The 561,808-nt window shown below is 37.0% G+C and overlaps 14 protein-coding genes and 1 long non-coding RNA gene across 83 annotated transcripts in view; 9 read left to right on the top strand and 6 right to left on the bottom strand.

Moving 5' to 3' along the window:
• The window catches only part of chst8 (carbohydrate (N-acetylgalactosamine 4-0) sulfotransferase 8), a 192,904-nt gene extending 169,133 nt beyond the window's left edge, over positions 1-23,771 (top strand). For 2 of the 5 annotated variants that reach the window (XM_051870244.1, XM_051870243.1), the window contains exons 3-4: positions 17,039-17,076; positions 20,496-23,771. In XM_051870244.1, the coding sequence (XP_051726204.1) occupies positions 17,039-17,076; positions 20,496-21,608 (1,151 nt within the window). In that variant the 3' untranslated portion in view covers positions 21,609-23,771. The remainder of the gene's footprint in view (positions 1-17,038; positions 17,077-20,495) is intronic. The other 3 variants (XM_051870245.1, XM_051870247.1, XM_051870246.1) reach the window with 3 other exon arrangements.
• A 13,494-nt stretch (positions 23,772-37,265) lies between these two features.
• Positions 37,266-69,806, top strand: kctd15b (potassium channel tetramerization domain containing 15b). 3 transcript variants are annotated; one of them, XM_051871075.1, is made up of 5 exons: positions 37,266-38,045; positions 40,607-40,782; positions 48,370-48,514; positions 55,625-55,930; positions 65,733-69,806. In XM_051871075.1, the coding sequence occupies exons 2-5, from the start codon at positions 40,619-40,621 to the stop codon at positions 65,889-65,891; spliced, it is 774 nt and encodes a 257-aa protein (XP_051727035.1). In that variant the 5' UTR covers positions 37,266-38,045; positions 40,607-40,618; the 3' UTR covers positions 65,892-69,806. The 3 variants fall into 3 exon arrangements, with proteins under 3 accessions (XP_051727035.1, XP_051727034.1, XP_051727033.1); XM_051871074.1 differs by lacking the exon at positions 37,266-38,045 and adding an exon at positions 38,052-38,303; XM_051871073.1 differs by lacking the exon at positions 37,266-38,045 and adding an exon at positions 38,359-38,548.
• A 4,647-nt stretch (positions 69,807-74,453) lies between these two features.
• Positions 74,454-176,084, bottom strand: LOC127499961 (transcription initiation factor TFIID subunit 4). 7 transcript variants are annotated; one of them, XM_051870696.1, is made up of 15 exons: positions 174,722-176,083; positions 171,642-171,784; positions 165,345-165,455; positions 163,694-163,834; positions 161,683-161,805; positions 161,377-161,466; positions 158,419-158,568; positions 152,161-152,236; positions 151,237-151,351; positions 145,705-145,874; positions 140,368-140,498; positions 137,376-137,501; positions 130,872-130,928; positions 108,653-108,775; positions 74,454-77,088 (listed from the first exon to the last, which is right to left on the bottom strand). In XM_051870696.1, the coding sequence occupies exons 1-15, from the start codon at positions 175,701-175,703 to the stop codon at positions 76,915-76,917; spliced, it is 2,712 nt and encodes a 903-aa protein (XP_051726656.1). In that variant the 5' UTR covers positions 175,704-176,083; the 3' UTR covers positions 74,454-76,914. The 7 variants fall into 7 exon arrangements, with proteins under 7 accessions (XP_051726656.1, XP_051726655.1, XP_051726657.1 ...); XM_051870695.1 differs by having other exon boundaries at positions 163,694-163,837; positions 174,722-176,082; XM_051870697.1 differs by lacking the exon at positions 165,345-165,455 and having other exon boundaries at positions 163,694-163,837; positions 174,722-176,082.
• A 1,303-nt stretch (positions 176,085-177,387) lies between these two features.
• On the top strand, positions 177,388-193,251 carry lsm14ab (LSM14A mRNA processing body assembly factor b). 4 transcript variants are annotated; one of them, XR_007926236.1, is made up of 12 exons: positions 177,392-177,703; positions 178,035-178,198; positions 178,285-178,417; positions 181,918-182,028; positions 183,152-183,328; positions 184,593-184,676; positions 185,217-185,414; positions 185,603-185,774; positions 186,738-186,767; positions 188,913-189,156; positions 191,182-191,326; positions 192,747-193,251. XR_007926236.1 is itself a non-coding variant. In XM_051870901.1 (11 exons), exons 1-11 carry the CDS (start codon positions 177,583-177,585, stop codon positions 191,203-191,205), a joined length of 1,458 nt encoding a protein of 485 aa, XP_051726861.1. In that variant the 5' UTR covers positions 177,392-177,582; the 3' UTR covers positions 191,206-193,251. The 4 variants fall into 4 exon arrangements, 3 of the variants coding, with proteins under 3 accessions (XP_051726863.1, XP_051726861.1, XP_051726862.1); XM_051870901.1 differs by having other exon boundaries at positions 191,182-193,251; XM_051870903.1 differs by lacking the exons at positions 188,913-189,156; positions 191,182-191,326; positions 192,747-193,251 and adding an exon at positions 187,005-188,118 and having other exon boundaries at positions 177,388-177,703.
• Positions 193,252-197,533: 4,282 nt separating this feature from the next.
• Positions 197,534-219,576, bottom strand: LOC127500035 (uncharacterized). Of its 2 annotated transcripts, XR_007926237.1 has the most exons (8): positions 219,219-219,576; positions 217,263-217,595; positions 213,629-214,742; positions 211,006-211,332; positions 210,699-210,822; positions 202,897-210,083; positions 199,036-199,357; positions 197,534-197,718 (listed from the first exon to the last, which is right to left on the bottom strand). XR_007926237.1 is itself a non-coding variant. In XM_051870904.1 (5 exons), the coding sequence occupies exons 1-4, from the start codon at positions 219,376-219,378 to the stop codon at positions 210,716-210,718; spliced, it is 927 nt and encodes a 308-aa protein (XP_051726864.1). In that variant the 5' UTR covers positions 219,379-219,534; the 3' UTR covers positions 207,569-210,083; positions 210,699-210,715. The 2 variants fall into 2 exon arrangements, 1 of the variants encoding a protein (XP_051726864.1); XM_051870904.1 differs by lacking the exons at positions 197,534-197,718; positions 199,036-199,357; positions 213,629-214,742 and having other exon boundaries at positions 207,569-210,083; positions 219,219-219,534.
• Positions 219,577-229,942: 10,366 nt separating this feature from the next.
• On the top strand, positions 229,943-232,809 carry LOC127499533 (uncharacterized). The gene is made up of 3 exons (XM_051869904.1): positions 229,943-231,451; positions 231,863-232,204; positions 232,505-232,809. The coding sequence occupies exons 1-3, from the start codon at positions 231,403-231,405 to the stop codon at positions 232,807-232,809; spliced, it is 696 nt and encodes a 231-aa protein (XP_051725864.1). The 5' UTR covers positions 229,943-231,402.
• A 9,987-nt stretch (positions 232,810-242,796) lies between these two features.
• Positions 242,797-246,271, top strand: LOC127500037 (uncharacterized). Its single transcript, XR_007926238.1, has 3 exons — positions 242,797-244,963; positions 245,104-245,220; positions 245,561-246,271. It is a non-coding gene; the product is annotated as an uncharacterized LOC127500037 (long non-coding RNA).
• Positions 246,272-250,312: 4,041 nt separating this feature from the next.
• Positions 250,313-264,855, top strand: LOC127500036 (uncharacterized). The gene is made up of 5 exons (XM_051870905.1): positions 250,313-250,699; positions 251,212-251,532; positions 254,341-254,517; positions 254,614-254,681; positions 264,144-264,855. Exons 1-5 carry the CDS (start codon positions 250,657-250,659, stop codon positions 264,195-264,197), a joined length of 663 nt encoding a protein of 220 aa, XP_051726865.1. The 5' UTR covers positions 250,313-250,656; the 3' UTR covers positions 264,198-264,855.
• A 3,371-nt stretch (positions 264,856-268,226) lies between these two features.
• Positions 268,227-430,673, bottom strand: LOC127500029 (uncharacterized). 50 transcript variants are annotated; one of them, XM_051870851.1, is made up of 101 exons: positions 430,442-430,672; positions 427,524-427,608; positions 427,013-427,102; positions 425,408-425,506; positions 424,053-424,166; positions 420,246-420,353; positions 418,830-418,934; positions 418,251-418,370; positions 416,302-416,397; positions 408,200-408,280; positions 405,291-405,395; positions 404,983-405,096; positions 403,173-403,251; positions 399,995-400,190; positions 398,073-399,906; positions 397,674-397,844; positions 380,902-381,072; positions 378,925-379,098; positions 378,040-378,153; positions 375,523-375,696; positions 375,228-375,401; positions 374,747-374,917; positions 373,395-373,568; positions 373,073-373,243; positions 370,603-370,776; positions 370,260-370,433; positions 369,931-370,101; positions 369,532-369,705; positions 369,189-369,362; positions 368,860-369,030; positions 368,462-368,635; positions 368,119-368,292; positions 367,790-367,960; positions 367,392-367,565; positions 362,228-362,398; positions 361,405-361,578; positions 361,112-361,276; positions 360,305-360,478; positions 357,949-358,119; positions 357,574-357,747; positions 356,999-357,172; positions 346,296-346,469; positions 345,960-346,130; positions 341,767-341,940; positions 330,646-330,813; positions 329,072-329,263; positions 328,768-328,938; positions 328,182-328,358; positions 327,872-328,042; positions 327,559-327,732; positions 326,649-326,819; positions 323,393-323,566; positions 323,052-323,222; positions 319,756-319,929; positions 319,389-319,562; positions 318,885-319,058; positions 318,623-318,787; positions 318,365-318,535; positions 318,068-318,241; positions 317,317-317,487; positions 316,993-317,166; positions 316,722-316,895; positions 314,764-314,937; positions 314,432-314,602; positions 314,050-314,223; positions 313,469-313,639; positions 312,035-312,208; positions 311,715-311,885; positions 309,036-309,209; positions 308,285-308,455; positions 307,961-308,134; positions 307,690-307,863; positions 305,737-305,910; positions 305,405-305,575; positions 305,023-305,196; positions 304,441-304,611; positions 302,996-303,169; positions 302,676-302,846; positions 300,026-300,199; positions 299,679-299,855; positions 299,372-299,542; positions 296,430-296,603; positions 295,581-295,751; positions 295,202-295,375; positions 294,516-294,689; positions 293,690-293,863; positions 293,387-293,551; positions 292,635-292,808; positions 292,220-292,393; positions 285,083-285,253; positions 283,659-283,832; positions 283,133-283,306; positions 281,239-281,412; positions 278,850-279,023; positions 275,799-275,972; positions 273,582-273,755; positions 273,318-273,491; positions 272,367-272,540; positions 271,388-271,549; positions 270,421-270,569; positions 268,227-270,121 (listed from the first exon to the last, which is right to left on the bottom strand). In XM_051870851.1, exons 2-101 carry the CDS (start codon positions 427,538-427,540, stop codon positions 270,081-270,083), a joined length of 17,805 nt encoding a protein of 5,934 aa, XP_051726811.1. In that variant the 5' UTR covers positions 427,541-427,608; positions 430,442-430,672; the 3' UTR covers positions 268,227-270,080. The 50 variants fall into 50 exon arrangements, with proteins under 50 accessions (XP_051726811.1, XP_051726810.1, XP_051726813.1 ...); XM_051870850.1 differs by having other exon boundaries at positions 404,983-405,099; XM_051870853.1 differs by lacking the exon at positions 420,246-420,353 and having other exon boundaries at positions 404,983-405,099.
• A 1,528-nt stretch (positions 430,674-432,201) lies between these two features.
• On the top strand, positions 432,202-436,558 carry ss18l2 (ss18, like 2). Its single transcript, XM_051870726.1, has 3 exons — positions 432,202-432,474; positions 435,841-435,917; positions 435,996-436,558. Exons 1-3 carry the CDS (start codon positions 432,406-432,408, stop codon positions 436,111-436,113), a joined length of 264 nt encoding a protein of 87 aa, XP_051726686.1. The 5' UTR covers positions 432,202-432,405; the 3' UTR covers positions 436,114-436,558.
• A 605-nt stretch (positions 436,559-437,163) lies between these two features.
• On the bottom strand, positions 437,164-475,900 carry LOC127499970 (granule associated Rac and RHOG effector protein 1-like). Of its 4 annotated transcripts, none has more exons than XM_051870714.1 (14): positions 475,771-475,900; positions 456,766-458,112; positions 450,892-451,104; positions 449,424-449,564; positions 448,668-448,763; positions 448,100-448,261; positions 447,187-447,345; positions 446,086-446,183; positions 445,081-445,206; positions 443,677-444,677; positions 442,360-442,525; positions 442,104-442,241; positions 441,928-442,006; positions 437,164-439,398 (listed from the first exon to the last, which is right to left on the bottom strand). In XM_051870714.1, exons 2-14 carry the CDS (start codon positions 457,267-457,269, stop codon positions 439,057-439,059), a joined length of 3,225 nt encoding a protein of 1,074 aa, XP_051726674.1. In that variant the 5' UTR covers positions 457,270-458,112; positions 475,771-475,900; the 3' UTR covers positions 437,164-439,056. The 4 variants fall into 4 exon arrangements, with proteins under 4 accessions (XP_051726674.1, XP_051726672.1, XP_051726675.1 ...); XM_051870712.1 differs by having other exon boundaries at positions 475,695-475,830; XM_051870715.1 differs by lacking the exon at positions 475,771-475,900 and adding an exon at positions 475,052-475,243.
• Positions 475,901-476,955: 1,055 nt separating this feature from the next.
• gpib (glucose-6-phosphate isomerase b) lies at positions 476,956-487,309 on the top strand. The gene is made up of 18 exons (XM_051870718.1): positions 476,956-477,144; positions 477,514-477,604; positions 477,690-477,758; positions 478,071-478,190; positions 479,953-480,036; positions 480,478-480,624; positions 481,304-481,375; positions 481,461-481,505; positions 481,671-481,724; positions 482,157-482,217; positions 482,300-482,343; positions 482,871-483,023; positions 483,104-483,233; positions 483,310-483,386; positions 484,736-484,864; positions 485,159-485,234; positions 485,330-485,396; positions 486,797-487,309. The coding sequence occupies exons 1-18, from the start codon at positions 477,026-477,028 to the stop codon at positions 486,918-486,920; spliced, it is 1,662 nt and encodes a 553-aa protein (XP_051726678.1). The 5' UTR covers positions 476,956-477,025; the 3' UTR covers positions 486,921-487,309.
• Positions 487,310-496,530: 9,221 nt separating this feature from the next.
• Positions 496,531-530,838, bottom strand: wtip (WT1 interacting protein). The gene is made up of 8 exons (XM_051870717.1): positions 527,715-530,838; positions 516,342-516,443; positions 509,002-509,069; positions 505,719-505,781; positions 505,309-505,439; positions 503,284-503,335; positions 503,097-503,165; positions 496,531-501,339 (listed from the first exon to the last, which is right to left on the bottom strand). Exons 1-8 carry the CDS (start codon positions 528,982-528,984, stop codon positions 501,187-501,189), a joined length of 1,908 nt encoding a protein of 635 aa, XP_051726677.1. The 5' UTR covers positions 528,985-530,838; the 3' UTR covers positions 496,531-501,186.
• A 526-nt stretch (positions 530,839-531,364) lies between these two features.
• On the bottom strand, positions 531,365-535,407 carry sdr42e1 (short chain dehydrogenase/reductase family 42E, member 1). The gene is made up of 3 exons (XM_051870720.1): positions 535,317-535,407; positions 534,805-534,897; positions 531,365-532,823 (listed from the first exon to the last, which is right to left on the bottom strand). The coding sequence occupies exons 2-3, from the start codon at positions 534,867-534,869 to the stop codon at positions 531,725-531,727; spliced, it is 1,164 nt and encodes a 387-aa protein (XP_051726680.1). The 5' UTR covers positions 534,870-534,897; positions 535,317-535,407; the 3' UTR covers positions 531,365-531,724.
• Positions 535,408-543,494: 8,087 nt separating this feature from the next.
• On the top strand, positions 543,495-547,649 carry si:ch1073-214b20.2 (hepatocyte cell adhesion molecule-like). Its single transcript, XM_051870722.1, has 5 exons — positions 543,495-543,659; positions 543,734-544,066; positions 544,232-544,279; positions 544,755-545,027; positions 547,468-547,649. The coding sequence occupies exons 1-5, from the start codon at positions 543,614-543,616 to the stop codon at positions 547,572-547,574; spliced, it is 807 nt and encodes a 268-aa protein (XP_051726682.1). The 5' UTR covers positions 543,495-543,613; the 3' UTR covers positions 547,575-547,649.
• The last annotated feature ends 14,159 nt before the right edge of the window (positions 547,650-561,808 follow it).

Raw genomic sequence — 561,808 nt, forward strand, 5'->3', positions numbered from 1 at the left:
ACTTAAATATGGTATTACACAAACAGAGAGGGAAATAAAAGTAATGTTTTTGTAAGAAGTCACAGAAATGAGTTGCATTTTTGCACTGTCCTTTTTGGGTTAAATGCCTGAAATAAGGTCTGTGTTGAACACCACCTCAAGATATTTTCATATTTTTGTAACACAGTAACACCCAATTTTTTAAAAAAGCTTTTTATGTGTCTTGAAAAAGGCGACAACTACCAAGTGTCTAAATGTGACTACAGAGGTTGTCGAGGACATTAAAAGTCATCATGGTGAACAGAAAAAAGTCACTTTTACATCCTTGTTGTGTTTATACTACTAAACTATTCTAAAGGTGATGATACACGGGGCAACTTTTTGAGCAATGTTGCCGAGCAATGTTGTTTGGGCACTTTCGCATTGAGAATGAGCAACAGATTTGGAAACTTTAAATCGGTCGTGGGCAATTTTTTGAGATCCTCCAATCAGACGCTAGCAGCCGATCACATGACCGGCTTGGAGATTTAAGAAAAAATTCAAACAAGTAATTATGTTACTAAACCTCTCAGCGGTAGTGCAGCAAAGAAAAGGAGAGTAAACGCTGGTAAGTTGTCATTTGTCAACCCAAAACAGGGAATTTACCTCATTTAATGGTTAAAATACCAACAGGTATCCAATGTGCGTAGGCTGTAATTTAGCCATCGAATGTTTTCAGTTAAATACTAAAAAGACGCATTCTGTTTAACATCTGTAGTGGTGTAGGCTGTAGGGCGAATGGCTCGTGAAAGTAGCTTTTGAGCGAATGACGCGGGTTTCAATTTATTATTATTTTTTAGTATTTTGCCTGTGTTAATGCCAACTACATAAATTTTGGCACAAATGTGTATTTTTATTAGAAATTTAATATTACGGCCTCATTTCCTTTAATAAATCTATTTTGCACCAGTAACACAAAATAGTTCCACTCAGGACCTTAAGGACAAAAATGTCCCCATTGAAACCCATTAAAACTGCAATTTTTAATCCCAGGGCCATTTAACTATAAAATGATGCAGTCTTTGTTAACAGGGTTTCATTCTGTTGGAAAAACAGATATATAAAATATAAAAATAAAAACAAATTCAAAGTAATAGTATCTCAATGATACTAAAATGCCACTGCTGTGCCTAAAAATACAGCTACTCATTAACGAGGCACACCGCATGTGGATAGTATGTGTGTTTTCTTTCTAGAACCTCTTGATCTTTACCATTAATTGGATGCATTTGTTGTGCGATCACACGCTCTTCTGTAAACACAGGTGACCTTTTCCTCCTGCCCACCTGCTGGAAGGTCTTCTAGAGACACTGCTCGTCTTTATAGTCCACTAGGTCTATATGTTCTTCACGCATGGAATCACAATATTCACAACCTTGATTCATTCCCATCATTTCTAGTCCCATTGCTATATAAGTAGGTGTTTAGTATGCAGTGTGTTGCAGATTTTGCTCCCTGCATATTGTTTCCTTCATGTCGTTTCGGCAGGACTGTATTTACGAGAGAAGTGCACATCGTGATTATCATGCTTGTGTGACCAAACTACACTTCCCATTATTGCCTGCTGCAACACGAGAATGATGAAACATAAAACATCAATGACACACATGCCTTGCTCTTCATTTTGTGCTAAAACTAAGTGCTAAAAATGTTTTTGGAGAATATAAATAAATATGAAATTGGCCGTGCAGTGAGTCATTTGTTCTTGAACGCATCTCACATCCTAATCGCTACTTCTGAACTTGTAAGTATGAACTTCGTAGGAGGACTTGAAAGCAGCATATATGTCACAGTCTTCTAAACCGTTAACCTTAAGATTTCATGAATATCAAAACACATCAAAATTCGTATTTTTTGAAGTCAAGATGCTGATGAAAGTGGTCAAAATCATCAAAGAATGTCTATGTTCAGAACTTCCATACTGCTTGTACTGTTTCTGTATAAAGTGCACAGTATGCTATGGAGGCTTGTTTCTGCCACTAAATAAAGAAATAAAAAAGGTAATTGCGACATTTTATCTCACAATTCTGTTTTTTTCTGACTTTATAATTCGCAATTCTGACTTTATATCTCACAATTCTGACTTTATAATTCGCAATTCTGACTTTATAACTTGCAATTCTGACTTTATAATTCGCAATTCTGACTTTATATCTCGCAATTCTGACTTTATATCTCGCAATTCTGACTTTATATTACGCAATTCTGACTTTATAACTCACAATTCTGACTTTATAACTCGCAATTCTTACTTTATATAACCTAATTCTGACTTTATATCTCACAATTCTGACTTTATAACTCGCAATTCTGACTTTATAACTGGCAATTCTGACTTTATATCTCACAATTCTGACTTTATAACTCGCAATTCTGACTTTATAACTTGCAATTCTGACTTTATAATTCGCAATTCTGACTTTATATCTCGCAATTCTGACTTTATATTACGCAATTCTGACTTTATAACTCACAATTCTGACTTTATAACTCGCAATTCTTACTTTATATAACCTAATTCTGACTTTATATCTCACAATTCTGACTTTATAACTTGCAATTCTGACTTTATATATCCTAATTCTGACTTTATATCTCACAATTCTGACTTTATAACTCGCAATTCTGACTTTATAACTGGCAATTCTGACTTTATATCTCACAATTCTGACTTTATAACTCGCAATTCTTACTTTATATAACCTAATTCTGACTTTATATCTCACAATTCTGACTTTATAACTCGCAATTCTGACTTTATATCTTACAATTCTGACTTTATATCTCGCAATTCTGACTTTATAACTCGCAATTCTGACTTTATAACTGGCAATTCTTACTTTATATAACCTAATTCTGACTTTATATCTCACAATTCTGACTTTATAACTTGCAATTCTGACTTTATATAACCTAATTCTGACTTTATATCTCACAATTCTGACTTTATAACTCGCAATTCTTACTTTATATAACCTAATTCTGACTTTATATCTCACAATTCTGACTTTATAACTTGCAATTCTGACTTTATATAACCTAATTCTGACTTTATATCTCACAATTCTGACTTTATATCACCCAATTCTGACTTTATATCTCATAATTGTCTATAGCTTGCAATTCTGAGAAAAAAAGGCAGAACTGTAAGATAAAAAGTTGCAATTACCTTTTTTATTTTTTTATTCTATGGCAAAAACAAGCTTCCATAATATGCAGATTCTCAGTATGCATGGAATACAATAATACATTTGCCCAGTGTTATGTTAATATCATTGATATACTATTATAGTTTTATATTTCGAAATAGATTTCATGTTTAGATTTTCTGTTTTGCCAAAGCGAATAGTATACAAGTAGGCCTTGAATGGAGAGAGCTATCATAGTCGTGATGGTCATTTTTAGAAAAACAGCAAGCATACTGTGTATGGCTGTGTACGGCACAATAGTCAGTTAATAAACTAGTATTCTAGTCCGCTGTGTTTGTGCTGCTGCTGATCTGAGAACAGCTATGGAGGTTGATTTTGCCTGTGGGAATCACAGACAGAAATAATTTCCCCCATTATGACACAGTCAGAGAATCATCACACACAGAGCAACTATCCTGAGTTTCTGAATGTCAATTACAGCCCATCAAACACGGTCTCAATGCCTTTTCCCAGCCCTCAGACTCAATTTTCAGTCATTCTCCAAACGGGTCGGATCATGTTAGTAAATCACAGGGTAGTGCTGAAGGATGAGGAGAGAGCGCGGGGGGCCCGTCTTATTTCACTAGAACGCAGCGATGCCTCTGAGGTAATCAGGAGAGACAGAAAACAAAGTTTACCAGGGTCTATTAGTAATTAAGGTTAATTGGCACATGTTTCTTAGCCTGTCGTGCTCGCTGCGTGTTTCTGTGCTGATCCTGTTACAGATCCAATGAGCCTGGAGTTACAGACAAACAGTATTCACAGTAGGACTTTATGCTCAGCTTGTCTAAATGCTTTTATTTTGCTCTAAATACACATTTAATGCTGCTACATGACATTAGCATATCCTGGACTGTCTGTGAGAATAACATGGCAACGTTTCTGCTGTAAAAATAACAAATGACAAGTTTTTATATTGAAATACTGGTTAAATGTTTCAAATCATGAAAACTCAATTCAGTTTATCAGCTCCAAACCAGCTGGTCTAGAGGAGTGTTGAAGATGTGGGATTGAAGCTTATTCCCTGATATCATTAACTAAACAGGCTATTGAATGTTTCATGCAGCAGTGTCTCTCACAGGCATTCACACATGTTGTGCTTGTCAATCATATGTTTGACAGCTCTTTTGACCTATAGCATCGCTGCTGTGCCCTTTGAGGGCAGCGGCTCGGACATCCGGCCGACAGGTGAGAGGAGAGAAGACGTGCGGCCTCTGCTGTTCTGAGAGTGTTTGTTCGTGTGCGGGATGTAAATGAATTCAATTCAGTTCAGAGAGAATTTTTAGGGTGACTTCCAGCTAACAAACTTAAAGGATTAGTTGACTTCAGAATTCAAATTTCCTGATAATTTACTCACCTCCATGTCATCCAAGATGTTCATGTCTTTCTTTCTTCAGTCAGAAAGAAATGAAGGTTTTTGAGGAAAACATTCCAGGATTTTTCTCCATATAGTGGACTTCACTGGGGTTCAACGGGTTGAAGGTCCAAATGTCAGTTTCAGTGCAGCTTCAAAGAGCTCTACATGATCCCAGACGAGGAATAAGAGTCTTATCTAGAGAAACCAACAGTCATTTTCTAAAAAAAAAAAAATTATATACTTTTTAACCACAAATGCTCATCTTGCACTGCTCTGTGATGCTCCACGCATTATGTAATCATGTTGGAAAGGTCACGCGTGACGTAAACGGAAGTACCGCGGTAGGGTGAAAAACTCCATCTCATTTTCTCCTCCAACTTCAAAATCATCCGACATCGTTGTTTTATTTATTTTTTTGTAAAGGCCGTTTGATTTAGTCTTTGCACGTTCACTTTGTAAACACTGGATACTTCCGCCTACGTCACGCGTGACCTTTCCAACGTGAAGAACCTTTTATTTCAACATTATGTTTACTATTATTGCCATAACCTTTAATACATTATCATTAACCAACATTAAATTTCTGTATGATGAATATTTAGAAAGAATTCATTTCTCACAATAGTAGCAATAAATAACAGTTAAACAATGCTTAAAGTCACCATGCAACCAACAATTCCGGTTTCTTTGTGGACTATTGCAGTGTTTTATTTATTCGTGCACATCATTATTGTGTTAAATTCATGTTCCTCATAATCTTGAATCAGAATATCTTCTCCTCCCTCTTGCAGCGACATCTCTCTTCTCTGATGATGAGGGCGGGGCAACCTGTCACTCACATGAGATCCACCAATAGCAAACCACAACCATCCAATCAATTCCCCACAGACAAAATCAAGCCCCGCCCTACATTTGTTCTTGTTCGAGAAGCAGTTTCACATGAACATACGGCACTATAGGGAATAAAACACTATTGCAACTTCATGCTGACTTTAAATAGCCATCAGGCAGTTCTTTAATATATAACTAATAGCCAGCATGGCATAGGTGACGTCAGCCAAAAAGAAAATTGTTTCTGAGATGGAGCAAGTTATTTGATTATTTGATAAAAGACAAACATTATACAGTAGTTTCTTCTTAATCTGCACTAATAAATCATCCACAGTAAGAACATGTTGACTTTAACATTACTTTAAGAGTTTTAGTTTGTTAATATAACGTTAACCAAACGTTTTGGAATGTATCCTGTTAAGTGGACCGTGTGTGTGTGTGTGTGTGTGTGTGTGTGTGTGTGTGTGTGCTGTGTGTGTTTTCTTCAGTGTTAAACTAGCCAACCGCAGCATCTCAGCCGCTTAAATGGATTTGTGTCTTTTGTTTGTGTTGAGTGGGAGCTGTGATTCACTCTCTTTATCAGAAACACAAAACAACAGCCACACCGCCAACCTCATCCTGAATGACAGACTTCTCCTGACACAAGGCCTGCTCCCTCTGTCTCTCTGACAGCATCTCTTTCTCTCACACCGCTCAACAGCCTCCGTGAGACCTGCTTTTCACGCACCATCAAACCCGTCAGCGCTGCGGCACAGATACTCCTCCATACACACTGCCCAAGAGTCTTTCAGCAGAAATCACCTCCGCACACACACACACACACACACACACACACTTACAGCGCAGGTCTGCTGATGTTTCTCTCCTTAAAGTCAACATGAAGAAGTCCTATTTAATTTCCAAAAGAGGTCCTATTCTGCTTTCTTCCATGTTCATCTCTCTTTAGTGTGTAATGTTGATGTGTAATGTAGTAGTGTGTTGAAACTGGCGGTTATAGTAAGGGGCGGGACACATTTAAATAGGCGCTTTTACATTTATCTTTGAAAGCGAATTTTCTGCCATCGTCGTGTCAGTCAGCTCCTCACTCTCGTGATGAATGAAATCTGACTCCTGCTGCTGATCTGTGAATCACAACACACTGCTCCAGCCGACCAATCAGAGCACATTGTGCTTTTCAGAAGGCGGGGCTTCATAGAGACAGGAACTAAACAGAGCGTTACTGACAGACTGGGAAGAGAGGAGCTGCAACAATGGAGAATATGAGGAAAATAATGTGCGCTTTGGACATTCAAGCATGAAAATACTATTTCAGTCTTTCTACTTTAATTTTTTTTTCAGTATAAGATGCAAAATAGTCTGTAATTGAAGGTGAGAACATCCCGAATAACAGCAGCGCTGAATATCCTGTCAAATTCATGTGGAAGCATCAGTGTTTCTAAAGGTCAAAGGTGAAATTTTGACTCGAATGTGATCAGACTGAAATCACAAGTAATTTCCATTTAAGTGACATAAATGTCATTGCGTACGTGTGTGTGTATGTGTGTGTGTGTGTGTGTGTGTGTGTGTGTGTGTGTGTGTGTGTGTGTGTGTGTGTTTCTTCGTGCTGTGAAGAGAAGCTCAGTCAGCACAGATGGCCAGAGAGGGCATCAGCCCTGAGGTCAACATCACAGCTGACACACACACACACACACACACACACACACACTGAGTTCTCTGGAGTCCAGCTCCACTTTTGTGGACTCTTGTGCCTGAAGAAAAAATCTTTGGTAGTTTGCAGTACCTGGATGGCGTCTCTCTTCGTTCTGTCTGTCTCTCAGTCTGTGCTCTGCGACTCTGTGTCTGTTTTTCTCCCCAAAGGCTCTGTAAGCATTCACGTATCACTGGGTTTGGCAAACCGTTAAACACACAAGCACACACACACACATTTTCCCTTCAAACTCTTACACACACAAGTGTCTCAACTTCATGGTTTTTGTCTCTTGTCAAGTGCAAGAATTAGAAAAAACAAAAAACGAAACATTAAGTTTCAGGTTTGGAGAGAGAGATTTATAAGCGGTTTTAGTATTCGTCAGATGACCTCTAAAGTCATAAAATGTCTTTGTTTTTATCGTGATTCTCAACCACAAATAATTTTGATTTTCCTTGGTAGAAAAGACTTTTCTGTGATTTAATATTTTATATATTATATATATATATATATATATATGTTGATAATATATTATAAAATATTAAATATATATAATAAATAAAAAATCATAAAAAATATCACACAAATAATGCTTAAAATTATTAAACTATATTATTAAATTATAAAACATATACACACACACACACACACACACACACACACACACACATATATATATATATATATATATATAACTATATAAATTATTGAATGTGTGCAAATTTTGTAAATTTAATATATTCTGCTATTGTACACTCAATGCAGAATATATGAAATATTGTTAAAAAATAGTGAATAATATAAAATATATTACACAAATAATGATTAAATAATAAAACAATTATACAATTCTAAAAAAAAATAAACTATATTATTAAATTATAAAACATATATAATGCTTAAAATTATTAAATGATTTCTAATATAATTTAAAAAACTATATATATATATATACATACACACACACACACACACACATATATATATATATATATATATATATATATTATTGAATAATGTACAAATTTTGTACATTTGTAACTATATATATGCTTTATATATGTGCAAAATTGAATAATTGAATAATGTGCAAATTTTGTAAATTTGCGTGGATGACACTCAATGCAGAATATATGAAATATTGTGTAAAATAGTGAATAGTGTAAACAAAATCTTAAACAAATAATGCTGAATATTATTAAACTATTATTAATTATAGTATATATATATATATATAATGATCATGTTAAGTGATATATTTAGTATATTTCTGTTTTGGTGTTGATAAAGTGGCACTTGAGCCATATTGATGATGCTGTGGGTGTACATGATGCAAAAATAGGGTTTAGAAATGCTGCTTTTTCTGAAGAACTAGTTAATGAAGTTATTTGTGGAACTACATAAAGATTCAGACAATAGCATCAGACCTGTTTGTCACACTGAAGCTTCCTGACAATGTAACGTATCATATGAAGTGATCAGCGTGTTTCTTTTCTGCCTGTCTGCAGTTTGACTTTCTGTTTCTATTATTATTGTTCTCTTTATCTCTTGCTCAGAGCGGCTCATCATATCGTCGTCTGACAGCTCGCTTGTTGCTACGGGAAACCTCTCATTAAAACGTGTTGACGTTCACAGATGATAAAGGCCTTGACGAGCACAGATGTTAAAGTAAACATGACTGAGATTTAGAAAAGATTCAGATGCACAAGAGCCTGGATCCTGTTGCGTCGCACCAGTTGCTCCCTCGTCTTGTCTCGAGCCGGATGTGCGTGACCCCTTCGGTGGAAAGCGTCGTCCGGACCTGCAGATTCACAGAAGCTCAAAAATTCAAAACACTGCTGGTTTGAAAATAGGAGATGGAAAAACACAACAGGCTGTGTGAGATGGGAAGCACACAGGGTTATAGATGGAAGAGTAATGTGTTTGAACAGAAGGGGATTTGATAGTTTGTGCATGTGAAGAAAACATCAAATGGACAAACTTTATGATTTTTACTAGAAGTAAAATTGAGTATTTATGACTAAATTCATAGTATTGCAGCATGATTGGAGTATTGCATTGTTCGCAACATAACGTCAATCACTTTTGCAATCAGTTGTGATTAACACTCTAAAACAGGCTGGGTTACAAACAACCCAAGTTAGGTTGATGTTTGACCCAACCTGCTGGGTAGTTTTATTTACCTCAACTATTGTTTAAAAATTACTATATTGTTTGCTTAAAATGAACCCAAAGTATGTTGGAAATTAAAAATCAGACTCATAATTACTAGAGGCAACAATAATAATTGAAAGGTGAATATTTATTAATAAGCCATTTAATAAATGTTTATAGTTTAATTATTATTCATTAAACATATTAATAAATGTTCATTTCCAACATATTTTGGGTTCATTTTAAGCAACAATACAGTAATTTTTAAACAATAGCTGAGGTAAATAAAACTACCCAACAGGTTGAGCAAACATTTAACCCAACCGCTGGGTTAAAACAGCCCAATTGCTGGGTTAAAACAACCCAACCTCTGGGTTAAAACAACTTATTCACTTGGTTAAAGCAACCTAATTGCTGGGTTAAAACAACCCATTCGCTGGGTTAAAACAACCAAATCGCTGGGTTAAAACAACCCAATTGATGGGTTAAAACAACCCAACCTCTGGGTTAAAACAATTTATTCACTTGGTTAAAGCAACCCAATCGCTTGGTAATTGCTGGGTTAAAACGACCCAATCGCTGGTTTAAAACAACCCAACCTCTGGGTTAAAACAACTTATTCACTTGGTTAAAGCAACCCAATCACTGGGTTAAAATAACCCAATCACTGGGTTAAAACAACCCATTCGCTGGGTTTGTCCATTTTCAACCCAACTTGTATTGTTTTTAACCAGCATTTTTTAGAGTGAAGCCTCTCCTGTGAGTTGTTGTCTATGTAAAGTGTTCCAAGTGAGTCACATAAAAGATTGGTTGGTGGTTAGTACAGTGTTAGTAGTTGCCTGTGCAGACAGTCGACAGCGCAGCATCTCACTGTGGTTTGGAACAAAGGAGGGAAGTGACAGAATGAGAGGGTGTGATTATTCTAAAGGTTACACAGCTCTAAGTGATCAGAGCCGGTCAGACAGGGAGTGTGTGCTGCAGACGGCCAGTCACTATTGATCAAACACACTGTCATTATTCTCTCTCTTGCTGTAGGTCAGTGTTGTGCTATTTTTACGAGGCTGTAATTTTTCGTGTGTTTTTATTCTCGGCACTTGCTTGAGTTGGTGTATCAGCCCTCTGGGAAATGCCACAGGATCACAGACACCACAGACATCGAGACAGAGATTCACCTGACGGCACAGAGGTTTATTTTTGTCTCTGTGCGTCAGTCAGGTGGGCGGCGCGGCGTTCGGCCGTGTCCCCCGGTGCCGCTGGTCACCTGCTCTCATTAGCACTCTGAGATCCAGAGGGAAGCATCTCGCTCTTCTAGAACATCACGTACACACCTGACACAGCACACACTTCAGATTTTTAATCCAACATTTCATATTTAATATACAGTATATAAAAACCATTTTATACCATTTTAAATCATGTCCTGGGGATGGGGGGTCCCCTTGGTTGTGTATATACATTTACACACAAAATAATATTAAATATTGCTAAAAATATATATTATATTGTATACTATAATATAAAATAAATTATAATATTTTATACAGTATATATTTTTGTGCCAAAAAGTATATAATATACATAACATAATATGTTAACATTAATATATATATATATATATATATATATATATATATATATATATATTAAGAAATTTGTATATATATTAAATATTGCTTAAAAATATATTGTTTTTTTTTTTTTTTTTTTTTTTTAATTTTTGTGATATAATATAATATAATATAATATTTACCCAAAACAATATAATATTTACCCAAAATATTACTTATTGCTTATATTTATAAGATTATAAAAAAAATTGCTTGTATATAAATGCATATGTATGTGTGTGTGTGTGTGTGTCTGTGTGTGTGTGTGTGTGTGTGTGTGTGTGTGTGTGTGTGTGTGTGTGTGTGTGTGTGTGTGTGTGTGTGTGTGTGTACACAATAAATATTGCTTAAAAAGTATGTTTTTTTTTGTGCCAAAAACTTAATATATAATATAATATAATATAATATAATATAATATAATATAATATAATATAATATAATATAATAATAAATATGATATAATATAATGATATATACCCAAAATATTACTTATTGCTTATTACATATTTATTGCTATATATTTGTATTTATACAGTATTAAATAAACGTATTCAGTATTAGATGTTTATGGGTAACTCATACTAAACAGTGAGATTTATTAGTTAAATTTACACTTGCATCTGTTATTAATTTAATTTCAGTTGTAATTCTACTTCCTTAAATTCAAATTATGCATCATATTTATTACCGACAATTTGATTTCAGTGATAATCCAGGAATTGAATTGGTATTTTAAAGGCATTCTCAGTACGGTTTATAATGGCACAGGCCTGCAGAGAGAGAGAGAGAGAGAGAGAGAGAGAGAGAGAGACATGAGCCCAGCATAACCACAGGGCAGGTAACACAAAAAAGATTTGAAATTCTGCCGGAAACACAGAGCCTACAGCACACTCAGAGTGTGTGTGTGTGTGCGCGTGTGTGTGCGCGTGTGTGTGTGTGTGTGTGTGTGTGTGTGTGTGTGTGTGAGAGAGAGAGAGAGAGAGAGAGAGAGCGGCCAAATGAAATGAATGGAAAGAGCCTGTGGTGCTGCAGAGGGAAGCAGTGCTATAATATCACGTAGGGCAGTGTTGTTGGGCTCTAGGTATTTTTCTGAGAGTGCCACATGCACAGAGTTCTTCGATCTGACAGCCGAGAGCAGCTCTGAATTCTGCCTCGCTCCTCCAGTCGCCAGCTCAATGTGTTTAAGTCTGTCTTTGACAGGGAATCGGGCCTGATCCGGACCCGTCAGATGATGGGTGTCAACCTGCTTCTTTGAAACTGGAGCTGCGCGGCTACGAGCTTCTCATAATTTATAGCTCAAGTGTGTTTTCAAACAGGTTTGCTGAAACGCCACACAGAACTCACATCACTGATTGACTCTGTACTTCTAGTTATCTTTGCATATAAGTATCTTAACACAAAGATGTTACACACATCACTTAGTTACTCCCGAACACTGTGGTCAACTAACCTTGTCTACCTTCAAGAGGTTTGAGCCGCAGTGGTGAGTGTTTCAAAGAGCTTCTCAGAAAATGAAAGGCCCTTCGGCTCTGCTGGTGCTTGTCCGATAAGATGTGTTGCTTTTGTTCCAGAACTCTCCTTTATATCCTGAGAGGGGAACAGCACTACTGCTAGCTGGGTTTGCATTCAGTGTAGGGTTTGATATCTCCTCTCACTGAACAGCGGTTTAATCTGCACGAGGCCTACAAGCGCTGGAAGTGTTAGTGAGCGCTGTCAACACTGACAGAACCCATCCTGAACACACGCCTCTGGATCTACTGGCCTGAAATGGACATGGAAAAAACCTCTGTTTTTTTATATTTTTATATTTAAGCCTCGTTTTTATACCATCATGTTCAGAACAGATTAGTTTGCTGAGTTACTGATAAATTAAAAAAAATAAAAAATAAAATAAAAAGTATGCCAGTGATGTTATTGTTAACTAAAACTAATATAAATAATAAATAAATAAATAAATAAAATAATTTTCTTTAAATGAAATAAAGCTGAAATAAAATAAAATATATTAGATGAAAAACTTTAAACGTAAAAAAAAAATGTAAATGAAAATTAGAAATGTTGCCTTAGCAAATAAAAATAAATTAAAGCTAAATTAAAACTAATAAAAAATTATTAAAGCATGAAAAAGAAAAAGAAAATGGAAAATATAAAAATAAAAGCTCATTCAAAATATTAATAAATATTATAATAGTATATAAATAATACTAAAATAACACTGCAAGTTGAAGTAATAAAATTATACAAATTAAAACTGAAATAAAATAAATTAAAGATAAACTAAACCTAATAAAAATGTCAAAAGCATGAAAAAATAAACTAAAATTAAAAAGAAGATGGAAAATATAAAAATAAAAGTTTGTTCACAATATTAATAAATACTAAATAATACTAAACTAACACTGCAAGTTTAAGTACTGAAATCATACAAATTAAAAATTAATTAAAGCTAAATGTAAATATATGAAAAAACAAAAACTAAATAAAAATGAGAAAAGCACAAAATTTACTAAAACTTCAACTGAAAATATAAAAATGCAAGCTAATTCAAAATATTAAAATCCCCCTGTAGTCAATAATTTTACCCCTTAAAACTCATCTTTGATAATCAAAATGACATATTTAAAAGTTTTTTTTTTCCTATAAAAAATGTATTCATGCCTTGAAATTGCTTGAATGTAACTCGACACCCTTGCTTCATTTAGTATACGTAAAGTCATGAATATTCAAATTAGCCCCGCCCCCACTCACACCAGCTCAGAGTTCCACTCAGTCAACTTTACTCTAATGCTACACAATGGCAAGTGGAAATATTGGTTTAATTCAGCCATATGTTTGAACCAGAAACTGATTTAGAAGAAGAAGAAGAGTGAATTCTCGTCTACAAGTCCATGTATCAGAATGGTAGTGCGTTTTAGCCAAGCTAGAGGTCTGTGCTTGGATATGCTGTGCTTATTTTCTTAATATGTATGCATTTATTCATTTAGTCTCTTTGCTAAACCATGCATCACTATTAATATGGCTCATGCATAGTGTCTGTGTTTAGAGCAAACCCCTAACTCACTCTAACTGCCTCAAATTGTGTATCTTGTCGAGGAATTTATGCTGTCTCATTGCAAATGATCAGATTTATGATATTCAGATTTATGATTTTCAAATTGGCTTTGAAGGAAGGACTAGTAAGTAACAACAACAAAAAATACTTTGCAAATGCATATCCACACACTGGCAAACACACATCATGTGCTGGTGAGTTGTGCACGTGCAAACAGCTTCGAAAAACGCTCTAGTTTTCTTCTTCAGTCAGAACCGGATGAGGTGATGTTATTAGGCAGAGATCACATTTGACTGCTTTAACATAATATGCATCAGCTACATAATGCTCTGAAACGAGGTTAAAATCTCTGCCCTCCAGTCAGAAGATATGAAGATCTCCGATGTAAATCAAGCGCATCATCCTTCCCAGCGTGCATGTGGACTGACAAGATTCTCTCGCTCACTCGTTTTTAGAGAGATGCAGGTGTGCGCTGATGTCTGCAGACACTCCCTCTGTTTCTTCTGATGTCTGCAGTCATTAGAGGGAGTTACAACAGGTCAAGAGCTCTTTTGCATTTTAATCAACTGCTTGCCAATTAACAGCTCTGTATAAGTTTGTCTGTGCGGTGTAATTTATTTAGCCCGTGGCTCACTTCTTGACAGGAACATTTGTTTACAGAAAACACACGGAGTCGCAACGTACAGCTGGAGCGTTCGCTCGCAAACAACCCGTGCTTCTGTTGTACAGTCGTGCAGCATTAGTTCACAAACATTCAAACCTCACATCATCTTAATAACTTCTGCTGCTTGGTTTGTAACTTGTAAGAATTTTGCAGTGATATTTTGTGCAAAGCCTTTTATAATTGCTCCAAATCCAAGTTTTCCCATTCTCAACTTTATAAAGTTGAAGTCTACAATGAATTTGTTGATTCACATTTAAATATTTGTACGGTTTTTATCAGTTTAAAAGATGTTTTATTGTTTTTAAAAAGAGTCTCTTCTGCTCACCAAGGCTGCATTTATTTGATCAAAAATACAGTAAAAATGTGAAATATTATTACAATTTAAAATAGCTGTTTTCTTTGTGAATATAATGTAAAATGTAATTTATTTCTGTGATCAAAGCTGAATTTTCAGCATCATTACTCCAGTCTTCAGTGTCACATGATCCTTCAGAAATCATTCTAATATGCTGATTTGCAAGAAACATTTATGATTATTATCAATGTTTTATCAATGCATATTTTTGTGTATGTATATTGTGATACACTACCATTCAAATTTTGTAAGTAAGATTTAAAAAAAAAAAAAAGAAGAAGAAGAAGAAATTAATACTTTTATTCATCAAGGATGCTTTAAATTGACAGTAAAGCATTTATAATTATATAAAAGTTTCAATATCAAATAGCTTTGATCACAGGAATAAATTACATTTTACTATATATTCACATAGAAAACAGCTATTTTAAATTGTAATAATATGTGATTTTTACTACTATGTGATTTTTACTGTAATAATATTTCACTGTTTTTACTGTTTTTTGATCAAATAAATGCAGCCTCTGGTGATCATGAAGATATTCGTAATTATTCCAATCTTTTGACGTATTGAATTTTTGATCATCTTTCTCATAATATTCTTATAATAAACCTCTCTCGTTCTGACTGCTAATAATATGTTAACACTTTGAATATGTGGTGAATTCTTGCTGACATGCAGTTGCATATTTAGCAGTTTACATGCATTTTATGCTTGTGATGAAGCAGTTTCAGAGTAATCTTGGAGCGAGAGAGAACATCAACGCTTCAGGCAAAATCCCAGAACTCCCTGCTCTGTGTCCACTCCACACCCATCACATACTCTGGTTTGATGTCAAAACATTCAAGAGCCAAGAAGCAGAAGTCATGTTCCTCTGGAATACAAGCTAACAGTGGGCTAATGATGAAGTAAACGCAAAGGTTTTCTCATGAATATTCATAACCCTGTTGTAAGGTGGCTCACAGTGATGATCATAGCAACGTCTCTGGCTGTAAACAAGAAGCATGTGGATGCTGTATGAACCCGGGTGGTGTGTCCACTATTTTTGACCACACTAACATTAGAGAGCAGAGACGCAGGGCGGTTTTCATTATTAAGGTTTTGCGTGAAAATCTATATGCTGTAGGTCAGAAAAATCAAGCTGTATATAAGTGTTTAATCAGATAAATGGAGTTTTTGTCTCCTAAAAGAAAGTTGCTAAACGAGTCGTCAGTAATTCAGTCTCACTTCCTGCTGAACTTACGTAGGTTTGTAACTAATTTACATAATGCCAACCTGTGATCTTCATTGGCTGAACAGCGTCTATTTGCCCCGCCCTCAATCACTGTAGTTGTATCTGAGACTGGAAGAGTTTGGTTCGTGTTGTTCATGTCAAGAAGACACTGCTGCCAAAGCAAATCCACTTTGATGAGATTGACAAGTGCTGAGGAAGAGCTGAAATTCATAAATGCTAATGAGCATTTGGTTTCAGACTGGAACATCTGACCAATCAGAGCAGAGCAGGCTCTCAGAAAGGCGGGGTTTAGAGAGACTGAATCTTTGATCGAAGCGTTTCAGACACTGTGAGAAAAGAGCTGATGCTGCAGTGGATATTATAAGAAAATTAAAGTGTTTTTTGACCTTGGATGAATGTAAATGTATTGTAGGAGACCTCAGAAACAAAAGGAATCTTTAAAATAGCATAATAGAGGCACTTTAAGATGCAAAAACACTTCTTCAGATTGTAATTTTAAGATATATAATATGCATCTGTCTCTGTGTATTACATGTGCTCCTCAATTACATGTTTGAAACAAGGTCACATGGTTACACATGGAAAGCTGTAATTAGTGAATGTTTCTCATTCACTCCGTAATTACAGAATAAGCGCTTTGAAATGCTTGGGATTGTTAAAATGGAATATGAAAGACGCAGTGTGTGGCCTTTATGTGTGTCATTGTGCACACACACACTCGGGCCGTTCACACAAGATGTGTTTTACTGTTCTGAATGGTCTTGAGATGCATTTTTAAGTTGAACTGTTTTTAAAGGTGCATGATTTTTAGGCCAGTTTAAAGTGCAGAATCCATTATGCATATCAATGTCTTTGCATGCACAGCTAATCTGTCTGTCTGTCTTGTCTTTCAGGTGTGAAGTTCAGGGGCACCACTCAGTCCAGACAGGTGAGATCATGTCTTTGTCCATAAACTGTTTAAAAGCTTTATCAGAATGCAGAAACACATGTGATTGTATTAAACATCGTCTCTTCTCCTCTCATGCCCTCATATTGTCCCAGGGGAAGGGGCAGATTGCTAGGCCGTAACCTGCCGTCACTAATCAAATGAACCCTGACTTCATAACGAACTAATCACCTCGTTAATACTGGATTTATGATTATTCAATTCATTGAGTTTATTGCACCTTAATGAATTCAAATGAGAAGTTAAATTGATATTTGCCACAGGCGACGTGTTTTTGGAAATCAGGTGACGTAGAGAATTAAGCAAAAATCCTCGTCAATTAGCGGATTAGAGATATTCAGACTGAGTCACACAGAGAACAGATGAGCTGTAATGAGACATTCATCCAGCGGAGAACAGGCAGATCAGAAACAGCTTAATGGCGCCATCTGATGGTTAAAAAACAAAGAGTTACACACTGAAAACTGTGAGACTGAAGATAGATTGATACATCAGCCAGATCAGCTGAACAATATGGGCATTTGAAATGAATGGCATCAGTTAATAATGTGCCCTTTTATGTATTTAGGATTTTTATTTTGCATTGATGTATTTAGTTATCTTTTTATTTATAATGTATACTTTCATTAAAGGCATCAGTTGATAATGTGCACTTTCTGATTGAAAGGAATATGATATACTGTCGTATAACATGATATACTGTCATATAATGGCTTATGTCATATAATACATATAATGATTGTAAATATATATATATATATATATATATATACATTTTTATATATTTATATGTTCTATAAAGATGTGCAAAAAAAAAAAAAATATGTATATGCATTAATTCAGATGTTATTGGCCGATATATCGGTGCATCTCTAATATATATATATATATATATATATATAGATGCTGATAGTGTGAAAATGTGCTTTTATTGGCTGATACCAATTATGTGGCAATATATCGGTACATCTCTAATATACAGTGGGTACGGAAAGTATTCAGACCCCCTTAAATTTTTCACTCTTTGTTATATTGCAGCCATTTGCTAAAATCATTTAAGCTCATTTTTTTTCCTCATTAATGTACACACAGCACCCCATATTGACAGAAAAACACAGAATTGTTGACATTTTTGCAGATTTATTAAAAACTGAACTGTGAACTGTGAACTGAAATATCACATGGTCCTAAGTATTCAGACCCTTTGCTCAGTATTTAGTAGAAGCACCCTTTTGATCTAATACAGCCATGAGTCTTTTTGGGAAAGATGCAACAAGTTTTTCACACCTGGATTTGGGGATCCTCTGCCATTCCTCCTTGCAGATCCTCTCCAGTTCTGTCAGGTTGGATGGTAAACGTTGGTGGACAGCCATTTTTAGGTCTCTCCAGAGATGCTCAATTGGGTTTAAGTCAGGGCTCTGGCTGGGCCATTCAAGAACAGTCACGGAGTTGTTGTGAAGCCACTCCTTCGTTATTTTAGCTGTGTGCTTAGGGTCATTGTCTTGTTGGAAGGTAAACCTTTGGCCCAATCTGAGGTCCTGAGCGCTGTGGAGAAGATTTTCGTCCAGGATATCCCTGTACTTGGCCGCATTCATCTTTCCCTCGATTGCAACCAGTCGTCCTGTCCCTGCAGCTGAAAAACACCCCCACAGCATGATGCTGCCACCACCATGCTTCACTGTTGGGACTGTATTGGACAGGTGATGAGCAGTGCCTGGTTTTCTCCACACATACCGCTTAGAATTAAGGCCAAAAAGTTCTATCTTGGTCTCATCAGACCAGAGAATCTTATTTCTCACCATCTTGGAGTCCTCCATGCGGGCTTTCATGTGTCTTGCACTGAGGAGAGGCTTCCGTCGGGCCACTCTGCCATAAAGCCCCGACTGGTGGAGGGCTGCAGTGATGGTTGACTTTCTACAACTTTCTCCCATCTCCCGACTGCATCTCTGGAGCTCAGCCACAGTGATCTTTGGGTTCTTCTTAACCTCTCTCACCAAGGCTCTTCTCCCCCGATAGCTCAGTTTGGCGGGACAGCCAGCTCTAGGAAGGGTTCTGGTCGTCCCAAACGTCTTCCATTTAAGGATTATGGAGGCCACTGTGCTCTTAGGAACCTTAAGTGCAGCAGAAATTTTTTTGCAACCTTGGCCAGATCTGTGCCTTGCCACAATTCTGTCTCTGAGCTCTTCAGGCAGTTCCTTTGACCTCATGATTCTCATTTGCTCTGACATGCACTGTGAGCTGTAAGGTCTTATATAGACAGGTGTGTGGCTTTCCTAATCAAGTCCAATCAGTATAATCAAACACAGCTGGACTCAAATGAAGGTGTAGAACCATCTCAAGGATGATCAGAAGAAATGGACAGCACCTGAGTTAAATATATGAGTGTCACAGCAAAGGGTCTGAATACTTAGGACCATGTGATATTTCAGTTTTTCTTTTTTAATAAATCTGCAAAAATGTCAACAATTCTGTGTTTTTCTGTCAATATGGGGTGCTGTGTGTACATTAATGAGGAAAAAAATGAACTTAAATGATTTTAGCAAATGGCTGCAACATAACAAAGAGTGAAAAATTTAAGGGGGTCTGAATACTTTCCGTACCCACTGTATATATAGATGCCGATAGTGTGAAAATTTGCTTTTATTGGCCGATACCGATTATTGGCCGATATATCGGTGCATCTCTAATATATATATATATATATATATATATATATATATATTTGTGTGTGTGTGTCTGTGCTGATAGTGTGAAAATTTGCCTTTATTGGCCGATACCGATTATTGGCCGATATATCGGTGCATCTCTAATATATATATATATATATATATATATATATGTAGATGCTGATAGTATGAAAACGTGCTTTTATTGGCCGATACCGATTATTGCGCGATATATCGGTGCATCTCTAATATATATAGAGATGCAGATAGTGTGAAAATGTGCTTTTATTGGCCGATACCAATTATCGGGCGATATATCGGTGCATCTCTAATATATATATATATATATATATATATATATATATATATATATATATATATATATTTGTGTGTGTGTGTGTGTGTGTCTGTGCTGATAGTGTGAAAATTTGCCTTTATTGGCCGATACCGGTTATTGGCCGATATATCGGTGCATCTCCAATATATATACAGATGCCGATAGTGTGAACATGTGCTTTTATTGGCCGATACCGATTATTGGGCGATATATCGGTGCATCTCTAATATATATATAGAGATGCTGATAGTGTGAAAATTTGCTTTTATTGAATTAAAATGATGAATAATAGGAATTTAGGTGATTTTTCTTCTTTTGGATTGAAATATAACACAATGAATACATGCTTTTCTTATAATGTCAGTATGCTTCATAGGTTTTTTTGTGTGTGTTTGAAGGAGCAGTGCGCCCAGTTCAGTGAGGTCGTGGGCAGCGTCTCCGCTAGACTCAACCAGCGGTCAGAGGAGGGCGATGTTGACCCCATCTCACCCATGCAGCTGCCAGATTCCCAGTGGAAACGACAAGCCGCCACACCGGGCTCCCGAGAGCACGACCCGGGCTCCCAACAGGTCACCAAACGCCACCGGAAACTTTTAAAGACCAGCCCGGTGCAGCGACTCCACACAAACTCCTCCATGTTATCGTCGTCTTCATCGTACTCGGCCGCAGAGAACTCGTGGCGTCTGGCTGAAGTTCAGGAGTCCCGTCGACGGATCGTACGGGAGGTCTGCGGAAAGTATCGGAGTAATATTTCTCGAACAATAACGCCGCATCACGTGTCGCGGATTTACGTGGAGGACAGACACAAACTGCTGTACTGCGAGGTGCCAAAAGCCGGATGCTCCAACTGGAAGAGGGTCCTGATGGTGCTGGCCGGCGTCGCCAATGCCACGCAGGAAATCAATCACGTGGCCGTTCATTACGACAATCACCTGAAACGCCTGGACAGTTTTGACCGGCAAGGCATAACCAAGCGTTTGGAGACGTACACCAAAGTGCTGTTCGTCCGCGAGCCCATGGAGCGGCTGGTGTCGGCGTTCAGGGACAAATTCGAGAGCCCCAATTCCTACTACCATCCCGTATTCGGGAAGCCCATCATCTCAAAATACAGAGTGAATGCATCACAAACAGCTTTGAAGACGGGAAGCGGCGTGACCTTTCGGGAGTTCATCCACTACCTGCTGGATGTGCACCGTCCTGTGGGAATGGACATCCATTGGGAAGCAACCAACCAGCTTTGCAGCCCTTGCCACCTGCACTACGACTTCATCGGGAAGGTCGAAACCTTGGAAGAAGACGCCAACTTCCTTTTACGAAAGATCGGGGCCCCGGAGAACCTGACGTATCCCTCGTTCAAGGACGGGAACCCCAAAGCGGCCAGAACTTCCACTCAGATCACGCAGCATTATTTTTCCCAGCTGAACGCTTCGGAGCGGCAACGGGCGTATGACTTCTACTACATGGATTACCTGATGTTTAACTACTCCAAACCCTACAAAGACCTCTACTGAACCTTGCGCTGTAACTGTTGGTTACCTGTGTCCGTCGTCCGATCGATGCTAGGATCTGTTCAGACACTAATTAGACTAATCCACATTTACACAGTCTCATCCTCTACCGTCGATAACACAGAATGGTCTTTATTTGCCACTGAAAAGTCTGACCGGAGGTGACTCGACAAGTTACCAGTGACTAGTAACTGACAGCATACATTTTATATGGTGTGTAAAAACTCAATCCAGTGTTTAATATACAGATGCACTAACGTTTGAAAGTTTGTGGTCAGTAAGATTTTGATACAATGTTACAGAAGAATTCCATTTCAAATAAATGCTGTTCTTTTGAACATTCTTTTCATCAAAGAATCCTGAAAAAAAGTATTGTATATCACTGTTTCCACAAAAAAATAAGGAGCACGACTGTTTTCAACATTAATAATAATATAAATGTTTTTTGAACAGCAAATCATCATATTAGAATGATTTCTGAAGGATCGTGTGACACTGAAGACTGGAGTAATGATGCTGAAAATTCAGCTTTGATCACAGAAATAAATTACATTTTACATTATATTCACATAGAAAACGTTTATTTCAAACTGCAAAAATTTATCACAATTTTTACTGTATTTTAACATTAAAAATCTTATTGACCCCAAACCTTTGAACTGTAGTGTATGAGGTGGGATTTTAGACCAATGAGATGTCACTGTGGGCGGGGCTATCCAGCATGACATCACAAGTAGAAACCAAGTAATTGACCAAATATCTCCGTTTAGGTGTTTAAACTTGTTGCTTTGTCACCTGTTACGCTACATTGTTCAGAAGACTGTATTTATATCATAAATGTAGAAATGAGCAACATATGTGAGAAAAAAATACCATGGTATTACTATGTTAGAAAGGTATTATTTCCAATGAAAAAAAATACTGCACAATGGTGCAGTGAAGGTATCACATGGTAATACTATGGTATTTTAAAAAATATACCATGGTAGTAAACTTCATCTACTATAATATTTCAGGGTCCTTTTAAGAATACCGCAATGGCACAGCACATGTACCATGGTACATTTTTGTAAGTGGTATGTAGGAGTGCTATTCATGTACCATGGTATTTACATAGTACTACAAGAATACCATAGTATTACATAAGCATGGTACTTTTTGTAAATACCACATAGTATATGGTAGTACCGCGTTTTTTGAACACTACCATGAAGTTATATTTTGAAGTATATCCTACCATATAAATACTATAGTACATGAATATAGTAATCATACAGTACCATCTGACATGATCATATACCATGGTATTTTTAGCAAGTTTTCTCCTACTATATACTGTATATGTTAAGAAGATCACTCACTTCCCTTTAGCAAACACATTCAATCCTCCACCACTAACTACACTGATATTTTCAGATAAATCTATAATCTATCTATAATTGTAAAAAGGGCATTCAGAGGATTATATTTTTCTATGTATTTGTAAAACGGCTTTAAATGTGATCGATGCTTTTGTGCAAATTCATCTCTGAAGTCACTGACTGTCTGTTGGGTGTGTGAGTTTGAAACGATCGCTTGATGTGTGTGCACTAGATCCTAAAAATGATGTTTATTAGACTAACACAAGGATGCGTGTGTGTTTGTCTGTGTGCGCGCGCATGTGTGTGTGTGTGTGTTTCCAACACTACGCTGATGTCTTGTACGTGACCTAAGTGAGTTTATTTCCAAACACAGCATATTAAATGACTATTGACCTGAACAGATTTTAATTATCCAATGCAAAACACACAGTTTAAGAGCTATATATGATGAGCATAATATATTTTTATTTTATTTTATTTTATTAGAGATCACAGAGAGTAGATTTATGTCATATGAAGACGTGAGATGGTGTGTTTCACAGTAAAGACTGAATCAGCTTTATAACCGTGAGTGTTTCTTCTGTCACCTGCGTCCCTCACACTTCTTTAGGAATATGTTTATAAATATATATATAGAGATCTATATGATATCACACATACAGTAACTGGTGAATGTATAACTGTTGTTGGTGCAAAACTGTACAAATCCATATGATCTATAAGCCCTTTGCCTTATTTGACACTGCCAGTGTTTCAGGAAGAGCTGCAGTCGCAGACTGACAGTGAATAAACATTTTGTCTTTGGCCTTTTTTGTCTTTTTCATGTGTGTTGGCATAAATGTTTTTTTGTGAACAGTGAACATCAGGAGACGTACTGTACGAGAAACCAGAACATCAAGATCTGCTGTAAGTGTTGAAAATCACGTCCAAACAAATCCACATTATTTCGTAAATAAATGGACACATTTATATTAATATACATTTATATTGAATCATTTTTATTATCAAAAAGGTGATAGAGGGTGTTTTTAGTGTCTTAATAACAGATTGAATTTAGGCTTTTATTCACATATAAACATTCATCAACTCACATCAGTTGTGGGAAATGGAAGCTCAAGTATGTTTGCTTGAAGTGTGAGAACCAATGAGGTTCATTCTCGTGTTACTCAACACGTTTGAACTTCCACAAGAACCAATGAAGTTCAGTTCCCATTCATTCTCCATTCACCAGATTCATTCTTGTGTTAGGCAGCACGTTTGAGTTTCCGCAAGAAACAATGAGATTCATTCTGGCGTTACGCAGCACGTTTGAGTTTCCGCAAGAACCAATGAGGTTCATTCTGGTGTTACGCAGCACATTTGAGCTTCCTCAAGATCCAATGAGGTTCATTACCGTGTTACGCAGCACGTTTGAGTTTCCGCAAGAACCAATGAGGTTCATTCTCGTGTTACGCAGCACGTTTGAGCTTCAGCAAGAGTTTTTTTCTCGCACATCAAGCAGGTTCGGTTGAGCTTCTGTTAATGTTCGCTGATCGATATTTATATGTGAATAAAAGCCTAAATTCAATCTGTTCATCATATAAAGCAATCAAGTCTCTTCAGAAAGTTAGGACTAAACTGCTTGATTCAAATGGATTAGTTTTATGACTATCGCTCAGATTTCATTAAAAAGATCTTCATTTGTGTTCTGAAGATCAGTGAAAGTCCTACCGGTCGGGAACGACATGAGGGTGAGTAAATGATGACAGAATTTTCATTTTTTAGGTGAACTAACCCTTTAACCTCACTATATCGCATCAATTTTACTTACTTTTACAGGTGCTGGTCATAATTAGAATATCATCAAAAAGTTGATTTATTTCACTAATTCCATTCAGAAAGTGAAACTTGTATATTATATTCATTCATTACACACAGACTGATATATTTCAAATGTTTATTTCTTTTAATTTTGATGATTATAACTGACAACTAAGGAAAATCCCAAATTCAGTATCTCAGAAAATTAGAATATTACTTAAGACCAATACAAAGAAAGGATTTTTAGAAATCTTGGCCAACTGAAAAGTATGAACATGAAAAGTATGAGCATGTACAGCACTCAATACTTAGTTGGGGCTCCTTTTGCCTGAATTACTGCAGCAATGCGGCGTGGCATGGAGTTGATCAGTCTGTGGCACTGCTCAGGTGTTATAAGAGCCCAGGTTGCTCTGATAGTGGCCTTCAGCTCTTCTGCATTGTTGGGTCTGGCATATCGCGTCTTCCTCTTCACAATACCCCATAGATTTTCTATGGGGTTAAGGTCAGGCGAGTTTGCTGGCCAATTAAGAACAGGGATGCCATGGTCCTTAAACCAGGTACTGGTAGCTTTGGCACTGTGTGCAGGTGCCAAGTCCTGTTGGAAAATGAAATCTGCATCTCCATAAAGTTGGTCAGCAGCTGGAAGCATGAAGTGCTCTAAAACTTCCTGGTATACGGCTGCGTTGACCTTGGACCTCAGAAAACACAGTGGACCAACACCAGCAGATGACATGGCACCCCTAAACCATCACTGACTGTGGAAACTTTACACTGGACCTCAAGCAACGTGGATTGTGTGCCTCTCCTCTCTTCCTCAAGACTCTGGGACCCTGATTTCCAAAGGAAATGCAAAATTTACTTTCATCAGAGAACATAACTTTGGACCACTCAGCAGCAGTCCAGTCCTTTTTGTCTTTAGCCCAGGCGAGACGCTTCTGACGCTGTCTGTTGTTCAAGAGTGGCTTGACACAAGGAATGCGACAGCTGAAACCCATGTCTTGAATACGTCTGTGCGTAGTGGTTCTTGAAGCACTGACTCCAGCTGCAGTCCACTCTTTGTGAATCTCCCCCACATTTTTGAATGGGTTTTGTTTCACAATCCTCTCCAGGGTGCGGTTATCCCTATTGCTTGTACACTTTTTTCTACCACATCTTTTCCTACCCTTCGCCTCTCTGTTAATGTGCTTGGACACAGAGCTCTGTGAACAGCCAGCCTCTTTTGCAATTACCTTTTGTGTCTTGCCCTCCTTGTGCAAGGTGTCAATAGTCGTCTTTTGGACAACTGTCAAGTCAGCAGTCTTCCCCATGATGGTGTAGCCTACAGAACTAGACTGAGAGACCATTTAAAGGCCTTTGCAGGTGTTTTGAGTTAATTAGCTGATTAGAGTGTGGCACCAGGTGTCTTCAATATTGAACCTTTTCACAATATTCTAATTTTCTAAGATACTGAATTTGGGATTTTCCTTAGTTGTCAGTTATAATCATCAAAATTAAAAGAAATAAACATTTGAAATATATCAGTCTGTGTGTAATGAATGAATATAATATACAAGTTTCACTTTTTGAATGGAATTAGTGAAATAAATCAACTTTTTGATGATATTCTAATTATATGACCAGCACCTGTACAATCAGGATAAACTCAAGTCTCACCCATTAAGTGTTTCTCTCTCTCTCTCTCTCTCTCATTGTCATTGAGTATTCTGCGTCACCGTGACATGAATGTCGTTTCATGTAGTTTAAAGGTCAATCATCTCTCTGTACATCCCTGTGGAAACACTAAATCATGTTGGATGAGGATTTACCGACAAACACACTGACTGATTTTACAGCAGCTGCTTCAAATGATCTCTCGTAATGTGAATCTGTAAGTAAATCACATCAGATCCTGAGGACACAGACACACGTCTCGCATATGAACGAGTCTTCACAGTAAACACACCGTCAGCTGAGAAAATATTTAATTGGATTATTTACTCTCCGTCTTCAAACCATTTATTAGATATTTTATGATGCCAGGTGATATTCCCGTCTGACTGAATTTCAGAGCTTTGACGAAGGACCTGCTGAAAAACGGCCTAGCTAAATATAGGCTAATATGAAGCTTGTTTCTGCATGAAAAAAGGTAGGCTATTGCGACTTCTTATCTCGCATTTCTGACTCTCTCTCTCTCTCTCTCTCTCTCTCTCTCTCTCTTTTTTTTTTTTTTTAACTCAGAGTTGTGAGATATCAACTCAGAATTGTGTTAATATCTCACGCTTTAGCTCCATAAAAAAAATTAACATACAGTACAGCCACACGACTTAAAGGGATAGTTCACCCAAAAATGAAAATTCTGGCATCGTTTATTCACCCTCAAGTAGTTCCAAACCTGCATGAATTTCTTTGTTCTGCTAAAGGAAGATATTTGAAAGAATGTTTTTAACCAAGCAGATCTCGCCCCCCATTGACTACGGTAGTATTTATTTTTTCTACTATGGTAGTCAATGGGGGGCGAGATCTGCTTGGTTAAAAACATTCTTTCAAATATCTTCCTTTAGCAGAACAAAGAAATTCATGCAGGTTTGGAACTACTTGAGGGTGAATAAATGATGCCAGAATTTTCATTTTTGGGTGAACTATCCCTTTAATACGTGGCTAATATTAAGGCTAATATGTGTTAGCATGAGACTTGTGTTAGCACAGCTGTGTGATAAAACCGCTCACTAATCTTGTTTTTGTATATACAATATTTCGCTTCGTTATGATGATGATGATGTAGCCTGAAGTGTGTAAACCCATTGGTAAAGATACCAGAGACTGTTTACATGGAGAAAAATGCAGGAATCATATTGACAGATATGTTGAACTGCTAAAAGTATGTTTTAGACACTTTACAACTGAAATAAAACATTTGTATAGATGAATTATTAAAATTCTATTGCTCTTTAATGCCTCCATGAACATCTTGCACCATAGACTTCCATTATTAAGTGCATTAGCCTACTGCAAACATGATTTTTGTTTAATTTACAAACTGTATAATAATCATAAATGTTTCTTGAGCAGCAAATCAGTATATTAGAATGATTTCTGAAGGATCATGTGACACTGAAGACTGGAGTAATGATGCTGAAAATTCAGCTTTGAATCGCAAAAATAAATTATATTTTAAAACACATTCACTTAGAAAACAGTTATTTTAAATTGTAATAATATTTCACAATTTTTACTGTATTTTTATTTATTTATTTATTTTTCAAAATAAATAATAGACTTCTTTCAAAAACATTTTAAAAGCTTACCATCCCCAAACTTTTGATTGGTAGTGTGCATCTTTACACACAAAAAAAAAAAAAATATTATATATATATATTTTTCTCACAGAGTGCACACGTGACTGAAGTGTGAACGTGTAATGATAAACAGTAGCCACATGGTGGCAGCACTGCCGTGTGAATCTGAGGTCAGGCGCTATTGAGCAGCATTCATTACATTACAGTGAAAGCAGGTTTTGATCTAGAAGTGTTTGACTCAAAACCTGAACAAGACAAAGACATTTAACGTGGAAAAGAGGCATCATAAGAAATCACAATGTAAAAAATGTCCTCCTACTTGAAAACTTAAGTTCAGTTTCTACCTTAAAGTCACCATGAAATCAAAATTGACTTCTTATTTTTTTTATGGAATACTGCAGTGTTTATGGTGGTCACATGGTACAAGTAGGACATGAACACTTTTTACAAGATGAAATTTCATTATGTAATTATGACATGTGTGAACGCGCCTTTATTCCAGAGGCCGATTCACTCGGATATACGTCACAATAGGGAAGAAAAGACTATTACAGCTTCTGTTTGATGCTGACTTTTAATTTTGAACTAAATTAAATAATATAATTAAATTACATACTACAGGAGAAAGTTACATTTGGATGCATTATATTTTGCTTACTTAAAGGTACATAATTCACAGATAATGAGAAGGAACCTCTGTCATCTATGTTGGTACTTTGTTAGTGAGCGTTGGGCTCATATTGGGGCGTCTGCATCTCTCTCTCTCTCTCTCTCTCTCTCTCTCTCTCTCTCTCTCTCTCTCTCTCTCTCTCTGGGAGGTTTGAGGTTTCCTCTGCTCTCCATCAGTCACTATGACAGGCTGCTGTGGGGGGCCTGAACCTTCCCATCATCCCGCAGGTCAGGATGAATGGATCTCCCTCACAGGACTGCATTAATGCAAGGAACTCCTGAGCAGCCAATCAGACAGCAGTTATCAAAGACACGCCCCCAGAAAGAGAGGAATTTTGTTTAACAGTTCTGATCTGATATTTGATTGACAGATCATGCTGATGATTAGATTAATTGTAATTGTTGTTTTATGACATAAAAAGTCAAAATTATGCTGTATAAAAAGTAAAAATGATGAGATAAAGTTACAAACTGACATAAATTGCCTCATTTGACTTTTAATGTCATTAATATGACTTAGTATTTCATAATGACTTTTAATCTCATAATTATGACTTTTTTTAAATCTCATAATTGTCATAATTGTCACTTTTAATCTCATTAATATAACTTAGTATGTCATAATGTTGACTTTCTATGTCGTAATTGTTGATTTTGTCTCATAATTTCGACTTATGTCATAATTATAACTTTTTATCTCATAAATATAACTTTTTGTAATAATTCAAAGTACTGTCAAGTTTTGATTTGTCATAACTTTGACTTTTCATGTCATAAATATGACTTATGTCATAATTATCACTTTTAAATTTCATAAATATTACATAGTACTATCTCATAATAATGACTTTTTGCCAATTTCGCTTTTAATCTCATAAATGGGAATTCTTCTCTCATAATTATCACTTATTATTGTTGATTTTTGTCTCATAATTTCGATTTGACCAAAAAAATATCACTTTTTATCTCATAAATATAATTTTTTGCAATAATTTCAATGTACTATGTCAAGTTTTGATTTGTCATCACTTTGACTTTTCATCTCATAAATATGATTTATGTCATAATTATCACTTTTAAATTTCATAAATATAACTTAGTATGTCATAATTATGAGTTTTTTGCCAATTTCGCTTTTAATCTCATTAATGGGAATTCTTCTGTCATAATTATCACTTAGTGTCATAACACTGATTTTCTGTCATAATTGTTGATTTGTCTCATAATTTCGACTCAAAATCAAAATACATTGAAATATGACGTCATTTTAAATCTCATAAATATAACTTAGTATGTCATAATTTTGACTTTTTATGTGATAATTATGACTTTTGTCATGTCAAAGCATGATTTTTTTTCTTATGTGATAGAAATGGGCTTCCATAAGTACTGTAAGATTGTAGAAAAAATCCACAGAAACAATGAATTACTTTATATATATTTTCAAATAATCTGTTTTTTTCCTCCATATAATACAGTTGTGCTTCAAATCCTCAGTAGCGCCTGATATCAGCACACTCACCGACAATGCGTTATATGACCACTGGGAGGCGCCACGTGTGTGTGTGTGTGTGTGTGTGTGTGTGTGTGTGTGTGTGAGTGAGAGAGAGAGAGAGAGAGAGAGAGAGAGAGAGAGAGCTTTTATGTGTGATTGTTCATGCATTTCTATGCACTGTAATCACTGGTCCTTCAACTGAAATACATGAACACGTCCACATTTTTGCAAGACAAATTTTGGATTATAGGCTATATTTAAAAATAAGAGAAAATAAATATATAAAAAAATAAATAAACCCTCACAAAATTGCATGATGCATTTTAAAAGCCACTTCCTGGTATAAAAGTCTTGTAATGATTAAATAAAATGAATTTCCTCCACAGCCTGTAGTCCTGAAGCATTTGTTTGCGCGTAATTAAAAAGTCTCTGTAATAACAGGCTGCATCTGTCTCACCAATAATAAGAACTGGAAATACCTGTTCAATAAACTCAAGCACGCAGACATACAAACACGTGCATATTTCCTCTGATAGTGACATAAAAATACAGACGACGTCCATGAAACCCATTTCAGCGTGACACAGAGCAGAACAGGAAGGGCAGTGAATGGGCTCAGATAACCGTAAAATAATAACAAGAGACGTTGTAATGCAGGGCTGAAAATAGACCAGCGTGGAGGCAGTGGGTTTGAGCTCTGCGCTTCCGGCGTGACTATTAACGACACCTGCTTTAGTGCCGGAAGGCGTGATTGTTATTCTTATAGGGTCATGCATTAATGCATATGCACTCATTTACATACACCCCCCTCACCACCATGTGCATTCCCATATTTGAGTGATTATTCCTTTTGCTGGCTATAATTCAAAAGCAGCATTATTCAAAATATCAAAAAACAGTTGATTATGGCATGCTGAAAATATGGCATCCATCACTTTGACATTTAAAGAAAGGCAAAAGCAAAGATTGGATATGTTTCCTCATCAATATGGAGATGCTGCGTTAATTTTTGAAAAGCCATTGTTGGCTTTTATTGCTTTTATAGGCGCGCTGCAGTCGCCCAGAGCGATGGATTCATCAAAGACAGATGCACAACGATGAGCACAAGAAGCATTTCTGATGTTCTCATGACAGAAACATTCACTGAGGAACAACTCAAATGTATAATACGCAACGGCATAAATGTGAAATTCAGAATTTACCCTATTGGCTCCCTAACAATTCATAAGTGAGCATTTGAATTGAATTGGTGCACAACACACTAAAAGTTGAACTGAAATTTGAATTGAAATGACATTAAGGAAAAATGAACTCATGAAATTTAATGAAATTTAACACAGCCACACAACAGAGAGCAAATGCATCAATAATTTTGCCTGTTTATTCCCTGATTTCTGAAAAAGTACACTAAAAAAAATATTGTTGGTTTAACTTAAAAAAAGTAAGTTACCTGGTTGCCTTAATTTTGAGTTCATTGAAAGTAAAAATTTGAGTTAATACAATGAAGGCGATTTCAACAGAAACTCAAAATATTAAGTTATCTGAACCACATTATTAATTATACATTAAGTTGATTTAACAAAAGAAAGAAGTTGTGAAATGATGAAAAAAAAAATATTTCTAATTCAATAGTGTCAAAACAAGTAACATGTCCATCACACTGTTTTCAGATAACTTTATAAAAATGTATGCTGCAAGTCACTTTGTATAAAAGCAGCTGTCAAATGCATAAATGTCAAGCAAATCTCAGATCAGATCATGATGTAAAAATCAATAACATTTCAAATCTTCAAATTTAAGTTAAAGGACAAGCCTAAAATCGAGAAATACTGACAAATTTAATATCAACTCTTGAAACTTTAATATTTGGAACAAAATGGGTTAAAGCTTTTATACTCTAAAAAATGCTAAAATAACCCAATTCAGATTAAATATTGTCCATGGGTTAAATATGGACTAACCCAGTGGTTGGGTTAAATGTTTGAGTTTTGAGTTTCTATTTAAAACAGTTTTAACCCAGCGAATGGGTTAAATGTTTACCCAACCTGCTGAGTAGTTTTATTTAACTCAAGTATTGTTTAAAAATGACTGTATTTCATGCTTAAAATGAACCCAAAATAGGCTGGACATTTATTAATATGTTTAATAAATGAACATTTATTAATATGTTGAATAAATAAATATTAAATTATAAACATTTATTAAATTGCTTATTTATAAATGTTCACCTTTTGATTATTATTGTTGCCTCTAGTAATTATGTGTCTGATTTTTCATTTCCAACCTATTTTGGGTTCATTTTAAGCCAGTCATTTTTAATCAGTAGTTGGGCAAACATTTAACTCAGCTGCTGGGTCAAAACAATCCAATCGCTGGGTTTGTCCATATTTAACCCAGAATTTTTTTTAGTGTATATCCTTTTAAAATTAGATTCCCCCCCCCTTTCTATAATACAGTATTTTTAAGGGATAATAAAACATAAGGACTTGCACATACACTATAAAAAATCATTATTTGTTATCACAACTTTTTTTTCTTTTGTCAAATCAACTTAGATAATTAATGTGGTTCAGATAACATAATATTTTGAGTTTCTATTTATAAACCAATCTCCTTCATTGTATTAACTCAAATTTCTAATTTCAATGAACTCAAAATTTTAAGGTAACCAGGTAACTTACTTTTTAAAGTTAAACCAACAATATTTTTTACAGTGTATAAAACAAGTAACATGCTCAGATGAAAGTGTGTCACTGCTAATGGAGACTCCTGTCATTACCGCTGTAGCACATTCAGAAACGTCATTTCTTCTCATCTTCACAATCTGAATCTAGAAATTGTCTCCTGCTGAGCGTCTTCAGGTGGCTTTAAACATCTTCTGATCAAACCTCAGCCAGCGTGACATTAACATGACAAACTTTTAATGAGATTCAGACAGCGGCTGAGTCCTGCTTCAGTATGAACTGGTTCCACTTCAGATGTTCAGTGTTCAGCGGCAGAAAGAATCACAGCAGGTGAGGAAATCAGATTCACATTAAAAGTTCTGCTTATTACCAAAAGCATCAAAATTTCATTATTTCCAGTACAAATGCTAAATTTGAATTATGCAAGTTTTTATTTGTTATATGAAGTTCAGATTAGAACTGTATCAGAAACTTTTCCCATACCTTCATTTATTTTTGCTAATTTTTAAAGGTGTGGTTAATTATGATTTGACTTTTTTAACTTTAGTTAGTGTGTAATGTTGCTCTTTGAGCATAAACAACATCTGCAAAGTTACGACGCTCAAAGTTCAATGCAAAGGAGATTTTTTTTTTTTTTTAAAGAAAAATTTTTTTAAGGACTACAACAAATGGCTGGTAGGGACTACAATGAGCTTCTTCCCAGGTTGGTGACATAACTAACCCCAAAATTTACATAAACCCCGCCCCCTGAGAGCACACAACAAAAGGGTCCATGTTGGGCTGCTTTAGAGAAGAGGAAGAGTTGTTGTAGTAGAGTGTTGTTGACATGCCGTCATTTTACACCGGACTGCTTCACAAACGAGGGTCAATTCAACAAAAAAAAAAAAGATTAACATGACGGCACATGCTAGTCAATGAGTTGAATCAACTCCACAGCAACTACATAAATTTATCCACAAACCATTCAGAAACTGTCTAAAAGTTGTAACTTCTTCCTGAGTCTCTCCATCAGTGTCGACTCCGCTTTGAACAATGTAAGGCTGAACACCGTTACTGACAATCATTTTGGCTGTGTGAGATTCTCCAGCTTTGTTGTTGAGCAACCGAAGCGCGAGCTGTTAAAGCTCCGCCCTCTTCTGGAAAGGGGGCCGGGAGCAGCAGCTCATTTGCATTTAAAGGGACACACAAAAACGGCGTGTTTTTGCTCACACCCAAATAGGGGCAAATTTGACAAGCTATAATAAATGATCTGTGGGGTATTTTGATCTGAAACTTCACAGACACATTCTGGGAACACCAGAGACTTATATTACATCTTGTAAAAGGGGCATTATAGGTCCCCTTTAAATGCCTTGTGCATATATGATTTATACTCTCGTCCCAGGCCCCAACTTTTAATCTTAAAATAAATTAAAATATGCGTGCCTCATCATATCCATAAACAGAGAAAAGTGGCTGCTTTGACACGTGTCTGAAGTATGGCAGAGGTTAGTTGTCAGAAGTTTGACATGGAACATGATTTGACATGAATCACCCATTTTAAACAAATGCCGAACAGAGGAGCGTCTGCTGGCAAAAAGAGAATGTGACAGAGCTGTAATAAAACAAGATTCAACATTGGCTTACGGAGATGGAGAGAACGAAAGGATAGTAAAGATGACGCGGAGATGACGTTTTTATTACACAAGAGGTGTGTAAGGTATTTTATTGAACAGATAAACTGAGATGAACAGATAAACTCTCTAACAGAGTTCATTGTAAAGTATGATCTATGTGAAGGGTCATATTCATCCGCACAGTCTTTTGCAAAACGCATAAAGTTTTGTTTTTTAACTGCTAGAGGGCCAAAAGTTACATAGAGTACCTTTATTCATTTTACATCATTTCTAAATTGTTAAAATCCTTGTATAGAAACATTCCAGATTTTTAGTGTACTTTAAGACTTTTTGGACCCACACTTCATCATCATCATCATCAGCTGAAAGGATGTTTTCTGGATATCACTGTCAGTTGTCAAACGGATCTCACTGCGGATCATCACAGGGAATCTGACCCACTTCTGCTTTTCCTCTCACAGACAGCACAGTAAAATCCATAAATTAAAGGAATTAACTGATGGCAACTAAAACACCTAGGGCGACTTTTGTAAGCTGTTTAAATCTTTAAACTTACAACATCTTCTGCACACTGCTGTAATTGAACGTACTGCAGGCGTGTTGTATTAATGAAGGAAAAACTACAAACCGCATTCATTCCTCCTCTGTTTGTAAGTCCTGAGGAAGGCACTTTCTGGCTCCGGGACGAGTTTTCTTCTGCATCTGATACCTGGAGGATTGCTCAGGTTGCCGTATTTTGTAATCAATTAAGCAGTTGTTTTGAAAAATAATCTTGTTTTTATGCATTTCAGATGCTGAGAGAGGATTATCAGTTCCGATCGATGAAACTATTGCCACAAGCACTATACAGAACAGCATTATATTTTATTATTAATACAGGAAACACCAGTGCTAGTTGTCTGTAATATTTCTGAGACATAAATATGCAGGTTCCACTGTGACAACTTACCCCATGTAGTGTGACCACGTGTGTTACTATTGGGGCATGTTGTCACAAAAGGTCAACAAGCGTTTAATGAATTCAGTGGTATTTTTGTAAATGTTTGTACTCAAGATGTTAATATTAATGTCTGTACAGCAAGTGATAGAAATGTGACAACTAGTTGTCACATTTCTATCTATAATATTACTTAATTTTATTCTATATATTCTGCTCTTTAAAAAATGCTGGTTGAGTTAAATGTTTGCCCAACCTGCTGGGCTGTTTTATGTAACTCAACTATTGTTTAAAAATTACTGTATTGCTTGCTTAAAATCAACCCAAATACGTTGTAAATTAACATTTATTAATAAGTTTAATGAATAATAATTAAACAATCAACATTTATTAAATTGCTTATTAGTAAATGTTCAGCTTTTGATTATTATTGTTGCCTCTAGTAATTATGTGTCTGATTTTTAATTTCCAACATATTTGGGGTTCATTTTTATCAGCCATATAGTTTGTTTTTATACAATAGTTGAGTTAAATAAAACGGTCCAGCATGTTGCTCAAACATTTAACCAAACCGTTGGGTTTGTCAATATTTAACCCAATCGCTGGGTTTGTCCGTATTTAATCCAACCACTGGGCTAAAACAACCCAATCGCTGGGTTTGTCCATATTTAACCCAACCGCTGGGTTAAAACAACCCAATCGCTGGGTTTGTCCATATTTAACCCAACCGCTGGGTTTGTCAATATTTAACCCAATCACTGGGTTTGTCCAAATTTAACCCAATCGCTGGATTTGTCCACATTTAACCCAACTGCTGAGCTAAAACAACCCAATCGCTGGGTTTGTCCATATTTATCCCAACCACTGGGTTAAAACAATTCAACCACTGGGTTTGTCCATATTTAACCCAACTGCTGGGTTAAAACAACCCAATCACTGGGTTTGTCCATATTTAACCCAACCGCTGGGTTAAAACAACCCAATCGCTGGGTTTGTCCATATTTAACCCAACTGCTGGGTTAAAACAACCCAATCACTGGGTTTGTCCATATTTAACCCAAACGCTGGGTTAAAACAACCCAATCGCTGGATGTGTCCATATTTAACCCAACTTGGGTTGTTTTTAACCCAGCACTTTTTAGAGTAAAGGTGAACATTTACTAATAAGCAATTTGATAAATGCTTATTGTTTAATTATTATTAATTAAACTTTAAACATATAAATAAATGTTAATTTCTAGCCTATTTTGGGTTCATTTTAAGCAAGCAATGCAGTAATTTTTAAACAATAGTTGAGTAAAATAAAAACTAAAAAATGGTTTGTCCATTTTTAAATGTTGTAGAAATCAGGATGAACCATATTTCTCTTTGTCTTTCCTCTATTCTTGTACTGTAATAAAATGAATCATTATTATATACTAATCTTTTCTATTATACACTATATGAGACTGTCTTTCTGTCATTCGTCTAAACTGACACTGGTGGGCGCCAAACATCATGGAAAGCCTCCTTCAGCATCAGTCCTGCATGTGAGAGCTCCAGTAATTATGGGTCTCAGCACAACATCAATTATTCACACTTATTTACACGCAAATAAACAAACATTCAGATAAATAAATAATCGACTACCTGCGCGGGGAACGCGGGGCCGCTGCGCGCAGCTGATGCCCAACACAACTGTCTTTATTTGTTTGCCTGCTGTTAAATAAACGAAAATCCAGCGCGAGAAGTGTAAGATTGTGTTTGTGTGGGTTTAAACTGACGTTGTGCGCGTCTGCCCTGTTTGCCCGGGAGATCCTGGAACAGACATCTCCATCTAGCCGTGCGCAATAATTGAAATGGCGCATTTGGCTGCGGGCGGACTGCGAGGGCGCACAGTGAATGATGTCCAGACGTCATTTGCTTTTAATGGCCTCCAGGAAATTTGCCATTACAATTCTCACAGACATTAGAGCAAAGAGAGGAGTGCGGGGGAAAGCGCCGCATGCATGAGCACCAAGATCCAGATTTTTTGCTTTGTTAAAAGAATACGCGTCTTTTATCGCCACTTTATCAACAAGTTCCAGTGCGCCTCCTGCTTTAGCTAGAGAGACTTTTACTCGTTCAGGGAAGGAAAATGTGTTGCCTTTGCGAAAGAGCCTGGGGGAATATTACATCAGACGAAATGACAATGATTAAAATCAGCCTTTCTGCCTCTCCAAAGTCTCAGGAACGGCGCGGTGACACTTGCCTGATGCGTAAACCGTTATATGCCGAACTTTAAACCCTCGCCAGCTATTTTTACTTCGCGAAAGAGCGCGAGGCTAAATAATCGAGGGGAATATCAGGTTTGCATCTGTTCCAATGAGTCTGCTCGGGTTTGAGTTAATTGTCCTCTAATCCTGTGGCCCCAGAGGCGTTTGCGCAGCCTGGAGCCAGAATTCTTCTTTCGGCTCTGCTCTGATTTAGAGACGGATTATTGGCTTCCTTCTGCCCATAAGCAAAGCAGCAGATTCACCGTGGCCAAAAAAGACAGTGGCGAGGCTGATATACGCGACCGAATCAGAGTATTAAGAAATAAGAAGATCAAGAGGGGGAAGGAGAGCTCTGGTCTCCTGGAGAAGGTAAGACAGTCCTGCGCGCGTTTGCGCTCGAGCTCTGAACGCGTCCAGACCACAGCAGCGCTGCTCGTTATAGTCACCCACAGCCTTTGCGACCCATCTACGGCGTGTTTTAATGCAGTTTGACGAGGTTTTCACTCCGGACAGGAAGATAATAGCTTTATCGGATAGAAACTTGACAGAGAGCGAGCAACGCATTCATCTGGGAGCAGATTGAACCGGACTCGGATCGCGATTCGGACACCTACGATGTTTGAAACGGTACCATTTCCAATTAAATCTCACCTCAATGTAGAGTAGATGATTGATGTGATGGTGCTTTTGTGTTTTACCGAGAATGACTGCGACGCCGCGAAAACGCGACGCGTCCTCAAAACGCATCTACGCATCATGTCCTGTGAGAGATTTCACGCTTTTCTGATTCTCTAACCTTATTAAACACCATCTACGCAGCGAGAACCTGTGATATTACGAGGATGTGCCTCATACCTGAAGCTTTATCGCTTGTGAGTGAGACGCCATGTTGTGAAATGATCTGAATTGAAGTTTTAACCCGTAGGGCACCGAAGTGAAACTGGAAAAAGAAAGCAGAAAAAGCGTTGATTTTGCTGTATGTGTAAGTTTATGTGTAAGTTCGCAGGCATTTTAAAAATTCCGCCATTAAGCGTTGAAAATAAACGCGTTTATTGGGAGGAAAAACAAACCGTCCTAAAGTTTGACTGGTAAACTGGTAGCTTGAACATGCTAGATAGTCCAAGCTAGTAGACCAGCTAGCCATACCAGTTCAATGTGGTCAATATGGTTTTGGAACCACCACCTAAAAGTAGCTACAAGTTTAAGATGTATATTTTCCGGCAAAAAGAAAACATTTAGTATAGTATGTGGCTCCCATTTGAGAATTTTTGGGAACCAATTCCGTTTATTAGCCATAAACTAATATCCCTTCACATCACAGGAAGGTTTTTGTATGACAACAATATGAACGTTTTTATTATTATAAACCATCTGATCTGGGTATGGAGTGTTTTGGGCTCATGAACATGAGTTTGTGTGGCATTTTGCTCATGTTAATGAATATTTCTGTACTTGACCATCTTTTCTTGTGACTTTAACAATGTAGTATTCTTTTACTCTTCTACCTGGTCCCTCCTATTAATAAAGAGAGAGAGAGAGAGAGTGAGAGAGAAGGGGTAGATCCACTGTATTCCCTCGGCATTAATATCTGGGCTTTTGGTTACAACGCCTGTAGCTATATGGAGATGAGGGATAGCTTCATATGCCAAAACGTCTTAAGTCTTTTTTTTTTTTTTCAATGGAATCTGTAATGTATCATCTTGCTTGTGTATTAAATGAACATTAGTGCTCAGGGCTTGGTGGCAACACCCTGGAAAATTCTGCCGTCTGCCTCCAGCGCATCGCCTCCAGCCCTGGAGCTGAGCTGAGCCCATAACAACTGCCTTCTGTTTACCATGTATGGTTAAAATAACTGGCGCACAAATGAGCCACTGCATGGAAGAACTTGTCGTTGAAATCCCTTTGAACTCCAGGTTCACAATGAAGCTGGAATATGTTAAGTCGTATTTCCATGCGTGATCCGGGCATTGTGAGGTAAAGTTTTGACTTGTACAAACAAGCCTTTAAGTTCGAACAGTTAAATAAAAGGCTTGCTTTTTCATTAGACAATCTTAAAAGTAAAACTCAGGATGAAAGTAAAAATACTCAACTGATATGGGGGTTGTGAGTGATTCACTCTTTGATTCAAATTTTGGAGATTTGTGCATAACCTGGATTTATTCGGAGCATTTGCACTAGTAAGTGTGAAATGCATGTCAAAACGTCACACCAAACCCTTACGTTGGCATGCATTCATTTAGCAGATGCTTTATGCATGCAAATTGACTTAAAAATAAGAAAAACTGTAACAAGTCCTATGAGAAATTCCACAATCCAAAGTTTCAAAATTGCTCCGAACAGAGATGAGACTCGAGTAGAAGAGTCGTTTAAGATTGTGCATGAGCAATTGCAAATTATGCATTGAAGAAATTGGTCGTTGTGAACAGAGAAAACGTCTTTAGAGGCAGCTTCCATCATGGAAATCCAGTGCCAGTGGAAGTTGAGTAATTCCGAACCTCTCCTGGTTGGAAGTGATGCCTGGCATTCCACGTGAACGCGCACAATGCCCTCGTTTCCCAAATGTTCAGATTGGTTGCTGAGGTGTCGGAGGATATCACGTCTAGCACATAACACGACCTTTAATTAGAAACTTGCCGTTTTTTTTTCTCCTCTCCCATCCCCGGAGGCGAACACCTCGCGTATCTCTCTCCCGCTCCCTCTCTCTGCAGCGTTAATAAACATCCTTGTATCCTGCCCTCGGGCCGCACCAGTGAAAAGATGCAAACATACTTCATTAGAGCCGTGGCAATAATTTGTAAGCTAAATATGCGATGGGGCAGATGAGAAAACGATCTGATAAGTCTCGCACAGGCGCTCAAGGTGGGAGAGACGCTAACGCACCGTGAAGGCAGCATCATTTCTCCATGGCTTTCCCGTTTGTCTGCTTCCAGGAAGGGAGAAGCATGTCACGCCTGTCTCTGACCCGGTCTCCGGTCTCTCCTCTGGCCGCGCAGGGGATTCCACTGCCGGCTCAGCTCACCAAAGCCAACGCGCCCGTGCACATCGACGTGGGTGGCCACATGTACACCAGCAGCCTGGCGACCCTCACCAAATACCCAGACTCACGGTAAGACCCCTGGCCTCTCCGTCCTGTTACGTAAATGTGTACAGTCAGCAGTGCAGTGATAAAGTTACGTTTATGTTTTAATGGCTTTTTCAGGGTGTGCAAATGTTGTGGAGAGATTATTTTTACATTATAGAAACCATTATGAACTGTTACAGTCATTTTGCTTGAAGTACAATGGAGCTTTATAGGGTTTTTGACTCAATTTTAAAGAACCCTTTATAGCAAAAAGGTTCTATATAAGGAGAAATGTCTTAAATGATTGCATAACATTTTCATGTTTTTTTTTTTTTTTTTAGTGATATAGTATGTTTATGGTCTGCTTAATTCATAACATTTAATTACAATAAAATTAATTAATTAAAACTAAATCCCGTGATAAAAGGTTCTAGCGGTTGACGGAACACTTGAAGGTTCTAAATGGAATCTTTTCTTCTAAGAATGCTCATTTAAACCTTTTTTTTTTTTTTATTTAAACTTGAAAATGTTTGGGATCTGTTGAATCTCAAATCATGCTCTCAGTGATCATCAGGTGCTCAGTAAAGCAAAAGAAAGTTGCACTAAATACTGAGACATTCACAAATTCATCTGCATTTTGATTATGCTGATCATTTTCAATGAAACATTAGTATTAAATTGCTAAATGGAAGTGTTTCTCGGTTCTTCCAGACTCTGTGTGTAATGTTAGTGGAGTGTTTGATGCTGTTCACTTAATTAGAGCTGATTAGAGGCTAATTATCTGTTCTGATGACGTCTGACTAATCCTGAACGTGAATATGATCATATTCCCTGTCACTTGCTCTGTTACTTTATTAGGAGAGAGACAGAATTCTAAGCGCTCATATGCTTTCATCATAGAGTGAGATTAATTCTGATTTCTGAACAGAGAGAGAGAGAGAATAACATTGGAATATTGAATTTCATCGCACTTGATCAGATAATAAAAACCGTTTCAAGTTTTATTAGTGGAAACACAATAGCAAAGTTTATTCTTAGTTTGATGAGTGAACATGAGCGAATATGATTGCGTTTTGAGTGGTACAGTTTGTGCAATGATTTTTATTGTTACTAGTATAGTTTTTGTTGCGATTGTTTGTGTTTTAATTGGCAAAGCAGTGGTTATGAAGTAAATAACTTTAAGCATGTATTCTATTCTATATTTGTTCACTTAAGTCATACATAGAGATGTCATTTTAGTATCAAATTGAGTATCTGAATTTACTCAAATGCTGCATGATCTTTTCTTTATCATTTTTTAATGATGCTTCATTTTTTTTTTTTTTTTTTAGTTTGATTTTTAGTGGATGTATGAAGTCAAGTTCACATAGTTTTTTCATCATTTTCAACACTAGATCTGTTGTTTTATTATTACAAACCATAGAAACCAACTTGTGAAAAGTTGTGCACTACTGTTCAAACAGTTTGGGTCACGGTTTCCACACAAAAAAAACAGTCATAAATGTTTCTTGAGCAGCAAATCATCATATTAGAGTGATTTCTGAAGGATCATGTGACACTGAAGTCTGGAGTAATGATGCAGAAAATTCAGCTTTGAATCACAGGAATAAATTATATTTTAAAATATATTCACAGAGAAAACAGTTGTTTTAAATTGTAATAATATTTCAGATTTTTTGCTGTATTTTTGATTAAATTAACGCAGCCTTGGTGAACAGAAGAGACTTCTTTCAAAAACATTAAAAAATCTTACCAAACCCTAACTTTGTATATGTAATGCAATGACATTCATACATTAAGTGTATCTTAAGTGTCCAAAGTAACTTCCACCATTAAAAGCGTGCTTTCATTTGAGTCCACAAAACATCCGCACACATTAGCGCCCACTTTCACTAATCACACTGACAAGTGGGAAACCCACTCATGGATGCAAACACACACTCACACACACACACACACACACCGGCACAGCGACAGTTAAACAAACGCTCTCCCAGCACTTGGCCTCAGAGGCCGAGCTGACAGCTAAGAGAGTCCAGTTAAAGAACCTTAAGTTGATGATGTCTTTTAATAGATTGATCCCTTAATAATGCAGTGCGGGAAAAGAAACTCGCTCTATAACTAATGTGTGAACATTCATCTCCCTCCAGCTCAGTCTGCTGAAGTGACAGGACATATGAAAGTTTCATGCTCATTCTGTGGGGTCTTTCTTACAGAGATCGGTAGGATGAGGGCAGTTGTGATCGTGAGTGTTAGTAGTGGAATTATGTGTCATTTTTGCACAAAGTATGTACAAAAGATCGTCAAATGTTTTGACAGTGAGACAAATCTGTTGACCTGTATGACTTTTTGAAGATTGCAAAATATTTGTTTTTCATTGCTCTTTTAAAATGATTTTTAACTATATACTTGTTTTTAAATAAATACTTCAAGAAAGGAAAAAAGCGACACAGGGTTTTGCCTCTTAGAAACAGAACTGGGACTTGTTTACATCTGGTGTTGATATCCGTTGCAGGCGAGCCAATCACAAGTGTTCAGTGCTAAATTTAGGGCGCAGAAGTATTTTGTGACTCACTCAAAACACATATGTGATCAGATTTGTGGTGTAATATTAATGCATTCTGATGTATCCTGGACCCGCCTACTCACCTGTCAATCATGTGCCCTCCTAGAAACAAATATTGTTTTTCGTACTATACTTTATATTATTTCAGTTAATTTAGTATTTGACTGTGTATATATATTTGTAAAAAAAATATATAATTTTTTATGATTTCAGAGTTGACTAGCAGTGTGTTAACTCTCAAATCATAAAAATAAAAATTAAGTAATTCTAATGCATCCTGGACCTGCCAACTCACCTGTCAATCATGTGCCTTCCTAATAATGTATATATTTTTAATAATATTTTCAGTTAATTTAGTATTTATGACTGTGTGTGTGTATATATATATATATATATATATATATATATATATATATATATATATGTATATGTATATGTATATATGATTTCAGCAAATCTGAAATCATAAAAATAAAAAATGTTTTTTATTAAGAAAATTTTTATTTTTTATGATTTCAGAGTTAACTAGCTAGCAGTCTATTGACTGAAATCATAAAAAAATATATATCTTTAAGTTTACCTTAATATTTTTTTTAAGACTTCAGTAAATCTGAAATTATATAAATATGAAAAATATATTTTTATTAAGATAATCCTTTTTTATTCTCATGATTTCAGAGTTAACTAGCTAGCAGTCTGTTGGTTCTGAAATAAGATATAATAATTTAAGATATAATTTTTTATGATTTCATTTAACTCTGAAGTTATTAATATATTTTTTTATTGTAAATATCCTTTTTTGTTCTTATGATTTCATATAAAAAATGTAAAATATTTTTTACAAACTATATATATATATATATCAAATTTGTACAAAATGTTTTTTTATTTTTACAATTTCAGAGTTGACTGGCTAGGACCCACCTACTCACCTGTCAATCATGCATTTGCATATTTTGTATCTTTGCATATTTGAAGTCTTGTACATGTATTTGTTTAGGGCTTTTCCATATTTTCGGATCAGATGTATATGTTACATCTACACACAGTGACTCATTTGCTCTGGATCAGTTCCAGATGTGAACTGGACGTCAGTGTCAGGTCAGACGGCTGTAGTGGGAGTGTATGTCCTGTGAACAGTGAAGACAGTCTGACAGGAAGTGTCTGTCTGAGCCGTCATACCCACCACCGGCAGGACAGACGATTCCCGTTCCTCTCTCAGAGAGACTGATTCACCTGCTGGAGGTGACAGAGCCTCTGAAACAGACAAAGAGAGGAACAGAGTCAGTGTCTGAGACTGATGACTGTATTGAGTGACTCTTTAGTTCACTTTTGAGTATTTAATAAATGAAACTTCTTCAAATTGCTTTACATGCATAAACAAGAGTACAGATGTGATTCTGGCCTTGATCAGCTTTCAAGTGGGTTTTAGTATAATATGTTACTGAATCTGCTCCTGTCCGCTGTTGAGAGTAACAGTGATTATTCTTCAAACAGAGGAACTTTTCTGCTACCTACAATAATTTTAAAGAAAAAATATTTAAAAATTTACATTATTAATAATTTTAAACATTTTTATTTACATATATGCATTTAGCAGATGCTTTAAGTACATTTTCTTTATTTTTAAGTGTATTGAAAGGTTAAAATCAGGATACCTTTCTATACCTTTTCTATATCATTTTTTAATATTATATTTTCAGTTAATTGAGTATTTGTTCCTGCATTTTATATATATATATATATTTGTGAATATAATTTTTATTTTTTATGATTTCAGAGTTAACTAGCTGGCAGTCTGAAATCATAAAAAAAAAAAAAAAATTAAAATTTACAAAAATATATTTTAAGACCAGTAAATCTGAAATTATAAAAAAAAAATCGATTTTTTATTAAAAAGATATTTTTTTTATTCTTATGATTTCAGTTAACTAGCTAGCAGTCTGTTGACTGAAGTCATATATATATATATATATATAATATATATATATAAATTTTTTTTTCTAAGACTTCAGTTAACTCTGAAATTATATAAAAATACAAAAACAGTTTTTTTAATTAAAAATAACTTTTTTTATTCTTATGATTTCAGAGTTAACTGAATCCTAGCTAACTTCCAAATCCAGCTTTTTCCCACAAAAGAAGTGAAAAATGTCATCAGCACACTGTATACTCAAATCCAGCTGAAATCCAGGCCAGATCTTTATTCAGGACATGAGATAAATATTTCAACACAGATAATTCATAGCTTGAAGAAGTTTAATTTTTCAAGGTTTCAAGCAGTCAAAAGTGGCTCTAATTGAAGAATCGCCCTCATCTGTCACACATCAACTGAACTCGCTCTCAAAATTCAGTCTCTTCGGTTCTAGAAATCGGTTGTCTCTCGTTATCACAGTCAAAACGTGTATGAACACAACCGTATTTACTGCTCTGAATGAGACTGACAACCGTATTCCCTGCTGTGTGAACGTATCCAGAGAGAGATTTAGAGGAAAAAGAGGATGTGGGAGAGAGTGTCGGAGAAAAGATGGAGAGAGAGAGAGAGAGAGAGAGACGGGTGGGGGGAGAGGAGGAAGAAAAGAAAAACAGGCAGCATTTTAATTGCTTTTTAAAAAAAGTGCAGATGAAAAACAGTGTTTGCCTGGAGGGGCATGGTGAAATTCTAGCTGGAAGAATTGCAAGACCATATGAGAAAGGACGACCGCAGGCGCTACAGGGAGATGAGTATTGGTTTTTTATAAAGCATTTTGCATCGATTTCCAAAGGGGGGGAGAGAGAAAAAGAGAAGGAAACAACAGGGAAAACAAGAGCTTTAGAAAGTGCATAAGGTGACGAGACTTTTAGTGTAGGTTTTACATTAAAGGAAGAAACAGTCCACATTATGAAGGAAAGTCTGTAAATACACGCACCTGGCAGAGCTCAATGAACTGTGTTTGTGTTAGCAAATCACTTCCTTACGCTGAGTCAATAGTCGACGCACAATAAACGCTTTTATACCGCGGCTGCTGGGCTTTGAGAAGCAGTCGGGCCGCCCCGCTCGGCCTCGCCGGTTTCTTTGTGGTTATGCAGAGCCGTCAGCTGACCCAGGAACTGTAGCCGTGGTTAAAGAGGAGATTGCATCGGCACTGTGATAGCGCTGTTGCTCAGCCTAGGAACGGAAGGAAATGCTGATCCTATCAGAGTTCATAAAGAGAACTGAACTACACGCAGAAAGATGAAGGTATTTCCAGGTATCCAGTGTGGAGGACGCTGTGCTGGAGAGCCATTTTTAGCATTGAAATGTTGTGTATTATTCACAGTAAACAGTTGTTAGATATTAGTAGAGTAGTTGAATAATGTGTTATAATGTTTGGGAAACATTTGCACTTTTTATCTGGAGATGGACTCACAAACTCTGTTCCAAAACCTAGTGAGCTGCCTATATAGGGAGCATCCTAACTACACTCTACACAAGTTGGGTTAAAAATGGACAAACCCAGCGATTGGGTTGTTTTAACCCAGCGGTTGGGTTAAATGTTTTATTTAACCCAACTATTGTTTAAAAATTACTATATGGCGGGCTTAAAATGAACCCAAAATTATACATTTTTAAACAATAGTTGAGTTAAATAAAACTACCCAGCAGGTTGGTCAAACATCTAACCCAACCGCTGGGTTAAAACAACCCAAATGCTGGGTCAATTTTCAACCTAACTTGGGTTGTTTTTAACCCAGCATTTTTTAGAGTGTAACTATCATTTAACCTCACAAGTGACTGGTTTGATTTTTTTTTTTTTTTTTTTTTACTGTACTTTAATCATAAGATAAGAAAAAAAAATAATTTAATCATAAAATAAGAAAAAACTGGTTCTTTGGGAAACCCAGGATGGCTCTTCTATGGTATCACTGTGAAAACCACCTTTTGGAACCTTTATTTTTATTTATTTATTTTTATTTTCTGTGAGAAAGTGTGCTTGTGCTGTCTTTCATTCAAATAAATGACTTTAAGACATGTTTTGGGGAGAAAATTATGAAGGTGGAGAAATTAAAGCAAGAAGAAATGAGGAGATTTTGTTTCCATCTCTCTCTTCTTATCACTAAAGGGACAAACAGATGCTGTAAGCCCAGCTAACAGGGAACGTTCTGGCAAGGTTCTCTCAACGTTATGAACAAATGTTCTTCAGTAACTTTAAAAGAATGTTCGTTCAAAGTTTTCTGGTCTTTAATAATGTTATGAAAACATAATTTATACATCGTTAGTGGAATGATTTTTTTCTGAAATATTTTATTTGGACACTCGTTTAACATTTTTAAAATGTTGCTACTTGTTTAGAGAACATTCAAAAGTAACAATTGCATAATGTTTGAAGAATGATAAAATGGAATGTTTCCTTAACGTTCACATAACCAAGAAAAAACGTTTGTGAAGCGTTTAAAAACTGGATGTTTTGAAATGTTCAGAGAACATTCAGAAATAATGTTTTCATAACTTAATGGGAACATTAGCAAAACGTTCTTAGAACATATTTTTGTGAGCTTCGGTCAATAATAATACTGGCCTCATTTCAGTGGATTCCAGATCACAGAAAATCACCAGAAATAAAAAAAAAAAGACATGTTTTTTTATCTTCATGATTTGTTGCACAGGAAACTTTCAACTGCATCCCTCAAACAATCATTACTGCTGTTTGCTAAGTTAATCATTATTATTACTCATAGTCATTTTATCATTAAGCTCTCTAGTTTACATATGCAAATAATCTGAAGGCTGTCCTGCTTGATTTCGGTAGCTTGTCATGCTTTCTGACATCATGATATTATGTGGGAGTGATTTAATTGGCTTGTGACTGTTAAGATGATAAAACATTGAGCCGTGTTCAGCTCTGTATGAATCCCACAGTAGAGAAGGACTTGAAACGCTTTTCTGAGCCACTGAAATCCGCCTAAAGCCTCTTGTTTCAGAAGCGAGCGTTAATACGTTTTTGGCTGGCCACTAATAAAATTGAAAAATAAATGCTAATTGTTTCATGCATTTAAAGGAGGCTGGCCTCACTCCATTAACTGTGTGTGTGTGTTTTAATTTTCAGGATCAGCAGGCTGTTTAACGGAACCGAGCCGATCGTTCTGGACAGTTTAAAGCAGCATTACTTCATCGACAGGGACGGAGAGATATTCCGCTATATTCTGAGCTTCCTGCGAACCTGCAAACTGCTCCTGCCGGATGACTTTAAGGTATTTAAATGAAGGATTATTCTGTCTGAGGCATGTTCTTCTGGAAAAATCCAGATTCACTGGCTGTTTGGAATAGAATGCATGTAGTGTACTACAGTAAACACTGCATACTGCTTACTCTTAAACTAAATAGTATGTGAAATAGTATGCAGCATGCCATGATAAATGCTGCATGGTTGTCACATGTATTATATTAATTAGGGGTTCAAGCATGTAGCTCTGAAACCTTATTGTAACGGTTAAAATTTCCAAGGATCAGCATTCTCCCCTAAAAGTGATCGGGCAGACCAAACCTTAAGTCATAGAGACTTGAAACTTTGAGGGCTGGTAGTACTCACACCGTCTACAACGTCACCAAGGCTCGCCCCGATTGGCCTGACGGTCAAAAGTACGAAATCGCTTGTAACTCCTAAACCATTAGGCGTAGGCTCAAGTGTCTTATATTGGTTGTTCTGGCGAATTTTTCGGGTATTTTGGATTTTTTGAAAAAGCTACTCTTTGCGAACTAGTCCTAGGTTTTTGGCCCGGACGGAACCAAACCAGTGCAGCAAGATTCTCTGGAGCCTGATTGTCAATAATTATCAAAAAATAGTTTAAATTTCGATTCACGGCCCCTAAGGGCCGCCAAAACGTTCTAAATGGGCAGAGCTACTTTTACTAAAATGGCTATAACTCGTGAACGGAATGAGATATTTTCACCAAACTTGGCACACCTGTTTAACAGCTCATTGTGTGGTCACGTGAAAAAGGACACAGCGACTGGCCACTTGGTGTTGCTATAACAGGAAAAAACATGAAAATGGCAATAACTACTTCACTGTTAGTCCGATCGACTTGAAAATTGGCATACAGTGTTACAGAGGTGCCCTGACTGTCTTTGAGCACATTGACGTATCTCAAAAAATATGTCCGATATCGGCCAATTAATTTTGAGCAGCTATCAGACAAGGTTAATGGAGACTGATTGGAATGAAACTCGCTGGGCCTGTTTGACTCAAGACTCTAGAGACCTGTGAGAAATTCGAAAGAAATTGTGTTTTTTACTTGCGCAAACAATCGTGTATCATGTGATTTTCCACACATGCCCACAACATTTGTACCACATGGTAGAACAACTCATTCTGAGCAACTTTGTCTCTAGGACCGCCGCTGTCCACTGAATCATTCGTTGAATATTGGAGATTATTTCAAAATACCAACTTTGGCGAACTAGTCCTAGGTTTTTGGCTCAACATTGATAACTGTTAAAAAGCTTTAATAACTATATATTTCCTATGGTAAATTGCCTGTATTTGCTATAAATGGTTTTTCCATCTATGATCGAGATGGTTACAGGCTTGCGAATTAAAACATAATACCTTTTTACGCATGTGCTTAAAGGCCTTAAAACACTTGATAATTGCAGCTATATTTTAAAAAGTTATCATTATGGATTTTTTTTTTGGGATATTTCATCAATTATTTGCATTTTTAATCCAGTTTTAGATGTTAGAAAATTATTGTTGATATTGATTAATTCATCACATTGGAAATTAAGGTGATTACAATGCATATTGAGATACAATACAAATTGCTCTATTTGACCTCCATTTAATCTCATTGCTGTCTGAGTTGTGCAAATGTTGGTCATAGTTGAGCTGAAAAGTTTTGCCAGGTTTACATAACAAAACCCGGCCAATTGCCACTCAAAACTAGCCCAAAACTAGTCCAATCGCATTTTGGAGGGGTCCAGGGGGTAAAATCCGCTTTTTGGCGGGGTTCTCTCTGGTAAAAGTCGCATTCAAGGGGCAAAATATCATCTTATTTTGGATCGCTTCAACCCGCGGATATGAAAAACAACCCACGGCAACAGTGTTAAAGTAGCCCAATTCTGCGGGAAAACCGCGGATTTGGCAACACTGGAGCTGAATGAGAAAACAGACTGTAGAAGAAGACAGTTGCTAATGTCCGCTATAGCGCCCCTTGTGGCAATACTGAGAATGGAGTACATTGCAAATGGCAGTCTGGTGAATTTCAGGATGCAGTAAAGCACAAAATTTTACTTGTGTGCGTTCACATACTTGCATAGTCTAAACCAGACAAATCTTTAAAAAATGACTAGTAATAACAGCTTTTTTATGCAGTACTGAGGTTTTGTTTTGTCCAGCTGCAATCACGACAAACAATGAAGATCAGGAAATATTGTTGGTCACCTGGTTTTTATTTCTGTTCTATTTGGTTTCCCCGCCCATAGTGCAATATTATTGGTCCAAAATAGACATACATATATATTATCAAATATGTTCTGATTGGCTGTGATTGTGTCACATTGCACAGTATTTTCGCTGTATGTGTAGACAAATTACTTACTGCCACAGATTCCATATCCGGACCACAGAAATGAATTCATATTTACTCCTTATGACCGAACACATCTGTATACGGCTGATTTATTCAATTCAAAAGTTTATTTGCATAGCACTTTTCACAATGCATATTGTTTCAAAGCAGCTTTACAAAAAATGTTTGTTTCAATGTTACATTTATCCTCATGAATGAACTCTCCCTTCCAAACATGCAGATATGATGTAAACACATCACGTCTTTTAATCTTGATCTGGATTCGTTTGTTTTTCTCTCTTGAGTCGGACAAAGAACCCAGTTCGGACTCATTTGATCTGATGATCAATGTGTGTGAAATCAGACAGAAATGCAAGCGGCAGCCGGCGGTGTAAAGCGTGTCCTTATCTGTGAGGCATCGTGACTGTCATGGCCCGCGGTGGCGTGCGTTTCGCTAAATCAATGTGAACGTGGAGCTAAAGCGGAATATGTTTTGCATCTATCAGTGAAAAAAGCATCATTTGTACCAGAGATTATCTGTTGCTCAGCTGCTCGAGGAAATAAAAGCATTCTGCTGCTGGTCTGGTTTTGTTTGTGACCACTAGCAGCGATTACATTTAAATCAATGATTATAAAACATTTCTTGTTTTTAGACTAACACGCACCGATGAATCGTTCATCATAAATCCGATGAGCAAGACCGCAAAGAGTCGGTTTTGATTCCAAGGTTTGTGTCACGTAGGATCTGACCTCTACATCAGCATGTGTTTGACAAAAATCAAAGAGAAATGGCCATCTCTTATACGTATTAGATGGAGACAGGGGAATATCTCTGTCTCTCTCTCTCTCTGTCTGTCTGTGAGATGTTGTCTTGCCGATGGGCAATGGAGTAAGATCATTATTTTGGATCACAACAGGCCTGTCGGATCGCCTGAACATGGGAATTCAGGGTAGCGAATCGTCCGTCTTTCTATCTGCTCTTGTTGGGGTCTGTTTCTTCCTTCACCTCTCTTGTATCAGGCTAGACTGTAAGAAGAGCGTTAGAGAACGAGTCCTGTTGAAAACAGAGATCCAGGCGCATGTGGAGCTTCTTTTAATACCTTCCCGTTCCCTCCAGCACTGATGCACCGCATGCGTTTTGTCATCTGCACTGTGAAGGGCAAAAAAAAAGAAAAAAGACATGGGTGAAAAGAAAAGAGCACCCTAACTATCCTTGTATGGAGGTTAGAGACATGTCCCGACCAAAGTTATGTATTTTCATATACATTTTTCCCTTATGTTTTCAAACAAATTATTTTTTAAAGTTTATATTGCAATGGATTGCATGCATATTGAACATATTTTCTGCTTATATCAGTGCTGAAATGTGTCATGCAGAACTGATTGCCGTGTTTTATAATAGTAAATTTTTCAAGTCAAATTGTTTTGTATACTGCGTAAGCTTTAACCATTCATATATGGAGGTTAAAGATGTCTCCCGACCAAAGTGATATACTTTCATATACATTTTCCCCTTATAATCTCCACTTACAATGATTTCAAACAATGAAAATTTTTTTTAAAGCTTATATTGAATAACCATCCACGTATGGAGGTTAGAGACGTGTCTTGACCTGTTATATATACTTTCATATACATTTTACCCTTATAATGTCCACTTGCAATGTTTTTGAACAATATAAAGTTATTTTTTAAAGCTTTTATTGCAATGGATTGCATGCATTTTGAACATATTTTCTGCTTAGAGTAGTGCTGAAATGTGCCATGTGAAACTTATTGCTGTGTTTTATTATAGTCAAATTTTCCAGTCAAATTTATTCGTATAGGCTAGTGCTTAAGCTTTAACCATATATGTGATCCTGGACCACAAAACCATTCATAAGGGTCGATTGTTTTGAAATTGAGATTTATACATCATTTGTATGGTTTGTTAGGATAGGATAATATTTGGCTGAGATACAACTATTTGAAAATCTGGAATCTGAGGGTGCAAAAAAATCAAAATATTGAGAAAATCACCTTTAAAGTTGCAATGCATATCCACTCACAAAAATAAATTATTGATATATTTACAGTAGGAAATTTACAAAATATCTTCATGGAACATGATCTTTACTTAGTATCCTAATGATCATAAAAGAAAAATCGATAATTTTGACCCATACAATGTGTTACAAATATACCCGTGTGACTTATGACTGGTTTTGTGGTGCAGGGTCATATATATATATATATATATATATATATATATATATTTGGAGGTTAGAGACGTGTCCCGACCAAAGTTATATATACTTTCATATACATTTTCCCTTATAATGCCCACTTATAATGATTTCAAACAATGAAATAATTTTTTTTAAAGCTTATGTTGAATAACCATCCACGTATGGAGGTTAGAGACGTGGTTTGACCAGTTATATATACATTTTTCCTTTATAATGTCCACTTACAATATTTTCAAACAATCTAAAGTTATTTTTTAAAACTTATAATGCAATGGATTGCATGCATTTTGAAAATATTTTCAGCTTATATTAGTGCTGAAACGGATTGCTGTGTTTTATAATTATAATAGTCAAATTTTCAAGTCAAATTTATGTGTATGGCGCTTTTTTCACAATACACATTGTTTCACAGCAGCTTTACAGAAAATAATGATGTCAATGTTATTAAGATCTATTATCTAATACTAATATCTTAATATCTTCATGCAGTCACATTTAGCAGATTAGAGCTGGGCGATAAATAATATAGTTTACATTTTCGCAACGATACTAGCAATCAAGCAGTTGAGATTTGCTATATAGTGTATATATATATCGCTTTACACAACTTTACACAGATGAAGTTGGACATACTTCCATATCCAAGTTTATATACAGATCTGTGTGATAATATGGTTTACATTTTGTGGCAATATAAACAATCAAGAAGCAGTTGGGATTTGTTATATAGTGTTAATCGCTTTGTGATTTTTTTTTTTTTTTTTTGTGAATATATTAATATATCAAACTTTATATAAAGAGCTGGACGATAATAAAGTTACATTTTGCAATGATACAAACAATCATGCAGTTCATATATCACTTTATGTGAGTATACTTTATGTACAGTATGTGGAAAAAAAGTTGAATATACTATATATACAACATTATACATAGAGCTGCACGATAATGCAACGATATAAGCAAGACTTTCATTACTGTGCCGTACGGTTGATCCCTCTCTGTCTGTTTTCTGCAGAAAAACCGCATATACAATTAGTCATGTAGTTTAGTTACCATTCAGGCTGTGTGCAGTTCATGACTGTTTATATCAATCTTTATGCAGATTACTCTGCATAAACCATATCCTCAGATGAACTCGAATCATTTCCTCCCTCATCCACACCTCAGCTCCTCCCGTGATAGAGACACGAGGAAGAATAGTACCATCTGGACTTGTGGGAAATTAAGGAAAAACTGAAAGGGGCAAAAAACCCCTGGCAAGATCCCCGAGAGGAAGAAAGAGAGAGAGAGAGAGTTTGGCAGTCTGCTGTTGTCTGCCTGGATAAAGAAACGCTGAAGCCTCGAGGTCCATCACTGACGGGCTCCAACGAGCACATGAGATCCTGCCAAACGTCTTGACTGTTGCCCCGCGGGCCACGCTGATACCCCCAGTCTCACTGCTTTTTAAAGATTCATTCATTTATTGGGTTTTATTTATGTACTTATTTGTTTTTTATTAGTGGCGTTTGCATTAATAGCATCACCTTCGCTCATACCTGTAGTTGGTATTTAGAAAGCATAAACATCCATTGAAAAGACTGTATAATTATCTCTATAAAATTATTATTTTGTATATTTTAACTTAAAAGTATCACACTATGGCTCAGTGTGACAAGTATTACATTTCTAAATACTAAACTTGAAAATTGCATGGGCAAACAACACTTTTATTTACAAAGACGTCTTGTATATATTTATTGTCCACTGAAAAGACAGTATATTAATCTTTAAGAATAATTATTTTGTATTTTTAACCTAAAAGTTTTGGGAACTTTGAACTGCATTTTGTGTGTATTATTTATTGTCGTTCATTCTGCGGATGCGGCCTGAACCTGTTGAACAGAAATGTTTCCATCAATTAAACGTTATTATAAACAGTGTGTGGATTTCCCTGGTTTATTTTCCATAGCTTTTGTTTTGATCCTGCACCTGTTGGAAATCATTCAGATTTCTCTCTTTTGCAAATAATTATTTCTGCCAAAATTCAAATGACTGTTTCATCACATCTCTTTTCTTTTAAAATGTGTTTTAACCATAAATCTAGTGAAATGTTTGAAATAAGAGAGAAAAAACAGAAGATACATTCTCTAAAATCAACAGTTAATATACACTAGCATTCAGAAGTTGCTCTAATAGTCTCTTCTGCTCACCAAGTCTGTATTAATTTGATCAAAATTACCGTAAAAATTTAAAATATTTTTACAATTTAAAATGACTGTTTTTTATGTGAATATATAGTAAAATGTAATTTATTCCTGTGATCAAAGCTGAATTTTCAGCATCATTACTCCAGTCTTCAGTGACACATGATCCTTCAGAAATCATTCTAATATGATGATTTGATGATCAAGAAACATTTATGATTATTATCAATGTTGAAAGCAATGTTGAAAACATACACACATATATATGTATATATACTGTTTTATATATATAAATATATAGATGTAAAATATATTTTACCGGACAACAAGACAAAAATACTGATGTTCCTCATGTGTCCATCTGTGTCTCTGTTCAGGACTTCAATCTCCTGTACGAGGAGGCGCGCTATTATCAGCTGACACCCATGATCAAGGAGCTGGAGCGGTGGAAGCAGGAGCGGGAGCAGAGACGTCTGGCGCAGCCCTGCGACTGCCTGGTCGTCCGCGTGACCCCTGACCTCGGCGAGCGGATCGCCCTCAGCGGGGAGAAAGTTCTCATCGAGGAGATCTTCCCCGAGACCGGTGACGTCATGTGTAATTCGGTCAACGCTGGCTGGAACCAGGACCCGACCCACGTCATCCGCTTCCCTCTGAACGGCTACTGCAGACTGAACTCAGTGCAGGTAATGCGATTTACTGGTTTACAGTGGTTCACGGCGCTGCGCTTATCTACTCCAGACATCATGCGGGTGATTTCATTCAGGTCGCTTTATTCCTGCATGTTATCATGTGTCATCTGCTCAATAGAGGCATCTTTATGTTAAAGGGGACCTATAATGCCTTTTTCACAAGATGTAATATAAGTCTCTGGTGTCCTCAGAATGTGTCTGTGAAGTTTCAGCTCAAAATATCCCACAGATCATTTATTATAGCTTGTCAAATTTGCCCCTATTTGGGTGTGAGCAAAAACGCGCCGTTTTGTGTGTGTCCCTTTAAATGCAAATGAGCTGCTGCTCCCGGCCCCCTTTCCAGAAGAGGGCGGAGCTTTAACAGCTCGCGCTTCGGTCGCTCAACAGCAGCAAAGCTGGAGAATCTCACGCAGCCAAAATGACGATTGTCAGTAACGGTGTTCAGCCTTACATTGTTCAAACAGGAGTCGACACTGATGGAGAGACTCAGGAAGTTTTAGACGTTTCTGAATGGTTTGTGGATAAATTTATGTAGCTGCTGTGGAGTTGATTCAACTCATCGACTAGCATGAGCCGTCATGTTAATCTTTTGTGCAAATCCAGCATGAATTGACCCTCGTTTGTGAAGCAGTCCGGTGTAAAATGACGGCATGTCAACCACACTCTACGACAACAACTCTTCCTCTTCTCTAAAGCAGCCCAACATGGCCTCGCCCCCTTTGTTGTGTGTTCCTGGGGGCGGGGTTTATGTAAATGTTAGGGTTAGTGATGTCACCACCCTGGGAAGAAGCTAGTTGTAGTCCCTACCTGCCATGTGTTGTAGTCCTTAAAAAGCGATTTCTGTAAAAGAAAATATCTCCCTTTGCATTGAACTTTGAGCGTCGTAACTTTGCAGATGTTGTTTATGATCAAACAGCAACATTACACACTAACTAAAGTTAAAAAAGTGAAATCAGAATCAACCACCCCTTTAATAAAAGTTAGCAACAGTCTCACGCAGGTTTTGTTTTGTGTGAAAACATGACAGAAGGAAGAATGTATGAATGAATGAATCCTCTGAATGTAAAGTTTCGATGGCATTTGCTTGTGTTTATAAGCACAGCTCTGCTTTCAGGGTTGCCAGATCTGCACAACAAATTCCGCCCAATTGCTAATCAAAACTAGCCCAATTGCATTTCCAGGGGGTAAAAATTGCGTTCCCGTGGTATGTTGCTTTATCCCATGGACTACAAAAACAACCCGCGGCAACAGTGTAAAAGTAGCACGATTCCACGGGAAAACCGCAGACTTGGCAACACTGACTGCTTTGTTTACAGCAGTTATCAGAGAAACAGCTCTATTTCTGCTGTTCCATAAGTGCCACCTACTGACAGAAAGTGGATTTACATTTCCAGTGTGAAAATCCGACCAAATTTTTGTTGTAAATTTTAACCAATAGATGGAAGATAAGCTATTTTATAAAACTTTTTTTGTCAAAACTTTGAACATGTAGTGCATGCTAGTAGATAAAATGTTATATTTCATTCAACCAATATTTTTTGTTTAAAATCCTGCCATCGTTTTTAATGCTATTATTCTAATGTTTATGCAAACAAAATGAGCTAATTTTATTCAACAAAACTTGGTGAAATGATTTCAGTGTGTGCATAAGTACTTTTCGAACATTTCCAGCAATTTTTAACAAAACCGTGATAATATTGATAACCCTGATCATTTAGGTCGCTATAATCGTGATATGAAATTTTCATACCATTTCGTCTCTAAGATAACTGTTCATGAGAGCGAGGCTCAACCTGTGTTTGAACTAACACACTTTGACACACACACCTGGACAGCGCCCCCTCAGGGTCGAGGAAAGCACGCAACAAAACACCTTTTCATGTGCAGCCATAATTTTTCACTCCCTCAAAAACAAAAAGCAAGAAGAAAAGAGAGGCTAGAAAATGAAATGCATAATTTACACGTTTCTCCTTTTTAAGACACAGCTCTTCCCTTTTAAAAAAGACTCCAACGTAACAACGCCCAGAGCGGTTGAAATACACGTATTGCATTTTTTAATACCATACTTACACTTTCTCAAACAGCCTCAACCCCTTTATGCTTCTTTTATAGATTTCTAAATGGCTTGCAATATAATTAATTGGCTGCATCAACTAACACAACATTTTCTCTCTGCGTCTCCAGTAAGAGCGTGTCCCTCTCTGTCTGCTGCTGAGGCTGCCCTCTCTTTGTTTGCTCGCTCAAGCTCTATTTCTTTTCTAAAACTAGTTGATTTCTGTGAACTGACGAAGCAGGTCTTTTTGTTTCCGACTGAAGCTCATTTCTCTGTTTCTTGCTGAAGCTGGTAACTTTAAGCATGCATCTCTTTTAAACAGAGCTGCTCACACAAAGGCCGCCAGAGAGACTCGACTGTGTTGCTAAACGAATGATGCAATGCACTAATATGCAGAAACGTAACCATAAACGCACAAACATTTTTCCTTCTCAATAATGAATGAAATATAACATCCAACTAAAATGTTTCAGAAAAACAAAGTTCCATGAACGATGTATAGATAATGTTTTTGTGCCAACGTTTGGAGAACATTATTAAAGACCAGATAACTTTGAACAAACATTCTATTAACATTACTGGAAGAACGTTTGAGAGAACCTTGCCAGAACGTTCTGAGAACGTTCCCTGTTCGCTGGGATCTTGAATCATTTTGATCTTGTCACAATGCATTGATTGCTTTAGTGATAAAGGACGCATGTCATGCTGCTTTAGGTTTCGGTGAAATGAGACAGAGTAATGTTGCTGAATGCGTTTTGAAACAGCCGTCACATCTGGAACACGCCTATGATGTCTTAAAAGTGCTGTCTATGTAGGCAGCTCACTAGGGTTTGGAGCAGAGCTCATGTGTCCACTCCACATCTCCACATTTAATGCAATGCAATGCAAAAAAAAAAAAATTCATTTTTTTTATTAGTATTTTTGTCTTGTTTTCCAGTAATTTTTTTTTTTTTTTAAACATTCTTAAAGTAAAATAATATCTAAATGAGCTGGGAAACCATGATACATTACACCCTAAAAAATGCTGGGTTAAAAACAACGCAAGTTGGGTTAAAAATGGACAAACCCAGTGATTGGGTTGTTTTAACCCAGCGGTTGGGTTAAATGTTTGCCCAACCTGCTGGGTAGTTTTATTTAACTCAACTATTGCTTAAAAGTTACTGTATTTCTTGCTTAAAATGAACCCAAAATATTTAGGAAATTAACATATATTAATATGTTTAATAAATGAGCATTTATTATTAAGTTTAAAATATTTATCATTTTTAATAAATATTTGGGTTAAATAAAACTGCCCGGCAGGCTGGGCAAACATTTAACCCAACCGCTGGGGTTTGTTCATTTTCAACCCAACTTGGGTTGTTTTTAACCCAACATTTTTAGAGTGTACTTTCTGGATTCTTCAAAAAGTTCAAAAGAACAGCTTTTATCTGAAATAGAATGTTTTGTAACATTATAAATGTCTTTACTGTCACTTTTGATCAATTTAATGCATCCTTGATGAATAAAAATATTAATTTCTTTAAAAAAAAAAAAAAAACTTACTGACCCCAAACCTTTGAATGCTGTCATTGACTTGTATTGATTTTAATATTCATATTTATTTATTTAGCAGACACTTTTATCTCACAGCCTTACAAATTAGGAACTTAAAATCATATTTTCTACGCTTGACCCTAAACCTGACCCGTCCAGAAGCGTTTTCATTGTTACTGACTTTTGGTTAATGGATGTTCCTTTTTACCAGATTTTGACAAGTTTTAATATGTTTATGTCAAATTGCTTGTTTTAAGCATAAATCTCATTATTTTTTGCTAAATATTAAGAGAAAATGGCTTTAAGGTACAATAATGATTCAGAAACAAGTCATTCCTTTTCTTAAAATTGAGCTTTTAGGCAAATGTGTTTTGTTTGAATGATTTTTGCAGTGTGCTTCTCCAGTTATCAGTATGAAACCCTTGCATCAGTGCCCTCATGACCTCGAGAGCGAGTGCCGCTCGGACCGCTCCTGAACAGGTTTCCCATCTCAGCCCGGTTGGGCGGATGTTGGTGGAAAGGGTGTTTTCTCTTTTCCGAAATGATTTTGAACACGACACTCCTGTCGGTTGACTCATTATTGTATGAATGATACAATAATCCTGTCTGTATGACACAATACTATGATCTGATTACTGGCTGGAATCATCACTGCAGGCTAACAACCAAACAACCAACCACGCCTGGTTTATAAGAAGAAATAAACATGCTAAACATCTTGGAACACCCTTGTGAAAGGAAGTACACTTTAGCATACTTTGAAAAAGAAGAAAATACACTTTAAAGTATTATAATTAAGTGTGAACTGAATGTTTTCACACGTAATCGCATGTTAGCTGCAATTAAATATAGTTTAAATTTATATTAAATGCAATTAGTTGAACTTTAGAGTGCTTTTTTGACCCACTTTAGTATATATTTATATGTAATTTCATAATTACTTCTATTGTCTTTGAAATATGATTAAAGTTTAATGCTGAATGTACTGAGAAGCATTTAAGATAATCTAAAGTCATATCTATTGAAACTTGTACGTCATGCATTTTAATATTTGTAATCACACACTTGTAATGAAGCTGCAATTTATTAAATTTAAAATATATTAACTCTAAATGTAATACCAAATAACACTAAAGTTATAAAAACCAATATAATATAATATAAGCAATTATTATAATCAAGTACTTTACATAGCTACATCTAAATAAGTACTTTTTTTAAGCAGGACAAAAGATTATTAAAACAATGATTTAAAATGTACTTTAAAGTAAAACTTAAAACTTTTCATTTGACATTATTACGAAGAGCTCTTTTTAAAAGTGTCATGAAAGTAACTGTCTTTTAGTACACTTAAGTGGCCTTTTATTTCATTAATATTATTCTGCAAGTGCAGTTTTTAAAATATACTTTTAAGATTTGAAGTACACTACAAGTGCACATTCAATACAATTAAGCACACTTTTTTTTTTTTTACAATTAAGGGCACACTAGATTTATGGCAGCTAGATGTAAAAATCACAGTATGACAGTTTCCACAAAGTTTCCACAAAAATATGAACTGTTTTCAACATTGATAATAATCGTAAATGTTTCCTGAGCAGCAAATCAACATATTAGAATGATTTCTGAAGGATCATGTGACACTGAAGACTAGAGTAATTACCAGCTTTGAATCACAGAAATATATTACATTTTACGATATATATTCACATAGAATACAGTTATTTAAAATTGTAATAATATTACACTATTTTTACTGTATATTTGATCAAATAAATGCATCCTGGGAGAACATAAAAGACATTAAATACAATTAAGCACTTTTTTTTTACAATTAAGGGCACGCTAGATTTATGGCAGCTCGATGTAAAAAAAAAAATCGAGTTGTTTTTGCTTTACTAACTAGTACAGTTTAGCTTCGGCTTTTAGAAACAGGCTTGTTTATCTTGAAAAAGTGAGAGAAGAATCTAATAAACCAGCTCAGACTGAGAAATCACGGCAGATGAATGACATGTCGGGAACTTAAGAACGATTCAAAGCACCTGCCCTGAGAGATTGAAGGAGTCTGCAGTGAGATTACAGACACTGAGGAAGTGAGAGGGCAAACGGCACACGTGAACGGCTTCAGAAAGGAAAAACATTTAGCCAAACACACACGCTCATAGTGTCCCAAAGCTGAAGCTGTCCGGCTCCGGCCATATCTCAGAATGATGGAGGACCTGGATCAACACGGACGCTGGTGAACTTTCATCAAACTGACAGATGTGCCACTGCAAAGAGAGAGAGAGAAGCTCTGCTGACAGATACACAACACAGACACACACTCACACACACACACACACAGGTTTGTTTGTCGTAACCACGTTCATACTGCAGTTAAATATGGCTGTCACTCTTCTACTGAATGTTTAATCTCGTTCTGTTTACAGAGTTATTTATGGGAATGACAAACACATTCTCTTGAAGTTACTGCTGAAAAACAACCAAATTAAATCACCAAAGCACGTCTCTGGTCAATCATTTCTCTGAGCTAAGCCAAACACGTTTGCATTGATGTTTCTTGTTGATGTCAATCAGCAAAAATACTCTACTGTTAAAAAGTTTGGGGTTGGTATGATTTTTTTTAATATTTTTTAAATAGTCCCTTATTCTCACCAAAGCTACATTTATTTGATCAAAATTACAGTAAAAATAGTGAAATATTTTTACAATTTAAAATAGCTGTTTTCTATGTGAATATAGTGTAAAATATAATTTATTTCTGTGATCAAAGCTGGATTTTTAGCATCATTACTTAGCATTGTGACAGTCTTCAGTGTCACATGATCCTTCAGAAATCATTCTAATATGATGATTTGATGATCAAGAAACATTTATGATTATTATCAATGTTGAAAACAGTTGTGCTGCTTCAGATTTGTGTGGAAACTGAGATACGTTTTATTTTTCAGAATTATTTGATGAACAGAAAGTTAAAAAGAACTGCATTTATTTGAAATATAATTTTTTGGTAACATTATAAACGTCTTTGCTGTAATTTTTGATCAATTTAATGTGTCCATGCTGAATAAGAGTATTAATTTCTTAAAAAAAAAATATATATATATATATATATATATATATATATATATATATTTATAATCTTGCTGACCCCAAACTTTTGAATGGTAGTGTAAATATCATTGACTTATATTCATATTAATATTATATTTATTCATTTAGCAGACACTTTTATCTCACAAACTTACAAATGAGGAACATTAAAAAAATAAGCAAATCATATTTTCTACACTTGACCCTAAACGTGACTTTTGAATGAATCTTTTGCAGTGTTGGGCATGTTACTTTAAAAAAAGTAATTAGTTATAGTTACTAGTTACTTCTCACAAATAGTAACTGAGTTAGTAACAGAGTTACATCATTATAAAAGTAACTAATTACCAGGGAAAGTAACTATTGCGTTACTTTAAAAAAAATAAAAAAATCAAATATGTCAAATAACTTGGATACCCCCAATATTAAATATAAGTCTAAAAATAAATGATGCTTGATCCGACTCGTGACTCATGATCCGCTCTTGCTCACGACATGAAATTTCTCTGTACTGTACTACGTGTTGTTAGCCATTAAAGAAAACGCAGTTTCATATTATGTTTAAATAAGCCTATGTTATGTTTTGAATTCATCTTTTTGATTATGAAAAGTGAACAGCATGAGTAAGATAGAATACATCATTATGCGCAACATATCGGGAGACATGGAGTGGGTCTGACATGATTTTGACCACTTCATTAAGTCTTGTTTTGTAGAAAGCCTTTCTTTAAAGTGAATTTCGTTTTGTTAAAATTATATCTTAATTTGAATCAATGTTTTATCAACCAATTGCCTGGATTTAATAAATAAGAAGCAAATCTAGCAGGCAATATAATTATGACATGGAGGCGCTGGCGCGATCACTTGCACGTGAACTGGAGCGCGTCTTACACGCTAAATGAACCGAAACCCGGCTGCTTGCCTCACAGACATGAGAAATATATCTATAGAAGCTTGAAATGTCTACTTTTAATAGAAATAATTCAAAACGGAAAGAAATAGGCTACTCTGATTATGTAATCCGAATGAAATGTGCATTCTTTCTCCAGGCGCGTCCATTATGCGGAGATGATGAGAGTCAGTAATGTCAACTTCAACTTTGCAGCCGACACTGATTCAGAAAACTTTAGTTTATTAATAAACAATTAAAATGTCTCCTTGCTGTTTTTGTCACATTCATAATCATTCATTTTGCCGGTTCTTTATGGCAAGCTTTATGCGTGCGCTTGAGTGCTATATAGCCTATATTAAACGCTCATTATTATGGTTTATTCTCTCCAGTATTTAAGAAATTAAATTAATATAAATGTGATTAGTCAACTAACGGCTTAAATGAACAACTACTAGTCGACTAGAAAAAACTTATTTCACATTTTCGCAGCGTCACAAAGGGTTTTCTGGTTTGATCTCGCGCTCCACTCGCATGCTCTGACACAGACACACACACACAGAGCCTGCATCGTACATTATTATCAGTTTAAAATTATATTTGTGTATGACTAACCTGTACTATTTCTTTACAACAAAACACTTTGTAGGTATATTATTTCTAGTCACACACCAATCATCATCAGTTAGCATGTGTCCCACCCCAACACACACCAGAGATAAAACTTTGCAGGTCTTCAGTCCTCAATTATAGTAACGCGGCATTTTTTTTGTTTTGTTTTTTTGTCAGTAACGGTAACGGCGTTGTAACGGGAGAAAAAGTAATTAGTTTGATTACTCGTTACTGAAAAAAGTAACGCCGTTTATTTATAATGACGTTATTCCCATCACTGATCTTTTTTGTGTGTGTGTGTGTGTGTGTGTGTGTGTGTGTGTGTGTGTGAGTGATGACAGTAAATGAGAGCAGAGGAACTCGTGTCATGGACGGGATGGCAGATGGCCAGTCTCACAGTGACTTTCAGCGGGATGATGGGAGCGCTGCTGTGTGATGAATGTTGAATCAGATGAAAACAGTGTACTGTAAACGGACAGGAAATGAGCTGCATAATGTGTGTGTTTCTCTCTCACCTGTCCTGATCTCGTCAGAATCTGTCAGAGAGACAAACGTCTGTTCTCGATTGTCTTTGCCAGGAGTCAGACACGCTTCCCTGCTGCGCGCATGACGCTCCTGTGAGAGATTCCCACTTCCCGTTGTGTCATTAATGTTATCACCAACCTGATATTTTTTTAACATGAGCATCTAATGTGTGTGATTTGGATTGAATGGAGGGTGGTGTAAATCTTTGGCTAAACAGCAGGTTCAGATGATGAAAGCTTTTCCAAACTTCCAAACTTGAAAAGGTGATTTGGGATTCAGACGGCTCATATGAACAGCACAGTTCACAATGAATATGAATGCAATCATTCTGCAAGTTAGGGCTATTGATTTATTAATAACTTGCATTTTTCATTCATTCTTTTGTTATGTGTTTCTGAATAAACGACCTTAAGACGGACAAAAGTACAGTTTTGTGCATGTGCTTTGTATTATTTTTTATATTATTATTGGACTTTTTATTTTATTCTTTGCCTTTACTCATACAGTAGGATCAAACTCAAACCTGGTTCTCTGCGAGCCAACAGCTCTAATACACTACCATTCAAAAAACAATTATGAAAGAAATTAATACTTTTATTCGGCAAGGATGCATTAAATTGATCAAAAGTGACAGTAATGTATCACAGTTTCTGCAAAAATATGACTGTTTTCAACATTATAATCATAAATGTTTCTTGAGCATCAAATCATCATATTAGAATGATTTCTGAAGGATCATGTGACACTGAAGATTGGAGTAATGATGCTGAAAATTCAGCTTTGATCACAGGAATAAATTACATTTTACTATATATTCACATAGAAAACAGCTATTTTAAATTGTAATAATATTTTGTGATTTTTACTGTATTTTTTATCAAATAAATTCAGCTTTGATCACAGGAATAAATTACATTCTAGCATATATTCACATAGAAAACAGCTTTTTTAAATTACAATAATATTTCACTATTTTTAGTGTATTTTTAATCAAATAAATGCATCCTTGGTGAACATTAAAGACTTCTGAACAGTATTTTATGTCCATGTTTGCATGTGAGTTTTGACCCTCTGTGCTTGTCTTACAGGTGTTGGAGCGTCTCTTCCAGAAGGGCTTCAGCGTGGCTGCGTCCTGCGGCGGCGGCGTGGACTCGTCCCAGTTCAGCGAGTACGTGCTGTGCCGCGAGGACAGGCGGAGTCAGTCCATGAACACGCCCATCAGGATAAAGCAGGAGCCGCTGGACTAGAGTCACACGCTCAGGCCCTCGGCCCCTCGACACACAGACTCGCAGCGTTTATACGGGGAATGTAATGTACACACACACACCGCACCAAGAAAGCCCAAAGAACTTCAACAGGATCTTGCTGTTCTGCCCAAACCACCAATCAGAGGACGTCCTCACGCATATGGAATGCTGGCCACGCCCCTCTGCCGGTGCAGTGTGTGTTATTTTCTTGTAATAATCAAGGCTCAGTGCTTACAAATGATGGCACTGACGCCAACACGACTCCATCGTCAGGGGCCGAGGGTCGATTTCTGGCTCCCCACGGATTGTTTTTCATTTCAACCTTGTTGTTTATAAAGTTCAAGACTTTTTCACTCCTTATAGCGCCATGTTGTATGCGGTTAGCAGTACTAGGATGGAGTTTTGTGTTTATTTCTTTTGTTACATGAAGGATGATGGGAGTGTTGTTCTGAAGGCATTACGTTTGAGAGACTTTCCTGGCAGCGCTCGCAGAAACGCTATTACGCCCTCGGGCTGCGTGGCGAAAGCAGTCTGGGGTTTAATGCGTTCGGCGCTCCAGCAGCCTTCTTTGTTTGAAGGAGCTGCAAGCAAACGCCGGTGTTTCTGAAGCCTGCATTGAAAAATAGGTAACGCTGATGGAGCGAGCTGTAGTTAAGCATATCGTTAAACGTTTGAAATTTTTATAAGCTCTCTAATGCTTGAATCAAAAGAGTTCTGAACTAAATACAAAGAGTTGTGTGTGTTACGAACAAAAGTTTAAGGATCTTGAGGCAAAACATTGGAAGGTGAAGACATGTGATTGTGTCTAGAGGAAATCCATAGTGTTCATAACATACGTTTGCACTTAAATGCATCTCAGACGCCAAGACGACGGTGTGAAAACAAGCCGCCCGCGTGTTTATAGATTCAGTGGAAATAGACTCAAGTTTGAGTCTGCTGACAGAATGAGGGTAGTAACTATGGTGCATTAATTTTTAAACCATCTTTGTGAATGAATAATCATTATTCATTAGCCCAGTTTATCAGGTTCAGTTTTTCGATTGTTTGAAGTTGTCCGTTTTCTGTTTTTGACGTCAAAATGTTGTCAGATGCTGAATCAAGGAAGGATACGTTGTGAATTTGTGTGATGAATGTGGCTTCTTGTGTCCAAACGCTCAGAGACGTCTCACATGTGTTTACACTGGACGTGTGCCGCACAGAACCACATCTACAGTAAACTAACAAATCTACACTGCAGGCACACATCGGGACACTTTAATGTGTCTGAAAAATATGGCCGCCATGAAATAAAAAATAAAAAAGCTAATTGCGACTTTTTTTCTCACAAATGTGAGTTTATATCTTCATATAAATGTATGTCATGCAATTTTGAGGGAAAAAAAAGTCACAATTCTGACTTTTTATCTCACAATTCTGACTTTATAACTTGCAATTGCAAATTTAAATCTCAAGATTCTGAAAAAAAATGTGAATTGTGAGATAAAAAGTCACACTTTACTCTTTTTATATTTTTATTTAGTGGCGGAAACAAGCTTCCATGGAAAAAAGATTTGCAAAAATAATAAATTGATTGCCATACAACTATTTTTTTTTTTCTGTCCCATCAAAGCCAGCTTGTAATTTGCTCTTTAACCTAATGGATTTAACCCTTCTATTGTCCAAAACTTTTAATGTGACCTATATATATATTTCTAATGAAATCTATAAAAAATAAAATTATATTGTATACATTATAGACAGTAATTATATATATATATATATATATATATATATATATATATATATACAGTAGTGTCCAAAAGTGATGGAAAATTGCCATTTTCCCCCTTTACTTAAATATTATTAAAAAAAAATAAAAAATTGCAAAGAATGTTTAAACATATTTCCGTAGTTGTGCTTAGAGTCAATTGTTTTATTTGTGATAATAACTCAATGAAACATGCCAAATTGTGCAACAGTGTTTGTCCAGGCTATCATACAGAGAAATTATGAACACATGCAAAAACAAGAGAACCAACAAAATATTCATAACTGATTGTCGTAGTCTGTGTTTGCTTTTTCCTGTGAGCTTTTTGTTTTTTTATGCATTTGTTTTTGCATGTAAAATAAAACCTGTAGCTGTAGTTTGACATTTTTTGGCAAATAATTTTGTCAGATAAACACCTTAACCAAGTTCAGTGTTTTGTTTTTCCTTCATATTTAAAATATTTAAAAAATATAAAATATTTTCCTCATGTTTTGACAAAAAACATTGACATTAAAAACAAATATCTCCTCTGAACATCACTTTTGGCCACTTCTGTGTGTGTGTGTGTGTGTATATGTGTGTATATATATATATATATATATAACCAAAAATTATTCAGACATATTTGGTATTTTTGTTATATTTTACTAGTGGGTGCAGGACACTATAGTTCATTTCTGTAAGTGAGGATAGCAAAATAAAGTAAACTGTCACATATTATACCCAAAAATTCTTCATACAGTAGACTACCAGTAAAATTGATAAATGTGGAAACAAAAATTATTCAGACACTTTGACCTGACCATGTTTTGCTTAAGTGTTATCTAGATTAATTCTGACACAGTTTAACTCTGAGATCTTGTCATATTTTATTACCATTTTTTTAAACTGTAGTGAATAAACTGAATTAATGAATGAAATGTTCAAGGTGTCTGAATGCATTTTGGTTTGACTGTATATATATATAGTAAATGAACCTTTTCTTTATTTTGGAGAATCATAAAAGGGACAATTTTCTTAAGGTAATAGGAGGGTTATGTCATTTTTTTTTATTCAACCACGTGTATACATTTTTTTGCTATTTTTAAATTGTTTTTATGATGTAGGTCTAGCCTCCGTTGTTAGTGAGCGGTGCGGCTTCAGTCCAGTGTAGACACACACAGGTCATCATCATCATCACAGCACTGGTCTGGGTGGAGGTCACTTCCCTTCCACTGATCATCCCGATCAAAGTCCAACAGAAGAACAAACTCCTCCAGTCTGTGTTTGTGTGACTCACACATGCTGTTTGTTCTCGCCCAAACGTCCTGATCAAAAACAAACAGCCTCGTTCTGATTTGTCCATCCAAAGTTTAGTTTAACTCAAGATAGATGCAGTCTGGAGTCTGAATGTGTTCATTAACACAGTCGTTTTCTTTGCCGTCTGATTAAGCGTCCACAGCTGCAGCGTCTCGGCTTCAGGCGCGTCTCTCCCCCCGCAGGGAAGCCCACTCGATCCGGCTTTGTTCTGACCCAGAGCTGGTCCAGTTCTGTCACAAAGGGAATGGCCAACCACCCCTTTCATGTGCCGAAGGGTGTGTGTGTGAGAGCAATCCTCACATGCATTCCCAGGGCAGCACATTTACAAACCCAAAACACACAGAGCGCAAACACTGAACCGCTCAGATCATGTGGATTCAAAAGAGTGAATCCCGGTGCGGATAAAACAGTGTATGTTGTACCTAACAAGATTAAAGTTGGCTTAACAGAAGGTTTTCAAATTCAGATGAATCGTTGGATTCCTTTCCATGTTGTTGTAATGCATTTCAGGACTCTGTGGATTGGGTGAAACACTTCATCATCAGGCCTCAACCCTGGTACTATGTACAGTAATTTGTATATTGAAACAGTTCAGATGCTGGTTTCTCTTTGTAAACAGACCCAAAAACATCCTGACACTGCTTTAATACTAGAAGACTGGTGGACTGAAAATGAGCAAAGCAATATGATATGTACATACAAATGACAAAAGAAAATCCTCAACATTTCAAAATGTCTACCAAGGTGAAAACTGTCATTATTTAATGTATTAATAATTAGACTGTGGTATTAAAGGGCATGTGTTTATTTACAGTGTCTTTTTTTTATTTACTTGCATATTTGCTATAATAAAAAAAGCGTAATATTCACCTGACAGTTTTTGTGCTTTTCATCCACTTCTATAAATCAATGAAATATTCATAAATTACTGATAAACTTCTAATTATTACCGATCTGTAGTTCAGTCAGTGGTTGTCAACTGGTTTTGCTTCAGATTGTAAACTCGACATGTTTGCTTTGCTATTCAAACTCTTCACAGTTTCTCCCTGCTGTTCGTGACCCGATCAGAACAGACCTCAGGCTAGTTTTTGGGTCACGACCCGCCAGTTGAGAACTTATTTATCCGCTGTGCTAGATTACAATATTATCTACACATAGTTGCTGAACATATTTGTTGCTTCAACTTAAAGTTTAGTCAACTTGAAATGTGAAGTTGTGCTAAGTGACAACTTGGATGTTTGAGTTGACTAAACTTAAAATTTTAAAGCAGCACAAACACTTACTTTTTTTTTAAGTTGAAACATTATACATATATATATATATATATATATATATTAAAAAATGTGTATATATATACATAATACATATGCTACATATGTGCATATTTTTATGCTTTTCCAAGTTTTTCTGGCCTAGAAAAATTTACGTAACCCTTTATTCAATATTATAAAATATTTCATTTAAAAATGTGTTAAATATATTGTAATATTAGCATATTGTAATATAGCGTAGTTGTGCTTGGAGATATTGTTTTGCTTGTGATAACGCAATGAAACATGCCATATTGTGAGACATAATTTTTGGCCAGGTTGTCATACAAAGAAATTACGAACACATGCAAAAATGAGAGAACCAGTTGAATATTAATAACTGATTATGTTGTAGTCAATGTATTTGCATAGTAAAATAAAGGCTGTAATTGTAGTTTGCCTTTTTTGCCAAATAATTTTGTCAGATAAACAGCCTTCATAATCCATATTTAAAATATTTAAAAAATATCAAATATTTTCCTCATATTTTGATGGTTTAATTGAACTTGTAGGTTCATTTAAAACAAATATCCCCCACTACTGTATGAATATTGTTAATATTGTTTTTTGAATAAATAAAAGTTATATCAATTTTTTAACAGTTTTAAAATATATACACTGTAAAAAAATTATTTTCCTGATTTGTTATCACAACATTTTTTCTTTTGTCAAATCAACTTAGATAATTAATGTAGTCCAGATAACACAATATTTTGAGTTTCTGTTGATTAAACCAATCGCCTTCATTGTATTAACTCAATTTTTTTATTTTAATGAACTTAAAATTAGGGCAACCAGGTAACTTACTTTTTTTAAGTTAAACCAACAATTCTTTTTTACAGTGTACATAGTTATACATATAACATTTATAAAGTTTCTAAATATAAAATTTAAATATACAACGTTTATATCGTAAAAAGTTGTGAAATGGTGAACCACACCCATGTAAACAACATTTTGAAGTTTATTAAACAGCTTATTTATTCCTTTACAAAATAGGTACAAATACAGAAATATGTTCACACAAACAGAAATATTTCAGGATATGTACAGAATTTACCAAAAATAAGATAAGTTCTAATAAACACAAGGTCTTGTAAACAATATATACAAATTATCCATAGATCAAAACATTAAATTCCAGCTGTGCACATAATACAATATGAAGAGAGATCTAATAATATTTTGGCTACAAAGCGTAAGTCATAGAAAGAGCCTCCAGCAGAAAACAGAAATCAGAAGATTAATAAAGTCGTTTTAAACAAATACATTTGTGCTTGTTTCACATCGGACTGTCGGGGAACGAACCGTATTGCCTGAAAAGTGGCAAACATGGATGCGAATGATAAAATATAAATAGGTACAAAACGAAGTTTCCCTTTTAGAGTTTTCGGCTGGACATTCGGAAACACTGAAGACATAAAAACAAATAAAGACTAAAACCTTCGACGTGTGTTCAGTTTTTGCAAAGCAACAGGATTCATGGTGCATAGAAGAGCGAGAGGGTCTCAGAATGAAGAAAGGTCACAGAACTTGACCTCTCCTGACATCATGTACGGCGAACCCTCATGAAAATAAATGCTTACAGGTCGGTCCGGACGGGACTCGAGTTCTTCCTCGTAATAATCTGACTGACATCAATAAATTAAAATAGCTTTCTGTTACAATCAGGCACACAAACAGGAAAATGCACTACAAAAAAAAAAGATGTTCTTCCTCAGTACTTTTGTCTTGTTTTCCAGTACAAATATCTAAACATTCTCAAATCAAGATACATTTACTTTATAGAAGCAACATGCCTTAAGATATTAAGTATTATTTCCTGAAAAATGTATCAACTTTAAAAAAAAAAATCAAAATACTTGCCAATGAGGTCTTAAAAATAATCTTGCTTTCACTTCAATTTAAGTTTATTGGCAACACTTTAAAGTAAGGTCCCATTAGTTAACGCTAGTCAATGCATTAACTAACATTAAAGGGATAGTTCGCCCAAAAATGAAAACTTTGTCATCATTTACTGTTTGTGTTGAACAGAAGAAAGAAACTCATACAGGTTTGGAACAACTTGAGGGTGAGTAAATGATGACAATCATTAGTTCATGTTAACTAATGTAGTTAACCAATATTAACTAATGGAATCTTATTGTAAAGTGTTACCAGTTTATTTTTCTGACACTACCATTTTAAGCAAAAACTCAATTTTAACTCTTTTTTGGAGCTCCGCACATGACATGCAGGAAAAAAATAGGCTAAATCGTGCACACGATTTATAAATCAAGGGAATGAATTAGTAAATCGTGTGCATGAGTTAGTAAATCAAGGGAACAAATTAGTAAATTGTGCGCACGAGTTAGTAAATCAAGGGAACGAATTAGTAAATTGTGCACATGAGTTAGTAAATCAAGGGAACGAAATAGTAAACAATGAGCATGAGTTAGTAAATCAAGGGAACAAAATAGTAAACAATGAGCATGAGTTAGTAAATCAAGGGAACGAAATAGTAAACAATGCGCATGAGTTAGTAAATCAAGGGAACGAAATAGTAAACAATGAGCATGAGTTAGTAAATCAAGGGAACGAAATAGTAAACAATGCGCATGAGTTAGTAAATCAAGGGAACGAAATAGTAAACAATGAGCATGAGTTAGTAAATCAAGGGAACGAAATAGTAAACAATGCGCATGAGTTAGTAAATCAAGGGAACGAAATAGTACACAATGCACATGAGTTAGTAAATCAAGGGAACGAAATAGTAAACAATGCGCATGAGTTAGTAAATCAAGGGAACAAAATAGTAAACAATGCGCATGAGTTAGTAAATCAAGGGAACGAATTAGTAAACAATGCGCATGAGTTAGTAAATCAAGGGAACAAAATAGTAAAGTGTGCGCATGAGTTAGTGAATCAAGGGAACAAAATAGTAAACAATGTGCATGAGTTAGTAAATCAAGGGAACGAATTAGTAAAGTGTGCGCATGAGTTAGTAAATCAAGGGAACAAAATAGTAAACAATGCGCATGAGTTAGTAAATCAAGGGAACAAAATAGTAAACAATGGGCATGAGTTAGTAAATCAAGGGAACAAAATAGTAAACAATGGGCATGAGTTAGTAAATCAAGGGAACAAAATAGTAAACAATGCGCATGAGTTAGTAAATCAAGGGAACGAATTAGTAAAGTGTGCGCATGAGTTAGTAAATCAAGGGAACAAAATAGTAAACAATGGGCATGAGTTAGTAAATCAAGGGAACAAAATAGTAAACAATGCGCATGAGTTAGTAAATCAAGGGAACGAATTAGTAAAGTGTGCGCATGAGTTAGTAAATCAAGGGAACAAAATAGTAAACAATGCGCATGAGTTAGTAAATCAAGGGAACAAAATAGTAAACAATGGGCATGAGTTAGTAAATCAAGGGAACAAAATAGTAAACAATGCGCATGAGTTAGTAAATCAAGGGAACGAATTAGTAAAGTGTGCGCATGAGTTAGTAAATCAAGGGAACAAAATAGTAAACAATGCACATGAGTTAGTAAATCAAGGGAACGAATTAGTAAACAATACGCATGAGTTAGTAAATCAAGGGAACAAAATAGTAAACAATGCACATGAGTTAGTAAATCAAGGGAACGAATTAGTAAACAATGTGCATGAATTAGTAAATCAAGGGAACGAATTAGTAAAGTGTGCGCATGAGTTAGTAAATCAAGGGAACAAAATAGTAAACAATGTGCATGAGTTAGTAAATCAAGGGAACGAATTAGTAAACAATGTGCATGAATTAGTAAATCAAGGGAACGAATTAGTAAAGTGTGCGCATGAGTTAGTAAATCAAGGGAACGAAATAGTAAACAATGCGCATGAGTTAGTAAATCAAGGGAACGAATTAGTAAATCGTGCGCATGAGTTAGTAAATCAAGGGAACGAAATAGTAAACAATGCGCATGAGTTAGTAAATCAAGGGAACGAATTAGTAAATCGTGCGCATGAGTTAGTAAATCAAGGGAACAAAATAGTAAACAATGCACATGAGTTAGTAAATCAAGGGGAACGAATTAGTAAACAATGGGCATGAGTTAGTAAATCAAGGGGAACGAATTAGTAAACAATGCGCATGAGTTAGTAAATTGAGGGAACAAATTAGTAAATCGAGGTAACGAAATAGGAAATTGTTCCCTCAAATTTTTCTTGCATGTCATGTGTGGGGCTCCGTACTTTTTTCCCGCCATTGATGGAATTTTTTGGCAATCCATGTTTTGACTGTTATACATTCAGGGGCGCTATTACGCATCTTCTGACAGAGTTCAGAATCTCCAGATCAAAACACAGGTGAAGCAGAAGCAGAAACAAGCGATCGAAGCATTTCTGATGCACATGTAAAATAACATGATCTTCTTTTGATATATTGTATGTTCAGATATTCATACAACAAAATATTCTGGAGGCCATGAAATTTTTGTGAAAATTATCAAAAATGCTGGCGCTGGCTGGCAACTCTAACAAAAAAGTAATAATTTCAGAAAAGAAGACTTAATATCTTCTCCAGTAAATGTATCTTGATTTAAGAATGTTTAGATGATTGTACTGGAAAACAAGACAAAAATACTGAGGAAGGAAATAATTTTTTGCAGTGCGAAAATGCTGAGTGAGATTAAACATCACTAAACAGGTAGAATCGGCTTGAAACACAGTCAAGGGCAGTGAAATCCAGTTTTACACTCCATACAGCGCCAAAAATGAAAACATGAAATCAAAATGAAGCTCTAATACTTTCATAATACATGCTCCTGGTCTTATTGTAATTGATTCATCAGTGCACGTTAGTCCCAAGTACAACTGTTTGTCTTCATAATGTACTGCTGCTTTCAAGACGGAATGATTTCTTTCTTTTCTCATTGAATATCATGTTTCAACATCATCACATTACAGAAGTCAAACAGACACAGGAACATGAAGTGTTTGCGTGTTGTATTGCTATAGTTCGGATCTCTGCTGGCCTGATTTTGGATTCGTGCTCCTCACGGACACATATTAAAGGGACACAAATCACAATGACAGACTGAAGCTTCATGATCGATTCAAATGATTCAGAAGGAACGTTTCATTCCTCGATGCAGACTTGAGTTTAAAGCGTTATTTTGTTGCTAAAATATCATGTGGAAGTCATTTATACATGCTTTTAAAAACAATATTCATCAAAAAGTCTATTTACATTAAAGTCTCGCTGATAAAGGTTTCGAAAAGAGTTTTAGTTGATAAATTCAGCTTTTTGTGGGGTGTTAAATACTGTGATTGCACTGCATTGCACAACAAAAATGATTTTCTTCCTCAGTATTTTTGTCTTGTTTTCCAGTACAAATATCTAAACATTCTTAAATCAAGATACATTTACTGGAGAAGCAAAATGACTGAAGATATTAAGTCTTGTTTACTTAAAAATTTATTAAAAATAAGTGTTTATGCTTAAAACAAGAGCAAAAAACAAGATAAACATAATTTTTGATAAGATATTAAGTGTTGTTTTCTGTAAGAATGAAGTCATTTTCCTTCCTAAGTAAATCTTCATTTGAGATTTTTTTAGATATTTGTAATGAAAAACAAGACAAAAATACTAAATAAATCATTTCTTGTCATGTGGTTTGACACTGATGATGATGTTTGGGAAAGTCTGCATAAGGTTTAGAGAACAACGATTCTTTAACAGAAAAGTACATCGATCACTTCAAGGCGTTTCGTCTCAAAGATCGTTCACTGTAAGCGCTCCGTGTTGAATATACAGCAGAATGACATCTGCACTGCAAAAAACACCAACTTCATCAGGATTTCGGGCTTGTTTTACAGCAAAAAATATGCAAAAATGCATGAAATATTACGATATTCTTGTTCTAAGTATAACCAAACGAAATGTAGCGAAGCTTATTTCGAAGTCACTATGAAATCAAATTTTTCAAATTATTATTTTATTATAGAATATTGCAGTATTTATTTGTGCACATCATTATTGTTTTAAACTCATGTTCCTCATAATCTTGAATCAGAATATCTTCTCCTCCGTCTTGCAGCATCTCTTCTCTTCTCTGATGACGAGGGCGGGGCAACCTGTCACTCACATGAGTTCCACCAATAGCAAACCACAACCATCCAATCAATTCCCCACAGACAAAATCAAGCCCCGCCCTACATTTGTTCTTTGTTTAACTAGGATATGCGTCACTATAGAGTGGTGCAGGTATGACCTCAGAACCGTAATTAATTCAAAACACGTTTCACCTTTTTAGAATTTTTTTTTACTGTAAAACGCAGTAAAAATGCTGATGAAGAAAGTGATATTTGCAGCGTCAGATTCATTCATACACAAAAACAAACAAACAAACAAACGCTTCTCGGCTCAAAGCCGGAGACACAAGCCTTAAAATTCACTATCATAAATACAATTTACCTAATAACGTTGAGGAGAAAACAGGAAACGTGAAGTACATCTTGGTTTTTTTCTCTTTTTTTCCCAAACCTTTTTCTATCAAAAGCAACGCTGACATCACAAGGTCACAGATACTGAATGGGGCTGAAGGCACGTCGCAGGGCTGAGAAGGAAGTGAACGTCTGCTCGGGTCGTTTGGCTGCTGATTCCTCTGTAGTGTGAAGAGTTCGCTTAGCGTTCGCTTAGTGTTCACTACTTCAGGAGAGCGCGGTACAGTAAGAGAGATCTGCTCGTCTCTCTCTCCTGCTCCATGTAGAAGATGAAGTCCCTGAGATTGACACGTGTTATTCTCTGGCGGGAATACTGCCGTGACGAGCTGGAGGAGGCCGACGATCCGGCCGGAGAACCTGCCGAACTCCCCGACACCTGAGGAGAACGAAACACAATTCTGTTATTGTTAAACAGAAGTTCAGATCTGTACTGTAGCAAATTTATAGATTTGAAGTGTGGGAGACTCGACTCACAAGAGCTTCCTGTAATCTTTGACATTAGCATGACACTACGCATGAAGGTAACGTGATTTCTAATAAACAAAAAAATCATAACGCAAAAATGTTGGGTAAAACAATCCATTTTAATGTATTGATTTTATTTAAACAGTTTACTTTGAACATTTTTATTTACAGAAACTGTAAGTAATATAGTAAAATAATTAAATACAGTAATTACAAATACTTAAAATAAATAAATCCCATTATTCCAATCATTGAATGTTCATAATGGTTTACATTATTACTAATACATTTACATGACATTTGTTGTTTGTGATTAGTTTTTTTTTTTGATTATATAAATTTGTTTATAGATATAATATATATACAAATATACAATTTTTTGATTATTTTTTACTCAGAAATAGCCATTTCTACGAGATAAAATATTGTTGTGCTTGACAATTTATTTATATATACTATATGAATATAAATATTCACAATTAATTTTACTCACAAATAACAGTTTCTATTAAGTAATTCTATTCTAGCAATTTCTAACAATTTTTTTTACACATACTATATATATATATATATATATATATATATATATAAACAAATTTATATAATTTATTAAAAAATTCATATTTCTATTTGAATAACAGAATATATATATATATATATATATATATATGTATATATATATATGCAAATATACAATTGTTTTAACATTAATTTTACTCAAATAATTCTGTTCTAGCAATTTCTAACAATTTAATTTTAAATATCTAATTAAATATAAAGTGTATATATATGTATATATATATATATAATTTAAGATTAAATTAATTGCAATGACTTTTCCAGGTAAAAAAAAAAAAAAAAAAAATCACACCTTTAAAATTCCCTTCTTCATTATTTCTATAGCTTCTATCTGTCTTTTTTTTTAAACTTTGTTGTCTTATTTTAAATCATTTTAAGCCATCTGACTGTTCACAGAATGACAAAATTTCTCTTTTTTTCTAAAACATTTCATCCATTTGATTCGTAATCTACACGACAGATGTCTTTACCTACAGTTGTACGAAGAGAAAACTTTAAGAATTGACTGATGCCTTCAGTAACATTCATGCAGACTTCATGACATCAGATGTAAATAGAAGAGTGTTAGCGATCATGTGACTCTTTCTTGAGTCCACTGAAGCTCAAGATGCTCTTTGGATCTCAAATCATGCTGGAGAACATGATCATCAGGTTTAGTTCATCTTTAATGCTGTCAGTAAAGCAAAAGAGACAAACGAAATACTAAGACGTTTCCATATTTATGTTCATTTTTTAAATTGGCATCAAGCTCTCATACAGAATGAATCAGAAACACTCGTTTAGCTCCACGTCATACAGTCACAAGCACTGTTTATACAGGCCAAAAGTATAAAACATTGGCACAAGGGCTAAAACCGAAATAAAAGTCAGCATTTCTGATGTTATCATGATCAAAAATGGCTTTTCTTAAACTTAAATAGCAGTGGATTACACTGAGATACTCAGTTTGCCTCAAACGGGTTTATTCATTCTCACAAGACTTCCTGTTCATCTGCTGCTTTCAAGCATAAACTGAAGGAAAAGTCAAATAAACAAACAGATTCTTACTCAGCTGAGTCAGACCTTCGTCTTTCATGAATAACAGAAAAATATCAGATGGTAGAAAATTCACATAACACAAACAACCGCGCGAAATAAGACCGGAAACGAAGTCTTTCTCTCCAACAGACGTCGCACAATTAGACTGATTGCGCTCGGTAAACACAAAGCACACGGAGGCCGTAATGGAAACCATCTGACGGCATCACAAATCCTGCATACGCCAGCGAATACATGGTGGCCGCTTGTGTCTCGTCTCCACCGAGCCATCAGCGGATCTGACGGGTGGAGTGTGCTGAGGTGGGGTGAATTTAGGACAGGCAGCGTGCAGGAAGCCCTCGGGGATCAAGACCTCCAGAAGCAAGATCTGGACTCATCAGGCCAATCAGAGTTGACCTCATGTGAAAGGCAGGCATGCCTTCTGCCATGGCAATTAATGCCAATCATAGCCTGGACCAATCAAACGCATCCATCTACCTGGACACGCTGACGGGCCTCTGGCGTGTTTGTGTGCTGAATATTCACATGTGTGCATGTGTTTGAGAGATGGAGAGAAAGAAGAACAGTTCAAGGAAGAGACAAAGGAAGAAAAACATGCATCATGAAACACACATTTAACTACAAAGCAGCTCTACAGAAGACAACAGTGTCATTATTCAGCTCAAGTGAGTTGTTGTTTCATTGTTGATTCAATTCAGTTCAATGTTGATTCAATTCAGTTCAACAACACTGTGAATGTTGCAAAGTTCATTAGTTATGAAACAGATTCAACTCAACTACAGAACTTCAACTCTACAAACGACAAGTGTCATTATTCAGCTCAATTCCGTCGTGTTGATTCAGTTTAGTGTTCGGTGTTCAGTTTTGATTCAATTCAGTTCAGTGTGTCAATTTTGCAAATGTTCATCAATTATGATACTGATTACATTTTCAGCTGTAAAGCTCAATTCAGTTCAATGCTGATTCAATTCAGTTCAATAGCAGTGTGAATGTTGCAAAGTTCATTAGTTATGAAGCAAATTCAATTCAACCACAGAACTTCAACACTACAAAAGGCAACTGTGTCATTATTCAGCTCAATTCAGTCATGTTGATTCTATTTATTTCAATAATAGTGCAAAGTCCACTTTTCATTTATGAAACAAGTTTAATTCAACTATAAACAGCTCTACAGATGACAATAGTGTCTTTATTCAATTCAGATCAATGTTGATTCAATTCAGTTCAATAAATATGTCGATGTTGCAGTTCATCAATTATGAAACAAATTTATTCAACTCAAGTCAGTTCAATGTTGATTCAATTAAGTTCAATAACAGTGTCGATGTTGCATTTCATCAATTATTAAATGAATTTATTTAGCTCAAGTCAGTTCAATGTGGATTTAGTTCAGTTCAATAACAGTGTCGATGCTGCAGTTCATCAATTATGAAACAAATTTATTCAACTCAAGTCAGTTCAATGTTGATTCAATTCAGTTCAATAACAGCGTCGATGTTGCATTTCATCAATTATGAAACAAACTTATTCAACTCAATTCAGTTCAATGTTGATTTAGTTCAGTTCAATAACAGTGTTGATGTTGCAGTTCATCAATTATGAAACTAATTTATTCAACTCAATTCAGTTCAATGTTGATTTAATTCATTTCAATAACAGTGTCGATGTTGCATTTCATCAATTATGAAACCAATTTATTCAACTCAAGTCAGTTCAATGTTGATTTAATTCAGTTCAATAACAGTGTTGATGTTGCAAAGTCCATTAGTTATAAAGCAAATTCAATTCAACTACAAAACTTCAACTCTACAGATGATAATAGTTTCATTATTCAGCTCAATTCAGTTTAGTTCAATAATAGGGCAAAATTCACTATTCAATTATGAAACAAGCTTAATTCAACTATAAACAGATCTACAGATGACAATAGTGTCTTTATTCAAATTGAAGAATGTTGCAGTTCTTCAATTATGAAACAAATTTATTCAACTGAAGTCAGTTCAATGTTGATTCAATTCAGTTCATTAACAGTGTGAATGTTGCAAAGTTCATTAGTTATGAAGCAAACTCAATTCAACTGAAAAGCAGCTCTACAGAAGACAATAACGTCATTATTCAGCTTAATTCAGTTCAGTGTTGATTCAGTTCAGTTCAATAACTGTCAGAGTTGCAAATGTCATCAAATATGAAGTGAATAAAAATTTCAGCTGTAAAGCAGCCTTACAGAAGATAATAGTGTCATTATTTAGTTTGTCAAATTGATAATATTACTGAATATTAAGACGCACACATACAGAACGATTATTTACAGGATTCGCTTGTGCATTGAAATGCAGTTGTCACTCCTGAAAGTTTGCAGTATGAGTCTTTTCTACAAGACGCGCTTCAGTCTCTGTGCGTTTGGCCTCAGGATCACAGATTGGCTCCAGCGCCTGCAGGGACACACGGAGGCAGAGTAAGTGATCCAAACGCAGGCAGAAAGGTCAGTCCTCCACCGGCGCTCACATCTTTCCTCCCACTGTACGAGTCCTACAGCCAACGCCAATAACCCAAACACAGCCCTGTTGATGTCTGTTTCCATGGAGATTCGTGCATCTCGTAACCTCACGTTAACGAGTACATAAACACAAGCGCACACACACACTCAGCTGATTCAGAGTCATTCTCCAGGGAGCAAAACACTTCGAATTACAGCTAATTTACATTTCGGGATTGTCGAATCAGTGGTGAATTTGGCGAAGGTCAATGTGGAGCTGAAGGAAGCGGAGAAGAAAAGATTGTGGGAAGGCAAAAATCCGTGAGGCAAAAAACAGCATCTGTCATTTTATCAGCGCCGAGCCCCTCGCGGGCGTAATGTCATATGACATATCCATCCGACAGCTAGCACACGGATACCTCCATACATCTTTTCAGACAATTTCTGACTGCACGCACGTGTTTTGAGCAGAGAGAGAGACGAGCCCGAAGACGGCGAGAGTAACAAGACGCGCCTGCCAGCCTTCTCACCAACACACTGCTGATGACAATCTGCCAGCGGTGCGAACACACACACAATCACACGCACACATACGTGTGTTCGCACCATCAGAGCATGGGAACATGTGAGGTGACAGTGACCAGTAATGAGGGAATCAGACCTCATTTAGACAGACACATGAAACTGATTCATTTACACGGCTGCGGTTCAGTCTGAATCTGACTTTGGCTCATGATGATCTAAATTGGTTGGAATGAAGATCTGGTTACGTTTAAAAAATACAAGAACCAAATGATTTTTATGACATTCAGTTTCACGGAACTTAAAATCTTTTCAAAAAACTTGTTTGTTGATTCATTCTACAAAAAAGAAAAAGAAAAAAAAGAAGGAATCAACAAAGTGGAATTGTAAAATTCCATGATTCATATGATAAAATTAAATAAAAATTAATAAAATTAAATAATAACGACTCAAATATGATGTCTTATAACTCAAATACATCTCAAGGATTTATTTCTAAACAAATAAATGACATCCTCAAATCTGATCAATAAAATAAAAACAAAATAAAATGTAAAAAGTGCAAAAAATGCAAAAAGTATTGGATTTTATTACATTTATATTAAATTAAAATCTGTTGACATTTGGATGGATGGATGGATAGATGGATGAACAGATGGATGGAAGGATGGATGGATGAATATATGAATGGATGGATGGAAGGATGGATGGATGGATAGATAGATGATGGATAGATGGATGAATAGAAGGATAGATGGATGGATAATGGATGGATGGATGAATAGAAGGATGGAAGGATGAATAATGGATGGATAGATGAATAGAAGGATGGATATAAGTATAGATGGATGGATGGATGGATGAATAGAAGGATGGATGGATGGATGGATGGATGGATGAATGAATAGAAGGATGGATGGATGATGGATGGATGAACAGACGGATGGAAGGATGGATGGATGAACAGATGGATGGATGATGGATGGATGGATGAATAGAAGAATGGATGGATATTTTTCAGATTTAAATCTGTTGAAAGGAATCTTATAATAATCCAAAGAAATCTTGAGAATTAATTTATAAACAAGTAAATTAAAAGTTCAAAAGGCTGGAAAGAGTTCAGGGTTTTGTCTGTTGTGATCCTCATCCGTCTCTCTGCTGTCTGTGAACTTTTGACCTTCTGACCGTACACGGCTCCTGTTGGACATCTACAACAAACATTTGGCAGTCTCAGTTCTGATTGTGAACCTTTTATGTTTCTATTTTTCCCTACAGTTTTCAGAGAATATCAACTCTAGGCCCGAGATCAAACAGCCGATAACAGGTTGGTACTTTATTTGTGAACAAATCACAGACTGTGTAACTAGTTCATCTTGTGCCAAAGAATCAGGAGCTCACGAACAGGGCCAGATTAGCTCCCACACTAAATTCACTTTTGGTAAATAATGTATGTTTTCTGACGTTGGCAGAAGGCTGAAGGTAGCCGGTTGAATTTGCATCAAGTCCATCTTCAGCTGCTTTCTGCTGATCAGCGTCTTTCGGAGTGTTTTTGAGTGGCGTGAAGCAGGAGCCCTTGATGCTGGAGCCAATATTGGACTTGGCTGCGGTTTCACCTCAGGGCTACAGGTTAATGGTCCACTTTGCCAGAAACACACACACACACACACACACATTACCAATACTGCTATCTCAGCAAACACACCAAGAGAATGCAGCTAACTATGAAGCGATAGATGGAATCAGAGAGAAACGCAGATGGAAGTGCCGTTACAGACTGAAAGAACAAACTGATGAAATCTGACAGTGGGACAATGAACGGTTTATGTGTGATCGATTGATATGAGTGTCAATGACTAATGCTGATGTCTGGAGAACACAGTGGATGATAGCTGATGTAAAGCGGATATATATAGAGAGAGAGAGAGGGAGAGAGAGAGAGAATAAATAATAAAGTACTTTTTTTAAATTACATGTAATATATATATATATATATATATATAATAATAATTCCTACAGTTAAACAGCCATTTATTTTATGTAAAATTTCACAAAATCTCACAAAATTTTAAGAAATATTTCAGGCCAAAATGAAAACAACAAAATAAAAGAGAATATTTTGTATTATGATAATATTTTCATGACAATTATGCATATATATATATATATATATATATATATACTACATATAATTATATTTAATCTTACATATAATTTTATATATACACATACACAGAGAATGTATATAATAAACATAAATAATATATATATATATATATATATATATATATGTGTGTGTGTATAATAATTCCCACAGTTAAACAGCCATTTATTTTATGTAAAATTTCACAAATCTCACAAAATATCAAGAAATATTTCAGGCCAAAATTAAAACAACAAAATGGGAAAAAAGAAAAAATAGATATTTTGTATATGTGTAGTATACGTGATATTATTTTCATGACAATTATGCACATTTTCTTCCCAAATTCTCATTATACTTTTCTCTGTAATATGAAAACAAAAATTAAAAAGTAAAAAAATAATAAATAAATAGAATAGAAAAGCTAAACAGTCCTAAAATAGTCGTCGTGTTTTTATGCAAAATATTTCTTACTCATTTTGGGCTGAAAAGTGACCCAGGCATGTATTCAGCCAAAAAGTGATCATGAGGAACTTTCATAACTGGGATAAACCAGACAAACACGAGCAGCACTAACGGCACCGCACTAATGTTCACCGTCATTCAGGGCCTGAGAATGACTTCAGACAGGATGACTTCTGCTTTTCCATTAGGACTTCAGCACTCTCTCGTTCTCATTGTCATCAGGAGTGTGTGAGAGAGGCCCTCCCATCATGTCAGAGCGACTGAGGCCGAGCCAACAGCCAAAGCTTTCCCACATGTCTACCTCCATGTTGCATTAGAGCGACCCCGGCTCACCCGCCTCCCCTCTCCCCACGCTCAGAGCGCCCACACCAGCCTCGCCGCGGGGCCCGAACCATCTCGCGCTCCACACCGGCATCGGCCATTAATTAAGACCAGAAATTCCCTCTCACTTTTCCTCTCCTCCTCCTTCGCCAGGAGAAAAGGCCGATGAGGACATTTTGAAAGAGTTAGCAGATGTTGAGTGATTAGCCCGAGGCGTTTTCGACATCGCCCGAGTGATGTATTTGATGTGGAGTTTATTCAGCTCCAATAAACGTATAAAGAATTACAATAATAATTCACAGATGTATATTGCGCGGATTATACGTGGAGCCCTCGCTTTGAACCGCGCCACGGCAGCCAAGAGTAACAAAGGCAGGAGAAAAGGATGAAGACGGCTTTGTTTTTCGGCTTTCTGCTAATCAAAGGGTCAGAAGCTTGAGAGAGCTGTTCTTACACACACCTTTATAATATTCAGTTTGCTTTGGTGAAGCTCATACAATAGTGAATGCGGTAAACTATGAAAATACTAATTGGGGTCCTTCAATTGCTTAGAAAATAGTACTATGGTGGAATATATGTGTGTGTGTGTGTGTGTGTGTGTGTGTGTGTGTGTGTGTGTGTGTGTGTGTGTGTGTTTTATTGCCGATGTGTGAACAGCCTGTAATGAAACTTAAAAAATGAGACATTCCCCGACTTTTCTATGAAAGCCTGTAGACTAATCTTTATGTGAAGTTTTCGTGGCGTTTGCTTAAACGAATGCTTATACAATGTTCAGAATAAAATCCATTCTGTACTGTAATGTCAATGTGTCGTGCAAAGAAAAGGGATTCATTCAAACTATAGTCTCACATATATAGTCAGATTTATATAGTCTATAGTCTCAGATATACTTTGTAATCTTACTATCATTATAGTGTAACTTTAATTACCTCATCTGTCGACATGATGTCGGTGAATCACAGAGCTTTTGCGAATAAATCCACATCACTCTGATTGGATGCTTTCTGAACTGCTGTTTTCTCATTTTTGTGATTATTTTGTTATTGAGAGGAAAGCGTGCAGCACATATTTACATATTTATCTAAACATCGCTCTCAGCAGTGTGGATGTCGTCGGGATGATTGTTAAGAATTAAGAATTCCGCTGTGAGTATAATGGAGCAATGAATCACGTTTACGTGTGAACAAGTGCGAACACGAGCAATAAGATGCTGGCTGCAGTTCACTTAAATGGCCACTGGTGTCGCTAATAACAACGGTTTCTGAATTCTACATAGAGCACCTTTAACTGAGACTATATATTTATACTTAAATTTATACTTAATTTGTCACATTACAGGACCTTTCAAAATAAACTAATGGAGGGAAAAAGAATTAAAATAGCGCCCAGGTTATACCGAGGTACTCTGATAAATACTGGTTTTTAAAATACTTAAAGTAGATTTATTTTATTGTTTTGATCTCTGGTGAGGCTAGTAACATAGTGAATGTGGAAAACAAGGAAAATGCTAATTGGGGTCCTTTACTCGCTTGGAAAATATGGTGGTATCATGGTAAAATATCAGATCATAGAATATATATATGAAAAAGAGTCTTTTTATTAAATAAAAAATGTATAAATATTATTTAAATAAATTTATAATGAATGCAGCTTTTATGAGCTCGTATTAATTAAGAGACTATAAATTAATAAGGGGCATAACAGTACATGTATTCGTCCTGAATTGTACGGTACGGATGTCACGGTTCGGTTCATGCAGTCAGACGACAAATAAAGTCAGTCACAATCCACACTCCAATCCAGAAGGGGGCGTGCGTGGTAATGCAACGCAATGTTTGCTAACCGCCACAACAGGAAAAAGCGCAGAAGAAGAAGAACAGAGCATCTAGATATGCATGTAATCTCTCAACCGGAGTTTCAACAGCGGAAAGCTTGAGAATAATATCTCACGTAGCATTACATTTACCTCAGGCATGTCATTTACTGTCCACAGCATGTTAGTTCACTAGAGAAATGAACTCTAGAGGGAGCATTTCACTAAATATATGCACTATATTAGCTTATATATTCATTATATTTACTTTACCTGTTAGTAATGTCTTATTTAATTTACGTTTAAATACATTTGTCATGAAAACAAGTTATGACAGTAACTGTGTAAATTATTGTTTCAAAAATGTATTGGAGTAATAATTTTATAATTCGATTTAGAAGTTAATGCAAAACCTGCCTTAAGCGCAATTTACATTTTTTTTTTTTTTTTTTTGAGTGTTGATTATTATATCTAAACATAAATAGCAACTGAGTTTAATAGTTTAGGCTCTGTTGTTAATTGTAACCTTTAATATTATAGTAATGTGCAAGAAAGGCAGAGCATTACAGCATTAGCAGAGATAGATTTTTTTTTTATCCCTTAAGAAAATGTTAATTATAATTGAATTTATTTAAAGGCAGAGACACAATTTATTCAATAAACCAGTTTAGTAAAAAAAGAAGAAGAAAAAGAAGCAATTTTATGTTTAGTTTTCTCTCCCTGCTGTATTGAACCCGTACCGAACCATACCGAGGTACGTACTGAACCGTCATGTTTGTGTACCATAACACCTCTAATATTTATACTTTAAAGTTCTTTTTTTCACACCTCAGGACCATTTAAAATGAACTAGATGAGGGGAAAATTGTATAAAATAAGCCCAGGTAATACTATGGTACTAAACACTGATAGGGTATTTCCCTCATGGTCCAAAACTGGCTGAATGTGCATTTCATTAAACAATAAGGGAAAAAAGCTATAATATTATAGAGCAAGTCGCCTCATATCTGTTGCTGTATTAGATTTTATGTAGCGTAAATACTGGAAAAGAGAAACACAAGGAGAGAGAGAGAGAGAGTCGTGCTCTGATCTTGATGAAAAATGGCAGAATTACATTCAAAACAAACAACTGCAATTCGCTGCCCAACTAAAGAGCAACAAATCTCAAAAATGGCGGGCTGGTAAGCATCTTAATGCCTGACATAAAACACAAGGAAAAACACGGCCATGGCGATGCATAGCAACTGCAGAATTTCAGTCAAGGAGAAAGAAGGCAAAAAAAAAAAAAAACACCTTATTACTTCTAACTCCTGCAAGCCATTTTGGTCTCCAAAGGTTTCAGAGCGCCTGAGGCGCAGTGTCTGCAGTGTTTCGGGAAATGACTTGCCTTCGCACGAACACGGCTATGTTCTGCAGCAGCCGCGCTCTCAGCATCCCCTCTCACTCGCTCCTTAACCCTTTCCTGCCTCGCGCGGCACTGACTCACAGACACCGAGCTCTCCGTGCGAGCAGCCCTGTCGCATTGTTTCGCTTCACACCCACATAAACGGCTCCTCGCGAGCATCTTGTTTGGCTACTTAAGCATGTGAAAACAAACATGGCGATGAAGAACGGCCACGAGGTCATGTGCGACGGACAGGAGAGAAAGAGAGAGAGAGACAGGCCGGTTCGTCTGCACACCCACTCAAGAGTGTGGATTAAATCGGCAAACTCGTTGACACAACACATAATTAAAACATCTCGCTGGAGGTCAGGAATTTTCTAATTAGTAGACAAAGCTGCAATTGCGATCGCCTTGAGTCGGAGCGTCCACAGGTTACGGCTCGAGATGAAAGCGTTTCCCGAAGCACATCTCCGAAGGGGTCATCGAGCTAAACGCCCGGAAACTTCCCTGGCAAACAAACTTTCCTTGCTGGGAAACTTCCCTGTCCCTTGGTTTTCAGAGCCTGAGAGCAACAAACTAGCTAGACGACGCTGAACAAAAGGGCTAATTAGCAGTCATTATTTTTCTAGAAAACACAAGTTTTCAGGGGAACACTGTGAAATTGAGCAGGAACTATAATTAACTTGAAGTTCGTTCAGGGGGAGATCAGAAAGTTCCTCTCAGAACCGGCTGTAATGCGATACACGACGACTATTTATTCCTATAAACAGAGCAGTTGTCTAGAAACAAACTCTTTTGAGCAGAACCGCTCGGCCGACGGAGTTGCGTGAAGATAAACAGCGGAACACGACCCAAACACATGTGAGCCAATCGTGGCAACTCCTCTGACTCAACATACAAAAACTCACAGCCCATTAAAACAAGACTTCAGCCGATTCATTTCAACGAGCATCTTTGGCAGTTGTGGAACTTTAAAAAGTGGCACATTAAAAATTGAAAGCGTTTCACATATAAAACGAACCCAATTAGAGTTCGAAATAATGAGTATCAAGTCTAAACGATGGTCCTCAGAAGATCCCACTAATGAGGCCTTGTTGGTTTTGCCGTCCTCACATTTTAAACGCTGTGGTGGGGAGTCATTTCTACGGCTGTTTTAAAATTTAATCTTCGCCTGCCAAATTGAAGGAGGAGCTAAAGATAACAACGAAAGCCTTTGTGGCGAGTTAAAAGAGCGACGCGTTGCAGGAGGTTCCCAAACGCCACTTCCAAACACTTTTTGATGTCTTTGTGAAACTGAACTGAACACTTGGCAGAAAAACATTTTAACCTAAGAACCTGCAACAAGGGTGACCTGACAGAAGGAAAACATTCTCTAATAGGGTCGTTACGGAAAAGCGCTGCACAGAAGAGTTATTTTTGAAGGTGAACGCGGGGGACCCAGAGCCTGTTCGCGGAGAATCAAAACTTTCTTTTAACGCTGATGTGGCGACCGAGGCCTCTACATCAAGACAATGATCCACCCGGAGCTGTCAGATGTGTCTCCTAAAGCTCGGGAAAGACTCAAAACATCTCACTCCAAATGAATAAAGTATGCACACACACCACGGAGAGCTCATGAACATTTTAAAAAGCTTCAGAAGAGCCAAACCGTTTGCCCTCCCTCCACGAAGACGCTCAACGTTTGTGTACCTACTGGGACAGAAGTCTGGATTCTTCAGGTCGTCAACTTCTCAAAGTTTTGTTGATGCAATAAGAGTAATGTTTAATATGATTGTGTCCCAGAAAAGAACAAAGACTCTTAAAGCCCTTTCATACGACTCACATCAATGTTCCCCAATGCATTGACCTCTATAGAGCGAAGCTTCACGCTACAGCCGCCGGTGCCGTGTTGCATGCAGGTCAAATGTTATAATGCAATGATTAAAGTGTTAAAGTGAGTCAGTTTGCTATTCATTTAGTAGAATGACTGAAAGGAAATTAACCCCATTTAGTCACAAAAAGACAATAAACATCATTTTAAACACACTGAAAAAAGTTTTTTTACGTTCCCCAAGGCTGCATTTACTTGTTTAAAAATATAGTAAAATTGTGAAATATTATTACAATTTAAAATAACTGTTTTCTTTGTGAATATATTGTAAAATGTAATTTATATAATGTGATCAAAGCTGAATTTTCAGCATCATTACTCCAGTCTTCAGTGTCACATGATCCTTCAGAAATCATTGTAATACACTGATTCGCTGCTCAAGAAACATGTATTATTATTGTTAATGTTGAAAACAGTTGTGCTGCTTCATATTTTTGCATAAACTGAGATACATTACCATTCAAAAGTTTTGGGTAATTAAGTAAAATTAACAAAAAAAGAAGAAATTAATACTTTTATTCAGCAAGGATGCATTAAATTGATCTAAAGTGACAGTAAAGACATTTACAATGTTATAAAAAAAGATTTCTATTTCAAATAAACGTTCTTTTGTATTCACCAAAAAATCCTGAAATTTTTTTTTGTCATGGTTTCCACAAAATATGAAGCAGCAAATCATCATATTAGAATGATTTCTGAAGGATTATGTGACACTGAAGACTGGAGTAATGATGCTGAAAATTCAGCTTTGATCACAGGAATAAATTACACTTTACTATATATTCACATAGAAAACAGCTGTTTTAAATTGTAATAATATTTCACTGTTTTTACTGTATTTTGATCAATTAAATGCAGCCTTGGTGAGCAGAAAAGACTCATCATTCAAAACATTTTAAAAAAATCATAATTATTCCAAACTTTTGACCATTAGGTGCATATCTATGCAACTAAAATATTAAAGTCTTCTTTTTGTGGCAGTGCATGTGGAAATCAAAGTGATGCGTGACGTTTGAAGTCCTGGTGTGAGTCGTGTGAAAGAGTCTTCATCGCTTGCATGGGAAGTTCCTGCATTGGACTGGAACATCTGAGCATCTTTACATGGTTTCTTTTATGTTGCAAAACCATGATTCAAAACGCTATCATATTAGTAGATGTACACATCAAACTCACTGTGTTAAGCAACAATTTGGCACCAAAATCTATTGTTAAGCTAAAAACTAAGCCTGTTTCATCAGTTAGATCACAGAGGGCCGGCGGCGACGCCTCATACCTGCATCTCTTTACACATCAAATCCAACTTCCTTTGTATGTATGTGCAAATCTTATCTACATATTGACTCGGTTTAAATCTACACTCTTGCAGTGATAATTGCACAAGTTTGCAGGAGGAAGTGCTGAATTCTTCCTGTACCTGAGGCGGGACGTTGGGCGGGGGAAGCCCAGCGGCATTGTGGGAAAACACCTAGAGCATCGTCTGGTATCCAAACAGATTCACAACACAAACACACACACTAAAGAAGAGCTAATACACGAATATGCACATACAATAGGAAAAAAATAAGAGTTTAGACACATTAAACTCTTAGATTTTGCTGTAATAAAACACAAAGTGCAGGCAAATAAACATGATTGTGTGCCCAGAGAGAAAAGCAATAAATCGGTTCGGATATACAGAGTAACACAAGCCAATGTAGCGTTTTGTGCCCAGACCACCCATAAGAGACATGTCAATCATGTAGGTGTGTTCAAACACAATCAATGCCGTGTAATTGGGAGCATATGTGTAAGATGCCATGTAGACTCTTTACTAGGATTGCACAATATTGTTACCAAATAGTTTATTCATGCACTACATTGTAAACCCTAACGCTCAAAATACTTAATTGGTTTGAGTAGGACAAACTTAAATTAAACAAATTAGTTCAGTTAAATTAACTGTTATGAGTATTTAGAACTTTCTTTTTCTTTTGAGTTCACAGCACTGACATATTTCAAGTAAACTGAACTATGTCATTGTTTTGAGTTGTATGAACTCATTTCTTTTAATTTTAAGTTAAATGTATAAATTAGTGTACTCGAATATTTCAAGTTAAGAACAACAAAAATGTATGAGTACAAAATAAAAATCTTACTTAAACTTTGAGTTTCTTAACTTAAAAAAATTCTCATTCAACTTTAAGTCCTGACTTAACTTTATTAACAATCTTTTATGTTAATTGCTATCAAAATGTATGAGTTAGCAAACTCAGTACTTCATGTTAGGAGCAATTAACATACATGAGTACTACAAACTCAAAAATTGATAGTTCTGCTTGCTTAAAATTGGGAACATCATAACTCAAAAAAAAATTGATGTAACTGATTACCTCAATTAGTTAGCCCAACTTATTCAGGTTTACAGTGTAGATATTTAATTGTGGATGTTTGTTTCCGGCTATTGGGGTAAAATTTAAAGCACAGCATAAATAAATGCAAAGATTTAAATCTTTAAGAGCACTATGCATAGAAACAAAAGCATTTTAAGATTGTTTATGTGCATTTAAAGTGATGCATTTTGCACAATTTATATCTTACTACTGAAATGCATTGTGTTATCCATAAGCCAAAACACTAATTTTCACATTGTGTTTTAAAAGTGGTGTCTTTTTTGTTGTTGTTGTGTAACTACTTTCCTAACAAAGTTTAAATGCTGAGGAATCTAAATTGTTTTAATGTTTGTTTGCGCATCACAATCACAGCAACACAGACTCAACCAATCACATGGGGTTGGGGGCGTGACTATCTGTCTGACTGACCAATAGAACTCAGTGGTCTGGAAACCTGTTTGAAAACCAGTATTATTCTTGCAACTGTGGCACTGAAGTGAAACACTACAGCTTTTAAAGGCGTGGTTGATTATGATTTCACTTTTTTAACTTTAGTTAGTGTGTAATGTTGCTGTTTGAGCATAAACAACATCTGCAAAGTTATGACGCTCAAAGTTCAATGCAAAGGGAGATATTTTCTTTTACAGAAATCACGTTTTAAGGACTTTTAATGGCTGGTAGGGATTACAACGAGCTGTGACATCACTAACCCCAAAATTTACATAAACCCCGCCCCCAAGAACACGCAACAAAGGGGGTGAGGCCATGTTGGGCTGCTTTAGAGAAGAGGAAGAGTTGTTGTAGGAGAGTGTTGTTGACATGCCGTCATTTTACACCGGACTGCTTCACAAACTTAACGCTGGATTTGCACAAAATATTAACATGATGGCACATGCTAGTCGATGAGTTGAATCAACTCCACAGCAACTACATAAATTTATCCACTAACCATTCAGAAACGTCTAAAAGTTGTAACCTCTTCCTGAGTCTCTCCATCAGTGTCGACTCCGGTTTGAACAATGTAAAACTGAACACCATTACTGACAATCCTCATTTTGTCTGCGTGAGATTCTCCAGCTTTGTTGTTGTTGAGCGACCGAAGCGCAAGCTGTTAAAGCTCCGCCCTCTTCTGGAAAGGGGGCCGGGAGCAGCAGCTCATTTGCATTTCAAGGGACACACACAAAAACGGCGTGTTTTTGCTCACACCCAAATAGGGGCAAATTTGACAAGCTATAATAAATGATCTGTGGGGGATTTTGAGCTGAAACTTCACAGACACATTCTGGGGACTTATATTGCATCTTGTGAAAAGGGGCATAATGGGTCCCCTTTAAACACTTGTAGTTTTTAGTTTACAGTGAGTTTAACTATACAAAATAGTATAGATTTATAATATTGCCCATTACATGAAAATAATTACCTTCTTAACAGTATCAGGCAAAATATCTGTGCATATTTACACACATTCACACATGCAGTCCCTGCATCACAGCGACCTGAACATGTAATGAACAGTCTGACGCTCCGAAACCACAGCGAGGGAAATATCAGATCCTCTTCAGAGCGAGATCACAGAGAGCATCACTCAACTGTGTTCATTACGGCTCAGAATACATAATTTATGGATTGTTAAAAAATACATGTCTGGATTCTTCAGACAGCAATATGACAGATGTAGAAAGGAGAACTTCGGCGCGAGCGACTGTGATTTGGCCTGGTGCGGAAAATAAGAGCGTTTGAATGCTGGTTTGATGGCGTAGCGTGCTTTATAATTACCATCTGCAGGTTTCAGTCAACGTCTCACACACACGCACACACACAAAGAAACAAAAACAAGCAATCTGACATGCTTATTTGAATTCATTCATTTGTAGATTTACAACTGCATTTCTGAACAAGCCAAACATGTTTAACATGTTCACATGCATATTAATTACACTGTGAAAGTATTTACAAAACCTTTGAATGCACAACCCAAGTTAATTTAGTAAACGCCACATTGCTTGAGTCAAAATGACGTATTGTTTAGCCAAAAAAAAGGCAGCGAGGAAAAAGAAAACATTGTGAAATCTGAGAGTTAATTAGGCTCTCTAAATAAAATCCCTCAGCAGGCCGAGAGGTAAACGGCTCTTAGCAGGCGGATACGAGGAAAGGCACGGATTACTGACTCCTGCATTATGCATTCAATGATCGATTCTAAATCTTAATTACCCGAATCACAAACACACACACCGGCTCTAATGAACTGTGTGGCCCGTCAAACAGCTGGCTGAATATATTTATTAAGATCACGGTTAAATTTAATTATTTGGCCAATTAGCCACGGACGGCTCCGATGTCTCAGAGGACACGGGAAGACGCAGACGTGAGGTTAATCGCCTCACGACAGTAATATTTAGCATCTCAAACAAAACCTTTTCGTGACATCTGCTGCCAAAACTGATAAAACACTCAAGTACGTATTAATCGGGATCTGAACTGTACAATTTATGCGGCACTACTGGGATTCTTTCCATTAGAAAACATTGCAAACTTTTTAAAACTGATCAAATGGAGGAAGCAATGAACAGCGGGAGAGCGAGCGAGAGATGGAGAGAGAGAGGAGGAATTAAGCTGAGCCAAAAAGTGTGACTTGGATTTAATATTTTATAATTGCCAAGGGACATTCCAAGATCAATGAATTTTTTTGCCCGAGACGCACATCAGAAAGAGATGTACTTCAGTCTTTTTAGGGAACATTGGTCTATTTAATTCAGGCGCCTGATGCATGTGAAATATTCCTCCCTGGCCTCCTCCGAGTCCCTCGGGCAGAGCTGCGGGCACACATTACCACTTTTAATGGGCCGCCCTTAGAAGAGGCGAAATAAGCCAATAACCCGTCCACGCTAATGGATTGGCTTGTTTATTCACTCCAGCCCTCTCTTCGGCTAATTTTAGCCGCGCCATGTTTTTCCACCCGAACACGCACGCAAAACAAAATAAGCACGTCGCATCAAAACACAATCTACACGCCATATGTTCGTCGGAAACGGGAACACCAGAGGAGATTACTGGAGATTTGTTGTTTTAGATGCTACTTTTGGAGGGGAATTCGGCTGGACACGTCGAGTGTGTTTTATTAAAAACATATCACACGCACAGCGTTCCGCACGGATCACTGGTGCTGCGTTAAACAGGAAAAGAAGCGTATGAATGGACATTTATACTGGAGGTATGGAAACCCAGCTCATGTGTGGCAGAGAGCACAGATCAGACGCCGCGCAATTAACCCTCATTATTCCACTAAACGACTGACCTAATTACACCGTGCCAGGATTTCACAGGGAAACTCAAACTAGCTATCACTGCAAAAAATGACCTTTTTATTCATATAAACATTCTTAAATAAAGATACATTTACTTGAGAAGCCAAATTGCATAAGATATTAAGTCTTTTCTGAAAAAAATGTATCAAAATAAAGTGAGTTTTTGCTAAAAACAAGATAAATATCTGCCTGAGGCGTCATAATAACAATCTGAGTTTTTCTGACCCCACTTGTTCATTTCGTTTTGATATTTTTTTCAGTAAACATGACAAGTCATTTTGCTTCCTAAGTAAATGCATCTTGATTTAAGAATGATATTTGTACCTAAAAACAAGACTAAGTAAGAAATTTTTTGGGGGGAGATTCCCACATGCATATTTTATGATTCAATATTGCTTTCAAATGCCTATTTGAGCCATATTACAGCTGATGAGGTCATGCAACATGAGTGATTGTCAAAAGACAGAACTTCCACAGTAATATAAGCCAGCTGGAAAACTTCCGGTGAGATGTCACTTGTTGGTCTGTCGGTATCTTCAATGTCCTGAGGTAGCTTTAACAGCATCAATAGTGTAATACTTAGTTTATAATCAGAATATAGTCAGGCCTAGCGTTATTCAAATGCAAGGCGACATAAAAAAAAAAGTCGTACCTCAGTGTTCCTCCTCAGCAAAATTCAATTCGACCACCAGTTTTTTCACACCTTTGTGTGAAAAAAGCATCTACTCAATGTAAATTAAAGATTTATTGTACACTTTAGTTAGATTCATTAAATAAAATGTGAGTTTTCACAAGTGTGTGGAAATCATTGAGCTTGTGCTGCACTGACTGACAGCTTCAGTGATTATAAAGGGAGAGCGCGGTGCTCGCTTTCTGTGTAATTCATTCACAAGAAAAGTTATTGTTTTTCATGAGATTTTGTGAATACTTCATACTTCACCTTGACAAAATGTATTTTTAAACCTAGTAATTTTATAATGTTTAATATTTATTCAAAAGTGAAACTGAGTGAAAAACTATTACAGAAAATGGCTAATATGAGCCAATAAATGCTCCTCTGCTGCCATCTGATGGTTATAATGGTAATGAATGTCTTTTTTTTATTTTGTTTTTAAATAAAAGTGTTTTCTAACAAATGTTGGATTTCCTACATCTTGAAACGTTCGGTTTTACAAATGGGGACAATCTCAGAAGGATGAACAAATAATGTTTTTGTTCATCACATTAAAAAATAACATTTGAAGTGCTGGAGAAACGTTGTTAAGTTACCGCGTTTCTTATTCAAACGTTCCCATTAGCTTTGTCTTTATTGCAATCAATAAAACTGGTTTATTGGCAAATTAGGCAAGTGTGATAAATGCATTAAAATATAAATACAACATTAAAAAGTCAACCATTGATGGTTTTGTGTCGATGTACAGAATGACAGCTAACAGTTCACCAGAAATGCCCAAGCTAGCTTAACTAAAAACCAGGAAGGAAGTGACCGTGCATATGGACTGATGCCGTTTTGTAGTATAAATAGTGTGAGTAGTGTGTTCACAATGAAAATTCCAAAAAAGAAAAAGTGCACTTTAAATACCCGGGATGATGCACTTAATTAACCGAGAAAACGAAGTGTGGAATGTTGGACACTTCATGCACTATAAGTATATAGTGTATAAGTGTATAGTGCATCATTTGGCACCAACTATCATGTCATATCATGCTAACATTCCATTCGTAGAAAATGTTTCAGAAGAATTCCAAAGCGGAATTTCTGAATGTCTTTTCCAATGGCTCTGAAGCGCTAGCGTGCCGCGCCCGGTCGTAGGTGCCAGACAGGTGCTGAGTTTGGCCTGCCATCTCCATGCAGAAATTCAATTACAACTCCTCCTGAAGCGCCTCCATCTGCAAACAATATGGTGCTCCTCTTTTTAATCAAGCCTTCCTCTAACGCAGCGACCGAAGGCCCGTCAAATTAAAAGTCACTTCCAGAATCGTTACGTCCGCTCTGAGTTCTAGCCAAAAATAAGTAAGTGATGATGATTTGCCGGAGAAAGGTGTAAAGGTGAAACTCGCAGCTGAATTTGGTTACAGTAACTCATTTCCCCAGCAGCAAGTCATTTGAAAACAGTTTGATTATAAAAATCAATTCAACTTTGGCTCTCAAAATACTGTCCAGGGTTTGTGCTACATGTGAGTCTACGTGAGTCAAATCAGCACATGAAGACGCAGTTTGGCGTGTTTATGTGGACGCCATACATTTTAACGTCTCTTTCCATCTCAGATTTCCTCTTCCACTGGCAGCCTTTAATGAAAGATCATTCCAGCATTTTCACTTGCTCGTGTCCCCAGGCATCAACCTTTCCACCAGCAGAACGTAGCTGACACAAATAATAAAATCAAAAAGAAACAACATTCCTTAATAGATGGCAACACAAAAGTGTTTTGCAGTAATGTCACAATGTAGCAGAGCTCAACGAGACCGCGGCTAATTTCACAGACGCGAGAGAGCGCCGACTCTAAATACATTTCCGAAGGATGATGGGAAGTAGATCCTGGGGTGAATTACACCCGACTGGATTCAGATTCCAGTCATATTCGCTTCAAAAGACTCAATGGCCTCTAGTGCAGCGTACAAACAACCAGCGTTAAACACAAACGACTGAAACAGACGCACAGCGCTGGTGTTTGCGGGAATCTCACGAAAACACGTCAGGGTCAAAATTTCACCACAAAATAAAAGACATTAAGACCTTAAGAAAATAAAGCAAATATGAGGACTATTAAGGTGGATTATGTCAATTAAATACATTTAATATAATACCTCCATATACATTAATAATGTAATGCATATGGATGTTTTACTTCTGAGTAATTCTTATTATGCTCAATGGTGATTCGTTACTGTAATATGATTTTTTTTTTTTTTTACTTTATTACAGTAAAAATGACTGCAATTAAATGTTTTTCTATTTAAATCAGATATTGTTTAAATCAATTATAAATTAAAGGAAGTACAACAAATACTATCTTGATGTATGAATACTTTACCATTTAAATAATATGTTTTGTATATTTAGTATTTTTCATTACAGAATAGAGTAAATATATATGAAAATAATGTCACAATGAAAAATAATTAATTGCAAATGACAGTTTTCTTTCCTGTTTTGATATACACTACCATTCGAAAGTTTAGGATCACTATATGATTTTATTTTATTTTTTTAAGAAATGTATACTTTTATTCAGTAAAGGTGCATTAAATCGATCAAAAGTGACAGCAAAGACATTTATAATGTATAATACAAAAGATTTCTAAGATCTGAAGCAGCACAACTGATAATAATCAATGTTTATTGAGCATCAAATCATCATATTAGAATGATTTCTGAAGGATCATGTGACACTGAAGACTGGAGTAATGATGCTGAAAATTCAGCTTTGATCACAGGAATAAATTACATTTTACTATATATTCACATAGAAAACAGCTGTAATAATATTTCACTATTTTTACTGTATTTTTGATTAAACAAATGCAGCCTTGGTACATAAGAGACGTTTTTCAAAAAAGTAAAAATGACTCCAAACTTTTAAACAGTGTATTTGCTATTGAAAGAGCTTGTGCCCTTTTTAATAAATAAATAAAAACATTAATAAATAAATAATAGCCAATAAACTTCAGGCATGGCATAAGGGGGAGGGACATTCTGAATCGAGAGCACCTGATTGGACAAATCTGTGCAGTGTAGGATATTTTTTATTTGTTTTCCTGGAAGCGAAATATGAATACATAAAGACTCAAGTGACATGGACAACACCTTACAAAACTCTTTGATTTTGGGGTGAAATGTGTCCTGGACATGTTCCTGACAGGATTCATTTCCACCCACCGTGCCTTAATACTAATCTCTGATTCATAGCTGGAAAGATGTTGTATTCCCAGACAAGCGTGGGACGGGCAGTGGGAATGTATCAGCAGGATATCCCATCATCCCTGACCAGCAGCTTCCAGATTTGGCTCTGGTTGCCGAAGCGTCTCCATGGCAAAACTGCAGTGAAATTCATTCTTCAGAAACTTAATTATATCTAGATTAACAAGGGAGGTAATTAATTTCTTTAAGATGAGTATCTGTACCTCCCCTCAGGCTCAACTTTGTTGTCAAAACTGTATATTTAACCATTTTTTTAGTGCAAAGTTTCACTAGAAGCAATATGGAGAATCCCAGAGTTTGCAGGCTTGAATATTAGTACAGATTTGTGGTTATGCATATTATATATATAGCCTTAGAATTATATTTTAATTTATATTCCATCTCATGTTACCAAAAAGACTCAACAATTTTTTCATACATGCCAAAATTAACATGGTCACTCTTCCACGGTTTTTCATCTTGGCATACTATACAAAACGCCAATATATTATTAAGCATGATGTAGCTGACCCATCCAAACTGGCGACCCTCCAGGCGGGATACAGAGCGCTATTGTCTGGACCCTTCCGTAGGCCAGCTCTACAGGACCATAGGGAAAACTGTGGCACTAAACGGCCTTTTCCTCTGTGATGTATAGCGCCTTCAACTTCTCTCTTCCTCAACGAACCCTCTTGGGCTGCACGGAAAACCACTGAGGGCGTTTTACACGGATGTGAGGTGTTTTTAACTGAGCTGAACCTTCAAACCAATGCAGCCAAGAAACAGAAACGGAGAGGAAATCTACTGCTTTGTGAACATGAATGAAAATATGTACACAAACGGTGGAATATATGACTCGGACGGAGAGTTCGGGAAACACGTGACTAAAGCATCAGTGAATAAATCGGCGCCGATGGTTTTCATTTCGTACGATTATTCCTGAATATTGTTTATTTGACGCTGACTGTTGGTTTACGGCTGTTGGATTCACATGGATCGGGTGGGTGTGGTGCAGCTGGCAGGAACAAACTCATGCACTAAAAAATAATAAAGAAAAACACATCCGAATGAAATGAGTCATGTAAGGAAGTTATCTCTGACCTGGTCTGACAGGAGTGCGTGTCGGAGCAGGTCAGTGTGTGGAAAACCAATGCACAGACGTTACTTTATCGAGTTTCAGATCACTGACCAGCACGAACCCTCAAACAGATCTGACCCGCACACACGTGCCGACACACTCTGTGTATATTCCCATCTTCTTGTGGTTACTGAAATCACCATAAAGTTAAAAATCCACATGCATTATCTGTCGTCGCTGTGCGTGAAATGGTAATTGTACTGTTGTTTGCAAAAGCCTCATAAACATTTGCAGACAGATGCAAACAAACATGTCAAACATGAATCATGAGGTGGGATCAGCCGTGACATCTTTCAGTATGGATTTGTCTGGTTTTCATTTAGAAGGAAGTTATGCATTTGTTCACTTTCTCTAAAAACAAGATTGCAAATGACATACTCACATGTTCTTACTTCTGTCTGCTTTTTACAGTAATATGTGTGTATATAATAGTTTTAATTGTTTGTAGTGTTCACTACTGAGCTCCAATATAGAATTGTACATGCTTCAATCATTTATATAAATAAAAATAATAATAATATGCGTATGTATATGAAGGTGTGCTGTGGTATCTGGCACCAAGATGTTAGCAACAGATCCTTTAAGTCCTGTAAGTTGTGAGGTGGAGCCTCCATGGATCGGACTTGTTTATTCAGCACATCCCACAGATGCTCGATTGGATTGAGATCTGGGGAATTTGGAGGCCAAGTCAACACCTCAAACTCGTTGTTGTGCTCCTCAAACCATTCCTGAACCATTTTTGCTTTGTGGCAGGAGCATTATCCTGCTGAAAGAGACAACATCCACCTGGGAATACCGTTTCCATGAAAGGGTGTACATGGTCTGCAACAATGCTTAGGTAGGTGGTCCGTGTCAAAGTAACATCCACATGGATGGCAGGACCCAAGGTTTCCCAGCAGAACATTGCCCAAAGTATCACACTGCCTCCGTCGGCTTGCCTTCTTCCCATAGTGCATCCTGGTGCCATGTGTTCCCAAGGTAAGCGACGCACACGCATCCGGCCATCCACGTGATGTAAAAGAAAACGTGATTCATCAGACCAGGCCTTCTTCCATTGCTCCGTGGTCCAGTTCTGATGCTCACGTGCCCACTGTTGGCTCTTTCGGTGGTGGACAGGGGTCAGCATGGGCACCCTGACTGGTCTGCGGCTATGCAGCTCCATACGCAACAAACTGATGCACTGTGTATTCTGACACCTTTCTATCAGAACCAGCATTAACTTTTTGAGCAATTTGAGCTCAAGTAGTATCTACTATAAATTTTTTTTAAAAAAACGTTCATGCTGACTATAAAGTCATTTTCTAAAATGATATGTTTTATTATATTTTAACTGAAATGTGTTAAAAATTAAAGTTCACTAAAATGTAAAAAGAGCTCAGTAAAAGCGCAGTGTACTGAACAAACGCAGGGGTCAAACACAGGCTCTGGTTCCTGTGACCGTGTCCCTCCACCAGCCTTTTTAGCCAGGCTACAAAATGAAACGGCTCGCCAAGCAACGTCAAAGAACACAAACACACACACACACACATACAGAGACAACACACCCGTGGCCTTCCTGTTTGTCTGGCTGAAAGATCTGCCCGCGTTTACTCAGGCTGGGAAAGATGGGAGGAGAAGAAAAAGACGAGCGAAAGAAGGCGAGGATACAGAAAGGCTGGATGGAAGGAAAGGCTGCTCACTCCAAGTTGGGATTGATTTACTTCATTAACCAAGATTACAAGTTTAACTTACAAACCAGAGGTCAAAAATTCTCATTAACAAGAGGACCGTGGAGAACCGCGGGGCTTGGAGACCATTCTTATTACTGACTACACATTTCAATCTGTCTTTGATGTTCATGTCTGCTTTTCTCTCTTTCTACCATCCAATTTTTTGGCAGGGAGGTTGATTTTAATTGTAGCTATAGAACAAGAGCAGAGTTTGCCTGTAAGCCTGCCTGCACATCTGTAGTGAGAGCATTTTTAGTGATACTGGGCGCAGTCCATCGCCCGAGGCGCATTTTAATGGTTCCACCCCCCTTTCATTCCCGGCTCAGATTGTTTTCCACGTGATTCCTGTTAATTTAGCTGGAGGAAAGGGCATCAGTTTTCCTTGTGCTTTTCCCCTCTCTTTCTCTCTCTCTTGCTCTCAGTCTTTCCCTACTTCTACCTTTTTCTGATCTACAACCCTAAAAGAAAAAGGTGACACATTTAAATGAAAAAGGTGACTCGATCTTCCCTGTTTTGCTCTTTTCCTGTCTGCCTCCACTGCAAATCATTTCCCTACACAGCAATAATTAGTTGTTTGCCAAGTCGAGCATCACTATTACTATTACTAATATGGAGAGTTTGCAGTTTAAAATCACTAATTAGTCAAAAATGACTATTAAATTTGCTGTATATGTGCTGTATATGTGTTGTCCTGCAATGCTGGTGCTTCATAAATGAATAAATGAATGAATGCTTCCCTCAAATCATTTGTTGTGCTGTTACTTTCCTAAGTGATCAGATGCACCATTTTCACCTGCTGAAAAACCACTTGACAACCACCCAAACACCCTAGCAAACACCTAGCAACACCCAAGAAACCACCCAGAATATCGTAGAAACACCCTGGCAACTATGCATACAACTAGCAACACCCTAGTAACCACCCAGAATACTCTAGAAACACCCTGACAACTATGCATACACCTAGCAACACCCTAGTAACCACCCAGAATGCCCTAGAAACACCCTGGCAACTATGCATACAACTAGGAACACCCTAGTAACCACCCAGAATACCCTAGAAACACCCTGGAAACTATGCATACACCTAGCAACACCCTAGTAACCACCCAGAATACCCTAGAAACACCCTGGCAACTATGCATTTACCTAGCAACACCCTACTGACCACCCAGAATACCCTAGAAACACCCTGGCAACTATGCAAACACCTAGCAACACCCTAGTAACCACCCAGAACACCCTTAAAAACACCCTGGAAACCACATAAACACCTACAAATGGCCTAGTAACCACCCAGAATACCCTAGAAACACCCTGGCAACCACCTAAACACCTAACAACGTCCTAGCGACCACCCAGAAAACCCTAGAAACACCCTGGCAACTATGCAAACACCAAGCAACACCCCAGCAACCACTTAAACACCTAGAAATGGCCTAGCAACCACCCAAAATACCCTAGAAACACCCTGGCAACAACCTAAACACCTAGAAAATCCCTAATAACTGCTCAGAATACCATAGAAACACCCTGGGAACTATGCAAACACCAAGCAACAATCTAGCAACCACCCAGAATACCCTGGAAACAGCCTGGCAACCACCTAAACACCTACAAATGCCCTAGCAACCACCCAGAATACCCTAGAAACACCCTGGCAACAACCCAAACACCTAACAACACCCTAGTGACCACCCAGAATACCCTAGAAACACCTTGGCAACCACCAAAACAGCTAGCAACACCCTAGCATCCACCCAGAATACCCTAGAAACACCCTGCCAAACACCCTAGAAAACATCTAGAATTCCCTAGGAAAGCCCTGGCAACAACCCAAACAGCATAATGACAGTGAGTTTTGCACCGTAAGCAACACTTACATTTTCTTTAGAAAATATAAAAACTAGTTGCAATATTGGTTTTACTCTCATCTACTGAATAACATTCAGAAATCCCTCCTGACAACTATATGCAGTGAATCTGAAAACTTGTGTGATATCAGTGATGATGTGAAAGCAAACAGTGTGAACAGTAACACACATTTTGCTGTAATCAACTACAAAACCTTTTACAGATCCATTTTGGAGTTACAAAGCAGGTCAAAGTGAAACACATGTTGAACTATTACATATCGTCAAGGAAATTACATCATATTTTTGGTGGCTCATTTCCTGCACCTGTGAATTTAACTGCACATACTCAATCACTCACTCACTCTAACTCATTTACACATTCTTTTTCTTGTTACGTCCCACACAGCATCTTTGTGCTAAACTTCAAAAGCTTGTGTGTGCGCTGAGAGCAAAAGGAAAGAGTTTGTTACTGTGGCTCCTGCCTGAACAATGACCCCAAGCGAGGGCCAGTTAGGGGCCCCTGTCTCCCTCTCTCTAATCTATCCCTCAGAGCGCTGTAAGGCCTCTTTGTTTGCTCTCTCCGGCTCAGGATGAAGACAGACTTTGCGCTCAACATGGGCTATCAGGTTCAGCCCCACGGCGATCTGCAGCCTGGCCAGACGAGAGGAGAGGAGGGGTGAAGGAGGAGAAAGAAACACCCACAGCCGCCCCGCCACCAGCGCTACCTGATTTCAGTCACACACACGCTCTGACGGGGTGTTTCAGGGTAACCCACAGGACAGAAACATCATAAATGAGATCTCTGTAAAGGAGTAGTTCACCCAAAAGTGAAGAAATCCTCATGTCGATCTCATCATTTCTTCTGTGAAACGTAAAAGGAGAAGTTATGAAGAATATTACAGTGAGCATACAGTGACGAGGGGCTGTCGCACTTCAAAAAGGACAAAAAGTATCATTAAATTATTATCAAACTATCATAAAAGATTTGTCCAAGTCTAATCAAAAGTAAAAAATCTCAAACATTTCTCATCAAAGAACAAATGCACTTCATACTCTTAGGCCTACTATATGACAACCATTGACCCATTTGTGTGGGGTTTTTTTAAGAATTGTAGGACAAACATCTGAGACAAACTTAAAAAAAACATAAATGAAAATGTCTCGGTTTCGTAGGAGGGAACGGAGACGTTACATCAGAACAGTCTGACAAATGAGGTCTCGCCTGTAATTTTTATTAGTTTATATATATATATATATATATATATATATTTCCTATCAAAATATTATAAAATATTAAAAAAACATTTAAAAATATATACATATGTATATATAGTTTTTAATAATTTTTATTTATTTTTTTAATAATTTTTTAATATTTTAGTTTATTAAAGTTAAAGTTTATTTTAATGTTTTTTTATGGTTTTAGCTTTACTCTAATAACCCTGCCTTAAACCGCATCTCTCTCACTGCTCCCTCTCAGTTTTGGTGGGTGTTTCCAGACACTGAGAGGCTTTTGTTTGGGATTAACGCTGCAGAACAGAGTCCGGATACTGCGACAATCAGAGGACCCCGAGTGAAGCGGTGCAGCTCACCCTGAGCTCGCGCCCCACGGCACATTCACGCGCAGATGAAATCTCTGCCGAGCCCCAGAGTGAAACTCGGAGAAGGCCGGAATACGGCGGCGCTGCCGTAGCCCGCAGCCACTCCGTGACCCCCTTAGAAAAGTCACATTCACTTTGCTCTGGAGAAAGCAGAGAAAATGCCCCAGGGCGGCACGCAGCCCCAGCCGAAATGAAGAAATGAGGGGAGGTGAAAATAAAGTGAAAATAAGTTAAGATTCTTCCCTCCATCTATCCTGCCTTTCTGTTCTCTTCTTTCGTGATCATGAGAGGTGGTCAGATTACTGCGGAAAAACACCCTACAATTAAACACAGAAACACACTAAACAGCTAAGACCATTACTAAAAGCACTGAATAATTATTACATTCATAAAGCCCTTTAGCTATGACTATATACACAATATAAACTACTGTTCAAAAGATGCGTTAAATTGATCAAAAGTGACAGTAAAGACATTTATAATGTTACAAAAGATTCCATTCTGTACTTTTGAACTTTCTACTCTCTATTCATCAAGTATCCTGAAAAATAAAATTTATGGCGGTTTCCAGAAAAATATGAAGCTGCACAACTGTTTTCAACACTGATAATAATCATAAATGTTTCTTGAGCAGCAAATCATCATATTAGAATTTCTGAAGGATCATGTGACACTGAAGACTGGAGTAATGATGCTGAAAATTCAGCTTTGATCACAGGAATAAATTATAATTTACAATATATTCATATAGAAAACACATTACATTAAATTGTAATAATATTTCACTATTTTTTACTGTATTTTTGATCAAATAAATGCAGCCTTGGTGAGCAGAAGAGACTTCTTTCAAAAGCATTAAAAAAATCGTACCAACCCCAAACTTTTGAAGGATAGTGTGCATAAATATATCATGAAGTTACAGTATATTTTAGAGTATATCCTGATAAATGTATTAATTTATAGACATTTTTACTAGAACACAAGACAAAAATACAGATTTGTAGTGATTTTTCTGCACCAGCGATGATTTAGATGTGCCATATTAAAAGCAAAAAGGTTAGCACTTACTAAATCAATTATTCTGGGTTTCATATGGGTAATTATTTGACCATTTTGCAGAGATCTGTTTTTAATTTGACATTAAACAGTCTTTTTCTGTTCAAAAGAGCCAAATTAAGGCGACTTTAATGCGGTAAAACAACATAAGGAGGGTGAATACAGCTCATAAGCGCTGTATCAGTGTGTGTACACACACATTTCATGGTTCTTCTTGACGTTAGAGCGGTTACAGTAAAGTGAAAGAGGTCAGGATGGTGTTCACGGAGCAGAAGTAATACATTTATTTAGTTAGCCCTGCTTTCACTGAGGTTGTGTTCAATGCTGGATCTTCTGTCCTCAGCAAATACACACACACATACACCAATGAGAAGATGACATTCACAAAGTGTTTTTTTCCGGTTTATCGTATTCAAACATTAGTCAAAATCCTTGAGGGAATATGAACAGGCCTTCTGACGGCAAGAGCAAAGCTAAACATTCACCAGATGCAGCTAAACCCAATGACTTCATGTACAACACCATGTCGAGGAAATATAATAGTGGCGTTTCTGCATGTCTCCAGTGCGCACGGCGTAATCCTGCGTAATGCAGAGCAGAGCTGGTAGCCATATGTGGAGCGGCACTGAGATCTGCATCTAAACAACAGTGTTATACGCTCACGGAGGACAGACGTGCAGTGAGTCCCGTTTAATGCTGGGGGAAACTGGACGAATGTTGCAGGGAAAAATGCTCTGCGGTTTATTTTTTTCTCAGGAAAAAGACCAATGCTCGCTCACAATGCAACTAGTCAACATCAAACCCTGTAGCGATAGCCTAGAGTACGACATAAAATAACAAACACTGCATCGAGATCAGCATAAGAGCCATTAAAGGCTGGTCGATACAGCTAGAAAATATGTATCTTGATTTTTTCACTCCAAAAAATGATTTTCTTACTTAAGTACAAATATCTAAACATTCTTAAAACAAGATACATTTACTTGAGAAGCAAAATTACATAAATTAAGTCTTGTTTGCTGAAAAATGTATCAAAATTAAGTGATTCAAGGATGTTTAGATATTTGTACTGGAAAAAAAGACAAAAATACTGAGGAAAAAAAATCATATTTTGTAGTGTTAAGGTTTCTGACACTATATTTATGCATTTTTTTTTAACAATAGAAATTTCAACCAAGCCATTATTACCAACTAGATTTAAGGCATATTTTCCACACTGTTTCTGGAGACAAACTGTTTCAAGACAAACGAATCATTAAAGAATTTTGAATCAACTCAGTTTAAATTGATTCACTCAGATGAATCAAACTTACAGAATCTCTCACAAATCACAAAGCAAAAATTATGAAACTAGTCTAATGACACGGCCTTTAAAAAGTCCAATGAAAGTTCATTAGAATCGTTGTATAATCAATTACTTATATATTGACAGCAAAATCCTGAATATATCGAAAATATCAGATACATCAACCAGCCCTAATGTTCATTGAGGCTGGTTGATATCTTGATTTTTTTTTAAAGCTTTTTGGCAATATTTAATGTATCTTAATATTTATGTTTGCTCTGAATTTTTTTTTTTTTTTTTTTCCAATCAGAGGAAATACTGTAAAAATCTAGTTAAAAATAATCAAGGCACATTTTCCACACTGTTTCTGGAAAACAAACTGTGAATCATTCAAGAGTTTTGAATTGACTCAAATGAATCAAACTTACTGATTCTCTCACAAATAAAAGTTCATTAGAATCACTGAAATAATCACAACATTGCTTAATTTTATATTGACAGCAAAATCCTGAATATATTGTGATTATCTCAAATATCGACCAGCCTTAATATACAGTATTTGGGAGGATCAGTGCTAACTGAATAATACAATTTCGATTCATATCTCAGACTCCGGTTGAGCACACTCATTTCGAGATGTTTGTACCTCGACGCCTGTGGTCGTAGCTCCCGGTGAGTCCACCTTGCGTTTTTTCCGAGGGCCGATGGCGGCGAGTGCCGTCAGATTGGCGTCTCGTTGTCTCATTTGGGCGAGTTCCTGCTGCTGCATCTGAAAACACAAACAACATCATATCACAACTGTGTCCAATCATGCTGAACTATGAAAGGTAACGGCACCGGAGACAATGCCACATCACATGGACGAGATCTGGAAATGAATCATCCATTGACTAACAATGGAAACTCACAGAAAGTGACATTGTGACCTGTAAAGTGCTGGTTAGAGCAGTAGTTCACTGTATGAATCAGTGTGAGCTGCACAAAATGATCATGAGCACTATTTTGAACCATAACAACACATGGGACATCCTGTCTCATGGACCTACAGACACACGAAACAGTCCATAAGGTTACGTCAAGTGAGTCATTTGAGTAAAATCAAGTCTTGCCATCCATTTTATTAATACCCCTGGGCAGCTATTTCTAGGAAAGGGAAAAGAACGAAATCTTCAAACGATTAGCCAAGCTTCTGTTTCTACAATCAAACAATAAAACTGACAAAGATCGTATCATTAATTGTCCTTCTTGAGCTGAAATCAACTGTATTTCAGGTTGGTTCAGCTAATGTGCGTTCCAGAGTCGTAAAGATCGAAGATTGTTTTTTTATCTTCTCATCTTACACAATGCTTCTTCTCAAGCATGTTTAGATATTTTACCGTGTCGCAAGACAAAAATACTATTTTTGCAGCATATTATTAATTGGCTGCACCAGTCAATTAGACTTTTCCATTCCAAACGAAGCAACTGTCTCTGCTGTAGCATGATGTCACAGGAAGTAACATCATTGTCTGCGAAGCACAAATCACCAATATCAAATCAACATCAAACCAACCCATCCATCAGTGTCTTCAACCTCAAAACCTTTAAAAAGGTAGTTAGTGTGTATTAAATGGAAGCTTGTTTCTGCTGTGGAATAAAAAAATAAAAAAGATAATTGCGAGATGTAAACTCAGAATTTAGAGAAAAAAAGTCAAAACTGCTAGATGTAAAAAGAAAAAAAAATTGCTGTGAGATGTCGCACAAAATCTCACAATTCTCACTATTGTGAGTTTACATCTTATGGAGCCCGCAATTGATATGCGGACATATATATCAAAGCCACGAATAAGAATTCATTCCCTTGTTTTAGTTAAATCAAAATTAGTATAAAACAAGAAAACAAATTCTTATATATAAATATATGGGTCATTTTTTTTGTCCAAAGGCCTTAATAATAATAAAAAACAAAGATATGACATACAAAGTATGTAAGGTAGTACAACTAGATCACTTTTATTGAATCCAAAAGGTTTTAATTATATTTTGTTTTATATAAAGGTATTTTAAAGATTTTGAAGTGTCAAAAGGTCATTCAGTTTAACCGTCCAAAGGTCAATACAGCCATTTCATTTGTGTTTAAAATATCTTAAAATGTAATAAATGTATGTATTTTTTATTCTGGCATGATTTTATATCATCATATATCAACATAGTGCAACATGGAATTAAAATTATGTGTAGAAGTCGTTGCTTTGTTATGAGAAAGAATGTCCGGAAAAATTAATTTCATTGATGTCATTCGGAGTAACCAATATAAAGGGACCAAGTCATGTGGTCAGTATCATGTGACAGGATGTGACGTCATTCAGACACCTGCAAAGGGCCACATGGTCATGAAGAAAAGTAACTCTCTTTTAACTATCTGAAAAATTCATGTTTTCTCTTGCTCATATGCATGTGCCGAAACATCAGGTCATTTGGTACAACCGCTATAAAACATGGAAAATGTTGTAATATTTTAAAAACCTGTACTAAATATAAAATGTTTGTCATTTTGTCATTGTCGTTTTGCTAGCTAGCTCGATATCAGCCTGTTAGCACTGTTTGAAAATATCGTCATTCGGTAAAACCAAAAGTGTAATTTGGTAAAACCAAAATTTTGGTTAAACATTTTTGTTGACAAATTTTGTCCATCTTGTAAAAAATGACAAAAGCAGTGTTAGTTAAATAAAATGATTATAAAAACCACATAATCTCATTGTTAATACTTAATAAAACTTCAAAATTAATTATATCTCCATTATGTTTTTTTACACTTTTAAAAACCTTATTCGTCAATGACCCAAATATATATATAGGGCTGTCAACAGATTAAATTTTTTTATATCAAATATCGCATATCAAATTACCCTCAAAAGATAATTTAAAGTCATTATTGTGTAAAACATTGCAAAAAGTAGTTTCAGAAAGAAATATTGTATTTGATTAAGCATAAAATTTATTACACATAAATTTATGGACCATGAGGTTGAGTAAATGATGTCTGAATTTTAAGTAAATGTCTTAATGATTAAGTCATTGAGTCATTCATTCATTCGATTCGTTCAAACAGCTGATTCATTACGGAGTGAAGAAAATGGCTGTCTTTATGAATGGTCCATTGAATCATTGGTTCACACGACTCGTTCAAAACACGGATTCAGAAATGAAATGCCGCTGTGTTGCTTAGAGATGAACAGTTCTGCTTTGTCTTTATATTTTCGTTATATTTTCGAAATGTCAGATGACCTACGCAGGTCTGGGGCGGGGCAAGTGTGTTAAATGCGTTAAGAATTTTAACGCGTTATTTTTTACGGTAATTAATTAATCTAATTAACGTGTTAAATTGATATCTCACAAATTCTTTTCTCAGAATTCTGAGATTACATCTTGCAATTCTGTTTGTTTTGTTTATTTGTTTCCACCATGGAATGGACACTTTTGAAAAATGTGATGACGTGTTTCCACGGTTATTAACATCACAAATCTAGTAAAATTTTTAATATATTCATTTTTAAACAATTTAATACACATTTATAATGCTATACTTTGTGTTATCTTGGAAGTAAATGACAAAAAACTAGTTAACGCTGCGGGAAGGGTGTTTCTAAAACTACAGCTGAGTGAATGACGGCAAATTTGACATCTTTCTCTCTTCTGGCTGCTGTAATCAATCTCTCCAGATTTTTTCCGTCTTTTGGAAAGTCATGGTAACACTATCATGGATTTTTTCCTTTGCTTTTAGAGCAAATGCAAATTCAAAAAGTATATTTCCTATTCACCCCTACGGAAGTTTACCCAACTGTGATGACTTCCGCTTCTGAGAATCCTGGAGATGTGAAAAGTAAAAAAAAAAAAAAAAATAGTGAATTTATATCTTTAAATGTGAGGTAATATCTCACAATTCTATAAAAAATGGAATTGTGAGATATAAATTTAGAATTGTGAGGAAAAGGTCAGAATTGTGAGACAAAAAGTCGCAATTACCTTTTTTTATTCCATGGCAGAAATAAGCTTCCATAGTTTAGAGCCATTTAGGTGTGAATATAAATGTGTGTGTGTGTGTGTGTGTGTGTGTGTGTGTGTGTCAGCTCACACGCTCTGATGTGATTTTTCACTTTGTGAAGTGTAAGAGGGCCCAGTGGCGCCTCAGGTAATGTCACGGTTTCCTGCGGGGCAGCCTCGCTCACAGAAGCCTTTCTGAGGACGTGTTAGAGCCCGAGGCCACCGCACACACACACACACACGTACAGAGACATACACAGCCACATATGGCCTCACACACACACGGCCGTCACAGTCTGTCTGCAGTGAGGGAGTGAACCGCCCTGTGCCCGCTGGTGTTCAGAGAGAAAGAGAGAGAGACTGTGTGTTTGTTGCTAAACTGAATGAGGGCAATCAATGCAATCTTTCATGCAGTCAGTTCTGTGTGTGTATGTGTGTGAAGATCAGAGAGAACTGTGTTGTTGCCCTCAAAATGGCGTGTTATAAAGATTGCTTTGGTTTTCAACAGCCAGTCCAAATTGTGTCTGTAGACAGTGAGTCTGGGGTGTCAGATGCCCGTTAGGATGCTGTCCGTCACATGTGGGAAAAACACAAAGGAAAGTACATGTGAGATCAACAAACCTTACGACACCCTGAAAAACCACCTTCGGGCATCACTTTAGTGTAAAGGTATAAAACAGACACATGTGAGATTACCGCGGTCTTCTTCTCAGGATAAACATCTCCGATTGCTCTCCATTCAATCTCATCTAGAATATGCATTTGAGATATTAAAGGAACATTTGGACAAAAAATGAAATTTTTCATGACGTAGTATGACTTTCCTCCATGACACACAAAACAAGATGTTTAGCAGAATGGTCATACAACTCTTGTATCAGTGATCAGAGGCTGATGAGCTTATTATAAGATTAAACAAACCAATAAAGAAATATAAATATAGCAATAGTACTATTGTACAGTGAAATAAATAATAGTTATTACTTAAATACTATTTTTAAATAATATTTCATAAAGTATAAAAATAAACAGACCAATAAATACTATTGTTCTTTAAAATAAATTGAGTTTTAATAATAATAATTATTACATTTATATTTATTTTATCAAATTCTAAATAATAAAATAACAAAACAAATTACTATAGTAATAATACTACTGTAGTATAAAATAAAAGTGTTTATTAATAATAATAATACTAATAATAATAACACTTATTATTATCATTATTACATTATAAAATTAAACAAAACAATAAAGAAATATAACTATAGTAATAGTACTATTGTATTGTAAAATAAATTAATAGTTATTATTAATAATAATAATAATAATAATAATAATAATAATAATAATAATAATAGTTATTATTATTTAAATATTATTGTTTAAATATATTATGTTTTATATAATAAAAATAAACAGATAAAAAATACTACTGTACATTAAAATAAATTACTCATTTTTAATACTACTACTACTAATTATTATTATTATTTTTATATTTTATTTTTATTTTATCAAAATCTAAAAAATAAAATAACAAAAAATAAATATTACTATAGTAATAATACTATTGTACTATAAAATAAGTGTTTATAAATAATAATAATAATAATAATAATAATAATAATAATAATACATATTATTATTACATTATAAAATTAAACAAAGCAATAAAGAAATATAACTATAGCAATAGTACTATTTTACTGTAAAATATAGTTATTAATATTAATAATAATAATAATAATAATAGTTATTTAAATATTGTTTAATAATATGTTTTAAAAAATAAAAATAAATATATAAAAAAAGAAATATTATTGTACTTAAAAAGAATTTATACTTATATTTTAATTTATTTTATCAAATTATATAAAAAAAATTACTTCGTAATAATATTAATAATGTAGCACTATTGTACTATAAAATGAAGGTGTTTATTGTTCTAATTCATATTATTATTATTATTTTATACAATTATAAAATTATTTAATTATTATTATTTATATTACATGATTTACATAAAATTACATTACAATTATACTATTGTACACTATATATACTGTATACCATAAAATAAAAATCTAGTTTTTATTATTATTAATAATAATAATAATAATTTTATGCAAGCACATCCCTGGTATGGACCTGGTATGGATATGATGCATTTTGTTGTCACTCTCCACTTTCATGCCAACATCTCCTTGTGTGTTTCACTGAAAGAAGAAACTAAGTTTGGACCAACATTAGGATGTTGATTTTTGGGTGAACTGCTCCAGTAAACGCTCAGCCTGGCTTGGGCTCTCTCTACTGCAGGACCGCTATCACCGCACATATCAGCACATCATACCGCTGACCCCTGAGATAATCCCATTCCACCAACAGCCCACGATGCCCCACTCCAGGATCGGAGCGCCGCCATGTCTGCACAGCAGTTGGCACCAGACTCTGTGCCGCTCCACGCCTGCAGCAACTGCCGGAGTCTCAGATTTATGGCGTTCTGATAAATGCAGGTCCCAGTGTGCCATCTGTGGTGCCAGCTCTCAGAGCGGACGCCATTACAGACGAATCACCCACATGTACCAGAGAGAACGAGGGGGAGGAGATCATAGCTCAACTATGTGTAGAGTTAGTTAACCGCCGCGCTCATTACAGGGGACAAATTTAGAGAAATATTCATATGAATTATTTTGGCTAACTGCTAATATATTCTCAGTACTGCTTCAAAAATAAATGTTTAATATTTGGCTGATTGTAGAAATGGTAATTGCTCTCAGCGTTAAGTAAAACTTACAGAAGTTTTGCATGTCGTAATTACGCTCATCACAAGAATAATTAACACAATGTTCACTGCTGTCGGTGCGAGAGCACAAAAAAGAGATGTTTTTATTACCTAAAGTTACTTATTTCATCTTGTATAACCTTTCAACAAAGAACAACAGCAACGAAACGAAACGATAACCTTTAGCAGCCATTTACACACAAATCCCTCCATCCTGTGAGATGATCGATATCTTTAAGTTTGGTTGTTTCTTACAGTCCTTACAGCTCAAGCTGCTCGATCACTCCTGAACTCCCGGAGTATTTACAAAGGGCAACACTAGGACAACACTCATGTGATTACATGTAAAATACTGTCTGTCTATCCATCTATCTATCTATCTATCTATCTATCTATCTATCTATCTATCTATCTATCTATCTATCTACCCGTCTATCTATCTATCTATCCGTCTATCTGTCTATCTATCTATCTATCTATCTATCTGTCTGTCTATCTATCTATCTGTCTGTCTATCTATCCGTCTATCTATCTATCATCTATCTATCTATCTATCCGACTGTCCGTCCGTCCGTCTATCTATCTATCTATCTATCTATCCGTCTGTCCGTCTATCTATCTATCTATCTATCTATCTATCTATCTATCTATCTATCTATCTATCTATCTATCTATCTATCTATCTATCTATCTATCTATCCGTCTGTCTGTCTGTCTATCTATCTATCTATCTATCTGTCTATCTATCTATCCGTTCGTCCGTCCGTCCGTCTATCTATCTATCTATCTACCCGTCTATCTATCTATCCGTCTATCTGTCTGTCTGTCTGTCTGTCTGTCTGTCTGTCTATCTATCTATCTATCTATCTATCTATCTATCTATCTGTCTGCCTGTCTGTCCGTCTGTCCGTCTGTCCGTCTGTCCGTCTGTCCGTCTATCTATCTATCTATCTATCTATCTATCTATCTATCTATCTATCTACCCGTCTATCTATCTATCTATCTATCTATCTATCTACCCGTCTATCTATCTATCTATCTATCTATCTATCTATCTATCTATCTATCTATCTATCTATCTGTCTGTCTGTCTATCTATCGATCTATGTCTGTCTGTCTGTCTGTCTGTCTTTCTATCTATCCATCTGTCCATCCGTCTATCTATCTATCTATCTATCTATCTATCTATCTATCTACCCGTCTATCTATCTATCCGTCTATCTGTCTGTCTGTCTGTCTATCTATCTATCTATCTATCTATCTGTCTATTTATCTACCCGTCTATCTATCTATCTATCTATCTATCTATCTATCTATCTATCTATCATCAGACTCACTAGGCTTCTGTCCTGAATCACAGCTCCACAGATCCTCATCTCCAGCTCACGTGTGTGTTTCTCTTCACATAAAGCGCATGCAGCTGAAGATACAAGCTCTGTTTGTCATGATGGCCAAACCTGCCCGTCTCTATCAGCCCTGCAAAACCTTCTGTTCCCCCACAGGCCACGGGCCCACGGCGCCGCACACACTCTCATGCAGACAGATGTCTGTGCCGGAGCGGAACGGAGGATCGGGGTGGTTTGGGGGGGTCTTTCACTGGGCAACAGTGAGGTTCAGTAACACCGAAGTCTGGAACATAAAGGACCAGCAGGGGGCAAAATCTGCCCCCTCACCCCTCTGCCCCAGGACACTGAGCAGTGTTCTGTTATTCTTTTAAAAGCCAAATTCTTCAAATTTTTCCAAAAATAAAAAAAATCTACAAATATGACAACAAATATGAAACTCTTAAAATATTATTATATAATAAAAATCATAATAATAATTAAAATAATTATGTTTTTTTCTGAAAAATATACCTTTTTATCAAAATTAGTTTTTAATATGAATAAAAAACTGAACCTAAAGACAACATAAAATGTAAGAAGAATACGCCATATTTATTAGGGAAACAAAATATTCTGTGGAAAATAATTTAGGACAGGTCTTCATTTTATAAATAATTTCATTGGATCACCAATTTTAGATAGAAAATATTATTGCTTAATATTATTTTCTCCAAACGCGCATCCTTGATGACATCAGCAGAACAGAAAAGTTGCTTCAGAAGCAGAGAAAAATACATTTTCATGATTAATTATGAAGACAAACATATTTTTCATTAGAATAACGTGCACTGATGAAACGTTCATCTGAGGAAAAATGAACTAAGAAAGATTTTATGTTGACTTTAAATATCAATATTTAACATGAGATATTTTCCATATCAGATAACTGTCATTACGGTGAAATAAAACGTGGTTGTGTTTCAAAAGTCAGACAATGAATTGAAAGGATTTAGAACTAGAATTCAGAACTACGCTGATTAAAAAAAGACATTTAAAAAAAATAAATGTGCCGCCTAATGACACTGCAGATTAGTGCCTTCAAAGCAAAAATTCAGAGTAATTTTTGAGCAGTTAATGAGCAGACACAGTTAGAGCCAGTATGTCCATTATCAGTTCACAGTAACGTGTAAATCATTGATCTATCTGACACGTCACATGCACTGACCTCAGGGTCAAACAGGGCTCGACATGCTGACCTCAGGAGTAACACACTGAAGATCAAAACATATTCATACACTAAACTGACTGAAAACAGCTGAAGTTTGTGCCGTGTGTAGAGAAAAAGACCTGCAGTTCAAGCCAAACCCCAATTACACAAACACCTCGGGTGTCCCCAGGGGCCGGGCTCATTATGAGGTCACTTCCTGCTCTTCAAGTGCCATTCATATTCAACAGAACCACAGACATGTGTGCGCCATCTTTAATTATTGCTGCCGTTATTAACTTAAAAAAAGCAGTAAAAAAAAACAAAAACACAAATGTAGTAACAAATCCACAAATTACTAACCTATAATAATAATAATAATAATAATAATAATAATAAATAAAAATGATCAATTTTAAATAATAATAATAGATAAAAACATTAAAATAATATTTAATTAAAAATAAAAATAATTGTAAAAAAAAAATTAAAAATGTAATTAAGATATATAGTAACAAATCAACAAATATTAACCTATTAAAATAATAATAATAATAATAATAATAAATAAAAAATTATAATAATTTTGAATAATAATAACATTAAAATAATATTTAATTAAAAATAATAATAAATGTAAAAAAAATATATAAAAAAATTTAATTAAAAATGTAACCCAAAGGCAACATAAAATAATGTTTAATTGGAGAGCACAGTGTGTTGGCATTAGTAGAGAAGGGTTCACGCTATTATTTGAAGGGGAATTTCAGAATAAGCAAGAGGAGATCATTAAAAATCCTGCTTATCTAAGTAGAAAATTTCCATCTTTTGTGTCACCACTGCTTGGGCAAGCAGTCTTTTCCCCTCTCAACCTCTTGTTCTCTTTCTTCCGCAAGTGCGGCTCCGACGTCACCTTCTATTGATCAGGTGTAATTTGCATCGGTGGCAGATGAACAGAGTCGTGCGCGCACAGAAAGGACGGCGCCGATGATTTATTCATTTTCGAATCAAAAAGCGAAAGGATCTTCAGAGAAGGAGAGACTGCGGGCGCTGAAGAAGAGCCCTCTCGTTCTCTGGATCTCTCGTTTTCCCCCGCAGAGCCCCGGGGCCGATGGTGTGCAAGTCCTTCTAATTAACAAGGTGAATCATGCTGCCGCTCTCTAATTAGCCAACACGACAATCTAATGGAAACATGCGGACGGGGTTGGCACACTTAGAAGGCCCTCTCTCAAAACTCTCTCTCTCCATACCATCTTTCTTTCTCTCGCTCAGGTCTTTCCCACAAACGCTCCAGGGCGAGGGGGGAATGTGAGGCAGAGGCCGTGTGCACCGTCTTGCTCCTCAAGCCGAGAGGTGTAAAGGGTCAGAGGTCACACTGGAAGTGTCCGGCACTGGAAGCACCGAAGCTGAACATCACCTCTGAATGTTCACTAACCAGCTTTAAAGGCAGGAAAATGAAAATAAAATCATTCTTATTAAATTGTCAATGAGACGGGTAGAAGGAATCTGTTAAGTAAAAATAAAAAATAAAATGAACAAAATCAAAATTTTATCAATAGAATAGAATCAATAGATTTTCATATTATATTATATTATATTATATTATATTATATTATAAATCAATTTGTAATGTATATATCATTATATTAATAATATATATTGCTAATATATTTAATTTATTTTTACCATCACAAAAATGAAAAATAAAATTAATAACATCAGTCAAAATGTCATGTTGTATTATATTTCTATAAATATAAATATTATATATAAATATATTTTCATTTATTTTCCCATTATTTTAGAAAAGCAAAATAATTTTACATATATTAAGGGAATTTCTGTGTAAATCATTTGTGAAATCAGTGTTATTAAATTCAATAAGAAGAAAGAAAGAAAGAAAGAAAGAAAGAAAGAAAGAAAGAAAGAAAGAAAGAAAGAAAGAAAGAAAGAAAGAAAGAAAGAAAGAAAAAAAGAAAGAATCTGTTAAGTAAAAATGAAATATAAATTTATAAACAGAATTTCATGTTATTATATTATATATAAATTAATTTGTAAATATATTTTCACCATTATTTTAGATAAGCTAAATAAGTTTACATATTAAACCTCATTCATGAAACATGCACATTTCTGTGTAAATTGTTTGTAAAATAATTTTTAGTGTACATAAATTGTTGTATCAATGCGGCATGCAGAAGGAATATCAATCTGAATCATATGTAAACTATGCTTATGTAAATTGTTGGATAGATGTGATTTATGATTTACATAGAAATTCCTTCTAATTGTGTTTCATGAATGATGTTAGTTACTGCATAAACATGGTTCAAAACAGAAGATGACTTCAATTAGTAAGAAATTATACAAAGAAAGCCCTCTTATCTTATAAGGATCTTATAGCTCCTTCAGAATGATTTCTGAAGGATCATGTGAATCTGAAGACTGGAGTAATGATGCTCAAAATTCAGCTTTGATCACAGGAATAAATTATATTTTACAATATATTCACATAGAAAACAGTTATTTTAAATTGTAATAATATTTCACAATTTTTACTGTATTTTTAATCAAATAAATGCAGCCTTGGTGAGCAGAAGAGACCCCGAACTTTTGAACAATAGTGTATAAAATTATGAAATTCATAGCAATCGATTGCTATTATTTGTAAATAAAAGTCACTTCATCTCAAACGGATGGGGAAAATAAAGTGGCTGAAGTAGTTGTTAAAGTGAATCTGGTTCTGATTCTCTTTGTTGGTATCTCTAAAGATCACCTGAAGTGTCTATGAAGTGAACTGGACAGAGAGGTCGCTGTCTTTGGTTTTTTGGCGTGCCGAACGGCTAGTCTGGAGTGTGTTTTTCTAACACTGACCCTTTCATCTCTCTGTTCATTGTGTCCCATTCGCCTTCTTTCGTTTTGTTGTTCTCTGTTACTCAGACCCAGAAGAGTAGCTCTTCATTCCCGATTCCCCTGCTGCTAACATCCCAAGGAGATCCACGTACAAAGAGAAAGACCTCCTACAGGCGGCCACACACACACACACACACTTGGGCCTTTCGCTGTTCAGATTCCTCGCCATCTCGCTCACAGGCAAAAATCTCGCTTTGTGTTGTTCTTTCTCTCATTACGGCACTTTGTAATAATATTCACAAACACACAGGAACACCAAAGGTATTTTTAAAGCTTGCTTTTCTTCTCCGCTTCTTTTTTCCCCCCATTCCTTCTTTCTTACGTCTGAAATTTGACTTCAGGAATTTTAGGGATGAAACAAGCAACCACAAAGAGGAAAATAAAAACAGATTCAGGACAGACGTTTCAGCGGCTGCGTTACATCTTTTGTCTTGGTAAAGGGCTTTGCTGTGAAATTTTGTACCTTAAAAATCAGAATTTTTGTTGAGATTAAGACCAAATGTATCTCAAATGTTTCTCCTAGACAGCAATGAGATTGAGAGCAAACGAGGAAGACGTTTGCCAAAGATTCCTGCTTTTCATCTTGAAAAAAAAGACCTCAATGATCTCAAATGTGCTTCAATAGAGTTTCTTAGAAATGTCTCAAACTGTGCTCAGATCTGCTAATATATCAATATGAATTCACATACTTCTCATCAAATTCCCCCCATGATCTGAGCTTATACACACATGAAAGGATTCCTTGATTATGATTTCACTTTTTAACTTTAGTTAGTGTGTTGCTGTTTGAGCATAAACAACATCTGCAAAGTTATGACGCTCAAAGTTCAATGCAAAGGGAGATATTTTCTTTTACAGAAATCGGGACTACAACAAGCTTCTTCACGGGTTGGTGACATCACTAACCCTAAAGTTCAGTAGCCCCACCCACTGATTCGAGCACAACAAGTAGTAATAGGTAAATAACAGACTTGACACTAACACTGGATCAAGCAACTAAGCGCAACGAGCAACTTGTGCAGTTCCAGGTTGTGGAAAATCACAGTAGCTGCATTGGATTTGCAGAGAGCCTGAAATTAAAAAATGATGCTGTGCCTTTTATATTGGATCTGACAGGAACGGCACAACATAATTATTCGAGTAAAAAAGTTTTTACTGTGTCACTATTGCTTTGTTACAGATCGTTTGATATGTACGGATTATACATGTCTAAGCAAAGTCACCAGTGACCAGTGATTTCTGATATGTAATAATTCATGCAGGCCTTCATTCAGATGTTTTGTCTCAAAATCTTTTATTGTCAGTAAATCAAATCATTGACTAAATGGTCAACTTCACATTGTTTCTCTTAGTAGGATGAAAATAATCTGTTATTTAAACTGTGATTAAATCATATATAGAAAGCGATCAAAGAACGCTCCCTTTACAATCGCTGGAGCTGTCAATCAAATAGCGTGAGAGGAGTGTAAGGAGACCGCTGTCTATTTTTTCATATATATTCGTCTGCATTCGTAATTCAGAAAGGGAGGCCGGCATTGCAGGCTGCAGATACACAAACTGTAAACAAAGCAGCGCGTGCTTACCGTCTTAAACCGATCATTCATGCTGATCACTTTCTATATTTCACTCGGCTCATGTTAATACTAAACATTCACCCAGGAACACAAAATCAAAACACCGTCTTGACTTGTTTGCTCACAGTTTCTCTATTATTCTCGCACTTCGACTTGTTCACTAAACTGAACAGCCAATCAGAGTTCTCTCTCGCCTGACGGCCCGATGCTGATTCTACATGCTGAATCGGCCCAAAAAAACCCAACGCTGTCCAACTAGAGCCAACGACGCAGAACACACCGGGAAAACTTAGCTGGTCGACGCTTAAAAACGGCCTGACATTGCCCGACGGTTTGGTATGTCCTGGGATTAAAGGGTTAGTTCACCCAAAAATGAAATTTCTGTCATTAGTTACTCACCATCATGTTGTTCCACACCCGTAAGACCTTCAGAACACAAATTAAGATATTTCTGATATTTTTGAAATCCGAGAGGTGTATGACTCGTCCATAGACAGCAATATAATCAACACTTTCAAGGTCCAGACATCGTTAAAACAGTCATGTGACTGCAGTGGTTCAACCTTAATGTTATGAGGAGACGAGAATACTTTTTGTGCACAAAAACAAAACAAAAATAACGACTTTATTCAACAATCTCTTCTCTTCCCTGTCATTCTCCTTACGCAGGTGATGTAGTAAGCTCACTGAAGTCTTCCGTGTTTACGTCCGAATGCCGGCTCAGTATTGGCCACATTGATCACATGATGCATGCGTGTAATGCTGACGCAGGAGCCGGCCAATAATGAGTAGATGTTCTGACATACAATCTGGAAGAGCTGGACGTAAACAACATATGAGAATGACACAGAATAGAAGAGATTGTTGAAAAAGTGGTTATTTTTGTTTTGTTTTTGTGCACAAAAAGTATTCTCGTCTCTTCATAACATTAAGGTTGAACCACTGCAGTCACATGACTGTTTTAACGATGTCTGGACCTTGAAAGTGTTGATTATATTTCTGTCTATGGACGAGTCATAAACCTCTCGGATTTCATCAAAATTATGAACGATGAACGAAGTGTGTGAAACGACACGAGGGTGAATAATTAATGACAGAAATTTCATTTTTGGGTGAACTAACCCTTTAAGAGGGCTAAAATCAGGGTAGGAAAAATGCCTTTTATTTCTAAATTATGACAATTTTTGATGTAAAAATCATACTAATATTATAAGTGCACCCCAGGAAACATTATAAAATAATAAAATAATGCAGTTCATGACCCCTTTAAATTTATATAAGCATTATTTATTTTTGATTTATCTCATTTTTATTTCTCCTTTAAAAAATGACAAAGTTCACACTGAAACATACTGAGAAACTTTGAGCAGTCCTCTGGGAACCACACCATTTGTGACCCAATCAATCATTTGTGCCATTATTAAAAGACAAACGCGTGTCATTCATCATTCAAAACATGTTTCACATACGGTTAAACTTCTTTGAATAGTTTTATGCATCACAACGATTACAGTTCCTTCTATGATGGAAATATTTCATCATATTCTGAGGTCTTGGCAAAATCACTGCACACAAAACTCCACTCAAGCACGCGTCTTTCCTCCTGCATAGTCACATTTTCCGAAGGATAGTTTTAACCAAAGCGTTCAGGCATTATGGGATGTTTGTGTCTCCAGCTGTGGGTCTTTTATGCATCTCAGTCTTATTGGAAGAGGATCGGGCTTCTACCCACAACACTGCGGTGTAAGAACGAAATACTAGCATTAAAACACAGATGAAGACAGAGGAAAAAGAGTGGTGAGAACGATGGAATGGGAAAGAAACTGCAATGGCCTGAGGAAGGAAAATATTTGAGGAAAATTATTCGAACAAAAAGCCAAGAGATTCCCACAGGACAGATCCAAGTTTCACGTGAAGGATCTCAGCTTCATGAGGATGTGAAAAACGTACAAGAAAGAGAGAAAGTAAGAGGGGAGAGAGGACAAATGGTCTTTATTTAGGTCAGGAATGAAGTGAAACACAGGCAATAATGTCTGAATGTCACATAATATCTTCATGAAGGAGTGTAAGATGTATTAATGATGACCGTATAGATAAATCAGACCATATTTGTGTTTTTAGACTATGGAATTGGGCTGTTAATGGAAACAGGCAATATCAGGGCTTCAACTTTAAACAGTAAACTATTTTTCGATGGCAGGTTACATTTATTTGATCAAAAATACAGTGAAATATTGTTGCAATTTAAAATATTTTGTATTTTAAAATGTAATTTATTCCTGTGATCAAAGCTGAATTTTCAGCATCATTACTCCAGTCACATGATCCTTCAGAAATCATTCTAATATGCTGATTTGCTGCTAAAAGTATTACTGAACCCAAATATATCATTTATATGGACTTTTTTTCAAAATATCTTCTTTTGCGCTCCACAGAAGTCATTCAGGTTTGGAATGACATGAGTGCGAGTAAATCGTTTTAGTCTCAGATTAAAGGGATAGTTCACCCAAAAATGAAAAGTATCCTATGATTTAATCACCCTCAAGCCATGCTAGGTGTATAGGACTGTCTTCTTTGGGACAAACACAACTGGAGTTATATTATAAAATATCCTGGCTCTTCCAAGCTTTATAATGGGAGTGAAGGGGGGACGCGATTTTGAAGCCCAAAATAAAAGCATCCATCCATCACAAAAGTAATCCATGCGGCTCCAGGGGGTTAATAAAGACCTTCTGAAGCGAATCAATGGGTATTTGTAAGAAAAATATCCATATTTAAAACTTTATTAACTATAATATCTAGCTTCCAGCAGACGGCTGTACGCATCGATTTGCAGCAGAAGAGTAACCTCTGACCCAACGCATGACGTAATGACGAACGCGGAAGCGCAGAGGATAGAGCAAAACAAAACACTGGGAAATTTTAAAGAGAAATGTCGGAGGATTTCAATATAAGAGAAGAGGAGCTTGAGTTTGTTGCACAGCCCTATTTCTTTGAACTGCAAGAGGCGTCTAAATTTTACGTCATATATCACGTCACAGGTTACTCATTTGGCGCAATTTGACTTGCGAAGTATGCGTGCGGACGTCTGCCAGAAGTTATTTGAATTTATAGTGTTAAATATGGATATTTTTCCAACAAAAACCCATCACTTCGCTTCAGAAGGCCTTTATAAACTCCCGGGAGCCATATGGATTATTTTTTATGATGGATGGAGGCATTTTTTGAGGCTTAGAAATCGCGTCCCCCTTCGCAACTGTTATAAAGCTTGGAAGAGCCAGGATATTTTTAAATATACTGTATCTCTGATTGTGTTCGTCTGAAAGAAGATAGTCCTATACACCTAGGATAGTTTGAGGGTGAGTAAATCATGGGATAATTTTCATTTTTGGGTGAACTATCCCTTTAAGCCGACCTGTCTGATTCGCTGCTTCCATGTTTGCCGTCCACTCACAGTCATCAGCAGCAGTATAAACTCATGCGTTTAGCAGCACTGGGAGCAAACGTTTACCGCCACCTCTGTTACTCTGTCCTTGTCTGTGACACGGCGGCCGGCGGGCGCGCTGGGCCAGAGGCTGTTGTGGTAAAAAGCACCGGTTTACCCAGGTGGTCAGCAGTGGTCACTCTGCGTCCTCTGCCCTGCCTCGCCTCTCCTCTCCTGTTGAGAGCGGGGCAGCGATGATGAATCTGTGGCCGCAGAGTGTCTGTGTGACCTGACACAGTGATATATCTGCCAGGGCTTCTCTCGCTCGCTCTCTTTTATGTATTTGCGGCTTCTTTCACTTTATTTTGCCTTCTTCTTCTCTCTATTTGTCATGTGTCCCCTCACAATCTCTCCACTTTTCTCTGCAGATTCATTTTATCTGCGGCGAGGCGCTGCTTATTAGGGTTCCTGCATCCTGTCTCTTTTTTTGGGGCATTGATTTTCACCGAGGGCACTTTAAAAATATCCCATCTGACCTTTGGGCATCGCTGAGGACTGTGGAAATAGGTTCCCGAACACACGCGCTCGATGACATTATGGGGAATCGGATGTTTGTGAAGGGCTGAAAAAAGACGAATGGATAGAAAACCTGCCCCGATCAGACAACATCTGTCCATCAGACGCACATGCTTGTAGAGGCAGACGCTCCTTTAACAGCATCTCCCAAAGGAAAGAAAAATCACCAGTCGGATCTCGTCAATATCTCAATTGTGAAATTAAACGGAGAGCAAATAGAAAAAGACTCAAGAGAAACATCTGATAGATTGGCTTTACTTTCAGGAGTCTCAAACTGTGCTCAGGTTTGCCAAGTCTACAATCAAAAGTCAGAGATCTCAATATGAACTCAAACATTCTCATCAGATGATAGAGCTATAAAATGATCCACACTCATGCTATAGCTCTGTACTCTTACTGGATGACCACTAGTGCTCATTTGGGTCCGTTTTCATTTAACTTAAAGAATTTTAGGGCATCTAAGACAAAGTTCATACATGAAACATGAAACATAATGGATAAACATACTCAGAGCTCCATTAAGACTCCTGAGCAGCAAAATAGTAAACTAATATAGGGATATTTTTGGATGGATGGATGGATATTTGGATGGATATTTGGATGGATGGATGGATGGATGGATGGATGGATATTCGGGTAGATGGATGAATGATGGATGGATGGATATACGGATGGATGGATATTCAGATAGACTGATGGATATTCAGATGGATGGACGGATGAATGGATGGATATTCGGATGGATGTATATTCAGATGGATGGATGGATATTTGTATGGATATGGATGGATGGATGGATGGATGGATGGATGCATATTCAGATAGATTGATGGATATTCAGATGCATGGATGGATATTTGGATGGATATGGTAGATGGATGGATGGATGAATATTCAGACAGATTGATGGATATTCGGATGGATGAATGGATGAATGGTTGGATATTCGGATGGATGGATGGATGGATGGATATTCGTTTGGATGGATGGATGGATGGATGGATGGATAGATATTCGGATGGATGAATGGATGGATATTTGGATGGATGGATGGATGGATGGATGGATGGATGGATATTCAGATAGATTGATGGATATTTGGATGGATGGATGTATGGATGGATGGATATTCGGATGGATGGATGGATGGATATTCAGATAGATTGATGGATGGATGGATGGATATTCAGATAGATTGATGGATGGATGGATGGATATTCAGATAGATGGATGGATGGATGGATGGATATTCAGATAGATGGATGGATAAATGGATGGATGGAAGACAAAAGGAAAATGAAAACATGAGAGTGAATAAATGAAGATGGAATTTTTCTTTAACTATATTTTCACCTTTAAGCTACATTGTTGTGCAAATCTTATCAAGAGACAAAATTAATTCCTTTGAAAATTAAATTCCATGTTACGGGCATGACTACAAGTGACACTCGAAAGATGTGGAAAGTGTTTTGTCTTAACACACACATACACCACATAAGTGCAATGTACTCTGTGTGTGTGTGTGTGTGTGTGTGTCCTGGTGTGGTTATGAGTAATAAACCTCTCTCTCGCCGTTCTACCCGTCACAGAGAGTGAAGGCAGTGCGGATCAACCTCATTATCCTGATGAAAATTTGGGCAGATGTGCGAAACCTCTACGACAGACGCAAACAGCAGCTCTGTCGCCTGCAGCCAATCAGGAGATGAAAACCGGAGGAAGAACTGCACTGAGAAACGACCACGGCCATTACGCCCAGAGAGAGAGAGAGAGAGTGAGAGAGACTGAAAAACACTGTTTCTGGTGGAACAGCAAATAAAAGTGAGATTTCAGCCTTTTTAAAATTCTGATTGGAAACAAGTTGGGAGTTTTTGACGACACATACCGAGCGTGTGTGTGTGTGTGTGTGTGAGCTGTAGTAGTCGTTCTGTGGGTTGGAAAGTTAATCTGGCTGTGTTGAGATGATGAGCTGCCTGCCACTTAACAGGGCGGAGATCCACTTTGATCACACGGCCTCGGGCACAGCCTATTACAAATCACCTCATTTACATACAGCACAGGCTGATGGGAAGACTACAATCCACTCTAAAGGGTTACCTCGCTAATGTGGAGCAGAAGAGTGAGAGCGAGAGAAACTCAAGAGAAAAGATGGACAGATGACAGTCAGGAAATCCAGTAGCTAAAGATGATAATTAGTAACCAAACTTTTAGAACTAAGTATTAAGTTCAGTGTGTACATAATCCTGCAGCGTTTGTGCTCCAGACATGAATGATTCCTCAAATCAAGTGTGTTGTTGAGGAGAAGGTGTATTTTTACTTTACTGATCAGATGCACCATTTTCATTTATTCTAAGTCTTTTCGCAAAACATTTCAGCAAATCAACAGGCTAAAGAACACTTACACAGGGAACTTTTGCCTATGGTTTAAAAATACCATAGCAAAAACAACTAAACTAACTAATATAAATTTCAAGCATTATTTAAGTCAAGTAAACACTCAGTAATTGAAAAAGAACAAATAAACAAAATAGCAATTGCACAAATAGCCTAAATACAACTGAACAAAAGATACGATTGAAATAAAGTGTTTTAAGATTTCCAAGTATTCAGGTGCAGAAACTGTAATCAAATGCAAAATAACACAGCATTTTATGAATAAAATATACATTACAAATATAGTTACAAAAGTTATTCAGTCAAGAACAACAACTGAATTTTCTTTTTGTCTTTTGTTGTTTGATTAACATTATTATAGAGACGGCAGCAGGAATATTAGGCTGCTGTCACTTTAAGAGCTGCACGGATCCAATATACTGATACGCGTTTTCTTTGCCAACTGTTTACGCTCACTTAAGACATAACCGACTGTGTTTACGAGGATATTTTGACATATTTTTGTGTGTATTTGTCTGTTCAAGTGCAAAAAGACGCGAAAGAGAACTTAGTTCAGTACCGCACGCTATACAGTATAAGAGGCGGCTTTCTGTGTGCGCTTTGGATGTGTGCGGGTCTTCTTGCTTCTTTAAATGGTTTAAAGTCATATTAAAATGCGCACAAAGTAATCGATAAGAGGAATCAAAATTTTTATTTTAAAATAAGTATCCGATTCCTGACCCTAAAGGGTTAGTTCACTTCAGGATTAAAATGTCCTGATAATTTACTCACCCCCATGTCATCCAAGATGTTCATGTCTTTCTTTCTTCAGTATAAAAGAAATTAAGGTTTTTGAGGAAAACATTCCAGGATTTTTCTCCATATAGTTCAAAAGTTACCAACGGGTTGAAGGTCCAAATTGCAGTTTCAGTGCAGCTTCAAAGGGCTCTACAGTATCCCGTACGTATTCATGTTGGAAAGGTCACACGTGACGTAGGCGGAAGTACCGCGGCAGGGCAAAAAAACTCCATCTCATTTTCTCCTCCAACTTCAAAATCGTCCGACATCGTTGTTTTACCTTTTTTTGTAAAGGCCGTTTGACTTATTCTTTGCACGTTCTTTTTGTAAACACTTGCTCTGTACTTCCGCCTACGTCACGCGTGAACTTTCCAACGTGATTACGTAATGCGTGTCGAAGTGCAAGACGAGCATTTGTGGTTAAAAAGTATATAAATTTTATTTTTTTTTAGAAATTGACCGATGGTTTCTCTAGATAAGACTCTTATTCCTCGTCTGGGATCATGTAGAGCTCTTTGAAGCTGCACTGAAACTGACATTTGGACCTTCAACCCGTTGAACCCCAGTGAAGTCCACTATATGGAGAAAAATCCTGGAATGTTTTCCTCGAAAAACTTTTTTTTTTTTCTACTGAAGTGAACTAATCCTTTAAGTATCCGATTCCAGAATTGGAATCGATTTTCGATTCCCAACCCTAGTAAGGACAGACTTTGAAAGATAAAGCCTTGTCTAAAAGATTAAAGTTAAACAAGTCTTAAGGTTCTTTTACAGGCCGTACACACCGACAGATCTGTTTGAAATGTCACCAATAGAAATCTGCACTTAATTGATATATAGTTTTTTTGATGTTTAACACATTTAATTACACTTCCTGTAATTCCAATTCAACTTCCTGTGGGTTATGGTCAATTCCATTCAAATTCCAACTCATGAATTGTAAAAAAAAAAGTCAATTCTTCGTCACTGTGTAGCCTATGTTCTTTGTGTTTTGTCTACAAGTTTTAGTTGTAGTTGTAAAAGCAAAGGGGGAAAAACATAAATAAAAGTGTCATTTTCTGCACTGGAGTTGCTACAAAGTTAGTGACAAACACAGACGCCCACAGAGTCAAAAAATACCCAGTGAAAACACACCTGTGGGTGGAGAGTTGTAATTGAACTCAGTTTTGGAAACAGATCGTATCAGAGAACAGGGTTCATCTGGACTCAATTTTGTAGTCAAAGACTCAGTGAAGGCCAGACACCTGAGTGCAAACATCGCCGTACACATCACAAACACACACAAATGTACGTCTAAAGCCGAAACTGTTTGATTCTTCAAATGCTACAAACACATGCATCTGCTCAGCATCACAGTCAACTGTTCTGTACAGAAAGCTCATGTTTTTAGTGGGTCATTAAGTCTGCTGAGAATCAAGAACAGCACTATTTTTTAATTGGCAGTGTAAAAAAATAAAAATCAATGCGGGAGAAAACAAGCAAGCAATCTGTGCCTCATACCGCGGTAACAGTTTCTAATTGTCCCCCTTTTTGCTAGTGCAAGACGAGAACGCAATGCCGTCCGCCTTTATGATGCTAATGGCCTTGGCAAATTATCCGTCAAACGGGAAAAACTCTGACTTCATCTCCAATCAGATTCCACATTCCGCCCCGGATAAAAGCACAGCACATTCCCCTAAATATCAGCTCAGAGCTGGAGAAAAGAGGAAAACGCTCATTTTTTCGCAGGACATCAATCAATGAAAATAATTCCTCAAACTTTCTTCTTTTTTTTCCCAGAGTCAGACTTTAAATGGCATTACATATGTAGCACGGCATAAAAAATTCATCTGCCGGAGCCTTGAAATGTCAGTGGTAATGATGGAAGCCTCACCTCCTTTGCTTTCTGCTTCAGACGGGCTTGTTCTGGATCTTCTTGCCGCGAGCGACTCTGGGAGAGAAAGAGAGAGAGAGATGGAGGGAGGATGAACGACAGAAGGAACGATGGAGGGAGAGACGGGCAGACGGCAGGTGAGCGTGTCGTGAGCTCAACTCATCTGCGGCACTAAAATAGTTGCGGACAAACGAGGGCAGATCTGATGTGTCAAGGACAGAGTGTGTGTGTGTGTTCAGCGGTGACTGATTCTACGCCCGCAGGCTGTGCCCTCCAAACACAGCCGACACACACACACACACACACACAATGCCGCAGGCAACTACTAATCAAAAAGACACAAGTAACAAATGCAGGTTCAGCTGACACTCATCAGTGTGTGTGTGTGTGTGTGTGTGTGTGTGTGTGTGTGTGTGTGTGTGTGCATACAAATGTAAAAAATGAAACAACTTTTTGTGTGTGTGTGTGTGTTTGTGTCGGTGTCAAAACTATAAAGGCCCGTTCACACCAAGAACTATAACTATAACGATAACTTTAATGATAACTATATTTGACGATATCGTTCTGTTTATTATAAGCAGTTTTGTCATCTGTCGCTTTAAATGCTCAAGCTCTTTAAAGGGGTGGTTGATTATGATTTCACTTTTTTAACTTTAGTTAGTGTGTAATGTTGCTGTTTGAGCATAAACAACATCTGCAAAGTTACGACGCTCAAAGTTCAATGCAAAGGAAGATATTTTCTTTTAAAGAATTATCTGTTTACAACAAACGGCTGGTAGGGACTACAACGAACTTCTTCCCGGGTTGGTGACATCACAAACCCCTAATTTACATAAACCCCGCCCCCGAGAACACGCAACAAAGGGGGTGAGGCCATGTTGGGCTGCTTTAGAGAAGAGGAAGAGTTGTTGTAGTAGATTGTTGTTGACATGCCGTCATTTTACGCTGGACTGCTTCACAAATGAACGCTGGATTTGCACAAAAGATTAACATGACGGCACATGCTAGTCGATGAGTTGAATCAACTCCACAGCAACTACATAAATTTATCCACTAACCATTCAGAAACGTCTAAAAGTTGTAACTTCTTCCTGAGTCTCTCCATCAGTGTCGACTCCGTTTTGAACAATGTAAGGCTGAACACCGTTACTGACAATCCTCATTTTGGCTGCGTGAGATTCTCCAGCTTTGTTGTTGTTAAGCGACCGAAGCGTAAGCTGTTAAAGCTCCGCCCTCTTCTGGAAAGGGGTCCGGGAGCAGCAGCTCATTTGCATTTAAAGGGACACACACAAAAACGGCGTGTTTTTGCTCACACCCAAATAGGGGCAAATTTGACAAGCTATAATAAATGATCTGTGGGGTATTTTGAGCTGAAACTTCACAGACACATTCTGGAGACACCAGAGACTTATATTACATCTTGTGAAAGGGGCATTATAGGTCCCCTTTAAAGCAGGATGGATTCTGATTTGCTGTCAATGTCTTTACTGTTCATCAGGTGGAATAAATAGTTCTGAAAGTGAATCCAATGATATTGTTTCTCTGTGCCGCTATCATTATAGTTGTGGTGTGAACTCTGCTCTTCTCTTATATTTAGAGTGATTTTTAGAACTATACCTTTATCATTATAGTTATCATCATTGGTGTGAACGGGCCTTAAGGGTGTAATCTGGTGTTTTCTATGGAAGCTTGTTTCCGCCACTGAATAAAAAAATAAAAAAGGTCATTTGTGACTTTTTATCTCATGATTCTGACTTTTTAACTCGCAATTGCGAGTTTATATCATGCAATTCTGTGAAAAAAAGTCGCAATTATATTTTAAATTGTTTTATTTTGTGGCGAAAACAAGCTTCTATAGTTTTCAGTGTCTCAGAGCGACTCGATTCACAGTAAATGCTGCTCCACATGAAGTTTGGGTCGCTTTAACATGCATTTGGAAACACAACAATCATCTTCACAAACTTGTAATGAGAAGCACTGATCAACAAGGACTCCCTGCATTTTTTCCTTCAAAATAAAAGTTTGATGTTTGAAAATGAAGAAATTAAAACAACCAATATTTTTTTTTTTTTCTTAAATACAGTTTTTTTTACATTGAAATACTATAATAGTAATAAAATGTTATTTTGTTTTAAGAAATTTTTATTTAGTAATCATAAATCCTTTTTATTATATTATTATTATTATTATTATTATTATTATATAGCCATATTGATATATAATCACAACATTCTGGCCAAATTGTGTAGCCTTACAAACAAGCACAGCAAACCTGGATTTTTTTTTGTTTTGTTTTTTTTGGATAACGTTCAAAGAACATTCAGAGATCATATTTTCATAAGTTAATGGGAATGGGAATGTTCTTACAACATATTTTTGTCCGCTGGGATGATGAACAAAATGTGTAAGAGGCATAAGCTTTTGTTGGTCACAGAATATATTTTCTGCAATAATCCAAAAACCAATGGAAAAATCCTATGAGGGAATCAGGGTGATGCAAACTTATAAAAGTACGTCATCCCTGCAGCTCTCGTGTGTGTGTGTGTGTGTGTGTGTGTGTGTGTGTGTGGTCAGAGAGGGTAAATCTCTCTGCTGAAGCATTTAATTGTGGCCTAGTGTGATTTCACTCTCATTTTGTCTGTTTTAAAGAGAGACGTGTGAGGTGTGTGCGTGTGATCCTGAGGGCTTTGTGTTTAGGTCTCCAGTCTTTTTTTAATTGCCCCATGAGGATGTCTCCTAACTCACCCTCTCTCTGCGAGGAGAGGGGCGGCAGTACTCTGCCCTTCCTCACTGCTAATTGGTTTTAAATATATCAGGCAGTTCACGTACTGGTCGCTATCTGGGCTGAGAGTAATGCGTTTGGCCCCTGGCCCTCGCGCTCGTCCCTGAAGACTCCAGTCATATTTGAAATGGACGATGAGATTTATTTTAGTAGGTTCATGTTTAAGGGGTCAAATCACGCTGAGCTTAAAGACGCACAGTGAGAATACAAGGACACAAACGAATCAGAGCTGATTAGTGGTTTCTGTTCCCACGGAATGATCTAAACCCAAACTAAAACAAGATTTGTTTGTACTGTCTGTCAATATTCATTAACTGGCATAACTTTACACTAAAGTCTCATTTGTTAATGTTAGTTGATGCATGAACTAGAAATGAACAATATATTTTTATAACATTTATTAGGGGTTCAAGTGCGTAGCTCTGAAACCTTATTGTAACTGTTAAAATTTCCAAGGATCAGCATTCTCCCCTAAAAGTGAGACCAAACAGACCAAACCGTAAATTGTAGAGACTTGAAACTTTGAGTGCTGGTAGTGCTCACACTGTCTATAACGTCAACAAGGCTTGCCCCAATCGGCCTAACGGTGGCGCTACAGCGGTCAAAAGTACAAAATGGCTCATAACTCCTAAACAGGTGAAATTTTCGGGTATTTTGGATTTTTTGAAAAACGTACTTTTGCGTACTAGTCCTAGGTTTTTGGCCCGATCAGAACCAAACCAGTGCAGCAAGATTCTCTGGAGTCTGATTGTCAATAATTATCAAAAAAAGTTGACATTCTGATTCACGGTCCCTAATGGCCACCAAAACGTTCGAAGTGGGTGGAGCCACTTTTACTAAAATGGCTATAACTCGTGAACGGAATTAAATATTTTCACCAAACTTGGCACACCTGTGTAAGAGCTCATTCTGTGGTCGCATGAAAAAGGATGCAGCGACTGGCCCCTTGGTGGTGCTATAACAGGGAAAAAAACATGAAAATGGCTATAACTACTTCACTGTTAGTCCGATCGACTTGAAATTTGGCATGCAGTGTCTTTGTCCAAGGTGCCATGACTGTCTATGAGGACATTGACGCATCTCAAAAAACATGGCCGCCATCAGCCAATGAAGTTTGAGAAGCTATCAGACAAGGTTAACGGAGGCCGATCGGAAGGAAACTCGCTGGGCCTGTTTGACTCACGGCCCTAGAGACCTGTGAGAAGTTCGAAAGAAATCGGCCACTGGGGGGCGCCTTCGCATTTTTCACGTGCATAAAGAATCGTGTATCGCTCGATTTTTCGCACATGCCCACTACATTTGTAACACATGGTAGAACAACTCATTCTGAGCAACTTTGTCTCTAGGACCGCCGCTGTCCACTGAATCATTCATTGAATATTGGAGATTATTTCAAAAACCAGCTTTGGCGAACTAGTCCTATGTTTTTGGCTCAACCTTGATAACTGTTAAAAAGCTTTAAAAACGATGTATTTCCTATGGTAAATTGCCTGTATTTCCTGTAAATGGTCTTTTCCATCTATGATCGAGATGGTTACAGGCTTGCTAATTAAAACATAATACCTTTTTAAGGCCTTAAAGGCCTTAAAGCACTTGAACCCCGATAATTGCTGCTCGCAGCTATATTTAATCTTTGTTACTCTTAGTTAACAGAAAAACAGTTCGTTCACACTACATTAACAGACACAATTTTTCATTTTAGAAATGTTTTAGTAAACGTTCAAATTAAGATTAAGTAAGTACTAAATGCTGTAGAAGTATTGTTCATGTCAAAAATTCAGTGGGGTTCTATATAGAACCCTGGAGTTCTTGATTCAGTTTTAAAGAACGCTTTATGCCAAAAAGGTTTTATATAAATGATAATATTTCAATTTATCTAGTGATGAAGTGTGTTTATGAGCTGTTTAATTTAAAAATGAATTAAAACTAAATCCATAACATGACCCGATGACGGAATCTATAAAAGGATCTATATATGACGCACCTGACGGAACCCTTTAAGGTTCTATATAGAACCTTTTCTTCTAATAGTGTAAGTAATGTTTACAAATGGGACTTTACTGATTCATTCATTGTTTCCAGACTACATTGGCAGTGATTTGTGGAGTTTAAAGAGCTACAGAAGACACATTTTTTATGTATTTGAGTTGTAAACACACACCATGTTTCCCTGATCGCATTTTAGGCTTCAGCGGAGTTGAAATCCCTCACAACCCTGATACTTCAGCTTGCGTAACATCCCACCCCGGCACAAAGTCACGGAGGTCGGCGTGGCCATTCACACTCGCATACGAGCTAAACTGTCTCGTTTTGGCTGGCCAGCAGAAATATAATCTAGCTATGGCATAATAACGGCATTAGGCCGAAGGGAGGCGAGACTCTGCCGTGTTAGGGGGTCTTTACGGCGGGTCATCGTCTCTGAGCTAAATGAATTAATGACGAAAACGAGCAGAACTATTTCACTGCGGTGCTCCGGGCGACGGGCGCAGGGCAGAGTGGACGCAATCGCCTCTTTAATTGGAAACTCCGTCGTCTGGGGTTATCAGGGGCTTCCAGGATCAGTGCTGGACGCTGGAAAAGAGTCTCACATATAAACTTTGTTCAGACATCCTCAGATCAGTTGTAAGATGATGTCTGAGCATTATGAGCTCTTTCAGTGCCAGAGATATTGGACATAATTCGTGAAAAGCATTTCTTTGTAAACTCTGCGTCAATAAAAACATTCTTGGGTAACTTGCTTTTGCCAATTGATTTCATTACTATAATTTGATATCTGCAAATTGGCAAAAAAATAATGCAACAGTGCAAGCAAAAAAATAATGCAAGCAAAAAAAGATTTACACAGATATTAGATTTTGATTTTTAGTAATTTTGTGTCTTTGTAATTTTTATTAGTTTTAGTTATTTTAATACATCAAGCTAAACTAAATGAACATGAGAAATGTTGCTTTGGCAACTAGCTGAAATAAAATAAATAAAATAAAATATTTAAAAAAACTTTAGTTAACATTTATTTTATTTTAAGATTTTTATGGTTTTAGTTTAATAAAGGTCTATTTACATCAAAGGTGACAAAGCAATGAAAATCCCAGATGAATTTGACTTTTCATGACCCAAAAATGAAACATTCTCAAACCTGAACGAAAGCGATAATATATTGCAAAATTCAGGCATCTGATATTGACAAATTTACTTGATTTAATGCAAAATATCTGGAATGATGCTTCTAAACATGTGACTCAAAAATTGTATTGATTGGTGTTTTATAAAAACAGCCGAACCCTAAATATGATGGTTAATGGTCACATGACATGCAAGTAAACATTCTTTTTAGTAATAAGTGTTTTATTTTAAAATTAATTATTTGTTTTAATATTACATGATGATTTAAGTAAATTTTCATCAATTTATGAACCAAGGTTTGGGAAACCCTGATGTATAAGAAAAAAGAAAAATAGCACTGCTTCATTGCCAGACAGATTTTTGAGGTTCATTGATTTATTGGTCACTAATTTTGCATAATATTTTGACAATTTCACTAAGCAGAAATTGTTTATGTCAACAGATTTTAGAACTGGCACAAGCGAACATGGTTTTCGTTCGATGCAGTCATTTTAAAATTAATAAGCGTGGGCGATCTAACTCAGTTATTTGTCCAGTTTGCAGCAAGGTGAAGAATTCCTGAGCTTCTCCAACGTTTACGTGAGGATCTGAGAGATTACCTTCGCCGCTCGGAGGAGAATCTCTCGCTCTCGCTCGTCTTTCCTCTGCTTTTCCATCCGTTCCAACTGCTCAAAAAACTTGAGCTGCGAGCGCGCGTCAGACGACTGCTCGTACCACTCGTCTTCCTGAGGAGACACAGAGAGAAAGAGGTCATGAGATGCTCAACCAAAAGTTCTGATACTCGTAAACACATTTTAACTTATTTATGAGTGTTTATTATGACTCAATCGTGATGAAAACCTTCTTCCTAGGCAGGTGAGACGGAAGTTTATGGGACTAACGCAAAAAACATGTTTACTCCAGAATGCGACCTGGATTGTTTTGAGCACTTCCTGCGCTATCCCTGCTTCTTTTCATTTTCTGACAAGCTTGTCTCTCCTCTCATCCCTGTCTCCATCTCTCCTGTCCTTTGTTGGCTATGAAGTCAGGACGATCTTGTTTTTTGCTGATGTCAACAGAGTTTCTTCACACGGGCGCATGGCTCATTTATAAACCGGAGAGCGGCAGATGCAAACCAACAAAACAAAAAAGCCACAACACACACCAAACAGAAAAACAGAAAAACAAAACGTGCGTCCTCTCCGCTAAACTACTCGCCATGTACACAAATAAACAGCTTTTAAAGAGCTCCTCCACCTGCTTTTCCTCCTTTGTGGGTTTGTTTTGTTCATCTTGGGTTCCCGTTAATGCGAGTCTCTTGAAAGAGCGCTACATTTAATGCGACGCGCTCGACTGTGCGGTTAAAGCATGTGTTGGACTCTCTGGCTGTGGGTTTGAATATTGAATTGTTTACCTGGTGCTTCTGTCTCTTTGTCATTTATGTGCCCAAAAGTTTCCACTTCAACAACACTTTACAATACGACTGTGTGTGAACTAACAATGAGCAGTACATACAACATTTATAATATATACCAATGCATTTGAAAAGATACACTAGTTTATGCATAATGAACTAACAATAATATTTATAAACAACAAAAGGAAAGTTCATCTAGACAAACTTTAGCAAACCTTACTATCAGACGAACAGACAAGTTTTTTCAGTAAGACAGGCAGTCTGATTGACAAGTGATTGCTAGGCAGTTGCTAGGGTGTTACTGTCCAAGTTGGTTTCTATAGCATTCTAGGTGGCTGTTGCTAAGGTGATAATTGCTATGGTGTTGCCCAGTGGTTTCTAGGCAGTTGTAGGGTGTTCTAGATGACTGCTAGGGCATTTTGGGTCATTGCTATTGTTGCTGCAAATGAGTTATTTGTGCTCTTTATGTGTAAAGGAGTTATTCTGTTACTAAAGTGATGTCAGTGGTTGCTATGGTGTTCCTAGGTGGTTGCTAGGGTACTGGCAAAGAGCTCTATAAGGTTGTTAGAGCATTGCTAGGTGGTTTCTAGAGTGTTCAAGATGGTTTATAGGGAATTCTGGGAGGTTGCTTAGGTGTTGCTAGGTGGTTGCTAGTGTATTCAAGATAGTTGCTAGGGTGTTGCTAGGGCATCTCTAGGCAGCTGCTAGGGTGTTTTAGTAGTTGTTAGGGTATTGCTAGGTTTCTAGAGTGTTAAAGATGGGTTATAGGGCATTCTGGGTGGTTGCTTAGGTGTTGCTAGGTGGTTGCTAGTGTATTTAAGGTGGTTGCTAGGGCATTGCTAGGGCATCACTAGACAACTGCTAGGGTGTTCCAGTGGCTGTTAGGGCATTGCTAGGTGGTTTCTAGAGTGTTCAAGATGGTTTATAGTGCATTCTGGGTGGTTGCTTAGGTGTTGCTAGGTGGTTGTTAGTGTATTCAAGGTGGTTGCTAGGGCGTTGTTAGGGAAACACCAGGCAGCTGCTAGGATGTTCCTAGGTGGTTGCTAGGGTACTGACAAAGAGCTCTATATGCTTGTTATAGCATTGCTAGGTGGTTTCTAGAGTGTTCAAGATGGTTTATAGGGCATTCTGGGTGGTTGCTTAGGTGTTGCTAGGTGGTTGCTAGTGTATTCAAGGTGGTTGCTAGGGCATCACTAGGCAGCTGCTAGGGTGTTTCAGTAGTTGTTGGGGCATTGCTAGGTTTCTAGAGTGTTCAAGATGGGTTATAGGGCATTCTGGGTGGTTGCTTAGGTGTTGCTAGGTGGTTGCTAGTGTATTTAAGGTGGTTGCTTGGGCGTTGCTAAGGAATCACTAGGCAGCTGCTTTGGTGTTCCAGTGGTTGTTAGGGCACTGTTAGGTGGTTTCTAGAGTGTTCAAGATGGTTTATAGCACATTCTGGGTGGTTGCTTAGGTGTTTCTAGGTGGTGGCTAGTGTATTTAAGGTGGTTGCTAGGGCGTTGCTAGTGCATCACTGGGCAGCTGCTAGATTGTTCCAGTGGTTGTTATGGCATTGATAGGTTGTTTCTAGAGCATTCAAGATGATTTATAGGGCATTCTGGGTGGTTGCTTAAGTGTTGCAATGCGGTTACTAGTGTATTCAAGGTGATTGCTAGGGTGTTGCTAGGGCATCACTAGGCAGCTGCTAGGGTGTTCCAGTGGTTGTTAGGACATTGCTAGGTGGTTTCTAGAGTGTTCAAGATGGTTTATAGGGCATTCTGGGTTATTGCTTAGTTGTTGCTATGTGTTTGCAAGTGTATTCAAGGTGGTTGCTAGGGCGTTGCTATGGCATCACTAGGCAGCTGCTAGAATGCTCCAGTGGTTGTTAGGGCATTGCATACACAAATAAACAGACAAATTAATACCCAATGCATTACTAATGTTAACATATAGAACTTCATGTAAAGTGTTTCTAAATAAATCATTGTTTCTCTCTTCAAATCTGATATTTTAGCATATATTTAAGTGTTGAAGTGTTGAACAGCAAATGATTTTCATGTTAATGATTGAATTAGTTTTTGCTGTGAGCAGATGAATGAAACAATGTGTGTTTTGTGACACTAAAATGATGTTTGTGTCATTTGTAGGAAAACTATTTACAAAAAACACAGAATACATATATAAATAAACGCCTCTTGAAGACTGATCCCGTCTCATACCTTACACGAGTCCATTCTGTGCTGGGCGATGGAGGAAACTTTCTCCAGCACCGTCCGTAATCTGGACTGGGTGGCGTGAGAAATGAAGTTCACTGCCTCCAGCGGTACGTCCGTCACTCCAAACTTCTTAGCTGAAACAAGAAAGACACAGATGTTATGAAAATATATCAATAATCAAACAAAACACATCACCACGCAGATGTTTGGAAGGAAGTTCAGCGAGAGAAAATTACATCTGTCCTATCTTATAAATCCTCCACAAAAAGGTCCAATATGTGTTGAGAAAATAAAGGGTTGTTATGGTGAACTGACACGACCTGCATTTAAAACACAAATATGCTGAGAGGTAGTTTTGCAGCTTCTGTGGCTCATTTTCAAACCTGATTTCCTGAAATTTCAGAAAATTGAGTTTGGATGAGCCTCTGTGGTTTGGAAGGTCAGCAATCCTGATCCAACCACCCAGAAGAGCTGAGGAGACTTAAAACAGCAACTTTGTCTCATTTGTTTCTCCTGAAATTTCTTAAGTAAAAAAAAACTAGACTAGTGCTGTCAAATCGATTAATCGCGATTCAGATTATATTGAGATCTTTGACTTCTGATTGCAGATATTGGGATCTTGGCAAATCTGAACACAGTCTGCGAAATTTTTGAGAAACATAAGACATTACGAGTGTCTTTTTATCGGGAGAAACATCTGAGAAACAAAAGCAAATGTCGGCTACTGAGGAGAAACATTTGAGATCGACGTTTTAATTTGTGATTTTTCTTTCCTATATGAAAGAGAAGATGGGAAAAGAAAAACAGCTCTTTCACAGCTCTTTTTTTGAGTTGACAACTTTTGCTTTAAAGGATAATTAGTGCCGGAGTTTATAAGAACGCTGCAAACCTTCACAATGCTTCTATCTACAGCATCCCCGACTTTAATTTGCTATTAACATAAGTTATTCTTCCACTGTTATTTTAAGAAAATCTCACCAATTATTTAAATCAGCCGCTAAACGTGCAGAGAGTGTCCTTAATGACTCCGAACGAGATCTTACAAGGGAACAAGTAAAAAAGAAATGCTGAAAACATCTTAGGAATGTCAAAACATGAGGAGTTTCTTAAGGCCACGGCTCTTTAAAAAAAACACAAGAAAGATTTAGATGAACTGAAGAATTTCTATTCGGTCCAAAAAATAACAAGCTGCTTTTGCGGAGGATAAAACCTCTGGTAAATCTCTTAATGCAGGTTTACCCTGTGTTAAAAATTAGACTGGCAGGCTTGGTCCTCTCATGGTGATGTGCATTAAGTATATTTATATTTATGTATCTGGCAGATGCTTTTCTTCAAAGCGCCATGCATTCCCTGGTAATCGAACCCATGACCTTGGCGTTGCAAGCCTCATGTTCTGCTGTTTGATCAGGAATGGACACACAAAGTAAAAAGCATGCAATTTTTGATTTCATATAGGTAAAAGACATGATAACTGTTTAAGAAACATTGAGTGGATGTGATCTTCGTGTATGAGGGTGAATCAGGGCATTCAGTGTTTGTGTGCATTGTGTTTTGTTGGGTTGTGTGTGTGCATTTCTCTCAGATTGAGCCGAGCTGGCAGGATTTGTGCCTCCCTTGGTTTGCTGTCACCTAAGAGTTCTCCAGCAGCCCATCAACGACACCACACCACACCGCTGCGGCCCAGCAGGGGGCGCTTCGTCCTCCTACACACACTCCTGCACCTTTGAGAAGAATTACACGTTTCTAACGCACAGCACGCTCCCAGCGACAGCTCGATGCCGACGCTAACGCGCGGTAAAACAGATACCCTAGGGCTTCTGACGCTTAACTGAGATCTAATGTGTAGCGAACGCGAGGGTGACAGAACAAGTGCTAGTTTAAACTAGTTTGTGAGGAAACTTTCTACGTCCTTCATACAACCCATAAGATTCTAGTCTGAAAATTATGCATTTTGTGAGAGAAATCACACTTCATTTAGCAGTAAATTAGTTTGACTCATCTGAGATTCCAAGGTCTTCTGTGGCATGTGATTTGTAAACAATACAAAGCAAATCACTTAAGGAGAATCAAATGGGTGAATGAGATTGTTTTAAATTTTGTTTGGGAGCAATCCACCTGAACGTCAGTCTACTGCTCGATATAAGAAACCTCATTTTGGGGCTGGTAAGATTTTTTAATGTTTTGGAAAGAAGTCTCTTCTACTCACCAAGGCTGAATTTATTTGATCAAAAATACAGTAAAAATTGTTTTGTAACATTATAAATGTCTTTACTGTCACTTTTGATCAATTTAATGCATTCTTAATGACTAAAAGTATTAATTTCTTTCTTAACCCTTTGAAGCATAGAGGTCACTTTAGTGGACAGCTATTCAAAAAGCATTTTCTTGCGTTTGCATGGGTTTTTATGGCATAGTTGCACATCAACCTCTACCAAGTGGCAAGCCGTTGTATGTCGATTTTTTTCCTTCCAAACCAAGATGGCCGATGGCCATTCAGAACTGCCAAGTTGCTCCAGAATATCCATCCATTAGTTCTATCCTAGGAGACTTGTGCTGGTAAAAAAAAAATGTAGTAGCATCAAGCAAAATCTAATGAGTCATATCACAGTTAAATTTTCCAATTATTGATTTTAGATTGGTTGGAAATTCTGATTAATCATCTGTCCACTAAAGTGGTCATCATGCATCAAAAGCTATATTTCAGCTACAATTCATACTATTACTGTGACAATTTTTAAAAAATACTTCATCTACAGTAACTTTTTTGACTGTAGATAAATGTATTTGTGTTATTAGAATGTAATTTGCATTAACATCAAAAATGTAATGTGATTACATACGTAATGTACAAGTAATGTGTTACTTGTAATGCATTACTTGTTACACCAAAAAAGTAATCTGATTACACAATGCACATTACTTGTAATGCAATACTTTACTCCTTACATAAAAAAAGTAATCTGATTATGTAAAGCATGTTACATGTAATGTTACTTTACTCGTAACATCGAAAAAGTAATCTGATTACGTAATGCATGTTACATGTAATGCATTACTTTACTCCTTACATCAAAAAGTTATCTTATTACACTATACACATTACTTGTAATGCGTTACTTTACCCATAACATCAAAAAAGTAATCTGATTACGTAATGCATGTTACTTGTAATGCATTATTTTACTCTTTGCATCAAAAAGTAATCTGATTACATGATGCATGTTATTTGTAATGCGTTACTTTACTCCTTACGTCAAAAAGTAATCAGATTACGTAATGCACGTTACTTGTAATGCGTTACTTTACTACTTACCTCAAAAAGTAATCTGATTACGTAATGCACGTTACTTGTAATGCGTTACTTTACTCGTAACATCAAAAAAGTAATCTGATTACATGATGCATGTTACTTGTAATGCATTACTTTACTCCTTACATCAAAAAGTAATCTGATTACATGATGCATGTTATTTGTAATGCGTTACTTTACTCCTTACATCAAAAAGTAATCTGATTATGTTATGCATGTTACTTGTAATGCGTTACTTTACACTTTGCATCAAAAAGTAATCTGATTACATGATGCATGTTATTTGTAATGCGTTACTTTACTCCTTACATCAAAAAGTAATCTGATTATGTTATGCATGTTACTTGTAATGCGTTACTTTACTCTTTGCATCAAAAAGTAATCTGATTACATGATGCATGTTATTTGTAATGTGTTACTTTACTCGTAACATCAAAAAAAGTAATCTGATTACATTATGCACGTTACTTGTAATGGGTTACTTTACTCTTTGCATCAAAAAGTAATCTGATTACATGATGCATGTTATTTGTAATGCGTTACTTTACTCCTTACATCAAAAAGTAATCTGATTATGTTATGCATGTTACTTGTAATGTGTTACTTTACTCCTTACATCAAAATGTAATCAGATTACGTAATGCACGTTACTTGTAATGCGTTACTTTACTCTTTGCATCAAAAAGTAATCTGATTACATGATGCATGTTATTTGTAATGTGTTACTTTACTCGTAACATCAAAAAAAGTAATCTGATTACATTATGCACGTTACTTGTAATGGGTTACTTTACTCCTAACATCAAAAAGTAATGTGATTACGTTATGTATGTTACTTATAATGCATTACCCCAACACTTTTCATTTCAGATGAGATTGAAAACTCCTGATCGCTAGGTTTTCTCAGAGGACAGCTATGGTAGAAATGTGGCCATCTTGAACATAATCAGAATTATCAGCTAATAAGGGTAAATAGACTTACTCCAGTAGACTGGAGGGAGCATGACATAATCTGAGTTGGGTTTCCACAGTTTTATCTTGACATATTGTAGAGATCTCTGATGGAATCACGTTCTCATGTTCTGATATCAAAGACACGCGAAGTTCAACTTGTATGAAGTTCAATTCCATTTTATATAATTTTATTCATATTAAATTATTTATTCATGTTAAATACAACCAATATTGCTGTGTTATTACTGTATTATGTTTAATAAAGTATCTCTTCAGTTAAAACCACAAACACATACTGTCCACTCAAGTGGACATCTGAAAAAAAAAAAAAAAACATTTCAAATCTTGTTTTTCATGCCCTAAGAGCAATAAAACACACAGGGAAAAAATCCTGACTGAGGTCATCATAATTCATGCATGAAAGGGTTAAAAAAGAAAAATCTTACTGACTCCAAACGTTTGAATGGTAGTGTATATCCTAGCATTTGTTTTGTTATATAAATGTTGGTGGTCATATGTTGAGGAATGTTCCAGGTTAAATAAACATGTTGACAGATATCCGGATACGATGCAAATCTAGGCGGACAAACATTCAGCTTTCATTACAAGTGGTTCTTGCAATGTGCTTTTCTTTTTGCTATTTACACAAAAATGGAAGGATGAGTCGAAATTTTTTCTGTGGTAATCGACAGAATGACTTGTGTGGACCATTTTTCCATGTTATAACAATGTGAAAACGGTTTAAGATCCAGTTGAAAAGATGCATAACCACAAATGTAAAAAATTGTTCTACTGGGGACAATAATAAAAACGGTCAACACAATTCTGATACAGCGAGAGTTTGGTGGAACAATAAGGACACTCTCCTGGTGGCCCAAAGCGACCGTGGACTGGCCTACATTTACAAGAACAGAGAACGTTTAAAAGCTCCAGGCTCTCCAGAATAACTCCATATCATCACAGAACAATGAGATGGGTTTATGTGTCCTTGTGAGAGCTTTTTATACTCTTCTAAACATATATTTAGCACTATAAACATCTATTAACTGTAAGGTTCAGGTGTGGAGATACTCTACCTGTTTCCAGTATCCGCCGGTGTAACAGACCTGTGGGCAGGAAGGCCTCGTCTTTACAGGAGCGGATCTGCGTCCCCACCAGCTCAGAGTTGGTCGCTAGAATACGAGCGCTCTCTTCGTTGAGGTTCACGCCAGCCATAGACGCCACATCGTTAATGTCATCATCGTCTCTGAAGTAACAGACAAAATCAGTCTGATCTCACAGCACATTATCATATAATAGACTATAATCAACATATAAATGCATATTCAAAGCACTTGATATTCGACAATCAGCCACTGACGTTTACACGCACTTTATATGTCAAAACTACGATAAAAAGTAGTTTTGTATGTATTATTATGGAAGTTGTTCATTCAGGATGAAATTAACCAGGAGTGGAGAGAATCATAAGAGTAATGGTCAGTTACAGCACCTATAATATTCACTTTCACTCATACATTCTTATGCATTTTAACCTAAAATGATGATTTTGAATAAACTATTATTACATTTTTTAAACATTTTACATTTTTAGATATCAACATGAAAATAAAAATTAAATAAATCTAAATAAATATTTTTTCCACTATCCGTGTACATCTCACATATTCTGAACAGAATGGGAATGTGGATGTGAGTAAATAAAATTAAAATAAATAAAGAAGTATTAAATAAATATTCATGGATATGTTTTTTGTCAGCTACCCACATTTGCATTACATGAATTATGAACAGAATTAGAAAGAGCATGAATAAAATAAATGAATAAATAAATACATTTTTGGATGGATGGATGGATGGATGGATGGATGAAAAGATGAATGAAAAGATGAATGAAAGGATGAATGGATGGATATTTGGATGGATGAATGGATTGATATTTGGATGGATGTAAATTCAGATGGATGGATGGACGGACGGACAGAGGAATATTCGGATGGATGGATGGATGGATGGATGAAAGGATGAATGAAAGGATGGATGTATATTCGGATGGATGGATGGATGGATGGATATTCGGATGGATGAATGGATTGATATTTGGATGGATGTAAATTCAGATGGATGGATGGACAGACGAACAGAGGAATATTCGGATGGATGGATGGATGGATGGATGGATGGATGAAAGGATGAATGAAAGGATGGATGTATATTCGGATGGATGAATGGATGGATATTCGGATGGATGAATGGATGGATATTTGGATGGATGGAAATTCGGATGGATGGATGAATGAATGAAAGCATGGATGATAGGATGGATGGATGGATGGATGGATGGATGAAAGGATGGATGATGGATGGATGAAAGGGCGGATGAAAGGATGGATGGATGGATGGATGGATGGATGGATGGATGGATGGATGGATGGACGGACAGATGGATTGATATTCGGATGGATGGATGGATGGATGGATGGATGGATGGATGGATGGATGAAAGGATGGATGATAGGATGGATGGATGATGGATGGATGGATGGATGGATGAAAGGATGGATGAAAGGATGGATGAAAGGATGGATGAAAGGACGGATGAAAGGATGGATGGATGATGGATGGATGGATGGATTGATATTCGGATGGATGGATAGATGGATGAAAGGATGGATGAAAAGATGAATGAAAGGATGGATGGATATTCGGATGGATGGATGGATGGATGAAAGCATGGATGAAAGGATGGATGGATGGATGGATGGATGAAAGGATGGATGGATATTCGGATGGATGGATGGATGAAAGCATGGATGAAAGGATGGATGGATGGATGGATGGATGGATGGATATTCAGATGGACAGACGGGTAGATGTATAGACTATCCGTGTGCATCACATGTATTATGACCAGAATAGGAATGTGTTTTCATCATGTGCATCATATATAATCTGTACAGAATGTGAATGTGCTTCAGCTGACTGAAGAAGAGAAACTCATGACAGATCAGTGTGTTACTGGTGTGTTTGACCTTCCAACTATAATCCAAAAATATGCCCAGAAATCTTTAGTTGACAAAACACAAGAGTTAAAGCAGACGTCCTTAAAATGACTAAAACTAAAACTGAAATAAAAATAAAGTTCAATAGAAATATATAAAAATGACTAAAACTAAAATGAAAAGTGAAAATATAAAATTAAAAGCTAACTCAAAACATGAATAAACACTATAACAGTGTATAAATAACTGATTCATGGGAATGTTAATGTTATTAGTCAAGCGTGACACATTCCATCAGTGTGACTGGCAGCTTTTTCACCCAATCATTACTCTCCCTTTTTCCCGTTGCCTTGGTAACAGTGTCCTAATTACGGCACATTAGCAGGGGAGCAGCGCGGAGTTTCCTGCGCCCGGGGCGCTGCTGAAAACTTCATCGCTATGGTCACAGAGGTCAAAGTTCACTCAGCTCCACTCTGATTTACGTCCGCGTCTGTACCTCTGTTTCTGACACTGACCCCCTGGCATCTTGTGCCCGCGTCCACGCCACCCCCGGTGCCCATGTGTGTGCGTGCGGCCCCGTCGCGCCCCCTGCCTCTCGCCGGCTGGGCAGGGTGTATATGAGTCCTGACACCACGGCAGGAGCTGACAGAGGCGGTTAGCACTGCGCAGCGTTAGCACGTTAGCCTAGCTGCCGCCACACGCCAGAGAGATGAATGAGAGGAATTCAGCAGAGCTCATGATTATTATTATGTTTCTTCTGCCATAAATGATCTGTTCCATTCAGATTCCCTTTACAAAAAACTTACTATAGTTCCCGCCAAAACTGTGTCCAGGGTCAAGTCTTCGCCCATTTATTTTCTTCATAAACATTTTAAAGCCTTTAACCAAACCAACCAGCTAATTAAAATGCTCACTTGAAGTAAAAAAAGTATTTGAAATCTTTAAGGACAAAAAAAGTATTTGAAATTCATTGACTGAACAATCACTCCATGATGTATTGAACGACATAATCAAAAAACAAAACAAAACATAAAACTGCTTAATAATTCATTACTATTATTAATTTTTTAACTTAAAAAAATCATATAAAAGCATACGTATGAAAGCAATATATTTTAACTTTATTGCAAAATATTCAAATTTATACAATACAGTGTTGTTATTGTTGACCAACTAAAACTATTAATAATTTGTATTCGTTAGATGAAATTAAATTTTAAATTTTATATATATATATATATATATATATATTTTTTTTTTTTAGAGTTTCAGTTTTTATTTAGATTTTTGTTTAATTTTTAGAAATTTTATGTTCTTTTGTCATTTTTATTACTTTTTTAAAATATTAAAATATTATTAATATTTATATTTCAAATTATATTTAAATTAATATATTTAAATATTTAGGTTTAATTTAATTTTTTAGGTTTGTTTAGTTATTTCAACCATTCAAATTTGTGTTTGTATATATTTTTTATCTTTAATATATATATATATATATATATATTAATAATATTTTAATATTTAAAAAAAACTAATAAAAATGAAAAGCACTTAAAATTAAACTAAAATTAAAACTGAAAGTATAAAAACAAAAACAAAAGCTAATTTAAAATATTAATAAATACTATAATAGTATATAAATAATACTTTGATTCACAAAATGAGTATTTTTACGAATTAGGAATCTTTGCTGTAGTAACTAAACTAAACTAAACTAAACTCTAAAAAATGTTGGGTTGTTTCAACCCATGTTTGGGTCAAATATGGACAAACCCAACCATTTGTTTAAATTTTAAATGAAATTTTTAAACCCAACAGTTGGGTTTGTCTATATTCGACCCAAACATGGGCTGAAACAACCCAACATTTTTTAGAGTGTAAACTAAACTAAACTAAAAGTCCTGGTGTTACCCGGCGGGTGGTTTGGTCTGATCAGGGTCCGAGAGCCAATCAAAAACATCCTGGTCACGAAACACGCCGTCGGGTAGAGGGTCGTCAGTAACAAGCAAACCTGACAGCTTAATTAGCTACACTGCTAAAGATTTATTGGTTTATCAATCAGTGCCTGCGGCTGACGCCCGGAGAGAGAGAGAGAGAGAGAGAGAGAGAGAGAGAGAGCGAGCCATAACTGTGAACTCTGTGACCTGCTGTGACACACACAAAGACAAAACACAATAGCTCTGTCACAAACCCTAGCGAGCTGCTCACAGTCTACATAGGGAGCATCTTAACCTGAAATGAAACGCCCTACATAGGCAGCAGCTAGTGCTAGTTCTAGTGCTGCTCACCAGTTGATTCCAGTCAAGTTTGACCAGTGCTTGATATCATTTGAGCACAATATCTGTCCCTCATAAACACAGACACTATCATGCAATTTACCATGGTAATTATAGTTTCAGCCAAATGCTATAGCCATAATGAATGAATACCAAGTCACCAAAGTTATACTGTATAAACTACTTTTAAAATACTTGAAGGTAGTTTAGCTTGTTTTAAAATGTAAACTAGACACTAAATCTATTTCACGTTAAGCTCTGTCATGTGTACGGTTTCACTGACTTCATTTATATTCATTTAAAGATAAAAATACATGAAATACTTGCTTTTCAAGTATTTAATCTTTAAGAAGAATTTTTTTTTTTGAAAATAATTGCGTGAATGATCATCCCATGCTAATTAATCTACTTTATAATCGATCATATAGGAATACAAGAATATTTTGCAATAAATTTAAATATAAATATATTAACATAAATATAATATATAAATATTTATATAATATAAATATATTATATAAATATTTTAAATATGTTTCAAGTATATAAAACAGTGCTGCGATTGTAATAAATTAAATTAAATTAAAAAAACTGAAATAATATATAAGATAAAAAATTAAACAAAAACCTAAACAAAAATTGTAATTGTTGCAAATAAAAAATAAAATAAAACTAAAATAAAAAATTAATTAAAACTATATACATATATATATATATATATATATATATATATATATATATATATATTAAAATTACTGAAACTAAAATAAAATATAAATACAAATATTATAATATTAAATATAAATATTAAACTATATATTAAAATATTAAAACAAAATCTTTTGGTAAATTAAATTACATTTAAAAAACTGAAATAATATATAAATATGAGATTAAACAAATTAAACAAAAAACTTAAACGAAAATTGTAATTGTTGCAAATAAATAAGTTGAAGAATTTAAATTACTAGAAGTAAAATAAAAAATTAATCAAAGCTTCATATATATATATATATATATATATAATGTTGATTTTAAAGTATTTTATCTTGTTTTCAACGCACATTAAAAGGAAAAAGCAACATCCGGTAAACCAGACACTAAAGCCATGAGCTATTTCACATTAAGCTCTCTCATGTGTTCAGTCTCGCTGACGTACAGAGCGACAGTTTTGAGCAAACAAGAGAGAAAAGAAAGCATAAGGAGAAGGAATGAGAGGATGAGAGTCGGCCCTCGCTGAGAGTGTCGCCCGCAGTCATCAGGAGCAGCTTGGTGAAACGCTGCCCCCGTGTGCCAGCGGCCGGTGTTACAGCTCACATCTCCGTACCTGAACGAGCCTCCCCCCGGGTCATTCAGCTTGTTTTTCTGGTTTCCTGAGAGCTGTATGGAGACGCCCGCAGGGCTTTTGCCTGTCTGGAAAGCTGCAGGCTTCCCTAAAGTACCTGGGAAAAGACAAGACAACATTATCATGAACCTACACACCTATTTTCAACAAACCTGATTCTGTCTGGAGCTCAACCAGCTCAGCTCAGCCAAGCACACGTCGTATTTTACACCAAACCATTATTTTCTTGACAATTACACACAGATAGACACTCATAGATAGATACATAGATAGATAGATAGATAGATAGATAGATAGATAGATAGATTTGTTGGTATAAATCAATATATTTAGTGTGATTCAGTGATGTTGACTAATATTTCTGACTTCTGATAAAATCAGTTAATTTAGATGTTACCATTTTTAGGTTACCATTTATTTTCAGTGTATGACGCGGACATGTTCTTGACAGGTTTCGTGAGATTCGCCCGAAAAGAGACAGAAAAACAGGGAGAGCTGCCATTTTTACTGATTCTCTGCTTTTGTCTTCATGCATCTCGCTCTTCTTTCTATATTTTTCTCTGTCTGTCTCTCAGAGTTCCCCTATACACTCCTCAACGTGTTGACACACACACACACACAGCGACTGCCAGGGTGCATTTGAACGTGATTTTAAGAGGCATGTTCTTGGCCCACAGCTACAGGAGACGGTATATTTAGAAACTATCCCCCTGAAAATCCACTTTCAGGGCAAAAATATAAAACAAATCAGAATAAGATGGGCAGGAAAAGAAAGGCAGATCAAATCTGCATGCACACACCTGTACACAAGTGTGTGTGAGATCAGATGGCAGCAGTTTCATACAAAGCTGATGAATGGATAAATAAATGAAAGTCATCTGTGTTGCGCTGTGTTGGGCGTCTCACCAGTCGCTCGCACCGTCTGCGTGATGACCACGGGCATCCGTATCTGACCTCCAGGACCCGCTGCCCTCTTGATACCCTACAAACATACAAAGATTTACACCTTGATATCTGAACAGTCTTACAGTCTGGGTCAGTTTTAAAGGATTAGTTCACCTCAGAATTAAAATTTCCTGATAATTTACTCACCCCCATGTCATCCAAGATGCTTCATGTCTTTCTTTCTTCAGTCGAAAAGAAATGAAGGTTTTTGAGGAAAACATTCCAGGATTTTTCTCCATATAGTGGACTTCACTGGGGTTCTACAGGTTGAAGGTCCAAATGTCAGTTTCAGTGCAGCTTCAAAGAGCTCTACACGATCCCAGACGAGGAATAAGAGTCTTATCTAGAGAAACCATCGCTCATTTTTAAAAAAAAATAAAGATTACATACTTTTTAACCACAAATGCTCGTCTTGCACTGCTCTGTGATGCTCCACGCATTACATAATCATGTTGGAAAGGTCACGTGTACTGCGGCAGGAAAAACTCATACTCGTCCGACATCGTTGTTTTACCTTTTTTTATAAAGGCCGTTTAATTTAGTCTTTACACGTTCGCTTTGTAAACACTGGATCGTTACTACCGCCTACGTCACGCGTGACCTTTCCAACGTGATTACGTAATGCGTGGAGCATCACAGAGCAGTGCAAGATGAGCATTTGTGGTTAAAAAGTATATAAATGTTTATTTTTTTTAGAAAATGACAGATGGTTTCTCTAGATAAGACTCTTATTCCTCGTCTGGGATCATGTAGAGCTCTTTGAAGCTGCACTGAAACTGACATTTGGACCTTCAACCCGTTGAACCCCAGTGAAGTCCACTATATGGAGAAAAATCCTGGAATGTTTTCCTCAAAAATAGTTTCTTAATTTCTTTTCGACTGAAGAAAGAAAGACATAAACATCTTGGATGACATGGGGGTGAGTAAATTATCAAGGAAATTTGAATTCTGAAGTGAACTAATCCTTTAAGACATGAGTCAGCAGCATCTCAACAGATTTATAAAGCCTACAGTATCATATTTGATATGCAATTTCTAAGGCCATGATCAAAATGTTGCTGTAAAACCTTTTTTTCACACAATCTACGACATGCTTCTGTCGTCTGATTGATAGTTCATATGTTTTTTAGCAAGTAAAGGTCTTTTAGTGTAATTGTACAAACATCCTCCTTCAGTTCGTGCTTCACGTGTCTTTCTGCTGTGAAATCTGCACTGGTTTTTATAAAGAAAACATAAGAATAGCTTTTATATTGTTAGTAATATTTCAAGATGAACACTTACTGAACTCAAGCAGCTCAGGTTTACTTGATTATCCATGCATCATTTTTTAGAAAAATCTTGAGTATCAAATATGATCATCAGGTTTATTTGTTCATCTGTCAATCATCATTGTATTGCATTGCATTATGTTTTAAAACTATACAGAACTAAGCATTTAAATATCATCTTACTAAGAGATATTATTGGAAGATATTGATATTCATATGCATTTTAATGAATCTGCTATACTGTTATAAAGATCTCATTTATATTACAAGCATCAGAATTTCATCTTACTTTTTGGGCATATTAATATCATCATCTGCACCAAATTGAATATTTTTGCTCAGTTTGAGTCTCTGAATAAAATTGAGCTGTTTTTTCCTATATCATATTACATGAACCATAAAAGCTCTAACGTATCAAATATGATACTCAGCAAAAAACACATACACAATGTTTTTAATATTTTGTCTAAAGTTTCAATAAACTGTTCAATTTCAAACAATAAGATTTTTCTGACTTTTATTTCATATGTCAGGCTTTTGTAAATTTGTTAATTGCATTATATAAAAAAAAAAAAGAACATGTATTAATAAAATAGAGCCCATGTTGCGTTCTTATTCACAGAATTTAAAATAATTGCAGTGTTTTCATGGAGATAAATGTGTGTATTAATAAAACGCACATCTAGGTGTGGTATGAAATACACAGGCTGAATTTTTCCGAGCACAATAGAGAGAGAAAGAGGAAGAAAACAAGGTAGTGACAAAGTGAGGAGAGGGGCAGAACACAGAAACAGCACTAATAGAGACGCTTCCGTCCCCCGTGAGTCCCTCAGTGCTGCCCTGAGCAAATCCCATCCATCCAGTCCACTTTCCCTCCGCCTGCATATTTCTCTGACTTGTTTTCTTGTGCCCGGACACTGTCGCTACATTACAGCTCAGAGCCTACAAACCTCGGGGAGATCTCCTTGTGAAGATACGGAAAACCTCAGAGCGGCTACAGGACACAAACTGAGGCTCCGCAGCAAGAGACAAACTCACTGTCAATATTTCAGTACCATAAGTGTTTCACATTTATTTAGGGCTGGGCGATATAGCGTAAAAAATTATATTTACATGTTTTTCAGCCTTTTGAAGGTATTTAATATGCACAACCGTTAAAAAGTTTGGGGTCTGTAAAAAATTTTGAAAGAAAATTAAATTAATATTAATACTTTTATTCATGCATTATTTTGATCAAAAGTGACAGTAAAGACCTTTATAATGTCACAACACATTTCTATTTAAAATATTCAGAGCTTCAAAGGGATTTGGTGAAGGAAAATAAATATGAGATGAGAGAAAAACTTATATGTCAATGCTTTTGTGTTCTCTTGCAAATGTTTTGCATTCTTTGTGATATAATTTTTCATCCCTTCTCATATTTTTTCCATCACCATGTACAAATGAATGCTGTCCTTTTAAACTTTATTCATCAAAGAATCCTGAAAAATAAAATATGTGATGGTTTCCACAAAAATATGAAGCAGCACGACTGTTTTCAACATTGATAATAATCAGAAGTGTTTCTTGAGCAGCAAATCATCATATTAGAATGATTTCTGAAGGATCATGTGACACTGAAGACTGGAGTAATGATGCTGAAAATTCAGCTTTGATCACAGAAATAAATTACACTTTACTATATATTCACATAGAAAACACTTATTTTAAACTGCAAAAATATATCACAATTTTTACAGTATTTTTGATCAAATTAACGCAGCCTTGGTGAGCAGAAGAGACTTACTTCAAAAACAATTAAAATCTTAAGGACACCAAATTTTTAACAGTAGTGCATATCTGTGTATTTTTGAGATTTTTTTTCTTTTTCAATAGAGAAAAAAAAAACAATTTCTAAACTAAATGAACACAAAGAGGTCAATTTATGCACCAATTTACTATATGATAAAAAGCAATATTTACCATTTTATGAATCTTTACCATTTTATGAAACTCTTTGCAAGCCTCAGCAAGCTTTTAAATGTAAAAGAATGATATGCAAATATGGGTAGTCACATGTTCATGAGGTCATGGCACTGATGATGATGATGTCCAACTGAGAACATTTTGTTTTGACAAATGTTCTGAGTGACGTAAGTGGGAGTTTTGAGTTGATAACATTACAGTCGCATAGTACAGTGTTTCTCAACCAGAGTGCAGTCTGGACGATTGGGGCGGGGCGACACATTAAGGCGGGGCGACACGTGCCGCTTCGCCTACACCCAATTTCATAATACAGCAGAGCTTATTGGCGTAGACGCTTGGGGCATGAGCATGCGCATTCCTATATGTTCGACTTTATGAACAATCTCTGTTTGACTGTGCTACATAAATAGTAAGTGCTAACCATGACGATTTCAGTTAAGATCAATTGGCTAAAGTTTTGATGAACTTAAGACATTAGAAGTTACTGTGCATCTTCGGGTTCTTCAGGCAGAAAATCAGCATGTAATAGGCTGTACTGCTAAATCTGGGGAACAAATTCTTAAAGGGTTAGTTCACCCAAAAATGAAAATAATGTAATTTATTACTCACCCTCATACCGTTCCACACCCGTAAGACCTTCGTTCATCTTCGGAACACAAATTAAGATATTTTTGTTGAAATCCGATGGCTCAGTGAGGCCTCCATAGCCAGCAATGACATTTCCTCTCTCAAGATCCATAAAGGTGCTAAAAACATATTTAAATCAGTTCACGTGAGTACAGTGGTTCAAACTGCTGAAATCACGTGACTTTGGCGCTCCGAACCGCTGATTCGATATGCTGATTCATAACGCTCCGAAGCTTTATGAAGCAGTGTTTTGAAATCGCCCATCACTATATAAGTTGTTATTTTGTTTTTTTGGCGCACCAAAAATATTCTCGTCACTTTATAATATTAATATTGAACCACTGTACTCACATGAACTGATTTAAATATGTTTTTAGTACATTAATGGATCTTGAGAGAGGAAATGTCATTGCTGACTATGCAGGCCTCACTGAGCCATCGGATTTCAACAAAAATATCTTAATTTGTGTTCTGAAGATGAACGAAGGTCTTACGGGTGTGGAACGGCATGAGGGTGAGTAATAAATGACATTATTTTCATTTTTGGGTGAACTAACCCTTTAATTCGTGGCCATAATATATATAGAGCCAGGACTACATCAAGTGAAGTCAAGTCAAATTTATTTGTATAACGCCCAACACACATCGTTTCAAAGCAGCTTTACAAAAAGTTATTGTCTATAAGCTTTAATATTAAGCAGGAAATATTATCACGAAATATGTTGCTGATATAAATGATACACTGTTTGAGATTTAGCTATAGGCTAGTGTATTTATTCTTTTATCCAGCAGATAAGTCAGTGCCACTTTTGGGACTGCATGGAATTATGGCATTGCAAAGGAGAGATATTTTCTATAGGCTGATATATTTCCTAGACTATATGTTTTGCATGTCATGCAGGGCTCTGTATTTTTACATCATCCATTTAGGCTTTTTCATATTTCTATTAGGATCAGTGGATAAGCACAAACTTGGGATTTTTTACACAAATGATAATTCACTGTATTTCAGTAGCCTAAAACATCGGATTAACCTGATTTTACATTTTAAAGCAAAACCACGGTGACAAAACAGACAATAATAGGCTACCAATAGCCCACAAGCCCTGACCATATTTTTTGTGAGTACAATAAAAACCTTGCAATGCTGAAAAAATACATATTTGCATTTATTGTGTATGCAAGATGTATTTTTTTTACTAAAACATATGTTATTATGTCTATCTATAATGTGCTCAAGTATTTAAGCAATGAATGTCTTGGTATTTTTCAAGTCCTCACATTATATTGCACAAATTTACAGATGCATGTGATTTTTTTATTATTTTTTTTATAGTTATGCAGCTATATGGCTATACAGTGAGTGTTAATTTGAACCTATTTTCACTCGTACATACGCAGATTATAACACAATGCAGGGGTTGATAAATATATAACTGGATTTTTAATACCCGTTGACACTTATTTGGGCCTATACTACAAAATATGAATCTTTAAAAACTATATACAGACCCAATATATAGACCCACATATTTTATTAACAGGTAGACTAAACAAGGAAACATGAGTTTGCCATTAAATATTTTATTAGCACTTCGTTTGTAAACAATAACTTCTATTCTGTGTCTTTAAGTACAAAAAAAACATTAGCCAATACACCCCAATACATACAATTGGGGTGGGCGGGGCAACATGTGTTGCTCCGCCCCAATGCGTGACTCCGCCCCATCGTCCTGACTGCACTCTGGGGTACTACGCCAGGGGTCCGTGGACCCCTAGTGGTCCTTGACGTAATGCCAGGGGGTCCTTATAAAATATTTGAATATGAATTTTTGTATATTTTGACATTTGACATGTTCCCATAATATAACTGAAGATATGACTGAATATTAGACAAGTCAACTAACGTAGTAGTAAATTATACTTGATTGCATTTGGTCGTCATAAAGACATTAATGATACCAATGAGCCAATATTATTCTGGGGTCCTTGAGGACGGTTCTAAATATGACTCAAAAAAGGTTGAGATCCACTGGCATAGTACATCAAACTCTTTTATTCAAAAGAGAAGGTGTGGAAGAAGATGTGTTTTTAGGGCATTTGCAATATATCTTAAAAAATGTTTTTAAGATGTGTTTTGAAATCTGCTTTTTTTTTTTTAAATAAGTGCATCAGATATTTGTTGTTTTGCAGAATGATTCCTTTTTTTAACAGACGCATATGCTGTCTGGGATCCTTATTTCCACGCTGTGATCTAATACAAGATACTAGCTATTGTTTCTGCTGAATTGTACAAATGAAAAAGAGAAAAGTGGACCATATTTGAGATCAGAAGAGAGCGTGAGTGATGAGAACATACTTGTGGCAGTACAGCGGTGCTGTTGGGCTGGTGTGGACGCACACTGACACCCGTCTGGACCGGCGTCACGCTGGTTTTGTTGGGCTGTAGAGGTTGAGTGAGAGACTGCTGGCTGTTCAGGAGAGACAGACGCAGCGCAGGGAGACTTTTCTGCAAACACAAACACAGTCCCAAAGTAAAATATGAATACCAAGCTTTTTATTGCCTTTTTTTCCCTATCACATATTTCAGTAATCATCATTTGAAAGCTTAAATACTCAAAATTTATCCTGTGAAAACATGGACATAAGGTTGGAAACGATACTGTAAATCCTTTTAGCAGGCTCCTCCCCCTAGTGGGCGGTCACTGTTTTGTGATAAAAGTGATATTGTGAAATGTATTAATTTGTGACAGGAGAACATGCCAAAAAGAAATTCAGTAGAATGTGGGAGACACCTGATGGCTATTTTTGGTACAGCACCTAAACAAACTCACAGGAACCTCAATTTTTGTGAGATCAATTTCAAATTTGGAACACAACTTGGTAAGACATATGGCTTTGATTTTATAGCAGTTTTAGAGTAAAAACCTCTAGTAAAGTACATCATATTTTGTTTAGTTTTCTTTTCAGAATCGTGGGAGAATTGCGATCTCTATTTAAAACAAACAAAAAAATCGTGATTCTCATTTTATCCAGAAATGCGCAACTCTACTTGGAAATATTCAAAAATACTGAACCTCTGATATAATATTGCAAATAATCTACTAGTAGATACCAGAATATAATAGAGAATGACACGCTACAGTGTTGCCAGATTGGGTGGGTTCCCGCTAATCATGTTGCTTATTCCAATCAGTGTTAATTTTGTTGACAAATAATTTGTCATAATTTTCATCAACGACATTTTTCCACGGACGAAAACGAGACGATTACTAAATAAAAATGCGTTTTGAATGACTAAAAATATGACTAAAATCTACTCTAATTTTCGTCAACGAATAAAAACAAGACAAAATTGAAAGAGAGGGACGATTTGGGAAGATATCCAGTCAGGACTGCTGTCCTGTGTGGAAGATGCGCACATTTGAAGTGTAACGTGCTGATCTAACCGTGGGAAACGCGGCGCTGTTTCACGCTCTACAGGCTCATCCACATTTATGCCAAGCGATTGCTTATAAGCTAATGTTGATGAATTATGACAATGTTTACTACACAATGTTTATATGGTATTATGTTTTAGACGGTTGTAAGAATGCATATTTTATCACCCTCATGAGCGCCTGCTACAGTGCAGACTGCAGACATTTCAGAATAAGAGTCACGGTGTATTTCGGGATGGTTTATAATTATTATTTTTTTCCTGGTCCTTATTGTTATTTTGTTTACACAATAAACTGTATTTAATTTAATTTCTATTTAATTCATACTCATAGTAAACTACTGTATTTTCTGTCACAGGAAGGAAAGACTAAGAATGTTATTTGTCACATTATTCAATATATTTTACAAGTATAAGGGTTATTATAGTTAACTAAACCTAAAACCAAAGAAATCTTCATAACTTTAAATAAAAGTTAACTGAAATAAAAAATTTAAACTTATTTTATTTCATCTAGTTTCTAAGCTTTAGCTTAACCTGATGTATTAAAATAACAAACAAAAATAAAAACTTATAGACATTTAAAAGCAAAAACTAAAAGACATAAACACAAAAAATTACTAAAACTTTTAACTAAAATTACAATGAAAGCAGAAAAACAAAAAATATAAAAAAAAACTAATAAAAATTTTAAACGAAAACTATAATAGTACCTCAATGATAAGTGTGTCAATCCCTGAAAAGTATGAATTTTGCTCTTTCGTGTCTTTTTGCACTTGAACGGTCAAAAACCGTCAGCTTTGGCGAGCAAAGTACAGTTGGATGAACATAAACAGTTTGGGGAATATCATCTACTGTAGATTTAGTCGACTAAAATCTTATGATATTTAGTCGACTAAAACTAGACTAAAACTAAAACAATTTCCGGTGACTAAAATATGACTAAAACGAAATGGCATTTTAGTCAAAAGACTATGACTAAAACTAAATCAAAATTTGCTGTCAAAATTAACACTGATTCCGATCACTTATATTGAGCACTTTTTACATTTAAATTGGCTTATTCTGACTCCTGACATTGAAAATGATGCATTTGTTTTTCCGAGGGTATCGGTGAATTTCCTGATTGTCGTTTTGACATAGTCTGGACATTTTAGTCATATTTGGTCATTCTCTTTAATGTATTTGCCCTGATTTTATCCGTTTTCCTGTGAAATTTATCTATTTTTATATTATTTTGTCATCATTACTTTGTTTTACAGAGTTAAAAATTGTCCATATTAACATTGATTGACATGGCAATACAATTCTATCACATTGTTTTGACAGTTAAAGTTTTGGGCGGTTTTCTGTTGGAGTGGGAGGGTTTTGGTGCTGGAAATTGTGCACCAAATCTGGCAACAATAATGTGTTACTCTAGCATGAACCTCACTCACATTTACTTTAGTCTGATTTTTACTTTCATAGATTCACATTGGAGGAACTCGGGCCAAATTACCTTATTTTATTTCTTTCTGTGGAGTAATGTGCACTGATGAATCATTCACAATAACAAAAGCATCTTATATGTGAAATTCCAATTCCATTTTTGAATGTTTAGTAAGTTCTGTGTGTGTGAACTGTCATTTTTCTCATAGAGTCCGAACAGTCCGACAAAGATCATTAACCTCAGTAATCAAAGACATCTCGCTGAGGTCCCAGACCCCTGTGAGGACACCGCAGGCCGCCGATGTCTATTTCTGGAGGATTTTGACGTAAGCCAGCTAACGTCGCATGACAGCGCGGCCGCATTAGTGTGCCAGCTCGGACCGGGCAGGATGTGACATGCCTGCCGGCTACTAACCACGAGGAACACAAGCCGTGTGCGTGTTAACGTACCTTCAGGAAAGGGACCAGGTAAGGCTGCGGAGACGATTTCAGCTCGGACTGTAGCCGGCTGGTGAACTCCTCCGGATCGATCTTTGCATCCTGAGAGGAGCGACAGCAGATGTTCAGCTGGATTTGAACGTGTACAGCGTAAAACACATGCAAACTACAGGAAGAGGAGATGATTAGTGCAGGATGAAAACAAATGAGTCAAAATTCATTTCCAAAGCAGGGATTATATTGGGGATGCAAAACAAGGCCCTTCTCAAACATCTCAAGGAAAAGCTGATGTTTCTGGGGCAGAACCGGCACACGTACCAGTAAATCCTGCACCAGCGCCTTCACGTTTCGAGACGTCTCTGGGGAAGGGGAATTATGGGACGCCAGCTTGATCAGCGTCGCCAAAAAGTTCTTGCACTTCTTTACGTTTTCCTGCATCTCCTGATGAGCAGAGGAAGACAGTTTGTTAGTTTTAAAGACACGTCGAATCGTGCGTTTTCAATTAGACGTGCCTCATAATGACACATCACAGGCCGAGCTGAAAAGTGTGTCTTGATTTGGACGGCTGCTCGTGTTAGTAAACAGTTTATCCGGTTCTGACTCACACAGACGCACTCTGTTGTGCTTTTGTTGCCATAATCAGTGATCAGCCCTCACGGGTAAATAAAGTATTTTAATGAAATCCTCTAAATTCCATTTAAATGCTACAAAACTGTCAATCATTTGAGGTTAGAGAATGTGTCAATCAAAAGTCTTTTTTAAGGCTGGTGGCGTGTAACGCTTGATCATCTTCCTGATGACTACGCTGAACTGAAATAATACATGAATGGGTGAATCTCATTAAAACATTTCTAGGTCATATTTCACCACAAATTCAAAAGAAAATGAAGCTTATTTTCAGAAGTGACACTGTGACTTCATTATCGTAAAGGATCCGGTGTTGTGCCGAATTTCGGCCCCTCCTGCCAAATTATCACCCCCTCGTTGAAGTCGCTACTTTATTGCCTAATCTTAACCCCACCCCTAATCCTAACCCCTCCCCCACACCTACTCCTAAACCTAATTTAGAGGGGTAATAATCTGGCAGGGGGTCGAAATTTGACACAACACCTGATTTTTTTCTTCTTCTTTTTTTGTAATTCCCATTATTCTTGAATGAATTAATGCGTGATTATTTGATATAAATGGCTGTCCTCATAAATTAAAGGCAGTACAACAAACACCATCATGATGTATAAATATTTTATAATTTAAATAATGTATCATCATTTTTGTCACATTATGTATAAATAATGAAATTATTAAAATGCAATTTTTTGCAGTAAAGAGAATTTGGGAGGGAAATGCCAAAAATAATGAAAATAATGTCACCATGCAAATTATATTATATATAATAGCCTTAATTTTCTTTATGCAAAGCCTAATTTCTTATATTCCTTTTGATTTTGAGGTTAAATATGACCAGTAAGTGTTTTTTGAAAGAAATTAATACTTTTATTCATCAAGGAAGCATTAAATTGATCAAACGTGACAGTAAAGACATTTATAACGTTATAAAATATTTCTATTTCAAATAAATGCTGTTCTATTGATTCTTTATATTCAAAGAATCCTGAAAAAAGTCATGGTTTCAACAAAAATCTGAAGTAGATTTCAACTGTTTTCAACATTGATAATAATAATAAATGTTTCTCGAGCAGCAAATCATCATATTAGAATGATTTCTGAAGGATCATGTGACACTGAAGACTGGAGTAATGATGCTGAAAATTCAGATTTGTTCACAGGAATAAATTATATTTTACTATACAATATATTCACATAGAAATGAGCTGTTTTTTATTGTAATAATATTTCACTATTTTTACTGTATTTTTGATCAACTAAATGCAGCCTTGGTGAGCAGAAGAGACTGTAATGTTTATTAAATACCTTAATTTATTTAAGGTTTATTTTAATACAATAAAAAATACCCCAAAAACTTTGAACAGTAGTGTATATGTGTGTATGTAATAATGTGTGCAGATGTGATGCCCAGATGTCTATAGGATGACACTGCCACTTGTGTGTTTGTTTATATTTGTGTAAGTGTGGGTGTTGTTCATCCAGATGTGTTACTCTGGTGTCTGCTGGCAGCTGTGTGTGTGTGTGTGTGTGTGTGTGTGTGTGTGTGTGTGTGTGTGTGTGTGTGTGTGTGGTTTGGGTGGCGCTTAACCAAGTCCTGACAGTTAAACAGGGACGCTTGAGGGGTCCAACAGTCACTCAGTTGAGCTGAGAAAAAGAATAGATAAAGAGAGAGAGAAACTTCGATACGGGAGGGCACACAGACCTGGGAGACAACCGGAGCTCCGGGGGCCGGGGCGGCTGCGCTCTGCGGGGCCAGTGGCATCTGAGTGAGGGGCCCCTGGGGGCCCAAGGCCGGCTGGACCTGCTGGGGAGCTGTCACTGCCACGGCGGCTGCCACGGGGGCCTTCTAGAGGAGGAAGGAACAGAGACACAGAGATAAACACAAGCTGACGTCTGCCTGCCAGCAAGGCCACAGAGAACAGGAGAGACGGCCACAGCGCGCCCTGTCACATCGCGTGTCCCGAGAGAGCGCAGGACGACAGGAGCGAAGAGAGAGAGAGACAGATGGAGGAGAAGAAGAACTCGGATCACGTGATCGCTGCACCTGACAACTCAAAGTTCGCTCGCTGTATGTTCTTTGTCTTTACACTCTTAAAAATAAAAGTTCTAAATCGGCATCTATGATTCCATGAAGAACCTTTAACATCCTTGGAACCTTTCCATTGCACAAAAGGGTCTTTATAGTGGAAAAAAGGCTCTTTAGAGTTTTAAATTGTTCTTTACACTAAGAAAAAATGGTTCTTTTAAGAATTGTTCACTGAAAGGTTCTTTGGGGAACCAAAAACGGTTCTTCTATACCTTTATTTTTAAGAGTGTTTGAAAAGAAATCTACAAGAAATCAAGACTTTATTGATAAGCACAGGAGTGCAGGAGTAGATTTACATGCAAATAAGACTGATCAGTCCCTACAGTGATCAAGCTGTGCTAAATCTCAAAATAACACCCATAGAGGTCAAATACTGACTTTATTTTAAATGTTAGGATTAGCTCTATTTGCCCAGCGGTTCTCAACGTTTTTGAATTTTTGACCAATCTTTTTCTGGTAATTCTGCTGTAATGACAAAACTGCTCATTTTCAAACTTTTCCATTTATAGAAACTATAGCAGTGGCAATATATTTAATTAATTAAATAAAATAATTATAAATAAATAAAATAATCAAATTACATAATTCCAGAAGTTTAAATATCTGAATGTTCTTCAGGCTTTATTTTTTTTTATTACCACTTAATTTACATTACATTTCTAGTCATTCATGATTACATTTGTCATGTTTAAAAAAAAAAAAAAAAAAAAAAAAAAGATTTGTATGTTCATTATATAATGCTTTTAAAATGATTTTATTCATTTCTATGACTTTCAGGGCTAAAAATCACACTTTTAAAATTCCCTCATATAATCAGATTTTATATATGTCACTTTCATAAGCGACGGTTGTTAAGGGAACCAATTAAAATAAAAAATAATGTGAGCTTGCATCTTGATTTTAAGCTTTTTTTATTGTTTTGTCTTATTTAAATCATTTTAAGTCATCTTGACATGTCTTGGATGTTTGCTGAGGCCCATTATTGAGTGCCACTGTTTTAGCGGAAGATGATAATTTTAATAAATATTTTGTCTTCTAAATTTGTAACAATATTCTTAATATACAGTACTGCCACTTGTATCTTATTGATTAATTTGTAAAAATTAAAATTGAATTTTAAAACAGAATTTTGTAATGCATTAAATTTATAAATCTCCTGTGAAACTCAATGGTCATTTCTACCATCTTAATGCTTATATAAATAAAAACAACTGATGCATATGAGACAGAGAGAGAGAGAGAGAGACGGGACAGGGCGGGTGCTCACAGCAGGGCCGGTCGCGGTGCTGGTCTGGGCCGCAGCGCTCGGTGAACTGGACTGGACCAGTTTAGTTTGAGCCGCAGGAGCGGGACGAATCGCCGGAGTGCTAACAGGAGACTGCAGGGAGGAGAGGAGCAAGAGAAAGAGAACATAAAGAAAGGAGGAGGAAAAGAGAGGATTGAGAGCAGCATTACAGAGTAGAAGTCAAATCATAGGATTTGAAAAACAGAGCGCTTCAGATGAAGAACTTGGTGAGTAACTTCATGACACTGGAGCTTTGAAAGAGTTTCGTTAGACACAGAGTCACACACATGCTTATTTCTTCAGTGTTGTCTTCAGGCTGCATTAAAGGAACATTATGGGTTCAATTCATGTTAAAATTTCAATCGTGACAACTCGCGGAATAGTTTTAGCGTGTAATGGAATATTGTGAATGTATTTGGTCACTATGCTGCTGCTGTAGAGCAAGTATGGACCTGCTACTGCTATCAGATACACAGACACACTGCAGTGATCATGTAAGATATGCTGCATAAATAGACATGCATTAATCCCACAGCAGATCTAGACAGGTGGAGCTGGGGAGGTGGAGGGGTTCAGAGGAACTCTGATAGCGTTGCAGGACTAGCTTACAGCAAACACTGAACCAGACTATTTAAATGTTGAGCAAGCAATCTCATTGGCTGCAGGATCAGCAGATGCCAATCAGCTTGTGCCATGTGGTAATGATGTGATTGCTTGCAGATTTAACATGTTGCTAACATGATTACCATGTTGTTAACATGTAGTTAACATTATTAGCATGTTGCTTGTATATTGTTAACATGATTAGCATGTTGCTAACCTGTTGTTAACATGCTGCTAATATGATTTAATACATTGCTAGCATTTTGTTAGCATTATTTAACATGATGTTAAGATGATTAGCATTTTGCTAACCAGTTGTTAACATGTTGCTAATATGATTTAACAATGCTAACATGTTTTAGCAGGTTGTTAGCATGTTGCTAGCATGTTAACATGATTTAATACGTTGATAGCTTGAATTGGCACATTGTTAACATGTTTTAGCACATTGCTAGCATGAATTAGCATTTTGCTAGCACATTGCTAGCATGATTTAACAGGTTACTAGCATCTTTTAGCATGTTGTTAGCATTATTAGCATGTTGCTAACATTTTACATGATTAGCCTGTTCCTAGCCTATTGCTACCATATTGCTAATATGATTTAACACAGTGTTAGCATGTTTTAGCTGGTTGTTAACATGATTAGCATGTTGTTAGCATGTTGCTAGTATGTTTTAAGATAATACTAACATGAATTAACATGTTGCTAACACATTGTTAACAAGATTTAACGGGTTGCTAGAATCTTTTAGCATGTTGCTAGCATGATTAGCATGTTGTTAACATGTTGTTACAATGATTAACATGTTGTTAGCATATTATTAACATAATTAGCATGTTTGCTAACATTTTACATGATTAGCATGTTGCTAGCCTATTGCTAACATGTTGCTAATTTGATTTAGCACAGTGTTAGCATTGTTTTAACTGGTTGTTAGCATGATTAGCATGTTGCTAGCATGTTTTAGCACAATGCTAGCATGAATTAGCATGTTGCTAGCACATAGCTACCATGATTTAACAGGTTGATAGCATCTTTTAGCACGTTGCTAGCCTATTGCTAACATGATTAGCACATTGCTAGCATGAATTAGCATGTTGCTAGCATGCGCGCTGAAGGACTAGTTTACAGCATACAATGAACCAGACTATTTAAATGTTGAGCAAGCAATTTTATTGGCTGCAGAGGCCAATCAGCTTGCACCATGCGGTAATGATGTGATTGCTTGCAGATTGCATGTAAAGGTCCAATCAGCCTGTGCCCTCTAGAGTTTCATGACTGAACTAGATATTTTTTCAACAGAATTGATGGTTTAATGTTGATTATAACAGTTTTCTTGGGCGAGGGGATCATGTTTGCAATAATGAACAGTGGACGTCTATGGGGTCAGACATGGGGTCAGTTTAAATGGTACCAAGAATTTAAAAAGAGTTCTCAATTTAACTCACTTGAACCCTGGATGTCACACATCCCTCACCACAATTAATCATATGCTAAAACAGACTCAAGATCACGTGTTTAGAGGGAAAACGTGTTAAAATCCCTCAACTGAGGGTCAACGCTACACTGAGAGAGACTAAATACAGAGAGGAGAGGACTCTGTTAAACTGAGCCAGAGTTTAACAGCTCTGAGGATTCACCGGGAGGAGATGACGAGGGCAGATGCTCGTCTCTGGGCCCCTACAGAGAGAGAGAGCAGCGCCCGAGACACGGAAGAGCTCGCGGCCGCGCACATGCACACGCACACTGACGGCAATGCCATCAGAACGAGTCTCTCACTTCGCGCTGAAAGTTGAGTTGGCTTTTAAAGCGCTCAGGCAGTTGGAGGATAAATGATTAAACGCATTCGGAGGGAAAGAGGAACGTCTTCCGCTCGCAGAGAACCGCAGAATGACTGACAGCAGGATGAAGGGAGACGCCGGGGAATATAAACCCTCACCTCATAAACGCTACACTGACTGTCCTTAACAGAGTTTATCAGGGAAAAACATCACCGCAAAACCACAGTTACTGCTACTGTAATAATACTTTATTGAGAATTATTGCAAAATTACTACAGTAAAACTGTGGTAACACATATGCCTATTAATCAGTACTCCCATTAAAAAAAGAAACTAAAGGATTTTACTGTAGTAATAATAACTGTAACTATTTTGGCTGAAACTATGATTACTGTGGTAAACTTTAAATACTGTATGTAGTGACATCTAAAATGAGTAAAGTTATCGGTGAGTAAAGTTTGATGACAAATCCAGGTCTGAAAGTTTAAAATAACTTTGAAAAGCTTGAAGTTTGCAGGTTTTACTCAGAAAAAGTAAAAAAAAAATATATTATTAGCATGTTTTAGCATGTTGTTACCATAATTTAGTACATTGTTAACATGTTTTAACATGTTACCATGATTAGCATGTTGCTAGCATGTTGGTAACATGATTAACATTTTGCTAACATGTTGTTAACATGATTTAACACATTGCTAACATGTTTTAGCATGTTGTTAACATGATTAGCATGTACATTGTTAACATGTTATAGCATGTTGTTAGCATGATTAGCATGTTGTTAGCATGATTAGCATGTTGCTCGCATTTTGGTAACATGATTAACATGTTTTTAACATGTTGTTAACATGATTTAACACATTGCTAGCATGTTTTAGCATGTTGCTAACATGACTTAATACAATGCTAACATGTTTTAACATTTTGCTAACATGATTTAATACATTGCCAACATGTTTTAGCATTCTGTTAGCATGCTTTAACGTGTTGTTAACATGATTAGAATTTTGCAAGCATGTTGGTAGTATTATTAGCATGCTTGTAACAGGTTGTTAACACGATTTAATACATGATTAACATGTTGCTAACATTTTGTTAGCAAGATTAGCATGTTGTTAGCCTGTTGCTAACATGTTGTTAACGTGATTTAACATGTTTTAGCAGGTTGTCCTATGACAGTCATCAAGCTTTGCTAGTGATAGAATATGTTTAAATGCTTCATTTTGGTGATCAAAGATGAGTTTTAAGGGATAAAATTATTGACTACAGGGGAACTTTAAATACTCTATAAGTCTTATTGTACAAAAGTCTTCTCTACATTTTGTAGTTTTGATTGTCCCTTTAACGAAAAAGCTTAAATAGTAGATCAAGCCAACATAACTATATAGTGTGTTAAGATCTACAAAAACAAAAACAAAAAAAGCCTATAGCAACTTTATTTTGATGGTTGGTTGTAAAAAAAAAAAAAAAAAATCCTCTTCTTTATTTTTTCTGCATTTCTCCTCTCATCTGTCTTGTTTCCTAATCTAGCTTTCTAATGAACTTTTAAAAGCGTTCTGACTTGTGACAAATTGCTTATGTTGTAAGACGCTTTGGATAAAAGCTTCAGCTAAATGCATGAATGTTAATGTAATGTAAAAACATACTAAGTTGCTAAATATCAGAAATGAAATGTTGTTATTTGCACAGTTTTAAAACCTTTTGAATTGCCTGATTTATTGTTAACATCAGTGTTGAGTTCAAACATCGAAAATAAATGAAGTCACTAATAAATCTGAGTGTCTGGCGCCATCTGGTGGCCATAAGTGAACATTACACTGACACACTAGAGTTCCATTACATTATACACACTACTCTGATTTTAACATTAGTCATAATTATAGGCATTTGTTATTAGTAAAATGTTGAGGAATTTAAAAAGAAACACAAAAAATAAATAACACAGTAATATAACGAAAGGCAAACAGAATGGCTGCTGCCCTCTTGTGGCCGTATACTGTAAATTCTGCTCAAATAAATATATCCATACTTACATTCATATCAAATTCCATAATGTACAATAATTATATGGTCTTAGTATGACCAACTATTATGAAAGCAAAAAATACTATTCAAATTTAGTTTTATGAGAAACTGGCATCAAACCCAGAGGAACAACTTTACTGGCTGGAATATTCTGCACATGGATATTAATATGTGAACAGAAAAACAGCAGAGAATATCTTAACTTGATTTTCTTGTGGACTTATTCATGTTTGATGAAGAAGAGACGCGTTTGACACAAATCGTCAAAACAAATAACATAGTGTTTAATTTACACAACACTGAAGAAAGAGGATTATTAAATCTGCAGCCATGAGAAGAAATAAATTCATTGTAAGTGTGACTGAAAAGCTTCATCAGTTTCAGGTCTAAAGCTGATCTCAGGTTGTAATAGCTAAAGCGCGCCACTAGATGTCAGCAGTGATACCTGATGCTTAAGAGGTTAAATCTTGATATAAATTGTTAATCTAAATTGTGAAGCAACTAGAAAAAGTCTGGATGGATTGATGGATAAAACAATAAATGCATTATTTGAAAATCTCACTGCATACGAATTAATTCAGAGTTTGAATATCCTTGAATTTCACAGACATATGTGGACAGATTATTATTATCTCTTCAAATTACCTGCTTTTCATCTTTACTGGGACCCTGAGAGCCACATTGTGATCACAGTATGATTATTATCACTCACTTTCACTGTTTTGTGTCGTTATCTTGATAACAACCATCACATTTTCACAGAGAAATAAACTTTTGCACAGCAGTAGCTACTATCTCACTGAGCTAGAATAGACTCTGTCTGTGTTTACTGTGCAGATGATTTGATTAGAGTTACTAATGAGATCATAATTAGTTCAAATGTGCTTAGTGACCCCTGAGAGACCTCTGGTGGCCCCTGGTGGGGGTCGTGACCCTGCTCTAGATCCACACACTACTGGAAAATCATGATATTTTCCTTTCACCAAAGATACATTCGTAAATAAAAAAGAGAGATATTTATATTAATGTATGATGTTGATTTTCAATCTAAGAATATAACAGGAAAAGCAAGCAAACGGATCTTTAATTGTGGAGGAGTGTGTTCAGTTTTATCAGTGACACACAAACATTTTGCAGTATTGCCTTTGCAAAAACAGCATTACATTCAAAAAGTTTGAAAAATCTGCACTTGATCAAAGTGCAGATAAATGGAGTTTTTGTCGCTCAAATTAAAGAATCGATTATGAACTGCTGAAACGAGTCGTCAGTAATTCAGTCTCACTTCCTGCTGAACCTACATAGATTTGTAACTCATTTGCATAATGCCAGCCTGTGATCGTCATTGGCTGAACAGTGTCTCTTTGCCCCGCCCTCAATCACTGTAGTTGTATCTGAGACTGGAAGAGTTTGGTTCGTGTTGTTCGTGTCGAGAAGACTCTGTTTTCTGCTGCCAAAGCAAATTGATGAGATTGATACGGTAAAACTGACGCCATCGTTACTGTTCGTATCACTGTGAATCAAGAGCTGAGATTCAGATATGATAATGAGCGTTTGGTTTCTGACCAATCACAACAGACTGGAACATCCGACCAATCAGAGCAGAGCAGCTCTCAGAATGGTGGGGTTTAGAGAGACTGAGAGACACTGTGAGAAACGAGCTGATGCTGCATTATAAATGATAAAAAAATTAAAGTGTTTTTTGATGCATGTAAACCTGTTGTATGAGACCTCAGAAACACAATTAGGAACCTTTAACATAGTATAACAGGGGCGCTTTAAAAAATCACTTTCAGTGAGTGCAGAGCTGTCATCAGGCAGGTGGTCAGCAGCTCTAGAACATTCATCAGGTGTGTGTATGGGTTGTACCTGCGGGGTCGTGACCCTGAAGGTGGCCACGCTGGTGGGCGTGGAGGGCCGCGGTGAGATGCTGTTCTGGGCCTGAGCCTGAGCCAAAGCCTGCTGAGGAACCATCACCAGCTGACCCATCTCTGTCCGGACCAGCACCATACCTCAAACACACACACACAATATGAGTTATTCACCTGTGATCGAGACATATTCAATAAAAAAATATACAGAAAGCATAATCAATGCATGAAACAAAGTTACAATCAACAGCTGAAGCTTTTCTGAATAACTGAACATTGCATATGTCTGTCTGATGTCTTTATGTGCATGCATTCCCTCAAAATAATACATGAAAAAAATAGCTAGGGATGCAGCGATATGGACATTTTGGTCGATATCGATAACCGGTAATTCTTCATATTTGAAATCCGATAACCAATATATTGGCTGATAAATCTAAATCAAAATGTTTATATAATTTTTGAGTGCCTGATTACAAAAATACAAGTCTCACCATTAAAAGTCATGTCCCAAACACACAATTATAATGTTCTTATTATAATATTATATAGCCTATATGACAGACGTGACTGTATTTTCCTTTTTGAAGTGATTTCAATCATATTTCAAGCAATTCAATACCATAATGGCAGACAGTGCGCATCTAAAGTAATAATTAATAATACATTATTTATCAGCTTTAATATATCGGACAAATTTCCTTATTGGGCCGATAACAATAACATTAAAAATGAACATATATCGGCCGATACCGATATGGTGGCCGATTTATCATGCACCCCTAAAAATAGCATTTGGGTAAATGACATTAAATACTTTTAATAAGTTGACAGTGTGTCTAAACATCATCTATTTTAAACCACAGTTGTTCATTCTTTTGTAATTATTATACGTGCAGATTTAATATTATTTGAAAGACTAAATGCAATACTGTCATTTGTCACACCACAGGACTGTATGAAATGAACTATAAACTCTGAAGTTGATTAAACGTGGAGAAAACGTGAACGAGAAAAGAAATAGTGACCTGAAACACTTCTACAATACTGATTCTTTTACATTTTAATGTTGTTAAAATAATTCATGGAAAATTCAAACTTTTTTAATAAGTGTTTATTTTGTACTTCTTGTTGTTGTTCTTGTTGTTTCTGTTTAAACACATTTTTAGTAAAGCGCTTTAAATTAACATTATGTTTGAAATGTGCTATATAAACAAACTTGCCCTGGACATGCTATATGTGAACTACACTAAAAAATGCTGGGTTAAAAACAACCCAAGTTGGGTTAAATATGGACAAACCCAGCGGTTGGGTTAAAAGTTTAAGTAGTTTTATTTAACTCAACTATTGTTTAAAACTGACTATATGTCTGGCTTAAAATGAACCCAAAATATGTTGGAAATTAAAAATCAGACACATAATTACTAGAGGCAAATATAATAATCAAAATGTGAACATGCAATTTAATAAATGTTTATTATTTAATTAATATTTATTAAACTTATTAATAAATGTTTGTTTATTAAACATATTAATACATGTTAATTTCCAACATATTTTGGGTTCATTTTAAACAAGAAATACAGTAATTTTAAAACAATAGTTGAGTAAAATAAAACTACCCAGTAGGTTGGGCAAACATTTAACCCAACTGCTGGGTTAAAACAACCCAATCACTGGGTTTGTTCATATTCAACCCAACTTGAGTTATTTTTAACCCATCATTTTTAGAGTGTACGGTAAACACACTCAGAGTGTCGTAGGATGTTTTAATCACAGCAGTTTGTTTTTATAAACAAATCCACCGACCCGTTTAACAGCATATCACTGATTACACACACAATTAAACTCAGACAGCTTTCACCATCAAAACTCACATTATTTTAAAATAATGATCGGAGTTGAGATAAAGTTCATTCACTTGTTTTACAACTAGTGCTTTAAAAGAAGGCAACAGGTGAATCTGTCTGAGCTCATAAACTGAAGTAATGATAGGCTGTTGTTTCATGATGAATCATTCTTCATAATTAAAATCTAAACTCAGTCAACAAATATGGTACACCTGAAACTGTTATCTGTGAAAGTTGTTTGTAAGATATCAAGTCACTTTTTGATCTCCTTTCTGCTCATTACTGACTCAATCTCATCAGTCTGCATCCAAATGCACCAGTGAAAAGTTCAGCTACACCCAATAACAAAAACTCCAGCCTATGTTTACAGATCTGAGTTGGAAACGGAAAGCTTTAAAAAGGTTTTAAGTTCATCCATAAACTTTTTTCACCAGTTTGATTGGAGATGAAACTGAAGTTACTGATGTTGCATTAAAGGATCTTCAGATCTGTGTTTGTTTCTGTGTTTTTTAAAGCACCAGAACATCAATGCTGCAGCATCATATGGTGTGATAAGTTTGTTTACATATCCTGAAACATAAACATAAATAATGGAGAATAAAGTATTTGGTCACGCATAAAAATGTCATTATATTTCATACAAATACATAACAAAACTTCAAAGCAAGCATCATTGCACAAACACACTTCTCAAGCAAAACATCTGACAAAAAAATAATTAGTCAGTTCTATGAAAAAACGCCTAAAGCATTTGAGCGCAGATAAAGACCTTGATCTAATGAATGACATTTACATATTTAAGTGTCTAAACACTTTTTGTCCGTTGAATATATTTTTATTTATTTGATATTTGGCAAATAAAGTTTTTAAAAGTCTCTAAAAAGTTCAGCTTTAAAAAAAGGCATCAGTTTTTTAATGGAACTAAAAGGTTTAAGTTTTACACTTGCAGTTTAGACGCACTAAATGTCAGAAAACTTTTGCTCTAAATGCTTCTGATTAAATGCCTGGAATGAGTCTTGTAGACAAATACAAATTGTGCCTGCATATGAATTTAATTTCAGTTGTTTTACAGGATGAATTAAAGCAGATAGTGAAGGAAGAGCATCAACAAGTGGTGCATTAGAGTTTTCATTTGTGTCACCACATCTCTCCCAGACTTCCATTTGTGTCATTCCAGAGTTTGCATCATTATTCTAACATGTGGGAAAGAGTCTAAAGCGCGCGGTACCTGGAGGGATGGTGAATCCGGGTGGCAGCTGTATAGTAGTTTGTTGTTGCGGTGGTCTGACGATCAGCTGCGGCGTTACGACCCTCTGTTGCGCAGGCGGCTGCGGCTGCGTCTGCGCAGGTCTGATGACCGGAGCCGCACTGACAGTGACAGCGGGTTTGACAGGCGCTGCTGTGGCCGCAGCGGGAGGCGACGAGGTCGGCGGGGCTTTCGCGTTGTTCCCGGGTGATTTGCTGTGGTTAACCTGCGCGCCCGCCGCTCCGATCCGCGCGCCCTGCTGGACCAGCGCGGACACGGACGTGCCGTTTCCATTCTGCGCGATGCTGGCGATGATGTGACGCGGGAGTCGGTGGAGCGCTATGGTGGGCGTCCCGCGGTCCAGGGCGATCGCCTGCGGGTTACTGGGCACGGTGAAAGTCGTGCTGCTCGGGCTGGAGGTGCTGGGTGATGCTGATGCTGATGTTGCGCCGCCTCCGTTGCCGTTGAGACTGTGGGACGCTGAGGTGCGCCGTGCGCGCGCGTTCGCCGGGTGTTTCTTGCGGGTGTCCCTCGGGCTCTCACCTTTGTTGCCCGGTGCAGGAGCGGATGCCCCGTCGGATGCTGCAGCCGTAGTGATGATGATGATGCTGCCATGTGACTTCAGAGGGCTCTCCTTCTCCAGGGCTTTGGCGTGCTTATCCATGCTGGCGTCTTTCGGGTCGGAATCCGGGTTGCGCGCCGCTTTCCGCGCGTTCTGCTGCTGCTGTGCTTGTTGTTGTGGTTCTGATGGAGAGTCTACATGAGCAGGCAGCTGCGCTCTTCCTCCTGCCTGCTGCTGCTGCTGCTGCTTCGCGCTGCCCGGGCGAGTGTTCTCGGGCTGCGCGGCGGGCGGGTCGCTCTGGCCCACCAGCTGAGACTCCAGCGAGCCCACTAGATCGCTCACGGCTTTCTCGTCCACCTCGGAGAAGAGCATGTCTTCCAGAGGGTCGGAGGCGCCCGCCATGTTCGCTCTGTGTGTGATGGGCTGTCTGCTGGTGCGCGTCCACGAGCGCGAGTGCGCAGTCGTGTTACTATGGCATTGTGGGAATGGATATGACGTCAGAGGGCCAAAACCAAACAGTTGTCCCCCTGTTACAACTCGAGGCGGTCGAGGATACTACACGAGTTTGGAGGGAAAGAATCTTTGTGACTTTCATTTGCGATTATTCGGATAGATAGATACCATTTATTGATTTCATTAAAACCATTGATATGCATGCTGTCTTTCTTAATAATGAAAGGTCCATGCAGCAAGCGAAAGTTCAAAGTTAGTCTACTTCCAAATAAAGTAGGGCAAAAGATACAGAAAATTCAAAGCAAATGGACATTTAAGCATATTTTAGACACTGTTAACAATGGGCTATAATAATAACTGTTAAATAAATAGGCCTACATTTTGATTACTTGCAGTAACTGTTCATGTGGCGGGGATTTCAGGGTTTATTGTTGTTAACGTATTATTTTGTAATATAACATAATATAACATAACAACATAACATTATATAATATAATATCACATAACAATATCACAACATTATGTAATATCAACATAACATAGCTTAACATATAATATAACATAACATAATATATAACATAATATAATATAACAACATTATATAACAACAACATAACATAGTTTAACATTATATAATATAAAATAACATTATACAACAACAACATAACATAGCTTAACATTATATAATATAATATAACATAACAATATAACAATAAATTATAACATAATATACTAATATACCATAATATAATATAACATAACAATATAATATAATATACTATAACATAACATTATATAAAAACAACACAACAGTTTAACATTATATAATATAAAATAATAACATATCATAATATAACAACAACATAACATAGCTTAACATTATATAATGTAATATAATATAACATAACATAACATAATATAACAACATAATATTTAACATACCATAATATAACAACATAACATAGTATACTAAAATATAACATAACATAACAATATAACAATATAATATAACATAATATAACAACATAACATTATATAATATAACATAACATAATATACTAACATACCATAATATAATATAATATAACATAACAACATAATATAATACACTATAACATAACATAACATTATATAACAACAACATAACATTATATTATATAAAATAATATATAATATAGCATACCATAACATAGCTTAACATTATATAATATAATATAACAACATAATATAATATACTATAACATAACATTATATAACAACAACATATATTATATTATATAAAATAATATATAATATAGCATACCATAATATAACAACATAACACAATTTTATATATTATATTATATTATATTATATAGGCTTATATAATATAATAAAGCAATTAACATTCAATGAAAGATGCACAAGAAGTTGTGATTGTGCTTGAGAATATATACTAATCTCCTTATAGCCATTCAGGTAAAATAAGGAAGGGTTAGCCTAACCCTAACCCAATTCAAAATGTCCCTTTATTTACTTCCCACATGAAATAATACGCGTTAAATAGCATTTTTCCTCTTACATAATTCCCAATGTAACGGGAGTCATACTAAAACCCCACGAACTCTCGCGATACCAGCGTGAGGGAGCGAGGGAGGGGGGAGGCGCGTTTCCCAGCATGCATCTCGATTCAGTGCGGAGGAAAATGAACTCGGCCATGTCGTGTTAAACACAGGCTGAAAGAAAACGACGTCAAATCACCGAAAAACCCTCTTAAGTCCGATAAAACCCAGCGCGAAGAAGATCAGAGAAATCAAGCAGCTGCACAGGAGTGAATTAGAGCGGAAAGATGAGCGGAGGGACGCCTTATATCGGCAGCAAGATCAGTCTGATCTCAAAGGCCGAGATCCGATATGAGGGAGTTTTATACACGATCGACACTGAGAACAGCACTGTAGCTCTGGCTAAAGGTATATATACACACACACTCAATATAATATATATGTACACTCAATACAAATATACCTACAGAGAACAATTATAAGGGAATTTCACATCAACACAGAATTCAGTTGTAGCCCTGGCTAAATGTAAACACAATATATACACTCAATGTATTCACACAGCTAATAACCAATTCAAGCTAGCTACTCTGAAAACAGCACTTTTCTGATGTACAGTTAGATCTGGTCTAAATCAATTACAAATATAAAGTAAAAACAATTGCACCTGGAGGTATGAAAAATATCAAACTAATATCGCATTGTTTTGTGAATTTTAACATATTCCTTTCTCTTCTAGTGAAGTCCTTTGGCACTGAGGATCGTCCCACGGACAGACCTATCCCCCCTCGAGATGATGTCTTTGAGTACATCATATTTAGGGGAAGTGACATCAAAGACCTGACTGTGTGTGAGCCGCCCAAACCCACCTGCAACCTTCCTCAGGATCCTGCCATCGTGCAGGTGAGCAGCTGTACACATTCAGGTGTATCTGCAGAACGTAAATCAAAGTGAATACTGACCTGTGACATTCTTGCATTTATGCGCAGTCCTCTCTGGCATCCACCGCCGGTCCCACAGCTCCTTCCTTCCAGTCATACGCCCCCTTCAGTCGGGCTCCGTACAACCAGTTCAGCTCCAGTACTCTGGTATCCCAGCCGTTCGGAGCAGCGGTCACGGGTGGTGAGTTCACGCTCGCTCTTGTAGTTTCCAGCATTGGAGATTGTGTTTAGAAGATAGTATACAAACAGAGCTTTTTTTTTTTTTTTTTTTTTAGAATTTTTGCCAAATATAAAATCAAATTTAAATATCTTAAAGTGTTTTAAGGCAAAACACTACAGGCCAAACTATTGTTTGTTTAAAGTACTTTGCTTAGAGTAATGGAAAGAAAGCTTTCAAAATACACATTAAAGTGTTTATTGCTTTACACTAACATTTTAATTTTAGTTCATATCTTTAAAGGCCGTTTTCTCAAAATGATTTTTTTCACTTGCACCGAGTCTGAAATCTCCACTTCAGCGGCACTTACTTGGTTTTATTCTAATCGATATTGTGAAGGATTTTACAGAAGGTGTTTAATCATTTATCTGATTTATATAACATTTTATTCTTAAAACATGTTTTTTTTTTCTTGCTGTTGACTGTATATTCTGATTTATGGAGTGATAAAAAGAAAAAAATCTCCTCTGTAAAAACTGTTAACTCCCCATGAAATCAAAAGTTAGTATGAATATGTTAGTCTTACTGTTATCTATAAGCTAGTGTGCTCCAAAACAATGGCAAAATTCACATTTAGAAAATAGTAATCTTAGTTTCTCACTTCCAGCAATATAGATCAATGATTTTAATGACATCACTCTGCAGTTTCTCATGAGATTTTCTGTCCAATCAGATGCTCTCTTGAATCTAAAGCGTCCCTCCCCCTACATTATAAATACACTGTGTTTCAAATTATTATGCAAGTGAAATATCAGTAGAATTTCAGTACAATAAACATTCAGATTTTAGTTTTTCTAAGAAAGTGTTTATTTATCCATGTCATTTTAGATAACTGGTATCAATCTCAGACAAAATAATTTGCCAGGTACTTGGAAACCGTACTTAAAGATGTTGTTCCACATTATTAACCAAGTCACAGTTCTCATGCAAATATGGTGAGGAAGAAAGATCTTTCTGAAGATGAAAAGCATGAAATGGTGCAATGTTGTGCAAAAGGCATGAAAAGCTAATATTGTGTGAAAACTGAATGGAGATTATCGAACTATCATAAGATTTGTGAGTGATTCAGAGCACAGGAGAACTTCGTCAGATAAAGGCTTATTAATGAAAGTTCCTGTCAAACAAGTTAATTGTATTAAAAGGTCAGCTATAAAAAAGCCACTGTTGTGTGAGTTATTTGAAGCTGCTGGAGTCTCAAGAACCTCTTCGTGCAGGCTGGCAGTTATGTGTAAAATTGCATTTTAGACACCACTAACCAAACCTCACAAAGAGAAACATTTACAGTGGGTGTAGAAATACATTTTCAAACAGTTTTATTGCTGTGGTGTTTTTTGCAGCATGGGATAGTGCATAGTGCATTGTATTTCAGAAGGCATTATCCTTCTTTTTATACCATAGCAGAAAATGGTCAGTTATGAACTCCACATATCTTGCAGAAGTCATTTTGACACCCTCAGAGACCCTAAACTTCCCAATACTCCAGCCCAAATCATCACCCGCCAGCTCCCTGCTGACGTCACAGTCTTGTTGGAACGTGGTGGCCATTCACCAACCATCCAGAATTCCATCCATTTAGACCATCCATTGTAGTCCGGCATTCGTCAGTGAATAAAACTATTTAAAAATGAGTCTTCATGTATTTCTAAACCCACTGTAAATGTTTCTCTTTGTGAGCTTTGGTTAGGAGTGGCTGAAATGCATCTTTACGCACAACTGCCAGCCTACATGGAGAGGTTCTCAAGACTCCAGAGACTCCAGAAGCTTCAAATACCTGTTTGCTGCTCAACACTGGCTTTTTTTATAGCTGTGCTTTTAATACAATTAATTTTTTTGACAGGACCTTTCCTTAATAAGCCTTTATCTGACAGAGTTCTGATGTGCTCTAAATCACTCACAAATCTTATGATAGTTCGATAATCTGCATTCAGTTTTCACACAATATTAGCTGTTTTTATGCCTTTTGCACAACATTGGACCATTTCATGCTTTTCATCTTCAGAAAAATCTTTCTTCCTCCCCATATTCCATGAGAACTGTTACTTGCTTAATAATGTGGAACAACATCTTTAAGTAGGGTTTCCATTTACCTAAGTAGACCTGGTAAATTATTTTGTCTGAGATTGACACCAGTTATCTATAAAGACATGGATAAATTAACAAACAAACACTTTCTTAGAAAAACTAAAATCTGAATGTTTATTGTACTGAAATCCTACTGATATGTCACTTGCATAATAATTTGGAACACAGTGTAGAAGCTGTGGCTGAAATCGGTCACTTGTTCACACAATTACTATTTTCTATATGGTGAATGGCACATAGTGCACTATATAGGGGATAGGGAACGATTCAGACAGTATAAATATGCTTTCCATTGGTGTGAATGAAGTCACACTTTTCAATCTACACATCCTCAGCTTGATTATGTTCACCGTTTTGCTTTAGTAAAAGCTTCATATTAAATATAAAAGGAGAATCTATTAGACTTTGGCTGTCATAAGCTGTCAAATGCAGCCTTGCCGAACTCAACGGCCGAACTATGATATAAACGAAATGCTACTGGCTATTTTTAAAAAGTAGAGGAGCGGCTTTATATGTTCCACCCTGTCTTCCTGTTTTAGTGGAAATTACATCAACACATTGAATAGCGCGGCTGCGCTTTTCAAGGCACTTCAGTAGGACTTTAATATGTCTTAAAAATAAAATGAGAATTTTGAACCTGGCTGTATCCAATGTTCAGATTTCTGTTCTGGAAATGTAAAAAAAATAGTGCATATTTAATTAGATAATGCCTCATTTGCATGTGTAAACATAACATTTCTGAAAAATGTTACCCTATTTACCTGTGGTGCCTTACCTTAATAGTTTATCTAGTGTATGTCTAGTGTATTTTCAACTGTCCTGTTTTTGCCATGGAAATGCTAACATTGTGTAAAAACAGTGCAAGATAGCTGGCCGTATTTGAATAAATATGGTTGGACAGACACAATTTATACAGTGCATATGTGTGTTTCTAATAGCAGATATTTAATTTGAAACATCTTTTATATTGCATATAATATATGCCAAAATATACGATGAAAAAACAAAGAAATGCAGCCATTCTTGTGTCCTACCTTGAAAACTACTACCGCTGTTGCCATCTCTTACATTATCAGACAGACTATTGCTCTTTATCAATTCTTTGCAAGTATTTTTTCAAGTCCTGTGTGTTTGAATAATTTTAAATGGATGGAAATACAGTAAAATGTTGTTTCATGAGGCACAGAATATTTCTTTTTAAGATAAATCTTGAGAAGGGCCTCATGTCTAAGCAAGAAACAGTTAAGCAAGGAAACGGATCTCATAGAAAGGCTGATTGCATGAGTGTTTGGCTGCTGCATAAGCTTCATATGGGTTTTATTTTCTCCCGGTGTGATGTGTTAAAGCCCACACTTAAAGTTGTGCACTTCCTTCCCTCACAGGAAGCAGCTCAGGTCCTGCGTTCGGTAGCGAGGCGAGCACTACTGCCCCTCTGTCCCAGAGCTCTGCTCTTCCCCCGCATACTCGTTCACTGAGTGCTCACAAACCCGAAGGTAACCGGAGGACCGATGCTGGCTTTAGTGTGTTCGTCTTTTGGCCTGTGATTATGCAGGGTTACAGCATGTGTCTTTGCTGTGTGATAGTTTTATAGGGTTGTCAAAAGTACAGACTTCGGTACCAAGTCGGTACTGAAATTTTAAAGATGTGGCGATACTAGCATTTTGAGCGCTGTTGAGCGGATTCTTAAACAACTCTGATTGGCCATTAAGTTCACGCACTCAACAGATATGTCTGTGATACGTGTCAACGATGTCTATTTTCAACATGTTTTTGAAGTGTTGATCATTGTAGCCAATCACAGACACATCTGTTGAGTGCGTGAACTCAGTGGCCAATCATAGGTGTTTACGAATTAGTTCAACAGGGCTTAAAATGCTAGAGGGAAATGCTGGTATCGTCACATTTTTAAAATTTCGGTACCGAAGTTGGTACTTTTTTCGACAACCCTGTCATTCTTTGGTTTGTCAGTTGGTGACTTGCGTTCTTTAAAGACAACATGAAATCAAAATACTTAATAAAGCTGGTCTTATTGTGCACAATTCATCAGCTCAGATTATTCTGAAGAAATATGTTTTCCATTTTTCATTAAATTGCAAGAACATCTGTTCTGTTGATGTAAGCAATGCCAGACAAATGAGTAGAAATCATAGCCACTTCTCACAATCCAATCTGAATGGATAAAAGTTGCTTCTCTGTGATGTTGAATGCATTGCAAATTGCTTATTTCATGTTGTCTTCTTAACCCTTAAATGTATGAATGTTTTGCCAATCATTATTACATATTCGGGTCTTTAGCGACCCGGATCTATATCTAACACATATGGCTCTCTAACTGCAGCATTAGTATAAAACTCTCTTGATATTTAAATAACAATTAGGAATACAATTGAGGAATACTAAGAAGGTTGAGATCTAACTTTAAAAAAAAGAAAGAGGGAGAGGGTAGTAAATGATGTACTGGTCACTAAAGACCCGAGGTTTTGCGTTTAAGGGTTAACATTTACTGTATGAAATGATACAGATAATTGGCGTTTCCATCATCTTACTCTTGTCCACATCGCCATGGTGTTTTTTCGTTGTTGATTTTGTGCGTCTGAATTGTGTCCTCTCTTTCAGGTCGTTCCAGCCCATCTGTGGAGCATTTGAGGAAGACCCCGACCCAGGAGCATGCGGTCCAGACGGCCCCGGTCGCTCCCGCTGCGGTTACAACCAGTACAGCGAGTCAGAGGAGCCCTGCAGCCCCCCGACCTGCCCTCAACACCCAGAAATCTGCTGAAAACCAGGAGCAAAAAGGTGAGAATTGGCGTATTTCAGAGCTGGAAATTTATTAACATCATTTTAAAAGGTTATTTTTAATTTATTTTTATTTTTTTTTAAAGGTTAAAGTGCCCCTATTATGCTTTTTTTGAATATTACCTTTCATGCAATGTGTAATGTAGCTGTCTGTGAATGTAAATGATCTGCAAAGTTGTGAAGCAAAAAGTGCACAATTCGAGGAATTCGAATCCCATTTCCGTGACGGCCACACGTCACAAAGTAACACATTTGCCTAATGCCCGCCTATGGTCTTCATTGGCTCCCCGCGAACAACGTCTACTTTGACCCGCCCTTAAATGCCGTAGCTGGTTCGTGTTGTGTATACATGTCGAGAAGATGCTGTTTTCTGCTCTGCAAAAGCAAATTCTCTTTGTAAACACTCCCAAAGGATGAGGATGTGAAGAGTCAGTGGTTAAAATTACCACAGTGATACAACAGCTGAATAAAATTTTCACAAGTGCTTCTCAAATCTCCATGAAGTCTAAATGGGATTTACAAAACGCCATTAAAGATAGGACAATAGCCACTTTATTTGGACTCACATGCTCCTGAGAATCACAGCCTGTAAGTATGATTAATTATTGATGTAGATATTTCCTACTGGGTGTTCAAAATATGTAGTTTTGTGTTTTTTATTGTGTATGTCTTCGGCTAACTCATTATTACCTAAAACTGTTTCCATTAATTAGAGTATCACTGAGAAATGTCCTGCTTAAGTCGTCCTTGCGATGGAGGTTCAGGTTGAATAATTAGTTCTTCCAATGTTTCATCATCGGAGTCGCGGTCAGATTGATATGGTAAAATCGAAGCCATCGCTACTGTCTGTACAGTGTGTACAATCGCTGAGGTTCAACTATGGTTATAGGCATTTCGCTTTCAACAGGCGCTGTAAGTGGTAGACCAATCACAACAGACTGGGCCGTCTGGCCAATCAGAACAGAACAGAACATGCTCGCGGAAAGGAGGGATTTCCAGAGACTGAAGCATCAGACTAGTAGTTTGAGAATCATTGAAAAATGTAAAGCGCTTTCATTTTCTCATAATATACATTGCACAATATTATGAGAAAATGAAAGCGCTTTTTGACCTTTGATGCATGTAAGCCTGTTATAGGAGACCTCCTAAACAGAATTAAGAACCTTTAAAATAGCATAATAGGGGCATTTTATTGTACAGATATCATTGAAGAATAGTTTTTCACCTGAAGCCATTAATTGTGACATCTTTTGTTCATATACAGCGTCTGATGTCCAGAAGGTTCCTCGGCCAGAATCAGATTCAAACAGGCCTGATAACAAAGACCCAAACAAACGGCAGTCTGGTGGTAAGTCACTTTAAAACATCTGTCCTGTATTTAGTGGCCAAAAGTGATGTCCGGCCTAGGAAAATTGACGACATCACCCTTTTTTTTTTTTAAGTATTATAAGCATATTTGTGTAGTTGTGTTTAGAGTCAATAGTTTTATTTGTGACAATAACTCAATGAAACATGACAAATTGTGCAGACATAATTTTGGCCAGGCTATCAAAACAGAGAAATTATGAACACATGCAAAAACAAGAGAGAACCAATGGAATATTAATAACCGATTATGTCATAGTCAATGTCTGCTTTTTCCTGTGAGCTTTTTGTTTTTCTATTTTTTGCGTAGTAAAATAAAACCTGTAGCTGTAGTTTTGTCAGATAAACACCAAGTTTGGTGTTTTGTTCTTCCCTCATATTTAAATATTTAAAAATTATAAAACTTACCTCATATTTTGATGGTAAACAAATGATTGGAAAACAAATATCCCCTCCACTACTGCACATTATCACGGTCAGGGCCGTAAGCATCATTTGTGATAATGGTTGTTTCTCTCTCCAGGCGGCGCTCCTCCTATGAGAAGGGGGCGGGGCAGTGGTGGCGGAGGTGGCGGCGGCGGTCAGCGTGGCCGAGGCAGGTTTAACGGGCGTAGAGATGGACCAATGAAATTTGAGAAAGACTTTGACTTTGAGAGTGCCAACGCCCAGTTCAATAAGGAAGAGATCGACCGCGAGTTCCAGAGCAAACTCAAGATTAAAGGTACTGCATCATTATGCTTTTTGGGGGTTTAAAACAAAGTATAGTCTTTTTCTTTTTTGATTTTGTGCTGGTTTTTTATACTTCAGGCTTTTGATTGGATCATGACATTAATTGTTTTTTTTCATTGGGGTGATTTTTACTGACTGTTTATTGTCAGATGCGAGTTATAATGTCACTTTGCGCTGCAGATGAGAAGAGTGAGAAGTCGGAGAAGACTCTGAACGGGGAGGAGAAGACCGACTCGGGTGTGGAGACCCAGAACAGTGAAGGCAACGTTGAAGAGGAGGATCCACTGGGACCCAACTGTTACTATGACAAATCCAAGTCCTTCTTTGACAACATCTCCTGTGACGACACCAGGTGAGAGCTCAGCTTTTCAAAAAATGTTCATTAGAGTAATACTGACAGATTTCACGATTTGATTTCAGTTCACAAGCTCTTGATTTGATATCAATTCATTTGGAAATATTTTGGGTTCATGTTTATTTTTCTTGAGGGGAAAAAAATCTCTAAATAATGATGTCAAACTAGAGTTGTAAACTATACAGGGATCTGTCTCACCTGGTACATAATATTAAAGTTTAAAAAATTAACAACAGAGCCCAAATGATTATTAAATTCAATTGCTATATTTTTATATACAATAATTTTATATTTAAATATTTAAATTGCACATGAGGCAGTTCTTGATGATATAACTATCTACTCCAATTTGTTGTTCAAAAATACATGTTTATATGGTGACTGTCATAAATGATTTCATGACTGATGTATTCAAACATACATTAAGATATCACTAACAGGTAGAAATATAATTAAAATATAAAATAGTACATATTTAAGCAAAATGCTTCTGTCTAGAGTTCTTTTTTCTAGCGAATTGTGAGCTATGGACATTGAATGGCTTTCCTGAGGTAAATGTATGACATGCTAGTCTTTTGGCGTAGTTTTTCACATACTATATAGTGAGAAGAATTCGATTTCGGACACAGCATAGGTGTTTTAAACAGTAGTATGCTACATTTGTCACATGACCTCACTTCAATGTTTAGGTCAGAATTTGGTGTCCTTGGAATTAGTTATTTTGCATTTTCAGTCCAGTTTTGTGTAAAAATGTCTTTTTAACAGTCTGATCCAACGAGTCATGAAAGATGTTAAATGTTGACGCTTTTTCATGCCTCACCTGTGTGTAAATTCAAACGTGTGTAAATGCTTTGAGTGATTTAGTCACTGGGTTCAATGTGTAGTAATTTGTTGTTGTCAATTTTAAAAATAACTGTGAATGAATCATCTAACAGACGTGCACTCTTCTGGCTTTTCTAGAAAGGAGAAATCAGGAGGTGCTTTTGGAAGGTACAGTCTTGTTTATATATAACATGTTTCTGAAGCAATGCTTATGATTCAGACTACCCAGAATTCACATGTTGTCATGCAAGATTATTTATTCAGCTGATCTCTTAAATGTATTTTAAAAATAACCACTATTACTAACAGTTAAAATCATTGAAATTAAGTGTTAAAACCCTGATCAAATGATATATAACCAAAGCAACAAATGGGCAAAACAGAAATGTCACTTTGTGTTTTCAGGTTGCATGTTAAACGATTAGCCTACTACACATTTTCTTGTGCAATCATACAATGAATCCTGCCTTTTGCAAATTTGTCCATGACATCTTATAAAGCAGCTATTTTTTGAAGCTGACTCCAAAGCCTGGAATACACTACACTGCTTTTGCTCAGATTTTTGCCCTGATTTGCAGTCTAGATGAGTTGACAATAGTTGCTGAATGTCTGCAGATTTTGGTCAGTCAAGAGTTGACAGATTTCACAGAAAATCGCATAGTATATGATGGGCACAGACTATGATTCCGTGCTGTCGGAGTATATTAAAACATGTTTGATACTTTGAGCCGATTTTATTACCCATCGTAGTAAATGACGCGTCGCTACTGAAACCGAAGCTGTCCTCTCTCTACCAGTGTTGCAATAAAATACAATAACTAGGACTGGGACAATAAATCGATGCATCACTCGATTCTGAGATTTTCTGAATGCATTGCGATTCTCTCTGGAATCGATTCTGAGCTTAGTTTTTAACAGCAGATGCCGCTCTAGGCTAGTTTTTAACCGCACACTCAAATGCTCACAAAGAAGAGCGCTCGTGCGTTCGGCTGAGTCTGAGAATGTACTTACACCTCAGAATGCTTTTATGACGCAAGATTAATGTAAACAGCCCACTGCAAACACCCTTGTAAGTCGCTTCAACCTTTTTGAACTTTAAAAATGATTATTTTATAGAAGATTCAAGTGGTGAGCGTAAGGAATTGGAAGCTAGCAGAGTACGGCTGTTTCTAAAGCGCACAGTGCCATCTGCTGTTAAAAAACTAAGCTCAGAATCCATGCGAGAGAGAATCACAATGCATTCGGTAAATCTCAGAATCGATCCAGAATCAGTTCTCGATTTGCGATGCCAGCCCTAACGATACAAAAGTAAATTAAACAGAACATGTAACAAATTAGCCTCAATATCTATACTGACCGTGTCTGCCCACCCAAGACCGCATCCAGTTGTGCTTCACTCGTTTTTTTCTTTTGTGAGGTGCTACAACAACTACTGCGGTCATCTTCTGAACATTTTTTGTTGTGTTCAGAACCATTTGAAAGTCTGGTAGTGTGTAGGGTTTTTTGCACCGGGTAGTTACAGGAACTAGCCACCAGCGCAGTCCCCTGAGAACTAAATTTCCCGTAAGCGATGTAATTTAAGCGCGGCATTCAACAACGTCAACAACTGGAGGATGGAGGACACTGTGAGCAGAGCTGTGTTATTGTCATGATAACAGAGATGGAATGTAGACATATAGTTATGCGATTGAAAGAGCAAAAAGGAAGGCTAAGAGACGAAATCTATCACAACTTGCAGTGCTACATATCATCGAGGCTGAGAAAAGAACAACGCCACAGACAGAGGCGACAGGTAAATGCCGTTAACGTTAGCTTTCTGTATATTTATGTCTAATCGCTGTTGTCAATGTTCGTGGAGTTAAATATATGTGAACTGTGTTTACACAGCTTTTTAAAAATGGCGGGTGCTGTTTCGAATGTCATGCGTTCGGCCAATCAACGTACACTTGCTCACTTAATCACTGGTAGCTCCTATTGTGCTGGGTTAGACTCCACTCTGAACAGGAGCTAATTTAGTCCCTCCAAAAGGGGTTCCTAGAACTAAAATCGTTCTCGGTGCGAACATGGCAAAAAGTGGGTAATTCTGCCAATTGTTATAGGAACTATGAAGATGTTCCTCCTCAGTCGTTTAATGCATGATGCTTAGTGTTTTAAATCTCTTCAGATTTTAAACGTTGTGTAGTGTATTCCAGCGTTAAGATGAATGTTGTGTAAACATGTTGCAGATTAGACAGGCCGCTTGCCAAAGGTGGATTATTTTGACATGCTGTTGGATTTGCATTCTGATTTATTTTTTTTATTCCTAATCTTCAGGGAACGGAGGCAGACCTGGGCGGAGGAGAGGAGGATGAATGCGGAGACGTTCGGTATTCCACTGCGTCACAATCGTGGGCGCGGGGGTTTCCGTGGTAGAGGTGGCGGCATGGGCTTCCGTGGCGGTCGCGGGCGTGCTGCGAGCAGGGGCTCATTCATGCCCTCCCGTGGGGGCGGAGGAGGTTTCAGGGGCGGGTTTAGAGGCGGCAGAGGAGGACGGGAGTTCTCTGACTTTGAGTACAGGGTTAGTACTTCCTCTTTTACCCCAGTAATTGGGCAAACATAAATACTAGCGATGCACGATGCGTTGTACAGTGTTATTGCTAACTAAAAATCACTGTTGGTAACTGAAATAAAGCTAAAATAAAATTGGAATATTATATTAAAAAAAAAATTGCCTTGGAAATTGAGTGAAATAAGTTTAAGTACTAAAACTGAAATAAAAATATATAGATTTTTTTTATTTATTGATTTATTTATTTTTTTAAATATAATAAATTACCAAAGCACATAACAAATTTACTCAAATTTAAAGTAAAATTAATTGAAAACTAATAATATTAAAATAAAAGTTAATATAAAGTATAAATAAATACTGTAATGGCATATAAATACTAAAATGTTGTGATTATATCAGTATCAGCTAGAGAGTGACCGATAATGTTTGCATGTTTATGTGCCAGATTACTGATATTGCAAAACTAATATTTATTGTATTATCATTGTGTTTTTGACACAATGATAATAGCGCTAACTGGGTTACACTTTATTTTAAGGTGACAGTTACATTGTACTTACTCAAATAAGTACTGAGTAATATTAATTAACTACAAGTACTTATTATAGAGTTAGGGTTAGGATTTGGATTAGGGTTAGTTACTTGTAATTATGCATAATTTACTGTTAATACCATAGTAAGTACATGTAGTAATATCTAACTACGTCACCTTAAAATAAAGCGTTACCCTGAACTGAACATGTTTTATTTAACACTTTTGTCAATACTGCAATTTCACTCCCTTGCATACAAAAAAAAAAAGAAATTCTATATCAATATATAAAATAGTCTGAAAGATTGCGAAAAATCACTGTCATTTAAGTCTTTTTAAAATAAAAACTTCAACACTGTAACATCTAATTTGTGCATTAATTGCTGTGCATTAATGTTTTATTAATAAGGAAGGCAAGTTATTTTACCGCTGAACAATGCTTGCAATTCTCAAAACACCCACATTTATTGGTGAATCCGATATTACAAAATTATGGAAAAATTCTTAAATATTGGGGGAAATATCGATAAAACTGATTATCGGCCGATCTCTAGTATTAGCTATTTAGAGTTTTATTAAAATACATAATAAATTACCAAAGCACATACCAATTTTACTCAAATTTAATGTAAAATTAAATGAAAACTAATAATATAAAAATAAAACTAATATAAAGTATTAATAAATACTGTAATGGTTTATAAATAATATTGTTGTGATTTATATCAGTATCAGCTAGAGAGCGACCAATTTTTTTTTTTTTTTTTTTTTTTTTTTCCATAATGGATACCAATTGTTTGCATGTTTGTGCCAGATTACCGATATTGCGGATCCAATATTTATTTATTGTATTATTTCTGTTTTTGACACAATGATAACAGCACTAAACTAAACATGTTTTATTTAACACTTTTATGAATACTGTAATTTCTGTCATTTCACTCCCTCGTTGCATACAAAACAAATTTCTACATCAATAAATAGTCTAAAAGAGTGCAAAAAAAAAATTCACTGTCATTAAAGTGTCTTTTTAAAATAAAAACCTGTCTTTTTAAATTAAAAACATAATTTGTGCATTAATAGTTTATTAATAAGGAAGGCAAGTTATTATACCTTTGAACAACTCTTGCAATTCTCGAAATGCCCACATTTATTGGTGAATCCGATGTTACAAAACCGATATCAAATTATGGAAAAAAATTCTTAAATATTGGGGAAAATATCAGTTAAACTATCAGCAGATCTCTAGTATCAGCTATAGTTTGCTCTCTTTCTACACCAATAAAGTAAGAGCAAATTGATTTAAATAAGTCTCAGAAGTATTACTAATACTAGTTCATCTTTTAGGGCCTTACAGATTTCATGGACAGAATCGTGAAATCCAGTCGTAAAAATTGAATTAACTTTATATCGCACAATATCAGAGAATTTAAGACTGAATTTGGGTAAAAGTAAAAATCTATTTTCTAATATTTTTGTTTGTTTTACATTTGTTTCAGAAGGAAAACAAAGTGGCGGCGTAGTCCAACATGAAGAAGACCAGATCATCCGAACAGCCAAGAATCTCCGATCATCACGTCTAGATTAACGCTTTGGTTTTGACTCCTGACTAACGGGAACTGCCTCTGTTTAACACCAGCGCAGGTGACGCCTGCCTTCAGCTGGACACACAGCTTTGAGTTTTTCTCCTTTCTTCCTTTTTTAGAAAAAGAAAAAAAAAACATTTGATGTTTTTCAGAAACGAATGATCTGCATTCAATATGTTCGGAGGGGAGAGTTTGTGTACAAAATGCCGTAACTTCCATGGAACGACGATGATGATTATTATTATCTGGTATTTTTGCATCAACCTTTAGTTCCTTTGGTAATAAACAGAGGATGGTATTTGATATTATTCTGTTAGGTGTACAGAACCCCGCTGATACTGTGAGCGCTCCTCAGTCAAATAGCTTTATTATGTTATGATTTTTTTTTTGGAATCCTGTTCTCTAATGTCTTTTAAAGCACCAAATCTCAGCGTAGAGGCTGTGGAGTTTGTGTCCGAGCTCCGCCACCTAAACAAAATAAACTTTCAGTTTAACTCGGCGGTTTCATGCTCATCCGTCTGTTAAACATAGGTGCTTTGCTTCATTGAGTAGATTGACATGGTTTGTAGTACTAGGTTTTGTAATCACTTTTTTTTTTTTAGTTCACTAGTTTATTTCAGCCCCTAAATTTGCGATTAATCTGTTTATTTTTTTGGTGCATTCTTTCCTGTTGACGTCAGACAACATTGTCTAGCAGTAGGTCAATTCACAAAACATCCTGGTTTATGATTGAATGTATTGATGAATTCAACTCTTTCTTTTAAACGATTCATGTTCTCCCTGCTGGATCAGACTGCTGTTCCTGTCTTCAAAATGTATTTTGCTATTTGAGTGCCAGTTATTCTTGCCTTTTGATGTCGATTATGTACATTTCTAAGAGGGCTTTTTGATATAAACTCGACACAAACCCCTTAAACATACCGTTTAACGCCAAGATCTTCTGGAAAGATCCTGTAACCCTTTAAGAATCAGATTGGATGTCTCGAAATTGCTTTCATGTGCACTTTAAAGTCGTGTATGGCACACATGATGCGAAGGCTAAATTTGATGTCATTTCATAATGCTCATATACCAGATGAATCTTGTCTCAAAACTATGGAGTGATTTTTTAGGTGAACAGATGTGCGTCAATCGGGACGCACCCATTTACAGTATTTCAGCATCAATTCATATACTAATAAACGGGATAAAATGACAGATGCATTTAGTCTGAATAGGAGGCGAGTGTCACCTGAAATAAGTGTCCATAATAAGTCCATAAACCCCTCTATTGTGAATAGTTCCATTTCCTGTTTGATACTCTTGTATGTTAATGTGTTATTTCAGGTACCAGCTGTCTATTGCTCTGTTAATGAAGTTTGTTTACCCAGCGATCCCATCTCTCCTCTTTGAATGTCACTGAAGCACTCGTTCCTGCACTGTTAGATGGGAGTAATTGTTGTTTTTGGTGTGCTTCATATTTTTGATTTGTGTTTCAGAGATCCAAAGACCGAATTACGGATAACATTTGGAGGAGAAGTGCTCTCTCAGCCGGTTCTGCATTATTTTTCTCATGACTCTCGTCCGTTTCATAGTTTTCAACTCTACTTAGCTAAACCGCTCCCTTGAAAAAGCACTACGAATTGCAGAGATGTCCCGCAGGCAGCTAGTGAAATGCAGTCTGATCACTCAGACCAGGGCATGATGGGAAACCTCTGAGCGAGCCGCAGATATTGGTGCTGAGATGTGAATCGAATCCTGATACCGAGATGAAGTCGAATTGAACCTTGTGTGAGAGTTTAAACTGGACAGATGGTGTCGTGTATTACAGGGTTGATGTGATTGTTGTGGTCAGTCCTCTGGAGGAATTTGATTGGCAAGTTTATTATTTTGTTTCTTTGTTTTTCTGAATTAAAGCAGTTGTACATGGTGTGCTCGTAGAGGGCTTCAGACGGGGCAAACTGAGGTTTTTATTCAACAAGAGAAATAAATAGTTGTTCAGTATCCTGTGTGTATGTGTGTTGTTTTTTGTCAAACATCTGCAAACAAGAACAATTAATTAGTTGCATGTGCCACTAACAGTTTTGGGTAAGTATGTTACTCTTAAAAAAAATAATAATAATAATAATTAATTCCAGGGCTCCAGACTGACTAAATGGTTGCATTTTGCGACCTTTTTTTCTGCCAGTGGGACTAAATTTTGTCAGAGGTCACACTGGTGCGACCACCACATTGCACGACTGATAAGAGCTGCCATTTCTGTTGCATATGAGAAATATCAAACGGCGAACGAAAGTGAAACGAAACCGCGCTACTCATTTGAGCTGTACAGCGCGTGCCAATCTCGATCACGTGACACTGCTTACTACACACCGCTGGGAGATCCAGTGAGGAAGCGTTTGAATTCGATGCAAAATTAATAACATCGCTACGAGATCTAGTGGGAAGCATTCAAATTCAGCGCAAAATTCTCTGCTATAAACCACAGATAAAATAGTGCTGACGTGAAAACCAGGAGAAACACCGTGCCATAAACAAATTAAGGCTCTCCAGTCCACAAATCTCCATGGATTTAATGTAGTACTGCTTACTGAAACTGTGGTATTGTGGCAGAAATACTCGAATGCTTTTACATTATTCATTTCAGGGTTCATGTAAACTTTTGAGAGTGAAATTCGAGCACTTTTCAAGGACTTTTTAGAGTGATTCATGCTTTTTCCAGCACTTAAAACCTCTAAATATTATCCTATTTTAATGTGATGATTTGTAAAACTAAAAGCTTAAAGATTAAGGAAAACTAACACTTATAGGCAAACAAAACTTAAAAAAAAAAAAAGACATGAAATCACCATTGGATGGCGCCAGAGAAGCACTTATGGCTGCATTTACACTGTAATATTGGGGTATTTCTTGCCTACTCTTTTTTTTTTTTTTTTTTTTTTTTTTTTTTAATACTGAGGTTTCGGACATACCTCTCTTTTCACGTCATTTCTGTCATTATATTTGTAATAATGAAGTTCAGACACATTGTTCTTCAGAAGAATTAAGATCAGTACAAACTTTAAATTTTTTATTAATTGTCAAGGTTATTAATATCTGAATAAACTTGATGAAATCACAAACTCCATGCTGCAAGTGCTGCTGAAATAAAAGATCATATCTGTGCTAACTGTTTGATTTTTCTACAGACAGATGAAGCTCACAGTAACAGCGACAGTCTTCTGTTATTCTTTCAACAGTAATCATTAAAAACAGAAACACCGGTAATTACAGCTTGTGGAAATAAAAAATGGTCGAATCCCCACACAAATAAACCAAAAGGTAATAAAGGTTTTAAGAGGTTTTAAAGAGATATTTTGCTTACTGTGGTGGGTGTGCCCCTTTCACAGGGTCTTTTTATGCAAACTGTCTTCTGCCCTTGTGTAAACTACCCAAGTCTGGGACCTTGATTAATGCAAATTCCCATTGTTAAGTCATGTGTCCTTTTGGAGGAGGTTTCTGTCTTGTTCTGGTATTTAAAGAAATGCTGCAAAGGGTTCAGGGTGCGATTCTGTAGCCAGATCGGCCCGTAATGCTCTGTGTCCTTCAGACACTCAGCATTATGTATCTTTTACTCTTTATTTCTGAGCATTTGATGTTTTGTATCAATTATCTTTGAATTGACTATGTAATTGGCATGATACATTTACCTGACTAATCAATTGTTACATTTGATTTTATTCTGACTTACTCTGAAATAATTGACTTCAATAGATTATGACCATAACCCCAGATTATTGTCGGAGCCTTAACTAAGTTGTTATATAGGGGATTGCTACATGGGTACCTTTTAACAATAGCAAGCATGGGCAGCGTCGTTAAATTGCTTCAGCCATAACCTCTGGTTAACAATCAGACTGGCGAATTTGTGATTTTGGGCCTGCATAATGAATGGCCGGTGCGAGGACCCTGTGCGACTCTGAGAACCGAATGAACAAGTACAGTAAGAGTAAAGAGTTAAATAGAATAATCAGATGTCTAGATTATCATATAAATTGTCAATAATAATTTGGCATTCTAACCTAAATTTGAGGTCATAACAAAATGGAGTCAGATAACAGTTTAATTGGATTTAAACTACTTTGCCACAATGAAAAGACCGAATGCGCAAGAAACCTTCACCTGCTCTATTGGAAAACGTTTTTGGGCGGGCCTTACAGATGCATTGTCACATGTCTGCTGTTTTATGTTTCCTAGTTTGACCTAGTTTCTTTCTACCTGTTAATTATGTCATTAGTTTTCACCTGTGTCCAATTATCTTATCTGCTCCATCATTTGTTCCAGTATTTATACTCCGTTTCTTTCAGTTGTTGTCCGTTCTCGTCAATGTATGCCTCTATGTTATAGTGTTTGTAAAGAGTTTTGTTATTAAAGATCCTGTTTCCTGTTCATCATGAACTTCATTAGGCACGTTACGTGACCGAAGAACGGACCAAACAGTGTTTTGTGGCGTTTGATTCTTTTTATTTTATTTTCCCCTATTCCCATGGACCTTCCATCCGTCCAGCTACTCTGTTTGGAGCAGGGAGACCATCCGCTGGAGCTACACACATGGGACTTTTTATATCTTGCGCGCCTCTGCCCTCAGGATTTCTGGCTCCACCACGGACGCTCGTCGCCACGGCTCCACCTCAGTCTCCAGGACCATCGGCTCCATCTGGGTCTCCATCTTTGGTTGCATCTCCATCGGTTGTTCCCATGGTGTCGTCTGCCACCAAGTTGACTCCACCATGGCTCCTCCCACCTGGCCTCTAGTTTACCATCTGGCTCCTCCCACCCTCCACTCCTTAAATGGACTTTTTTTTTTTTAACTTTGTCTTTTTGCCCCTCCTCAGTTCCTTGCACTTCTCCAGAGCCCTCAGTCTCCTATTTTGTTTTTTGTAGTTTGACCTAGGGTTTTTTTTTTTTTTTTGCCTGTTATGTCATTAGTTTTCACCTGTGTCCAATTATCAGCTCCCACATTTGTTCTAGTATTTATACTCCGTTTCTTTCAGTTCTTGTCAATGTATACGTTAGTGTTTGTAAAGTTTCGTTATTAAAGATCCTGTTCATCCTCATTCATTAGGCACGTTACGTGACATGCATAATTAATCAATTTACATCAATTTAGGATATGAGTCTGAGAGACTTTATAATGATTGATATTGAGTTTAAAAAAAAGTTATTTAACTTTCTGATGATGCCAAAGTATTTCATATTTCTATAAACAGATCAAATTTAGTTTTGACCAAATGTTGCAATCTGTTTAAAGGAAACCAAAAAGCAGGATTTATTAACTTCAACAAATGTCAATTTTATTTACGTCACGTCCCGCTTGTTTACTTCGAACCGGAAGACACTCGCACTTTTGATGCAAGGCCTCATGAGGTGTAGGAAACATACAATTTGTGAAAAAACAGGATTTGTTTGATTATTGATCTGTGATAAAACATGTGTAAACCACCTCCGTCATTTCAGATTTCTGTAAGAAACAGAAACAAAAAAGGTCAGAGAAATTGATGTTTTAGATGCAAAACCTACAAAAGCTCAAAAGGAATAAACAACAGAAATTTGCTGGAGATTTATCAATAGATGCTACTGATTGTGAGTCAGTGTTTCTCGCACTGAACGAGGGTCTTGTGTTTGTGTATAATGTAGGAGTTTCTGTGTCTTTTATATGCTTAGGACTTTTATTATGAAATTTAAGTATGAGAGAGTGACTTGTGACAAAAACTATTTCTTAAAAATGTTAAACATTTTTGGCATGTGGTATTAAATATGCAGTAGGTACTGATACACATTTTAAATGATAATATGGTATTGCTATATGCTATGCAGTTATTTAGCATTGTTCTTTAAAAGAATAGTACACCCTAAAATGAAAAGGAGCATTAAAGTGTCCCTCAAATGTATGATCCCATGCAAAATGTGTCGTATTTCAAGTGTTCTGAGGGTATAGGATTTGGTGAAAAACAAACCAAAGTTTAATGTATTATTTAACGAAAATCCTGACCTGGCTGTTGGTTTTCTGTTCTTTATCGCTGTGATAAACTTTATCGCTGTGATAAAGGTCTATTGAACACACCTGAACCAGCTAATCAAGGTCTAACTAGTAATTCCCAAACAGGTGTGTTTAGGTAAGTTGGAGCTAAACTCTGCGGGTTAGACTCATTATCACTGTTTCAGTAATAATGACAGACATGTTAAAACAGCAAAACTCTCAATCATCACTGACAGCTTTGTGCTGATATCAGGTTGATGATAAACACTTGCCCTGTTGTTCTGTTTTTCTTTGTCTCCTGCAGATGCAGAAGATCCCAACTGCAGCTACAGTCAGCAGAGATCCAGCAGCAGCAACAACAGAGATCAACACTATTGGAGATACAGAGACTGAGTCTGGAGGCTGTGAAGATGTTTTTGGGACTGGGGCTTGTGAGGTGGTTGTTGGTGCCACTGGTGAGCAGAGGGAATGTATCGATTAGACAAACCCATATATACTCTACTGTACAAAAGTCTTAGTTTACATTTTCAAACATTGCTTTTGCCATTAACTGTAATAGGTGCTCCACACAGAGATCTGGGCTGCGTTCAGCCCAGACAAAACGTTGCAAAACGTTTTTTAAACCGAAACAGTGGTGCGTTGAACACCCTGTTCTGACACAAGAGTTGCAACTATGGCAGCTGAGAAGGCCATTCTTTGTGTTCTTTTTGAAGAATTTTCGGAGCCTGATTAAATCGGTATAAATACGTGTTTAATACTGCAAAATACGCTCGATGATACAGTCACTGTCCTTGCCGTTCAGAATAAAAGAGAACATCCCAATCGAGTGAAGGGATCTGTGGAAACTTCTAATTATTGTGATCCAACATTTGCCTTGCATTTCAGCATGAAAAGACAAACATTTCAGGTGAAGGATAATCTACTTCTTACCTCCGAGACTGTGTTGATCTATATTATTTTTATTGTGAGTATTAGGCTGATCGTTATTTCTGATCACTGTTATTGTGCTATGATATTGTAATATTTACCATTATATAATCAGAGGAGTAGAAAAGTTTATGAAAGTGTCACTTCACAATACAACAGCAAAATATATAAGTATAGTATTTTTATGTTACATTAATACCCATTGTGATCGCTGTGTTTAATACCGTGTGGTTTATATACATCTTGCCGCTGATCGGGCAGACATTTCTGACACACCTACCAAACAAGAGAAAACGTATCTCAAACCCGCTGCACACCGTTTCCAGGAAACATGTTGTTCAACCCGGAAAACATAGTAAAACGTTGCGCACCGGCTTAAACGTGCCCTTGATCATTGAGTCCGTTTTTGGGTCACATGAAGAAACAGAAACAACTGAGACAAACTAAATCCAGGAAAAACTGTGGCAACGTCTCCGAGATGCTTGAAGAAACTGATCTGCAAAGCCACAGTACTGTGAAAAGTTTTAGCTTGAGGATGCTTTCAAAAATAGTGTTTCTGTTTCTTCATGTAATCACAGACAGACTCAACGATGGTGAGATCAGATTAAACATCTCACTTATTACAATTAATGGCAAAAGGAAATGTAAACTGATATTTCCTACTCACACTACAGCAAAATATATGGCTTAAAACCATTTTTTGTTGGTAAAAATACTAAAGTACCTCAGACTTTTGCACAGTACTGTATATTCATAAATATAACTGGAAGTTATAAGGATGATTTAGCATTATTTACAATATGAAGAGAATGAGATGAATGACACTTTAATTTTCTTCTCACCTTCAACAGTAACATTGAATTTCTTGAATGACTCTTTATCCACAGTCTTGAGACTTCAGTTGATAAAGTCCAGAGTCTGTGGTTCTGGTGTTTTTGATGGTCAGAGATCCAGTCTGTTGATCTAGATTCAGTCTGTCTCTGAATCTCTCATCCTCATACAGAGGATCGTTCCCGATCACTCTTTTTATTCTAGCTATACGGCTCTTTTCAAACCTCCACTCTATATTTTCATATATCTGTGTTTCATTAACATCACTGTGTAGAACTACAGAATCTCCCGTCATCACTGAAACATGTGTCTCAACAGCAAACGTAAACACACCTGGAGAACAAAAAAGCACCAACAGACACAGATGAACTTAGTTTAATGTTGTTTAAGTAACATTTAGTTTCTTAAGCTTTCAAACCAGATATGATTTAAATGTACTGTAAAGCTTTGCATTATTTTGACTGGAGGTGAATCAATTTGAATTAATTGATTGTATTGTATTTGATTTTAAACATTTGAAATATATCAGTCTGTGTGTAATGAATATAATATACAAGTTTCACTTTTTGAATGGAATTAGTGAAATCAACTTTTTGATGATATTCTAGTTATATGACCAGCACCTGTAGATGTCAACACACTTACTAACTATGCCCACAGTGATTGGCTGAGAGGGGAGGGGTCTGTCAGTGATTTAATCATAGAAATATTGTAGAATAAGGTATCATGCTGCCATATTCAAATAAAGATTTTAAAATGAAGGCTAAGTGTCACTAATTAAACAAGTATATGTTCAGCTAATTGTCCGCCTCTTACATGTCTGCATCTTGAGAGACTGCAGAATATAAAACATAATTTGTTGCTTGAAAACAAAGTTCGGGAGGAGCGCGTTCAAATGGGTTAATCTAATCAGCTCGAGAGGAGGCCTATATATATACACAGCCGACTCACCTGTTACCTCGACAGTTTTCTGCTTCCCTCCTCCACCCTGACTCCCCACTCTCGGCTGATTTCTATTCCCAGGATACGGCAGAGTACTCTGGGTTTGTGCTAAATTCTGAGCTCGGAGCCTCTCCACGGACAACACGCCAAATATACTTTTTATATTCTTTTATTCTATTCGATCATTTGTAAGTGTGAACTTGTGAAAACAACTGGTAATCAGACATTATTTTCTTTTTTTATTTATTTTCAAAGATTTATTTTTAGAGTTTTTGCCTTTCTATTATGAAAGGACAGTGAGTAGACAGGAAACAAAGTGGGATAGAGAGAGGGGGAACGGGATTGGGAAAGATCCATGAGCCGGAACTGAACTCGGCTATCAGCGCAGAAGATGGGACATTATTTTTTAACTTGAGTTTTTTCTCCATCATTTAATACATTTTACCTGTACAATGAACCTCTATGTTATGTCATTGCAGATTAAAATCTATAAATCAAAAAATTTATTGCATTTATGAAGAAAGGGGTCAGCATTCAAGGCTTTATCTCTATTGCCTCAGTTGTGTCAGTGTCTTTGGGTGGACTGCTGAGGCCGATCGCCGGGAACAGCTATTTTAGGATTGTTTGTGATTTGGTCTCAGTGACTTGGCAGTCCTGGGCCCGTAAGTATAAAACTTCTCGGAAATGCTCTTAAGAATAGTCTTAAGCTTTGACTGAAGTGTCAAAAATTTTTTAGTAAAAAGTAGGACTTTTCTAAGAGTAGGAGACTCTTATAAAGAAGCTAAAAGCAACTTTCAGCAAAGTGTAAGACTAAATCTTAAGTGCTGACTGAGGTAACACTTAACTAAGGACTACAATGATGTCAACCCAAAATGGCCGCTCTCAACCTTTGAATCAGCCAATACTGAGCTTGCAAGGGTGAAGTCACTGCAGCACCACACCAATCATTTAATGTAATTACAATAAAATCAATAATAAAGACACTGAAACTTTAATATTTACAATTATTAAAAAAAAAATTGCAGTTTGCATTGTGCAAAACTTTCACAAATTAGTATTGATGGTGTGGAATCCTTTTCTATTGATATACGTCTCCTCATCTACAGCTGGAGCGATGATGTGAACAAGAGTTTCATCAATGGCTCCAGCAAGGGAAGCCCAAAATCCTCATTAAAGTGGCTTGCTTTTGCTGCATGGTTTGACGGTCAGTTGGAAATTCAGTTGCATTTTTAGTTGGCAAAAATGTCATTATTTCATTTCTGCAGATAGAGCATTTATTTGTAGAGCGGGAGAAGTCACTAGGTCAGTTACAAAAGAAATACCTTGACGATCAAGCTTATGGTTTTATCAACTCACTGTCATCATCCCCAATGCAATATCTTTGTTGGAAAAAGTGTGCGGTCTCCTCCTCTCTGCTGCCATCTTGTGACTCCTAACTAGGTTAGGAGACCTCTCCAGCACTCTGAAATAATTTAAGACTAGGTCTCAGCTCCTAAAGGGTTAGTTCACCCAAAAATGAAAATAATGTCATTAATTACTCACCCTCATGTCGTTCCACACCTGTAAGACCTTCGTTAATCTTCGGAACACAAATTAAGATATTTTTGTTGAAATCCGATGGCTCCGTGAGGCCTACATAGTCAGCAATGACATTTCCTCTCTCAAGATCCATAAAGGTACTAAAAACATATTTAAATCAGTTCATGTGAGTACAGTGGTTCAATATTAATATTATAAAGCGACGAGAATATTTTTGGTGCGCCAAAAAAACAAAATAACAACTTATATAGTGATGGCCGATCTCAAAACACTGCTTCAGGAAGATTCGGAGCGTTATGAATCAGCGTAACGAATTATGATTCGGATCGCGTGTCAAACTGCCAAACTGCTGAAATCACGTGACTTTGGCGTTCTGAACCGCTGATTCGACACAAAAGATTCATAACGCTCCGAAGCTTCCTGAAGCAGTGTTTTGAAATCGGCCAACACTATATGTCTTTATTTTGTTTTTTTTGGCGCACCAAAAATATTCTCGTCGCTTTATGATATTAATATTGAACCACTGTACTCACATGAACTGATTTAAATATGTTTTTAGTACCTTTATGGATCTTGAGAGAGGAAATGTCTTTGCTCCCTATTTAGGCCTCACGGAGCCATCGGATTTCAACAAAAATATCTTAATTTGCATTCCAAAGATTAACGAAGGTCTTACAGGTGTGGAACGGCATGAGGGTGAGTAATAAATGACAGAATTTTCATTTTTGGGTGAACTAACCCTTTAATGTCCCCCTGTAGTCAATAATTTTATCCCTTAAAACTCATCTTTGATCACCAAAATGACACATTTAAACATTTTTTTTCCTGTGAAAAAAAAAAAATAAAAAATTGTTCATGCCTTAAAAAACTCTATACCCTTGCCTCATTTATTATACACAGACCTATGAATATATTAATTAGCCACGCCTCCACTCACTCGCACAAGCTCAGAGATCCACTCTGTCAACTTTTACTCATCTCACTGAGGTAAACGCTGCACAATAGTATCGCTTTTTACAACACCAGACACGTAACGGTAATTAATATGATTAGCCTTTTGCTTGACTACATTATCAAACAGCTAATAATGTGTTGCTAATGTTACACAAACCATGTTCACATTCACGAGTCAGACAGCTGTCTTCTAACAATCAGTGTCCTTAGAAACACTTTGAACACCTTAACGTCAGTGGAGAAAGGCATATAGTTCAATGTAACATCGTTATATACATCATACACCCGCTATATTGCCAAATCTCATAATCTTTAAAATGAACATTTGTCTATAATGCAGCTTCACAGATCTTTGTCTGGAATTAACAGCAAATGCTGATTTAAATAGTGATGGACTAATTTTTTTTAATAATAATAGAAAAACACTTGTAACTCACCAATCATATGCCACAAACTGAGCACAAATAATGTGTCGACCATTTCCAGCTGAAAAGCTCACCGAATACTTTGAAATATTAACACTCCACAGTTCTAATTTAGTCACAAAGGAAATATGTAGCGCAGTTACAGATCTCTTACAATCTTACAGTTGTAGCTTTACTAGAGATAACTGAAGGCGGAGAGTTTTTTTGATGGCAAGAGGGGGAGGGTAATTTTTTGCCTTTATTTGACAGGACAGATGAGAGACAGGAAGCAATGGGGAGGAGATCAGGAAACACCAAAGCAGAAATTTAGGTTACTCAGAGTGTTGTTTTACTATATAGAGCACAGCTAACAAGTGTGTGTCTCTGCAGGTCAGAGTAATGTCAGTGCCAAAAGCTGGGGCAAGCTTGTGCTACTGGCCAACAGATTAAAAGGAATTAACAAATCCAACACAGACAATAGGTGTTTAACTTGTAGTTATAATCCTATGAGGCCAGTTCATTTCATTCACTGTAAAAATGGCAATAATGGTAATAAAAATATTAAATTTGAAAGTGTCTTTGGAACTTCATTCTGCATGGCCGCACATTCCTACATCACCACTGCATACACAACAGACATACTATAACTATATAAAGTGAAATATTTTTGACTCATGTCCACTAGAACCAACCTAATGAGTTTTGACCTTTTTTAGCTGGTCAGGCTGGTATAGGCTTTCTTGGCATGAATCAAACTTGACTACTACTGCAGAAAAACAAAGCTCAAAATTTTGCCCTTCCAGTTCCATTGTCTCAAGTCAATGGGTTTTTGAATGGATTTTTGGTTAAATAGCTTTTATTCTATGACATTAAATCATCAGTATTAACCTGCCCGTGATTTTTTTTAAGCCGTTACGTGTCTTGAAAATGATGGTTGCTAACAAGTGTCTAAATGGGACAACAGAGGCTGTCGGTGACATTAAACGTCATCACACTGAACAGGTAAGATCAGTCAGCCTTTACAGCCTAGGTATGGTTATTATTGAGCTCTTTAAAACTATTGTAATTCAAACTTCAGGGAAAATGTTTTCAGAGAAAGGCTGAAAGAGTTGTCAGAAGTGGTGGTGACATGGAAATTGTGCGACTGTGGTGTAGTTCACTTCAGACTGTGGAATCAGTCAGTCAACCAAAACGCACACAACCCATAGCAATGCCTCAGACTGACGAATATGTAAAAATAAACAGGAATTTTCAGACTTTTGAGCGATTCGTTACTATTGTACACATTGTCATGTTAATTATAATTCAAATGCATTTTGTTTTATTAACCACAATATTATCATCGCTATTTGTCTGAGAGGGACACTTTTGATTCATTTTGAAAAAGGGCAGGGGCTCGAGCAAAAGCCAATATTGCTGTTTAACAGTGATGACGGCATTTACCTCCCTGCTGGAAATAACAGCTAAACCAGCCTAGGCTCATGGCTAGTCTTAGCTGGTTTAGGATGGAAGTAGCTGGTTTAAGCTGGTGATTTTGAGACTGCAGAAGTCATGAAATGTTGTATTTTCAGTTGAATTTGAGGAAACCACTTAAAACATTCCTTGTGTTGAGCTATTTCAATTACTTTTGTTTGATTTGTTCATTCCAAACAGCTGAAAGTCTGTAAATTTTGCCAATAAACTTGATTTGCAGACAGGGTTGGATAATTTTGACTGCACATTATCAATCGATTATTTGGCTTTTGCACATGCTCTGACCTACAAAAGAAATAAAAGTGCTGAAAAAAATGAGCTTGACTTGTCATAACATGTCCACAATAACCAGAGAGAAAGAGATAGAGCAGATAAGATCTTGACTCTTCACTCAAAAATAACTGTAAAAACATGTGTCAAGTGTGTAAACACTTCTGTTTCCTGTAATACTAAAAGCCAAAGATAGTTCTGCAAATTTGAAAGTAGGAAAAGCATTTCAACATTTGCTTTCAAAATTCTAAAATTAAAATTTATCTTATTGATCTACAGTGACAAAAATTAACATAAAACTAAAAACCATAAATAAGTAAATTTTCATGTCAATTGTAATTTTATAGCTTGCTATCTAAAAACTATGCATGAGGAGAGTTAGTCTTCAGATCCGCCGCTACTTCCTGCTAAAGGGGTTCAGTTGTTGAATGACCAACACCCCTCCAACACCAACACCCAGCATCTATCTACAATCCCTCTTTACATAAGTTGTTTTTGCCTGCCATGTTATGTAGTTCGCAACATTCAAGGTATAAAGTAGTGCTGTAGTACTCAGGACTGAACTCGGACTTAAGCCAGAGTCCAAGACCATATTTTTTATGACTATAGTCAAGACCAGATCAGGCCAAGTCCAAGTGCTCCTGAAAATAGCCTTGGACTCACACTTGAGTCAGACTTGAGTACATAAAGTATTGTTGGGCAATTTCAAAACGCTGCTTCCTGTGTGACAAAAGGACAAAGTAAAGCAAGTGGCAAATGCTTTTTTAAAAGGCAATTTAAAATTATTTATCAGTTTACTCTATTATTGTTTTATTTGGATACATTTCAAAATTGAATTAAATAAACAGTTTTAAAATCCTGTTTTTCCGACTTTTTTATATCAATAAAATACTATTTTATAAAAATACATATTTTTATATTTTTATGCTTTTTCAGATATTATCTGTCATACAGTGTGTAATACAGTTGTTTGTTAAAGGTGCAATATGTAAGATTTTTGCAGTAAAATATCCAGAAACCACTAGGCCAGTGTTATATATTTTGTTCACTTGAGTACTTACAATATCCCAAATGTTTCCAACTATTTGTAAATCATGAGAAAATTGCAGTTTTAATGTGTGAGGAGTCGCCTGTCAATTGTGTCATACCCACATTACCCTCGGTTTCCAGTTTTATTTTGTAGAAACCATGGAAACACCAAAGACACTTTAATATATTACATGTTTTAATAGACAAGGGAACAACTGTTTGGTTATGTTTATAGACAGAAAACTAATTGTTTTACAAACCCGATTCCAAAAAAGATGGGACACTGTACAAATTGTGAATAAAAAAGGAATGCAATAATTTACAAATCTCATAAACTTATATTTTATTCACAATAGAATATAGATAACATATCAAATGTTGAAAGTGAGACATTTTGAAATGTCATGCCAAATATTGGCTCATTTTGGATTTCATGAGAGCTACACATTCCAAAAAAGTTGGGACAGGTAGCAATAAGAGGCCGGAAAAGTTAAATGTACATATAAGGAACAGCTGGAGGACCAATTTGCAACTTATTAGGTCAATTGGCAACATGATTGGGTATAAAAAGAGCCTCTCAGAGTGGCAGTGTCTCTCAGAAGTCAAGATGGGCAGAGGATCACCAATTCCCCCAATGCTGCGGCGAAAACTAGTGGAGCAATATCAGAAAGGAATTTGAAGTTATCATCATCTACAGTGCATAATATCATCCAAAGTTTCAGAGAATCTGGAACAATCTCTGTGCGTAAGGGTCAAGGCCGGAAAACCATAATGGATGCCCGTGATCTTCGGGCCCTTAGACGGCACTGCATCACATACAGGAATGCTACTGTAATGGAAATCACAACATGGGCTCAGGAATACTTCCAGAAAACATTCTCGGTGAACACAATCCACCGTGCCATTCGCCGTTGCCGGTTAAAACTCTATAGGTCAAAAAAGAAGCCATATCTAAACATGATCCAGAAGCGCAGGCGTTTTCTCTGGGCCAAGGCTCATTTAAAATGGACTGTGGCAAAGTGGAAAACTGTTCTGTGGTCAGACGAATCAAAATTTGAAGTTCTTTTTGGAAAACTGGGACGCCATGTCATCCGGACTAAAGAGGACAAGGACAACCCAAGTTGTTATCAGCGCTCAGTTCAGAAGCCTGCATCTCTGAGGGTATGGGGTTGCATGAGTGCGTGTGGCATGGGCAGCTTACACATCTGGAAAGGCACCATCAATGCTGAAAGGTATATCCAAGTTCTAGAACAACATATGCTCCCATCCAGACGTCGTCTCTTTCAGGGAAGACCTTGCATTTTCCAACATGACAATGCCAGACCACATACTGCATCAATTACAACATCATGGCTGCGTAGAAGAAGGATCCGGGTACTGAAATGGCCAGCCTGCAGTCCAGATCTTTCACCTATAGAAAACATTTGGCGCATCATAAAGAGGAAGATGCGACAAAGAAGACCTAAGACAGTTGAGCAACTAGAAGCCTGTATTAGACAAGAATGGGACAACATTCCTATTCCTAAACTTGAGCAACTTGTCTCCTCAGTCCCCAGACGTTTGCAGACTGTCATAAAAAGAAGAGGGGATGCCACACAGTGGTAAACATGGCCTTGTCCCAACTTTTTTGAGATGTGTTGATGCCATGAAATTTAAAATCAACTTATTTTTCCCTTAAAATGATACATTTTCTCAGTTTAAACATTTGATATGTCATCTATGTTGTTTTCTGAATAAAATATTGAAATTTGAAACTTCCACATCATTGCATTCCTTTTTTATTCACAATTTGTACAGTGTCCCAACTTTTTTGGAATCGGGTTTGTATATATCTCAACACGTTTAGTGTTATTGTTTAAATAATTTTCTTGATTTTTTTGCGAGTACCATGCTTTACCATGCCTCAGAGAAAACCACTATTTTGTCAAGTAGCTAACATAGCATAATCAGATGCAGCTTTATTTTAAGTAACAGTAATACAGAATTTTCTCCATCATACAATACGTTTTAAAATTAATTGCATGTCATTTATCAACACAAGCCATCCAGCATTTATTAATATGATATTCTAATATCGATCTAGCTTACTGCAGTGTGCAACAAGTGTCTCACAGCAGCCACCAAGCGAACGCACAGAGTAACGTTATAACATCATTTTCAACACTCTCAAATGTATCTAATATGATAAACAGAGCTGCGTTACCTCATACTCATGACCGGAAAAGCGGAAGCGGAAGCTTCATTGGCTGCCCACAAACAACGTCTACTTTGACCATCAAACACTAGTTGTAGCTGAGACTGTAAGAGTTTAGTTTGTGTTGCCGACATGTCATTGACTCATTGCCATCATTACTGTTCATATCACTGTATTAAGTGCTGAGGAAGATCCAGACCTGAAATTCAGATATAGTGAAGGGTAATTTGTTTTGCACTCTAAGAAGTCGACCATCACAACATACACATCATACCACCTGACCAATCAGATTAGAGGAAGCTCTCAGAAAGGAGGGTTTAGAGAGCCGTTTTCAGACTTTGAGAAACTTTTCAGACTTTTCGTTTGAGAAATGAGGTGATGTGCAATGTAAATTGGCCTAATGTGAAAATTAAACTGTACGACCTTGGAAATGTTTGATGTTAACAGGCAGATGCAGTTGACATAAATTTACATGTAAATTAAACAGGCACTACTGACATTAACTCAACTGTAAATATTAATTGATAAATTGAATACTAACCAACATATTGATTATTTGAGGAAATTCAAAGTTTTGCAGAAATTAGACATATATTGATTTGGATATAAATGTTTTATATCCAAAAAATTCAATAAATTTGAGTGTACGCAGTGTGAAGCCATTTGAAAAGAAAAAATAAATGGCATGTAATTTAGAGATAGAAAAACTGTAAAAGTTATAGTTATAGTGGCACAAGAAACAGGACAACAGAGACTGGTTGATTACACTTTAATTACTTCTAAATAATATTTGTTAAATGAGCTTAAAGGTGCAATATGTATTAAAAACAATATAAAATATGTTGTACTGTAAAATATAATTGAAAATAAAGGAATTATCATGCAAAAAAAAAAAAAAATCAACCCATTATGCTGGGTTAAATAAACAATCCAATTTGCAGGGTAAAATTAACCCAACATGTGTTCTGTCCTATATTTACCCAGGCCTTGGGCTGAAAACACCTAAATTGGGTTATTTTTAACCCATTGTTTTTTTGTTTTGTTTTTTAGCGTGTAATGTTATTACAAAGCTCAGAAGACCAGAGTATTATTTAATAACGTTGATTGTGTCTGAACAAAGAAAGTCATATACAGGATGGCTTGAGGGTGAGTAAATTATGGGATAATTTTCATTTTTTGGGTAAACACAGTTTCTAAGCACAGAAATCCAATGATTGTATCTAAAGGTGCCCTAGAATTTAAAATTGAATTTACCTTAGCATAGTTGAATAATAAGAGTTCTGTACATGGAAATGACATACAGTGAGCCTCAAACACCATTGTTTCCTCCTTATGTAAATCTCATTCGTGCAAAAGACCACTGAAAAACAGGTGAATCTCAACATAACACTGACTGTGACGCAACAGTTGGGATCATTAATATGTACGCCCCCAATGTTTGAAATCCAGTGAGGAAGCGTTTGAATTAGATGCAAAATTAATAACATCGCTACGAGATCTAGTGGGAAGCATTCAAATTCAGCGCAAAATTCTCTGCTATAAACCACAGATAAAATAGTGCTGACGTGAAAACCAGGAGAAACACCGTGCCATAAACAAGTTAAGATTCTCCAGTCCACAAATCTCCATGGATTTAATGTAGTACTGCTTACTGAAGCTGTGGTATTGTGGCAGAAATACTTGAATGCTTTTACATTATTAATTTCAGGGTTCATGTAAACTTTTGAGAGTGAAATTCAAGCACTTTTCAAGGACTTTTTAGAGTGATTCACGCTTTTTCCAGCACTTAAAACCTCTAAATATTATCCTATTTTAATGTGATGATTTGTAAAACTAAAAGTTTAAAGATGAAGGAAAACTAACACTTCTAGGCAAACAAAACATAAAAAAAAAAGACATGAAATTCACGGTGCCCCCGCGTTCCCATTTCTCCCCCCGGAACGCGATTTCTACCCCGGGAGAACACTGTAAACAATAACAAAAGCCTTCATACAGAGCGCACATGCTAAATGACATTAAATCAGTCTTGACTCTTAATACAAGAACGGAATATGATCAATATCATTGTAGATGGCTGTGTTAAATCAACTTCATCATAAATGAAAGCACATTTCTCTAATTATGCCAAATCAAATGATATTATTACTTTCACATGTCACTGTTAATATGTATCCTGTTGTGGTGACTACAAGATACTGCTGTTGGGAGTTGATTTTTTTCAAAGCATGCTTTCAGTTCCCTGCAGCATTAGCACCTGAGGAAAATATAGAAAAAAAAAAAAATCAAGGAATTAAAAAAGGAGAAATAACATTAAATTAACATGCTGTAACAATTACAAAATTTGTTATTGATAAATTTACTCTCTTAACTGACCAATACATTAACAGTAACTGTGTTGTAAAGATAGGCCAGGAGTGTAAAAATTACATTTTAAATATTAATATCTGAATAAAGCCAGTGTGTCGCACAGAGAATATCTGTAAGGATTCTAGTAAAGTCAGAAAAAACAGGCAAAAATTGTAAAATTAATAATTAAAACCAGATCAAGGTCATTTCTGTCATATTTGTATTAATGAAGTTCAGACACATTGTTCTTCAGAAGCATCAGATCAGTACAGCCTTTAAAATGTCTATATTGATGGTGTTTCTTGTCAAGGTTGTTAATATCTGAATAAACTTGATGAAATCACAAGATTCACAAACATAATGCTGCTGAAATAAAAGACAGATCATGTCTGCGGTAACGGTGTTTGATTTTTCTCACAGTACTTCAGTGACAGTCTTCTGTTATTCTTCATTAATAACAGAAACACTGTTAATTACAGCTTGTGGAAAAATAAAAATGTGTGATATGTGATGTGATACTTACACATTTGTCTTGATTGTCTATACTTCTTGCAGAAAAAAAACAGCTACAGCACAAGCCAGAACAACACTGGCCCCACATATCACTGGCACACCTGTACCTGTAGAACCTGAAAACTCACGTGAATCTGTGACAATAAAGACAGACATTAGTGAATGTGTCTGATCTCAAACACTATAAACATCAGCTCTGTATAACCTGAGTGAAGATCTGATCTTAACAGATGCATCTTTACCAAATTATTTCACCATAACATTGTTCACAAAGCACACATCTTAAGACCTTGCTTTAAAAGACTTGAAGCACTCACCATCGAGAGTAACACTGAAGGTCTTCTGTAATGTATATGTACTCTTGGTGATCTTTACTTTATAAAGTCCTGACATCTCAGGCTTGAAGTTATTGATTCTGAGATCTCCAGATTCTGTGTTCAGTTGCAGTCTGTCTTTAAATGTCAAATCTTCTTTGTTATATGTTAGTGATTTTTTTGCCTGTCTATCAGATTTTGCTAAAGCAGTGTCTTGAAACGTCCACTCTATCACATCGTCTTTTGGTATATCAGTAATTTCAGTATGTAGAGTGACAGGTTCTCCCTTCCTCGCTGACATTTTCTTCACTCCATCAACACTAAACACATCTGGAATACAATCATGAAGAAGTTGTTATATGCATTTCTATAATATTGTTTTACAGTAATTGCAGTAAACATATACAAAAAAAAAATAAAAATAAAATAAAAAGTTAATGTCAGAGAGAATAGAAGGATTTACAAACATCTACAAACATATGACTTAAACTGATTAGAGTTACTGCTTAAGAGAATAAAAATGAACAAGTTCTGTGCAGAAACAATCACCAGTGATCAAATGTCGATTAGAAATAATAACCTGCAGTGATGCCAAACTGATGTGTGCTAAAATACTCTCATGACAGACAAGCACCAAAGTTAATTGGAAAGACATTAAGATATGTGAGATAAAGTTATACACACAACAGTAAAAATGCATCCAATTTACTGGCAAATAAGCACTCGATCTCTGGCTATGTGTGATATGGCTTCTCTCCTCCAGCCCTAAACGCCCCTGACTGATACTGTGGTGAGATATTCTTCCTCAAGGGGGTGTCCACCTGTGACTCAAAAGTTCTTAAAATACCTCTGAAATGACAGGTCACCTTTTTAGTACATGTTTTATTTTGGTTGTTTTTATTTTAAAATAGTTTATTAGGGGTTCAAGCACATAGTGCTGAAACCGTGTTGTAATTGTAAGAATTTTTATTGTTTTTCTTCTGCCGTAAAACTGATCGTGCAGACCAAACCGTAAGGCTTAGAGATTTGAAACTTGGCCAGATGGCAGGTCTCAGTTTGGGGAGAGGTTGACAGAGTATAACCCCGATTAGCCAATAGGTGGCGCTACAGCGATCAAAAATGTGAAACTGCTCATAACTCCTAGACCATTTGTTATAGACTCAAGACTCAAGTTATATTGTTGGAATCCTTGGCTCAAGACGTATATCTCCGATTTCATTTGCACCTGGAAAAAATTTCTGCCATTTTGAATTTTGTCCAAAACCTACTTTAACGAACTAGTCCTAGGTTTTTCGCCCAATCAGAACCAAACCAGCGCAGAAATGTTCTCTGGAGAGTAAATATCAAATATTATCAAAAAAAATTGAAATTTTGATTCATGGTCGATAAGGGGCGTCAAAACATTGTAAATGGGTGGGGCCACTTTTACTAAAATGGCTATAACTCTTGAACAGCATGAGATATTTTCACCAAACTCGGTACACGTGTATGGGCTCATTCTGTGGTCACAGTAAAAAAAATTGCACTTGGTGGCGCTATAACATGAAATAAAAAAGAAAACATATATAACTACGCAACCTTTAGTCCGATTGACTTGAAAATTGGTATGCAGTGTCTTGGTCCAAGGAGCTATGACTGCCTATGAGGACACTGGCATATCTCCAAAAACATGGCCGAAATTTGAGCACCTATTAGACAAGGTTAACAGAGGCCGATCAGAACAAAACGCAGTGGGCATGTTCGGCTCATGGTCCTAGAGGTCTGTAAGAATTCTGAAACTAGCCACTAGTTGGCACTAACTAGTTTTACGCCTCTGTAATCACGTGGTGTTTCACATATACACACAATATTCATATCATTTGTTAGATGTCCTCATGCTGAACAACTTTGCCTGAAGAACCACTGCTGTCAATCAAATTGTTCATTAAATTTTCGCAATTATGTAAAAAAAAAATACTTTTGTGAATTAGTCCTAGGTTTTTCACCTGATCAGAACAAAACCAGTGCAGTACAATTCTCCAATTCTCTGGACTCTCAAGATCAATAATTATCAAAAGAAGTTTAACTTTACCCTTTGGGTAGATATAACAGGGTCCTTTAGAAAAGGGCTGTGGCAAAATATACTCAAAAGCCTAGAAATCCTAAATGAAAACTCAGAACTTCACGAAAATAGGTGAGCACATGTGACATGCAAACTTTTATGGAGAATGGACCATAGGTGGCGCTATAACGGTTAAAAAGCTTTAAAACCCATATATTTCCCATGGTAAATAGCCTGCATTGGCCATAAATGATCTTTTCCATCTATGATCTAAGTGGTTACTTGCTTGCTAAATAAAACATAATACCTTTTTACGCATGTGCTTGAAGGCCTTAAAGCGCTTGAACCTTGATAATTGCTGTATTTTTATTGTATCTGTATTGCTATATTTTTAATTTGACCTTGTATTATGCAATAATTAGCTTTTCATCAACTCATGAACCCCCTGCGGTACCCTCACAAACCCGGTTTTTATTTAGTGTATTTAGTAATTCTGTTTATTAAGTGTCAATTTACATGTTTACATCATCATCATGAGACTCTACCAAAATCTTATAGCATTCATAGAAAGTTTGTGCTACTCACCGCTAAGAGTAATACAGAGTTTTCTGTGTAAGATCACACTGCCAGTGTTGATCTCCACTTCATAAACTCCAGCCTGATTTTTTGGGATGTTTCTGATGTTGAGGTCTCCAGTCTGATTGTTCAGATCGATGTTTGTCCATTTGTAATCAGCACTGTTTAATCCTATAACTTGCTCGAGACCACTGGTGGTTCTGAAGTTTGTTTGTTTACATTTACTGCATAATTTTACCATAAAATCATAATTAATGTTAACAAGCAAAATGTCATTAGAGAGTTTGAAGTCTGAAGTTTCACTATTTACAACCACAATGTCACAGCAATAACGTAATTTTAATTTTTATCAAGAGTTCACAACAATACTCGCAACATCAAAAAGGGGAGTTCTGAAAAGTTTTTGTCCAGTATGGATGACAGACAAATGCTATTATACAAACATTGGTGTAGTTTTAACTGTAATAATACAGAGAATAAAACCAGTTAAGACTTTTTAGTCCAAAAAGTGGTTATTTAACAGGAACATTGATTAATTCTGCTCAGTTTACCTAATATATCTTCAGACAGAATTTAAATTCTTGTCAATTTTCCAGTAAATTATGCACTCCAATGTTGTGTCATTAGCACAATGGTATTTTAATCATTTTTGCTCTATTCTTTTACCTACAGAATAAACCCACCTCCGGTGTCCCTTGCCAGTGCTGATTGGTCAGACATTCAAAACATTCTAACAGCGCCACCAGCTCTTGTGATGTCCAAATGTGCCCTACCTATAATATTCAGTGCACACAGTCATTGTGTAACGCTAATAATGGTCTGATGGATGAAAAATGCAGCCAATGAATACATGATTCGTTGATTATATGGATTATTTGTATTCTACAATCAGCATTGTCAAATTTTAAATATGCATATAGGTATTTTAATATTTCTATTGTAACTGAAGATGTATTGAATAGTTTATATGCAAAAAATTACAAAAATAATGACTGTAATCAAACACGTTTTGGAGACAATTCTTCTTGTCTGACAATGACTGTCTTCCCCCTGGTTTTCTCAAAGATGTAGTCCCGCCCCCAAACTCACTTCAGCCAGTGTTGCTACTATATGCCGGACTGCTCTGGATGCACAAACAAACAGATCAATGATTGATAGTGCCACACAAACACAGTGCTAAACTTTTTGGGGACTCACCCTACAAATAGCTTATTTATTATCGGCTCTGCGTATTAAACTGGGACACATGATAATATTTTGATATCAAAAAACACAATACTTTAACAAGGTCTTGCAGGATAACTAATATTAAACTGTTAAAATCTGTTTAAAAATGAAGTGGATTTCAAAATGTTTTTTACTTCCATAATGTAAAATATTACTAAGTGAAACAGGCAATTCAAAATGGCAGGAATCTGATTTTAAACATCAGAATTGACTGGATGTTGAAAAGCTGTTTTTCCATAACAGAATAGAGCCAGAGCTGAATGTGAGTTTGTTTTAAGTGCGTAAATAGTTGTTAGAAAAGTAACTGAGAAAGCTACATATGGTAGTGATAAATGTGCTGTACTGTGCTGCATGCCTTATATGCACATTTTGTAATATATTGAGCAACAATCATTTTAATTTAGCGCATAGTAGAAGGCCTATGTCCTTCGTTGAACTATAAGTTTGTACACAGGCAATGATGTAAATGTTTGCAGACTGTTGGGGAAAGTATATTTGTATATTTGTATATATAGTGTGTAGGACTAAGAGGGCACAGGTGTAAAGGTGTACCAACTAAAGGCAGCAGAATATTGACAGCAGCATACTGAAGAATATGAAAGTAAAGTATAGAGATGTGAGCAGTAGAAACAGATATAAAAGCAAGTGGTGGAGACCAAGTGGGGGCAGTTGTCATGCTATGTGTGAAATTTGGATGACAAAATAGTCTGGAGGCCCAGATTGGAACATATTTGTCAGAATTTCAAAGGGAAAATGAGAACGGAAGAGCAGGAATAAATGACAGTTATGGCCACAGATATATTTTATAACTTAAATATTGTTTATAACTTGTGATGTGCCACTATGCTTTGAGACAAAGTGAGCTTATACAGGACAAACATGACTGCTTTTGTGTCCATAAAATGCAGCTAGTTTTCATTTGTAAACAGTGCTATATTGTGGTTCACCTCATATTAGTTACTAAAGGCCCTTTTTGGATTCTCCAAGTGCCATTATTATATGTACTTTCACTAAGAAAAATGCTTACACAAACTCCATTTTAGTGGCTCCATCTTCAGATTTCAATTATAACTTGCTCAGACTTGTGACCTTAAATTCATTGCTTTTCATGTTCCTCTGGCACAGTTTCATATATGTATTTCTCAGTATCTTTTATGCGAATTAAATATTAAATAATTTTTCAGAATATTTAAACTTCTCTTACTGTTTTCCTATAATAACAGAATAAATTCTGATACTTGAATGTCAACCTCGCATCTCTTATCTTTCTAAAGTGCCCTCATTTATGCCTGTGGTCCAGAGTGTTCATGAACTGTGACTGTTTTAGTTCACGCATGTCAGGTTTGGGTTTGAGCTCAACTAGTGGGGGCGACTGTTAAGCGACAGGTTAAGCGAGCAATGATGTCGCCTCCAAACCTCCACAGTATATGAACATCTGTCTGTATTTCAGTAAGATCAGTGTGTAGAGTGACAGAATCTCCCTGCATCACTGACACTGACTTTACTCCATCTGTTTCAACACCAAACACACCTGAGGAACAAGCAGGAACGTTTCAAAAAGATTAAGCTTATAATGCTGCAAGTAATTTTCCTGACACTTTTTACACTTTTAACGCTACAATTATCACTTTTAAATCTGCATGTGCTATTAGAGAAAAATGTCTGGAACCCAGAAAATCTGTGACTCTAATTTAAATGTGAAAAGAAACTTTTCAAGATTTTCAAGTTAATATTTCAATAATTTGATAAAAATCATATTTTCACAAAATAGTGTGCATTCCTCTGTACATCATCATATTATAAAATGAAATCTTTCATTCTCCCTCTGTATAATTAACGATAGTTAATGGTGAGAATATGATTCTGTTATTGGACATACGTCATATTTGGATAAATTAGAATGTAATCTGTAAACTTGACATCTAAATCAATTCCTACATATTCTCTCAAAGAATATCCTGTTTCACTCTGATATATTAGTCACATTATGGAAGTAATATTGGATTGTGAATGGCATTTCACTTTGACTTTGAGCCCTCTAAAAATTGTCAATAGTAAAACTTTTATACTGCAAAGAAATTCTTGTGATTTAAATTATGTTTTTGATGTTAGATAATAATGAAATATTTTGTCATAAAACTATGATCACTATATGGGAAAATACTTGCATTTGCAACTCTTTTAAAGATTCAGGATAACAATTCCTTTGATAATATTATTTCCTTTAAAAAATCTCACATGTTGCTCTGAACATCTATTCTTCATGTTTCTTAACATACTAACATTATTACATCTTTACCAGTTGCTGCTTATCCATTTAGTTTATTAAATAAATAAACTGTTTTATATTATATTATAATCATTATTCATCTTTGCAGACAATCAATCCAGACAATGATCACACTGAGTTACTCACCATCAACAGAAACACTGAATTCCTTGTTTGGTTTATCCCAATTTGTGCCACTGATCAGTAGTTCATAAACTCTTTTATCTGTGGTTTTGATGTTTGTGATGGTCAGAGATCCAGTCGTCTCATCCAACTTCAATCTGCCTTCGAAACTTGTATTCCCAGGTACTGAGATTCTGTTGGATTCTCTATCAATCCGTGCTATGATAGCGTCATCTTGAGTCTTCCACCGCAGATCCCCATCTGTAGGTATTTCAGTAAGATCAGTGTGTAGAGTGACAGAATCTCCCTGCATCACTGACACTGACTTTACTCCATCTGTATCAACACCAAACACACCTGAGGAACAAAAACAAATTTATTTATATAATATATATATATATATATATATGTGTGTGTGTGTGTTAGTACAGCCTGAAAACATAGGAAAGAGCTTTTTGGCTTTCTCAGTTTATGTAAAAAACAAAGAACAAGAAGATTTTACAGGACAAAAATCAGCGTTGAGATAAGACACTAAAATTCCAGAACGAGCTCATAAACGAATTCAAAAGATAATGGTAAATAATGATACAAAATGTTATGTCTGACAGACTTTCACATGTACACAGTGTAGAGCTGGGGAGGAGGAAGAAGATGGAGACCTGAACAGTTCATAGATTAAGCTCTGAGGTGTGTTTTTCAGGAGTTTGCATCTTCTAATCAAATTTGTCATTTTTAATTACAAGGTAGGGAGTGGGAACTCCTTCTAAAGGTAGACTGTACCAGTTTTTACTTTAATAATAACCTCAACAGCAGACTGACATATATAGATAAAACAGACTATACAGACCAGCCCACATACAAAGACCAAGGACCAAAGTTACTCTCTTTGCTTCTTGAAGCATAATCCGGAGACTATTCATCCCCAAATAATCCAACAGCTATTTAAAAAAACCCTGTCAGGAAGAAGACCCCTAAGGCTCTAATACCAATATACTTAAAGCTGCCAATGCCCTCACTGATTTACATTGATGGAACAAATCCAGAACTCGGCCAGAACTCTGTTGCCATCAAGGCAAGTGTGATCATGCCATGATCTACAGCAGAAAGTGGAATTTGAGGCTAATCAACCTCAAAGAAACAGAAGGAGAAAATATCAGAATCAAAGATCCTGTTTAAGACAGTTGCTCTGAATAGACTATGATTAATATATGTTGTATAAAGTGTGGTCTTGAAAATAAATAATGTCTTAATTTCATTATTTTCATGTGTCAGGATTAGTTACAATGTGCTTGAATGCGGGATATATGAGATTAATACATGCTATATATTTTTTAAGCGTATTAAACTCAGTACTCGGGGTGGTCAAAAATGATCGTTTTTAGAAGAAGAAGAAAAAAGAGAAGGAGAAGAAGCTTAAACAGCATTTCAGTAAGTTGGCCTAAGTCAGCTTAAATAATAGGGGAGGGCCTGGACAAATTCCGAACCAAAGTCTTTGACCAGAACGCAGAAACGTGATTGGGAACCCCTGAAAGGCTAAAGCTAATCTGTGGTCGTCAGGGAGCGGCTATCAATAAGCTTCCGGGTGAGGCATTTGAAAAACCAAACAAGACCGCTAACCGGTGCCTCTGTGTTATTAGTTTTCACGTAAAATGTGCAAGTACACCTCGCTGTAGACTATTGAAGATCGTCAAGCGCCTTATATTGTTTGCTATATAACCATAAACATGCACAACAACTTACCGCCAAATACAGAGTGCAATTATAATGGTGCTGCTATCTGTTATTATTCACAATGTGATTTATCACAATGTCTATTTGTAGAAAGGCAATAATCGTTACCAATTTGAATTAACCATTAAGATATTTAAAAAAAAAAAAAAAAATCATAACAGCAAGGGCGCATTTTCCGGTTTATACTGAAACCGAAAGTGATTAAATAAAAAGAAAAATCCAACAAATAATTGAATAAATATGACTCACCGACCACGAGTAGTAAAAATAACACGAGGAAAGAATGGTTTCTCATACTTATATCGCTTCTGAATGACAGCAGTGATCGCTGGTACTGGTACTGACTCAGGGCTGGTACCAAACCGATCAAGTCACGTGACTTCTGAGGAAACGATTGTGTTACAGTCATTCTATTTCGAAGTGTCCCAAAGTGAACCTAAACTTGGTTAAAAGGCCAAACATTTTAATACAAAGAGAGACAATGTTTTCGTTCGAGATATGTGATAATGTTCCAGGGTTAGCCTGTAGAGAATGCTCGTTTGAAATGCGAGTATGCGGCTACAGTGAGGGGAGGAGTGAAAAAAGTGCAGGCAAGACGGACAGTGTGCCTTGTCCAAATACCCACACTTGCGGTCTTGGCCACTTGAGAGCGCGTGCACGCGACAGGAAGTAAGTGCGCAAGACTGTCCCATGTCTTAAAAATGCCCAAGTGCAGTGCCCTGATGCACACTAAACCCTCTCGAATACCGCTTCGGAGCGGTAATCCATCCTATAGATTTCAATTTCTGTACAGTCTAATCTCTAACGTTAATTTGTCATAGCATACAATCCGCCATCCAAATGATAAGTTTAATTATTGCAGCTGCTGTGAGAAAAGGCTATAAATGATCCGCCCCACATGCTATGTAGTCTACTAGCTGGGACTCGTTCTTTAAGTACGGGTCAATGATGTGACGCCTACATTTTCATTGCATAAAAAGATACCATATATATGTAGTATCTCTCCCGTGCATGTACTCACTTTAACTTTTCAAAAAACATTAGTTATTTGTCATTTTCTGTTATTTAAATTGTCAAAATATCATGTGGTGCGATCTTCCGGCCATAACTTCTGTTTTGGAAATGTCTTTGAAATTAGCTACTCTAAATTTATTCAAATTCATTTTCTGCACTAATTGGCATGATTTCCAACATGTTTTGTAATCCTGTACAAAATTGCAAAGCATATGTAGCTATTTATATGCGACCATCAAAAATCTACTACTTTGGGACTTTCATGTAGAAATCCATTCAAAGACAGGACGTTGCATCATATGACAGTTTGCGAAGGACCCATGGAAGCAGCAAGCAGTTTTGTAACTCTGTCTTAAATTTGGAAAAAATAACCTTTTTAACGGCTGGTATGCAGTTCCCACATTTGGATATCATGTGGTATGACCCCAAAAAAAACAATGAATATTGAGTAATTTCTGCAAATATATACTTTTATTACAAATTTCATAGTGACCTTTTGTGGGAAGATAGCTTGTTTTGTTTAGGTGGCCAAGTCTGTGCCTGTAAATTTTGACTGAATTTGAAAATATCATGCGGTGCGACCTAATATCATGAGGTGCTACCACTGCAGAATGTTTTCCATGATAGATGTATGTCCTAGTTTGGCAGTTTTTGTGCTTTTATATTTAATTGATGATTTATATACATAAAGTACTTTATTTTAGCATCATTTGGAATAGATTTTTATGCAATTATTTAAAAAATTGTGTTCATGAAAATTGTGAAATTTTAATAAAATCTGGTTTAAATCTATTTTTTGGAGAGCATACGACTCCTTATGCTTTTCGCGGTACTTTGATGTCATACGCTGATCAGTCTGCGCAGCGCCGATGCATCCCGAACAAGCCTTTTGATCGGCACTGCAGCCGCCTTACGATCACATGTGCCATCAAAGTACCGCGAGAGCAAAACAAGAGCAGCCGACTAGGTCAGGTGCTGCGGTTGCTCAAAAGGTGTGTCCGACATCGGCTGCGGCTGGATGCAACCATTTGGCGAGAGTAGCCGCATGCAGTCGGGAAGGAGCTGATAAAGGAGACGTGAAGTTTGACGCTTTCTGCTTCCCGTAGTGACACTCTCGTTGCGTTTGCATACTTTATCACAGCTGAAGTTAAATAAATGCAATATTTGACTAATACACCGATGTTTCAGAGACATTTTTATTCAATACTTTATGTACTGCTTACAGCGTCTGTTTAAAGTTCAACATAAGCATATATTTAAATACCAATGTAGTGGGGTCAATGTTTTTATCAGTTTTATTTTGATAAACATGACACAATATAGCATCGTGACACCATGAAAAGAGCTTTAACTGTTATAAAAATACAGATTTGTGAGCAGTAGTGGAACTGAAGGTTTAAGAATAAACACAAAACACACGTGATTGTTGTCATGCGGTGAATCCGGCCAATCATGGAACAGCTGTGTCGTCATCAAAGCTCGTGCAGCTCCTCTTGAGAAACTGGAAGCACATAAATTCCATTAGGAAAGACTGAAAGATTAAATGGGTTCTTACCAGATTCAGTGCATCTTGAATTTATATTTTTTGTCTGATCTGGCAGCTTCGAGTAGGGCCTTCTCATTCATTACGTGTCTGTAGAACTCCTGGCAGGTGTAGCTGTAGTTCACTTTCACCAGGAGTTCACTTTTTATGAGTTCCACAGTTGCTCGGTTCCTTGTCTCTGTCCACACAGCGGTCATCAGAGAAAACATCCTCTCCAAGAACGTGTTGGTGACAGGAATGCTCAAAGCCAAAGATGCCAGAGCTGTCATGTTTGGGGCACTGACGTGCTTCAGCAGAGCTGTCCATTTTGATGCAACAGGATTTGTCGTTGTTGCGATTTCCTTTACGCGTGGCAAAAGAATGCAGAATTCGTCATACAGCTGGTTCATGTCCAGTTTAAAGCTCATTTTTAATGCTTCGGCTGCCCCAAGGAGGTCTTGGAAGCTAAATTCCCTCTTGATAGCCAGGCATGAGATGTGCTTTAGGTAGTTGCCATCAGTGAAATCAAAACACTTGTTTAGGTAAACAAGAGCTCTTTGATAGAACATAAGAAAGTCCTGCTCTATAACAGCAGCCTGTGCGGTGGGAAACTGTTGCAGGAGAGTGCTGGTCTCCAATCCAAAGAATCGATTCTTTTCCCTTTGCGCGAGTTTCAATTTGAGATTGGTCATCAACTTGAAAAGCTCACACACAGTTGTCTGGTCTCCCTCAACTTTAAACACTGCGTCGAAAAAAACTTTGAGGCTATTTTGCAAAAACATCAGGTATGCCTGGAGTTCACAGGGCACGTCCTCTCCATTTGCGAGCAGTTTCCAAAGTGCTGATGGACAACGCTCTTCTCCAAGAGATAAAAAATAGCTTTTTATAGCTGGCCAGGAGTCGTGCAGACGCTTGACTGCAGGCCACAAACTTAGCCACTGTGTCGGCACGTTCTTGTAAAGAGCCGTGTACCCCTCATCCACAAACTCAAACACTTCCTTTAATTCTTGCACACGTTTAGCTGAAGAAGAAAAGTGGTTGTAAACTTTTGTGACTATGTTCTCAATGTCAATTCTCAGCTTATCGCCGGCATGCCTCCCACAGTTGTGTAGAATATGGGCCATGCAGTTGGCCTTGATAATCGAGGCATTCCTGTCCGTCAGTTTTTTATACACTGAGTTATGCACACCATTAATGCTGGCGTTATCAGCCGAGTATGCAGAGATCCGTTCTAACCCCAGGTTTATCTCCTCGAGACTTGAAACGACCTGGTTAAAAATCGCATCAGAGTTTTTGTTGAAATCATCATAAAAGTCAAACAGTTTGTTCTGCACTCCTAGGTCGGGTGTGTAATATCTTAATAACGTACTCGGTTACTAACGTAACCTCGGTTCCCTGAGATACGGAACGAGTACTGCGTATGGGGGAAAGGTCTCCTTTTTCCCCGTTACTGAAGCCTTTTTCAATAACGCAGTGTAACTACATCGTCATTGGTTCACTCATGGAAAGTTGTTGAACCAATGACGGCGCGGCATAGCTGCGCGGCCTATGGCGACAAAGCGCACGAAGAAGCCCGCCAAAAGAGGCGGGGCTTACGGCTATATAAGCAGGCATTTCGCCATAGGATTTCAGGTCATACGACTGAAGCGACGACACTGAAGCCGCAGCCTCGTGGCACGGCATGTAACGCAGTACTCGTTCCGTATCTCAGGGAACCGAGGTTACGTTAGTAACCGAGTACGTTCCCTTTCGATACTTCACTCGTACTGCGTATGGGGAACGAATTCAACCGCGCCGTGCCACGGCAGGGAACAACTGAACTTGTCTTGGACACCGTGAGGGAACCAGTGGACAAGTGAGAGGGCTGGAGCCGTCGAACCCATGTGTTACACTTGCAAGAGGGGAGCTAACTCCCGGGGTGGCATGAGGACCAGCCAGCCGCCTCACAGATGTCTTTAATAGGAACTCCACTGGACCATGCCCAAGAGACGCCATTCCTCTAGTGGAGTGGGCTCTAACTCCTATGGGAAGGTTGAGGCCCATAGAGGAGTAGTAAAGAGCAATAGCATCAACTATCCAACGCGAAAGACGTTGCTTTGAGACCGAAGGCCCTTTGGTGCGGCCGCCAAAGCAGATAAAGAGCTGATCGGATTGCCGGAAAGGCTGTGATTGCTCAACATAGGTCCTCAATGCCCTGACAGGGCAAAGTAATTCCAGCTCTCGCTCGTCCGACGACGGAGGAAGCGCTGAGAGGGAAATGACCTGTGCTCTGAATGGAGTCGAGAGCACCTTAGGAACGTAGCCATGCCTAGGTTTCAGAACGACTTTGGAGTCGTTAGGCCCGAACTCAAGGCATGCAGGGCTCACAGAGAGGGCCTGCAAGTCGCCGACTCGTTTGACCGATGCTAGTGCAAGCAGCAGAGCGGTTTTGAGTGTCAGGGGCCTGAGGTCAGCTGAACACAGTGGCTCAAAGGGGGGCCCTTTGAGAGCTCTGAGGACCAAAGAGAGGTCCCAGGTGGGAACAGTGAGAGGACGAGGTGGATTCAATCGCCTAGTACCTCTCAAGAAACGCGCCACAAGGCTGTTTCGTCCCACTGACTGGCCAGCGATAGGAGCGTGAAACACTGCGATGGCTGATATGTAAACCTTGAGCGTTGAAGGGGTGCGACCCATATCTAAACGCTCCTGGAGGAATGACAGTATCGGTGATACGCCACACTCCACAGGGTCTATGCTGCGTGCAGAGCACCAGTCAAAGACCGACCATTTCTGGGCGTAGAGGCGTCTCGTGGACGGGGTTCTCGCCTGAGAGATGGTATCTAGCACGTCCCCTGGGAGGTTTGGAGGCTCCCATCGAGGGACCAGAGGTGCAAAGCCCAGAGTTCTGGCTGGGGATGCCAGATCGTCCTGTTCGCCTGAGAAAGGAGGTCCTGTCTCAGGGGGATTGGCCACGGGGCTTCCATGGAAAGCCTGAACAGCTCTGAGGACCAGATTTGGCTCCTCCAGAGCGGGGCCACTAGGAGGACTCTGTGCTTGTCTTCCCTGACTCGTCTGATAACCTGAGGGATCAGAGCGATCGGGGAAAAAAGCGTAAAGGAGGGTGCAGGGCCAGTCGTGGGCCAGAGCATCTTCCTCCTTCGAGAAATAAATTGGGCAGTGAGAGTTGTCTTCTGAGGCGAAGAGGTCTATCTCTGCCCTCCCGAAGAACTACCAGATCGTGAGAACCGTCTGGGGGTGGAGCATCCACTCGTCTGAGGGGAAGTTGCTCCGAGATAGCATATCTGCTCCCAAGTTTGTTCTCCCGGGTATGTGAGTTGCTTTGAGCGACTGTAACCTTGGAAATGCCCACTCCAGAAGACGTTTCGCCAGTGCGCATATGCGGCTGGACGAAAGGCCGTCCTGGTGATTTATATATGACACCACTGTCATGCTGTCCGACTGGACTAGGACGTGGTGTCCCGTCAGGTATGCCTGAAACGCCTGAAGGGCTCGGAACACTGCCAACATCTCGAGGCAGTTGATATGCAGATGGCTTTCTTCGCGAGACCACGAGCCGAAGGCCGGTCTGCCCTCGCAAAGAGCGCCCCAACCCATGTTGGATGCATCTGTCGAGAGCACTGTCCTTCTGGACACCGCCTGTAGGGGTACTCCAAGACTGAACCATACAGGGTTCGTCCAGGGTTTCAGAGCTGTCAAACAGGCCTGATTGACCCTGAGACGCAGGCGGCCGTGTCGCCAGGCGTGAGGAGGGACCTGAAACTTCAACCAGTATTGCAGAGACCGCATCCGGAGAAGGCCGAGCTGCAGAACCGGGAAGGCGGAAGCCATCAGCCCTAGCATCCTCTGGAAGAACTTCAGAGGGAGGTAGGCTCTGTTTCTGACTGAAACCGCGAGCTGCTGAATGGCCAGGGCGCGCTCTGGCGAGACTACCGCCGTCATACAGACTGAGTCGAAAACTGCACCCAGGAACGTGATGTGTTGGCTGGGAAGCAGCGAGCTCTTGGCAAAGTTGACCTTGAGTCCTAGGCACTCCAAGTGGCTGAGGAGCACAGATCTGTGGAGTTCTAGCTCGGCTCTCGACTGGGCCAGAATGAGCCAGTCATCGAGATAATTCAGAACACGGATTCCCATCTGTCTCAGTGGGGAAAGCGCCACGTTCATGCACTTGGTAAAAGTGCGAGGAGCTAGGGACAGCCCGAAGGGAAGGACTGTATATTGGTAAGCCACTCCCTCGAATGCGAATCTCAAGAATCGTCTGTGACGAGGGGCTATCTGGATGTGAAAGTAAGCATCTTTCAGGTCCAGCGAGCAGAACCAGTCCCCGGGGCAAATCTGCGCGAGGATCTGTTTCAGCGTTAACATCTTGAACTTCCGTCTCATGAGGGAGAGGTTCAAGACTCTGAGATCTAAGATGGATCTGAGACCGCCATCTTTCTTGGGAACCAGGAAATAACGACTGTAGAACCCCGATACGCTCTCTGAGGGGGAGACTGTTTCTATAGCTCCTTTCTTCAGTAGAGTCATGACTTCGGCTCGGAGGACATGAGCGTCGTCCGTGTTTACTGAAGTCTGAAGCACCCCGTTGAAGCGCGGGGGCCTTTGGGCGAACTGAAGCGAGTAGCCCTGACTTATGGTTCCCAGGACCCAACTTGACACCCCGGGAATGGCTTGCCAGGCCTCGGCCCGCGTGACAAGGGGTTGTATGGCATCGGATGACGGACCGCCGGTCGGGGGCCCGTACACCGGAAAGAGTGGAAGAGGAAGTTTGCTCATTTTTTGAGGAGGTAAAAAATTTATAGTGTTCGCCATGAGAACGGTGTTTTGCATGGGCGCAACATTTGTGGGCCCAGTTAGCGCAACACTGAACATATCTCCCACGCCCGGAACTAAACGGGGCGGAGGGGAGACTGAACGAAGGAGCTTTTGGGGTGGTCCGGCCTCAGCGAGACTTAGCCCCATCCTCTTCCTTCCTGGCAGATCAGGAAGACTTAGGAGGCATCGGGTCCAGCGAAATCTTAGGCCGGGGTCCCTGACGTCTCGGGAAGGAGGAGCGCTTTGCGGGGCGTGAGCGCTGGCGCTGTTCCTTGGGAGGTGCTGCCTGAGAGGTGGAGGGGGCAGTCTTGCTCTGCTGAGCCGGCACAGGCCTGGGGCGGCTGGAAGCAGAAGCAGAGCTGGAGCGCTTGGGCAGGAAGTGTCGCATTGCTTGGGACAACTTCTGTGCTGCAGTGAAGTGTTCCGTGAAGCCCTCTACCGCTGGCCCGAAGAGACTGGAGGGAGAGACCGGGGCGTCCAAGAAGGCCGTCTTGTCCAGGTCCTTTATCTCGGTCAGGTTGAGCCACAAATGGCGCTCGAGCACGACCAGGCTGGCCATGGATCGTCCAATGGCCTGGGCTGTGGCCTTTGTGGCACGCAGGGCTAAGTCAGTGGCACTGCGGAGGTCACAAAAAGCAGGTGCATCAATGCCAGACTCGTCCAGAGAGCGGAGGAGCTTCGCTTGGAACACCTGGAAGATCGCCATGGTGTGCAGCACTGAGGCAGCCTGGCCTGCGGATGCATAGGCTCTGCCAGCCAGGGCAGAGGTGGTCCTGCAGAGCTTGGATGAAAGGGCCCTCTTCGTCTTCCAGCCCACAGCCGCGGGGGGGACAGAGGTGAGCCGCCACTGCTTCATCCAGGGACGGTAGGTGCTCGTAGCCCTTCTCTTCAGAGCCGTCCACAGTGGTGAGAGCTGAATGGTGCGTAGTGCGTAGGCGGGCAGAATAGGGAGCGCGCCACGACTTCGTCAGCTCGTCGTGCACCTCTGGGAAAAACGGGGCGGAGCGTTGGCGAGGGGCCTGGCGACGGCCCGGCAGGAACCACTCGTCAAGCCTGCTCCGCGATGGCTCTTCTGGCGGGGGCCATTCGAGGTCCAGTTCCTCCACTGCCTTTGAGAGGACGCGGATAAGCTCGGCGTCCATGCCCGGCTTGCAGTCAATGGGCTCCAGCGAGGGTAGGTGGGCGGGGTCCTCCGAGTCACCGGCCCCTCCCTCTGTTTCAGAGGCCGCGAGAGACATGGAGTCATCGAGTGGCTCTTCATCTGATCCGGCAAATGAGACGAGGTCGCTCGCATCTGCAGAGGGACGCAGCTCAGGGCATGAGAACAGGACGGGGGATTGCTCTCTAGTGGGAGAGGGCGAGGCACGCGGGGGCTGAGCCGGCGTGAGCTCGCACAACTCCGGGCGCTGATCCACTCTGCCCCGCTGTCTCTTCCTAGCCGGCTCGCGGGAGGAAGAAGACGGAAGGGGCACGAGCGGCGGGACCACATTCAGTGAAGAAAGCAATCCGCGAGCGCAGAGAGGCTAGACTCATGCTCTCGCAGTGAGAGCATGAGGTCCCAGTGAGCGCGGCCTCTGCGTGGGACTTGCCCAGGCAGCCGACGCACTCACCGTGCCCGTCGTCGTCATGTAGAGGGACTCTGCATGTGCCACAAGAGTGGCGCGGCATTTGCAGCAACGCCGCCGCCGTGAAAACGGCGTTTGAGGGGCTCTTTTAGAGCGGCGAGGGCCGCTGAAAGCTCTTTTAGAGCGGCAAGAGCCACGAGAAAAAGCTCTTTTCGAGCGGCGAAAAACCGTGGGAAAAAGCTCTAATAGTCGCGCCGGATGGCGGCAGGAGACGCGCTGAGAGGCGGCCGGAAGCAGGAAGCGGGCGGCTCGAGAGCGGCGCTCGAAGCGGCAGTCTGCGAGGGCGCCGGCGCTGTCTTCGTCCGGCGAGCTCAGCTCAGTCCGCTGCGGGAGCCTCTTCGACGGCGGCGAGAGCTTCTCTAGAGCGGCGAAGGCTTCAGCTCGGAGATCAGCATGGAATGCGTTGTCGTCGCTGAAGGAGAGAGAACTGAAATCCTATGGCGCAATGCCTGCTTATATAGCCGTAAGCCCCGCCTCTTTTGGCGGGCTTCTTCGCGTGCTTTGTCGCCATAGGCCGCGCAGCTATGCCGCGCCGTCATTGGTTCAACAACTTTCCAGGAGTGAACCAATGACGATGTAGTTACACTGCGTTATTGAAAAAGGCTTCAGTAACGGGGAAAAAGGAGACCTTTCCCCCATACGCAGTACGAGTGAAGTATCGAAAGGAAACTTGGTTGTTCCATGGTTTGATGCATCAGAAGCAATTGAGAAAGGTGGAAGAGAATCCGGTCTATCTGCAATCATTGGCATATTTAACTGTTTCAAGCATGTTTCTAAAGATGCTGGTGCAAGCACACCTGTAACAATGGATGCACTTTTAGATCTTCCACAAGCAAGCTTCTTTGCTATTTCTGAATCGGGGAAAATGACCGGGGCTAGTTTAGTAGTACAGTCGCCTGACCTATACGACAAACCATGCTGCACATTATGGTAGACACTTGTCACTTCAGCTGCTGTGATTTTATTTTGGTTGCTATCTTTTGGTGGAGAGAAAAAACTTGTCATGCTAGCGTTAGCATTTCTTTGCTGTGCATTTCTCTTGTGACTTTCTACATCTCCATGCCTCCTTATATCCCCCTCACCTCCATGCGTGATGGTGAAACTTCGGTGGCAGACACTGCATTCTGCTTTTTTAGGGTCACCTGTAGCTGGTTTTAACCACGTATACTTTTTCTCCCATTCTTTATTATACGAACAAAGACGCTTTTTCTTCTCGGGAGCTCCGGATAGATCCATTTTTTTCTGTTGCAGAAATATATATTTTTTTCAATGTTTTCCCGCTCTGGCTAGAACCAATAACAGCTGTGCTGCGCATGTTCTGTGTTTTCTTATTAACTTTTTTTTTTTATTGTGGAATTGTAATTTAAAGGATGATTAAATAAAATGATGTAGAAATAATATATATATATATATATATATATATATATATATATATATATAAAATGCATAAATTTAAATGCGGGACACTGACTCGCGGGACAAAGCTTCCAATACCGGGACTGTCCCGCAAAATGGTGGTCACCCTACGTATGACATCAAAGTACCACGAGAGTGATTCAAAAGCATAAGGAGTCGTTTGCTCTCCAATCCTTCTCTCAGTACTTTGATGTCATATGCCAATCGGTCTGCGGAGCGCCGATGCATCTCAAACAAGCCTTGGGACACATTTCTAACTGGCATACATCTCGCGGTGATCACCGTTGATCAGTTCTGCGCAGATTTTGCTCATCTCAAACGAGCCTATTTTAAAAGAGATCAATACATCACAGTTGTTTTAACCAATAAGCATTAAGCTGTGTCGTCAGCAAGTCGTTTCCCATCATGCTTTTGATCAGCGCAGTCGGTGGAGAGAAACTGTGCCTGAATGCAGAATCCGATGTGGCCGCCGCGCTGTCGTGGGTTTTTTTTGACATACGTCAGTATTCGTCAGATTAAGATGGTCCACACTCGGACATATTTCTAACCGGCATGTATCTAGCAGTGATCACAGGTGATCGGTTCTGCGCAGATTTATTTATTTAAACTGGAAAAAGTGTTACAGATGTGTCAAAATACATTAAATAACATCATACACGTAACAAACAATGTACACTAGAGGGGGCTTAATATAAATCTACATAAAATGAAAAGTTTACAAATGTTCAAAGTTTCAACTGTTTTTTGTTTCATAGAAAATTGTAGTCAATATAATGTTCGATTTCTTTCTTGAAAGAAACATTACATTTGTGAATATGGAATTTTGCAATTTAAAGTATACATTTTTTTATATAAACCTGGCTGTGCTTGTCTCTACTGTCAAGTCAAGCTTTTTTTACAATGCAGATTGTGTCAAAGCAGCTTTACAGTGATTACAGGAAAATAATTTTGGCTGCACAGCAGCTCTAAAAGAAAATGGTTTCAATGTCCAGCTTAAGTTCAGAATTGATTCATTCCATTGTAAAAATCATTAGTTATTAATTTAGTTCATTTATCTATACATAAGCTCTGGAGAAAACAATGTCATCGTCCAGCTCAGTTCTGTTCGCATACGATGGTGTCAGTGCAGGCAGATCAAAAACGTTGAATCAAGCGTTCCCGACTAAGCAAGCCAGAGGCTCTACTGCTGCTCCTGGAGGATAGACCCGTCTATGATGTTAGGGCGCTCAGAGTCCAGAATCTCCTTAAGTTTCATCTCGGATACCAATATGGCCTTGAAGAGAGATCTTGAGTAGTTTGAGACAATATCCTGGATCTGACACTTCCACGCCAACCATCTTAGTCGTCCTAAACCACATGGACGGGGCCAGCCATGGCACCTGGTGGTGTTTAGACTATTAGAATTAAAAGTAAAAAAGTGAACTGAGAAGAAAAAGAAGAACAGAAAAAAGACCACATCATCGTCACACAGATAAACGCAAATAAAATGTGTAAATTTTCTTTGTAAAGCTTGTATGTTTAGTGTGTATGTTTTTTTTTCTGCTAACATGAATTTCACGGCCTGACTTCCCCTCGAGATAGCTTTACTGTGGAATAAAAAATAAATGATAAAATTATCATGCAAGAAAGATTAAACTAAATGCATTTGACCAGCTCAGGTTATGAGTCAAAGTGAAACCTGCAGTAGTTTAATTCAGGTTATTTTAGTGGCCGACTGACTCAAATGAATGTGTCTTCTGTAAACATCTAGCTTCTGTTTACAGTTAATTTATGGGTAAATAGGCAGAATTTCTCTATCTACACAAAGATTGAAAGTAGACTGAACCAAACTAATACTGCAACATTTTAGATGGAAAAAACAGCACGTTTATGAGCATGAGAGCTGTGTCAGGAGTGAGCTGAGCTGTTAAACTGAGCGCTATCTCATACACAATTGTGTGCATATTCGCGGACGCGCACTGACAGGAAGAGTTTCTCTGACTCTAACCTCAAATGACAGATTTGAAATGTCGAAATCGGCTGCAGACTCAAACGGCTGAAGAAAATGATCCAAGCGTTTATTTGGTTCTGCTTGTGTTTTTGTCATCTGGTTGGTAAGTATATGTGCACTTCACTGAAATCATATTTCATTCAAAGGATTTGCATTATTAGATCACCACAGTAAGGTTCAATTTGAAAATATTATATAATAAATTATGGTAAGAATAAAGTTATGGTAACAAAATAAGATAGGCTAATTAGAATTGATTAATCTATGGTACAGTCAATTTAGATATTATACTAACACATTAAAATTGTAGCCTATAAATTAACATTAATGTATTTTGACACACAAGTTTAAAATGAAAAAGTGTTTTTATAAATCAACATGAATTAATACATGCCATAAATATTGTTATTCATTGCTAGTTAATGACATCAAATGAATTGCAGTGTTAACAAACTGAATGTTATTGAAAGGTGCCACGTTTTTAATATTTACCTTATTTAATCTTGTCCTCCAGATGTGTTTGTTGCTGAGACAAATGTAGTGAAATCAGTGGCAGCGACTGAGGGAGATTCTGTCACGTTAAAATCCGATTTTAGGCCTGCTGACATACAGGGATATGACAAGATAGAATGGAAGACTGGAGACATTCATCTTGCTAGAATCAAGGAAGTAAACGGTATCTTCTCAACAACATATTATAATAATGACTGGAGATTCATAGACAGACTCCAGCTGGATAATCACACTGGATCTCTCACCATCACAAACATCATGCATGAACACAGTGGAGTTTATAAACAAAGCATAAATGTCAGAAATATGGAGCCAGTCAAGATGTACAACGTCACTGTTTATGGTGAGTAGACTTTTACATATTCTATAGAGGGCGTTTTCCTGTCTTTTTAAATTCAGGTTAGTTCCTAGTAATCATTTTTACAACTTTATATTTTGTCCTTTTATTCAGCTATTTATTGGTATCTCAGACAGTGTAATTGTTAAATTTGAATCAATTATAAGTGTTAAGAGTGAACATGATGACTGTATGAGCAGCAGTGATGATACACTCACTTACTGACATCATAATAGACAACAAACAAACCGACAAAGCATACCGCTTACCTCTTACTGTCACACTTTATTCTCTCATGTTTTTCAGCTCCTCTGCCTGTTCCTGTCATCATCAGTTTCTGTCCACCAAATCCTTCATCAGTTTGTTCATTGTTGTGTTCAGCTGTGAATGTGAGTCATGTGACTCTCTCCTGGTACAAAGGAAACAGTTTATTGTCCAGCATCAGTGTGTCTGATCTCAGCATCAGTCTCTCTCTACCTCTGGAGGTGGAACATCAGGATAAAAACATCTACAGCTGTATGATCAACAATCCCATCAGCATCCACACCAAACATTTCAACGTCACTCAGCTTTCCAGACTGAGTTCAGGTATATTTCTGACTCTGGTGTGATGTTTCAGTTTTTCAGTAGTGTTACATCTACTGAATTTATTGTCTTTCCTCAGACACTGGCTGTGGTTGCGATACTATTGAACCTGCGATCCGATTGGTCGTCACTGCTCTGATGGGTGTGGCTGCTGTGACTGCCATTGTTGTTCTGGGTTATGACATCAAATCTAGAACGAGAGAGGAGAGAACAGACATCAACATCAGACAATGATGAATCAGATATTGTTAACAATAATGTAAAAATGTCTTTTTAACTACTTTAGTAAAAAAATAAATAAATAAATAAATATATTGTTCGACAGACAGAGATAATCATCTGTATCCTTTATGATAATGGTGCATTTCATATTTAAATGCAAAATTTGATGCCAGTCCAGGCTAAAAATATGAAATATGAAATTAATGCAAAATATGATAATGTAAATGAAAACAGAATAAATCAAACAGGCCTACTGCATCCACCACCTTTCTGCTATCTAGGTGTAAGGACCACCTGTCGATTAGTGATCACTAATCTTCTCTCCAGATTAGTGTTTTATTGTTTTATTGCAGGGTGTTTGATTTCAGCTTTTGTCTTAGTAGGAAAATCAAGCCTTACATAGGCCTCAGCATCTTTTGTTAGCTATAAGACAGAGTTACAAGGTTGTAAATATAGACCTGCATTTATTGTGTTACAAACCGATAAGCCAATTAAACAAGTGAATGTCACATTGGCTTGGGTTTTGTGTTCATGTCTTTTATTTTGTTATTCACACTTTCATGCTTCCTGTTTGTCATTTGCTTCCCTTGCTCCTTATGTTATCCTGCCACATGCTCTCCTTGTGAATGTGTAATGTAAGAATTGTTACTGTTTTTTGTGCAGTGATCTGTACTATAAAATAATATAGCTAATATAATTAATAATAACAATATACTATAACTACTCTAACCTAATATAATATAACAAAAGACACAATAACAGCAATGACACAACTCTGATGGGCTTACGCATCGGAGGAACCTTTTTATAGTTCCTAGATCTATTGGCAGAAGTACCCGCTTTTTAGTGTGTTCCGCAGGAACTAGGAACGATTTTAGTTCTAGGAACTCTATTTGGGGGAACTAAATTAGCTCCTACTTCAGGAAACCCACAACACACAACAAACACAGATCCGATCACGCCGTCCTCCATCCCCCAGATGCTGATGTTTGTACTGTTACCGGCTGCTTCAGAGTTCCTACTGCCAGTGCGAATGCAACCGAGAAAATGGCCCGAAGGAAGAATTGGTTCTCCGGGAACTACCCTAGTGGCTAGTTACTAGTAACTATATGGTGCGAAAGCCCCTTCTGACACTCTTCTTCTACTGCTGCTTCTACTACTCCTGACACCTCTCTGAAACGTCACAACACCCACACGGTGGTGCAAGTTTCGAACCCCCTTTATCTGGAAGCGACACTCAAACCAAAACGATGACATATTCCACACAAACCAAGGCCTGGTTTGTCATTGGTCATGTGATTTCTACGTTAACAACATAAGTCTCAAATCAAGGTTTCATATGGTATGCCCATTTACACTGTTAGCCCAGATTTAATATCTACATAAACAGTTTAATTGCAACATACTTACATTTTTTAAGATTTAGTGCAATACTGTAAAAATGTAAGTAAATTCTACTACTTCTGCAGACATAGTGGAATGTGTGAATAACTTTAAGTTTAATGGATTAAATTTAAAAAAAATTTTCGACTGACCACACCCATCCCGGTTAACTGTTTTAGACAACGCCATTTTTATGTGGTTGCAGCTGCATGTGGTTTCGTAGAGTTGTTGGTGAGTAGTTAGAATATAATCGTTTTAATCAGCTTTTTGTTCTGTTTTTTCGCTGAGATGTTGTTTGTGAGTATTAAAAGACACTGTTTTAAGTATGTTTCGCATTTTTTATTCGTGCTCGGGTCCTGCTTGAACACCTGACACGACAGGCAAATTCGGCTGGCATAGTCATGACATTGGCTGTTCATCTGTTTTTTCCCCTTTCTTTTTATCAAAGGGGTGATTGTGAGCAATGAAAAACACAATTTAAGGAATTTAGCTGACCAACTTGCAAGATTACTCACTCCCGCGCAGTGAACACGATACCATTTGAATAACGTTATCTGTGTGGCGTTCTCCGCGGCCTTTTATAGTCTGTTTATTGTTCCATTTCATTTTTTAAGAGCTGTTTGCGAGCACTAAAAAAAATGTTAAACAGGTCGCGATATTTTCACCGACTAGGCTTTTTTTACGTGGTTGGCGTGGGCATGGTCCCTTTTTACCCGTGCGAGTTCGCCACGCATAATTCATGGCGCCAAGCCTGAACTCCCGTGAGACGAGCTCCGCAGCCCTTTTTCGTCTGTGTATTGTTCTCGCTGTTTCATCGAGGGATTGTTTGCGAGCGTAGAAAACATACTTTAAACAGACCATGTTATTTTCAGATGTCATTTAGTTGGTTTTGTCACTGGCTTGCAGCAGACACGGTCCTGTTTAATCCCTTCTGAGTGCTGCATTTCGAATGTCGTTTTTCCAGTGGAGCAGAAAGTTCGACAGGACGACAAATTTAATAAATCTGGTGAGTGAATGTAAACTAACTTTCAAAACGAAGTTTTATTTTGATAGTCATTGTATTAAATAGAAGTTGAAGTAATGTTTAAATGCAAACACATGTGAACGCTCTCTAACAATAAATTTGTTTATTGTGTTTCAGGTGGCAGGAAGGCATGCACTGGAAGTGTAACTATTGTTCTTTTAACTGTGAAAAAGATCACAGTTATTTAAACATTATAGACTGAAACATGGCAGTTATGCTAGAAATGAGCCATTGCCATGTTTGCATCAGGAATGTCTATGAACTTTTAAATCGTTTAATGCCTTAAAAGTGCACTTATCCCGCTTTCACTCCAAACCGTCTGGTCAGCAGAGTGTGGATGTACCAGTTAAGTTTAGCTGTCTGTCTTGTGGGTTTGCCGAGTATTGATTCTGAGGCTGATTACTTAATTCACTTGCACACTGCACATTTAAAAGTAAATCATAAAGTCAAGTGCCCTTACAAACACTGTAACTTTGAAAGCAGTGTCTATTCCACTTTCAAAGCTTGTAGAACAGCTTTGTCAGATTCATAAACTATCACAGCTACTTTTGCACAACAGAGTCAGGGCTGTGTTAAGTAAATTTGCTGACATGGATGAAATTCTTGTAAGAGAGGCTACAAGTGCTGTGTCAGAAAGTAACATGATGCATTTTTTGGCAAAAGATGGACCCTTAGGAACTGCTAAAAGGAGAGCAGCCTATGTACGCAGAGAGTTTCCACTGATAAACCCCATTGAATATGTTGTGGAGAAAGGGCAAAAATCACTTGCATATGTCCCCATTCTTTCCATGCTACAGAGGTTGCTTAACGTCTCGGTTACGTATGTAACCCTCGTTCCCTGAAGGAGGGAACGGAGACGTACGTCAGTAGTGACCGACGAATTGGGATATCGCTAGAGAGCCCTATCAGCTTCGAGTGAACTACAACAGGCCAATGAAGTTGGTGTGCGATATTTGCATAATGCGCACCGCCCCCGCCAGGTGGTATAAATAGGGGAGCAGATGCAATCGCACTCTGTTTTTCGCTGAGGAGACAACCTAGTCTGCACTACAGCGAGGGTACAGCAACTGTGGCGACGGGACGTACGTCTCCGTTCCCTCCTTCAGGGAACGAGGGTTACATACATAACCGAGACGTTCCCTTTCAGTCGGTCACGTTCGACGTACGTCAGTAGTGACCGACGAATTGGGATCCCAAATAAAGCGCCACAGTATGAACCCCTTCCAGTGCCCAGCGCAAGCTCTAGCCACCCGGCGCACCAGTGGGACGGGGAAGGGGGCGAGCTTACGCCGAGAGAGTCTACTGCTGTTCCGATATACCCACTAAGTAAACTAGACTACACTGGGGAAGCGAACCCATAGGGGACGCTGCGGAGACCACTACCCACCCGTAGGGGAGGAATTTACGTGGAGAGTACACATATGGACTGGCCGTGGGCAGTACGCATATGGAGTCCCTGGGATGGCTCCACCTGGGTAGGGGGAGACTCATCTGACAGGTGACAGCAGAGCTGGCTCTGCTAGGGAAAGACACGGGCTCGCTGTAGGGAGTTGACCGTGGACAAATACACACATGGGACCGCTCACGTGGAGGGGTCACGACATGTGGAACCCAGCCAAACGTCAACGTTGGTGACGGAGGTTTGGCCTGGCATCAGAGCCGAAGGGGGAGGCGGAGGAACTCGACAGGGTTCGCCAAGCGGGGAACTCGACTGGAGTAAAAAGGATGCACGTATCCGGCCCAGGGGCAGGAGTGGCATTGCAAGCCGACACTAGAACGGGCTCTTCGCGTCTACCGGCTGGTGGAAGCGAGTACACGGGAAGATACCGGTTCTACACGAAGGCTATAGAATCTAGCGAACGTGTTAGGTGTCGCCCAGCCCGCAGCTCTACAGATATCTGTCAGCGAGGCGCCGTGCGCCAGCGCCCAGGAAGAGGCCACTCCTCTGGTGGAGTGGGCTCTCAACCTGAGCGGGCAAGGCACGCCCTGGGACTCATACGCCAGGGCGATGGCGTCCACTATCCAGTGGACCATCCTCTGCTTGGAGACAGCCTTTCCCTTCTGCTGGCCTCCGTAACAGACAAAGAGCTGATCTGAGGTCCTAAAGCTTCGCGTTCTGTCCATGTACAGGCGCAGAGCGCGGACGGGACAGAGCAAAGCTAGGGCTGGGTCTGCCTCCTCCGAAGGCAGCGCTTGCAGGTTCACTACCTGATCTCGAAAGGGAGTGGTAGGAACCTTGGGCACAAATCCAGGCCGGGGTCTCAGGATAACGTGAGAGTCACCGGGCCCGAATTCCAGGCATGATTCGTCAACCGAAAATGCGTGCAGGTCCCCTACCCTCTTGAGCGAGGCCAATGCAACCAGGAGGACGGTCTCTAGGGACAATACTTTTAACTCAGCTGATTGCAAAGGCTCGAAGGGACGACCCCAGAGAGATGTAAGAACCAGGGTCAGATCCCAAGAGGGTACAGAGGGGGGCCGGGGAGGATTCAGTCTCCTCGCCCCCCTCAAGAACCTGACGTTCAGATCGTGCTTCCCTAGCGATTTACCATCAACTGCATAGTGATGTGCGGCGATAGCGGCAACATACACCTTGAGGGTGGAGGGAGACAGCCTTCGCTCCAGGCCCTCTTGCAGAAAGGAAAGCACAGTTCTGACCGAACATGATCGGGGGTCCTCTTGGTGAGAGGAGCACCATTCGATGAACAGGTTCCACTTCAGCGCATAGAGGTTCCTCGTAGCGGACCAGTACGTGCTTGTCTGTCAACAGCTCCTGGAAGCGGCCCAGTGCAAGACGTACTGCTAGCAACTCGAGGCAATTGATATGCCAATGCAGTTGGGGCCCCGTCCACAGACCCGATGCTGCATGCCCGTTGTACGTGGCCCCCCACCCCGTGGCAGAGGCATCTGTGTGGACCACAGCATGCCTGGACACTTGTTCGAGGGGAACTCCAGCCCGCAGGAACGAAGGGTCCGACCACTTGGTGAGGGTGCGACGGCAGTTCAGTGTCACGGGGACACAGAACATACCGCACGTCAGGAGGTCCTTCCTCAGGAGGAATGGGCCAGGGAGGTGCTGTCGCGAGGAGCGTGAGGTCCGAGAACCAGGTCCGAGTGGGCCAGTATGGAGCCACTAACAAGACCTGCTCCTCGTCCTCCCTGACTTTGCACAGGAGCTGTGCGAGAAGGCTCACTGTGGGAAACGCCTATTTGCATAGGCCCCGGGGCCAGCTGATTGCCAGGGCATCCGTGCCGAGCGTGCCGCCGGTCAGGGAATAGAACAACTGGCAGTGGGCAGTCTCCGGGGAGGCGAACAGATCTATCTGTGCCTCGCCGAAGCGCTGCCAGATCAGCTGGACCACCTGGGGATGGAGTCGCCATTCGCCCGGAAGCGGAGGCTGCCGTGAGAGCTCGTCGGCTGCACGGTTGAGCACGCCTGGGACGTGAATGGCACGAAGCGACCTCAGATGCTTCTGACTCCATAGCAAGAGATGGCGGGCGAGTTGCGACATACGGCGGGAGCGTAGACCACCCTGATGGTTGATGTACGCAACGGCCGCAGTGCTGTCCGAGCGGACCAGTACGTGCTTGTCTGTCAACAGCTCCTGGAAGCGGCCCAGTGCAAGACGTACTGCTAGCAACTCGAGGCAATTGATATGCCAATGCAGTTGGGGCCCCGTCCACAGACCCGATGCTGCATGCCCGTTGTACGTGGCCCCCCACCCCGTGGCAGAGGCATCTGTGTGGACCACAGCATGCCTGGACACTTGTTCGAGGGGAACTCCAGCCCGCAGGAACGAAGGGTCCGACCACTTGGTGAGGGTGCGACGGCAGTTCAGTGTCACGGGGACACAGAACATACCGCACGCCCACAGACACAGAACATATGCCACGCCCATCTCGGGACCCGGCTGCGGAGCCAGTGTTGAAGCGGCCTCATATGAAGCAATCTGAGCGGCGTGACTGCGGCTGCGGATGCCATATGCCCCAGGAGCCTCTGAAAGAGTTTCAGTGGGGCCGCCGTCCTGCGCTTGCGCGTACTCAGGCAGGTCAACACTGACTGGACGCGCTCCTCGGAGAGGCGCGCGGTCCAGGCGACCAAATCCAGTTCCCTACTGAGATAAGAGATCCTCTGCCCGGGGGAGAGTTGCTCTTTTCCCAGTTGACCCGAAGACCCAACCGACTGAGGTGAGCTAACACCATGTCCCTGTGTTCGCACAACTGCTCCCGCGAGCTGGCCAGGATGAGCCAGTCGTCGAGGTAGTTGAGATGCGAACGCCCTGTTCCTTGAGCGGAACAATGGCCGCCTCCGCAATCTTCGTAAAGACGCGGGGCGACAGGGCCAGCCCGAAGGGTAGGACTTTGTACTGATATGCCCGACCCTCGAACGCAAACCGTAGAAGGAGTCTGTGACGAGGCAGAATCGAGACATGAAAGTACGCGTCCTTCAGGTCGATCACTGCAAACCAATCCTGGGGACGGACGCATTTGAAAATGCACTTCTGCGTAAGCATCTTGAACGCAGATCCAGGATTGGCCGTAGCCCACCGCCCTTCTTGGGTACAATGAAGTAGGGGCTGGAGAACCCTGACTCCATATCGGCTGGAGGGACCGGCTCGACTGCATCCTTCGCCAGGAGGACAGCAATCTCTGCCCAGAGAACAGGTGCATTGTCCAGGGACACACGAGTGTAATGGACACCCCTGAACACCGGGGGACGCCGGGTGAACTGAATCGCATAGCCGAGTCTGATGGTACAAATGAGCCAACGGGACGGGCTGGAAAGCGCTAGCCAGGCTTCCAGACACCGAACCAGCGGGACCAAATGCACCACAGACGTACCGGGCGTGGGGCAGCGAGGTAGAGTGCTGGGACACGACTCGGACGGCATAGCGGCCCGTAGTGTGGTCAGACTCTGCAAGGTGGCAGTGTGAATGGGAGACGGCACATGGGAGGCGGCCTCGACCAACACACTGGGACCTGCTGGCGAAGTGAGAGGGGGCTGAGAGTGGCGAGGTGGGGCCTCGCGCACTGCCAGCCGCGCCCTCTTGGGACCTGGAGGGTTAGAAAACAGTTCTACTCTGTGGGCACCGCTGGTCTCCAGAGAGCCAGCGGCGGAACAAACCAAAATTCTCCACCCGGCCCTCCTCCGGGGAGGGAGCGATGCGGGCATCGTCTCCCGAAGAACTGTTTACCTCAGCTCCAGGTCACCTGTTTCTCCAGGACCGCTTCTCGCTAGCCAAGTGGCTTGGCTGCGGGCTGAGCGGGCTGGATTTTAGGCCAGCTTGTGAGATGAGAGCATCGAGAAAGCGTACTTAGACGATGACACACCTCTGCAAGGCAAGCCAGGGGTGTTTCCGGACCACCATGGTGGACATTGTCTGGCCAGGGGCCTGCGCTATGACTTGCATCATGCGTAGCTCAACCCCGACTCAGAACTACCCATATGCAATGAGTGCTTTGGCCTTCCACAGACTTGCCGGGGGCCAAGACCCATGCAGGGCAGAGGTGGTGTGCCCGTAGCACTGCCACCCCACCACAGAGGGTAGTGAGAGAGGAAAAAAAACTTTTAATGCAGATTATGACCCTTTTGGCATTCCATATTTGGCACCAAAAAAGGCTTCCAAACTGCCAAGTTTTTCATGCACGTCCGGGCTAAGACAGGGGGCGGGGCAAGGCGAGTATGCGTCGCACCACGCCCCCAGGGGCCCGGGAAAGCATGGTCGTTAACTCTGAATCTGATTCAGTATGACCACATCACAACCGTGGGACTCTCAGCCTCATCTTCATGTCCAGAGCCCAACAACCCTCTCTCCAATGTAGCAGTCGACATCTGATCCTCTGCTGGAGCCCTGACTAAGATGCTAGGTCCCCCATGAGAAGGACCAGCAATCCACCCAGAAGCTACCAGCCATGTGGGAGAGTGAACGTGGTCGTCTAACTGAACGACACACGGCGCTGAGCGCCGACGTGGCCATGTTTTTACCAAACATAAACCACCCACGAACACAGTCATAACATGTTTGCGATGCATTAGAGGAGTGGGGGGCCCACGGAGATTGGCTCGGCAGGTATTGCCCCACTGTGATCCTCTGGTCACCCTGGCTTATTCACCAAAAGTAGTACTTTTCTGATTCAGAAAGAGAAACTAGATCGGGGAATAGGTGAGGGGACTCCACTTCATTTGAGGCACTCGAGTCTCGACCACGCATCTAGAGCGCCGAACAACGCGCTGGGTTGCCATGGCAACGCGCGCTGTCAGCCAGCAGCTCGACGGCACACGGCGCGCTGAGCGCTCAAGCCCTTACGAGAAAGGCAAGACGAACAACGCGCCGACGTGGGCATGCTCTCTTTTTTTTTTTACAAGAGAATATGAACCACCCACAAACACAGTCTCAGCACGCTAAGCAGACATGAGAGAAAGTGATTGTGGCCGTCAGTGAGGATAGGAAACGACCGCCTCCAGAAACGCACAGACAGAATGACGTCTTGAAAAAGACGCAGTGTCTGTCTGTGAAGCTCTTTTAGAAGCTCTTGTTCTTTGTGCCGAAGCACACAGGGAACAGCCGCGATGTGACTGCAGGTATACTTTTCACTCCCTGAGTCACACACACAGAGGAACCGGCCCAAATCGCAAACCAACGGGGCAAATAATGCTGTGAAAACAGCAGTTGAGAGCTGTATAACAGCTCGAGAAGCTCACTCTGGGAAAGCTCGCGGCCTCGCTGTAAGGTGCCATAAAGCCAGCACTGTAGAACAAAAGCTCTTCAAAGGCTTGCGAAGTCACTCTCAGACTAACAGCAGGAACACACAGGTTGGCTCTGAAGCGAAAGACAGAGTGCGATTGCATCTGCTCCCCTATTTATACCACCTGGCGGGGGCGGTGCGCATTATGCAAATATCGCACACGCCAACTTCATTGGCCTGTTGTAGTTCACTCGAAGCTGATAGGGCTCTCTAGCGATATCCCAATTCGTCGGTCACTACTGACGTACGTCGAACGTGACCGACTGAAAGGGAACAAAACTGACGTGTTAAACCAAGCAATGTCAGAAAAGGTCCATGTGCTGCAGGAATACAGATCATATGTATATGGGCAGTACTTTAATGAAAATTCTTTACTTACAAGAGATGAATTCACAATTGATCTGGGCCTTTACATAGATGACTTTGAAATTGCTAAAAATCAAAGCTAAAACACAAAATGTGTGCTGTGTACTGGGTCATTGCCAACATACCTGCAAAATATCGATCAACCCTCAACTCAATCCAGCTTGCTTTGCTGTGTAATTCGTCAACAGTCAAAAAGTGTGGTTATGCAAAAGTTCTGCAACCACTTATCTATGATCTGAAGATATTGGAGCAAAATGGTGTTTACCTGGAAAAACTGTGAGAGGTACAGCATTATTTGTTGCAGCTGATAATCTTGGATGATTGGAAAGGGATTTTCCACCAAAGGGACCACTGGTGGAAATGCCCATGAGAACTGGTGTCTTATATGGCTTCTTCCATTTCTCATGGGTAGCTATGTCCCTGAGGGTGACGACACTTGGGAAATTCTCATGCTTCTCAAGGACATTGTTGAGCTAGTTGTGGCACCATGGCATACTGAAGAGACACTGCATTTCCTGGAATGTAAGATAGCAGAGCACAGACAGCTGCTGCAGTCAACATTTTTCTGATTTTCGTTTAAAGCCTAAACATCACTATTTAGAACATTACCCTCAGCTAATAAGGAAATTCGGGCCCCTGTGTGAAGTTTGGACAATGCGCTTCGAGGGGAAGCTTAAGTTCTTTAAAAGGTCAATTCGCAATGCACAGAATTTCAAAAATGTTGCCATGACACTTGCTACCAAACACCAGAAAGCAATCAGTTACCATCTTGATTGTAGCACATTTTTAAAACCATCAGTTGAGATCTCAAAGGTCACCCCAGTTTTGCTTGCCTCTTTCCCCATGAATGTTCAGAGTGTAATCACTCAAAACATTCAGGATCAGTCTGGATCTGTTTTTGATGTGTCGTCTGTCTGTTTAGATGGAATCAAGTATAATCCAGGCATGATTCTCTGTACTGGCTCATGCTCAGGTCTCCCTGAATATGCCCAAATTGAGAAGATTGTTGTGGCTAACACAGAAATTTTGTTTGTTTGCCACAAAATGACAGCATACGACTTGAGATCGTACCAACTTCTCTGCAGTGATGTCACCTCAATGTGTGTGGTTAGGGTTTCAGAGCTGAATGATGTCTTCCCATTATCAGCATACAAGGTGCAAGGAGAACTTATGGTGACACTGAGACGATATGTTATCTGCTAAAAACGTCTTTATTATTTTTTCCCAGATGGCTGTCCAACAGAAATTAACCATGAGAGTTACTGTCTCTGAGGGAGATATAAGAAAAATGACTATGACAACACGGCCTGACAGACTTGAAGATTTGATTGGGTGGCTCAAATCCACCCTCCAAACGAACTACAGCTTCTCTTTACAGTACCAAGATCCTGAATTTAACAATGAACTATGCAATCTTACAGATCTTTCTGAGCTTCCGGATAAGCCAACCATCAAAATCATCCCTATAATTGAGCTTGAACCAGTTGCTGCACAAAATGAATGTTTTAGTGAAACATGCAGCCTGGCAGACACAGAGATCCTGTCTGTCTCTTCTCTGGATAGAAATTCTCAGTGGCCAGATGCATTTTCTATTCCAAAATTTTCAGTTTATGTCGAGTATCGACTTCGTCAAGGCAACCTGCTGTATCTGAGGGATGAAACCAATCTGAAAGTCCCAAAAGAGATGAAACATGATATTCTGGAGAAACTTGCTGAGGCCATCTATGAGTTTAAAGCATATCCAACAAAAGAAGAATTTGATGCCGTTGCAAAAGCCTTGGTACAAACACACCCATGTCTTAAAGAGCCAGGTCATCCTCTGGTTGGGAAGGATGGAAAAATAGTTTAAAATTCAAGATGGGGAATTATAGGAACAAAATGCGCCAGCTGGGTCGACTTGAAGTCACTGTCAATGCTGGTAAACGTACACTGCAATTGGCAACCCTCCCAACAAAGACATCAAGAAGCCTAGGAAAGGGGAAATAAATTTCTTACCTGAAAATCCAGAGGGGATGGATGACAAGAACCTAGGAGTTCATCAGGTTCTTGTTAATGAAATGAAGAAGACGAAGCCAAATGGATCCCTTGTCAAGCAACACATGGACATGACATTTGCTAGATAAGACTCTTATTCCTCATCTGGTATCATTTAAAACCCTTTGAAGCTGCACTGAAAACTGTAATTTTGACCTTCAACTGTTTGGAGAGACCATTGAGGTCCATTATAAGGAGAACAATCCTGGAATGTTTTCATCAAAAACCTTAATTTCTTTTCGTCCAAAGAAAGAAAGACATGAGCATCTTAGATGACATGAGGGTGAGTAAATTATCAGGAAAATTTTATTTGAAAGTGGACTAACCCTTTAAACTACACCAGAGCGCGTACACACCTCATGCACCGGATGCTCAAGGCAGTTGGACATAGTGGTGTATTAGAGGTAAAAAAATTATATAAATACTGTTCGGTTTCTCACACAAACCGATCATTTCGTGTCTTAGGACATCAATGTGTCGTCACGAGCCACAGGGTTTAATTTGGATTTGTTTGTGCATGTTTTTTTTTTTTTTTCTCCCATAGATTTTGTTACCATTGACAAGCATTATACGACTGACAGACCACAACGGTTGGAGTTAAAAACCATCATTTGTGTTCTACTGAAGAAACAAAGTCACCTACGTCTTGAATGCCCTGGGGGTAAGCAGATAAACATCAAATTTTCATTTTTGGGTGAACCCAACTCTACGTATATGAGGGGAAAACTTGACCAATGTATTTTGATTTTGAAGGACAGTGCTACCATAATTTAATTTATACATTGCAAGTATTGGTTGCAAAACTGCCATAAATGTGGCCTGACATTAAAGGAGAACATTTGTCCTGTTTTGTGCATGACTTACTTTGACTGGTATTGATTGTCTTTTTGCATTTTTGTGGAGATTACATGGCATGGTGATTGATTTTATAGTTGGTTATAGGTTTCAGTTGTCAACACAGAATTATTTAACTGGCATGATCTTGTTTCTTTCATTGTTAGGATATCACTGACGAGGACTCGTACCAACGAATTCCAGTAGGAATCCTCTACGTTGATGCAGAAAGTCCACAGCTAATTCCCGAGTGTGCATCATCTTGGAAGGGATTTTGGTTATGGAACCGGACAACCTGCCTCAAGCCTTCTGTCTTTTTGGACTCATTTGTGGCCTTCACTTGGACTATCCAAAGTGTATGAAAAACACTTTCCATTTTATCCAGCAGGTATTTCTTAACCTTGGAAAGGTGGAGCTGGCACCAAAAATTCAATCCTTGAAAAAACAGCTTGCAATTATGGTGTAAAATGGTATCCTCCACAAGACATCTAATTTTTTTTTTTTTTTCTGTGTTCCATGAAAAAAAGGCTCAAGTCAGATTTTCTTCAATAGATACGTGCTTTTATTCACAATAATAAAAATAAGGTGCCTTGTATTTTGTTTTAATTTTTTGTTCATTTATTTTAAATACTCTGCAGTGTTGCACTTTGAAATTAATCTAAGCACACATTTCCTCACTCTGATAGTTCAGCAGACCATATCTGCAGGAAGTTAAATAATTTTACAGGTTCCCTAAAGAAGAGTAAAAGAGATTAGTCTATAAAATATTTTTTTTTTTGAGAGTGATAGCAATAACAAAACTGTTATATTTATTATCCCCCTCAATCACTAACTTTTCAAACACACATCTCTACAATCCTTTTCTACATCAAAAGATTTGGCCTTACCTTCAGATTAATTGGATTGAGCGCGTTGCACGACAATAAGAGATTTCAAAGTGGAGTCCGCACCAGCTCAGTCAGGATCTGATGCTCTTGAAGCTCGATGGAAGTAATTTAATTGCAGGTAGTTTATGTAAAAGTAATTCACTCTGAGACTTGTTATAGAGAGGATTACGAATCACCAAATACATTGGTTTCGGTTTAATAACAAGATACAGAATAAAAAACAGAACATAAAGACGAGAAAGTCTTCACCCGAGGTGTGGCGACCTTCTGTTACAATGTTTTCAATATATAGTCTCCAAAGATCACATCCTTTTCCCAACATAAACACTTCCTTATTTGTAAACAGGAGTACAGCGCCTAACACTGCACTGTTTCCTGTTTCATACAAAGTATAAGAAACAAAGTTCAGCTGCAACCTGCTAAACAACACCTTTTGTAGTCTGCGTCACATTCTACGAATTTTGACACATTTTTAATCACTTGAACTTAAGACCTTCACGTTAGTTCCCTTTAACACTTCTAGTTAAAATAAAAACATACATCTCGGTTAGTTTCGATTAACACTTAAAACATACATTGTGTTAGTTCCCTTTAACACTTCTAGTTAGTTAGTTCTTCTTCTCCTTTTTGGCTTGCTTCTTTGAGATTTTGTCTTGCTCTTTTTGCAAACCTTGAGTAATCAAATCAACCATATCAACCCTAAGTTCCTTTGCTTTATGTGGTACTTGTGGCAGAAATTTATCAGTAAAGTTCATCTCATATGTTGGGCTCTGCTCGACAAAACCAAAGTGGCACAATGTCAATATTCTGAACTGAGGTGTGAAAGAAAACAGTGTTATATTTGTACAGTATGTTCATGTGCTTAAGTGCAAATGTTAAAACAAGCTTTCATGTTCTCAGGGGAATAGCTCAAAAAAAGCTTTTTATTTGGACTCGGTTATCTCTACTTGTTTGAGTAGATGCACTCTTTATTAGAGATAAAAGGTGGAAACCTCTTAAACTTCAGGGCAAACTTGTTTTAAACTTGTCTTAATTGTATTGTTGCATTTTGAAAAGTTTTAAATAAAAAAAGAAAAGAAATCTTTTGTTTGATTGCTTTTGTATATAATTTAATACAATTAAAAAGGCAAGTGGAGTAATTGAACAGAGGTATTACTTAAAATTAAAGTATTTAGTCTATTCAACTTAAAATAATTATTAGAACGGCTATTATCTTTAAGTACATTTCACTCAAGTTTATCATGTAAACATTACTTAAATTTTTTAGGGCAACCAGTTTCCACAAATTTAAGTAAACTCAACTTATTCGGGTTTAGAGTGTATTCTCGACACAAGCTTCGATGCCTCAGTTCAAATGTCACATTATTAGTTATTGTTATTTCATGTTAAGTTCAAGTTCTTATTTATTTTGTGTTTAGTACTTCCAAGATTTTGCTAATAAAGTAACTGCACTTGGGTTCACTACACTCGCCTTCAGTGGACTTACTTACAATGAAATGTTCAGTATCCTGAACAACATCCTTTCTCCATGTGTCAGGCAATTCAGTGCCTACTAATCTGTAGAGTGGTATAAATATGATGTAAATTTGTAGGCCAACCAGCAGTTACCATCACACACATCCCTTGACAAAACTCAATAGGATTTTCCCATAGGCTTTTGGATTATTTGCTCTGTGATTAACAAAAGTTTATGATACTTTCACCTTTTGTCCATCAAGATAATTTTCACACCTGCACACAATTTTTATGAATTTTGAAGCCAAATGCAGTCACCAGAAGCAAAAAGCTAAAGGTAGGCTATTAGCAAACTACACCACAGTCACACAATTCCAATGTCACCACCACTTCTGATAACTCTTTCAGCCTTTATCTAAAAACATTTTCCCTGAAGTTTGAATTACAATAGTTTTAAAGAGCTCAATAATAACCATACCTGTAAAGGCGGACTGATCTGTTCAGTGTGATGACGTTTAATGTCACTGACAGCCTGTCACGGAGACGAGCTCCGTGGTTCCCTCCTCTGGCCACCGGAGGGAGCCGTCTCCTGAGTACTGACACACACACCCGCATACACACTACATTTCCCACAACCCCGTGCCTTGGACGGATTACCACCTCAGCTGTTGCTCATTACCCGGACTATAAAGCTCTCCCGTGTACCATAGTTCATTGCGAAGTCTTGTTTTGCTTTTGTGAACATTTCTGAGCGTTGTTACCCTGTCTGATTACCTGTTGCTGATCCTGTTTGTTACCCGTCCACGACTCTCTGCTGCCTGCCTTTGACCTCTGCCTTGTGTTCTGTTCTGTGAGTGAAATCTGCCTGTCCCGTACCACTGCCTGTTTCCCGACCTCGATTCTGCCTGTCCCTTTGGTACCTGTCTGCTCCTGTTTGACCCTGCCTGTACGACCACGCTCTTATTCAATTAAAGCATGCAAATGGATCCCAGCCTGTGTGACGATTCGTTACACAGCCTCTGTTGTCCCATTTAGACACTTGTTAGCAACCATCGTTTTCAAGACGCGTAACGGCTTAAAAAGAAGATCACGGGCAGGTTAATACTGATGATTTAATGTTGTAGAATAAACCGTGAAACCACCTACCTTTTTAAGCCATTTAACCAAAAATCCATACAAAAACCTATTGACTTGGGACAACTGGAAGTGTAAAATTTTGAGCGTTGTTTTTCTGCAGTAAAAGTCAAGTTCAATTCAAGCAAAGAAAAAAAAAAAAAAAGTGTTTCAGCCTATGCAGGTCTCCCTAACCAGCTAAAAAAGGGGTCAAAACTCTTTATATGATTAACCAATTTTAATTTAGGCTATCACTCTAAAAACAAATCCGTAAAAATACTGCACAATGTACTGTATTAATTCAACGGAATTTTTATTTAATATAATATTTAATAATTATTTAGAATTTTCACTTTATTGAGTTGTGTTTTAGGGTTAACCGAAATGTCCGTAAAATTACTGGATAATGTCCAGGTAATAAGCTGCCAGTACCTTTTCCGTTATTTTATGGATTTTTTTGTTTGTCTGTTTGTTTTGATTTTTTTTTTTTTCCAGTGTATTATATAATAATTAAAACAAATTACCTCAATTCAGTTGAGGTATTCGAAATATGACAACACTTATTTTTTAGGCAGTGTTTTAAGAGCCATGCATGTTGATAAATCGAACATCAGCTTTGACCTGTAATGTCTGTACAATGTACACTGTAAAAAAAAAATAATGTGAAAATGTACTGGTAATTTTCTGCCAGGACTTTATCCGGAATTTTACGGAATTTTCCGTTAATCATTAAAACATAACCTAATGCAAACCTTAATTCAAAATACAGGTAAATCACCTGTAAAATACAAATACGGAAAATTCCTTCAAATTTATACAGTAGCTACATTGTGCCTTATTTTTACGGACTTTTTTAGTGATGCAGTTAGTACAAATGTATATGTACAAATCATAGAAATACCCCATTCCGAAACATTTCTAACATATATTTACATGGTGAAGAAATTAAAGATCCACCTTGATTGTTTAAACACTGGTGCATTTCACTTAAACCCAAGAAGATTTCCTGTAGCATTTTCATCGGTCAGGCGTGGATCTATTCTGAATGGTTGAAAACTTTTGACAATTAATCCAGGAGCAAACAGAATTAATTTCTATAGTGCACGAGCACGGAGATGTCGCGATCGCACACAGGACAGAATCTGCGCACACGAAATATCTGAGTGAAAAGAGGAAGTTCATTTGTATAGGCCTATTTGAGAGCTCGCATCTAGTTTACATGTGCGCTCTTGAGTTGCAATAAATGCGCACGACATTTATGGGAATGATTAAAATTAGAGCAGAGAGCAAGACGCAGCTGTGTATATAGGTACTGTAGAAAATGAATACTGGAAACGTGTCAGAAATTTCAGTATCGATATGTATCATAGATATTTTTGATAACACTACCATGCAGTTTGTTACTCCAAACTTTCAGTCTGAGCTCCATCACTGTGTGATCAGCTCTTCAGACTAGCTGCACCAGCGGCTTTTCCCACTTGGAGACACACACTTGTTGTCATCTTGTGAGCTGTGCTCTATGTAGTAAAACAACACTTTGAGTGACCTACATTTCTGCTTTGGTGTTTCCTGATCTCCTCCCCATTGCTTCCTGTCTCTCATCTGTCCTGTCAAATAAAGGCAAAAAATGACCCTTCCCCTCTCACCATCAAAAAAACAACAAACTCTCCGCCTTCAGTTATCTCTAGTAAAGCTACAACTGTAAGATTGTAAGAGATCTATAACTGCACTACATATTTCCTTTGTGACTAGATTAGAACTGTGGAGTGTTAATATTTCACAGTATTCTGTGAGCTTTTCAGCTGGAAATGGTCGACGCATTATTTGTGCTCAGTTTGTGGCATATGATTGGTAAGTTACAAGTGTTTTTCTATTATTATTATTATTATTATTATTATTATTGACAAATTTAGTCCAGTCTATTTAAATCAGCATTTGCTGTTAATTCCAGACAAAGATGGAGTTTGAGGTCTGTGAAGCTGCATTATAGACAAATGTTCATTTTAAAGATTATGAGATCAGATCAGATACCGAGCATGGCATTTTATAATTCTGTTTGTGCCGTAATTTCAGTGAGGTACAAATAAACATCTATGTCTTTAATATCAATTGAATGCTTTATTATTTGCATTCATGCTGCTGTTCTTTACAACATGTCTTTGTAGATTCCAATTAAAATCAAATAGGCCTATAATACAACCAATTAATTCATTTAAATACTTGATTCACTTCCAGTCAATATAATGCAAAGCTTTACAGTACATTTAAATCATATCTGGTTTGAAAGCTCAAAAAACTAAATCTGTTACTTAAACAACATTAAACTAAGTTCATCTGTGTCTGTTGGTGCTTTTGTTCTCCAGGTGTGTTTACGTTTGCTGTTGAGACACATGTTTCAGTGATGACGGGAGATTCTGTAGTTCTACACAGTGATGTTAATGAAACACAGACATATGAAAATATAGAGTGGAGGTTTGAAAAGAGCCGTATAGCTAGAATCAAGAGAGCGATCAGGAACGATCCTCAATATGAGGATGAGAGATTCAGAGACAGACTGAATCTAGATCAACAGACTGGATCTCTGACCATCAAAAACACCAGAACCACAGACTCTGGACTTTATCAACTAACTCTCATGACTGAGGATAAAGAGTCAATCAAGAGATTCAATGTTACTGTTAAAGGTGAGAAGAAAATGTCATTCATCTCATTCTCTTCATATTGTAAATAATACAAAATCATACTTATAACTTAGTTATATTTATGAATATACAGTACTGTGCAAAAGTTTGAGGCACATTAATATTTTTACCAACAAAAAAATGGGTTTAAGCCATTTTAATCAATTAAGGTTTTATATCTTTTGCTGTATGTGTCAGTAGGAAATATCAGTTTACATTTCCAAACATTCCTTTTGCCATTAACTGTAATAATTGTAAATAAATAAATAAATTGATCTCATCTCACCATCATTGGATTACATGAAGAAACAGAAACAACTGAGACAGACTAAATCCAGAAGAACTGTGGCGACGTCTTGAAGAAACCTTCCTGCAAGCTACCTGAAAAACTATGCACAAGTGTACCTAAGAAAAAGCTGTTTTAAACAAACAGGGTGGTCACAGCAAATATTGATTTGATTTAGTTCAGTGGTTCCCAACCACGTTCCTGGAGGCCCCCCAACACTGCACATTTTGTGGCCTCCAGGAATGTGGTTAGGAACCACTGATTTAGTTAATAGATATTCTAAGTTAATTGATAAATAAAATTTATGACACTATTTTTGAAAGCATCCTCACTTTACAGCAAGTCGATCATCAATACCGATGTATTTGAAGCATTCTTTTTAATCACGTAATTATTTATAGAGATGCTCCAATCTGGATTTTTACAGACATTCATTTAGGGCCTGAATTTCATTTTTGAAATGGGGGGATTTTTTTTTTTTTTTAATTTATTGAAAGAGGGAGGGGTCCATTTTTTAGACATTTTTAAAAGAACAAACATTATCCCACCTAAATGTTTGATCATGCAGTGCATTTTTGTTTTTACAATTGTCACGCTGGGTTGCAGGAAGGCAGACACAGACGAAGAGAATAAATCCAAAATACAGGTTTTAATGAACAATCCAACAGGCAGGCGATCGGGTGCAACACAACATGATGTTTTATTAACGTAGTTCGGGAGGAACAAAGTCAAATAAGCTATCCAATTATCACATCATCTCAACCAGCTGTCAACGATCAGTAATCAACATATCTACCCAATCAGAATGAGTACAGGCATATACAGGTGCTGGTCATATAATTAGAATATCTTCAAAAAGTTGATTTATTTCACTAATTCCATTCAAAAAGTGAAACTTGTATATTATATTCATTCATTACACACAGACTGATATATTTCAAATGTTTATTTCTTTTAATTTTGATGATTATAACTGACAACTAAGGAAAATCCCAAATTCAATGTGTGTGTGCGCTTTGAAGTGTGTCTCTCTCGAGTGCGCGAGTCCTAAATGGTTTAAACACTGGCAAGTAAAAAGACATGAAAATTATAAACTTTACTATGACCATGACCATACGTGACCATGCAACACTGCTCTTGATTGTGCAAGTGACAATTCCCGTGTCAACTGTGCAGCGTGCAGATGCGATGTGGTAATGTAAAGCCATTTGTACATTTTGAGAGGGAAAGAGAGAGAGAGAGCGCGCGGTGATTCTCTTATGCTGTTTGTGAAATTACGTCTCACAGAAAGTTTTCAAATGACTCTAATTTATTTTAAAAATAAATATGAATTGTACCTTACCTTCAGCTTTATAACAAAAAATGTCCTGCACCGGACAGAGATTAAGACAGCGATGCTGCATGTCACGCCCTACCTCTCAATGCGTCGTCAGCATGAGATCGGCCGCCGATCAAATTTCCCAAAGCGATTATCGGCCGATAGCGATCGGTAGCCGATTAATTGGAGCACCCCTACTTTATAGCATTTCTACACAAGTGCCTAAAACATTTCACAGTATTGTACCTTTGCAGGTCAGTTTCTTCAAGCATCTCAGAGACGTTGCCACAGTTTTTTTCTGGATTTAGTTTGTCTCAGTTGTTTCTTCATGTAACCAAACACAGACTTAACAGGGGCTTTCACACCGGAGGAACATTTTCATAGTTCCTAGAACTATTGGCAGAAGTACCCGGATTTTGCCGTGTTCGCACCACAGGAACTAGGAACGATTTTAGTTCTAGGAACTCCTTTTGGGGGAACTAAATTAGCTCCTACTTCAGAGTAGGGTCTAAATCAGCACTATAGGAACTATCAGTGATGTAAGTGTACGTTAATTGGTCAAACGCATGTCAAACACAGACACCCAGCATTTTTAAAAAGCCGTGTAAACATATTTAGACTACTTCACGAACATAGAAAACAGTGATAATGGCATTTGCCTGCTGTCTGCAGGGTTGTGTTCTTTTCTCCGCCTCGATGATATGTAATACTGAAAGTTGTCATAAGAGATTTAGTCTCTTAGCCCCACTTTTTGCTCTTTCAGTTTCATAAATTATGAGTTTACATTCAATCTTCGTTATCACGAAACCCATGACACACAACAAACACAGCTCCGATTATGGCATTCTCCATCCACCAGTTTTTAGCATTTGTAAATGTCGCGCTTAAAGATGCCACTGTCGGCCACTTTAAAGTTCCTATTCCCGTTGCGAATGCAACCAGGAACATGGTCCGGTGGAGAAATTAGTTCTTGGGGAACTATCCTGTTGGTTCCTATAACTAAGTTCCTAGAACTATTCGGTGCGAAAGCCCCTAATGGTGGTGAGATCAGGTCTCTGTGTGGAACACCGTCTCCTTGTGCATACAAAAATCACACTGGAGTATTACAGTTAATGGCAAAAGCAATGTTTGAAAATGTAAACTAAGACTTTTGTACAGTAGAGTATATATGGGTTTGTCTAATCAATACATTCCCTCTGCTCACCAGTGGCACCAACAACCACCTCACAAGCCCCAGTCCCAAAAACATCTTCACAGCCTCCAGACTCAGTCTCTGTATCTCCAATAGTGTTGATCTCTGTTGTTGCTGCTGGATCTCTGCTGACTGTAGCTGCTGTTGGGATCTTCTGCGTTTGCAGGAGACAAAGAAAAACAGAACAACAGGGCAAGTGTTTATCATCAACCTGATATCAGCACAAAGCTGTCAGTGATGATTGAGAGTTTTTCTGTTTTAACATGTCTGTCATTATTACTGAAACAGTCCAGAACCATGATGAAGAAATAACTTATGCTGATCCAACATTCTACACACGAAAAGCACAAAAAGCGGTAAGATGATTCATGTTAAGATTTACACTCTACAATCTGAACATAACACACTCTAAAAAACACAGGGTTGTTTTTAGCCCAAGGGCTGGGTAAATACAGGACAGAACACATGTTAGATAATTAACCCAGCAAATTGGGTCTTGCTTTTTACTAAGATGCTAGCTTATTTTTAACTTCGTACATGAATTCATGTTTACAGATTAACTCCAATGCTCTAAAGTTAGGTAAAATAGAACACACAATCGTGGTTTGATAACTTCCTCTATTTTCAACTATTTTTTTTTATCTTGTTACAGTATAGCATGTTTTATATTGATTTTAATATGTAGACTATATATGTACATTGACTACATTTAAACTCATTTAACAAACATTAGAATTAAAAATTAAACATTTATAAGTAACTATAGTCGACCAGTCTCTGTTATCTTGTTTGTACAACGGCGCTGCTTCACCTGCGGGAGCTGGAATCATGTTCAGCGGGGAACTTCCAGTGTTCACTCATAGCCGAAATATCCTGTGACTGACTCCATAACCTGCCCGTAAACAAACATGAACAGCTCTAACGACACATTTAACATCCAAACTATTTAGATGTATCTTTATGAATAAAATAATCTTTATACAAGGCATTAAGCGTTTTCATCATGCAACACTTGATTAGGCGACTGACATCCCTGTATGTTTCTTTGCATAAAATAAATGATATACAGCTCAGTAACGAATTTATAGATTAAAAATAATACACAAACCTGTATTTTACTTAAGAAATGCACCAATTTGATGATGCTGAGATCTGCTCTCTCCTGAAGAAGGTGGAAGAAACTTGTGATAACTCAATCGTACATCTGACCCAGGAGCTGGGTAAAACAAAAACTACCCCATAACCTGAAAAAATAACCACGACAAAATACCCAAAAAGCTCAACCCAGGATATGGGTTGAAAGAATAACCCAGGATGTTTTTAGAGTTTACATTATATAATTGAGAATGAGCTATTAGTATTATATAATACATGTTTTTGTTTTCGAATTTGTATGTTGCCCCTTGAAGTAAATAAAAAGGTGGACAGTGAAATGAAAAGAAATTATGATGGCTCTATTCAAAACTTCAGTGAGCTGCTTTAAAAAAAATATATATTAAACTATAGCCAAATAATGACACTATTGTCTTTTTTAATGCTGCTGTACAGCAGAATTGAATTCAGTTTGCATTATTATTTTCCTGTTTATCACTGTAAAGCTGCTCAACCCCCTCTGCAAATCAGGTTTATTGGCAAAATGTACAGCTGTTTGCAATGAACAAATCAAACAAAAGTAATTAAAATAGCTCAACACAGTGAATGTTTCAAGTGGCTTTCCCAAATTCAACTGAAAATGCATCTTTTAATGACTTCCGAGGTGTCCCTTTCCCTTCATGAAAAGCATTTTTAGTACTTAGTAGAGCACCCTTTTGCTGTAATGAATATTAGCCCATTTCTTCATGAGCACTGGTTCATTAATATTCTTGGGTTTACGTGCTGCATCCGCCTTCTTCAAATCCCACCAGAGAAGTCAGGTGACTCTGATGGCCACTGTAGAATCTTCCAGGACTTCTTCTGCAACCAAGCCTTGGTGGAATTTGAAGTATGCTTGGGATCATTGTCGTGTTGGAAGGTCCAATGACGCCCAAGATTCAACTTCCTCACAAACGGCGTGACGTTTTCCTGATACTTCAATGAATTCATCTTGCCTTCAACACTCTGTAGGGTTCCAGTGCCAGGGCCAAAAAGTTTTGTTTCATCGCTCCACAGAACAAATTTGCAAAAATTCTGTGACTTATTTATAGGATTTATTTGAGCAAATTGGAGCTGACTTTTCTTTGCTTTTGGGTCAGTAGTTATGTACGTTTTGGAGTTCTGGCATGGAAACCGTCTGCATTTAGTACGCACCTTACTGTGCAAACTGAAACCTCAGTGCCTGTTTCCACCAATTCTTGCTACAGGTCTTTTGCAATCACTTGAGTGTTTTTCTGAATCTGTTTTCTCAGAAGTCTGGTGGCAGCTGTTGATAGCTTTCTCTTTTTTTTTTTTTTTTTTTTTTTTGCCCCTGTTCAGTAGTGTATCCACTATTCCTTTATGTTTGAACTTGCAAACTATGCTTCCAATGGTGTCTCTAGGAACTTTCAGTGCCTTCTTTTTGTGTCCTGTTCCTTGTTTGAGAAAGGTGATGATCTCTTCTCTTACCTTTTTGGACCATTCTTTTGACTTCTTTTGCCATATTTCTCCCATGCAGTCAAATGTGGCACTCAACAAATCCCTAGCCAGTTCAGGTTTTTCATGTGTTCTAGCTCAAGCACACCTGGTGCAACTAATGAAGCCCTTGATTAGTTGCATCAGGTGCACTTGAGACAACACCTGATTTGTGCTGTTGTGAGGGATTCCATTCAGGGGGTTAAATAATTTTCAGACTACATAAGTCATTAAATGTTGTATTTTCAGTTAAATTAGAGGAAACCACTTAAAACATCCGCTGTGTTGAGCTATTATAAACAGCAGAAAGTCTGTAAATTTTGCCAATAAACCTGATTTGCAGAGGGGATTGAATAATTTTGACTACACATTATCTACACTGGTTTTAAAGTATAGATTATTTGGCTTTTGCACACACTCTGACCTACAAAAGAAATAAGAGTGCTGAAAAAATGAGCTTGATTAGTCATAACATGTCCACAATGACCAGAGAGAAAAAGAGAGAGCAGATAAGATCTTGACTCTTCACTCAAAAATAAATGTAAAAACGTGTTCAGGGCTCAGGGTGCATCTACTGAGATAAACACTTCTGTTTCCTGTAATACTAAAAGCCAAAGATAGTTCTGCAAATTTGAAAGTGGAAAAAGCATTTCAACATTTGCTTTCAAAATTCTAAAATTAACATTGTAACGTGATGGGGCACGTTGTAACATGACCATATGACCTCTAAAAATGTTATCTGATTTAATTAAAAAAATATACATGACAAACTAAAATATTTTGTCAATAAAAGACAATTATTATTTTTTTCATATAAAATAATGGCATTTTTTTTAGAAATTCAAATTTAAATAATTTTGTAGTTTGACAGTGAACCCTCACAGAACACGAGATAAATAGACGAGTCAGTACAAATGCTGTAAATTTCTTGAAATAATATTTTCTGAATGTTCAGGTTCTTCCTCTCAGTCTTTAATCACCTTTTTTCCATGGTTTCTCAACAGAAATTCATAAAAGTTGATTATGCCAGTTGTATCGTAACTGTATAGATTAGTATAGTTCTAATAGCGGGGCACATTGTAACGCAGTGTTACAACGAACCCTATCTGCGCAACGGGAATATAAACCTGGTTAGTGTCTTCTGATAGTTAGTGAAGCATTAAAGAACTACCCAAACTGCTAAACAAGAGATTGGAGATTAAAATAATATCAGATTTGTCTAATTTTAAATAAACACAAAAAATATAGATGAAAAATTAGCTTAAGTAAGAAATTTACTTTTGCTATTGTTAAGTAAATGTTCAGTGATATCTTCCAAATATTTCTGAATTTTGGCGCAATTTTTTCTCTATATATTGTCGATATGGCAACTAGTAAATATGCTAAGTTTCTTCATGCTAGCGTGTGTGGAAGTATTTAAACCACGTGTGTTACAACTAACCCCGCGTTAGTTTGTGCCCCGCGCTCCCCTACTCAGGACTGAACTCCTGAGTCCAAGGCCATATTTTTTATGACTATAGTCAAGACCAGATCAGGCCAAGTCCAATCGCTCCTGAAAATAGCCTTGGACTCACACTTGAGTCAGACTTGAGTCCAAGTCTGGTCTTCTTCTTCTTCAGTTCAAGTACTACAACACTGGTATAAAGTATTGTTGGGCAATTTGAAAACACTGCTTCCTGTGTGACAAAAGGACAAAGTAAAGCAAGTGGCAAATGCTTTTTTTGAAGGCAATTTTATCAATTTACTCTATTATTGTTTTATTTGGATAAATAAAACAATTTTAAAAACTGAATTAAATAAACAGTTTAATAATTCTGTTTTTCCAATTCTTTTTTATATATCAACAAAAAAAAAAAAAAAAATTTATTTAAAAAAAAAATACATATTTTTATAATTTTTATGTGTGGCTGTGAAAATGTGTTCACTATAAAAAAAACTCAAACACAGCCAGATATCTAAAAAGGGATTCATTTCCGACCGCGTGTGAGAAAGACGCAGCATTAATGTCTGAGGTTTCCGTTTGTGGGTAGGTGTATAAACAAAATGTATACAGCAGAAAACAACAGGAAAAGAACAGAACACATTCGCACAGTGTTCACCACATACGGTATCTCCCGTTCAGTGTACTTAATTCAGATTAATTTACACAAATTTCCTTTACAACTATATGAAAAGTGTTGTAACATAAAACAAAGTACACAAAACTCTTTGTGTAATACTCCAAATAAACAACGGTAGTGGCTTTTGATGAAGAACAAAACAGAAACATTATTAAAGATGCATTCTCATTAGCTACACACACTTGTAAGACCAGAAGTAAATACATTTAACATTCTTCACATTACCATTAACATGACTATATTCATTTTCATCCCTAAAGACAGATTATTAATAAACTTGGATGAATATCAACGTTAAAAACAGTATACAGCTCTTAAACAATTTTGTTTTGAGTGAATATAACAATTTGCAATAAAGAATAACATAAATGACACTCACTCTGTGAAGCGCTGCACCGCACTAGAAAACTCATGCAGCTGTCAATTCTTTGTTCTCCCCTCTGATATAATTTTATCAAAAGAGAATCACTTTCTTCTTGATATCACAACATAATCTACAATAGAAAACTCAAACAACACGTAATGATTACATCACCAATCAATCACAACATACACATCATTTCATCTGACCAATCAGAGGAGAGGAAGCTTTCGGCAGCGTTGGCACCACGAGGGGGCCCGGCCTGGCCACCTCGGTCACTGTGCCCCTTCACCTCTGGTCGATCGCGCCGGCGCCTCATGATATTCTAGCACTGCAAACTTGACATCGCAGCCTGTTCATTATCAAAATAAAATGTACAGTCAACCAAACACTACAAAAAGCTACACTGCTCAATTTAAATAGTCCGTAGTATGCTACAACCGGCCCACTGCGCCGGCCCACTGTGGCACAATTTTGCTCGTGATGAATTTTTTCCTCCGATATTGGAACTCGCTTGAATTAGGCTACAAAGCCCAGTTTACATAATAATTAATAGTTTAGCATCTAAATACATAGCGAATATGGAAACATTTGGATTCGTGCCGAATAAGAGAGGTAGGCTACGTGAGCCCAACGGTGGTTACTTTCAGTTTTGCTTTAAATTAATTTGTTTTGGCCTGTTTTAGCTACTAATATTTCTTCAATCTTGTTCTGTTCTGAATACGGTTACATTTAAAGGATTTGTTTTGGGGTGAGGGGAACTAAAACAGCCAATGTTTATAGTGTTTATAATGTTTGTGCATTATAACTTTCACTTTGTGTAGCCGGTATTATTTCTGAATGTAAGAAAATCCAGCGTTAGCGTCAGTTCTGGCAGGTCACGTCAGTCAAGCTCGTATCAGCTGACTCCCAGGTGACTTACGTCTACCTATAGGAATACGACGCCTATCACAGCATCCATATATAAGCTCCTCAGTATTATCAGCAGCTATTGCATTTCTCAGGAGCTAATTACCCTCCTCCATCCCCAGCTCCTCCTCTCTTCAGTCAGGATTGGCCTTATGATATGTGTACATGTTAAATTATTGACATTAATTATATCTGCAAATGTTGGTTCTGTTCTGTTTACCCTAGGGGGGTTATTGCTGCTCTCCCTGCTCTTATCCATGCTAGGCTGCATGGATGTGCAAGGAAGTTCTTGCCCAGAACAGAACCATACCACCAATACAAACTCTATGCAATTATCAATCATATTTGACGACAGTGGTCCTGACAGAAATGCAACTTATAGGCTACGTGACTTATCTGTTTTGTTTTATTTTTTCTCTCAAAATCTCACAATAGTATGTCTAGCATGTTTTAATCCATCCAGCAAACGATATCAATCTGTTGCTGTGGGTTAACGGCTAGGCTATATATTAGTATTCTTATTCTTGGCTTGATTTGATTGCGTGTAAATGGTTGTATGAGTCACGTCAATTTAAAGGGTTAGCTCACCCAAAAATGAAAATTCTGTCATTTATTACTCACCCTCATGTCGTTCCACACCCGTAAGACCTTCGTTCATCTTCAGAACACACATTAAGATATTTTTCATTAAATCCAATGGTTCAGTGAGGCCTGCATTGCCAGCAAGATAATTAACACTTTTAATGCCCAGAAAGCTACTAAAGACATATTTAAAACAGTTCATGTGACTATGAAGCGACGAGAATACTTTTTGTGCACCAAAAAAACAAAATAACGACTTTATGACAATATCTAGTGATGGGCGATTTAAAACAAACTGCTTCTTGAAGCTTTACGAATCTTTTGTTTCGAATCAGGGATTCGGAGCGCCAAAGTCACGTGATTTCAGTAAACGAGGCTTTGTTACTTGATAAGTGTCAAGCGTCCATCGCAAGATATTGTTGAATAAAGTCATTATTTTGGGGGTTTTTTTGGCGCACAAAAAGTATTCTTGTCGCTTCATAACATTAAGGTTGAACCACTGTAGTCACATGAACTGTTTTAAATATGTCTTTAGTAGCTTTCTGGGCATTGAAAGTGTTAATTATCTTGCTGGCAATGCAGGCCTCACTGAGCCATCGGATTTTATCAAAAATGTCTTAATTTGTGTTCTGAAGATAAACGACATGAGGGTAAGTAATTAATGACAGAATTTTTATTTTTGGGTGAAATAACCCTTTAAAAAGAAAAAAAGGGTTGTGCTCAAAGTTTGAAAACCACTGGGCTACAGCAAGAGAGCCGTCAGCACAGGAGTGTGCGCGGCGTACCTCCAGTTGTGAATGTTGCCTTCAGACAATGATTATAAAATTTATTTAGAGCTCCTTGGATTCAATCCAGTTTATTGTCCTCATTTGAAATAAAATTACATTACATAAACTTCATATATACAGGTGCTGGTCATATAATTAGAATATCATCAAAAAGTTGATTTATTTCACTAATTCCATTCAAAAAGTGAAACTTGTATATTATATTCATTCATTACACACAGACTGATATATTTCAAATGTTTATTTCTTTTAATTTTGATGATTATAACTGACAACTAAGGAAAATCCCAAATTCAGTATCTCAGAAAATTAGAATATTACTTAAGACCAATACAAAGAAAGGATTTTTAGAAATCTTGGCCAACTGAAAAGTATGAACATGAAAAGTATGAGCATGTACAGCACTCAATACTTAGTTGGGGCTCCTTTTGCCTGAATTACTGCAGCAATGCGGCGTGGCATGGAGTCGATCAGTGTGTGGCACTGCTCAGGTGTTATAAGAGCCCAGGTTGCTCTGATAGTGGCCTTCAGCTCTTCTGCATTGTTGGGTCTGGCATATCGCATCTTCCTCTTCACAATACCCCATAGATTTTCTATGGGGTTAAGGTCAGGCGAGTTTGCTGGCTAATTAAGAACAGGGATACCATGGTCCTTAAACCACTGTGCTTTGGCACTGTGTGCAGGTGCCAAGTCCTGTTGGAAAATGAAATCTGCATCTCCATAAAGTTGGTCAGCAGCAGGAAGCATGAAGTGCTCTAAAACTTCCTGGTATACGGCTGCGTTGACCTTGGACCTCAGAAAACACAGTGGACCAACACCAGCAGATGACATGGCACCCCAAACCACCACTGACTGTGGAAACTTTACACTGGACCTCAAGCAACGTGGACTGTGTGCCTCTCCTCTCTTCCTCCAGACTCTGGGACCCTGATTTCCAAAGGAAATGCAAAATTTACTTTCATCAGAGAACATAACTTTGGACCACTCAGCAGCAGTCCAGTCATTTTTGTCTTTAGCCCAGACGAGACGCTTCTGACGCTGTCTGTTGTTCAAGAGTGGCTTGACACAAGGAATGCGACAGCTGAAACCCATACGCCTGTGCGTAGTGGTTCTTGAAGCACTGACTCCAGCTGCAGTCCACTCTTTGTGAATCTCCCCCACATTTTTGAATGGGTTTTGTTTCACAATCCTCTCCAGGGTGCGGTTATCCCTATTGCTTGTACACTTTTTTCTACCACATCTTTTCCTTCCCTTCGCCTCTCTATTAATGTGCTTGGACACAGAGCTCTGTGAACAGCCAGCCTCTTTTGCAATGACTTTTTGTGTCTTGCCCTCCTTGTGCAAGGTGTCAATGGTCGTCTTTTGGACAACTGTCAAGTCAGCAGTCTTCCCCATGATTGTGTAGCCTACAGAACTAGACTGAGAGGCCATTTGAAGGCCTTTGCAGGTGTTTTGAGTTAATTAGCTGATTAGAGTGTGGCACCAGGTGTCTTCAATATTGAACCTTTTCACAATATTCTAATTTTCTGAGATACTGAATTTGGGATTTTCCTTAGTTGTCCGTTATAATCATCAAAATTAAAAGAAATAAACATTTGAAATATATCAGTCTGTGTGTAATGAATGAATATAGTATACAAGTTTCACTTTTTGAATGGAATTAGTGAAATAAATCAACTTTTTGATGATATTCTAATTATATGACCAGCACCTGTAGGCTATATTATTAGATTATTTATTCATTAAATTATCATTTTAATCTAAGGATCATGTTTGCAATTTTGTTTCATTCGTCATGTAAGCAACAATAGATTCTGACAATTAAAACAAAAATCAGGCTTGTGTATTTATGGTATGATCATTTACATTTGTTCAGAAACAGAATTAAGTTAAAATGTTATTTGTGTAGCCTTATAGACTTTTTTTCAGTAGGCCTATATAATAAAGCAAAACTACAGCGCTTCCAGTAGGCTATTTTATAGAGCTGTCAGCACTGGAAACTCAGACGGCATGCAATCAGTTGACAAACACCACATTCATATATATAAAAAAAGAGTGTGAATATTACAGGTTTTTTTTTTTTTTTTTTTTTTAATAATGCCTCTTTGTCAAACATTCATGAAAACACAAACCAAAAAAATGATAAACCTACACAGAATTTAGAGTAAAATGCATTATAGCCTAATGTTCAATAGAGTGATATGACTGTTGTCAATGTGAAAGTGAATATTTTGAATGTTTAATTTCTGTATAATTTATAGTAATAATAATAATGTTTGTCTTGAATGTGCATGCATTAAAAATACAGTTTTTAAATGTGTGTTTAAAATTATGTTTTTATGACTGTTGTGGTATGTAGGTGATTTCTTTGGTTTTCTTTAGTAGTAAAGCACTGTTATTTAAAAATACCTCAATCTGATCTGATTAAGAATTTTGTGTCTTCATAATTTTTGTGTTTGTGTTTTCTTTCAGAGTGTTCAACAGGAGGATGAGGTGGTGTACGCAGGTGTCGTCACGAGACGTTAATCAAATTGTTCATGATAAATTTGTCTTGTTTTGTATAACAATTAAAGCCATGTACACACTGCAGCTAAATTCAGAATCGTGTTGCTTCATCTCTGCTTTTTTGACATGACTGAATGTTATTGCTGCTTTCCCAGGATGCTAAATATAAAGATGTCTTTCTCACAACTACGCATCTAAGTACAGTCATCATATCGACCAACAGAAGACATTTCGAGTCAGAACGAAACCTGACATGGCCGAGTTCTTTAGATCTGTAAGGAAATGTGGTTTTGATCTGATAGATTGACAAACATCTTGTAAAAAAGTTTCTTTGAGCCTCTTCCTGTCCTGCTAACCACACAGACTGATTTCCTTTTACATGACAAATACTATAGTGTTAAATGGGTCAAAGGCAAATGAAGATGCCCAAGATGTTGAAAATAATGCATATAATAAATAATGTACTTCATTTGCTGATTATTTGTTGGAGAACAAAAGGTTTGAATTGTGTGAGATGTGTAATGTGACATTTTGTGAAACTGATTGGCTATATGCTTCAACATTATTCAGTGAAAATGGCAGAACTCTGTTATTGTAATGGTATAAATTTGATTTTGTCCCAGACGTTGACAAATAAAAACAGTATATGTTTTTCTGCACGAAGGTACGCTGCAGGACACGTGGTCTATGTGTGATTTCAATTTGTGTTTTCTGGAAAACAATTCTGCTAACTTTTGCTAGAACTACTGAAACTATAATAAAAAGGTCAAGTATAAAATTATTATTAAATTTTATAAATAAAATAATTATTTTTAATAGATTAACTAACCTTTACACACAGTCATGAGGGTCTTCATCTGTGATGTCATATCATGGTTGGTTGTCACATCACAAAAATAATAGCTTCCTAGATATTGTTTATACCACAGCGACTCTCTGGGGCAACTGACTTGAAAACACTGCAAGCTTGAAAAGCACCTGTCAGAAAAGTGTAATGTGATGTTTCAGAGTTCGAGGGTCACGGGTTTACAGCCTGTCCGACCAGATGGTTTCCATCAACATATCAGTGTTTGGTTGGTCAGCTGCTGTAGAAGCTGTAACACCATCAGGGTCCATAATGTGTCCTTATTTATTCAAAATAGCTGTTTATACTCATTAAATATTTTTATCAGTTTTGTCATGTACTGGAGCGCACTTCTGCATTCATCAATTCTCACCTGAGCTTACATCGGGACCTCTGACCCAACATATGATGCAGGTTTAGCGTAAGCTCAGGTGAGAATGTTGGGTGCTGAATACGCTGGTTCAGAGGACACTCTTCTGCCAACTCAACTCTCTCTCAGGAACATGTGGTGTATGGCTGTTGCTGGAAGCCAGTGATTATGAAAAATCCCTTTAAAAATTAATCTCAGTCAGCGGAAGATTGTGCGTATGCGCATCTCCTCCCTGTAATCACCATATGGAGCTTATACAATGCCTAGTTTTACTATGCATAACCTCATCTTCATATCATTTCCATGCATGTTCCCATCCACCATGGTTATACTCTAAAAAATGCTGGGTTAAATATGGACAAACCCAGGGATTGGGTTGTTTTCACCCAGCCATTTTTTTTTTTTCAAACAATTTTGGGTTTATTTTAAGCCAGCCATATAGTAATAGAGTAAACGGCATGTTTTTGCTCACCCCCATATTTTTAGCTGAAACTTCACAGACACTTGACCAGACCAGAGACTTATATTACATCTTGTGAAAGAGGGCATAATAGGTGCGCTTTAACCCAACCTGCTGGGTTTGTCCATATTTAACCCAGCTTGGGTTGTTTTTAACCCAGCATTCTTTAGAGTGTAACACCGTCAAAGGTACAAGACATTGGAAAATATTAGATATGGACTATAAATGCCATTTGTGCCATACACATTACATTGCTAAAAATCACCCAGTATCCTTTCAAAATATCCATAAAAACAAAATTGTAGCTATAAAATACTTCTCAGATAAAGTTTTAAGAATAGAGTTGATCCATATCAAAATATTATTCCAACCTTATTCCAGTGAAAAACGGGACAAAAAAATTTACCTAGGATACTTATTTACATAAATTTACAACTTATAACCAAGCAAAATGTTCACAAAAGAACGGGGAAAAGAGAAAAGAACGAGACTGTGCCAAATCAAAGAAAGAATCAAAACAAAACCAATTTTACTTAAAACAAAAACAAAACAAAAAAAACTTCTAATCTAACTCAACTATCAATATTTACAGAAAACCCCTCAATTAAATAAAAAGAAAAATCTTCAGCGCCAAAGATGCCCTAAATAAACTACTCTTTACTACAAACCAAAAATACAAAAGATAGCATGTGTCACTAAACTAGTGTTTCCCGAAAGCATCGTTAGTGTAAGTCCCATTGAACTCTATTGATAACGACAGAACTTGCGACCACAGTTCGCTTTGGGAAATGCACCCCTGATGCGCTCTTTATAATCACATGGCGCGCCCTCATTGGTGAAGCCATGCGTTGTCGTCACCATGATTGACAGATGAATAGACCAATCAGGTACCCGCGTCGCCTACTGAAAGTGAAAGTAAAGACAGAGGAAAAAAAGAAGGGGAGGGGAAAAAAACACCATACCCAAAACAAATCATAATTATAACATGGGACGTAAAATATAAGATTTTACTTCACAATATTATTCAAATCATTATACTTTATTTATTGTATTTTGTTCCATTTATATTTAGATTTCTTTTTATGGAGTAATAGTAGTGAGTGATTAAAATAAATGTAGAATAGAGTGTGTGTATGGTTTGAGTAGTTTTTCACTCTCTTCTACTAGAAACGATGTAAGTTCCTTCCTGCACATAAACACATTCCAATGAGCTTATAACAAAAGTTAGAATTCAAATTTATTAAGAATGATGAAAAAGAAGAAATAAAAATATTGCGTTAAAGTCTTTTTGTGTCTCTTCTGTTCTGGGAAAAGACAGACTTGTTGGAAGAAACTTCACCTTGAGGAAGAGTTGTGTGTTTGCAGATGTAATCTCTTTAAAAGAATTGAGCTGACTTCTGCTCTTGAAGTAAAATTTTCTTCGATTGATTGAAATCCTTGGTCTACAAATCTTAACTGTACTTCCCCATACAAAATGTATCACAATTAGTTCATTTACTGTCTTTCATAAAGGAAAGTAGAGTATTTCTTTAATACCTGTTGGTAAATGTTCACTACAAAAACTGATGCTATTTCTGTTTGTACTATGGATGTTTTATTCGTCTCATATTGTGAGAAATGCTATTTTTATATTATTTGAATCATCATATGGGGATATGGTGATGGAAAAAAAAAATTAGATGGGAGGAAAAATTATATTTCAATGCTTTTATATTTACCCCATAGCACACATACATCTAATTGATCTGCGTTTACATCTGGAAGATGTATTTTTTGAGTGTTTGCTCAACTGCAATACGTCTAAAGGATGTTTCCTGTCAGATGTCAAACAGATGTTTAGAAAATGTCTTCAAGATGTTTATGATTTAGAATCTATGTAAAACTGACATATTAAAGACGTCTATCAGATGTTTGAACACAGCAGATGTCTTGCAGTTGCAGATGTACATGTGCAAACGTGCGTTCTCTCGCAAAACTGTTGCGTTTACCCAATAAACTCTGAGTAAAAATACAATGTGAGAGGGAAAAAAACTATATTTCAGTACTAATGTAAGAGAATGCAAAGCTACGTTTTGCAAAAGTTTTCCAGTTAACGTACAAAAGCTCTCTCTCTCTCTCTCTCTCTCTCTCTCTCTCTCTCTCTCTCTCTATCGCATCACTATTTGTCCCTTTTATGGAAGCTTGTTTCTGCCATGGAATAAAAAATGAAAAAAAAAAAAAAAAAAAGAGGTAATTGTGACTTTTTTCCCTCACAGTTGCGAGTTTATAAAGTCAGAATTGTGAGTTATAAGTTTTTTTTATTTGTGTGATATAAAGCCAGAGTTGCGCGTGATATAGTCAGAATTGCATGATATAAAGTCAGAGTTGTGATATAAACTAGCAATTGTGAGAAAAGTCAGAATTGCAAGTTTATTATTATTTGGGCCCATTATTATTCTTTTTTTTTTTTTTTTTTTTTCTCAGAATTGCGAGATAAGAAGTTGCAATAACCTTTTTATTTTTATTTTTTATTTAGTGGCGGAAACCAGCTTCCATACCCTTTAGGGCATCAGTAATGCTAGACTACAAGCCACGAAGAAGGCTAACTGCTGATTTCTGCAGAGGTTTTAAAAGTCTTCTAATAGCCTAATTTTTAATCTTATTTTAAGTTCAAGGTTTCTGAATGTGAACTTACAGAATTCACGTTTGATTTGAAATTCAAATGAATGGAAGAGTGTGAATAAAACAACTTACCAGCAATTTCTTAATGTGAGGAAATATTTACATTAGCTGCTGGATGTGTGTATAATTGGCTTATTATACGGTATACTATTTAATTATTATATACTGACCTCTGGCCTCCTGGTCTTATGAACAAATCAAATGTTGGTAGATTAAATGTAAGGTATCTAATTCACCTGCATAATAAGTGATTCCTGTATAATAGTTGTAATTCATTCTAATAATTACAATTCATTCATACTCATTGTAGCTGGGAAAGTCTCAGCAGTGATGATCAGGAAATATAGTGGAGTACAGAGTGGAATAATGGATCACAGCAGGAAAAGCAATCACAGACAGAGCTGTACAGAACTGTTTTTTTTTTTTTTTTTTTAATTGCAGAAAAAAGCACTGCATTGAAATACAATAAAAAAAAAATAAAATAAAAACAAACAAACAAAAACAATAACACCTCAATCAGTATGAATAATATCACCATGTCTTAAAAAACTTGTTATTCTTATTATTATCAATGAGTTTAAGAGATTTCACAACAAGCAAAATCTCAGCAAGAAAGACATCAAATCTAGGCAAAATCTTGAGAAATTTGTTTTTGTGATTTTTTTTTTTTTTTTAACAATGCAACAAAACAATTGACAACAAGATCGACAGCATGGTCACTAATATAAAAATGTATCGTTCAGCGAAAATGTTAAATCATATTTTATAAAGGAAGACAAATAATAGCTGTACAGCACTGTTTTTACAGTTTTGGGCTTGTGATATGATAAAATCGTTTGCTTATTCTTCACATGATATTGTGTTGACCTCTAGTGGTGAGCTTGAGAAACTGCAGAATCTCTCTGTAGCTGCTGTTGCATCTTAATACCAGTTACACTGAAATGAAGGGTACTGAACTAATGAACTTTTTAAAGTAAATAAAATAATCAAGTTTTTACTTGTATATTTACACAATATGTTAACACATAAAAAAATAAAATACAATGGCAATTGAGAAAATTATAATTGCTGAACAAAAAGCACTGGACAGAATATCTAGACTAGTGAATGCGAAAGATACAACTTAAAATGCGGTGAATTATGGGTACATGAATGCTGTCAGTATTAAATCTTAGTCTGGGCTGGTGTGGGATAACAGGCTTTATCTGTATGTCAGTCAAAGCTTTGTTGTCTTATGTACAGAGACATATTTATGCATTGAGACAGTTTCATTCAAATAAAAAAAATAATAATAAAAATAAATAAAAAGAAAAATAAATATTCTGTATATATCATGTAAGAAGAATATAATTGTAAAACATATCAAAGTAAAATAATAATGATATATACAATACATATGACATAGGACTGATTTAAATCTTTGCCTATGTATCACACAATGTAATTTTAATTTTAGACTGTTTATATCATTTAATATATTTAATTGCTAAATTGGACAATTACAGTTAGCAATGTTTTAATTTCTTCATTATGGATGAGTTTAATCCCAACATCATTATGAAGAAGGTCTTATACTAGAAACTCCTGCTTTTCTCCCTCCTCTAATTTACCTGTAAAAAAGCAAAATATCTTGTATGAACACTAAATTGACAATAATCATTCAACATTAATCACAATGTGTGTGTATGTTTCTATTAATGAACAAGAGCAAGTATAATAAACTGTACATTTGTTAAAGCTATTTGAAGCTGTTTTAATGTATTGTACAATACAGGTATAAACAGCTTGAATTCATAACAGCTGTGGGTTTTGCATTGTTACTATTTATGAATTGCTTTTTAGCAGCATCTTGCTAAAATTACCGTCATACACACACTGTATTGATTTATTAGAGTATTATAGCAAGAACCTTCTGAGGATCTTTCATCTGATGGTGGCTTTTCTTGTGCTGTTGATTTCACAGGTTCCTCCTGGGCTTTAGACCAAGTAAACAATCCACCAATGCCACTGAACACGTTTGCAGCAGTGTTCCAGCTAGACCAGCCTTCTTTCTCTAGGCTGTGAGGAGGAATTAGAAGAGAAAATAATCAGTGTTGAGTGGAACAAGTTGCAAATTAATTATTATATTTCGATTACAGTACAAAGTGTAATAGACTGTAACTAACATTAAATTTCTGTAAACAGATTAGTTACTGATTTTACATCATTTGGCACACACACTTCCTCCTAAGCAAACATTTCTAAACAATATTTCAGGGTTTTTCCTAGGTCAAAAATGGTCTTCTGTGGTGGCTGATGAACACGGTCATTCACACACACACACACACACACACACACACACACACACACACACACACACACACACACACACACACACACACACACACACACACACACACACACACACACACACACACACACACACACACACACACACACACACATTGGGATTCCATGTTTTATGGGAAGATTCTATTGGCATAATTGTTTTTATTCTGTGAAAAACTGTACATTCTCTCCCCTACACTAACCATACCCCTAAACCACAGAAAATGTACTGCATTTTTTTGGATTTCAAAAAACAAACAAACAAACAAACACAGTATGTTTTTTATGCCATTTGGTTTATGAGGACACAGGAATAGACAGTATAGACTTTATTACTTTATAGAATATTATAAATGAATGTATTTTTCACATCATTCTGTAATAAGATGCCACATCAGATCACAGAAGGGAGTTATTTTAAACATTTGACTGGCATTATATTGAACAAAAACATGATATTAATGTGATAAATTATTGTGTTTTTACGCTATGCTAAGATAACATGCTAGCACTTATGCACCTGTTGCAACAAAAGGATGTTTACTCACCTCAGGTTACAGCTTGAGTCTTTTATCAGGTCAATGAGCTGCTGCCTGGAGGATCCGATGTTATTTTTACTCAGATCAAGCTCTTTTAAAAACTGCAGTGCTTTTGTGTTTGTCAAAGACTGAGCTAAAGAAGACACATCTGTGATGCCACACTCATTTAGACTAGAAAGAGACAAACAGACACACAGACAGAAGAAAAATTTTTTTTTTACTTTCATGTTTGCCTTTCCTTCAGCAAACTTTTCCAGGAAAAATCAGTCATCTCAATAGGAATCCATGTGATGAGAGACATTCAGTGGCAGAGAAAATCACATATATGAATTTTACATCAATATCAGATCTGATGGGAAAATTCACAGTTGCTTGATTTGCTCATCAAAGCTACACTAAATATTCAAGGCTATTGTTTAATTCTGTCATTCTTCAAGAAGATAAAGTGCTGCAGAATAAAGAAGCTGTTTAGAAAATGTTTCACACATGCTTCACATCTGGTCTACTAATATTTAATTACTAATATCAGCTAATTAAATTACACATTAATGTAATTTATTTATTTATTTATTTTGCACTCCTTACTTTATGTAAGCTCTGTTTGGTTTGATGCATGTGTTCCAGGCAACTCATGCAGTTATTCCACTGCTGTTTACTCTGTGGCTAAAATCATATTATCATACTTATACATTTTTCAAAACTGTGAAGTTACTGACTGACGGAGGGTCCTTGTGCCACAGTGCACATATAAAGCTAATTGATTATGAAATCATGGCCAAAACTGACCTGCGCTTGGTACTTGGTGGGTATCAATTTAAGACCCTGCTTTCATCAGATCACAAAACACATCACTAGAGAAAATTATTATCCATACAAATAACGTAAACTCAGGTTCTTCATGAGATATTGAGTGAAAGTGATTTGGATAAACTGTTTTATGTAGAATTGATTTTAAGCATCTTGAGTATTGTATGTGAATGTTACTGACCTCAATCTCTCCAGTTTACAGCGTGGATTCATCAGTACTTCACATAAGTGATTCACTCCTTTGTTTTCTATTTGATTCCCACTGAAGTCGAGTTCTCTCAGGTGTGAAAGATTATAACACAGATGTTGAGTCAGGATGAGACACTGTTTCTCTGTAATACTGCAGCTACACAGACTGAGGACAAAGAGAAACAACAAATGCTCAGATGAATGTAAATTCACCATGAGTGAGTGTCATACAGTAAAATACAACAACAAAAAACATGGAAACTTAATTACAGAACCATAAACCATGAGAGGAGCATAACTAGAAGGAAACTAGTTATAACATATATATCAAATCATTTTCAAAACATCTGTGAGTTATAAACATACATTAAGAAACTGATTGAAAAACTGAATCAACAAATTTTATTAGAAATATAATTAAATAGACTATTTTCAGAGTTTTAACGTGATAAAAATGAAGAAAATATTGAATAAATGACAAATTAAAGTCATTTTTGTGTAGTTTACCATCACTAATACAAATTTTACTTAAAGCTGCAGTACAGAAGATTTTTGGTTAAACCAGAAGACCAGAAGCCTATGACTTTTTTGTATAAAAAACACGGCTAACTTCATAGGCTAACATCCACAAACATAAGATCTCTAAAAACATTTCATAAAAGACATTTCATGACCCCTTTTTTAAAAGTAGATTTTATAAAAATTACCATAAGTGCTGTAAAAACCATGTAACTAAGTTTGTCAGATTTCAGCATTTGAAACTTTCTACTGATAGACATACTGAACCATCAGTCCATTAGCTCACTGTACTTCTTTTCTTTAGACAAGGAAATGCCAAAAGACACAGTGCCATAAACAATGTGACTGGTCCTGTTGTCTTAAAATAACTAAATACTGAACTTTAAATCACACTGTAACTGCTGTAAAGTTTAATGATACTGACTGTAGTTTCTCCAGCTTGCACTGTGAGCTGCTCAGCACAAAACCAAGATTATCAACTCCAGAGTCTCCTAGTTCATTCCCGCTCAGGTCCAGCTCTCTCAGGTGTGATGGGTCTGATTTCAGAGCTGAAGTCACAGCAGAACAATCTTCAGCTGTTATATCACAGGATCTTAACCTGCAATGGGATAAAATGAGAAAAACTTTTCATTCCGTTTCATTTAAATACCAAAGCAGTATTTTATTTGCTGTAAGTAAATATACTGACCTCAATCTTTCCAGTTTACAGCGTGAATCCTTCAGTAGATCATAAAAATGCTTCACTCTTGTATGTCTTAGTACATTCCCACTGAGGTTCAGCTCTCTCAGGTGTGATGGGTTTGATTTCAGAGCTGAAGTCAGGGAGATACACTGCTTCTCTTGAATATTGCATTTACACAATCTGAAAAAAAAAAAAACACAAAGAACAATGACTCAGATCTATGATATCATCTTATTCTCTTTTCCCACTATTTTTTCCCAGAATTTTCCAGCAATCCATGTTTTCACTGTTTTACAGAAAGGAAGAGGACAGAATCTCTAGAAAAGAAGCAGCAGAGACAAGCGATTGATGTTTTCATCACATACAAAAAACAAAACAAAAAAACAATAACAACATAATCATCAAACATTAATCAGCATATAAAATAAGAATGCATGAAGCTAGAATCAAATGATTTTGTTGTTTCTTTAAAAGCAGATGGTCTGTTCTTTATTTTGATATATTGTATGTTGTATGTTATTGTATTTATCCAACAAAATATTCTGGGGGCCATGAAACTTTTGTGAAAATGATCAAAAATGTTGGCAGTAAAGAGTTAATAGACAGATAAAGTAAGCATTTAGCCTGTCATAGAGTGTATAGTTCATGGACTATTTTGTAAGACTTGATTTTCCTGCTAGGACAAAAACTGAGATCAAGCACCCTGCAATAAAGCAATAAAACTCATCTGGAGAGAAGATCTCAAAGAAATAGCATAGGACAACGCCTTGCCCTCACACATCTACAGGATGCAATAGCCCTCCCCCCAACACACACACACACACCCTCCTTCTCCTTCCTTTCCCCCTGACTCAAGTCACTGAAAGTTCTCCAAGAAGTATAATGTATCTGGTGTATCTATTGTTTATTCCTTTCATGTTTGATATCATTTTAAGTGTCTCAGTGCGATTGGTAAAATGGTCTCAATTTCACAGCAGTCACTGGTATTATGAAGAAGACTGAAAACTAAGGATAATTCTGTTCTCCTTTTGGGTGTTGAAAAACCCACTCCTCTCCCCCAAAACAGGTGTTGGTGTAATAAATATTTACAACCCTTTGTTCTGGTCTGCATATAAGGTAAAGTGCAAAGCAGTCATGGGGGATCATCTGTAGCCAGAAGCCCCCGTGCAGAGATGGGCGAATGTCTGAAGACATTCACACATCACTGTATGTATATGCATTTCTTTGGGTAATTGATGTTATGCATTCATTATTTCTGAATTGGCTTCTAATTGTCTAACTGTAATGTAATTGGCATGATACATTTTTACTTGACAAATAAAATGTTATATTTGGTTTATTCTGTATTATTTTTGATTCATTATTTCTAGTAGATTAAAGCGAAGGTATTACCACAAATCTGTGTTCAGGATTGATCATACGGAAGGTTTAATAGATGGAGCATAGGGCACATCAATTAAGTCCATTTCGATTTCTGACTATCGCTGCCTTAAATAAGTTGCAGTTTTCGTAGATATATAAAAACTATGCTTTTTGTTACGAGTAAGCAGAGCGCGACCGACTTAAAGGTAGATATTTACCCTGCTTCCAATGTTTAAGGTCAGAACTGACAAGTTTGTGTCCGAGAAGAGCACTCAAGTCGGCCGAAGTGACTTTTCTAAAGCGATACCGGGACTGCAGTGAACGAATAATTGAAGATATAAGATAATCAGAATAATCAAAAATCTAAATTAATGCATAACCAATGATTCATTTCTAATTGGAAACACAACCTAAGAATGAGAATCATTTGAAATTGGAGTCAGATTAAAAGAGTGAAATTAAATAAACTTCACAGAGGCGCTGAAAAGACATACACGCGTTAACCTTCGCCCAGGCCGTCGGATTCCGTTTTTGGGCCGATGCAGGGTTCCTTACAATTTTTAACACTGTCACACTAATTCTGTATGCTGGAAACTGTTGCAGATATGAATAGAATAACATTTCTGCAGAACAACATCTACACAATTAGTACATTGAAATTTGAATTGAATCAAATTAAATTTAATGCATTGACTTGTTAGTTAGGCACCTAAAATTAAGTGTGACTAATAGGGAAATGCAGTTGTAGTTCGGTTGAAATGCTACAGTATAAACAATGTTACCTAAGCTCTGTTGTCTTAAACTAACTAAACAGTAAACTTTCATCACACTGTAACTGCTGTAAAATATAATGATACTAACTGTAGATTTTCCAGTTTGCATTGTGGGTTCTTCAGTAGATCACTGAGGTTTTTAAATCCAGAGTCTCCTAGTTTATTCCCGCTCAGGTCCAGCTCTCTCAGGTGTGACGGGTTTGATTTCAGAGCTGAAGTCACAGCAGAACAACCTTCATCTGTCATATGACAGCCTCTTAACCTACATTATGAGAAAGAAAGAAAGAAAGAAAGAAAGAAAGAAAGAAAGAAAGAAAGAAAATAAGACACAAGAAAAGAAGATAACTCTTTATTCTGTAAAGTCACATCCTCTTCGTAAACAAACAAAACAAAAAAGACATTCAGAGAAAGAGAGATCATCATTCAGGGCTGTACACTGAGACATTCACTGAAAAAAAAGCAAAAACATTATGACTACCTGCCTAATATCCTCTGTCCCAGCCTTTTTTGGAGTGTGTTGCAGCCATCAAAATCAAAATTTGTTTATATTTACAGCATACACTTAAGTTAGTCAGTGAAAAGATTAAAAATCCTTTCTTTGTACTTTTGTTAGATAAATAAAGGTTAAAAAGAACTGAATCACAGATTCTTGATTTGATCACATTTTACAAAATATGACAACTTTTCTGGACATGGGGTTGTATCATTATTATGCATTTATTTATTATTATTATTCATATGACAGTAATAGCTTATATAATGTAAATCAAATGCACTGTATAATAAATGAAAATGTATATTTCTTAATGTATATTTTTTACTTTACAGTAGGAAAATTACCAAACTTTTTTTAATTTCTTCCCTTGCATTAGATAAACTCTTGAGCTTGTATTTAGTCAGAAAACTGAAAACAGATTTATAAATGTGTCTCATTACAAATCTAGTGAAATACTGTAATAATCTGCCCACAAAAATTATGGAAATTACACAAATGTGAAAATAATGCATAACTTGTGCCCGCCACATTCCTAAATACACAATAAATTCACAGCACATGCAGAGCGTCAGAGTTCAAATGTTTCATTGTGTTTCCTTGTGACCCAGTTTCCCAGTGTGTCTGATTATTGATTCCATTCACCTATTCTGTCAATTATCTTATTTCCCTGATTATTTATACCCCGTATTCTCCCTCATTCTCTGTCCGTTCTCGTCTGTTAAATCGTGTTAGTGTGAGTTTTTGTCATTAATTTCCATTATTATTGTTCTCCTTTGTCTTCGTGCTGTTTCCACTAACTGTTACATGACACAGAGATGGAGTTCACTGGATTCATTCACTGTGATCTGAGCAGTTCTAAGATGTGGAAAACACCAGATCACAAGCTCATCACGTCAACAAAGTGCACATTTCACTTTGAAATGCATAGTTCAAGCAGGCTATATACATATTTAATTGAATCACATTTTTTTGCAAATTGATAAGGTCACAAAGCCATATTGCACTTTCAATTTTAGTTAATTTACAGAAACTTCTTTGCTTCTCTTGAATATTGCATTTACACAATCTGAAGATTTAAAAAAACAAAAAAACAAAAAAAAAAACACACAAAGAACAATGACTCAGATCCATGATGCCATCTTATTCTCTTTCCCGACTATTTTTCCCCAGAATTTTCCAGCAATCCATGTTTTACTGTTTTACAGAAAGGAAGAGTACAGAATCTCTAGTATAAAAGCAGCAGCAGAAACAAGTGATTGATGTTTTCATCACATACATAAAAAACTAACATGATCATCGAAACATTAATCAGATTCAGCATATAAAATAAGAATGCATGAAGCTAGAATCAAATGATTTTGTCGTTGTTTCTTTAAAATCAGAGGCTCTGTTCTTTATTTTGATATATTGTATGTGCAGATATTCATCCAAAAAAATATTCTGAGGGCCATGAAACTTGTGAAAATTATCAAAAATGTTGGCACTAGGGCTGTCCATAGATTAAAGTTTTTAATCGCATGATTGTCATGAGTTAACTCGTGACTAATCACAACTTAATCACACATTTTTATCTCTAATCTTTAATTTTTTTTCTGTAACAAAACATTGAAAGCTTAGCCAAACTGCTGATCATAGCTGTACAGGGCGGGTTATTTCTCATCTCCATAAATATATCTAGTAGTAGAGCTAATGCAAGGGCTAGAAATTAATTGGGGTTATCCTTTGCTGAAACTTCCTTGTGGAAAGCGCGGTTCATGGTTGCATAGCAACGACAGATGCCACAGGAGCGCAAGCACTTTGGAAAGAAGAAGAAAGTGTCACAGCTGCACTTTCCGCTTTTTTTTTTTTTTTTACAAGTGACGTATCTTTAGCGCCTTCTGGGACACTTTTAAAATGTGCTGCGGTGCGGCTGGTGTAAACACAAGCATTGCAGGCACATGCAGTGTAAATAAGGGGTTATCCTTTGCTGAAATTTCCTTGTCGTCGTGGAGAGCGCAGTTCATGGTTGCATAGCAACGACAGATGCCACGGGAGTGCAAGCGCTTTGGAAAGAAGGAGAAAGTGGCGTGGCTGCACTTTCCATGCATTTTTATACATGTTGTGTATGGCCCCATATGGCTGCATCTCTACTTCTCCAACTACGGGTTAGGCCACGGGTCAAACAGTAAATGCGCGCTGCATTAATTGCACGGAAATAAAATTAGTGCCATTAAAATTAATTTACGCTAATGCGTTATTCACAAGTTAATTTTGACAGCCCTAGGTGGCAGTAAAGAGTTAAATAGATACAGTAGGCATTTATCTGTCATAGAGTGTATAGTTCCCATGGACTATTTTTAACACTGTCACACTAGTTCTGTATGCTGGAAACTGTTGTTATAGCAGATGTGAATAGCATAACATTTCTGCAGAACAACATGTACACAATTAGTACATTGACTTTTGAATTGAATCAAATTAAATTTAATGCAATTACTGGTTAGTTAGGCACCTAAAATAAAATGTGACCAATAGGGAAATGCAGTTGCAGTTCAGGTGAAATGCTATAGTATACACAATGTAACCTAAGCTCTGTTGTCTTAAACTAACTAAACAGTAAACTTTCATCACACTGTAAGTGCTGTAAAGTATAATGATACTAACTGTAGATTTTCCAGTTTGCATTGTGGATTCTTCAGTAGATCACTGAGGTCTTTAAATCCAGAGTCTCCTGGTTCATTCCCGCTCAGGTCCAGCTCTCTCAGGTGTGACGGGTTTGATTTCAGAGCTGAAGTCACAGCAGAACAACCTTTATCTGTCATATCACAGCCTCTTAACCTACATTATGAGAAAGAAAGAGCAAGAAAATAAGACAGAAGAAAAGAAGATAACTCTTTATTCTGTAAAGTCACATCCCTTTCGTAAAAAAAAAAAAAAAAAAAAAAAAGACATTCAGAGGGAGAGATCATTATTGAGGACTGTACACTGAGACATTCACTGAAAAAAAAAGCAAAAACATTATGACTACCTGCCTAATATCCTCTGTTCCAGCCTTTTTTTAAATGTGTGTTGCAGCCATCAAAATCAAAATTTGTTTATATTTACAGCATACACTTAAGTTAGTCAGTGAAAAGATTAAAAATCCTTTCTTTGCACTTTTGTTAGATAAATAAAAGTTAAAGAGAACTGAATCACAGATTCTTGATTTGATCCCATTTTACAAAATATGACAACTTTTCTGGGCATGGGGTTGTATCATTATTATGTATTTATTTATTATTATTATTCATATGACAGTAATAGCTTATATAATGTAAATCAAATGCACTGTATAATAAATGAAAATGTATATTTCTTAATGTATATATTTTTTACTTTACAGTAGGAAAATTACCAAACTTTTTTTAATTTCTTCACTTGCATTAGATAAACTCTTGAGCTTGTATTTAGTCAGAAAACTGAAAACAGATTTATAAATGTGTCTCATTACAAATCTAGTGAAATACTGTAATAATCTGCCCACAAAAATTATGGAAATTACACAAATGTGAAAATAATGCATAACTTGTGTCCACCACATTCCTAAATACACAATAAATTCACAGCATATGCAGAGCGTCAGAGTTCAAATGTTTCATTGTGTTTCCTTGTGACCCAGTTTCCCAGTGTGTCTGATTATTGATTCCATTCACCTATTCTGTCAATTATCTTATTTCCCTGATTATTTATACACTGTATTCTCCCTCATTCTCTGTCCGTTCTCATCTGTTAAATCGTGTTAGTGTGAGTATCTGTTCTGATTGCTTGAGTTTTTGTCATTAATTTCCATTATTATTGTTCTCCTTTGTCTTCGTGCTGTTTCCACTAACCGTTACATGACACAGAGATGGAGTTCACTGGATTCATTCACTGTGATCTGAGCAGTTCTAAGATGTGGAAAACACCAGATCACAAGCTCATCACATCAACAAAGTGCACATTTCACTTTGAAATGCATAGTTCAAGCAGGCTATATACATATTTAATTGAATCACATTTTTTTGCAAATTGATAAGGTCACAAAGCCATATTGCACTTTCAATTTTAATTCATTTACAGAAACTTTGCCAAAGAAATGGTGCAAAACAATGTTAAAGACCTTTTATGATATCCTGAAAAGGTTTGAAATATGGTAGGTCACTAGAGTCTAAGTAAAGGGAAACAATGGAATTATAATTAACATGCATACATAGCATGCATGATGAACTGCACTATTTATAGTTTTTGTAACAGTAACAGGCATTTTATACTTGTGCTATGTAATTGTGTATAGTTAGGGCCTTTAAGTAGGGATCCAACTAAGAAATATTTTGATGACTGACAATTCTGTAAAAAAAAACATTTTAATATTTTTAATCAGATTAAAAAATATAAATACTAATTCTTAAAAATGTATAATTTTCAGGTGCATGGATCAAAAACAAATCAAAAACAGAAGAATGAAAAATAGGGATCCACACACATCAAAATATAGGCAAAAAAGCTCACATTAATTTATTAAACAGAAGTCACAAACAGACTGAATTTCAAAAGTGGAAGAAATGCAATGTGCAGCAAAATGTTTTCGTTTCATTGCAGTGTGCTTCCAAGCATCCACCTGCACAAGGCAAGATACAGTAAATGCTTATGCAAAAGTGCTTGACATAAAGCATTATTGTGTTTCAGTTGACTTGTGCACCTTTCCCACAGCAGCTCTCTCTGTGTTCTCTGCAGTTTTCCATATGTGTTTTGTCCAAAGAAATGGGTTATTCCCTACTGTAAAGCGATGTGACAGGTGGATGATTTTTGTGCACAGTGTGCAGACATGACTAATCGATAATCAAATTCATTATTTTCAATATTGATTATGAGCAATTTTTGTATGTTAAAGTAAAGTTTATGTACAGCCCTGTCATTTATTTCACCAGATCACTAAATACTAATGAGAATAATTTTTCACAAAAAATAAGAGGACAGGTATATAATGTTAAAGTAATTTTAAGCATTTTGATTCTTGTATGTGAATGTTCCTCACCTCAATCTCTCCAGCTGACAGCGTGAATCTTTCAGTACACCAGATAAGTGCTTTGCTCCTGTATTTTTTAGCTGATTTCCACTGAGGTCCAGCTCTCTCAGGTGTGAAAGGTTTGGAAATAGAGCCTTAGTCAGGGTGTTACACTGATTCTCTGTAATACTACATCCACACAGACTGAAGACACAAAGGGAAAATACAATGAATCATATCTATGATGATCAAGCTAAGATTTTTAAATATTTGTAATTCTCTCTATCAGCATTTTCCATTTCAGAATTGTCAATAAGTTAGGAAATGTTTTTTTTTTCCCAAGATACAAAAAAGTTTACACAATTTCAGATCAACTTCAAAAGTGGTTCTTCCGTGTCAAAGTCATCATTTGGGTGCCACATTTTTACAGTTTCTCTACCACCAAATCAGATCAATAATGTTGATGACATCATTCTGCACTTAAGATTCCATTCATATTTTCTGTCAAATCAAATGGAGCCTAAATTGTTATACTTCTTCAGACATTGGTGGGATTTTTTTTTTTTTTTAAATTGGTATTGGCCAGTAAAAGTGATTTTCCATGCTATCAGCTGATTGTTTAAAAACAGCTGATGATCAGGGCTGATTATGTCCTGTCAATCAAAAGAGGGTGGGATTAAGATAAATATCAGCTGATAAAGATCGGTGGCTGAACAATTGGTACATCACAATTTGCTTTGTTCTGGAAACAGGCACTGAATTGCGTTGCAGCTTTTTTTTTTGTTTTTTAAAACAACTTTTTTTTTAACAACTCCCAACTAGACACCTGCTTGGGACAGATTTTTCTGCTCCCAGCCCCTCCTGCCAGATTCTGTCCTGCTCCTATGAAAACATATGAAACCTTCTCCGGCTCCCACCTGCAACATTCACGCTTAAAATCTTACATAGATCACTATGTCCATGACATTTCCATGAAATAGTTTCAAGTTACGTGTCGCCTTGCCACAACATCATAGCATAAACGCTCTTGATAGAATATTTGTTATTAAAGCATCAACATTCACAAACCACTGTTAATTTAACAGAAAAGCAATCATAGGCAACTGAGCGCATGGTTTGGCATGGCAGAATGCATGCAAAGGGCGCTCCCTTTATAATCACTAAAAAGCTGACATCTCACAAAACTCCGCTATAATCAATGAAATTGACTGCACAAAAAAATCTTTTATAATGTCTACACTTTGTTTGTTATATTGAGAGGACTCATAAGCATGTGGAAATCCAGCACTGAACAAAAAACTATGGCGTTTTGAGCAGTGAGTGGATTCTAAAAGAAATCAACAGATATGTCTGTGGTTGGCTACATTGCTCAATGCTGCAAAAACCTGTTATAAATAAAAAACTCTGCCTATTCTTGCATTTGTAAATCGATTTTTATTTTATTTTAGTTGTTCTTGTTGCTTTTGTGCAATAGATGAATAATAATTTCTTTTTAAATATTTTATTTTTAGATGCTTCTATTGAATCATTTTATTCTCCCACAACCCACATTTGCCCATCAAATTTTCTCCCGTGCCGCACTCCATTGCGTTGGGTCCCACGGTATTGCAGGTCTCTATCCCCAACCAAATTAATGCACACATCAACATACTTTAAAGTAAAAACTCTGTAGATATGAAATATAAGCTTTTGGAATTAAAGCATAAATGTATACATAATTTAAATTATATTCAATCTGTGAAAGTTATTTTTATCTAAATGTGTATGTTTTTAATAGTTTGCTTAATTTTAATATATAACGTTATTGTAGCTGCTGAGAAAAACTGCTCTAACTCAAACAAATGAGGAAATAGCATTATCCACTACTGTAAAAGTAAAATTAAATGTAATGTAACATTTTATGTCACTAAAACAAAATACTCACGTGAGAGTGTTGAATTGACAGTGTTTATCCTGGAGCAGAGCAGCGATCTGATTCACTCGTGTGTCTCCTAGTTCACATCCACTCAGATTCAGCTCTCTCAGGAGTAATGGGTTTTTACCCAAAAGTTCTGTCAAATATTTACAGGCTTCCTCTGCAGTAGGACTTCTCAAAATCCTGCAGAAGGGAAAATGAATTAATTTAAATGTCTATATGGCTTTAAGCAATATGTGAGAAACATCAGCACAGAGAAAACTGGCTTGTGAAACTGCATGTTTATGAACATCTGGAGACTCACAGAACTGCTGTGGAGAGATACAGTGATAAAGGGAACCTGGACTTGATGGCATTAAACTAGTGTCAGAAACATTTAATACCATACTACTGAATACCATCAGTACAACTGTACCTAAACAAAACTCAGCAACCCCCACTGCAAAACTTGTGGAGATTATTGTATTACTGAAAGAACATTGTGTATGAATATTTAGCATGCATATTTATTTTGTGTTATTTCATCACATCTCACCTCAGATTCTTGAGTTCACAGTTTTCATCCTGTAGTAAATCATCGAGCTCCTTCACTCCTGATTGTCCAGGATCATTTCCTGTGAGATCCAGCTCTATCAGGTGTGAAGGGTTTGATCTCAGAGCTGAAGCCAGAGCTTTATAACCTTCTTCTCTGATACTGCATTCTGAAAGTCTAGAAAAAAAGACATTTTATAAAACTCATTAAGTTAGAAAAGTTGATTATATATGATTGTATTATATTTTTAATTTTATTTTATTTATATTATATATTTATTCATTGTTCTGTTAAACAGTGTTGGGGAGTAGCTAGCTACAAGTAGCAATGCTGCCAACATAACTACATTTTTCAGTATCTGGACAGTAGCTCAGCTACTTTTAAAACATTGTAGCTTTTCCAGTAGCTAACTACTTTTTCCAAGTAACAGTGTAGCGTGACTAAAAGCTACATTCCATTTTGCATCCTGATGAAATATAAGCCTGTAATGCACTGAAGCAGCACAGCGTTGTCTTCTTACTAGAGAACAAACTACATTTGTTCACTACACACTTTGTTACATCATGCATTTTGCGACTTAACACCTCCACTGATAAGAGACTGATGATTACGTAAAGGACGTACAGGAATGCTGTCTACATTGAAGACTTAAAGTGCATGGAAGGTGAATAACAGCTTTTTAAATGTACTATTTATGCTGCTTTATTGCACTCTTTATCAAATGTGTATTTATATTTTAATTACAAGGATGAACCACCATAGTTTTATCTATCCCATTATTTTTGTAATGAACCTAATAGATCACTAATTGAACTGAAAGAAAACTGCAGTATAGTAATGCACTTATTACTTGGCAAAGGCTGGTTACTGTGGGATTTCAAGCAAAGAGTGATCAGCTCATGATTTGCGTCTCAGAGCAGCTCTGTTCACAGTAAATAGCCTACCGCATGTGCTGTGAGTTTAACCTGCATTTTTGATTACTCCTGTATATCCAGTTTAAGTGGCATATATTTTGTTTTTGTATTGATGTTACATTTGTAGCAATTTTGCACTTTGACAGTAAGTTTGAGATATAGGCTATATTTTAGTATTGTGTGCTTTGTATAGTTTACAAAATCAAACGATTGGGACACTTTTTGCCATTGAAATGACTGGGAAAAATAGTCCCAGTAAACCTAAATTTACCCTACTCGTTGAATCCATAATTGCATTACAATTAGTTGTTTTAAACACCCCAAATATTTTACTTACAACATTCTTCATTAACAATTATTCTGTTATTTGTAACAATGTCATTGTAAAACAAAGGAGGTTCAATGTAGCTCAGAGTAGCTTCCCCAACACTGCTGTTAAAACATAAATTGTACTATGATAAAAAAAAACCCATTCAAGTTAAGTGCAAACAAACAATAGTTCACTGAACTCACCTGAGTTTCTCCAGTGTGCAGTTTTTGTGTTCTAATCCGTTCTGGAGCTTCTTCACTCCTGAATTCTGCAGATTATTTTTGCTGATGTCAAGCTCTTTCAGACTGGAGTTTGATCTCAGGACTGCAGCGAGAGCTGAACAGCTTTCCTCTGTTAGACCACAATTACGCAGTCTAAAACGATGATCAGGAGAAGGAAAATTTACAAACACATATTCAGAGAAGTTGGTACATTTTGTAAAATGCAATAAAATTAACAGTCTGTGATTCATTCCTTTTCTTTAACCTTTATTTTTTTGGAAATTGTAGTTTTGCAAGTGGAATTTTTGCCTAATCTCACTTGATACAAGACTTCAGCTACTCAACAGTCCATGGTCGTTGTTCTCTGATTCTCCTTTTCATGATAAGCCATACATTTTCAATAAGAGACAGATCTAGACTGTAGGTATAGTGTGTCTAAGAAACCACTATGTTCCAGCACGAGCAGAGTGAGGACTGGCATTATCTTGCTTCCCAGGAAAAGATCTTGATGGAAGTAGGGGTATGCCCAAAGCCTAAATCTGTATTTGGAAAGGCATGGAAAATGAATAATGCATTCTACAGAGCCCCTAAAAGGACACAATTATGGGCTTGCTAGTGGTAGGCTTTCACATTACAGTACATCAGGGGCCATATTCACAAAACATTTTATCTTACCACTAAGAGTTCTCCTAAATGGCAGTAAAAGCTCTTAGCTAAGAGTTTTCTTTTAAAACCTATTCACAAAGTTGCTGAAATAAACTTTTACTACTAAGGAATAGACAGAAGTCTTGAGATAAGAGTAAAGGCGGGGTTGACCTCATTTCTATGGATGATGTCAACACACTTACTAACTATGCACACAATGATTGGCTGATGGGGGAGGGGTCTCTGTCAGTTATTTATTCATAGAAATATTGTAGAATGAAGTATCATGTTACCATATTCAAATAAAGATTTTAAAATAAAATTGTTGTCATATTCAAATAAAGTTTTTTAAAACAGGCTAAGTACCACTATTTAAACAGGTATATGTTCAGTTAATTGTCAGCCTCTTACATGTCTACATCTTGAGAGATTGCAGAATTCAAGCAATAAATTATGTTTTATAAATAAAGTTTGGGAGGAGCACGTTCAAATGGTTTATCTAATCAGCTTGAGAGGAGGCATATATATACATAGCCGACGTGTACTTGACTGCAATGTTTTATTCTCCATCATTCAATACATTTTATCTGTACATAAATGAACATTTATGTTATGTCATCACAGATTAAAACCTATAAATCAAAATACTTAATGCATTTATGAAGAAAGGCTTAGCACTCAAGGCTCTATCTCTATTGCCTCAGTTGTGTATAGTGTCTTTGGGTGGACTGATGAGGCAGATTGCCGGCAACGGCCATTTTAGTGATTTCTGATTTGGTCTTAGTGACTTAGGCGTCCTCATTACTACTCCTAACTTTTCACAGACATAGGAGCTAGTTTTAGTGCTGAAATGCTTTGTGAAATACTCTTAAAGAAAAATTGTAGGAGTCCTAAATTTAGGGCAGACACGCCCATTATTTTTAAGAGTTTCTCCTAAATTGGCAAGATAGGAGCTACTTTTAGCCTTAAGATGTTTTATGAATATGGCCCCAGATTTCACTTACCACACAGAGAGAGTAAGGAGAGATGGCTGATAGAAAAATGGTGAATGGTTTACAGATCCTGAGCACCACTGACAAATATCTAATCTTGTAAAATGTGTGGCAAGTAAGTACCGCCGCTCCCTACTATACACAGAGTACATGTGATCGCGAATCTCGAAAGTGAAAGTAAAAAGCGAGCTCACGTTCAAAAGCGATTTCAATACCCCACATATTTTTTTTACCCTGGTCGTTCACACCTCAAAGCTTAAAAACTCTGTGAAAATTGGCGTGTAAAGCTCTGGAAAAGTGGGAGTGTAGAGGGGGGGAAGAGAGGAGAGAACAACCAATGAAACACAGACATTACAACACACTTATTACACAAACTAATGAATATTAATATATTAGCACGGAGAAAAATGACAACAAACTCCCAAGCACAAGGGAGAAATGCGAAAGAATATTTAAAAGGGCTAATAATACTTTGATTACGTTTATGAGCACTGCAGTCTCATAAACAACACGTAGTTTAACACAGAAAGAATAAAGACATAGTTTATTTTTTGCCCATTTTTCTTTGAAATTTCAATCTAAATCAGTCTTTTGTCTATTAGAATAATCGTGTCATCATGTTCAGATAGGCTACACCACTGTATCAGTGTCCAGTTTGCTCATATAATTCATTTGAAGAAGACTTGATGAAATATGCGTTCATACACCATGCTGGTTCGTGTTTGGTGCAGGAGAATATGTGAAATATGTCTATAAAAACTTTAAACACGGATACTTTATTCTGTATATGAGCTATAATCCACGTGGCTAGTGTTGTTAAACTCATCACGGAGCTGCGTGCTGAAACAGATCATATGCGCGCTCCGCGTGTATATCATATATCATGTGTTCGTATTCAAACTCCAGTTCAGACCGCATCGCGGGCAAAATACAAACAACACTCATGTGCTAGCTGTGCTGAGGGAAACATACACACGGCTCGCGTGTCCGAACGCAGAGGTGAATGAACAGCACTTTGTGACATTTGAATTCTCCGCTGTAATGCAATCTGATGCGAACATATTTTCCATTTGTGCTGGTAGATTACAGCAAAACAATCCACATGCACCCAAACTTCTGCTCTGGTCGCGTCGCAGGAAAATGCATTTTTCTGGGGTTTCATGACCCTTTAATAGTGGCTCCCTGAAGCCTGCTAAATATATAGTACAATTATCCAACTATATAATTGCAAGATAAAGCAATTAAATATATTTTTTCCTCCCCTCTCATATTTATTCCCTTTAGGGGCTTCACAGTACATGTCATTTCCTTTCCGAACATTGCATTCGGCTTTGGGCAAATGCCTAGATGGCAGTACATGTCTCTATATGTACAATTCCAATATACACCTCCACGTCAATGGACATTGACTTTACACATATGCAAGTCACCCATGCCTTTTGTACAGATGCACCTCCATACCAAGACAGATGTTTGCTTTTGCACTTGTCGCTTATGAAACTGGAAACTCATCTGACCACAGTACACACAAAAGACCATTGTCTTTTGAACCATCTAAGATAGGGGTGTCCAGTCCTGCTCCTGGAGGGCCACTGTCCTGCAAAGTTTAGCTCCAATTAAACACACCTGAACAAGCTAATCAAGGTCTTACTAGGCATACTAGAAACTTCCAGGCAGGTGTGTTGAGGCAAGTTGGAGCTAAACTCTGCAGGACAATGGCCCCTCCAGGACAAGCAGTTTGGACACCCCTGATCTAAGATGGACTAAGGTTTCTAAAGTACTCCCAAGCCCATATGGCTATATTAACACAGCAGCATGAGGTTTCTCATGCAATCTGAGGGCTCAAAGGTCACACACACTCAATAGAGGTGTCCTGCCTTGCTTTAGTCTACACTGACTGAGATTTCTCTGGATTCCCTGAATCTTTTCACAATAGTATGTATGGTTGATGGTAAAAGAATTTAATTCTAGGGATGCTTCAAAATGGGCTGAAATCAGAAATGAAAATTCAGGATGTACTTGGCCAAAAACCAAAATAAATAATCAATTATTTCATCAACCTTATTTAATAATCTACACTCAAATAGCTAAACTGAGTTTTACAAACATTTACAACAACAATAAACTGTAATAACTTGTTTTCATGACTGATTTATTCAAATATACATAACATAAGTTTATAGACCTTGAATAGCTTTCTTGAAGTAAATGTAACTGTGTAGTCTACAAGCTGTCTGTTGTTCATCTAACTTACTGGCTAAAAATTTGTTGGATTTGATTGACTCTTTTACAGTTTTTTTTTTTTTTTTTAATTGCTGTGGTGCAATTTTCACAAGCAAATGGTAAATTTTCAAAACTCTTAGTACTAATATCACAACATATCATCAAAAGTGCCCTTTTTCCCCAAACATTTCAGCATATTTTCAATTGTGTTAGTACAATACACAAAATCACAAAGTATCCTTTCACTAAGCAAAATAAGTGTTTCATCTATATAAATGTTTTATTCACAGTAACAGCCTTTCATAATGCAATTACTATTAAACTTTTGATTTGCATCTCTTTTCGTTCAGTTTAATACATTTGTCTATTATTTAATTCAACTGAATTTAATGGTTAATCAATTAATCATTTGGTACACCTATAGAGTTCTATAGATATTGATTCTATAGGCATAGTTTCTATAGAACTTATTTGCAATTTCTGATATGGATAACGAAATGTAATGAATTCTTTTTACATTATAAGCAATTATCTTAGATGATAACCACAATTTTCAAAGTGTGTGTGTGTGTGTGGTCCTGGTAAACACACACTAAATCTCAACAAGGATGGCAATACCAGTAATTTTAGACCTTGTTTGGGCATTTTTTTTTTTTTTTTGGTCCCCATGAGGGAAACAGCTTATAAATCATACAAAATTATATTTTTATAAAATGAAAAAATGCAGAAAGTTTTCTGTGATGGGTAGGTTTAGGGGTAGGGGATAGAATATACCGTTTATACAGTATAAAAATCATTATGTCTAAGGAAAGTCATTATGTCTAACTCTGTGTACTGTACTGTAGTATACTAGTGTTACACAATCTGGCACCTTCATATTTAGCCCATTTTCTTCATAAATAAAGCACAGAGTCATCACGTCAGATGATGTTAGATGTTCCTAGGACCAGATTAAGTTGGAATAATTTACCACTAGATCTAAGATTAAAACAGCACAGACTAAAAGATCTTTAGATATAAGAAACCGTTTCATTGCAGATTAAAATCGAGAAATTAACATGGTTAGTCCAGAGCTACCATCACAACAGCTGCCATGTTTAACTGCTGTAGCTTATCCATGCTGTGTGCACGAAATAGTCAAAATGTGACATCAGAGAAGCGGTAATTAAACCTCTGTTTTGTCACTAATTTCGGCCCTCCAAAACCATTTCAACCTGAAACCGAAAATAGCTATTTTGGCCAAAACTGAAATTCCATTTTTCAATTGGCATCCCTAATAAATTCTTTGCAATCTTACATTCAGAAATGTGATTTTTTTTTTTTAATTGTTTGACAATTCTCTCATGAAATTTGGCACAAAGTGGTGAGCCATGAACCATCTTTTCAAAACTTTTCTTTGTACATTTGTCAGTTATATAAAGAGTCAATAGAATTTACGAATCACTGATTCTTGATTTCATTGGATTTTACAAAATGTCCCAACTTTTCTGAAAATGGGGTTGTACAAGTACTTGATGACAACATTCAGTGATTACTAAGTATTTTTAGGGGCTTTTGTCCTGGAGGAACATTTTCATAGTTCCTATAAACGTTTTCCTGCATAAACAATGAACGCTGCCATTACAAATTCTAACTTCCAATTAGATGCTCTGGTAACACTTTAGAATGGGGAACACATTATGACTATTAACTACAACTTTTTTCTTAATAAACTCCTAATTTAGTGTTAATTAATAGTTAGTAAGGTAGTTTTACCATTTAAGTTTAGGTATTGGGTAGGATTAAGGGATACGGAAAAAGGTTATGCAGAGTAAGACATTAATATGTGCTGTTTAATTTGGCGGATCTTTATGCCGGATATGCAAAAAAACTGCTTGTAGTCATTTCCCAAAAACACAATTTATGTACGTTAACACAGGTACACGCTGAATACGGACAGAAAGAATTTGTAGTTTGTATGGTTAATATTAATGTAATTGTCAGTGCTTTTTTTAAAAAAAAAAAAAAAAGCTTGAATATTACTAGAGTATTGGCTGTATATTATTAAAGGGATAGTTCACCCGAAAATGAAAATTTGATGTTTATCTGCTTACCCCCAGGACATCCAAGATGTAGGTGACTTTGTTTCTTCAGTAGAACACAAATGATGATTTTTAACTCCAACCGTTGCGGTCTGTCAGTCGTGTAATGCTTGTCAATGGTAATTCCATCTATAAGAGTCAAAAAAACAAGCACAGACAAATCCAAATTAAACCCTGCGGCTCGTGATGACACACTGGTGTCCTAAGACATGAAACGATCAGTTTGTGTGAGAAACCGAACAATATTTATATCATTTTTCACCTCTAAAACACCACTATGTCCAACTGCCTTGCGCATCCGGTTGGTGAGGTCTGAACACGCGTTCTGATGACAGAAGTGATGTCTCGCGCTTATACTTCAATGAGTGAGACATCACTTCTGTTGTCAGAGCGCGTTCAGACCTCACACACCGGATGCGCAAGGCAGTTGGACATAGTGGTGTTTTAGAGGTGAAATACTGTTCGGTTTCTCGCACAAACCGATCGTTTTGTGTCTTAGGACATCAATGTGTCGTCACGAGCCGCAGGGTTTAATTTGGATTTGTCTGTGCATGTTTTTTTGACTCTTATAGATGGAGTTACCATTGACAAGCATTATACGACTGACAGACCGTGACGGTTGGAGTTAAAGATCATAATTTGTGTTCTACTGAAGAAACAAAGTCACCTACATCTTGGATGCCCTGGGGGTAAGCAGATAAACATCAAATTTTCATTTTTGGGTGAACTATCCCTTTAATAATATATAGCCAATATTCTAGTAATATTCAAGCTTTTTTTTTTTTTTTTGTTAAATGCACTGACAATTACATTAATATTAACCATACAAACTACAAATTCTTTCTGTCCGTATTCAGCATGTACCTCTGTTAACGTACATAAATTGCATTTTTGGGAAATGACTACATGCAGTTTTTTTGCAGATCCGGCATAGATATCAGCCAAAAAATGAATAAATAAATACATAAATAAAAAAACATTCAGATTTATGGCCAGTGGAACAGTACATCTCTATTTTTATTATTGTTCAAATCATCCCTTGGGCTGGATTGGTCACATCTGTGGACCGTATTCAGCCCATGGGCCATATGTTTGACAACCCTGCCTTCCAGTGTTTTGGTCACCTGATTTCTTTGAGATACTTTAAATGTACAATAACAAGTGAACACAATACTCACATCAGTGTGTTGACTGTACAGTGTTTGTCCTGCAGTAAAGCAGCGATCTGATTCACTCGTGTGTCTCCTAGTTTATGTCCACTCAGATTCAGCTCATTGAGGAATAACGGATTTTTACCCAAAATTTCTCTCACATACTGACAGGCTTCATCTGCTGCAGGGCTTTGTAATATCCTAGAAAGAAAGACAGTACATTGATATTTCACAACTGTACACTGCACAGCTTCCTTCTACAATAAAGTTCATCTTTACACTTCTTAGGTTCTTTCACACCAAATGCAATGTATAACAAAAAATGTTAATGTTAAGATGTGGTAAAACAATATTGATGGTGCAGAAATATAGTTTGATGGTTTAATTCACTTTCAGATAAAATCTTAAAACTATTGCATTTTAATTTGTAGAAAACACTCACCTCAGTGTTTTCAGTGAATGGCACAAAGTCTTTTGTACATTAATGAGGTGCTCCACCCCTGATTGTCCAGGATCATTTCCTGTGAGATCCAGCTCTATCAGATGTGAAGGGTTTGATCTCAGAGCTGAAGCCAGAGCTTTATAACCTTCTTCTCTGATACTGCACTCTGAAAGTCTAGAAAACATAAAAACTTAGAATGAACACTAGAACTAAAATAAACACTGCTGTAAACACAGTCAGTTTTGACCTGTAAATAATAGTAAATAACAATAATAATAGAGATAATAATAATAATAAAACTGTGAAGAAAAGACATGCTGTGTAACAGTATATTGGATTTGTATTCGCTCTTAAGTGACAGCAGCCTAATAAACCTGCTGCTATCACTTTAATTAAAGAACAAAAGACAAAGAGAAAATCCCTCACTGCTCTCAATAACTTTTGTAACTTTAATTGTAAGCATTATTCTTTATTTAATTATCACAATGAAGATTATCCAGTGTTATTTTACAATTATTTAATTTTTGTAGTATGACCGACCTGAAAAACATAAAACCATGTTTATTTAATTTGTCTTTTCATTCTATTGTATTGTGCCATCGTTTGCCATTTATTTGTTCCTATTTTACTACTACAAAACAAAATTAAAAAACTATCCTTAGATTTTTCCCCACTTCTGAAGGTCAGTGGACTCAAATATATACAAGTGAGTGTTGTGGTGTTGAGTGTAGCTGATGGTGAACTGTACTCACTTGAGTATCTTCAGTGTTGATTTCTTCAGTCCCTCACAGATCTCTTTGACTCCTGAGTCCAGCAGACGGCTGTTGTTCAGGTTCAGCTCTTTCAGGATGGTTTTGGAGGAGAGAACAGTGGCTAGAACTGAACAGCTTTTCTCTGTCTGCTCACAATTATTCAGCCTAAACACAGAAACACCATTATTTATTATTCAGTACATATTTAACAGCTCTTCATATCTGCTCACACATGTGACTGACAGACTTTTATAATGAATAGAATGAACAGAAGTTATAATGTAAAAAATCATGTTGACTCACTTGATTTTCTCCACTTTGCTATGAGAGTCCATCAAAAGATCAGAGAGCTTCACTCCATCCAGATCTCCTAATTTATCTTCACTCAGATCCAGTTCTGTCAGTAATAATGGACTTTTACCCAGAACTTTAGTGAGATGCTCACATGCTTCCTGTGCAGCAGGACTTTTCAGAAACCTACAGGAAGTAGAATTACAAATCAGATAATATTCCAATTTTATGCCTTTTGCAGCTTCATCCTGAACGAGTCACTAAACAGAGTAGAATGATTAACTACAAGCATTTCTATCAGTTAATTAAACCAAAATGAAATTTACAGCATGTAATAACCATAAAACAATATACAGAATGCAAACAAACAATATGCCATTTTCATGTATAAGCAAATAACAGTAAGAGAAAATACAGAAATGTGTTTTCATCGTTTTCTGTTATTACTTCTTTACACATAAACAAACCACATAAAACAGTATATCTTTAATTACAGTAGCTGATCAAAATTAAAACATGCCCAAAACTAATACTAAAGAAAATGATAATGTGACATGATAATTTGTCCAAACATATATGACACCGCCTGACAAATACTCTGAATCATTATCAGATATTATATGCTGAACACAAATATAACAAAACTACTTACTAATAAAAATAATAGTGGAAATTCTATTATCAGTGCTATAATAATAACTGAATTTTCCCAATGATCAGGCGATAATATCTCAGCCACCGATATATTTGCACCTCTAGTCCAGTGTAGTATTAATGTGAAGTGTTGTGTAATATCTGGTTAAAATCATAGTAATGATAATTGTCTCCAATTTATCACCTGATGGTCTTTAATGAACAGTGTTCAACCTGCAGTAAATCATCGAGCTCCTTCACTCCTGATCGTCCAGGATCATTTCCTGTGAGATCCAGCTCTATCAGGTGTGAAGGGTTTGATCTCAGAGCTGAAACCAGATCTTTATAACCTTCTTCTGTGATACTGCAGTCTGAAAGTCTAGGGGGAAAAAAAAGAAAAAACAGTTGTTATTCTTTTAGGAGACACAGATTATCGTATCACTAATGGGATTTATGAATGACTTCTGACAAATTAGGCAAATTATAAACACATTATTGCCATAGAGTGAGCAAAAACGTATGACAATATGATGTTTTAATTTTAATATTAGCAAAATAACCCATAGACATAAATACATTATATGCATTAACCAAAACCTTATTAAATTAAATAACTTTAATAACCTAATCTTATTAAATTAATGGTTCACCAAAAAATGAAATTCCATAATTTTTCGATTTTGTTATCATGTTGTTATAAAATTTATTTTCTTATGATGTTAGGCAGAATATTAGCCTCAGGCCTCAGTCATACTTTAAATTTAAAGTAGTAAATCTGAAATTTTGGCATCCAGTCTTTTTTCAGTCAGATTTTTTTTAGGTAATCTAATTAAATAAACCTTAATAAATGTACATAAACATGCTGAAAAGTATATAAATGAAAATACACACTTCAGTTTCTCTAATCTGCATTGTGTATTTTTCAACAGATGACAGATCTTCTTTATTCCAGAGTTTCCTAGTTTATTTCCACTCAGATCCAGCTCTATCAGGTTTGAAGGGTTTGAATTAAACGCTGAGGTCAGAGCAGCACAACCTTCTGCTGTAATACTGTTATTATTCAGCCTGAAGAGAAAGAAAACAAAGACAGGAAACATTCTTCAGTTTATTTTTGCCAAAATGCACAGTACAGTAACAAAGATAAATTAATATGATAGATCAAATAATCTCAATCCTCAAAAACTTTAAAGAGCAATGACAGTCTTTTATTAGACTTCAAAAATGTAATATTAATTTTTTTGTAAAGTATAAAACAATATGAAATACTCACATCAGTGTGTTGACTGTACAGTGTTTGTCCTGCAGTAGAGCAGCGATCTGATTCACTTGTGTGTCTCCTAGTTTACTTCCACTCAGATTCAGATCTCTCAGGAGTAATGGGTTTTCACCCACAATTCCTCTCACATACTGACAGGCTTTGTCTGCTTCAGTACCCAAAAACCTGCAGATAAGAAGGATTCAAATAAATTCTTAAACTTGATCTAAGGAAAAATAACGTACGACTATTGGCGCTTTTCCACTGCGTGGAACGACTTGGCTCGGCTCAGTTCAGTTTGTCTCACTTACTTTCGTTTTGCTTTTCCACTGCAGTTTAGTACTGCTTCAAAGCGGGTGGGATTTAATATAGACTGATCATTATAGTTGCGCCGCCTTTACTGCCGTGGATCCGGTCCTCGGCTACCAATGAGTCACCTCGTCTACTGACCACGATACAGCCATTTCTTTTTTTAAGTTGCGTGCGACGGTCGTTTAAAGCAAGTCATTTTAAAAAAGTAGTGCGAACAAATGATACTGCGGTGGCTGTTACTGACTATTTAAATCTAGCGGGTTTGGTGTCTCGTGTTTCAAATCAAATGACGCTGGTAGTGACGATTCTCTCTGACCAATCAGTGATCTGCAGTGTTTACACGTCACATTTCATGTCGGTTCGGCTTGTTTGAAACCTCCACCGAAGTGGTAATATTTAAGCGAGCTGTACCATTCCATACCAAGCCATTCCCCATGTAATGGAAAAGTGCCATATGTGTGTGAAATGGTTTATTTTGTATTAGTGAAATATTGTTTATATATATAAATAGACTGCATATCATTTATTTTGTATTATTAGATCATGTCTCACCTCAGTGTCTTGAGCTGACACTCTGGATCCTGTAGTAAATCATTGAGCTCCTTCACTCCTGATTGTCCAGGATCATTTCCTGTGAGATCCAGCTCTATCAGGTGTGAAGAGTTTGATCTCAGAGCTGAAGCCAGAGCTTTATAACCTTCTTCTGTGATATTGCAGTCTGAAAGTCTACAGAAAAGAAATTTGAAAATTCAAATAAAATTTATTTTACAATTAATATCACTGCAAAAAAGACTTTACTACAGTATCATTTTAAGGGGGTCATAAGCAGTGTTTTTTAAATTGTATAATGTTTGACTGTGCATGTTGACTGCGGCACTATAAAATTACTCAGTACATATCAAACCTTCTGTAACAGACAAAGCAATAGTGACACAAACATTGTTAACATTGTTACTCTCGGGTCCAATATAGTCGCACTACAATAATTTTTTATTTTCAGTCTCTCCAAAAAGCCTGCATCGAACTATGTGTTTTTTAAAACTAATCTAAAGTAAAATTAAGCTAACAAACAAGCAGTATCTTACTAACACAATCTCATTGGATCTTCATTAAAAATAAAGTCTATCCACGCTTTTTTAATGTCAGGAGGAAGGCAATGCAAAGACTGTCTTTCCACAATTTGGTACTTCAAAACGTCTTGTAATCCTTAGAGTTGTCTCTATAGTTTTGTTGCTGGAGTAATCCTGCATTTGCTTCACTCTTGTTTTTACTACTACATGACATGCACAAAATCGGTGGGCGAGTGTCACATCCACGCCTGCCCGGACTCCGTTTCCCAGTATCCTCCTGTTCCGCACTCCTGTTTGCACTTCCCTCATCAGTCTTCCCGCCATCTCCCCGGATTCCCAGCACCTGTTGTCCTCGTCAGCACTCCCTTTTAGTTGGACTCACTCCCAGCACTCCTTGTCCGTTATATTGTTTGCCATATGTGTGTAAAGCTGTCGTTCTGTCCTTTGATGGTATTAAAACCCTGATATTGTGGATTTCCGTATTTCGCCTCATCAATACAGCACTACACCGTAACAGCGAGGCTTAAGAGGCAATGATGTATAAGTAGGTACTGATCTTCTGCAGAGGTGTTTTTTTTTTTTGTTGCACTACTATGTAATGTGGCAAAATCTAAAATGAGTCCTTTTCTGAGCTTGGTTTCAATAAAAGCTGTTTTTGGACTGATGTAGTGTTAATTTTATCAACTATTTTTTTCAAATGTAACTCTTAGTTTTTATCATATTTAGTCAACCTTGTCCTGTTTTTGTTTGGTCAAGTCTGAGCATTTTAGTCTCATTTTAGTCAATGGAAACTTACATATTTTCGTCATACTGTTAATATGACTGTAAAAAGGTTAAAATAATAATAAAAAAACAATATTATTTTGCTCAATTTTAATTGATTTAATTCATTAAAAATGTATTTTTACATTTCATCAGAAGTTGCTCTTTCACCAATAAGCACAAATCAACAGAATATCGATTCATATGCATGGTTTATTTTACCTCATATAGTGTACAGATTTATTAAAGACTATCAATTATAGCCTAAGCTAAATAAACACCAAAGACTTTAGATATACTTTTGCCCTGTCTACATTATGAAAACTGGTAAAACAAAAACCTACTCTCAAATATTATAACAGAGAAATTCCTAATATTAATTCCAATAATTCCAAGTTGCATTAATGTTTCTCTATTAAAACAATGGCAAAAAAAAAAAAAAGAGACCGTACATATTGCCACACAGAGGATGCGTAAGTACAATCAGCAACTACAACTGCAAACAATACAGTCGAGATCCATGACAGAACACAGACTGGCTGAATGTCGCTTTCATTTAAGCAGAATACCTCAAATGGAGATCACTGAACTCCTCCTGTTTTGGCTCCTCTTTTTTTTTTTTTGTTAAAGTTTTCGTTCTTTTAACTACATTTTAGTCTCGTCTTTTTTCGTCAACAATATTGCAGGTTGATATAGTCACAGTTATCGTTTAATGGCCTTATTGTCTCGTCATCTCATCTTAGTCAAGGGAAAAAAACCTTAATTGACAAACATTTTTCTGTCAGGACTCGGGTTTGATCTTCCTTCTGTTTGTTTCTATCTTTTCCATGTGCGTTTACGCACGGCTGTTTGTGTTTCACAATCAGCACATCTGCTCGTTTGCACTCACCTGTCTCCCTTTATTGTCTCCCTTGATTTCTCTGCTAGATCTATCCTTCCTTTTCCTTTGTTCTCTGCCAGTGTGTTCTGTGCTGTTTTGCTGTTCACCTGCCTGTTTTTTCTTGTCTAGTTTTGTCATTTTATTTGGTTTGTTTCTTTTTTTATCTCACTCATTTTTTCTCTGCCCAGTTGTGTTGCGGTTTCCTGTTCCTCTCCAGAATTCACTGGTCTCGGATAGCTCTCGTGCTACTGACCATTTGGACTGTTACTGGTGCTGGAGTTTGGATTTTCCTGGGTTACCGTTTGCCTCACTGGACTGCTTTCTGCTGTGAACACCTGCCTGTTTCTGATCGTGAGTTGGATGTCCCTGTTGGTTCTGTTTGCTCCTCGCCTGACTATCCTGCTTGTCTGACATTGATTCCCGCCTCACGAATTGCCCTGGACTCTGAATCCTGCCTGCCTGACCATTTTCTTCGGTTCCAATCTGGTCTGGAGCCGTGCAGCTTCAACGGTCTTTAATTATTATTTCAATAAATTGAAATTAAGCATTCTTCTGCTTCCTTCTTCCTCAGATCGTCACATTTTCGTCATAGATTTCATTAACAAAATTAACATTAGACTGATGAGGAAGTTTTGAGTTCTGAAATTTACAGGATATTTTTATAGTACATTGACACCTTGTATGTCAAAAGATCAAGAAAAAATGTATTTCTCAGTTCACAACCTCTTTAACTTTGAACAAAAGAAATGTTATTAAATCAAACAATAGTTGATTGAACTCACCTGAGTTTCTCCAGTGTGCAGTTTGTATTTTCTAATGCGTTCTGGAGTTTATTCACTCCTGAATCCTGCAGATTATTGTTGCTGATGTCAAGCTCTTTCAGACTGGAGTTTGATGTCAGGACTGTAGCAAGAGCTGAACAGCTTTCCTCTGTTAGACCACAATTATGCATCCTAAAATGATGATCAGGAGAGGGAGAATTTAGAAACACAAAATACTTGACGCCAACATGATTACTGAAAATGTTGTTTTTGTCACCAGATGTCTTTAAGATGTTTTAAATCTACTATTAATGACCACAATACTCACATCAGTGTGTTGAGTTTACAGTGTTTATCCTTCAGTAGAGCAGCGATCTGATTCACTCGTGTGTCTCCTAGTTCATGTTCACTTAGATTCAGCTCTTTCAGGAGTAACAGGTTTTTAATGTGAAGATCTTCAGTCAGATATTTACAGGCTTCTTCTGCATTAGGACTTTGTAACAACCTGGACAAAGTGGAAGTACCCTGACATTACCTGCTATATAGTGATTTATGCTCACAATGTTGTGAAAGGGCTTCAGTCATTTCAATTCTAATTGTTTATTGACAGTTTAATTCTCATCCACCTAAAATGGTTTTAGGACTGTTGAACATTATTATTTGAAGAACACTCACCTCAGTGTCTTGAGCTGAAAGTTTGGATCCTGTAGTAAATCATCAAGCTCCTTCACTCCTGATTGTCCAGGATCATTTCCTGTGAGATCCAGCTCTATCAGGTGTGAAGGGTTGGATCTCAGAGCTGAAGCCAGAGCTTTATAACCTTCTTCTGTGATACTGCAGTCTGAAAGTCTACAGAAAATAAAAACACAAATTTAAATTAATATTGCATTTGAGATTAATTCATCACTGTAATATCAATAAATATGACTTAATAACGCTACACTTTAATTATCAGATTATTGTTACATATGGGTGGTTTGAGTTAGCTTGATCTTAAATTTAGATTGTTATAGTTAGCCTATACATATATTATTTAGTTTTCACATCAAGAAAAATGTTCCTTTAAAAAAAAGTCTGCACCAATGGAAAAAAAAAAAATGGAAAAAGCCCAACCCCAAATTAAAATAACGATTTATTAGGGGTGTAACAGTACACAGAAGTCATGGTTCAGTAAGTACCTCAGTTTTGGGGTCACGGTTCGATACGAGTTTGGTGAAATAGAAAAAATGGTCACACTTTAGTTTAGGGTCCAATTCTCACTATTAACTATGAACTATGACTTTGCCTCAATAAACCCCTAATTACTGCTTATTAATAGTTAGCAAGGTAATTGTTAAGTTTAGACATGTGGGAGGATTAAGGGATATAGAATATGGTCATACAGAATAAGGCATTAATATGTGCTTTATAAACAGGGGTGCACATAAGTTTTTCAGTCTGGTTCTCATGAGAGCACCTGGTGATTCGGTTTGGTGCTCACACTGCACATAGTGTGACCTATTAAATATAACTATAAAAAGTTAAATAATTAATAATAGCATTATTGCACTTTATTTAGTTAGTTTTTTAATAAAATAATGAACAAAATAATAAATAGTGTGATAATACTATTATATTTTAAAACAAAAAAAGAAAATCAGTATTAAATAAAAAAATAATTATTTTATACAAATATTTACATTTTCTTTATTTTTTATATGAATTTTCAACATTTTCAAACCTAAATAAGCAAGCTTTTATTTTGGCGGGTTGCAAGGAAGTCTCCATCAAACGTTGCAAATTAAACTTACAGATGTGTACAAAATTGTTGCTACCCTTGATAAATATGATCAAAGATGACTGTAAAAATAAATCTGCATTGTTTATCCTTTTGATCTTTAATTCATAAAATTAGCAAAAATCTAACATTTCATTGAAGGAAAAGAATTGAAAGTAGGGGGGAAATTGGAACAGGAAGTCATGGCTGGACAATTTCATGTTCATGATCACCCTGGTGTGCTAAAAAAAGATGTAAATATGAATGGGAATACTTCAGAGATATTTTACTCAAAAATTCTAGGGGTGCCAATAATTGTGGCCAATGTGTTTTGGAGAAAAACATTTATTTCATAATTTGATGCCCCCCCCACTTTCAAGTCTTTTCCTCAGTTTGTTCTCTTGATTAATGACACTGTTCACTGGTTGTCCACTTAGGGTATGTTTACATGGCAACGATGTACTAAAATCAGACGACAAAGTTGTCAAAATGTTCCCCATTCACAAGAATCTGCGAAAACAACTAAAAAGGCTGTATTATGCTGCCAGGCCAGTAGTTGGCGATGTCACTTTGCCAAGAAACAACCCACGAAAACATAATACACATGCATGAACACATAGTATGCGTGTGCATGATGGCACCATTTTCAAAAATTTGTGCTTTTGTTGTTTACATGGAGACTGTAAAGGCATCGTTTTTAAAACCTTGCACTTTGAAAGCAGTTTATAAAAGCTTGCATTTTCAGGCCTTCAAAACACCATTGTTGTTTAAATGAACAGTCAAAATACATAAAAAGTTTTTCGTTTTCAGTTGAAAATTGTGTCATGTAAACAGCCCCTTAGTTCTTCTGTGAATTTATACTCCCTGTTTGGTTCAGTTCTTTGACTGGTCTTGTCTTGGTTAAGTGGATGTGTTTTACCTGTGATTCTCATCTTTATTCTGTGGATAATTGTATTAAAGACAGGCAAGCTATTTACACAGCCACGCGTGACAGCCTCTAAGTTCTGCATCAGTTAAGGCTTCCACATATTTTGAAGCTTAAAGAAACAAATGAACTTGAAACATAGAACAAGACTAAAATACACGTTATCTCTGCGCTTGAAAGCACATTTTGTGAACGAATTATTACAACATTTATTTATTTTATTTTTTTCAGCATGTCATGTATGGGGTCCCATACAACCACTCATGTGCAAAATCTCCAACTAGGCTGTGAAAAAGAGTATTTACATGTTTTCAAACAGTTCATCCTATTTAACCAACCCTATTCATATTTTTTTATTGAATGGCATTTATCAAACAAAACCAGAGCTACTCAATATCAATCTCCAAACCCTGTTCCAGATTCCTCCCCTGCTATTCAATGTCACTTAGCAAAAGAGTCAGTGAGCCTCCAAGGCAGTGTGTTATATATAACGGCAATAGCTGTGTGCATGTTAACAAAGTGTGAATCTTACTGGTTGACCAGTTTTCTTTATAGTGCAATGAAAAAAATAACACCTCTCCAGTAAAGAGAAAAAAATTCATGTCAGTCTGAATGAACAGCAGTTTATGGTGAACTGTACTCACTTGAGTATCTCCAGCTCACACACAGGATTCTTCAGTCCCTCACAGATCTCTCTGACTCCTGAGTCCAGCAGACGGCTGTTGTTCAGGTTCAGCTCTTTCAGGATGGTTTTGGAGGAGAGAACAGTAGCTAGAACTGAACAGCTTTTCTCTGTCTGCTCACAATTATTCAGCCTAAACACAAAACAGCATTATTTATTATTCAACACATATTTAACACACATCAGATCAACAGCTCTTCATATCTGCTGACACGTGTGACTGACAGTCTTTTATAATGAGTAAACAGAGAAGTTATAATGTATAAAATCATATTGACTCACTTGATTTTCTCCACTTTGCTATGAGAGTCCATCAAAAGAGCAGAGAGTTTCTCTCCATCCAGATCTCCTAATTTATCTTCACTCAGATCCAGTTCTGTCAGTAATAATGGACTTTTAACCAGAACTTTAGTGAGATACTCACACGCTTCCAGTGCAGCAGGACTTTTCAAAAACCTACAGCAAGACGACAACAATTTTAGATTAGATAATCTTGTAATAATTGTATACCTTTTGCTGCTCCCATCCTGCTTATGGGTATGAGTGGACTAAATCAAATATAGAAAAAAATATAGATCATTCCCACTTGTATGTTTCCATAGTTAGTGTATGAGTGTGATGTAGGGTTGTGAATCGAAAATCAATAGAGTAAGAAAATTAAAATTCTTCTTATCAATTCCTTTCTGTGGATTGTAATGTGACTTTAAACCATTCAAGCTGACTGAATAACTTTTGTAACTGAATTTGTAATGCATATCTTACATTTGATTACAGTTTCTGTACCTGAATATCTGAAAATCTTAAACATTTGTATCTTTTAGTTGTATTAATTTGTGTTATTGCTAATGTGTTTATTTGTTCTCATTTAATTGCTGAGTGTTTCTTGTCTTTAATAATGCTTGAAATTTAAATTAGTTAGGCTAGTTGTTTTTGCTGTGGTATTTTTGTTAATTTTTGCCTTTAGATTTTTGTTCATGGTATTGATGACGTGAATGATGTCAATTTTTATTTTTATTTTTTTTTTACCTTATTGGAATCGAAACTAGGAATCGATAAAAATCGGAACTGGAATTTCTAAAATTCTGATTCCCAACTCTAGTGTGATGTTCCATTCGGTTTTCAGTTGTTCCTAGAGTTTGGTATTTGTTTCTAAAGCATTCCTTTTAAGTTTTAGCTTTATAACCATAAACTAATGCTGACATAAGTCTGCAAAGAGTTTGTGTGTGTGTGTGTGTGTGTGTGTGTGTGTGTGTGTGTGTGTGTGTGTGTGTGTGTGTGTGTGTGTGTGTGACAGGCAAATAAGAACATATATAGAATGTTTTCTTCAATGAATAATTGTTTATAGATATCAAATATATTTTTCAGTTTGTATTGATGGAAGAGAACTTGATATTAGTAAATGTAAACAATCCATTTTTTTTGGTGTGTGAAAAATTAACTAGTATGCAAGTTTTACTGTTTAAGGAAATATAACATTTGTACCATTTTTATCAACACAGCATAATTATAGTAACTGATAGTGCTATTAATGTGCTGTTTATACAACAACTTTATTGCTTATGAAAACAAATGTATAATTTTGCCAATTTTAATCTTCCATATTATGTGAAGTGATTAATAAACAATGGATCAATACAAGACATGAAAATCAACTGATTATTGTTTTGTTGCAGCATGGCTTCAGGTTATTTTAAAAGTACAATTTTATTAAATATTTAAAGGTTCACCTGATGGTTAATTTACAGTGTTCATCATGCAGTAAATCATGAAGCTCCTTCACTCCTGATTGTCCAGGATCATTTCCTGTGAGATCCAGCTCTATCAGGTGTGAAGGGTTTGATCTCAGAGCCGAAGCCAGAGCTTTATAACCTTCTTTACTGATACTGCAGTCTGAAAGTCTAGAAAAATTTAAAAAAAAAAAATAAAGAAAAAATGTTATTCTTTGTGGAGACAGATTATTGTATCACTAATGGGATTTATGAATGGTATCTGACAAATTAGACAAATTATGAACAAATTATTGCCAGAGAGTGTGCAAAAACATATGCCAATATTTATTTATTTTTTTTTTAATATTGGCAAAATCTCCTTTAGATATAAACACAACATATGCATTAACCAAAACCTTATTAAAATAAATAACTTCAAAAACCTAATCTTATTAAATTAATAGTTCACCAAAAACGAAATCACTAAACACAAAAGAGATGTTAGGCAGAATATTAGCCTATTAAATTTTAAATTTTAAAATCTTATTAAATAAACCTTAATAAATGTACATAAACATGTACACAAATGAAAATACACACTTCAGTTTCTCTAATCTGCATTGTATATTTTCCAACAGATGACAGATCTTCTTTATTCCTAAATTTCTGAGTTTATTTCCACTCAGATCCAGCTCTTTCAGGTTTGAAGGGTTTGAATTAAATGCTGAAGTCAGAGCAACACAACCTTCTGCTGTAATACTGTTATTATTCAGCCTGAAGAGAATGAAAACAAAGACAGGAAACAATCTTTAATTTATTTCAGCCACAATTCACAATACAGGAAAAGAAGGATACATTTATATGATAGATCAACTAATCTCAATCCTCAAAAAATTTAAAGGGCAATGACAGTGTTTTTTTAGACTTTAAAAATGTAATATCAATTTTTTTTGTAAATTATAAAACCCTGTGAAATACTCACATCAGTGTGTTGACTGTACAGTGTTTATCCTTCAGTAGAGCAGCGATCTGATTCACTCGTGTGTCTCTTAGTTTACGTTCACTCAGATTCAGCGCTCTCAGGAGTAACGGGTTTTCACCCACAATTCCTCTTATATACTGACAGGCTTTGTCTGCTTCAGGACCCAAAAACCTGCAGATAAGAAGGATTCAAATAAATTCTTAAATTTGATCTAAGGACAAATAACATATGACTATGTGTGTGAAATGGATCATTTTATATTAGTGAAATAATGTTTATATAAATAAATTGCCTGTATATAATTTATTTTGTATTATTTGATCACATCTCACCTCAGTGTCTTGAGTTGACAGTTCTGATCCTGTAGTAAATCATCGAGCTCCTTCACTCCTGATTGTCCAGGATCATTTCCTGTGAGATCCAGCTCTATCAGGTGTGAAGGGTTTGATCTCAGAGCTGAAGCCAGAGCTTTATAACCTTCTTCTGTGATACTGCAGATTGAAAGTCTAGAGGAAGACAAAAAGAGACAAATAGTCTAAAAACTGTAATATTTACTCCTTCAATAACAGACCTGCAAACTCACAGAAGGTGAAAAAGGTGACCGGTTTATGAATGTAATCACTGTGGGGGGTCTGGGAACATTTCCCGCTTGATTTAAACATGTAAATGACGCATTCTGGTGCACTCTAACAAGAATGGAAATGTTAAGCCTTTGAACTTTCAGAAGTGCAAATAGGACATACTTCTTTTACAATTCTCATTAAAAGAGGTCATAACAGAAGAAAACAAAGGATTTCATTTGTAAAATGTAAACATTTCATAGTAACTAATTACAAAGTAATTATATTGACTTGTCTAATGACTTGTTTGTACTAAACATATTGTTTATTTTTAAAGGATTTTTTTTTACTCACATTACAGACATAAGATATATAAAAAACAACATACAACTTATTTAATAATACATATTAAATACAAAGTTTATAATGACAATTATTGTTCAGTAAATGATCTTTTATATTTTAATGTTGATTTATCAACAATTTCAGTGCAGGTTACATAGTTCCACCAGTAGGTTGCAGCAAGAGACTGTTTTTAAGAAGGAGTTAATAGACCATTCATTAAAAAAACGCTGATTAATTCTGGAACGAAGCAAGGTTGTAAATATTATTAATTTGTACGAACCCCAACTGTTAACAATTAAACAGCTAACTGTTGTTTCATAACTTTGAAACAAAACTAAAGAAAAAATTCTTCACTACTTTACATATCTAAATTAACATTAGCAAACAACACTGATCATGTTGACACTTAACACTCACATACTGGTATTGGTTTAACACAGTGGGTATTGTTTCATTGTTTCATTCATGTTGGTTTTAATTTTCTTTACCGACATTGGCAGATGTTAAAATCAGATATAAATGGGGATGCAGTGAGAAGTAGCCTTAAACTCAGCAAAAATATTCTGATTCATTCTGAACCGAAGTTGTAATTCACTGATGTTAGTTTACGTGCTAACCAACATGTAGGAAAAAATGTGATGGGGTAGCGTTAGGAATAATGTTTCATGACAAACTTGCTTGGTTTTCTTATTAACTGACAAAGTAACTTGATTTGGCAAGTTAACGCTACTGTAGCAACTATATAATGTTAAGTGAGTTTAAAAGAATTACATCACTGGCAGCAACCTTACCTCAAATTTGTTGTAATACCAAGAAAAGCTGTCTATGGAAAATAAGACGATGTTTTATTGGGAAACAGAGAAACAGCTATGGTCTTACTCCGGCTTCTGAGCTTGCTATATCACACTGCCACAATTCGATAGGATTAGGCCAATATGATTCCCAGCACCCCAAAAGTTTTGTCAACAGGAGAAATGAATACAAGAGTCATTTTCACTAATGTAAGTGACATTACTAACTAACCGACCATCTCTTCATGATATGCATATTAATAATTACAAAACTGACTGCTTGAGCCTTACTGCCCTGCTTAGTATCACAATACATGTCTGCTGAAGCCATTTGCTAAATTTTAAAATATCCTGCTTACTTTACGACTTAAAAATGTCTAGAAATCCAAAAAATATTTATTGCAGAATGCCAAACACATTTACAATTTATTATTGATTCAGTTTATATAGAGGTCTATGATCCAGATTAATTTTTTGATAGGGCTCTCCCTGAGGCGTACAGAGTGTTCATTTATTAATAATAATTACTGGGGGGGGGTAATAATGAAGCCTTGATTCTGATTCATGTTTAGATTAAGCAAATTCAAACCTGAGTATCTGCAGTGCACACTCTGAATTTCCCAGTAGAGTGGAGATTTGAGTTACTCCAGAGTTTCCTAGTTTATTTCCACTCAGATCCAGCTCTATCAGGTTTGAAGGGTTTGAATTAAAAGCTGAAGTCAGAGCAGCACAACCTTCTGCTGTAATACTGATGCACTTAATCCTGTAGAAGAGAAAAGAAAGCTTTAATAATGAAAAAGATTAATAATATCAGTTTTCTTGCAGCAGTTGGCCTTTAACACATTGACTAAAATACTTACTTCAGCTTTTCCAGTCTACACTGTTCATTCTCAAACAGAGTCGAGAAGATCTTCATTCCTGAGTCTCTGAGTTTAGTCCCACTCAGATTCAGCTCTGTCAGATTTGACGGGTTTGTATTTAAAGCTTCAGTCAGAACACAACAATCTTCTGCTGTGATATCACTGTTATTCAGACTGCATAAAAAGACAAATATTTACTTGAGGATGATTACATTACAAAAGCATCCAATGATTATTCACTCAGCACTTTCCGGTAAAAGATACATAAAACAAACCCAGCTGCAAATTCACAAGTATTAAAGGTGTTATTATGATACAACTCACATCAGTGTGTTGAGTTTACAGTGTTTATCCTTCAGTAGAGCAGCGATCTGATGCACTCTTGTATCTTTTAGTTCACATTCACTCAGATTCAGCTCTCTCAGAATTAACGGGTTTTTACCCATAATTCCTATCAGATACTGACAGGCTTCATCTGCAGCAGGACCCAAAAACCTGCAGAAGAGAAGTTGAAGCAGGATTCAATTCAGTTCTCAACTAAACATGAGGAAAAAAAGCATCTGACTTTGATGTGAAACAGTGTGACATGGTTTATCTTGAATTTACTTTGATACATCAGTGGGGCTGAGTGACAGATCAATATCAATATTTATAGGAAATGATCAATCTATAATGTTGATAAACTTTTAAGTAATTTTTTATATTTAGCCTACATCTATACAATCAGATGTATGATGCTAAAAAGTCTGCAAGTTCTGCTTGTCTCTGTGTGAAGCAGTGGAATTAAAAAATAAAGGTAGCTTACTTTGTGGAGTTTACTTGTAAATAAAGCAAACTATATTTACTTTTCTTTTCTTTTCTTTTTTTTTTTTGATGGTCTAACAAACATGTGGAACATTTCCTTCCCCATTAATACTATGAAGTAAATAGATATCAATACTGAATGATATGGGAAAAATATTGCCCAGCCCTATGCATTCGACTGAATTAGTAAAATGATTTTTCTGTAAAAATAGCCTGCATATTTTGTGGGTTTATTTATTTATTTGATTTTGAATATTTCATCATGTCTCACCTCAGAGTCTTGAGTTGACAGTTCTGATTCTGTAGTAAATCATTGAGCTCCTTCACTCCTGATTGTCCAGGATCATTTCCTGTGAGATCCAGCTCTATCAGGTGTGAAGGGTTTGATCTCAGAGCTGAAGCCAGAGCTTTATAACCTTCTTCTGTGATACTGCAGTCTGAAAGTCTACAGAAAATAAAAACACAAATTTAAATTAATATTGCATTTGAGATTAATTCATCACTGTAATATCAATAAATATGACTAAATAACGCTACACTTTAATTATCAGATTATTGTTACATATGGGTGGTTTGAGTTAGCTTGATCTTAAACTTAGATTGTTATAGTTAGCCTATACATATATTATTTAGTTTTCACATCAAGAAAAATGTTCCTTTAAAAAAAGTCTGCAACAATGGAAAAAATAAAAATGGAAAAAGCCCAACCCCAAATTAAAATAACGATTTATTAGGGGTGTAACAGTACACAGAAGTCATGGTTCAGTAAGTACCTCAGTTTTGGGGTCACGGTTCGATACGAGTTTGGTGAAATAGAAAAAATGGTCACACTTTAGTTTAGGGTCCAATTCTCACTATTAACTATGAACTATGACTTTGCCTTTGCCTCAATAAACCCCTAATTACTGCTTATTAATAGTTAGCAAGGTAATTGTTAAGTTTAGACATGTGGGAGGATTAAGGGATATAGAATATGGTCATACAGAATAAGGCATTAATATGTGCTTTATAAACAGGGGTGCACATAAGTTTTTCAGTCTGGTTCTCATGAGAGCACCTGGTAATTCGGTTTGGTGCTCACACTGCACATAGTGTGACCTATTAAATATAACTATAAAAAGTTAAATAATTAATAATAGCATTATTGCACTTTATTTAGTTAGTTTTTTAATAAAATAATGAACAAAATAATAAATAGTGTGATAATACTATTATATTTTAAAACAAAAAAAGAAAATCAGTATTAAATAAAAAAAATAATTATTTTATACAAATATTTACATTTTCTTTATTTTTTATATGAATTTTCAACATTTTCAAACCTAAATAAGCAAGCTTTTATTTTGGCGGGTTGCAAGGAAGTCTCCATCAAACGTTGCAAATTAAACTTACAGACGTGTACAAAATTGTTGCTACCCTTGATAAATATGATCAAAGATATTAAATAAATAAATGTATAAATAATATAGATAAATAAATCTGCATTGTTTATCCTTTTGATCTTTAATTCATAAAATTAGCAAAAATCTAACATTTCATTGAAGGAAAAGAATTGAAAGTAGGGGGGAAATTGGAACAGGAAGTCATGGCTGGACAATTTCATGTTCATGATCACCCTGGTGTGCTAAAAAAGATGTAAATATGAATGGGAATACTTCAGAGATATTTTACTCAAAAATTCTAGGGGTGCCAATAATTGTGGCCAATGTGTTTTGGAGAAAAACATTTATTTCATAATTTGATTTCCCCCCCACTTTCAAGTCTTTTCCTCAGTTTGTTCTCTTGATTAATGACACTGTTCACTGGTTGTCCACTTAGGGTATGTTTACATGGCAACGATGTACTAAAATCAGACGACAAAGTTGTCAAAATGTTCCCCATTCACAAGAATCTGCGAAAACAACTAAAAAGGCTGTATTATGCTGCCAGGCCAGTAGTTGGCGATGTCACTTTGCCAAGAAACAACCCACGAAAACATAATACACATGCATGAACACATAGTATGCGTGTGCATGATGGCACCATTTTCAAAAATTTGTGCTTTTGTTGTTTACATGGAGACTGTAAAGGCATCGTTTTTAAAACCTTGCACTTTGAAAGCAGTTTATAAAAGCTTGCATTTTCAGGCCTTCAAAACACCATTGTTGTTTAAATGAACAGTCAAAATACATAAAAAGTTTTTCGTTTTCAGTTGAAAATTGTGTCATGTAAACAGCCCCTTAGTTCTTCTGTGAATTTATACTCCCTGTTTGGTTCAGTTCTTTGACTGGTCTTGTCTTGGTTAAGTGGATGTGTTTTACCTGTGATTCTCATCTTTATTCTGTGGATAATTGTATTAAAGACAGGCAAGCTATTTACACAGCCACGCGTGACAGCCTCTAAGTTCTGCATCAGTTAAGGCTTCCACATATTTTGAAGCTTAAAGAAACAAATGAACTTGAAACATAGAACAAGACTAAAATACACGTTATCTCTGCGCTTGAAAGCACATTTTGTGAACGAATTATTACAACATTTATTTATTTTATTTTTTTCAGCATGTCATGTATGGGGTCCCATACAACCACTCATGTGCAAAATCTCCAACTAGGCTGTGAAAAAGAGTATTTACATGTTTTCAAACAGTTCATCCTATTTAACCAACCCTATTCATATTTTTTTATTGAATGGCATTTATCAAACAAAACCAGAGCTACTCAATATCAATCTCCAAACCCTGTTCCAGATTCCTCCCCTGCTATTCAATGTCACTTAGCAAAAGAGTCAGTGAGCCTCCAAGGCAGTGTGTTATATATAACGGCAATAGCTGTGTGCATGTTAACAAAGTGTGAATCTTACTGGTTGACCAGTTTTCTTTATAGTGCAATGAAAAAAATAACACCTCTCCAGTAAAGAGAAAAAAATTCATGTCAGTCTGAATGAACAGCAGTTTATGGTGAACTGTACTCACTTGAGTATCTCCAGCTCACACACAGGATTCTTCAGTCCCTCACAGATCTCTCTGACTCCTGAGTCCAGCAGACGGCTGTTGTTCAGGTTCAGCTCTTTCAGGATGGTTTTGGAGGAGAGAACAGTAGCTAGAACTGAACAGCTTTTCTCTGTCTGCTCACAATTATTCAGCCTAAACACAAAACAGCATTATTTATTATTCAACACATATTTAACACACATCAGATCAACAGCTCTTCATATCTGCTGACACGTGTGACTGACAGTCTTTTATAATGAGTAAACAGAGAAGTTATAATGTATAAAATCATATTGACTCACTTGATTTTCTCCACTTTGCTATGAGAGTCCATCAAAAGAGCAGAGAGTTTCTCTCCATCCAGATCTCCTAATTTATCTTCACTCAGATCCAGTTCTGTCAGTAATAATGGACTTTTAACCAGAACTTTAGTGAGATACTCACACGCTTCCAGTGCAGCAGGACTTTTCAAAAACCTACAGCAAGACGACAACAATTTTAGATTAGATAATCTTGTAATAATTGTATACCTTTTGCTGCTCCCATCCTGCTTATGGGTATGAGTGGACTAAATCAAATATAGAAAAAAATATAGATCATTCCCACTTGTATGTTTCCATAGTTAGTGTATGAGTGTGATGTAGGGTTGTGAATCGAAAATCAATAGAGTAAGAAAATTAAAATTCTTCTTATCAATTCCTTTCTGTGGATTGTAATGTGACTTTAAACCATTCAAGCTGACTGAATAACTTTTGTAACTGAATTTGTAATGCATATCTTACATTTGATTACAGTTTCTGTACCTGAATATCTGAAAATCTTAAACATTTGTATCTTTTAGTTGTATTAATTTGTGTTATTGCTAATGTGTTTATTTGTTCTCATTTAATTGCTGAGTGTTTCTTGTCTTTAATAATGCTTGAAATTTAAATTAGTTAGGCTAGTTGTTTTTGCTGTGGTATTTTTGTTAATTTTTGCCTTTAGATTTTTGTTCATGGTATTGATGATGTGAATGATGTCAATTTTTATTTTTATTTTTTTTTTTACCTTATTGGAATCGAAACTAGGAATCGATAAAAATCGGAACTGGAATTTCTAAAATTCTGATTCCCAACTCTAGTGTGATGTTCCATTCGGTTTTCAGTTGTTCCTAGAGTTTGGTATTTGTTTCTAAAGCATTCCTTTTAAGTTTTAGCTTTATAACCATAAACTAATGCTGACATAAGTCTGCAAAGAGTTTGTGTGTGTGTGTGTGTGTGTGTGTGTGTGTGTGTGTGTGTGTGTGTGTGTGTGTGTGTGACAGGCAAATAAGAACATATATAGAATGTTTTCTTCAATGAATAATTGTTTATAGATATCAAATATATTTTTCAGTTTGTATTGATGGAAGAGAACTTGATATTAGTAAATGTAAACAATCCATTTTTTTTGGTGTGTGAAAAATTAACTAGTATGCAAGTTTTACTGTTTAAGGAAATATAACATTTGTACCATTTTTATCAACACAGCATAATTATAGTAACTGATAGTGCTATTAATGTGCTGTTTATACAACAACTTTATTGCTTATGAAAACAAATGTATAATTTTGCCAATTTTAATCTTCCATATTATGTGAAGTGATTAATAAACAATGGATCAATACAAGACATGAAAATCAACTGATTATTGTTTTGTTGCAGCATGGCTTCAGGTTATTTTAAAAGTACAATTTTATTAAATATTTAAAGGTTCACCTGATGGTTAATTTACAGTGTTCATCATGCAGTAAATCATGAAGCTCCTTCACTCCTGATTGTCCAGGATCATTTCCTGTGAGATCCAGCTCTATCAGGTGTGAAGGGTTTGATCTCAGAGCCGAAGCCAGAGCTTTATAACCTTCTTTACTGATACTGCAGTCTGAAAGTCTAGAAAAATTTAAAAAAAAAAAATAAAGAAAAAATGTTATTCTTTGTGGAGACAGATTATTGTATCACTAATGGGATTTATGAATGGTATCTGACAAATTAGACAAATTATGAACAAATTATTGCCAGAGAGTGTGCAAAAACATATGCCAATATTTATTTATTTTTTTTTAATATTGGCAAAATCTCCTTTAGATATAAACACAACATATGCATTAACCAAAACCTTATTAAAATAAATAACTTCAAAAACCTAATCTTATTAAATTAATAGTTCACCAAAAACGAAATCACTAAACACAAAAGAGATGTTAGGCAGAATATTAGCCTATTAAATTTTAAATTTTAAAATCTTATTAAATAAACCTTAATAAATGTACATAAACATGTACACAAATGAAAATACACACTTCAGTTTCTCTAATCTGCATTGTATATTTTCCAACAGATGACAGATCTTCTCAATTCCTGAGTTTCCTAGTTTATTTCCACTCAGATCCAGCTCTTTCAGGTTTGAAGGGTTTGAATTAAATGCTGAAGTCAGAGCAACACAACCTTCTGCTGTAATACTGTTATTATTCAGCCTGAAGAGAATGAAAACAAAGACAGGAAACAATCTTTAATTTATTTCAGCCACAATTCACAATACAGGAAAAGAAGGATACATTTATATGATAGATCAACTAATCTCAATCCTCAAAAAATTTAAAGGGCAATGACAGTGTTTTTTTAGACTTTAAAAATGTAATATAAATTTTTTTTGTAAATTATAAAACCCTGTGAAATACTCACATCAGTGTGTTGACTGTACAGTGTTTATCCTTCAGTAGAGCAGCGATCTGATTCACTCGTGTGTCTCTTAGTTTACGTTCACTCAGATTCAGCGCTCTCAGGAGTAACGGGTTTTCACCCACAATTCCTCTTATATACTGACAGGCTTTGTCTGCTTCAGGACCCAAAAACCTGCAGATAAGAAGGATTCAAATAAATTCTTAAATTTGATCTAAGGACAAATAACATATGACTATGTGTGTGAAATGGATCATTTTATATTAGTGAAATAATGTTTATATAAATAAATTGCCTGTATATAATTTATTTTGTATTATTTGATCACATCTCACCTCAGTGTCTTGAGTTGACAGTTCTGATCCTGTAGTAAATCATCGAGCTCCTTCACTCCTGATTGTCCAGGATCATTTCCTGTGAGATCCAGCTCTATCAGGTGTGAAGGGTTTGATCTCAGAGCTGAAGCCAGAGCTTTATAACCTTCTTCTGTGATACTGCAGATTGAAAGTCTAGAGGAAGACAAAAAGAGACAAATAGTCTAAAAACTGTAATATTTACTCCTTCAATAACAGACCTGCAAACTCACAGAAGGTGAAAAAGGTGACCGGTTTATGAATGTAATCACTGTGGGGGGTCTGGGAACATTTCCCGCTTGATTTAAACATGTAAATGACGCATTCTGGTGCACTCTAACAAGAATGGAAATGTTAAGCCTTTGAACTTTCAGAAGTGCAAATAGGACATACTTCTTTTACAATTCTCATTAAAAGAGGTCATAACAGAAGAAAACAAAGGATTTCATTTGTAAAATGTAAACATTTCATAGTAACTAATTACAAAGTAATTATATTGACTTGTCTAATGACTTGTTTGTACTAAACATATTGTTTATTTTTAAAGGATTTTTTTTTACTCACATTACAGACATAAGATATATAAAAAACAACATACAACTTATTTAATAATACATATTAAATACAAAGTTTATAATGACAATTATTGTTCAGTAAATGATCTTTTATATTTTAATGTTGATTTATCAACAATTTCAGTGCAGGTTACATAGTTCCACCAGTAGGTTGCAGCAAGAGACTGTTTTTAAGAAGGAGTTAATAGACCATTCATTAAAAAAACGCTGATTAATTCTGGAACGAAGCAAGGTTGTAAATATTATTAATTTGTACGAACCCCAACTGTTAACAATTAAACAGCTAACTGTTGTTTCATAACTTTGAAACAAAACTAAAGAAAAAATTCTTCACTACTTTACATATCTAAATTAACATTAGCAAACAACACTGATCATGTTGACACTTAACACTCACATACTGGTATTGGTTTAACACAGTGGGTATTGTTTCATTGTTTCATTCATGTTGGTTTTAATTTTCTTTACCGACATTGGCAGATGTTAAAATCAGATATAAATGGGGATGCAGTGAGAAGTAGCCTTAAACTCAGCAAAAATATTCTGATTCATTCTGAACCGAAGTTGTAATTCACTGATGTTAGTTTACGTGCTAACCAACATGTAGGAAAAAATGTGATGGGGTAGCGTTAGGAATAATGTTTCATGACAAACTTGCTTGGTTTTCTTATTAACTGACAAAGTAACTTGATTTGGCAAGTTAACGCTACTGTAGCAACTATATAATGTTAAGTGAGTTTAAAAGAATTACATCACTGGCAGCAACCTTACCTCAAATTTGTTGTAATACCAAGAAAAGCTGTCTATGGAAAATAAGACGATGTTTTATTGGGAAACAGAGAAACAGATATGGTCTTACTCCGGCTTCTGAGCTTGCTATATCACACTGCCACAATTCGATAGGATTAGGCCAATATGATTCCCAGCACCCCAAAAGTTTTGTCAACAGGAGAAATGAATACAAGAGTCATTTTCACTAATGTAAGTGACATTACTAACTAACCGACCATCTCTTCATGATATGCATATTAATAATTACAAAACTGACTGCTTGAGCCTTACTGCCCTGCTTAGTATCACAATACATGTCTGCTGAAGCCATTTGCTAAATTTTAAAATATCCTGCTTACTTTACGACTTAAAAATGTCTAGAAATCCAAAAAATATTTATTGCAGAATGCCAAACACATTTACAATTTATTATTGATTCAGTTTATATAGAGGTCTATGATCCAGATTAATTTTTTGGTAGGGCTCTCCCTGAGGCGTACAGAGTATTCATTTATTAATAATAATTACTGGGGGGGGGGGGGGGGGGGGGGGGGGGGGAATTCTGATTCATGTTTAGATTAAGCAAATTCAAACCTGAGTATCTGCAGTGCACACTCTGAATTTCCCAGTAGAGTGGAGATTTGAGTTACTCCAGAGTTTCCTAGTTTATTTCCACTCAGATCCAGCTCTATCAGGTTTGAAGGGTTTGAATTAAAAGCTGAAGTCAGAGCAGCACAACCTTCTGCTGTAATACTGATGCACTTAATCCTGTAGAAGAGAAAAGAAAGCTTTAATAATGAAAAAGATTAATAATATCAGTTTTCTTGCAGCAGTTGGCCTTTAACACATTGACTAAAATACTTACTTCAGCTTTTCCAGTCTACACTGTTCATTCTCAAACAGAGTCGAGAAGATCTTCATTCCTGAGTCTCTGAGTTTAGTCCCACTCAGATTCAGCTCTGTCAGATTTGACGGGTTTGTATTTAAAGCTTCAGTCAGAACACAACAATCTTCTGCTGTGATATCACTGTTATTCAGACTGCATAAAAAGACAAATATTTACTTGAGGATGATTACATTACAAAAGCATCCAATGATTATTCACTCAGCACTTTCCGGTAAAAGATACATAAAACAAACCCAGCTGCAAATTCACAAGTATTAAAGGTGTTATTATGATACAACTCACATCAGTGTGTTGAGTTTACAGTGTTTATCCTTCAGTAGAGCAGCGATCTGATGAACTCGTGTGTCTTTTAGTTCACATTCACTCAGATTCAGCTCTCTCAGAATTAACGGGTTTTTACCCATAATTCCTATCAGATACTGACAGGCTTCATCTGCAGCAGGACCCAAAAACCTGCAGAAGAGAAGTTGAAGCAGGATTCAATTCAGTTCTCAACTAAACATGAGGAAAAAAAGCATCTGACTTTGATGGGAAACAGTGTGACATGGTTTATCTTGAATTTACTTTGATACATCAGTGGGGCTGAGTAATAGATCAATATCAATATTTATATGAAAATGATCAATCTATAATGTTGATAAACTTTTAAGTAATTTTTTATATTTAGCCTACATCTATACAATCAGATGTATGATGTTAAAAAGTCTGCAAGTTCTGCTTGTCTCTGTGTGAAGCAGTGGAATTAAAAAATAAAGGTAGCTTACTTTGTGGAGTTTACTTGTAAATAAAGCAAACTATATTTACTTTTCTTTTTTTTTTCTTTTTTTTTTGATGGTCTAACAAACATGTGGAACATTTCCTTCCCCATTAATACTATGAAGTAAATAGATATCAATACTGAATGATATGGGAAAAATATTGCCCAGCCCTATGCATTCGACTGAATTAGTAAAATGATTTTTCTGTAAAAATAGCCTGCATATTTTGTGGGTTTATTTATTTATTTGATTTTGAATATTTCATCATGTCTCACCTCAGAGTCTTGAGTTGACAGTTCTGATTCTGTAGTAAATCATTGAGCTCCTTCACTCCTGATTGTCCAGGATCATTTCCTGTGAGATCCAGCTCTATCAGGTGTGAAGGGTTTGATCTCAGAGCTGAAGCCAGAGCTTTATAACCTTCTTCTGTGATACTGCAGTCTGAAAGTCTAGAACAGAATAATCAGTTACTCCATATATGTCCTGAACAATATTATTCCATACAAAAATGGATAGCTGAATATGGAAGCAAACAACAGGCCCAACGACCTTTAATATATTAGTCAACTAACCTGAGTTTCTCCAGTTTACAGTTATTTTTCAGTCCATCAGAGAACAGCTTCACTACTGAATCCTGGAGATTATTATTACTCAAGTCAAGATCCTTCAGATAGCTGGAGTCTGAACTGAGAACTGAAGCAAGAGCTGAACAGCTTTCCTCTGTTAGATCACACTCACTGAGCCTGAAAATAATACAAAATGTTATCAAATGCATCATATTCCTGTGATTGCTGTGGTGTTGAGTGTAGCTGATGGTGAACTGTACTCACTTGAGTATCTTCAGCGTTGATTTCTTCAGTCCCTCACAGATCTCTTTGACTCTTGAGTCCAGCAGACGGCTGTTGTTCAGGTTCAGCTCTTTCAGGATGGTTTTGGAGGAGAGAACAGTAGCTAGAACTGAACAGCTTTTCTCTGTCAGCTTACAATTATTCAGCCTAAACACAGAAACAGCGTTATTTAACAACAACTCTTCATATCTACTCACACATGTGAATTACAATACAGAACAAACAGAAGACCACATTGACTCACTTGATTTTCTCCACTTTGCTGTGAGAGTCCATCAAAAGAGCAGAGAATTTCTCTCCATCCAGATCTCCTAATTTCACTTCACTCAGATCCAGTTCTGTCAGTAATAATGGACTTTTACCCAGAACTTTAGTAAGATACTCGCACACCTCCATTGCAGCAGTACTCTTCAGAAACCTTCAGTAAGTAGATGAGAATTTTAGATTAGTTAATTTTACAATTGTGAACATGCTGTTGATCCACACACACCATTTTTTGGAACAGATGGTGTTTACTGTTTAATTTGAAAGTTTTGTATGGTACATGTATTCCTAATTGATCTGCAATGTTGTTAATACAATGCATTTACATTGATCTTGCATATTATATATGATGTTTTATTTAAACACTTCATGACACAACATTTTTGATGAAACACTTCATCAAAATAAGATATGGTTTATTAATGTCACATTGCAGCATTGTTGGAGAGCCGTTAATTTCACTAAGTAAATTTTTTTAAATTACTTGATGGACTTTAATGAACAGTGTTCATCCTGTAGTAAATTATTGAGCTCCTTCACTCCTGATTGTCCAGGATCATTTCCTGTGAGATCCAGCTCTGTCAGGTGTGAAGGGTTTGATCTCAGAGCTGAAGCCAGAGCTTTATAACCTTCTTCTGTGATACTGCAGTCTGAAAGTCTAGAAGAAAAAAAAAATGTTTGTTCTTATCTACATAATACTTTACAGTCAATTACAGTATATAGTAAAATGCACAGTGATGCATGTACTGAAATTGAAATTTCAGCCTATATAGTCTTTAAGTTATCTAATCAAAATAGGACATTTACAAATGTATATTAATATACAAAAATATAGATTTAAATATACACACTTCAGTTTTTCCATTTTGCATTGTGTTTTTTTCAACAGAAGACAGATCTTCTCCATTCCTGAGTTTCCTAGTTTATTTCCACTCAGATCCAGCTCTATCAGGTTTGAAGGGTTTGAATTAAACGCTGAAGTTAAAGCAGCACAACCTTCTGCTGTAATACTGTTATTATTCATCCTGAAGAGAAAGAAAACAAAGACAGAAAATATTCTTCAGTTTTTCTCAAAACCTTCTTTAATGAACAATAATTATTTTAAATAATTTAAAGACACTCTGTGGTGAAAATCAAGTTTTTAATGTTGTTTATATGTCTATGTAGTGTTTTTAATATGCTTTAAGACAAACCATGTGCAAATTCATAAGTCAGCACCATTGCTGAGTATTTTATGTTTGAAACTGCAGTAAACTAAAGACAGTCTAAAACCTGCGGCTTGAAATCGTGGTTGTTTGTGACATCACAGACTACCTTATAACCAATCACAACAACGTGCCGGCAGGCTTTAGCATATCATTAACTATGACTGCTCTGAAGCAGGAAAGTCTGGAGAGAAGCCAGTGGCCTGTTGCACAAAGCCGGTTTCAGTTTCTACCCAGGTAAGTTCAAGATTAGTTTGAGTAAACTCTGGTTATTCGGGTTTATGAAGGTGGATTGGTTTTTAGTGGGTTTCATTGCTATGGTAACTTACGCTACACGGCTAACCTGCTCTGGAGCAGGTTTTATTCTGGGTTAGAGATCGCAAACACAAACTGGACCAATCAGCTGTGAGTAAAGTGACATGTAGGGGAGCGCGGGGCACAAACTAACGTGGGGTTAGTTGTAACACACGTGGTTTAAATACTTCCACACACGCTAACATGAAGAAACTTAGCGTATTTACTAGTTGCCATATCGACAATATATAAAGAAAAAATTGCGCCAAAATTCAAAAATCTTTGGAAGATATCACTGAACATTTATTTAACAATAGCAAAAGTAAATTTCTTACTTAAGCTAATTTTTCATCTATATTTTTTGTTTTTATTTAAAATTAGACAAATCTGATATTATTTTAATCTCCAGTCTCTTGTTTAGCAGTTTGGATAGTTCTTTAATGCTTCACTAACTATCAGAAGACACTAACCAGGTTTATATTCCCGTTGCGCAGATAGGGTTCGTTGTAACACTGCATTATAATGTGCCCCGCTATTAGAACTATACTATTATATACAGTTACGATATAACTGGCATAATTAACTTTTATGAATTTCTGTTGATAAACTATGGAAAAAAAGATGAATAAAGACTGAGAGGAAGAACCTGAACATCCAGAAAATTTTTCAAGAAATGTTCAACATTTGTACTGACTCGTCTATTTGTCTCGTGTTCTGTGAGAGCTGTGAGTGGAGGGAGAGGAGTGTTTTTCTGAATGTCTGAATATGTTTCTTCATCTGTTTGCCTGTATTGTTTTGATCAGTGCTGTATAGCTGTGTTTTGCAAAGTGTTAAATTTGAATTTCTAAAAAAATGCTATTATTTTATATGAAAAAAATAATTATTGTATTTTAATGACAAAATATTTTAGTTTGTCATGTATATTTTTTTTAATTAAGTCAGCTAAAACTTTTAGCTGTCATATGGTCATGTTACAATGTGCCCCACCTATGGGGCATGTTATCACATTTCACTTCCCTTCTTTCAGGGTAAATAAAGAAAAAAGTATACACTGTATTAATGAAACAAAGCCACATATTTGTACCAGACATGTGTGAATTTAATGTGTAACAAAAGAAATTCCCTGAACCCTAAGTAGATTTACACAGGGGCACCTGCAGGATTTTATCTCAGGGTACGCACAGAACTAGTACTTGTCCCGTCACAAGATGGCACTGTTTTCGACACTCTTAATGCTCTGAAACTTTTCCCGAAACATTCAGAGAAAAGCTTCAAATATTTAAGAGGTTTCATTTCTCCATCCCTACTCAATAGTTTTAGGCCTTTTGCAAATGTTTCAATCAAGTTTAGCTGTTTTAGAGAGCGTTTAAACATGTTGAGCTTGTTTTGTTAAATCTGTAGTAATATTTTTTATGTGTGGAAAAAGTGACGAAACTAAACTATCCAATCAGATTTCTTTTCACCCATATCCCCCACGCCCACCCATGCACTGTGTTTTCTGAAGTCCACAGTCAACGCAGCCATCTACCAGGAAATTTTAGAGCACTTCATGCTTCCTTCTGCTGACAAGCTTTTATAGAGATGCTGATTTCATTTTCCAGCAGGACTTGGCAACTGCCCACACTGCCAAAGGTACCAAAAGCTGGTTCAATGACCATGGTGTTACTGTGCTTGATTGGCCAGCAAACTCGCCTGACCTGAACCCCACAGAGAATCTAAGGGGTATTGTCAAGAGGAAGATGAGAGACACCAGACCCAACAATGAAGATGACCTGAAGGCCGCTAACGAAGCAACCTGGGCTTCCATTACACCTGAGCAGTGCCACAGGCTGATCGCCTCCATGCCACGCCGCATTGATGCAGTAATTCATGCAAAAGGAACCCCTACCAAGTATTGAGTACATATACAGTAAATTAACATACTTTCCAGAAGGCCAACAATTCACTAAAAATGTTTTTTTTTATTTTTTTTATTGGTCTTATGAAGTATTCTAATTTATTGAGATAGTTAATTGGTGGGTTTTTGTTAAATGTGAGCCAAAATCATCACAATTATAAGAACCAAAGACTTAAAGTACATCAGTCTGTGTGCATTGAATTTATTTAGTTCCACAATTTGAGTTGAATTGCTGAAATAAATGAACTTTTCCATGACATTCTAATTTATTGAGATGCACCTGTGTGTGTGTGTGTGTGTGTGTGTGTGTGTGTGTATATATATAAGATATTGTAGTCTTACAATATATATATATACACACACAGGGGCGGTTTCTGAATTTGAAAGTGGGAGCAGGAGTGTTTGAAGGCAGGCGTCTATCAGCAGACTGCTTTCAAACGCTCCCGTGTGTATCTGTGTAAGCGTTTGGTGAAGAGCTTCATTGATGACTATTTACTACGTTTTTACAGCGTTGATCATTGAAGCCAATCACACACATATCCGATGAGCCGTGAACACAATGGCCAATCAGAGGTGTTTACGAATCCACTCAACAGCGCTCAAAGCGTCACATTTTTAAAATTTCAGTACCAATAAGTACCGAAGTCGGTACTTTTGACAACTCTAATATGTGTGAGTCTGTGTGTGTGTGTGTGTGTGTGTGTGTGTGATATTTTACATATAAAAATATAAAACAATATGAAATACTCACTGGAGTGTTTTGACTGTACAGTGTTTGTCCTGCAGTAGAGCAGCGATCTGCTTCACATTTCTGTCTCCTAGTTCACGTTCACTCAGATTCAGCTCTCTCAGGAGTAACGGGTTTTTAACCACAATTCCAGTCACAAACTGGCAGGCTTCATCTGCATCACGACCCAAAAACCTGCAGATAAGAAGATGAAGCTGGATTCATATAAATTCTCAAACTTGATCTAAGGAAAAATAACATGTGACTGTGTGTGTGAAATTGTTCTTTTTCTATTAGTGAAATATTGTTTATAAAAATAAATTGCCTGCATATCATTTATTTTGTATTATTTCATCAAATCTCACCTCAGTGTATTGAGTTGACACTTCTGATCCCGTAGTAAATCATCAAGCTCCTTCACTCCTGATTGTCCAGGATCATTTCCTGTGAGATCCAGCTCTATCAGGTGTGAAGGGTTTGATCTCAGAGCTGAAGCCAGAGCTTTATAACCTTCTTCTCTGATACTGCAGTCTGAAAGTCTAGAGAAAATACATAAACATGAATACAGTTATCACATAATATCAACACAAGTGTTTAATAAATAGGGGTGTGAATCTTCACTGATCTCATGATTCAAATTGATTATGATTATCATGTCAACGATTCGATAACACAGGCTACACTCCTGTCAATGAAAACAAGCAGTCAGATATATGAACTCCCTTTTTATCTTATCTGCTCCAAGAAAGTACACTTTCTGAATGTAGCAAACATCAAACATAACTTAAGTCTGAACAATGTTCACTCTAATTTATTTGAATTAATTTATAATATAATATAAAAACAAATTAACTGATATATCATATACTATGGGGCGCTGTTTGTAAAATAAATTGTGTAAGAAAAACTGGTCAAATTCTGTTGGATTTAGCTACAAAAACAGATACATTTTGCGATGTTTACCTAAATAAGCTTCATGCAATTAAATTACTTAAAATATATAAATAAAAAAAATATCAAAGTTAAATCTAAGTGTTTTATGTAAATGTAAACCTTCTATTTAAATCTAAATGTGTTATGTAAATGTTAAATCTAAATGTAAATGTTACATCTAAATGTTTTATGTTAATGTTAAATCCAAATTCTAAATATAAATGTGAATCCTATATTTAAATCTTATATATATATATATATATATATATGCAGGGCTTGACATTAACTTTTTTGCTCACCAGCCACTGTGGCTAGTGGTTTTCTAAAAAAAAGTTACTAACCACTCAACATTTTCACTGGCCACAATTTTGCTGTTGGGAAATTACATTTTATATGATTAAAGTTGACTCTGACATGCTAAAATTACTTGATTTTGAGTCATTTTACTTGTTTAGCTAGATTTAAAACCCTTTCAAACTTTCAAATGCAGATTGACCACCCAAAACAAGACTAGGCCTACATGGTATATCAGCTGGTATGTACATTTTATAATTGTATAAGTTATTTTTGTTAGGCTATATAAAAAGAAAAAAGAAACAAATTAGCAAATTACAAATACAATAGTAAATAGCCTAAACTCTTTTTTTTTTTTTTAGATACAGTAGGTTTATTTAACATTTATTTAACATCTGTTGTTTGATTAACATTAATGACAGACAGGTATTTAATTGGGCTGCTGAATGCATGGACGTAATATACTGACACATATCCAGTTATTACCCACCTGTTTACGTCGCACGCACGCGAGAGAGCACTTCTGTTGTGTGTCATTCAGCGTGATTCCGCCTATCCCGCCTTCACTAACTGCAAGTTAATCAATAACGAATTGTGATCGGCTTGTAATTTTGTGCTACAACGAGCTGGGCTACCTTTCATTAGACTGTAGGCTGAAATTATATTCAACCCGCCAAAGTGGCTAGTGGGAGTGGCTGTCTTACCCGCCACAGCTGAAATCTACCCGCATATGGCGGGTTGGTGGGTGTTAATGTCAAGCCCTGTATATAATGTATAATGTATGTAATATGTATATGATAAAACATTTAGATTTAACATTTACATTTAGATTTAATATTTACATAACATTTAGATTTAAATAGAAAGTTTATATTCACATAAAACAGATTTAACTTTGATGTTTTATTTATTTATATAATTTATTTAAGTAATTTAATTGCATTAAGCTTATATAGGTAAATATTGCAAAATGTATCTGTTTTTGAAGCTAAATCCAACAGATTTGACCAGTTTTTCTTACACAATTTATTTTACAACGGCGCCCCATAATATACTGATATAATTAAACTAATATCAATGCTTCAATTTGTTTTAATATCAAAATTATTGTAATATGAAAGCAAAATGAAGCATTTAAATAGACCTTATAGCTAAATATTTTACATATTACTTATCCATATATGTATTACTACATATTAACTCTTTTATTGTTATCTAAACATCTCTGAAACCCACACACAAAATTTTATGTACCTGGTGTATTTTGAGTTTGCACACTACTACACCTCTGGTGCGTGTGTAATTGTAAATGTCTCCGAGTTTTGTTACTGTGCTGTGCTCATCATCCTTTATTTCCACCACTTAATCAAGCCACTCTTCTTTAAAATTTGATGACGTTTTATTTCACATTTTACATTGCCTCTCATATTGAGCTACTTGGTCTGAAAACATGAAAGTATGTCTAAAAAGGATCCCTGTCACTCACACACGCTCACATCCTTCTCTTTCTATGGAACCTATAAACCGCATTCATCAGTTTTAACTCGATAGCAACACAAACTCTATGGCGGTTAACCAGAGCACTGCAATAATTTACCCACACATTGTGTGACTGTTCTCGGTGCGTCATTTTATTCTTTCTGTGCGGCATTTTATTTTTTCTTCCGTGCGCGGCCGCACACATGCACAGCTTAGAGGGACACAGCAGACAACCACTGTGAAATTGGCTCTGCCCAACAGGCCTCTGTACACATATGCATTTGAAATAAGCAATGTCCACACACAGACAAATCATTTAAACATAAATGGCCTACAGCAAAAGCTACAATTTACAGTAAAAGCTGTTTCCCTCCAGTTTAAGTAAGTTTGTGGAAGCTTTAAAAAGTAACTTAAAGGGTTAGTTCACCCAAAAACGAAAATTCTGTCATTAATTACTCACCCTCATGTCATACCACACCCGTAAAACCTTCATTCATTTGTGTTCTTTGGAACACAAATTAAGATATTTTTGATAAAATCCGATAGCTCACTGAGGCCTCCATTGACAGCAAGTTCATTTACACTTTCAATGCCCAGAAAGGTACTAAAGACATATTTAAAACAGTTCATGTGACTACAGTGGTTCAACCTTAATGTTATGAAGCGACAAGAATACTTTTTGTGCAGCAAAAAAAAAAAAAAAAAAAAAGACTTTATTCAACAATTTCCTCTCTTCCGTATCAGTCTCAGACACGCATTCACAAGAGCATCATGACGGTGTGGAACGACATGAGGGAGAACACCAGTCAACACCACTGCTGAGTATTTTCCCTTTAAAACTACAGTTTACCAAAAACAGTCTCAAAAACATGGGGGACTTTAAAAACAGTTATGTGATTAATTTAACCCTTTTACCTGAGTTTCTCCAGTGTGCAGTTTGTATTTTCTAATGCGTTCTGGAGTTTCTTCACTCCTGAATCCTGCAGATTATTGTTGCTGATATCAAGCTCTTTCAGACTGGAGTTTGATCTCAGGACTGTAGCGAGAGCTGAACAGTTTTCCTCTGTTAGACCACAATCACACAGCCTAAAATGATGAACAGGAGAGAGAATTAATGCTTATATTTAGTGATCATTAATGTGTGTTTTGGCCAGTGTTTGGTTCATCTGATTGCTTTACAAAAATTTAAAATATACTATAACGAAAACAGTGCTGCAACTAATGTTTACTTTGTAAAATGATTTCTGTTGTTTAATTCTTTGAGACAGTACATAAAAATACTGTATTTTAAACATAATAAACCTGAGAAAATATTTCATTTTCTAAGCTAAAATACATGTGTATAGTCATGCCAGCACTGAAATTCAATAATTAAAAATCACCAATATGACCAAATGAGAATTTTGCTGTCCAGTGGTCATGCCTTAACTTTGCCATTTCTAGTATTGCATTTGTATTGCATCCTTCTCATGGGCATTTAATAATTTTTGACTTTTCAGTCTGAGTTAAATTTCTTTTTTGGCTCAATTTAAAATAAAACCTGCTTAATAATTATGCACACCTGAATAAGGCATTTTTCATTTCCAGCATTCATAAACAATTATATATCACTTATAAATGATTAAACACAAAATTATAGTAGATATTAAGATTGATGTGGTTATATGTGTGTGTGTGTGTTAAACAATTAAAAAAATTAAGCAGAAGCAAAATTAAAATTTCAGCATCAATACTTGTCATTTATCATGACAATCTAATCAAATGGACATGTATAAATCAAATTTGAATCTAACATGCATAAATGTAGATGAATATTAATACACACTTCAATCTCTCCAATCTGCATTGTGTATTTTTAAACAGATGACAGATCTTCTCCATTCCTGAGTTTTCTAGTTTATTTCCACTCAGATCCAGCTCTATCAGGTTTGAAGGGTTTGAATTAAAAGCTGAAGTTAGAGCAGCACAACCTTCTGCTGTAATTCTGTTATTATTCAGCCTGAAGAGAAAGAAAACAAAGACAGGAAACATTCTTTAATTTATCACAAAACTTTTTTAATGAACAACAATGATAGTTTTAGTCCATACCAGACAAAGATATTTTACATGTGAAGTATTAAACCAAGGGAAATACTCACATCAGTGTTTTGACTGTACAGTGTTTGTCCTGCAGTAGAGCAGTGATCTGATTCACGTTTCCGTTTCCTAGTTTACGTTCACTCAGATTCAGCTCACTCAGGAGTAACGGGTTTTCACCCACAATTTCTCTCACATACTGACAGGCTTCATCTGCAGCAGGACCCAAAAACCTGCAGAAGAGAAGTTGAAATAGGAAATCAGTAGTAAATCACTCTGATGCAATAAATTGTGCAGAATTTTGCATTAGTGAAATAGTATTTCTGTTAATTATTCATATTGTATATTTTGTATTAATTGATCACATCTCACCTCAGTGTCTTGAGTTGACACTTGTCATCCTGTAGTAAATCATTGAGCTCCTTCACTCCTGATTGTCCAGGATCATTTCCTGTGAGATCCAGCTCTATCAGGTGTGAAGAAGGGTTTGATCTCAGAGCTGAAGCCAGAGCTTTATAACCTTCTTCTGTGATACTGCAGTCTGAAAGTCTATAGAAAAGAGATTTGAAATAAAAGAAGTTAAACAATTAATATTACTTTAAAACAATTTTATATAATAAAAATCATCAAATGCCTTTTCTCTTATAAGAAAAAAAAAAATGGACAGAGGCATGTTTTTCCTGTTTCTTTAATTCACTACAGTAACTAAACTTTTTTAAGATTTAAATCCAACAATAGTTGATTGAACTCTGAACCTGAGTTTCTCCAGTGTGCAGTTTGTATTTTTGTCATAGATTTCATTAACATAATTAACACTAGACTGAGGAAGTTTTGAGTTCTGAAATTTACAGGATATTGTTATAGTACATTGACACCATATATGTCAAAAGATCAAGAAAAAATGCATTTCTCAGTTCACAAAATGTTATTAAAACAAACAATAGTTGACTGAGCTCACCTGAGTTTCTCCAGTGTGCAGTTTGTATTTTCGAATGCGTTCTGGAGTTTCTTCACTCCTGAATCCTGCAGATTATTGCTGCTGATGTCAAGCTCTTTCAGACTGGAGTTTGATGTCAGGACTGTAGCGAGAGCTGAACAGTTTTCCTCTGTTAGACCACAATCACACAGCCTAAAATGATGAACAGGAGAGGGAGAATTTACAAACACAAAGAACTTGATGCCAACATGACTACTGAGAACTGTTTGTTACTTGGTGTTTTTAACATACTTTAAATCTACAGTAATACATGTACAATACTCACTTCAGTGTGTTGAGTTTACAGTGTTTATCCTGCAGTAGAGCAGCAATCTGATTCACTCGTGTGTCTCCTAGTTTACGTCCATTCAGATTCAGCTCACTCAGGAGTAACGGGTTTTCACCCACAATTCCAGTCAAATACTGACAGGCTTTATCTGCATCAGGACCCAAAAACTTGAAGACCAGTGGTGTAGTCCTACCAAAAAAAGTGGTTTACTATTTTGCACCCTGCCTCAACCCCCATAAAAAAAAGTAAATGTGTTTTTATGTTGTTGGTCACTAGTAACATTTGTTTCATTCAAAATAAATAAATAAATACATACATACATACATACAGTGCATTCTAAAAATTGGTTATTTTTCAAGTAGCCTACTGCATGGCTGAAGTAGTTCCGCATGAGGTTTGTTGTCCGCATCACAGTTCTATATGACTATAATTAAAACATTGCTTTGGAATTATATTAAGTGTTAAAATATATAAATCAGTTAAATCTGAAACTAATGTTTTTCATTTTATGTAAGTGGGTGGGAAAAAAGTACAGTACAGTGGTAAAATAAAAGGTAATTATTTAATTAAAAAAATAATTTATGTTTATACTTATAATTTCATGTCTAATATTTTTCTCACAGGGTATAAGTGGATCTTTACATGTAAAAAGCTATAGCTACTTTTATAATTTAGGAAGGAAATTGTATCTCTTGCAAGATTATTACTATATTTGGGTTTTTTGAAACTGTTTGGAAAAACCACTGACGTGTGGATAGCGCATTCTGTCTCTTTCCCAAACACAATGAGACATTTAAGTGCAAGTGACTTTATCAATAAAATAGTTTAGAGAAAGACACTTATAAGTGATTCTTTCTCTGCATAGCAATGTCTCAATTTTCTGTTATTAGTTCTAAAATGATACTTTGGTGTTAGTAACGGAGACTTGTACTGTTATTAAGATGTGAAAATAGTTGTTTTATTATAGCAAAACCATGTTTTTTTGGCGTATTGATTACCATTTGTATAACCACAACTACATTTTTTGTAGTAAAACCATGGTTAATTTGCAGTTACCATGGAATAACTTTTTTTTTTAATTTGTAGTAAAACCATGGTAAATTTTCATAAGGTCTGGCAGAGATCTCTTGCTGCAGCATGAACATGCACTGTCAGTCAATGATGGGCGGGAAAATGTAGAATGACAGAAGTGCCAATGCACCAATTACAAACAAAGAATTGTGAGTTCACACAACAGTATTGGACACACAGTTAAAGGGGAAGCTAAAATGACAGCAGATTATGGACTTTCAAAGGAACAAAACAAGTGGGTAACATGCAAATATTGATCCTTAGAAGTCGTAATACAAAAACAGCCCTGGGCAAAAAGTACGTTTATGATGTATATGAGTATATGGCCCCGACTACATCACTGCTGAAGATAGAGGAAGTACAGTGATATTACCTGCCATAAAATTTTTCATAATATTTTAAAGGTCCTTTAATCATTTCAAAGCTTTTATACATTTCTTTTTGATGGTTTGATTCTCTTCCAGCTAAAAACTATTGCATTTTATTGTCTTAACACTCACCTCAGTCTTTTAAATGAATACCACCAACTCTGTAAATCAATGAGTTCTTTCACTCCTGATCGTCCAGGATCATTTCCTGTGAGATCCAGCTCTAACAGATGTGAGTTTGATTTCAGAGCTGAAGCCAGAGCTTTATAACCTTCTTCAGTGATACTGCAGTTTGAAAGTCTACAAAACATGAAACATGAATTTAACATTGTGTTTCAAATTAAATTATCAGATGAATTATAACTTAAACTGAATCAGAATGATCAGTGCAGGTAGAAATGTTCATCAAATACAATATTTACAAATTGTCTGTTTTAGTACTTTGAGTTTAGTAGTTTTCTTCCCAGTAGACATGTGACAGTATCAAAATTAAAACATTTAAATACTGTTTGACCTCCTTCTCTGTGTCAGGCAGATATAAAACAGAAAGCATTGTTTTGTTTACGCGGTGCAGTTCCACCAGCGCCATCTACTGTCAGATAGTGAATCTGAGTTACATAATTATAAAAGTAACTAACTACCAGGGAAAGTAACTATTGCGTTACTTTTTTTTTTTTTTTTTCCAAATATGTCAAATAACTTGGATGCCCCCAATATTAAATATGTTAAATGAGTGAAATGGACCCTAAATAGAAAAAAAATAATGGGACAATGTGAAAGACACCTATCAAATTCAATATATTATTGTAAATATTATCATTACTATACACTGAACAATAAAACACAATAGATGGTTTAGAACTTTTAATATTTATTGCACAGACCATAACTGGCCAACAAATAAGTCTAAAAATAAATGATGCTTGATCCGACTCCTGAAGTGATCTGCTCTTGCTCACGACATGAAATTTCTCTGTACTGCACTATACGTGGTAGCCATTAAAGAAGTTTTGATTTGTAGAAAGCCTTTCTTTTAAGTGAACTTCGTTTTGTAAAAATTGTATCTTAATTTTAATCATTGTTTAATCAACCAATTGCCTGGATTAATAAATAAATAAGAAGCAAATATAGCAGACAATATAATCATGACATGGAGGCGCCGGCGCGATCTCTTGCACATGAACTGGAGCGCGTCTTACAGGCTAAATGAACTGAAACTCAGTGTATAGTCTGCTTGCCTCGCAGACATGACAAATATATCTACAGAAAGCTTGAAATGTCTACTTTAAAAAAAATAAAAATCAAAACGAAAAGAAATAGATTACTCTCTGATTATGTAATGCGAATGAATTGTGCATTCTCTCTCTAAGCGCGTCCACATGCGGAGATGATGAGAGTCAGTTATGTCAACTTCATCTTTGCAGCTGACACTGATTCAGAAAACATTAGTTTATAAATAATTAAAACGTCTCCTTGCTGTTTTTTTGTCACATTCATAATCATTACTTTTGCCGGTTCTTTATGGCAAGCTTTATGATAAGCGCTTGAGTGATAGCTATTACATAAATGCTCATTATTATGGTTTATTCTCTCCAGTAGGCCTATTTAAGAAATTAAATGTGATTAGTCAACTAATGGTTTAAATGAACAACTACTAGTCGATTAGAAAAAACTTATTTCACATATTTCGATTCAGCATGTCACAAAGGTTATTCTGGTTTGAGCTCGCGCTCCGCTCGCATGCTTTGACACACACACACACCGAGCATCGTACATTATTATCAGTTTAAAATTGTATTTGTGTATGACTAACCTGTACTATTTCTTTATAACAAAACACTTTGCAGGTCTATCATCTCTAGTCACACACACCAGTCATCATCAGTTTGCATGTGTCCCACCCCAACACACACCCCAGAGAAAAAACTTTGCAGGTCCTGTGGCTGAGAGAGAGCCTACTCGGATGAAAACCAATTCAGTGAGCTCAATTATAGTAACGCCGCATTTTAATGTCAGTAATGGTAACGGCGTTGTAACAGGGGAAAAAGTAATTCGTTTGATTACTCGTTACTGAAAAAAGTAACGCCGTTAGTAACGCTGTTTATTTATAACGCTGTTTATTTATAACGCTGTTTATTTATAACGCCGTTATTCCCATCACTGTTCATAATACAGTTACTATCTTTAATAAAGTAACAAAAATTTTGAAGTGCCCACAACAACAATTATGTGCATGTTCAATATCATGATAATTTCTATTACCATACACTGGCACATCTATTTCCCACTTCCCAGTACATTTCGTTTTAGCAATTTATCGTTAATATATTAACAGATAATTAAATGTGATTAAGGCTGTTATATGAAACAGTTAACACATTTACCTAAATAATTTATACAAATTTGTTTTGCTTATTGACATCCATAGTTATTTTATTAGGATTATGGAAAATAGAGAAACAGGGTGATAACAAAGTTGCATATAACCTATATCATCATTATGAAGGATCTGTACCACATTAAACACACCATTGTGTATTCATGTTAAATATATAAATATATTCATTCATCTTCGGAACACAAATTAAGATTTTTTTTAAAACATCCGAGGGTTTGTGAACTGAGTCTGAACTGAAGACGTCTTTAAAATAGTCAATTTGACTACAGTGGTTCAACCTTAATGTTATGAAGTGACGAGAAAAACAGTAAGTAAGTTAGTAGTTAGTTAGTATGTTGTTATTTTTCTTTTGTTTTTTCTCACAAAACGTTTTTCTCGTCACTTCATAACATTAAGGTTGAACCACTGTAGTCACATTGGCAATTTTAACAATGCAATGATGTTGCTCCCTATGTGTGGTTCAGAAACCCTTGAATTGGACCCTAAACTGTGTGTGACCACAAAATTAGTATTCTTACATTTTTATGCACTTCACTTCAGGGAGCAAGAAGATTCAGTAAATATATAATATCCCTGTGATTGCTGTGGTGTTGAGTGTAGGTGATGGTGAACTGTACTCACTTGAGTATCTTCAGTGTTGATTTCTTCAGTCCCTCACAGATCTCTTTGACTCCTGAGTCCAGCAGATGGCTATTGTTCAGGTTCAGCTCTTTCAGGATGGTTTTGGTGGAGAGAACAGTGGCTAGAACTGAACAGATTTTCTCTATCAGCTTACAATTATTCAGCCTAAACACAGAAACACCATTTTTATTATTCAGTACACATTAAACACACACCAGTTTAACATCTCTTCATATCTGCTATCACATGACTGAAAGACTTTTATCATTAATAAGCAGCCCTATCATGCATCCGACGCAATGCGGCACCTGCGTTGCGCCTGGCGCTTTTCGCTAGGTTCAGCCCGACACAGTTATCATTTTCATGTCCTGAGCCACGTTGTTGAAATAGCAAATGCATTTGCACCCATTTGTGCGCCCATGGGCGTGCTGGTCTGAAAACGAGGTGTGTTCAGGCGCATTGTTGGTGCGTTACTATTTTGAGGCAACTGAAATAGACTAATGCGCCACTGACCAACTGAAACCTGGTCTAAGGTCAATGGTGCAATATTGTTTTTGTTATTTAAAGAGCGCATTAGTAATATGCACCTATATGCGGGTGCACAACGCGTGCACGTTCTGCTTTATTACACACACAGGGAAGCGCAGCAGCACACAAACATGCCAAATATTAAAAATAAAAGGATTACAATGTAAAAGATTATTATTGTGTGCATAAAGATAAAAATGCTTTGGTGGAATCCGGCTTTTCCCGCAGATAGTCTGCTCATGCACTTTAACCTCGCGCACAAGCAGATCCGTTTCCTCACAATAGAAGTGTTCAGTCACTCTGCTTGCAAATTCCCCCTTGTAAATAGCAAATCCGCCATGGTGTGAGCGCAACTGGTTTTAAAGGGAATGGGAGATGAGTCACTTGTTGGTTTATTGCACGTTACGCCCAAAACACAGCCTCATTAAGAGAATAGGGACAACCTTTATAGACAATGTGCCAGGCACACAGACCTTTTTTTCCCGTTCTTAAACTAGCAAAAGTGGATTTGGACATGCCCTAAATGCACCTGCGCCGTGCACTTTAGACCATGCGCTTAGATCGTTAAAATAGGGCCCATCATGTATAAATCATATTGACTCACTTGATTATCTCCACTTTGCTATGAGAATCCATCAAAAGAGCAGAGAGTTTCTCTCCATCCAGATCTCCTAATTTATCTTCACTCAGATCCAGTTCTGTCAGTAATAATGGACTTTTACCCAGAACTTCAGTGAGATAGTCACACGCTTCCTGTGCAGCAGGACTTTTCAGAAACCTACAGGAAATAGAAAATTTAGATTTGATAAATGGAAAGAAAAGAAAAAAAAAGAATAAAAAGAAAAAAGCAAATTTAGATAGAAAAAAAGAAAAGATAAAAAAAATAATAATGTTGTCAGAATTGTATGCATGTATATATTGCAGCTCCCATCCTCCTTATGGATACAATAAAGCAATAAAATATAGCAAAGTGGAGAATGTGTTAAAGTCATAATTATAGTAAATAGTTCCAGTTTTGCTGAATTGCAATTCAGTAAATTCATTTTCATGCCATTCTAATTCTGCATTGGCCCATTTGTCACATCTACCTGGCTGCACACCTCTGACTCCATGTCTGTGGCTTATTTTGAAAAATCAAAGGCTTTTCTCACCTGATGGTCTTTAATTCACAGCATTCAAGACGCAGTAAATCAATGAGCCCCTTCACTCCTGATCGTCCAGGATTATTTGCTGTGAGATCCAGTTCTATCAGGTTTGAGTTTGATTTCAGAGATGAAGTCAAAGTTTTATATCCTTCTTCTGTGATACTGCAGTCTGAAAGTCTATACATATACATACATAAAAAAACATACACATGTTACATACTGCAACCAATGCCTTAATGACAACATCTGCTTCATTTGAATTTCTAAATGTCCCATAAAATATTTTCAAACTGAAATTAAAATGGTTAACTGAAACTGATCTTTTTTCAGATAATCTAATCAAATGGACATTTTATAAATCTTTATTATCATTCAGAAATTAAGATGAATGAATACACACTTCAGTTTCATCAATCTGCATTCTGTATTTTCCAACAGATGACAGATCTTCATTATTCCAGAGTTTCCTAGTTTATTTCCACTCAGATCCAGCTCTATCAGGTTTGAAGGGTTTGAATTAAACGCTGAAGTCAGAGCAGCACAACCTTCTGCTGTAATACTGTTATTATTCAGCCTGAAGGAAGGAAAAAAATAAAGACAGTAAGGTCTCTTCAGTTTATTTCTGCCACAAAACACATCTACAGCAATAGAAGGGCTTTCAAAGTCAAAGAGAGTGGGCCTTATTTCTGACAGAATATGCATCTATAACACAGCAAAACTAGCAAAATTTAAGTAAAAACATCTTAACCAATTAAGTAAACAATCAAAGAATGGGATATGCATGCGTATGTTGGAGCCTCTCTCTCTGCCATTAGATATATGGTAACTATACCTAAGCTGTTCTTCTCGTTCTGCCATTAAGGAATAATTACATGATGAACGGAAGCCTCTAATGTAAATAGGTTGGGGTCTGTCGTTCCACTTTTCAAAACAGACTGGACTCACAGCCAACAAATGGAAGAATTGATAAACAATATTGGTGCAGAGTTTGAAAATATATAAGATGAATTTATCCCACATGGGCGGAGAGCTATAGGAAAACTGTATAAAATGATTGGGTGAGAGCTGGTCCGGCAGTTGTGTTCTACAGGCCAACTCGGTTTTATTCACTTGTAATAAAACCTATCTTCTGGCATCAAAACTTAAAGTCTTGAAGAGTGTTTTTTCACAGAGGCGAAAGAAGCCACTACTACAAATTGGTGCTGCGAGCAGGGTTGGAATGGAGCAGAAGAGGGAAAGACCACAGCTGGCTGGCTGGACAAGCAACACAATAGCTGGCCACAAGGTAAGCTGTTTTTGCTTAATTTGTGTTGTTCGTTGAAGTCTGCCCGTGGTGGTAAGGACACTCAAAATTCTCCTCCAACCTTAACAAAAAGCAAGATTTTTGAGTTTTGATTCCAGAAGAAAAAATGCATGCACTAATCTGTATTTATTGTCAAGAAGACAGTTAAAAAGATAGATGGTGCATGCAATGATATGCACGCAAAAAGTATAAAAAAAGAGAATAAGTATACAAAAAATTCATAGGTGAATAAAAGTATAAGAAAATTCCTACAGTTGCCACTCTGTTGCGTTAGGGTCACAGAGGTCTGCTCGAATAGACAAAAGTCCTATGGATAAACGGTGGTGACGAAGTCACAGATGGCTGCACGGAGAGGCAAAAATCCTGTAGGGTACCGCTTTTTACTGTGTTGAGAGAGGTTGTTAGTGAAAGAGTAAGTAGAACTGACAGGTGTAGAATAGGAAAAGTGCACTTATATGTGTGTGTAGTCTGTGTGAGTATATCTGAGACTGTGTCTGCGTGTAAAATAAACTCTGTATCTTGTTGGCTGTGCCCCTCCTGGACTGTTGCTTGAGTGTGACTAGATAGAGGGGCACATTTATTGTCACACTTGAGAGGAGTGGATAAGAGAATGAGACCCAAGTAATAAAAGGACAAAGAATGAGTGCACAAGCCCTAAATAATAAAGGGAATTGTAAGAATGGTGTTTAGAACATTTTTTTCTAAACAATATTTTTTCAAGAAGATACTGACTTGCCAGATTATTGTATTAGGAGAGTAATTAAAATAAGATATACATTTATTATTTAATAACTTATCTTAATAGATGAATAAATAATTAAAATTGCATGTGCTTAAAGTATTATAACATATATAAAGACGTCTAAAATTTGTATCTCGCTATCCCTGGGAGACAGTATGAAAAATTAATCCATTGCAGAGATACAGAGATTTAGGTTTGTGTTAACTAAAAATACCTTGTGCAGTGCAATGTGCTGAGTGAGAGCAAGATTGGGTGACCAAGTTAAAAGACATTTTGATTAAAAAGATATAGACATTTTATAGTAATAGTATATGGGACTTGTTGGTTAAATATTTTAATAATAAAATAAAAATAAACATCTTTGATGTTGGTTGGGAAAATTTCATTCACCATTACTAGATTATTTTGAGCCATGTATGTGAATATAGAAGAAAAATTATGATTTGAAAAGTTTTTCTTTTACCATATGCATGTCATGCTGTTGTAAAAGGAAAGATTATGTTGTTTAATTGTAGTATACCTAGATAATCCAGGTAGTTTACTGCTGTTTTCTGCATTTTGCAAAGAAGAAACTACAATGAAGAGCTTGCTTTACTAAAATAGAATGAAGGAACTGCTGTTTTCAACCAGATGAGACGTTTTTGATATTAAGGGACCACTGAAAGAGATGAAAAGTGGAATTTAGACAAAGACACAATTGGGGCCAGAATTTACAAAGGTTCAATTTGATTAATGCAGTCTCTGAGTGTTCAAATTTCAGATGGCTTCTAGAAAAGGGACAAAAAGGAAGCAATAAACTGGAGTCTGTTTAACAAAGTGACGGAGAGGCAAAGACACGGCTGCAGAGAGAAGAAGGAGGGGCTAATGGACTTTCAACTCCCCTCCTGAAAGAGTTTACACTTCTGCATGGAGAAAGACTGACTTAACACATGAAAAGGTGAAACTTTCACTGGAGACTTTTCCTGAGGGTGACGAGAACATACTGAAATGCAAACCTGAGGCAGGATCAATCAAAAGCCAGCCTGAGGAGAGGCAGAGAAACAACTGAAACCATACACAACACCAGGCCTTTGACTGCCACAGACTGATGACCCAGTGCAACAGCTAAACAGCTTCAACAGACTGATGATCTAAACAGAAGTACTTCCCTTCCATTTGCATGCACAGGTGCTGCATATTTAATGATCACTATAGCGACTGCTTCAAATTTTGTTAATTATTCTATTAACTCATTGCATCTTGATTATTCACTGTTCTCACAGCAGTTCTTTGCATTCTGTGTTTAACTAACATTTATAATCTGCTTTTTATTAGGTACTAGTCCAGCCTTATGCTGGTACCTGGTACCTCGAATTTCATTGACAGACAGAAGTGGGTGCTTGACTCACCAATCAGATAGAAATTGAGCTGGATTTGGCATAGTGAGGGCTATCACATTAACCAACTAAGGAAAAGTATAACTGAATTATTGAGATCAACGCTGAGCTCTTTGGCAAAGTAAAAAGGCAGACACTAGATGTCTAAGAAAAAAATATGGTTGATAAAATAATATTGGTCACTCCATCTTGTTTAATAATACTTTTCTAGAGCTAGATTGAATAAAATAATAATAAAATTATAATAACTCCAAACGTTCAAAAACATGAAATCACAAATTCTGTAATCAGAATCAAGTTTAAATCAGACAAAAGTTTAAATTAGACAAATGACAAAATGCATTTGAGAAATTATAATTGGCTCTCTCAATTGCACAATGCCTATAGGCCTATTATTCTAAACCAATTAATCTATTTTGTGGGGAAAAAAAGGGGTTTATACAGCAGTGTTAAACTAAACCTTATGATGACTGACATCGCCAAGTTACATAATGTAACATTTAGAAGATTTAATGTTTTGGTAAAAAGGGGGTGTGAATCAGTGTGAATGATGGTGTTGTATGGAGTGAAAGGGTGTCTGATGAGACACTGAGGCATATCAATTATTTTGCCAAAAACAGCTGTATCCAAATTTTAATATGTGGGCCCACAGGGTAGATTATGGCCCCCATGATTTCCAGGGGCATTTTATTTAAGTGCAATTTTTTATGATTATCTGTGTTGTCGTTTGTCAAATAGTACTTAACTTTAACCAATTACTTAAGTCAATCAGAGCACTACATAGACTCTTACCAATAAAATTTTAGCATTAACAAAAGCTATCTTTACACTGCAAAGGTAGAACAGAAGCTGCACTTGAAATAGCATAAATGTTTATTTACACAGACTGTTCATTTTTGTCAATTAATGCTCTTGATATTGTAATAATGATTATTAATGTCCATTAATAGATACATAAAATGTTTTTGTGTTTGGGGAAACTGAACGTCATATTCTGGCTACAAAGATAAAACAGTCTTAGAACCATTTATGAAAATGAAGACTTCATTTGATCTTACCAGTATGATGAATAAATTACATTAACTGGAATAAACTGTATACAGAAAGAGCAGAGAAAGGGACCGATTGTGAAGCTGCCATAACTTGGGTGTAGCGCGAGTTTAAGCGCTCTCACAAACACTCCTGTTAAAATCACGGAAGCTGATGACACTGCGACATGAATCTCTTACATCCAATCTGCACTTTGTTCTTTATTATGGGAAACTTCATGAGTTTCAGTCAGAATTCAGACAGACCGCACACACTGAACAAAACTCTTAGTTTCAGCGATGACTAATCTGAACGCTTCTGATTGGCCATCATGCTTGACAGAAATGCATTGGTTATATGCAGCAGTCTTGAGGTGGATCGAATAAACAAATTATTTTTACGAGGTTTCAAAGTTTGTTTAACTAATGTTATCACTTAAACATATATTCTATAACATAAATATTTTGAAACAAATTTCCATTGGTTTTCCAAAACTTTCTGGTTTATTTATTTTTCCAAAATTTTCCAGGCCTGGAAATCACTGTTTTAAAATTCCATGACTTTTCCAGGTTTTTAATTACCGTACGAACCTGTTCTGCAGACCAAATTGGTTTTATTTGCTTGTAAAGTTAAAGTCTTGAAGAGTGGTTTTTCACAGAGGTGAAAGCAGCCACTACTACAATCACAAGCAATTAAACAAACACAACAGAACAGAGACATTTTTTTCCATGTAGAAAATACTACAGGTAAAAAATAAGGTAAAAAAAATACTACAGAAATGTAATCAAGTCATAAAATAAAAAAAGTATAGTCTGTATCAATTAAATATTGCTACAAAAGTTTTTCAGTTAAGAGCAAAATATAGATAAATATATATAAATAAAATAGAATAATAGCACTCTAAATGTGCACTCATACTTGTCTAACCTACTAGAATACATTATGTTGTAAATGCAATATCAAATAGTATTTTGTCTTAAAGATGCTTTCTACAGTATAAAACAATGTAAAATACTCACAGCAGTCTGTTGACTGTACAGTGTTTATCCTGCAGTAGAGCAGCAATCTGATTCACTTGTGTGTCTCCTAGTTCACATCCACTCAGTTTCAGCTTTCTCAGGAGTAACGGATTTTTACCCACAATTCCTCTCACGTACTGACAGGCTTCATCTGCAGCAGGACCCAAAAACCTGCAGAAGGGAAGATGAAGCAGGATATAATTCAGTTTTTAACAAACCGTAGTCATTTTAGTCAAACTGTTCTTAGGCTGGAATTCTCAGCACGATTGGCTACTGTGCTAAACCATGCTGGTAGAATGTGGGTAGTGACGTAGATACTGGACACTTGTCTATCGCCTGGCGACAGTTTCTCTATAGCTGGCCAAGCGTGCTGTTTGAGTGAAGTAAACACAAGTAAATAATCAAATTAAAATCTTCCGTCCTCCATAATGTGATCGTTATTTACATCTAATGCCATCTGTAAACTCTTGCGTTACCAAGGAAATGACTGATCAATTTGTATTACATTCTAAAGCTATCAGCACCACAATGAAAAATGAAACCACATTCGGTTAAGCGAGGAAAACAGGCTGGATAGATGGTGGAAAAGAGGCATAAATTTATCTTAATTCACCTGTAATTCATTTATTCTGTATTACTTTATCACATCTCACCTCAGTGTCTTGAGTTGATAGTTCTGATCCTGTAGTAAATCATTGAGCTCCTTCACTCCTGATTGTCCAGGATCATTTCCTGTGAGATCCAGCTCTATCAGGTGTGAAGGGTTTAATCTCAGAGCTGAAGCCAGAGATTTATAACCTTCTTCTGTGATACTGCAGTTTGAAAGTCTACAACAGGAATGAAAATGTAATGTGATTAATTATAGGAATTCCAGAAATTAAAGTTTACTTGTAAGTCAGATTTGTTTTCATGCAATTAATAAAATAATGTATTACTTTTTACATTCAAAACAAACTATCAGAGTTACTTCAAATAAGCATGTTACTCTTTATTTTGTTATTTGTACAAATTAAATGCAAACTTAGTTTAAGTCAAAAACTGATGACTAAATTTATAAACAAACTAAAGGCCCACTGTTACACATCAACTCACATGAGTTTCTCCAGTTTACAGTTTGCTTTCAGTCCATTAGAGAGCAGCTTCACTCCCGAATCCTGTAAATTCTGATTATTGCTCAGGTCAAGATCCTTCAGACTGCTGGAGTCTGAACTGAGAACTGAAGCCAGAGCTGAACAGCTTTCCTTTGTTAGAAAACACTCACTGAGCCTGAATAATTGAACAACATCAATAATGAAGATACATAAAACCATTAATTGTAGATAAAAGATTACCATGAGCAGCTGACCAAAATGTATGATGTTCCAGCCCTAAAGAAATAATTCAAACGCTAAAATCCTGCAATGATTCTATGCCTTAAAGCATCAACAGAATCACTGTTTTACACACAGCCACTATGCAGTAAATTCAGAGTTAAGGGGCCTGAGTTCTACAGATCCACACACTGATCTGGATACTCGAATCTGCCTTATAAACTAACTACATGTATAGAATATCTTTTCCATCATTCAATGAATTGACTACTAACAGTGAGCTGTTACATATTTCTGTTTTCAAATAATGTGGCTCAGATATTTCCATGTGATATTTTTCATGCGCTGTAAACTCGAACAGTACTACTAACTTAGAAAGATTGAGAACACTGCAATTAAAGTCTGCTACATAGTTAACGCAACTTTAAACAATTACATTTTATTAACGAGGAATTTAGTTTTGTTTTTGTGTGGCCCAACATTTGAGTAAACGCTCCAATTTAAATTATTATTTTTTAATTTACTAAGTGACGTCATCCACGTCACATCGTTGCTCTAACCAACAGTATCAGAAGAATACATTCAACATGCCAGTGTTACGGTTTAACTGGTTACCGTGTTATCTGATGACTTTCGCGCTTAATTCCAGCTGTGAATCGATCCGCGGCAGATTAGTCAATCCTGCAAACATGCCCATTACAATTAAACGTTCTCAAATACATGCTGTTGATATCATTGTAAAAGTAACAATAAGTGATTTCATAACTTGTAATGGCAAAACTTCGTTTAAAAAAAAAAAAAAAAAAAAAAAAAAAAAAAAAATATCAAACCCTGGTCGTTTCGGGATTCGAACTTGTCCAAAAAGAGAGATATCAATTACCATTGAAGTGAATTATTACACTGAGACACTTTAGATCTGCTTGAATAAGATGGTTCTTGATATCCAAAGCTTTCATAATTTTTTTGTTACATTATGACAATGGGCTGGGCCTGTGTTAACTTGTGCGTTACGCTCACAAACTGACAATCTTAAACTATATGACATTTGACTGGCATTTTCTTATCAAAATGCTCCCTCAAACATAATGGAACACATTAGCCTACTTTTTAAATTGATTAATATTATATATAATTATTAATATGGTCCCATGTGTTTTTGTTTGCTTCTTGTAGAGGCTACATTTGAATTGTCTGTAAAACATGCCTGTTGCACAAAAAACAAAATTTTGTGCATCAGGCATGTTTTACAGACGATTCAAATGTAGCCTGCATTGATAGTTGTGAGAATAAGTGTTCATCAAATCAGCATTAACTGAAAAACAGACTGCAGTTACAGTCTAGAAAATGTGAACATATGAATGGATAATTTCGGCTACTCTACCAACATTTCAAAATATTTTCATGTACAGTACACTTGTGCCTACTGTAGGGCTTATTTTTGAAGTTTCGTTGTTTACTGAAAAAGACTGATTTATGATGCAAGCTATATTATGTGACAACATTTTGGGAAGTAGCATTTTGATGTAAAAATGTAATTCCAAAATAAATGCAAAGTAATCAGACGATTAGCTTGTGAGCATAAGGCACAAGTTAACACAGGCCCAGCCCATTGTCATAATGTAATGTTAAATTGTGAATGGCTTCAATATCAAGAACCAACATTCACATAAATCTGAAGAAGCTCATTTTGATAAGACTTCACATCGACGATTGGATGTGTTAATTTTGGACGAGTTCGAATCCCGAAACAACCAGGTTTTTGAAACTTTTTTTTTTAAATATTATTTTTAATTAAACTTAGCTTTGCCGTTACAAGTTATGAAATCACTTATTTTTACTTTATCTATGATACCAACATCACGTAGTGAGAACGGCATGTTTGCAGAATTGACGAATCTGCCGCGGATCGTTTCACAGCTGGAATTAAGCGCAAGAAGTCACCAGATAACACGGTAACCACTTAAACTGTATCACCGGTCACTTGCAAGCGACCGGGGCAAACTTAATAGAACAACTTGTAAGTAAATCATAACATATGTGAACATTTCTTATTTGCTTTTTGAATGTTGTAAGAGTATTATGATGAAGAAATGTTTTAATTGTTGGAAAAGCACAGCATTTCCCCAGTGCTTATAAATGTGCATTTGTAATGCTATTTTAGCATCACTGCCCTACTTTGATGTTAAAATTACACTATAAGCAATGATGTTAACATTAGCTGGTATTTTTTCAGTAAACGCAGTCCTACGTTTTGAATGTTGTTGTTGTTAAGTGCACTGTTTAGAGCTGTTTTTCCTAAAAGCACCATGAGCTAAGTCGATCATTGAGACCCTCGGAGGCAAATGTTTCTATGATCAATTTAGTCTTACGATGCTTTTGGGGAAACACCGTGATTTTATTTGGTCTATGTTTTATTTCTACACGCAAAAACTAGCCGCTAACAGTAACTTCATCCAAGATTAGGTTAAGGCTAATAAACAGACATGAATTTAGCAGTACTGTATATTGGATATTAAGTTTACAAAAGAAATCTACAAACTTGTAGTAAACCTTTATAAACATTCTTTAATACCAGGCTGAACTGGATGCTGAATACTAAAGTGTGAGCCTCAACATTTAAGGTAATTTCTGTTGAATTGAAGTGCAAGGTGTGTGATGTCTCCTCAGATAACGGTCTCCTCTAGAAAAATTGAGTATTCAGAACTTATCGGGTTTTACAGCGTGTGCTGTGGTCACCTAGTTCCTTAAAGAATTAGTCCACTTTCAGATAAAATTTTCCTGATAATTTACTCACCCCCATGTCATCCAAGATGTCTATGTCCTCCTTTTTTCAGTCGAAAAGAAATTAAGGTTTTTAATGAAAACTTCCAGGATTCTTCTCCATATAATGGACTTCAATGGTCTCCAAACGTTTGAAGGTCAAAATGACAGTTTCAGTGCAGCTTCAAAGGGCTTTAAAGGATACCAGACGGGGAATAGGGGTCTTATATAGCAAAACGATCGGTCATTTTCTAAAAAAAAATACAAATGTATATGCTTTATAAACACAAACGATTGCCTTGCAAGTACTTCCACTTTCTGCACTGAAACTGTAATTTTGACCTTCAACAGCGGAGTCCATTGAAGTCCACTATATGGAGAAGAATCCTGGAATGTTTTCATCAAAAACCTTAATTTCTTTTCGAGTGAAGAAAGAAGGACATGGACATCTTGGATGACATGGTGGTGAGTAAATTATCAGGAAAATTTTATTTGAAAGTGGACTAATCCTTTAAATGCCACTTATAATTAGTGTCCATGAGATGAGATAGGAGAGTTATTGACAGAGTACACATTTGTCCCAGCTCAATGGAACATGTTTTAAATCAGTCCAAGCTCATTTGAGGAAGCAGTGGCTTGTAAACATATGAACATATTTTACCTCAGTGCCGGGCTGTCGCTAGAGGGGAGAAAGGTGGTGATGATTCTTGATAAAGTCAAAACATTATTTGTTGTTTGACATCAATAAAAAAAAAACAGTAAAAAAAATCTGTCCTCATGAGTGACTGTAACATAAGTGCACTGAAAGGAAATGCCTGAGCCTTTAATGAGGAGAACATGGAAGTATCTGTGCAATTTTCCATAACTTCCATAAGTTTCTTTAGGCCTTACTTGAAAAGGTACATAAGCATCTCTTTTACATAAACCTCTGTTTACCACCTTTCTGTAGACTATAATAATGCATTGTAAATTGAATCAAGCAAATAACACTAACATTTGTACATCTGGCAGATTTTACATTTATATTTATAAATACAAATATTTATATTAGTAAAAAAAGTTGAATACAGGCTTATATATATATATATATATATATATATATATTTTTTTTTTTTTTTTTTTTTTTTTTTTTGACAAAAGAACAAAAATATCCAGTTAGCCATATTCCTGTGATTTCTGTGGTGTTGAGTGTAGCTGATAGTGAACTGTACTCACTTGAGTATCTCCAGCTGACACACAGGATTCTTCAGTCCCTCACAGATCTCATTGACTCCTGAGTCCAGCAGATGGCTACTGTTTAGGTTCAGCTCTTTCAGGATGGTTTTGGAGGAGAGAACAGTAGCTAGAACTGAACAGCTGTTCTCTGTCTGCTCACAATTATTCAGCCTAAACACAGAAACAGCATTATTTATTATACATATTCAATACACATTAGACCAACAGCTTTTCATATCTGCTCACACATGATTGACAGTCAGTTAAAATGAAAAAAAAAAAAAAAAAAAGAGAAGTTATAATTTATATATAAAATATAAAATCATGTTTACTTACTTGATTTTCTCCACTTTACTATGAGAGTCCATCAAAAGAGCAGAGAGCTTCTCCCCATCCAGATCTCCTAATTTATCGTCACTCAGATCCAGTTCTGTCAGTAATAATGGACTTTTACCCAGAACTTTCATGAGATACTCACACGCTTCCTGTGCAGCAGGGCTTTTCAGAAACCTACAGGAAGTAGAACAGAACTTAGCTTAGATAAGCTTGTTAAAGCAATAAGAAGCAAATTCACCCTTTTGGTACCAGTACTATTGGTAATGTTGTGCTTGGTACTCCAATGAAAGGGTCCCAAAAAAGTGGTACGGTACAGAATTAGGGTACCATTCACAATTTCTGACAATGGAAACGGCAAGATTTGTGTACCGTACTGAACTGTACTGTACCGTACCGCTCGGTGGAAATAAGCCATTAATGTATGCATTCAAATTGTCAGTCCAAAATAGAGCTATAAAGCAGAGAAAACCCAGCCAATTTCACCGGAGATGGCAGAGAGAATAGTGACTCGCGTCCAGATTTCAGCAAATAACTGTAACAGCAGAGATTTCAGAGCAGCCCAAGACATTTCACATCATGCTGTGTGAAATACAGACTGCAAGAATTTTATAATGGATTCTGCACAAAACATGTTTTAGAGGTTTCATTTTCTGTTGTTGTACTATATACATGCATTGTGAATTGTGTATTTTTTTTAATATTGAAAATTATGTTCTTGACTTTTTCATGTTTGGTTTGGAGTGCACAATGCGGAATTATATGGACTTCTTACATCATTTGATTTATAACTGTCATTTTGGAGTCTCCAAGTGACCATTGGAAAGACCTGTATTTAACTTGAAAAAAAAAAACTTACAGAAAAGCTTGTGTCGATGTACATATTATCTTGTGGTTATTTGAATGTTTCTTATGTTACAGGGGTGCAAAATAATAATAAATAATAAATGCTAAGCATTGTATAAATTAATCAAATCTATAAAAACACTGCATAGTCTTCATTGTGTAAATCAAATATATATTTACTCTTATTAAAGTTACAAAAGTGGAATTGTCAAGAGCAGTGAGACTTTTTTTCTCTTTTGTTGTTTGATTAATGAGTAACTCAAGAAGGCATGAGTCTGTTGAAAGGCTTGTTCGAGATGCACTGGTGCTGCGCAGACCGACTGGCATATGACGTCAAATTACCGCAAGAGCGATTCAAAGGCATAATGAGTCATATGCTCTCCAAAACACTCTTGCGGTACTTTGATGTCATACGCCGATAGGACTGCATTTGCCGATGCATCTCAAACAAGCCTCGAGCCCAAGCGCCTCGATCGCCCCCAAGTGGCTGGATGCAGTATAGGCCATAAGCCACACCCTCTCCGTGTAATGGCTTTAACTTTAATTTCTTGGGATGTGAGGCAAACTAAACAATCAAATTACACATCAAATATTTTTTTTTTCCAAAGATGGTTTCTGTAATTTTAGGCAGTTTTTAATCACACCGATGTTAGTTCAAGTGTTCATTCTTTAAATAAGTTTGGTTTTAGTTAGTGATTTGATGCTATAAAAATGAGGGTTTTGATGTCATGATTGACAACTTCTCTGAGCAACTTCAGCAAAGTAGTCACTGAGGCACCAACAAACCTTTTTTCTGGATCTTTGGGAGGAGATTGGAGCTTTAACTTTAATTTCTACATTACAAGAACTGTTTATTTCACATCAACACAATGAGTTGATCTGCAGTATTAACCAATTCTGTGAGAGCGTGGGTGGGACCATAATATCGCGGCTCCACTTTTTGCTCACAACTGCACAGACTCTGGCTCCAAGTTCACTATGCGCAGTTTTAAGATGTCAGTGCCATATTGGCACACCGGCGGTAGAGATGGGCGATACCACTTATTTTGTTTTCGATATGATACCGATACTTTCAAGGCCGATATTGCCGATACCAATACGATACCTCTAATTTGAACTTATACAATTTTTTAAAAATTGTAATTATTGAATTTTTAAGAGTAAAATGGGTAATGATACCCATTTAACATTATATTTGAAAGGTATTTTAACATTCAATATGCCTTAATTGCAACTTATTAGATTATATTTTTGTTTACATATGGTTAAAGTGTTTACTTGTAGTGGTGGTAACCATGGAAATCTACAAATACTATAGGCCTAGATGAACTATGTTCACTGTAGTAATGGTTCATTTTCAGAAGGGACTGCCAGCGACACCCATAAAATGCAACCTTTGTATTCTGACAGTGTATCAACATTAGTTACAGAATAGAACATCAATATGAACTTTTAACGTTCAATTTAAATAAATGTAATTACACAAACTATGTAGGCTACTATTTCATTTGGTTTACTGTGAAATAACTCAAACATATTATATTTTTCTGTCCACTGATAAGCATTGTTCTGGGCGGCGTTTCCCAAAAGCATCAATGGTTTCTTATGATACTAAACACAGCCCTGTTTGAACGTAGTGTCGGCAGTGAGCGGACGCTCTCTGTGATTGATTGGTTCTGACTTGCAGCATTTGCGTGTGTTCAGATGAGCAGGAAAATAGTTCTACAACACAATTATTCGCTAACATAGGTTATTTGTCCAATTCAATGCATATTGTACGCATTCAATTTATTGTTAAATAAACAAAATAATTGGTTAAAAAAAAAAAAGAAAAAAAACACCCTAGTATCGATATTTTTATTTGAGTATCGATACTTTCGATACTCAACGTCAGTATCGATACTTCAAATCGATACGCCCATCCCTAACCGGTGGCTTCAGTTACTACAATGGAAGAGAGTGAAGGTGCGTCATTCATCTTTTATTCCAGTCTATGGTTCAGACCAATTTCATTTGGTCCGAATGAAATTACAGGGTGTCCTACCTGCCTGTCTATCTATGTATTTGCATATACAGGTGCTGGTCATATAATTAGAATATCAACAAAAAGTTGATTTATTTCACTAATTCCATTCAAAAAGTGAAACTTGTATATTATATTCATTCATTACACACAGACTGATATATTTCAAATGTTTATTTATTTTAATTTTGATGATTATAACTGACAACTAAGGAAAACGTCTCGGGTTACTTGTGTAACCCTGGTTCCCTGAATAGGGAACGAGACGCTACGTTGCGTTGCCGTATCCCTGGCATACCTGTGAGCGTCTTGCTTCAGCCATAATCCAGAAGCTAGCGTTCTTTGTTCTGGGTATGCTTTATAGTTTCCTGGTCCGTGACGTCACCCGCCTCTGACGTCTCGTCTCATCATTGGTTAGATACAAGAGTGCTTCACGACGCAATCACGCAGAAGGTTCCCATAACGTCATATGACGTAGCGTCTCGTTCCCTATTCAGGGAACCAGGGTTACACAAGTAACCCGAGACGTTCCCTTTCATGGGAACTGTCGACGCTACGTCATATGACGTTATGGGAACACTGTCCCAACTACGCCGTAGAACCAAGTACCTGTCTGTTATCTTGTAGACAGAACTGACGACCCCGGAGTGGAGCCTATATCCAGGTTATAAAACCTAATAAATATGTGCTGGGATGACCATCCAGCTGAATCACATGTGTCATTAATGGATACTCCTGACATTAAAGCCTTTGAGGCCGCCGTACCCCTAGTAGAGTGGACACGGACAGCTAATGGAGATGGCTGTCCGGCCGCCTCATAAGCAAGTGAGATAGCCTCGACCACCCACTTGCTCATTCTCTGCTTAGATGCTGGGCCTCCTTTCTTAGGAGACCCGTAACACACAAACAATTGATCTTTTTTACGCCACAGGGCAGCTCTGTGGACATATGCATCTAAAGCCCTCACTGGGCAGAGCAGATTGAGTTTTTCCTGATCCGAAGACTCGAAGGGAGGAGGATAGAAGGCCTGGAGCACAATAGGACCTGGGACATTGGTGGGGACCTTCAGCACATAGCCAGGTCTAGCATGAAGGAATGCCTTCACCATTCCTGGGGCAAATTCCAGGTAAGATGGAGCAACTGAAAGTGCTTGTAAGTCTCCTATCCTTTTCAGGGAAGTGATAGCAAGTAAGAAGATAGTTTTTAGAGTGAGGAACTTTTCTGGAACCTCCTCTAATGGTTCGAAGGGAGCCTCGGCTAACCCTTGCAATACCACGGCCAAGTCCCAGGCCGGACCCTTGTGCGCACTGGCGGCCTCAACCTCAGTGTACCACGGAGGAAGCGTGTGACAAGGGGGTCTCGTCCTACCGAGGAATCCCCCTCAAGAGGAGCATGATAGGCCGAGATAGCCGCAACATAGACCTTTAAGGTTGAAGGAGATAGGCCCTCCAAGAATTTTTCTTGGAGGAATCTTAGCACGAAGCTTATAGAAGAGTGGACAGGGTCCGTATTATTTCGTCTACACCAAGTAGAAAATAAATTCCATTTATAGGAATACAAGGGTGAGGAGTTTCTCTGAAACTTCCTCTAGTGGTTCGAAGGGGGCCTCAGCTAACCCTTCTAATACCACCGGAGTCCTTGTACGTACTGAAGGCCTCAACCTCAGAGTACCACGGAGGAAGCGTATAAAAAAAAAGGGGGGTCTCGACCTACCGAGGAATCCCCCAGAGGAGCATGGCCGAAATGGTCGCAACATAAACCTTCAAGGTTGAAGGGGATAAAAACATCCGAGAACTTGTCTTGGAGAAATTGAAGCACAAGGCTAATAGAAGAGTGGACAGGGTCCACATTGCTTTGTCTACACCAAGTAGAGAACAGTTTTCATTTATACGCATACAACTTCCTCGTGGAGGGAGCTCTGGAGTGGAGAATGGTCTCCACAACCTCAGTTAGGAGACCAGCATCTATGAGCCTGGCCCCCTCAGAAGCCAGGCCCACAGTCTCCGTAGTTCTGGGCGTGGATGAATTATCATGCCGCCCGCTTGAGACAGGAGGTCCTGCCTGAGAGGAAGCTCCATCAGGGAGCCATCTAGAAGTGACACTAGGTCTGAGAACCATATTTTGGTTGGCCAGTAGGGGACTATCAATATTAGACTGACCCCTTCCTGGCGTACTTTCTCCAGAACTCCCGGGAGCAGAGCGAACGGGGAAATGCATACAGACGCAGCCTCGGCCACGTCTATACCATGGCATCCAGACCTAGTGGTGCTGGATGAGATAGGGAGAACCACAGTGGACACTGGGTTGATTCCCCTGAAGCAAATAGGTCGACTTCCGCTCGACCAAAGTTTCCCAAAGTGAGCTCCACCACCTCAGGGTGGAGTCTCCATTCCCTGGGCCTCGGCCCCTGCCTCGACAGGGCGTCTGCTCCCACGTTTGATGCCCTGGGATGTAAGCTGCTCTCAGTGAGAGGAGCTTCCCATGGGCCCACAGGAGGATCCAACGGGCCAATTGCATAGTTGGCGAGACCGCAGACCCCCCTGATGGTTGATATGAGACCACCGACATGTTGTCCGTGCGGACCAACATGTGATGGGCCCTCAGGTCTGGGAGGAAGTATTTTACTGCAAGAAATACCGCCATCATTTCCAGCCGATTTATGTGCCAGGAACTCTGATGGTCCTCCCAGAGACCCTGAGCTGAGCGACCACTCATGATCGCTCCCCAGCCCGTGATGGAAGCATCCGTCGTAAGCATTACGCGACGACAAGGAACCACCAACACAGGTACTTGGGACAGGAACCAAGGCTTTTTCCACATGACCAGAGCACGAAGGCATCGCCGCGTGACTTTGATCATACAAAAAGGATTTCCCCTCGGAGAAAACCCCTTGGTCCTGAGCCACCACTGCAAGGGTCTCATGTGCAGCAGGCCAAAAGGTATCCCGTTGGACGCAGCTGCCATGAGACCCAACAGTCTTTGAAACTGTTTAACAGTGAATGACTGGCCTAGTTTCACCCCATTCACGGCATTTAGAATGGAACTCACACGAGCAGGAGACAGATGTGCCTGCATCGTGGTGGAGTCCCAAACTACCCCTAAGTAGTTGGTAATTTGAGCAGGAACCAGCACACTTTTCTTGGCATTGAGCCTCAGCACAAGCCTCTTCATGTGTGACAGAACAACATCTCGATGTTGAACTGTCAGATGTTCTGTTTGAGCTATAATCAACCAGTCGTCGATATAGTTCAGTACGCGGATGCCCTGGAGTCTCAGTGGAGCCAGAGCTGCATCCACGCACTTCGTAAATGTGCGGGGTGATAAGGCCGAAGGGAAGAACCCTGTACAGGTAAGCTTTGTCCCCGAAAGCAAACCTGAGGAACTTCCTGTGTTGAGGATGGATGGATACATGAAAGTAAGCATCTTTCAGGTCTATCGCAACAAACCAGTCCTCGGAACTGATCTGTGGGATAACCCTTCATCCTTCTTTGGAACAATGAAGCACTGGTTGTAAAACCCTGACAGCTTGCTGGGAGGAGAACCCCTTCTATAGCTCCTTTTTGCAAGAGCGTCATAACCTCCTGTTCCATTACCAGAGACTGCTCGGGGGCCACCACTGTGGGAAGGACCCCAATAAACTGGGGCGGGCGAGACCCGAATTTGTAACCCTTTTCTATTGTGAGCAGCACACATTTTGAAATATTTGGGAGAAGTTTCCATTCTGCCAGAAAATTTACTAAGAGAACCTCTCTCGAGACTGGCCTCTGGTGTTTTTTGAGCACTTAACTCGGCGCCCTGAAACGGCGAACCGGCAAGGAACAGCCGAATCAAGTGATGACCGGCCCTCCTTGGAGGGTCAGTGGAGACCGCTGCGCCCTGAAGCACACTGGGTGGCAGGGTTAGCAGAACGGCCCCCTGAGGGCGCCAAAGAGGGATGGGTACCAAGTATTTTAATACCCGACCCTCTCTGGAGGGGGCTGCCCTCCAATGTCCCTCGCCACTGGCATCAGGACCTCTGGCATCGAAGCCTTCTTGGTGATAATTACAGTCCGCAGATCTGTGTTACCCCACAAAGACTTCAGCTGTGTCGCCTGTCCCTGTCCCCAAGCTTTCTGCGGGGGAGCACGGGTGGCGACACTTTCTTTGGATGAACGGTCAGACCAGTGCCCTGAAACGTCGAGCCGGCAGGGAACATCTGAACTGACCGCTCTACAACCCTCCTCTTTCTTGGAGGAACACTGGAAACCACTGCGCCCTGAAGCACACGAGGTGGCAGGGTTGGCAGAACGGTCTCCTTTATTTTCTTTTAAATTCCTCAGAATTTAATGTATTTCAATGTATTCAATATTTCATTTAATCCTCAAATTAAATGCAGCCAGATTTTTTTTGAACAGGCTGAATATATTTAGAATACAAAAAAGAATTATAGCTCGTAATAATTCGCAAGGTATTTTAGGGAAAGAGAGAAAGGGAAACTCCCGTCTACTCAGTTCCCTCCAAATATAAATACATATATATATATACATATATATATATATATATATATATATATACATATATATAATTACGGACACGTGATCTATGCGCAGCCTCGGCAAACACGAGACCCGAGCCGTATATTCTCTCTTGCAGACTTAATCTACGCGCTGCCTCGGCAACGCGAGATCCGAGCTATATATGCTTTAACGAAAACTCAATCCACGCGCTGCCTCGGCAAGCGTGAGATCCGAGCCTTGCGTTAGACTTTTATTCCCTCAAGAATAAAGCCAACAGGAGTGGAGCTAAAAAACTCCCGCTAGTGCATGCTTCTCTTCGGGACATTTTTATGAATGAACACTGCTCACTGTCAGTTGTGAGCTGATGTGCATGCTCCACTCCCAGCAAACAACACATAAACCGCGTGTATCCCCACTCGCTTTATAATGTAGCACAGGGGGAAACGCGATTCAAACTGCTGTTCACTATTGATTTGTTATAAACGTGTGATTTTTGAAACACGATATGTGTGTGAGGTGGCGAGTCCTCAGATCGATATCACAATATCCACCTCCTCAGAGCTGGACATGTGAAATACCGGTGCCTCAATCCGGGGGAAGAAACCGCAGAGCGTGCTTCCACCTGGGAGACGGCACTGAACCTGGCAGGTAAGGGCAGAGAAAGGGCGGCGCCCGTCTCTAATCCCTCTGTCAGATCCAATTGTGAACCCCACGAATGGAGCCTACGCTCTGCCTCAGCAGAAGCGGGACCCGATCCGCGGGGAACACAGGAACACAGTGTTCTGAGAGTGAGTTTTTTCGCCATAATACGTGTCTTTTTTATATATAAATATATGGATTGGTGTGAGATACTCTTGTCCTCAGACGAAGAGATTGTGACTTGTTTATGTAATAAGACAAACAACACCAAATAAGACACACGATAACACAGAGCGCTTGCTGAAGACAACAGAAGCTAGCGTTCTTTGTTCTGGGTATGCTTTATAGTTTATAGCCTCTGACGTCTCGTCTCATCATTGGTTAGATACAAGAGTGCTTCACGACGCAATCACGCAGAAGGATCCCATAACGTCATATGATGTAGCGTCGACAGTTCCCATGAAAGGGAATCCCAAATTCAGTATCTCGGAAAATTAGAATATTGTGAAAAGGTTCAATATTGAAGACACCTGGTGCCACACTCTAATCAGCTAATTAACTCAAAACACCTGTAAAGGCCTTTAAATGGTCTCTCAGTCTAGTTCTGTAGGCTACACAATCATGGGGAAGACTGCTGACTTGACAGTTGTCCAAAAGATGACCATTGACACCTTGAACAAGGAGGGCAAGACACAAAAGGTCATTGCAAAAGAGGCTGGCTGTTCACAGAGCTCTGTGTCCAAGCACATTAATAGAGAGGTGAAGGGAAGGAAAAGATGTGGTAGAAAAAAATTGTACAAGCAATAGGGATAACCACACCCTGGAGAGGATTGTGAAACAAAACCCATTCAAAAATGTGGGGGAGATTCACAAAGAGTGGACTGCAGCTGGAGTCAGTGCTTCAAGAACCACTACGCACAGACGTATGCAAGACATGGGTTTCAGCTGTCGCATTCCTTGTGTCAAGCCACTCTTGAACAACAGACAGTGTTAGAAGCGTCTCGCCTGGGCTAAAGACAAAAAGGAATGGACTGCTGCTGAGTGGTCCAAAGTTATGTTCTCTGATGAAAGTAAATTTTGCATTTCCTTTGGAAATCAGGGTCCCAGAGTCTGAAGGAAGAGAACAGAGGCACACAATGCACGTTGCTTGAGGTCCAGTGTAAAGTTTCCACAGTCAGTGATGGTTTGGGGTGCCATGTCATCTGCTGGTATTTGTCCACTGTGTTTTCTGAGGTCCAAGGTCAACGCAGCCATATACCAGGAAGTTTTAGAGCACTTCATGCTTCCTGCTGCTGACCAACTTTATGGAGATGCAGATTTCATTTTCCAACAGGACTTGGCACCTGCACACAGTGCCAAAGCTACCAGTACCTGGTTTAAGGACCATGGTATCCCTGTTCTTAATTGGCCAGCAAACTCGCCTGACCTTAACCCCATTGTGAAGAGGAAGGTGCGATATGCCAGACCCAACAATGCAGAAGAGCGGAAGGCCACTATCAGAGCAACCTGGGCTCTTATAACACCTGAGCAGTGCCACAGACTGATTGACTCCATGCCACGCCGCATTGCTGCAGTAATTCAGGCAAAAGGAGCCCCAACTAAGTATTGAGTGCTGTACATGCTCATACATTTCATGTTCATACTTTTCAGTTGGCCAAGATTTCTAAAAATCTAAAAATCAGTTATAATCATCAAAATTAAAAGAAATAAACATTTGAAATATATCAGTCTGTGTGTAATGAATGAATATAATATAAAAGTTTCACTTTTTGAATGGAATTAGTGAAATAAATCAACTTTTTGATGATATTCTAATTATATGACACATCCAATACAGTGGTGTAGGGATGACTCATTTTTGCAGGCCAAAACCTAGAAACGAGTTAGCATTTTAGAACTCCCATTTCCATTGTCCTGTCGATGGGTTTATGAAAGGATTTTTGGTTAATTGCTTGAAACAATGTTAGTGGTGAACACAACCTCAAGATATCTTCATGTTTTATTCTACAATATAAATTACATTAGTAATACCCTCTTTTTTAAAGCTTTTACATGTCTTGTAAAAAGCAGTTGCTAACAAGTAGCTATTAACCATCATCAACTGAACAGGTAAGCTCTTCTACTCACTAGTCTACTTTCACAGCCTCATTAATTGCGCTATTATAGTTGTTAGTTATTGGAAGCTTAGTGATGGTGTAATTGAAGTCATGCGTGTAGTGTGGCCATGGTGTAGTTTGTTTACAGCCTACATTTATCAATTGACTTCTGCAGATTGTATTTACGCTTCAAAATTCTTCATTTGTGAAGATTATCACGATAAAGAGTCATAAGCTTTTGATAGTCACAGACATTACTTAATCAAAAAGCCAATGGAAAAAAACCTATTGACTTCTGGGTTGGCCTACAAAAATGTGTCATCCCTGCACCACACTATAGCGAGAGGTTTGGGTGTGGCCACTGTAGCACACAGACCCAGAAGGTTTTTGGCCAGTGTGACCAGAAGGTTTTTAGTCAATTCAGAATTCATGTGGGACGTACTTCTTAAGACAATGTAATACAATGTTCCAGACAATCATAACCTTCCATACTTTGTGATGTGATTAATTAAACAATGAATCAAATGAACACATCTTCTTAACTGATTACTGGTGTAACATTGCATTATGGTGCAGAAAGTTAAAGTAAAATTAAAATTTCTTCACCTGATGGTTTTCAATTTATAGTGCACACACTGTAGTATATCAGTGAGCTCCTTCACTCCTGATTGTCCAGGATCATTTCCTGTGAGATCCAGCTCTATCAGGTGTGAAGGGTTTGTTCTCAGAGTTGAAACCAGATCTTTATAACCTTCTTCTGTGATACTGCAGTCTGAAAGTCTACAGAAAAAAAAACATTGTGTATTCTTAATTGAGAGCGTTTATCATACAAGTACTGAGCTTTACAAATAATTCTGACTAACAAAAATGTATGCTAATCTTGTGTGCTGTAAATACTGTATATACATTAACCAAAACCTTGATAATAAATTTATTAATTGAATGAACTGTCCAAAATAATTTATTTTTTATTCAACCACATCTTGTTTCAAAATTAATTTCTTCAGTCAAACACAAAAAGAGATATATTAGGCTGATATATTATAGCAGAATATTAGGCTGTCACAGTAAAACTGAGGTGAAAATAGTCAAATTACAGCCTTCATTTTCATCATTTTATTTAATCAGATGAACATTATAAATGTATATTGAAACAAATGTGCAATGATATAAATACACACTTCAGTTTCTTCAATCTGCATTGTGTATTTTTCATCAGATGACAGATCTTCTCCATTCCTGAGTTTCCTAGTTTATTTCCACTCAGATCCAGCTCTTTCAGGTTTGAAGGGTTTGAATTAAACGCTGAAGTCAGAGCAGCACAACCTTCTGCTGTAATACTGTTATTATTCATCCTGAAGAGAAAGAAAACAAAGACAAGAAACATTCTTCAGTTTATTTCTGCAATAATACAACAACTACATTAACAGAATGATAGATCTATCTGATGGTTCAAACAATCTTAGACCAAACATTTTTAAAGAACAATTACCTAAAAATAAATATTAAAATGTTTTAAAGATACTTTAAGTTATTAAAGCATGTACAATACTCACGTCAGTTTGTTGAGTTTACAGTGTTTATCCTGCAGTAGAGCAGCAATTTGATTCACTCGTGTGTCTCCTAGTTCATATCCACTCAGATTCAGCTCTCTCAGAAGTAATGGGTTTTCACCCACAATTACTCTCACATACTGACAGGCTTCATCTGCAGCAGGACCCAAAAACCTGCACAAAGGGAAGATGAAACAGGATTCAATTCAGTTCAAAACTAACTTGATCTCATGAAAATAGCATCTGATTGTCTTGAATTTACTTTGAAGTATTTATATTTATATTTATATTAATAATTCATCTGCACTAGGGATGCCCTCGACTAAAGATTTTTCTAGATGACTAGTAGTCTTAATTCAAGCAAATAGTTGACTAATAATAAATAAACCATATAACACATAAAACATATAAAAGGAGCCTTTAACAGCCTATAATATATAGCCACACAAAAACATAAAACTTGTCAAAACGTACTGGCAAAAGTAATGATTATGAATGTGTAGTGAAAAAACAGCAAGGAGACTGCCTTAAAGGAACACGCCACTATTTTTTTTTTTTTTAAAAAGCTCATTTTCCAACTCCCCTAGAGTTAAACAGTTAAGTTTTTACCATTTTCGAATCCATTCAGCCGATCTCCGGGTCTGGCGGTAGCACTTTCAGCTGCAGCTTAGCATAGACTGCATCATTGAATCTGATTAGACCGTTAGCATCTTGCTTAAAAATGACCAAAGAGTTTCAATATTTTTCCTATTTAAAACTTAAACCTATTTAAATTTTCTAGGCCGATACACCTAGGAACTATACTCTCATTCCAGCATAATAATCAAGGAACTTTGCTGCTGTACCATGGGTGCAGCAGGCGCAATGATATTACACAGTGCCTGAAAATAGGCTAACTTCCATCAACATAACCAACGTGACCACCTGCTTGCACAGGGAGCGTGTCTTGCAACCATGGAGATATTTGTGAGAGATGATTCAGAAGATATTTACTTTTGGTGCAGATCCTGAACCATATCTATATGAACCGGAATACATTGAAGATGAGCTTTTGGAACGAAATTGTGGCTGAACAGACTGGGGCTGCGTAATATCATTGCGCCTGCTGCGCCCATGGTATGGCAGCAAAGTTGGTGTAATCAGATTCAATGATCTATGCTAAGCTGTGGCTAAAAGTGCTACCGCCAGACCCGGAGATCGGCTAAATGGATTCGAAAACGGTAAAACTCAACTGTTTAACTCTAGGGGAGTTGGAAAATTAGTCTATTTTCAAAAATAGTGGCATGTTCCTTAAACATTTGAATCATTCATTGATAAACTAGTGTTTACCATGTTTTCAGGTGACTTGTCACTTCCGCAGTAGTAGACAAACCTACGTATATGCATGTTTCATGTGGATTACATAATCTGAGAATATTTGTTTTCCAGTTTAATGGATTCATTTCAAGATAGACATTTTAAGCTTTCTACAAATGCATTTCTCATGTCTGTGATGCAAGTATACACCGAGTTTCATTCTATTTTTTGACACAATCAAGTTCACAGGGACCGATATGGCAGAAAGTGCATCCTGTTTGTTTTCATTACTTTATAAAAGCACATTTTGTTGTTATTTTGAGTGTGCACAAATAAAATAAGCCCCTTTACAGTTTTGAATGATGTATTAATCTTACCTGTATCACCAAAAATGACGGAGTATTTTAAGTTAAAGGTGCCCTAGATCACTATTTCACAATATGTAATATACGTCTAAGGTGTCCCCAGAATGTGTCTGTAAAGTTTCAGCTCAAAATACCCCATAGATTCTTTATTATAACATGTTTTAACTGCCTGTTTTGGGGTGTGATTAAAAATGCGCCGATTCAGTGCGTGTACACCTTTAAATGCTCGTGCTCCCCGCCCCCAAGCTCGCGACTCCTAATAAACATTGCATAAACAATAGAATAAGTTCACACGGCTAATATAACTCTCAAAATGGATCTTTACAAAGTGTTCGTGATGCAGCATATCAGATCACGTAAGTATTTTGTGGATGTTTACATTTGATTCTGAATGAGTTTGATAGTAGCCTAAGCTGCGCTAATGGGGATAAAGCTACACTGTTGGAGAGAATTATAAAGAATGAAGATGCGTTTATGAATTATACAGACTGCAAGCATTTAAAAATGAAAATAACGACATGGCTCTGGTCTCTGTGAATACAGTAAGAAACAATGTTAACTTTAACCACATTTAACAGTACATTAGCAACATGCTAACGAAACATTTAGAAAGACAATTTACAAATATCACTAAATATATCATGATATCATGTGGAGTTTTATTCCATACATTTTTTTTCCCCCCTATCACATCTCACCTCAGTGTCTTGAGTTGACAGTTCTCATCATGCAGGAAATCATCAAGCTCTTTCACTCCTGATTGTCCAGGATCATTTCCTGTGAGATCCAGCTCTATCAGGTGTGAAGGGTTTGATTTCAGAGCTGAAGCCAGAGCTTTATAACCTTCTTCTGTGATACTGCAGTCTGAAAGTCTAGAGGAAAAATTAAAAACAATTAAATTAAGTCTAATGATTAACTAATTCAATAAAAACAGATTTCTTTTACAGGTTTATGATATTCATAATTCTCAGTACTTAAGAAGCCTTCCCACACAGCAAAAGTATTCCGCGGCGGATCGGCCGCGGAGGTATCGCGGCTTCCGGAACGTATCCGCAAACGGACTCGTATCGGCGTCCACTTGCGCGCAGTAACGGATCTACAACGAAGGCAGATCACGGACCCGCCGTGACTCCATGCTGCATCCGCTCTGTATCCGCGATTAAAACCTTACCTCCGCGGCGGGTCCGTTTGGGACCTGCAAATTGATACAACCGTTACAGTAAAGGTGCGTGTGCGTCCGCGGATCTGACATGGGTCCGCTCAGGATCCGCTGATTGACAGTAGAATTTACGGCGCCGCCCGGAGGCGGAGCTGATCCTCTGGGCGGTGCCAAAACGAATGTGACAGTCACGCAGGTTTGGCGACTTGAATGCGGATCCGCCTAGGAGTCTCTTGCTGTGTGGGTTGTGTCTGTCAATATTTTTTTTATATAATACTTTTTATTTCTGTAAGTGATATCACTGACATAAGATTTCTGCCCATGTTTAAAATAACCAAATTCAAACCTGAGTATCTTCAGTGTACATTGTGAATTTCCCAGTAGAGTGGAGATTTCTGTTACTCCAGAGTTTCCTAGTTTATTCTCATTCAGTTCCAGCTCTTTCAGGTTTAAACAAAATGCTGATGCCAGAACAGAACAACCTTCTGCTGTAACACTGCTGCAGTTTAACCTGTAGAAGAACAAAGAAAAAAATAAAAATGGTGTATAGATGCATACAATTACACAGGCTAGTATATTTAGTAATCACTACTTTTATCCACAAATATGAGATTTTATGAGATTTTTAAAATAGCTTACTTCAGCTTTTCAAGTTGACACTGTTCATTTTTGAACAGTGCAGAGAAGATCTTCAATCCTGAGTCTCTGAGTTTAGTCCTACTCAGATTCAGCTCTGTCAGATTTGATGGGTTTGAATTTAAAGCTTCAGTCAGAACACGACAATCTTCATCTGTGATATTGCTGTTATTCAGACTAAAAAAAAAAAAAAAAAAAGAGAAAACATAGTTATGAGTTTTATCTACACATTTACCAAGAGCTGACAACTACTGGTGACGGTGATGACTAGGGGTGTGTCCGAAGCCTTAATCCGTATTTGGAAAGGCACAGAAGATGAAAAACGCATTCTACGTGGGCCCCTAAAGGGACATATGGTTAGCCGCTTGCTAGCAGTAGCCTGTTACATTACATTACATCAGATTTCACTTGCCACATAAAGAGAGTAAGAAGAAATGGCTAATAGGACGATAGTGAAGGATTTGTAGATCCTGAGCACTACTGACAAATATGTAAAATGTGTGGCAAGTACTACAGCTCCCTACAGTATGTGTGATTGTGAATCTTGAAAGTGAAAGTCAAACTCGAGCACGCATTTAAAAGCGATTTCAATACTCCGCATAGTAACAGTGGCTCCCTGATGCCCGCAAAATATATACAGTATAATTACCCAACTATATAACTGTGAGAGAAAGCATTGAAAAATATTTTTCCTCCCAACTCATATTTATTCCCTTTAGGGGCTCCTTAGTACACAGCATTTCCTTTCTGAACATCGCATTCAGCTTCGGTTCACTATTATAAAAAAAAAAATATCAATAATTATTGCAATGATAATAAAACTTACATTAGTGTGTTGAGTTTACAGTGTTTATCCGGCAGTACAGCAGCAAGTTTCTTCAATCCTGAGGGTCCTAGTTTATGTTCACTCAGATTCAGCTCTCTCAGGAGTAACAGATTTTCACACAGAACTCTGTTCACAATCTGACAGGCTTCATCTGCAGGAGGACTCAAAAACCTGCAGAAGGGAAGATAAAGCAGGATTCAATTAAATTCTTAACTAAACCTTTATTAAAAATAGCATCTGATTGCAATTCAGTGTCAAATGTTTTGTGTTCAATCCACTTTGCAATAGATTGTATTAATGAATAATTCTATAAATTGGCTGCTTTTATTGTCTTTAAAAAAAAAAAAAATTATGCAAACAAAGTATTTACAGGTGAGAAATCAAATACAAAATAACCAATACCAACAAAACATACATAACATCCAATATAATTTGTGTGTTTTGTGTGTGTGTAACGGTGTGGGAGTGGACGCATATAAATAAAGGAACATATAAAGCAGTACAACTGACATAATCGTAGAAAAAAGAGAGAGAAAGAGAAAAAAAAAAAAAAAAAAAATATATATATATATATATATATATATATATATATATATATATATATATATAGGTTTTGATCCACTTCAAATGTTGACTGTATACAGGTGCTGGTCATATAATTAGAATATCGTAAAAAAGTTCATTTTTTTATTGTAAATTATTTTAAAAAATGAAACTTTCATATATTCTAGATTCCCTACATGTAAAGTAAAACATTTCAAAAGGTTTTTTTTTAAATTTGTTGATTAGAGCGTACAGCTAATGAAAGTCCAAAATCCAGTATCTCAAAATATTAGAATATTTACATTTGAGTTTCATTAAATGACTATCCCTACAGTATAAATTCCGGGTATCTTTTGTTCTTTGAAACCACACTAATGGGGAAGACTGCTGACTTGGCAATGGTCAAGGAGACAATCAATGACACCCTCCACAAAGAGAGTAAGTCACAGAAGGTCATTACTGAATGGGGTGGCTGTTTACAGAGTGATGTATCAAAGCATATTAAATGCAAAGTTGACTGGAAGGAAGAAATTGGATAGGCAAAGGTGCACAAGAAACAGGGATGACCGCAAGCTTGAGAATACTGTCAAGTAAAGCCGATTCAAACACTTGGGAGAGCTTCACAATGAGTAGAATGAAGCCGGAGTCAGCGCATCAAGAGTCACCACACTCAGACATCTTCAGGAAAAGGACTACCAAGCCACTTCTGAACCAGAGACAACGTCAGAAGCATCTTACCTGGGCTAAGGAGAAAAAGAACTGGACAGTGAACAGTGGTCGAAAGTCCTCTTTTCAGATAAAAGTAAATTTTGCATTTCATGTTGAAATCATGGTCCCAGAGTCTGAAGGAAGACTGGAGAGGCACAGAATCCAAGCTGCTTGAAGTCTAGTGTGAAGTTTCTGAAGTCAATAATGATTTGGGGGGGCCGTGACATCTGCTGGTGTTGGTCCATTGTGTTTTATCAAGTGCAAAGTCAATGCAGCCATCTTCCAGGAGATTTTGGAGCACTTTATGCTTCCATCTGCTGACAAGCTTTATGGAGATGCTGATTTCCTTTTCCAGCAGGACTTTAGCACCTGCCCACAGTGCAAAAACCACTTCCAAGTGGTTTGCTGACCATGATATTACTGTGTTTTATTGGCCAGCCAATATGCCTGACCTGAATCTATGGGATATTTTCAAGAGAAAGATGAGAAACAGTCGATCCAACAATATACAGATGATCTGAAGGCTCAATAGTGCCTCAGCAGTGCCACAGGCTGATCACTTCCATGCCACACTTCACTGATGCAGTAATTTGTGCTAGGAGCAAGTCATTTGCTGTAATATGTCCTGCCGATCAAGTATTGAGTGCACAAAAGAACATACTTTAAAGAACTTGAACTTTTCTGTTTTGCAAATCCATTTTTTGATTGATCTTAGGAAATATTCTAATATTTTGAAATACTGGATTTTGGACTTTCATGAGCTGTACGCTCTAATCATCAAAATTTAAAAAAAAAACTTTTGAAATGTTTTACTTTACATGTAGGGAATCTAGAATATATGAAAGTTTCATTTTTTAAAATAATTTATAATAAAAAAATGAACTTTTTGATGATATTCTAATTATATGACCAGCACCTGTATATACACAAATCAAAAAACAGGACAATGGAGGATGAGGAGGGTAACAATAGTAAAAGTAGTAATAGTAGTAACACTAACAGTAGTGGCAATAATAACAATAATAAGACTGATACTGATGATAACTCTTAATCAAAAATGAGGGGAAAGGATGAGGAAGATGACAAATCATAATAATAGTATTAGTAATAACAATAAACTAATTTTATCAGGAATGAGGGGGAGGTTAAAGGATAAGGAAGAGGACAAATAATAATAATAGTAGTAGTAATAATAACAATAATAATAATCATAATAATAATAATAAAAATAGTAATACTAATAAAGCTATTGATGATAAGGTATTATAAGGCTGCCTCTGATCCTTCCGTGACCAAGTTGTACCCCCGTCATGCGCCATGCTGCAACGTGCCATCAAGGAGAGGTACCGTGGGCCCAGTGCCCCAAGACGCTCCCACCCCCAGCCGCCACACACATGCCTCGCTTACCTTGTGTTTTTTTAAAAAAAAATTTATTTATTTTTGCTGCATTCATTATTAAACTCATGATAGACGTATGTGTCACACAACGTAAGGGATCAGGCAGTTAAGTAGTATAAAACACAGAGTTTACTGAAATAGGACAGGAACTGGAACAGTAGTGCAGAAGGGTGAGTAGATTACAATTATGCAGATTGAATGATGACTTAGCTTGTGGTAATTAGAATGTCTCTCTTGCAGGTGAACGGAACAGAAGCAGACGAAGGGCAGATGACAGATGACTGAAGACGAGTAAGGATTCCAATGGACAAATAAGTAGCAGGTAAGGAGTCTGTTGTGTATGCAAGAGACGTATAGACGAGACCAGACAATGGCTGTGTCCGAAATCGCCCCCTATACCCTTAAATAGGGCACTAGTTGAGGGGACAGCCATATTTAGTGGTGTCCGAAACCATAGTGGATGTTACTGAGTGCACTCATTCAATCCCACAATGCATCGCAATAAAGAGTGTACAACCGATGTACATTCAACGGCTAGAGAATAGGCTTGTTCGAGATGCATCGGTGCTGCGCAGACTGATCAGCGTATGACATCAAAGTACCGCGAGAGCGATTCAAAAGCATAAGGAGTCGTATGCTCTCCATTCGCTCTTGCGGTACTTTCATGTCATATGCTGATCAGTCTGCGCAGCACCGATGCATCTTCAACAAGCCCACATACCCTATTCACTATTCTCTACATTAGTCCACTTATATAGGAGTCTACTTGAAGGAGTGAATGAGTGAATTTGGACAGGATGCGATGCGTTTTTTTAGTCTTTGTGCTTTGCTTGTTGGTTAAATAAATAAAATAAAATAAAATAAAAATTCTGACAGTATGGTTGTGATTGCTTTATGTAACGCACCTGCACGAGTCTTTCCCGCAAATTAGTATTAGCAATTACAAGAGTTGCTGCTTCACTATGTCCTGCTTTCATGAAATTATATCTATTGTTCTTCGAATTATAGTAGGCTACAAGTGAGAGAACAACAAAATGAAGATTTCTGAGAACAACGAATATAGTAGTCTTGAAAGTTTAACATGGGGATGTGTAGCCTACAACACTCACATATAAACGTAAAAAAAATAAAAAATAAATAAGTAAAAGCCTTGTGTTATCCATTGCTGCATACGAATGAGGTAAGCTTTGTGTTTTACGTCATCTGCCGCGTGCACATGTTAAGACTGCAAACTCGGGTTTGATTTGGGTATGCTACAGCTGTCTGTGTAATAACTACAATAATGTTTAAATATCATATTTTCTGGCTAGTTTACTTTTTTATAATACACCATACTTTAACCCAAAATGAATAATTAAAAAACAGTTTAAATGAGTAAATCTTCTGTAAATATTTTTTAATATTAATTTTCTTTCCTGACATAGCCAACTCCAATTCTTGTTAAAACACAGTAGATATGCTTATCCTATGCATTTTGAGCATTTTTTGTGTGAAATTATATTTATTTTGTCCATCAAAGGTGTTTTCACTTTAATTGAGTGTTAGCTGCGCAGCAAAAATAGACCCACTGCTGCTTCTGCTCCTGCTAAGCGCTGCCGCGCAGCCTCTGCGTGCGGTGTGAATGCTCTCATCTGTTAACATGGGTGCCGAAAAAAATATGCACTGCTGACTCGTGCGGTGTGAAACAACGGTGCATTGTGGGTATTCTCCAGCCGTTGAGCGTGCACCGGTTGTACACTTGTTACTGCGGTGCATTGTGGGATTGAATGAGCACTCGACAACGTTCACTATGGTTTTGTACACCACTACAAATGGCTGTTCCCTCAAATAGTGCCCTATTTAAGGGTACGGGGGCAATGATGGCGCACTCAGTTGAATCATCCATCCACTTCCCTACCATACTGGTATAAATTCGTTTTAACTTTCTTATTAAATTGTTTAATTAAGGTTTATACATGCTGGTTTTCATGACAGAGCTCAAGATAATTTTTTTCATTACTAGTACTGCAGCTGCTAGTTTGCAAATTTTTAAATGATTATTAAACAGCCAGCCCTCCCGGTGCACCGAGTGTCTGAATTCACTCACTCGGTTTCATTCACTTCTTCAAGTGACTATATTAGTGGACTAATGTAGGGAATAGTGAATGAGGGTATAGGGGGCGATTTCGGACACAGCCAATGTGGTGGAGTGAACATGGAGTTTGAGTAGGGTGTGCTGATGAGTGCTAATGATGGTGATGGCTTGCAGGCACAGGTGAATGATGAGTGAGTGATCTGAGGCAGTTGTGGATCAGAAGGGATGCTGGGAGGTGTAGTGTGGGGAAGGAGACAGAGCTGATAGCTGACAGTATGTGTATGTCAACTAGTGTGTGATGCATTAAAAAAGCATGGCGTGCAGCATGGAACCAGCCCAGTGCAAAGCCCAGGCCACCACACCTACGCCACACTTATCCTGTGTGTGTGTTATGATTTTGGTTGCTTATCATTTTTGTTGTAGTATTTCATCATGTCTCACCTCAGTGTCTTGAGTTCACAGTTCTCATCCTGTAGTAAATCATCGAGCTCCTTCACTCCTGATTGTCCAGGATCATTTCCTGTGAGATCCAGCTCTATCAGGTGTGAAGGGTTTGATCTCAGAGCTGAAGCCAGAGCTTTATAACCTTCTTCTGTGATACTGCAGTCTGAAAGTCTACAGAAAAGAAATTTATTATAATTCAAAAGTAATACACGAAAAATGATTTACATGAAAAACAGACAAATGAAAATAATCAGAGAAGAATCAGAGAATAAAAAAAATAATTAAAATCTGACAGAAGCATTTTTGTCCTTTACTTTTGTTTACTACAGTAATATTTTAAATTTGAAAATTGTAAATGTAATTATTAAAATCAAACAATGGTTCATTGAGCTCACCTGAGTTTCTCCAGTGTGCAGTTTGTATTTTCTAATGCGTTCTGGAGTTTCTTCACTCCTGAATCCTGCAGATTATTGCTGCTGATGTCAAGCTCTTTCAGACTGGAGTTTGATGTCAGGACTGTAGCGAGAGCTAAACAGCTTTCCTCTGTTAGACCACAATTACACAGCCTAAAATGATGATCAGGAGAGAGACAATTTACAAACACAAAGTACTTGATGCCAACATTCAGTGATTATTGAAGATTAGTGCTTGTGGATTCTGTATGGTTCACCTGATTTAAGATAATTTAAATGCTCATTAAAAATGTTAGTAAAGTTCAACTCACATCAGTGTGTTGAGTTTACAGTGTTTATCCTGCAGTAGAGCAGCAATCTGATTCACTCGTGTGTCTCCTAGTTCATGTCCACTCAGATTCAGCTCTCTCAGGAGTAACGGGTTTTTAATGTGAAGATCTTCAGTCAGATATTTACAGGCTTCATCTGCAATAGGACCCAAAAACCTGGAAACAGAGTAAGTACATTACATGCAATTTCATTGGGTATTTTCATAATCTTGTAAAAGGGCCTTTAGTCTTTTCAAAGTCTAATTTAAATGTCTTTTTGACAGTTGAATTCTCTTTTGGCAAAAACAGCATTAAGACTATTGAGTGTTGTTTTAATAGCACTCACGTCAGTATCTTCAGTTGACAGTTCTGATCCTGTAGTAAATCATCGAGCTCCTTCACTCCTGATTGTCCAGGATCATTTCCTGTGAGATCCAGCTCTATCAGGTGTGAAGGGTTTGATCTCAGAGCTGAAGCCAGAGCTTTATAACCTTCTTCTGTGATACTGCAGTCTGAAAGTCTACAGAAAATAAATTTATTATAATTCAAAAGTAATACACGAAAAATGATTTACATGAAAAACAGACAAATGAAAATAATCAGAAAAGAATCAGAGAATAAAAAAAATAATTAAAATCTGACAGAAGCATTTTTGTCCTTTACTTTTGTTTACTACAGTAATATTTTAAATTTGAAAATTGTAAATGTAATTATTAAAATCAAACAATGGTTCATTTAGCTCACCTGAGTTTCTCCAGTGTGCAGTTTGTATTTTCTAATGCGTTCTGGAGTTTCTTCACTCCTGAATCCTGCAGATTATTGCTGCTGATGTCAAGCTCTTTCAGACTGGAGTTTGATGTCAGGACTGTAGCGAGAGCTAAACAGCTTTCCTCTGTTAGACCACAATTACACAGCCTAAAATGATGATCAGGAGAGAGACAATTTACAAACACAAAGTACTTGATGCCAACATTCAGTGATTATTGAAGATTAGTGCTTGTGGATTCTGTATGGTTCACCTGATTTAAGATAATTTAAATGCTCATTAAAAATGTTAGTAAAGTTCAACTCACATCAGTGTGTTGAGTTTACAGTGTTTATCCTGCAGTAGAGCAGCAATCTGATTCACTCGTGTGTCTCCTAGTTCATGTCCACTCAGATTCAGCTCTCTCAGGAGTAACGGGTTTTTAATGTGAAGATCTTCAGTCAGATATTTACAGGCTTCATCTGCAATAGGACCCAAAAACCTGGAAACAGAGTAAGTACATTACATGCAATTTCATTGGGTATTTTCACAATCTTGTAAAAGGGCCTTTAGTCTTTTCAAAGTCTAATTTAAATGTCTTTTTGACAGTTGAATTCTCTTTTGGCAAAAACAGCATTAAGACTATTGAGTGTTGTTTTAATAGCACTCACGTCAGTATCTTCAGTTGACAGTTCTGATCCTGTAGTAAATCATCGAGCTCCTTCACTCCTGATTGTCCAGGATCATTTCCTGTGAGATCCAGCTCTATCAGGTGTGAAGGGTTTGATCTCAGAGCCGAAGCCAGAGCTTTATAACCTTCTTCTGTGATACTGCAGTCTGAAAGTCTACAGAAAAGAAATTTATTATAATTCAAAAGTAATACACGAAAAATGATTTACATGAAAAACAGACAAATGAAAATAATCAGAGAAGAATCAGAGAATAAAAAAAATAATTCAAATCTGACAGAAGCATGTTTTGTCCTTTACTTTTGTTTACTACAGTAATATTTTTAATTTGAAAATTGTAAATGTAATTATTAAAATCAAACAATGGTTCATTGAGCTCACCTGAGTTTCTCCAGTGTGCAGTTTGTATTTTCTAATGCGTTCTGGAGTTTCTTCACTCCTGAATCCTGCAGATTATTGCTGCTGATGTCAAGCTCTTTCAGACTGGAGTTTGATGTCAGGACTGTAGCGAGAGCTAAACAGCTTTCCTCTGTTAGACCACAATTACACAGCCTAAAATGATGATCAGGAGACAGACAATTTACAAACACAAAGTACTTGATGCCAACATTCAGTGATTATTGAAGATTAGTGCTTGTGGATTCTGTATGGTTCACCTGATTTAAGATAATTTAAATGCTCATTAAAAATGTTAGTAAAGTTCAACTCACATCAGTGTGTAGAGTTTACAGTGTTTATCCTGCAGTAGAGCAGCAATCTGATTCACTCGTGTGTCTCCTAGTTCATGTCCACTCAGAATCAGCTCTCTCAGGAGTAACGGGTTTTTAATGTGAAGATCTTCAGTCAGATATTTACAGGCTTCATCTGCAATAGGACCCAAAAACCTGGAAACAGAGTAAGTACATTACACGCAATTTCATTGGGTATTTTCACAATCTTGTAAAAGGGCCTTTAGTCTTTTCAAAGTCTAATTTAAATGTCTTTTTGACAGTTGAATTCTCTTTTGGCAAAAACAGCATTAAGACTATTGAGTGTTGTTTTAATAGCACTCACGTCAGTATCTTCAGTTGACAGTTCTGATCCTGTAGTAAATCATCGAGCTCCTTCACTCCTGATTGTCCAGGATCATTTCCTGTGAGATCCAGCTCTATCAGGTGTGAAGGGTTTGATCTCAGAGCTGAAGCCAGAGCTTTATAACCTTCTTCACTGATACTGCAGTCTGAAAGTCTAGAGAAAAATAAAAATTCATTCATAAATTCATAGAGTAACAAACATTCTGATCCCAATTCTAGACCAGCCAGATGAGCGAGTGACATTTTGGAGGATTCTGCTCTATACAACTCTATTTTGGCAAAATATAAAATAAAAACTCCATCACAAAGCTGAAGATGAAGTGAAATTTCATCTTTGAGTACTATAATAACCCCAAACATAAATCAACAAAGAATGCTTTAAAAAAAAAAGAAGAAAAAGTTGAACAACATTTTGGCCCAGTCAGAGCCCAGACCTATATCAGACCAATAACTTGTGGAATGACTATAGACAGGAGGTCCCTCTGCAATTTGTTTAGCTCTTAATAAACTGTCTGAAGCTAACCTATGAAACGATAATCTGATCTATATTATTTAAAAAGTCCAGTGAAGGATAGATTCTCAGCTTTTCAGTGGTATCACATTTGTCTCAATTGAACATTCAGGGGATTACTAGCGAGTGTGGTTGCATCAAGTTCTGCAGCATTGATTAATCAAGGAACAACATTGATTTTGTTCCTCTGAGCCAAACAGCAACCATTGTTGATGCTAAGTTCCACCTCTGCACCCAGACTGGTTCAAACTGTAAACAACTCAAACAATAAACATGGGTTTTGGTCTTTTGAACCACCAAATTAGCATGTTTCTTTGTAAATTTTAACAAGCGAATAGTGAAAGTAGTGCATATTTGTGTGCATGAAAACAAACACAAAATAACAGATTTGCATAAGAGCACTCTCTGATAAAGCACAGCAAAACATATGACACTTTGGCATAACACAAACCAAAAATCAGGATAAAACAAAGTGTTCAAGTCAGAAGGCTAAAATCAGGGTAGAATATGGCCATTTATTTCTAAATTATTATTAAAACTAACATTATAAGAGCACATCAGGAAACATTCTAAAATAATTTTAAAAAGCACATCATGACCACTTTAAAGGAAAAGAAGAATCATTTACTCTCTTTTTCTTTAAACAAATCACTCTAAAGTTATTTACTGTTAATTTATTTACTGTTTATTTTATCTGCCATCAGACTGAGACAGACATCGATTCACTACCCTACCATGTTGCTATGGGTTGTGTTTGCTTTGGACTTAACTGCCAAACTGGCATTCTGACAATGTGATGATAAATAAGTTGATAAACATTACTTCAGTCGTTAAAACTGCTTTCTTCCAATTTTTTTACGTATCACATCTCCAGTTGGTGCAAAATTCTGCGGCTAGACTGCTGATGGGGACTAGAAAGGACTATTTCTCCTGTTTTGGCTAATTTGCACTGGCTTCTCATTGAGTATTAAGTTCAGTTATATTCTAAGTCCCTGAATGGGTTAGCACCTCTGCATTTACCTGATCTTTCTCATCATCAGACCAACAGGTCTTCAATGTGGCCTTCAATCAGCCTACTGCTAGCCTATGAGTCAGACTAGCTGGTTTGGTATTGATTTAATTTATGTGTATTTATTTGGCTTGTGTTGGGAAAATTATGTATTTTGTGTTCTGATTTTATGTAACTGTTATATATAAGGGATATTCCATGGTCAGCTATGCGTTTTAAAGCACGAATCGAAGAGAATTCAAATAGGGTTTTTTTTTATTATCCCTTAAATCCCTTACAGCTATAAGTCGTTAGATACAGCATACTGTCCACTTTAAATCAGACACAGAGATAAGTTAGTGCGGTAAGGTTACATTTATTTATTTGAATTACAACATTTAGCCTATCGAAAGAGAGAGATGTGTGTGTGAATTACCTGCTGTGCAGCGTCTCTCTCCAAGCACTGAAGCTGTGAGACTAATTACTTCAAAAGTAGTGATGTTATAAACTCTTTGCACAGTAATATAAACGCAGTGATTCAACTGTGAAGTTCATTTATTAAGTTTTATTTAGTCACGAGGCAGCATTGATAAGTTTGTGTTTCTGAATGCTTTCTGTGTGTGCACAGTGTGATCTCCAATCTTTGTGTGTGAGTGATGTATGTTTGTGTGTGCTTAAATGAAAACAGTGCATTTATATAGAATGGAGATTAAACCTGATCTGAACGTGTGAATTAAACGGTTTTGTTGCACAACTTCCAGCCAATCAGATCTAAATATTCAGACAGACCAATTGTATAATGAATTACAATTAAGCAACCTGTAAACATTGGATTGATTTTAATAACTTTAATGTAGTTGAAATGTGCTCCTAGCACAAAAGAATATACAAGTATTAGATCAACACAAAAAATTTATTAAACATCCTTAACAGGTGGTGAACTGTACTCACTTGAGTATCTCCAGCTTACACACAGGATTCTTCAGTCCCTCACAGATCTCTTTGACTCCTGAGTCCAGCAGACGGCTACTGTTTAGGTTCAGCTCTTTCAGGATGGTTTTGGAGGAGAGAACAGTAGCTAGAACTGAACAGCTTTTCTCTGTCTGCTCACAATTATTCAGCCTGAACACAAAAACAGCATTATTTATTATTTAGCACATATTCATTGCACATGAGACCAACAGCTTTTCATATCTGCTCACACATGTGACTGACAGTCTTTTATAATACAGAACCAACAGAAGCTATAATGAATAAGATCACATTGACTCACTTGATTTTCACCACTTTGCTATGAGAGTCCTTCAAAAGAGCAGAGAGCTTCTCTCCATCCAGATCTCCTAATTTATCTTCACTCAGATCCAGTTCTGTCAGTAATAATGGACTTATACTCAGAACATTAGTGAGATACTCACAGGCTTCCTGTGCAGCAGGAATTTTCAAAAACCTACAGAAGGTATACAAGTATATTAGATAATTCTGTCAAAATGTAATTTTTTTTTTTTTGCACCTCCCATTCGTTCAAGCTAAGCAAACATATGATACACAATGTGAAAACATTATATATATATATAATCAGTTAAAATCTATCAAAACTAATTGTAATTATAGACAAGTGAGGAACCTTGAATATTTCTAACTGTATTTATTTAATTATTTCTAATGATTTTAGTCGGTCACTTAGTTGACAATTACCAGTTTATTCCAAAATGCATTAATAGATGCATTTGGGGAAAAAAAGAGTGGACTATGACAGGGCATCAACCTCATCAAGTGGACCTGCTTGTACTATAATGAATCAAAATACAGTTTTGGTTGCATGTGTCTTCCGAATGAGCAGTAATGTTTCTGATACTGTTACAGTGCATTTTTGTGAAACAGGATTTTTGGTGCTTGTGGCCTTTTAAAGACAAGGTACAGCAATGTGACGAATGTAGTAACCGGTCTCCCTCTTAGACAGATATCTATAAGTCTGGGTATCAAATCTATTCAAGCAGAACATTTTCATTTGACTGCTTTACCATTGTTTATCTAGTAGTTTTAGCTGTGGTATCGAAATTGGAATCAAGAATGATGAAATTTCACTGGTATCTAAAATTTTGGTTTCAACCTTATTTACTACACTACAAGGTTATGGGTCAAAAATAACTATTTTATTTATTTATTACTTTTTTGTGGTGAGGCTAGTGAAAATTATTAATTGAATCAAATCAAGAATCAAATTAAGAATTTTCTATTCATACACACAACATTATTTAAAACATAATCTCATTATTTTACACAATTTTCATGGTGCATTGTAGAAGGTTATTTTCCAGAATGCTATAATTTATCTCAAATTTTAAATGAGAGAATTAGAAGATTATGTTATTCGATTACAGAAATGGTGTTCACTGATTTTCAAATTAGTTTGGGAGAAGTCTAATCAGAAAGTCAAAATGAAGTAATTATGTTTTATCACAAGGTTCGTGTCACAAAATTGTTGTGTGACTGTTGAATTTTATGTATCCTGTAAATTCCTCTTCCTTTAATGGCAATTCCTCTACAATTCCCAATCACCTTAGTTTCATATAGCAGATATCACATCTGTGGCTTATTTTTGAAATATTTAAAGACATTAATCACCTGGACTTTAATTTACAATGTTCCTCCTGTAGTAAATCATTGAGCTCCTTCACTCCTGATTGTCCAGGATCATTTCCTGTGAGATCCAGCTCTGTCAGGTGTGAAGGGTTTGATCTCAGAGCTGAAGCCAGAGATTTATAACCTTCTTCTGTGATACTGCAGTCTGAGAGTCTAGAACAGAAAGAAAAATGTAAGACAATTCAGACGATTATTCAGTTAACAGAACAAAAACATGTTCAACACTAAAAAACAAGCAAAGTAATTTTAAAAATTTCATATTAAAATCATGAAATGTAACCCATAATATCTTATTAAACTGAATGTCTCAACACAGATTTACATATTATTTCATACTTACAGTGCTTAGAACAATATCTAATAATACTGCTACTAATATTTTAGCCTAAATAATCGATTTTCAAGACAGTTAATCTGATAACAGGCATATCATATTGAAATGTGGATAAATAAAAGTACACACTTCAGTTTCATCAATCTGCATTGTGTATTTTCCAACAGAGGACAGATCTCCTCAATTCCTGAGTTTCCTAGTTTATTTCCACTCAGATCCAGCTCTATCAGGTTTGATGGGTTTGAATTAAACGCTGAAGTCAGAGCAGCACAGCCTTCTGCTGTAATACTGTTATTATTCATCCTGAAGAGAAAGAAAAAGGTAACACTCTTCAGTTAATCTTAAAACTTTCTTTATGAACAGCGACAATGTTATTTTTATAGATATTTTACTTGTAAAGTATTACACCAGGTAAAATACTCACTTCAGTGTGTTGAGTGTACAGTGTTTATCCTTCAGTAGAGCAGCGATCTGATTCACTTGTGTGTCTCCTAGTTCACGTCGACTCAGATTCAGCTCACTCAGGAGTAACAGGTTTTTAATGTGAAGATCTTCAGTCAGATATTTACAGGCTTCTTCGGCATCAGGACCCAAAAACCTAAAAATAAAGGAAGTACACTGACATTACCTGCCATATAATGAGTTTTCAAGTTTTTCAAAGAGCCTTTACGGGATTTTTCCTGCATAGAGAATTACGAGGCCATCGCCTCCGTCAAATTTTGTGCCGCCTCTGGCTGTGGCTGTCGACAAAATTCTGACAGGCAGTCACATGCTCAAATATCCCTTTGACACAGGTTCCGGTGCGGTTCCCAGCTGGTGTCCATTCTTGAACCGTTCCGCGGCATGCATTTCCACTGCAGAAAAGGTGGTTCTGTGCTGGAAAGATCGGTTCACCTCTGGCCTTGAAATTTTATGGTCTCAAAAGTAGCGGAGGCTCAGGACATTATGTAAGAGCTCACAATAGTGATCTGCGGATTGCGGTTATATATTTTGGGCAGGACAAGTAATAAAACATATGTCAGTTAATTGCAGGTGGGTAAGGGGTGGATGAGAGATAAATACTTAAAGTGTTGATTTTAATAAAGACACGGAGCTCTCATTTCACAGCAAAACACAACAAACATGCGTCACACTTTTACTTTCATTTTAACAACGTATATCTCTTCAGGGAAAACCGATTAGGGCTGTGAATCTTTGGGTAGACAGCGAATCGATTCGATTCACGATTCATAGGTGTTCAATTCGATTCAAGAACGATTTTTGCAAATTCAGAACGATTTGATTCGAGACAACTCACATTAAAATTTGATGCGATTTGATTAATTCGATTCGATTCTGCATTTTTATATGCATTCATTAGGGTTATTGAAATGCTTTCCCCAATGTGTCTTAGTCAGGGTGCGTATTACTCAGCGACCTTCAGGAGGTCAGAGAGTAAGGGCAAAAAACAACCTTTTGTCCATTGTTAATGTAAGTTCATCTTAGTTCTTAATTATGCTACTTAACTTTATTTTAATAGCCTAAAAGTTGCCATTTGTAGAAATTTACATAAGCCAAAATTTTAAAAGGCTTTAAAAGTATTGTTAGTTCATGTTAACTATAGTGTAGGATAGTGTTAATGGCTACACAACCTTATTAAAATGTCCCAGGTACATTAAACATACTAATGCTTGCATGGAGAGACTAGAATATCATGCACTTTCCCAACTAAACCTAAACTAACTTTTCTTCATGGAATAGTTATAAAATCCCTCTTTGTTCTCTTTTATACGGAACATTTTCCTTATTGTGATTCTGGAAAAAAACGCGCAGCGTGTATCTGTGAAGGAGAGCTGTGAGGGCGCGAATGACGGCGCACAACGTCTCCCATCAATTCGCGCATGTATTAATTTTATGTTTATATATTTTAAAGCACTGAATCGCTATAGGATCGCGATTAATCCGATTCTCAGCATTTTACATCGATTATCGACCAAAATTAACAATTCACGATTCAACGTAATCGAGAAAACGAGTGAATCGTTACACCCCTAAAACTGATCATAAGTTAAAACATAGGTCTAGCGCACGTCCTAGTGGCCATTATATAAAACACAAAGGAACCTAACCTATGAGATATTGCTTAATAACTTAAAAAATATACAAAAGCTTATACTACTGTAATATTTATATGAGTTAGATTTGGTATATTATTATGGTCAAAATGACATTGTACTTCAACAAAAATACTTTACAGTTCCCTTTATCAGTCCAGTCAAATGTTTCAAATACAAAGACACAATATATTTAACGTAAAAGACCACCAGTAGCTTCTAATGTTACAGTAAATGAATGCGTATTAATACAAAGAGTAAACCAGGGGGAAAAAGACGAAGGCGCCTCCTTGATTGTCTCGTTAAGATGACGCAGAAGTGTGTTCCAAAAAATAGTTTTTTTGACCCCTACACCCTTCATCCCTTCGAACCTCTCACTCCGGAAGGTAAACCCTTTGAAGGGATTAGGGCATAGAGATGAGCCCTTCCGAATGGAACGCAGGGACAGACAAGGCCTTGAGCAAAGCACCTAACCCCTGTTACTTCCCCGGCACCAGGTGTGGGTGTTCACAGCTTGCAGTGTGTGTTCACTAATCATCTGGATTAAATGCAGAGCACAAATTCTGAGTATGGGTCACTTCACTTCACTTCACTTCATTATCTTATTATTGAAATATCTAAAATATAAATAAACTTTTGATAAAATGCAACTTTTACTTTCAGCCCACAGACCGTGATCAATTTGATTTTTGGCCCTCTGTTGTAAAAAGTTTGGGCACCTCTGCCCTAAAGGAAATGGTTTGTAAATTATATTTTCTTTCTTGTACAAATTAGAAAATAGAAAAAAAATAGGATATAGAGGCAAACAAAAGGCCCATAGACCTTTAATATGTTAGAAATCATCTCACCTGATTTTCTCCAGTTTACGGTTATTTTTCAGTCCATCACAAGGTGGCTTCACTCCTGAATCCTGCAGATTATTATTGCTCAGTTCAAGATTCTTCAGAGAGCTGGAGTCTGAACTGAGAATATTACAAAACATGATGAAGATACACAACTGTACTATTAACTGTAGGAAGTAGAGAAGAGATCAGCATACTACAATCTGAAAAGATTATTTGATCCTTTTACTTTCCAGCTATTAGTAATACTCCTGTTTAAAAGTCTATAAAAATGTAACCTCATACAGTTGCTGTTAAAGGTGACCTATTATGCCCCTTTTTACAAGATTTAATATAAGTCTCAGATGTCCCCAGAATGTGTCTGTGAAATTTCAGCTTAAAAAACCCTGTGGATTTTATATTATACCATGTTTTAACTGCCTATTTTTGAGTGGGAAAAAAAATGCACTGATATGGTGTGTGTACCTTTAAATGCAAATGACTCATGCTCCCCGCACCCTTGCTGGGAGAGGGCTCACAATACACTCAGGCATAAACAATACAGGAGAAGTTCACTCAGTATATATAACTCTCAAAATGGATTATTACAAACTGTTTGAGATGCAACATATCAGATCACGTAGGTATGGCATATATTTTGTTGATGTTTACTGAACATTTGATTCTGAATGAGCTTGATAGCATGCTGCACTGCTAACATGGCTAAATTTACACACTGTTGGAGACTCAAAAGGAATGAAGATGTGTTTATGAATTATAATTAATTATAAATTACAGTTCCAGAAAATTACAGTTCCAGAAAAACCCTGCATTAGTTCTTTTTAAAGTGACGGATTAATAATCTTTCATAACTAACTTAAAACTACTGCACTTTAATTAAAAAAAACTCACCTCATCTTGAGTTGACAGTCTGGATCCTGTAGTAAATTACTGAGCTCCTTCACTCCTGATTGTCCAGGATCATTTCCTGTGAGATCCAGCTCTATCAGGTGTGATAGAGGGTTTGATCTCAGAGCTGAAGCCAGAGCTTTATAACCTTCTTCTGTGATGCCACAGTCTGAAAGTCTACAACAGGAATGAAAATGTAACATTCAGCTTATTAATCAGTTATTCTCAAAATTACCTGAACAATTTTAAGCCCAAAAGCAGAGATGCCCAAACTATGGCCCGTTATTAGGTGAAAAATACAGCCTATAAAAAACCTGCCATTGAAGTGCCGGCAATCGGTGATGCTATTTATTGCGGCAATTAATATGTACAATATTTTTACTGTGGGCACTAAAATACTGTGAATAATTCTAGATAATATACTGGCATAGCTGTTTTCATTTGTCTGAACTTACAGCAGCTTAATTTCCATCAAAGAGTCGAGATGCAGAGCACTCTAACGCAACCCTTATGGGCTGTTTACCACACACATTGAGAGCGAAACAAAACCTACAATGGGAAGTATGTCTGAAGGAAGACTCCTTAGGGGTGAAAAAAATCTATCTATCTGATAATTAAAGTGCATTGCAGAATTTAATAATCGTTTATGTTTGTATTATTATTCTCTATTTTTACATGCGCTGCCACAACAAGCGCGAAGCATGCGAGATTGAGGAAATAAATGCACAAATTAATAAAAATCACACTGCCAAGTTTGAATTTAAGCATTACTTATTATACATTATTATGCATAAATGCATGTTTCAGTTTTTAAGAAAGTTCTTTTTTGTTGTTGTTTTCATCCTCATATTATGCATACGTGGGAACGTTTGTAGAATATACACTGTGCCATAGAGCTGCACAATTAAATGTTAAAAGCCCACACAATCTTATTCCTAAATTACAATTCTCCTGTGACTATTAAACCTTTGACAAAAATCACACCGGACATTAAGATCTGCGTTCTGATCCAGAAAGAGTAATTGTAATATATAGGAAACAGCTTCAAAACAGCCTTTTCACCAAACAGTATTACTATTTCTTTCTTACAATCATTCAGATTATCACAGAATTAATTGGATTAAGGTTTATAGTTTGGATATAAACACAGATGTCTATAACAGCAATCAAAATAGAGCAAAAAACCTTGACGTAGCACGTCGCCTCAAATGAAGATATCATTACACCATTATGCCACTAGGTGGCGACAAACGAATGATTAAAAAAAAATTGTAATTGTCACTGAATCATTCATTCAAAAGATTCTTTGAAAAACACTGATTCATCCAGTAATAAAACTAGTGTAGTATTTACTTCAGAATCACATATTAGAGTCATGTAATAAATGCCATTAAGTTATTTAATTATCAAGCTTAATTTAAAGATGGCTATTCCCTTAATAATAGACTTAATTTATATTTTAACCAGTAAATGTTCTGTTTACTGTTAACAGTTTACACGTTCTGTCTGAAATACAAATCTATTTTGCATTTTTTAAATTATTTGTGGATTAATTTAAATGTTCACTTATTTTATTATTTGTTCAAGTTCATTTATTTGAACATTTATTTGTTTAAATGTTCACTTAGTTTCTTTTTTTTTAAATGTCAGTTGGTGTTTAAAAGTAACTAAAACATTAAAAACAGCAATAAAGATTCACTGTACTGAAAAACTGGGATAGTTAAATGAGTAAATTATGACAGTTAACCACTTTAAATTTAATATAAAATTTTGATAAAATGCAACTTTTACTTTCAGCCCACAGACCGTGATCAATTTGATTTTTGGCCCTCTGTTGTAAAAAGTTTGGGCACCTCTGCCCTAAAGGAAATGGTTTGTAAATTATATTTTCTTTCTTGTACAAATTAGAAAATAGAAAAAATAGGATATAGAGGCAAACAAAAGGCCCATAGACCTTTAATATGTTAGAAATCATCTCACCTGATTTTCTCCAGTTTACGGTTATTTTTCAGTCCATCACAAAGCAGCTTCACTCCTGAATCCTGCAGATTATTATTGCTCAGTTCAAGATCCTTCAGAGAGCTGGAGTCTGAACTGAGAACTGAAGCAAGAGCTGAACAGCTTTCCTTTGTTAGATCACACTTATTGAGCCTAAATGAAATATTACAAAACATGATGAAGATACACAACTGTACCATTAACTGTAGGAAGCAGAGAAGAGATCAGCATACTACAATCTGAAAAGATTATTTGATCCTTTTACTTTCCAGCTAAAAGCCTATAAAAATGTAATCTCACACAGTTGCTGTTAAATGTGACCTATTATGCCCCTTTTTACAAGATTTAATATAAGTCTCAGGTGTCCCCAGAATGTGTCTGTGAAATTTCAGCTTAAAAAACCCTGTGGATTTTATATTATACCATGTTTTAACTGACTATTTTTGGGTGGGAGAAAAAAAAATGCACTGATATGGTGTGTGTACTTTTAAATGCAAATGACTCATGCTCCCCGCCCTCTTGCTGGGAGATGGCTCACAATACACTCAGGTATAAACAATACAGGAGAAGCTCACTCAGTATATATAACTCAAAATGGATTATTACAAACTGTTTGAGATGCAACATATCAGATCATGTAGATATGGCATATATTTCGTTGATGTTTGCCAAACATTCGATTCTGAATGAGCTTGATAGTGTGCTGCACTGCTAACATGGATAAATTTACACACTGTTGGAGACTCAAAAGGAATGAAGATGTGTTTATAATTAATTATAAATTACAGTTCCGCTGTGGTGGAAATCAAGTTTTTAATGTTGTTTATATGTCTATGTGGTGTTTTTAATATGATTTAAGACAAACCATGTGCAAATTCATAAGTCAACACCATTGCTGAGTATTTTCTCTTTAAAACTGTAGTGATCTAAAGACAGTTTCAAAAACATGGTATGAAATTGCTGGTGTTTGTGACGTCACAAACTACCCTGTAACCAATCACATCAATGTGCCTGTGGGCTTTAGCATTTCATTAATCATGACCACTCTGAAGCAAGAGTGTATCAAGAGAATATATCCTGGAATATTTTTTCCTGTTGATATGAAAAATCGTGCAGATTTAGCCAGGGACGTGCAAAGACATTTTGGGGGGCAGGGGCTCAAGTGGAAAAAAGGGCACTTCTTATATTATTTAAAAAATAATAAACAAAATGTTAGATATATTAACACAACTCTGACTTCCTTACCAAATTATTTTAATTCCCTCACACTCTTGCAATTGTTTCATACTCCACAGATTTCTACAAAATAATCAGTTCACACAGAGACCGTTGTCTTCTTTAGTATTCACTAGGTTTATCACAAGAGCAGGCAACAGCAAAGGAATCAATGCCACAATGTGCATGTTTTCCACACTACTATTTTCAAGTAGCTATATATTTAGAATAAATGACTACACAAAGGAGAGGGACATAGTTTCAAAAATAATTTGTTTATTTTGCACAAATCAATAAATCGTTTTAATTATTTTGGTGTAATTGGAATACTTCTTTCATGTAGTGGGCAATTTTAGGATTTTGGTCTATTTTTGCTTCCATGTCTTCTTTTACTCTAATGGAAAGAAAACTTTCAAAATACACATTTAGATGGTGTTTGTTTTAAGCCTACTATCCTCAATCTGTTTGCATCTGTAGATTTCTTCTAAACCAAAACAAGCTAATCTGCATATTTAAACACATCAAGAGTGTTTTTCCCTGAAATGTTATAAGTACATAATATATATTATAACAAATGCCTGCAGAGGGCGCTAAAAGCCTGGTGACTGTTGTTGTTACACAGCACATTACTGCCGTTCTGTACCTGCAGATTTAGCACTTACTAAATCTTTAGTCTTCCAAGTACAGTATGTCATTGAAAAGGGTGTTGGTTTATGAATTTTATCACATTTTAACACTGAGATTATAAAATTAAGTTAAGCAATAGCCTTCACACCAGCAAGAGTGTTTTCCAAAATATTAGAGTGATTGCAAATGTTTATTGAGCTGTTGTATAAATCAATATAGCAATAAGTTAATTTTGAGTGTGTTTTTGTGCTATTTTGATGAAAGGAGTATCAAACAAAGCCACAGCAGAACAGCATCGCTCGTCTCCAAGCAACACAGCAGTGTTTCATCAATGAATTCCTGATTTGAACGAGACATTTGAAAGAAAGACTCACTCAAAGACAGTAACTTTCCACCACCTATTGGCTATTTAAATTCATATTTCTATAACAAGGATGGGCAGGTGAAGAGTTTAGCTTCAACCTAATCAAACACACCTTAACCAGCTAATCAGTGTCTTCAGGATTATTAATACTATAGACAGGTGAGTTTTTTTTTTTTTTTTTTTTTTTTCGGGAGGTGGAGCTACACTCTGCAGGACAGCGGCACTCCAGAACTGATGTTGCCTATCCCTGATCTATAATTTTGTTTTTAAAGCTATATTTAAAACATTAATCTTATAGTATTGTGCACTTATGTAGTTATGTAAATAAACACAATAAATGTGTGAATAAATCACTGCATATCAAATCCACCTGGTTTTTGTAACTATCTCCTCTGTAACATTATAGTAGTCAATTCAGAAATGATACATTCAGTCTTAGAATTAATTCACTAGGTTACCTATGATCGTTTAACAACAATGAAGAAGTATATTAGCTACAGTTGCCTTAGCATATTAGCATCATGAGCCAAGTAATATTTTAACACCAAATACCATATATTATGAACATAAAGATTAACAATCATAACAAGACTGCACATTAAAACTTTACAGCCTGAAAGTCCTTGTAAAGTTTCAAATTAAACTGTTATCTTCCCCTGTATGAGTGTGAGCATCAGTAGCCATAAGTCGCATTGAAATTATGTCATCTACCTCTCTTCGATTGATTGGCTAGAGGAGCTGCTGTAAATCTAGAACTAGTGTCATCAGTCTCTTGCGCACTCCTTTTTCTTTTTCTACGCGTTCATCAAACAGCTGTGGTAAGTCGGATCAGTCTACAAACATGGTGAGTTGTGTCATCCTCTCCTAGTGTTATATCGTGTTCTGTTTGTCACATGTTCAGTATAGCTTTCTCTGTCAGCGACAAAGGATTTACATGTCATAAATGTAGGGAAATAGTCAGGCTGACAGAGAAAATCTCAGAATTAGAGACACGCATCCAAACCTTAATCGAGGATAGTAAGAATGCAAGGGCTTCAGATACTGTTTTGGATGCGACTAGCTTAGTGAACTCTGTACATTGTTCAGTTCCGGCTGTAGAGCCCGCGCAGCAGGGCAATTGGGTAATGGTGAGGCGGCCTAGCCGCGGAAAACACCACTCTTCCCTAGTGAAAAATAAATATACTAAAACGTATTTGAAATATATTCATTTTATGCTAAGTATACTACAAATGCATTTACATATTTATGTACTTAATATAAATACCCTGCAATTGTACTTTTAGTATACTAAATTGGTATACTTAAAGTCTGCTAAATTGGAGCAAGTATTTTTGTGTTGAGGTCCAACTAAAGATATACTTTTTTATTGTGCTAAAGTGGAACTATTGCAAGTATACTTTAGGTTCACTTTAAATATCTTGCATTCAAATTATACAGTGATCATAAAATCCTTACTAATAGTGATAATAAACACATTTTTTATTCTTAGTATTAAGAAATATGCATTGTGCAATAAAGAAGAACTCCAAGTAAAGTTTAATTAGAATATTTATGTCAGTAAATATATATATATTAATGGGTTTGTAGTTAGCATGAAATGAATGTAGGCCTATTTTAAATACATTTTGGTAGGTTTTTTTTCACTAGGGCAGATTCTACATCCATTGCCTCTGACATGTTTTCTCATCATCATGCACCTAACTCAGAAACTCTTAAGAAAATTCATGCATCACATTTAAATCCGCAGCGTAATGCGAGATCGCCAATTCATTTAATTGCGTTTTACGTCAGGAGCAGTTGTGGTGCATTGAGAGTTGAAGCGCGCAGAGTCAATCGGCAGAGAAATGTTACAGATGGTGTTATTCCATCTGCACGCACTGAAACACAAGCAGTTCAGTATGTTCACATTCTTCCACCAATGAACAGAACTGTCTGTGTTTTAGTGCGTGCACAAGAATAAAACTAATGTGCCGGTTTATGCAATCGCTTCATGTTGCGTTAATGATTATGTCAAGTAAAAGGGAAGCAAAACATTCTTGATAATGAATGTTGCGTTTGTTATATACAGGCCGTTTCATGTTTATTTTCACGCACCACTTACTGTGCCTACATTGAGACTTTACTCAGCAATTTGCAGTCTTTTAATCCATATAATTTGTGCTGTCATTAATCTGATAATCTGAAAATCTGTTTACTTATAGCTGTACTTGTAACAGTATAGAGAGAACACAAAGTAACCCCAGTTTTGCATTCAGTATATCTGAGTGGTGGCGCAACAGGTAAAGTGAGTGCTCTTATGCGACAGCAACCCTATACTGGTTTCTACATATATACAAATATATATCTGTTCCAATTGTCTCATTGATGTTCACTGGATAAGTAAGTTACTGGTGTCTGTAAAAGGCATATTCTAAAGCTGTGACTTTATCTATAAAGATTACTTTATTGTAGCCTATTTGAAGCTCACTATAATGATTCCATTAGCACACTTCAAGTTAATTTGGAATGCCATTGCAATGTGTTTTAAAATCACTAAAAGTTTGTTATCAGTATAATATTAATGTATGTTTAACACTCTTACAGTGTAATTGAATTGCGATTCTAATGTCACCAAAATACATTTGAAGATTATGCTGAGTGAATTCTGCATTTCAAAACTTAAATACAAGAGCATATTTAAAGTGTACTTAAGTATACTTGGAATAGTTCCACTTTAGCACAAACAAGTATATTTAATACAACTTTAGTTGAACTTCAGCACTGCTTTTGGACAACTAAAATGCATTTAGTACAAAATTAGTTGTTCCAATTTAGCAGACTTTAAGTATACCAATTTATAGTGTGCCACAAGTACATTTAGTTATACTAAAGTACATACAAATAAATTGTGCTTAAGTATACTATTTTTTCACTAGGGTTCCATTCCAATAAGAACATCAAACCCACTCAGTGATGCACCCACTGAGAATCCTGTTGAAAGTGCCCTAGTTGTTGGCGATTCTATTACACGGAACGTGAAAATAGAGACACCAGCCACCATAGTCAAATGTTTGCCGGGAGCCAGAGCACCTGACATCAAAGCAAATTTAAAAGTGCTGGCTAATGCTAATCGTAAATACTCTAAAATTATAATTCATGTCGGTACTAATGATGTTCGACTTCGCCAGTCGGAGATCACTAAAATTAACATTAAAGAGGTGTGTGAACTCGCAAGTACAATGTCAGAAAAAGTCATTTGCTCTGGCCCTCTTCCTTTTCGTCGGAGTGATGAGATAGTTAGCAAATTATCATCACTCAATGGCTGGCTGTCTAAGTGGTGTCCGCAGAATAATATAGGTTTCACAGACAATTGGAAACGTTTTTGGGGCAGACCTGACCTGTTGAAAAGAGATGGTATTCATCCCTCCCGGGATGGTGCTGCTCTTCTCTCTAGTAATATGGCACATAGTCTTAGAGCTGAAACATGACAAACTGGGGTCCAGGTCAGGAAGCAGACAGACTGGCTAAACCGACCGTCTGCTAGCTGCCTCACGTTACAGAAGTCAGATAATTCCCAACACATAGAAACTTTTACACCTAGATATTATCACATAGAGACTGTGTCTGTACCCCGAACTAGTAAAAACAAAAAACTTCCAAACCCATTTAAGGGTAAAAATTTAATTGATGTTCAACAAATAAAAAATAGAGATAATACTGATAAACAAATGATAAAGCTTAAGTTGTTAAATATTAGATCCCTTTCTTCAAAAGCACTTATTGTAAATTATATTATCACAGACAATAATCTAGATGTGCCGTGTTTGACAGAAACTTGGCTAAAACCGGACGATTACATTACTTTAAATTAGTCTAGCCCTTAAGGTTACGATTATCGACACAATCCTTGTCAGAAAGGCAAAGGGTTGCTTTAATTTATAGTAATATTTACAGTATTAGTCAAAAGTCTTTCAAATATAATCCCTTCAAAGTGATGGTACTTTATGTAATGTTATGTAAGTTGACATTTGTGCTGGCTACTGTATACAGGCCACCAGGACACCATACAGATTTTATCAAAGAATTTGCTTATTTTCTATCGGAGTTAGTACTAGCTGCGGATAAAGTCCTTGTTGTTGGTGATTTTAATATCCATGTAGATAATAAAAAAGACGCATTGGGATTGGCATTTACAGACATGCTAAACTCTACTGGAGTCAGACAACACGTGTCAGGACCCACTCATTGTCGTAATCATACTTTAGATCTAATATTGTCACATGGAATCGATATTGAAGCCACTAAAATTATGCAGCAGAGTGACGACATCTCAGATCATTACCCAGTCTCGTGTATATTACATTTAGTCAAGGCTGCAAAACTGCCTCCCTGCCATAAATATGGTAGAACCATCACTTGTACCACTAAAGATCGCTTTATATAATAATCTTCCTGATCAGTTTCATCGCCTTAGCATACCAGATAGCTTAGAAGACCTCCATGTTGCAACAGAAACTATTGTCTCTGTCTTTTCCAGTACATTAGACTCAGTTGCTCCTTTGCGCTTAAAAAAGATAAAGGAAATTAATCCAACACCGTGGTACAACGAGCACACTCGGGCCCTAAAGGGAGCTGCCAGAAAAATGGAACGCAGATGGAAGAAAACAAAACTAGAAGTTTTTCGCCTTTCATGGAGAGAGAGAATGATTGAGTACAGAAAGGCCTTAAAAACTGCTAGATCTGCCTATTTTTCAAATCTTTTAGAAGAAAATAAACAACCCTAGGTATTTATTTGATACAGTAGCTAAATTAACAAGAAATAAAGCTTCAACTTCTGATGTTTCCAAACAGCACAGCAGTAATGAATTTATGAACTTGCAAGATTGACAATATTAGAGAGAAAATTATAACCATGCAACCGTCTACTACAGTATCGCGTCAGATAGTGCACTGTAGTGTCCCTGAGGAAAAATTCAATTCATTCACTGCTTTAGGAGAGGAAGAATTGTCTAAACTTATTAAATCATCAAAATCAACAACATGTATGTTAGACCCTATACTGACAAAGCTATTGAAAGAGATGCTTCCAAAGGTCATAGATCCTCATCTTAATATCGTTAATTAATTACATCTTTATCACTAGGAATACGTACCAAAAAGTTTTATGCTGGCTATTATTAAACCTCTTATTAAAAAGCCACAACTTGATCCTAAAGAATTAGTCAATTACAGGCCGATCTCAAATCTTACTTTTCTGACAAAAATACTAGAAAAGGCAGTATCATCACAACCATGTTCCTTTTTAGAAAGAAATAGTATCTGTGAGGATTTCCAGTCAGGATTTAGACCGTACCATAGTATTGAGACTGCTCTCATTGGAGTTACTAATGATTTGCTCTTATCATCAGATCGTGGTTGTATCTCTCTATTAGTGTTACTGGATCTTAGTGCTGCATTTGACACTATCGATCACAACATTCTTTTAAACAGACTTGAAAATTATGTTGGCATTAGTGGAATTGCATTGTCATGGTTCAAATCATACTTATCTGACCGTTATCAGTTTGTAGTAATAAACAAAGAGATGTCATATCGATCACAAGTTCAATATGGAGTACCGCAAGGCTCAGTACTAGGACCGTTGCTTTTCACTCTGTACATGCTACCCTTGGGAGATATCATTAGGAAGCATGGCCTTAGTTTTCACTGTTACGCTGATGATACTCAGCTCTATATTTCTTCGCGCCCTGACGAAACTTACCAATTCACAAAATTAACGGAATGCATAGCTGATATAAAAAAAAATTGGATGATCAGTAATTTCTTACTACTAAATTCAGAAAAAAACAGAGATTCTAATTTTTGGACCAAAAACTTATTCACGTAATAATCTAGAATACTGTCTAACAGTTGATGGCTGCTCTGTTAAGTCTTTGTCGTCAGTTAGGAACCTGGGTGTGCTCTTTGATACCATTCTTTCATTTGAAGGCCATGTTTCTAGCATCTGTAAAACCGCATTCTTCCATCTTAAAAATATATCTAAACTACGACATATGCTCTAAATGAAAAATGCGGAACAGTTAGTTCATGCGTTCATGACCTCAAGGCTAGATTACTGTAATGCTCTACTGGGTGGTTGTTCCGCTCGCTTGATAAATAATAATAATAATAATAAACTACAGCTTGTACAAAATGCAGCAGCTAGAGTTCTTACTAGAACCAGGAAGTATGACCATATTAGCCCAGTTCTGTCAACACTGCACTGGCTTCCTGTTAAACATCGTATAGATTTTAAAATCTTGCTAATTACTTACAAAGCACTAAACGGTTTAGCTCCCCAGTACCTGAGCGAGCTCTTAAAGCATTATAGTCCTTCACGTCTATTGCGATCTCAGAATTCAGGCCAGCTGATAATACCTAGAATATCAAAATCAACCGCAGGCGGTAGATCCTTCTCCTATTTGGCACCTAAACTCTGGAACAATCTTCCTAGCATTGTTCGGGAAGCAGACGCACTCTGTCAGTTTAAATCTAGACTAAAAACGCATCTCTTTAACCTGGCATTCACATAACACATTATCAATTTATATTTTCAAATCCGTTAGGCTGCATAAATGAGGTCAGCCAGAACCGGGAACACTGATGGAGTATTTTATCCATCCTATAGAAAACAATTGTAGAATTAGTTTGCTTACTATAAAAGCTAGAAGTGTTTTGAGGTCTCTTGGCCTATGTAACTGTAAGGGTCCCGCTGTCAGCCCCAACACCAGATAGTGCCCTAGGCAGAACCAGGGTACCTCTGGCAATGGTGGAGCAGCCCAGATAGTGCTCCAGGCCACCGGAAGCACCTGAGAGTTCCTCTGACACCATGGGAAAACCAGTGCTCCAAAATTAATAATCTTATATTAACCATAATGAGTTTAATAACTGATATATTCTACATAACCATGACAACCATGGGCAAGGCTAAGACATTCCACACAAATTGTTGATTTGTTTTTGATTTTGTTAATCCCCTAGAGTCTTTAGTTAGGGAGGCAGAGCCTTTTACACTTCCCTAGTAAAAATTGTGGGCAGTGATGTTTGACTGACCTCTTCTGGAGTGCAGTCACATGAGGCAGCCATTTGGTAGTGAAAAGGAGGACCACTATTGAAGATAAGACAGAAGATAAGAGGGCTGACTTGTGAGGTTGCACTCTGGGCAAAGGGAAATGGATGTGGGAATTAAGAGATTCCCAGAGGGGGGGATTTGATGGAGTATTTTATCCATCCTATAGAAAACAACTGTAGAATTAGTTTGCTCACTATAAAAGCTAGAAGTGTTTTGAGGCCTCTTGGCCTATGTAACTGTAAGGGTCAGACAAGTTAAATTGGCCACTGAGCATATTTTGTTGGTAATTTTCCACCAGACAACAGGTGGCTGTGAAATGAATAAGACCATTGTTAAGTGCGTCATATGAAGGCTTCTTGCCTCTGGGGTGTATTGACTGATTTGATACAATGTTTTATTTGGCCCATGGGAAAAGGGTTGACCATCAAATTGGCAGAAGGCCCATGAGAAATTAAGTCAAAAGATGTACAGTAGCTAGAAGTTGGTCACCCTTACTAAGAAAATTGTCTCTTACATAAGCAACACCTGCAATTATATTAGTGAAATGACTATGGTAGAAAGGTCGGGGAGTACATGGGAAAGAGGTGTGGGAGGAGAGCCCCCATAGATGAGATCATGGAAAATAACTGTAGGGGAGAATCTCACACTGTAACAGATAAGAAAAATGTATAAAAACTGTGCCCCAGCTAAGAGAGATTCAGATGTGGAGCTGGCATCTCACTTTGTTGCTTGACAATAAAGTTAAATACTTCTGAGACCTGGAACTTAGACTGTGAGTTTTTCTTCGAGACCAGAACTGAAGGGACACAGAGACATCGAATTTGCCATGACACAACTAAGCCTGGTTTCCCCCAAGGTTTTTTTCTCCATTTTAACACCTGTTTGCCACCTGATGTCACCTGTTGGAGTTTGGGTTCCTTGCCGCTGTCACCTTTTGGCTTGCTTAGTTGGGGACTCTTGACATTTGACTTGACATTTGGTATTCAACAGTGCTTTGATCTGCCTGCATTGACACTATTTTCTTTAAGAGCTGCTGTGCAGCCAAAATTATATACCAGTTATCACTGTAAAGCTGCTTTGACACAATCTGCATTGTGAAAAGTGCTATATAAATGAAGGTGACTTGACTTGACTTGACTAGTGGACCAATGGTGAAGCTTAACCCCGGCCTAATTTACATGAAACTTGAACTGCAACATTTGGAAACGCAAGAGCAAAATGTAGAAAGAAGAGCAAAGAGAAAAACAGCACAAGCGTACAAAAGAGTAAAATATGAGCAGAAAATGTAAGAGAGCAGAAAGAACAGAGTAATAAAAGCATGGAAAACAACTTTTAAGAACACAAACACAAGTTTAAGATTTGTGCAATATCATTTTTAATGTGTTTAAAGTTTTGATTCATGCTTGTTATTTTTTTAAATGCACTTTTAATTTTTCGATACACACTTATTAGAGGCCAAGCACCAAAGGTGCGTAGGCACCTATTGTATCCGTTGGCGTTCTTTTTTTTTTAATTATTATTATTAGGGGCCAAGCACCGAAGGTGCGGAGGCACCTATTGTATCCGTTGGCGTTCTTTTTTTCTTCTTCCGCTCTTGAGTCTATGGCAGCCCATAGAACCGCTTGCGGGAAAGTTGTGAAATTTGGCACACTGTTAGAACTGTGCCCATAGCAAATTTGGAGTCTCTCGTTTGCACCCTATGACGTCATTTTCCGTCATGAAAAATTTTCCGCCATTTTGAATTTTCTAAAAAACCCTACTTTTTCGAACTCCTCCTAGGCCATTACTCCGATTTTCACAAAAATTTAACCAGATCATCTTCAGACCATACCGACAAAAAGTTATGGAATTCAAGTTGATTTCTCAAACCGTTTTCGAAAAACACGCAAACGAATTTTACGTAGCGCTTGCGAAAATAGACATCAGGCTGTATCTCTGCAACGCTTTATCGTATTCAGACCAAACTTGGTACATGTTATCACAAGCATGACCTGAGGCAACATGCAGCGTTTCGGCGCAGCGCCACCTACTGGTCCGGAGATACGAAAAATGGCTATTTTTGAATCATAAATTTGGGCTTGTTGGATTCGGGGCATCATGCCGAGTCGAATAATATCCAATTTTCCCATATCGGCCATTTTGGCCGTCTGCCATTTTGAATTTTGTGCTAAAATGCTGTATTTTACGAACGCATTAGCGTATCATTACGAAACTTGGTATGGGTCATCAGGACAATGCCCTGAAGGAGCCTGAGAAGTTTCGTACCAGCTCCACCTAGTGGAGAATTTTTTCTTCATATGCTTATAACTTTTGATCTGGTCGGCTTATTTTCACGGTAGTCACATCCTTAGACTCCTGAATCCTTGCTGAGTCCAACGATACCAAACATGCTAGGTTTTGACTTACGGTTTGTGCGGCGTGGTGATTTAGTGCTTAAAAAACGATTGCGAATATCTTTGAAACCGTTAGTCCGGTCGAGACGAAACCAGCGTGAGAAACACGGAACCTAAGCTGGTTAACTAATTGTCACAGCCCAAATGTCAAAATTTTGATAGGAAGTGGCAAAAAAATCAAAACATAGTCGTCCATGGGTCATGTTTTATGATCTTATACATATAAATGTCTATAACTCCAAAACGAAATGAGATATTTGCACCAAATTTGACACACACATATAGGGTGTGGCATCGGCATCATGCTCTGAAGGTACACAATAGGTTTTGAGACAGCGCCTCCTTGTGATCAAATTTTATAATGAAATATTTAAAAAATGCTAATAGCTTTATATAAATGTGGCCTATTGTAATGAGACTGGTCTTATTAGATTCCGTGGGTCATGCTGAGAACACTGATGCCAATTTTACCATAGTCAGCATAACTAAGTCTCCACTACTTTGATTTTCTTTAAAATCACACTTTTTTAAACTCCTCCTAGACCATTGGTACAATTTTCACCAAAATTGAATCGTATCATCTTCAGACCATGCCGGCAAAAACTTATGGATTTCCTGTTGATAGACATAACCTTTTTCCAATGCAGCAATGAATTAGAGGCATGATGCCAAAATCACTGTCGAGTCTGTATCTCTGCAATGCTTTGAAATATTGACACCAAACTTTGCAAGTGTCATTATCACCTCACTCTGACCATACCACATTAATTTGGTCACAGCGCCACCTATTGGTCGAAAGTGATGAACCAGTAAATCCTCATTTTTGATCATTTTTCAGCTCTTTTGGCTAAAATGATCTTAATAGGTCTTTAATTGCTCACTGTTGCAGTTGTCTGATGCTCACAGCCATGTTGGCTGGCTTATTGTGCCGTTTTTGTGCTTGGCCCCGTAATTGCTGCTTGCAGCTGTATTTCTTCTTCTTCTTCTTCTTCTTCCGCTCGAGTCTATGGCAGCCCATTGAACCGCTTGCGGGAAAGTTGTGAAATTTGGCACACTGTTAGAGGACAGTCTGAACTGTGCACATAGCAAATTTGGAGTCTCTAACTCAATCCCTCTAGCACCACCAGCTGTCCAAAGTTGCACTCATGTTTATGTTAATAACTTTTGAACCATAAGGGTTAGAAACAATTCTCTGTTCCTCTGACTCCTTGGGTCAAGACGAATCGATTGCACCCTATGACGTCATTTTCTGTCATAAAAAATTTTCCTGCCATTTTGAATTTTCTGTAAAAACTACTTTTTCGAACTCCTCCTAGGCCGTTGAACCAGATCATCTTCAGACCATGCAGACAAAAAGTTATGGAATTCAAGTTGATTTCTCAAACCGTTTTCGAAAAACACATGAACAAATTTTACGTAGTGCTTGCGGAAATAGACATAAGGCTGTATCTCTGCAACGTTTTATCGTATTCAGACCAAACTTGGTACATGTCATCACAAGCAAACAAGACCTGAGGCAACATGCAGCGTTTCGGCGCAGCACCACCTACTGGTCAGGAGATGTGGTATTTTTCCTTATAACTTCTGATGGGTTTGTCCAAAAATTATAAAGTTGGTCTCGTTAGATTCAGGGCATCATGCCGAGTTGAATGATAATGATAGCCATTTTGAATTTTGTGCTAAAATGCTGTATTTTATGAACGCATTAGCGTATCCTTACGAAACTCGGTATGGGTCTTTGGTATCATGCTCTGACGGTACACAAAAAGTTTCAGTGCAGCGCCACTTTGTGGTCAAAAGTTATAACAAAATTTACAAAAATGCTAATAACTTGACTATATTAACCTATTGTAATGAAACTGGTCTCAGTAGATTCTTTGGGCCATGCTGAGAACAGAGATATCAAATTTGCCATAGTCGGCTGAACTTCCTGTCCGCCATATTGTTTTTCTTTAAAAATCTACTTTTTCGAACTCCTCCTAGACCGTTGCTCCAATTTTCACCAAAATCGAATCGTATCATCTTCAGACCATGCCGACAAAAAGTTAAGGATTTCAAGTCGATACATCAAACCGTTTTCATATACCGGCGCAACAAATTTGAGGCATGATGCAAAACCAACTCTTGAAGCTGTATCTCTGTATCACTGTCACCTTACTTTGACCATACCACAACAATTTGGTCATAGCACCACCTACTGGTTGAAAGTGATGAATCATTAAATCATTATTATTAAAGATATTTATGATTTTTCTGTCATTTTGCCTGAATATGTCTATAATTGCTCAATGTTGCAGTGAGTCTGAGGCTCGCAGCTGTGCTGGGATGACTTGTTGTGGCTTCTTTGTGCTTGGCCCCGATAATTGCTGCTTGCAGCTATATTTATATTTTGATCCGTGACTACGTTCTTTGCCATTCCGATCAATATTGCATTATTTTTTTAAGTTTGTGCTATATATTTTTACGTGTTTAAATTTTTGATTCACGCTTATTATGTTTTGATGCATGACCGCAATACATTAGGTGGCAATCTGATCCCATAGGCAGCTGTCTGACTTGTGAACAGTAACATGGTTTGTAACATTAGCAATACATTATTAGCAGCTGCTTGATAATATAGTCAAGGAAAAGGCGAATCATATTAATTAATGTAAAAAGCAATACCATTGTGCAGCATTTACCTTCAGTAAGTTGACCAAGTGGATCTCTGAGCTTGTGCGAGTGAGTGGAGGCAGGGCTAATTAGCATATTGATATAGCATATAGCATATGATTTTTTAATAATGTAGATTATTATAGCATATTTTTCTAAATGTGTTCAAAAGTAATTCACTGTTGTACTTAGATTTTACTTCTTATTTCTGCAGCCTCTTGAACAGACAGACATCGCAGAAGCTAAGCCGAAACAAACCTCCTCCTGAGAAAACAGCACTGGAAAATCTAATTGGGACTTTTTTGGGATTAGTTCTAAAATTTCAATTTAATTTTGTTATTTGACCGAAGATATTTCAATTTAACAAGGAAATATGCAGCATTTTGTCTTAGAAATAATAAAAGAACACATTTCATTTATAGTTTGCCTTAAATTTCATGAATCATATCGCATTGTGAGTTGAGTGAGCATACAGCAAAAGTATGATGTCAGGACTTCGGGCTGATCCAGCCTGGTTCTGTCTTTTTTGTTGGTGTTGTGGTTGACGTGTTTCTAGCCCATGGCTTCGGTTTTTGTTTGCCATGTGCATGCCTTGATAATAATATCATGTCTTTCGTTTCCTCTTTAGCAGTTAATTTGCCTCACCTATCGTCTCTCATCATTACCCTCTTCGTTTGCTACCCTATTGTATGTTCTGGTCTATGCCAGATTGTTGTTTGCCTCTGAGTTCACAACGTCCAGTTAGTGTTTTATTGGGTGTCCAGTCTTGTTTTTGTTTTTTTTGTTTTTTGGCTCCAGGATTATCTGCCTGTCCTGCATTTTCTTTTTGTCTACCCCAGCCTAGCCTCAGAAGTCACGCCCATGGACCGTTGGCTGAACGACTGATGCATATGTCAACTGTTAACTGGAAACACTTCAGGATTTTTTCATCCTGAAGTGTCATCCAGTCGTCATCTGGTTGGTTGAATTCTACAGGATGTCTGGGAGACGTGTGTCGCATTCTTTAATGGTCCACCTGGAAACAAGTGCCGTGACTCCAAACCCCCTCATGGAAGAAGAATGCAGTCGTTTTTAACAACTGTGACAATGAGATCTTATCATGATCAACTAAACGCTGGATTTTCAAAGGTATGTTAAGTTTGCGGTTCCATTGTTGCAGTAAACTTGCTTTAGATGCACACCAGTCTGTTATTGTAGGGACATCGACTTTACATTTCCATGCCCCTAAACATAACGCGGAACAAAACAAACTGTGATTGGTTGCGTTACATGTCAGTCAAACTTCCTCTTGGGCGGTCCTTAGCCAATAAAAGCTGTGATAGAGTCCAGACCTTCTGCCGTCAGACTGAAGGTCTGGCTGCGTGAGACTAACCCCTGCCTGGCTTAGTCTGCCTGATCTGGCCTGCCTGGGATAGGCAAATGAGGCCTCAAGGCTTTACCTTGATTGTTCTCGGAAAAGATTCAAAGCTTTGAGAGTGTCGAAAACAGTGCCAAGTGGTGTTTAGTAAAAAAAATTAAGCAGCTAAAAGCCTGTGAAAGAAGCTTCATTGGAAGAAGCAGCCACCACACATTCCATAGATAGTTTCATTCTACGTACACAAATAAAAGTGCAGTACGTGTGTCTTAAATTTCTCTCTGTGATAAATTAATTTACCCATTAAACTGTGGAATAATAATAAAAGACACCTTGACCTTGATTGCACTGAATGTTCATAGGATGAACAGATTTGTCGACTCAGGCCCCGTCCACACGGAGACGCGTTTTTGTGAATGCATGGATAGGCGTTTTGTCCACACGGATCCGTCGTTTTCGGAAGGTGAAACCGCTATTTTTTGAAACCGGGTCCCAGAGTGGATAAATCTGAAAACGTCGTCTTTGCGTTTTCGTGTGGACAGCCTATCCGTACATTTTGTGAAACGATGATGTCATCACCCCACGTGTCGGCCCTAGTCAGACGCCGCTAACAGCACAAAACAGCAACAACAACAACGACAATAGCAGACTCTAGATGCTTGTGTTCGTGCTGCAGAAGCTACTGAGCCAAAATAAAGCGTTATTTCTAAGCTTTACTATAGTTTGTATACAGCGCGCAAGGTTTATGTGCATGCTCCAAGTCTTATTCGCTGTTTTAAGTGTATCTCTGTGGCAGAATTACAGCGCCACATACTGGTCTGGCATGTATACTACATCGTTTTGAGTCGTTTCAGTGGTTTCGTGTGGACGCAGATATTTCTTGAGACGAGGGAAAAAAAAAAGATTGGATAGGGTAAGCTCCGGCTTTGTGTGGACGTAGCCTAAGATATTACCTCCACTATATCAGTTACTTCTTAAAGCTCATACAAATATTTATAATTAACCACAATTAATTAACAATATTTCCCTTTGTCCTAATTGTTACATCACACAACTTACCAAAGTGTCTCCAATTTACACTTTACACTCTTCAGTCCAGTGCAAAGCAGCGCCACTCCTGAATCCTGCAGATTATTATTGTTCATGTTCAACTCTTTCAGATTGGTATCTGATCCAAGAACTGTAGCCAGAGCTGAACAGCTTTTGTCTGTTAAGTTACAGTCATTTAGCCTACAAAGGAATTACAGATTACAGATTTTTCTACATAAAATTTGTAATACTTATATACTAAAATTATAATAAAATAGGAACATTAGACTTTATTTCCACTGTATTCATTAGAGAAAAAAATATAAATAAAAAACTACTGATATGAATGAACTATATAGATGTTATACATTCATATATTGTATGCAATTAAGAATCAGTGCAGATGAAAGCAAAAAGTAAAAGACTTACAGAGCTCTTTTGGAGGTTTTGATGACCGCTGATAGTCTAATGAGACACTCGTCTGATTTCTTAAATTCCTGAAGCTCAAAGTTCTCCAGCTCTTTCTCTGATGTCAACAACACAAAGGCCACAGCAGACCACTGGGCAGGTGAAAGGTCAGCAGATGAGAGACTTCCTTCTCTAAGTTGTGTTTGAATGTCTTCAACCAGAGTTTTTTCATTCAGTTCATTCAGACAGTAGAACAGATTGATGGACCTTTCTGGAGATAAATTTTCTCCTAACTTTTGCTTGATGTACTTAACTATGTCCTTGTTGCTCTGGTCATTGCTGTCTTGCTGTGTCAACAGTCCTCGTAAGAGAGGATGATTAGACTCAAGTGATAGACCAAGAAGGAATCTAAGGAAAAGATCCAGATGTCCAATTTCACTCGTTAGCGCCTTGTCCACTGCAGTTTTCAGCAAATCAATCATGGCTTCATTTTTGTTTCGTTGTTCTGTAGACTCTTGATCAAACACATTTTTCTTGTTGCTGTCTAGAAAAAGATGTGCATAAAGGGCTGCAATAAACTCTTGAATGCTCATGTGAACAAAGCAGTACATGGTACCAAGAATGATCCCTGTTTCCTCCTTAAAGATCTGGGTACACATGCCTGAATACACCAATGCTTTAGAGGCATCAATACCACAGGCTTCCAGGTCTGTGTCATAGAAGATCAGGTTGTTTCTTTCCAGCTGATGAAATGCCAGTTTCCCCAGTGAAAGGATGGCATCTTTATCCCAGGAAACATCTGGTGTGTATTCTCCATCATACTTACTTCTGCTCTGCTGGATCTGAAAGCGGAGAAAGTGTGTGTACATTTGTGTCAGAGTCTTGGGAGTGTCTTCAGTATTTGATTCCTGCAGTGTTTCAGAGGTGTCATCAGCCTGATTGTTTTTCACATCATTATTTCTTTTCTCCTCCAGAATGTTCTGGAGAACAGTGGCTGAAATCCAGCAGAAGACTGGGATGTGGCACATGATAAAGAGACTCTTTGATTTTTTAACATGATCTATGATATCTTCGGCCATTTTCTTATCGGTGAACCTTTTATTGAAGTACTCCTCCTTTTGTGCATCATTGAACCCTCTGACCTCTGTCACACGGTCTATACAGTCCTGAGGAATCCTACTGGCAGCTGCTGGTCTGGTGGTGATCCAGATGAGAGCAGAAGGAAGCAAATTTCCCCTGATGAGGTTCGTTAGGAGAACATCCAGAGAGGCTGGTGATGATACATCACGCCACGTCTCATTGTCCTTAAAGTTTAAAGGAAGGCGACATTCATCCAATCCATCAAGAATGAACAGGACTTTGAATTTATCATTTCTTGTAAGGTTCAATCCTTTTACCTCTGGAAAAAACTGACTTACAAGGTTCATCAAGCTTTGTTTTTCTTCCTCCTTTAAGTTCATCTCTCTGAATGGAAGAGGAAATATGAAGCTGATATCTTGATTTTCTTTCTCTTCAGCCCAATCCAGAATAAACTTTTGCACAGAGATGGATTTACCAATGCCAGCAACTCCTTTAGTCAATACAGTTCTGATCTCCTTGCCTTGTTCAGGTGATTCAAACAAATTTGTGCATTCAATCTGTATCTCTTGTGATTCAGCACGCCTGGAAATCTCAATTTGTCTTACTTCATGTTGAGTATTGACCTGCTCACTGCCACCCTGAGTGATATAGAGATCTGTGTAGATGCTATTCAGAAGTGTGGAGTCACCTTGCTTTGCAATTCCTTCAAACACACATTGATACTTCTTCTTCAGGTTCGATTTAAGTTGTCGTTGATGAATGAAGACAAGCTCATCTACACACACAAACAGAAAAAAAAAAGATACTTGATCCTCTCTCCTGACTTTAAGTGACAACATGACAGATGATCATGAGCCTCTTACCTTTTAGAGTATCTGCAAGTTCATGTTGCTTCATAATTTTTAGGAAGTGGAGAGTGATATCAAGAGCTGCTTCTTTGATACTACACATGTCCTCTATAAAGTCCTGCACAAAGTATTGGGTGTTCTCTTTTTTTAGTATTTTCTTAAACCTTTCCAGCTCATTCTTTAGGAATACAATTATTTTGTTCTCAAGGTCCTAAAAGCATAAAAACAAAGATGGGTACAACATGTAACCAAATCCACATCCATATATGAAACATTTGGTTAAACAGTTTACAGACAAGCAGAAGTAAAAGCATTAATGAAGCTGTGATAATGTGAAACAACAAACAGCAATGGTATAAAATAAAAAATGAAAACACCAGTTAGCTTGAGCAAACTATTTATGCAATAATTTTAAGTAAACTTATTGAAAATACCTAGTTAAATGTCAAACAAGCGTTTGCCTATATGCAATTTAACAGGCGCATTGCTGCTGGATTATGCTGTTAACTTCTTGGACAAAGTCAGTAAATGTAACACACATAACAGAATTAAGGTGTCAATATGACTGTGACCCAAATCATACATAAATCACTAGGGTGTGATGAGATCTTGTGCCACAAGATCTCATGAGATTAAAATGTTATTTTTGGTTTCTTGAAAGATTTCTTGTCGAGGCGAAAAGCTGTCTCGTGATATTGCCATGATGGGAGAGTGAGGGTGAAATTAGGATAGAATATGCCACCATTAAATTTACATTACGCCTCCACTATAGTTTTGCTTTTTATAGAAATAAAACCCATTTAACGAGCTGCAGACTTATTTCAGTCATCACTGATCAGATATGAGATATGAAAGCTATCTTATGCTGGGCTGTGCAGCTGTAACCATCTCTTGGCTCTGCATCATGCTTGAAGAAAAATTTGGTCTCTATTTGCACTTTGAATATTGAGAGATACTTTGATTATTGTTGCACTTATTGTTTGCACTTAACAAGACTAAGAGAAAACGGTTATTCATTTTATTTATACTGTTTTTATTTCTATGTTTAATTTGTGGAAAGGAGTTGAGTTAGGAGGTCAAAAGATCTAGAAGCTCATAAATCTTGTACAGTTCTAAGGTCTGAAGAGACTCATATGAAATCAGACTGGAGGGAAGTCAGTCAGTTGAGTTTGTGGCAAAACCTTTTACAGTGCTTGAGTATTGTTGTCTTTTGCTGCATGTAATAACTCATACTCAGAAAGTAGAACTGAAATGACATTCATTACAATATGATTAGTTAAAACAATTCAAATGCACCTGCAGACTATAGCCGCTTTTCCACTGTTGGGCCGAACGGTTCTTAGAATGGTAAGGAACGGTTCCAGTTGTATTTCCACTTGAGCCTGGTATGGCACGGCGCGATTACAAACCATTCTCAGCCCGGAATTCTCGTCACGGTTGTCTGCTGAATCGTGCTGGTAGAATCCGTAAAGTGACATCGCCACTCATGATTGGTCACTTGTCTGTTGCCTGGCTACCAGTTTCTCTGTAGCTAGCTGTGCTCTATTTGAGCGATGTAAACACAAATTAATAATAAAATTAAAAGAAATATCTGACTATCCTCCATAACGCGGTCTTTATTTACATTTCATATCATCAGTAAACCGTTGTGTTACCAAGGCAATGACTGACGCTTTTGTATTACATTCCAAAGAGCGGCCGTTATCAGCCCCACAGTGAAAAATGATATTGTAACCATACCAGCTGGCCCGCATCAGAACGGTTACGCAATGAGAACCGTTCGGCCCGACAGTGGAACAACGGCTTATTATTTAAGTTATGAAAGGTGAAAGGCGATCAAATTGGAACCCTTTGAAGCGTACAACAACACCGGTAAGATCAGAACATTCACTTCTAAATTCAAATGCTTTCACACTTTGGCTGGTGCCGAGCCAGAGATAGACACACTCAGTGCTTTTCATATTACAACTATTCAGTGTTTTCAACGTCATAAAGATTATTTTAAGTTTCAGACATTTAAATAGACATTAAATAGGCTACTAGCCAAAAATACATTTTGTTAAATACACACTGATGTTTATGGAAAGCAATAACAATAGGATAATCCTTTCTTCAACTAAAATCTGACAATGTGTTTTATATCAGATACACATTGTGCAGTTAACTATAAAGTTTACTCTGTTCTTTTCCAAACTCACCTTTCCAAACTTACTTTTACGTATTTTGGGAGAAATTGGTGAATTTAGGCTTTAATCCGACAGGTCCGATTCTCTAAAATGTGGCAGCACCCATCACATATTATAGAACAATTGACATGTTTTAAACTGCAAAACACATTCAAATATTTGACAATAGGCACCGATTTATGTTTCTGCCGGTTTGTGCCTACACTCCATAACCGAGCGCGCACACCTAATACCTGAGCCAGAGTAGAGCCATGAGGACACTATATTTGAGAGCGTGCAAGTTTTGTGGAGACATCTGTGCTGCAAATTACATTGATGCGCTCTCGCGTTAATGTATTACATTGGTGCGCACTCGACATGCGACATTTAAAAAAAATGCCATAGTAACTGCCTCAAGTGAACTATAAAAATGAATGGAGAATATCTCATATTTTTCCGTGGGTGCTCAGCGCCTATAGCTCATGATAGTCTATAGTTAACAAGTTTGTGAATATTTTGAATAAAAAAAGAAAAACTAAATAAAATTGATGCATCTGTCATGCTATTGTGCCTGTGTGATGCATCATCACATATTGTGAATTAATTTAATAAACTTTGTAGCCTAGCTTTCTTGGTAGCCTTCAGTAAATTAACTTCTCTAAGAAAATTATTCATAAAACATCAGTTGACCATGTTTACTTTCAGTTTCATATTTCCATACTGATGAAAAAAAAAAAAAAAACCAAGATATAATTCTCCCAAAAATGAAAATTCAGTCATCATTTACTTAACCTCATGGTCCAAAAGTTTATGTAATAGATTCTATGTTGAATCATTTTTTTTTTTCTTTGTTTTCTGAATCTTCTTGTATTTGATGCTTTATACAATAATGACTTCAAATTTGGGATAATTTTCCAGCCAAATTTCATGTACGATAAATTTGCGAATAATCAGATTAATTAATGGCCACATCATGTAATTAATGGGATTAAAATACTAATAAATACAAAACAATATTTTTTCCATACCTGAAAGACCCAGATGAGATTTTCTCTGAACTTTTTGAAGCGGTAACTCTGAAAGTCTGTTTTTTTCTCATACTGAATCCTGTTAGCATAAAAAAATAAATAAAATGTGGACATTGTTTATAATATATCTAATAAAGTACAGCATGTGCAATATTAGACAAAACTAGAACTGAAAACAGCTTCTTTTTTTGCAAACAGATCCATGATATGTTGATAAGAAACTTCAAATGTATACAAGATCATTCTTAAGATCAGTATTTCCAGTTTTTTTTTTTTTTTTTTCTTTCTGGGGTGTTTTTTTTTTTTTTCATGAAGGTATATATAAGCATCCTTAGTGATTCATCACTGTAAAAACTGACTTAAGACATCAATGCCACAGTCCAATAGCCAAAGAGAATATTATCAGGGGTGCACATAAGTTTTTTGGTCTGGTTCTCAAGGGAGTACCTGGAGATGTTGCTTGGTACTCACACTTTACGCGACACACTTATCCTAAAAGCTGTCCTCATCACTTTCCTCCTGAATCGACAGCTCTCGAACATGATACATGATAGATGATAATAATGATTTTTTTTTTTTTTTTTTAAACATTAATGACACAGACAACAGCAAAGGCTGCTGTCACTTTAAGAAGGAAAGCACAGTCCGAATAACTGACACACATCTGGCACACTGTTCACTTATGACATAACTGAGAGAATACTTGCCGAGACAGGTATTTTGACATAATTTTGTGTGTGTGTGTGCCCGTTCAAGCGCAAGTAAACGTAAAAAAGAGGAATTAATTAGGTGTTCGAGCGCTGTCTGACTGTCTCTCTCTCTCTCTCTCTCTCTGCGTGCGCGCGTTTCGGGGGTATAAGGCTGTGCGCACAGATAACAGCTCGCAAGTCCCCATTTTCGCCTCCTTATTCGCTTTTTAAATCGTTTGCATGCGTCAACTGGCGAGACAAAACACGTCCAAATGACAAACTTTCACTCTATGAATTTAGCAGTTAATACGCGAATCACATGCGTGCCAAACCGTTGGACCTTATCCGTACGGATCACAGATTAACTGCGATCCGTTGTACACCTAATAATTAAAGAACACACTTATCATCACGATTACTATCTTACCAGAGATGGAGAAAAATCCTACTCCAGTAAGTAAACATGTCCCTGTGAACCGGTCCTCAAAAATGTTGGTACTCAAAAGCGCTTCCCACCATGTTTTTTGGTGCATCGTTTATAGGACACCTGCGTACCACTTATGTGCACCCCTGAATATCATCACACAACTCACAACAAAACAAACATTGTCTTTTTAAAGGGATAGTTTTAAAGGGAGAATTCTGTCATAATTTACTCATCCTCAAGTTCTCAATCTGTATGAATTTCTTTGATGTCCTCAACACAAAAGAAGATATTTTGAAGAATGTTCGTAACCAAAAAGTTTGTGGTCCACACTGACTCCCATAGTATTTTTCCCCTACTATGGAAGTCAGTGGGGCTCAACAACTGTTTAGTTATCAACATTCTTCAAAATATCTTATTTTTTGTTCAGCAACTTGAGAGTGAGTGATGACAGAATTTTCATTTTTGGGTGAACTATCCCTTTATGTATTTTAACACATACTTCAGCGTGCTGAATTTGCTTTAAAAGGCACAATGTACAACATTTCAAAATCCAGGTTATACGTCACTGGCAAAAAAATAAATAATAATACTTATTATTATTATTATTATTAACTCTAGCATGGTGGATTATTTATGTTGTAAATTAAACTAAAATGTGAACTGTGTTATTTAAAAGTTGTGTTTGTGTCCTCACCTATTGAGAAGAAAAGATGCCAGTTCCACATCACTGTTCATTCCCTTTTGAACCTTTAGACTTTCCCACCGTACAATTTCTGCACCAATATTCACTGTGGTATTTTGTTCTTTGCTACTAAATCACACAAAACAACAAATCACATATGTCTTTATAATTTAGACAAACAATCATGAAACCAGCAGGTTACCTCTATCCAAAATTGATCATTTCAGAAAAAGGTTTTAATGTAAATAAAGTTTCATGATAGTCCCTGAGATACTTTCTAACACAGTAAATATGTGACCAACAAGAAACACAAGAAATACCTTTTGGTAGATGTTGTTTTCTCATTGAAGCTTGGTAGTGTGCCATCTTTTGAACGATCACTCCTCATAGACACTAAGCTGGACTCAACTGAGCCTGATCTTTCCCTAAAACACAAAGAGCAAAGAGAATCAATTTATTGCAGGAAGTCCCACTCTGTCTGATATCTACATCTGCTGTGCAGTTCTGTTAGCTTAAATAGCTACTGTTTTTTAGGTTTTTAAGTTTCGATAATAAACTTCAGAGTCATTTTCACTATATGAATCAGAATCAGAATGAGCTTTTATTTTGCCAATGTGTCCAAACACACATTTGTGCATTATGTACTGTATATATACAGAACCATATAAAAATGTTATTAAATACATTTACATAATCTAATTATTGCTTCTCTCTCTCTCTCTCTCTCTCTCAGGTACTGAGAGATGAATAATAAAAACAGGCGGTAAATGTTATGTTATCTGTTTAAGCTGGAGATAGCATGGGGGAGAAAACTCTTTATGCCTGGATGTTCTAGTGCACAACAATCTGTAACGTCTGCCTGAGGGCTGAAGTGCAAACAGGTTGTGACCTGTTTGTGTGCACGCTTCAGGAGCGCGCTTCAGGTGTACCTGCTCAGAAAAACGAATGTCAGACCAGCACACAGATAACCGGCAAGGCATTTAAACCCATGCAAATAATAAACTTTTGTGATTGTGAATAATTGCAGTGTTCCGTGAGTATAAGTCTACCACTGCACTAACATGTGATGTGAATGTATGTCGCGTTGTACAGTATGTTGAGACGGAGGTGCCAGAGCTTTCTTCAAAAGCAGAACGTGGAGACATTTTAATCGTCCACGATCAAAAATCGTGATATCGCATACCCCTAGGCTGAGTGGCAGCAGGAACTGTGTCTTCACCAGGCTAGATTATAATAATAACGCAGTTACAAGATGTGTATAATTTTAACTATACAGTGGTTGTCAGAATTATTGGCACCCTTGGTAAATATGATCAAAGATGACTATAAAAAAAAATTTTTTGCGTTGTTTATCCTTTTGATCTTTAATTAATAAAATTAGCAAAAATCTAACCTTTCATTGAAGGTAAAGAATTGAAAGGGGGGAATCACATTATGAAATAAAAGTTTTTTCTCCAAAACACGTTGGCCACAATTATTGGCACCCTTTTATTCAATACTTTTTGCAACCTTTTCCCAAGATAACAGCTCTGAGTGTTCTTTTATAATGCCTGATGAGTTTGGAGAACACCTGACAAGAGTGTTCAGAGACCATTCCTTCATACAGAATCTCTCCAGATCCTTCTGATTCCTAGCTCCATGTTGGTGCTTCTTCTCTTCAGTTCACTTCACTCATTTTCTTTAGGGTTCAGGTCAGGGGACTGGGACGGCCATGGCAGAAGCTTCATTTTGTGCTCAGTGACACATTTTTGTGTTGATTTTGATGTTTGTTTTGGATCATTGTCTTGATGGAAGATTCAACCACGGCCCATTATTGGATTTCTAGCAGAAGCGGTCAGGCTTTGATTTTTTTATCTGTTGGTATTTGATAGAATCCATGATACCATGTATTTGAACAAGATGTCCAGGACCTCCAGCAGAAAAATAGGCCCACAACATTAAAGATCCAGCAGTATATTTAACCATGGACATGAGGTGTTTTTTATCCATGTGTGCACCAAACCCATCTGGTGGGTTTGCTTCCAAAAATCTTTTTTTTTTTTAGTTTCATCTGACCATAGAAGCCGGTCCCGTTTGCAGTTCCAGTCTTGTCTGACAACTGAATATGCTGGAGATTGTTTCTGGATGAAAGCAGAGGATTTTTCTTGAAACCCTCCCGAACAACTTGTGATCTTTGATCATATTTACCAAGGGTGCCAATAATTCTGACCACCACTGTACTAAATAATTCCCGACCAATCGGTAGTAACAGCAACTGCTGTACAGTTTGAATACTGCTGCTCTCCTTCGACTCACTTTCAAATTCTTCCCTCTCTTCATTACAGCGCAGGTGGATGGTGGCCAGACATCACAAAAAAAGCCAAAATAAGCCTGTTAAAAATGCAGTATAATATAGCCATCGTGGCACCATGTAAACAAACTAGTTTTACCAATATCCTACAAAATTAAAAGCCAGGAAATGTGAATAAAATAAAATAATAATTTATTGTGAATAAAATAGTTATACAATCTAAAATATTTAGATATTATAAACTGATTGAAGTAGAACAATAACATAATAATTAAACTCTAATAAGGAGGGGGCTTCAGGGACAAAGGGTGAGGAACCACAGTTTTAGATCAGCTGTTTCTGTGAAGGATCCAGAGGACATGCATCAGTTCATCATCTTTCCACTCTGACAGGCACTCTGACACACATGATTCCTTCATTTTTGGTTGAACTAATCCTTTAAATTAAATTAATAATTTATTTTCCTTTATTTTTTCACTTTAATTTAAATTTGACTTTAAATAAAATAAAGCTCAATGTTTAAAATATGTAAATGTAAAAAATCTATGCATGTATCGAATCAAAATTTGATTCCAAATTGAGAATCAATTTTTAATTGAATCGTGACCCCAAGAATCGATATGAATCGAATCTTGAGATTCCAAAAGATTCCCACCTGCCCAACTGCCAAAGTGCCTTCTGTGTGAATGTAAAAACAGTATCACATCCTAGTAATATTTCCATTATTAATACTGGAACAAGAGACAAAGGTGACGATAAAGACACAAATAATTTCTGTGACTTGAAGTAATAAGCAACCAGCTACAGTGCAGCTCACCACCAGCATAGATGGCAAAATAATTCAGCTTTCTCTGAGGACTTAACATGCCTGTGATGTGTGTGGACAAAACATGGGAAAGCCAATAAATGCAATTCCAGAATGGTTATGATATAAAATACCTTTTAGTAGATGATGTTTTTCTATGGCTGGAGTTCGGTCCACCACCTTTTGAATGGTCACTCTTCATGAATGATTTTTTCCTAATGACACAAAGAGCAGAGAATGAAAAAACACGATTCAGTCTCATTTGAAGGTAGTAAAGGCAGTTATGACTATGAATGGATGGATTTCTGTTGAATTTGTTTTTGCATGAGTAACATCGTCGTCATAATTCCGTGTGCTTATGGTGCGTGTCCACCAGCACCAGCAGAGCGAGCATTTTCAGTGCATTAATATGGAAGTTGAGCCTCACTCTCGCGAGCCTGAAGATGCTCAACTTCCATAGGACATTGTGCAGACATTCGTGTGGTTCATCATTGCACAGGATATACGCTGTGAGAGAAACGCGCTTGGAGCCTGCGTTCTCGCCCGCCGGTAGACCTATTTTCCTTACAAATGCTCTACGAAGGCATCATTTATGTTGGTTGGAGTGCTGTGGGCTTATTTTATAAATATGAAACTCACTGACAGTTGTTACAGTTCATGTCTCCCCTGGACTCCATCTCCCATGATCCTCCCTGTTCCACACCTGCACTCACTTCCTCGTCAACTCCCCATCTCCAAGGATTACCTGCACCTGGTCTTCATCATTAGCACTCCCTTTATTATGGACTCACTTCCCTGCACTCCTTGTCTGTTCTACGTTTGCTTATGTTTGGTTGTTCTGTCTCCTTGTTTAATAAACCCATTTGCTGCTGAAGTCTGATTCTGATTCCTCTCTGCTGCAACCAACTGTAACAGAAGAACAGACCTAACAGTGAGGACTTCTGCAGCAAGATGGGAATTTTCCTGGTACCGATCTCTCCTGCTGTTCACCAACCTACCAGTTCAGCGGTGGACCGCCTGTGGACCATTAGGCAGGACGGTTGCCCGCTGGAGAGGTACATGGAGGAATTTTCTGAGCTCTCTTGCTTGGTGAACTGGCCAGATGCACCACTTAACGCGTGTTTTCTGAAGGGCCTGGACGAGGATACAATTCGTTATATTGAACCTGCCTGTTCCTTCTCCCTAGTCGAGTCTATTAATCTGATTCTCTTTTTAAATGGTTCTGTTTTCGAAATTGAAGAGGTTCAAGAAAAAACGTGTCTTCCTTGTCCAGTCCCCTCAGAAAAACACGCGGCCTGGTCAGTTCGCCTACCGCCCGTTTCCTCCACATATCCCTCCAGTGGGTCATCCCATGTTGTCCTGCCTGTCCCAAAGTCCAAGCCGACAAAGAAAATGGCCGCCGCGAAACCCAAGCCGCCTAAGAAAATGGCCGCCGCTGCATCTAAGGCTCGCCATGAAGTGGCCGCCGCGAAGCTCAAGCCGCCACGGATAATGGCCGTTGCCGCGCCAGAGCCACTGAACAAAGTGTGGCCACCGCAAAGCATGAGCCACCAATTAAGATGGCCGCTGCCGCACCATAGCCACAGAATAAAATGGCCACTGCCAAGCCTGGACATTCACCAGGAGAGGACCACTGGCTCATTGATTTCTGGACTGAACCTGTCGCTCCAGTTCGCCCCCAGACTCCGCTCCAGTGGCCGAGTCGCCCCCAGACTCCGCTCCAGTGGCCGAGTCGCCCCCAGACTCCGCTCCAGTGGCCGAGTCGCCCCCAGACTCCGCTCCAGTGGCCGAGTCGCCTCCAGACTCCGCTCCAGCCCTCACCAGGGCTCCAGGGCTCCAGGGCTCCCATGATCCTCCCTGTTCCACACCTACACTCACTTCCTCATCAACTCCCCATCTCCACGGATTACCTGCACCTGGTCTTCATCATTAGCACTCCCTTTATTATGGACTCACTTCCCTGCAATCCTTGTCTGTTCTACGTTTGCTTATGGTTGGTTGTTCTGTCTCCTTGTTTAATAAACCCATTTGCTGCTGAAGTCCGATTCTGAATCCTCTCTGCTGCAACCAACTGTAACAACAGTAGGCTGCTTTCAATTTCCATGTGCACTTTGTGAAGGGCGCTCGCGCAAGTGGCTGTGTGAGACTCCGTTTAAGTGTTTAAAATGCTTTTATGAAGCGAAATTAATTTAAACCTAGTCAGTTAGATGTCTTAAAGGATTAAACAGACAGGACAAAAACATATTATATTTCAAAAGAGATCTGTACATTATTGTGAATGCAACTTATTCTTCCACTGTCTATGATGACATCAGTAATAATCAAACAACCGTAAAGCTGAGAAAGAGAAAAATCCCTCACAGCTTTTGAATGAAAAACGTTCAGATACTCTTAAATACTGAAAGCACTCTTAGTTTATTGCTTGTAATGTTTCGTTGTTTCTCGTTATTATTATTATTAGACTACTTGCTTTTATGTTTTGAAGCTATTTATAGCCTATATTTAAAAATCTTAACATACAATTTTATTAATTATTTTATTATTATTTTAATTATATTATTTATTATTTTTAAACAAGTAATTATTTAAAAAAAAAAAAAAAAAAAAAAAAAAAAAGTACTTATATAAACTATGTATTAAATAATAAAAAAATAAAATAAGGTTATGAAACGAATTAACTAATAAGAAAAAAAGTGGATCAAGAATAGTTTTGGAATCGGATCGTGACTCCCAGAATCGGAATCGGATCGGATCGCGAGGTGCCTAAAGATTCCCACCCCTAACAGCGATCAATAAAGAGTGTCAAAACAACATTTACTGTTTGAATTTTGTTTATAAACCTGACAAAATATGAAAGCTGAAAATTTATTCCTTCACAAAAGTAGAAAAACATGAAGCTAATTGTGAGAGTAGCAGTCAAGCAACAGGAGGATCTACATACTGTAAGTGTTTTTGTGTTATTTCTAGTTTGATTTTAGTGCTGTGTCGTTGCTAGGAAGTTTGTTTACTGTATTCAAGTGGCAAGTCGCGTTTGTTCTCATTTCGCTCCGAGTCAGTAAGTCGTGGCCAAAGCCAGCTTATAGTACTTAAACAGCTGTAATTTAGCATTTATTAGAGAGTAGCAGTCAAGCAACAGGAGGATCTACATACTGTAAGTGTTTTTGTGTTATTTCTAGTTTGATTTTAGTGCTGTGTCATTGCTAGGAAGTTTGTTTACTGTATTCACGTGGCAAGTCGCGTTTGTTCTCGTTTTGCTCTGAGTCAGTAAGGCGTGGCCAAGGCCAGCTTATAGTACTTAAACAGCTGTAATTTAGCATTTATTAGAGAGTAGCAGTCAAGCAACAGGAGGATCTACATACTGTAAGTGTTTTTGTGTTATTGTGTCAGTAAGGCGTGGCCTGCTGAACTAATTAACATTGTATCAAGTGGGTATAAAACTGTGTAGTATACCACAGCAGCTCGTGTGAAGCCCTCATCGTGTGAAGACCGAAGAGTGTAAAGACCAGCAACTCTACCTGCGCGACTGGCACTTGAGTATTGCTCTTTTCTTTTTCCTTCTTTCCTTCCTCATTTATACAGTTTGTTCTTGTTTGTCTATCTTGCGACCTGTTTTAGATATGTGCTAAATAAAAATAATAGTGTAATTCCCACTATTACTATCACTCGTAAATCGCGTGCCACACGTTGGAGGCAGTGCAATCATAACAACCTGCGTATTTTACCCATGTCATATTGTACATTACTTTCAATTTCTATTGGTCTCTGGAATTGTCAATCTGCTGTAAACAAAGCAGACTTCATTACATCTATTGCTACTCATTCAGGTCTCCATCTCATGGCTCTGACTGAGACATGGATCAAACCAGAGGACACTGCCACACCGGCAGCCCTCTCCTCTAATTTCACTTTCTCACACCCCACGCCAGATTGGGAGTGGTGGTGGTACTGGTCTGCTTATGTCCAATGAATGGAAGTTCAATCCTTTACCAGCTCTCTGTGACTACAGCTCATTTGAATCACATGCAATTACCATCACCTACCCTGCTAATGTTGTAATGCTTTATCGTCCCCCAGGTCAGCTAGGTAACTTCTTGGAGGAGTTAGATGTGTTACTCTCATCCTTCCCTGAGGATAGTACTCCTCTGCTAGTACTTGGAGATTTCAACATCCATCTAGACAAACCTCAGGCTACTGACTTCCACACTCTGCTTGCCTCGTTTGATCTCAAGCGAGTGTCTACTACAGCTACCCACAAATCAGGTAACTAATTGGACCTCATCTACACACGCTGCTGCTCCACTGATAACACACTGGTTACTCCACTACACACCTCAGACCATTTCCTCATCACTTTTAATCTCAACCTGACCCCTAACTCAACACACACTCCACCACATGTTACGAAACCTACGCTCACTCTCACCCTCCCACCTATCCTCTTTGGTCTCATCCACACTTCCTCCCCCTAAACAGTTCTCATCATTGGACACTAACAATGCTACTGACACTCTTTGCACCACGCTAACATCTTGCTTAGATGACTTCTGCCCCCTCTCATCCAGACCAGCCCGCGCCACCCCTTCTGCCCCCTGGCTATCCGATGTTCTCCGTGAACATCGGTCTAGACTCAGGGCTGTAGAGAGGAAGTGGTGCAAATCTAAAGATCCTACTGATCTTAGCTTCTATCAGTCATTCCTTTCTTCTTTCTCTACAAATGTCTCCAATGCTAAAACCACATACTATCACAATAAAATTAACAATTCTACTGATTCCCGCACACTTTTCAAAACTTTCTCTTCTCTTCATTGCCCTCCTCCCCTCCCTCCCACACCAGCTCTTACAGCTGATGACTTTGCCACATTCTTCACACATAAAATAACAACCATCTGCAACCAATACACACCACATACTGACAATAACATCTTAATGGAAAACACACAAATTCTCCGCTCCTTCTCTATGCTCTCTGAGGCAGATGTTTCCAAACTCATCCTTTCCAATCACCCTACTACCTGTCTGCTTGACCCTATCCCCACTCATCTTCTTCAGGCCATCTCCTCCTCAATTGTACCTGCAATCACTCACATTATCAATTCTTCTCTTCACACTGGTACATTTCCCACAGCTTTTAAGCAGGCTAGGATTACACCACTGCTTAAAAAACCCACTCTGAATCCAGCACTTTTAGAAAATTAGACTGGTATCCCTTCTTCCATTCATTGCGAAGACACTTGAGAGAGTTGTGTTCAACCAACTGTCTACTTATCTCACACAGAACAACCTCCTTGACAACAACCAGTCTGGCTTCAAGAGTGGCCACTCAACCAAGACTGCCCTGCTCTCAGTTACTGAAGCCCTGAGATTGGCACGAGCAACTAAAAAAATCATCGGTACTCATCATTTTGCTGGATCTGTCTGCTGCTTTTGACACAGTCAACCACCAGATCCTCCTGTCAACCCTCTTGTTGAAGGGCATCTCAGGAACCGCACTCCAGTGGTTCGAGTCTTATCTCTCAGGTAGGTCCTTCAGGGTATCTTGGAGAGGTGAGGTGTCCAAGGTAGCAAGGTCCATCCAGTAGCAAGATGATGCGAGGTGTCGCATCATCTTGCTACTGGGGTACCTCAGGGCTCAGTGCTTGGACCACTTCTCTTCTCCATCTACATGTCATCACTAGGATCTGTCATTCAGGAACATGGTTTTTCCTATCACTGTTATGCTGATGACACACAACTCTACCTCTCATTCCAACCAGATGATCCGACGATTGCTGGTCGCATCGCAGCCTGCCTGACAGCCATTTCTGCCTGGATGAAGGACCGCCACCTTCAACTCAACCTTGCTAAAACGGAACTGCTTGTGGTCAGTGCCAACCCAACACTTCATCACAACCTTTCCATTCAACTTGGGTCGTCAACCATAACTCCTTCCAGGACGGCCAGGAACCTTGGAGTGGTGATGAATGATTGTTTAAGCTTCACAGATCATATTGCTACAACGGCCCGGTCCTGCAGATTTGCCCTGTACAACATTAGGAAGATCAGACCCTTCCTATTGGAGCATTCCACGCAAATTCTTGTCCAAGCTCTTGTTCTATCCAGACTGGACTATTGTAATGCTCTCTTGGCATGCACTGTCAAGCCTCTACAACTGATTCAGAATGCTGCAGCAAGACTGGTCTTGCTGCAGCACCTCTATACCTAAACTCACTACTTCAGACTTACGTGCCCTCCAGAAGCTTGCGTTCTGCAAGTGAACAGCGCCTTGTGGTGCCATCCCAAAGGGGCACAAAAATCACTCTCACGGACCTTCTCCTGGTCTGTTTCTGGTTGGTGGAATGACCTACCACGCTCTATCTGAGCAGCTGAGTCTTTAGCCATTTTCAAAAAGCTGCTAAAGACATCTTTTTCGTCAACACTTGACCCAGCAATATTAGCACTTTTTATTTATTACTTTTCTTTTTTCGATTTTCTATTCTCTTTCTCCATCTATTTGCGTATATTTAAAAAAAAAAAAAAAAAAAACCTTGCTACGAGCACTTTACTGATGAAACTGTGACTTGACACGGCACTTACATACTGTTGTACTCATGTTGATTTGATTGCTTCTACTATTCTCATTTGTAAGTCGCTTTGGAGAAAAGTGTCTGCTAAATGACTAAATGTAAATGTAAAATGTAAATGATTAGGCCTACTGGATGACAGGTCCTAAAATATGTTTTATTTATACATCAACTGAGCAACAGCACAGACTTAAATTGGTAAAGACATATTTGCTGTGGAATATAGAAGTTTTTATGATGCATCGTAATGTTGATGTGAATGATCATCTGCATCTATGCATAAAAACAAAAGAAGTTCTCCAGTTACTGATGTAACCATGGTTCCCCGAAACGAGGGAACGAGACATTGCTAGTGATGTGTCCATCATGAACGAATCTTTAATATGACTCAGGAACAATGAATTGTCTCAGAGAGTGATTCATTCATTTTGTGTTGACCACGCATTCACAATATCATAAAGGTTCTGTACAGGAAACAGAAATGCACGGCTCTACCTACGCTTACATTTTTCTTTAGGAACAAAAAAAATTTAGGAGCAGTCAAAAATTTAGGAGCACTTTCTGATTAATAACAGACATTAACTTTCCCGTTACAGGGTGATATTTGCCCCTTTAAATTATTTCCACGGGCATTTTTACCATTATAAGAGCAATTTCTTCTAATCTTATTAAATGTATGCATCATATTTCATCAATTTCTTAAATTAAAATAGAAAATTAGTTTTTAAATGTTAAACAATAAATTCAGTTAGAACAATAAGACCCAATGAGACTGTTACCTATCAAAAGAAATCATCCAAAAATCCATCTTTGCATTGCAGAAGTGGCACAGAAGCTCCATCTGAAATGGTATTATTTAGACCCATTTACATAGACTGCTTAATGCAGCTCATGGGTATAAAATGCTGTATAAATGTTTTAAATATAATTTTTTTTAATTTTGATACATGTAAAAATTAAACTTTAAAAGTTTGATTTGTGCGAGTCATTCATTCAGTCGTTCAAAACGCAGATTCATTCACGAATCACTGTTGCTTGGAGATGCGCAACAGCTCTGATGTGGCTTTGTTTGAAATTATTTTCACGAAATAGAGCATAATCATAATCATAAGTCACTTAATATCAACTTGTTTATTGGACTTCAATAAGATCAGTAAGTATCACATTTGCAATCATGCCAATACTCTGAGAAACTGGAGTCCACTCGTGTGATATTACTTGACTTACATATGTAAGGCTTGTTGCGATGGACGGTGTTACCCGTGTTCAGCTGCAACACCGGTTATATCACTTGCCCACCATGACCGCAACACTTTATTATAGTAATAAAAATAATTTAGTTCAGTTAGAGAACAGATACTACAGAAAAGTGCTATGTGAATGTAACAAATTATTATTTATATTATTAATTAAACAACAGAATTGCTCTGCATTTGTCCTTCTTAAGACTAAAGATGGATAGATGTATTTATGTTTGTTCAGTTGCCTAATGTCTTTCAGTGGTGATTTTATGGTTGCCTCCCTCTGGTTGTCTGTGTGTTTTGCTGGCAAGAAACTTCAAATTTTATAAGTCATTGTCTTCTGTTATTTATTGTTTTATTTATAAAGTTCTAACACATAAACCACATGTGAGAAATTAGCTAAAATAACTTTGGCATGTAAAACATGTATAATACCTTTCAGTAGCTGATGGTGTTTCCTCTCTGAAGTTTGGTCCTTCCCCATCTTTTGAACGGTTACTCTTCACAGACACAGAGCTGGATACATGTAAACTGAAATAAATAAATAGATAAATAAATCTGATGATGAATAAATCTTTTGGTGATTTCATATTTTCCAGATTTGAGATGATCAAAATAGCATCTTGAGCTTCAATTGAGGCAACAACATATTTGTGTAAACATACACGTGTCACGTCTGTTTTGGGTCTTCGAAAATGACTGTGACAAGGTGCTGTAGCGCCTGTAAACTTGAGAATGGAGGGCATACAGGTGCCGTCCAAATACTCTTGTACAAAAAACAAAGTGATTGACACAAGGCAATTCACCAAGTCATAGTCCCGTGTAGGGCTGTTGCAGTGAAGGAATTTCCCGTGTGGCAGTTTTGAGTAGATCAATAGCGTAATGTGTGGTATTATCGCTAATTATTTATTTTTTATTTATTGATTTATATTTATTTCTTAACTTATTTATTACTATATAAATAAGTGTTACGATGTGGTCAGCAGGCATGAAAACGAGGACATAATCAGTACACAATCGAAAATAAACAGAGCTTTGAAACAGGAAGTAAAGTAAAAAGAACAGAATGTCAAAATAAAGATCCATATAACAGAACATAAACCTGACAATAAGCTTGTTGGGCTACTGTTGTACGTATAACAATTAGTTCTGATCCTTGAATCTGACTGGAAAAGAGGCTTCCTGCTGATATTTTCCCACAGTATCAGCATTGCTTGTCTCTGCACCTTCTAGACCTGTGGTCTCAAACTGCCGGCACGCGGGCCATTAGCTCTAATACTAGATATATTTATGGAGATGAGAAATAAAAACCCGCCCTGTACATCTATGATCAGCTGTTTTGCTAAGCTTTTGATTTCGGGGCATGCGAGTTCCCGAACATAATGCATGATGGGATACACTTAGACTCGAATAGCGCTCCGAAGCAGTGTTCAATATAGTGTGGGTATAGTGTGTGTTAAGGGCACAGCACTTGGGCATTTTTAAGACATGGGACAGTCTTGCGCACTTACTTCCTGTTGCGTACATGTGCTCTCAAGTGGCCAAGACCGCAAGTGTGGGTATTTGGACAGGGCTTCAGCCGACAGCCCTCGAATCGCTCTCACGGTACTTTGAAGCCATACGTCACAGTCACGTGGCGTCAGACAAAATTTCTTTCTAACCAGCATGCACTGTTTCAAGTCAGCCGCCGATTGGTCTGCACAGCGCTGCATGAAGTCGAACAAGCCTAATGTGTCATGTTTTAATTGGCTGTTTTAGTCATGTGTTCCTCAGTTCTGTTTTCTCATTGGTTCTGTCCTGATTGTTCTCAGGTGTTCCTTGTTTGGTCATTAGTCCTTGTGTATAAATAGCCCTCATGTCTCCATTTTATCTTGTCTAGCTTTGTTTGTGTAACCTTCTTTTGGTGAGTTTCATGTTTCTAGCCAAGCTGGTATTCACAGTTATGTTGTTTATTGTTAAGTTTAGTTCACTTTGTTCCAATAAACTGCACGTGTGTTCTTCAAGCTTACCTTCAGTTGGAATTCATTACAACACAGCATTAAAGCTCATTCTGATTTACTCTTCTCAGAGTCTGACTTCCATGAGTCTGATCTTTCAATTATGACACAAAGAACACTGAACTGCAGGAGGTTTGCCTATCTCATTTATTTTTATGTTCTACTGTAAATAAATATAGGTGTGGATTTTTCCTTCTCACAACTATGGATGGAGGTAAAGTAAATGCGTTAGTTTGCCTGATGCCTTTTGAAGCTGAATTAAGCTACAGACAGTGCATTAGAGAGAGAAGCAGCTTACAAGACATTTTTCTTTGATTCATATTAACCAAGTTACTATATGTACCACAGTAAAGAAATTAGCTAACACAATGCTGTGATGTAAAATACCTGATGAAATGCCTTTCAGTAGCTGATGGTGTTTCTTCCCTGAAGTTTGGTCCTTCCCCATCTTTTGAACGGTTACTCTTCACAGAAACGGAGCTGGACACATCTGAGTCTGATCTTACACTAATGACACAAAGAAAAGCTGCATTTAACAAAAATAAAGTAAAAGTGGTATATATTTAAGATTTTGCTTTCACTGGACATGGCAGCCTTTATTTCATGAATATATGACTTGACCTGTAGGACAGACACAGGTAATCGCAGGCACACAGTCAATCTCTCTCATTCACTGTCAGAAGGCTTTTATTAATCCTTTGGAGCCTTTGAATACTTTTATGAGGGATGGATGCACTTTTTGGCCTTCTAAAACCCGAGCACCATTCACTAACATTATAAAGCTTTTAAGAGCCATGATTGTGTTCGCCTCAAAGAAGATAGACATATACACCTAGGATGGCTTGAGGGTGAGTTAATCATGGGATAATTTTCACTATCCCTAACTATCCCTTTAGTCAAGTTCTGTCACAAAACACCACAGCGGGGAAATAATGCAATAATTGTAATGTAAAACACATGAAATACCTTTCAGTAGCTGATGGTGTTTCCTCTCTGAAGTTTGGTCCTCCACCTTTTGACCGGTCACTCTTCACAGACACAGAGCTGGACACATGTGAGACTGATCTTACACTAATGACAGAGAGAGAAAGAGAGAGAGAAAACTTTACTACCAGCTGTTCTTTTGTATCATTTGAGGAGATTTAGTGTAACGCCCATTGGTGGTGGTTGAGGAGATTCCCCCTTCCATATGTAAAGCGCTTTGAGTACCCAGAAAAGTGCTATATGAATGTAACAAATTATTATTTATAGGGCTGGACGATTAATCGAAAAGTAATCGAAACCGAAATTCAGAGCCTCTAACCGACGTAATTTTCCCATGTCGGTTATTTCGGTTTCTTAATCCTGTTAATACTTCCCTCTTAAAAACATACTACCACGTGTGTAGCCACGTTACTCTGCCCTGTCCAGTCAGTGGCATAAAAGCAACACAGAGGTGAACACCGGTTGGGTTCAACACATAGTGATGGCGCGTGTGCGGTGAGCCTTGCGTTTTTACTAAACTTTGTTAGTTGTATTTGTTTTACGGTTTGCCAGTTTGGACATTCAAGCGATTAGACAATCGAATGTGTATTATTATATCGAGCTACCTACCGTGCTGGCGCATCTGCACTGTGGCACGAACACTCAAACAAGTAGCTGCGCAAAACGTGAAGATCACGCACACAGAGAGGAACCCAGAAACTAGTTGTCAGCGCTGTCCTCTGTCCTGTGATTTATCACTAAAGTAGCTTAGAAACTCAAAACTTATTATAGCATATATTTTTTCTACTTTTGAAAGAACTATTTACAACCCACAGCTTCACAATTAATAGAGAGATGGTATGACTAATTCACACACGCAATCGCTCTCATTACATACTGGTATACTATGCTAATTTATCTTTATCTGATTTACAATGTTATGAACCATAGATAAAATAACTGCTGATAGTGAGCTGTTATGTCAGATCACTCTTTCAATAGGAAAAAATATCCCACCTTAAATAGTCAGTCATATTTACAGTACAAACCTTGTCAGTGAACTATGAGGGCAAAAAAAAAAAAAAAAGGTAAAATGTTCAATTAATCGAGGTTTTGATTTTGGGCCATAATCGCCCAGCCCTAATTATTTATATTATTAATTAAATACAGAATTGCTCTGCATTTGTCCTTCTTAAGACTAAAGATGGATGGATGTATTCATGTTTGTTCAGTTGCCTAATGTCTTTCCATGATGATTTTATGCTCCCTATTGTCTGTGTAAAACTGTTTTGCTGGGAAGAAGCTTCAAATTGTATAAGACATTGTCTACTTTATTGTTTTATTTATAAAGTTCTAACACATAAACCACATGTGAGAAATTAGCTAAAATAACCTTGGCTTGTAAAACATGTATAATACCTTTCAGTAGCTGATGGTGTTTCCTCTCTGAAGTTTGGTCCTTCCCCATCTTTTGAACGGTTACTCTTCACAGACACAGAGCTGGACACATCTGAGTCTGATCTTACACTAATGACACAAAGAACAGAGAGTAAAGGTCCTCGCACACAGAGTCCGAAATTCTCGTCTGAAGTTTTAGCAGGTTAAAAAATAAATACAACCTCACGTTGTGTTAATCACGTTTACGAACTTCCTCTAAAACTTTTGTTTCTCATAAAAAAACTCGGATCGGGTTCGATTTTCTGCGTTTTTCGCATCTGTAGCAAGCATTTTGAGAGGTGTTTTGACAATTCAGAGCCACCGTACTAGTACGTTTTTTATCAGTTTTATTTTGATAAACATGACAATATATAACATTGTGACTACATGAAATGAGCTTTAATTGTTATAAAAATACAGATTTGTGAGAATTAGTGGAACCGAAGGCGTTAGAATAAATCCAAAACACACGTGATCATTGTCATGCGGTGAATCCGGCCAATTGTGGAACTGCTGTGTCGTCATCAGAGCTCGTACTAGTGATGTGACATTTGAACCGAGGCTTCGGAGCAAAGCCACTTTATTGAGTATTTCCATTTTATGCAACTTTACACATTTATTAATAGTAAATTAATAATTAATACATTTAAGATCATCATGTTTGCAGCGAACAATATAGATCAGACCTAATGGAATAATAATAGTATTACACTATCTGAATAGAAATATATATATATATATATTATATATATATATATATTGTACGTTTTAATGGATCATGCTACAAACATAATGATCACACATGATGCATTGCTGTGTCCACTATTGCATAATTCCCACTTTTGGACACTTTTGCTTTAACATACAACACTGCAAAAACAAGCTGTTATATTTTGTTATATTGTCCAACATTCCCAATTTTTCTGATGCATGACCTTAATTTAATTTCATATGTTGGTATTAATTCAGTGTTTATAATGCTGATACTAGATCTTTTAAAGAATTTTAACCCAAACTGACTGGGTTTGTAGAGAGCAAAGGTTTTGTGAACAAAGTGGAAGACTTAAACACAAAGTCTGTAAAATAAACTGTTAAAAGGATTTGATGATCACTAGTGATTTTATTATGTGTATGTATTTTATTCTGTGTTTTCATCATTCAGGTTGGATTTCAGCTTTAATGTATGCTTTTTTTAACAAAGCAGCTGATATTGCCATAGAAACTAGTGGACCGCCGACTCGCTTTCACCGCAAAATGGCGGAAACGCAGGGCGGCTGCTGGGCGCTGGTGTTGCAATGGAACTAGGGCTGTGAATCTTTGGGTAGACAGTGATTCAATTCAATTCACGATTCATAGGTATTCGATTCGATTCAAGAACGATTTTTGAACGATTCAGAACGATTCGATACGAGACGATTCACATTAAAATTTGATGCAATTCGATAAATTTGATTTGATTCTGCATTTTAATATGCATTCATAGGGTTATTGAAATGCTTCCCTCAATGTGTCTTAGTCAGGGTGTGAATTACACAGCGGTCTTCAGGTGGTCAGAGATTAAGGGCAAAAAACAAACAAACAAACAAAACCTTTTGTCCATTGTTAATGTTAGTTCATGTTAGTTCTTAATGATGCTACATAACTTTATTTTAATAGCCTATAAATATTGGCATTTGTGGAAATCTACATAAGCCAAAACTTTAAAAGGGCTTTAAAACTATAGTTAGGCCTAGTTCATATATAGTTCACTAGTGGAGGATAGTGTTAAAGGCTACACAACCTTATTAAAGTGTTCCAGGTACATTAAACATTCTAATGCTTAAATGGAGAGACCACCCTAGAATATCATGCACTTTCCCAACTAATCCTAAACGAACTTTTCTTCACGGAATAGTAAGAAAAGCCCTCTTTGTCCTTTATATACAGAGCATTTTCCTTACGATGATTCTGAAAGAAAACACGCTGTCATCTGCTCATGTGAATAGTAGTGACCGTCCTGAGGTGAGCTCAAACGTGGGCTACGGACGGAGCGCGAGCGCAATCCAGTGAGAGGTGGTAAAGCGATAGTAAGCCGCGCGTCTGTGAATGAGAGCTGTGAGGGAGGGCGCAAATGACGGCGCACAACGTCTCCATCAATTCGCACACGAAGTAATTTAATGTTTATATATTTTTAAAAAAACTGAATCTCTATAGAATCGCGATTAATCCGATTCTTAGCATTTTACATCGATTATCGGCCTAAATTAACGATTCACGATTCAAAAAACATGTTTCAAGATCGATGCATATGCATCATCAGGATTTGTAATCGATGCATCGAGAAAACGAGTGAATCGTTACACCCCTAAATGGAACGTTCTATTGAGTGTCGCTTCTTGTTAGTGTATATCAAAGTTATTCTATAGTCTTTGGTGTATATTCTTTGGTTGCATCCAGCCGCAGCCGATGTCGAACACACCTACTCTTTCTGTTCAATCACGTGCGTGATTCACTTTGCGTATCGGAATGTTCGAACCCCCAAAATCTCACTTTATGAGTAGGTTTTCATTCAGACGTATTCAGTTACATTTTTTAAAAACCCAGTCATACAAGTAATATGAAGAATACAAATTATTACAGGAAAATAAAATACTTGCCATATGCAATTCCTATATGTGTACAATTATTCTTCTGTTACATCATATCAATACTGGCATTAAATGCCACAGTGTAATGGGTAAATTAATTTATCACAGAGATAAATTCAACACACACGCACTAGGCTTTTATTTGAGCACCTAACATGAAACTGTGTGGTGGCTGCTTCATCCGACGAAGCTTGTTTCACAGGGTTTTGGCTGCTTTATTTTTACTAAACACCAGATGCCACTGTTTTCGACACTTTTGAAGCTTTGAACCTTTTCCCCAGTCAATGAGGGGAAAGCCATTCATTTGCCCATCACTACCTCGTACAGCCACTCTACAAGCTGCGCTGGATGACTCAGCCGACAGCCCTCGAATCGCTCTCACGGTACTTTGAAGCCATACGTCACAGTCACGTGGCCTTGGGCAAAATTTCTTTCTAACCAGCATGCACTGTTTCAAGTCAGCCACTGATTGGTCTGCACAGCGCTGCATGAAGTCGAACAAGCCTAATGTGTCATGTTTTAATTGGCTGTTTTAGTCATGTGTTCCTCAGTTCTGTTTTCTCATTGGTTCTGTCCTGATTGTTCTCAGGTGTTCCTTGTTTGGTCATTAGTCCTTGTGTATAAATAGCCCTCATGTCTCCATTTTATCTTGTCTAGCTTTGTTTGTGTAACCTTCTTTTGGTGAGTTTCATGTTTCTAGCCAAGCTCGTAATCACAGTTATGTTGTTTATTGTTAAGTTTAGTTCACTTTGTTCCAATAAACTGCACGTGTGTTCTTCAAGCTTACCTTCAGTTGGAATTCATTACAACACAGCATTAAAGCTCATTCTGATTTACTCTTCTCAGAGTCTGACTTCCATGAGTCTGATCTTTCAATTATGACACAAAGAACACTGAACTGCAGGAGGTTTGCCTATCTCATTTATTTTTATGTTCTACTGTAAATAAATATAGGTGTGGATTTTTCCTTCTCACAACTATGGATGGAGGTAAAGTAAATGCGTTAGTTTGCCTGATGCCTTTTGAAGCTGAATTAAGCTACAGACAGTGCATTAGAGAGAGAAGCAGCTTACAAGACATTTTTCTTTGATTCATATTAACCAAGTTACTATATGTACCACAGTAAAGAAATTAGCTAACACAATGCTGTGATGTAAAATACCTGATGAAATGCCTTTCAGTAGCTGATGGTGTTTCTTCCCTGAAGTTTGGTCCTTCCCCATCTTTTGAACGGTTACTCTTCACAGAAACGGAGCTGGACACATCTGAGTCTGATCTTACACAAACGACACAAACGACAGAGTAAAGAACCTTGCACAAGTCCAAAATTCTCATCCGAAGTTTTTGCATGTTAAAAAATAAATACAATCTCACGTTGTGTCAATCACATTTACACACTGCCTCTGAAACTTTCATCCGTCATAAAAAAAATAAATTAAAAATTGGGTTAATTTTTTGCATTTTTTTTTTTTTTGCATCAGCAACAAACATTGAGGTGTTTGACAATTCAGAGCCACCATACAAACGAACGCCAAAATCCGGAAGGGCGTCTGACAAGTTGATCCACTTCGTCTCGCAGCACAAAGCACTGTATGACAAACAAAGTGTGGAATATATAGAAACGGAATATAAAGACAGATTGTGGCAGAAAAGCAAAGCATCAAACTGAGCCACTGACATCCTGAAGTAAACTTTGAACCGCTACGGATTATCCCACAGCTCCTTGATAAGGAGCTGAAACTCTCCTTCCTCTCTATGCAATCACAGAAATGGATGGACCCAAATATTTCCTTTCATTTTCTATTTTTAAGAAAAGAGAGAACAACAAAATCATTCTCACTGCTTGAAGACAAAGTTTTGTTTTGTTTTTTTCCGCAGCGGTTTAATTAATACGCATCAGACTCAGTGTGCAAGGTTTCTGTGCGTGATGAATTTTTAGGATGAGGAATATGAAAATTTTGGACTCAGTGTGCAAGCACCTTAAGGAGAAAAAAATTATTTTACTACAGTAGGCTCTTTAGTAAGATTTTTTTTTTTGTAATTAAATCCAGTATAGACATTATTCTCCCGATAAACAAGCACACAGCCTTCTTTAGAATTTTTTCTTTCTATGGCATCATTTTAAAAGAATAATTAGCTGGTGAAATGGATTTACTTGTTGTATTGTTAATTAAAGCTATCATGAGTATTGTAATGTTTAAAGCAGATAACTTCAGTAAACGTCAGTAGACCGGGGAGATTTTAAAATGAGCAGTTCATTCATAAAACCATAAGATATTTGAGGAAATACAAACCAGAAGAAAAAAAGACAACGAGCGCAGCGCTGAAAAGGGGCGAAGCTACATAAGGTCTGCAGCCAGTAAGTGTAGAGGGTGAAAGAGAGACAACAACCAGCAGAAGCATCTTACAAGATACATCATCATCTGTGATTTTTCATTTTATTTAGTCATTTATCACATATACTGCATCTGAGAATTTAACAAATGAAACACTGTTACAAAAAAATACATGAAATACCTTTCAGTAGCTGATGGTGTTTCCTCTCTGAAGTTTGGTCCCCCGCCTTTTGAACGATCACTCTTCACAGACACAGAGCTGGACAAGTCTGATCTTTCACTAATAACACAAAGAGCAGAGAGAAAATATGCTTTACTACAGGATGTTCAAGTGTTTATCTGCAAAACTGTGTAAGTTTCCTTAAAATAAATTAGAAAAATGTATCTCGATTTTATTAGTGAAATATTCTCAATATTTTCTATACAACACTGAACCACAATTTTATTAATAAAATATACACACTATTTTTAATTATCACCTTAATTTTTTTAATAAAAATTTTTAGACTGAAGATTCATTTTTTAAAGGGATACACACTCAGTGCTGAGGTTCAGTGCGGCTGCATCTAGAATTTAAACACTCAGAACAGAGAGACTCTTGGGATTCATGGGTTTATCTGAAGGTGTGTTGCAACAAGTTGGAGCAACTAGGTTCACGTTCACTCTGTAAGTAGTCCATGTTGCTGTTATGTCGCTAGCTACCTTATTATCGTTTACTTTCATACACTAGGCATACTGCTCAGAAGTTCAGTTTCAGTAAGATTTTTTCAATGTTTTTGGAAAAGTTTCTTCTGCTCACCAAGGCTGCATTTATTTTAACAAAAATAACGTAAAAGTGGTATATATTTTAATATATTATTACAATTTGATATATCTGTTTTCTCTTTGAATATGTTTTGAAATGTAATTTATTCCTATGATATTACTAGTTAAAATGGTTGTGCTGCTTAATGAAGTGTGGAGGTAGTTTTTTTTTTCAGGATTCTTTGCTAAATAGATCAAAAACATCAAAAGAACAGCATTTACTTTAAACAGAAATCTTGTGTAACATTTTCTGATTAATTTAATGCATCCTTGCTAAATAAAAGTATTGTTTGCTTAAAAAAAAATTTAAAAATAACTTTTGAGTGCCAGTATATTTCTTATGATGAATTACGATGAAGGTGGTTTAACTGGTTTACCCTCTCTCCCTCTCTCTTACACACACACACTCTAGAAGACCTAATGGTAGAGATGTTGTTGGCTGCAGTAATCAATCATACAGTTCTGAATAATAAATGAGAGTATCACTTTAATTTAAAAAAAAATAATTTGATTTTATTTTTTTTATAATTACTTTAAGCGAATGGTATTAAGTTTACCAGATGAGCAAACAACACAAGGAAAGAACTTCAATGCCATTCATCACTCTCTCTCTCTCTCTCTCTCTCTTTCTTTAGGTCTTGTAGTCACTGCTTTTTTAGGGAATAATGCAGTTTATTATAAATGATTTATCCGTACACATTTTTTTTTAAAAGAAAGTGCCCTCATAATCTTTAATCAAAATAACCTCCCTTCCCCTCAATGACATCTCTTCTCTGATGACGTGCACTGGGGAGAGATGGGGATGATAGAAATAGTGCAATATTTCTTTGTTATTACAATTGTTCTAAAACAGTTTAAAATGGTCTAAAACGATTTTGAATTTGGACTCCACTGTATATCCGGTGTCAACTATTGGAAACAAGTATTACTGTATAGTACTACCTTTCACTAACTACTAATGTTGGAAAAACACATGACATACCTTTCAATAGCTGATGGTGTTTCTTCACTGAAGTTTGGTCCACCACCTTTTGAGTGGTCACTCGTCACAGACACAGAGTCTGATCTTTCACTAAGGACAAAGAGCAGAAGGAAAAAACACTTTACTACAGGAGGATCCTCTGCCTCAATGAAGACATTTGATGTTCCAAATGGTAATTAAATAGAGTTTAACTAAAACTATATGAATTATTATTTCTATCTTAACCACAGACATTAACTTTGGACACACTAGTTATCTTTTGCTGTGTTTGACATTTGATTCACCAAAAGTTCATAATTTTTTTCACTCCACAGAGATTCAATTGGATGGAAACAGGCTGTTTGTTCTAGAATTAGTGTAAATTGTGTAAAACATTAGGAAGTTCTAAACTAAAGTTTTGCACACAACAATAGTGAGAGAAGCACTCTTTGTTAAGGTTTTGTTCCTCAAAGGAAAAACCTGAAACTCCATAGTGTTTAAAATGATTGTGTGAAAACAGCTGCAGTCTTACCTCTGTTTCTCTGACATTACTGCAGCTAAACAACCAGGGCAGACATATCAGCACTGGTTTGTGAAAACAGTCAGCTCCACATGACCTGGAGATGACAATATGTTACGGAGATGTTACAAACAAATATACTGCCATGTAGTGCATCAAAATTGCGTTTTATATAAGGGATAATTCACGACCAGCTGTGCATTAAATGATTTTAAAGCACAACGTGGAGGCAAAGAACCACATGGGATATTCACAGGATTTTTGAAAATTACTATACAAATCTATAAGGAACCAAATACAACCAGCTCACAGGAAATACATTTATTTTTAGAATCACTTGACTTACCCTATAAGTCGTTATTACGTATTATTACATTCAGAAATAATACCGGTAAATAAAACGAAGCGTTAACACATGCACGTGACGTCACAGTCGACCGATATGACTGCGGTTACGCCCACTGAGTGGCAAAAGACTGAGTGGCAGCATTGGTTTTCAGCGTGAATGCCGCGAAAAACACACAAAACACATCCAAAACGTAAAAGAGCTTTGCGACTGACTGTACAAATAGCTTTGACACAAAATCTGAGGTATATTTTAACAGACTGCTGAAAGATACAGAAAAAAAGTAAATGGATTATTGCAATTCACAGAAACAGCTGGACTCCAGGCAAAGAAACATGCACTGTAAAAAATGAATGTGATTTTTACGGTAAAATATTGTAAAAACGCTATGGAAAAAAAATTGTAAATGGGTTAACAGTAAGTTCCAGTACTATATACGGGGAAAAACTGTAAAAGCTATTACCAGACATTTTATGTAATTTTCACAGTAAAATGCTGTAAATTTTACAATTTTTAGAAGTAAAAAAGAACAAATCAATGTATAATTTACAGTCAAAAACTGTAAACTGATATTCCCACAATTCCCTGTGTGACACTCCACATTTGAAAGTATTTTGTTTAAATAATCATGTTTCTTAATAGTTTTTGTTATCAGTTATGTACATTAGAGTTTTATGTTACTTCTTCTGTTGTTTAATGAATGTTTATTGCATTACTTAAGTGTTGTGGGTTACCATGATTGTGTTTTGCGTTTGCGTGAATCACTCTGTGCACCTTCTTTATATTAGTATATACTTCAGCTCGTGTAAAAGCTATTTGTGATGAACTCTGATTCTTCATGTGGCTTTGTCATTTACCACCTGCATTATAATGGTGGTTGTCAGTATATGTTAAAGCTACAAAACAGATTTTAATAGTAGCGTGCATTGTTTTATTGCATTGAATTTACTGGTTTACATTCAAATTTTCTTGTTTGTAAATTACAGTTTTATACTGTAAAATTTACAGTTTGTTCTGTAAATGTGTTTACAGTTTTTTTGTATTTTTTAAAAAATTATTCTGGCAACCACAGCTGCCAAAATTATTTTGTAAAAACTACGGAATTTTTTTTACAGTGTGGATTTGCAGTTATCATTTTGTGTCAAAATGTTGGATTTTGAGGTAAAATCATACCTTATATATTGTATTGTTATATATTGTGTTAACAAATCATCAATTAAACATTTACCATCTTATATTCTGCATAATTGGGTGTTTTTAAATAAACACTGACAAAAACTACAAGTTTGAAGGCTGGATGATATGACGATGTATAACATTGATAAAATTATCTACTCGGATTTAGACCTACCTATATTGTAGTTACATAAAATATTCACAGGCAGATTTGCTTTATGTATTTCCCCGGCGTCGAAATCAGGCACATATAAATGTCAGGAAACATGATTCCTGGCTGCATGCCAATATCCATGGATTAGGTTTCTTTGACAAGTTGTAAGAAACACATTCGAGCCCAACCTTTAGTGTAATCGTTTGTTTTACTCGCGTTTTCGCAGTTTCCTCTATTAAATCCAGTCATGCAGCAGCTTCTTTTGCCACTCAGTCCAGCTGAGGGAGCGCGTTCCGGCGGGAAAGTGACGTCGATGCATACCCTCTAACATGGTGTTAACATTAAACTCTATAAACATAGCTATTGGCTATTTTAGTTCACCTCACTCCACAACAAATCTTTTAAATTTAATGGTATTCAGAACAGAACAAGAATGAAAAACAGGCTTATAAATGGCTAAACAAGCCAAGCGAAAGTGAAAGTAACGTGTTCTCCTACCTCTCTCATCCGGCACGAATCTAAATGTTTGTTGTTTGATGCTAAACTGTTATTTATTATTTAAACTTTACTTTATACTTAACGCGCGTTCCAATATCGATAGAAAACAAATCATCCTCCTCATGAGCAAAAATGCGCTTGTCAACGCCACATTGGAGCGGTGCTCACACATAACGGTACGGACTGTAGGCCTACTAGGACAATTTAAATTGAGCAGTGTAAATTTTTAAATGTTTATTTGACTGTACTATATTTTGATAATGCTGATAAGGCTGCGATGTCACGATTAATTTGTACATTGAGAAAAATTAACATAGCCTACATCGAATATAATTTATTTCTGTGTGAACCAAAATATTATATACAACAGATAATTATTATTAATATTAATTATGTTTGACATAAACTAACATTCACTATGGAGTTTATCTTTATCTCTGAAGGTCTGATTAAAAATACTTTCGATTTCGCATTATCAAAAAACAACCGCCCAAAATGAAAAAGGAAAACCCTTCTGAAACGTATTATTCGTTTACAATAACCCTTTCGAATAAACTTCATGTTTTAACTTTCATCGCCTCTAAAATATATATTCGTCCTAGTTAATTTCTAGCAGCTTCTACGTTAGCAGGCCTATAATACTTCCGGAATAAAACAGTTATAGTTTAACTTCAAGTTTTAAATTACGGTTACATAAACAGTACAAAATCAATACTATATTTCCCAAAATAACTAATCAAGAAAGTTAAAACTTACTTGAAGTCTGAAGAGAATTTAGGCTTTAATTTCTTTTCTGCCATACACAATGTTCGCTTGTCGCATGGTACGAGTCCAAATCAAAGTCCAGTATCTGGTGGAAGAGATTTCACGCCTGTTTGTAAACTTCGTTAACGATTAATGGCGTGGATTGCTCAATATGACATCCTTCTTTTCCATAAAACTACCATGAACACATTTAGGCTATCTACTATTGTGGAGTTATCTGTGACGCGCGAACACATTCATGCAGTGTTACCACCTAGTGGCTATGAGTAGAAACATGGCAGAAATAATAATGAGTAGGCCTACTGTTAAAGTTTGTCTATCAGATCAAACCACACAGATGTAAATAATCGAGACCACAAAAGGTTTCAACTCACAATCTGAGCTGCTAGTGTATCACATGAACTCTGTCAATCACATTTAACTGCTATATGAATTGTATCATTTAAGGGCATTATAAAAGTGGAAAGTAGAACAAAGAAAAACACTCTTCACTCTGTTGTAAAACTAAATCTTTATTAAAAGTCACCTGTTTCCCCTGAGATTCATTTCAAGAGTGCAACAGAAATGAGAGCTTATGAAATCATTCTAGGGCATGTATTTAACCTAACCCCATCACTGTTTAACACCAAGATCTTCTGGAAAGATCCTGTAACCCTTTAAGAATCAGATTGGATGTCTCAAAATTGTTTTCATGTGCACTTTAAAGACATACAACGCATGAGTATTGTACGGCACACATGATGTGAAGGCTAAATTTGATGTCATTTCATAACCGATTCGTATACCGGATGAGTCTCAAAACTGTGGAGTGATATTTTTGGTGAACAGATGTGCATTAATCGGGACGCACCCATTTACAGTATTTCAGCATCAGTTCATATACTAATAAACGGGATAAAATGACAGATGCATTTAGTCTGAATAGGAGGCGAGTGTCACCTGAAATAAGTGTCCATAATAAGTCCATAAACCCCTCTATTGTGAATAGTTCCATTTCCTGTTTGATACTCTTGTATGTTAATGTGTTATTTCAGGTACCAGCTGTCTATTGCTCTGTTAATGAAGTTTGTTTACCCAGCGATCCCATCTCTCCTCTTTGAATGTCACTGAAGCACTGAAGTTAGATGGGAGTAATTGTTGTTTTTGGTGTGCTTCATATTTTTGATTTGTGTTTCAGAGATCCAAAGACCGAATTACGGATAACATTTGGAGGAGAAGTGCTCTCTCAGCCGGTTCTGCATTATTTTTCTCATGACTATCGTCCGTTTAATGATCTTTTAGTGTTTAATAGCATTTTTATTGTTAGATTGTTTTTTAAAAATATTTAAAATAAATACGCTGTTTCAAAAAGAGTTGCTGAGGGGTTAAACTAAAAAATATAATGTTAGTTTACATATTTTAAGCTTAATATTGGCACTTTAATTGTTAAATATAGTTAAATTTTGTGATTTAAATTTAAGTTTGTGATATAAAGGGGGTCAGCTTAAGTAATATGATGTCCGTTCACATATTGTAGACTATTTTAGCCTTTTATTTGATTGAATTAGGCTATTTTAAGTTAATTTAATGAAAATTAAATTAGGTTCTTTTGAGAAACAAAGCTCTGTGTAATACATAAGTTGCATATGTATAGTATCTTGTTTAAACTTGGTGAGCTTGTTTTAAATTTAATGTCGGTATGAATCTATTGCATATTGACTAAACAACACTGCACTGATTTCCAAGAGAAAAGCGTCAGTTCCGCAATGACCTGCAGGTGTCAGTAATGAGACGCGTCACTAGAAGATCCGAACAGCACAGAAGAAACGAGTCGCTCTGATGGAGACTGTTGATCACATAATAAAATGCTGATATTCATCGATTTGTTGCTGGAGGTTTGGGATTTCTGAAGCGGTTTCTCATCTGCAGACGTCTGTTAAGCTGAAAAAGCGTGAGGCGCGTCGGAGCCCGTGAAAATGTCTGTTGTTTTTGTTCCCAAACGGCAGCGCGGAAAAGCGCAAATCAACCAGGAGACAATTCAAAGAGTGAGTTTAACATTTCAACGCTTAATTCGTTCACATACACACAGTTCGGTTATTTAAACGATCTCAGGTTTTCAGGACTCACGGAAGTGACGGAACCGTGCTGGGGTGCGTTTCCCGTACAACGACATGCTTAATTACCATAGTACGATGCATCGTTGAACAAATCAACTAGCTAGTCACGACTGTTTCCCGAAACGTCGCGTTGTTTAATGATTTCACGCAGGTGGTGGAGTAATAACTTCTTTAAATGAATCCGTTTGAGATTGAATTAATGCTGGATTTTTTGCTATAAATTACGGACATAGCATCTGAGGACTAATTCTCTGTTATTTTGCTTTATTTCCAGATTAAATCATAGGCTCGTTCTTACGTACTAGAGCACGTACGCACATGCGCACTCTTCAAAAACGGTGCTTGAAATCTCTTGACAAACTAAAGTATGTAAATGACATTTGTATATATTCGAAATAAAAGATATACAGGTGCTGGTCATATAATTAGAATATCGTGAAAAAGTTCATTTTTTTTATTGTAAATTATTTTTAAAAATGAAACTTTCATATATTCTAGATTCCCTACATGTAAAGTAAAACATCTCAAAAGTTTTTTTTTTTTAAATTTGTTGATTAGAGCGTACAGCTAATGAAAGTCCAAAATCCAGTATCTCAAAATATTAGAATATTTACATTTGAGTTTCATTAAATGACCATCCCTACAGTATAAATTCCGGGTATCTTTTGTTCTTTGAAACCACACTAATGGGGAAGACTGCTGACTTGGCAATGGTCCAGGAGACAATCATTGACACCCTCCACAAAGAGAGTAAGTCACAGAAGGTCATTACTGAATGGGGTGGCTGTTTACAGAGTGAAATATCAAAGCATATTAAATGCAAAGTTGACTGGAAGGAAGAAATTGGGTAGGCAAAGGTGCACAAGCAACAGGGATGACCACAAGCTTGAGAATACTGTCAAGTAAAGCCGATTCAAACACTTAGGAGAGCTTCACAATGAGTAGAATGAAGCCGGAGTCAGCGCATCAAGAGTCACCACACTCAGACATCTTCAGGAAAAGGACTACCAAGCCACTTCTGAACCAGAGACAATGTCAGAAGCATCTTACCTGGGCTAAGGAGAAAAAGAACTGGACAGTGAACAGTGGTCGAAAGTCCTCTTTTCAGATAAAAGTAAATTTTGCATTTCATGTTAAAATCATGGTCCCAGAGTCTGAAGGAAGACTGGAGAGGCACAGAATCCAAGCTGCTTGAAGTCTAGTGTGAAGTTTCTGAAGTCAATAATGATTTGGGGGGGCCGTGACGTCTGCTGGTGTTGGTCCATTGTGTTTTATCAAGTGCAAAGTCAATGCAGCCATCTTCCAGGAGATTTTGGAGCACTTTATGCTTCCATCTGCTGACAAGCTTTATGGAGATGCTGATTTCCTTTTCCAGCAGGACTTTAGCACCTGCCCACAGTGCAAAAACCACTTCCAAGTGGTTTGCTGACCATGATATTACTGTGCTTTATTGGCCAGCCAATATGCCTGACCTGAATCTATGGGATATTTTCAAGAGAAAGATGAGAAACAGTCGATCCAACAATATACAGATGATCTGAAGGCTCAATAGTGCCTCAGCAGTGCCACAGGCTGATCACTTCCATGCCACACTTCACTGATGCAGTAATTTGTGCTAGGAGCAAGTCATTTGCTGTAATATGTTCTGCCGATCAAGTATTGAGTGCACAAAAGAACATACTTTAAAGAACTTGAACTTTTCTGTTTTGCAAATCCATTTTTTGATTGATCTTAGGAAATTTTTGAAATACTGGATTTTGGACTTTCATGAGCTGTACGCTCTAATCATCAAAATTAAAAAAAAAAACTTTTGAAATGTTTTACTTTACATGTAGGGAATCTAGAATATATGAAAGTTTCATTTTTAAAAATAATTTATAATGAACTTTTTGATGATATTCTAATTATATGACCAGCACCTGTACATTGTACTTAATGTCAGCTTGCTTATTTTACTCAAAATAACGATTTATTAAGTCCACATGTCATAAAAACAAACAAACAAACTAAAAAAAACGTTCGTTTTAATGATGGTTTCGGGAAACACCAATTCATTGAACTATGTTAGTAACGACGGAGCTTGAGATGTTTAGTTGGCTAACGATGCTTTTGGGAAACGCACCCCTGGACAACTAGTTACTTCAGTTACGCGAGTGCGCGACTCTCGCATGCGTTGAGTGTTTTCGGTAACTTACCGAGATGAAGATATGAGCTGAATGTCGTATGAAGATTGTAGATTCAGATTCCAGTCAGTGTATTTCACCGGAGCTGCTCTAGTCAGTTTGCCGTTGGAGGTCTCCGCGAGCGCGCGCAGGTATTAACGGCTGTTCGTTAAGAGATTTGAATGATGAATTCGCGCCACTTCTGTTTGCTGCAGTGTGAACGCGACATTTCGGGAGTCGCACCTGTTATTAAATAAGTGTGAACATTGCATATTTAATATAGGCAAAATAATTATTTATATTTTCTTAAATAATTATATTTTCTGATCAATTCAAAGAGTAAAAACTCAACTTTTCGAATGTAATTTACGATCAAAATTCAAAGCGAGTAAAAATACACAAACTCACTCTGTTTAAAACAATCACAATTAAACTAATGTAAACAGTGTTTGTACTGAAATCCTTATTAATTTTGTTCTATAAAAAATCTGCAATTAAGCTACCAAATTGAGCTAGATAAGGACTTTTTACTGTAAAAAACACTGCATTTGAAATAAAAAGAATTAAAAAGGAAAAAATATACAAATAGGTAAACAAAGAAAGCTTCAATTAGTAATAAATGTGTTATTTATGAGTTTAAGGGATTTTACAGTATGGGAAATTTTAACATGAAAGACTTCAAATCTAGACAGTGTTGAGACATTTGTTCTTGTGAATAAAAACATTTTCTATGCAAAACAAAATAAGAATTCCAGAAAAAATAAATATCTTTCAGTGAAAAGTTTAAATCACACTTTGAGTTGCCACAAAGTTTTACCATTTTATACAACTGTAATAACCACTTGTTCAGAAGTCATCACAATTATATTAAAGTCATGAGCTCATTAACATTCAGCCTCCATATTTACATATCAGTACTTAATCAGCAAATAATGACGAATAGTGTTAACCAGTTGTACACAGGTTAGTGAGTTATAAGAGCTCATTCACATATACAGTTGCACAAAAAGCCCAGGTTGAAGTCTAAATATGCTTTGAAATGGTTATAAAGAATTAAATAACCTACAAAAGTGTAGATTATTTTAAAGTGTGTACTGAAGTTATGCTATAACTCACTGACACTGTTTTGCAGCTGCTGAATGAGAACGATCAGCTGGTGAGATGCATCACTGAGTATCTGCAGAAGGGCCGAGCCACCGAGTGCGTCCAGTACGTGCGTTTCATTCTTCTGTTCTCTTCAGATGCTTTAGTGCTTTTAATGAAGTATGTACTTCATCTCCTTCACAGATACCAGCAGATTTTACACCGGAACATTGTGTATTTGGGAACCATAGCTGATGCCGGCACAGAGATCCTTCCGGAGGAGACGCAGACTCCAACTGCTGCAAATGACTCAGTCAGTTAGATTTTCTGTTTACAGGAATATTGTAAACATTATAATAAATGTAAGTTATTAATTGTATTGCTCAACAGCGCAGTTGTTTGTGTACATTCAAATATGAGTGAATATAAGTCATTTATGTGCCAAATTTAGGCACCAAACCTAATTGCAAAAATGTTTGCCCCACTCTGAACCATGAGTATTTTATTTTGTGTATTATTATGTGTATGAAAATAAAATCACATTGGCCGAAAGATGCTCCTGATGTCCCTGCTGGGGAACATTGTTTTTATGTACATACTTTCATAATGTTAATATTTGAATACTTTGTATAATAAATATTTGAAACAGTCAACACTTTGGACTTTTATATAAACAAGTACAGCAGAACTTTTCCACTATTTGCATGTTAATTTACTAAAAATGTAGTCTAATTTTGCTTTGTTACTAATAAAAGCTCAATTTACCACGTCTGAATCCATTCTGAACAAAATGCAAATCAGATTCGTTTTGAATCTTCACATATGTTCATTTCCAGTTCGTTATGGAAGTTGTTCATTTCAATGACCCCAAACATTTAGAGAGAAATTGTATAAAAAAATTAAAAAAAAGTCTAGTAACAGGCCTCCATATATGTGTGCAAATTATCAGATTTGTGCTGGATTTATTTTTTTTTTTGACAAAAGAACAAATGTATTTTTTGCCTTACCCATTCATTTTCAAAGTGGGGTGATTTTGACCCCAAACACCCTTTTTGTGGCCCTTTTTTTTTTCTTTTTACATACCTTCAGAACAACCGAATCAAGCCCAGCCTTTTTTTGTATGTATAGATAATGTAAAAAAAAAAGTCAAAATCTTAAACCACTCAGATGAAACATGTTTTTTAACTGAAGGAAGTTCAAATGGGGTCATGTTGACCACAAACATCCAATTAGGGTTAAAGTAATTAAACATCATGGTGGTATTGTTGTACTGGCCTTCTCCTGACTTTTAACTGCAATGAGAATCATTGAGAACATGGATTAACAAACAAAATTTATATGCAAAATGAGTCACAGACGAAATGAAAGCAGATGTTATGTTATATATTTATTTTTTGCATTGCTGGTACACTTGGAAATAATCAGTTGCCAGCTCTAGTGAACAATAAGCAACATAAGCCAAGCAGTCGCCCCTCACGTCTTCTGTCAGGGCAACATCATTTCTTTCTCTTTTTTTTTCTTTTTTTAAACTCCTTTTAATTTTTTTGAAGCCACTAGTAAACCATTTTGACACAGCTGAGAAATGTTGAGCATTACAGTCCAAGGTCATTGAAGATGTTTTATCTTTTAAAAGAAAAAAAAGCCGAAACAGTTTGGGAGGAAAAACACGGACGAAGCAACGAACCTACATTTTTGATTGTGCAAAGCACAGAACTATAAAAAGATATATTTATATACAGCAAACGATTCTCTGTAAACATGGTAAGTATGTTAGTTTTCAGAAAACATGGTCATATCATAAATACAGGCAACATTGGCATCGGCAAACGTCACGAAATGAACATTCTGGGCTTTTAAGATGCAGCCCGAAACCTCAGAAACCAACGGAATCTGGGCTCAAAAATAACCAAAAAAACAAAATCCACCCCAATCCGACCATAACCATTTATTAGTGTTTATAATGGCGTATTTGGTAACCTCTGTAGAAAGAAGGTACAGTTAAACTCTGTAGGAAAGAAAAAAATGTGCTTCACATCTTGGGAAAATAACGTTTTACTTATTTTTATTAAGCCTATATTATGCTAACTTATAGAGTAATGGTATAATGTGTAAGAAAATACAAAAATAAGATTAATACTGTCAATATTTGTACAAGAAATATATTGTATTTGAAAGGAATAAAATGTTATATTTATGGGAAGTGTTAGTGTCGTTCTGAAGAAAGCCAATGGGAAAACAAACGCAATGAAGGGGTTGTGTGTTTTTCATAAAAGGATTTTTTTCTCTCTCTCTTTCTAGATATAACTACTACTACGACTCCCAAACGGCATATCTTTTTTTTTTCTAATTTCAAGCACCATTTCCCCCCTCTAAACAATACTTTGGTTAGAGAAAAATATCTGCAAGTGCTATTCAAAACAACATGGCACAAAGTTACTTACTGCTAACATCTTTTTTATTTTTTATTTTTTAATCTGTCAGACGTTGAAAAAGTAGTGTATTTCTTTCAAATTACACCTCTGCTATGATTATTATATTTCTGCCGAGCCTGCTCAAAGCCTCTTCATAAAAAGTAAATTATTTATAGTTCTTTTTTGTGTCTTTTTTCCGAGTCATTTACAAGCTATGGAACAGTAGCTGAGAGCTGCAGTCTGGGTCGTCCCACATGACATTTGGCAGTTACAGCTATTTAAACACAGTATCGTTATATGGGACGTCCGGTTAGCGAACCAGGACCCCCGAATCTTCGTTATGCGGCTGCAATAGTGCGCTGTGAGTGAGCACGGTGGCCATGCATATCGGGAGACGCGGCGTGTAAACTCAAAGCCGAAAGCCGCCACCGCGAGACCGAAGCGCGCTCCGTCTTCAGTCGTGCGGATGCGGCCGCCAGTGAAATGGTCCGACTAGCTGCTGTTTGTTTGTTAACATGAATCATGCATCGTTTGGACAGCGTGGAAGGCAGTTACGTTTCTGTTTGGGGATGTTTAACACGCATCTGTGTACAAAAATGTTATTAACCACTATGTTAAATGCAAATTTCCCTATAAAAACACTTCTAGTTCACAAGGTTGGAGTCTAGACCAGGTTCACGTGGGTTTACGGCACACTTCACCACAAGATGAACAATCCCAGCTAGGTTCTACGAAGCTCCGGATGACGGCCGTGTTCTGATTATAAAATAGCATCCTTCCGCTGCCCGACATGACCTTTTATGGGTTCACATCTGAGCGGAGGGAAGGGCGACCTCTCCCAGCACGGGTCCAGCTCAGTACTGGTGTAGGTATGAGGGTCGATGCTCGGGTTTGAGCGGGAAGGTTTTGAAGCCTTTGCTCAGGATCTTGTGCTGGGAAACCTGCTGCTGCTGTTGCTGTTGCTGTTGTTGTTGTTGTTGTTGTTGTGTGAACGGGAAGCCGGAGGAGATCCCGGAGGATGGAGGGCAGTCATTGGCCGTCGACCACACTGGAGACTGCAACATTTGCATGGAGTCGCCCCATTGGCTGGAGGGGATGGTCATCTGGTAGAGGGAAGAGCTGGGATTGGGCATGGTGTTGGTGTGTGAGGAGTGCTGCCAGGGGGCTTTAGGAGGCCATGTTTTAGTTTTGCTGTCCTGTAACACAAAGAACACAACATATATAGAACAAAACAATGGCAGTGTGCAGGAAAAACAGTAACAGAAGGGCCAATGACAAACATTCATGAACACTGTTTAAAGTATTTAAAAAGTTTGCATCTGCATTTTAAAGTTTCTAAAAACTATGTTTTTAGTTTCAAAGTTTCTCAGAAATGTAATTGCTGTATTCATGGTGGTCTGAATAGTTAAAAATATTTTACAACATTAAAAAAAAAAAAAAAAAAAAAAATATCAAGTGACTAGTAAAAAAAAAAAAAAAATTTGTACATGTTTTTGCTGTTCTTGTTGCATTTACGTGGCTTTAACCAGCAGGTGTCCTCAGCTTGCTATGTTTGGAGTGAATAGCTAGTGTAATCGATCTAATCTAACAGTGAATTAAGCTGACAAAGTCAATATAGAGGAATAAAAACAACGCCTAGTCTTTTTCAATGCAGCTTCAAAAGAAGCAAGACAATGTTGTTGAAACTAGCGCTGGATATCTGAGGTAATTTTATGTCACACTGTTTGCTAGCCTGGCATAATGATCTCATGGTTAATACTTCTCACCATTTATTCCGAGGCTATGACCGAATGTTTTCTATATATCCATTTTCTTTAAAGTATCTCTGAAAAGGGGGGTTTACTTGTCAAACAGTGGTGGCTTTTTCTGGACCTCAGTGATTACCTTCTCCACAATGTCGCCTGCCATTTTAAATGCGCGAGCCCTTGAACTAAAATGGATTCTGATTGGCTGTCAGTGTTCAACAACTGATAAAAAAAAATTCGTTCTGAAACTGATCCCAGCGATATTGTTTCTCTATATCGTTATCGTTATAGCTGTGGTGTGGACAGTGCTATTCTTTTATATTTAGAACGATTTTTAGAACTATATCTTTATTGTTATCTTTATAGTTATCGTTCTTGGTGTGAACGGGCCTTTAATCTGATTTTTGTATTTTCTTACATATTATACCATTACTGTATAAGCTAGCATAAAATATAGGCTTTTTAAAACCAAGATGTGAAGCACTTTTTCTTTCCTACAAAGTTTATCTGCTCCTCCTTTCCACAGACATTGTCAAATTAAGAAAATTAAAAAACATTTCAAAATTAAGTTTATTTTGACAAAAAGTTGTTTTTATTACGGTACCGACAGCTAATTTTTTCCAAGTATATTTACAAATATGAAGTTTTCTTGGGGTTTTATCATTTGACAACATCTGAAGTAACTATGTAAGGAATAATTGACTCCGATTTGTTGAATTATTAGAAAATAATGCACACTAAAGGCAGAGAAGCAGATTTACACCTCAGGTGTGCATTATTTTCTAATAATTCAATTGTCTGGAGTGAATTATTCCGCTTATATTATGGTTACCACACCTCAAGACATTCAGATGTTATATTTCAAGACATTTGTCAGGTTTTTGTCCTTAAAACACTTGTGTGTAGGACTAATTTCTTATGCATCTCATCCCAAACCTCCGTTGCCAATTCAAAAACGTCATTTTAGAGATAGTGACGGAGGCTTGAGCCATTAATAACAGACTAATGCTGATAATAATGCAGTTATTAGAGACAGAGAGAGAGAGAGAGACAGAGATTAAGCGTGTGTGAATTACCCAAGTCTGTGCGTCTCTCGTGTTCGGCAGCAGCGTCTCTATTAATAGCAAAACTGTAAGTTTATCTGCTTCAAGAACAGTGCCGTTATTACCTCGCTAGTGAGACATGTCATGTATCTTTTAAGTTGCTCAACTATTTTACTGATAAAGTCGTCCTAGCAGCGCTGACAACACGTTTCTGTGAGAGTGTGTGTCTGTACTGTATGTGTGCGCGTTTGAGTGGGAGAGAGTGAGAGAAAGAATATGTGCTGTCTGTACATAATAAAACGTAATTTTGTGGCAAAAAACATTGACATAATTTGTCTTTTTAATCCTATTGTTTACTATATTTATTTGCCTGGTTGGTGTCATTGTGGGTTTTGGTTCTTTTACTGTTGTTGTCTGTGAGGAAATAACTGAAATCATTTGGCGAAGTGATATGGACATGTAATGCAGTAATGGAACAACTTTAGCCGTGCGTTTCCCTGAAAATAACTGCACACCTTAGAACGTTTGTCAACCAATCCGATTCAAGCATTCAACAGCCTCATAAGTAATCAGAATCAAATTATCGGATATTGTAAGAGTCTTCTCTGTGATGTCATTTCCTGGCATCCTGCATGATACGCCACACTGAATTTGGCGTGACATCATTTGTCAGAAATCATGTTTAACTGGCTAAGTCAAAAATATAGTATATTACAACCAACTGAAGAAAAAAAATGCACTAATTTTGGAGCAGAAACCACTACGCACACAAAGTTGTTTATAACTGGATTAACTCCATCACAACTTTCTTAATCCAAACTTTAATTATTTAAACATTCTATAAACAAAAACTATTTACAGCAACAGCTGCACATGAGAAAGCACCTACTGTGAAATTCCATCTCATATCATCATGGAATAAACATTTCATTTTTACCTGGTTACTGTCGTCACTGGTGTGGTGCAGTGGAGGAGAGGGCAGAGTGCACACTTCCTGTTCACCACAGCTGTGTTTCCTAAAAAACACACTCAAAATGAGCGACACTCATCTAAAACACTGTCGCAAATGAATAGTTTCAGAAGTTTTTGATGAACAAATCAAATGTTTGTTACCGTCTTTGTTTAACAGCCGCCACCAGGTCAGGCCCAGAGAACATGGAGAACAGACTGTCCCCATTGGCCGAGGAGGTCTCGTCACTCGAGCTGGCTGAATCCCCCTGATTGGCTGACCAGCCGCTGTTTACCGCCTCCCTGCTCAAACAAAAACTCTCTATCAGCATTCAAAACTGTTAAGGTCAATATTTACACTATAGAACAAATGAAATAATTCATGGCAAGCAGAAATGTGATTGGTCAGCGCGTCACTCACCCCTCACTGTAGTATTCTGGGTGTGGCCAGCCCCTGTGCTGCTCGTCAGGGTGGGGCCAATTACTGCGGGTATTGCTGGGGCGACGAACATGTTGCGACTGTCGTTTCTGCTGCATGGCCTGATTGACCCCGGCAACATAACGCGCAAACTCTGGATCCGAGCCCACTGATGGAGAGACAGAGATGTGAGGCGTTTTGTTCTGCTCTTTGTTTAAACTGTCCAGCACAGCAGAAACACACAATAGAGTCCAACGCGCACACACACACACACACACATTAAAGAGACATGGTGCACCACATTATCCACAACATACTCGCGGTCGCACAGTATAAAAACCATGGCATATTTTACTTTGTTCTAATGAGAAAATAACAATTATTAAATAATTAAATGTGACAATTATTACATTCAAATAAATTCTAAATTCATTACATTAAAATTGAACTGTCAATCTGATGCATTCTTTCAGAGCAATTAATTATAAAGTAAAAGACTGCAATAAAAAAAAAAAAGTAGTAAGAGTACAATAATAATTATATATATATATATATATATATATACACACACACACATATACACACACACACAGAAGTAATATTGTGAAATATTACAATTTAAAATAATGGTTTTCTATTTTATTATACTTTAAAAATAGAATTTATTCCTGTGATCAAAGCTGAATTTTTAGCATCATTACTCCAGTCTTCAGTGTCACATGATCCTTCAGAAATCATTCTAATATGATGATTTTATACTCAGTTAATATCATATTTAAGTTAATCTATGTTGGAAACAGTTGTGCTGCTGTTTTTCATAACCTGTGATACTTTTTTCAGGATTCTTTGATCAATAAAAAGTTAAAAAGAACAGCATTTATTCAAAATAGAAATCTTTACTATGACTTTTTATCAATTTAACACATATTTGCTGAATAAAAGTATTAATTGCTTTCACAAAAAATGACTGACCCCAAACTTTAGAATGGTAGAGTTTGTTACAAAAGATTTCTATTTTAAATAAATGCTGGGGGTTTTTTTTTGTTTTTTTTTTACTTTTTATTCATCAAAGAATCCTGAAAAAGTATCACAGGTTATAAAAAAATATTGATAATAAGTCAGCATATTAGAATGATTTTTGAAGGATCATGTGACACTGAAGACTGGAGTAATGATTATTAATTAATTGATTAATTACTCACTATATATACAAATGCATTCATACTCTTTAGTAAAAGGGATCAGTTTTTCTCAACCAATGATCCTCTACCACTACAAAACCTGAGATGAACACATCTGAGCTGACCGGTCTCTGCTCACCTGCAGGGTCAAAGGGCATGGAGTCTCCCAACACCCCAAACAGACTCTGCTCACTTTGGTCTCGGTTGGGCCAGGTGTTGTTGCGTGGTCCCTGCGGGGGCTTGTGGCCGAGCATCTCAGACATGACGCTGTCCATGTACGTGCTGACCAGCCCCAGACTGTAGAGGTCAGAGCTGAGGTCCGGCAGACCCGGGGCAGGCCACTGCGTCAAGGGCCCGATCGGTGACAGGCCCCCCAAAGGACCCTGGGGCCACTTGCTGGGAGCTCTCGGCTGCGGAGGCTGCTGGGAAGAAAGCTGGGGCGAAACTGGGGCCGCCTGCTGCTGCTGTGGCGGCTGACCGATCGGCTGCAAGAGATGCTGGTAGAACGGCAGGGCCTGTGAGGTCGGCTGCGTCTGCGGCTGTGTTTGCTGCTGTTTTGGTGTTGAAGGAAGTTGCTGCTGTTGTTGTTGTGTCGGTTGCTGCAAGGTTTGCGCCAACGTCTGCACAGCATGAGACACTTGAGACTGCGAGGTTGGCGGAGCCGGCGGTTTCAAGTCGGCCGCGTTTGTGGACGCGACCGAGTTCCTTCTCTTCACCAGCGGAGATGCCTGCTGGGATTTTCCCATGTTAAACCCCGACAGGAAGTCGATGACGTCTTGCATCTCCTGGTCGGTGGGCAGGTTCATGCCTTGCTCGTCCGAGGACGCACCGTTGGCGATCTGCGCGTGGCTGGGGTCGGGTGTGCACGGCATGCTGCTCATCTGCAGGATGCTGTGCAGGCGTCCGGTTTTGTCGTCTGAGTTGCCGCTGCTGCGAGACGGGGTGCTGGGGATGGAGTAACTGCCCCCTGCACTGGAGTTGGACGAGGTTTTCTTGGTGAAGCGTGAGGTGAGCTTGGAGATGGTTTTCGGGAGGCCGCTAGAGGATTTGGTGCTGTTCCCAGGAGGAAGATCGATGGGGCCGCCATAATCAGTCGTGTCCCGTTGCAGCTGGATCTGAATGGTGGGCAAAGTTTGTTCCCTGCACACACACAAGCAGACAATTACAACTTAGCTCTAATCAGTGTTATTTTAGCATCATTGAGATTAATATTTTGATTTTTATATTTTCCTTTTTTATTTTAGTTTTATGTATTCTGTTGTTTTTGTCATTTTTATTAGTTTTTTTTTTTTTAAATGTCTATATATTTTTTGATTTTTATTTTCAGTTATTTTAGCACACATGCATAAAGTTTGTGTATGTATTTATTAGGGCTGGGATAATACATCGATCCTCAATCGATACAATGAATCTGGATCCCCGAATAATACCAATTAACTCCTCATCTAGATCTAACAAAAAAATGTCAAATTCCTGTTCTAATTCAGCACTGAGTGAACTGAGGTGAACACATGATTGCAGCACTAATGTGGTGTCCACTGACTTGCGCTCCTTCCAGCGGTGGAGGTCAAACACAGCCGTGTAGAGCACGTCCACCAGGCCGAGGGTCTTCTCTGGATCCAGACTGCGCTGCAGCAGAGACATAGTGGCTGGATCCTCCTTCAGACACCTGCAAGACAAAAAAAGTAGAGTTAGGAGATAAGAAGATTAGATTTAGAAGTTTATTATATTTTATTTTTATTTTATTATTTATTTTATTTTATATCTTATCATCAGCAAAGGCTAAACTTAGAGTAGAGAAATTAAATTAAAATCTTAACACCAAAAAAAAAAAAAAAAAAAAAAAAAAAGTAACAATATTTTTTTCTGCAAAAATAACAAAATATAGCAATTAATGACCTCCAGTTTGATATTTGATAGATAAGAAGATGCTTTTAGCTAAATTGACTCAAACTGGCCCAAATTAACAGGGGTTAAATGTCTTAATTTTTTCCCCACCAGCATTTTTTTTTTTTTTTTTTTTAAAGTTGCCAGCCACCACTTTTGATCATTTTCACAAAAACTTCATGGCCCCCAGAATATTTTGTTGTATGAGTATCTGAACATACAATATATCAAAAGAAATTGTTTTATTCTAGCTTCATGCATTCTATTTTTATCAAAACTTGAATGTGGGTAAATTTAATAAAAAAGCAGCATTTTGAACAATAAGCTGAGAAAATCATGTGCATAAGCAATGCTTTTAATCACTTATTTCTGCTCCTTTTTTGTCCGTGTTTTGACCTGGAGGTTCTGTACTCTTTCAGAAGATGCGTAATAGTGCCCCCCTACCGTATAACAGTGAAAACATGGATGGCGGGGAAAGAGTTAAGAGCATAATGATTTTATTCATACATATTCATTCAACAACATTAGACTTTGAATAAATGGTACGTAAAGCAGCTTGAACTCTAGCAGAGGATGTGGATCTACCAACTGCTGTCTGCGATACTGAGATTTAATAAACTATTGCTATAATTACCATAAATTTTACTGTATAGTTACTCACCATGTGGAGGGAACCTGGATCACAACTTTAGATCCTTCAAGACAGATTTGAGGGGCGTAAGCTTCCTTATTCTCAATCTGTGCCGTGTCAACCACAACCTGCACAAACACATCATCATCATCAGGTTTAATAACTGTACACAGTGTCATGAAGCTCTGCCAGTATATAAATGTCACTCATCCTGTGATCATCAATCATTTCTGTCAAACTAACAACACTCGAGGGCCCCAGTGAACCGACTTTATCACTGTTAGAGAGGGCGTTTCCACCCAAAAACACGAATGAAATATTTCCCACAGTTCTTGAAAAGAGTTCTGTGAAGCCATTTGAAACAGGGAGGGCGTTTCCTATCAAACAGGAAGTGGGCTATTGTTATTAATAGCGCAGGTGTATCCTCAATGTGACTCAAATGATGGGGACTCTACACAGAAAACACACAGACACGCCCAAAGGTCACGGCCACTCTGACCACACACAGAGCAAGGACAGAAACAGCATCATGGAAATGGCTTTATGATTTTTCATAAATCATTTTCCTGTAGCCGGTGGCCTTTTCCAAAACCTTGAGTTTAGACTTTCTTTCTTTCCTTCTTCCGTGTGAATGTTGCTGACAATGAACCAATAAAACTATGCTGGTTAATATATCAGTTGATAGAAAGTTCTTATTTTTTTTATAAAAATAATGAAATTATAGAAACCAACAAAAAGTTTCCAGGCTGCTACAAACACTTCTCAGGAAGGATTAATTACTGCTAACATTTGTGAGGTTTATGAAATCAAATCTAATAAATTTGATAATTCATAGTTTTCTCTGAGGCAGTAGTAAAGCAAGTATCATATGATGACATACGAGTCCATTCTACTACAGAGGCATCATTGATTTTATATGTACCCACTTCTAAACATCATTGATAACTTGAAAGAACGTTTACAATGCATTAATCCAATGTAAGTCACTTTGGAAAAAATCATCTGCTAAATGCATAAATAAAAACACCACATTTAAAAAGTGAATGGTGGTGTTTCCTGTCCTGTTTCTTTCCGGAATAAGCTGCATTGTGGACCAGACTTTATGGCGTTAGTCAAAGATGTGAAACTCACCAGTCCAGCCTGTCCAAACAGCAGCTGTACGGCAGTCTTACAGGCTCCTCTCCAGCTGGAGGGACACACCTGGTTCAGCACCTCTGTGACGGGGGAGTCGTCCCGCACGGCCATGCCGTTCTGATCCACCGCATCTTTGATCAGCTGCAGCACGGCATGCTGGGAAGAGATTACAATCGATGAAATTAGATGATTTTCCTTACTGTAATGCATAAAAATACAACAATTTAAATATAAGACACTACTGTTTGAAAGTTTGAAGTCTCTTCTGCTCACCAAGGCTGCATTTATTTGACCAAAATACAGTAAAAATTGTGAAATATTATTACTATTTAATATAACTGTTTCTATGTGAATATAATGTAAAATGTAATTTATTCCTGTGATCAAAGCTGAATTTTCAGCATCATTACTCCAGTCTTCAGTGTCACATGATCCTTAAGAAATTATACTAAAATGCTGATTATTATCAACGTTGAAAACAGTTAAAAAGTTGAAAAGAACAGCATTTACTTGAAATAGAAATATTTTGCATCATTATAGATCTCTTTACTGTCACTTTTAATCCATTTAAGGCATCATTGCTGAATAAAAGTATTAAATAACCTTACTGACCCCAAACTGTGCATCACATTTACAGTGAAAACTGTCACAAAAATAATAATAAAAAAAAAAAAACAACTAAATGGTTTTTAAAAAGCCTAATTTTCTTAATGCCTTTTTGTTTTGGATGTGAAATATCACAGGTTTTGTGAGATAAACATACCAGTGTTTAAAACCATCTGAGACGTGCATGTTCCAACTAATTTTATCATTTCTTATTCTTGTACTTGTTATCATGGACTACATATCCAGCTGGATCTTATCTCTAGTCATCACTCATAATATCGTGTTGTGAGAGAGGACAAAATACCGTTTTAAGCTTGAGGTTATCTGATGCGCTTTCGTTGAAGGAAACTCCTCGGAGGAGATGAGAGCCGATCTGGACAGGGATTGTGGGTAATTCACACTGGATGGGCTGAGACGTGGTGTGAAACCGTCCGGCCTGCTGGGCTTCGGCATCACTGCAGCAGCCCTGCACACATACACACATAATAATCAAACACTGTTCGTATGCGCACACAATAAAACCAAATAAATGACATCACACAAATGCACGTGCTGTTGAAGACGAAACCGCAGTCATGTTTACAAGTAACAGCTTGAGAACTTCTGAGGAAGTTGCTGATTTGATTGTGAGCTTGACAAGCAGTTTGAGATTTCAGGATACCCCCATTCAAGTAGACAGGACTTGTTCTTGGATGCCCGAAATAGTTGTCTGGAGGTGTTGCAAATATGGCCTTGAAAGGGACTTTGAATATGTGTAGCACGCTTCACACATACATTCACGTGTCTGTCTGTGTGCAACTGCTGAACACATGAACATCCTGAAAGAGGCTATAATCTGCAATAAGCTGTAATTCCACACACGGCAAACATACCTGCAAAGCTGCTTCCACTGATTTGGGATTAAGATGAAATCCGGCCTTCAGCGCATATTCACTGTGACCCAAAGAGTCTAACGCTGCTTTATACGCCTGCAACACACATGAACAATGTCAGTGGGTCAGTCTGAGGCTCAAAATAAGCCTCATTAACAGAATACAAAATTAACTCATCTCTATTTCTATATTCAATCCTGTTACTGTTCACTATTTATTTTAAGTTTGGCACCATCATGATTTTTTGCACTTCACTTACAAAGTGACCATTACATTCTTAAAGGAAAAATATTGAATGTGCTCAGTTAATATGAGCTCTGATATAACTATTGTTTAAAATAGTAGTTATAGCATGTCATACACATTAAATAGCTCAAACAGTAAAGCATGGCTCTAGTAACGCCAAGGTCATTGCTTCGATTCCCAGGGAACGCATGAACTGATAAAAATGTATAACTTAAACGCAATGTCGCTTTGCATTCTGCCAAATGCATAAATGTAAATAGTAGATAATAGCAAACAATTATCACGTTTAAACTGCGATAACATGATATCACCCACCACTGTTATCACAAAAATAAAACTTACAATGACAAATAGATACTGAGAAGGATCTTGCAGTGTTTGAAGGAGATCCACTTTAATTTATTGTGATTTTACAGCATTAACAGTAACTGTAATAACTATAATGTTCTAGTAGAAACTACTGTTAACATGGCAAAGTGTTGTGAGTGTTATCAGTGTGTGTGTGTTCACCTGTAGAGCGTTGTCGATCTTGGCGTTGAGCTCTTTGAGCTGGTGTTCAGGTATGGAGGTGTTCTGAGAGCAGAAGAGCTGCTGTACCTGAATGCCAGACAGACAGCCGTCTCTCCCTCTCTCCCTGAGACACGCAGTCACCTGAAACACACACACACTCACCTATTTAAACATACAAAAACAGTGTTTCCTGCCACACTGCAAACATTCATTCATTCTAAGTAGTTTAGGTAGGTATTTGAGGTAGGTTTGCAGATTGTTTACACAAATTGTCTACACAAAAGAAAGTATATAAATATATGACTCTGGACCACAAAACCAGTCGTAAGTCACATGTGTATATTTGTAGCAATAGCCAACAATACATTGTATGGGTCCAAATTATTGATTTTTCTTTTATGCCAAAAATCATTAGGATATTAAGTAAAGATCATGTTCCATGAAGATATTTTGTAAATTTCCTACAGTAAATATGTCAAAAGTTTAGTGAGTGGATATGCATTGCTAAGGATTTAATTTGGACAACTTTAAAAGGTGATTTTCTCAAAATTTTGATTTTTTTGCACCCTCAGATTCCAGATTTTCAAACAGTTGTATCTCAGACAAATATTGTCCTATCCTAACAAACCATACATCAATGGAAAGCTTATTTATTCCGCTTTTTATTCAGATAAATATCAGTTTTAAAAAATTGACCCTTATGACTGGTTTTGTGGTCCAGGGTCACATATACATGTATATTTTTTTTGCTAAAAGTGCTATTATCTTTGTAAATATAAATATAATATGTTATCTAAATTAAAATAAAATATTCCTAAATATATTATAAAATATAATTAATATAAAATGTTATGTGAATTTTGTATTAAAGCATACTGTGCATTAAAACATTAAATTAATTTTGCTAGAGTTTGTTGCTCAAATGCATCATTTTTGAGGTAGTATACAGTCTGAAAAGGATGGCAGACTGGACGTTAAAAAAAATAATATTAAGACAACAAATGGGTAAATCTCAAAAAATGATATTTATATTTTAATATAAATTAATATTTTATATTATATTTTATAAAATATAATATAATATAAAAAAATATATAATTAAATATTAAATATATTACAAAATAAATAAATATAAATATAATTAAATAAAATGAATATAATTAAAACATTTTAAAATAATTTTTTCAGGGCTTGTTGACTGAAATATATCTGTGTTTGTTTTTTTATTTATTTTTTAAAGTACTTTAGGTATGTATTTGAGGTAGCATGCAGGTTGTACTGAATAGCTTGACAAACTGGACATTGGAAAATAATATTAGGACAATAAATGGGTGAATCTCACAAAAAAAAAAAAAAAAAAAAAACATAAGAATATATAGCAAATATAAAATGTCATTTTAAAATAACTTCATCAGGGATTGTTCACTCCAGGCTGGTTGGTCGAGAATTGATTGGTGGAGCAGTTTACCTCTGACGCTCCTTTCCATGAGCGGATGGCTTCCTCCAGCTCCGTCAGGGGTCCGGGACTTGTGTTCTGTGTGTGGGCATTTCCACGTCTCTCCTGAACCTGCGCCAGCGCCTCCGCCAGGCAGGACTGCGCCACCGGCTGGACTTTCTGCAATGCCTGTGACAGGAACTGAAAATGCACCTGCATCACCGTCAGGAAGCAGCGGCCCAGCACCTGAAAAAGAGAGTTACATCACACCTTTAACCACAATATGAAAAACAAAATTGTTCACTTATTGTGAATGATTCCTCAATGCATATTACTCTGAAGATAAAAAAAAAAAAAAAAAAAAAAGTCAGCTTTCACCAAAAGAGGTCACTCCAGGTGATGATTTTATGTAAACACAAAAGAAATATGTGGAAAATATTGCACAGAAAAATGAAAATTAGATGCTTTAACCTTTCTTTATGTGAAATGTTCTTTAAAAGCAGTCTTCACAACAGACTTCAAAAACATCATTCAGGCTATAAACAGACATGTACATCTGGTGCTGATGTTTTATTAATATGCAGAACCAAAACCATCAAGGTCAACTCAATGCACCAGACCACGCTTGAAGTTCCAGGAAACGGCGGTCGATCCCGATTGTAACGAGCCTGTTCGGAACATTCCCAGACACAGAAGCATTCTGAGCAGATTTACAGGGTTACTGTCGTATCGCTTCCTAAATAGGGAGTCTTTCCTGACTCACGTCTTACTCATCAGCATGAGAACGTGGAGACAAGCTCGTAAAAATAATGAAATATAGACATTGGATCATTATCCGCTCAGACCACGAGTCTGTTCTTTGTCCTGTTTGCCCTGCGTGTGTTTTCGATAAACAGAATTATGAGTAAGATTCACAGAATGAGACAGAATTGTAATGCATGAATTGCTTCTGTTCATAAAGAAGGCAGGAGACAGGCCTGTCACCCCCACCCATAGCAGAAGGGTTTCTTTTACAGGTATCTCCTGAAAATATCTACAGGCCAAGTTGTAAAGACAGAAATATGTCGTCTTGTGCAACAGGAGACATGAAAAACAAGGTGGCGCCAGTTTCAGTTTTTCACCCCTCACGCAGGAACACCTGAGAGCCGACAGCATATATAGAAACCTGTCTTAAATGTTAGCTAAAGACAGATTTGGACTAATAGGGACATAAATCAACTAACTGTGAAGTTACTACTTAGACTTCTTTATTCAAAACCAGTTTAATGGTTTCAGGGCTCAACATTAACTCTTGTTCTCTTGTTGCAGGAAAGAGCTGGACAAGTGAAACTTGGAACAAAGTTCAACAAAATCCAGAAACTAAATTAAGATCCAGAAAAGAAAAGAAAAAAAAGAAAGAAAAAAAAGTAACAAATATAATTGCAATCAGAGAAAAAGCATTCAAAGTTGTTTCTTGATTCTCACGCACAGTGACAGAAAACAAAACACAGTGATTGTCATGAAATGGCATGGATTAATATTCATCCCATTTGCTACTTTTACTTTATTTATATGCATACATGTACAAATAATCTATATATACATAAACATAAATGAAGGACTTTAAATGCTTTTTTAAAAGTAAATAAAAAGCTTTTAAAACAACCTTGAAATGTTGTAAAAAAAAAAAAAAAAAAATTACTGTATATTGTAATTCATCTTTAATAATGATAACAATAACACTATTCAAATTATTATTAATATAACAGCTACTACTAGTACTACTACTAATAATAAATTATTATTGCTATTATTAACGATTATTATAAATATAATATTTACTTGCATTCATTTTATTATTATTTGCTACTACCACTAATAATAATTTATTATTATTATTAACAATTAATGTAAATAATACAATCTTTACTAACATTATTATTATTATTAATAAATTATTATTATTACTACTACTAATTAATATTATTATAATTATTATTATTATTATTGTTATTATAACTATTAATATATAATATTTACTTGCATTAATTTTATTATTGTTATTGCTACTACCGCTGATAATTAATAATATTATTATTATTATTATTATTATTATTATTAATAATTTATTATTATTATTTTTATTATTATTATTATTATTAATAATAATAATATTATTATTATAGTACTATTAATAATAAATGATGATGATGATGATGATTATAATTATTATAGATTATAAATATTAATATATAATAATATTTACTTGCATTAATTGTATTATCATTGTTACTACCACTGTCACTAATAATATATTATTAATTATTGTAAATAATACAATGTTTACTAGCATTATTATTAATAATAATAATAATAATAAAAAAGACAACAATATTGAAATGTGCAAATAAAAAATAGAAACTAAAGCGACTGAAAAGAGTGCATTTTCAAGACCAAGAACACTGTGAAAGCAAAGAGAACTGTAAACATGGTGTCATCCAAATAAAACATCTCAGAATCAGTGTTCAACTGTTCACAATCAAACAAATCACATCACAGTTTGGAAATCCGATCTAGGGTCAGTATTCTTATTGAGGGCATGCTGAGACCCAAAAAGAGCGCTGCTGATTGGCCCAGCGATGCAGCGGGTGTATTTCAGTAGCGGCGCTTCATTGAGACAATCATGGTGTCAGGTAACACCCCGGGGACGGGAATACCCTGCTGTCGCCCTGCCAGCCTAATGTAAACAGGAGAATGAACTCGCCCCTTCGCACACACAACAGGCAGATTCCCGCGAGGCAGGAAGGGCCACTTGCAAACAAAAACGCTCATTAGCAAATACAAGACGCTGAATAGACAACTAGCTGCCGCCGGTAAAGTCTGCCCTGTGTTTACAGAGAGAGAGCGCGTGTGCACTGCTAATATGTGTGCACTTGAGAAATATTTCCTCTGGTTTTGTTCACAAGTTCAGTAATAAACAGTGACACTTTCATGCACTTCTGGCAGCTGAAATGGTCTGATAAAACACACCAGGTCTGTTTTTAAAGCAGCAAAACTGGTGAGTTTTATATGTTCTTCATGTTAAAAAAAAGATGGCACTGCATACCAGAAGCCCTCTTTCACAAGACAAGACAAAAAAAAAAAAAAAAAAAAAAGTTAAACGCTTGAAAACAGAGCCGGAACTTTCCGGAGTGGTTGTTTCGGACGAGCTGTACAAGTTTCTGTTTGAGTATTCAGGACATTTTTGCTTCTGCAAACATAATAAAACACTTTCAATATTTGAAAACATTCCACAGCAAACACGTTCAGGGGGAAAGAATTTGGAATTGCCAGAATATTCCGTTTCATACTTAGAAAACTTTTGTGTTTGGCACGTGGTTCCGTTGGCACTTTGTAAAGTTGGGATCTATAGCTGCAGGTCTGGCCCGGGTCCCTGCCACAGCGTGCCCGTTTTAAAGGCCTGCGGTGTGAAGCCTTCCTGCTCGAACCATGACCACATCCACCAGGGCGCAAACCCTCGCTCATAAAGGCATCATTTCAGCTCATATGTGTCTCTCGAGCAGAGACATGGAGACTGACCAGCACAGCTCAACTCACACGGCCAACCACACAAACTAAAAAGTATGTTCAGAGAGAGAGAGACAGAGAGAGACAGAGAGAGAGAGAGAGAGAGCGCGAGCGAGAGAGAGAGAGAGAGCGCGCATCTGGTTTCCGAAAATATCTCGGAACAGAGGAATTCCTCTATAAAAGATCTGGAGGCCTCTCCTCGCCTTTGAAAAATAATCAGTGTCTGGAACAACAACAGGCTGATAGTAAACATCAAGATTATTAGCACAAATGTCACAGGTTTGATCTCAGGTAGGGCTGGATTTATAAGAATTCCTGTCCTTCGAAAATTGTGCTTTGAGCGAGACACTTAACCCCTTAGTTGCTAGTCTCGCCCACAGACTGGGGCTGTCTGATGAGTGTTGCACAAAGAGGGGCGAGAGCTTTCCAAAATCCACAGGCTCTAATCTGATCTGTTTTCATACCTGTAGATTGTTTTGTTTTTTTTGTTCCGAAACAGGGATTTTATTTGTTACAAAGTTGCATTTTCTTCTCGTTTTGGTTTGCTTTCACAAGGGAACATTTTGAAGCGTCAAGTCACATGTGAGTAAAGCTGTCCTCTTATTGGTTTGAGTTTCCTCTGCGTCATCCATCAAGATGATTGACGAGTTCACTCTGCGAGCTTATTGTGGCTTTATTTGTAACTGTCGAGACACACATACGATTACAGCCGTCATTCCTGCTATATATACACACACATAATATATATTTTATACATATATATTAGAGAGGCACCAATACTAAATTTCTCTGCCGGTACCGACAGACGATTATTTAGAATGATATCGGCCGATGCAGATATCAATAGTCTAATTTTTAAAAAATTTGTGACGTTATGTGACATACTGTTCACAAGCTGATTTACTGACGTCTTTCCGTGGTTGAAACACAGATTAAGTGATCACATGAGACATGATACATTACAGTAAGTAGTACTGTATCTTTCAACATACCTTCTGATGTTCATGCATGTTTTTCGAGATATAACTTATATTAATGTGAAAGAAAAGACTTGCACTCCGCACTGCCGCTTGAGCTGAGGCGCTACAGCGATCTGACACGTCACATTTAAGAGAGCCAAAACGGCATTTGTTTGAATGTCATGATAAAAATGGACAGAATTTGAAAACTGAAACTTTGTTTTTTTTTTTTTTTAATCAGACAAAAAATTTTTTTTTTTTTTTTTTTTTTTTAACAAAGAACAAAGCTCTTTGTGATTATTGGAGGGTAGGCGCTACAAATAATGTTTGATTTAGCAAAAAAAAAAAAAAAAAAAAAAGGATTGCAGACATGGCAACCTTGGCTTAAACTACGGGTGATTCATAAGGTCAAAAGAGCCTGCTTTAACGTTGCTATTTTTTAACTGTCAATGCGTTATTGTTGCATTAACTAAAGAGATTTTCTTCGCACACAGTATGAGTTGCAGTCTGAAAACATATTTCTGCACCCTTTTTGATTGACAGGATATAATCGGCTCTGATCATCGGCTGTTTTTATACAATAGGCCAATGGTCGATAGTGATAATAGCTTTTATCGGCTGATACCGATTGTTGGACGCGACGTCAGTCACACTTTTTCCGTAAGTTGAACACGGAAGGCGTAGGACTTAGTGTTAGCGTTTTGAACTGCGAGAGTTTTACACTTTCTTCCTAAGTTAAATACGAAAGACAGTCTGGCGGAAGCTAATTATTTTATAACTTGTTAAATATGGATATTTTTCTTACACAAATGCATCGCTTCGCTTCAGAAAGCCTTTACTAACCGTGTGGAGTATGTTTATGATGGATGGATGCACTTTTTTTGAGTTTCAAACAAGTTAGGAGCATCACAGTGATTATTGATATATCTCAGATTGTGTTCATCTGAAAGAAGAAAGTTATATACACCTAGGATGGCTTGAGGGTGAGTAAATCATGGGGTAATTTTCATTTTAAAGTGAACTAATCCTTTAATTTCTGTAATTATATCTATAATTACACTGTTGAGCCTTCCCTTACCCCTTTACCCACCCTTAAACCTACCCATACCAGCAAACCTGTCCCTAACCTTACGCGTATCCCACCTGAATAGCAGCACAAGTGTTTTGCAATACAATATGAACACAAAAAGTACATTTTACTTATTTTTGATGCAAGTACATAGTAGTTAATGACCACTATTATCAAGTATGACCCAATAGCGATATATATCAAGTATATTTTGCTGGAAATAAGGTTGCTGTGATATCAAAACAGATAGCAGTGAAATCTCACAAATTCTCAATACCACAGCAGAAATATCAACAACATGTAATCTGGGTAGGTTGTTTTCGGGCGGCCTACCTCAACGTCCTGCAGGCTGAAGTCGTTCTGGTCTTTGAAGTTAGCCGCGCCTGCGCTGAGCTCCATCAGCATTTTGCCGATCTCGGGCTTTATTGCTGTGGTGAGCCGGCTGGTCGTTTCCATGACATGTTCCTGCACGTCCTTCAGTTGCATAGCCGCTTTGGAGTAACGGGAGTCCCGGAACACGCTGCCAAAGAGCTCTGTCAGGAACGCGCTCGCACGGCAGAACGCGTTCAACGCGTCCAGGTATTTGGAGATGCCCTGTTGGATGTCCGCAATCGCTGTGGTGGTGCCCGGGGGCGGAGCGTGACAGCCGGAAGGGGAGGAGCCAATGGTCGCCATGGGAGAAGGGGTGGAGCAAGAAGAGCCCAACGGGGCACTGAGGGTCCGGCTGAGCTCGGGCAACTGGTACTGCTGGTGCTGCTGCACTTTGTGCTTGGACCCGCCAAGCAAAAAGCGCAGCTTGTAGTCCATTTTACTTTCTTGCGCACTGCAACAATACATAAGTGTTCAATGCGCCCAGGGAGTGTCGGTCCTCACGAAGTGGACAACTCTTGACTTTTCAATGTGCACAAGTACTTGATGCCTAATTTGGGTCTTCTTGGAATCAAGTAAATAGATAGCTTAAAGATCCCATCAGAGGGGAAGTCATGACAGTATTCCGCTCCGGAGAGATGGACAGCGGTGCAAAGCAAGGTTTGAGGAAATCTTGCAGCCCAGCTGCAACTCTGCTCGCATCAAAAACGTTTGCGTTTATATCCCAGTAAAACGGCACACCAACTCCAATTAGCTTCAGGTATTTTCCCTTAGAACTGGTTCACAGGTGCCTCAGGAGGGAAAAAAATTATCTACACATCACTTACACACCAAGCACAGCTTCAATCCTGGCCGAAAATCCAAAGTGCATAATCAATCCTTCAAATGGAAGTGAAAAACCCTTCTTTCCGAACTCTTTCCGTAGGCCTCTAATAAAAATAGAAAAATCTTAAAAATCTGTCAGCAAAAAACAATGAATTTTCAGAAGAGGAAAAACAGTGACACCGTTCAACAGCAAGCACGGAGGATTGGCGTGAGCTACAGGGTGATGTGGCCTGCACCGCTCTGACGGATCCAGTCAGTCAGAGGGTTTCGGAGGGCCGTACAGCGGGTCAGGGTTCAAGCAGAGGGCTGGTAGAACAGACGCAGCTGCCGGGAGAGATCGCCGGGCTCCCTCTTGATCAGTTTCCAGAGCCTGAGGTAGTTAATACTCACAACGGAAACAAATGTGCTTCCAGATAGGGGTCTCTCGGCAAATGCGGACTGCAGCAACAAAAGCACAAATTATCTGTAAGGCCTCTCGGTCATTTCCTGCGAAAGAGACAAAGAGAATGTCAGTGAGATATCACAAGGAGGATGTGTTTTGACATTTGTTTCCAAACATTTCATGCTGATTTGATCAGAAGTTTGTTTTCAAACAGCACACTGATTGCAGTACAGTTTCTCTAGTGGTCATTAAATCAACTGCATGCAGCCTAAATTATTATGTTGTTGCATTTGTGTGCAAACGAATCAATTATTTTCACTAAGTTCACCAGGTGAAAAGTGTGTGTCTGATCACTTAGTAAAGTAACAGCACAGAACCAGTGTCTGAAATCATTCGGTTATTGAAATAAAGCAGAAATTTAAAAAAATATATATTTAGATGAAAAACCAATAAAACTAAAAAAGTGTATGTTGTTGAAGTACTAAAATAATTAAAACTGAAAAAGCTAAATAGAGACAATAAAGATGACAAAAGAATAAAAAAAATACTAAACCAAATAAAAATATAAAAATAAAAGCTAAAAATATTAATAAACTCTATAAATAATATTTAAATAATGATGCAGCACACCTCATCAACAAGACACGTGATTGGAAGAATCATTCTTGTCAAATGGAGCATGTTTAGGTGCTTAAAGTTTATTTATTTAGTATTACAGGTTCCTTTAAATTGCCGTAACCAACTATTAACAACAGTAAGTAATGCATGAGTAAACACTTCTATAACAACACACTGAAACAACAAATCACAATAGGCCTTGTCATGAAAAAGCAATGTCTGACCCTCATTATTCAAACCTGACAGAACACAACAGGTTCAGAAAAAGCACAGCATCCTACTGTCTGAAGAACAGGACAGGGCCCGTAGCCCGTCACAATATCTGCAATTCAAAACCATCAGGAAAAACCCATGAGAGACGTGTTTCAGTCTGTCATTATGCAAAGAGTCCCGTCAGATTTGCATGAGCTGAACAAAAAAAATGCTGCTGCACAATTTCACTCATTTTAACAGCTAAAGTTGTCATGTTTCAGGTGCCAGACACAGGTGCCGGAGGGTGTTTTATTGAACACAAAAACGTGTCCTGCGTGAAACGTGCAACATTATAAAAGACAACCCATGGACTAGAAGAAAAACAATATTTTGCACATATATATAAAAATACACACATGTATATATTTAATAAATATTTACATGTATACATACACACACATATTATATATATATATATATATATATATATATATATATATATATATATATATATATATATATATATATATATATATATGAAATTTATATAATATATAAATATAAATACTTTATATATAAATAATATATTTTTGTTAAATATATAGATGCATGTGTGTGTATTTATATATACATAAATATGCAGTACACACACATTATGTAAACACAAACTTTTGGATGCGATTACATTTACCTACCTACATTTTTCCACCCAAATTCAGTTTTCTGTTTTACCTTTTCTATATTGTGTTTTGTTTATTTGTTTTATTTAATTCAAATATATCATCAAAAAAAATCTGTATATTAATGAAATTAATTCATAAATCTGACAATTTAATCAATCTTTTAAAATGTAATCGCATGAAAATAATATCAGAACAGCATTTTTTTATTTTTTCTAATTAGGTGCTGCACGATATAATACTGTATACTGTATATATTAAAATATAGATGAAAAAAAATATCTTGATTGTGTGAGATTCCTTAAAAAAAATAAAAACTATTAAAACATTGAATTATTATTATTATTATTATTATTATTATTATTATTATTATTATGATTAGATTTTATTTTTTAAGGAATAGATTTTGCTCTAGTTCACACTTCAGCAGATGAAAAAGTGTCTTTTTTTTCCACTGTCATTGTACTAAAGTAACTTCTTGTGCCGTTAAACCAGCATAAAACAATCCAGAAGTCCCTTCTGTTTATCTGCCGTGTTCCAGTGACCTCAAAATCTCACTTCCTTTGGCAAACAACAAGCAGCTATCTAGGAAAACACTTGCTCACTTGCACAACAGGGCCAATCGCAGCACAAACATTCGTGTCACCTTTAGACAACAGAGACAGTCGCCGCGTGCGAGCATCTGGTGTCTTTCAGAAAGAGAAGAGCAGACGTCTGTCTCCTGTGAAAGCCCAGCCTTTGAGCGTATGACAAGGAATAGGCAAGTGCAGTTCCTGTCTGTAAACCCTGTGGATTAAAGTGTGTTTTCAGTGCCAACCGGGTCAGAGAGTTCGCTGCTTTACCTGCTCAATAACACACAACAGTGGAAACAGGGTGGCATGCATGGCACCTCATACAAAACACCCTTCAGACACTAGCCGAATGGGAGACGGATGGGAAGTGCCACAGCCCAGAGAAAAGATGAAAAGGAAGTCTTGTGATGATGGATCATCTGTGCTGAAGGTCTTGTGCTAAATAAAGTTCAGAGCTTCCTCTGTCAGTGCAGCTTCTTATTGTGTTACAAAAGTGAAATACTAGTATCAGACCGCAGTACACAGACGAGCCTTCGACAAACAATCAACCAGATGGTATGGATGCAGGCTTGTTTCAGTACACAATATGGAAGCTTGTTTCCGCCACTAAATAAAAAAAATAAAATAAAGTTAATTGTGACTTTATCTCACAATTCTGACTTTTCTTCAGAATTATACAGTCAGAATTGCATGTTATAAAGTAAGAATTGAGTGATATAAAGTCAGAATTGCGTGATATAAAATCAGAATTGCGTGATATAAAATCAGAATTGCGTGATATAAAGTCAGAATTGAGTTATAAAATCAGAATTGCGTGATATAAAGTCAGAATTGAGTTATAAAATCAGAATTGCATGATATAAAGTCAGAATTGCAACTTTATATTATTTCTCACAATTGCGAGTTTTTATGAATTCTGAGAGAGAAAAAAAAAAAAAAAAAAAAAAATGGCAGTCTTTTTTCCCCTGCGAGTTTATATCTCACAATTCTGACTTTATATCATGCAATTCTGAGAAAAAAATAAAAAGAATTGTGAGATAAAAAGTCGCAATTACCTTATTTATTTTACGGCGGAAACAAGCTTCCATACCACAACGATCCTAAACTAACAGAATAAGGTACACAAACGCAACAAGTCAATTGCCAAACACATTTATCCAGAGATGTACACTGATACACAGCAGTTAAAGGGATTGTTCATTGAATTCTAAAGGCTATAGCATTTTTATGATTTTATGTTATTTAAATGTATATTATAAATTAAAGTCTCACTGCAAGCTGATTTAGATAAACCAATACACTACAGTTCAAAAGTTTGGGATCAGTAAGATTTATATTTTTAGGAAAATAATACCTTCTTTTTTTTTTTTTTTGGGCAAGGATGCAGTAAATTGATCAAAAGTGACAGTAAAGACATTTATAATGTAACAAATTAGGATATCCATTTTTAAAAAATGCTGTTCTTTTGAACCTTCTATTCATCAAAGAATCCTGAAAAATAAATTTACGTCACAGTTCCCAAACAAATCTGAAGCAGCACAACTGTTTTCAACTGATAATAATCATAAATGTTTCTTGAGCAGCAAATCAGCATATTAGAATGATTTCTGAAGGATCATGTGACACTGAAGATGGGAGTAAATTACATTTTACACTATTTTCACATAGAAAAAAGTTATTTGAAATTGTAATAATATTTCACTGTTTTTACAGTATTTTTAATCAAATAAATGCAGCCTTAGTGAGCAGAAGAGACTTCATTTACAAACATTTTAAAATCTTACCAACCCCAAACGTTTGAATGGAAGTGTATATATTATACACCAGGTAAATAGATATTTTCTGACTACAGGTTCCCGCTATATTAAACCAAACGGCTGCTGTGTTGCATTTCAGGGCTGTGCAGGAACGGAAGAACTGTTGATCGAGCCGCGGGCAGCTGTTGTCCATGATCCACCAGCCGCTGTGCAGTTCCTGTCGGGCAAAACAACTGACCCCACACACGAATAATAAAACACCAAAACACAACTGTCCACCCCATCACAGCACAGCGCTGCTTTCCGCTCACAGGACACACTTTGAAATCGTCCTTCACATCTGTTACTAATGAAGCGCAGGAATGTTCCCCTCCACACAGAAAGGTGGATCATTATCAGTCCAAAGACACAGAGAGGATGGCTTTCGTCTTGTTGAACGTCAAAGGAAGATCAGGACGTCATTTATAATGCAGATGAGCCCTTCAGACAATCATACCTGCAGTAAAATCCAGCTAGTTTGGGAAACTCAACAAAAGTGACAAACCGGCAGCACACGTTCAGCTAAATTCCACAAATGTTTTCCAGACAGGTTCTGGTCTGTTGTCTGATCCGAGCAAACATGTTTAACAAAATCTCCAGAAACGGTCACACTTCAAAAGCTATAGTTCTTGAGGAAATCTGATTAGACAAGCCCAGCTTGAAGCTGCTGTAAAACATCCAATACTGGGGATGAGTTATGATAAACTAGATGTTCAACAACTGCCTACTAGATTTCTCTTGTTTAACAGTATTAATCTATAAATCCATAGAGAGGGTTTTATCTGGGGTACGTGAGTAGGGCCCTATGATTTCCACGACGCAGAAAAAACGGACAGAATCGTGAAATCCACTCATAAAAACAGAATTTACTGTATAACGCAGAATGTCATAATTTATCAACTTTTGGATGAATAAATTAAAATTAGGTGTGTCAAATCACGATATGGACTAGTGTCTGTGAATATTAAACTGCAAGAAGACCATTTGAATATGAATCCTCAATCCTGCATGTCTCTGTGTGAATGAATGGCACACGTGCAAAAACGTTTACTACACATTGTGAAGCATGTGCTTCATTCATGACACTCGTGGTGTTTTTTTCCAGCATCCGCCATCTGACGATATGACGACAAACACACAAACTTCATCTTCAGAGCTGATCTGAGAGTCACTTCATGACTATGAGCATTTTACCGTTTAATAATTTGAGAAAAACTATTGTCATATATCGTTTATACACAGAAACGTCAAGCTCTTCATGGCAACCCGCCAAAATAAAAGTTAAGTTTAACTTGTGACAGAAAAATATTACTATTGTACAGTATAATGTAGGTGTATGTCTTAACATACTACTACTACTACTACTACTACTACTACTTTAAAAATAAAATTTTAATAATTGAAGTATTAATCACAATTTTTCCACAGTTTGAAGGGGTTTATTTAAATTTCATTCAATTTTTGATTAAATATAAATGAATATTTTATGCCTTTATTTGATTACCAGAAAAATTAAAAATACACAAAGAATTTTATAGGGCCCTATTATTGTAAACAAATTAATACATTGCCTTTTTATTAATTCAATTAAATAGACATGTTTTTGATTAAATCATTAAAATGGAATCTAGAAAAATTAAAACAGAATTTGGTAAAAAAAAAAAAAATAAGTATTTCATAAAGACCTAAAAATGTCATTTTTGTTAAACTAAATTGCTGTTGAATTGTATAAGTTTCATGACTTCAATTATTTAGATATGCTTTCTGATTAATAACATTTATTTTAACTATTAAAACAGAGTCCAGAAAAATTAAAATGGATAAAACAGAATTTGAAAAAAAATAAAACGTATTTCATAGGGCCCTGCCTGAGGGAACGGCAGAGGGTTTGTGAGTTGATGAAAACCTATTAAATTTATTAAATCATAAAAATCTAAAACAGATTATATATTTTATTTGTTGTCCCTTTATGTCATTATAATTATTATTAAATTAATTAATTATTAAAATATTAACTTAAAATCTTTGGTCCAATGGGTTTGGCTGACAAAAAATTGATTTGCCATATTAAAAAAAACTCAACTAGTCTATCTTAAGAAGCCCTAAATAATTATGTTGATTTATTCATAGTTTGAAGGGAATTAATTCAGAGATTCAAATTCTGGAGAGGGTTTTACCATGCTAAAATAAAACAAAAATAAAATGCAATGCACATTCCTCTATCTTTGATCATTACGTTTCTTATGTCAGCCTATTAGGCTAAAGAAATATAAAATATATAATTTACGATCTTGTCAAACAACTATTTTCACCATTTTATTGAAGCATAACCCAATGCATTACAGTGATTTTCCCACACTTCATGTTGTGCCTAAGAACACCTCCTAACGGTGGTAAAATCACTGTAAAGTGGCTTTATTGCATTTATCATGTCACTCTGCTCCAGAAAGCTGCCTTGTCATTTCTTCTCAAGGATCAGTATATAACATATCATTCTATGGATCTATTTATGCACCTTTAAGCGGTTCACTGACTCCAGAGCGTCTGTGGGATTATTTCTGGAGTATCCCATTCAGAAGACAGACAACAGGCGAACACAACACAAGTGTTACACACAGCCGAGACCCCCATATCGACACGTGCTGCGTGCAGCTGTCATATGTGCTTATGTCAGCGCATAACGCCTATAATCGTCAACATATATCAGTACCGTACGCTTTTACACAACCCAGTTAAACAAAAACAAGAGAAGCAAAAGAAAACACAAGAATCCCAACATGAAACTGGATCTGACAGCAGTACAGCAACAATACCAGAACTAACAATACCTTTATAGATCCTCACAAAGTTTCCCTGACAAACAAAAGGCTCCGTTCCATATCAGTCACGTACAGTATCTCTCCAGAATTCCTGTTTTACATGCGTCTCAGGCCTGGTAACAGCGCATGACCCCCTGAATTCAGACCCCTGCTCCAACTCATGACTCCATTTCAGCCGTACGCCAAAAGAGAGCACGGGTCGGGTTTCACACGCTCGTGGTGCATTGTGGGAATGATGGCCATCTCTGCTACTTGGCTCAGTAGCAGGCCTGACGTGGATAAAAACTCTACTGGGTGTCTGAGGACTCTGTGATTTTTGTGATAGAAATGGTTTCTGCGGCTGTGATGGTTTCTAAATGCAGCATTCAGATGAAAAACTGTAAAGACGACAGGCGTGTTAAAGAGCAAGCTTGATTATAAATTAAAACATTTCCCTGCTCTCCAGTTCAACTGGCTTTTTCCTGTTCTTTTCCAAAAGTGAAACACATTTTACATTCCTTGATACCCAACAGAACTGGACCGGACACCATAAAAATAACCCACGACTTTGAGCTCAGGCCATATTAATGCACAACTCTCTGTTTGAACTAGTGTTGTTATCATTTATGAAAACTATTAAAAACCACTTTTGTTCATTTAAATAAAGTTGAAATAAAATACTGTATAAAAACTTAAAATTAGTAATGTTGCTTTAGCAACTAACTGAAATAAGTAAGTTTAGGCACCTTGTTTAAGTGTTATGATCAGGTCCCCGGTGCATCTACCAACCCAGAAAATGTGAAAAAGGACAATCCAGTAACTTTGTTTTGGTAAGCCTTTCTCAGCCGCTCAGATTTCGCTCCCCTAGTGACGTAGGAAGGGAATCTTATTATAATATTACCGCTCCTTAATCTGCATGTTTTCACCCACGGCACACCATTTTGTTTTCGCAAGCAAAAACAGTGTACCAGTTCTAACACCATGGCAAAAGTTCGAGTAAAGCATGTTAACTGTTCTGTCGTTGGCTTCACAGACGAGCACTGAACAGTATTTAGAGTCTTGTTAGCTTGGATAGCCTACAAGCTGACCCCGGCAAGCTCGATTGCTAAAAAAAAAAAAAGGAGCGTTTCTGTCCGAGCAATATTTTGGAAAAAATATTAGACCACAGCATTTGATAGCAATCATAAACATTAGCCTGGTGTGTATGGCTCTGTTTAGTAAACAGGTACACTATGTATAGTGGGCGTCCATACATGTTTTGCACAAAAGATTAACATGATGGCACATGCTAGTCGATGAGTTGAATCAACTCCACAGCAACTACATAAATTTATCCACTAACCATTCAGAAACGTCCAGTTTCATTCTAAAAGTTGTAACTTCTTCCTGAGTCTGTCCATCAGTGTCGACTCCGGTTTGAACAATGTAAGGCTGAACACCGTTACTGACAATCCTAATTTTGGCTGCGTGAGATTCTCCAGCTTTGTTGTTGTTGAGCAACCGAAGCGCGAGCTGTTAAAGCTCCGCCCTCTTCTGGAAAGGGGGCCGGGAGCAGCAGCTCATTTGCATTTGAAGGGTCACACAAAAACAGCGTGTTTTTGCTCACACCCAAATAAGGACAAATTTGACAAGCTATAATAAATGATCTGTGGGGTATTTTGAGCTGAAACTTCACAGACACATTCTGGGGACACCAGAGACTTATATTACATCTTGTGAAAGGGGGCATTATAGGTCCCCTTTAACATATTTCACATATACCAATATAAAAGTAGTAGGAAACACCATTATTTGCCAAGTGGAAACATTCAAGAACATTTAAAAAAGTACTTTAATATTACAGCAATATTCAAAATAACATGTAGTCTTTATGCAACAATGGAATGAAACAGATCATTAGGTCAAGCGTTTGAACTATTAATAATTATTCCAGTAATATAATTCTCCCAGTTATACTGGGACACTGAAGCACCTCAATAACATCACTGGCCAAAATACAAATTACTACAAATATGAAATTCTCTCACTGAACACTTGTATTGTTTTTGCTATGGATGGACAAAACTCATTAATTTTACAGATAACAGCTGATTCTGAAAACGCAAGCTCATAAACTAAACCTATTCCTAAACTAAATTATTCCCATGAGCCATTAACAGTAGGACTTCTGACCGATTAGGACAGAGCTATTAAACAACATGAAACAATGCAGAGTTTTATGGTGGTACCATGGTACAGTGATGCTATCAGATGGCGATACTATGGCACGGAATGATTAAGATTCACATACCAAGGCATTTACATGATATACTTTCAAGTACCTTGGTGTACCATGGAAGTACATGACTTGAAACCATTGGTAACATCCAAAAACATAATACCATAGTACATTCTGGTATATACTGAGTTAGGAAGATACTACACTTTAAAATGGAAAATTTTCACAATTTTAGCAGAAGTCAGAAATATTAATGAAGACAAGACTGCTTGAGTTTTCTTCCCCTCAGGAAATTAGACACGGGAGAAAGTAGACAAGCAAACGAGTTTAGGCTGGTTACCTCAGAAACCAAACAAAAACTTCCCCAACTCCATCACACTTCCAGATATCAGGCCAAACCAAGCATCTAAATCTGTACGATCACAACGATTTGGGACAATTTGTACAGGAATGCACACAACGTTTAAAGTGATCCAAAAATAAAAATTAATTTGCTCACTCTCATGTCGCAGCTTTCAAATCTTGTTTGTGCTGGCGCAAATTCAAAGTTCATGATCACAATAAGATGCGTTTGAATGTTTGAGAATGACATGGCTACCTGCAGGCGTCCCAAACAATATCTGAAACACCATTATGACTCAAATGACAACTAATTGATAGAGGCCAAATGCAGTTCCTCCTACACTTTTACATTAAATGGAGACCCAAAAGAAATCCCAGATCCATCACTAAACAACAATGTAACATTTAAACAAAAACGTTTGAGGGAAGACTTTCCTCTCGCGCCCTTTGGCAAACTTGGAACAACGTGACCTCTGCGAACACAAAGATTAAAACAAAAGAGTCTTGCATTCATGCTGAATGACCTCATTGCTTACTAAAAGCAGTCCTGATGGCTCCGATTCTGCCGTGGATAAACTCGTAACAGTGAGAGAAGTCATTTGTTTTGAGTTTAGAATGTGCTCTTTGTTCCTCAAAATCTTTGGCTTTGGCTAATGAAAAAAAACAGCACAGCCCACGGCGCACATCGAGGAAAGCCCTGCTTCCCGCGAGGACATGTTTGCGGAGGGTGAAACTGAACCCTCTGTGAAACTCGCTGAAACTGAGAGTCCTTCCTGCAACACCTGTTTTTCAGATGACATCATTGGGGAGCTGACGGACGGCTGATTTTTTTTATTTGAGGGGGGGGAAAAAATCCCTACAAATCTGAGGTAATACATGTGCCAAAACTGTACAACTAAGTTTAAATAACTGTGTTGATTGGAATATTAGTGGGTTATTTTCTATTGCAATAACCTGCAATATTCTATTTTAATACTTAAGTCAACATGCAATCAAAATGGACTCTAATTTTTAATACATGTTTATGGTCTCATTTTGAATGATTTATCAGTCCACATTATTCAGAAGAGAATAATTTTGGGTTTATAAATTGGAATCAAAACTTGCTCCACCTTTGAAACAACTATTTTTTAGTTGCTGTAACAGATCCCTTCTCTTCTCCATCCACCTGACACCATTCTGGTACATAACACAAAGTAACACCCACTTTTTATGATTCAATCAAATCCCAATAGATGAAACAAAGTCTCACCCTACATTTTTTTGGATGGTAAAATGATAATATAATAAGCTTTGTTGTTAAGTCTCAGATTTCAAAGCCTGTCAATTTTATCACAAATTTCAAACAATGAATGTGGTTTTGTTGCTCTTTAATGTGGCGTGACAGATCGCTGTAGGGCCTCAGTTCAAAAGGCATGTGAACCAATCATCTCTTCCTCTTACTACTAATTATATCACATAATAAACATGAATGAACATCAGAAGGAATGTTGACAGATACAGAAATTAATCATATCTCATGTAATCACTCAATCAGTGTTTCAACCGTGGAAAGACGTCAGTAAAATGTCACGTAATGCCAGTAAAATGTCACATAACGTCACATTTACCTCAGAAAAGGAGCGTTTTGTTAAATATATGCACAAATACATGCACGTTTGTACACAACTTTGAGTGTTATTATATCGAAAAATAAATATAGAGCTGCACGATTAATCCTAAAAAGATTGTGATCTCGATTCAAACACCTATGCGATATTATTCCTAAATGACAACGATTTTCCTGTGTCTATTAAACCTTTGACAAAATTAGAGTGGAACATTCAGATCTGTGTTGGTGCTGCTGTATCGTTATTTCTGTGTTACAAATATTCATATTAATCACAGGAGTACTAGGATAAAAGTTTATAGTTCGGATACAGGGTTTTTCCTGGCTCAAAATGAGGTGGAGGTGGTAAAATCCTGATCATGTGCACACATGCAAGTGTACTGCGGTCATAAAACGTCTGAAGAAAACTACTTTTTACAAGCACACACTGTAGGTATTTTAATAATAAGAGATTATTTTGAGAACACCATCATACAAAGTGTTTCCCATAGGATTTTGTGAGACTGCGGCCGACGGACCTTAGTCTGTCTATGGGGGTCCAAGGTCATGCCCCCCGTTAAGAAAATTTTGTACATTTTAAAAATAAATTCATTAATCTGGTGCACTTTGAGAGTTCAAAACTAAGAGCTTCAACCCATGTTCAGTGTGCAAATTGAACAGAAAAAGTCTTTGCATTGACTTGTACCTGAACCAGCCTGGAAGGGGCTGTTTACGTAACACCTTTTTTAACTAAAAACGAAAAACTTTGTGTTTTGGCCATTCATTTACACATTAACAGCGTTTTGGGGGGCCTAACAACGCAAACTCTTGAAAATGGGTTTCAAAGTGCAAATTTTTAAAAAACAATACCATCTCTGTGTAAATTACAAAAAACATGAATCTGTGAAAACGCTGATGGCATGCACATGCGTATTATGTGTTTAGTCTTCAGGCATGCGTGTATCAACTTTTCCGTTTTTAGTACATCGTTGTCATGTAAATGTACCCTTAAGGTGATGATACACGGGGCAACTTTTTGAGCAACGTTGCTGGGCAATGTCGCCAAGCAATGATGCTTGAGCACTTTCCAATTGAGAATCGGAAACAAATTTCGATCTAAAGTATCCAGATAGAAATTTGTTGCCCATTCTTAATGGAGAAAGTGCCCAAGCAACATCGCTCGGCAAATTGCTCAAATTTGCCCCGTGTATCATCACCTTTAGTTGTCGGTTCAAAATAGTGGGAGAATCATCTCAGTTTGAAGAAAAAAAAAAAAAAAATAAAGATCACGATTCTAAATTTATCCAAAAAATGTGCAGCTCTAAATAAATAGTAATATAGTTTATAGCTTTAGTTCAATGATTTTACTTCGGCGCGTGCGCACTATCTAGTGGATTTTGTTTTGAAGCGCTCAAGTCACTCGCGCATGCACTGTTGTACGCAGACCATCAGCACGGTCTCAAAAATTGGGCTGCACGTGGACAGGGCTTGCAGACATCCACAGACCCTCCTGATGATGAAAATTACATCACGCGGACGGCCGAAGTATACTTTGGGCTTAATCAAAAGCTTGTGAATCGAATCAAATCAATTCTTGAAATCTGTGTATTATAACAGATACATGTGTCTATTTTGTCTATTGTGTACTTATTTTTATTATCTGTATTTATCATCTTATTATTGTCATTCTCTCTGGAGCTCTGTCACAGAAGACAAATTCTGTGTGTAAGCATGCTTGACAATAAATTTGATTCTGATTCATTATTATATATTCATTATATTTTTACTTAACCTGTTAGTGGTCTCATTTATTTTATGTTTGAATAAATCTGTCATAAACTTTTCTTCATGACACTTCCCCCCGCCCCCCAAACAAATATAAACAATAGAATCTAATCAAGAGCTCATGAATTGAATCAAACCGATTCTAGAAATGTGTGTTAATACCCAGCCTTAGCAAATGCATTGTTTTACAGTGACTTAAGGTGATTCATTCAGTAAAGACTGAGAATTCAAAGTGCTGAAGCCACTAAAAAAGAAAAGCACCCAAAACAACAAAAACTTGAAAAGTTGAAAGCTCAATACATCTTTAACGCTACTTTAAAAAAAAAAGTGCAAACTTTTAGATAAACGTCACCTAAAAAGATTAGGCTACTTAAGTTCGGCTTCAGACAAAAGTTAGTACTTAAAAATAATCCATAAAGAGTGAGAACTGCTAATCTGACTTTGTTAGAAACACACACACGCCCTTCCCCCATGAAAAGATTCCATTGTGACATTCTAAACTGCAATAGCAGTCAGCAAGAGAATGCAGCATATTCCGAAACAACACTGGAATGCTTTGTTAGTGGGATATCTTTCAGCCCGCCGGCCCGGCCAGCAGCGCACACACACAGACCTCTGGCTCTCGATGTATCCAAACCTAAATGCATGCAACCTTGAAACGTCCCTCTCAACTGAACTAGAAGTCTAAGAAAAACCAATTTTACATTCACAGCAAGAGTTGCTCAAAGAGCCAGGCTTCAGTTTAAGAGAACTGAAACTTCATGAAAACAGCATGTTTGGCCACTGGCTCACAGCTGACCTGAGCATTATTGCCATAGCAACAGTATTAGCCAACACCACTGCTCATATTCCAAACGCTGGTCAAATAAAGAAACAGACGTGATTGTGTTTCACAAGACGCAATTATGCACCATACATCTTGTGCATGATGCGTAACATATACAGAAATACCAAGAAATGCATTTCAAAGCATCTGGGAACAAATGCAAAACAATTCATATGCTTGAAGCATCATTCTCACAGGTTTGATTCTAAGTGGTGACCAAAAGTGATGTCCGGAGGGGATATTTGCTTGTAATGACACTAAAATTTGATAAAACCATCAAAATATTTTAAATAAGAGGGAAGAACAAAACACTAAACTTGGTTAAAGGTGCAGTAAGCGATTTCTGAGAAACACTGTTGAAAGTGGATCAGACCGAGCGACAAAACACACTTCAGCCAATCAGCAGTAAGAGGCGTGTCCACTCATCAGGGGGAGGTGTCTGTGTTACATAGAATGTTTGTGAATTTGGGAGTGGAGCTATCAAGATTATGCGATCCTTTTGCATAGGGGCATATTTGTTTTGGTGATTTCAAAAATCAGAAATCGCTTGCTGCACCTTTAAAGGGGTGGTTGATTATGATTTCACTTTTTTAACTTTAGTTATTGTGTAATGTTGCTATTTGAGCATAAACAACATCTGCAAAGTTACGACGCTCAAAGTTTAATGCAAAGGGAGATATTTTCTTTTAAAGAATTCACTGTTTAAGGACTACAACAAACAGCTGGTAAGGACTATAACGATCTTCTTCCTGGGTTGGTGACATCACTAACCCTAAAATTTACATAAACCCCGTCCTCGAGAACACGCAACAAAGGGGGCGAGGCCATGTTGGGCTTCTTTAGAGAAGAGGAAGAGTTGTTGTAGTAGAGTGTTGTTGACATGCCGTCATTTTACACTGGACTGCTTCACAAACGAGGGTCAATTCAACGCTGGATTTGCACAAAAGATTAACATGATGCCACATGCTAGTCGATGAGTTGAATCAACTCCACAGCAACTACATAAATTTATCCACTAACCATTCAGATACATCCAGTTTCATTCTTAAAGTTGTAACTTCTTCCTGAGTCTCTCCATCAGTGTCGACTCCGGTTTGAACAATGTAAGGCTGAACACCGTTACTGACAATCCTCATTTTGGCTGCGTGAGATTCTCCAGCTTTGTTGTTGTTGAGCGACCGAAGCGTGAGCTGTTAAAGCCCCGCCCTCTTCTGCATTTAAAGGGACACACACAAAAGCGGAGTGTTTTTGCTCACACCCAAATAGGGGCAAATTTGACAAGCTATAATAAATGATCTGTGGGGTATTTTGAGCTGAAACTTCAAAGACACCAGAGACTCATATTACATCTTGTGAAAGGGGCATTATAGGTTCCCTTTAAAGTATTTATCGGACACACATAAATAGGTCAAATCCATGTTATGCATAGTGCAAAATCTCCCAGACTATAAAAGTATTCCTGCATTGTCAACCGGTCGGGAAAAAAAAGAAAAGTTCCGGGCGATCATGAGAAAACACTTCTTTAAATAACTAGTACTGCTGCTGCAGCATCCATTAAGCAGCGAGTCATGCTTTTTCTTTCATTCCCAAACTGAAGGGACCCAAACAGGAAATACATTCCACATGAACTCAGAGAAGCCACTGCCAGAGTCGGGCTACAATAGCTCAGAGGGGCTGGCCGTCTGCTCGCAGCGCTTTTCAAAAGAGGGCTTAACGAAAACCCTGGTTGCAAAACACAATGAGGTTCACACAGAATAGAGCGTAATTGACCTACTCACAGACATCTAACAAACTAATCACAGGCTTCTGTGGAATCCAGGGTGAGGAATGTGGAAACTAACCATTAGGATCACAATCACAGTGTAAAAATGCTGTTTTTTTAGTCTGTGAATAGTGTACGTCAGTGGTTTCCATTAGTGGGTCACATGTCTATTCTCACTGGTCACAGAGAACAGGAAAAAACATGATAAATACAAATAATGCGACTTTTCCTATATAAATGTTAATCAAGTAACAAGGAGGAGAAATACTTTCCATATTTTTATTTATTGATGTCAAACGTACATCTAATCAAACTCAGTATTTTGAGACAAAAACTCGTCTGTCACTTGGTAGAAGCTAGTCAAATTAGAAAGTCAACATTGACAGATTGTGTGACATGCCCTCATCCTCAAAAACCATAAACAACACTACACATGGTAAAAGAAACCAGACTACACTTAAAAATAAAGGTTTTCGCTGCAGTGTCATAGAAGACCCATTTTTAGTACCTGAAAGAAACTTTCGGTCAACAGTTCTTAAAAAAAATATTTTTTTCTTAGTGTAAAGAACATTTTTTAACCCTCTTGGGTCAAAACGGACTAAAAGAAAATTTTACATTTTCAAATTTTTTTTTAAATTTTTGCTTCATCGGAATGGGATGACTTTTGTCGCATTAGCTATGTGAACACACAAAAAAAAAAAAAAAAAAAAAAAATCATGGATATGATTCGGAAATGTTAAAGGCCTTCACTCTATTTTAATCTAAAATATTGCATTTATTGAAAAATAATTTTAAATTTTTCGAAAAAACAAATTATATTGATTTTAATGGAAAGAAATAGCTCATAAAGACCATAAATATTGCACAGTATCATAAAATCCCCTCAAAATTATGAATAATAACCAAAAAATATTATTGAACAAAAATGTATCACATTGATTTTCCTGGAGGGAAAAAAAATGACATTTCAAGGTAGGGCTGCACGATTATGACAAAAGTCATAATTGCCGATTATTCTCTTGAAATTGTAATTGTGATTATTAATTACGATGATCACAAAAATATGCATGGTATTATAATGTTATACTAAAACTAAAATGAAAAAACCCTTAGGATAACCTGTAGAAAGAAACATCTTAAGCACGCAGAATGATGCAAGTAGACATTTTTTGTGTGTAATAGCGCCTTTGAACAATTACGTAATTGTGGCATCCGTAATTGTAATCACGATTAGAAATTCGATTAATTGCGCAGCCCTTGGCTTTGGTCACTTTTGATTGCGAAAGTACTAAGTGTGACCCAAAAATGAAAGGGCTCAGAGGGTTAAAGAACTTTGTTCCACTATAAAGAACCTTCGGAGGTTCCACGGATTCTTCATGAAATCACCAAAGCCAACATGAGCAAGTTCACATGCAAAAAAGAAGATAAATATAGTTTGCACAGACCACAGTGCATCACTGGCTTAATAAATAGCATAAATAATTATAAATGTCAACAATTGATCCTGTGTTGGGTCCCTACTTGCACGCAATGTAAAATTTGGGTTCTGAAACATTAAAATCAACTAAATAAAATCCAATGAAAATAAAGCAGAAATATTTTCACTTATGAGGCGACAAATACATTTAACTTCACACTGCAAAGTGTAATTTAATCTACTTACAGGGTTACACTGGTGTGCAGTTGAGTATAAATATCCTGAAATATTCTGAGCTGAACCACTACAGGAATCTGGATCCTCCTGACACTCGGACGGATCCTCTGACTGACACTTTAAATTAATTTCAACAAACCAGACCGTGATGCCTTGAATACTCATTCCAGAAAAAAACAAAACATAGTCCAACCAAAACTAACACTGCTTACCCAGAGTTAAACTACCACTAGAGCTGGAGATGGCCTGATTATGATGTCTGATTACTGATGACAGGATCATGCATTGATCTGATCTTCAGGATGGTCCAGTGCAACCCAAATCCAACAGTGTCTGACACTTAAACACCCCGAAAATCACTAAGCCATCGCCAATGGGGTTTGGGTGTGTATGTCACCCGTCGGCTGTCATTAGGGTGTTAAAAGGCTGCAGTGAAGCGTATCAGTGCCTTTTCAGGGCGTTGAAGGGTCTCCAGCCCCAATGTAATTTAGAGACACCGGGGGCAGTTAATCACGTCGTTAATTGGAGTAATTAGGATCAGACAATCCGACTGCAGCAGATTTGATGGTTTTAAACGCTGATACAGATGAACCAAAACCCCTTAACGACCCGCATACACGCCTGATATCGCTGAAATATCACTTTAGTGTTGTCCTGCTGCCGTTTCACTCTTTTAACAGCACCGAATTGACGTTTCAAACGATTTCACAAAAAATCATCAGAATTTATGGAGCTAATCTCAGTTAGCCGTTAGCACCTCTCGCTGACACGGATTGAAAAACACCTCAAACACGTCAAAACACAAGCGCTCGCGGCCGCTCCGGGGCGGCTGAAATTAACGGTCACAAGTCCTACCTGTAGTGGCTCCGGGAAAGGCGTTTATTGGTGTGAAAAACAGCCCGATCGGCGGTCGGATCACGGCATCACTTACCAGCTGTTTGTCCCCACCCTCCTGTCTGTGGAGAGAGGAAATGACGGAGCGCGGCTTCCGAGCGCGCGTCCACAAAGCACAAGCACGAGCGAGCACGCCAGGCGATGTGCGCGACCGATCATACCATAGAGCGCGTGCACTTTAAAAATGAAATTAATATGAATTAAAGTAGAATTTTAGTTAAATAAAGAATGCATTGTCAGGTTATCTGTCATTCATGTTTACTTGTATTTATTTCATGACAGTGGTGATCATTTTTATTTTTTTTTATTTGATTTGATTTTTGATTTGATTTTTTTATATTTTATTTTATATTTTATTTTTATTTTATTTTATATTTTATTTTATATTTATTTTGTTTGATTTTTAGATTTTATTTTATTTTTAGATTTATTTTATTTTTTATTTTATTTTATTTTGTTATATTTTATTTTATTTTTTAATTTGTTATATTTTATTTGATTTTTATATTTTGTTATTTTTTTATATTATTATTTTATTTTTTACTTTATTTTATATTATATTTTATATTTTATTTTTACATTTTATTTTATTTTTTATTTTATATTTTGTTATATTTTATTTTTTTACATTTTATTTTATATATATATATATATATATATATATATATATATAATTTTTTATTTTATTTTATTTTATTTTATTTTATTTTATTTTATTTTATTTTATTTTATTATTTTATTTTATTTTATTGAACGCAGCCACAGAGAGTGTGATTGATGTGATGGACTCCTGTGTCCTCTAGTGTTCAAACAAGCACAGTATTCACTGTCTTTCACATGATGGATAGACAGATGGCGCCACAATCACTCAGGGGAGCATGTTGCTATTTGCCGACTGTTTCCAGTGACAAATGTAAACTAAAATTTACATATACAGTGTGCGTGTGCTTTTAGGACATTTTTTAAAAATAAACACAATATATTATGTACATAATACTCTATATAAGATATGCTTACAGTGAGATCCATAACTTTATGATAAAATGGTACATAAATCTCAGATTTGCAGTGTGGTCTCAGGTTTTTGGACACCACCTCAGTGCACTGGTATGTACAGTGGGGTCGAGTGTGTGTGTGTGTGCGTGTGTGTATGTGTGTGTGTGAGGGGGTGTGTTGAGCTGCATGTCAGCTGCTTTCTTCGCCCTTCATAAGGCGGATCTGTGACATTTGGGTTCAGTTCAGCCGGAGGTTCTTACACAAACACACACAGGTTCGGTCCGATAAACGTGACTATGGGACTGACAAGCGACCCAAACTTCCAGAATCTGGAGAAATGGTACAAATCGAACGCCGCGAATCTCAAAATGAGGCAGATGTTCGAGGCTGATAAAAACCGGTTTCAAAAGTTCAGGTACTTCATTTATTTATTTAACTATTCTGCATGAATCGGGTTATTAGTTTAAAGTCATTTTATTTCATTAAATAAATAGTAATTGACCTTCACAGATCATGCAGTAAATTTAGTGGGCGGGGTCAGAAATGCAAAGCTGCCCTGTCAATCTTTATTAAACCCCGCCCACATTCAAATTCACAACTTTTAAAATGGCATAAAATATGCTAATGCTATACTTTGATTGTGCTTGTAAGTGTTTATTTATGAACTGTGTGTGTTTTCTATATGTATATATTGATAGTAAACAATTATCTGGTCTCACATTAGTTTAGCTTCATTTTATCTGAGTTCATCTGAAGAAGCCAGATGTTTGTATTCTTTTAACAGCTTAACTTTAAAAACAGATGAAGGAGACATTTTGCTGGATTACTCCAAGAACCTTATAAATGAAGAGGTTATGAAGATGCTCGTGGAGCTGGTAAAGTTTTGATCAGAATTAAACAGGGTTATCCTCACATGTGATGTACCATGGTACTTTGTAAATATGATTCGGTTTATCCTAGGCAAAGTCTCGTGGTGTGGAAGCCTCCAGAGACAAGATGTTTTCAGGGGAAAAGATTAATTTCACTGAGGTATTTAATATGTTTGTGTGTCTAGGTTTAAATCAACACATGCCCAAATACACACCCCGTTTGTTGCATTAATTTAGCTCTGTTTGGACATACACATGTTTATTGAAGGAAACTTAGTATATACGCTATAAATTCTTCTTTATTTATCTGACATTTTTAAATGTAAGATGCACTTGTAGAGCACTGCACTAGCAACAACAGAGTTTGACTGAACTGTATATTTTTAATGCAATGTAAGTTGCATTGGATTAGTGTCTGGCAAACGCATAAATCATAAATGTAAGCATTGTATGATGATTGTGTCGTCTACAGGGTCGTGCTGTTCTCCACGTGGCCCTGAGGAACCGCTCAAACACACCCATAAACGTGGATGGGAAAGACGTGATGCCAGAGGTTAACAAGGTTCTGGAGAAGATGAAGGGCTTCTGTCATGTGAGTGTCTATCTGTGGATATGGAGACTGTAAAAAGTGTTTTGGCAGGGACAAGGTTTCATGTTTGGGCTGAGGAAGAAGACAAGGCGAGCGTAGCAGATTTAAAGGGGTCCTATAATGCCCATTTTACAAGATGTAATATAAGTCTCTGGTGTCCCCAGAATGTGTCTGTGAAGTTTCAGCTCAAAATACCCCACAGATCATTTATTATAGCTTGTCAAATTTGCCCCTATTTGGGTGTGAGCAAAAACACGCCGTTTTAGTGTGTGTCCCTTTAAATGCAAATGAGCTGCTGCTCCCGGCCCCCTTTCCAGAAGAGGGCGGAGCTTTAACAGCTCGCGCTTCGGTCGCTCAACAACAACAAAACTGGAGAATCTCACGCAGCCAAAATGACGAAAGTTTTCAGCCTTACATTGTTCAAACCGGAGTCTGATGGAGAGACTCAGGAAGAAGTTACAACTTTTAGAATGAAACTGGACGTTTCTGAATGGTTAGTGGATAAATTTATGTAGTTGCTGTGGAGTTGATTCAACTCATCGACTAGCATGTGCCGTCATGTTAATCTTTTGTGCAAATCCAGCGTTTGTTTTTGAAGCAGTCCGGCGTAAAATGACGGCATGTCAACAACACTCTACTACAACAACTCTTGCTCTTCTCTAAAGCAGCCCAACATGGCCTCACCCCCTTTGTTGTGTGATCTTGGGGGCGGGGTTTATGTACATTTTGGGGTTTTGTGATGTCACTAACCCGGGAAGAAGCTTGTTGGCGAGATTCTAAAGTGTGTATACGATGGGCGCTTTACTATCCCATGAGGCCACGTGACAGGATTTGATGGAGCAATGCAACTGACGCCGTAGGTCACATGACAATGACAACATGTCGGATGTAGTACGTCTGTATTTCATTCATACTACACACATTCATAGTATATAGAACATACTTTTTTAAACAGTCGTGAAGTATTCAAATTCAAATGTAGTCAAAATCATAAGAAATATAATATTGAAAAAAGGAAGGAAACAAATTATAAGAAAAATTTGATATTTTTTCCTTATTTTCAATGTTATATGTTTTTGTTTTTTTCAGGGTTATATGTTAATTTTTCATAGTGGCCCATTTGTTTGATGATGATGAGGATGTAATGATGCATTAAGTCACTGATTGTGATTGATAATTGATGTTTTTTTGCGGTGATTGATTGGTCATGAGTTGATTTTATATATTTTTGAGCTTTGAGTTTGTCTGGATATGCCTGATGAAGGTCATGGGACCGAAATGTTGCGATAAATAGAGAAATTTTGATACTTTTGAAAACATTGATAGTGTGTGGGACTTTCTTTTAATTCGGACTACATTTGAATTTGAATTTACTTCACGACCGTTTAAAAAAGTATGTTCTATATAGTATGTGTGTGTGTAGTATGAATGAAACACGGACATACTACATCAGCCATGTTGTCATTATCATGTGACCTATCAGCGTCAGTTGTGTCGCTTCACTTCCATTCATAGATCCTCTCCCGTGGCCTCATGGGATAGTAAAGTGTCCATCGTATGCACACTTCAGAGTCTTGCCAAAAGTAGTAAGTCATCCGGGGACTTTTCGCCTAGTGTTTTTTGAATACAATATGTTCAGACATACTACTCTTTTGGCATACTGTTTTACACATACTATATAGTATAGGGAAGTAAAAGTCCATGAAAACTAAACTTTGAAATCATGACACCAGGATGAACTCACAGGTTTTTCTTCCCACCACAGAAAGTCCGCAGTGGCGAGTGGAAGGGTTACACCGGGAAATCCATCACTGATGTGGTCAATGTCGGCATCGGTGGATCTGATCTGGTTTGTGAAATCAAAACCATATTTTACATGATTTTATTCTTTTCTTCCTGCTTTAATGCTCTAGATCAAGGGTTTTCAGTCTTTTAGATGCCAAGAACCCCCATCCTAAAATTTAACAGGCATCAATAGTTTTTTATATGTGAAAAATGAATACTATAAATATACTATAAATATTATTAAGTATATAGTTTGTTACACTGTTTTATATATATATATATATATATATATATATACTAATTTATTACTTATTAATTTTAATAATTTTTTTATCTATTTGTTTTAATCAATTTATTTTAATAATATTTTTATTTTATATATTTAATATTTTTATATATTTTATAAACATATTTAATAATTTATTTTATTTTTTTTACACTGTATTTCTCTAAACTTTTCCATGGACTCTCTAGCACTTTTGCACTGTTTTTGTGTGTGTTTCAGGGTCCATTAATGGTGACAGAGGCTCTGAAGCCCTACTCTAAAGGCGGACCTCGGGTCTGGTTTGTGTCGAACATCGATGGAACGCACATCGCTAAGACTCTGGCTGAACTCAACGCTGAGACCACACTCTTCATCGTCGCATCGAAGGTATTCAGAAACTGAACATATTATACAGCACTTGCAGAGATACACAAGCAAGCAGAGAAAATAAACATCATAAAATATCTCTATACAAACTGTGACTTTTTAAAGAGGACCCATTATGCCCTTATACAAAGTCTTGATGTTGTTTTTGGGCTCTACTAGAACAGGTTTTTCTGCTTGAATGTTCATTATTTTCCTCATATTCTCAATTGTTGCAGCTCCTCTCTTCCCAGTTTGTCAGTAACGCTCTGTTTAGTTCCTGTCTCTATGAAGCCCCTCCTTCTGAAAAGCACAATGTGCTCTGATTGGTCGGCTGGAGCAGTGTGTTTGGGAAATGTCCCGCCCCTTACCATTACCGCCAGTTTCAACACACTACTAACTAATTCAACAAGGCCCCGCCCCTTTATTCTGTGCATGAATTATTTAAATGAGGAATATTGTGAAGAAAACTCAAGACTCCAATGGAGGTGTTTCAGAGAGTTCAGAAACACTGATATAGAGAAGAACTGGAACTTTGCAGAGCTTTTTCATGCTCAAACAGCAACAATACTGTAGGTCCTCTTTAAAGGTTGTTTTGCTAATAACATCAATTTGATAATATGTATCATAATGAAGTTTTTGTGAAAAAACAACGCCACTGATAATGTTGTTGAATAGTTTGTTGTCCGCTTGTCTTCCTCAGACATTCACGACTCAGGAAACTATCACAAACGCTGAGTCAGCGAAGGAATGGTTCCTGCAGGCCGCCAAAGACGTGAGTCACATCTCTTACAGTGACGCGTATGAGACGCCTGTGTCATGCATTTATGTGTTTGTTGTTGTTTTTATCATTCTCACAGAAATCTGCAGTTGCCAAGCATTTCGTGGCACTCTCCACCAATGGAGTAAGTTCATTCTAGTTTACATGTAAAGGGCTCATATCATCAGGAATTACATTTTCCATAACACAGTTCATTGTACTATTAAATCAATTAAAAGCAGACATTTGAAAATATTACATCAGATTTTTTGAATTTCTCAGGCCAACTTTATTCCATTCTGTGTTTCAGCCTAAAGTGAAGGACTTCGGCATCGACCCGGAGAACATGTTTGAGTTTTGGGACGTGAGTGTCTGTCTGTCGAGGGCCTGAGCTATTTTTGCCGTAGTGGTTTGACCTGTGAAGTAGGTGTCTGGACGCTCGCAGCAGCAGCTGCTGGTAACCAGAGTCTCTCGACTGACTCGCGGCCGCACGCCTCAGGGTTATTCGTGATCCTGACCTTATCCGAGCAGAGGTCACACAAAGGCTGGTTCACTGTAAAGGCCGACAGGCTACTTTTACTCACATTGTTGATATTTAAAGGGCAAGGTTCCTTACTATCCTGTTTATTATGGACACTATAAGCTCTTCAGCATACTGTATGTTTGCTCGAGTAAAGAAAAGCTTGATGTGAAGTTGAATTCATGCTTTTGTATGTTTACAAAACTTAAATGAACATCTAATAGTACAAAAATCACACATGCAGTGAAACATTTGATTCATTTTTTTGATTTCCAGTGGGTCGGTGGACGATATTCCTTATGGTCTGCAATTGGACTGTCTATCGCACTGCATATCGGTGAGTTATCATGTGACTCTCATGAAGACAGCCAATGAGTGTGAGAGATTCTCAAGCGTCTGTCTGACCTCTTCTGTTTTAGGATACGAGAACTTTGAGAAGCTGTTGGCTGGAGCTCATTGGATGGTGGGTTTTATTACTGAAGAAGGACATTATCAGTATTTGACCTTCATTAAAATATAAAAAATTTTTGTATAATGACCAGCAGATACACTGCCATTCAAAAGTTTGGAGCCGATAAGATTTTGTTATATTTTTGAAGGAAGTCTCACCAAGACTGTATTTATTTGATCATAAAAAGCAGTAAAAATGTAAAATATTTTTACAATTTAAAATAGTGGTTTTCTAAGTGAATATATATTAAAAAGTAATTTATTACTGTGATGCAAAGCTGAATTTTCAGCATCATTACTCCAGTCTTCAGTGTCACATGATCCTTCAGAAATCATTCTAATATGCTGATTTGATGCTTTCTGATTATTATCAATGTTGAAAACAGCTTCATATTTTTTTCATACTTTTTTAGGATTCTTTCATGATTAGAAAGTTGAAAATAGAAATCTTGTGTAACGTTATAAAAATCTTTACTGTCACTTTTGATCAATTTAAAGCATCCTTATATCTTTTAAAAGCTCGCATAAACTCTCTGGCAGGACACTCATTTCCGTACGGCCCCTGTGGATCAGAACGCACCCATGCTGCTCGCTCTGTTGGGCATCTGGTACATCAATTTCTTCCAGGCGGAGACGCACTGCCTGCTGCCGTACGATCAGTACATGCACCGCTTCGCTGCGTACTTCCAACAGGTGTAGAGCTACACACTCCTAATGACAGTAAAACTCAAAAATATAAATGGTATGAGAATCTAATGCTGTGATTTTTACAGGGTGACATGGAGTCTAATGGAAAGTACATCACTACTAAGGGTAGCCAGGTGAACTATCACACCGGGCCGATCGTATGGGGTGAACCGGGAACTAACGGACAGCACGCTTTCTACCAGCTTATTCACCAAGGTTCACCTGCTGCCATACAGAATATGTGTGTTTTGGTATGAGAAGCATCTGTCTGACCCTTCTGTCTCCTCAACAGGAACTCGTATGGTTCCTGCTGACTTCCTCATTCCTGCCCAGACTCAACATCCAATCAGAAACAGCCTTCACCACAAGGTACAGAGTTGCAGGGTTGCCAAGCTCATTACAGCCATGTCATAAAAACAAATCAGGCTTTGGTAAATCATAATTATGACATAAAAAGTTTATATATTATATATATTTATAAGGTGAAAAGTTGAAATTATGACTTCAAAAATCATAATTATGACATAAAAAGTCAAAATTATGCCATACTAAGTTGAAATCATGACTTTAAAAGTGCAAGACTTTTGCAAGTTTTGACATACTAAGTCATAATTATGAGATTAAAAAGTCGAAATTATGACAAAAATTCGAAATCATGGCTTTAAAAAGTTGAAGTCATAATTAGTGTGTTTTGACATACTAAGTCATAATAATGAGATTAAAAAGTTGAAATTAAGAGTTTAAATCATAAATATGACATTAAAAAATTATGATGTACTAAGTCATAATTATGATATACTAAGACTAAGTCATAATTAGGTCTAGTTTTGACATACTAAGTCATAATAATGAGATTAAAAATTGAAATTAGGAGTTTAAGTCATAAATATGACATTAAAAAATTATAATGTACTAAGACTAAGTCATAATTAGGTCTAGTTTTGATATACTAAGTCATAATTTATGACATGCTAATTCATAATTATGAGATTAAAAAGTCAATAATTTGTCATAATTATGACATTAAAAATATTATGACATAAAAAGTTATAATTATGAGATAAAAGTCAAAATTTTGTCGTAATTATGACTTTTACTTTTTATGTCATTATGTAATAATTTTTATAACATAATAGTTTAATTTAATCTCATAAATGACTTAGTGTGTAATAATTTCGACTTTTTATGTCATAATTATGATTTAAGCATGATGTTTTTCTTAACTCTGACTCTATTATTGAACTGAATCAACATTGAATGAACTTAAGCTGAATAATGACTATTGTCTTCTGTAGAGCTGCTTTATAGCTGAAATTGAATTTGTTTCATAATTAATAACATTAAAGTCGGCATGAAATGGAAGTTACATTCGTCTTTTCTTCCCTATTGTAATGAATAACCAAGTGAAATGGTTTCTGGAACAAGAACAAATGTAGGGCGGGGCTTGATTTTGTTCGTGTGGAATTGATTGGATGGTTGTGGTTTGTTATTGGTGGATATCATTTGAGTGACAAGTTGCCCCGCAGAGGAAGGGTTATTTTGAGGAAGGAAGGAAGATATTTTGATTCAAGATTACAAACCACATAAATAATAAAAAAAATAAAACTGCAATAATTCCATTGAAAAAACAAGAATTGTCACTATTATTAAGACTGTTTTATCACTGGAATGTGAAGCTGCTTTGAAGCAAACGCTATATAAATAAATGTTACTTGTAGATCCTGGTGGCGAACTTCCTGGCACAGACGGAGGCCCTGATGAAGGGAAAGACGACAGAAGAGGCGAAGAAAGAGCTAGAAGCTGGAGGACTGAGCGGAGAGAAACTTGAGAAAATTCTACCACACAAAGTGAGAATATAAAGTCAACCACTGGCTTATACTGACCCCTACAGGACACAATCACACTACACCCCATAATCACTACCATACTATTAATATTTCTGCAGCATGTATAATGTGCACAGTATGTGGATTATCATAGATTTTTTTTATGCAAAATTATAATTAAAAACACTCATTTTTTATCCGTTTAAAATTTCTATTGTTACTTTCACTGTTCACTTAACAGTTATTAAATGTGCAAATCACAGTACTGCAGTCAAAGCTCTTTCCTGGTAACATCATCCATTCGTTTCTGTCCAGGTATTCCAAGGAAACAAGCCAACGAATTCCATCATCTTCAAAAAGTTGTCTCCGTATACTCTGGGCGTGCTGATTGGTGGGTTGAAAGCTATTTTAAATGTTTTAGTGATGCTGTACAGTATTAGATATCATCTGATGTGCAGGTTCCTGACCTCTGACCTCTCTTAACAGCCATGTATGAACACAAGATCTTCATTCAGGGCGTCATGTGGGAAATTAACAGTTTTGATCAGTGGGGGTGAGTCAACAAATGCATGAATCTGATGAAATGAATGTAGTTTTGATGTGTTAAGTAGCTAAAGCAGGCCAGTGTTATTTTGGTATAATTGAAATACTATTATAGTTTGTTTTAATATTTAGATTTTTTTTTTTTTTTGTAATTTCTGTTTTCATTTTCATTTGTCAAAATTCTAGTAATTTTTAGTTGTCTTTTAGTTTTAGTATGCCTATATAGTTTTTATTATTTATTTATTTATTTTTTTTATTATTATTATTATTTTTTTCAGTTTTAGTTTGTTTAGTAGTGATGGGTGTTTTCTAAACACGCTTTGTGAGGCTTCGTGAATCTTTTGTTTCGAATCAGTGGTTTGGAGCGTGGATCAACTGCCAAAGTCATGTGATTTCAGTAAATGAGGCTTCCTTTCATCATACTGTTTTGAAAAGTTATGACATTTCAATGACTCACCATTAGGGGGCGATCATCTCAGTGAACCCATAAACCAGTGTCTATATGGTTTTTACTTGATCAGTTTTATGAAGTTGTAGACATTTGTAATAACACATTTGTATAATAAAATGAGTATAGTTAATCATCTCTTATTGGCCTGATTAGCCACATCCTCCATTAAACACACAAAACAAGCCCAACAAATTAATAAAAGAGCACATATTATACAGACACATCATTTTTAATGGTGTTTGATGATTTGTAGAATCCATTTAATAGATTAACCTTTTTTAAGAAAACATTTGAAATTGGTTTGTAAAAGGTGTTTTTATGCATGTTTGGGTTTTCATTGCATTTACACTGTTCTGACCAGCAGGGGTCACCAGCGTGTGCCGTTTCAAGCGCTTTGAAACAGTGAATCATTTTGCGAAGCAATTGATTCAATTGACTCAGAGTTTCAGAAAGCTTAGTTTCTCCTATCACTATTGTGTAGTACATCAAGTTAAACTAAATGAAAATGAAAAACGTTTTCTTAGCACCCAGATGTATAATTGTCACGGCCAGGATGAGGAAGAAGACGAGGCGTAACTATTTTATAAAACCAAAAGTGCCACAGTGTCAACACATTCAACACCAGACAAAGACAAACTAAACTGAGGGCAATTTATACAGAGAATAATGATCTAAACAAGGAACAGGTGTGAGAAATCAATGAAACAATGAGTAACCATGACAACCAATGAAAACACAGGAAATAATGAGAAACAAACGAAAAACAAACGAAACTAAAACAACAACTGAACGTGACAATGATAAATTAAAATAAGTTTGTTTTTTTAGCTGTTTTATTTTGTTTCAAGTAACAAAAATGTTTTCTTATGGTTTTAGATTTAGTTAACTATAATAACCCTATTCCAGACTTTTTTATATATTTTACATATAATGACTGTCTGTCTTCTCTCTAAACTCAGCGTGGAGCTCGGGAAACAGCTGGCAAAGAAGATCGAACCTGAGCTTCAGGATTCTGCTGAAGTCAGTTCTCACGATTCGTCCACGAACGGCCTCATCAACTTCCTCAAGAAGAACTTCGCTTGAATGAACCATGAAGAGAAGCTTCACCTTTTCCCAGAATCCCCTGCTGCACCCCAAAACCACAGCAACCTTCTGAAAGCACACGGCCCAAAAAACAAGGCTGAAAACTGAGGGTTGCCTCAAAAAACTCAAAAAACATTTTTAATTAGATTTTAAAACATTTTGAAACTATAATGCGGTGTATTTTTAACAGACAATTAAACCATTATTGTATAACCATAAATAGGCAGTATTGTGTTAATTTATCATTATAAAAAAAATGATAAATCAGAGACATTACCATCTTTGTTTTACACAAACTTGTTTGAAGCACCAGTTTATACTTCATGAAAGTTTCTGTTTTCACCACAAGTGGGAATCTTTTTTTCCAAAATAAATCACTTTGCACAATTTCTGTGACTTTGGCTATGATTCAGATAGAATATTGTCATAAATCTAGCACTATTTGAGCAGTAAATAGTATTAACACTATGCATGAATGCAACATTGAATGCAATCTAAGTCACTCTGGATATAAGAATTTGCCAAATCCATAAATGTAAATGCACACTGCAATGGATACTGTATCCCACAATGCAATGTGCTCAACTTTCCATTTCCAAGGCTGCGTCTGAAATCGCATACTCTCTTGAGTAGGTACTTATTTTGAATAAGTAATTACTTCACAGCCACTAAAAAATTATGTTCTATATAGTATGAATGTAATCCGATGTGGTGTGAAATCGAGTCCTCCCCCAGGAATCAGGTCTCCTTTAGGACACCGAGTGATCCCATTGGTTCAACTGACTTTTAATGGGTAGTATTTTTAGCGGCTGATTATAATTCCTGCAAAATGACATTATGATTTATATCATTTAAAATGTGTTATAATGGCCATTATAAAATGGTTAGTTCCTGTCCTTGATTCTGATTGGTCAATAACTGTGTTTTATTCATGATAAAACATGGCTATGACCGCTTCACCCAACGGTTCTGTGTATCACAACACCCTTAGCAACCACTCTTGTTTGTTCCCAATTGATATTGTTCTTTGAAGCTTACTGCATTATGTAGAAGAGTATTGTGAGAAAGAGACCGATAATGAGCGAATTTATTACCTGCATTCAGATTTAGCATTTTCCTTCAGGTCAGTCCTATGTTCATAATAAAAAATCTGTTTAAATGTCCGCTGCGATATCTTGTCCTTTTAACAGTTAAGGGGTTTTCCCATGACTGACAGCACTAGTCAAAGCATTTGTCAGTTGCGTTTTGTTCACAACAATTCAGTCTTTTCAATCTAAAAGTCTTTGCTACTGACTGACTCACTCATAAAGACAGTCTTTGCCGCCATCTAATGGCATAATAATGTAACTTCTGTTGCTGTTCACGGTCAGGGACTATTTTTTCTGGCGGAAGGAAGGCTTTTCGTGATTTTACTTCATGAAAGTTGCATTGATACATATTTTTTGGCTTTAATATTTGTATTGTGTGGTAACCATTTTATAAAAGCAATACGGTACTCGAGGCTAGTGCTGTATCGTGAATAAGTCACTCTCGTACCTTATTGCTTACTTAATGTCTTTTAAATTACATGGTTCATATACTAGTATTGTAGCATTTAACTGAAGCGATAGATTGTGAAATCAAGCATTTCTTGTTCTTACTGTTTTTTAGCTAGCTTATGTATTAGCATAGCATACATCTACCCGATTAGCCTGCTAGCTTAGCTTATATTATATTAGATATGTTTTTTGCTTTAAATATCTGTTCCCAGTTTGTTTTATTATGCAGTAGGCATTCATTTTATATTTCAAGCATGTTGTTTGTGCACTTAATGTAATAAACATCATACAATATTGAAATAGGTTATAATTAGTCAAAACATCACAATAAAAACTGATCAGGCATTACCACCTGGGTCCTAAAGGAGACCCGATTCCTGGGGGGGGCTCGATTTCTCATGACACCGGACGTACATTCGCCATGTTGTCATTATCATGTGACTCTGCCATTCATAAATCATCTCCCATGACCTCATGGGATAGTAAAATGTCCATCGTATGCACACTTCAGAATCTCGCTGGAAGTAGTAGGTCATCCGGGTACTTTTTGCCGACCCTTTTTTTTGAGTACTGTGAATTCAGACATACTTATTTTGTCACATACTGTTTTTCGCCTACTATATAGTAGGGAAGTATGCGATTTCAGACAAAGCCCAAGTGAAGCTGAAGAAATCAGCTGCATCTGATTTTCATAACAGATCAGAAGGACATGACCAGCAGGTGGCGCTGGAAGTCCATATGCATAACAGTCAGTCAGTACCCTGGTTCCCAGTGTTTTCTCTTTGGATCATGAGGGCAAAGGTCAGATGTGTTCTGTTCCACTTAAATCCCAAAACACGGAGAGACAGAACCAAAACTCACATCTGGAAAACATCATGTGAATGAAAATGTTCTCCACAAACAATAGAAGACCCTGACTTTCACTGTAGGCTATATTACCATACAGAAACATCCAATCGCATGAGTTTCGGAGCTGTAAATAATTCCTGCATTGATGAAATGATTGACAGATCAGAAAGAAAGCTCAGAGAGAGATCAGATCAGGGTAAAATGTCCCTGTTGCCTGGCAACATGTCTTTCACTTCAAACATCACCTGCCTGGTTATTTCCGGCTTTTTCCTGGAAGAAAAATAATAATTGGGAAGAGAATGATTTCTAAAATTTCATCTGAGCTGAGACAAAACTGGCAGTAAGCAAAATGAATTAACATATCAGATCCTCACAACAATTTGAAAGTCAATGCAGTTACCGTGGCAACAAGACTAAAAACTGTAATAGTCATCAAGAGCCGATGGTGATCTGGCATTTTCCACAAATAGGGACCAATTCATTAAAGCAATAAAGTCTCCTGTTCAACCGAGCCATAATGTGAGATGAGAGTGTTTGAACACGTCATTCACATTTCTTCATTATTTTTACTCAATAACTGATATCTGATGTGTTTTTAGTGATCGTATGAAGCCATTTGCTTGTGTACAAAATACTGTGTGTTAAACTGAGCAACTATTAAACTATTGAAAAACCACTGAACATTAATGTATAATGGCAAAACATTCTCTCACCTCAGGGGTCTCAACCTTCATGACTGGAACCAACATGAGTGAATAATTTAATTTCAATAATAATAAAAAATATCATATGTAAGCAGTAAGGTACTCGAGGCTGTGCTGTATCATGAATTAGTCATGGCTGAAGGGCATGACACGAAGCGGAGTAACCCCTTCATCCGTGACTTATTCACCATACAGCACTAGCCTTGAGTACCTTACTGCTTTTATAAAATGGTTACAACACAATATAAATATTAAAGCCAAAAAATATGTATCAATGCAACTTTCATGAAGTAAAATCACTAAAAGCCTTCCTTCCGCCAGAAAAAGTAGTCCCTGGCCGTGAACAACAACAGAAGTTACATTATTACACCATTAGATGGCAGCAAAGACTGTCTTTATGAGTGTGTCAGTCAGTAGCGAAGACTTTTAGATTGAAAAGACTAAATTGTTGTGAACACGGAACAAGACGCAACTGACAAATGCTTTGACTAGTGCTGTCAGTCACGGGAAAGCCCCTTAACTCTTAAAAGGACAAGATATCGCAGCGGACATTTAAACAGATTTTTTATTATGAACATAGGACTGACCTGAAGGAAAATGCTAAATCTGAATGCAGGTAATAAACTCAATCAATCTCATTCTCACAACACTCTTCTACATAATACAGTAAGATTCAATGAACAATATAAATAAAGAATATTTTATAATTATTAAAATGAATATTATATAAAATAAGTATAATATAGGTCCTATATTTAATATTATTCATAATAAAAAAAGACTGTATGTATCTAATTATTATATATAAATTTTATTATATTTATTTACCAGAAACGTACATTTTTATACAAATTTAATATAATTATTTGTATTAGTAAAATTAATATTAAATATATTAAATAATATATACATTTATTAATATATACATTTAATATTACTTTTATTATTAATAATAAAGATAATATATATATATATATATATATATATTTCCATCATTTGGACCCTTTCTACAGCATGGAAGTAAATTATTTAATTTTATTTCCTTCATTTTTACACATATTTATGTGTTGGAATATTTTTTACCACATTAGCTGAGCTCAACCATTTAACCCTGTAAACAAGGTTTTGTTTTTGGAAGAAATATGAACTTTTCATTAATTTAGGAGAAATACAGGAATCACAGTCATGTCCACATACAGCTGCTCGCTCTTTAAACAGATGTTGTTTGTGATATCAGTGTGATTTATATGAATTTTGATAGATTGATATAAATGAAAGAGCTCACAGGGGGATTTATATTAAATTCAGTGTGATGGAGAATCTTTGTTGTAATTTACACCATCACTGCATCACTGCTTTATTATTTCATAAACTAATTTTAACTGCATTTTTATTGGCTCTACTTAATCAAACTGACAACATTCCAGACATTTTTTACACAACACTGGAGTAAAAAATACAACAACAAAAAAATAGTATTATTTAATTTTGAGACACTATTTGCTCATTTAAACATACATCATGATTAGACAATAATGTTTCATATGCTACTGCTTGAAATGTTGTTCAGTGAATAATGCGTAATTTTTCACATGCTATTTCTTTTTTTTCTGAGCACAGCCTTTAACATCATCGCTGTATTTATTTGACAGATCTTGAGGTCACTGGCACCAGATTTCATCCGTCCTCATGGACTTTCATTCATCGCTCAAACTCCAGACCACCGTTTGACGAATCACAGAAGTCACGGAAGGCCAGAGAGACTCATGGAAAACTTTGCCACTGAACTGATCTCATCATGCGATCAACTGTAATTATTCAATCTTGGACAACAAGAGCAACAAAAAGTCCCGTGATTGAATTACACATCAATCTAATGGCAGCGATGATTCCCAGCGCCACGGCTGGATTTACACACACACACGCCGGACACAAGCTCTCCGCAGCCCGCCGTTCCCACGGACCTGCATGTTATGTAAAGCTCGCTGCATGGAGAAGCGTGGGTGGGCAGAGCCAACATAGTTTTCGGGTGGTCCTTTGGCCTGGAGCCCCGACACTGTTGTTGAAAAAGAAACCCGGTTTTTCATGGAAAATCTGCTCCAAAGTTTCAGAGTTAAAACACAAATCAGACTTGAGGGCAGGGTTGCCAGGTCTGTGTAACAAAACCAGCCCAAAGGCCAATCAAAAATAGCCCAAAACTAGTGACCCTATCCCAAATATCAAAACTCAACATGCCAATCCCATACATGAAATACATATTACTGTTTACATTATACAATCAGGCATAACATTATGACCACCTTCCTAATATTGTGTTGATCCCCCTTTTGCTGCCAAAACAGTGCTGTCCCGTTGAGGCATGGACTTTACTAGAACTGTGAAGGTGTGCTGTGGTATCTGCACCAAGATGTTAGCAGCAGATCCTTTAAGTCCTGTAAGTTGCGAGGTGGAGCCTCCATGGATCATATTTGTTTGTTCAGCACATCCCACAGATGCTCGATTGGATTGAGATCTGGGGAATTTGGAGGCCAAGTCAACACCTCAAACTCGGTGTTGTGCTCCTCAAACCATTCCTGAACCATTTTTGCTTTGTGGCAGGGCGCATTATCCTGCTGAAAGAGGCCACAGCCACCAGGGAATACCATTTCCATGAAAGGATGTACATGGTCTGCAGCAATGCTTAGGTAGGTGGTACGTGTCAAAGTAACATCCACATGGATGGCAGGACCCAAGGTTTCCCAGCAGAACATTGCCCAAAGCATCACACTGCCTCCGCCAGCTTGCCTTCTTCCCATAGTGCATCCTGGTGCCATGTGTTCCCCAGGTAAGCGACGCACACGCACCCGTCCATCCACGTGATTCATCAGACCAGACCACCTTCTTCCATTGCTCCGTGGTCCAGTTCTGATGCTGGACAGGGTGGACAGGGGTCAGCATGGGCACCCTGACTGGTCTATGCAGCTCCATACACAACAAACTGATGCACTGTGTATTCTGACACCTTTCTATCAGAACCAGCATTAACTTCTTGAGCAATTTGAGCTACAGTAGCTCGTCTGTTGGATCGGACCACACCAGTCTTCACTCCCCACGTGCATCAATGAGCCTCGGCCACCCATGACCCTGTCGCCGGTTCACCACTGTTCCTTCCTTGGAGCACTTTTGATAGATACTGACCACTGCAGACCGGGTACACCCCACAAGAGCTGCTGTTTTGGAGATGCTCTGACCCAGTCGTCTAGCCATCATAGTTTGGCCCTTGTCAAACTCGCTCAAATCCTTACGCTTGCCCATTTTTCCTGCTTCTAACACTTCAACTTTGAGGATAAAATGTTCACTTGCTGCCTAATATATCCACCCACTAACAGGTGCCGTGATGAAGAGATAATCAGTGTTATTCACTTCACCTGTCAGTGCTCATAATGTTATGCCTGATCGGTGTACATTATACACTTATATTAGCCTAGCCTAGTAATCATAAACAGTCCGTTTTCATAAAGGCCCCTCCCTCACAAAACTCATCATCTATAGCACAGTTTGATCATTGGTAGAATGTAAAATATTTCAATACAAGCATTTAAGTCAAATACAACTTATGCAACATGTCAAACCTTTAACCTGAGAGAAAAAAATGAACCCACACCAACGGTTTTAAAAAAGCCCAATTCTGCAGGAAAACCACAAACTTGCCAACCCTGCTTAAGGGTGCACAAACACCTAGCAACAGCATAGCAACAGACTAGAACACCCTTGCATCATAGCAGCGAGTTTTGCATGGGCAAACACGACTCAAATCTACAGTAGTTAAATATCTACTTAAATGTTAAATATGTATTTCAAAACAAAGAAAGTGAACTTAAAGGTTTGTTATGCCCTTGTGAAAAAGAAGTTCACTTTAGCATGCTTTTAAAAAGAGCACTTATTACAGAAATAATACACAAAATAATATCTTCATGTTTTTTTGACCCACTTTTTAATACATCTTTTTATATAATTTCATAATTACTTCTATTGTCTTTGAAATATAGTTAAAGTGTGCTGGTGAATGAACTGAGAAGCATTTCTGGTCAACTAAAATATACTTTACTGTCATTTCTATTGAAACTTGTACGTCATGTAGCTCATTTGTAATGATGAATTACAATTCAGTACATGTAAAATGTTTAAATATCAAATAACACTACAAATTAAATCATTACAAATATACTTTTAAGATTTGAAGTACATTCAGTAGAATTAATCAGACTTGTTTTTCTCAGTGGTGTATGTCGGCAAACAGTAAAACACAGAGAGAGTCTCATTAAAGTGGAAAACTCGTCTGCTGTTTGTCATCAAGCAGCTAATGAACTCAACACCTCTTCTGTTCAAATAATTCATGGCTTTTCAGGAGGAAATATCACATATTTTGTCAGCAGCTTTACTGTCTGCCATAAACATGATTATAGACTTCATGGACTCACGCCATAGACTTACATTTAATGGCTTTAATCCATAGACTTAAAGCTACACACACACACTCACACATGCACACACACATGCACTCACTCACTCACTCACTCTTATATTATTCATTTTATATGTCTAGTATATTTCTGCATATATAAACCCAGATTAACACAGATTAGAATTAAAGCAGAGATTAAAAGAAGTTGTTCTTTACAACCTAATTAATGTCCAGACTGTGTGTTTAATCCTAAAATCTCCTCAGCAACATTCAAAACACCACAGCAGCTGGAATGGATTCAGTGAAGAAACTCATTACGATCACTTCTGTGATCTGATTATTGTCACAAAACCAATCAAACATAAGCTTATAGCAACTTCACATTAAAAGACAAATAATTGGTTACACTTTAATTTGGGTTTACTTTAGACATTCTGCTAACTATAAGTTACTTTGCAACAACATGTCAACTAACTCTCATTAGAGTATTAGTAGACTATTAGGTTAGTAGAATAAGTTGAAATGTAGTTGCAAAGTTATTTATAGTCAGTAGAAAGTCTGTTGGGAGCATCAAAATGAAGTGTTAGCAGACATTAAGCACAGTCTACTAATACTCTAATGACTGCTAGTTGACATGTAGTTGCAAAGTTACTTAGAATATTTAAAGTGGACCAACGAAATAAAGTGTTACCTAATAATTTAATAATTTAAAGAGAAATATCTGAGACAATGTCAATATGTAAATGAAACATAACTGAGTTGGCAGAGCTGTATCAGACATCAGGGTGCGGCGAGTGTTTGCGTGCAGGACTGTGATTACAGTGAGCTGATATCACCACTGAATAAACACACCGAACCCTCCGATGCCACAGGAAAACAACAAGACATTTCTGCTGGAAAACTGCTGGAAACAGGAACACTTCAGACAGAAGAGAATGGAAAGCACAAAGGTCTCACCCAATGGTAAAGCTTAGGAAAATCACTTCAGACTTCATATGACCAACAGGATGTGATGTCATGCTCTAGGGATGCTGATTTGAATAAATCAAATGAAAGAAACAAATACATTCAAGATTTTCAAGTCAGATTAACCAACAGCTTGCACCAGTGCAAACCCTCTTTTGCTGTTCAAAAGTAGGAGTTACTAAAGACACACAGTCTAAAATTAGCGAGTGAATTACGGAGTTATTTTTGAGGCCTTATTGCATTTGAATTTGTAGGAGTTTCCCTGTCAGGCCACTAAATTTGGGAGGAGAGTATTGAAATGATTCATGCTAAGTGATTTACTAAGATTTGCAGTGGTCAATTTACTGGTATTTGCACCATTTTTTAACGCCCCCCAAAAAGCAGGGGTGTCACTAGGCCCATTTTAGGAAGGCATTTATTTATAGATTGTTATGATATCTTCATCTGTGTAGTTCTTTGTCATAAATGCACTTTACATAAAATGATGCAAGAGCAATTCAAAACGGTTTCCACTGTAAAATCTGGGCTTTTTAAATGAAATTCCTTTCATCTAAATGGCATGAGACTGTGTGACTTTTCCTACTCTTGCTATACTTCATACTTCAGTGTAATGAAATTGCTAACATTTGTTATAATATTCATTTTATAATAAATCCAAAAGCAAAACTTGCAAAAAGAGCCATAAAAGGGAGTGGAAATGGCAAATGAGCTCTGCTGCCATCTACTGGTTATAGTGGTAATTTCATGTCATTTACATGTTAAAAGTGTTTGTTTTTCACCAGGTGACAGAAATCCTCCACTAAAGAATGGCACACTTTCCATGTTATCTCACTGAATGAAAATGAGAAATGTAGGTCTTCTTTAAAGTTAACTTTTCTGCACAAATGTAGAGTTAAAAAAATAATAGTGTTTACAAGTGTTAGAAAAAAAATATTTTACCCACATATTGCCAATCTAGACAATTACTGTAAAATAAAGTTTGTCTATATTTTTAATGAATATTAGCTGGTTATTTAAAATTAGAAATTAATTCAATATTCAGGCATTGACTTGATTTTTGTAGTTTTGAAGATGAAGGTTCCACACAAATAAAATCAAAGTCACACAAGTTAAGTTAACTACAAAAACCACTTTATTGAAAAAGCAGATTACATAAATCTACGGTTAAATGATACGCCCAGACTTTTCATACATTAAATAACTTTAAACTTTTCACGTTTAGATAAATAAATCTACTTTGCTTTTTCTTTATTTATGAAATATCTAGGAAATCAAAACATTGTACGATAAAAAAGGTGATGCAACAGAATGTAAGATGTGCATTTTTAAAGAACTAACCGAAGGAAAGCTACCGTTCATGGAATCTCCGATAAATGCAGGAAATACATTCTACACTGTTTATTTACAGGGACTCTAGACTTGTGCTATACAATAGTAGTACGTTTTAAAAGTGGATTAAGACAACGTGGAGAACTTTAAAAAAAAAAAAAAAAAAAAAACACACTTGTGGGAATGATCTGAAAGTGGAAAAATCAGAGGTTACTGAACTGTTTAGAGGAATATTCTGTCATTATACTGAATAATCATGCTGTCGATTACCACAGAAAGTGCATGGTAAGAAAAAACATGATGATTTTCTCTGGGAGTCGACAGCATGTCACAGACGCTGTACGTTAATCCAGAATAAATCTGCAGGAAACCCTTTTCACCAAAAACCAGGTCAGGATGATGTTATGTGCTTCCGGTACAGTAATCAGTCAGCAAACACACATCTTCACATGAGTACACCAGATAAAAAAAAAAAAAAAAAATCACTGGATTTAAGAAACAATGCTCTCCATCAGATCTTCTCAGGTCAGAAAACACATACAGCCTGTTTCTGTCAGTAGTATCACAGCAGACGTCTGTGTGGAACAGGAGAAGTGTGTACAGCGGACCCGACAAGCATTTATGTCACGCTTAAAACACTCTGAACATGGCTGCATTAGATCTTTTCTTCCTCGTGTTTGAAGGCTCAGTGTTTTTTAATCAGCGGGCGTTTTGGTGATTTTAGTGCATGTATGAAGTCAGTTTTAACCACAAACACAATACTGACTGAATACAGCATTTCAAACACAAACAACTTTTTGTGTCCAAAGTGTTTGTGCAACTTCCTTTATAATAAATGACACTTGCATTGATATTTTATCTACACTCTTAGAAGAAAAGGTTCTATATGGAACCTTAAAGGGTTCCGTCAGGCACTTCATATATAGGGGTTCCATCATGGAATCATTTTATAGATTGTTTTAACGAATTAAACTTTATGAATTAAACAACTCATAACATGCCACCAGAATTTTCTTTTAAATGAAAATAGTATGCAATCATTTAAAGGAGTGGTTGATTATGATTTCACTTTTTTAACTTTAGTTAGTGTGTAATGTTGCTGTTTGAGCATGAAAACATCTGCAAAGTTACGACGCTCAAAGTTCAATGCAAAGGGAGATATTTTCTTTTTTAAGGAGTACAACAAACAGCTGGTAGGGACTACAACAAGCTTCTTCCTGGGTTGGTGACATCACTAACCCCAAAATTTACATAAACTCCGCCCCCGAGAACATGCAACAAAGCGGGTGAGGCCACGTTGGGCTGCTTTAGAGAAGAGGAAGAGTTGTTGTAGTAGAGTGTTGTTGACATGCCGTCATTTTACGTCGGACTGCTTCACAAACGAGGATCAATTCAACGCTGGATTTGCACAAAAGATTAACATGACGGCACATGCTAGTCGATGAGTTGAATCAACTCCACAGCAACTACATAAATTTATCCACTAACCATTCAGAAACGTCCAGTTTCATTCTAAAAGTTGTAACTTCTTCCTGAGTCTCTCCATCAGTGTCGACTCCGGTTTGAACAATGTAAGGCTGAACACCGCTACTGACAATCCTCATTTTGGCTGCGTGAGATTCTCCAGCTTTGTTGTTGTTGAACAAAATGAAGCACGAGCTGTTAAAGCTCCGCCCTCTTCTGGAAAGGGGGCCGGGAGCAGCAGCTCATTTGCATTTAACGGGACACACACAAAAATGGTGTGTTTTTGCTCACACCCAAATAGGGGCAAATTTGACAAGCTATAATAAATGATCTGTGGGGTATTTTGAGCCGAAACTTCACAGACACATTCTGGGGACACCAGAGACTTATATTACATCTTGTGAAAATGTCCTTTAAGACATTTCTCCTGATATAGAACCTTTTTGGCATAAAGTGAGTCAAGAACCTTGGAGTTCTATATAGAACCTCTTTGTTTTCCTAAGAGTGTAATGCAATGACGTTCAGATGTTTTAAAGTGTCTAAATACTTATCAGGGTTACTGTATATGACACACACAATCACACAGAGTGGCCCAGCCACCAGTGTACATGAACATATACACAACGACACACACACAGACGTACACACTCACATGTCCTAACCAGATGCAATGCAATAAGCTTCCAGCGTTTATGTGAATCTAGTCAAAATATAAGAGAGCTTTCATTTGTGTCATGTTACATCATTCTTTTCTATGTGTGTTATAGTGTTCATGACTGTTATTCTGACATGTGCAAAATGTTCTGCTGCTTGTGGCTTCATTGCATCACGGCTGGTTCGGGCACCGGGTCACACACAAACACAAATTGCAGGACAAATGCAGGTGGTCTCTGGCTGGCCTGGTTGAATCCAGCAAATCCAGGCTTGAACTTTGACCCCTGCGCACATCAGAGTCCCTTCAGAGTCTTCTGAGACACATTACAGTGCGTCTCCTCTACATTAAGGAATATGTAAGGCAGGAAGGCACCTCATCCAGAGACAAACCAGTGTCTGAAGAGCACGACATATAAGAGTTTGACGGAGAAGATCCTCCGTGTTCACAGATCCAACCCCGTTGTGCTGGTGTCAGGTCGTAACGGCCTCTCTGACTCCAACCAGAGAGATTCAATGTCAGACTTCTGCAAAATATACATTTGTTAGTCCTGCTATACACAGCAGGTTTGACAATGTCACCTGGTGAAGAAAATACCACCTTTGTGCCAGCAATGCATCAGCGTTCGGCCCACTGCCGCCACTAGTTTAGGCATTTCATTGATTCTTAAAGGGACAGTTCACTATTATTTACTCGCGCTCATGTCATTCCAAAACCGTACAATTCACAGACAATTTAAGACAACACAGGTTAAAAAACAGATATCTCTATAATTCCACAGTTGATTATTCACAGTACACTGAGACAATAGTTTTGAATGACACATTTTCTGAAAAGTTATGTTTGAATATGCAAATAAGGCATTATCGAATTAAATATAGACTCATTTGCATTGGTTTAAATACACACACACACACACACGTGTATAAATATATATGTGTGTATTAGTGCTGTCAAATGATTAATCACAATCGCATCCAAAATAAAAGTTTGTTTATATATGTGTGTACTCTGTATATTTATTATGTATAAAAATATATATACGCATATATATTTAAGAAATATTTACATGTATACATGTACATATATATATTTATATTATGTATAAATATAAATATTTTATATATAAATATATTTTTGTTAAATATATACATGCACGTGTGTGTATTTATATATACATAATAAATATACAGCATATTATAACACATTATGTAAACAAACTTATTTTGGATGCGATTAATCGTTTGACAGCACTGTGTGTGTATACACAAACATATATACATATATGTGTGTATACATAAACACACACACATATATATATATATATATATATATACATATATAAAAATGTAATAATACATACACACACACGCATATATATTGTAAATAAACTTATGTTAGACGCGATTAATCGCGATTAATTGTTTGACAACATATATGTATAAATATATGTGTGTATACACAAACAAACATATATATAATATATATAAATGTAATATATATATATATACACACACACACACGTACGTTATGTAAACACAAACTTTTATGTTAGATGTGATTTATCGCGATTAATCGATTTGAGAGCACTAACCTAAATGGGTATTTTGGATGTTTTCTTTCAACCAGTCTGAATAAAAACATTTTATGGACACAAAATCTCAAAATTAACCAGGGAATGAAAAACAATGGTTTTGCCAATAGTGTCTTGGCTTAAAAGGGCATTTTAATAAATGTCTTCTTTTGTCTTCCATGGAAGATAAAGTCATACCGGTTTGGAACAACATGAGGGTGAATAAATGATTCACTTTTGGTAAAATGTCCCTTTAAACACCCAGGCAGCTTGGCACAAAAAAGCGGCACGACACACGCATACAGAAATGGTGCATGTCAAAGGCAGTGAGTGAGGTGACGGCCTGATCGACGCAGGATATTCGATGAAGGCACAGGAAGTCATAATCTCAGTCTGTATGTGTGTTCAGTGCTGTTGTCTGGCATTCAGAGGTCACGTTTGGAGGAAAGACAGGCACGGGTCGCCCTCCACTCCCCTGCGGCAGTGCTGAAGACCTCATGCTGGGTCCCGAACGGAGCGAAAACCCCTCGATACGGCGAACGAGACCGGAACGTGAGAGGAAGAAGGTGATGAGGGATGAAAGTAGTAATAAAAGCCTCCCTGGTTGGTCATATAAACCCTAAACAAGTGGAAATATGTAGACCGATTTCCCTGTTTATTGTTTAGGGGAAGGACAGACACTTCTCTGTCTTTATCTCCTCTTGCTTGTCGTTCCATCGTTCTCTTCTTCAGCGCGAGTCCGTGTGTTCACAGTTCAGTGACGTGTAGCGGGTAACTCGGGGGCGGGTGGGGCGGTAGAGGGGTCTTTAACCGGTGCAGATGGCATCGGTGGCACAGCAGGTGCCCCTCCAGCGGGTAACAGCGATGCCCCTCTTCATCATTCAGCTGCAGACCACAATCCTGCAAACCAGGCAGACGCATGTTATTTTTCTTCGTATGTTTGATAGAAATTAAGTCAGGCCCAATAAAAGCCTTTTCAGACATCACAAAACAGTGAATCATCACTCTTGTTGCAGGAGCTACACTGTAAATAATTTAATGCACAAAGCTTCCTTTATAGATGGAAATTCCTTCTGCAAGCCAATTGGGAAAATCCATAGCCAGAGGAAGAACTCTAGAACTGCAGTTTGGATGGTAAATAAATTACCATGAAAAACAAATATGGATTCAATGTTTTGACAAGGGCTTCAAGCATCATCCTAATCTCAACCCTGTCACATGACAATTTTGTATTTTGTTCAAATTGTGAATTGGAAGACATATTTTTGTGATAAAGAAAAGATAAGTGATATGTAAAAATAATCAACTGATATATATATATATATATATATATATATATATATATGTGTGTGTGTGTGTGTGCGTTCTTATAATCAATATATATATAATTTTTATTAATATGAATCATTTTTAATAATAATGTTTAATATATTTAATATTTATTTATTTACATTTATTTTTTATTAATATTAATAAAAGACATACTAAATGTATATTGTATATTTAATATTAATTTTAGTAATAAAAATAATTATTATAAATAATAAAATAAAAATAATAAAAATAATTATTATAAAAATAATAAAAATAATTATATTAAATTTATATGAAAATACATATTTTTGGTAAATAAATATTTTTTTTATATAATAATTAGATATATACACACTCTTTTTTATATTTTTATTGTGAATAATATATTATATTATATTTATTTTATATAATATTAATTTTAATAATAATAATAATAATAATAATATTATATATATATATATATATATATATATATATATATATATATATATATATACACACACACACATACATACATACATACATACATACATACATACACACACACACAATTTCAATTTTATTAATATTAATAATACAAATTTAATATAAATTGTATTATTTGTATTATTACTAAAATTAATATTAAATATATTAAACAATATATTTAATATTAATTTTAGTAATAATACAAATAATAAAATTTATATTAAATTATATACACACTCTTTTTAATATTTTATTATGAATAATATTAAATATCGGGCCTATATTATATTTATTTTCTATAATATTAATTTTCATAATTTATATATATATATATATATAAAGTACACGTAGCTGCTGATTGGCAAAGCTTTCTTTTTTTTTGCTAAATTCAGAAAATTAATACAGAAAATTCAGAAGATTCAGAAAATTACTTAAATTTCATACAAAATATTACAAACATGATATGTTAATAAAAGATTAAAATGTTAAGATAATACTGGAGCCCCAAAAATCACTTTCTTTATCAGAAAAACTGAGATTTCCTCTATAATAAGACTGATATGTTTAATTGAACACTTTACCTCACAGACTCAAAGTTTAGCTGCATGACCCACTCTGGAATGTCATCAGTCAATGATTCACAATATTAGTGCACATTTATACCTGACCCAAGGCCTAATACACACAAAACACATCTTGCATAACTCCAGAGCATTATCCAGGAGCGTAAACATGACCCCTAGTTAGGTGCCATTTACCAGACGCACTTTCCTCTGAGCGAATCACAGTAAACCAGCGTCTGGGATGGTAAACCAGCTTCACAATCATGATAGGACTGGGACTGAACCTGAACCTTATGAACGAGTCTGAATTACCTCACAGTGATAGCACTCCACGTGGTAATCTTTATCCATGGACACCACCCGTATGGTCTCCTCTGAACCCTACAAACACACACACACACAGCCAGTTAACCTCTGTCAGGACAGTCCTGAAGCGTGACCTCAATCTAACTTGTGCAACATCAGTCTAGCATATATTACTGTATTCAAACGCTTGTACCTGTGCTGGGAGGATTGGCTGGTTACACGAGGCACATTTAGGAGCAAAAACCCTGTGAAGATGAAGAGACATAAAACCACATTATGTAAGGGATTATATAAAATAATTATGTAAAATAAACCCAGACAGGGTGATCAGGAACCCTTATTTTGCGGCTGGATGCACAATATCTCACTTATGACATGGCTACTTGGCACATAAGTAAATATTTAGGCATAAAATGTTTATTTGATCTTCTGCAAAGTAAAGCAAGCAGCTTCGAGCCTCGACGAACAAGACATTTAAGGGATATTGTACTTGAAGATTTTCACCACATGAAATATTGATTTGAGAAGAAACCGTTTTAAAATATTACCTGTTTTTATCTTAAAATCCATTATGGTGTACAAAACAAACGTTCTAGCAACTAGACGAACACTTATACTGTAGGCCTACTATTAATACTGAAGGTTTCATTTTACAGTAAGTACAGTCGGTAACTGTGGTGCAAGATGGCACCATCTGCATTTGAATGTGATACGGCGGATGAAGATGTATCATGGAATAACTGACCTCTGAATGACCTCTGAATGACCAATCATAATCAAGCATTTCAGAGAGCCGTGCAATAGAGTGTAACAGTATTTTTTCCATTGATTTTTCCCACAGAGATTTTAAAATAGTCTTTGTTTAACAGCCATAAAAACAAGCCAATCAGCAACGAAGAGAATCACAACACCTCAAACTTTGATTTGAAGCAAAAAAAAAAAAAGTGAAAATTGGACAAAAAAAAAACAGAGGTACAAGACTGTTCTTAATGGCTTTAGTGAAGGAAAGAACTACAATCCCATGAAGCACTGTAAACAGCATAATCGAATTAAGAATGATTGAGAAATATAAAACTACTCATTTATGATTGATGATTATATGTATAAAAAACTATATTTTAAGTTTATTGCAAAATATGCATATGTATACATATCAGTATTTTGGGAGCATAGAGAGATCGACTTAATAACATTATTCGCAGTGCTTCATGGGAGTGGGCGGAGCTTAATATCTATTTTAGAGCATGTTGCTTTTTCAACTCTCTGATTGGTGTAATTTCTGTACAGCATCATGGGTAATGTAGTTTTTTCACCAGGAAATCCACTGTTAAAGATGATTATTTTAAAAATAAGCTGAAATAATGCAGGCTGACTGCTTCTGCAGAAGCAAATACCATTGATTAACAACTTTGTAACTCACAGTAGGTCTGTCTTTAAAGGCGACCTATAATGCCCCTTTTCACAAGATGTAATATAAGTCTCTGGTGTCCCCAGAATGTGTCTGTGAAGTTTCGGCTCAAAATACCCCACAGATCATTTATTATAGCTTGTCAAATTTGCCCCTATTTGGGTGTGAGCAAAAACACGCCATTTTTGTGTGTCCCTTTAAATGCAAATGAGCTGCTGCTCCCAGACACTTTCCAGAAGAAGGCGGAGCTTTAACAGCTCGTGCTTCGGTCGCTCAACAACAACAAAGCTGGAGAATCTCACGCAGCCAAAATGAGGATTGTCAGTAGCGGTGTTCAGCCTTACATTGTTCAAACACTGATGGAGAGACTCAGGAAGAAGTTACAACTTTTAAAATGCATTAAGGGGTGGTAATATTATAATAGATCCCCTTTCTACGTCACTAGGGGAGCAAAATTTGAGCGGGTAATTTTTTCACATGCTTGCAGAGATAGGCTTGCCAAAACAAAGTTACTGGGTTGTCTTTTTTTCACATTTTCTGAGTTGGTAGATGCACCAGGGATCCGATTATAAGCACTTAAACACGGAAAAAGTCAGATTTTCATGATATGTCCCCTTTAAAGGTTCATAAGGTTTTATAAGGTTTATCAAAATCAATTTCCTTTTGGAGAAAATGAATAGAGTTTTTACTTCCGGAACTCAACTGTTGCACTCTATAATAATAATAATAGATGTAATGAAAATTCATTATTATACCAAAACACCTTGGCTCTGAAATATAAAACAGTGTGCACGTGAAGATGTCACTCACGTGTGGTAGTCTTTCACACAGTAGATGTTGTTCTCCACATCCACGGTGAAAGGAACGCCATCCAGACCCTCCTTACACACAACACAGCGGAAACAGCCTGGATGATATGACTTTCCCAGAGCCTGCAGGATCTACACACACACACACACACACACACACACACACACAGGTGAGATGGTCGTGGGCTGATGCAGCACTAATGAGGCACAATAACATCATTTCTGTTTCTAAGTATAGACACACATTACTGAGCCGGAGTATTTTAAGAGATGATGCCGCTTTGATAATCCATTTTTGGTTCTACATTTATTTAAAATGGTGAAACTAATTTAAATGACAAGAGATCCTTCCTCTGAAAAATTAGAGCAATAGTAGTAGTGAATAAGCACCAGATGGAACTGAAATCTTACCATCTCCATGATGAGGTGACCACACACGAAGCATTTTTCCGCTGTCTGCTGGAATCCAGAATACTACGGAAGAAAACATCACAGCTCAGATGTAAGATCATATTTGACAGCACATGGTGTTTCTTTGCAACATACACCGTTAAATAGTTTGGAGTCACTTATGACCAATGCGTCCTTGCTGAACAAAACTATTAAAAAAACTGACTCTAAACTTTTAAACAGTACTTTATTGGTTCAAATTCTTCCAAAATGTTTGTGAAATTTACTGAGGGATTCATAGATACATTTTTAAAATGCACAATCATTTATTAAGAAGAGTTGTTTGAGATTTGTCATTTTTGACTATTTAGACTTATATTTTAACATGACACAGGCATGTAATATAATTATTATGCAAGTCAAAATAAATTATATATATATTTTTTAATACAAATAAAGATATCTTTTCAACATTAAATTTACATTAATGTATAAGGGAAGTGTACATCTATCTATGCTTTAAGTGGTGAACATTTGAAGGTTTTCTCCATTTGGAACATTTCACATTTCATCAGTGTCAAATACACTTAAAAGTACAAATAATTCTTGTTTCTCAGAAAACCTGCATGTATAATAATTACAGAAGAATGTTTAAACTAGTTAATGATAAATTACAGCATGTCACATTGATTCATGTCAACTATCCAAACGCAAAACTATATGAATATGAATCTATGACTCATACTATGAATCATTTGTTGTATTCCTCATTTGTAAATCGCTTTGGATTAAATCATCTGCAAAATGTTTAAATGTAAATATACACTAAATAATAGAAATGTATAAATAATATAATATAATATATATATATATATATATATTATGTAGATATTTATAATTATAGTATATTTTATATAATATAAGCATGTCACACTGCTTCACCTTTCATGTCAACTTCCAAAATGCAAAAAACATGTAATTCCAAAAACTTCCACCAATCACTGAGCACCATCAATCAATTGAACGGGTCTGAAGGGGGCGCTGGCGCGCTCTCTCTGTGCTGAGCTGTTTGAGAGCTTCAGTAACACCCTACGAGGTGTTTAGCTCTGTAGACAGAGAGGTGCATCTGATTAAACACTTCAGACATCAGCCGAGAATCTCAGATGATCAGCACGATTCCTGAGAAGATCAACAGCGTTTGGGAAACTCGATGGATAAAAGAGCTGGCCACTATAAGAGTCGATCTGTAGGATTCTCTTCTTCAGCATGAGGTATTAGACCTCTAAAAGACTATCCTGAGATTAAGAACATCTACAGTCTTGAATAAAGACTTCAGAGGTTTTTAATGGTGCACAGGTTGTATGCGTCTTAAATACAGAAACAACCCTGAGGGGAGCCATCTGTCCCGGAAAAGGGTTTTGACCTGGTTACCAGGGTGACAAGGGTTTGGAGCGCAGCCATTAGAGTAAAGATGTTCTCAAACATGCACTCTATGGAAATGAGTGGCAAAGGCCACACAAGATCTTCGGATTCTATTGTCGGAACCAAAGGCCACGTTTTAACGACGTGGAACTTTCCGTCCGGCCGTGGAACTCGGCTCCATTCCCTACTGATGACATCACTGCTCGCCTGAACATTCTTTTCATCGGTGTGTGTTGGTGTTTGTGTGTTAATTGTGGAGTGAGGGCCAGCAGGTGGGGTTGGGAGGGACTGATCAATACCAGGAAACCCCCGCCCCGTCCCGTCCCTTCAGACAGACCATCTGCCGGACCCCCGGCGCTGTGTTCCTCAGTCAGTCACGTCCACAGAAGTGCTGTTTGGGGTCAATTATGAACCTATTAAGTGGCCGACCAATGTGTTGTTTTTTCAATAGATGATATTAATACTGATATCTATGCTAGGTGGCCAATAGCCATATATCTAGCAGTATTTAACAAAATAAAGGGAAAAAAAAAAATTATATATATTATTAAAAGTTTAATAAGAAAAAAATTAAATACGTTAAATATTCAATAGTGAATTAAATTTTACTATATAGTAAAATTTAATTCACTATTGAATATTTAACGTATTTAATTTTTTTCTTATTAAACTTTTAATATATATATATATATATATATATATGTATATGTATGTGTATGTGTGTGTGTGTGTGTGTGTATATATATATATATATATATATATATATATATATAATATATATATATATATATATATATATCTCAGGACTGTCACATGAAAGTTAAGTGACAATAATATCAAAATGACAATAACATATGACAGAAGCATTTCACACAGGAAGTTGGATCTGCTTTCTGCCCACCTCTCCTGATGTGTGTGTGTGTGTGTGTTTGGCTTTAGGCAGAACAAGAGGTGGGCGGAGCTACAGCATCTGTTCTCCCAAGAGACTCTGACATCCATCCATCCACTAATGAGCGCTAATCAATACAAGCCTACTCTACGCCTCCCTCTTAGGAAACATTAAATTAAATGAAGCGTTGCAGCTATTTTGTTGAGACACTACAGCTGGTGTAACCCTACAGCAGGACAGGTTCTACAGAAGCACATTACAACGAGTGTCAACAAAAGCAGAACAACCCGTGACAGGGACAGATACTGCCTGCCTCCTATCAGATGTATTAAAATATTTTTAATGGCTCCACATTGTGTCGGAATTACTGTAATTACAAGATTAAAAGCTGTTCGTACGCTTGCGTTTAAAATTAATAGTTTAATTAGGCAAAAGATGTGGCTTTGTTGTCAAGGATTGGGGAAAAAAAGTCACTACAATAAATCATATCTGCATGTTTTTGCAAGTAATTATCAAACATTATGTGTAAAGCAACCACTTTTTGTCACAACATTCTAATTAAATCTTCTATACTATTCCATACTTGATGCATTGAATTGATCAAAAGTGACAGTAAAAACATTGTTACAAAATAACATTGTTTCAAATAAATGCTGTTCTTTTTATCTTTCTATTCATCAGTTTCCTCACAAATAGCAGCACAACTGTTTCAACATTGATAATAATCATAAATGTTTCCTGAGCAGCAAATCATCATATTAGAAGGATTTCTAAAGGATCATGTGACACTGAAGACTGCAGTAATGATGCTGAAAATTCAGCTTTGCTCACAGGAATAAATTACATTTTACAACATAATACAATAGAAAATAGTTGTATTACATTCTAAAAATATTTGACTATTTTTTACATTCTAAAAATATTTTACAAACATGAAAAATATCTTACTGACCGAAGAACATTTTTATTAGTGAATGCAACTCTCGTACTCACCAGGAAGTCCTCCTCACAGTACACCTTTCCGTTAACATTATAGAAAGCCTTTCCTCGCAGCCTCCGTCCTGCGGGAAGAAAAAGAGCAAATTATGCCACCATTTCTTACAAGTTTCTTCTTACATGTTGCACAAAATGTTGCAGAAGAAACTCCATGTGTCTTCATGCTGTGCATTTACAAACAGCTTCAACAACAAACAAGCAATTATTTTAATTGGCAAACATCAAATGATTAAAAGGATGAAATATGTTTTATCTTTGATGCATGTTAAGTGAACAGCTGTGTTCTTTCCCACAACACAAACACACTCGCAAAACCATCAGCATCAAAAGCTCAAATTTGACTGGCTCTCTTTACGCCGTTTTCTTAGAATCAGGGTACACAAATGCCAACTGTAGTTGGTCATTTACCATGTCAGTCAGACTGTTTCAGTCTAAATGGGCGTTTCTTGGACAGAAGAAGCGATCTGACTTTATGCTGCTAGTCTGACTGAACGTAAGACGTATGTATCGTATTCAAACACAGAGAAAAAACACAAAACACTCATCATTCTCTCTCTCACACACACAGAGTTCATAAATCAGTCTGACCTCTTTCCCCGTCCCTTAATTTACAGCGCTCATGGCAGACATCTCGTTTCTTTTCACCATCACAAAATTTATGCACTCGCCACATTCAAACAGCCAGCGGCCCGACAGAGAAACGAACACTCGACTTAATTCAGAGTGATAAAGAGCGATTCACACACAGACCTGAGGAAAGACTTTCAATTAGGGGAGCAAACACACGATTTACACCATATAAAACTTTATTTTAACATTCAGTGCATGTTAGTAGATAACATGTTATGTTGTAAGTCACCCAAATGGTTTTTAATGTTATTATTTTAATGTTTATGCAAACAAAAAGTGCGTAGTGCTGCTAACTGAATTGGTTGTTTGTTGGTTTTCAACATAAATGATTTTAGCGTGCGTATGAGTACTTTTTGAACATTTCCAGCACATTTTAACAATACTGTGATAATATTGATAACCGAGATCATTTTGGTCACTATAATTGTGATATGAAATTTTCCTCTTTCCAGCAACCATCCAGAACACCCTAGCACAGGGTGAAGAACCACTCAAAATATCCTAAGAAAATATAATAAAAAGGTGTAAATGGCTCAGAGAATAAGTTGTTGTTTTTTAATTGTGATGGCAAAGTTAGATGTGGACATTTGTAGACGTGCGTAAACACAACAAACAACGTTGAGATCACTGAGATTTCTGGTGCTGACAAATGTCTGGGGAGGGCCAGAATCTGAACACAAAAGAGAGAGAGAGAGACAGAGAGAGGTCTGAGTAAACGGGGACATTCTTTCGGCCTGAGGTCACCGGCTGGTCCCAGTGTCCCCCTCCACCACCAAACACAGAGAGAGAGAGAGAGAGAGAGGGAGGGGGAAGGGGACGGACGGATGGCTAGATTCCTCCCGGCTTTGTCAAAGACTGCGGCCACAGTCAACTACATCTCCTCTGCACAAACTGGTTATTTGCATTAAACACAAAGTTAATTTGTGGCAAATGTGTAGCTCTTCACCGGTAGCGGTAGTGAACTTGCAGAAAATCTTTAGCAAAAATCTGCAACGACAGACTACCTGTGGAAACAATCAATGAGAGCTGTTAATGGGGTGGTTGATTATGATTTCACTTTTTTAACTTTAGTTAGTGTGTAATGTTGCTGTTTGAGCATAAACAACATCTGCAAAGTTACGACTCTCAAAGTTCAATGCAAAGGGAGATATTTTATTTTACAGAAATCGCTTTTTAAGGACTACAACAAACAGCTGGTAGAGACTACAACGAGCTTCTTCCTGGGTTGGTGACATCACAAACCGTAAAATTTACATAAATCCCCGCCCCCAAGAACACACAACAAAAGGGGGTGAGGCCATGTTGGGCTGCTTTAGAGAAGAGGAAGAGTTGTTGTAGTAGAGTGTTGTTACCATGCCGTCATTTTACGCCGGACTGCTTCGCAAACAAACGCTGGATCAACTCCACAGCAACTACATAAATTTATCCACTAACCATTCAGAAACGTCCAGTTTCATTCTAAAAGTTGTAACTTCTTCCTGAGTCTCTCCATCAGTGTCGACTCCGGTTTGAACAATGTAAGGCTGAACACCGTTACTGACAATCCTCATTTTGGCTGCGTGAGATTCTCCAGCTTTGTTGTTGAGCGACCGAAGCGTGAGCTGTTAAAGCTTCGCCCTCTTCTGGAAAGGGGGCCGGGAGCAGCAGCTCATTTGCATTTAAAGGGACAAGCACAAAAACGGAGTGTTTTTGCTCACACCCAAATAGGGGCAAATTTGACAAGCTATAATAAATGATCTGTGGGGTATTTTGAGCTGAAACTTCACAGACACATTCTGGGGACACCAGAGACTTATATTACATCTTGTAAAAGGGGCATAATAGGTCCCCTTTAAACTGAAATTCAATTCATTTCAATTATTTCAACAGTGAATGGAAAGGAAGTTATAGCAAAAATGTTCAATGGACCCTTTTCACAGACTGTGATGATGTGTTTCCAGTTATTAACATTGTAAAGCTAGTTTTTGTGTTGTTGTTTTTTTTTTAATAATGTACATTTATTGTATATACTTGCGTTTTCTTACCTTGGCATTAAATTACAGAAAAGTAGTTAACGCTAGTTCCATTGACTCTTGACCACATAAATGTCTCCACAAAATTAATATAAATCCGATCTTCAATTCCCGCGCATATGCAAATTTAACTGAGTTTACGTCAAAGAAAGCAACAAATATGAGCTGCATGTTATTAATCATCAGCTAATTTCAACATCAAAGATCGCAATAAGAGAGAGAACGGCATAAGCGCTGGTAAGATAATTTAGTCTCGTTACTTTTAATGAAGATGATTGTTTTGAGCGTCTGCAACTTACTTTCAATTTCATTTGCGTTAGTTTGTGCGTCAACTTGATGAAGAGATGCTCAGTTACTCATCTGCGGCGATGCATGCTGCAGTAGCGAGGACATATCTGGCTATAATGTCATATAGGCTATAACACACTCTCAAACGTTTATTTTTCAATATTTTGGGAGGAGTAAAATTTACATATGTGGTTTCAACAACCAGATGCATTTATACTTTTGGAATGAGTCTCAAACCAAACCTCCTGAAGCGGCTTGAGTGATCAGATAAAATCCATCTCAAAAGCGTTTCAGAAAGCATTTACACCTGGTCTTTGCATGATCGGATAGCTCAGAGAAACACATGAAGTGACCAGGTGTAAACAGGCCCAGTATTGTGGATTTTTCTTTTACTATTGGGGAAAATGTAAATGCAAAAATTGGTTCAGCACTATAGAAGTTTATCCAACTATGATGATTTCAGCTTCTGAGAGCCCCGGAAATGTGAAAAGGGTCCATTAACCAAAAACTCTTTTTGTCATTTTTCATGCACATGCATATCTGTTCTCTTCCGCTCTTCTCAGAAGAGTGTGTGGGCAGTTTAATTTCCATGGTCTGCTGTGTTAAATGCATCTTTGATTTAATTTTTACACTTGAGATGCTTCAGAATGCATGTTTCCCATGACTGTCACAAAGGATGTAGATCTTCAGTCCTCCACTGAACTCAGTCAGGGTTGTCAACTCGTCGTAAATCTGTATTTTTAATGTTTTGTCAGCTGAACGATTGACAGCAAGATGCACAGCCTAATGGACTGTACTAATGACAACTAACTTTCTGACATTAAATGTGGCACCAACTCTGATTGAGGTCTAATCCCTCAATGAAAAGTAGCATCATAAAATTAACCTCAGGGCAACCAGAAGCTCTAGAATATGCACATCCCCACTAGAAAACACTGGATACATTCATATACAAGAAAACAAACTCTGATCTCCTATTAGAAAAATCAGGAATCTCATTTTGTCAAAGCGTTCAGAAGCTGATATGATTTTCTCACTGACTGCCTGTACACACTCCGTATCTAAAGTGTTATGACACGATGTCTTTAACACACAGCTGCTGAGGACTGCTGGGAAATCTGTCTTGAATATAATCAAAACTTCACAGACGGAAACACACCAGAGCGCAGCACTAAAGACATTTAAACACAGAAAATACCACATGTTTGGCAGAATAATAAATATACAAACATATAATTTGAAACAAAACAATAGACAGAAATAGGGAACAATAGAACAATACACTACCGTTCAAGTTTGGGATCCGTAGGATTTTTTAAATTTTATTTTATTTTTTTTTAAATGAAATTAATACATTTATTCAGCAAGCGACACATTAAATTGATCAAAAGTCACAGTAAAGACATTTATGATGTTACAAAAGATTTCTATTTCAAATAAATGCTGTTCTTTTGAACTTTCTATTCATCAAAGAATCCTGAAAAAAAATTGTACTCAACTGTTTTCAACATTTATAATAATCATAAATGTTGAGCAGCAAATCAACATATTAGAATGATTTCTGAAGGATCATGTGAAACTGAAGACTGGAGTAATGATGCTGAAAATTCAGCTTTGATCACATGATATAAATTACAGTTTACACTATATTTACATAGAAAACAGTTATATTAAATCGTAATAATATTTCACTATTTTTACTGTATTTTTGATCAAATAAATGCAGCCTTGGTGAGCAGAAGAGACTTTTAAAAACATTTAAATATCTTGATCATTTAAGAATCCTTCCCAAACTTTTGAACAGTTGTATAGAACGACTGAATGAATGAACGAAGGATAGATACACACACACACACACACACACACACTCCTGTCCACAGCGAGAGAACAAGCAGTTCTTTATCATCTGCAGGTGGGTTCGGCCCAGTGGGATACTGGAGGTGATGAGTCACTCAAAGAGTGTATGTACATGTTTGGGAATTCACATCCAGATTGTAGAAGAGTGTGTGTGTGAGTTACTGTAAAGAGGGGAATTTTAGTCTGCGGTTCAGAGCATGTGCAGACCTGCTGGTCACACACATGCTCTTCTGTGACCTCTCTCACTATATATATACACTGTATATATACTGTCTGTATCATATTTTCCTCTCTTTCCCTCCACTGAAGTCTTGTGCAGATAGAAACATCTCACCAAAGGACTGTTAAATATGTGAGAAAGAGAAGAAAAGAGAGAGGAATGAAACATGCTGTTCAGAATGACTCGTGTGTTTGTGGAGGGATATGAACGCAGCTCAATCACACACAGCTCACACACACTCACCTTTATAACTGTTACAGGGTGTTTGTAATGCTGTGAGTGTGTGTTTATGAGAACAGGTTATGTGAGTGACTGATACAGCACTGGTACAGCGAGACGTGACACAGAGAGAGAGGGATGGAGGAATAAACGAGTGCATTCCTCTCTCTTTGATGAGGATGGGGCGGGTGCAGCTCTGGACGTGACAGAAAAGCTCAATTATTCTCAGAGAGAAACTCAAAAACAGCCAGAAAAGCATCAAGAACTCTGTCTCTCATGGATAGATATTCAGATAGAACGATGGATATTCAAACAGATAGAACATAATGAATGATAGATGACACGATAATGAACGACAGACAGACAGACAGATAGATATAACAACAGACAGACAGACAGGACGTTTTTACACGAACATCAGACTAACCATTTGTTATTTGTTATAAATCAAATGATCTTTTGGTTTGTACTTATGATGTTAAAATAATTAATTTAGATAACTAATATATTTAAATCACTGGATTATACAAAAATAGTCATTAGCACATGGTTATGTAATGTCTAAAACATCTTTGGGTTGAACTTCAACCAAAAATAACTATATAATGATATTTATCATTTTATGTCATCATGCTAAATCATTCATACAACTATTTCTGATTTTGTTCATACTGTACCCGCCCACCTCGACTCATTTCACAATCATAAGATTAAGAAAACACCCGTCACTGAACTGGTCTCATTTTCAAACCTCTAAAGCAACAGATGATTTACGTCGCATCTTCTTCCTTCTTAAAACATCACAGTGGCTCATGATTACACTGAAGTACTTCAGATCAACCACAGCAGCTTATTCATCACAGATAATCCAAACATCGACAAACACACTCGAACGTCACGCTAAAAAGTTCCTGTGAACTTCAAGAACCCATTATGTCCTTAAAAGAGGCTTCCAGTTCCTCCCAGACCGCAGCGCCGCGCATCCGGTTTACTGGCCCTCTTTCTTTAGGCAAACAATACATGTACAGCGAACGGCTAGCATTACGTGTAAATTATCTGCACTGGCTGTAAAGCGTGAGGAAACCATATCTGTGCGAGGGGAAGAGAGAATGAAAGAGAGAAAACTGAACAGCAGTTGTGCTCTACAGTACCGCCGTGATTTCTCTCTCCCTTACAGGGGAAACAGGAGAACAGAGGACGCGTCAGGTGACGGACCTGCCCTGCGCTGCACACACACGCTCCCACGTACAGAAACACTGATCGGCCATACGTGACACACTCAAACACATTCACACACAAATGAACATGCTCTATTCTACAGGGCAACATTTACAGGAGTGAGTCTGTACATGTGGCATTTTTGTCATGCAAACTAAACTATAATCACAAAACATGACAAAACCTACATTTTAGATGCACAATTCTAATTAAATGCATAATTCTTCCATTTTAGATGCTTAATTCTAATTAGATTATAATTCTTCCATTTTCGATGCATAATTCTAATTAAATGCACAAGTCTTCCATTTTTCATGGATAACTTTAAATGCATAATTTTTCCATTTTCAATGCATAATTCTAATAAATTATAATTCTTCCATTTTCACTGCATAATTCAATGCATAATTCTTTGATTTTCCATGCATAACTTTAATTAAATGCATATTTTTTCCATGCAAAATTCTAATTAAATGCTTAATTTTTCCATTTTCCACACATAATTCTAATCAAATGCACAATTCTTCCACTTTAAATGCAAATTTCTGATTAAATGCATAATTTTTCCATGCATAATTCTGATTAAATGCATAATTCTTCGATTTTTGATGCAAAATAATTCTAATTAAATGCACAATTCTTCCACTTTAGTTGCAAAATTCTGATTAAATGCATAATTTTTCCATGCATAATTCTAATTAAATGCATAATTCGTCAAATTTAGATGCTAAATGCATAATTTTACTTATAAATATGTTCATGAAAATGATCCGTACAGTCACTGCTGGACCAAAGACCAAATGGACCTCTGCCAATACCAATGACACAAAACAACATGCTTTAGATACGCAAAACACAACTGTGCGTGCGTGCGTGCGTGTGTGTATACTCACCGCAGGAGCAGCAGGTGAAGCAGTTAGTATGATACAGGTTCCCCATCGCCTGACACGCTTGACTCGCTCCATAAACACCTTTACCACACTTTACACAGATACCTGGAAGAGCGCACAAACACACACGTACACACACACACGTACACACACACACACACACACACACACACACAGGTGTTAGGAGCACAAACGTGTGAATTCTGTGTGGAGGAACAAACAATCACTGATCTTTAGACGTGAGACAGCGCTGAACTTACTGCTTTTGTTGACATATAGAGTCTGAATAAAACAAAATTTCTTTGAAAACAGTTCAGACTTTGTGATATGGTTCGATGAGAAAGAGTGAAATGTTATTTACATCTGATGACATCTGGGGAAATGCCATATAATAATGTCCACAATAAATAAAATAAAAAAAATTAAAAATCAAAAAACAAAAACAAAACACATGTATTAAGTTATTAGAAATGTATTTATATTGGTTTCATATAATTTTGTAGAAACTTTTATAACATTTTCAAGAAAAATCAAGTAAAAAAAATAAATAAATAAAGTTTTAAAAAAGTTTTTTTTTTATTTTTTTTATAAATATTATGAATTATTGCTTTACAACAATCATGACATTTTACTACCTTAACCTTGGCTTGTCATTAAAATGATCTGATATTTAACAGAAATAAAAATATGATCATCAGTGTATTTATGTCACTGTATATATGAATTTCATTAGGAATGTATTTTGAATTAATTAATAGAACAAAAAAAATGTATCACATCATTCACCCATTTGTCAAAAAAACTGGGTTGTCAAAAAAGGGAATTAATTTTACTCCATGCAAACATAAAACTATTAAAGATAATACATAACAGTATCATATTTGTGCTCTCCATCTTTTAAACTTTTTTTGAATTCTCATGATTGTTTATTGTTTTATTTCGTTTATTAGTTATGTTGAGAACTTTTGGTTTAATGTGTAGTGATAAATAAAGGTTACAGAAGTAAGAGTGATTAAAGTTTAAAAACTCATCAGTCATTGTTCACTCTAGCTACACAGGAAGCGCTCGGCATCATGGGAGAGTGAGTCAGCAGCACTAATGCCTGTAGTGTCACGCACAAGATGGCCTCCGCTGGGGTCGCATTCCACACCGGGGCCACGGTCAACACCTAGACATGGTCACGCTGAGGTCACGCGCCGACAGGACACAACATCTGACACTGACGAACGCGCAAACAAACGTGACGCATCACACACGATGCTTCCCAGCAACAATATTCTGATAACTGAAGTCAGTGTTTCGAGAAATCCAGTCTCCAAACCACAAAACGGTTCTTTGATAAGACAGGAAATGCATTCAGACCTTAATGGTTTAAGAAAAACTCTTAAAAGCTTAATTAACATAAAACCCATGTGTGCATGTGATAACAGGCTCTGGGAGAGAAACACTCATCAGATAAGCTCTCGGAGACTTAATGGTTAACTCATCAAGATAATTATAGCATCATCGAGAGGGAATTTCATGTACCAGAATCCAGCACTTCTGATCTAATCGTGTTTGAGAAAGTCCCGGCTTTACGGCTGAGAGGTGTGGCTGCATAAACATCCACAACTTCTGCACACAAAAACACATTATTCACCCCAAACTAGAGAGGTCAAATGTAGGGCTGCTTAAATATAGCAAAAATCATAATCATGATTGTAACTGTCTATATTGAGATCACAGTTATTTAACACAATTACTAGTTGACTTTGGAAACATCATGTAATTATTGTTTTGTTTTTTTTTAACAAAAAAAAAATCTTTTTAACAGTATTTCCTTTAAACTTTGTTGTAAAACTAAAAAAACAAATAAAAATATAATTAAAAAATGTGAAATAAATAGATAAATATTAAAGAAAGTATAAATTATATAAATACAAAATATAAATAATATAAAAATATCATGATTATAATGGTCAATATTGATAATTATTATATATATATAATAATTATATATATATAATAATTATAATAACACACACACACACACACACACATATATATAATTTATAATAAATCAAGAATAATAAAATCAATAATAAATTTGATAAAATAAATAAATATTAAATAAAGGTATAAATTATATACAGTATATATATATATATATATATATATATATATATATATATATATATATATATATATATATAAATAAAGAAATTATAATAAACCAATAATAATAAAATAAATCAATAATAAATTTGATAAAATAAATAATTGTTAAATAAAAGTATATATATAATATAAATATAAAATATAAATAATATAAAAATCATAAACATGATTATAATGGTCAATATTGAGAACACGATTACTAATTGACTTTGGAAACATCATGCATTTATTGATTTTTTAAATTTATTTATTTTTTTTATTTTTTTTACAAAAAAGTCTTTTTAACAGTATTTCCTTTGAACTTTGTTGAACAGCTTAAAAACAAATAAAAATAAATGTAAAAAATGTGATAAAAATAAATAAATATGAAATAAAAGTATAAATAATATAAATATAAAATATAAATAGTATAAAAATAATAAACAAAATAATATAAAAGTATAAATGATATAAAAGTAATAAACAAAATAAGCTGGATAAAAATAAAAAAAAAACCTCTAGCATGTGAATTGGAAACATTTGTGTTTTTCAGAACATGAAATTACGAAATTTCACAGCTTTTGGTATATAAACTGAACAACTCTTATGAACAATGAACCAGCGGTGACTAATTAACATGTTCAGCTGACTGTAGCAGCATGAATCACACTGAACATGCTGTTAATCCTCATTTCAGACTGACTGTCATTCGGTGCGGCTGACTCGTTTTTTCCTCATCTAACCAGTCACACACTCTAAAACATGCTGGGTTATTTTTTGGGTTCAGCCTGGGTCATTTTATTGGGTTATTTTAATATTTTGACCCAGGTGCTGGGTCATGTTTACTGTCAATACAAATGATGAACCCCCTCACATACTGACCCAATGCTGGGTCAATGTAACCCAATGTTGGGTAGTCTTGTAGTCGGTGACTAAAAGGGTGACTTTCAAGAAAACTATCAAGAAATGCCTGGGTCATATTTTAACCCACAATCAAAAGATAAAGGTGGGGGAAAAAAATTATATAAAAAAGTTTTTTTTTTTTTTTTTTTTTACGTTTATTTAGATTCATGCATTTGGCAGATGCTTTTCTCCAAAGCTACTTATATTAAAGTCAGAATTACAAGTTATAAACTCACAATTGCAAGATATAAACTGGCAATTCTGACTTTGTATCTTGCAATTCTGACTTTATAACTCAAAATTCTGACTTTATATTGCATAATTCTGACTTTATATCTTGCAATTCTGACTTTATAACTCAATTCTGACTTTATAACTCAAAATTCAGACTTTATATCTCGCAATTCTGACTTTATAACTCAATTCTGACTTTATATCTTGCAATTCTGACTTTATAACTCAATTCTGACTTTATATCTTGCAATTCTGACTTTATAACTCAATTCTGACTTTATAACTCAAAATTCAGACTTTATATCTCGCAATTCTGACTTTATAACTCACAATTCTGACTTTATATCTTGCAATTCTGACTTTATATCTTGCAATTCTGACTTTATAACTCAATTCTGACTTTATAACTCAAAATTCAGACTTTATATCTCGCAATTCTGACTTTATAACTCACAATTCTGACTTTATAACTCAATTCTGACTTTATAACTCAAAATTCTGACTTTATATCTCGCAATTCTGACTTTATAACTCACAATTCTGACTTTATATCTAGCAATTCTGACTTTATATCTAGCAATTCTGACTTTATAACTCAAAATTCTGTCTTTAAATCTTGCAATTCTGACTTTATAACTCACAATTCTGACTTTATATCTTGCAATTCTGACTCTGACTTTATAACTCAAAATTCTGACTTTATAACTCACAATTATGAGTTTATATCACAATTCTGAGAAAAAAAAGTCAGAATTGCTAGATAAAAAGTCACAATTATACCCTTTTTATTTTTTATTCAGTGGCGAAAACAAGCTTCCATATTTAGAATTAAAATGTTCTTCACACTAAGAAGAAAATGGTTCCTTTAAGACTTGTTCCCTGAAAGGATCTTTGGGGACTTTATTTTTAAGAGTGTAAGTATAAGCAATAGTAATGATGCTTGATTTAAAACACCAATAACTAGTATTTGCCACTCAAAACAAGGCAATATTGTGCTGAGTGTGAACAGTAGTGAGAGATACACATGTAATGAGGAGGGTTGGCAACTCAACAAGATGTACTCCTCTCACCTGGTACACACTGGTACCACTTCCTCTACGGCTCGTGAACGTCAACTCCTTCCTCTCTGGCTGATAACGGCTCGCTCAGTCTCCTCCAGATAGAGGTGGAGACCATTGCTTTCAACGCTTTGATTTACACCAGGTCAAAGATGATGCTGCTTTATTATTAATCTGTTTGGACGACAGTCAGAATCTTTGCAGAAATGCAGGACTGGTTTGAAAAAACGCCAAACGCATTGAACGTGGTCATGCATTCAGAACCCAAAATGACAGAATTATTGCATTTCTTTTGCACCAAATCAAATTGTTGGAAAAACAAGGTGCAGCTAGACTTTCAGCAAAATACAAGAGCGGAAACAGCAGCTAACAAAGTCTCATTCTGTGTTTATTTTAAACCAGACCCTGAATCCCGAGTGCCTGTGTGGATACATGGAGGTCAGAGGTCGGCTGATTCAGCACAAAAGCAGGCGAAAATGGTGCCAGCAAATATCCAGCTCTTCTCAGGAGAAGATTACTTTGAGAAAGCTCAGTTTGGAGTGTTGCAGCGTGTTTTGTGCGTGTTTGTGTGCACATGTGCGGACTAAGATCATTGTTATTCTAAGCAGGTGATCAGTGTTGACCCCCAGCAGCTGTGTCTGGCTGCAGAGACAAACAGTCTGTGCCAAGAGTCTGCAGCTGAACCGCCAGCCTAATCAGGCCCTCCAAGACACTGCGATCACAAGAATGAATGCACTTTCAACCAATCCTGCATTATTTGTGATACCTTGCAATTTTGTCTTGTTTGCACATTTTTTTCAGCAAACATCAGCCCCTTCCACACAAAGTCTTTATTGGTAAATTACCAGTAAAATACCATTAAGGGCATGTTCACACTTGTAGTTCGGTTCGCTTCGCTCTTTTGGTCTGGATCAAAAAAAAAAAAAAACATCCTGATCTGCTTAGTGTTCACAATGGCATTTTTAACACCAAACCTACTTACCGAACATCCAAAACAATGCTGTGTGCTGGGAAAAATGCGCTTGTTAAATGCGCATAGCCTACACTCTAAAAAATGCTAGGTTAAAATCAACCCAAGTTGAGTTAAATATGGACAAACCCAGCGATTGGGTTGTTTTGACCCAGCAGTTGGGTTAAATGTTTGCCCAACCTGCTGGGCAGTTTTATTTAACTCAACTATTGATTAAAAATGACTCTATGTCTGGCTTAAAATGAACCCAACATTTTTTGAGTGTACATATGATGGTATTTTGATTAGGTGAGAACTCATGAAGAGCTTATAAAATATGTAAAGGAGTCAAACCAGTGCTAGGAATCCCTCCATCACACACACAAACGAAGATCTGCTGCGAGGAGACGCGGTTCTGACGACTGTGATGGTCAACATCACGACTATGACTTGAAAAAAACAGGTATGTTTGAGTATTCTGTCCTTTTTAGGGTCGCGTCTTGTGACATCATGTCCCACTTTTGCTTCATTTACATGTCTTTGATCCGTGTTGTGTTTATATTTTATTCATACTGCACCAGAGATCACTTGGAAAAGAACTAAGACCCATCTTTTCAGTGGTCTCAGTCTGCTTAGTTGGGTTCGGATGGCAGCTTTCACACTTCTTCAAATGAACCACACTAACAGAGCAATCGCACCAGGGTTCGTTTTAATCGAACAAAACGTGCCAAGTGTGAACACACCCTAAAGCCCTGGGTATACTTCGTTTTTTTACACGTACGCTAGCGTACGGGCACAGCCTTGGAAAGTATAGTTCATTTGACTCGTACACGTACACAGGTGTTCGACACGTGCAGTTCTCTCTCCACGAGTTACAACACATGTAAACATCTTTGTATATTTTTTCATGCTAGAGTTGTACAAATGAGGGTGCTTTCTGACCTCTTCGCACAATCTCTCAGCTATATAGGCCTCCATCTTCGCTGTAGCTCGCATGCGTTCCTTCTGTTCTGTTTATGCAGTTTTTCTTCAACTACTTTGTGAATCGACGCCCCTAGGGCACGCGTATGCGCATGCAGTACACGCGTACTCTTCTGATGACGAAATTTGCATCACGCGCACTGTATGCTAACCCTCGCGTACGCATAAAATGAACTATACTTTGGGCTTAAGAGATCATGTGTGAACAGGACCTTTTCAAAAATACCAGTAAATCAGATTTATGGGTATTAGAAGTTATAACATTACCAGTTTGATGCCGTGTGTGAACGCAGAATGAAGATTACCGGTACGAGCACGTACAAGGTCAGGTTTGGACCAATCATAAAGTTCTTATGGAGATGACGCGATTACTCCGCACTGTTTACAGTAAGCTCCGCTGCTTTTTAATAGTTTGTCTATGTAAATATGCACTAGATGGACATCTTTGACCACTGCCGCAGCATTTAAAGATCATTTCCGAAAACTGACGTCACAGAATTTAGTGGTATTTTGGTGCTGATGTGTGAATGGTCTCTTAACGGTAAAAAGCCAGAACGCGTTGCTTGTGCGAAAAGCATATTTGTGTATTTAGCTGTAAAGTCGTTCTGGTAATTTTACAGTAATTTTACCGGGATTACTGTGTGAAAGGGGCTAACAAACTAGTGAAGGAAAAAAGCAATATTAGCTAATCAAAATCCAAAATTCGAGGCTAATCAAACTCAGTCTGTAGGGCAGAACACTTGAGGCCTTTGCACACTGAGTGTGAAATTCACATGCGAAATTTTCGCACGTTAAAAAATAAATACGACCCCACGTTATGTCAATCACATTTGCACACTGCCTCCAAAACTTTCGTCCGTCATAAAAAAAATTGGGATCAGGTTCGATTTTCTGCGTTTTTCGCATCCGTGGCACGCATTTTGAGAGACGTTTTGACAATTCAGAGCCACCGTACAAGCGAATGCAGAACTCTCCTTCCTCTCTACGCAATCTCAGGATTGGATGTACCCAATATTTCCTCTTTCTTTTTGTCTGTTTAAGAAGAGAGAGGACAACTAAATCATGCTCACTGCTTGAAGACTTCATTTTGTATTATTTTGCAAATTTTTTTGCAACAGATTCATTAATACACATCGACTCAGTGTGCAAGGTCTCTGTGCGTGACGAATTTTTAGGATCACGAATACGAAAAAACGCATACAAAAATTTCGGACTCAGTGTGCAAAGGCCTTTAAAGTAAGCACTTTAAAGGGTGCATGGTAGTGTACATTTAGTAGCACCTATACAAAGAAATAACTATACCACCTTGTTTTTACACCCTCAAAAAACTCTGCAGCATAATTAAAACAAAAACAAAACCTTGCATGCTCAAGTTTTCTGATAACTCGCTGATGATCTTTCCCTGTGCTGCAGCTCCATGCATTATCAAATATGGTGCATGGTGGCATTTTGTCGGTTTAATGTCAGTAACATCAAACTTGCATGTCACATGATTGAAAATGAGATTTAAGAGCTGCAGCACAGGGAAAGATCATTGATAACTTATATTTCTGACCTCTTTTGGGGCAGATTATAGTGCAGTTCAGTCCTTTTAAGAGATTGACAGCAGTGAGAAGATTGTGATGCATGTTTGGAATGACATGACGATGAGAAAACTATGACAGATATTTCATTTTTAGTTGAACTAACCCTTTAAGAGTGCAGAAAGACATATCACGACGAATACCCGGTGAGATTGATTTTAAGGGAGCTGTTGTCACGGTAACAGAGAGGGCTCGCTCTTGCTCGCAGACTAATGCAGACTAAAGAGGGTTCGGCATGCAGTAAAAAAACATCACCTGCTTCTCAGAGGCAAAAACACAGTCATACCTCCATCTCTAGACTTTCCTGCAGCTAAACCTGTACAAATTTCCAGTGTTTCCAGGCAGCAGCAGAAACAAAACACGGTTGCTACAGAGACACAAAAGATGAGACCGTCACAACAACAGACCTAAAGCTTGTTAGTGAGCCCTACTTGATCACTTGAAGAGATGAACATGTTGTTAAAGTCAATCTAGCTCATGTAGTAGTTATTAGTGGTGTTTACTAAGCAAGCATCACAATTACTATTGCTCATACCTAGGGTTAATGATCTGAACAAACACTAGTGCTGAATTCAGAACCGCATACTAGCATATACTTGATATGGTAAAAATAGTATGAGTAGTGTACTAGTATCCGAATTCAGCATAAGTATTCCTAAACTTAAGTGTGTAACTTGACCAGCAGTATTTGTGCTCCAGATATTAAAGATTCTTCACGTCAGAATTAAAATTTCCTGATAATTTACTCACCCCCATGTCATCCAAGATGTTTTTGTCTTTCTTTCTTCAGTCGAAAAGAAATTAAGGTTTTTGAGGAAAACATTCCAGGATTTTTCTCCATATAGTGGACTTCACTGGGGTTCAACGGGTTGAAGGTCCGAATGTCAGTTTCAGTGCAGCTTCAAAGAGCTCTACATGATCCCAGACGAGGAATAAGAGTCTTATCTAGAGAAACGATTGATCATTTTCTAAAAAAATAAAAATAAAAAATTAAATTATATACTTTTTAACCACAAATGCTCGTCTTGCACTGCTCTGCGAAGCGCCACACATGACGTAATCACGTTGGAAAGGTCACGCGTGACGTAGGCAGAAGTACAGATCCAGTGTCTACAAAGCGAACGTACAAAGACTAAGTCAAACGGCCTTTACAAAAAAAAAAAAAAAAGTAAAACAACAAATGTCGGACGATTTTGAAGTTGGAGGAGAAAATTAGATGTTTTTCACCCTTTCGCATGTGTGGCGGATCTCAGAGCAGTGCAAGACGAGTATTTGTGGTTAAAAAGTATATAAATTTTTATTTTTTTTTTAGAAAATGGCTGATGGTTTCACTAGATAAGACCCTTATTCCTCGTCTGGGATCATGTAGAGCTCTTTGAAGCTGCACTGAAACTGACATTTGGACATTCAACCCGTTGAACCCCAGTGAAGCCCACTATATGGAGAAAAATCCTGGAATGTTTTCCTCAACCTTGATTTCTTTTCGACTGAAGAAAGAAAGACATGAACATCTTGGATGACACGTGGGTGAGTAAATTATCAGGAAATTTTAATTCTGAAGTCAACTAATCCTTTAAACCATGCAAAATAAATCTAGTTTAAATTCTAGTCAATACAGCAGGAAATGGGAGTTTTATGGTTTAAAGAGATTTTAAATGCAATTTATCTGCTCTGCTGCTGCATTTCACCTCCGCTAAACCAATGCTAGTTCCGCCAAATCACAAATTAGGATTTCCCCAAGAAAAAAAAACACACGCTCACATGCCTCTAAAGAACATTTCTGTTGATGTTCAGGACTTGGAAGGACACTGGCAGGAAGTGGCGTTCAAACTGGGAGACAAAGTATGTACTCTCTGAAGACTGGCCTTTTTCCGTCCAGGTCCGGGCCAAAAACATGCCGCTAAGAACCCTGTTTGTCTGCTCACCAACTACAATGTCCTTTTTGGGCAGTGCCAGTTGGGATACCAGCAGCCTTTGTTGTGATTGGTCTACCGCTGCTGCCCGGTGTGACCAAAACCAATCAGCAATCAGCTGGTTACAATGCAAAACGAGCCAGATCACCCAGTTACTGCGGTGTTTAGCCAAAGTTCGTAGTTCACTTGGCACCATGTGCCAACCTGCCAGTGAGTGCAAAACTTGTGTTTTTATCAAAACAACACATTAAATAAACAAAAACTATGACTATAATACTGTCAGCAGATTAAATTCAACAAAATCTACCCGCACATTCTAAAAAATACTGGGTAAAAAACAACCCAAGTTGGGATGAAAATGGACAAACCCAGCGACTGGGTTGTTTTAACCCAGCGGTTGGGTTAAATATTTGCCCAACGTGCTGGGTAGTTTTATTGAACTCAACTATTGTTTAAAAATGACTATATGGCTGGCTTAAAATGAACACAAAATATGTTGGAAATTAAAAATCAGACATAATTACTAGAGGCAACAATAATAATCAAAAGGTGAACATTTATTAATAAGCAATTTAATAAATGTTTATTGTTTAATTGTTATTCATTAAACTTAATACTAAATGTTCACTTATTAAACATTAATTAATGTTAATTTCCAACATATTTTGAGTTCATTTTAAGCAAGCAATACAGTCATTTTTTAACAATAGTTGAGTTAAATAAAACTAAATAAAAACATTTAACCCAATCGCTGGGTTTGTCCATTTTCAACCCAACTTGAGTTGTTTTTAACCCAGCATTTTTTTTTTTTTTTAGAGTGCAGGATCTCAATTGTTTCTCCAACAATAGTCTCAAACTACTCTTGAGAAAAAAGTTGTCTTTTTATTTCTCCATTGGAAGTTTAGGAGAAATACCCAAAATAAAGTTAATAATTCATATGCTTCAGCAACATCTGAGCATTAAAACTGCACTAATGAATAAAATGACACTGCCATTAGTCTGATATGTTGGAACATGCCTTGTGATATGATCCAGGTTTTGGGAATCTTTTGCTTGCCGCCTTTGGGTGAAAAAGTCTGGATTAATGATGATTTAAACAGCTCAAAGATAATCATAATGTCAGACATATAAAGTGCTCAAGAATAAACCCTTTTGTCCTGAAAGCACACTGATTCATTGACAAAACATGATTTACACCTGTTTTCCCACACTCTAATGATACTTTAATGAGCCCAACACAAAGGCTGCTCTGTGCTGCTCTGGTAAAGAGTGTTTGCTTGTGTCAAGGTGTGAACATGACTTTCCACCAACAATTTGGGAAAGGTTTATTCAAAATAATACATGTTTTTATGAACTCAAGAGGACCTGCTAGGACAAAAACAAAACTGATGTCTCAAGATGGAAATAAAGGTTCTTTAACATCCATTACATTGATGTTTCAATGAAGAACCTTTAATATCCATGGTTCTTTATAATGGGAAAATGTTCTTTTGCATAAGAAGAAAAAAAGGTTCCTTTAAAGGTTCTATGGCAACACTTTGAAAAAACCCTTTATTTTTAAGAGTATGTGCACTAAACTAATAAGAAGTGACTCAAGAAGTAAATGTGGATCTACTCACCAAAATATTCCTTTTTCATGTGCATCTCGAGCTCTTTCTCCAGCTCCAGGGTGAGGGCCTCCAGGCGCCGCTCCGCCTGACTGGGGCCGCTGTCCCGGGATGGAGTGACCTGGTACGGCAGCTTGAAGCGCTGCCCCCCGGCGCCCGCTTTGCCGTAGCTAAACGCGATGTTGACGTCTGAATTTTGCTGTTGTGGCTCGGGAAACGTTTGGAGATGGACGCGGTTGTTGTGGAGGCCGTTTGGATCCGTGAAGTCCTGCAGCAGCGCGTCCTCCGGCAAAGGAAGCTGGAGCTCGGGATAGGCGCTCATCGATCCCCGGGAGCTACGCGAGCTCCTGGAGCTGTGGCTGGAGATGCTCGACCGGGGACTGACCACGCAGTTGGGTCGCCCACCGCCGTCCTGGATGCAGATGCTGGGGATGCCGTGCACCGCGGCGCTCTCTGGGTCGTGGTTCCCCGCAGGCGTGAAGCGCGAGTCGGAGTAGCTGGAGCGCGGGCTCGTGGTGCTCGACCTGGGGCTGATGTGCCGCTGGTCGTAGCCCATGCTGATACCGCTAGTTCGGTTGCTGCTCGGTTTGCTCCCGCAGTCGTAGCTGGTGAGGCTGGTTCTGGGGCTGGAGTGTTTGCTGGTGTCGCTGGCCGTGCTCGCGTAACTAGACCGGGGGCTGATCACGCTGTTCCCCTCGCAGTACTTCTCCTGTCCGGGTGACACCAGGCTGGACCGCGGGCTGCTGATACTCGACCTCGGGCTGGTGTGTTTGCTCTGATCCTGCGACGAGTGAGTCGAAGCCAGGCTGGACCGGGGGCTTGTGGCCGCGTACCTGCCGTCGGGGCTGGCCATGCATAAGCTGTTGCTCCTTGCGCCCGGAACGGGCACCTGTTTCCCCAGAACAAGCCCGTCATAGGCGCAGCCAGTGCTGTACCGGTGTCCTTGCACCTCCGCGTGCGTGTATCTCCTGAGACGGTCCGACGCGCCGCTGTAACACGGCAAGGCAACTTCGGATTTGGTGCAGTACGCGTCGGGATCGGGGTAAACCGCTTCCCTTTGCGGAGAACAGAAATCCAGAGGCACTGAGGGTCGGTTTCCATTGACCGAGCGCACGGGAGCCGCACCGTAGACTTTGTTCCCGGAGCTGCCATTCATTCGTTTACTTTTCTCCATGTCGGGGTTCGGCTCCCCGTACATCCCATCCTGATAAACGTCATATATGGAGAGGTTTTCCATCAGTTTGCTCGCTCTGCGCCCCGGATCCTCGTCATATTCATCCATGTCGCGCAGCGAGTTGAGGGAGGCTGAACGGGGGAGCGCGCGGAGCACTAGTCAACTACAACACAAACTGCATTTTACACGGAAAAATGCCGCCTCAGGCGAGCCATCGTTGACTGTTCGCGCTTACTTAGTCCATCGCCGTCGTTTCGTCACGATACATGATCCCCGTATGTCGATTCGTGGCGATACAGTCGTCGTGACAAAGTTTCCACACAAGAGAACGTTTGTCAATTTCAGTTTTTGTAAAGTTGAAAGGTCTTTACAGTCAATGGCGCGCTGCGCGGAGGAATTTTCTCGCTTTGATTTTCCGTGATTGTTTCTGCAAACTTGTTTACAGCGAATTCAACTCGCCTAAAATTACCCCCGGAGAATTTCGCAACAATCCAGAGAGATGTTGAGTGTGGAAACGAACGAGGATGCGTTTATCAAACGATGCATTTGGGACTAGTTTCTGTCAGAGGAATGCGCGGAGGGAGACGAGCGGCGCTGCGGCGCTCTGGAATGTGGTTAATGCCGGAGCGAAACAATGATAGAGAGCAACTCAGCAAGGGGGAGCAGAATCCTGAAAAAAAAGTCCTTTGGAGAGTCTATGTGTGTCCACTTTCATCCAGCGGGCCAGATTAAAGATTTAACCACGTAGACCAGCCCACAGAAAATAATTAAAAACTAAACTGCACATCTCTAAACTTTAAACAAGAAGCAACTCTTTATGCTATTGAGTTGGGGGAATATAAATGAGTATTAAAGAAATACCCATGTGCAAGTCTCTATATATGGTTTGTAAAATGTATTTCCCAGGTAGTTCATGCATCAATCACAACAGTGCTATCAAGCATATACAGCAGGTCAGTGGATGTTTGATTTGAATCTGGGGGAAGGGCAGATCCTAAACATTTCATTGTGCATCAGTGACAAAAGCTATTGTCACTAACGTATATTTTCCATCACAATAAAATACAGTGGCTTGCATTTTGACACTTGAGACACCTTTAAATGCAAGAACACTTTTTAATTGAAATGTTTGAGAAAAATGGTTTGGGTTGAACAACTAAAACAATAGATATAATGAAGACTTTACATTTGTTTGTGGTTAAGGAACGTGTCCACCTGAGACACAGCTGAGAACATGATTAATATGTTTTCTATACAATGACATTCACACCTTTTACGTAATACCTAGCCTATATGAATAATATATTTTATATATATATATATATATATATATATATATATATATATATATATATATATAAGCATATATGCATGAATTGATCAAATGTATGCAATGTTTGTTTCTTTGGATAAAATTGTCTAATGTCTAACTGTCTAAACATGTCATCCAAGATGTTTAGGTCTTTGTTTCTTCAGTCAAAAAGAAATTAAGGATTTTGAGGAAAACAGTCCAGGATTTTTCTCCATATAGTGGACTTCACTGGGGTCCAACAGGTTGAAGGTCCAAATGTCAGTTTCAGTGCAGCTTCAAAGAGCTCTACATGATCCCAGACGAGGAATAAGAGTCTTATCTAGAGAAACCATCGGCCATTTTCTAAAATAAAGAAATTATATACTTTTTAACCACAAATGCTCGTCTTGCACTGCTCTGAGATGCTCCACGCATAGGTCACGCGTGACGTAGGCGGAAGTACCGAGCAAGTGTTTACAAAGTGAACGTGCAAAGAATAAGTCAAACGGCCTTTACAAAAAAAGGTAAAACGAGAAAAAAATGAGATGGAGTCTTTCAAGCTTTCCAACGTGATTATGTCATGTGTGGCGCACCGCAGAGCGGTGCAAGACGAGCATCTGTGGTTAAAAAGTATATACATTTTTATTTTTTTAGAAAATGGCCGATGGTTTCTCTAGATTAGACCCTTATTCCTCATCTGGGATCGAGTAGAGCTCTTTGAAGCTGCACTGAAACTGACATTTGGACCTTCAACCCGTTGAACCCCAGTGAAGTCCACTATATGGAGAAAAATCCTGGAATGTTTTCCTCAAAAACCTTAATTTCTTTTCGACTGAAGAAAGAAAGACATAAACATTTTGGATGACATGGGGGTGAGTAAATGATCAGGAAATTTTAATTCTGAAGTGAGATATAGTGCAAAAAGAAAAATATATATATTTCAGACTGTGCACTATTTCTATGTGACTAATCAAATGTAAGTAAATAAGTGACACTGATCATGTGATTCTTTGTCCAGACATTCAGATTTTCCAGTTTCCACTGAAACTCAAGATGCTCTCTGGATCTCAAATCATGATGGAGGAAATGATCATCAGGTTTTGTTCATCTTTAGTGCTTTCGAGACAATAAAAATCTATTTTACATCAAATTGTTATACTGATAATAACTATATACTGAAAAAAAAATTAGAAAATGCAAAATGAAAGCATTTTTATGATCTCAAATGGTTGGCATACATCAGATATAGCAAATACAGTCAGTCTTTCCAAAATATACAATTGTATTTTTTAAGTATTTTAATATTGTTGTACACTACAAACAAATACTTTCATGTTAATAAGGACGATCATTTAAAATGAATTTACCCTAAACCCTTTGAGGAAAAGACACTGTTCTTCCAAGAGTGGAAATAAAAAAATTGATCAGGGTTTTTCTTATTTGTGTACACTACTGTCTCTGTCCAACATTGTACAATATAACATCCCTCATGTACATTAATATGAACATGCATGTTTTAATTAACAAATCAGTTATAAATCTCACATAAGGCACATTTCATTGTCCCACAACCGGAAGGCAGGAGAGAACCACTGCAGCAAATGCGACCACCAAAACAACATCTAAAATTAGTTTCCCAATTGATGAACGGCTGTGCTTTTTCCCGTGACCTCTGCCTCGAAACCATTGCACAACATCTTCCAGGTCATACTGTTTAGGCTCATATCCCAGCTCTTCTCTTGCCTTACGCATACTAAAATAATGCGTGACGCCCGTCTTGTAGACCTCAGTACGGGTCAGCAGGGGCTGGAAGTTATAGATCCGACCCACGACATGGTGAACCATCTCAGTCAGAAATGCAAAGAGGTAAATGAGCGATATGGGCAGTCGAAGCGTGGGGAACGAGTATCCCAGACCCTCCACCAGAGGCCTGAAAAACTCAAAGTTGTTGACAGGCCGTCCATCGGAGATGAAATAGGGCTGACCGGCGGCCCGGTGCTGACGCTTTTCAGTCAACGCCTCGGCAGCTAACAGGTGCGCGGACACCAGATTATCCACATGAACGAACTCCACAAGACTATCAGGATCTCCGTACACAAACCTAAAGATCCCCTTCTCAATGTAACTAACTATCCTGGGTAGGTGTCTTTGCTCCCCGGGGCCGTATATCCCAGCTGGACGCAGGGCACAAGTGCGTAGCACACCTGCGCTGTTATTCAGCTGTGAACCGTTTGCTTTTAACACCTGCATCTCTGCTATAGACTTAGTCCTGGAGTAGTGATCAGGGTGCAGGTGCAAGGGCAAGTAAGGCAGACTTTCATCACCATTCTTAATCTCCTGACCACCGAACACTACATTAAAGGTGCTGGTGTAGACCAGTCGGGGGACGCCGTGTGCCACGCAAGCCCTGAGGATGTTCTCCGTTCCCTTTATGTTCACTTCTTCAATGAGTTTCCAGTTGAGCTGCTCCCGTCCTGACATCCCATAGGAGGCGATGTGGAACACGCAGTGCGCGCCTCGAACGGCTTCTTCCACCTGTGCATAATCACGGATATCTGCCTGTGTGAATACGATACCCTCGGGCAGCTCTTGGCTCGGGGGAATCACATCAAACAGCACAATGTTTGAGGAAGTTTTGAGGAGAGCACAGGCAAGACTGAAAGAGAAATCACATTTAAAAAGAAATCTGCGCCGTCAGCTACCAATCAAGCTGTGAAGTGTTTTATATTATTAACTTTTTTCAGCATTATTGCAGGTTCACTGAAGAACACTGAATTATTTTTGGTGTTTACAATAAAACATCAAAACAAACCCATTGTCTATGATAAACTAGATTTAAAGGATTAGTTCATTCCAGAATTCAAATTTCCTGATAATTTACTCACCCCCATGTCATCCAAGATGTTCATGTCTTTCTTTCTTCAGTCGAAAAAAAGAAATTAAGGTTTTTGAGGAAAACATTCCAGGATTTTTCTCCATATAGTGGACTTCAATGGGGACCAACATGTTGAAGGTCCAAATGTCAGTTTCAGTGCAGCTTCAAAGAGCTCTACATGATCCCAGACGAGGAATAAGAGTCTTACCTAGAAAAACCATCACTCATTTTCTAAAAAAAAATTAAAATTTATATGCTTTTTAACCACAAATGCTCATCTTGCACTGCTCTGCAATGCACCACGCATTACGTAATCATGTTGGAAAGGTCACGCGTGACGTAGGTGGAAAGCGAACGTGCAAAGAGTCAAACAGCCTTTAAACAATGATGTCAGACGATTTTGAAGTTGGAGGATAAAAAGTTTTTCACCCCAATGTGGTATTTCCACGTGATGTGTGACCTTTCCAACATGATTACGTAATGCGTGGCGCATCTCAGAGCAAGACGAGCATCTGTGGTTAAAAAGTATATAAATTTTTTTGTTTTTTTTTAGAAAATGGCCGATGGTTTCTCTAGATAAGACTCTTATTCCTCGTCTGGGATCATGTAGAGCTCTTTGAAGCTGCACTGAAACTGACATTTGGACCTTCAACCCGTTGAACCCCAGTGAAGTCCACTATATGGAGAAAAATCCTGGAATGTTTTCCTCAAAAACCTTAATTTCTTTTCGACTGAAGAAAGAAAGACATAAACATCTTGGATGACATGGGAAAATCTGAATTCTGAAGTGAACTAATCCTTTAAACTAGATTATAAAAATAATAATGATCATAATAATAATACTAAAAATAAAATAAGAACAATTACAAATCTAAACAATTCCATAATAATGTAAAAAATGTGTACATTTTATTATTCTGTAAAAATGTTAAAAAGTATGTAAAATGATGAAGGATTTTGCAATATATTCAGCAAACATCTAAAATCCTGTCAATTCAAGTTTAAATTAAATTAAAATTGGAAAAATGCTAGGCTGTGTCCGAAATCACATACTCTCTTGAGTAGGTACTTATTTTGAATAAGTAAATACTTCGCGACCGCTAAAAAACGATTCCTGGGGGGGACTCGATTTCTCACCACACTGGACATACTACATTCAGCATGTTGTCATTATCATGTGACCTACCAGCGTCAGTTGTGTCGCTTCACTGCCATCGTCTCCCGTGGCCTCATGGGATAGTAAAATGTCCATCAAATGCACACTTCAGAATCTCACCAGAAGTAGTAAGTCATTGTGATACTTTTTGCCGACTCTTTTATGAGTACTGTGAATTCTGACACACTACTTTGGTCACATACTGTTTTTCGCCTACTAGTAGGGAAGTATGTGATTTCAGACACAGCCATATTTAAAATCACGTAGTGATCATAGACTTTTGGGCCCCACTGTTTTTAAACACATGCATTAATTTACTGTATTTAATAAGCATTCAAAAATGATAAGATCAATAGGCCCAATGAGAATCAGATCTCATCAGCTCATTCATAGAGTAATGAAGGACCTGAAATGGTTGTGTAAGACAAGGGCATAAAAATGTGTTCTTTTGTGGAGTCTCTAGGAACAGGGTTGGGATCTACTGTACTATACTGTAGTATGATGGCGCCATCTAGTGGTTCGTGTAGGTAATTTGACTGATATTGGGGTTATGTGGAAAATAAGACAAAAAGATTGAAAGATTGTAAAAATGTTATAAAATCTTACCGGAATCCAAAATAACCTCCTCCACCGGTTATGAGGAAGGATCTGCCTGTTCTGTTGACTTCCATTTTGTTAAAGAAGCAGGGTGAATAAAATCTGTAAAATAAGTTAAAAAATAAATTGTGTGTGTGTATATATATATATATATATATATATATATATATATACACACACACACACACACTTTTGATAATCATCTTTATATTGAATTTGAGTGAAATTAATGATAATGTTAGTCATGGTAGTCAGATGCTGCAAGACGCAAATGATGTCTAATATTAATGCAGATTCTGGAAATGTATGAGATGGCAGGTGGAATCATAATATATTAATCACTTTCTTAAATGACTGTGAAGTCTAATTCTCTCTCGAGCAGTGTGAGTAACATCGATGTGCTTTTATAAAAAATTAAACACGACTTCTACAAGATCTAACAGCATCTGCACAGAAAACATCCTATGTAGTCTTTAAAACGGTTAACATTATACGATATTGATATCAATATAAATACATACCACTGAAATCGGGCTTTCAATCGACTGCAAAGTGTTTGTAAAACATGCACTTCCTAGGAAACGCGTGAATGGGCGGGACTACATAGCCAATAGTTTTAATTGGATAAGAGTGAGCTGTGCCTCGCTGTGATTGGCTGAAAATGAACTCTGTCCGACGTCCGTTAGAACATTAGGAACATTCACAAAAATCACAGTAAATTTGTTTAACCTGTTATCACTCACAGTTTCTGTTAATAAAAGCTTGAAAACAAACAGCTTGATAGTTTCTGTGCTGCATTAAATGCCTAAACTTCAGGTGTTTACCTTTTCATAAGAGTTTATAATGTTTTTATTAGCACGTTTTGTGCAGTAACGGTAGGATACAGCAGAGCAGCCTTCAACAATTTATAAATACACCAGCATAAGTTACAAAAATAGTATGTCCACAGTCCCATGAATACTTTTATACAGGTTTATTTCAGTTGTTACAAGCAGTGATAATAAGTAATAAAAGAGCAAGTTTTAAACCATCACAAGATACAAAAATCCAGTGGTGGAAATGTATTTAAGTGCATTTAATCATGTACTGTATAAGTACAAACTTCAGGTAGGCCTACTTGTACTTTACTTGTATGATATAAGTATCATGATATATGTCTTTCATGGATGGCCATGATTGTCAGCTGTTGAAATAACCAGCATATGCTGGTTAGGTATGTTTTGAAGCTGGTTTGAGCTGGTTTATTCTGGTTTGAGCTGGTTTATGCTGGTCCGAGCTGGTCCTTAGCTGGTTTAAGCTGGTCAAGTGCTGGTCCTAAGCAACTAGCTCCAGCTCAGGACCAGATTAGGACCAGCACTTGACCAGCAAACCAGCTCATGACCAGCTTAAACCAGCGAAGGACCAGCATAAACCAGCTTCCATGCATCAAAACCTAACAAGCATATACTGCTTTTTTCAGCAGGGTGAGACCTCTGGTGGCAAGTGTAACTACGTCTGCTTTTAATTATGCTATTCCAGCAACGTCCCGCTAGAGGGCAGTGTTACAACGTTTATGTGGGCAAGTGGTTACCTTCGGGCAGTGTGTGTTTGAGGGCTGCATTAAAAGACTACTAAACAGTCATTGTGCTCTCTTCTCATGTTTTATGAGTAAACCCACGTAAAGAAAACATGACAGTAAGAAGATGAACGCACTGCACTGGATGTCGCACTCATTTGACCTTGAAATTAAATACCAAACCATCCTGTCACTGATTCTTTACACATGAGATAAAACATATCCCACAACTTCACCTGCAATAGTTTTTAAGACAGCATTTCCACTCTTAAATTGATCATGTGATTACTAAAATTTATTTGATCTTTATCTTCATCATAACTAAATGATGACAATCACTCACTACCCCTAAAACCTCATGTCCTCAGATCATAACTCAGTACTTCATATAGATTCAAATATACACAGATCAGGCATAATATTATGAGCACTCACAGGTGAAGTGAACAACACTGATTATCTCTTCATCACGGCACCTGTTAGTGGGTGGGATATATTAGGCAACAAGTGAACGCAGTTTGTTGCGTATGGGGCTGCATAGCTGCAGATAAGTCAGGGTGCCCATGCTGACCCCCGTCCACCACCGAAAGCACCAACAGTGGACATGTGAGCATCAGAACTGGACCACGGAGCAATGGAAGAAGGTGGCCTGGTCTGATGAATCACATTTTCTTTTACATCATGTTGATGGCCGGGTGCGTGTGCGTCGCTTACCTTGGGAACACATGGCACCAGGATGCACTATGGGAAGAAGGCAAGCCGGCGGAGGCAGTGTGATACTTTGGGCAATGTTCTGCTGGAAAACCTTGGGTCCTGCCATCCATGTGGATGTTACTTTGACACGTACCACCTACCTAAGCATTGTTGCAGACCATGTACACCCTTTCATGGAAGCGGTATTCCCTGGTGGCTGTGGCCTCTTTCAGCAGGATAATGAGCCCTGCCACAAAGCAAAAATGGTTCAGGAATGGTTTGAGGAGCACAACAACGAGTTTGAGGTGTTGACTTGGCTTGAACAAACAAGTCCAATCCATGGACGCCCCACCTCACAACTTACGGGTTGGGCCTATGTCCTGACAGAATGAAGTTCATTTTAAAATCTAATTTTATAATGTTTCACAGCACTGTAAATAGAGTCTGTCAGTGCCATCAGATATGAAATCATCTTATAAAGTCAGGCAATATAAAAGCCAGGTATAAAAAAGTCAACGCTAGATTTGTCAGTAATTATAAGAAATACATAATAAATAATTTTGTATTATTTACCCATTACCTATTGAGTGAAAAACGATGAAAACACATCTTGTTTAAAAATGTAATTTTATTGGTGATTAAAGACTAAATCTGACATAATCCCATTTAATCCCACAACTGAACAATCAGTTCTACAGTGATTGTAGATGTCTGAGTGATCAGAAAGAGTTCAAGCTTTACATGGAGTGTAAGAAGCTCTACAGCTAACACAGCAAGTTGTTGCTAAGTACATCTATTTCCTATGAGAGAAACTAAATCTTCCTCCAGGTGGCGCTCATACAAAACTCCTGTTGAGCCGCATTCAACAGTCTTTATAAAAACACAATAGAAGTCTGTGGTGTCTTCATTTGTGGCCTAAATCAGGGGTAAATCAGTTTTAAGGAGTGTTATTATGGTTTCATTAAAGGATTAAGTGTTATGGTTTAATTAAGTGTGTGAATAAAATTATGAACTGATTCAAAAATATTGTAAAGGTTTTTGAATTAATACTGATTTTCAATACTTGACTCTCAATCCTTCTCTCTTGGCCTTCTTAATTATTCTTCTTGTATTAGCTCTTGTTTTCTTGTACTCCACCAAATTACTCATATTCATATTTTTCCTAAGTTATTAAATTCGTAAATGAGTTGCAAAATGTTTCTACTGAATCTTCTGCCACTATATCCTTATATGTTTCACAATACTTGCTAAATGAATTCCAATCTGCATTCTCAGATCCACTTTCTTTGCAGAAAAACACCCTGTATTACTATTATTTACATTTATTTGACAAACAATTGGAAAATGATCACTTCCTACTGTGTTCTCACTGTTTACTTTCCATTTGATATTAATGTTAAATCTATACATGATACCATATTCTCTGTTATATTAAACCTAGTGCCTTCTCCTGTGTTTACTAATCCTCTATCATCCATAAATTGTTCTATTACTTCCCTATTGTGATACTCCCCCATAACCAGTTATGAGCATTAAAATCACCACACAATAATTCCTTGTTTCTTTTCTCAATCTTACACAAATTATTACAATTATTTATTATAATTGATTCTACTCTAAAATATACTTCACCACGACACATTCAATGTCCTTAAACTTCATTTAATTCCCTATATATAGTTCCTTCTTTTATAAATAATACTACCCCTCCCCCTTGTTTCCCCATCCTTCCAAATAGACTTATATCATAACACAAACTGCAAATTTGGTTTGAGCCATGACTCTTGTACACAAATAACATTTGGCTTATATTCTAAATCTAATACAAAGTTTTGAATTCTTGACCATTTGAGGCTCCTTGCATTCTGTTGTACTACACTTATCACCATTAAGCTACTCGGATACCTGGGAAGCTTCTCCTGTTGGTGCTCGAGTAAGAATCTCATGTATCGTGTTTACAGAGATCTCTAGAAATTCTGATGCAGTTTCTAATGGTTTTGATCTTGGCTAATCTACTTGGCAACATAGCAGTGACATTAATTACCTTTACAATAAATGCTAGAAAGTTCTCTTTTGTCATTATTAGTGCATTTTCTTTTACATTTACATTTATTCATTTTGCAGACGCCTTTATCCAAGTGAGGAATACAACAAGCAAATCATCGTGAAGAGGCAATAGACACAAAAGTGCTCACAATACAAGTTTCAGACATTGCTTAGAGTATCATAAGCTAGAAAAGGGAGAGATGAGGTTAAGTGCTCATGGAAGTGATAAGTCTTCAGCTGTTTTATAGCACACTAATGTTTACATTCAAACTCCTTTGTTTTTCCTTTTCCCATTTTCCTTGAGTCTTCCCTCCTGTCCTCCTTACTTCCACAGACCATCACTGCTTCAGCATAAGTGACTTTATGCTCAGACTTCTCTTGCTTTAATTTACCTCACATCCTCCACTATGAGGACCACCACAGTTACAGCATTTTAGTCCATTCACCTCTGTAGATTTGTCAAATTTGTGTTCTCCTCCACATTTTACACATCTTACTTTCCCCCTACACACTGCAGTCATTGACATTTAAAACATCTCAATGGCATTGGGATGTACATTTTTACAGGATAACTAATATATCCCATTTGTACCTTTTCAGGATACTCACACTTTCCTGTCGTTGTCCTTCCTTGTTCTTACACAGTCTCCTCACAGTATATTCACACTTGATATTCAACAATGTTTTTGATCTGCCTGCACTGACACCAGTATATGCGAACAGAACTGAGCTGGATGACGACATCACTGTTTGCTCCAGTGCTGATATATAGATAAATTACCTAAATTATTGATTTTTGACAGTGACACCATTTTCTTCTAGAGCTGCTGTGCAGCCAAAATTATTTGGCAGTTATCATTGTAAAGCTGCTTTGACACAATCTGCATTAAAAAGCGCTATATAAATAAAGGTGACTTGACTTGACATTAACAACTTTACTTCCTTTTATATTTTCATGAATGTTATCAGTGGTTATATATGTTGGAATTAGATATTAGATTGAATTCCATAGATTACCCCCTTTTTAACCTTAGTTACTCCAATCTCTTTGGTTGTAATCTTTTTAATCTTTGAGCAGTTTGTTTTTTTGCCCAACTTCTTTCACTATAATCAGAACTCTCCCTTGTCCTAAACATTTAGCCAAAACAACTGATCCAATGATTTTATCGATCGCTTTGGATAGTCCTATTGGAGGCAAATGCTTTCCTGAACTCTTTTCAAATGTCAGCATAACTTTGAAACCATTCTTCTCAGCATTTTGTACAGTTTGCTCTCTTGGATTTTCCTAATTTGCTTTGGTCTTTTTTTAATCGTATCTTGCATAGTTACCACCATATCCCCGCTATCTTCCTGGCCCTTAGAAGATTTCTTGCGTTTTGAATTTTCCTTTCTTGAGTATACCTCCGTAAATCCTGCCCTGTCCTCCATTATTGATTCTTCAGAATCTTCATCCATGACTGCACAACAGCAAACTTTTGTTCTCTGCCGTCAAGTTGTGATGTTAAGCTATTCAGCTCTCCACTTGTTTCCAGACCTTCGTCGGGCTCAACGGCACATCTTTCTTCTAGAAACAACTTTACTTCTTTTTTTAACTTCCGCCAAACTCGCGCCAAACAATTCCCAAGCACTATACAGAATCTTAATAGTCTCAAATGCAAAACTGTAAGCATTTCATACATCACATTGACAAAATGATAACTGCAAATTCACGTTTTGCTGCCTGGAGTCCAGCTGTTTCTGTGAATTGCAGTGATCCATTGCTTCTCTTAACTTTAGCTTTCAGCAGTCTGTAAAAATACAAGTTTTCTTGTCAAATCGATTTGTGCAGTCAATCGCAAAGCTCTTTCGTGTTTTAGATGTGTTTTGTGTGTTTTCCATGGCATTCCCACTAAAAACCAATGCTGCTACTCACAACAGCCGACGGTGACGTCACATGCATATCCTCGATGCATTAGACATAGAAAGCAATGCGATCTTTCAAAGAAAGTGTTTTAGGATGCATAAGAGATGCAACCAGAGCAAAAGCAAAACTTTGGGGCAAAGACAAAAAAAAAATTGCCTAGCATTATCTTAAATATGATGTCTGAAAGAATAAAGCATAAATCTTAAAGGGTAAATTATTGTTACATCTGTTTGGGTTTTGGTTCCTGTTTTGTGATTCCCTGTTCCCCTGATCTTGTCTTATGGTCTTTGATTCAAAGTTTTAACTACTTTCAAGTGTGTCTTGTTTGGTTATTGGTCCATGTGTGTATATAAAGCCCTCTTGTTTCCGCTGTGAGTTGTCTAGCTGTGTTTGTGTAAACCTGTTGTAAGTGAGTTTCCTGTTTGTCAAGTCTTGTTTATTTTTGTATATGATGTAATAGTTGTCAGGGTTATGTTCTGTTTTGTCTTAGTTTTCATTGTGTTCAGTTGCTGTTTTCTTTTGACCTATGCTGTGTTCAAAATCACCCCCTATACCCTCATTCACTACATCCTACAATAATACCAGACCGATATACACACACACACACACACACACACACACACAAAAACATACAGGTGCTGGTCATATAATTAGAATATCGTGAACAAGTTCATTTTTTTATTGTAAATTATTTTAAAAAATGAAACTTTCATATATTCTAGATTCCCTACATGTAAAGTAAAACATTTCAAAAGTTTTTTTATTTTTTATTTGTTGATTAGAGCGTACAGCTAATGAAAGTCCAAAATCCAGTATCTCAAAATATTAGAATATTTACATTTGAGTTTCATTAAATGACCATCCCTACAGTATAAATTCCGGGTATCTCTTGTTCTTTGAAACCACACTAATGGGGAAGACTGCTGACTTGGCAATGGTCCAGGAGACAATCATTGACACCCTCCACAAAGAGAGTAAGTCACAGAAGGTCATTACTGAATGGGGTGGCTGTTTACAGAGTGATGTATCAAAGCATATTAAATGCAAAGTTGACTGGAAGGAAGAAATTGGGTAGGCAAAGGTGCACAAGCAACAGGGATGACCGCAAGCTTGAGAATACTGTCAAGTAAAGCCGATTCAAACACTTGGGAGAGCTTCACAATGAGTAGAATGAAGCCGGAGTCAGCGCATCAAGAGTCACCACACTCAGACATCTTCAGGAAAAGGACTACCAAGCCACTTCTGAACCAGAGACAACGTCAGAAGCATCTTACCTGAGCTAAGGAGAAAAAGAACTGGACAGTGAACAGTGGTCGAAAGTCCTCTTTTCAGATAAAAGTAAATTTTGCATTTCATGTTGAAATCATGGTCCCAGAGTCTGAAGGAAGACTGGAGAGGCACAGAATCCAAGCTGCTTGAAGTCTAGTGTGAAGTTTCTGAAGTCAGTAATGATTTGGGGGGGCCGTGACGTCTGCTGGTGTTGGTCCATTGTGTTTTATCAAGTGCAAAGTCAATGCAGCCATCTTCCAGGAGATTTTGGAGCACTTTATGCTTCCATCTGCTGACAAGCTTTATGGAGATGCTGATTTCCTTTTCCAGCAGGACTTTAGCATCTGCCCACAGTGCAAAAACCACTTCCAAGTGGTTTGCTGACCATGATATTACTGTGCTTTATTGGCCAGCCAATATGCCTGACCTGAATCTATGGGATATTTTCAAGAGAAAGATGAGAAACAGTCGATCCAACAATATACAGATGATCTGAAGGCTCAATAGTGCCTCAGCAGTGCCACAGGCTGATCACTTCCATGCCACACTTCACTGATGCAGTAATTTGGGCTAGGAGCAAGTCATTTGCTGTAATATGTCCTGCCGATCAAGTATTGAGTGCACAAAAGAACATACTTTAAAGAACTTGAACTTTTCTGTTTTGCAAATCCATTTTTTGATTGATCTTAGGAAATATTCTAATATTTTGAAATACTGGATTTTGGACTTTCATGAGCTGTACGCTCTAATCATCAAAATTTAAAAAAAAAACTTTTGAAATGTTTTACTTTACATGTGGGGAATCTAGAATATATGAAAGTTTCATTTTTAAAAATAATTTATAATAAAAAAATGAACTTTTTGATGATATTCTAATTATATGACCAGCACCTGTGTGTGTGTGTGTGTGTGGCTTAATGACCAAGGGAAAATGTGGGTCCCATGGCCAAACCAGTTGTGAACCACTGGTCTGGGGGGAAATAAGATTTAAAAAATAAAATTATATTTAATTTATAAAATACTATATATATATATATATATATATATATAGACATGAACATAAAAAATATTTGACCGCTAAATGTGACTGGCTGATTACAATCAAATATGCCGTAAAAGCTGGTCATTCACACCAGCAGATGAACTGAATACCAGCTGAATCTCATTTTTAAGTCATCTGAATAAAGGGATGTGGTTTGTGGGTAGCTATACAATTGCGGATACGTGACAGAGCTGTGTGAAGGGTACTTCACATGCACATAAAGCCATTAGATCTCACCGACATGCAATCAAAATAAGGTTTTGCTTTAAACCTAGATGGACCATAAATGTTTTAAGTACACTTAAGGAAAATGTTTGTCAGTAAATGGTTTTCTTTCATTCTGCTCATTTTTTGTGGTAAGTCAGACTTCTTGTTCAGTTTGTGTCGTTGTTCGTTGTAAAAGACATTTCATGCCACTCTTGCTCTCCAGGTGCGCTTACTGGTGCTGAGAAAGATGGAATCAAGACAATATCGGTGATGAAGGGAGATTCTGTAACTTTACCTACTGGTGTTAGTGAAATTAACAGATATATGCAGATACTGTGGCTATTTGGACCTGAGAATCCAGACACTCTCGTTGCTGAAATCTATAAGACGAGCATCTCTATATATGACAGTTATAAGGGGCTTGACAGATTGCAGATGGACCAGCAGACTGGATCTCTCACCATCAGAAACATCACAACCACTCACTCAGGACTCTATACGGCACAGATTATGACTGCAATGGCCACATATAAAAGATTCAAGGTTATTGTTTATGGTGAGTTTAAATCTTTTTTCTTATGTAGGCCTACTGCAATTTTTGAACAAAATGTATCAAAATGACCAAAATATATTGGTAAATGATTAAAAAAAAAAAAAAAAGAAAAGATTTAATGTATTTTTAATCTATTTATTTGTCCTGATAAATATGGTTATGTTGAAGCACCGGTCACATTGCCTGTCATTGAAAGCAGTGAGTGTCAGATATCTGGTGAGTAATGCAAGTATTTTTCCAATATTTGCAATAGTTTATTTCCATACTATTCATATTTTTGCTGTATATATGGTATGTGTTCTGTGCTCAATATGCAAATCGTGACAATGGTGTACTGCTAGAAACATCTGTCGTTAATTAATCACTTCTGTTTACTTAATATTAGGCATATTTTAGGTTTTTTAATGTTTAATTGCTAAATAATTATTTTGTTTAATCATCTGAATTTAGAGCTCTTTGTCATCTGCTGTTTAGACAGTACAGAACTTACAAACTCCTGTAGGGTTGTGTTAAAGTTAAGAATGTGGGTTTGTGTAAGGAAATTTGTTTATAATACGACTGTATCATGTGAAATGTGTTCAAACACCAAAAAATGTCTTGGCAATTCCTGTTTGAGCAGTCTGGTATGTTTTGTTGCATGGTGACTGAAAGTTATTTTGAGACTCAAAACCAACCTCACTTCTTCCACTAGTGTTGCAGAAATGTGCCGCTGCTTGTTTTGGGTTTTCCTGTGAGGTCTGTACATTGAAGTGTTCAACTGAAAATGGACCAGGAGTCTCTCTGTCATGGTATATAGGGAGCGAAAGACTGAATCAGACCAGCAGCTCTGAGCTCAACGTCAATCTCTCTCTCCCGCTGGAGATAAAAGAGAGAAACATTGACATGTATCAATGTGTGGCTGCTAATCCAGTCAGCAACCAGACAACACAATTCAGCTTCCAGGAGCACTGTCCACCATATACAGGTTAAGTTCAATGCCAGAACATTTTGTGTTTGTCAACAAAAATAATAAATTACCCTTAATTGCTCTGATATAAATGCAACTAAATCAACACTAAACGTACTTCATTGTGGTTTCATTGTGTGCTGTATTTATCAAATAAATACAAACCCGATTCCAAAAAAGTTGGGACACTGTACAAATTGTGAATAAAAAAGGAATGCAATGATGTGGAATTTTTAAATTTCAATATTTTATTCAGAATACAACATAGATGACATATCAAATATTTAAACTGAGAAAATGTATCATTTTAAGGGAAAAATAAGTTGATTTTAAATTTCATGGCATCAACTTACTCAAAAAAGTTGGGACAAGGCCATGTTTACCACTGTGGGATTTGCTGGACCAACAAGTTCGATCCACAGTTGCTCCACTTGCAACTTGCTGGACTTAAAGGATCTGCTACTAACGCCTTTGTGCCAGATAGCACAACACACCTTCAGAGGTTTTGTGAATCCTACGTCACCTATATGATATTGGTTTTAATGATGTGGCTGATCAGTGTAAATTGTCGTGAGATGCTCTTCTTTGAGGTCAGAAACATTTTACATCTCAAATAGAAATCTATTTGTACTATTTAGGTTTTGAATCCCTTCATTCAACAGAGCAGGTAACCTTCTTGGGTACACATTATTGTAGTTTACACAGAGATGATAACAATATCATTTTCAAAACCTCGCACTTTGAAACACATTTTCAAAAGTTCACGTTTTCAGGCCCCTAAAATGCTGTTGTCCTGTACAAACCCGATTCCAAAAAAGTTGGGACACTGTACAAATGGAATGCAATAATTTACAAATCTCATAAACTTATATTTTATTCACAATAGAATATAGATAACATATCAAATGTTGAAAGTGAGACATTTTGAAATGTCATGCCAAATATTGGCTCATTTTGGATTTCATGAGAGCTACACATTCCAAAAAAGTTGGGACAGGTAGCAATAAGAGGCCGGAAAAGTTAAATGTACATATAAGGAACAGCTGGAGGACCAATTTGTAACTTATTATGTCAATTGGCAACATGATTGGGTATAAAAAGAGCCTCTCAGAGTGGCAGTGTCTCTCAGAAGTCAAGATGGGCAGAGGATCACCAATCCCCCAATGCTGTGGCAAAAATAGTGGAGCAATATCAGAAAGGAGTTTCTCAGAGAAAAATTGCAAAGAGTTTGAAGTTATCATCATCTACAGTGCATAATATCATCCAAAGATTCAGAGAATCTGGAACAATCTCTGTGCGTAAGGGTCAAGGCCGGAAAACCATACTGGATGCCCGTGATCTTCGGGCCCTTAGACGGCACTGCATCACATACAGGAATGCTACTGTAATGGAAATCACAACATGGGCTCAGGAATACTTCCAGAAAACACTGTCGGTGAACACAATCCACCGTGCCATTCGCCGTTGCCGGCTAAAACTCTATAGGTCAAAAAAGAAGCTATATCTAAACATGATCCAGAAGCGCAGGCGTTTTCTCTGGGCCAAGGCTCAGTTAAAATGGACTGTGGCAAAGTGGAAAACTGTTCTGTGGTCAGACGAATCAAAATTTGAAGTTCTTTTTGGAAAACTGGGACGCCATGTCATCCGGACTAAAGAGGACAAGGACAACCCAAGTTGTTATCAGCGCTCAGTTCAGAAGCCTGCATCTCTGATGTATGGGGTTGCATGAGTGCGTGTGGCATGGGCAGCTTACACATCTGGAAAGGCACCATCAATGCTGAAAGGTATGTCTAAGTTCTAGAACAACATATGCTCCCATCCAGACGTCGTCTCTTTCAGGGAAAACCTTGCATTTTCCAACATGACAATGCCAGACCACATACTGCATCAATAACAACATCACGGCTGCGTAGAAGAAGGATCTGGGTACTGAAATGGCCAGCCTGCAGTCCAGATCTTTCACCCATAGAAAACATTTGGCGCATCATAAAGAGGAAGATGCAACAAAGAAGACCTAAGAGAGTTGAGCAACTAGAAGCCTGTATTAGACAAGAATGGGACAACATTCCTATTCCTAAACTTGAGCAACTTGTCTCCTCAGTCCCCAGACTTTTGCAGACTGTTATAAAAAGAAGAGGGGATGCCACACAGTGGTAAACATGGCCTTATCCCAACTTTTTTGAGATGTGTTGATGCCATGAAATTTAAAATCAACTTATTTTCCCCTTAAAATGATACATTTTCTCAGTTTAAACATTTGATATGTCATCTATGTTGTATTCTGAATAAAATATTGAAATTTGAAACTTCCACATCATTGCATTCATTTTTTATTCACAATTTGTACAGTGTCCCAACTTTTTTGGAATCGGGTTTGTAAATAAATGGTCAAATGCATAAACATTTTCTGTCGTTAGTTGAAAATGCTGTAGTGTAAACAGCCCCTTTGTTTCCACAGATTCCAGTCACTTTTGTGGTTTTACTGAAGCTGTGATCCGATTGGTTATCTCTGCTCTGGTGGGCGTGGCTGCTGTTGCTATGCTGGTTTATGACTTCAGATCTTGAAGAGGAGTTGATGCCAGTCCCCAATGAATGTCTGAGTGAAATGTGTAACCTTAAATAAACTGCTCACAATAATAATGTGATGTAGCATTTCTGTGTTTTTCTGCTGATATGTGGATGTAATTAAATTGTGAATGAAAACTGTACTGTTTTCCTCTTCTGACATCCTCTTTCACTAACTCAACAAAAATCAAACCATGGCAAAGGATGAAACAATGTCTGCTGAGATACAATGCAGAAATATTTAACATTTCCATTACACTGACTTTAAGAAATCATTATGGAAAATCTAGATTTTAACATGAAAATAACAAAATATTCCCACGCCCACGCATGGTTAAGCCTTTAATGAAATGGGCTAAATCATTTAAAAAATGTTTATCAACACATTTCAGCTTGACACAGCGTTCCTCAGGATACGTTTCTATAATTTAACATATTTTCAGAGCAAGAATAAACGCTACTGCTGCCACCAAAGTTTGAGAAGATGAGAGAAAATATCTGACTATATTAATGCAAGTGAATCAACTGACTAGTATTTTAGTATTTTATTACCACGAGCTTTCTATCCCACAGTCTATTCAAATTCCAGGTAGTTCCATACTTGGCCTTTACATGTCAATTTCACTTTCACTTTTTTTTTTGTAAAGCACAAGCTGGTCACACCTTAACTTCAGTCGTGTTTTTAAACGTTGCTCCAACTGACATGGATTATCTTCTCTTTTTTATGGAGAATCCCTGTGTAGGAAAACTAGGATTGACCAGCAGCAGAGATGAACCAGGATAAACTGGAGACTACAGGTGAGGCTTCATCTGACTCAAGCTTGTTAATGATAATCAGAGAAAAATGTTGGATTTTACTATGAGTTCTGCCAAATTGTTCAGTAATTAGAGGGTATTGATTACTGAATGTTATTCACCTTAAAACTCAGTCAGGCTGAATAAGGTTTATTCATTGTTTATAGTCTCTTTAAAGTGCCCCTATTATGGATTTTTTTAAATTACCTTTCATGTAGTGTGTAATATAGTGAATGAAAACATCCTGCAAAGTTTTAAATCTAAAAGTGCACCGTATATAAAGTTATTGGCTGCGTCCGAAAACTGGAAAATGTTGCCTTTGGAGGACACATTTCAAGGTAGGAAGGCATCAAGGCACGTCCGAATCCAATGTTAGCTTCACTTCCTGTTTCCTGAGATACCTTCATCTGATCGACTTTTGAAGGCAGCATAGATGTGTCCTTCACTGCCTTTGATATCCCACAATCCTGTGCTTTCCATTCTGTGACAGTTGAGCTAGAAAAATAAAAATGGCGTCCGAAAGTTGCGTTTGCTGGTCAGTTTGTGTTCCACTTTCCACTTTTGATGTCATTTCTAGCGAGAAATTACTATTGTAGTAATTAAATATTTGTTTAGTTCTCACCAAAGCTCACGCTATTTTGCTGTAGATCATTAAACTGTTACGCTGCCTCAGAAGTCTGTCTGAAATCAGTTTCGTGAGGTGCCTTCACGCACAAACGCTGCCTTATAAGTCATTGCCTGATAGGGCAGCGAGGCCACAAGACAGCTGCCTAGGTTTTCAGATGCAGCACCTGTCTCTCAAAAGTAAGAGTCGACTCCGAGTCAATAAAACGAGTCGTTTGTAAAACGAATCCCAAGCCGTTTCGTTGTGATGTCACAACGAAGTATTAGCATATTGCCCAACCATTTATTGCGCGCACAGACTCCAGGGAAAATTCATTTTTTCAACAATACCACAGCAGTACAATCTTTTGTTGTGTTCCCGTCATTTACTGACGACTGCTTCTCAAACCTTGGGGAGTTTAACGCAGGATACGCTTGGTCTTAAAATGCCCAGTTTATTCGGACCAGCTTGCTCCTCTGAATCTCAACCTGTAAGTATGATTAATAATCGATAATTATATAGTTTTTAGCGAAAAAATTCAAAATTCGTAATTTTCTATGTTATGATGTGTAACATACACCGTAGTCTGTCTCTTGCTAACCGGCTAATTCACATTTCTGTAGTTCTGCTATTCAGATGTGGGTCCAATATTGTCTAAAAATTGTTGATTAATGCAGTTTGTCTGTCTTATTACTTTGAGTAATGATCAAGGATGGAGCACGACTTTTGTTTACAAAGTCTAACGCATTATCAGCTATTCACGTTTGTGCTCAGCTAACGTAGAGTTTACAACATAGTTGTGGGCCTAATATATAAATATAACACAACTAATGTGACACTTACCATAGAGAAACGTCCTACTCCAGTCGTGATTGCAAATCAGTTTCTGGTTGATCAGCTACTTCAGACATTTCATCGTCGGGCTCGATTTGATACGGTAAAATCGATGCTATCTTTTCTGCTCATACATTGCATACAATTTTGTGCGAAATGATAGCTGTCATTGATAGCTGGTGCGCGCAGTAGACCAATCACAAAGAAAGCTCATGGAAAGGAGGGGTTTAGAGAGACTGATTCTTTGAACTGCTTCTAACGAATCGTTTACAAGGTGAAATTCATTGAGGTGAAATTAAATGTATATTATGAGAAAACGAAAGTGTTTTTGATCTTGCATACATGTAAACCTGTTGTAGGAGACTCCCAAAACAATATTAGGAACCTTAAAAAAAGCATAATAGGGGCACTTTAAAAAGTTAGAAAAGTGAAATAGTTCTGCTATCATTGTCACTATTGTTTTGGTTTTAGTCTTTGATATTTTATTAGAGTTTTTATCCAGTGTTTTCTTACTCATTGTCTGAGCTTCAAGCTGAAAGGTGACTGTATTAGCAGCTTTGAACCTTGAGGTTGTGTAAAGCAATTATTCAGTTGCAGTGGATGTCTCGTGATTTTCTTTCCTGAAAAACTGGTTAAGCTGTATTTGTCACAGTGAAAGTCAACGGGGTACAAATGTTTCAGTTCTCCAAAAAGAACATAAAAGTAGAAATCCATACAACTACTGGTTTAAACCAATGAATGATGAATAGACTGAAATTTAATTCATTTTTAAATCTAAAATGTGATCTAGAAAACTAGATATCACTTTTCAACTTGTTGGACACAGCCATGCCACAGCTTTTGAAATGTTTTACAAAATGATTTAAGTAAGCGCCACCCACCAGCCTGCACAGCGCATGGGCTGATGGGATTTGTAGTAAAGTCAAGGAGGTTGTCTGGTCTGTATATTCTGGTCTGGCAGTGACATCTAGTGATTACAACTGGAATATATATTATTTTTTTTATTTGTGCCTCTGAGGAGGCAATGGAATGTTTGCATCCTTAACTCATGGATGAGAAAATAATCAACAGTGCAGAAATTAATCAAATACTGTAGGCTGCTTACAGGTAAAGTGGGCCATCAGGTAAAGTGAGACGTTTAAGTTTAATTTTGTGTTCAGTGGGTTTACACTTTCAGAGAATTACAATGGTCTTTAATTAAATAGACACTATTTCTTTAAATAGTAAAATAGTTTTGGTTGATGCAATTTGAGATTGGTGGGTGTCATTAAGTCAGAGATAGAAGAAAAGAAAAAGCAGAAAATAAGACAAGGCATTAAATTCAATCTGTGGTCTGTGGTCAATTCAAATTGTTTAGAAAATATAAACAGAAAAGGTTTTACAGTATGGTTACTATTTTAAATATTCCTCTTATTCAATTTTGTTAGCCTATTTGTTGTTGCATGCTTATAGTCCCATTTTTAATATGTTGTAGAGTTCATTTTCATCCATATTCTGATATTCAGATTTCATCAAATTTAATGTCTGCACAACATGTTCTATCAGGTGTTTTGAATTTCGCACATGCGTTAAGTGAACTGATGAATTTTACTCATAGGGGATAGTTGTTTTAGTAACAGTTTATTAAAAATGTTACAACCAACCCCTGATGATTCTAATGAGTCCAGTTATCAATTACAGCCTCTGTTGAGGCAAAGTCACGTGAGGTTTTTGCTGCGTATGGAGGAGTTTATTCAGTAAATGTGCTTCCATCATAGTTTATGCACGTCTTCTTACCAGACTTATATGTATATGACTTCTTTCTGATAAACACTCTCTGAGCTTTTTTAATAAATATCCTGACGCATCCGAGCTTTATAATGGCATATGTGTTACCAAATGAGTATGAGCTGAAGAAAGTGTCTCCATCCACATCCATCCATAATAAACATACGGCACACGGCTCCGGGGGGTTTATAAAGGCCTTCTGCAATGATGCATTTGTGTAAAAAAATATCCATATTTAACAAGTTATGAAGTCAAATATCTAGCTTCCGCCAGACCGCCTTCCGTATTCAAGTTACGAAGAAAGTGTAAACTGGTGTCGCGTCAATTACACTTTTTCCGTTTTTCCGTTTTAGTCTTATCCATTCCTATTAACAAAAACAAAAAATAGAAATCAAAATTATTATCAAAACACTGGATCTGAAAGGTGCCAATTTGCATTTCCCTCCTTCTTGGGACAGATTAAAAGGTTTGTCTCTGAGACAGGGAATTGTTTCAGTTTCTGAGTTGCTGCAGTTTCCCGTTCTGGTTCCAGGCTCCAGTTCCTGTTCCAGTCCCGGTTCAAGGTTTTGTTCCCAAGATGTTCTAAGCTAAGTCCAACTCTACAGAGTTGTGAAGTTGCTCTCTCAAGACTCTGAAGCTCTAAAGAGAGAAACAAGGAAATTCTAAGAAGGGAATTTGGGAAGTTTGAAAACTGCAACAGAGATGATTAGGTGCAGTGACACAGACATAGGTAGATAGAGGTGCACTGAGCGACAAAATAAACCACACGATCTGTTTTGCAACCACATCCTGTGTTTTATCAGTTCTTGACACAATCTACATCAGTTAATGACAAATAATCTCTCAGTTTATTTGTTGAATTCAAAATAAGGTTTACCTTAATTCTTCTAGAGAAACTACAGTTGATCTTTACATAAGATTAACTTGTAATTGCCACAGTAACATCCAACTCATTCACTTGCAGTTATCAAACTTTTTGCACTTTATCCATTCAGTATGTGTTACTCTTGTCTATCCTTTTGTTAATAAAATCCATTTATTACACTTGTGTCTTCCTTGTGTTGATAATACAGTAAGAGGCTCTAAATTGTTAACGATATCTCACAAATCCTTCAGATTGGTCAGATGATGAATTTCCTCCAATTTATATAATTGTAATTCAGTCAACAATATTCCTTTCTTTATTGTCAAGGTGAGAGTCCTTGGCTGGTGCCCCGAAATATTGGAAGGAATCTTCTGACTCAATATTAATATTAATACAAAATATTAAGACCATAAATAACTAAATTTGTGGTGCCCTTGTGTGAGGCTAATCCCAAATCACTACAGGCTATTGAACTTGTGTTGCTGTGGTAAATTATTTCCGGGGGTATAAAGCCCCACTGGCATTGGCAAAATCAAGTGTGATCTTTGGGTAGCTATAAAATGGGACAATGAAATGTCATGCCAAATATTGGCTCGTTTTGGATTTCATGAGAGCTACACATTCCAAAAAAGTTGGGACAAGTAGCAATATGAGGCCGGAAAAGTTAAATGTACATATAAGGAACAGCTGGAGGACCAATTTGAAACTTATTAGGTCAATTGGCAACATGATTGGGTATAAAAAGAGCCTCTCAGAGTGGCAGTGTCTCTCAGAAGTCAAGATGGGCAGAGGATCACCAATTCCCCCAATGCTGCGGCGAAAAATAGTGGAGCAATATCAGAAAGGAGTTTCTCAGAGAAAAATTGCAAAGAGTTTGAAGTTATCATCATCTACAGTGCATAATATCATCCAAAGATTCAGAGAATCTGGAACAATCTCTGTGCGTAAGGGTCAAGGCCGGAAAACCATACTGGATGCCCGTGATCTTCGGGCCCTTAGACGGCACTGCATCACATACAGGAATGCTACTGTAATGGAAATCACAACATGGGCTCAGGAATACTTCCAGAAAACATTGTCGGTGAACACAATCCACCTTGCCATTCGCCGTTGCCGGCTAAAACTCTATAGGTCAAAAAAGAAGCCATATCTAAACATGATCCAGAAGCGCAGGCATTTTCTCTGGGCCAAGGCTCATTTAAAATGGACTGTGGCAAAGTGGAAAACTGTTCTGTGGTCAGACGAATCAAAATTTGAAGTTCTTTTTGGAAAACTGGGACGCCATGTCATCCGGACTAAAGAGGACAAGGACAACCCAAGTTGTTATCAGCGCTCAGTTCAGAAGCCTGCATCTCTGATGGTATGGGGTTGCATGAGTGCGTGTGGCATGGGCAGCTTACACATCTGGAAAGGCACCATCAATGCTGAAAGGTATATCCAAGTTCTAGAACAACATATGCTCCCATCCAGACGTCGTCTCTTTCAGGGAAGACCTTGCATTTTCCAACATGACAATGCCAGACCACATACTGCATCAATTACAACATCATGGCTGCGTAGAAGAAGGATCCGGGTACTGAAATGGCCAGCCTGCAGTCCAGATCTTTCACCCATAGAAAACATTTGCCGCATCATAAAGAGGAAGATGCAACAAAGAAGACCTAAGACAGTTGAGCAACTAGAAGCCTGTATTAGACAAGAATGGGACAACATTCCTATTCCTAAACTTGAGCAACTTGTCTCCTCAGCCCCCAGACGTTTGCAGACTGTTATAAATAGAAGAGGGGACGCCACACAGTTGTAAACATGGCCTTGTCCCAACTTCTTTGAGATGTGTTGATGCCATGAAATTTAAAATCAACTTATTTTTTACCTTAAAATGATACATTTTCTCAGTTTAAACATTTGATATGTCATCTATGTTGTATTCTGAATAAAATATTGAAATTTGAAACTTCCACATCATTGCATTCCTTTTTTATTCACAATTTGTACAGTGTCCCAACTTTTTTGGAATTGGGTTTGTATTAAAGAAATTGACAAAAATCTAAAAGATACTCATGATAAATCAGTAAAAGCACATTTTGACCTCCAAAATAAACTCCAATGTTACTTGACCCTAAATAGAACCACTAAATTGGCAAATTATCTATTAATTAAACAATTTAAAGAAAGACAGATTCTCTCCAAATACAGATTAAGTGACCATGATCTAGAAATAGAGAGAGAAAGATGTAGACAAACATGGACAGCGAGAGAACAGAGAATCTGTAGACACTGTGATCTACAGCTAATAGAGGATGAGAAACACTTTCTACTCATCGGTCCTGAATATCACAATGTAAGAGAAACGTTGATTCCATCATTCATTGAACTGAGTGATACTGAGAAAATGCCCTTCATACTTGGTGAAGATGATAGCAGCGCTGCACTAGCTGCAAAATATGTGTTAGCCATTCACAATATTAGAGACGGATAACTCTCTAGAGACCTGCTTTATTTATTTATTTACTTAAGGATTTATTTACTATGCTATATATGACATGATCTATACATACATGTTTTGTTGATATGTAAATTATATTTACCTAGTTTTTACAACTTCTGTAGGATATATATATATGAAATATATATATATATTTTTTTTTTATTGTTTATTTCTTGAACAGTTATGATCTGTATGTATGATGCATATATCTGATTAATGGTTGGGTTGGTGTGTGTGTGTGTGTGTGTGTGTGTGTGTGTGTGTGTGTGTGTGTGTGTGTGTGTGTGTGAAGTGTGGGAGGGTTGTGTGAAGTCAGGTCTGCGACAGTAGCAGGGAGGGAGTAAGTCATTCTGGTCGGGTCATCTCATTGTCGCGTACGCAGTTCATTTTTTCCTGTTCATTGTGCCAGTTTTTGTACATCAAGGATAAAACCCCTTTTGTGTAGAGATCGTTACTTCATAGAAACACTATGGGGAGCAAACTGATCTTTTCTCTGGATACTAGTCCTCTCTAACAGCAAGTTATAAGTGTTTTTCCTTGAGGCATCAGTTCTTGTGTGTGTCGTCAGTTATCGCCTCACGTTCCTATGAATAAAGTGTCTAGTGTTTCACAGCCAAGGCTTAAGATAGTCCCAGACTAAAATGCATGTTTGAGCTTTTAAACTGAAATCAACTTGCACTGACATATCTTAAAATATGTCAATGTCATTGTTTTGTCTCAAGATGCACCGTAATGTTCTTTTGTTTCTAAGGCACGTTTTAAAAAGCTATATAAATGTAATGATTTACTACCCCTGTCTTAATCTCAATCTAAACCCTGTCTATGAATCCAGGCCTAAATCCTATGAGAAGTCCTTGAGAGTCTTTTCCACGGGTTGAATGATGGCATGAGTCACCTGGTGACAGTAAGTTGTCATGGATACACTTCCTCTACTGACCGAGACCAAGGGTAGTACAGCTTTTTACATTATAAAAACTAGTCATTAAAAATGTGTGATTTTTTTTTTGAGTTGAAATAATTTTGATATGTAGTAGCTTTAATAAATAGTTCATATTTTCCACAGTTCATACAAGAAGTACATTTGTTCTAATTGTATGTCAGATGAGCGTGTTTTAGGCATGACAAAAGTCTTACAGTCATGAATTTACAAATAAATTTATTGGATATAGGCTTTAATAATGTCAGGTTTTCTGGAAGGAAGGATCTAAAGCAGGCAGATGCTCAATCAAACGTTAATAAAACTCAAAGTCATAAACTGGGGCGAGCTGAAGAGTTGCAGATTTGTAGAGAGGTAAGAAGACAGGTGTGTGTCAAGCCTGAGAATCAGAGCCACACCCAGACAGACAGCGGGTGTGTTGAGTTCAGGCAAAAACAACGGAAACAAGATTCTTTTAACTATGCAAATACAAGCAAATATAAGCAAATATAAGCACGATATACAGCACTTATGGGCAGAGGAGAGCAGTGATAGACAGTTAGACCACAAGTAGTGCTCTTAAAGTACCTGCACTTTTGGCTTCTGACTAGATTAGTGCCCTTTTTTGCAGGACATATTTTAATTTGATATTTTAGTTTATAAGTTGCTTTTTTTAGTTCTAGTTCTGCGAGACTGCGTAAGCTGCTCCTCCTCCTCCTCCACCTCTTCATCATCCTTTGAAGGGCAGAAGGGACAGAATATATAAAGCAGGGGTAATCATGATGAGAACAGGACATCAGGCAGGCCTTCAACATGTGGTTAAAATAATGTCAGTTGCAGTTTCCACGTTGAAACAAAGGTTGAAAAAGTTTCACAAAACACTTAGCCTATTAATCAACGCTGAAATTTTAACAAGATCTGTGCTTAATTGAATCAACGTAGCTAATGTCTTCAACAAACAAAATAAATATCTGCCCTTTATATTATGATAATAATAATAATTATTATTATTTTATTAGCATTTTATGCAGTGCTATAGTGGAAAAAATAAAGTGCCGGTCCTCACCAAAGGGGGCGGGGCTTTGGTGGGCTGGGTTATGGGGGAATTGGTTGTCTCCCAATGCTCCAAGGGCATTTTGGTTTGAACATTGGGGGGTTGAAGTGTGAACCGTTTAACAGGGTCCCGGGGCATATGCTCCCTCGTGAAGTTTATTTGTTTGTTGTTCTAAACATGCAAATTGGTTGATAACATAACTGCAATAAAGTAGCCTATAATTAACAATCACTTGTTTACAAAGTGCCATGGGAAGTCAAACTATCTTCACTTAAAATTAATTTCTTATACTGAACATGTTAATTTCCTGTCATCTCTTGGAATATCTTAAAGCGTATATTGTGTTCAAACTTCTCAAAACTTTGTACAAATCATTCTTAGCAGACATAGTTTCATGAAATTATGATGCTGGAGGAGGCTAACAGCAAATTCTAAACTATATCGACTGAAAGATGAAGGATGTGATATTAATGTTGTCCACTAGACGGAACCACAGGAATCTTGTTTGACTAAATGTTTGACTGTTGTAATAATAAAACAAACACTTATGTGTTAAAGTGCAAGTATAAGTGATCATCAGTAGATTCTCATTAAACCTGACAGCAGCTCAGAAGAACCTACAGCCCAAGAGTTATTCACTTCTCTAACATGATGTCTTGAGCAATAAGACAGCTTCTGTGTAGTTTTTCTGCATTCCAGTATTATACAATATTATAAATTCTACAAAAAAATTATATGATGTGAAGTAGAGTGGACACTACATGGACACTATTTAAGTTAATTTAAAGTGCTCAGAGAAAACAGAGAAACGTTTTACTGTTTTAAATGTTCCTCTTATTTTTGTTAGCCTATTTGTTGTTGCATGTGTTATAGTCCCATTTTTAATGTTTCATTTTCATCCATATTCAGATTTCATCAAATTTAATGTCAGCACAACATGTTCTATCAGTGGTTTTGAATTTTTCACATGAATTGAGTGAACTGATGAATTTTACTCATTTGGATTTGTTAAATATGTTGAATATGTTTGTTTGATAATATGTGATAATAAATCATGTGTTTTTAATTAAGATACAGGATCATTTTGATAAATCAGGGAAAATAAATTTGTCTGGTGTCTCAAAATATTTATTGGTAGCCTATACCTTAAAAATAACACATTATAGCAATGGTATTCACACTGAAATATTATATCTGGACCTTAAAGTTTACAAAAGTAATAAAAGAAAGGAAAGAAAAGAAACGAAAGCCTGGTCTCATTGTTAATACGTAGGTATTAATACGTAACTTTCAAAGACACAAAACGTACATTTTTGTACGTTTAGAAAGGTGCTAAAACGTACAATATTGACGTAATTATGGTACTAAAACGTAAAAATACTTACGTTTTTACAGCGAAAAAAACGTAAAATATTTACGAATCTTATCATGTCTTAAAGATATGTATAATTTCCCTTTTATCGTTTTGTAGATAAATGTAAGATCCCTAAACCCCATCCCGAACCTAAAAACCTACCCATTTTATACAGAATGTTAAAAGAATAAAACATAATGGGCAGAAATGTGTAGGAAAATGACAATTTTAGTAAAAATATAACATTAAAACGATATTTTGAGCCACTAATCTTACACCTACCCCTAAACCTACCCATAGCCATTTCTTAAAACTACCTACTAATATAAATAAAAGAGTGACAGACAAACAAGCGTAATCACAATAATTTATTTTATTTTTTTTGCGAAAATGTCAAAAGTGGTACCAAAAGTAGTTCAAATGATGATGATGAGTTCCAGTCATCCTTCTCTGGCGGTAATAGTTTTTATAGGGTACAGAGCAGAATTTAACTTATTAATCCATGAAAATATGATGAATCCGGCTTCGCTCCGTGAAGGCGCGACACTCATTTCAAATGTCAATCCACTGAAACACGGCATGTCGTAATCTGTGACGAAGGTGAGAACCAATGAGCGTTTGATATCAGTGCCGTAAACCATGTCGTAACGCTTCTCGAGGGTGGCGCTACTTTCAAATTTGAATCATAACGAGCGCGAGCTTTGACTGTGACTGTCGCTGTTGCTGAGAATCAAAATAAAGATCGATGGATAAAGGGCTGAATTTGGATCTGTTCCTTACAAACATATGGATTCTAAAGATTGGGAGTACAGCGAACAAATAAAATTGATGTGATTTGTGAATTTATGTTGTGCTTTGGTGTATCTTATGGTTGTATTGTCAGTCGCTGCATTGGAGAAAACGCCTTCTGTGTCGCACAGCAAACAAACTAAATATTACAAAATGGTTAAACAATTACAGAAAATTTATTCATAAGGTTTCAAATTGTAGTCTTGTTTAACATTATGCAATCCTCCGAAACGAGCAGCACAAGTCACGAACAGAATTGTTATTTCATATTAAGTAGATGAGTAAACTGCTTTCAATAAATTCGACTAAAAACAACATTAAATCATTAAAGCCACGATTTTAATATTAATACATGGGAATTCATATACATTCACACTTTACGTTACATGATTTACGTTTTTATTGCTGTTAATACGTAAGTATTTTTACGTTTTAGTCCTCTAAATACGTCAATGTTGTACGTTTTTGTGTGTATGAAAACGTAAGTAAATGTACGTGTGGTAGAACCACAATTTACGTAAAAATACATACGTATTCTCATGAGATCACGTTGGTTTAACAAAAAGTGGCCCATTTACCTGCATTATAATCATGAGATCAAATAGTGTGTAAATCACTAATTGTTCTATAACATCAAACAACAAGGAGTTTGTCTCTCTTCAGATCACAGCTCTAAAGCATATCATGAGATTAATGCCGGTAAAATTCATGAATAAGCAGTGCTTCCACACCGTCATTTGGCTGCTGTTAATGAGAAAATGCCAAACTAGTGCGTTTGCAAACGTTCTGAAAACAAGCATGTGTCAAACTAAAAACAGAATAACTGTAACGAAGCGGGACTCAGGGTAGGATCCATATGCAAGCTTTATTTAAACAGAGTTCGTAGTCAGACAGGCAATGGCAGAACAGCAGCAGACAGGTATGGCAGAGAGCAGGCAGAATCGTAGTCGAGGAACAGGTTAAGTAACAGGCAGACAGACAGGATAACTAACGCTCAGAATTCCTACAGAAGTAAACAAGACCTCGCAAGGAGTGCGCGGATGTGAATGGCTTGAATAGTCCAGGTAAAGTGCTGCAGCTGGGTGTGGTGATTAGTGATTGGTGGAGTGAGTGCAAGTGATTGCCAGGGAGGATGATGGGGAGTCGGGGAATGACTGGAATTGTGACAACAACAAACTAAAGAACTCGAAATTAAATTAATAAATTATTTTTTAACAGCTGTGAGTTACAAGTTACACAATAATTTCAGTTGCAGTATTGGGGCTGAGAGCGTGACCTACATTCATCGGCATGATCCCCGTTAGCAATTACGCAGCGGTGGGAGTGGCTGTAGGTACCGGACAAGTAGGCTTACAGACATTGGGCTCATGTGACAATAACACTGCAGTTCACCTTCAGGAATGTCTATTATTTGCATATTTAAAGACTTGCTAGTTTACAATTTTACTGTTCTGACACGGTTTTCTGAGGCACAGAAAGACCTGATTGACCGGTTTAGTTATTTGCTCCCAACAGAAAAGAACATAATAATTTGCCATCAATTCATAATTTTAGCAGTAGACATGTGAGATTCATTTTGAAGCATTATATGAAATATTTGAATAATCATTTTTCTAATCAAATGCATGAATCGTCATCTCAGCTATAGGCTAAATTTAATTTAACTCTAAAAAAGTTTAAAACATACCGGGAATGTAATTAAAGCCTATAAATAAAACTAAATTCATAACGAAAAGTCAATGATATTTTTGTTTTCGTTAATATAACGTACTTAGAATGTTAAATAAAATTGCTAAACAATCATTTAATGCTTGGACTTGCTTGGGATTTAAATTTAAGTTTTATAAAAAAAGGCTGCATAATTGAAAGTGGAAAAACGAGATATATTTCTTATTTTAATATATTAATAATATACAAACATCGGTGAAGGGTGCTGGTCAGCAGTAATGCCCAGCAGGTTTTACCATCAACCTTTTTGGAATCATTAATATATTGTCCATTTATTTTTCATTTAATACATTGTGTGTAAAGATTGACAAAAAATAAATAAATCATACATGTAGGCTACATAAGATGGTGAATATATTTCAATGCCTATAACAAGACAACTTATTTTTATAATCTGTAAAAAAAAAAAAAAAAAAAAAAAAAAAGTCAAATCAGGGCTTAGAAACATTAAACATTGCTATGTAGGTTTTGAGTGTTTAAGTTGTGATGGTGTCCACAGGATCTCGTCTAGGGCGCCAAAATATCAGAAACGGCCCCGCCCCTGCTAATCAAAACGTGATATTTTATTGTAACTGAAAAATAACTAGGCTACTTGAAAACAAAGTTTTAAATGAAGGTGGTTAAAACGCAGGTCCAAAACTGTCTCCCTCCCTCCCCCTTGCCACATCATTGTGTGACAACATTCTTTCTTTGTAACGTTATGGCTCCTATACAAACATGATGGTTGCTCAAACATGCATGATTCTGATCCAAAACACTGAATGCGGCCGCACACTCCACACTGTAAAAAATATTTTCATGATTTGTTATCAACATTTCTTCTTTTGTCAAATCAACTTAGATAATTAATGTGCTTCAGATAACATAATATTTTAAGTTCTTTTGATTAAACCAATCAGGTAACTTAGAGGCAACCAGGTAACTTACACAGGTGCCTGTGAGTATGTCCGCTGTAACCAGAAAAACCTGCTATTTTGCTCTTCTGCTCAGCTTTGCCTCTCTTATATGACTAATTGTTTATTTGTGATCCGCATGTATGA

The sequence above is a fragment of the Ctenopharyngodon idella genome, chromosome 18 (genome assembly GCF_019924925.1).
Source record: "Ctenopharyngodon idella isolate HZGC_01 chromosome 18, HZGC01, whole genome shotgun sequence".
NCBI classification, from domain to species: domain Eukaryota; kingdom Metazoa; phylum Chordata; class Actinopteri; order Cypriniformes; family Xenocyprididae; genus Ctenopharyngodon; species Ctenopharyngodon idella.

Bases quoted from the DNA above. Each gene is read 5' to 3' on its own strand.
- kctd15b (XM_051871073.1), top strand. From the start codon at position 38,519: ATGTGCCTCATACCTGAAGCTTTATCGCTT. The intron at 40,783-48,369 runs GTAAGACCCCTG...TTTAATTTTCAG, and splicing joins ACCAAATACCCAGACTCACG to GATCAGCAGGCTGTTTAACG. The intron at 55,931-65,732 runs GTAATGCGATTT...CTTGTCTTACAG, and splicing joins GCAGACTGAACTCAGTGCAG to GTGTTGGAGCGTCTCTTCCA.
- LOC127499961 (XM_051870695.1), bottom strand. From the start codon at position 175,703: ATGGCGGGCGCCTCCGACCCTCTGGAAGACATGCTCTTCTCCGAGGTG. The intron at 161,806-163,693 runs GTCTGTGTGCCC...TCTGCTCATCAG, and splicing joins GAGCTCCGGTTGTCTCCCAG to GAGATGCAGGAAAACGTAAA. The intron at 140,499-145,704 runs GTAGAGTATCTC...TTCTTGTTTCAG, and splicing joins CCGGCGGATACTGGAAACAG to CTAAGAAGTTTGGAGTGACG.
- lsm14ab (XM_051870901.1), top strand. From the start codon at position 177,583: ATGAGCGGAGGGACGCCTTATATCGGCAGCAAGATCAGTCTGATCTCA. The intron at 178,418-181,917 runs GTGAGTTCACGC...CTTCCCTCACAG, and splicing joins CGGAGCAGCGGTCACGGGTG to GAAGCAGCTCAGGTCCTGCG. The intron at 185,415-185,602 runs GTACTGCATCAT...TTTGCGCTGCAG, and splicing joins GAGCAAACTCAAGATTAAAG to ATGAGAAGAGTGAGAAGTCG.
- LOC127500035 (XM_051870904.1), bottom strand. From the start codon at position 219,378: ATGACTGTAACACAATCGTTTCCTCAGAAGTCACGTGACTTGATCGGT. The intron at 217,596-219,218 runs GTGAGTCATATT...TTTGTTCCTCAG, and splicing joins ATTTTTACTACTCGTGGTCG to GTGTGTTTGGTGTTGATACA. The intron at 211,333-217,262 runs GTGAGTAACTCA...ATTGTATTCCAG, and splicing joins ATTCAGTGTTTCTGTTGATG to ATGTGTTTAGTGTTGATGGA.
- LOC127499533 (XM_051869904.1), top strand. From the start codon at position 231,403: ATGATCCAAGCGTTTATTTGGTTCTGCTTGTGTTTTTGTCATCTGGTT. The intron at 231,452-231,862 runs GTAAGTATATGT...CTTGTCCTCCAG, and splicing joins GTGTTTTTGTCATCTGGTTG to ATGTGTTTGTTGCTGAGACA. The intron at 232,205-232,504 runs GTGAGTAGACTT...CATGTTTTTCAG, and splicing joins GTACAACGTCACTGTTTATG to CTCCTCTGCCTGTTCCTGTC.
- LOC127500036 (XM_051870905.1), top strand. From the start codon at position 250,657: ATGGTCGACGCATTATTTGTGCTCAGTTTGTGGCATATGATTG. The intron at 250,700-251,211 runs GTAAGTTACAAG...TTTGTTCTCCAG, and splicing joins CAGTTTGTGGCATATGATTG to GTGTGTTTACGTTTGCTGTT. The intron at 251,533-254,340 runs GTGAGAAGAAAA...TCTGCTCACCAG, and splicing joins ATTCAATGTTACTGTTAAAG to TGGCACCAACAACCACCTCA.
- LOC127500029 (XM_051870850.1), bottom strand. The intron at 375,402-375,522 runs GTGAGTATTTTA...CTTTCTCTTCAG, and splicing joins TGTACACTCAACACACTGAA to GATGAATAATAACAGTATTA. The intron at 319,563-319,755 runs GTGTGTATATTT...TTTTTCTTCTAG, and splicing joins TGCAAAATGGAAAAACTGAA to ACTTTCAGACTGCAGTATCA.
- ss18l2 (XM_051870726.1), top strand. From the start codon at position 432,406: ATGTCTGTTGTTTTTGTTCCCAAACGGCAGCGCGGAAAAGCGCAAATC. The intron at 432,475-435,840 runs GTGAGTTTAACA...ACTGTTTTGCAG, and splicing joins ACCAGGAGACAATTCAAAGA to CTGCTGAATGAGAACGATCA. The intron at 435,918-435,995 runs GTACGTGCGTTT...TCTCCTTCACAG, and splicing joins CGAGCCACCGAGTGCGTCCA to ATACCAGCAGATTTTACACC.
- LOC127499970 (XM_051870714.1), bottom strand. From the start codon at position 457,269: ATGTATTGTTGCAGTGCGCAAGAAAGTAAAATGGACTACAAGCTGCGC. The intron at 444,678-445,080 runs GTCAGTGGACAC...GTGTGTGTGCAG, and splicing joins CACCGCTGGAAGGAGCGCAA to GGAACAAACTTTGCCCACCA. The intron at 442,242-442,359 runs GTGAGTGACGCG...TTGTTTGAGCAG, and splicing joins CCAGAATACTACAGTGAGGG to GGAGGCGGTAAACAGCGGCT.
- gpib (XM_051870718.1), top strand. From the start codon at position 477,026: ATGGGACTGACAAGCGACCCAAACTTCCAGAATCTGGAGAAATGGTAC. The intron at 481,376-481,460 runs GTGAGTCACATC...TCATTCTCACAG, and splicing joins TCCTGCAGGCCGCCAAAGAC to AAATCTGCAGTTGCCAAGCA. The intron at 481,506-481,670 runs GTAAGTTCATTC...TCTGTGTTTCAG, and splicing joins TGGCACTCTCCACCAATGGA to CCTAAAGTGAAGGACTTCGG.
- wtip (XM_051870717.1), bottom strand. From the start codon at position 528,984: ATGGATGAATATGACGAGGATCCGGGGCGCAGAGCGAGCAAACTGATG. The intron at 516,444-527,714 runs GTGAGTAGATCC...GCGCTCTTCCAG, and splicing joins CATGAAAAAGGAATATTTTG to GTATCTGTGTAAAGTGTGGT. The intron at 503,336-505,308 runs GTGAGTGACATC...TCATCTTCACAG, and splicing joins TGTGTGAAAGACTACCACAC to GGTTTTTGCTCCTAAATGTG.
- sdr42e1 (XM_051870720.1), bottom strand. From the start codon at position 534,869: ATGGAAGTCAACAGAACAGGCAGATCCTTCCTCATAACCGGTGGAGGA. The intron at 532,824-534,804 runs GTAAGATTTTAT...TTTCTCTTTCAG, and splicing joins GGAGGTTATTTTGGATTCCG to TCTTGCCTGTGCTCTCCTCA.
- si:ch1073-214b20.2 (XM_051870722.1), top strand. From the start codon at position 543,614: ATGTTTGTCAGTAAATGGTTTTCTTTCATTCTGCTCATTTTTTGTG. The intron at 543,660-543,733 runs GTAAGTCAGACT...CTTGCTCTCCAG, and splicing joins CATTCTGCTCATTTTTTGTG to GTGCGCTTACTGGTGCTGAG. The intron at 544,280-544,754 runs GTGAGTAATGCA...TTCTTCCACTAG, and splicing joins CAGTGAGTGTCAGATATCTG to TGTTGCAGAAATGTGCCGCT.